Source organism: Desmodus rotundus, chromosome 12 (genome assembly GCF_022682495.2).
Source record: "Desmodus rotundus isolate HL8 chromosome 12, HLdesRot8A.1, whole genome shotgun sequence".
NCBI classification, from domain to species: Eukaryota; Metazoa; Chordata; class Mammalia; order Chiroptera; family Phyllostomidae; genus Desmodus; species Desmodus rotundus.
This window is the reverse complement of record NC_071398.1, coordinates 96755323-97272033: the sequence shown is the minus strand read 5'-3', so window position 1 is coordinate 97272033 and position 516711 is coordinate 96755323. Positions and strand designations below refer to the sequence as shown.

At 46.2% G+C, this 516711-nt stretch overlaps 5 protein-coding genes across 18 annotated transcripts; 3 read left to right on the top strand and 2 right to left on the bottom strand.

Annotated features, from left to right (window-relative positions):
- Positions 1-17876: 17876 nt before the first annotated feature.
- VAMP4 (vesicle associated membrane protein 4) lies at positions 17877-44735 on the bottom strand. Of its 4 annotated transcripts, none has more exons than XM_024553433.4 (8): positions 44595-44735; positions 36034-36152; positions 32654-32700; positions 29941-29991; positions 27991-28091; positions 26969-27048; positions 24041-24092; positions 17877-19728 (listed from the first exon to the last, which is right to left on the bottom strand). In XM_024553433.4, exons 2-8 carry the CDS (start codon positions 36097-36099, stop codon positions 19700-19702), a joined length of 426 nt encoding a protein of 141 aa, XP_024409201.1. In that variant the 5' UTR covers positions 36100-36152; positions 44595-44735; the 3' UTR covers positions 17877-19699. The 4 variants fall into 4 exon arrangements, with proteins under 4 accessions (XP_024409201.1, XP_053770787.1, XP_053770788.1 ...); XM_053914812.1 differs by lacking the exon at positions 44595-44735 and adding an exon at positions 38732-38888; XM_053914813.1 differs by lacking the exon at positions 44595-44735 and adding an exon at positions 38732-38888 and having other exon boundaries at positions 29941-29988.
- Positions 44736-44890: 155 nt separating this feature from the next.
- On the top strand, positions 44891-57104 carry METTL13 (methyltransferase 13, eEF1A N-terminus and K55). Of its 2 annotated transcripts, XM_053914811.2 has the most exons (9): positions 44891-45378; positions 46032-46081; positions 46697-47456; positions 48705-48904; positions 50294-50489; positions 51367-51534; positions 53015-53230; positions 55347-55478; positions 56640-57104. In XM_053914811.2, exons 1-9 carry the CDS (start codon positions 45315-45317, stop codon positions 56912-56914), a joined length of 2061 nt encoding a protein of 686 aa, XP_053770786.1. In that variant the 5' UTR covers positions 44891-45314; the 3' UTR covers positions 56915-57104. The 2 variants fall into 2 exon arrangements, with proteins under 2 accessions (XP_053770786.1, XP_024409190.2); XM_024553422.4 differs by lacking the exon at positions 46032-46081.
- Positions 57105-81203: 24099 nt separating this feature from the next.
- On the top strand, positions 81204-463028 carry DNM3 (dynamin 3). Of its 9 annotated transcripts, none has more exons than XM_053914861.1 (22): positions 81204-81463; positions 133081-133154; positions 164769-164918; positions 166132-166335; positions 193317-193415; positions 193976-194136; positions 195165-195307; positions 198145-198280; positions 200125-200192; positions 203140-203278; positions 213344-213430; positions 218262-218332; positions 229636-229687; positions 230497-230526; positions 255797-255910; positions 348861-348970; positions 376051-376162; positions 425762-425926; positions 434072-434298; positions 434861-435097; positions 461766-461810; positions 462848-463028. In XM_053914861.1, the coding sequence occupies exons 1-21, from the start codon at positions 81303-81305 to the stop codon at positions 461785-461787; spliced, it is 2562 nt and encodes an 853-aa protein (XP_053770836.1). In that variant the 5' UTR covers positions 81204-81302; the 3' UTR covers positions 461788-461810; positions 462848-463028. The 9 variants fall into 9 exon arrangements, with proteins under 9 accessions (XP_053770836.1, XP_053770837.1, XP_053770835.1 ...); XM_053914862.2 differs by lacking the exon at positions 462848-463028 and adding an exon at positions 462007-462824; XM_053914860.1 differs by lacking the exon at positions 461766-461810.
- A 5370-nt stretch (positions 463029-468398) lies between these two features.
- Positions 468399-470915, bottom strand: PIGC (phosphatidylinositol glycan anchor biosynthesis class C). Of its 2 annotated transcripts, none has more exons than XM_053915811.2 (2): positions 470811-470915; positions 468399-469777 (listed from the first exon to the last, which is right to left on the bottom strand). In XM_053915811.2, exon 2 carries the CDS (start codon positions 469575-469577, stop codon positions 468681-468683), a length of 897 nt encoding a protein of 298 aa, XP_053771786.1. In that variant the 5' UTR covers positions 469578-469777; positions 470811-470915; the 3' UTR covers positions 468399-468680. The 2 variants fall into 2 exon arrangements, with proteins under 2 accessions (XP_053771786.1, XP_024409163.2); XM_024553395.4 differs by having other exon boundaries at positions 470456-470828.
- Positions 470916-470978: 63 nt separating this feature from the next.
- On the top strand, positions 470979-487033 carry C12H1orf105 (chromosome 12 C1orf105 homolog). Its single transcript, XM_045189539.3, has 7 exons — positions 470979-471748; positions 471871-471956; positions 473197-473281; positions 479051-479125; positions 480875-480942; positions 482218-482285; positions 486613-487033. Exons 1-7 carry the CDS (start codon positions 471725-471727, stop codon positions 486756-486758), a joined length of 552 nt encoding a protein of 183 aa, XP_045045474.2. The 5' UTR covers positions 470979-471724; the 3' UTR covers positions 486759-487033.
- Positions 487034-516711: the final 29678 nt, after the last annotated feature.

The window sequence follows — 516711 nt, the reverse complement described above, 5'->3', positions numbered from 1 at the left end:
CAAGTTAAGTAAACTCACCAATAGATCATACCTCGGTATGACATGTGGGATTAAGAGAAGGAAGTCATCACTGGAACGTTTTCGTCTGTTCCTTTCCTTTCTGAATTCCTTTATTCCATGGAGAACAGAAGATGTCTTCCCTGCTGATCAGTGAAATCCATGTAACGGATTTCAGGACCCATAACTCAAAGGGTTTTTAATTAATAATGCATTGCCTTTATTTTTAAAGATGGAACTGTGACCTCTCTACCACACAACTCGGTCACGAGAGAATGCCAAGGAGGGAGGCACGCACATAAGTGAGAACAGTTTGTTCTTTAAAAACCTAGTTATGGCAGATCATATCCGATGCTTGAGGTTGGGGAATTGTCTCAAAGGAAAGAGCTATTTTCTCAGTCTCATTATACAATAAAAGCAGAATAACATCAGATGTGGGAAGCCAGGAGATGACTTCCTCAGCGACCCGAGCGTCTGATGGGAACTACGCTCATCGCACGCGATCTGTGGATGCATTTTAGGTCCAGTGAGCTGCCTCACAAGCTCCGAGGACCCCAGGCTACTTTTCCACAAAATCTAGCCAGCGTATGGTCAGGGAAGCCTGAGTGATTTTTACTACTGGCACCGGGAGGGACTGAATCAAAAAGGTAAATCTACTAAAAGCAAAAACTGACAAATAAACAAAACCCAAGAACCTAGTGCGGCCCAAGTTGAATAAAACTATGAATTTTTTAGAACAGTTATATCCCTTCCTGTCATTGCAGCATTCGGTATCAGTTCTGTCCTCCTTCTGGGGTCTTGCTGCATTCTTGGGGCAGTGATGTTGACACCCCTAGTCTCCTGGGCCCCCCTGGTTGTCCTCCTGTCTAGCTGGGTGCTGTTCTTCCTTCTGCCCAGATCAGTGGGTTCCCCACTGCTCCTTCTGCTGACCCCTACTGTAATATTGTGATTGATACAAAATATATGCATATATTTGGTTATTCAAATGACCCAAATATATTTCTCATTCACATTTGGTCATGGTTCCAAAATCCTTGGAATTTCCTAAGTGATGAGAGCATAAAGGTGTCTTGTTATGTTTATGAGGTGACCTTTGGACCCTGCCTGAGGATGGAGGCTGGTTGTCATGGCAGCCAACTATGTGATTAGAGAGTTGGACAGTTCAATCCCCCACCCCCCACCCCCCGGCACACTACCTCCAGGGAGTGGACAAGACCTGGAAGTTGAATCAATCGCCAATGATTCCATCAATCACAACTATGTAATGAAGCCTCCACAAAAAACCAGAGGTTCAGAAAGCTGGTGAACATGTGCACATTTGGGGACAGTGACACCCCTGGAGAGGGAAGGAAGCTCCCAGCCCTACCCTGCCCGTTGCCCTGGGCATCTCTTCCATCTGGCCGTTCCTGAGTCAGAACTTCTTATAATGAATCAGCAATATGGTCAGTGAAATATTTCTCTGATTTCTGTGAGCTGCTCTAGCAAATTAATTGAGCCTGAAAGTCGGGGGGTGGGCATGGGAACCCCTGATCTGTAGCAGATCTGACAGAGCCCAGTGAGAGTTTGTGCTGTGACTGGCATCTGAATCGGAGGGCAGTCTTGTGGGACCGAGTCCTCAACCTGTGGAATGGGATGCTCTCTCTGGGTTGACAGTTTCAGGATTGAGTTGAATGCTGGGACACCCTGCTGGTGCCTGAGAGCTGTTTGTTGCTGTGAGGACCCCCCCCCCCTGCCCAACATTGGAAGCAGGGGCTCAGAATATCCTAAAGACCTACCTTTCTCACGACCTACATGGTTGCTTGGCGAGCTCGTGTGTGGTCGCCAACCTCTGTGTCAAGCCTCAAAGATCCTGCTCCCTGGCCCTCAGGGGGGTTGCAAGTTAACACGCACTCTGCATTTTAGGTTGTATTTGTTTCTCACCATGCACTGAGTGTCTTTTGTGTTCCAGATATTGTGCTGTGTATTTTATGTGCCTCATCTGTTCTAACATCACTGCATCCCCAGCTGATTGGTAAGGAAGCTGAGGTTCAGAGACAACAAGAAACTTGCCCCAGGTCACACACCGAGGAGGTCATGGAGCCAGGATTCAGAGGGACGACCCTCTGGCTCTTAACCTCACACTCTTCTTCTGCGCCCGGTGCCTCTCTTGCCCTGGTACTTGACCCAGTGCCCTAGTCTGTTACTGTTTTTAGGAGGAAAAAACCAGAACGTGTTTATACACTAAAGGGGAAGAGCCAGCAGGGCAGGAGAAGTGTGAGTCTTCATGGTAACAACAGCTGGCATTTATTAAGCGCAGCCGTGTGCCAGGAGCTCTGCTAAACTCTGTACCAGGATGACGCCCCGGGTCTTCTGTAACACACCCATAAAGTAGGCACTGGACGCTTACAGATGAGAAAAGTGTGGCATTGTCTGAGATCTCCCAAAGCGGGTGATTTGAACACGACGGGCTGAACTGCTGTGCTGGGAGATGCAGAGGTCGCCGCCACCTTCCCGGCTTCTGTTCAGGGGGCACCTGCTCCATACCAAGCGCCTTATTTACATGAACGCTGCTGCTTAGCATGTCCCTCAGGGGATCCCTATGACGTCCCCATGTTAAAAGTTGGAAACGTAAGCCTCTGTGGCTGGTGACCTGCTCCAAGACTTTCTCTGTTCTCTTAAAATGCTCGACCATGAATGAGGATGGACGTGGAGTCCTGCATCCTCAGATCATTCCCAGCATTGTGCCTGGCACTTCCTGTTCCTGTCTCATAAACTGGTGTGGGAATCCCAGCTCAGCACGGGGATACCCTGGAGAGCAGGGACTTAGCCACCACTCACAGCCCTGACTCCACTGTAGGGCCTGGCCCAGGACTGGCAATTATGCCTCGGCTTCTTTTTTCTGTATCTTTGTGAATAATTTATTCTGTATCCAGATAGAATGTTAAAATGTACACGTTATTTTAAAAACACAGCTAACTGATGTAAAATATACAGGAAGTTTATCGTAGAAGATTCACATGAGAAAACCCGAAGGCTTAGCTTCATTTGCCCTTCTTGGCCCATGAGGACTTGTAGAAATCACACCGGCCTTGTATGTCAATAGTTTGGTTTTTCTAAAAGTACTTTGACCCCCTCAAAGAGCAGATTGTACTGTTGTGTCTAAGAAATCAGTGAATAGCTAGGTTTTGCATTTCATCAAAGTACGAAGCATTATTTCAACCCTTGGCCTTTTGACAGAATCCAGTATCTGTTTTTGTAAAAGAATACATTTATTAAGTGTGCAAGAAGACTGGGAATGTGTGAAAACAGAAAGCATTAAAAGAGTAAAGGAAATCCAGAAACAAACTGAAAAAAGGTGTTTTTTAGTAAGAGATCATGTAGGAATTTTATTGTTCAAATTATAGAATTTGGGATTTTTAGAAAGTACCAGATGTTCATCTTCTTGAGTCTTCATTGATTTCCTTTGTGATATAGAGATACCTTGTATTTGCTTTCTGACTCAATAATTTCTTAATATGAAATTAAGTAACAAGATAGGAAAGTATTCCTTTTTGTGTTTGCTTTTGACCAGGGAACCCTTGGTCCATGGCGCTGTGAACAGCACCTACTTCACTAAATAAAACATTTGTTTTTTAGAAAAATGTTTACTTATTTTTTTGTTTTTCAGAGAGAGAGGAAGGGAGGGAGAAAGAGAGAGAGAAACACTGTTGCAAGAGAGAAACGTCGATCGTTTGCCTCTACATGTGCCCTGACTGGGCATCGAACCTGAAGCTTGTTTTGGCGTACAGGGCAATCCTCCAACCAACTGAGCCATCCAGCCAGGGAAGGGTTGTTTTTGTGTTTGTTTGGTTTTTGTTTTAATTGCGATGCACAGTATATTTTGGTTTAATCATAATCTCTTGAAAATAATCAGGAAAAAGTAATTGAAAAAATGTTGAAAAGCATAGGAAATGTAATGCACATTTTTGACGCATGAGAAGCTTGTAGAGGAACAAAGGTCAGGAGGAGAAAGACAGTAAGCACGTTAGGACTTTTATATTTCACTGACCAGCAAACTGTGTCTGAAATGGTTATGTTGGTTTCCTATTTTCTGAAGCTCAGTCTCATCCCAGTGGTGTGTCAGTCACGGATACTTTCATCTACAAGAAACAGGAAGCCTGGCTTCAGTGGATGGAGGTTGTTTTTCTCATTTAAGCAGAGTCTGGGGTGTGGCATTCTGGGATGTGATGGCCAACACTGCCATCAAAACCTTCAACCTTCCACTTTACCATCCCGATGGGAATGTTGGCTTCTCACCCTCAGCATCATTTTATGGTTGCAAGCGCGGTGCTCCTGGCCTCCTATCTGTGCCGATGCCAGGAAGGGAAGAAGAACCAGGGACATGTTTGCTTTTATGAGAAAAGCAAGAACTTTCCTAACAGACCTTCCATTGGCCAGAACGCTGTGTCTCCGCCAGTCTCGCTGCAGAGGAGGGTGGGAAAGCCCGCACGCAGCTCTCCCAGCCCGGCTGTGATGGACGGAGGTCAGGCGCAGCGAAGCGCCGGGGCTCGGGAATCCAGTGAACCAGCCACAGGCGCACACCAGGTCGTGTTAGTTTCAGCTCCAGCTTGCAGAGGAGAGAAAGCTCACGTGTATCGTGACCCCTGGGGTACAAAGAGGCGGAGCTGGGCACCAGCATAGGTCCCCGTAATCCAGCACCCCTGTTATTCCCACCAGAGCTCTCCGCGTGTCTGAACGTGAGGGCAGTAAAGCGTGGCATCTTTCAAACGTGTGTACAGTGGGCGTACGTCCCGATCCGTTCCTTTTTAAACCAGTAGTTTGATATCAATACATTATCCTTGTTGTGTAATAAACATCATCATTCTTCCATTTTTTATAAATGTGTTTAACACAACTAAGCTTTAAAAATATTGATGGGAGCATCACTTATAATGGAGAAGCACTGCAGGGAAGCCTTTGATTTTTAACAGTAGGGGAGAGATTGGAAAAGGCATATACCACAAACAATAATAGAGTTTCAGAAGAATATTGATATTTACGATATTCTGTTAAATAGATAAATTATAAAACTGTACTACAATGAGACCCTAAGTTTGTAAATATACAGCCAGTACATAAAAGCTGCATGTAAATATGGCAAAATATTCTTGGTGGTTATATTTAGGTGATGAGAATATGTGAGGTTTTGGTTTTCATCTTTGTATTTTTTGCAGTATAATTTAATTTTTAAAGTCAGGTTTATTGAAGTATAATTTACAGAGAGTAAAATTCACCCTTTTTATATGTGTGACTTTTAAAAAAAATGTAGTTATGTGTCCACCATTACAATGGTGCTACAGACTATTGGTGCTACAATGGAAATACAGACTATTTCCTTTGCCCCCCGTAAAAGTTCCCTTTTGTGGTTAATTCCTTCCTCCTCCTTGCTGGCCCACGGCAACCACTGATCTGATTTCTGTGTCTATAGTTTTACCTTCTCGAGAACGTCCTGTAAGTGAAAACAGGCAATACGCGGGCTTCTACCAATTGGCGCTAAAGCTTCTGAGATCATGCGTGTCGTCTCGTGGGCCAGTAGTTCATTCCCTCCCACTACTGAGTAGTTTCCACAGTGCACGCTCCACGACACGTGGACCCTTGCAGCAGCTGGTAGGCACTTCCGGTTTTCCATTTCAGACTAACTGTACATATTCGTTTCCTGTGGCTGCCGCAGCAAAGTCCCACAAACTGCGCGGCTCACATAACAAAAATGGATTGTCTGATGGCGAAAAAATGAGAGGAGGGGAAACCATTACCAACGAGAGGAGATGACAGGCAAGGCCGAATTTGTCTCCCGAAGGAAAAGGCTCCTGAGAAACTGAGGCTGCCATGCGCTTGCCCAGATCCGCAGGTCGAATTGACACTCAGTGGCCCAGAAACCCCCAGGGTGAGAAATAATTTAAAAACAGACCCCTGACAACACTCTTGCAAGGCTGGGCAAAATGATGAAAAACTGCAAAGCAACTTCTAGGGGTTCTCCCAGGCTAAAAGACCCCTCCTACCCCGAGAAGCCATCTGCCATGGGCGAGAGCCAGCAGGCACTCCAGCAGGGACCTTATGTTATCGTCTTAACAATGACGCGGGCGAGAACATAAAACAGGAATTGTAAAAACAATTAAAGACTTGAAATCCTCCGAAAATAACCAGATTCTCTCTTAAAATAAAAAATAACAGGCAGATTTGAAGAATAAATATAGTGTTTAAAAATGACAAATATAGTCAAACTAAAAACACATGTATAGATTAATCAGATACAGAGGAAGAGGCAGCGGATGAGCTGGAGGAGAAACGGAAAGACATTCCAAAGATCACATCGCAGAGAATAAAGAGCTAGAAAATAGGACAGAAATTAAAGGGCTTGGGTTTCCCATGTTTTAAGATGTGGCTCCTTCGCAATCTTCTCTTATAGAAAAGGGACTATTACAAGGCAATACGTTCTTTAATTTTCTCCATTTTAGGAACTAAAAAAAAAAAAAGATATAGAGAACAGTCTTAAGAAAGGATCCGGTCTTTAGGGATATCAACCCTGGGAAAGGGTTTCTTATTAGGAAATTAGAATTAGTGACAAGGTGATTCACCCTGGCTGGTGTGGCTCAGTGGACTGGGCACCAGCCTGTGAACCAAAGGGTTGCTGGTTTGATTCTCAGTCAGGGCACATGCCTGGGTTGCAGGCCAGGTAGGGGGCACACGAGAGGCAACCACACATTGATGTTTCTCTCCATCTCTTTTTCCCTACTTTTCCCTCTCTCTAAAAATAAATAAATAAAATTAAAAAAATAACGAGGTGATTCAGTGAAGGCTATAGTTGCTATGAGGGCAGAGGTGATTGGGACAGACAAGTGGCTCTGTTCAGGCATTTGATACCCCAACTCTCCATGAAAGAAGTTTAAAAAAAAAACCTTTATGGGAGAATGGGAGAAATAATCGCTCAGTGGTGATACTTAATGCTTGAGCTTAATGTGTGAAGACAGCGGGCTTTGACCCTGGTGAATAAGTGTCTTTTAAGTCTTATTCCAAATATTTATTTCTATGAAGCTAACGAGTTATGGGCAAAGTGAGAAAGTTATGTTCATAGTTCGAGTGTTTCTTGCTAAAGTCATTCTGATTATATCGGTCGCATCTGGATCAAGTTTATAATTGGGGACCCGTGGCCAAATACGAGGATCCAATATTTACTTGGAAATAGCAACTACAGGCATGAGCAGCAGGCCAAGGAGGAGACGATGGGTCGCCGGAGCTGACTGGTCGCTCCAGTTAACACAGTACAGCACGCATCCGATGACAACGGCCTTTCAGAAACTGCACGGACGGCTGGCCAGTGGGCGGTGGACGAGCTGGAGGCTCCGAGAGCCTGCCTCCAGGCCCTGGATGGCAATGGCCTTCCACTGGTCTTTCTTAAAATAGAATAAGGAAGGACTCATTCCAAATGTTTAAAGTAGATCAGTAAAAAACGTTAGCTGCCCGCTTCTGGGAAAGCTATTTTGTTCTCCCCTGAACCCCCTCTCCCGCCTCAAGGAGGGCAAAACTGTTGAGAATTCAAGACCCACCAGCCAGGTTCCTAGGATGACTTTTCGGCTCTAGAGTGGTCCCTGGCATGAAAGCTGATGTAGCTTGGAAACAGGGACGAAGGGAGAGGAAGGGCCGTTCTTAATGAAAAGGAATAGGGACTTCCAAAATAACTAAGGAGTTCGAAATGCCTGGCTTTTGTTCCTGGCACAGCGTTTCACCAGGCAATTTTAGGCACAGAGAATAAATGTGAAGCCAACTTGGCTAAGCCCGGAGCTGGCTATAGACCCGGAGGAAACGCGAGAACCGGGCTTAGTGTATAGAGACCAGTTTTAAAAGACAATACACTTTTGGAGAAAGCAGTATAATATAAACTTTGGGGGGAAACATAAGCTTTATAGGAAAGCCAGGAAAAAAACCTGCCACTGCTTGAGATGCAGGTAAGAAAAATGCTCCGTAGAATAAAACTCGGTGACTACGAAGTACCGGAAATGAAAGAAAACGAAGAGAATGTTTGCCTTTGTTGCTGTTGGCTGATATTTGTTTGAAATCGAGGGTTTTAAAACTTATCTTTTCAACCCTCATTTACGATCCTGAAGAAGCCCCTTGATTCAAGGAAAATAGATGGGAAATGAGAGAGCTTCCACTGAAAGAATGGTAAATGGGTTGGTTGAGTTCAGTGCTGGCCAGAAACACTGAAGGAGAAAGGGGAAAAGTTGCAAAACAATGGTATTTTTCCAGCTTTCTTACAAAAGAAGCCATTGTTCACTGAGCTGCTAACACTTCTTTTTTTCAGTAAGAAAATTATGTTTTTTACCAAGGTAAAAATCTACTTTTTTGCTCTTCTAAAGCCCTCGGACTTGCTGTGAAACATAGTGCTGATGGAGGCAGCAAGGTGCGAAAATGGAGTTTTTAAATTTGTACAGTTTTGTGCAAAAGAGTCAAAAACCTCGGTTTTTCTTAATGGGGCATCGTTCCCAAACCCTATAAAAGATTAGCTTATCTCAGGGTTCATCAACCTCAGCACTCTGGATGTTGTGAGTTGGATAATTCTCTGAAGTGGGGGGCGGGGGGGTTCTTTTCTGTGTGTTTTAGAACACACAGCAGCATCCCTGACCTCCCCCAACTACATACCCAGGGCAGCCCCTTGTCCCCTTCAAGCTACGACAACCAAAACATGCCTCCAGATACTGACAAATGTCCTGGGAGACCCCTGGCTGCGAACCCCTGGTTTTTGTAGTGTTAAGATTAACCACGTGAGATCCCCCTTCTAATTACAGTAGAACTGGAGTAGCTTATTTGTTTAATTGATACCCTTACCGATGGAGTATTTGAGACCAGGTTACTGGTGTTGAAATGGTGCCTGTAAAGCAAGGGTGTTAACTTTTCACCTGGGGCCACATCAGCCTCATGGTTGCCTTCAAAGGGCCAAATGTAATTTTAGGACTGTGTAAGTGTAACTACTCCTAATGAGGAGCGAGGAGTTTGACACTGCCGCTGGGTAGCAACAAGGTGCTGGGCTGGATAAAACAAGGTGGAGGGCCAGATTCAGCCCGTGGGCCTTGTGTTTGCCACCTGTGCTGTAAAGCGTCTCTAGACTCCGCCTGGCTTTACCTGCTTACAAATACCAGTGATGATACTGATGCTCCCAAGATGATAGAGGAGGGGAGGGAGGGGGGAAGGTGAGAAAGGGAGAGTGAGGCGAGAATGAAGACAGAGTACATGCCCCACCCTCCATGCAGGAGAGAGGGGACAGCGGAGCAGTCAGGTGTGGGTAAGAGGACTCGATGAGTTTTTCATCAGGAACAATGGCCTCTATGGCTTAATTCCTTCACACACAGGGCATTTCCTGGTCCCCGTGAACACCGCCTCAGCCTTGTGGAACCTGTCGGACTAGGGGGAGTTAGTTCCAGGACAGATTTAAAGAAAGTTGATGTTCTCTTAGGCACTGATTGAGAAAAACTTTAAACCTGCTCAGGTTGTGTTGAGATGTATTGACGTCCACGCCCATTTTGATGCAGATTCAAAAAACGTGTGCTGGATGCAAGGCACTCAACTAACACTAACTGCGTGCACTCGGATGCACTTGACTGCGATGAACACCAGCAAGGATCTTTCGAGGCAAATGTCCCCTGTGTTTACAGAGAGGACACAGCACCCAGCACACGGACACGGAAGCAAGGGCACGGAGTTGAACTGTTAGGTGAGCGCAGGAATTCCTTCCAAGAGCAGGGGCTTGTGCAGCCCCCACACAGCTGCACCCCATGATCTTGAGAGCTTAACCCTCCACGCAGACGAGTACGCCCGACCTGAGAGGCGGCAGGTATTCTTGCACCTCTCTGTCTTCTCTCTTTACCGCTGTCCCTCCCCATTGGGGCCCTCCACCTGCCGGTGACCTCTTCCTGCTCGCCTGTCCTGCCAAAGGGAACTGGAGTTCAAGGGCTGGGTGTGGAGCTGCGGCCGGGACCAGGCCGCTGCGCTGAGGTACAACCGTTCCCAAAGCTGTGATGGGGGTGATTGATCTTTGGTTTTTCACTGGTCACAGCGGGCAAGGTGTGGTGGCACCAGGGCCTCGGGTTATTAGTGGGTAGTTGTGCAGAGGAATGTGCTGTTTTGAACTTATCCACATAGTTCCTTCTCTTTGGTAAACTGCTGAAGGGCCCTGCCCTGACCCTGGGCCCTGTCCTCCTAAATATTTAAAAATATTTTGAATATTACCTTGCTCAGGTTAGTGCTTTGGACGTTTCTAGCTGACGACTGTGTTGTAGAGGAAAAAAATATCATTGGGTCTGCAGGTCACACCTGCAAGGAATATTAAGAGGGCAAATTTGCTGATCTTTTGGGGCAGATGGCTAGTTAGAAATGGGAAGAGATTTCAGAGGAGTGCGCAGAATCATGGTAGTCATTTCCTGCACCTTGACATTGCCGATCGCCACCCTTGGTCCAAGCAGAGCACGGTGTCTGCCCGGAGCAGGTAGGTGCTCCGTGAGCACTGGTGACGAAACGTGTAATTGAATGCATGACTGAATGGTGACTAGAAATATCACCTCGGGATATTTTTTTCTGAGGGTTAGTAAGATAATTAATCAGTGCAACAAATGTGAAGCACTTGTTCTGTGACAGATTTGGTCTAAGATACAAAGTGGAATCCAGCCACAGACTAGCCGTCAATTTAGAGGGAACCATAAGGTTGAGAAATGCAACTACGCAGCCAGGAACATCTGATGGGCCAGAGAAAGGTCTGGCATTTGGAAAAGGATATGAAATATAATGAGCAGAGCATAAAATCAGCCACGGGAACAGACGTTAAAAAGTTCACGTGACACCGGTATTCGCGGACGCAGGACAACGTGTTCTATGAGATAATTCTCCCACTATACTCAACCTTTCTAAACCTGAGCCGCTGAGCTCAGCACGGACCCCGCCTTGTAGGAAGGATGCTGAGAATGTGTGGATGCTCCAAGACAGAGTAGCCAAGGAGCAGGGTGAGCATCAGGGACATGTGACAAACGTGGTCACACCAGGCGCTCTCGGGACACTGTGTCTGGTTACAAGCTCTGTTGCTGCCTGTAAATTCTTAATAATTTTACCTCTGAGTGTGCATTTTGTAAGTGAAATGAACGGGACATGGGGCATGTGTGTGAGCAGAGGACAGGCATGTATGCTCATGTCCTTGTGCCACGGAGTCACACACAGCATTCCCAATTGCTCCCGGGCTTCCGGGACACTTACCTTGTACCTGCGCTGAGTCCCGCCCAACTCTCGTGGGTCCTGGGCCCACTGTAATCCTGTGCTCGATTCTAGTTAATCATGGGAAGCAGACCCTGCTTCCCATGCAGAAAGAAGCTAATGGCATTCAGATAAACAAGACTGACCTAGGAACCCCATCATTTCCTTCCTTTCTTGGGAACTTCCTGTGAGAGCCAAGCACCATGCTGAAAATGATGCTACAGAAGGGAAGGGAAAAACAGGACAGCCCACGTCCCTTTTGGTCCTTCCTTGGCTGCATCAGGGAGAGTGCATGGGTTCAGTGTGCGCGTGTCAAAGAGAAGTGAGTTTTGTGTGGCATTCTCACTGTTCTGATAGGAATGAATCATACGCATTTGAGTTATGAAATACAGATTGTGTAATTTTGGTATTTCTGCTCTCTTATAATTTGCATTTACCACTGGCATTGCATAATATGAGATGGGTGGTAGATTCATTTGGACAATTAAACATTTAAATTTTTCTTTACTTATATGGTTATTACTCCTACTATGCACTCAAAAATTATTTTAAAAAATTTATTTATGAGTTTTAGATAGAAAGGGGGGAGAGAGTTTGTTTCACTTATTTATGCATTCATTGGCTTTTTTCTTGTATGTGCCCTGGCTGGGGATTGAACCCACAACCTTGGCATACTGGGATGATGCTCTAACCAACTGAGCTACCCAGCAAATTGTTAGTATTTTTAATTATGGTAAAATAGACACAAAACTTACCATCTTAATCCTTTTTATGTGTATAGGTTAGTGGCATTAAGTATAGTCACATTATTGCATAACCATCACCACCACATGTTCTAGAACTTTCCATCTTCCACAACTGAAATTCTGTCCCCACTAAAAAATAACTCCCCATTCTTCCCTCCTCCCAGCCTCCAGCAACTGCCATCCTCCTTTCTGTCTCTATGTACTTCACATAAACAGAATTACAGATACCTGTTCTCTGTGACTGGCTTATGTCACTTACTGTCCCCAAGCTTCTGCCACATGGCAGCATGTGTCAGAATGTCTTTCCTCTTAAGGCTAAGATGTCCTTGTGTGTATATACCACATTTTGTTTACCCACTTATCTGCTGACGGACCCTTGGGTTGCCTCTACCTCTTGGCTACTGTACATAGGTGTGCAAATGCTGGGTCAAGTTCCTGCTTTCTATTCTTTGGGGTTTATGCCCAGAAGTGGGGGTGCTGGGTCACATGGTAGTTCTAGCTTTACATTTTTGAGGAACCTCCACCCTGGTTGCATAGTGACCGCGCTACCAAGAGTGGACAGGGAGTCCAGCTGCACACCCTCATTAACACCCATGTTTTCTTCTCTTGAGCCTCCCGCTTGGGTGTGCGGCGGCATCTCATCGGAGTTTTGGCTTGCATCGCCCTTGTGGTGATTGATGTTGCCCCTGTTGTACTTTATAACACACACAAATAGTTTTCAAGGAAGAAGCATCCTATATTAGCAATTGAATATCACTTCCCCCTGCTTTTTGAGAAAAGGGCCCCACATTTTCATTTTGCATTGAGTTCTGGAAATTCTGTCGCCAGTTCTACTGATGAGAGAGAGAAGGACTGACTGGGAAAATAGGCTGGGTAGTGAGCTTGTGATACTTTGCAAGGAGATTCCATCACCTGGTGCCCCTGTGTCTGGACCATGAAAATGGACAAAGCAGACTTTGTGGGAGCTGTCAGAATGTATTTGTAAGGAAAACGACTTGGTGCAAAGTGGTGCTGGTTGAAGGATCCGGTGAATGATGTCACTTTGGGTTCCAGCTTCCACTCTGCCACCTGTCACCTGTGCAAATACTGGGCGTGCTTGTTAAATCTCTCCTGAGCCTTGATTGGCCAGGCAGGAAGGCGGGGGTGGGTCTGAGATGAGTCAACTTTGTCTTATCAGGCACTTGCCTCAAGCAAGCAGGAGCTGAGGTGGGGAGGAAGCTTTATCTTTCAACAAGGGGGATTGGGCCATTTCTGCAGGCCCAGAAAGTTCTGGGGAATCTGAGGATTCAGGATTCTCCAGTGTATCTGTGCAGATAACTTCATCTCAAGTCTCCAGGTCCCACTCCTTCCACACCAGGACCTTGACTTTGGCGTCGGAGACTTGCCCTGGCTCAGGGGTCATTCCTTGAAGTCCTGGGCCGGGTCTTCAACTTAGGGAAATGAGGGTCTCCTTAAAGACTTCCAAGGAGACTCTCTCATTGTCAAATTTTGCTTTAAATTCATGACTGGGTGCCTGTACCTGTCACTTTCCTTTTTGAAAGCCATGAATGGCGTTTAGCAGTAGGCACCCCATTCCAAAGTCCTTACATTGGGGTGGCCAAAAGCTCATCTGTTTTTTTCCGATGGCTCTAGTAGTACTTAGTCGTCTTTAACTTCATTTGAAACAATTTTTTTAGGTTGTGTTACGACAGCTTTCATACCAGCATGAATTAAAAAAAAAAAATCCCAATTGATGAATTTTTGTGCAGTCATTTTAATATTGAAGTTGGAAGAAAATATGCAACATTTTCAGTGTGTTATGCTTTATTATTTCAAGAAAGGTAAAAACGCAACTGAAATGCAAAAACCTTTGTGCAGCGTATGGAGAAGGTGCTATGACCGACCAAACGTGTCAAACAAAGTCAGCGAAGTTCTGTGCCAGAATTTCTCATGCAAAGGGGCCCCATGGGTTGGGTAGACCAGTTGGAAGTTGATAGTGATCAAATCAAGACGCTGAGAACAATCAATGTTATAATACCACACGGGAGATAGCCGTCATACTCAAAATAGTCAAATCAATAAAGTAATGGGTGAAAATGAAAAATGTGTCTTTTATTTTATGGAAAAAACTAAACAGACTTTTCGGCCCACCCAATAATTGCTCTATGCCCCAGTCCTCTCCAAGGCCTGGGCTGTTGCAGGCCTGGGGTGCGCTTGCTGAGTAGGGAGGAGGCTGCGAGGCTGCAGTACAGTGAGGAAGGAACAGGAGACGGGTGAGGAGGTCTCAAGGGCAACTTGAGGGTACATCATGAGAAACCTTGTAGGCCACCGAAAGCCTTTGGCCTTTTACTTTAAAGATGGAAAGTCACTGGAGAGTTTTGTGCAAAGGCATGTATTCCATTGAGAAGAATCATTTCCACCCTTCTGTAGTGGAGGCTATGGGGGGAGGGGGGTGAATAGCAGACACTGAAACCAGCTGGAAAACTATTCCAGGTGACAGGTGATGGTAGCTAAGGACCCGGCAGTCGCAGACCAGGAAGTAATGACAACTGGTCAGATTCTAGGATTCTAGATGGAATTTAGAGGCAGAACCAGAAGGGTTTCCTGGTGAACTAGATGTGAGGGAGCTGAGAGAGAAATTAGTATGACTCCGAGGTTCCTGGCCTAAGCAATCAGGAGGACTCAGCTGCCACCAGCTGAGACACACAGGATGCTGATGGAGTAGTCTGGGGTGGGGAGCAGACTGGAATTTTGTTTTGGACGTGCTAGATTTGAAATGAATAATGATGTCAAAGGGAATATTGGCTGTGAGTCCAACCAGGTTCACACGTCACGTGGGAGACAAACTTGGGGTTTGTCAGCACATAAAAGCCATTTCAAATGATCAGAGTAGGTATGATTACCAAGGGAGACGGGTGTGGAGAGTAGACCGAGCGCTGCACTGCGGAGCAGCCCCACGTCGAGCTGGGGAGATGATGAGTGAACAGGGAGGTAGGAAAGCAAGTCCAGGAAGCATGTATGGAAGAGCCGTCCCCTGCATCCACCACTGCTGATACGTGAAGATGAGGTCTGAGAACAGGCCGCCGGGTTCAGCCAAGTTACTGGTGACCGTGACAAGAGTAAGGTCAGCGGAGTTTATGAGAACGAGCGAAGAACGAGAGACAGCAAGTACGCACGTTTTTCAAGGACTATTGCTGTCGAGAGGAGCCAGGAGAAGAGGTAGAAGCTAACGGGAAGTTTCTGGTTGACGACAGATGGCTGGGGCGTTTCCGGAAGGAAGACACAATAGCTTCTTCATGCGTTGCTGGGATGCCCCAGGACGGCCCCTCCCCCGTTGTGACATTGTGCTCTTGTGCCCCAAGTGCATCTTTTTAGGATGCTTGGTGGGATCTAGCCCTCTCACCCTACATGTAGGGTCGGTGCCCTCTGCCCTGGGCCCAGCTCTGTGGCACCTTTGGCCTGTGTACTGACTGGCTGGGGGGGGGGGGGGGATTGAACCAGTGACCTTTCAGTTCTCAGGCTGGCGCTCAACCCACTGAGCCACACCAGCCAGGGGGTCACATGTTATTTTAAATAAGCTATGCTTTGAAGTTAAGACAACAGGTCACACACAGTAAGTCAAAGTATTTAATTTTGTTTTCTATGAAATAGTCTGTTTCACTGTTTACTATGCAAGGCCTACAGATATGTATCTGATATGAACACAAGGACGAAACTGAAAATGGTCGAGAAGCTGGAGAACAGGGCCCATGACACCGACGTTGCTGACCTCCCACTGCACATCTTAGAGCGTCCAAGGTACTCATCGGAATGGTCAGAGAAAAAAAGTGTAGGGTATAAAACAGTGACATTTACCCAAGGCATCAAATCAAGTACTTGGCTTTTCTTAGAGTTTGACTTCTGATGTTTTACTGACTACAATCTCTGATTGATGAAGTTGACTGTGTAGCCTGAAATAGTTAATAGATTTTTTATTACAAGCCTCATGCCATGAAAAGAACCTGGTGGAACGCTGTAAAATCAGAATTTCCCACACCCTGTTGTAAAAGTCTGAGCGCCGCTATCACGTCAGTCAAGTCGTCTCTGCAGGGAGGACTGTGGGCGTGGTGTCTTGCTGACATCCGAGCACCCCGCTGTCATTTCCTCGAACGCTCACCTAGCAACAGCCAGGGCTGTAGTACCACGAAGGGGGTGGCGGGGATGCAGACAGGCGGGTGGCTCATCCTGTCACAGGCTCACCCTGACTGTGGCTGGGTTGGTCAAACTTTCAATTCCTATGGACTTGTTCCAAGCAGCTTTTTAGAGAAAGGAGACAGGAGGAAAGAGTTTGTGTCCCCTGTCCCTATTCTACTTGGTTTCCAGAAAAAGTCAGAGGAAGACCAATCTTGAGAACCCTACATCAGTCTGCGGGATGATTCCATTTGTCTACAACATGGGAAACACAGTAGATGTTTTGAGGACGAGGGCCCCTGTCAGCCCTGCGGCCCGGTGTCTTCGCACGGCTGCGGCACCTTCCTGAGCAAACACAGGCACTGCACTGTGTTCCAGAATAAACATCTACCTGCTCTGATCGACCCACGCCCTTAGCCCTCACTCACTGAAAAAACAACAGAGCCCCCAATCACATTTCCAAGGGAAAACAAAACCAGACCAACAGAAGTCAGTTAGCCTTGACTTAGTAACGCTGACTGTACTTACAGTAAGGGACATCTAATGGCATTCACTCTCACCGACTTCCTATTTCCTAACCGCAGTGAACGCGCACAGAGCTGTGGACGAGAGTGGGCGGGCTGATGGTGCTGATGGGGCGTCAGGCACGGGGAAGAGTTTATGGGCAATGAGAACGTTTTCTTTTTATTCTTGTCTCCTCAGCCTGCACACGGGCAATCATTTTCAGGACACCTGCGTGCTGCACAGACTTCAGATGCCAGTTTTTGCTATAAAATGCTGAGGTTACAATTTTCGAATGCAGAGGGACTGCAGCGCAAGACCGATAATAACGAGCAACCCACAGGAGAGCTAACACTAGGTGTGTCCACAGGGGACGTGGACGGATCACTCTCCCTCCACTTACATGATATCCCGTATCAATGCAGAACTTGCCTTTAATCAAGAGGTCCCCAGGTTTTAGCCCTGGCCAGGTGGCTCGGTTGGTTAGAGCATCATCCTGGCACGCCAAGGTTGTGGGTTTGACCCCTGGTCAGGGCACATACAAGGGGCAACCAATGACTGCATGGATAAGTAGAACAACACATCAAGGGTTCTCTCTCTCTCAAAAATAATTTAAAAATTTAAATTAAAAAAAAGAAATTGCCATGTTTATAAAATTGGAGGGCAATTTCCGGTGAGCTTTATCATGGTAGAGGAACCAAAAGACCAGATATTAAGGAAGAGCTAATTAATCAGTACTGTCATCACCGAATTGCTGTGGAAGGACAGGCTTCAATAATTAGACAAACATGAGCCACGAGGAGGCGGCTGTGCTTCAGGCATTATAGAAACAGTGACCTGATTTCACTGGGTAACAACTAGCATTTACAAAGCTACTTGGATTTCTCTGTTGATCTTCGTTGCTGTTAAATAACCACAGTTTTGACGGTGGTAAAACTTCATTTTTCAAGTGCAGGGCCACCTGAGCTGAACGAGAAAAAGAATGATTGCGGGAAGGAAGGTAGGCCTGGAGTCACTCTGAACGCCGTATTTTCCTTTGCTTTTGACCTTAACAGAGTCCATGTCCCCAGCGTTACCACAGTAACTCGTCCTAAACATGCCAGCCATTTCCAGGGTCTCAGGGTGAGGTGATAAGCCCAACGCCACTAGCGCGAAGCTCTTGGAGGGACACGTCCGCCACGGGGGCCCCGGAGCGGTGTATTTAAATGCAGAGAGAACAACATGTATTCGATGTTGTCATATAAATATTTCCTTTATTTGTTTATGGTTAGATTTTTAAAAAATAATTTTATAATTTTTTAAAATTTCTTTAAAAGCAACATACTTTATTAAAAGAAACAAGGGAAATATGAGTTTTTTTAAAGAAATAATCTGCATCTTCACTGACAGGCAAGAAACCAGAATTCTACACCATCTAACGGAAGCTTAACCACTGATGAGTCTAGTGCCGAACCCGAAGGACGTACGTACGTTAGGGCTGATCCTGTGCATTCAGTGGAGACATATTCACTACTGAAATTCTAAAAATGCTCATTTTCCTGGGTACCCTAGTTTGTCAAAAAGATTTAGTATTTACTACGCTATTTACACTGATGGGCGTTTACGAAGAGTGGAGAGGCCAGGGACAGCACCCACGGCGTGCAGGACTGCTCTCGGTGAGCTGTCAAATTCAGCAGTTGCATCGAGATTTTCATAACTTGCAGGTGTCCTGAGTCTCTCCTACTCTGCTTCCTCCCTTCAAAATCCTTTCCAAGCAGATCGTTTTTGTTTTAGTGCTCATCCGATAGAATTTTTTAAAAGAAGAGTCTGTTTGATACGATTTGGATTAAAATGACCAAAAAAATAAAACCTATACAGGATCATTTCCCCCCCTTAAATACTGGTGTATTTTATCAACCCTATTTCAAATTCAGAGTTCTATTTTCTTATCAAGAGGTCCAAGTGCGCACGTTTCTGTAGAATCTCCGATTTCAGGACGAGAGCTTCAGCAAGAGAGGATTTATTTTTACTCCGACTCGGCTGCCCCGTTTTAGTTAACGTGCCTTATTGTTACAAAGCCAGACTAGACTGATGATGGCCCTAGCATCTGGTTAGCGACTGAGTGACACCCCCAGGCTCCTGACTCGGTACTCACTCCTGTCAGCTGACAGGACACTTGATGATTCCACAAGCACCTGTCTGCGGGTTCGACGGGGAACGCAGCACAGCAAACTCTCAGCAGGCCATTTTGCTGCCGTGAGCACTGCAGGGACAAGGGCTAGTGACAAGGAAGTTAGGGTGCGAGTTGCCTGTGGATTTTGCCTGCTCACATTAGGACCGGCCCCCCCTCATCGGAGGCTAACTCGGAGATGGCCCTTGACTTGCGGCTGGATGATGGACATTTTCGAAAACTACAATGATCTTCTCCAATGATTTTAGTATGCCCCATTCTATGGTGCCATGCTACTGTGCTTTTCACACTGTTTAAGATCCCCGTTTCCATAATTCAAATTCCGAGAAATTACTACACATTCCCTTATACAGCCAAAAACAGGTTTACTGGAATGTTTTCAGTTGTAGCTGAAGGCAACAGCATTCGCAACACTCAGCTTTTGTTACACCCATAAATGTGTGGAACTGGCTTGCAAAGCAACTGTACTAATGTGAGAACAATCTCGCGAATACCGATGGGATGGCTACATGGGCTTGCCCACCCCACCCGAATGCAAGAGCGCGAGTCCAGGCCCCGTGCCGCTGACGCCGCACAACGGGGAGTATCATTAGCTACAGACACAGTCAACCAGCCAGTATCTCGTTTCAAATTAGATCCTTGGACTACGGCGGAACAGAGGCTGGTGGTCTCGGCCTTACACACGACCGTGAAAAGCACATTTTGCCAGAAGGGAAGAAGGTGATGGACATTCTCAGTGCTCCAGTTTGAAGTGATACTTGCCCCTTAAAGATTTCTTGAAAAAGAAGTTTTGAAAGTTATATACATGGGTTTCATTTAAATTATGCAGCCATTTATTATTATTATTCTTGTCCCAGATTTTGTTTAATGAAGATCTGTCATCAAATCAAGTACGGTATTTCATAACTGTAAGAACTGCAAGAGAAAAGAAACGAGAAAGGAAGACGTCAACGTCCGATTCACGCGCCCTCCGAGAATAAGTTCCTGAGCGCAGCTGCGTCCTGCTTTGGAAGTGGGCGCTGAGGTTTGCACTTCTGGCCGAGGGAGCAGACAACCAATGGGAACGGAGAAGCAACAGCATCACAAAGCCACCTGCATGTCTAACACTGGCACTTGGATCAACGATTATGGCAGAACCTTAGCATGTAGCTGCTAAAATGCAGGGTCCAGCACCAATAACGTCGCTTTTTATTACAAAGTCATAAGCACGTCATTCTGTAACAGAACAGTGTCACACTCAAGCACCCGTATGACGTTTTAGGGGAAATGTTCAAAGTGCTGTCCATCTCGCGTGAGACGCTCACGTACCCACCAACCACGCTCAAGCAAGCCTGCCTTCTGCTGGACCCTGTATTTTAAAAATATTTAATAACATAGGAAAATATGTATTTTTAAAAGATTTTATTTTTAGAGAGAGGAGAAGGGAGGAAGAGAAACATGGACCAGTTGCCTCTTACACGTCCCCATGTGGGGACCTGGCCCTCAACCCAGGCCTGCGCCCTGACTGGGAGTCAAACTGGTGATTTGGTTCACAGGGTGGTGCTCAGTCCACTGAGCCACACCATCCAGGCTGGGGAAATTTTACATTAATAAGGAAGTTAAGTAAATGATCTTAGTTTTTGAAAACTATGTTTATATGTTAATAGGAAAAGACAATATATATACAGTAGTTATATTAACAGTAACTACCTCTGTGTGGTTAAGATCACAGTTGGGTTCTTTCTCATTTATGCTGTTCCACGTTTTCCAAATTGCCCACTGACAGGGAGAAGGTTCTGAGATGCCCTCCATTAAGCCACTGCAGGGCGGAAGGGACCGGACAGCGCCGTCTGCCGACAGCTGCTGGTGGTCTGCAGGGCACGCCCTGGGGCGGTCCTTTCTGGCCAGCATTTGGTTCAATAAACCCTTTCTTTGTGAAAAGCTTCCAGCTGCAAGTTTGTTTCACACATCTTGTCAGGAGTGAATTCGATCTTTTCAAGGTGCAGAAGGGGCCGGGACTCTCTGGAGACGAGTGTGGCACCCACAGCAGTCCCACTGTGCCCCTCTGTGCCCCTTGGAAGGCTTGGATCATGCAGCCACCCCCTGAGGTCCAAGTGCACAGCTTCCCTGGGCCCAGGGGGGTAACCCCTCCACAGGAATCTGTCAGAGGCCTTCAGGGACATGTGCCACCGGAGGGGGTCCTTCAAGTGTGGGAATGTGGAGGGCTAACCCTCGTCTGACTGTCCATAAAAGGCTGCCCAGAACACGTCTCATTGGTGCCGGGAGGGGGTTCCCTCGGCTGACTGGTGAGTTATGAGGGGATACCCTCAAGTCAGTTTTATTATTATTCTGGTATTTACCAGTACCATCTTTGGTTTTGAATTTCATTTTTTTCTGGTAACTGAGCTTACAGTGACAACTTGTGGCCATTTGATGTAATTACAGTTTGGGTTCTCTAGCAGACCAATGCCATTAGATTATTAACTCTGAAATTATATATAGGATGGTGATTTTCACTCCAAAGAACAGAGACCATTGTGCCTTCTGACCCACTCAGGGTCTTTCCAGGTGACTAGAAACCTTTGCAGAAGAGTCTAGACTGTCTGAGATGTGTAGCTGTCTCATAGGGTCCCCAGCAGAAAACCAACCCCCGGTTTCAGGGCTAGATGGAGGGTTTTTGGCTTGGTCACCCCAGTACCTGGTCCCCACTGAATACTGTGTGGTGCCCAGGCCCTCTGAGTCATGTGGGAGAGCAGCCACCAACCTGGGGGGCAGCACTCGTAAGTACATTTCAGACCCAAAACAATTTCCTGGCCTTAGTTGACCGAGAACTAAACTTTTAAATTATGGGAAGTCAAAACGCCAAACTCTTCCCCTGGCTCCTCTTCAGGAACCCAAGCCAATGATATATATATACACACACACATATATATACATATACGAGAAACGTGAGGCTGAACTGTGTATGGCGCAGGTGTCAAACACCAGGCCCACAGGCTGAATCCGGCCCTCCACCTTGTTTCTACCTGGCGGCAGCGCCGAGCTCCTTGCCCCTAGTTAAGGAGTAGTTACACTTATACAGTCCTAAAGTTACATTCGGCCCTTTGAAGGAAACCACGAGGCTGATGTGGCCCCCAGTGAAAATGAGTTCGACACCCCTGGTGTATGGTTTTATTTTTTGGGTTGGCCAAAAAGTCTGTTATGCTTTTTTCCTACGATGGCCCTAGTAGTACTTAGTTGTCTCTAACTTCATTTGAAACAGTGTTGTTAGATTTTGTGATAGCTGTCCTATCAGCATGCATTTTAAAAAACTTATCAAAAAATTGGTTAATTTTTGTGCAGCCATTTTAATATTGAAGATGGAAGAAAATATGCAATATATTCAGTGTATTATGCTTTACTATTTCAAGAAAGGTAAAAAAGCACCTGAAGTGCAAAAAAAAAAAAAAGATTTGTGCAGTCTATGGAGAAGGTGCTGTGACTGATCAAACGTGTCAAAAGTGGTTTGTGAAGTTTCTTGGTACTATTGACATTTTGGCCAAATAATTCTTTGCTGGGGGCTGTCTTATGCATTGGAAGATGTTTAGCAGAACCCTTGGCCTCTACCCACTAGAAGCCAATAGTGGGAGATAGCCGACATACTCAAAATATCCAAATCAATAAAGTTATTGGTGAAAATGAAAAGTGTGTCTTATGGAAAAAACTAAACGGACTTTTTCGCCAACTCAATGAAAGGATCTCTGAAATATTTCAAAGGAAATTTTCTTTACGAAAAGGGAAATTACACTAACCAGGCCTTTTTGATATGTTAAAATTACATGGGATCCCTGACTGGTGTGGCTCAGTGGATTGAGCACTGGCCTGAGAACCAAAGGGCTGCAGGTTTGATTCCTAGTCAGGGCACATGTCTGGGTTACCGGCCAGGTCTCCAGTGGGGGCATGTGAGAGGCACCCACACATTGATGTTTCTCTCCCTCTCTTTCTCCTTCCCTTCCCCTCTCTGAAAATAAAATCTTAAAAAAAAAAAAATCCTTTGTTTTTGAAAATCTCTGGCCATGGAAGTTTTTCTGTTTAACACCACCCTATTTATGTTGATTCTTGGTATTTGCGGGAGTTCTGTTCTATTCGGTCACCACAAACACTGAAATCAGTGACTATTGCCCATGGCTCCTAGGAGACACACAGGACCAAATTCCTGCGTGCCTCTGGGTACCACAGTCTGTCAACCAATCAATACATGACCTTGTTCAGTGTGCATTTGTGTTTAAAGGCACCTGATGTAATGCACACTGTTGAATCATTCACGTTGATTTCCTGGCCTCAGAGCAGCCTGTGGAACCACCTGCCTCCTCCTCAGGGCACAGCACAGCCCTGCACTCAGCCCTGCGGGACAGGCTTCAGCACTGCACTTGGGTGCCGTTGTGAACAGTGAAACCCCCAGTGACATGCACGGAATTGTGAGAAGTGTGCACGGCCTAGATTCCGAAGGACAGCTGCTGACACTGAGAGTGGGACCCGGAGGCAGGGCACGTCTGTGTCAGACGCCAGTGGGGACTGTGTCTGTCAGGGACCCCCACTTCTCGCCACTTGGGACACAGTGGCCACGAAAGCAGCTGAAGCCGGACTGGGGCTCCAAGTCAGTGTCAGTGCTAGGGGGTGAACCCGCAAACCCAGAACCCACCAACGCAGGTGAGGACCGACCCTATTTCTTAGTCACAAATCTCTTTTCTCTCTAAAAAGAGAATATTACGGACTTTTTCAAATGGTTATTTTGAGACACTTTCCAAATCTTCATAAAGTCCCGGTAAACACAGGCAAAGAGGCCTTGGAGAGAAGGAGATGTTAAGAGGACCTTACTTTAAAGAGAACATTAAGGATATTAAAGACTGAAATCAAGCTCAAATCCAAAATGGAAACGAGACAAAAACATCCACCTGGGGAATGTATCTGGATCTGCCCTTCAAACATGATTTTAAGTGCAGGCTGCCACTCCTGAACGTTGACGATAAACGGAAAATGAGGGGGGTGGCCCTGGGGTAACAGCAGCCACGTCTGGCCGCACACAAAGCACTTAGCCCTGCGCTGACTTAGGAGCAACTTCAGAGAGCGACCAAGTCTGGGCCGAGAGCTCCTGCCTCAGGTCAGAAGTTATTGGTTAATGCTCACAGCTGTACCAGGTTGACTGCAGATAAATTAAACTCCAAGTCAAATGATATTCCCTCAAGTTAAGAGCCCAGTAAATACTTACTGATGATCACCAACAAGAGGATAGCAGCAACCAAAGCCATGATGACTTTTATCTGCAACACACAAAAGGTGGAGGAAAGACATTAACATTGACCTTGACCTTACTCACGATCAGTTACCAAGTCAACACTATCTCCTCAGTGAAAAGGCTCATCCCGGGAAAGGTTTTCAAACCTTTTCACACGAACTTGCTGGCTATGTGCGTCTTTTGTTAGTGACTTGGGGAACAGGGTTCCCCAAGTCCGCTGGCTCGGCCTGCCTGGATTTTGTTGTTCAAGGCCCACGGCACAGTGAGCAGCACTGATCACGGCCTTCACGGACCTGGACGTTTTGTCTGTGATTTCTTGCACTTATTTCCCGTATGAGACCAGGAGAAGTACGATATTTTACCGACTCTGTAAAAAGCATCCAACGCAAATGATTTAGTATACACGGTACGAGGTGTCATTTTTATAGCACTGTTCTCAAAGTACATGAGAATTGTTAGTTTCTGCTACCCACACTTTCTTCTTGGCACTTTAATCTGTTCTGTAGGAGAGAACTTAGATTCTTCATGTCGTGGTAACTGACCTGGCTGAGAGCACTGTGTGAGTTTCACGGCTGACAGGAGAAACCGTAAGACCAGTCCGTAGTGAGCTGAGTTACATTTTAGGCTCACGTTATTTCTCTCTATAACGTCATCATATTCCTCACTTAATCCTAAAATGTGTGCATTATGAATTGGTTTGATTTTCCTGATGAATTCACATGAAAGTCTTATTTTCATCAAAGATTTTCACAGATAACTGAGTAAAGGTGGTTCATTCAGAAAAATAGATCCCCAGTCACTGTAAACACACGGACACTCTTCATCACAAATTGCAACCAGAAGCAGCCAATGAACTGTCTATAAAACAGAGCTACTGGTGACGTAGTAGTGGTCTTAACATTCAGGACAAGAACAAGGTGATCGAGAGACACAGGGAAGCTTTGCAATATGGACACCAGGGACCTATCAAGGTTATTGCTCGTGGTGACCAAAAACTGTAGAACAGGCACAGATAGCATGGATACAGGAGGGACATTTCCAGTACGCGCCTCGGTCCCCCTCAGACTATGAACTAAAGTACTTCAGGGGCAAAGTGATTCAGAGAATATATGGAGCTTTGCTTCTCCAACTTAAAAATGTTTCTAAAGTAATGTGGAATTTTACGGCAGTTTCCAACTTCACCCCAAACACACGCTGCGTGCCCTGCTGACGTGTGGCGTCTTGGCAGACCGACAGGGAAGCGCCAGTATGTGTGCCGAAGCCCCTCAGCGAGCAGCTTCCGTCCTGGGGTCCCAGCAGTGCTCGGGTGCGCACACCACAAGGGCAGTTGGGTGTCCTGCCCGCCCAAAGCCGCCTCCTCCAGTGGTGGCCGCAGACCTGCCGACCCTCAGACAGGCCAGGGCCTCCAGGGCACTGAGGTTGGGTGTCAGCCATCCTGCCCCCCGCCCCCGCCCGGCTAATTTCCTTCACTTACTTTTAAAGTCGGGTGTATTGAGACACCCTCACAGAAATAAAATTCACCCTTTTAGAGTTCATGTTGGTGGGTTTCGACAAGTATAGAGTCTGGCGCCAACAACCACCATCACAGTCAAACAGGAGACGTCTCTAGCGCTCCCGAAAGCCCCCTCAGGCCCTGCTGTGGCCGGTCTCCTCCCGCTCCCGGACCCCCTGGTGACCCCTCATCTGCTTTCTGTCCCCAGGTCCCTCCTCGAAGCCCTTCCTCAATCCTCGCTAGGAAGTCGATCCAGAAAATGGTAGTGATAGAGACTACTTGAAATAGAATTCTAGACGAATTCAGTTTTCCCCGTGAAAGCACAGGAGTCTTCTGATCTGAACCCCTAGAACAAAGATCTTAGGCCGTGGCCACAAAAAGCCAGCCACCAAAGCACCCTCTGCACGTCTGCCCGGACTATGTGAATGGCTCGTGGACCTCGTGTTCTTCCAGGCTAGCCTGTAAAATAGAAAACGTCTATAGAAATAGATATTTGACGGAAATAGAAAATTTATTTTTTAAAGAATCTGAAATAGAAAATTTAAATTCTAGATAAGGGGAGCCACGGGACAGGTTTCTTTCCTAGGTTCTATCTCTGAAAGTAAGAGGCTGCAGCAGGCAGACACAAGTAAGTAAATCTAGGGCAGAGCCTGGAGAAACCCTTAGCGCCGTGAAGGCCAAATTTAGAAGCTTATTGCCAAACTTGAAAATGAGAGACTAGAAAACAACGAGTTTATGCCTAAGACTTCAACAATGCCAGAAATGATACACAGAATCGGGGGAAAAGGAAAGATTTGCTCATATGCTGGAAAATTTTAAGAGGAGCATTTCCTGTTTAATGATTAGTAGCCATTATTTGGTTTAAGAAGTAAATTCATTTTTACAAAATGTTTTGCAGAAATATATTAGTATATAACAATTCTCACTTTTGCTCTTTAAAAATTTCTCTTATTTCTTATTTCTCTGGGATAATGAGACACAGAGCAATTTTCTTCTTGGCTGTACTTGCCATATTCTGAAATATAATCTGCTTGTATCCCCTATTTTTCTCCAGCTTTCACTTTATCTTCTTAATATCTGTATGTAATGCTGTAAGCTGTTCCAAAAAGCACTAATATAAAATTATAAGAAAAATTAGTATTTCGCGTAAGTTTAGAGGTAGCTAAATTATTAGTAGCCTGTGGATAACCTCCCGTGAAGAAATGCATGATCCCATCCTTTCGGGCACTGCTGGATTCCTTTAGTTGCTTCTGTCCCCCAAACCATGAATTCATCCAACAACTATTTACTGAGAACCTGTCCGTCCCAGGTTCAGATGAAAAGTGAGGCAGCTGTAACCGCCAGGCCCTCTCCCACCTGCCCACCGGGTGCGGCCGGCCTCTCCGATCGGCTGTGTCTGATCTACTTACTTTGCATCCACGCCACCACATCTGCCTTCGCAGTTGTTTGGATCTGTTGCTAAAAGCAGTTGCGTTATCCGATAAGCTTTCTGTATCACATAGAGGGTGGAGAGAAGGATTAAACGACATGACAGGATTCTGTTATCTAGTCACACAAAGACAAGAAAATATTAATTTCTACTCCTGCAAATGTATTCCCTTCTAAACATGAAGACCATACCTTCCCTTTCTTCCACCCAAGCCCTTTGACGTTCTCTATGCTAAAAAATCCCCAAAAGCAAAGTCGCTGCAGGTCAGTTTGCTCAATCTAGTTCTACAGTAAGATTAAGAGAAGTCTTTCCAGGGCCTCAGGCCTTTCAAGCAAACTTATGAACCCTGGCCAGAAAATACTCTAAAAATTCAAGGACCTGGCACACCTATAGAAAAAACTGACATGTGGAAGTCCCATTCTTGGAAGACACCAAGAGTGGCTGATTTAGAAGCAAAACAATATGAATTTTAAAAGTGGTTAAATAAATTTTTTTTTTAAAAAGTCTACCTCAAGGATTAATCAGATATTCAGCCATTGATCAGTTAAACACTATTTGAGAACCTAAATGTGCCAGGAAATGCTACAAGCACAGAGACTAATATCTGCCGGTAAAGAAAGGTTACTAAGTTACCAGAGAAAGCAAAAGATAAAAACATCAGATGGGTCTGAAGGTAAGTGTTGAAGGGATTAGACCTCTCCTCCCTGAGATTATGAGAAATACAAAGCACATCAATGTAACAGGGAAAAAGAAAAAACTCCACTCTAACTCTTCAACAATGAATTTTTCAATTTTCCATTCTCAACGGATCAATTAAAGAAATAATAAAACAGTAAGATTATTCAAAGTAAAGGGAGCTCAAGTTAAAATACTGAAGTTGTAAGTTAAGAACCAAATACCATTCTCCTAAGTCAAGGCCCCTAAACTTTGGCTACAAACAATGGGAGTAGTAAACCATCAAAACCCAGGTTAATAATATCAAGAAACATGAAATGTCTGTACCTGATTTGTCCTGTAGTTCATCAAGTCTCTCCCCTCTTTCAATTACCTTTGTAATATTTTCTTGCATGACATCAATAACTTCATCCACCTGATTCTGAACACTAGTTTTAAAAAAAAAAGATCAAAACATTTATTTTCATTTTGAGGACTTATAATTTTTGAAACTTTCGTTAGACATGGTAGAAGTAGGTAACATTTAACTTATAGTGCAGCCCTGTTTCTGCAAAGCAAAGGGACTGGCAGAATGCTCAGTAACTGATGGGCTGACTCTGTAATCAGCTACGTTTCGCGTGCGGGGAGCTGAGGCATCGCAGGGACCCGGCCGTAGCCCAAGTTCACTGCACAGCTCACACAGTGGGACCGACAGAGGAGTTTGCCCACGTGTGCTAGAAGCTTATGGAGAGCACTCGGTTTCCCAAATGGATGGCAGGTACGCTCTAGGACAGGGACGTGCAGTGGGTACAACTCTCCACTGCTCATCGGTTTCCCTGACACAGCATTTCACACAACCGGCAACACCTGGGGAGGTTTGAAGCACCCATGATACAGCAAAGAGGAAAAACTTTTTGTTGTTCTTCAAAATAAAGATATGATTTCCCCCTTTGTATCAGGTGATGAAGGCCTGTTCTATCCAAATTTCAGACTGTTTAGTGAAGATTTAATGTAAATTCAAAGCTTTAAAAATTGGTTTTCAGCTTCCTACTTTCATTCCAGAATACACAAACAGACATGTTTACTATTTTAAGTGTCTAATTTTCCTCTGCTGCTCCAATCATTGGACAAAACTAGCTTACATTAATTTATGGAATAAGTCACGGGGACACCTTGATTTCAGGCTTTCGTGACCCTGTGCAGAGAACCCACCTACGCAGTGGCTGACCTCCTGACCCGTGGAAAACTCAGGATGATCAGTGTGTCTTGTCTGCCAGGTCAGGATAATCTGTTACCCAGCAACAGAAAATGGAAACATCTGTCTAGTCCTTGAATCAATGTGTTGGTACCTTGGTCCACTATTTCAGAATCCATGAGCTAGGACCAGGCTGAGTGTAAACATCTTTCTTCACACCAACAGCTGCCTGACCGAAGTCTGAGTGTCCCACCAAACAGGTAATGCCCCACTCAGGACCCTTCCCACTGTGTGCCCAGGGTCAGGGCAGTGAGCAGCCTGCCTGAACGCTGGAGCCCGAGACATTCAGCTTTTCTTCCATAGTCAGTCTGCAGAACTTGGTCAGTCTCTAGGGCTAGCTCACTGCTGCATCCATCCCGCCTCCCCTCCTGTGGGGACTCGCATCCTTGTAACATCGGATACAGTCACTGCAGCATTATCCGCCACCTCCCACCCCCGTGTATGCTGCAAGTTTTAAGCTGAATGTTAGTTAGCCATGAACCCTAGATCACTACATGGACTAGGGTAGTGACAGACATGAAACTTTCTGGGAGGGTACAAAACGACACGTGTACATCCAAAAACGAAATCTGCGGCACTGTTTTTTTAATCGTCATTCTGAAAATGGGACTCAAGCTACCGATTTAAAACCAAAGCAGACCTTGGGATGGTGCTAAACTAACGGATGTGACATGAGGTAGTCACGTTAGTAACAACCCAGAGCTGGGAATTGCATCTCCTCAGCTGTAACTCAGAAGAAATAAAAAGAAGTGCTGGGGCTTTAAAGCCCAGTGTGTCTGTATTGGGGCTCAGCACATTTTTTTCTGTAAAAGGCCAGTAGATGATAGATATTTTAGATTTTCTGGGCCGTAAGGTCTTGTCACAAGTACTCCAACCTGCCACTGTAGTCTGAGAGCAGCCCGAGGTACTAAGCAAACAGGCACGGCTGTGTTCCAATAAAACTTTACATTCAAAAACCGTGGCTGGTAGGCCGTAGTCTGCCCACCTCCGGTCCACACAGAAAAATGCCAACCGTTAAACAAATGAATATCTCAGAAACTTACTGCTTAATTTTATCATTTCTAGGTCCAAATCTTGGTCCAGATGGTCCCCTTCTGAAAGCAAAATACCGAGCGCGTATGAATAATGAGAGCACTAAAAACTGGACACACACAGAGAACACACACGCTGCATCCAGCTGAACTGGAGGCGCGGAGCCCTCGCTGCCAGCAGGAGCCCCGCTTCTCTGGCGCTGCTGGGACTGCGTGCCACGCGGTCGCGCCTGCCCCTCACTGGCACTTAACGCTGGCGTGACTAACCCGCCCCTTCTGAATGGTGTGACTTCCAGGGAAATGAGGGTTTACGTGACACCTGTTACACACGGGGTGTTCTGCTGGTCCAACTCTGGCATTCCTCGGACAGTACCAGGGAGTATGAATAGCTTTATGAGAGGAAACCAAAAATATAATCCACCTGGAATTTGGGCTGTAATGAAGTGCTCGTTATCAGGGATGGACAGAGAGAAAAACCCCTTTAAAACATGAACCATTTGTAAGTGTGTTTTTTGATTACTCATCTTAAACTGAATGACATGGCTAAAGTCTGAAAATATTGACATTTCTCAAATTATTATTTTTCTATTACAGTTGAATGCTATCATTTTAACCAACCCATTTTAAAGTTCTGGAAAGAAAAAACACCTTTTATATATTTTAGGTAACTATTATGCTTCTCATGATAGAGAAGAAGGTATAAACTACAAAACTCAAAATAGATTCTGTGCTAATTAAACATGAATTCCCCAGTGTCCGCTCCTCGCAGCCCTTGGCAGCCTCCACTCCTCCTCTGTGTCTCGGTTAGCGTGACCGCGCCAGGGGCCCATGGAAGCGCAATATGCAGAATTTATCCTTTTGTGACCAGCGTCTTCCCCTCAGTGCCATGCCCTCGTGGTTCGTCCGTGTGGCGGCGTGTCTCAGAATGCCCTTCCTCTGTAAGACCAACGGTCACTGCCTACGTGTGTCTCGTCTTGTTTCTCTCTCCACCCACGGACGGACCCTTTGGGTGCTTCCGGCTCTGGGCTACTGTGAATTCTGCTGCTGTAAACGTGGGGGTCGATTTTTAAGAATCACTTCAGGAACTTTATTTGGTGCCTCCCTTTCGACACCCAGACAGGCCCACAGGGGGCGGAAGCTGCGCTGTGAACACACGTGCCAGGTTTGCTGCAGGCCCTTTGGAAGCTGCACGCAGTCCTGGGGCCTCCCTCCAGCGCCCCCTGCTGCCTGAAGAGCGGTGTTTCCCACAGGGGATCGAGGTCACATTCAGGCAACCACGTGTTTAACCACAGCATCGGGCCTTCTCAGGACTAGCTCCTCTGACAGGCGGCTACTGCTGTAGACTAAGGCTTCTTACTGCACAAAGCCCGCCAGCAGCTAGCTTTGTGACTCTATGGAAGGCTTGTCACTTGTGGAAATCATCTTCCCGCTTCATCTAACCTTCCTGCAAAAGATTTCCTGTACTTGGATTTGTTTTCTATTCTGTAGGTTCTTTTTGTTCATGGCTTCATGGGTGTCAATTACTTTTCATACAATGTTTTTATTTGGGGAGGAGAAGCCTCTGTAAAACACTTCACCACATCACAACAAAGAGGGAGCTAAATGTTCCCTCTTAGGCCCGCCTCTACCTTCATCTCCAGAGTAGCCTGCAGCAACGCGCTTCATTCCTGACGTTGCAAACACAAACCCAGAGGAGTGTGAGGGCCCTTCCTAAACATAACTCCGAAGGATCGATCAGGCCAATTAATTCTGACAAAGTATCAAGGCCATTCAATGGGGAAAGAACAATCTTTTCATCAAACGGTGGTGGCACAAATGGGAAGCCATATGTACCCCCCCAAAAAATTATCCTTCACTTAGTCATCTACAACAATTTAAATATATTGACCTAAATGTAAAAGCCAAAACTATAAAACCCCTAGAAAAGAAACACAGGAGAAAATCTTAGTGATGTTGGGTTTGCCAAAGATTTCTTAAGCAAAAATATTTTTAAAAAACAATAAATTTATTTCATCAAAATCAACACTTTGATTTTCAAAAGATACTATTGTGAAAAATGGAAAGATTTAGTTGCAAATTGGGAGAAAATATTCGTGGGGAGCGCTGACGAGGATTTGGAGCAAAGAGGACTCTCGTACGATGCGAGAATATACAAGGAGACACCACTTTGGAAAATGGCTGCACCCACGAACCGGCCATTCCACTCCCAAGTATTTACCCAAGAGAAATGACGGCAGATGTCCACACAAAAAAGCCCTGTATGGAAATGTCTACAGCCGCCTATTTACAATAGCGGAAAACCAGAACTACTCCAAATAGCCGCCGACAAGCGAATGAATGAATGAACTGCAGAATATTCATACAGTGGAATGCTTCTCAGGGATAAACAGAAACAAACATACATGCGACAGCATGGATGATCTCAGAACAATCAGGCAGAGTGAACGAAGCCAGGAAAAAGGGGGCCCAAAGTATGGCTCCGTGTAAAACAAAACTCTAGAGAATACACCTGACAGTGAAAGAGAGCAGATCAGTGGTTGCCTGGGGGGGGGGGGGTGGTGCAGGGTTGGGAGCATGACAGAACCTGGAAGTACTAGGTGACGTCTGACATGGGGGCTGTGTTTATGACTTGACTGTGGTGATGATGTCACAGGTACTATGTCCAAACTCACATTGTGTATTTTGTATGTTAATTATATCCCCGTAAAGATGTTAAAAAACTTACAGAAAAAAGTCCTCTTCTTCATCTGAATCATCTTCCAAAAGATTTCTCTGCCAAAAAAAAAAAAAAAAAAAAGAGAGACCTGAGTTTTCAGACTCCCAGGGCTTACCCAGTGTCAGGAGGAGTAATAAAACCAGTTCTGTCCTGGTGGAATTCCTGAACTCCAAGCCTCCAGCGGGGACAGTAATTACATGTGCCTCACTGGAAGCTAAGATATGGAACCACATTTGCCGACTTTCCAAAGAAAATGCTTTTAAGAGCGGAATCCTGTGACTGATTGACTACGAGGCAGAAGGGTCGCTGAATGTGGTGTGGGAAGAAGGAACCGTGGGCAGTCGGGGAGCAAGTCCCTTTGCCTTTTCCCCTACCTTCCAGCTGCTCTCTATTCAGTTCAACAGGTGGGCCTGAGCATCTTCTACGTGCTAAGCACTGTCCTAAGTACCAAGTGCCAGCTTTGAACACCCCAGACAGGCCTGAGCTCTTGCAGGAAAACATCTGGTGGGAATAAACGCTACGCAGAAAGCTAAGAGTGACGGTACGGAATGAGATGAGGCTGCCATGGAAAATCACTCTCCAGAGGTGAAATTTAAGCTGAGATCCAACTGATAATAAAGAGCCAACTAAAGGTCAGGGCAAAGGGCATTCGTGGCCGCAGAGACCTGCTGCAGAAAAAGCCCCAGTGTGCGAATCACCATACAAATGTGAAGGGTCTGACTTCTTTTAAAAACAAAAACCAGACATGATTAGAGTTCAAAGTTTCCAGCTGGTATCTGTTTACAGGAAATCCACCTAAAACAAATGTTGAGTAAAAGGCAGGGAAAAAGCAGTGGGAAAGATACATCAGCAAATTCTAACAAATTCACCAAGAAAATTGACCAGAATGAGTGTTTATAATAATATGGCTTCAAAATATATTAAGCAAAAGTTACTTAAATTACAAGAAGAAATGAATACATTCAAAATTATAGGGAAGATTTAACATATTGTTCAGAGATGGAGAAACCAAGAAGACAAAAAACAAATAATATAGAACTCTGTACTTAGTGGATTATATTTTCTTGGAAATATACAAGAAAAGGATAAGCCACAAAAGAATTTTAATAAATTCCCCAAACTAAAGAGGTCAGATTTTCTGGGCGTAATGCAATGGAAATTAGAACAAATAACAAAAGGAAATTTTAAAATACTTTTCTAAGTGACACATTAAAATGTAAATAGAAGTTGAACAGACTAGTTAGAAATGAATGATTCTGGGAACATCACAGAACAAAATGGTAGGGTATGTTACCGGAGTACTTAAAGGAAAATGGGATCTCAAATGCATTTATTTATGAAATAACAAAGACCGAAAATATATGAAATAAGTAACTCTTAAGATAGGTAAGTTATTCTAAGCAACATTCAACCCCAGAAGTGTTAAAGATAAAGATTAATGGATTTTATTACATAAACATTTAAAATATGAAGAACATAAGACATTATAAACAAGGTTAAATGGCAAGTAACAGATTGGAAAGAAATAAAAATCTGCAACATATTTACAGATCAAAGGTCTGATGTCTACATTATATAAGAGCACTGACAAACCTGTAATAAAAAGACGTGTTATAGAAAATCACCCGCGGAGAGAACTGACAATTCCCAATAGATGAAGAAATATCAGTGACCCCATGGAAAGATGTTCTAAATCAACACTATGCAGGAAGATGCTTTAATTCCTTCAACAAATATTTCTAGAATGCTATTCTAGCTAATACGTAACAGGTAATCATTACATTTATGACAGTTTATTTGCCTTGGAGAATGATGATACTGAAGTGTTTGTATTATAGCTGTACAGTAAGAAACACACACGGAGACCAACGTTTTCACACCCACTCACTGAACAAACGTGAGTGCTAGAAACACAACATCAGAAAAGGACAATGGGACACAATGAGACACCCCTTCACACCTACTCGGCAGATAATTAACATTTGTTGGTGCAAAGAGGTGGGTGGTGGTGACAAATGTGGAGAAACTGGAACACCCACACACTGCCGGTGGGAATGTAAAAACTGCAGCCACTTTGGAAAACAGTTCAGCAGTTCCTCAAAATGTGGAACGTGGGATAATTCCATTAGCAGAATTCAGCAATTCCCCTCCCAGGTACTTACCCAAGGTAAACGAAAACATACTGTTCGCACAGAAACTTGTACATGGGTGTGCACAGCAGTGGCATTCATAATGGCCAACAAGTAGAAAGAACCCCAAATGCCCATCAGCTGAGGGATGGGTAAAGAAAATGTGGTCTCCCCAAATGACAATGTTATTTGGCAGTGAAAAGGAATGAAGGACTGATACGTACTACAACACGGATGAACTCTGAAAACATGCTAAGCCAAAGAAGCCAGCTACAGAAGATAACACACTGTAGCATTCCATTTCCGCAAAATGTCCAGAACAGACAAATCTATAGAGCTGCAGTTGCCTAGGGCTGAGGGGAGGAGGAGAATAGGGGTGACTGCTAAAAGCTACAGGATGTCCTTCTGAGGTGATGAAAATGCCCTGAAATTGATCGTGGTGACGGCTGGACCATTCTGAATTGTTATGCTTCAAATGAGAGACAAAAATACAGCAGGAGGAGACTACAGAAAGCCAAGGACACATCAGCCTTCCATGACACCTCAGACCAGATGAACTTAACTGGCATCTACGACTTTCCACCTCGCGGTGAGAGAACGCACGTTCTCAAGTGCACATGGAACAGTCACAGGGATGGACCATACGCTGGGACACAACACAGGCCTCAGTAAATTTAAGAAGACTGAAATCATCACATCTAGCACATTTTCTGAGCACAATGGTATAAAAACTGAAATCTGGAGTATATAGATGTCAAATCATAAAGCTGCGTATTTGAAATGTATAGAGATTTTGTGAGCTTGGAGCCAAAACTCATTTGGATGAAAACCTGACCTGAACTGATGTTAGCTAATTTACGTACATATATATTTTTTATTTCCATACTAGGAATGATCACACACTGCACTGAGAAGTATTAATGTTTGGAGGTGCTGCCCCAGACCTCCAAAATGCTGTTGTATAAGATGCACTTACTACCTTTCTAAAATCTGAAACATTCTAAACTACAACCACATTTGGCTCCGGGGTTCTGAATAAGATGTCACATGTTTGCATAAAATTCCCTTTGAGAGACTAGAAAGAAGCTGTGCTGAGATTCCAGCTGAGTCACCAATTCAAGTAGCACAGACTTTGTAATGTTTACTATGATGGAAGTGGAATTAGAACACAGCCAGAAACTTTCGATTTTTCTAAAATTACAAAGGGAATGAAACATATTTTCCCTCTTTCTTTTTTAAAGCTCAAGACTCTGAACTTACCCTTTCACTCTTCACAGAACCAGTGACATCGTCATCGTTTAGGTGGCGCTTGAACTTGGGAGGCATATTTTCAATCTAGAAGTACTCTTCTACTTCCCAGCAGAGAAAGTACTCACCGCCTGAAAGACAGATTTCATCAGATCTGAGACTTCTGGGAATAAGGTAAAGTACCTGCAAACAGAATACAAGGCCCTGTGTGAAGGGGCCTCCTTCACTTCTCTGAGTTCAACCACTCCCTTCTCACTTGCTCCTTTCCAGGGACCCCCACACTAGGCCTCAATACATAGGAAACAATATAAATCATGAGAAAATGGATGTAACTTTCTTAGGAGAACATGTGGAGGAAATCTGACAAAGTTTTTGTAAGATTAAAAAGATTACACAGGAGGGGAAAACAGGAGGTGCTTCCCTGAAAAAGAGGCATGAAATGCTTCAGGATTTTAACTTGGGAGTCAGAAGACAGTGGAACACTTCTAATTCTCACTTTAGGTTAGCTGCTTGGACAACGATTCAGTTCCCTCCTGTGTAAAGTAGTGCTTTCCAGGCTTCTGCATGGATCTGGGAGGGTCTAATCAGGCAAAACGTGCAAACACGTTCTGTAAACTCTAACGTCCTGTTCTGAGGCGTAGCACCGGTGTTCCAAGGAAAGGGGTGTTTGGTCAGTACCGTTCAACAAACCAGTTTCTTTTTCCCCCGAAGGAAGTCTCCTGCCTTTTATATGCTAATGTGCATTATGATTTTCCAGAAAAATGCTTGGGTATGCAACAGACTCAACATTTTCTTGAGAAAAAGCTGACATATGCAGATACGATTTTCAGTAACTTGGACTGGAAGATGGATGAATAATGAGAATAGCTAAGGCTTTACTGTGTGCTAGGCACTGACTGAACTTAGGGATTTCCGTGCATTTTTTGTTACTCCTCGGAAGTAGGCACTAGAAAACTAAGAGAAAGCTGAGGCTTAGTAAAACAGGTAGAAAAGATAGGTAATTAACAGTGTTAGTCACTCTGCTCAGGGAAACAGCAGAAACACAGGCCTAGATTAATCAATGGCTGAACATGATCAGTTGTGTTGTTTATACAGTTAGTTGCTCATCAGGTTACACAGCTGTGTTCTAGAAAGCCCACTCCTCTGTAACAACCCAGCAGCTCTCCCTCCCCTTCCACAAGAAACAGAAGACGATCTTAAAATTAGGTATAGCTAGACATCAGTTTGTTGGTTAATGTTGTACTGTAAAAAAATTAACAAGCCCAGCACCCGGTTTCATAAACCAAAGTAATATGTTAAGCTGGCTTCCTATCAAAACAAAATGATAGACGCTTTTCTTTGATAAATGTTCCCCTCCCAAAAAAAGAAATGCTCCCAAACCAGAAACTTGACCACATGCAACAAAAAACAAACTCTTGCCAACTGAGTAAACAACTTGAGTTTATTCAACTACATTTCTGTCACGTACATTTCTCTTTGATTTCAGAATAATTCATTCACACAGAAATGTTACAGAATGAATGGCAAGACAAATGACAACGAAAGCACCTGAAGAACTGAAAAAAGTTTTTCTTTTCATTATACTTGAATTTGTTCGCATGTTAAACCCCACAAAGGGGCTGCCTCAACACCCCAAAGCAAGTAACAGGTAGACTTACGTAGTATCTTTATAAAATATACAACAAAGCTACAAGCTTAATGGTGAGTGAGACCAATGTTGAGCTCCCATAATCCAAGGATCAGCCTCAGGAAGGCAAGACACCAGCGTATGACAAACAGAAAAGCCAGCAGCAGGCAGATTAATTAAGTATGCATCATGAGCCACAGGGCAACTGATGATATTTGTACCAAACGAGTCTTAGGAAAAAAAACATGTTTAGAAATCAGACTTTTCAATATTCTATCTAAAGTGATTTGTGCAGAAAACACATATGCATTCAGGTCTAGGTCTATGTGTAAGTAAGTCGTCATGACGTATTTCAGCACGGAGGGCAGAACGGCGGTATACAATTCACCCCCCAAAACGTCATCACCGTCTGCTTCTCACGTCATCCTCCTGCGTTTACAACATGATGTATGTTTTTTTTTTGAAGAGGCAGTACGTTCCGTGTTCAGGGGCTTTATACGTAACGCACTTCTAACCTGTTGTTTAATAATGGCAAAAAAGTAAAAGAAAACCCTGTGTTTCATTTCGCACAGGCGTGCATCCGGGGAGAGGCTTTCCTTGTTCAGGCCTCCTCCCCCTTTCCTACTCCACTTCCCCATCCTCGCCCGCAGTCTCGGCGGGTGCAGTTTCCGGAAATCAGTGACTCGAATTGGGCGCAGCCTGGAGAGGCAGCTATTCCCCAAACCTGCCAGTGCGAAGATTGCCCGCACCTACCGGTCCTGAGAACCGAGCCTTTTAAACTCTGATGCAAGCACAGCCCTCCGGCCAGCGGCTCCTCCCCACCACCTACCCATCTGTCGCACCGGGTGTGCTCCCAACTCCCGTCTCTCCTGCGTCTCGACACCCGTCCCCGCCCGCACACCCGTCCTCGTAGCCCTTCCTCCCGGCGCCCCGCCCGACCCCCAAGTCTCCTCCCGCCCGGGGCTCCCTCCTCGGGCCGGTCTCGCAGCCCGACATTGACGTTGCGGGTCCGGAGCGTCGTCTGTTTCCTACCTCCTCACTAGCCCCCCCCCCCCAGCCCCGTGACCGGGCGGGCGCCTGTACCTGAGTCTCCCAGGGAGGTCTCGGGCAGCTGGAGGAAGGGGCGGGGAGCGGCGGCAGTGGGCGCCCACCCGGCGTTGGCCGCTGCGCCGCAGCTGCGCCCCCGCTCATCGAGCCTGTCGGCGCTCCGCAGCTCGGCGCAAGGCGGCGGGGGCGGGGCCAAGCGGGGCGATCGCGGAGGGAGTCGATTCCACCCTCAACTCTGCGCTGAGAGATCCTGGCAGCGGCGGAGTCCGGGCGGGTGTCCCCAGGGTTGTATTGTGCTTTGAGGGAAGAACGACAGGTTCCCACGCAGGCCGGGCGTGCGCGGAGGACGTTCGGGGAAAGCAGAGGCAACGCTGGGAAAGTCACTCGGACGGGCTGATGAGACCTTTAGGAGGAAGCCGAGGAGACGACGAAGATGGAGGGCTCGAAGCCCGAGACTGGCTTCGGATCGACTAGGGATTTTCTGAAGAGACTCATTTGTGATCCCTCGTTTATGGAATCAGAATTAGATTTGGGGAGAGAGAGGGTTTCTAATGCGGGCCGCTCGATTTAGATATTAGGAGTCTGTGGTCCAGGGTTGAGAGGTGGCACAGCTAGTTTGGGACGAGGACCCAGTGTTCCCCTGCATGCTTCAGAGTCCTAACCTAAAATAAGTGGGTCCAGATACTGGGCAGACACCGGGGCCCTCAGGCTTCAGGAGGGAAATCACCTTTGCAAAGCCACTCCACTGTCCTCCCCGCTGCTCCCACGCCTCCCCAGCCAAGTTAGTGTCACATTAAGCCTGCAGTAGCTGGGCACAGTAATCCAGAATTTTATTCATCCATTCCTCCCACACGCCCCAGTTGCATTGATTTACTCATTACCCTCCCCCATTTGTTTGCTACAAGTCTTTTACTTAATATTTATGGGTCCTCTGTTGATAAGTTTTTATTTGGTGCATGCTTAAACCCCTCACTGTAACTAATTGAAAGATACTTTGACAAGAACACTCTGAAGTTAATTTTGTAGAGTTGAATCACCTGAAAAGTTTTAAAAACGACTGATTTAATTGGCCTGGGATGTGAACTGAAGCTTCTGAAAGCCTGGGTGTAGATTCATGATTGGTGAGTCTACTACTTGGACCAAAGGGTAGACCTAGAAGGGAAGCTTCTTAGAGTTTCTCTGCCTGGGCTTGATGGTGAGCCTGCCCCAGACTGCACAGGTGACCCACAAGTTATTTTTTCTGCCTGCAGTTGATTTTATACCTGTATATCTGCTTGCTACGGGGTGCTTCCCTGCTTTGGTGCCTCAGCCAATATGAGCTTTCACCTGTTACAGCCTCAGCCCTTCTTACACAACCTAAGGCAGTGTGATTCCTGAGCTCTACCGTCATGCCACTGAAGAGCTTCTATGAATAAACCACTCTTTCTTTTTTTTAAACCATAATTTGTTAGTTCCACCACCCATTTTGGTATAATTGCTTGGAGGAAGGGTAATGTAAGCCCCACCCTTGAATCACCTGAACAAAGTCCCTTTGACTATGCCCAACATTCCTGAAAGCTTAAAAAATGTCATTTTACAGTTAATATAAATCAGCTACACCAGTAAGCCTGATTGAATATAAATAACACTGGACATAAAGCGTCAGAACAGGGTTCGGGTCTCACCAACTTGCCTGATTTCTTCTCGGGGGACAGCAAACACAGTTTACCGTTTTTATATCCCCAGGTGTTTTAACAGACTGCCTGTCACATATCTTATGGATGAATTTATTCACTTTGATATATTACCATCTTCAGCAAGTATTTGAAGTTGTATCTTGGGTGCAGCACCTAACTGATTTTTATTTAAGTGCTGTTTTAAACTCCTTTTTTGGTGGTGGAAAAATGTTTTATTATGGGCTAAGGATAAAGAACATCCAGTCAAATGGGATACACAAGATGTTTGTGGTAGATGTGCTGAGTGCTAGAATTCAGGAGAGAAACAACTTGTGTTCGAAGGTTTTTTCTTTTTCCTACAAAGGAACTGAAGTTTTTCATCAAATGATGGAGAATCTCCCCCAGTATCCAGGCTGCGAAACACAAAGACAGGATCCAAAAGGGAGCCTTGTGACAGCCCTCACGTAGAGGTCCGAGGCACCAGGCACGGGCCATCGCCCTCCGCAACACTCCCTCGTCCTCCCTGGCCTTTTAATTTCAAACTGTTATTGCCCACTGGCCCCAAAGGCAAACAGCTTGCCATGCATGCTATGCCCTTAGCTTTCCCCACAACGGTGGTGTGACCGCCTGGCAGTGCAGGCGTGTCAGGAAACCAGTGTGCCTGCAGGTGGGCGGGCACGTGACGCAGCAGGAAACTGCTGAATGGAGAGGATCCTGGGAATCAAATACCGCACTCAGATGAGGCCTGGCTGAGTTCTCTCCGTTATGTAACTTTATTTCTTTTGGATGAATTGGAGTTTGGCCTCAATTATGAGTTTGTCCATCCCACGAATTCAGAGTAACGTATGAGGATATTAATTGGCCAAGTCCGAGTGCTCTACAAACTAAAAAATACTGTTATAATTACGGTATTACTATGCTATTATAATTAAGACTCTAACGTCAGCTCGAGAATTACTTAGGTCAGCGATACCTTCGAGAAAGTGTTGAAGCCAACTCATGAAATGGTATGACATTATTCTCAGATGTCATGCTTGCCTTTCCTTATTTCAAGACAAGGGAAACCATTTCTTCTCAAGTGTGAAAAACCCACGTGTGAAGAAGACTTCCAGCACGAAGCGGCTTCCGGCATTCTATGAGCTACTCCCTGCACACCAAGGAGAGGTTCCCTTTAAACAATGTTCTGTCCCACTCATGAAGCATCTCCATGTCTTGGACCACAGTCTCCAACTGGACACCACCGGCAGAATTCGAGAGGGGCAGGGGCCCTGGGCTAGGCATGCGGGGTGGGGTGGGGCGGAGGGGGGAGACTGGCTTTTAGCTCTGGCTCTGGTGTGACGACCTCTGAATTCCTCTCAAGCAACAGTTGTGCAAATGACGCCCTTTCTCCTGTTTCTTTCTGTCGAGGGCTATCCCAGTCATCCAGAGGCCAATGTGAAAGGCACTTTGAGTCCCTTGGTCTTTTATAGCTCGTACACAATCAGTCACCAAAGGCTTCAATTCTTTAGGGGGACACGTCTCCTATCAGTTCTTCCCAACTGTGACCCTGATTTTTCATTGGCTTCCTGTGTCCTGACAGGTTTGATCTAAATGTTCAGAACTGGAGACCTCTCAGAACCTGACCATCTTGGCTTCTAGTTTTATCTTCTGCGGCTCTCCTCCCACTGTGATTTCCCCCCACCCCGGGCACACTCCCTCTCCTGCCTGTGCTCTTAGTTTTCTACTGCTATTGCAGCAAGTCACCGAAAACTTAGTAACAAACGATACAAATTTCTTACCATTATAGTTATGGAGGTCAGAAGCCGGATAGGGTCTCGATAGACTGAAATCAAGTTTTCTACGGCCTACTTTCTTTCTGGAGGCTCCAGGGGAGGATCTGTATTCTTGGCTTTTCCAGCTTTTAGAGGCCAGAAGGCGTTTTCCTTGGCTTGTGGCCCCTCCTCCATCTTCAAAGCCAGAGGTGCTGGGCCAGCCCTTGTCCTGCCACCACCCGATTCTCCCTCTTCTGCCTCCCCCTTCCACATTTAAGGACACTTGTGATTCCACTGGGCCCACCTGGGTAATCTACACTAGTCAGGTCCTATGCAACCTTAATTCGCCTTTGCCATGACAAATTCCCTTTGCCGTGTAGCCTAACTTATTTACAAGTTCTGCAAACTAGAACGTGGACATCTTTGGGGAATGTTTTCTGCCTACCACATGCTTTTTCCCATCCTCTGTCCCCCAAATTACCATACAAATGCTTTCAATTAGCTATTCCTCATTTTGCAGTTATGTTAGCAACAATCAATTAGTTGAATGTTATCAAAAACCATGTTTCAATTTAGTAAGACTAACTACAAATTACATACTCAGAGGTCTGGATTTGTATATTTAGAAAAGTACCCACAATATTGAATGGCTTTCTCTAAACTCAGTTTGTATTTTAAATCATACTCTGGGGCTCTTAATAAAACAAACATTTAAATGTCTAATTGGCTTAAATTACCTATACTAATGATAACATATCTGTTGATTATATTTCATAGTCAAACCCTGAGAGAAGTTTCAAATAGAAGTATTTTAAAAGACAGCCTCATGCTACATCCCAAGTACTCCTGCATTAGTTATTTACACTCTTTTAGAAAACCTCTAGCATACTCTCGCTTAAAGTGCTCTGATCGATACTGATTTCTTAGGCTCAAAGACTGGAGCAGGCACAGGTGGAGGTGGCTAAGTTACTTGCCCCCCCCAGTCTGAGACACAGTGCAAACAATAATTGTGTTTTTAGGGGGTTAAATAAGGGGCTGGAGCCTGGGCTATGATAGAAATCACTTATTACCTTTCCTGATATCATGCCTTTAATGGAAAGCACAATACAGACAGGGAAAAGCAGCGGCCAGAGGTTCCTAAAGAGACCTCCAGAAGGTGACAATACTTTCTGCTTCTGACCTGTGTCATCCTGACACTATTGGAGCAAGTTCAGGTATGGCAGGTTTACCGAAGCAGTCAGATTGTGGAATCTTTTGGTCCCTCCCTTAGGAAAGCCTCCTCTGGTCACCTAGCCACCCCCCCAATAGGTATTGAAGTTATCTGCACACATTGCCACTCTCATTACAGATTACTCTGGGTTTGATGTGTCTTCCACGTGATCACCTTGCTTACCACTCATCCTTAGTTTTCACCACAGTGGCTGGCTTATAATACTCAATTTAAGTATTTGTTGAGTTGAATAAATCCTTGGTGGGTGAGGGCAGAGGTGGCATGTCAGCATTTTTTTGTTTGTTTGTTCCTTTGGTATTGAGTAGCACCTCGAGCCCCAACAATGTCCAGTAAGTGCTTTCTGAAAGAATCACATGTCACCCATTGGGACTCTGCATGATGTAGTGGCTGAACTTGGGTGGAGAGGAAATAATGTGAGCGCAGCACAAAAACAGATTTTCCTCTGGTGTTATTTGTAGAGAGCTTTTAGAATTATGGAGTTGGAACCACATCCATTGTGACTTATCTCAATAATATTTGAAAACAGTGGCTCTTAAAGTGTAGTCCCTGGACCAACATCATCAGTATTACCTGGGAACTTGTTAGAAATGCAAGCGCGTGGGACCCACTAGGGACCTGGTGAATTGGAAGCTCTAGGGCTGAGGCTCAGCAATTTGTGATTTAATAAGTCCCCCAGGTGATTCCAGTGCATGCCAAAGTTTAGAACTACTCTTAAACCAAAGTTTAAGTCCACTTTAACCTATTGAATGCTTAATTGGCTACTTGGCTCTCCATGCTAGTGAGGTCTCTAAAAGTCCATTCCAAGCCTATCTGCCCTCCTTGGTCACTACATGCCTCCCGCGATTTATGGTGCTTCTTTAGGGCATTAGGGTAAGATTGAAGGAACTTAGGGTATTAGGGTAAGATGAACAACTAAAGTACATGCGCATTAAACGCAGAAAAGAAGGAATAGCAACTACCTATAGATGACATCAGAATGACAATCTAAGGAGGCTGATTGTCAAAATGGGTCTTAAGCCTTACTCGGAGGGGAGGAGGCACCTCTCGATAGCTAGTTATTACTTTCCATTGAATTTTCATGTTTTTACATTATTAATGGTGGAACCCTGTGTTTTGATGTAGATTTTCCTCCAAATTAAACGTGAATTATACAAGGGAAGCGATTACACTAAGTCGGAGTGGGGTGGGAGATGCGAAAGATAAACAAATGACTAGGATGCGCACTTCTCTTGCGTTGTGGACCTGCTCTCTTCATCCCTTACCTCACTTCCTTCTACAGCTTTTCCTTTTCGGGGAACCCCCCTCCTCTAGGGCGACTCCCGACCGCGCTCGGGCCCCGTGAGGCTCAGGATCAGAACTGGCGACGAGCGAACGCAGAACCCCGGAAGCCAGTCTTCTTCCGGGGTTCGGACCCGAGCCAGGTTCCCGGGCAACCGTCCACTTCCGCCCCGACCCGCGGGCCGGTCCCCTTCCGCCTCAGGTAAATAAACGATCAGCGCCTGCGTAAGACGAGCTTGTCTCAGCCAATGAGGGTCCAGGAACGAAAATCAATGAGCGAAGGAGACGCTGCCGACCAATCGAGAAGCGTCGCACCCGGATATGATTGCCGCTTCTAAAATCGACTTCTGTGAGAGTGAGGGGCTCCCCTCTTGGGCAGCGGCTGTGGGCTTGGGGTAGGTGGGAAGAGTGTGTTAGGTTCAGTGTCTCGCGCGTACGCTTCGCATGTAAAGGTCACTCCTTTGGGTTTTGAGTGGGAGGAAAATCAACGGGGCTGCTTGTCCGTGGGAAGAAATCCCACTGAAGTGTCCCGGAGCCAGCGTGGGGGAAAGCCCCTCCGATGGTACCGCCCTTACAGGGGGTGGGACGGTCTTGACGCATCTGCGGTGTGGGAATATGAATCTCTTACCTAAGAGCTCCAAGGAGTTTGGCTCCGCTGACTATTGGGAGAAGTTCTTCCAGCAGCGCGGAAAGAAAGCTTTCGAATGGTATGGGACTTACCTGGAACTGTGCGGGGTGCTGCACAAATACATCAAGCCCCGGGAAAAGGTAAGTGCGGCCTGGCAGCCGTGTGTGTGTGTGTGTGTGCGTGTGCGCGCGCGCGCGGGAAAGTGGGAACTGCCTTCCAAGTAATCGTGCACATGGGGGACAGTGATAGGCGTGGGGGCCCTAACTGGGCCCGTAATTTCAGGATTTCACGCACTATTCTAGCTAAGATACAATAAAAAAACTCTTGTAAAGGTTTATGAGATGATGGACTTCCTGCCCCAAGCCCATCCTTTAATTAGTAACCCTCCTGGAAGAATCGCTTCTGTTGGTAACCCAACTCAGATACCGCCTCCTAGGAAAGCACGTGTGCGTTTCTGTCTCTGCCTGTTTGTGGAGCGGGCGCTAGCTGTGGCTTTACTGACGCACGAATCTGTTATCAGATAGTGGTTGTGGGGGCCACTGAATTTCAGGCAGCGTGCTCAGCCCTCAAGCTACAAGAGCATTCATATATAAACCCTGCGCACATTTCAGAAGTGAAAAGTGATAAGTACAGTAATAGATTTGATGGAGGTGGGCTTGTGGTGGAGGTGGGGAAGGAAGGAGGGTGTAGAAGGCTTTAAGTGCCAAGCCTTGTGCTGGGTGGGGGGTGTGTGTTTGAGACTTGAATTCTCATAGTAAACTGTGAGGTGAGTGGTGGTGCACGCATTCCACAGATGGGGAAACTGAAGTCCTGAGAGCCAGTTTCTTGCTCAAGATCATATGTGTAAGTAGATGGCCACGTGGGAATTTAAACTCTGGCCCCGCCGACTCTAAAGCTTATGCACTTTTCATTGTATGTGCCATGCTTTTCTGGGGCTGGTGACATCAGGGCAGAATTTCAAAGGATCAGGTGGGAGGTCGTTCCATAGAGCGGGAGGCAACAACCTGTTTTTTTTTTTAAGTTTGGCTTCAGAAAATGTCAGAATATCATGAGGAGCCAAAGGCATGAGTGGAATACGATTATTCCAGAACTGGGTTTTCAACAGTAAAACAAATAGATTTCAACGGTACCCACTGCATTTGGATTCTGGTGTGACTTCTATCAATTCTTGAGTAATAAATGCTTGATTCAGGAAAAGAACAACCATGGTTAGTTTTTTCTGCAATACAGAAAGCCTGTTTGCACACAACCTGCATTGCTGTTGCTGAATGAGACTCCTCTAACCAGAGGTGTTTCAAGATGGAGCCTAGAATCGGCTTTACAATGGTACTGTCTCCTGTAACAACAGCATCCCCCCCTTCCAAAAACATGCAGTGGCCCAGGTGAGACTTGTTGCCTTGAAGCAGGTGAAGCACATTCCTTTGCCTTGCTCACCTGCATGGTGTTGGTCCCTCCCAGGTGCTGGTGATTGGGTGCGGGAACTCAGAGCTCAGCGAGCAGCTCTACGATGTGGGCTATCAGGACATCGTGAACATTGACATCAGTGAGGTCGTCATCAAGCAGATGAAGGAACGCAACGCCACCCTGCGGCCCCAGATGAGCTTCTTGAAGATGGACATGACACAGATGGAGTTTCCTGACGCCTCGTTCCAGGTGGTTTTGGACAAGGGCACCCTGGATGCCGTCCTGACAGACGAGGAGGAGAAGACCCTGCGGCAGGTGGACAGGATGCTGGCTGAGGTTGGCCGTGTCCTGCAGGTGGGCGGTCGCTACCTCTGCATCTCCCTGGCTCAGGCCCACGTCCTGAAGAAAGCAGTGGGTCACTTCTCTCGGGAGGGGTGGATGGTCAGGGTGCATCAGGTGGCCAACAGCCAGGACCAGGTGTTGGACTCAGAGCCTCGGTTCCCCCTGCCTGTCTTTGCCTTCATCATGACCAAGTTCAGGCCAGTCCCTGGCTCTGCCCTTCAGATCTTTGAGCTGTGTGCTCAGGAGCAGGGCAAGCCCGTGCGGCTGGAGAGTGCCGAGCGGCTGGCCGAGGCGGTGCGGGAGCGTCAGCAGTATGCCTGGCTCTGCAGCCAGCTGTACCGCAAGGCCGGGCTGGGGAGTGTGTCCCTGGACTTGTGCAATGGGGACACGGGGGAGCCGCGCTACACCCTCCACGTGGTGGACAGCCCCACTGTGAAACCATCGCGGGACAATCATTTTGCCATTTTCATCAGTGAGTTGGGATTGGTCCCTCTCTTCCCTGGAGGGGCTGGGCTGGGGCTTTGGTGGATGGGTCTGCCTTGGCTGGTTTAATCTTGTAGGGGCGGTTACTTTCAGAGGTTAGGCTAGCCAAGGCATGAGGAAGGAACAGTGGCAGCCCTCCAGCTACCTGCTTACATTTGAAGCTTATTTCTTCTCTTCCATCACGAAGGCTTGGTGAAGTGGGAGGATGGGGTTGGTAGGGAGGAGAGAAGGATTTCAGATACATTTAGGCAAGTCACACAGTGTAGAGTTGATAGTTACTTTGTAACGTGGAGTAATGGGAGCAGTCAGAGGAGCTCCGGAAGTTGCTGTGCCTCTGCCGAATTTAGAGAGATGGTATAGAGCAGAGGCTAAACAAGTCAGCTCTGGAACCAGATTATTTGTGTTCCAACCTGTCCCAGTCATATCTTGGTGGTGTGGCATTGGACATGTTACTTTCTGTGCCTCAGTTTCCTCATCCGTAACGTGAGATCATAACTACCTTGTGTAGTTGTGAGAAGTGTAAAAGCTCTTAGGATGGTGTTTGGCACATGGTAAGTGCTTTATGAACTTTAACATTATTATTGAAAGGGGTAAACAATACCAGACTTACATTAACAACCATCAAAAGAAGGTGTGAGGGAAGGCTTTCAAAAGTAGAACATGTAGAGAAAAACAAGGTGTTGATAGGGTCCTGCTGGTGATTTGTTTTCTGATGACTGAGCCATTTTTCCAAGCAGCCTATACCCTAACTGCACTTGTGGCAACGAGGAGCGTCCTGGCTGTGGGCACGGGGTCCAGGGCTGGCCTGAGTCCCAGCTTTGCTCTTTATTAGCTGTGTGAACTTGGACAACTAATGTAGCTTCTGTGTCTCAAATTCCTTATTTATACAATAGGAGTGATAATATTACCTGCATCCTGGGCTGTGAGATTCAATTCATTTTAATGCCTAGCTTTTAATAAGTGTTAGTATTATTGCTATTTTTTTTTCTTGAAACAGATACCTGCCTCCCTCCCGTTTACACGTGCACTCATACTTCTTATTCCCCCTTGGTCTGTCTCATGTCTGATGGCTGCTTTGCTCTGGGCCTTGTGCTGTGGGGCATCATAGCCCTCAGTGGGTCACAGCTGGAAGGGATGCTGGGCCTGGGCAGGGGCAGGCTGTCTGCCATGTGGTCATACTGGTAGTGGGCTTGAACACTCTTCCTGGGACTCCCTGTCACCAGGTGCCTGTTTCCAGTCCCCCAGGGTCGGGAGACTGAGTGGCTCTTTGGCATGGAGGAGGGCCGGAAGCAGCTGGCGGCCAGCGCCGGCTTCAGGAGGCTCATCACAGTGGCCCTGCACCGAGGTCAGCAGTACGAAGACATGGAGAGCATCCAGGCCGAGCTGTCGGCCAGAGTCATGGAGCTGGCCCCGGCCGGGATGCCCGCCCAGCAGCAGGTAACGGAGCTCTGGCAGCAGCTTTCACCTGTCTCTGGCGGGGCCACGTTAGCAGCGGGGAAGGCAGAGGGTGCCCTAGAAGGACCTAGGGTAGGGTCTGTGACCCTGGTCAGCTCCTGAAGGGCATGTCAGCAGCTAAAAGCTAAGTGGACCTACATCACATTCCCTTGCCCCAGGCAGGGCAAGGAAGGCAAGCAGTTTCCCCTATCGACACCCACATGAGCTCCTGGGTCTGGGTCCAGGTGGGGGTCCTCTCGGACTCCACAGAAACGGCGTGAAGGAAACGCTGTCTGCTTTGCAGGCTTCAGCTTTTGGTTCTGCAAATTGCTTGGGCTGTGTGTCTATTTCCCCAGCTCTGCACAGGACTCTTGAGGCCCTTCGCTGCTTGGAGTCTTCACTGTCTGAGGGTAGAATGGATATTTTCAGGGTACAAGTGTTGCTGGTCTGGTGTTTCCCTGTGAAGGAAACTGAAGGTTTTTTGTTAAAGTTGTGATACGGAATTATCAGTTGACATCCTGGTCACAAGGCAGGGTAATTGACAGGTGCCTGAATTGCAAGGACTTTATAGTAAGGACAAAGACTTCATCCTTCTTGATACAGAGGAAAGCCGAGGTACTTGGAGGCTCGGGGCTGCAGTAACAGATCTGAAAAGAACAGGCTTCCGGTTCCCAGCCTGGGATCTGCCCACCAGCCTGACTTTTCTTACAGAGAAGTGTGGGTTTGATTCTGGCTGGCAGGCTTGGGGGCGGGTCCACCAGAGGGATCAGCTCCCGAGGGAGGGTCGTCTGTGCCCTGCTCTCACGGGGCCTGTGTCTCTGCAAAGTCAGGAGTCCCTGGGGACTGTTACATACTCACGTGTGTCTTTGAAAAGAAAACAGATGTAAAGATTGGGGAGGGAAATGGAAAAGTTTAGGGGGGAAAAGTATTTTTCTCTCCTGTTCAGAATAATGGGAGAGAAAGCTGAGGCTGAGTGAAGGGAGAAGTTTCTCCACGTTTGCAGCGGTTGCTTCCCGCTGGATTTCATTACCATAGCCCCCATTCAGATTCCTTCTCTCGTAATTGTGGTCCCTTCCTGCGGGTTCCCTCGGGCTTTGATTGTCCCGGGCTACCGAAAGTGCTTTTGAGGATCACTGTTGAGAGACTCTCATGTTTCTTGGGAGGAACCAACTGCATTTCACTGATGGTTTGGGGGATGAGCTGGTTTTCAGAAAGGTGAAGTAAACCTTTCGAGATCAAGTCAAAGGCTCCAGAGAAGAGCTTTACACCTTTGGCGTTCTGCTGCCCAGAACCTCGGTGTGGATCCCCGGGTACCCACCAGGGAAGGGGCTATATTTTCTCATATTTCCTAACTGAGCCGGTGGTTTGGCCACATCTCCGCTGTACCTGCAGGTGCCCTTCCTGTCTGTGGGTGGGGACATTGGAGAGCGGACGGTTCAGCACCAAGACTGCAGCCCCTTGAGCGGCGACTACGTCATCGAGGATGTGCAGGGGAATGACAGGCGCTACTTCCGGCGGCTCATCTTCCTCAGCAACAGGAACGTGGTGCAGTCGGAAGCCAGGTTGCTGAAGGATGTGTCTCACAGAGGTGAGACCTCAGAGGCCCGGTGGTGGGACCCAGATGGACGTAGCATGGACTCTTGATTTGGGGTGGACCATAGGACCTGGGAGTTTGGCCGAGATGTAGGACAGACCTGGGTCCCTGAGAACAGAGGCACATGGCCCTGTGTGTAGTCCTCTTACCGCCGGGGCTCTCGGTGTGAGTGGCCACACGCAGAACACGGTGTGTGTGCTGTTCTTCAGCCAGGCCTGGCTGGGAGGCAATAGGAGAAGGGCTGATTGTTCTGGGCAGACCTGTGTACGAACTCAGTGGGGCTCTGTGAGGTGAGTCATTTGTGCACTCTGCGTGGTAAAGAAGACAGGTGATAGGCATTGGAGACAGGCAGTCCCAGGTTCAAATCTAGGCTGCACCACCTACTGATTCTGGGCCTAGTTATTAACTCTTCAGAATAAAAAACCTAGCATAGTAATTGGCTTAGAGGAGGTAATGAGTGACCTCAGTCCTTTCTCCTGACAAGTTTATGAAGATCCCAGCAGCGGCCTCACATTTCTCAGCGAGCAGGTGCCAGGACTACTGAGCCGAGTTTTCCCAGGCCTTTGGGCGTGTCTTTGCCACTTCACTTTTCCGACTCCCTCCTTTTCCTTTTCCAGCTCTCTGGGTGTGTGCTAAATGGTTAACAGCCATGTCTTTTGGGTGGAAGAAAGCCCTGATATGTACTGTTTGCTAATTTCTGTGGCATAAAAATGGCCGCCAAGCTACCAACACGTCAGCCAGTTCAAAATTCCTGCATATGCAACGTTTGGGTTCGAGAGGGACATCAAGTCAGCTGCAGCACGCTGCCCCTGGGGGCCGTGCTGTCAGATGGCCAGTGGACTAAGCACAGGACTTGGTTCTCTCTCTCTAGCCCAGAAGAAACGGAAGAAGGACAGGAGGAAGCAGCGGCCCGCTGGGACTCCGGAGGAGCCCCCTGCAGCCCCGGGGCAGGCCATCGATAAGGGCTACCTGTGCTGTGAGCACCACAAAGCCATGGTCGCCGGCCTGGCCCTGCTGCGGAGCCCCGAGCTGCTCCTAGGTGAGGGCGTTGTCAGCGCTGTCCTATGAGGAGCCGGGGGATTGCAGGGTGGTCCAGGTGGCTGCTCACAGTTTGGGGGCAGTGATTCCAGACCGATGGACACGCATCCCCTCACATCTTCCTTATTCCCACCCAGCTGCTGATTCCGCAAATATCCACGTCACTTATTCCTCAAACTGAGGGTGTGATGTTGAAATGCTTACGTGTGTCAGTGTCTAAGCATTTGTTTTCTACTCATTCGTTTTAAAAATTAAGATGTAAAGTACATCCCATGAGATCTTCAGTTACTCAGCTCGGTGAATTTTCGCATATGTGTATACCCACGCAACCGGATGGAGCCTTTAAAAATCGTGACTCTGGAGAAAGGCCCCGCACTTAGGGAGCATTCCTGGTTTTTCAGTAATGCGTCATTTGATTCTGTCCTGAATTGCTGTACTGAAGAGAGAGCTTGTATCACTGGTTGTGCTGTCGGCCTTATCACTGACAACAGGTTCGGCCCCGACCACAGCAGCGAGCTGTCCGTGTTTCCTTCTGCGTCTGAGCTGTCTCCCCCAGAGTCCCTGCCGGGCTCTCGTGGGAACGGCCTGCGTTTGGCTGGTCTCGGTGTTGGTTTATGTCCCTAGAGGCTCAGTTCTTACACTTAATTCTCAGGGCCTGTTTCCTTTTGATGGACTTTTTTTTTTTTTTTTAAATCCTCACGTGAGCATTTGTTTTTTATTGATTTTAGAGAGAGGGGAAGAAGGGTGTATGTGGGGGGGAGAGAAATATAGATTAGTAGCCTCCTATACTTGACCTGACTGGGGATTGGGTCCAACTGGGGATTGAACCCTCAACCTAGGTATGTGCCCTGACCGGGGATCGAACCCGCAACCTTTTGGTGTATGGGGTGATGCTCCAACCAGCTGAGCCACCCGGCCATGGGGTCCTTTCGGTGAGTCTTGTTTCTCTTCTTCCCATCCCCCATGGTCACTGTGGTTCCTCTGTGCTTAGGTCCAGGGCTTGGGCCTTTGCTTCCCTGTAGTTTCTGGGGCTCAGATGGCCCACCCTCACCCAGCCGATGTGTCTGAGGGGCAGCTATGGCCCGGGAGTGGAAAGCTGTGCAGTGGGTGCCTCTACACTGCCCTGTGGTCACGAACCAGGTGTTGGCCACTGTCCCTCCCCTTTTGTAGAGGGGTCTGACAAAGCTTATGGTGGGGACTCTCAATAGATCAGCTGAGTGCTTTGGGATCTTTAAAGGGCCATAACAACCCACTGGTTCATCCTCTGGATCCGGTAAGGGAAGGACTGTGAGACCAGGGTTGAGTTGTCAGACGTCAAATTAACTCTGAAATTTCTGGGATGAGACAGGGAGACCAGGTCCCTAAATCTTGTCCCCTCTGGGCAGGGCCAATAGTCTGACTCCCTCTTTCACCCTCTTGAGGCTGGTACCCAACTTTCCGGGGAGCAGGTGGTGAAATGAGACTTCCTTCCTGTCTTACAGAGACCCCAGTGGCACTGCTGGTGGTAGGCCTGGGCGGGGGCAGCCTCCCCCTCTTTGTCCACGATCATTTCCCGAAGGCCTGCGTTGAGGCTGTGGAGATCGACCCCTCCATGTTGGAAGTGGCCACCCGGTGGTTTGGCTTCTCCCAGAGTGACCGGATGAAGGTCCACATTGCAGATGGCCTGGACTACATTACCAGCCTGGCGGAGGGAGAAGGTACTGCTCTCGGGGGAGTTTGGGGGGTGTCAAGGGAAGACTGTTGTCAATCCAAGGTTGTCAGGCCTGCGAGGGCCTCCGGAATCCACCTCTAAGCGGCAGTATCAGCCTTGTCCTAGTCTGTCGTCCGCCCATGTGCTGATAGACGAGTTCAGTAAACACAGAGTGCCAGCCCTGTGCTCAGCGCCGTGCTCGGGGCTGGGGTCCAGCAGGTAAACCAGACCGTTTCCGGCCCCGATGGTGCTCACAGACGGTGGGCTTCTCTTTTGATGCTGCAACCTTGCCACCTCCTCCCTGTCCCAAGCCACCTGCAGTCTGTTGCTGGGTGAGGAATGGGGAGGAAGGGTTGGGGTGTGTGTTGGGAGGTGGTTTTTCTAAATCTGTCAGCTGGAGGTGAAGCCAGAAATAGAGCCAAACAGCATTCTTGCTGAGCAGTGGTCCTGAGTCTCAGGGACGATGGGCAGTGTCTGTGAACGTTGTCATAACTATTGGATAGGGGAGCTTCTGGCATCTGGTGGGAGAGACCAAGGATGCTGCTGAACCTCCTATGATATACGGGACAGCCCCTGACAACAATGGCTATCTGACCCTGAGTGTCCCAGTGCTGTGGCCGCGGAGCCCTGCGGCAGGTGCTGCTCAGTGGGAGTCCCAGCAGCCCTGCTGCTCCTGGACTGAAGGTTCCATTCTGCTCAGTTCGTGTCCCAGACTTAGGGCAAACGTTCTGTTCGTGTTCTGCAAGAGGTGCCTTGATCCTTCTGCAGCTTTACAGATGGGTTCCCAGCGACGGGAACTTTCTGTCGTGTGAGTCCCTCAGGGCAGAGTCATGTCGGTTCAGTGCTGAGTGACCTTGGGGAGCTCAGGCTGCCCTCCTTTCCTGGTCTGCTTGTTCCGACACAGGTGCTATGGTTCTCACTGCATCCGGTCCTCTTCCAGTAAGGGCACAGCATGCCAGACGGGCTCTGGTGCTGGGATGGACAGATGCTGCCTTATTTTAATTGCAAACCGAGCTGAGCTGTTTTAGAGTTTCATAGACAGATTCCCTCTCTGGGGCTGGAGCCATTCCGGGGGCTCAGGGCCAAGATGGCTTCTACACATGAAGCATTTAAAACAGTGCCAGGCACGTGGATGGTACCCAGTCCACAATGTGGGCAGCCCTGGCCGTGATCTCTAACTGCCACAGCCCTTAGGACTGTCGGAGGCTCGAGGCTGCAGCAGTGGGCTGTGGGTGTCCTTGGACTCCAGCGAGCCCACATGTGCTGTTCTCTACGAAACCTCTGTCAGGTACATGCTGGGAACAGGGTTGGGCATGCCGTAGCCCAAGTAAGTGTTTGTTCATGTTGAGTGGTTATTGTCACAGCCTCAGGGTTTGCTGAGAACCACCCAACGGTGCTACAGGCCCTCCCCTTGCAGCACGACTGTTACCAATGTAGTTTGGGGTGGGTCCAGTTCATCAGCAGTTCTCTTTTGCCCGTGTACCAAAATCAGTTTGTTCTTGAGCCAGCTATTGTTCAAGTAATTAGACGAGCTACACTAATGTTAATTTGAGAACATTGTCTCCCAGGAGGCAACATATGTTGTTTCGAGAGATGAATTCAAGTTACCATTTGTTGGGTCAGCCCTTAAAGGCTGAGGCAGCTGCTTTGTCCAGATCGGTGGTTCTCACCTCGGCCTATAGCCTTACCTGGGGGAGCTGAGGATGAGTACCAGGCCCCCCACCTCCCCTGCCCACTGCTGCCTGCTGCATGGGGTTCCTAACTCAGCTGGTCAAGAATGAGCCCAGGTTCTCCAAGTATTTACAAGCTCCCTACTGCAGCTCTGATGTTCTGTCAGGGCTGCCAGCCCCTGGGATAGACAGACCCTTCACCCAGTGATCACCCTGCTGGTGGGCCCCCGAAGATGAGACGGAGACCCTGTCTCTGATGTGGGGCAGTCACAGCAGAAGCCTGATGATGGTTCCCCTAGGTGGTGACGTCAGTGCCCTTCACAGGCACATCTTCCATGTCGTCCTGGCTTAGCCTCTGGGCCACGACAGGTCCCAGGGGAGGTGTGGCGCGGGAATGTAAGTGGCGCCACTTCATCCAGCAAAGCCAGCACCTCGTTTGCTTCTCTTTCCCAGCACGGCCTCACTACGACGTCATAATGTTCGATGTAGACAGCAAGGACCCCACCCTGGGAATGAGCTGCCCACCCCCTGCGTTTGTGGACCAGCCCTTCCTGCAAAGACTCAAGCGCATCCTGACTCCCGAAGGTATGAGAACAGAGGGCGGGTGGGCCCTTCACACTCTTTCTTCACGATGAAAAATGCATGTGTCATAAGCGTAGCCTGATTGATCCCCGTCCTTTGAACATGCCCACATGCCCACAGCAGACGGCATTTCCCGCTCCCAGACGCCCATCTCTCACCTCCTCTGGAGGATGACCCGGTCTTAACTTCTGCCAGCACAGCTCGCTTTGTCTGCTTTGGTCCTTTGCATAAATGGGTTGTACAGAAGGGAGTCTGTAGTTTGTTTTCTTTCGCTCTCCATGATGCTCATGTCGCGTTTTCATTGTCCCTCCTGTTGCTGCGTAGTGTCACTGTGGCTGTAGCACGCAGGCCCTCCCTCTGTTGCTGGGGGTGGGCGGTTCCTGCTGGGAGCTTCTGTAAGTAGTGCTGTCATTGACATTCCAGCGATGCCTTTCTACCTTTCGGGGAAATGTTTGCAAGTCTGCTGGGCACACAAGTCCGTTGTATCTGTTGTATCTGTGGGTTGGAGGTGTCACCCTCACCTGTTTACAAAGTGGTTGTAGTAGTTCATGTTCCCACATGCAGGGGGCGCTAGCTCCCAGTCAGGTTCTTCCCACAGGCCCTGGACTAGGTGGTCTGTTATCTCGGCTTCCTAGCAGCCCTTTTCAGATGAGGAAACTGAGGTAAAGAGATTTGCCAAGGTGATACGATGGACAGCTGGGGCTCCAACCCAGGCCTTTGAGAGGGCTGGGGCTCTGAACCCACATGTTCGTGGCCCGCGATGTGGTTTGATTTCGTGTGAGGTGGTTGAGCAGAGTTGATTTAGACCCTTCCCTGTCACAAGGTGACCTTGGCTGTCGCTGGCTGATAAGTACTGTGTGATGTAACATCTCTGCGGAGTTGCTACATTTTTTCTTGGCGTATCAGTTATTTTTTTCTCAAAGCAGTTCTGTGGGGAACTGAGGCATGGAGAATGGTATGATTGTTGGTTAGCACAGAAGAGCAAGACGTTGGGCTGACGTTTCCTCCGGTTCGTGCATTTCCCATGCTTTGCTCTCCCTGCCTGTGTTCTCTGCAAAGTCACTGCCAGCCTCCCTGGGGCCCGCATTGGTATTTCCCTCAGGGCGGAGCCCGTCTGCACGTGTCACCTGATCTGCGGTCATTCTCTTTCCTTCCCACCTACAGGTGTCTTTATCCTCAACCTCGTGTGCCGAGACTTGGGGCTCAAGGACTCAGTGCTGGGTGGGCTCAAGGCGGTGTTCCCCCTCCTGTATGTGCGGCGCATCGAGGGGGAAGTGAACGAGATTCTCTTCTGTCAGCTGCGCCCCGAGCGGCCACTCGCCACGCCAGAGCTCCTGGAAAAGGCCCAGGCCTTAGAGCAGACCCTGCGGAAGCCGGGCAGGGGCTGGGACGACACGTATGTCCTGTCTGACATGCTCAAGACTGTGAAGCTGGTGTGATTGCTGGCCTCTCAGCCCCCGCCAGCCGGGCCTCGGGCTCCCGGCCTGCCGCAGATCAAAGAAATGGAACGCACAGTGCTTTCTAAGTCTCATTTTTCTTGGTTTCATACTCCACTGCATGTGGCCTCCGGCTTGGTGAGGCTGCCTGAAGAGCTCGAAAATAAATGTGTGTTTCCCATCCTGTCCTCTTTGGTCCCACTGGGTTGCTCACCTCTGCTCCCTGTGCCATGTCTGTGAGTGGGGTGTACTGGAGACCCCAGCAGACACTGCTGCCTTCACGGGTGTGCGCCGAACTCCCGAGGGCCGGAGACAGTCTGCTATGATTGCTGGTTTGCCTTTGCTTTATCCTTCCGTCGCTTTGCTAGGAATGATCTCGATTCTGTGCCACCACACTGTAAACAGAGCGGGCTCTCCACAGACGGGGGGCAGATTTACAGAACGTGTACTCTGACGCCCTGCGCAGGGAAGTGCCCCTGGCGTGGTCCCAGGTTCTGAGACTCTGCTAACCCAGTCCACTACTTAACAGCTCTTTCCAACTGCCCAAACCTGGTAGCCTAGGGCATTGCTCCCTTCTCGGTGGAGGGACGGAGTGGACAGAACTGGCCCTGTGACTGCGTGTCAGACCAGGCCCACCGAAGTCTCGGGATCCGTCACTCACACTTGTGGAGGGACTGCTGTGTGCCAGACCCAGCACAAAGAGCTGTGGTGGAAGCAGGGTATTCAGGGTTGGCTGGAAACGTGGATTGGTAATAAAAGTTAACGTGTTGCAGGAACTTTCCAAGTGATTTACGTGTGCCGTCTCATCTAATCTGAGATCAAGGCTGGTTAGACCAAAACTGGATCTGACACCAAGTCACACTTGAGCCAGAAGCATCAATCCCTCCTGTTTGCTGAAGCTGGTGAAAGGGCAGCTCCGACATTGGTTGAGTTTCTCTGAATTAGGGCAACTATGACTTCATGAGAAATAGGGTTGTCACTCCCTGCCCCCCCAACTCACCTCTGCACAGGCTCCTTGAGGTGCCTGAGGCATGTTAAAGAGGTGGGTCGTCACCCTTACAAAACTGTCAGTCTGGTGAGGGGAGGGGCCGGGTTGCTGGAGGGTCTTCCCCTGGAGCCATGTAAAGGGAAGGTCATCTCTTGTCAGGCCCTGCACCTCAAAGGGCCTCAGCCTGGGGACCCGCCATGGCTCAGGGTTAGGGTGGGCCTGAGTTGGACCTGCAGGCAGGTCCCCCACTAGTGCCAGTCAGACTTTGGAGCTAGGGAACGGCCAGAATGAGGATGAGGTCTCCACTGTATTTTCGGAGTCGTCGTCTAAGGAAGTAGGCAGGTTTAATGGAGAGAAGCCTGTGGAGGTGGGAAGAGCCACTCAGGTGATGATGCTCGTCCTAAAAATTGTGAAAGACTGGGCATCAGAGATGAGTGAGGTTGGTTGCATGTCTGCAAAGGCTGGGGAAGGAGCGATGGGCAGAAATTGCAGCTGGGCAGCTTTCAGCTTCATTTTTTACAAAGATTTGTGCTGATGGAGACCAGCGTGTTCCCCAGAACACGGGTGACTCCATGTCTCCCTGACCTCAGTCCGCCCCGTCTGTGCTCGCGGAGCTGCGAGGAAGGGTTTGTGTGCAGAGAGTGCCAACGGCTTGCACCCCGCCCCTCCCACCAGAAAGCTGCTCCCTCCGTTTTACTTGTTCCGTTATTTATTTTTCAAAGCTTAATTTTTACAATGGAGGTGACAGTGGTTAATAACGTCAGTTTTAAGTATGCAACAGTATAGTTTCATGCCTGTTTGTATTACAGTGTGCTCACCTCTGGAAGTCCAGTTTCTGTCTGTCCCTGTGTACTTGACCACCTTCACCCTTCCAGCCTCTCCTCATCCCCTTCGCCGTTGGTGACTGCCAGTCTGTTCTCTGCATCTGTGAGGTTTCGTTTGTTCTTTTCTCTTTTGTTTTCCACATATAGTGAAATTATGTGGCCTTTGCCTTTTTCTGTATGACTCAGCATAGTACCCTCCAGATCCATTCGTGTCATTGCAGATGGCAGTATTTCATCTTTTCGTGTTGTGTATGCAGACCGCGCCGCCTTCATCCATTTCCCCGCTGACAGACACTGGGGCTGTTTCCGTGTCTTGACCGTTGTGAACAGTGGTGCAATGAACGTGGGGGTGCAGATGTCTTTTTGAGTTAGTGTTTTCATTTTCATCGGAGAAATACCCAGAGGTGGAATTGCTGGACCATTTGGTAGTTCTGTTTTAACTTTTTGAAGAACCTTCATAGTCGTTGCCCCAATTTACATCCCACCAACAGTGCGACATCTAGGAAACTTAAAAATCCTGAGGCCTGGGCCACGCCCCCAGCGATCTGACTTCTCTGGTTTGGGGAGCAGTCTGTGCATCAGAATTGAGAAAGCTGCCAGGTGACCGTGTTGTGCAGCCCTGGTTGTGACCCACTGCGGCAGAGGTCCTGTGAGTGGCTGTGTTGTGGGTGGGGGGAGGCAGCTGTGTTCCCACCAGTGCATGCAGCCACTAGGTAATGGGGGTGCCCTGTCTCCATACCCCATCCAGGAGGAGCATACTGCCTTTATTCAGACTCGGCACTGACACCACACATGTGGGCCGTCCCCCTCCCCCACACGCCACCCACGCCAGGAGTTCTCCAACTCTCCAGCACCAACTAGGAGTCCTACAATTTAATTAAAATCTGACACCGTCTGCCTGGGGCCAGTGCAGACTCCACAGGCTGAACCCCAACCCACTTGGGTGTGCACCTCAAAGTCACAAATCCAGGTTGTCACTGTGCTTCTGAGCAGCTGGCTGTTGTACATCTTTCCTTGGGCTTGATCAGTGCTGGAGCAGCTCCCAGAACTCAGGAAAAGCAGTGCACTAAGATCACTGGTTTATTATCAAAGGACCCAACCCTGGAACGGCCAGATGGAAGACCTGCACGGGGCCAGGCGTGCGGAGGGGCCAGGAGCTCCCTGCCCTCGGGGCCCGCCACTCTCCCAGTGCCTCCCATGGCCACCTACCTGAAGGCTCTCTGAAGCCCGCACTCTGGACATTTTTATGGAGGCTTCACTGTGTGGGCATGATGGATCAGTAACTTAGTTTCCAGCCCCTTCCTCCCCCAGAGGATGGGGCGTGGTGCTGGAAGCTCCCAGCTTGTAACCAGGCCTTGGCCTCCCTGGTGACTCCCACCCAGGGAGAGTTGGTCACCTCCCTAGAAGGAATGTGCTGCTCTCCCCCGGGAAATGAGAGGGGTTTTAGAAGCCCTAGGTCAGGAACCAAGAGATAATACTTTTTATTTGCACACGTACCCACTCAGGCACACCCCAGCTCTTTGCCGTCTGAGTGGAGGACGGTAGGGTGAGGGGTCTGCTTGCGGCACAGGGTGGCTCCCTTCGGGGAGCAGGTGGCCCCACTCTGCACTGTGACAGCCTCATTGTACCTCTGAGGGCTGCAGTCCAGTAAACCATAACTGATCCATTTTCCGTCTTGGGGCCGGTCTTGCCATTTGGTTTTTATACATTTGCCAACAGGTAACCATTAATAAAAGGTAGAATTCTTACATTGGGTTTTTCTCTTTCATATTCAATAGGATTCTACCCCTCCCCACCCCAAGACGGTTCTGTGCCAGACACCCTGAGGATAGAGAGAGGAGAGGGCTAGGGCCCCTGATGTTACCCACGAGCTTGAGAGGTGAATTGCAAAACGTGGGTGAGTTGTGGAACCCCATGGGCAGAGAGTGTGAGGAACGCACGGACATGGTTAGGCATTTCCTGAGTCCTCTTAGCTCCTCGTTAGAATGGACAGGAAGGCATCCAGTCGCAAAATAACCTGCCATCTCCAGGGGATCGAAGGCAGGACGCACTACGCTTTGTTCTGGCTCAGGTCTGAACCGGTTCCTGGGCTTCCCAGCAGAGGGTGCCAGACATCACGTTTAAGTTCTGGGGCGTCAGGGAAAGTCCCTTGGGGAGAGCAGAGTGCTGTCCCCGGAGCCATATTTCCTGCTTTCTCTCCTGTTTGAGGACAGACTCCTGCTTTGCCTGTTTTTTTTTCTCTCTCCTCACCCAGTACCCCACGCAGTCTGCTCTTTCCCATCACAATGTGTCCTTCCTGTGCGTTAGGAGGGGGCGCCTTTTCTCCATGGTGGCGCAGCGCATCAAGGCGGGGACCCTTTGGGCCCTTTTGGCCCACGTCCCTTGCGTTAGACGCAGTGGCAGGGCAAAAGGCAATGGGGTGACACTGGTAGGATGAGAAAGAGCTTAAATCTCGGGAACATGTGAGGAATAAAAAGGCGACACATCTGCATCTGGGCCTGGGGTGGCAGGTCGAGTTTTCTGTAAAGATCTAAGTCATTTCTATCATGGTAAATAGTAGTAGATACAGGAAAGGTTGGCAGAAATGAAATTTGGTTGAAATAATGTATATATGTATATACCACACACACATACACACATTAATGCAAGCCTGCCCATAGTGGGTTGAATAGTGCATCCCCCCACCTTGCCCAAGGAATAGCCACATCTTAATTCCTGGAGTCTATAAATGTGACCTTATATGGAAAAATGGTTTTTACAGGTGTAATTAAGTTAAGGAGCGCAAGATAAACTCATTCTGGATTAGGGCAGCCCTAAATCCAAAGACAAGGCCTTTGAAGAGGAGGGGAGACAGGCAGCTGAGCTTTACATCCATGTGCTCAGGACGGCCGAGGATTGCTGCCCACCACTGGCGCAAGGTGGGAGGCAGGCACCAAGCCTTCCTCAGTGCCTCCGGACGGAACCAACCTTGCCAGCACCTGGAGCGAGGCCTTCCAGCCTCCTTAACTGTGAGTGAATACACAGTATTTCTGCTGCTTTATGCCTCCTCATCTATGGTGATCTGTCCCAGTGGCCCCAGGAAAGGACCACCCTGCCTGAAAGGGTTCGTCTGTGCTGCTCCAGCCACAGAACCAGAGATCGAATGGATCGGATGGCCTCGGGGCCACATGCCACCTCGTAGATTTGTTAGTTTAGCCAGAAGCGCTGAGGAGCACGCAGTGGAGGTTAGTTTTGCCCCAGAGCTGAGAGAGAATGTTCCAAGTACTCTCCCTAGTGCCCCATGGCTTATGCAGCTGGCCTGTCAGGATGGAAGAGCTGTCCAGACCCTGTGTGAGCCCCTAGGGTCACTTTCCCTAGTCTCTGCCATCCTTGGAGGGGACCCTCAGCCTTGCAAACTCAAGTGACCTGCTCTCTCTGGACTCTTACCTGTGCATCTTCCACTCATGGTTGACAAGGCGGCCTGTTGGTTTCAAGGCCTGGGGACACCCAGGGCCTCCAGCTGGCTCAGCCTCAGGGCTTTCCTCCTTTCTGTCTCCTCTCCTGGGGATCTTTGTCCTTTATTGCCTGACGTCCAGTGTCGGCTTTGTCTTGTATTTCAGCCGTTCCAAGTGGGAGAGAAAATCTGGTCCATTTTGTTGGAAATGGAAATCAGGGCATATATTTTAATCTTAATAACCTCATTTTCCAGGGAGTGTTTTCTAGTCCTATTTTTTCCCCCATGAGAACACTTGGGTTTAGTTCTCGGCTAATTGAAGGTAAACCCAGGGTTTCACTGCAGGTGTGTTTGCTCTCCAAGCCTGTGCGCTCTGTGCTGTGCTGGGCCCGTGGGGTTGTTAGGATGGCGCCCGGGGCTGGGTTTTAGGCCAGTCTGTGCCTGCAGTGACATGCGCGAGCTTCCTCAGGCCAGGCTCCCGTTCCCCGCACATTCTCACCCTCCCCACCATCCCCACGGCTTGAAGATGCTGCAGTGTTTGGAGTTGAGCTCAGATAACCCCAAGTGAAATATGTAGTGTGCTATCAGTGCTTTAATTTGTACTTTAATAACTTAGGAAAATTCACACTTGAAAGTGGACGTTTCATATGTTGGGCATACTCACGCTTATTCATTTCATCCTTATAAAAGTTGAGACAGGTGCTAGTGTTTTCTCCACTTTCCTCAGAGGAAGCCACTGAAAAGGGTTAAGGCATTTAGCAAACAAGTCAGTACCTGATGTGTAACTAAAATTTGCGCTGCTGGCTCTAGCTCTAGTGCTTTTCACTGTGCCCCTCTCTCTCAGCGGAACCCCTTTATGGGCCCGTGTCCTCTGTGTTAGTTCTTGGGTTGACCTGTCTAGAGTCCGTGGCCTTGTGACTTTGGGCAAACCACTTAACGCCTCTGACTCTGAGTTTCTTCACCTATGGAGTAAAGATAAAAGTGCCTGCCTCCCAGGGTGGTTGTTTTGAATATTCTGAGAGGACGTGTCTGTAAGTGCCCAGCGCACTAAGCACACTGGGAGTGTGGATGCAAACACACCAGGGCACACAGTTTTGTGATCTGGGCTGGGAAGTTGTTGCCCTGGAGAGGAGGAAGTGGGGGAAAGACCACAGTCTGTCTGTCTGTCTGTTTGTCTCTCTTTCTCTCTCTCTCACACACACACACGTCATGATCTTTGATTCTCTGCTCTTCCTGGTAGCAAAAAAACACCCGTGGCCGTGATGGGGGGCTGGGGACTGTCCTGCAGGAGCCCCGTTTCTTCTCGGGTGGGAATCAGGACCACAAGCTGCTCCCAGCCACTCCTTCACCCCTTCCCGGACCAGAGTTTACATCCAGAGCTCGTGGGGCCTCTCCCACATCCTGACCATCTCCTGTGATGTGACCCCAGTATCTCACTCCTCACTCTGCTTGTTAACTGGATGTGACAGCGTGGTCTAATAGGTGGGCCTTGGAGAGAAGAGATTGTTTTTTTTAAATGGGTAAAGGAGTCACTTCATCTCAATATGAATAAGTGATTTCCCAATTTATTCCTCAAGTCACCGCTTTACGCTTTACGGCAATCATAAGAGGCTAATGTGAGAATGTGAATGAGATTCGCTGTGATTATGACTAGAGGCCCGGCAATTGAAGCTTCCTCCCTCGGGCTAGGCTACAGAGTGGAGCCCTGGGCTTTCCTGTCTCTGGGCGCTTCAGGCAGGTGCTGAGCAAGGCGGCCAGGGCAGCTCAGACCTTCCTCCAAAACAGGATGCTAGCTGGGCGAGGGGGAGTGCCCTTGGCCCCGCCATGCCCTAGCTGTCCGAACTTGACAAGTTATTGGGGTGGTCAAAAAGTTCGTCTGGTTTTTCCTGTATGATGGCTCTAGTAGGGCTAAGTTGTCTTTAACTTCATTCAAAAAAATTTCGTTAGATTTTATTGCGACAACTGTCATATCAGCATGCATTAAGAAAAGACTTAACCAAAATTGGTGAATTTTTAGGCAGCCATTTTAATATTGAAGTTGGAAGAAAATATACAACATTTTTGGTGTATCATGCTTTATTATTTCAAGAAAGGTAAAAAAAACCCACCTGAAATGCAAAAAAAAAAAATCTATATGCAGTGTATGGAGAAGGTGCTGTAACTGATTGAACGTATCAAAAGTGGTTTGTGAAGCTTCTTGGTACTATTGATTTTGGCCAATATCCTTTGCTCTGGGGCTGTCTTAGGCATTGGAAGATGTTTTAGCAGCGTCTTTGGCCTCTGCCCACTAGAAGCCAATAGTGGGAGTTAGCCGACATATTCCAAATACCCAAATCAATAAAGCTATTGGTGAAAATGAAAAATGTGTCTTTTACAGAAAGAACTACACAGACTTTTGCACCAACCCAGTACTTGTCCTTTCCAAGTCTCATTTTGCTTCATCTACAGAGTGAAGTGGTATGTCAGGGCGCGCCATGCGTGAGGCTAACAGCAACCACCTCATTGCTGTCATTCTTTCAGGTGTTGACATGGGCAACACTTGCTTTTCCCAAGTATCACTGTGCTTTAGCCCAGTAAGACGTGCGCACCTCTTCAGAAATCTTGGCTCCAGCGTTGGGGTGGTGATGCTGGCCTGTGTTTGCAGGCAGGAGCAGAGGGGGGGTCAACAGCCTGTTACAGTTCCCTGGGGCGAGGATGGGGAAGAGGGTGGGCTTGGGAATGTGATTTTTAAATGGGTCTTTTATTGTTTTAATTTTGAACCATGTCTGTATTACCTACTTGAAAACATAAAACTTAAAAAAAAAAAGATAAAGTTCTGGGGTGACTTTAATGGTGCGAATTTCAGATGCATGTCCAAGGGGCTCCATCAAAGGTCCTGTGGCCCTTTTACCTCCTTTGCATAACCCACTTCTTCTGGGATTTTCCTCCTAACTTGTGCCCCCCAGCCCCTCTCCAGCTCCATTCCCCACCCCCATCCCCACCCCCTTGGCTGACTTCTTCCCTCTCTGTCTCTCTCCCCACCTCCTTTCTTCCCTTTCTCCTCCTCTCTTGCTCTTTTTCTTGCTCTCTCTCCCTCCTTCTCCCTCCCCCACTGACATATACTCTGTACAACAGGGGTGTCAAACTTATTTTCACCATGGGCCACATCAGTCTCGAGATTGCCTTTAAAGGGCCGAAATAATTTTAGGACTGTATAAATGTAACTACTCCCTAGCTGTTACGGAGTTGAAATTACATTTGGCACTTTGAAGGCAACCGCGAGGCTGATGTAGCCCCCCGGTGAAAAGGAGTTTGACACCCTGCTCTACAACATAGGTGATTGGTCACCTCTTCTGGTCTCTCAGTTGCAGTTGTACCAGAAGAAGAAATCCTTTTTTTTTTTTTTTTTTTTTTTAACATAACTCCAGGACCAAAGGGAAACCAGGAGCCTTGAAAGAAATTCAGGCACTGTTCCTCTGAGTAGAATGTGACCTCTCGGAAGACAGAGATGGACTTTTCCCTCTTTGTGCCCAGTGCCTGGTGTGCAGTAGAGGCTCCGTGAGTGAGTGCCAAACTCTGGGGAAAAAAAAGAGCACACCTTGACTTCAGAGTTTTGAAAATTAAATGATTGAATATACACAGAAGCAGGAAACTGGTTGAGAGTATGGAATTGAAGGACTAGAAGGATGGGTAGACCTGGGCTCAGATTCCCTTTTCTGTCATCATCTGGGTGACCTTGGCTGAATCAGCCCTCTGAGCCCGTCTCCACTTATAAAAGTGCACCAGTGCGCACGCAACAGCCTCAGGTGGTCAGCAAGGCAGCTGAGCGGTTTTACCGAAGTGAAGACCTTAGCACAAAGCTTGACGCCTGGGAATTACTCAGTGTTCTCTGTGGGACGTGTTAGAGCCCAACGCGATGTCTAGCTGTTGTACGTCAGAAGTGCTTGCCAGGCCCCGTCAACAGTGTTGGCCCCGAACTTACAAAACCTGGAGGGGCCGCCACCAAGAGAGGAACCGGGAAGAGAGGCTGGATCAGAACCAGGTCAGCAGAGGGTACTTGCCTCTCCCATTGAGTCCCTTGCCGAAGCTAAAATTAGAAGACAAGAAAATTGGGGCTTTGGAGTCATGGGCATCGTGCACCACCCAGTGATTAAAGCCAAGTGCAGCATTGGCCGGTGGCTATGCCCCGGTCCCCTCATGCGCAGTTCCCCTTGGAAGTGCAGTCCCGTGTGTCTCTCCATCCCGTTCACTTTCAGCAAGAGACCGTTTTAGTGGGCAGGGTGCAGGGAGGAAGGATGACAGAGGGACGTTGGAGGATTGGCAGGAGAGAACGTTTGAGGACCGGACCACACAGGTGGATGTTCCTAGTGCATGTTAACTCACTGGGTTCCAGGACCCGGATGAGGCTGAGCACTCGGGTTTATTCAGTTTTATTCAGCTCAGCACCCTGTTGAAAACAGAACGACTGAGTCACAGGGGGGCAAGTGATAATATCTCCTCTGATGAGTCATTGTCTTGCTTCCTTTAATGTCCAGCAGCTGTTGCCAGACTTGTGTACTGAGAACAAGTGGCACGTGTCTGCAGGTACAGCTCTTGGGCTCCATACAACGGGGTCCTGGTGTGTGCCAGGTGGTGGGGGCTGCCCAAGGTGATGGGAAGGTGCTCGCTCTTCCGCTTTGGTGTGACAATTAACAAGGGTTTAGATTGGGAGCCCAGGGGATGGAGCAGCAGTTAGAAGGTATGAACAGGACTAATATCACTCCGAATGTCAGCAAGACCCATGGCATTTCACACTGGGCCGCTGAAGGGTCCTTAATACAAAGACTGTTGACAAAGGTGTGAGGTTCTGAGAAACAAGGGGTGGTTCAGGGCCCCTGGGAAAAGCAAGAATGGGGAGCTACTTAGGGGGTGAAGAAGCAAGGGGAGGAGGTAGAAGGATGGAGAGGGTCACCAGAGAGGACCTATGGCATCATCGAAGGGTCACAGTCCATGCACCGTCAGCCAAGAAGGGGACCGGAGGAACAAATACCGAACCTTACTCCCCTCCACCCTCCCGCACTAGATCCTTCCACTGGCCGAATCTAACGAGACCAGAGAGCAAGGGGCTGTTGATGCTGGCCATAGGGGTCACCTGTGGGGGGTGGGGAGGGCAGGCTGCAGAAGAGGGCCGTGGATCTGGGGACAAACAGGAAGCATCGTACACAGGTTGCTAGCTAGTCAAGTTCGTTTCTTCTCCTGCCCTCAGTTCTGTTGGTCAGTAAAATGGGAATGCCCCCCGCCTACCTTGCTGTGAGCATGGAATGAGATGACATAGGTAAGAGGTTTTGAAAGACCCTGGAGGGCTTTGTGAATGTTGAGTATGAAGCTGTTGAACTTCGGAAGAATGAGGAAACAGCAATGTCACAGTGACCAAGGTACATTCCTCACTCCCAGGTTGGCGCCCCAGCCCTTCTTGGGACCCTGCTGTGTCTGTAGGCCATACCTGAGGCTGGGGTTGAGCTTGGAAAAGGTGGTGACAGACACACAGCAGCCACAACCACTCCAAAGGCTGGCAGTATAATTAGAAGGCTGCGGAGGTGCGTGTGTGTTTCCGTATCTATGTATAGAAAGGTATGAGGAGGGCTGTGTGGACACACACACAGTCGCGCAGCCACACAGGCCCAGGGGAGTGACACGGTAGGGACGATCGGAGCTGGAAAAGGTGCTCAGGAGCGTGGTGCTGGAGCCGGAAACGGGGGCTGCAGGTGCCCGCCTTCTGACCTGTCGAGGTGGTTTCACCATTTTTTCTTTCTAGTTTAGAAACAGACCTTTTCCAAAAGATGTTGAAATATTTGTTTTTTCCTACTTGTATCTTTGTTTCTTCTTATCTCCTGTGCCAGGCATGGTATTCTGAAGGTCCTCAAGAAGTGTTTGTTAAATGAATCAGTTAAAAGAAAAACATAACCACTATGGCATTTGCGCTGCCATCATGAGCGAGAGACGAGAACCCACATGGTCGCAGTGCCTGCCCTCAGCAGTGGTCTCTATGGGAATTCTTCCAAGAGTGTCAGAGATTCCACTGCATGCAAGAGAGGCCACAGCAAGTGAGCTCAGCAGATGCTTTTGATAAGCAATTTGCAGAAGTTTGGAGTGTGCATAGACTGCAGCCTTTGAAATGTCCAGGCAGAAAATGACGGCTTTCTGGAAGATGTTTCGTGTATTATGAGCTTATGACATGCCAGACACGCTTCTCCTAGTGTTCGCTTCTGGGGCTCAGTAGAAGAGAGGAGTACGGACAGTGATGGTCTCCCCACGTACTGGTCAGCTTATTGCAAAGCTCAAAAACAGTGTTTAGCCCTCGAGGACTTGGTGCATAAACCTTCATAGTCACGGGCTCTGGATGGGGCCACAAAAGGAAACGTTGAAGGAACACCATCCAGGCTTCGTCGGGCATCTACCAGCGGAAAAGACACTGGTGTGGGGCCGCTCAGAAGCACGGCTCTGAGAGCAGAAATCACTGGCTCTGAGCCCACGGGGCACAGCCCAGGGCACAGAGCCTGGAGCAGAGCCCAGGCTTGTTGGGCTTTGAGATGAGTCTGTTGCTGGCAGGAGCCCTTGAAACAGGCTGGAGGCTGTGGGAGAAAGGCACAGCCTGAACCTGCTGTCGGCTCCCTGTGGAAGAAAGAGGAGAGCATCGCCCACGCAGAAGCACGCAGGCCACCAAGAATGTGTGTGTCCACCCTGCACTCCCCCAGGCTCAGGGCTCCCAGTGACCGAGGAACAACTGTGCCGTGCCCCACCTAAAACTCACGGCTGCGGGTGGTCGCATGTCTCTATGCCCGGGTGGGCCCTTCCTGTTGAGTTTCCTTTCCATATTTGTTAATTGAGGTAAAAATTCACTTAACATAGAATTAACCATTGTAAAGCACACAATTTGTTTGCCATTTAGTACATCCTTTCTCGATGTTGCCTAATCATCACCATCTAATTCCTAGATATTTTCATCATCTCAAAAGGACACCCTGGCCCCTTAAGCAGTCCCTTCCCATTGCCCCCCGTCCAGTCCCTGGTAAATGCCAGTCTGGGTTTTGTCTCCATGGATTCATTGGTTCTCGGTGTTTCATGTAAACGGAATCATACAATACGTGGTCTTTCATGTCTGATGTTCCAAAAACTTAGAACAATGTCTTTTAGGTTCAACCATGTTGTGGCATAGAACAAACAGTACTTACTCCTTTCTGTGGCTGAATAACACCCCACTGTGTGAACATACTACATTTTGTTCATCCACTCATCAGTCGGTGGAGATTCGGGTTGGTTCCGCCTTTCGGCTATTGTGAGTAATGCTGCTGTGAAGTTTGCGTACCAGGTTTCTCTGCATGCCTGTTTCTGGTTCGGGGATACACCCCTAGGAGTGGACTTGCTTGCTGGGTCAAGCGGTCATTCTGAGTTTAACTTATTGAGGACACACCGAGCTGTTTTCCACCGCAGCAGCCCCGTGTTATACTTCCTCCAACAAAGTGGAGGTGTCCCAGGTTCTCCACGTCTTCGCCACATTTGTTTCCCACTGAGAAGAGGCCCACTGTCCTCGTGTGTGTGCCGTGGCACCTCACGGTGGCTTTGGTTTGGACTTGCCTGCGGCCTTGCGATCCCGGGCATCTTCTCACTCCCTGCTGCATTTGAACTCAATGGGAACGTTCTGAAATTACACTTTTAGCCCTTGAGTGATCTGTGGATGCTGTAGATGGTAAGTTTTCTCACGTAGACTTGTTTAGTCTCTTTGAGTCACAAGCAATAGACTGTTACTTGCAAATAGAGCCTTAGTAAAAGCTCCTGCGTGATGGTGTGCATATGGAAATAGATGAAGATTTTTTTCAGACGTCATAGTTGTTAAAGCTATGTTATCAATGGAACATTAATTTTTTTTTGCTCTGAAGTTTTATTTTAAAGCCTGCCCTAGAAAAACAAATGAGACAAATAGCAAATCCCCCACTTCATGGGCTGGAGTATCTCCTAGCATGGAGCAGCCAGAACTCATGAGTTTCAATCCCGACTCTGCTGCTGAGTGACCTTGGGCCCTGGCCAGGACTTGGGACTGGTATTCCCTGTGAACACATCCCTCTGTGTTTCATTTCCCATTGGCTCTGGTGGGCGTGGGTGGAGGGTGGTAAGCTCCTATGAGTGTTGGAAGGTCCCCTGGGAAACTCCAAGAAGAAGCACACTGTGAGCTCATTATGATGAGGTTGGGAGGATCTCCTATGTAAGCCCTCCGTTTCGATATACTTGGCTTGGACTGGATTTCTCCCTCATTAGGGCCATTACCTCTTCTTATGTCAACTTCTTGAGGCAAGTGGACAAGGTAACGCGTGTCCACTCAGAGAAGGTTGAGCATCCCCAGAATAGTTTCATTTCACAGTTGGGTTTGTTAGTTGCAGAAATAGATCTGCATTAAAACAGAGAAATGTGGGAGATGATATGAAAATAGAAAGCATATCGCATGCTACCTTTTTTGATAAGTAGGTTAGCTCTCCGGAATTCTTGAGTTTAGGAGAGAGAAGAAACTAGCTAATGCAGCATCAGGGTCTTCAACTGACTCTGCCTCCAGAAATCGGTAACATTCTGAAACGTTTTTAATTGAGAGTTGAGACCGAATCTCTTCTTTAAAAAATATTTTATTTATTTTTAGAGAGAGGGGAAGAGAGGGAAACATCAATATTTAGTTGTCTCTCACATGCCCCCTACTGAGGACCTGGCCCACAACCCAGACATGTGCCCTGACTGGGAATCGAACTGGTGACCCTTTGGTTTGTAGGCCAGCACTCAATCCACTGAGCCACACCACCCAGGGCTGAATCTTTATACAGTGAAATTTCAGTTCCACTCTGAAGACTAATGATGCCCTTCTCTTCCTGTTTGCCACACTCAGCTCTCTCTGAGTTAATTGCTCAGTTAGGATTGTGTGTTCCTGCTGGAGGCCCCTTGTGTCCAGAGGGGTGTCTGCCTGAATGACAATTGTCAGAATTAACTGGTTTGCCCAGACGTCAAGGGATGGCAAAATGATTATCTTACTAGAGAAAGAACACAGCTAAGGAGAGTTGATGGTCTCCAGGTGGAAGTTCACTAGAAAGTTCCTAAAACCTGCGGTCTCGTCTCTGCTATCTTCCATCTCCTCTTAGCAAGGTATAAAGGCAACCATTTTCCCAGGGAAATAAAATAGGCAAGCAAATAGTCACTGGATGGGTCTGCTCTAGATGTTTGGATGGTGTTTTTCTATCTAAAGATGGTGCAATTCATCCATGTAATTCCGTAGAGGAATTACAAAGTCTTTACAGTTATGGCCACTAGCTTGAGCAGAACTAGAGAGTTCTTCATTTCCCTTTCTCTGCAGTTTCCTGCCTCCGTGTTTTGGTAGGTGGATCTTACCACTCCTCCGTGAGCCCTCACGTGCAGGCTGCAGTCACACTGGTTTTGAGTTGTTGGAAACGGTCTTGTGTATTCTGAGATAGATGCCATCCTAGGACTGGGGCATGTTAAGACGACATAGATCGAAGAACAAAGCAGACAACGTTGGAAGCCTCTTCAAGAGGGGATCGAAGCCACTAGAATCAAGCATGTTGTTAGACAGTGTGGCAGTGAGTCATGAGTGAAAATCCTTGAAACACGAGGGGAAATGACCAAGAGGGTGGTAGGTGTCCATGACAAGGAGAGACCGGAGTGATAATGAATTGATGACAGACCCAGCACTGGAAAGTTTCAGGGAAGGGGAGAGAACAGTTCAGAAGCAGCAATGAGGACCGCAGAGTACACCCCCCCCCATTTTCAGGTGTGGGGATTGAGGAGGCATGAGAGGGACAACTGTGGCCCCTTGAGTCTACTTCAGTAGAAACAGGGTCCTCATAGGAAAACCAGGCTTCTGTTAGTCACTTCGGTGAAAAGTCAAGGGTAGAGGAGAATTTATGCTAAGACACTATGGGACATAGGGTGCAATAGAGGGATTTCAGGAGTTTGGATGGATGGAAACAGAAGAGACGACTCACAGAGCCTTCTGGAAATAATGACGGCCCTATGTGGAAGGTACAGATGATTAATGATGGTGTAAGGAAAGTCTTTCCCCTGCCCGCTTCTGCCTGTCGCTTCTCCACAAGCTGGGACTCTGCCTGCAGCAGCTGGTGTGTCCCTGTGTCTCCTGTCTGAAGTGGCTCCAGCCCCTGGGATGGCAAGGAGAGGCAGACCGCAAAGGAACCCGCAGCCAGCATCGCGAGATTGGACGGGACTGTCAGTCAACTTTCTTTTAACAGGTTGCCCTAAAAGACACTTCTCCGATTTTCTCATTCTGTTTGGATGGAGACGTCTGGAGGAGAATCTTGGAGGAGGCTGTGCCAATTTCACGGCCAACGTGGCCTGGGAAGCTTCTCTGTCCCGTGGCCATGCCAAGCCCCTTTGGATTGTGACAGAAATTGTGCCAGTGGATGGAGTCTCAACACCAACACTCCGGCCAGATCCTTCTTTTAACCAGCCACTGCTGAACACGGGTTTTAAAAAGAAAAAGGGGGAAAAAAAGAACATGCGTTTTATCAGGCCAGATGATAAACAGCATGTCCGAAACATGAGCACACTCCTTTACAGAAAACGTTTGTTCCCTTGTGCTGTCAGGGCCTCCTGGTGGCCCCAAGGGGACTCCCCCGGCGTGTGTGTGACAAGCTCCCGCTCCACAGCAGGGTCAAGCAGAGCCTGTCCCAGTGGAGTCAAGCATTGCACACTGGAGCCAGAGCTGTCTTCCCAGCTCAATTTTTATTTTTCACAATACATTCTTTAGCAAGGTGTGTTTTGGCAATTTTCACCAGTAAAAAAAAAAAAAAATTACATAAGAGGGAGATGGGGGTCAAACCTGCCTGTTACCTTGTGTGTGAACTTGCTCTTTCCACTCTCTCAGCACTCATCTGCCAACATTTATATTCCAGAATAACTGATGTGGGGCTGGAAGAAAAACAGAGAAGAAAATAACTTCCTTGAGCCAGTCTAGGAGGAACAGATTTTGAAGGCCCCAGAGGGAAGCGCGGGGCGCTGGTGGTCGCAAGGGTGACAGTGGTCACCATCGGGGGCTCCAGTTTGACCTTTACCAGGTTCAGCTAATGAGGCCTCAGGGTGGTGACTTCCCATGATGAGTTGCCCTTTGGCAGACTCGTTAAAGGACTGAGTCTGAGATCTCCAAATATTTTTCCAAGGCAAATGTGCACGGTGGCCAGGACGAGGGTCAGCCGGCTGGGGGCACAGGGCAGAGTGGGTGTCTGCTTGGGCCGTCACTGAGGGAAGGCTAGAGATGCCTGCGTAGGGAGTGGCCATTGGCAGAGACCCTTGGCTCCAATTCTGCACAATTTTGCTTGAGAATCCGGACATCACACTTGGGTCATTGGCTACCTTAATCCTTGTTTAAGCCCTTTGCAGCTGTACGTGGAGAACAACAGAAGTGATGAAGAGGTTCAGCTTAATCAACAGTTCTCCATCAGAGTCAATGTCAGGCCACTTCTGCCTCCTTTTAATTCACTGCTTCCCCGGCCTTCTTCTGAACTGTGAAAACTCAGCTTGCCTTTCATTGCTCCGTCTTGCTTGTTTGCCAGTGAACTGTTACTTTCAAATACGCTTTCTGTGCGGCTATTTCTGGACTCTTCCTCTAAGAGTGGACTCTCCCACAATTCCAACTCAGTTTCAGCTGGAGGAGCCCTGAAACTGAGATAACGTGAATAGTAAGATACTTGAAGATACTTTTAGCATGTAGACTTCTATCACATAAACCAGTTAAAAGTTACAGTTGATCAAGAGAAAAACCTTTTGGGTAATTCATAAAATACACGCACAACTCTTGTATAGGTTTGGATCATTTTAAATAAAGCATTTAATAATTATTTGGTACCCTGCAGTTGATAGACTGTTTTAGTGTTCATTATTTATTTGATTGCACAGCAGTTCTATAAATTGAGAAGAACAGACATTAACATACCCATTTTACAGGTGAAATTAAGGACAGGGAGGGGGAGTCACATAGCCAGGAGGCTCATGAATTCCAATCTGCCCACCCTAGGTCATAGCAACTGAAATAACTGATGTAAAGATAAAACCTGCTCTTGTTCATAAACAACCACTTCCCGTGCATTTTCCAATCTCAGTATCAGGCTGAAAGATATGCCAGGATCGAGGCCTGAGCATGGGGATGATCCAGGTGTGGTCTACGGAAGCCCACAGAGAGCATCTGCAGTCACTCTTGGCTGGGTGGCACTGGCCAAGCCGCCTAAACACTGATTCCTCTGTTTCCTTCACGGTGAGATGGGATTGCTGCTGCGCTCTGGCTATTAGCTGTTGCTTCCGAGGCAGCTGTGTGGGTCCGATGGGAGAACAGACACGGGGACGGTGTGCGGATGTGTGCGGATGTGAGCGTCCAAGCCGTCAGCGTTTCCTCACTGCTGCCTTTGGCAAGCGCCCAGGAGGGTGGCAGCTGGGCTTCCGCTGGGCCTCGTGTGTGTGCTCAGGGATGACCTTTGCTGAAGTTTGTGTTTCTCCTGTAAAGTGGAAGAGCAGACCACGTGAAACAGTCAAGTCGTCTGAGGAAACTCACTCTCTGCTCCTGTCCCCTCGCCCCACTCCCAGACCGCCTTCCTGAGCTGGCACTGATGGCATTGTCACTCTTTCTGAGAGATCATTGATAATGGCTTAAGGTGTTCCTTTCCCTTCTCCAAGTGTTATTTTCCCGCCAACAGCATACTCAGGAACCCTGTAAGAATGTCTGTACATTGGCAAAATTTTGGAGTCATAGGTTTCTTGGGGGTTAGGTGTATTTTTATTTTGGACTTTGAAAAACACAGCGTGATTATGGCTGCCTCGTGCTGAGGTTGTTCCAAGGTTCAGACTGTCATAGAATTAGGATACTACCATTGTATTTTTATGATAATACCTCTCTGCTACCATTACATTGTATAGAAGTGTGTCATCGATGCCACGGGTTATTTTTATTACTGTAGAAGTTACATGAAACAAAATGCACCCTTTAAACATATAGTTCAACGAGTTTTGACAAATACAACAATGTAACCACCACCACAGTTAAGTTATAGTTTCCACGTGTCCCCTGCAGCCAATCCCCTGTCCCTACCCTCTGCCCCAGACTGCTTTCTATCATCGTAGACTCTAGCATGTCACACACATGTATTCATACAAGATGCAATCTTTCACGTCCAGCTTATCGATCCCATAGATTATGGCGCAGGCTTCAAGCAAACAAAACCAGCTCACGAAACTCCTTCCCTGCATTTGTAGCTAGGCTGCAGTTTGGTGGCATGAACGAACTCTTGGCTAATGACAGTCTGTGTCACTATGGTGGCCAGGGTTTGTGACATTTCTGCTCTTTGAGTCAGAAAGAAATATTTCTCATTTTAAAATCTTAATTATCGTTAGCCAGTTACTAGCTGCCAGTGCGTGGCTTGCAGATGGGGAAGCTCGTGGACGCTCCTGCTTCTATTTGCAAATTTATGTTAACCTTACATTATGAGACACCTGTGTTGTTGAAAAGCCGGTGTGTCTATAAGCCAATTATGGTTCAGATGGCATTTACTCAACATTTTAAATTGTAAAAGTAATGCATGCTCATCACGGACAGCTTGAGAAACAAAAGGAAAAGGCTGGCAATTTTCCCCTTACTTTCTCAGGGAGAATAATATTACGTATTCGGGCACATTTCTTTTCAGTTCATTTTTCCCCAGACATGGCCTTTTAATGTAGCTATGGTAATACTTTACATAAAGTTCTCTCCCCTGCTTTTAAATTTAATATTTTATTCAGAGCACTTCTGTCATTGAAAAATCTTCATAAGCATAATTTTAAGTGGTACTGTATTGCTTATCTATAATATATTCTTATGTTATTTGTTATTTGTTATAACTAATTATAATATAGAGAGAGTTTATACTTCAATAAATGAGAATTAGAAAGCAGTGGGCCCCCTCCTCCAGAGAGGAATCCTATTGTATTCAGTGCATGTGGGGAGTCCTTCCAGTAGCACGCAGCTGTACCTGCCTGATAGCTGGGCGCACACGCTGGCTGCTGTGTCAGCCTTAAGTGGTGCAGGGAGTCCTTCCTCCCCCTTCTCTCGGAACCGTGCCAGCCTGCCTGTGGGCACTGCCCGCTCTCCCTGGGTGTGGATTTAGCCAGGCTTCCAAGAGGCTACTGGTGAGTCTCCATCTGTCGGATCCCATACTGACAGAAGTGACAGGGGTAGGAATCAGGAGTGGTTCTTCGCGAGTTATTTTGCTTCCCGATGTCAGCCGATGAAAAATGTGGGCAGTAAAACTGGGAGTCTGTACTTTCTCACCCTCCCTTCAGGCTCGCGGAGAGAAGCCTCCCTGAGAGATGCGTCAGCTACAAAGGCTACAGTATCGAGTATCTGCATGTCTCTATCGGATGCTCGCTGGCATTAACGGGACTCAAAAGATACCCGAGGACAGGCTGGTCTGCGGTAAGACCCAAAACCCACCCACAAGATAACCATCTGGAGAGAGAACTGAGGGACTCGAATAGGCCCTCGAGTGAACACAGAGTAATTATGTCATCAACGCAGTGATTCTCACAGTGGACCACTCAGCAAATGCTTGATGTCTCAGTTCAGTTCTGCTTCGCAAATATTTGTTGAGCACCGAGCTGGTCTCTGTGGGAAGTATATGAAATGTGACTCTGTAGTAATGTCACTGATTTCTAAAAAACACGAGTTCCTGAATGAATAGATTCCAGTTTGTGCTCTTCTTTGAGAGGTTACATCTTTTTCCAGGGATGTTTTCATCTCTCCAAAATTTCCAAACTCCTTGCTTGGAGCTTGCCTTCAGCTTGTAGTGTACATGTATAAAATATATATCGTGTAGATTTAATTTTTAGAATTAGCGAAAAGTCATTTGAGTGAGTCCTGTGAATGGGGTAGGAGTGTAGCGTGAATAATATTCTGCCCCCCGGAAATGACGTGTGGCCGTAGAACACTGAGTTTTATTTGTGGGGCGAGGTCCCCCATGTTCAGAGGAGGAGTTCCATGATACTGGGTGAAATGCAGTATTACTGCAGCCAGCCAGTCACTTCTCAGAACGGCCCTGAAGGAAGATACTCCGTTAGATACAAGAGCTCTGACATGTTCAGCAACAGTTCTAACTTTGTGGATAGAGAGCCACGCCTAAAAGAGACTGTGGAAGAATGTGGCAGCCAGACAGCGGGAAGTGGCATTCGTTACTTGGTACCGAAACAGCACCCAGGTGATCTGTGACACAGTTGGGGAGCTGGGGTGCCTGACAAGGCTCCCCTCCCAGCTTTAACCTGCCTTCAAAGGAGTAGGTTGTCCTGCCAAAATTTCCCTTCTGCCTTTCCCCTTCCAGTTTCCTCTCGCTCTTTGTTTTACCTGGAGTAACTTGCGAGAAAGGGGTGTTGAGCGGGTCTGTGTGTGTCGTTTCTCTCGGTTTCGTGGTTTTGCAGGACTAATTGTGGCAATGGGAAGAAAAGAAGGAAAGCAGTTAGCTAGGGAACTAAGTTCAGGATGGTTCCTTGGAGTAGGTCGGTGGGGCTGATTTGAATTGCGTTCTGGAGCATAGAGGTGACATGCATTGCTCGAGTGCTCATCAACTTCTGTTTTATGTAATGATTATGCACTCTCTGTCTAAGGCATGGCCGCATCGTCTCCCACATTAGAATGCCAAGGCCGGAGCTTCTGCAGCTCTCGTGTTTCCCGAGGCACGTAGTGGAGTGCCGGAGGTACTACTCATCAAAGCCCACCTCCTGAGACACCTCTTCTCTGACACCTTCCATGACCCTCTCCAGAAGGAACTGTTACTCCCTGATTTCCATCTCCTGTTCTTTGACACAAACTCTGTGTCTTAGTGTGCTCAGGCTGCTGTAACAAAATGCCATACACTGGGTGGCTTAAACAAGAGAAATTATTTTCTCAAACTTCTGGAGGCTGGGAAGTCCAAGGTCCAGGTGCTGGTTGATTCAGTTCCCCAGTGAGGACTCCCTTCCTCTCTTGGAGATGGCTGCCTTTCTACTGTGTGGAAAGAAAGAAAGGAAGGGAGGAAGGAAGTAAAGCAGGAAGGAAGGAAACAAAAAAGATAGAGAAAAAGAAAAAGAAAGATAGGACCCTGGTGCTCCACTTGTAAGGACACCAAACCTATTGGATTAGGGCTTCACCCTTATGACCCCATTTGACCTTAATTACTGCTTTGGTCCAACTACAGCCGCGCTGAGGATTGGGGCTTCAACCAGTGAAGTTGGAGGAGACGCCGTTCGGTCCAGAGTCCCCTCGGAATACTTACTACGTGTGCTTTAATAACTTGTTTGTGTCTGTCTCCAACAGACTGTAGTCTTCTTCAGGGCTAGCACCGTGCTTAGGCATTGAGGATCCTAAAGACTGATCTTGTCCTCGAGGAGCTTGTCATTAGCTGTATCCGTTTTTTATGGCTGCTGTGACCAATTACCACAGCTTCATGGTTTAAAATAGGACACGTTTATGATCTCACAGTTCTGTAGATGAGAAGTCCAGCAGAGATCTCCCTGGGCTAAAATCTCGGTGCTGGCAGGGTCGCGGTCCTTCTGGAGGCTCTAGGGGCGAATCTGTTTCTTTGTCTTCTCCAGCTTCCAGAGGCTGCCTGCATTCCTCGGCCTCTCTTTCTCCATCTTCAAAGCCAGCAGAGTTGCACCTCTGCGACCACTTCTCAGTCACATCTCCCTCTGACTGGCCGGGAAGGCTCTTCAGGAGCATGTGGTGAACTGAGCCCATGCAGATAATCCAGCATAAGCTCCCCATCCCAAGTCCCCTGATTTAATCACACCTGTAATGCCCCATTTGCCATGCCGGGGAATGTTTTCATAGGTTCTGGGGATTGGAATGTGGACATCTATTAGGGGGAGCATTATTCAGCCTACCAAGTTCGTGGACAGAGAGACATGTAGATTGGAGACAATGCGATGGGTCAAGTGCAATAATGAAAATCTGCTTTGGGGACCTATACAGGGAAGCAGAGAAGAGGGTTCAGCAAATGGTGGTTATACACAAGGCTCTGGCAGCGAAGATGAAGAGGAGGAGGTGAGTGCCAGGGAGGTGGGATGGGCATGATTTGGGAACTGACTTGCTGTTGGGGATGAAGCAGAGAGAGAAAGGGAATTAGATTGACATCAGATTCTAGATTGGGACTCGGGGGGCCTCTTGCTGAGGTAGGGAGCACACTGGAGGGTATATTTATTGGGATTCTTGGGTTGCAAGCAAAAATACAAATTGAATTAGGTGAGGCAAAGGGGGGGATTTATTATAAGTTTTTGAGGGGAGGCTGGCTTGTGGAACTTGTAGCTTGTATTGTAGCTGGGCATCAGAAATGAACTAGAAGGAGGACCCAAGTTCCATCAGGATTGCTCTGTGCTTCCGCTCCGCTCCTCACTGTCCTTCCATCTTCTCTTTCCCCAAAGACCAGCATCTTTTGCATCTCCTCTTTGTCAGGGAGGACATTACTAACCGTAGTTTCAAGATTTTACAGCCCAGATTTTACATGTGTCATTGTTCAGTCACTCAGACAAAGACAAATCTCTCTCCTCTCTCTCCCTCTTCCCCTCCCTCTCAGATTTATAGTCCTTGGAAAGGGCTCTAATTGCTGCAACTTGGGTCAGGTGTCCCCTGATGTATGAGGCTGTGGCCAGGGCACAATTACTTGCCTTCATGCCCTGCTGTCTTCATTATGCTGTGGCTGCAACCACGTGGTGGATGGAGGGGGGATTCTCAGAAAAGGCATGTTGAGCAGGCATGCCAATATGGGTCCACTTCAGTAGCAGTGATGATCAGGTTTATTTGCTTTTCTCTCCTACTTAAAAAAAAAGTTGAGGTCTGATTTACAGTGGAATGCACAGATCCTATTTGTTGAGTTCGATGAGTTCTAGCAACTGTATCCTCACACCCAAGTCACGATATAGACTGTTTCCATCGCCTCCACAAATGTGCCCCATGCCTCTTGCAGCCAATCCGCACCCTTCAAAGGCAGCCGCTGCCCTGGTATCTATCACCGCAGAATAGTTTTGCCTCTTCTAGAGCTTTGTGTATGGAGTCGCACAATATGTGCTTTGGCTTCTTTCAATCAGCACAATGCATCTGAGATTTGACTGTGTCATTGCTGTATCAGAAGTTCTTGCCTCCTTGTTGTCGAAATTGTTCCACTGTAGGTAGACTTCCCGTACTTGTTTACTCATTCGTGTTTTCATGGGCATTGGGATTCTTAGTTTTTTGGTTATTACGGATTTTTTTATACAAGTCGTTTCAGGACTGGAGGGAAGTTTATAGCATTAAAAGCTGAGACTGGGAAAGATGAGTTAAGTTTTGAATAAGTTAGGGCAGAGGGACTTGTAGGACGTTCAGAAAGTGAGGCCGGGGCCCAGTGGAGGCCAGTCTGAGGCACAGGAGGGAGAGGAGGGCCAGCAATTCAGCCATGAATTTGCTACGTTTAACCGAATGGGTCGAGAGGACATCGTCCTGGTTGTTAACGAACCCTATAGAGTGGGGTAGGTGGGAAGGACAAATGGCGTGAGGACTCTCAAAGGACAGAATGAGTTTGGTAGATTGGAGACGGAGAGTGGCGAGGGGGCAGGCACCACGGACTCCACCTTAGCTTAGGCAGGCGGGGAGGACGGAGTCATTAAAATTGAGACAGACTACGCCGGGCCTCAATTGGATGCCAGACCGCAGAATTTAGACTCCAACAGGCTGGCCACCCCTGGAAGAGCCGGGTTCTGGAGCGGGGCGTGAGAACCTGAGATTTCCTATTGGGACTTGTACTCTGGGGACCGGGCCCAGTGTGGCAGCTGAAAGGGCGCGGTGTCGCCTGGGTGCGGACCCAGGCCTGAAACTTTGCCTCTGAGCCTTGGCAGCAGGAGACAGAGGCGGTGGCATCTGGCCGCAGCTGGGAGGCAGTGCGTGCGCGCAGGGCGCAGGGTGTCTGTCTGGGAGCCCTGGGGTGGCGGGGCAGCCGCGGGGCGGGGTCAGAGCCAGGCCCCGCCCCTCCCGCCCGCGCAGGCGCGCTGTGGGCTGTTAGCTGTCAGGAGCCCAGCTGGGGCCAGCGGGCAGCGGATCCCACGGTGGCGCTGGACCCAGCTGGCTGAACCCCGCGGTGGCCTGCGGGCGGTGCGGGCAGGATGGGGAACCGGGAGATGGAAGAGCTGATCCCCCTGGTGAACCGTCTGCAGGATGCCTTCTCAGCGCTGGGGCAGAGCTGCCTGCTGGAGCTGCCGCAAATCGCAGTGGTGGGCGGCCAGAGCGCCGGCAAGAGCTCGGTGCTCGAGAACTTCGTGGGCAGGTGAGCGCGGGCGCAGGGTGGGGGGTGGCGACCTACTCTGGCCCCTGGAGCCCTATGGGGATCTGGGGCTGCTGCGGTTTGGGGGTGGGGGCAGAGCGGCGGGGGACTGGGGAGCGGGCGGGGTCCTCCGCTGCAGGCATCCTCTGTCCCCCCCGCGGGGTGGCCCTCCTGTCTGCCCTTCATCCTGCGATACAAAGCCATTTCCTCCGCGTCCTCCTGCCGGGAGTCGGGGAGGGGTGCACCCTGGGATCGACTTCCCCAGCCACGCACGCCAGCCCCGGGCAGCCAGACGCGCAGCGCGCGGGCACGTCCCAGTCCCTTGTCCTCTGTGTTCCCGGCTTCACATCCCTCCTTTCCCTGTCGACCTCCCCAGGGGCTTGTTGGGCTGTGGGGTTTATTCCCCTGCCTCCCCCTCTCCCGCGGAGATGCTCTGCTCCTCTCAGCTGTCTACTGTTTGAGACAGTCGTCGCCTGCCCTTAGGGGAGGGGGGCGGGGGGGGGGAGCGGGGTGCGAGGAGAAAGACCTCGTTTGTTGTAGTGAGGCTTTATCCAGCGATGCTTCCCCACCGCTCTCCTCCCAGGGAGTCCAGAATAAAAGGTGGTGTGTTCGTGTGCGCACCTTTTCACAGCTCCAGGCGCATGCCAGGGAAACTGAGGCACAGACTCGGAGCCGGTGAGCGCAGAGGACCTGGGCTGACCAGGTGCTATGTCATCCCCGCATCATTTCCGAACTGACCAGCATCTTTCTTGCCCTCTCTCTGCGCCCCCTCCCCTGGCCACATCTTCCTTTCCCTGAGCTCTGATTTGCCCCGCGAGTCTCCAAGATAACGGGCTGCATCTAAATTGTAGCTAGGGCTTTCTTCGTGACTCGTAACACAGAAGAGGCTAAATAATTTATTTTGGATGGGGAATCAGCATTTCTTCCACTGAGCAGTTCAGGAGGGATTAAGTTACCTTAAGGGGGCCTTGTCTGAGGAATGCAGACGTTTGCTAAGACAAGCCGGCTTGGAAGCATCAGGAAAACTGAAATCTGTTTCCAGATAGAAGGAAACAGAGGAAGAGTGGGCTGGAGGATGGGGGTGGGGGGCTATCCAGAGGTTGTGCTTTACTCTTTATTTGGCTGGTTAGTGATTTGGGATTCAGAAGGATCCTGTCCTGTTCCTTTTTTTTTTTTTTTTTTTTTGCTAGTGTTTGGTGATGATTTAGATACTCCCACACCTCCTTTGGGACTGTTAGTATCCACAAAGTGCCTTTGCTGTTCTCTCAGATGATAATTCTATCTCTCAGATGGGACTGTGTTTTGTTGCCCCTCCCCCATATTAACTAAAAAGCCAAGAAACCTAATAAAAAACTAAAATTGCTGACAACTGGCTGGCATTTTTGAGTAAGTCATTTAATCACTTCGCCTTGCTTTGATCGTTTAAGTGATGAGAAAAGTGACAGTCAAGCATTTTGCCTGTGTCATCACAGACGTGAAGTGTTGCAGGAATATACATTTCACACACATACACACAACAGTCACACACTTGAAGGTTTTTACTGTCTTTGATTTACTGCTAATGAAATTCACTAAATTTAAAGAGGTACCCATAGGAAAAATGATGTTTGATGACAATGTATTTTTGGGTTTTCAAACTCCAGAGCATTTAACATGATGCTTTAATAGTCATTTAACTGCTTTTGGTTTTTAAACAAATACTTAAAGATTAAAATTGTGATTCAAAATCAGTTATATATTTTTATGCATCTTTCATGTAGTTAATTGGACGAACCTATATTCTAAATACATTGTTGGTGGCAAGAGCTTCTGAAGCTCCTGTCAGTTTTATGCACATATCTTAATTCTCTTCTTCAGGTTTTCACATCCTAGAGCACTTCTTAATGCCATAATAAAATTGTGCAGATTTCCCCTCACAAGCTATATACTTTTGAAATGAGAATTTAAAAAAAAGAGGTATGGAAGAATAAAATATTTTAGTTTGAACATTTTTCATGATAGAATGAAATATAAGGACATTATAAATATTCTACAAATCAGACCATTTACCAAATACATTAGTAATTTTATACTTTTTAAAGTTTTACCAATAATTAATCACTGTCAGAATGGCAAATCAAAGAAAAGGATGAACAAAGAGGAAAAAACTCATTTAATAAATGTGTAAAGGCTTTATTATCTGTGGAGATGACACCTGCCTAGCAGAGCCTATATAGTAGGAGAGAATTTAATTAAAAAGGTCATTTGATTTTAATAAAGGTTTCGGTCATTGAATTATTGAGGAATCTAATTTCTAATTATAAACCAAACTTAGAGGAAAAAGGAGTTCTCTCTTTTAATAGGAGATTCATTTTAGGCAGATAAACCTACCCCATTCCATTGTAACCTTTTATCTTTTAATTATCCCTAAGTTTTGCAATAAATATGAGGGATTTTTTTGAGGATAAAACTTCCTTTTCCCATGTTTTTAAGACTGACCTATGTGCAGCTAATGCATGTAATCATAGAATAGGGGGCACTGCTCGTGTAAATTAATAAACAGTGCTTGCTCATCATCCTTGTTTGTTCTCATCAGAGTAAGGATGCATTTTCTCCTCTATATTTGACAACCCATGTTTAGAGGACTAACTGTATCTTTTCCTCTCAGATAGTCTGTTTATATTGATTTTTTTGGACACCACTGAATGAATTTGGATGTGAATGTGTTTACTTCATTTAGCTGTAGCTATAAAATCCAATTTTGGGGTGACACGTTTGAGACTGTCATGAATAAAATGAGTCATGAATGAGCTACTTGTTTGTGATTTTCTTGCTGCAGTGATGAATTTACATATTAATGTGATATAGCGTGAGTAACCAGATTGTTCTTTTGGTTGTTCTGAGGAGATGTTTGCTGGCAGTGAGAGGCAGCGTAATGTCTAAAGAATAGAGGCTGAGACTCATGGTCTGGGTGTAGGGGCTCGCTTGCCGGCTCGGGCTCTGCCCAGAGGTCTCATTTGTGTGTGGAAGAATTGAAGTTATTCAACTACCTTTGCATTCAGTTGTTTTATTTACAGTACAGTGAGATGATGATGATAATGGTTGACATTTTTTGAGTGTTTGCTATGTAACCTTCGGGTGCTATCTGAGGCGCTTTTGCCTGGATCATCTTATATAATCCTTCTAAAACCCCAGAGAGGAAGGTACTCTTATGAGTTCCATTTTGCAGAAGAGGCCGTTGGGATTCAGAGAGTTTGAGTAGCCTGCCGAAGGCTAATTTAACATAAAAATGCCAGGATTCAGCTGGAGGGGTCTGGGCTCTGTACCTACATTGTCAGACCTGTAGGGCATCTTGCCTCTGCCTTATGGGGACTCACCAACACCTCTGATAAATGCTTTTCACTTCTTTCTTTGACCACACTTAAATAAATAAGAAGCTGCTACATTAATAATTTTATCCATATTTATTTATGTATGTCTACCTTGCCTTCTCGTTTCACAGAGGATTTGAAGCAACCCCTTAGGCAAAAGCAACGTTAGTTAGAAGATAAGAATATTTCGTTACTATATTAGACACCCTTGAAAGGAGCTCTAGAATGTAATTGGGTTGTTTATTTGTCTGTGTTTGAATACATAAAACTTGTTTATAGAGGTGTAGTGAAAACTGTACTAGTTGCTAATGTGCAAATGCTTTTTAATGATATACTTGTTAGAAACATTCGTTCTTCAATGCTAATTACATAGATAGAGGATTCCACATTATATTACTCTATGCTGAGTGGTGAATAGACTTTCAATTTGGCACAAAAAGAATAGGTTTTGCAATTATTGGGGACCAAATAAAAGACTTAAAAAAAAGATTTTATTTATTTATTTTTAGAGGGAAGGGAAGGAAGGGAGAAAGAGAGGGAGAAAAACATCAATGTGTGGTTGCCTCTCACAAGCCCCCTACTGGGGACCTGGCCTGCAACTCAGGTGTGTGCCCTGGGATTCAAACCAGTGACCCTTTGGTTTGCAGTCCAGCACTCAATCCACTGAGACACACCAGCCAGGGATAAAAGATTTTTTTTAAAGACTATGTTGAAGGGAGTTCATTTCAATGTGGAAATGTCAAATAATGTATATTTATTTAGTTTTGAGGTTTCTAAAGATGGATTTGTTGATTATCAAATTAAAGTTGTTTTGTGGGAAAACATTTAAAAGTGAGCCCTTTGATACTGTTGATGAATGGACATGACCAGATAATTTTTTAAAAATCCAAAAGTCAGTTATATGACTTAGATAGGCACTAATCCATTCTTAAATCCTTTGATTTCAGGAAAGTATTTAAAAATTGCAGACTTAAGTGACAGTTCTCCAATTGTAAATGAGATTAGGCACAGAAGCATTAATATTAGTAAAACTTCTTAATTCAGAGATAGGTTTATATTGAGGGAAAAGATTTTTTAAAATATCAGAGCATCTGAATTAGTGAATATTTTTCAACCAATGGTTTCAAAGTATTAACGCTACTTGGTAAATAGGTGCTATCAATTAAAATGTGATAATTGTTGAAAATCATGCTTCATGGTTCCCAAGACTCTATTTAAATACAGTATCGGGAACATGAACTTCTAAAATCCAACAATAAATTGTTAAAACCTGAAATTACAAAGATATTTTTGCTGAATTAACATTACATCATGTACTTTTAGGTTATCACAAATATGTGGTTGGATTTAATTATCACAATCAACTTAATTTTTTAAAGTTAATATCTGAGAAGCAATACAATTAGATGAACTGCCCTGTATAAGCTGTCTCTGTTTTAGAATTTACCGTCATAAATAGATATTTAACAAGTGGACTTGATTCACTTCTTTAAGAACGAGGTTGGGCAGGCAGTCATTCCGAACTCTGGAGGAATGGCAACCTAACAGTCAGCTACGCTGAAGTGTGGGCCATTGGGTTCTCTTCCTAAGGAAAACACAGTTAATATATTAGGTGGTTTTTTTTTTAGGTAGTACCTTTTGTTAGAGCTAATAAGCAGAGTTAAACTGTGATGTTTTACTTATTATTATGATTTATTTAATTTTAAGAGAGAACGATAAGCAGTTAAGAGAAATAGGTAATTTTTTTCCTTTCCCACCAGAGGCAAGTCAAGAGAGCCCCAGGCTAATGTCCTGTGTAGAATGCCCAGCTCTAAGTGTGCTTTGCAATTTCTCACCCCCTCAGCATGAATTTAAAAACTCTGATGGATTATGTTATACTAAACACATCTCTGTAAAATGGGGGGGGGGCAATCAATATCTCTGTTTAGCCTCACTGGGTGGCAGGCGTGGACACTATTCCACACTTTCTACGCCTTCCTTCCCTTACCGTCTTCACCTCCTCATGTCTGTAGGGCTGGAAACTCCGGGCTAGAGAGACAAGCAATGTGGGAAGGATCGTGGTTAGTAAATGCCCAACCTGGGATTTAGCCTTGGACATGACTCCTATTGGAACTGTTGAAAAACACGGGCAGTAAAGTCAGCGAGCACACGCTTATTGAGTTCTCAGTATCCTGGCTGAGAATGTGGAAGGAAACATGCATGTGTAGAAGCCGATAGATGTAAAAAAAAAGAACCGATAGCTAAGGTATGAGACAGCAATTTCCAAATGAGTTCGTGAAATGAAGGCAGTGGGTATAATGCAAACTAATTGGGACACAAGGATTTGTACTCTGTCAATTTATTTTTACAAAAAAGGGAAACAACCCCGAAAAACTACAGTTCTGAAATTGAGTTGGGATGTGAGTAGAAAGTAGACAATTATATGAGTTTCCAGTGTCATTTGGCAGCCGGTGTCGTTTTAGCCCAAGGCTGCAGGTACCGAAGTATCAGTGTCAAAGCCGGGAGGTGGCGATCTGTGTCTCCGAGTCTGACTTGACAACAAGGCATTGAATTTAGACTGTCACTTTATCACAGAGAGATACAGCATGTTGGCGAGAGCCCAGAGAAGAGGAGCAGGAAAGAAAAGAGGCTGGAGAGATTCAAAATGGAACTGGATGTAGCGAGGGCTAACTGAGGGCGGGATGGATTGGACCAGCAGCTCTAAGAGGACCTCACTGCACTAATACTCATGGGAGGTGGAATTCTACTTTCTTTTTAAAGAATAACGCATTTATTTAAAGTAGTGGAGTAACTGAAGACAAATGTCAGGGACAATGTTCAAGAGTCAAATTTGAGATGGAATGTGTTGTTTAGAAAGAGGGAAGGGTAAAGGCGGAGGGTTGACATTCAATGATTTGCATTTCTTGAGTTAATCGCCATTCCAACAAATCAGAGGGTTTATTCATACCACGTTGGTGATTTTTTTTTTTTTTTGTCACAAGTAGCTTAGCTTTTATTTTATCAGTAGGCATTTCACTAGGTTCTGTAAGACGTTTTCTCCTCACTTAATTTTTACCAACTTCCTGGAGCTGCGTTGGGACACAGAGAAACCCAGGGATTTGCCCAAGGTAAGAGACAGAACCAAGGGCTGAGCTTGGAACTGGGTGTTCGAAACTGGGAGCCCAGGGTCAGTTCTTCATCTTCTCTTCCTCCTCTGATTGTTTGAAAGCGCCTCAGGCACACACACCCTTGCTAGGCAGCCTCCTTTTCCGTTCCCTTTCGTGGACCAACCTTCCCTCCTCCTCCATTACCCGCTCGCTCCATTACTTTCCTTGATAGTGGACCAGCAGCAACACGTTGTCTGTTTTCCCAAGCGCGATAGTGGAAGGAGACCGGGAGCAAGATTTTCTCAGGCCTAAGCCAGGTCATGTGTCTGAGATAATACCCTACAGTAAATTGTGACTTTTAGGGGACAGGGGGGGCCAGGGAAAGACTAAGCGAGAGGGGAGATGTTGTTAATATTTTCGCACCACGTGGGCATATCTAGAAAGATGTGTTGGGATGGTCACTGCTAGACCTTGCTTAAACCAAGGAGAGCTTCTGAAAACTTGTATAGAAACAAATGATATGCATGGGAAGGTTACTATTTAATGAAATATATCTTATTTTGGGTAAAATAAGATATATATTTGGGTAGCAAATTCTCACCCTTCAGTTTGCCTGTTTTGTATCTTTACTTTTTTTGTGCTTGTATTCTTCGAGGGAGGCCCATAGATGTAGAAATTTTAACATTTAATTTCAACAAGCATTAATACTGTGTTAAATCCTGGATGCCGGTTGTTAACAAAGGCAAGATGGTTATTGAGGTAAAGGATGATGTGTTTAGTTCATGAATAATATGAATGACGTAGGATTGCTTTTGGCCTTGTGTTTCTCTAACAGTCCTGCTGAGAAGACTCTGTTTCCGGGAGTTGAAAGTGTGCCTCGGGGTTCCCTTGTGACAGCGTCTCGTTTCCATTTCCCACTACTTCAAGGTCATGATGTGCCCATGAATAACACCTACATACCTATCAGGAGTGGGTAGCAATTCCGAAGGGCTTATTGTCTAACGTTTCAGTGGCTTGGAATTGAATAGACTGATCCATTTAAATAAGTAATTTGATGGGTGACTAATCTTCTTTATGACATCTTTTTTCTCGGATCCCAAAAAGGCCCCTATTTGAAAAGGAGTCATCATACCCTTTGTGGCAACCTGCGGGCTTTGCTGAGTGGTGTTTCAGGCCCGCCCCTGACTCCTGCTGGTGGGAACGCTCCTCAGCTTAGTATTCTCATCTGCAATGTAGAGACAATGATCCAGACTAAACTTTTAGTGTGTGAGTGAGTTCTCAGCGTGTGTGTAGTGTGTAAGGCCCATGGTATACGTTCAGTAAGTGACAGCTGCAATATTGTAATTTATGAGAAAAATATGTATTTGGTTGTCAGCCCAGGTTCCTGCTCCTGGCTCCTCAAACCCTTGGGCTTTCCTAAGTGTTAACAGCATAAAGATATTTTTTGTTACATTAAGGAGGTGACTTTTGGATGTCCTGAGGTCTGCTAAGGATGGGGTGGATCCCCAGAGGAACTAACTGTGTGATAAGAGAGGGTTAGAGGGATGGAATTTGCAGTCCCCTCTGACCCCACCCCTCCACCTCTGGGGAGAGAAGAGGGGCTGAGATCAGTTTCAAGGACCAAAGGCCAATGATTTAATCAGTCATGCCTCAGAATGCAGCCTCTTTTAAAGCCCAAAAGGATGGCGTTCCAAGACCTGTGAACTTGTGAAGATTTGGGGACAGGGACAGGGCGTGGAAGCTCTGTGCCCCTCCCCTCTACTCTGCCCTGTGCATCTCTCCCATCTGGCTGTTTCTGAGTTATATCTTTTATGACAAATCTGAAATCTAGTAAGTACAATGTTTCTCTGAGTTCTGTGAGCCGCTCTAACAAATTAATCAAACACGAGGAGAGGGGGTGTCAGAACCTCCAATTGATAGTGTGTCAGTCAGAAGCACTGCTCATAACCTGGGCTTGCGAATGGAATATGACACGTGTGTATGCTGGGACAGTCTTGTGGGACCGAGCCCGGCACCTGCAGAATCTGACACTAACCCCAGGTGCCTCAGAATGGAGGGGAAGTGTGGGGCACGCTGCTGCTGTCTGAGGATTCCCCGGATGTGTGGGGAACCCCTTCCAACACACCAGGAGGAGACTGGGTCCAGGGGCTCTTAGGTGCCTTCAGAAGTAGAGTGCTTTGGACAATCAGCCGAAAAGAGCACATCTCTAGAGAGAGGAAAGAATTCGTGAACAGGGTGGGATTTGAAATGAACACTCAAGAGTAAGAACTGGAGACGTAGAGATGAGGCCGGGATCACAGATGACCACCTGCTCTGCCGCCTGATGACTCAGGGTTGGTGCCCCGCCATTGGGCCCTGAAAGGTCTCTGACGGAGTCACGTTTGTTTGGGGGCTCCCGAGGCCGACTGCAAGTTCTTTATTCGTATTCCCCACAGTTTCTCGTACAATTCTGTTTTAGGTACTCAATTTTTATTGAGTTTTTACTAATTAAATTGTCGACCTGACTTAAGATGGGTTGGTACTGGGAATGAAGATCCTACCTTTCAGTAAGAGATTTATTTTTTATGAACTAATTCTCCTAGCCCATGTGCCTCCGTCTCTGAGTTATTCCTTCAAAGCAAAGATGTGGAGATTCGTATGTGATGTCCCCGAGGAACTTGTCAAAACAAGGGTTGCTGGGCTCTGCTCATGGAGACTGATGCAGTGGTCGCGGGGTTTAGCCACCGTTTTTCAAAAGCTCTCCTGGTGCTTCTGATCAGTAGCCAGGTTTGGGAACTACCCATCACCATTTCCACAGTCCCTGTGATTTCTGCAGCTGTGGAAACATGTGTCCCTTTCCCCTCAGGACACTGGAAAAATCCCTTGCCGAGGTCACTGGTGACCTTCAAACAGCTTAATTTACTTCCCAAGTATTTGTGAAATGGATCGCTTATGCTGGATTCCTCCAGCCAGGGACCGAGTTCAAGCCGTCATCCTTCATCTTTGGGACGGTAGCCATAGATGTGATGTCTTCCCCGCTGTGGCCCTTCAGTCTGCCTTCCACACAGCCACGGCACGACTGACGCGCAATGAAAACAAAATGATGTCATTGTCTCAGTGAAAACCTTTCCCAATGCCACCAGCATAAAATCTAAGCTTCTTGGCGCGGCATGAAGTCCCCGCGTGGGCCAGCCGCTAGGTTGTCTGGCGTGCTCACGTTCAGCTCCGTTTGATACCTTGGGCACACTCAGCATGGTTTTTGACATTTCTTTGCCTTTTCACATAGATCCCTTTATAGGAATAACGTTACGACCTTTCACCAGGTTAACCCCTGTTATTTTTCACTCAGCTCGCTTCTCCTTCTGGAAGCCTCAGCTGCCTTCCACCCTCTGCTCTCTCCCAGGTCACTTGTTCCTCTTCCTGGCGGCCATAACTCTGAGCAGTTCTTTAATAGTATGCTTAGTATATTGTGTTAAATTGTCTCATCTACTTCTTGAGTCCTCACGGTGTGCCAGACGCCGTTTTGAGCAGCAAAAAGACATTCACAAGTGAGCAGGCACACTCCCTGTCCTTGTGGGCTTTGCAGGCTAGTGAAAAGACAGTAATAAACAGGTACTAAGTGTATAATTACAAGGGAGTATGGATGCTGTCACAGAGATGATCAGGGCATGGTGACCAAGCATGAGAGAGGGGGACGTATTTATAGGCTAGTCAGGGAAGCTTGTCTCTGATGAGGGAGGGGCCCCAGCAGCCGGACAGGGATCTGCCACGGCGGAGCTAGGCTGACGCGTTCTGGTGCAGAAGGAGCAGCATACACTAAGGATGCTGTTGGGTGTCAAACAGCTGCGCGTTGGAGGAACTGAAGGTAAGTCTGAGTCACAAGACTGTGTCATGGGGCAGGGGAGAAAATATGACAAAGAAGGGTGGCCAGAGGGAGTTTGGGCAGGTCTTGTCAAGGACAGTTTCGGTGTTTGTGCAGAGTACGCCAACCGAAGGAAGGATTTCAACCAGGGGAGTGATGTGACGTGGTTTACATCTAAAAACAAAATCACTGGGGGTCGGTGCCGTCTAAGCCAGTAGTCATAACCCCCTGTGGCTCTGTGGCTAATGATCCTGAGAAGCTGATTTCCAATTTTATGTAGTTTTAATTACTTCTAAACCTAAATGTAAAAACATAATTGATTCAGTTATTTGGAGCTTTTAAGATGCTGTGGTAGGAGCCCAGCTGGAGAGAGTCGAGAAGGCAGTGGGGAGTGAGTGAGTGAGCGAGGTCAGTGTGTAGACGCCTGTTCCAGAAGCAGCTGGAAGAGGGTCCGGGGCTCAGGGCAGGCACTTCCTCATGGGAAATATCGGAGCATTTTTGTTTCTAGTGGGAGTGATTGGGAATGACACAGGGAAGAAAGGGGCCATGAGGACATGCAGTGGTGTAAGACCCAAAGGTGCTGGGGGTGCAAGGCCTCTTACCAGAGGAGGAGGGGCACCTCCTTCATTGTCCCCATTGTCCCCGGAGGGCAGCAGAGCTGGCACAGACGTGGCAGACGTCGGGGACGATAGGGAAGTTCCAATCTGATGACAGGGTAGAGAGGGAGGACAGAAAGGAGGAGGAAAAGGTGAGTGGAGAATATCCGAGGAAATAGGAATGTGAGCTCATAGAGAAATAGATTCCAAATGGATGTGAAGTGGCCCTTTTTAAAGTCAGAAACAGCTACATGGAGTTTCTAGAATGCACGTTTTATCAAATCACTCTACTGCTGACGTCCCCGTTACTCGGCTTCTTAGCACGGCGTGCCGTTTCCTTCTCCATCGGCCATCTGCCTCCCTGTCCTTTCTCCTCTCTGACCCTCACCCCTCACGTGGTGTTCAGTCCCACCCGAGCTCCTCAGTTCCTAGAAAGTGTCAAGCCCTTCCATGTCCCCAGGGCTTAACACGTGTTCCCCTCCACCTGCCCAAGTCGACTCACATTTCAAGACACAGCTACCATCTCTTCTCGGAAGCCATCCCTCAGCCCGCAGGTGGGAGGGATTCAACGATCTATGTTGAAAGACCAAAATGCTGAGAGCTGCGTTGCCCTCTAAGCTCTTTGAACACAGAATTCTGCAGAGAGGTAGTGTCGTGTGGACAAAAAGCCAAGGGTTTTTGAACGTATGTGGTTTTCAGAGTTTGTTTCCTCACATGCAGAATGGAGATGATGTACGCGATCTCAATTTCTTTTACAAAGTCTAAAAAGGGGCTTTTAAATGTCTAGTACATAGACTCCTCAGTAAGTGACAGTTGAAGAATAGACCTTAAGCAAAGATTTAGATGTAGACAGACATGCCGGAGAGATCCTCTCTACGGCAAGGATCCCCAGGACACCTGCTCAATATTAAATGCTGCGCTTGTCTTAGGCATAATACCTAAGACAAATTAGGAAGACCTTGAATGAAAGACTGTTTTTCTCAAAGGTAATGTTTCTTCAGAATGACTTGTCGCTTTCCTGGCTGGGACCCGTGGGTGGGTGAGTGGTGGAATACGTTTGGTGTAGAAGGAAAGTATGTGTATTTGGATGTACCTTGAATACTTCCCAGTAAGGTCTCCAGGTGCCTGAGCATTCAGGGGTGTGGCAATGAGGGGGACAGGACCTGGTTAAAAGGAGCTAACAGCTACGATACGGCTGACCAGGGGAGAGGACAGACTCCCAGTTGTCCGTCGAACAGACTGGACTCGTGGAAGTGTGTTGAATGGAGGTCCCTGAGCTTGGGGCTTTCCTATTAGGCTGAAACAAAGACAAACACAAAGAGATCACAGTTTGTGTTCATTGTATATGTGAGTTTATACACACACAACAAGTGCCTCTATTGGGAATGGGATATAACATTTACTGTTGAATTATCATTGTGTGGCCTGTTTTATTCAGTAGTTTCTCTCTTTAAAAATGGTATATAAATGATGTATTTGTAAACCATTTTCTGAAGGCTTTGTATTATTATACTAGAGATGCTTTAATTTTCAGATTTTGTGTGCCAAAAGTTTATCATTCTTGCTTGAAAGGTTTTTTTTTTTTACCATGAAGCTTAGAGTTTTAATTTAGAGAATCTTTTTGCTAAGTTGTTTTATAATTAAGTTAATCATTTTTTAAATTTGCCTTTTAAAACGTAGACATTTAAAATCTAGGAGGTTTTGTTACTTGGAGAGAGACATTCCTCTGTAATCATCTCTGCAAATAAATCCATTTTTGAATATAAATTTATTTACATCTGCTTTCCCACAAAGGATTTGAGGTGGCTTTCTACAAGCCTTATTCATTTATTCATTCAGTTCTTTTTATTTGTCTGAAGGAGACTGGCAGCCTTACTATTTAGTTATGCTGCTGATTCACCTTCAACTATCTGTATAGCACATAATGAGAATCGTTCATTCATTTTTTAACAAACAATTTTGGAGGTATTGGACACATAAAATGAAACAATGACATAAAAGAGGCAAGACAAAGACAAAGAAGTAGCTAAGGCAGGACCCGGACCTGGACAATAGATTTCCAGATGTGAGGTTGTCCTACGAGTGGACTCAAATGTAGGTACGCACCATGGTGGTTGGGGGGGACAGTGAAGAAGGATTTGTTATCAGAGAGAAGGAAGAAATCTTCCTCTTTATTCTGTTTCCTCTAGAGCTGAGTCAAAACCAATTTCTCACATTGGATAGCAGCCGGTAACAGCTTCCTTCCTCCGGATCTCGGCGATTGCCAGGGTTCAGCCGGGCGGGTGACTTTGGGATCTTGAGCCTGGATCCCGTTCCCACATTTTCAGATGCGTGCTGAGATTTTGACATAAGTGATCAGACGTTTACTAAGAGACTCATCCTCTTGCCCAGGCGGCTCACTTCCTGTGTGTATGGATGGACTTTACCGTTCTCATAATCAAAAGACATTGAAACTTGTCTGTTTGCTTCCACGCTCCGCTCCCTGCACCTGCTCAGTTCTGTGAGTTCTGCTCCAGTGCTGTCTGTCCTCTCCGTGGGGATTTTCCGTTTCTGCAGCGGTCGGCCCAGCTCCGAACTTACCCCATCTTGCCTGTCCGATTTAGTTGCTTATTGAAGAGCCTCTGCTCTCCAGTGTCAGCCTCCCCCCACCCCCGCCCCAATCATCTGAAGTACTTTCGCCAGAGCTCTCTTAAGGCACGGCTCAAATCATCTTCACTCCCTTTTCTCACACAATTATAACACTGATGTCTTGACATCATGTTTAATGTTTTCTGGGATCTGAACACCAGCTCAACTACTTTCCAGCATCTCTTTCGTTCCTCTTTCTCACTCAGAGGTACCACTTCCCAGAACACCCCTTGTGCCTTCTCCCCCCACGCCCCCTCCCATGTCATCACCCTTACCGCTTCCTCCGTGTCCAGGGCATTTGCTCTTCTGTTCCTCTCGTTTTATTTCAGTTGGTTAGAGCTTTACGGAGCGTTTGCTGTATGCACAGGATTGTGCCAGCTCTTGTGGATTCCGAGATGAGAATGGTTACTCTCCCAGAGAGATCTCCCAAAGTATGCCACAGGATTGGTGGGGTAAAGTTGACAGCTGCTGCTTCTGCGAAGCCTTTCTAATTGTCCAGCTTCAATGGATTTTATTTCCTTTAATGTTGTTTTTTAAGGCCTTCACTTGTATTTTTAAATAGGCCTTGTCAACATCCTAAATATGACTTATTTCCTATGCTCCATTATTTCATAAGCTTCTTTGCATCACACTGCCTGCATCCTAGGTCCCAATGCATGACACGTGATCGGTGTTCCATAGCAGGTGTTCAGCCAGGTTTTTCAGGGTTGAGGACAGGGTCCGTTGGCTGAGATGACTTGCATCCTGAGAGGTAGGTATCGTTGTCTGTCAAAACACTCCTGACCAGTTGTCTTTTCAGGGTCTCGTTTCAAAAGCTGCGTTTAGGTCTTATTTTAAAAGCTTAGGTGTATGTAAGGTTCGAATAAGGCCTTGCATTTCAAAACGTTCTTGACTGTGGGTGACACCCCACAGGAAGCGCAGCCTTTGAAGTTGCAGGAACTCTGCAGGGCATGTGGAGAAGAGCTGGGAATGGCCTAAGCAGAGGCAGGAGTCTGCCCACCCCCCCCCCCCAGAGGGGAAGCGGAGGGGAAGAGAGCTGAAGGTCAGGCTTGGAAAAGACTTGAAGCAGACCTATCCCGTGAGAGGTGACAGCTTTTGAAATTCGATATAGTTCTGGCCAGCCTTGTCAGAATGGTTGCTGGTGAAGTACTCAGGCACCATTCCTTTCCTTGCCTCGACCAATCGCTTTATTTCACTAAAAACCTTGTGTTTTAATACAGCTGCTCATGCTCTCCCCATTAAATATCTGCAATATAGAAGTCACATCTGTACCAGGCTATAATAATGGCACATTCGTGGTTCATCCGGTCCATACCTCTTCTGCCAATAGACACCTAAGTAGCATGTTAGGGGGAGATGCAGGGCACATGCGCCTATCATAACCTGCCACATTTTATCTACCAAAGATGCTACATAGTGAAGATGCACCGTTACTTTATGTGTAGCTAACAAAGAAGAAGGAAAAGCCACTGTGAGTTAAAACAGTCCTTTCCTGCCCCTTAGAGTTTTTGTTTTATACTTATTGGAAAAGCTCTCAGACTTTATCAGGATAGAATTTTTTTTTTGATCATCTGTCCCTCTTATGCATACATACATTGTAAGCTGTAAATGAAGTAAATTGGTTCATTGTCCCCTAAGCTTCTTCACATTGGGTCCAACTCCTGAATCCCTCTTATGTACGTGACTGGTGCTCTGTTTCCCCGCCCAGAAGCATCCCCCGTGCTGTTAATTAGGAGTGTTGGTGCTGAAGCATTTCTTTAAAGGGGGTGTCCTGCTTGAGTGAGGGGAGTGCTAATTCGTTACAGAGGGGATCCTTTCGAGGGGACCAGGTCTGGAATTCTTTGGTTCCTGCCTTGGAACCCACCCATCCCGGTGAGGGTGTCCAGTGGTGTCCCAAGGACAGTTTGTGGCATGCCAGGCATCCGGCTTCTCCAGGGCCTGCCCAGGCCAAGGGGGCAGAAACTGAAACGCCCTGAAGTACTTGGTGCCCAGCCAAGAGATTTTTCCTGTTTTCAGCCACGGCACTCCAATCTGCACATCGTGTGAATGAGTGGAAAATTTTGAGCAAGAAATAGCGTCATGCCAGATCCATCCGAAATGTCAAATCCACCTAGTTAATGGCATCTTCACAGACATGCATAATTGAGTTAGGGATGTCACAACGTAGACAGTTTCTCAGGCAGAAAGCAGGGAGAAATAGCTGCTCTTGGAGAAGCCGGTGCTTCCCGGCAATTCTGGCTTGCTTTGTTAAGTGAGGAGCAGCCTTACCTATTGAAAACCTTGATTTCTTATTTGGTCCCTCTCATTGCTAGAGCAATTGCAGCATGAGAGGGAGCAAAAGGAGCTCCTGGGTGTCCTTCATAGGATTTCGTAAACTGCAGTTGCACGGCTGCTGCTGTCTGCCCCTGTGCTTGTTTTTAGTCTCTCTGGCCATCGTAAGTATGGTCTTTGGGAGAAAACCATTTGCAAGTTCTTTGGGAGCACAAACTGCTTTCCCCTCTGTATTAAGTGGTGTGAAACCACCTGGCTCGTAGCTCAGGGGCTCTTCCCTTTGCCTTCCCTTCCTGCGCTGCCCTGCACATGCTGAAGAACCGTTGTCTGCTCACGCATGGCTCAGCCGCGCAGGGTCTCACTCAGTAGAGTCTCAGTTTCCCAAGGTGTCCAGCGTGTGATTGTCACTCTTGCCTGTGTTTGTCTCTTCAGAGGCATTTCCTCGTAAGGGAAGTGGGTAATTGTATCCGTCATTTCTAGTTAACTGTTGAGCTGTGCTGGTTTGCTCTAGAATTTCTGGTCTGTAGTTTATGCTAATCTTGTTTCTCCTGTGCTCATACCCACATAGGAACAGAACCTCCTGACCTCCAATTTTCTGGCTGTTTACTGTCTTTGTTTTTCATCTAGTTAATTACTAGTCGATTCATGTCATCAGTGTTAGTCATTTGTTGTCAGTGAGATGAGATGTGATGCTGGGTTATGTTGCTGAAGTATTTTACTGCTCTGCCTTTTTTTGTTGTTTGAGAAATTAAGACTAATGGGTATTGGCCACAAATGTTTGATGCTACCTCAAGACAAATCAGCTTATTATCAGTTACTTTCAGTTTAATGTAAGCTCCAACTAGTCAAGGTGGGGACTGATAACTTCTACGTGGACACAAGTTAGTTCTGGCATTTCCTACAGTTTTAATTACAGCGGCCTATATCTGACATTCATCTTTCTTCACCTGTGGACTGCAGAGCCGTAATCAGGCGCCGCTGGCGACAGGTACTGGAGGTGCAGGTGTGGTGCCTGTGGGGAATACATGTGTCCCGAGCACCTGCCCTGCATTCGGGGCCCTGCTGGCCTGCTTCAGGGCCTGTTCGGGACCAGTGCACCTGATATTGTGTTTCCCGTTACTCGGAAAACATTTGACAGCACAGTGCAGCCTCGGCTCTCAGACTTAGTTCCCTTCCAGAAAACTGTGTGACAACCAGTCTGTTCGAAGGCAGAATCACCTTTCTTTGTCACCTGAGAGGTGCATGACTGATCACACAGGTATCAGCGTGAAAGAGTCGTTGGGTAGAGAATCGGGACTTGAAGTTTTTTTAGACAACCGAGACATTTTTCCCATGAGCAACCTGGTCGAGAACCGAGTTGTTTGAGAACCAAGGTGTTCGAGAACCGAGGTTCGATTGTGGTATCTGTGTGATATGAATTGCCCCTTACAGTCCTTCCTGATTTAAAGTAACATTGGTAACAAATCATTTTTATGGACTCTCACTGTATCCTCATTGAGAAGACACTACTGAAGATAAATTTTACGTGGGACCAATGACAACGAAAGTATTTATCTCTTCATAGTGAGCTAGCCTGTCATCAGCGAGTCTTTTACCTATTTGGCACTTGTCAACCTTTGAAGCCTCTCATGCCTTGTTCGGTGTTCTGCAAACAAAAAGTGAAGAGTTGATCATCACTTAAGCAGGTTTCTATGGAACACTTACTATTTGCCAATCATTTTGCAACACAGATTACGAATCAAAAAGAACGTGTTCTGGCCCCTGCACTCAGACTATATATTCTCTTGGGGGAGATAAAACATGAAACATTAGAAGACAGTGTAAGGCTATAAAATGCTAAACAGAACAGTCTGGCACCAAAGCAGCCGGTTCTTGCAGTGGGCAGTCCACGGGGGAACAGTCCTCGTTCAAAGGTAGCATCTAGGAAGAGCTTATGAAAGAAGGGTCACTTAGGTGGGCCCTGGGGGATGGCGGGGTCTGGGAGGGCAGAGGAAGGTGGAAGGTGTGTCTGGAGGAGGCATGGCCTAGGTGAACCCTTGGAGACACGGAAAAATCTGGGCCACACAGGGAACAGCCTGGTCCCAGGGCCGAGTTTACGCTGAAGGAGGAAAGCTACAAAACGAGTCAAGTCCTCCGAGGCAGAAGGTTGCAGTGGACATTGTCCGGAGGCACGGGGCAGAGAGGACCGTCCGGGTGCAGGGAGATCAGGGAGGAGCCAGCACGCACTGCTGAGTAATGCTGTGCGCAGCCACCTGTGTCCTCACCGCTCCAGGCTCAGTGCCTGGAGCCACACGAACAGGTGGGCACACTGCTGTCCAGGACCTGATTGTCCAAAATGCTGAACAACTCTTCATACACTTCCAGACAAAACAAAGTACTACCTCCTCTCCATTTACATGGCAGCTCATTTCCAGAAAATCCGATAGATTGCCAAAATCCGTGTTTATACTATATAAATCAGAATTAGGCTCCAGTTCAGATAGTTCCACCTACATGAGTGTGTAGCAAAAGACTGGAAGATCATGCAGGATGCGGGAGACTTGTTCAGTGGACAGAACTCACTCACGAATATAGGGCGTCTAACATTTCTGGTCCTGCAATCACCGTGGAAACCCCCCACGAATTCCCGACGGGCACGCTCCTGCTGCCCACTTCCCTACAGCTGTATCAGTGACTGTATCACGTACACACCCTAATTTCCTTTTGCTTAAGTTTTTTTATGTGCCAAAGAGAATATTTAAAATGTATCCTGGAATAACTCAGAGGTCATGTATTGAGTTTTTTCTCCAGGAAGATAGATCTGTGGGTTTAAGAGGCAATAAATTCTTTATTCAACTGAAACAATGATTGCTAAGCCCTTACTGACCTCCAGGTACCATACCCTTAGGAGCTATGCCTCTGCTCTCATGAGCTGGCCCACAGCCCATCAGGAAGGTCAGGTGCGCAACGAGGGGTATGTGGAGAATTTGAGATATGACAAAGCCTTGTGGAGGGTTGAGGGAAGGCCAGGGAGAATGATAGAGATTGTCACATTTGACTTGGATCTTAAAGAATGAATATAATTGTAACAAGATTTGAAGAGTGCATTCCTTTGTTACAGAAATGGAATTTGAAACCACGTTTCATGACATAGTTGTTATACAGACTTTGCAATGGCTTCCCAAATGCCTGCTGTTTCTTGATATGATAAGGGCTCTTTGCTGTCCCCCATTTTTCTCTTTTGCAGTTAATTTTTCTGTCTTTACATGCTTGTATCTAGTCTTAGCAGTTCACGAGGGTGGGAATGTATGCATTTCTGTTTCACTGCATCCCGCATAGGGCTGAGCACAGAGGTGCCCAGTGAATATTTGATCTTAGGTATCGTCAGAATAGCTCATGTAGAAATGAATGAGTTACTCACAGTAGGGAATTCTTTCTGTTTCCTTTCCTATTAGCCTTTCCTAGGAAATGTGAAGTCCAGGTGGTAGTAACTGGGGCACTGAGAGGACAGTTTCTTCCAGCCTCAGCATGTCGGTCCAGCTGGGCCGAGTTTCTAGAACTGTGTTGCTTCTCGCCTAGTCCCTTTCTTTAGGTGAGATAAAATCTGAAAAGCTAGTATCTGCTCTGCACATTACAAAACTTACCACGCAGAAGGCCTTTTTCTGAATACATTTCTCATTCAGGTCCACTGTGGACAAGATGTTCTTTCTCTTTTGGGAGTCAGTTGAAGAGCACGGTTGTAGATATGTTTTGTAATGGCTAAGATCAGATTTGATAATACTCGTAAAAGCATGAACTGCCAAGTATGACAGAAGTTATTCTTCTAAGATCGAGGGAGAAGTATAAACCTAGCAACAAGGAGCAAAATCACTCCAGAATTACCTTTAGGGTCTGTGTCTCATATTTGACGTGATCTATGAAGGCACTTGATCAGCTGGGTAACTCCCAGTTCACTGTCGTAGTTGTTGGATGGGTGTGAGTATTTGGGGATGTAACAATGTCAGTTCTTTAAGTCAAGTTGAACCAAGAGGACGCCTCTCTCCTACCTCTCCTCAGTAACATGGCATGTATCTCACAGGGCTGTCGTGAGTCCCTTTCATGGGTTCGAAGGGCACAGCACGGTGCCGGGCCTGTAGGAGGTGCTCCATCTTCATAAATGTTTCCTGTAAAGCATTATGGTTATTGAAAAGGTTGTTTAAAACCCCACATTCAGCAGACATTTATGGAACACCTACTCTGTAGGAGGCACTACTTTTTTAATTGATTTTTTTAGAGAGAGAGGAAGAGAGAGAGAGATTGATTTGTTCTTCCACTTCTTTGTGCACTTACTTGCTGATTCTCGTCCGTGCCCTGACTGGGGATCTAGACCACAACCTGGAGGTATCGGAGCGGCGCTCTAACCAACGGAGCCACCCAGCCAGGGCTGCCAGGCACTGTTATTTTAAGAGCCGAGAAGAAGGCGCACAAAGCGGTCAAAGACGCACAACCTCTGGCAACTCACATTCTAACTGGGCGGTGGGCAAAGCAAGAGCGTAATAAGTAAGTAAAGTACGTGGCAGGTGGCAGGAGGATTAGGACTGTGGACTCAGGAAAGCAGAGCAGGGGACCTCAGGACTTTGAGGACAAAGGCCTGGAGATGACAGCGTTGACTATGTCTCTCCTCCTTAGGTGGCATTTCAAATGGCAAAATAAGTTACTTAAGTTGGGAGAAATCGGTCTCAAACTAAGGACAGGTAGCTTTTGGAAGGTGAGAAGCAACATCTCTTAAAGAAGGGTTCAGCACCAACCCCCACCTTTTTTTACAGAACAGCCCTTAAGCTCCAGAAGTGGTGACAATACCCGATGTTCTTAACCATGAGGCTCAAGACGTGTGAAAAGCGGGCCCTGGCCAGGCAGCTCAGCTGGTTAAAGCGTCGTCCCGATGCACCAAGGTGGTGGGTTCGCTCCCTGGTCAGGGCACACACATATGAGGAGTGACCCGTGAATGCGTGAATGGGCAGAACAACAAAATGATGTTTCTCTCTGTCTTCCTTTCTCTCTCAAAAAAAAAAAAAAAAAGCCTATAAACCATGTGAAAAGTTATGTACTCCCCCCGCCTTCTCCTGGAATGTACGAAAATAATGTTCGTTTGTCTTTCTCTTCAATGCGCGTAGAATAAGCATTCCTGGTGGCACTGTATTTCTTTCCTCAGGAGCGATTTCCTTTGCTTCCCCATGGTTTCGCTGTAATCCAGGCCAGCAGCACACTGATGTTGGTTCTCTCATTATGTGACATTATTACTGTGTGTTTTCAGAAGTAAGAATGTTTCTGGCTTCCTTGGAGAGTCTCTTGCCTGCAGGGAAGGCGTGCGGGAGGGCTCCTGCAGGAGCTGATGCACTGAAGTGGGCTCTTCAGTCAGGGGGCGCTGGATCGCCCTCCCCTGGAGCTCATTTGTTAACTTCCTGTAATGCGAACTCCGTTTCTCCATTTCCTAACCAGGGATAGTCGTTTTCCTCTATTTTAAAATTTGACGTCACCTCCATACCCCAATATACAAACACACCTGTTTTTCAAATATCTAGGTTTGGGGTATTAAAATGGGATGCTCTTAATATATGTACATGCGTTGTGTACAGATATGGGTGTACACACATAAGAATCATTAGTGATTAAGTTAAACAGATTAAACTTTTTATTGTTTGAAACGGTTGGGGAAGCCAGCAGTTTTTCCAGTTAAAGTTTCCTTGAACTTGAGTTAACTGAGGCATGTGTGCGGAGCAAGACAGTTCGGCGTCCGGCGTGGTTCTGTGGTAGCTCTCATGCCGAGATGGGGCCCAGAGAGGGGTAGGCAGTGGTACAGTTGATGGCATTGGATTTTCAAAAGTGATGTGGACACACTGTGCCTTTATCACCAAAATATGATGTCCAGATAGTTCGTCCCTTGTCACACACACACGTGTGTGATCAGCGAGCCTGGGTGACTGCTGTGTTTGCCCTTAAATCCAGGACGTGATTGCTTTGTCTGAGTCATGTGCACTGAAGCTTCTAAACACGGCAAACAAACTAAAGGACGGTCTGTCCCCTCTTATTTTCTTTCCGCCTCCTGCTCTTTATCACTCCTTTTGTAAATCATTTCTATCTATTTTGGTGGTTGGAATGCTACCTTGTATGCAGGAAGCCCTCCCCGATAGCCCCAACCACCTCCCCCATAGCCCCAACCACCTCCCCCACCTCCCTCTCCTCTCCCCTGTCTCGCGTGGCCCCTGGGCTGTTCTGGGGCCTCGCCGCACCCTGGGCAGCTTTGCCAATACTCCCTCGAGGGCCTTTCTCTGCCCATCAACCTTGGTTGACCAAATGGCATCTGTTGACTGTAATCTAGGAGGAACCAAAAACGTTCTTTGCATCATCACACTTGTTACTAAAGCACCGTGCTTCTAGATGAAAGATCATTGTGAAGAGTTTGTAATGGTCGTTCCAGATAGGGATGCTTGGGGCTTTTTATTAGAGCATTTTGCTGTTTGAGGCATTTTCTTTTATTTTTTCGAGAACTTTATTTAGAAGGTTAATGGTGTTCCAGGTGATTAGCTAAGTGATAGAAATATCCATCTAATTTGGTGTATTGGAAATCGCAACATGTGTAATGCCTGTTTTCTGTTTTATGATTATGGAAGGTAAGATTGGTTTTTCATCTCTGGACCCACATTACTTTTTCCACTTAATGACTTTAACGATACAAAAAAGAGTCTCGTATGAAATTGGAAAAAGTGAATGTTGAAAACCTGAGTCATAGAACTTTGCTTTGCTTCTGGAGGTCCTGAAACCATAGAAGTGAATCAAGATAACTGTCATTTCAGCCACCTAAGCCTAACCGCATAACACAAACCACATGACACAGGTAACCTTTCCTTTCCATGTGCTCCTGAAGCACCACGTGCAAAGCAAATGGTAGTAAGTTAAAGCCTATGTTAAATCCTAGGATTTTATGTCTATTAAACATAGTTCTAAGCAGAATCATTTTATAAAGCGGACTGTTTTAAAGCGAAGAATTGTAAGTAGCCTTTCATTTAAGTGTTTTTGTAAATCTGCTTGCTTGTAAATTGAATTTACCAACAGTGAAGACTTCGCTCATCTCGTTCTGTTTTCTACAATAAATCTGTTTTGCTGAACTTGCTGCCAAGTAGTGAAATTGGGCTACACCAAATTTCCCTTCAGCCTCCTTCCCCGGCTCATCCTGTAGGGGGGTGCCAATCACCAGTGAAATCGTTAAAAGAAAATGCTAAAAGCAAAAAGAAGCGCTAAAGGAGACAGATAATCTATAAACTAAACAATCAAGCTCCTAGAAAAAAAAAGAACAGAACAAGAAAGGGGCTGTTTTGCCCAAAGACATTACTGCCCTGACCCCCCTTGCAGGGGGAGAAAGAGTCCCTGCCCCTGCCTGTCTCCACTGCCCGCTCCATTGCCAGCCCAGTGGCCTGTTGTCATTAACCCAGTTCCTTGACCTTTAGCTACTATGCTGAAGAATTCAAAGTTGCAAGGAGTGAATTGCCTCATTCATGCCTGCAAGGTTGCATCGTGGTTAAATTTTAGGCAGGGCGTCTGATTCTGAACAGGCTGCAAGTGTGAGTGGGCGTTGTAGTGAGGCCGGGCGCTGGCTCAGCTGTTTCGTTTCATTCACTCACTGGCTAGCTCTTCCTCTGCAGCCAGGAGGGCAATTCTCAGTGGGGCCATTGTGACACACCCTGGTAACTTTGGCTGACGAATGAGGCTTGGAGAGAAGTTGAAGAACAAAGGAAAATTTTCATTTAAAACTATGCCACATGGAATTATTCAGAAGAATGAAGGAGTAAGTCTGTGCTACACAACTCCCACAAATGAGGATTACTGACCGTTGGTGGAAGCGCTAGTGAATATTTTTGTTTTGTACCAGGATTGGAAAAAAAGAAGGTGTGAGAATTTTTCTTCCTTATAGTTCCTTGGCAATAGGGGACGTTGTTTCCTATTCCGTTGCAGCTTTCCTGGTCAGTTACTAAATGGCTTTCCACAAAATGCACAATCAGGACATTTAAATTTAAATTTGAAAATTTTAAATTCCAGTACCATTTTCTGGAAAGCTGGGAAAAGCTAGAATATGTTGGCACATTGCTGGTAGGCCTGTGGGAATTCGTGGGTGAAAAGTGCTCCCACTGGGAGCAGGCGTGTCCTTTTCCAGCGTGCCTCTCCGCCAAACTCTTTCCCCTGCAAGCTGGAGAACAGGCGTGAGTGACAGAGAAAAACGTAGGCCCTCATTTACTCCCCCGCTTCTCTGCATACATGTGAACCCAGGCTGTACCCTCCTCATCCCGGGGAGAGCCAGGGGGGCACAGCCGCATTGCTTTGAGATGGTAGTTTTGCGTGAAAAGGTCCGTCATCGTTACCCTGAGGAGATAAGACCGGTGTAGTGGTCCCTAGAGGTGCTTCAGTGCTGCTGGGCGCACTCATCGAGCAGATTTTACCCACCCCACTGAGTATGGTTTTGACCTTCAAGGTTAAGTCTTTCTTTCTTTTTTTTTTTAATGAAAAATACCATAAATGTATGACAAAGCAGAAATATGCTGAGGAAATTATCTATCTGATTAGATCCTCTGTCACTTGGGGAAATTATTATACCATTCCAGCCTTGATAGAAAAATCTCCTAAAACGTTAATGCGGGGCCTATATCTTATATCTGGGTGTGTAGTTGTGCAATAAGGTAAATGTATCTTATGCTAATGCATTTAATTTTATCTGTAACGTTCTCATAACTGAACCTGCTACCCCCAAATCAGACACCGATGCACTTTCGGCTTATCTGCTAGTTGGAATCATCATCCTGCCTGCACTTAGTTGCTAACAGGCCATGTGAACGGTGCTACTTGAGTTGTTCAAAGAAGCAAGAATTGGAGGGAGTTGGAGTGTCCTTTCCATGGTACTGTTTGCAAGTATCAAGTCACAATGAGTTGGAGTGAAAAGTGACTTAATGTGTGAGTGGCTGTGTTTTTAAGATTTAGGGGCTTTTGTCACCACTCAGAGAAAAGGATGAAGCACTTCATCCTTACACGAAGCACTTCAATCCGTGCTGTCTACTGAGAGTCTAGGCCATGTGAGATTACTCTGAACACTTGAAAGCACGAGAGTGGTCAGACAGCCGAATGTTTCCATGTGGCTGTCTTAATACCGAGTCACTCAGGGGTCTGTTGCAGGTCATGGAAACCACTGTAGCTGTTTAAGCAGAAAAGAAAAAAGATTTACTACAAGGCAGCCATTTTGCACTGGCGAGCCCCAGGAGGCACACTGGTGGGCTGCAAGAATCTTTAAAATATGCAGTGCCTGACGACTTAGTCAAGGGCACTGACCCCTTTCCGCCTAGATTGTCAAATAAAAAAATGATAACAGCCGGCATAACAAGAGCCGTCTGGTGTGAATGAATCAAAATGGTACATATTTTTTTGGTCAGATTGGCAAAAAATATATGTTTTTGGTGTGCTGCAGAATTTTAGTAATTGTTTTGTGTGTGCCATGTGATGAAAAAGGTGGAAAATCGCTGCCGTGAGGGACTGGACGCTTACCGATCACTGGAAGGGCTGGAGGGTCAGCCTGCAGGCTGGAGCTCGAGGAATGGCCTCCGGAATGACACACAGGACTGGCTGCCGGGGCTCGGGGGACAGACTCCAACCTCTGCTACATTTAGGAAGCTGGTGAGGTCACCATTTCAGCCACAGCCAGGAGTCATGAAGCAATGGTCTTCTGGAACGTTCTGCGGTAGCTGTGATTCGGGATCAGACAGCTGTAGCGCTGTCAGCTTCACAGCTGGCCGCTGCCTGCTAGGTCTGCACCGGCAACAGGAACACTGTACCTGCTCCTCTGAGTTCTGCTGTCCTGGAAGGGTGTCTGACAGTGAATGAAACCTAACTGCCCTGAGAACGCTAGTTCAAGGGGCCTGGGCAACACCGTTCTTAATTAGCATTCTAGCCTCGGCAGTACAGGAAGGCAAGTCAGAGATGGGAGCGTAAGTTAGCCAGTCACTGTGTCTGCCACAAATGCTGTTGTTATCATTCCCCCTGATTGCTAGAAAATAACCTTACATTTAGAATTTGACTGATTAAATGAAGGAAATGATTTTCAGATACAGACCTTGTCTGCTACATTTAGGTCTCCATGTAGATTTTTAGAACAGATTTTCTTGTTTTTATTATCTGAGTCTCCAGAAGAGCATCTAGCGATCAGTAATTACACGGTCAGATGTGCCAGATGGAATAGTTCAGGTATCTGTGGTATTTATACTTCGAATCCCACATGTCTTTGCTTTAGAAGTTGGCTCTCTTTTGAAATTAGCCTTTTCCCACTGGTGATTAAGCGAGTGCATTTCACTGAGATTATTTTTTGACACATAGAGCATTAATAGAGCAAACAGAGCGTAGACAGCATCAGTTGAGTGAGTAATGAATTCAGGAGTCTGTGAATGTTAAGCAGCATAGTCTGGAATGTTCTGCGAGGTGCATTTTCCTTTCTGTGGTGCATGCTGTCAGGACAGCTGGCCTCACCCAAGGCCCAAAGGTCAGAGTAGGATAAAAAGACCGATGTGACATGCACGTGCTGTGATCCTCCTTTTAGTCTGGATTTACTCTGCACAACTATCAGGCAGAGAGCACATGGCCGTGTTGGCCCTGGTCCTTGTGTCCTCGGGGGTCAAGGCCTCTGAAGGAACTTTGACATTGAAATAACCAGAAGCAGCTCCAGCGTTAGATGTGCGGACTGTGGTCCGCTGTCCTAGGCCTCAAATTTTAGAGGGCCTTACTTTGTCTTTCCCATGGCTTCGTGGGGCAGGTCATCGGGGGTGGGAGGGTGGGGACAGGGGTGTGCTGGGGGCACTGAGAAGTGCCCACCTAGAGGTCACACCCTGTCTCCTTCTACATCATGTTCCGGGTAACTTGGACTCCAAAATTCTCTGCCTAAATGGCCTTACGTTGCTTTTAGGACCTGTGGGGGCTGCTTTGTCTTTTCTCCTGAAGGCAGACAGCACCAGTTGTGTCCCGAGCCCAAGGGGTGCCCAAGGGGTGCCCAAGGGGCAGTGTTTGCACAGCAGGCATTGCGGGGTGGGTGGACCTTGGACTGGGGTTGGGTTGCCTGTAACCCTGCTTTGGAGGCTCCTGAGGGGGTGGGATGAGCTGTCAGCGGGCCTTAGGTTAGGGGCCGCTCTGCCTTGGGCTGCTGAGGTGGGGGTGACCTGTGCGGGGATCTCAAGAGGCCCTCGACACTGGTGGGATCTCCCTGAGCAAGAGCTAGATGGGTCTCACCTTGAATTCTGGGAGTTTTGCTAAGATTGAATGACTTCTGAAACATGATGAACTTAACACTGTTAAAAAGCTGTTGAACTTATTGCTTTTTAGGGCAGTAAATGGATTTGGTTCTTTTGTGCGATTATGAACAGAAATGTTGGTTCCTGTTAATATATGGCGAAATTGTGAGCTTGTAACCTCTCCTTTAGGAAATCTGTCAAGTTGTTAAGCTCCTTTTCTTCGATGAATGGTGAACTCTTTTATTTGTGGTCTAAGTGATGAGTCCGTAGAACTGCACAGAAGCCATACAGTGAGCACCAACGGGCCTTCAGTTAGGGTTTGTATATAAATCAGCTGGCAATTTAATGGGTATATAATGAGGCCTTTGAAATAGCTTTAAGAAACGGAAAAGCTTTAGGGCAAAGCAGGTATAAGAAATAATTGCAGGGACTGGTGTTACTGTGGCTGAACACATTTTAGTGATGCCTTTGTTGTCTCCCCTGTCTCCTTTGCCTTTACACCCCGCTCCCATCTTTTTTTTTTTTTAAAGAATCCCCATGATCAGTCACTTACTGCCTGCAAAATTACCTTTGTCTTTGCTATTTTCATTGTGCTTTTAGGAATTTTAGAATGATGTGGAACTCCTCAACACAAGACTTACAATCAAAGCTTATTGGTTTCTGGCTATGGCTTGAATTTAAAATAAGAAAGGGCAAACATAAAATCTTTCATCTTTATAATCGGAGGATTAGGTTAAGAAGTCATTAGCAGTGAATATATGTCCACTAATTTCATTTGCACGGCATTGCTGAATGACCACACTATAAATGTTTCTTCGGATCCACACAGCTCTCTTAAAGCCAAATTGTTTCTGCAAGTTGACACAGAGAATTGTCATCATCTTCTCTGGTTTATGTTTAACAGAGCCACTATGCAGCCTCTTCCCAGAAAGTGACTTCCCATTGGTTGTAGTGGAATTCTGTTTTATTGCGACATGGTTTGATAATAACATATTATTGTCAAATACAAGGCGCAGGGGAGGGAAGGTTTATCAGGGCTTGAGTTATGGGAGATGTTATTTCCGGGAGGAAAAACCCAATTAACTGTTGGTGGTGGACAAGGCGCTTCCTATTTCCTGCTGGAGATCTAAAATTGGTCGGATTCAGACCAGTAGGCTTTGCTGTTATGCAGAAAATCACAGGATTTATAGAGATAGAAGGATTTTAGAAATTGTCTAGCCCAACATGCTCTTTTTAAAAATTATGGATATTGACCTTGTCCAAGGTCACTCTGTAGGTAGAACCTCAGCACCATAGATAGCCCTGAACTAGTGACCATTACTTCTAAATCCAGACAGTGTCTATTTTTAATTAATAATTAGATATATGTTCTGGAGGCAGTCTGTTAAAAACATTATTTACATGTATTATTTAAAGGTTTTCTGTAGTTTTCATCGGTGCATACACTATAAAGCCAGTTCTTAGCCTGTGTTTACATTGTTTGGTTTCTCTTTGTTGTTGTCAGGGTATCAATGTAGCAAAATCATCCTTTTTCAAAAATGAATCTTTCCCAATGATTTGTGGCACGTGTAAAAAATGGTACACCCTGTATTTATTTTTTGTTGTGTTTTATTTACTTTGTTAAAAAGGTACTTCTTCCACAAGATTTCTGCTATGTTTTAACATTTCTCTGATAATTCATAAACACATTTATGCAGACTACATACGTGTCCATGGGCATGCAACCTGGCAGTATTAGAAATGGTTTGGGATTTATTCATTCCACTGTTAACTTACTATAACCAAATTGTTATTTTAAAGCATCACCTGATATGTAGTGTTCCCCATTTTGTCTTTTCCTCAATAGGGACACATGGAACTTTTAGGATAAATATAAAACAATCCCCACAATCTCGTTGATTTTTTGGAAGTCAAAAAGGACTGTGACTTTTTTATGAGCTCTGTAACCTATCTTGTATTTTAATACTCGTATGGTTGAGAAGATCTTGGTTATCTCCTACTTAAAGCTTTCTCCTTTTTTTCCTTAGTGTTTATTTTTTAAAAATTTCTATTCCCTATAGTTAAAACCACATGGTCATTATCATTATGTCTTAAAAACTTAGAGGAGTTTTTGTTTTTATGAGTAGAAAAAGCATTTGCTTGGGAAAAAGGAAAAAATAGTGATGCTATCTTTGCAATAGAGCTTTGCAGCCAGTTCCCAGGGCTCCACACTGAAGAGACAGTGGAGCTGGGGATAAAACCAATGTATGTGAGATTAGGAAAGGGAGAATAATATCATTTCTCCAAGAACAAACTTAGTACCTACTGGAAACAATTAAGAGAGTTCTTAATATAGATTATCAGACTGGCATAGAGGTAAGAACTAATAGTGATTGGGAACATCTAGCATCTTGATGTGGGCCGGAAGTCTAGTTCTGCTCAAAGAGGAAAACAAGATAAGGGGAAGGATCCTGAAATATTTAGGTTCCATTACCATTTGCTTGGCCGCACGACCTTGAGTAAATCGTTCACCTGTTTTCAGCCTCGGGATGCAAACACCTGGCTTTCCACACTTCTGAGGTTACTGTGCGGAGCCAGGGTGAGAACGCACGGGAAAGTGTTTTTGAAAATAGTGCCGTGCAGATGTGACCCAGCATTCAGCCAGAGCGTCCGGTGTGCTTATCCCTTATCTTGTCTCTTTCAAGGTAGGAGAAGCAGGGGCAAGAATCGCAAAACTTTCTTTGAATGACAAATAAAGAATGTATTGGTGATAGGGCCTTAAAACAATTTCTGGGAAAAGGGGACCTTATTAGAGTTTATTATGTCACGGTGAGGCAGATTTGGGTATCATTTTTTTTTAAAGCAGATTTTAATATGTTTAGAGAAAAAGTAAATGTTTTAGAAAGAACTGTGACTCACGAAGATGGTTGATCACAAACAAATGAATGCTGATGACTTACTTGTGAATGCTGTAAACAGGAGTGGAAGGGTTATGGGCAGGTAGTTTGTCTGACAAAGCCCGCGATGGAGAGAACTCCGAGCACAAAGTGTGCAGACACTCCACTCAATACCAAGGGCGGGCATGCAGCCAAGGAGGACACGAGAGTGGCGTGTATTTAAAACGGAGTCGGTGACTTCCCTGTAGTGCAGCTGACTTCAGAAAATGTGGGTGACAGAACGTGTTTCACAGTCAGCCCGGTGGCCCCCAGCTCCCCTCCGACTCTCTAGTTGGGAAAGCATTCACAGGAAGGTGTGGGCAGGAGCCTAAACCTGAAACTTTGCTGGAGGGTTTGAAGAGGTCAGGGCCAACAAGCACACACAGGTAAAGATCGGAGAAGGAGCCTTTTTCTAAAAGAAAAAAATTAAAGCTCCCTCCAGAAGACAGATGGGGAGAAGGCCACCAATTAGGAGGCTAGAGAGCCTCCTTGAGGCTATTCTTCGCTGGAAGTAGATTCGCACAGAGGCTGCTGGACACTCATCACAGGTGGCAGTAGAAGGTGAAGGATTTGGGTTTAGGTGTCTTTATTTCTAGCATTACTGCCTAATGTACTCAGCTTAACCTCGGGGCCTGTGTGGACGTCTAGATGTGCAGGAGTGTCCTGATCAGGGTTTGAGCCTCATTTTGTATTCCTCTGTAAAGTACAGGGTCCGGCACAAATGATGCCCCCTTTTTTATTACAAAATCATAAGCATGTAATTCTGTAACATAACAATATCACACTCCAGCACACCGTATGACATTTTAGGTGAAATGTTCAAGTTGCTATCCATCTCATGCGAGACGTTCTTGAACCCTACCAACCACGCTCAAGCACGCCTTCCTTCTGCTGGACCCAGTATACAGGACGTACCAGCCACAGTTTGCAGATTTGTAATGATATTCAGTGCTCAGAAGTAGGGTACAAGGAAAAATCAGTGAGAAAAACTACAAGTACCAGCCCCTGCTCTGCAAACCATCCCTAATCATTTGCAGTATGATCAATGAATTGAACAATGATCTTGGGTACAGTTCTTCAGATATCTATTCTCAAGCAGTGTGGGATCCACCAGTTGGAGGGCCAGAGGAAGCCAGAGGTCGTTGAACGTTAAGGGTACTTTACAGCTTGCCTAGGGACCCCTTTTCAAGCCTCTTTTGCAAAGCTGATGTATAGTGCCTTAAAATGAGCTATTTATTGGGCCGCATTCTCATTTACCCTTCATGTTCAAGGCGTGTACGGCTCTCATTGAAAGGGAGGAATGGAATGTAGGCAGCAGCCCCTCATGTGAGGGTACATTTAGGGCTTAGTTGGATAATGTACTGTAAGGAGGACACTAAAAATAATGTTCACAGTGAATCTGCTTTTCAGTTTCATTTTAAGATTTCGCTTTTTAAAACTATGTTCAGCCTTCTACGGAAGTACTTATTCCAGGAATTTACATAGAAGTTGCATTTCTGGCCAAGTAGAAAAAAAGTGACTACTTGCTTCCTTTTCCTAGAAAACTAACCTGCTTTCCTAGAGATAAAACATAACCCAGTTTATTTAAAATCAAGATGGTGACTCTCCTGTAGTAAACTCGGCTTTCCAACATACACTTAACAGAACGTATTTGAAAGTTAGAACAATGGCTTCCAGGCGCTCCCTGACCCTGCAGATTCAAAAGAAGTCATGAAATTTTAAATGTCAGTCAAATTAACTTACAACCAACTTCCAATGGGGAGGAAAATCAGTTAGTTGGTCTTTTTACAATGTTGAGGCTTCAGCCAGATAAGTTGGAGAAGTGCACTGTAGCCTGCATGCATGTGTGTGTGTGTGTGTGCGTGTGTGTGTGTGGAGGGCAAAGGTGTGTATCCATCTATCTAGGAGGATGTCGTTTTGGTCTTGGTCATTAGACACCAATCAGAGCAGCAAAAATAGTCATGCCTCCTGAACTGAAGGTAAAATGACAATGGCCATAGTTTCTGAAAGCCACTCCACGTGGTTATTGAAAAATCAGGTCTTAAAAATATATTGGTTTCTGCAAATTTTCCCATATAATTGAGTTGATACAGTTTTGGAACCAAATTGTTCTGGGATGGCCAACGACAGTCCACCCAAGAGGAGAAGGATACCAAAGTGAAAAGGACCCAAGGACCAAAACGTTGGATCGAAGAGCTTCCCTTTCAGAAGGCCGGCGGTGGCTGAGGCCCGTAACACAGGACTAGAGATGGGGCGGGAGGTATACATTCGGTACTCATTGTATGGCGTAAATAGCTCAGCTCTTCCCAACGTATTTTAACATAAAATTTTTATTTCAGAATAGTTTCAGATTTACAGAAAAATTTGAAAGGAAGTATAGAGAGTTTTGATACACTCTATCAGACTCTCCTTGTTTTGGGTGATGCTGACGATTTGGGGGAATGCTGGTCAGGTACTTGGTAGGAAGTCTGTTGAATGGGGCGGTCTGGTGTTCCCCCATGGGGTAGGTGTTTTCCGGGGAAAGACCACAGAGAGAAATTGCTGTTCCCCTCACACCTCATTGAGGGCACATCCTCTCAGCATGGCTGATTGCTGTTGGCTGCTCTCACCCCACTGAGGTCGTGTTTGCTGCGTTTCTCCCTTGCCACGCGGTCCTCTTTGGAAGGAGGAACCTGCACTTGAAGGGTGGGAGTTAATGCTTCATTTCCTGAGGGCGGATTATTTGCATACATTTCTTAAAATTCTTCTGCATGGCAGATTTGATTATTTCCCTCGATTTATACTATTATTTAATCACGTATGTTGGGATGAACTCATTGGATATTTATTTTATACTCTGGGTTATAACGCAGTGCTACTTTATTTATTTTGTTTCTCAGACTGTTCTTTTGAGGGATCTTGTTGCTTTCCGTGTTCAACTTTGGCACTCTCCCGTCACTCTGCGGGTGTGCACATGTGTGTTTTGAGTACTTTTTTACTTTCTGTCACTGTAAGATGCTTCAGGGTCCCCTTTTACATTTCCTGGCTTAGTCCCAGAGCCAGCTATTCCTCCAAGGATTCCCTGGTTCTTTTTTACAGGAGAGTGGTGATAGAAACCAAGACCTGGGTGCTAGGTGTGCTCATTGCTACTGGGAGGTAGCTGCTTCTAGGCCCTCTCAGCAGACAGAACAAGGAGATAAACATGTCTATAAATATTTCAGTATGTAACATCAGTATCTGTCAGTAACTCAACTGGAGTTCATACTGGTGTCTCCAACTCTAATTCATCACCATCTGGCTAATTCTGGCCTCCTCTCTTTTTATCTGTAACTGCAAATTCCTATGCCACTCCTGCTGTCCATTTACTTACTTACTTGTTCATCCCAGTACACAGGTGTAACATGTCCTGTACATGGAATTTAGTAGCCTGGGAGCCACGGGCTCCAAGAGCATTTTAGCCTCCCACAGGCAGCTGGTCTACAGTTTGGAACCTGCCCCTAACATAATGTCATACAGATGGAAGAAGCTCCAAAAATGTGTAACAGTGTCAGAAATGTCAATTCGTCCCCCTGGGGGGAACAGCTTTATCAACGACAGTGCGGTGGTGAGGTGCAGTCCCTTCGGCTTCAGCCCTGCGGATTTCACCCTCTTCCTGACTTAGGCAGCACTCCTCCTCCACTGCCCCCACCCCATCAGCAAGAGTGTTTGGAAGGGATGCATTTGCAAAACAATTGGCGTGTTTTGTCACATTCTGCATTCCACTCTGGGATCCTCAGATGTCATTGACGATTTTAAAAAGTTGTATACATTAAGATTCACTCTTTGCACAGTTAAAGTTTTATAGGTTTTTTTTTTTAATCTTCACCCAAGGACAGTGTATTTATTTTAGAGAGCAGAGAGAGAGGAAGAGGGTGGGAGTTCAGAGAAAGAGAGAGAGAGAGAGAGAGAGAGAGAGAGAGATGTGAGAGAAACTTTGATCGGTCACCTCCTGTATTTGTGCCAACTGGGACTTGAACCTGCAACCTTTTGGTGTACAGGATGACGCTTCAACCAAGTGACCCTCCTGGCCAGGGCGAGTTTCATAGGTTTTAAGAAAACACTACAGTGTCACATACTCCAATTACTTTTGATTGTTTAGTATTTGATCATTTTTGACTAAAAATACCCAGCAATTTTAGATGATTTAATGTAATACAACTTGAAATATTATTTACATGCAAGTACATGAATTAGTTAAAACTATGAATTAAGTTTCAAGTTATAAAGACATCCTATAATCTTAAATTTATGGCTATATTTTATATACTTAGTAAACACTATGACAAAACTAATTTTTCTGATGAGACAGTCATGTTAAATGGTTGCCTTCCTTAATCCTCTCCAGATGATCTGCACTTTCAAAGAAGAACACTTATTAATCCGGATAATAGTCTGCCGGTGTTAGGTATTTAGGCGTGTTAATAATGGATTAAAAATGTGTAGGCAGTGTCGGGAAGTCTCGCTCCCTAGGGCCAGCCTCCCTTCAAGGTGCCTTAATGCATTGCTGCTTCTTTTATTTCATTTTAGAACATTCTCAGGTCTTTTTGGACCATCGTAAAGGGACCCCCAAGCCACGTCTCCGTATGAAACAGGTTTACATTCCTTCATTCAACAGACGTTTTCTGAGCCTCTTCCCTACGTATGACCTTGTGCTGGGGCAGGGCTCCCCGTTGTAGACCGGCCACCTCTGGGTGGCTAAAATGCCTTGGAACAGTGGCTCCCAGACAGCTAAATTTCTTTACGTGTCAGTTAAAAAAAAATGGCATTGGCCGTTGCTTCCTTTTAATTTTGTCAAATCTGGACATGAAAAATGAACGACCAATCCAACCAGACTTCCATCAGGTGGGATCTGTGTTGCCCCTTCCAAGGGGCCAATTTAAGTTTCAGACTGTGGCCCTCTAATTCACATAAGCGATTTCCCCTAATCCACTTTTATTGGAAGGCCTTTTTTCTTACACCACGTTAGCTGTTACCCTGCTCCACTGATGTCACCGAAGGCCTTGAATCACTCCGCACAGATGTCAGAGATTTGACAGTGGTGACTCATCACGTCTCTCTCTGTGCTGAAAACCTAAATGAGCACATGCTCTTCCATGGTGAACGCTTAAGTACCTGCTAGATGAGTAAAAATATGAACTTCCCGAATCATCTCATTCATTCCTGTGAAGATTCCGAGTCTACCACCTGACAAGAGCTTCCCTCACTGTGAGCAATCTGGCATTTTCTACACTTTACAAATGAACGTAGTAAAAATAGGATCTTTGCCCTGATTTGGCAAAATTAGAATTTAACCTTGCTTTTCTGACTTTGTCTTAACCTTTTTGTGAATAAAAACTTATTTTTTGAAATGGTACGTTTCTCATTATGGTGTTTATTTCGAACCCAGCTTCATAAGGAATCATTCTATCGAGCATGCCGAGATGACATTTTGTGACCCTGAAGATCTTGCCCCATCCTCTGTGAGACCTAATAAGACCGAGATAAAAAAACAAGTATTTAAAATTTTTAGGATATAAATAAAAAATTGAATATACTTATGAAGATTTAGAGATTTATAGAATTTAATGAGGAGATGACCATTTCGTTTTCTGACACTTGTTTTTCCCTCGAGATACATACTCATTGAAGAATATATAGAAAATACTGATAAATGATAAGAAAATGAGAATCACTTATAATCTAGTCACCTAGAAGGTAAGCACTTTAAACATTGTAGCATAGATTTATCTTATGTTACCCTGATATGCTATATGATTAAAAAATGTAATTATATGTATGTATATATATATGTGTGTGTGTATACACACACACACACACACACACATACACATATATACATATGTAGACCATACTAAACATTTAGGTTTGTTAACTTGCTTTTCCACTTAATAGCAGACAGTGATAATTGTTTCATGTTATTAACTCTTCTGTTATACTATCCTTAATGACTGCTAGTATTTACTGTGTGGTAGGGTATCCCTCTTTTTGGGTGTTTATATTTTTTCCAATCACAGTCTCATTTTAAGTCATGTTAATTCCACAGGGGCTTATGCTATTGAACGCTCAGAAGACAGGGGAGGTGGGCCTTATTTGAAGCTAAGGTGCAGTTGGAGGGCGGGGGAACATTGGGAGCCAGCTTCCTGGCATCCGCCTGGCACTTGCTTGCCCTGCAGGCTGCAGGCTGCCCAGGCTGTCTGCTTTTTTAGCCCAGGCAACAGAGCTGTGGCCTCGGCAGTGTCAGCAGGAACAGAGCGGGCTTCATCTCTGCGCTTGGTGTCGGATTTGCTGCTGGTGTGTCATCCCCGTGGCTGCCATGTGATGGCCGTGAGCAGCCCTGTGCACAGGGGCCGCACCTCCTTTTGAAAGCTCTATTGTGTGAGACTGCTGCTGCCTTTCAGCACAGAGGAGGTTTTTGCTGGCGCAGTGCGTTTAGTTTCTTTCAAATGTGAATGCGCCTTCCTCTAAAGAATCCTAAGTAAGGACAGCAGTAGTTTTGAGGCAACCAAAAGATGAATTGCATTGTCCTTCCCCACAAGCCTCCTGTGATATGGCAGTAGCCTAACAGAAATGTTGTCTGCTTTGCACTGCAGTTAATCACCATGGGAGGCAGAAGGAGAGAGTGGGGGTGGGAGTCGGGGAGGTTTTGTAAATGAAATGCTGTTTGGACAGGGTGATAAAGGATGGGTAGGATTTTGACAGTAGTAACAGGGACAGGATGCATAGAAATGTGGACATGGGCAGTTACTCGGGCTTTGTTTTTCTGTTTATCTGTAAGACATTCATTGAGGATCTATGGTGTACCAGGAATTACACTAAATTTTGGATGCACAAGGATGAATTAGACGTGGTTCCTACTTTCTAGCAATTGTCAGTGTGGTCGGGAGATGGAAGATGGACAAACACATATAGTTGGCTCTATAACGTAGATTTCTACAAATAATACAGGGTTCAGAGTAGGGATATCAGCCCCAGCCTAGGCAGCTAACGAAGTCTTGTAGGGGCTGATACCCGAGCTGAGTCTCAGAGGACACATGGACAAGGGGGAGGGCACGCCAGGTGGATGAAAGTGCAGTGTGAAGTCAAGGATGGGAAAAGGAAGATGGGGTCCTCAGGGCACTGCTCAGAGTTCAGCATCCAGTAAGGCAAGAGACTGCAGCGTGGAGGAGGAGGTCTGGCACAAAAACCTTCATGAGGGCCGGAGCTAGGACAGTCAGGGATGGTGGTTCTAGGAACCCCCGTTCTTAGCTCCTTTACTGCCAGCAGAACTGAAGTCGGTAGTATATGTATATTATCAGTGCTTTGAAATGGGTAGAGTGCAGTGCATAGGAAAGAGGACATCACTGTAGTTGTACCTCACCTGGCCAGAATTCAGAAATCCAAAAATGCATCGGTCCCCAGCAATTCTGACAGTCCAACAACGTTGTGCATGATGTCGTAGAAAGCATTTTCACCTCCTTGATTTCCCTATGACCCTGGAGGAAGACAGCCCTGGAACAGGAGGTGACTTCAGCAGGCTCCAAGCAGCAATACTCCTGTAGGTGACCCTCAGGGGAACACACAGGCTGTCGCCCAGTGCCCACTCGCCTCTTCCCAGCACCCACAGGGCGGTTACCCGACACGATGCTTGTTCCCAGTGGGTGCGGCAGACTGGGCACCAGAGGGAAGCAGTGGTCAAGAGCAGGAGCACCCAATGTTCTGATGGCCAAGGAGGAGGCAGGCAACATGGTCAAATGCCACCCAAGGGAACAACAGTGGTGATGGGGGCTCACAAATGGTGCAGTGTTGTCAGGCCTCTGCAGGGACAGCCACTGTGGGCATCCCCGTGTGTGGCATGATACAATACCTGATGCCCCAAGAAATGTGTAAATACTCGCTATGCCATGTTTCAGAACGCCACCACGCCCTGGCCAGCGGATCAGTTGGTTCGAGTGTCGTCCCATGCACAAAATGTTTGTGGGCCCAGTTCCTGTTTGGGGTGCATATGGGAAGCAACTGGTTGACGTTTCTCTACCTCTCACTTGTTTCCTTTCTCTCTAAAATCCATAAACATATCTTCAGATGAGGGTTTAAAAATTTTTTTAAAAAGAATGCCACCAAGAAAATATCAACTATATTTTATAGTTTTCCATTAAAACAAAATTTTGGCAATTAAAGGGCTAGCTGGAGCTAGGCTTTTCCCCAACGGGTCCCACTCTATTATTACTTATTTGTAGGACATACAGGACTTTGTTCTTCTGCATAAATCGCCGAGAGAGCAAGAGCGCTGTGTGTAGGTGGTATAGAAAACCCAGTGATGGATGAAGGGGCCCTCGGGAAGCTTTCTACTACAAGTTTAAGTTTATGCTTCCATAACACATGAACAAATTTAAGTTGATATTGCTCAATGGGATCATAAAAAAAGTTAATAGCCAGGATTTAAAGAAAATAAGACGACACTACCCCAGACTGCATTCTGACCCTCGAGAACACATTAATTTTATCAGCTTTAGAGTAGCAAATATTCATCTCTTCTATTCTAAAATAGAGAATTCTTTCCTTTACTATCGTTAATTGAAATACTAACCTAGGGTAGAAATTATTAAAAATTAAATATGAATGTCTCATTGGATTTCAGTTACCAGTACAAAGAAATATTTTAATGATCCTTTGAGAATTGCCAGTGAACAAAGTCAGGCTTCTGGGAAGTGAAAGTGAAAGTACTCACTGTTGAATTGTAACTGTTGACGTTCAGGGAGGATAAGCTTCAAACCCTTCTGAGATTCGAAATTCCTGATGCGAAACATATTTTCGTCTTCTATAAACAAGAGTCAGAAATCTGGACCAGGGCTTCAGATCAAAGTAGTGACCTGGAATGTTGTTGACTGTGAAAATCTGTTTGGGAGTGATACTCTTTGTTAAGAAGGAGAGACTATCTTTTGTTGTTGTTGCTGAGCAAAGATTTAATATTTTACTAACAGGCGGTTCAGTGAATGTTCGCTACTGTCTTTTACACTGAAGTTTACTTGCTGGACATTCAATGAGCTTGAGACAAAGTCCCTGTGTCCACCAGATGTGGCTTCTTGGGCCTTCTCTATTTTTAATAAGTGTCCAGCAAATAATCATGACGACAGGAAGGGAAGGAGCTCACCTTGGCTGCAGTCCTGCCAGGTGCTCTATGAAGGCTACTCAGTCCTTTCAACAGCGCTTTCGAGTATGTGGTGCTATTTTTCTGTTACAGACCTGGACCCTGGGATTTAGAGAGATGACCTAAATTATACCCAAGGTAACATAGACTGAATGAGCTGCAGAGCTGGGATTTGAACCCAGGTCTTCCTGGAGCCAGTTCATCCTTGTCCCACCACATGGTGCCGCAAGGTGGGAACAGTTCCAGGTGGGCTCTAGCGTTAAATACACTCAGGACCTGACCACCTCTCACCACCTCCTCGGCTGCCACCCCGGCGCAAGTCTTGTGATGTTTTGTCTCCATCACTGTAACATCTGTTTTGCTGCTTCTTTCTTTGACTCCTACAGTTTATTCTTAGCCACAGTGATCCTTGTAAAGTACAAGTCAGGTCCATAGCTCTCCACTTCATGCAGAGAAAAGCCAGAGCCTTCACCCCGGCCCAGGAGACCTGACCCTCCCTCTCCCTCTGACCTGGCCCCTGCTCTCCTCCCAGAGCTCACGCCTTCCCAGCATGCCGGGCACACATCTCCCTGGGGTCCGCACAGGGAGTCACTCACCCCTGCAAGCCACGGCTCAAATCGCAGTTTCTCATTGAGTCCCACCCTGTACGTACCTCGAACCTCTATTTAAAATTGCAGCCCCAATGGGACTTATAAATAATCTGGGGATTTTTAAGCTCTTGATAGAATTCTTTAAAACTCTACAATTCTCTGCTTCCATGTTAAATGATAACTATTTCTTTCCATGTTGAAACGCACAATTGGAATTTATCCAAACTACCACAAATATGCGCAGTCTACAGTGCAATAGTCAAGAGTCACCTAGTGGCTTCAAACATTGGAAAATCTCATTGTAAGAAATGCAATTTACCTTGTATTTCTCCACATACAGTGTGACCAGCGTATGTGGATAAAACTGAAATGAAAGTTTTATCAAATACTTAGCATTTTTGCATGTGGTATGCTCAGATATTTTCTATTAAATTCTATTCATTTCCATTATAAAAAAATATGTTGGTCATGATCTGTAAAATTGATTTAAGACCCATTTGCTGGTCACATTGCATAGTTTAAAAAATATTAGCCTGTTTATCCCAAGTCTCAGTGACTCAGGAGATAAGATATGAACCTATGTGTTAACTTCATGAAGTTATTAACTGTGGAGAGTGACAATTTGAGCTTCACCCTACTCGTGAATTTTGGCATGTGACTGTCAGTGAATGTTTACAATGTTCATGTTCAGATTAACAAAAATAACATTTAATTGCATAAATATATAATTAAATCATTTAAAGTGTTTCCATTTTGTTAGTAATTTTTTTTTTGCCAATATTAGAATTCTTGTGTTAGAAATGCCACTTTCTATCCAGGGAATCAAGAGATTTCTTTCTGTCTTTTCTCCTCTCACTTCCAAATCTCATATTTTCATATTCAGTTGATTGGTGTTTTTTTTTTTAGCTATATTGATATTAACTATTAACAATGAGGGAAACTATTAGATAATGAAAAAATAATTTGTGTTCCAGTCTTAGAGTATCACAACAATAATTAATACATAACCCTGCATAGCCGACCACATATTTAAATTTTTTATCATCTTAATTTTTGAGGTAAGAAGACATTCGATAGATATTATCTCTGCAATATTCTCTAATACAGTACATTCTCTAAATTTGAAATTTCCTAATATGATCTTTCTTAACAGCAAGAAACCCGTATTTCAAGCTGACTTTCATAACTGTTCTCTTACATGCAATGTTCTAGCCATATTAAATTATTTAGCCCTTCCTTCCTCCCTCCCTCCTCTCCTCCCCTCCCCTCCCTCCTTCCCTTTTTCCTTCTCTCAAGTATTTTTGAGCATCTGCTGTCTGCCATGTACGGTAGTAGGGAAAAAATAAAAGATACGTTCTTGCCTTCATTGGACTTAAACTGGATACGAACATCCCCAGTTATGGAAGTGAAAGCAGGATGCCTTTAGACTGCATAGAATACCCGGGGTGGGAGTAGAGTCTGTGTATCTTGCCTAACTTCCAGCGTCAGAGGCCGATGGAATATTGGAAATGGCACAGGCATTGGAGGCCATTCGTTCAGTGCTCACACTTTGAAGATGTAGAAACTGAGTCTCACGTGGACTAGATGACGTGTCGACATTGCTGCTGGAGCCTAAGCTGTTTTGGTGACCGGTCCTTTCTCTTCACTGCGATGCCACCTGCCCAGATCCCATGCCATCATAATCTCTTCTAGCTGGTTTGTGCCGTTAAAGACCTCCTTTCACCACGCACACACTGCACTGTAGACTGTTACCATTATTGGTTTGCTACTTGAAATTAGAATTGGAACAATCAGAGATGCGTCAGTGGAAAGGCAATGAAAGGGGACTATTAAGTGCTAATAAATGCCTCTCCTCATGGGAAGGGAGAGCTTTTCTTTTCTAAGCATTTGAGCTCTTTTCACTGGTGCTTTTAAGTGGCTAGAAATAACACTGCCACACGCTTGTGGAATGCTCTAGATGCCTGGGGGCTCAGTTCATTCCCTGTTTGAATTGCGCACACTGTGGCCGGAATGCGTGCTGATTCCTTTGTTGGCTGTAAACCTCCATTCCATGTTTTCCATTAACCTTTTTGGTGGGAGGCAGTGGAACAGTAGTGAGAGCTCTTAACGAATGAAGCCTTTAGGTGGCTGATGACTTTGAGGAAGCAGCTGAAAAGGTCAAAGTTACAGGGTTTATTTTGACATTTTTCTTTTCTCGCCATCCCAAACGCTAGATACTGTGTGACAAACTGCATCTCACTTGCCCTAGAGCCACGTGCCTGTGGCAGCACAAGGCGACCACTGCTCCTTGCAGTGGGGGTGGAGTAGCTTCTGAAACAAACCTGGGTAATAATTGAATGTCTTCGGATAACTTACTCTAATTTCTTCTAAGAAGAATGATGATGGTGACAATGACGGCAGCTCACATTTTTTGACCACTTGCTGCGTGCTAGGAATTACTAGAAGTACTTCAACCTTTTCCTTTACAATTTCAAAATAAAAAATGTTCTGAAAACCAAATATGATTTTTGGAACTCATTTGGTGAAACTCATATGGACTTAAACTCATTACGGGCAAACTTGACCTGGGTGAGGTGGGCTGTTCGTAGTCTGTCTTCATCTCTGTTGGTGTGAATACGTGTTCACGCATTGGTTTTGCTAGAGGAATGTTAGTGTTTGATTTCAGGGGGCTGCTTCAGAGTTCATTGCACACTATAAGTTTCGTGCATTGCTTTACCTTTCTCAGATCAGAAAAAACCCCTGAGTTGCGTATCACATTTGGCCACCAACAGATGAAGGATTGTACTAACCTCCCATCCAACTCACAGATGAGGAAACTGAGTCAAGAAGTGGTGGATTCTGAGTTCAAACCCAGGCATTTTAGTGTAGAATCTGTGCTTTTAGACACCATTTCACAGAAATAAATTTTATTTACTTATCAATAAAACTCCAGTAAAGATAGAGAAATTCAGATTTGAATAGAATTGCTCCACGAATATCTCTCTGTGCTGTCTCCCATGTGAAAAGCTGTCTCAAATACTAATGGCCGTTGGCTTTTAGTCGATTCTGCAGCCTTGAGTGTTTTATTTCAACCTAATGGTCTGTTCTTCTTTGGGCTTTTTAAATTTTCAAAAACTTGTGTGCTTGTGTTTTAGGCGTACTATTGAGTCTTAGGACTGAGTCAACATTGCTGCTGAGACAAACGATGCTTTGGGTGCTCTTTAAGTACAGAAGAAAATCGCTGAGCAGGCTAGTACCAAAAGGTCATTTGGGCCACAAACAACATCATCACCTTAGTTACACACCATTAGTTGACTGACTGTTGGTGGACATGTAGTTTACATATTATTCTTGACATATACAAATGGCTAGTGTAGTCTAGTGGGTGTACTTGGAGAAGTGTAGATAACGTAGTTATTTTTAAAAAAAAGATAAAGTAATTCTTGAGATTACTCATTAATATGCTTTCATTAGTCAGCAGAATTTACTGAGTAGTGATCAAGAATTTGTTATTCTGTTATGTGCGTCCACTGGCTGTTTTTAGTACATTTTAGGATTTGGAGCTATTAAAAATATTACACCCCCCCATGTGTATATATAAGACACATATGCGTATATGCTATACATATTATATACACATGTGCACACATGTTAAACACATAAATGCACACGCACACACATAAATATGTGTGTTGTATGCACATACACTTAGATAAACACATTATATACACATACATGTAATATATACACACATGTGTGTATATTGTCTATTAGATATTGAGAGATTTTCCTTCTTCTTTATTTCCTTTTCTTTAAAATTTCCATAGTCAAAGTGGTTTATGATCACAGGAAAAAAGTCAATTAAATAAAAAAATCACTCAAGAGGAGAAAATAATAGGCCACATATATGATACCTATGTTTTTAATTATAAATATCTGCATATTTATTTTTAAAATCATACTTTAAAATGTATCTTTCAGTAGATTTCCCTTTAATTCCTAGAGTGCTGACTTCATTTGCTCATCAAGTTCCCACTGAGCATCTCCTATGTCGGGTGCTGTGCCCAGCACTGGCCTTACAAGAATGAGGTTCTGAAGGGACTTGTCCAGGGGAGGGCCAATGGCTGGTTCCTGGTACCTTGGAACAAAGAGGAGGAACATCTCCATGTACTTGCATGTGAGGAGATGCTTCCCACAGGATGCTGTGCCTACATCCCGCCTTCAAGGGCGAGGTGGGAAAGAAAGGTGCGCCGGGGCAGGGCTTGTGTGGTACAGGAGTCAACACAGAGTCTGAGATTAGTGCGGGGTCACTCGGAAACCACATGTTCTGGGAACAGAAGGCTCACATGGGGGAACGGTGGAGGAGACTGCTAGAATGTTAAGAAGGAGTGGGATCCAAAGACCCGCTCAAATCCCTCCTCCATACTTAGAAAATCACATTCCCTATCTTTTAAAATATATTGAGTGGCCATGGCCCTGTGTTCTGTCTGTTTTAGTGGAGAAACTAACCTATCCTTTCCTGGTGTACAATTAAATACCTAATTTTTCTTCCAACCTCTTAGAAAAAGTGAAAACGGAAGAACACATGCTCTTCCCTTGGGGACCCCCACTCCTCAGGGAACTGGTCATAGACATTCAGCACCAAGGACAGTGATCGGGCCCTTCTCCCAGTCAGGCCTCAGTGGGGGAGGGCTGGCCACGCCCTCCTCACCCCTCCTTCTCTGCACTGGGTGGTCTTCCACGCAGGGGCCTTTTCTTGCCACAGTGGTGCCAAACAACCTTCTTGTGAAGGGTTAAGGGGGGCCTTTCATCCTCTTTGGTACTGGCCTCCACCCTGCCTCTCAACTCAGCCAAAGGGTTCCCTACAGTCCAGCCCATGTCTCCCGGGCTGGGAAGGGGTTGCATTAGGGTTGAAAGCAAAACCCACCTGGCCTTGTCCTTTCTGCATACAGAGACCTTTCAGGAAGAGATGATGGGTAGGGCTGAATGCTTAGCACCCTGGATTTTGCTCCCAAGGGAGCAAAAATGGATTCTTGGGAAGGCAAAAACCCTTACTCTGTTATGTATAAAGCACAGATATACATATGGTACTTATATACAGTATATCTATGTAAATAAAGTTAATAGAAATTTGATGGGAGAAATATCTCATGAGGTTCCTTAGGGGCCCTAATAAAAAGAATGTTGGGACAGTGTCCCAGAGCATGGTGTGCCTCTCTCTTTCTTTCTTTCTCTCTCTCTCTTTCCTAGGCAGTGCGGGCTCGTGACTCCACGCCACCACTGTCCTAGGTGCCTAGTTTTTCTTTGCTCTGCCGTCCTTGGCCCAGAGCTCCTATCTTCCAGGTTGCCTGTGTTTTAAGACCATTGCTGCAGCTACGCAGTCTTATACAAGCAACAGGGAGAAGGGGGGTGGGCAAAAGGTTCACAGCAGCTACATCAGACCCTTTTAAGGGAAATTTCCTTCACGTCACTCAACAAGCTGTAATTACCTTACTGACTGAAACTTAGTCATGTGGACACCCCATTTGCAAGAGAGGCTGGGAAATGTAGATTTGTTTGTCTCTTTATTATTCAAAGTTGGGCACATCGCCACACCCAATAGAATTGGGCTTCTGTTACTAAGAAATAAGGGAAATGTGTGTTGGGCAGGTACTAGCAGTCCCTGTGGTATAGAACATTCTGTCGCATCTGCACAGCAGCTACGCAGGGCAAAGTGCAGCGTGTGGTTGGAATAGAGCATCCACTAGGAGCCTCTGCTTTCCACCGTGACTCCTTAATCTGATGCTGTAATTCTTGACAAATTGGCTCTGTGAACAAGCAAATAAAATGGATTAAAGATGGAGGCATTAAGTTCCTGAGGGAGTTTCCTGGTGGGTTGAACACACGGCAATTGTCAACTTCTTCATTCAGTTTACAAATCTGTGACTTAGTAACTTTTGCATTTTTGAATGTTGCAGTGGGAACATTAATTATTGATTAATTAGATTCAATGAAGCCCTGTTGCTTAGAAATTTTAAGTTTTGTGAATAAAAGGTAAACATTGACATATCTTAGATGTTAGTTAAAAAAAAATTAATAAAAGCACCATGTTTCCAGCAATCGGATTTGTCACTATATTTTTCAAATGACATAATGGTGGCACTTAATTGAATACTTCAAATTATAGAGTAACTTATGATAGCAACAAAATGTGCTCTTTTACAAATCTGTAAGTGCTGATATTCTTTCTCTGGGCCAAGAGTTTAGGGGAAAGAAGACAACTGCAGTGGAAAATTTCCAATTAAATCTGTGGATTTTGGCATAATTACTTCCTTCAGCAATTAAAGCGGCGCGGTAATGCTTGGCAGAGCTGTGGGGTGGGGGTGCGCAAACACAAAGTCATTTAACAGTGCCATTGTGTTCAGTGTGGGGCACACGTGACCTCCATGCTTCTTGGTGCCGGGGGTGGGCAGCCCGTGCCAGTGACTTGTCTCTCTGTTTCTCTCTCTCTGTCTGTTTCTCTCTTGCTCACTGTCTCTCTGGATTTTGTGCTAGACAATGAGGAGTCACTGAGTGATTTAGAGCCTGGGAAGGATGTGGTGGGACTTTAGTTACTGTTTGTTGCCTTTGAATTGAAGGGTGTTCAGAATGGGTGCAGGGAAGTTAACTAGGAGCTTGTTGTTGTGTTTTAATTATTTATTTATTTATTTTTAGAGAGGGGGAAGGGAGGGAGAAAGAGAGGGAGAGAAACATCAATACGTGGTTACCTCTCACACACCCCCTACTGGGGAACTGGCTTGCAACCCAGGCACGTGCCCTGACTGGGAATCAAACTGGCGATCCTCTGGTTCTCAGGCCGGTGCTCAATCCACTGAGCCACACCAGCCAGGGCTGTTGTTAATCTACATGAGGTGCTGGTACCAGGAGTAGTGATTGAAGTAGAGAAGGGAGGATGCATTTGAGGTATGTCAAGAAGGTAGAATCAGCAGGACTTGGTAACTGATTTGGAGCCTGAAGACAGAGGAAGGTGGAGGATGGATGAGCTGCAGGGGCTTGGCTGACATGTATGGGTGCTGATGATGTGGATTACAATGGAGAATGAAGGAGGGGAAACTTGTGGGATAGATGACAAGGAGTTCGATGTAGAGGTTGGGTCTGAGACATCTAAGAGGCTGGTGTGACTTGGGGGACACCTCTGACTTCTGGTATTTGGCTTATCTTCCTGGAGCCACTTCTCAATCTCTCAGTTCTGCTTTTTCAGCATTTGGTGTTAAGTATTCGTATCTTTCAGAGTCATACTCACCACCCCCCTCCTCTCTGTTCCTCCTCTTCTCTTCTCTTGGCCTTGACTTCCTGCTGCGATGACGACTGTCAACTTGATCTCCAGACAAGACTACTGTCCTGGGTTCCAGCTGCTCAGTCTCTCTGTGGGCTTGTCTCCATCTGGATACTCAGCAGGCACCTGAAGATCAGCGTATCCAAATACAGTCCCTCATCCCCTCCCCCCATTTCTTGTATGATGTGGTAGAATCTAATGGTCAAGGGCACGGATGCTAGAGTTACCTCTCCAGGTTTGAGTCCTGGATCTGTCACTTACTAGCTTTGTGACCTTGAGAAACTTGTGTGACCTCTCTGTGCCTGTTTCCTCATCTATGAAGTGAGCATCACAGTAGCCCCAACCTTGGAGTGTTGTTACAAGCATCAACTAAGAATATGCCTGACACATGGTAAACACTGTATAAATATCAGCTATAATCGGGTCTTCCTGCACTTCCTGTTCTGGCCGATGGCACCCTGAGATTAACTGTCCACCCACACCACAAATGCGAGACCGATCCTGTCCCCGCCACATCATTTCATCCCACATCAAGGGCTCAGAAAGTCCTGTCAGTTGTCTGTTCTCTCCCTGTCTCCTCTCCGTTTCCACCGTGACTGCCTTGGACCTGACCTTTACCATCTTCCTCAGTGACCTACACTGGTTAGCGAGTCATCTGTTTTTTGTCTCTCCCTTTTTTTCTTTTTGGTGACATTCTTTATTTTGTACCCCAGTGACTTATCTAAAATGTAAATCTGATCACTTAAAATCCTTCAGTGCCTTCTTGTTCTCACAGAAAAAACAAAGCAAAACCAAACCCAAGCGAGGGCCTCTATGATCACTCCCACCTCCTCTCCATTCTCCAGACTCTGCTCCACCTCCTACCTCCCTCTCTGTGGTCTTTGGTCCCTTCACGCTCCGAGTTATGTTGGCCTTCCATGTCTTTGCACATCAGCTTCCCCTGGGGGATGCCTCCCACCTGTGTCCCGCTGAAGTGGTCTCTCTCTCGGCTCGTCCCCAAGCCGAAGAGCTTACTCTATGCTGTGTCACTACCTCAGGGACTTAGTCCCGTGTACCTGTCACGTTTGCTCTAATCATCTGCACGCCATTCTCCTCCGAGACGATGCTTATTTATCTCCAAATGACTCAGCTACATGAATTAACTTCTTAGAGAGTATCACTTCACCCTCTTGTGTTTAGCCAAGGGCAGATGTTAAACATTTATTTATTGAACAGATTATCCGGCTAATGATCATTTATATCTATATTGAAGAAGAGCATCTCGGTAGTTACTTTATTTGCAGTAAGGGCGAGATTCCTTTTAGTGTTTTTGCTACAGCCAGTGTGCTCCTGTATTTTAGGCTTCCAGAGGTCAATCCTTTCCTAGTGGAGCAATAATAATATTTCTAGTTACCAAGAAATATTGGTAAGAGCCAAGAAGATACACCATCAAGATGGCTCTTAGAACAAAGCATGAGAATTGTTCTCTACAAGTATTCGTACAGGAGTCAGGAAACCATGAAGGAACATTGACAATGCCTGCAGGTCAGCTGTTAAGACTGTGCAGATTGCCCTGGCCGGGTAGTTCAGTTGGTTGGAGCATCATCCCAATATGTCAAAGTTGTGGGTTCGATCCCCAGTCAGGACACATACAAGAAACAACCAGTGAAGGCATGAATAAGTGGGACAACAATCGACATTTCTTTCTCTCTCCTTTCCCGCCCCGCTCTAAAATTGAAAAAAAAAAAAAATAAGACTGCAGAATAATGCTGTTTGTGAGGTGAGCCAAGAGGGAAGAGCAGCACTGAGCTGTGGTTGCTATGCGGCACAGAGAGGCAGGCACGCACCCTGCCTTAGCATCTGCGCATCCGCTCATTAAGCAGGCATTTGGGCGACAGACCGGAGCCCATTTAATAACAGTCAGCCTTCAGGTTCCTGTTCCTGCTCTTTACCTGAAAGTTCCTCGTGGAGGAAAATGGCATGCAGATTTGCTTTCTGTATATGTGTATTAGACCATAAACAAAAAATGTATGTAGTTTAAATCCAAAGTCATACTAAAGGCACAGTCACGATTTTCTGCAATATAATTCAACAAAGTCATTTTCCCATAAGATGCACTTACGGGAGAAAACCAACCACCCTTACCCAGAAAATGATACAGTTCAGATGGTCGATGGCACTCAGTGGTGACTGAATTATTCATGACTGTTTGTGCTGGGCCTTGACTCCCTGTTGATGGGGCGGGAATGAGGGCAGAACCTTCCACACCAGGGCTGCTGGCCATCACCAAGGGGACCATTGAGTGGGGTCTGAGGCCCTTCACCTCCAAACCCCATTCATGAAATGGTAAAATGTTGGATGCAGAGACTTAGTTTTCTTAGACCAGAGAATGCTACACTGTCTGGGAAAACGTACTGTGGCTATTATAGCAATAATAATAGTAACAGCACTACTTTTTTCCTATGATATGTGGGTTTTTAAAAAGTTGCCATATGTTGTACTTCCTTTGATTCACAGGATTATCTCCATTGAGTTGCAAAAGAAATGGAGGTTGAGAGAGAATTCTGCCCACTCAGGGCTGGGCTGGGAGTCCCTGCTGACTCTCTTGTGTGTCCTTGGGGGGCTCACCCTCTGCACTCACAGCTGCTGGGTGGTATGGGCGTGTGGTCACCTGCAGGTGATCAGGCTACCGGCATCTCCCTCCAGGGGGCTGGACAAGCGCCTCCCTCTTCATGAGAGAGAGACCGTCTCTAGAGTTTTGTTGCACTTGGGATAGTCCTGCGAAGTCCAGGGGGACTTCCAAACAGCAAGATTTGGTTACCAATCTTGTGACTTTGGGAGAACTAGTGAGAGCCACGGAGTGGGTTGGTAAGTGTGAGGTAGTAAGAAGGGGCCTGGATATCTGAATCTGTTTACTCCTCTTACTGCAAACCCCTGTTTGCTTAATAAAAAAAAGTGAAGAGTTAGATGTATCTGAGGGCTTTCTTTTCAGCTGAACACCTGGTAGTTATTTGCTATTGAAAATGTTGGTTATGTTCTGTTTTGCTTTAATGATGTTCAAAGGAATTATAAATATATGGCCATAAGCATGGGATGAAAGGTGTTAAATAACTAAACCTCCTTTTTTCTCCTTCCTCCCTTCCTTCCTCCCTCCCTCCCTTCTTTTTTCCTTCCTCTTTCCTCTTTCTCTTCACTCCTTCCTTTTTTAAAAGAAAATATTTTATTGATTCATTAAATGGCATTAAGACCTGTATATTTCTTGTTGGCATCTACACATCCTGAAACCCCATCCATGGTCCTAAGGGCTCAAACAGATATGCCCAGCTGTTTGTTCTGGAGTTTTGTTTTCTTTTTTCTGTATCCATTTGATTATCAAATTAACTTCTTCTTTTTTGGTTCTAGGCACAGAATAGATGCTCTTCTATTCATTTGAATTCAATTTAAAATGATCATTGAAGCCATCCAATCTAGCAAATATTCTAACATGGTTCTTGGCGAACATTTAAAGAGTATTAAATTATATGTATTCAGATATTTTCAAAAGGAGAGTACCAGTCTCTGTTTCCAGAACTCCAGGGTAATTCATCTGCCCCCATCTTTCATGGTTTTCTAGGTGCAGGTCTTTGTTATTTTCCCACGCAATTTCGGATGCCCAGTGTCTACTCGGGGCAGGGTCTGCAGCACCCCCCCCCCCCCCCCCCACCGAACCTGTGAAAGGGTCCGGAGGCTGCGCACCTTCTGCAGACATTCTGCGGCTGTCGGTTCGGGTTGGGTGGTGGGCACCTATGGTTAGAACACTTTCTGGTGGTCTGGGAATCACTTTTTTTGTGAAAACACTGGCATGGAGTCAGAGATTGGTTTTTCTCAGAGTCGTGAGGCATCCTAAATGGGTTGAACAATCGTAACCGGCGTGTCACGGGCACGTGTATGACTGACACTGCAGGATCAGCGTGATTTGTGTGGCGCTGCAGATGGGATTATGTAACACCTTCTTCGCTGCGGTTCCCTTGGTCTGGCGTATGCCATTTAAACACAGTCTGTATTTATTAAAAACTCCCATTTATCAGGCGTGAGAACAAACAAAACTCACATTACAGTGTATTCGTTTTTGCCATTAATTTCTGCATGCACAATATTTATCTCCCCTTGATCCCACATTTTGTATGTGACCTTTATTGGAGAAAAGTTTCAGGATATTTAGAAGATACAATCTAGTGTCCCTTCAGTTATGGTCTGTATTTGATGGACTAACATTGATCTAGAAGTTGGGTGGAGCACTGCATTTTTTTAATTATCCAAAAGAATTTAAGGATGAAGTTCTGCATCAGATGCTTTTGTTAATGCTGATTCTCTGATAGTGAGGATTAATTAACAGTATACAGTGACGTAATGCAATCTTTTATTAACTCCAGCTGTCTGAACGAGTGTGCTCCAGCAAGGTCAGAGGACAGAACACGTGGGTTAATATGCACTAGCCAATGCCACCCCCTTTATTGACTCCTCTTTTTGCAAATGCTTCCCTTATCAGAATTCTTTAGACATGCAATACCTTCAAAAGTTGGGAATTAGGAGAATTATTGTGGAACTTGACTTATGAATGTATAGGTCATCAGAATTCTTTAATGCCTTAATCTATTCTTCTTCTTTTTTTTTAGGGACTTTCTCCCTCGAGGGTCAGGCATCGTAACCAGAAGGCCTCTTGTACTACAGCTTGTGACTTCCAAAGCAGGTGAGGAATGAGGATGTTTGCCACACGGACGGACGGCGTCTCGTCTACCTGCTGCCTCTGTTCCTGGGTGCGGGGTTGTAGCCACAGAAACGTTTCTGTGGTCACTTCGCTGTGGGCAGCTGCCTGCATGTCTCTCCAAATGCGCTCTCCTTCATTGTTCTTTTAATTCCTTTGATTGCATTACAGGGAAAACCTCATTTGCATATAGATTTTTAAATACCTAGAAAGTAATACTTTATCATAATTATGCCTAGAAAATAATATCATTGTAATTAATTAATTCATAGAACTGTACACTGCAGCATAACCACTAACTCCTCGTGGGTACACTTCCTGTGTCTGTGTGTGTTTGGGAACTTTTTTTAAAGTAACAATTCAACACCTATCTAGTATCTATACGCATGTGTATGTCTGTGTGTCTGTACGTATATTTACATCCACATCTGCATCTACACCTGGTGTGCTCTGTGCTTGCCCCTCGTAATAGCACACAGTGGTAATTTGGCAGGTAAATGAACTTCGTTTTCGTTTCTGTTTCTTAGCAACTGGTGATGTTGAAATTTTTTGTTTGTTTGTTTGGTGTCTACATTTCTTCTCTTGTAAATTGGCTAGAACCAGCCACTTTTCTCAGCCCCGGAGATATGGCAGTGACTAGGGCAAAGCCCCCGCCCTTCTGGTGACTCATAGTCTGCTTATGTCATTTTTTAATGCACAAGAAGTTTCACTCTTTGTGGTTGTGAAGTACGTCTAATGAAAAATAAATGCATACCACTATTTTCTTCCTTTTTCTACTTTTTAGGGCTTTATTTATCTGAAATTAATTTTCATGTATGCTGAAACAATTTTTTCCTAGTCTCCTATCAGTACATTTCTACCACAATCTATTTCTGAATTTTTTTTCTGTTTTTATTGGGCCAATACCACAGGTTTAGTTTTGAGGGTTTATGATTTGTTTACTCTCCGTCAGGGCCATTGCCCCCCGCCCATTACTTTCTTCTACTTAGGGAGGCTTTCTTATTTGTGTGGCAAAGTTTAGAATTATTTTAAATCTATAGGTTCATTAGAGAATAATTGATATCTTTAAAATATTTATAATTTTTTCCAATCTTGGGGCCACACTACATCCTTTCATTTGCTTAAATCTTCTCTGTGTTTCTTAGTAAAATTCTTGATGGTCTTTGAAATAGTATCCACGCATTTCTAGTTAGGGTATTCACATTTATTTTTTGTTGCTCTTGTGATTTGAATAGGATTTTTCCCCCATCCCATTTTCTAATTCCTCATTGCTCTTTTTACTTCTGATTTTTTTAAATTAACTCTCTAACTTTACATTTGACAGATGAAAATATTTTTAATTGCTTCCCTTGGGTATTTTAGTTATATACTCATTTCATCTGCATTTCTTAATGTATTCAACAACTACTTGCCATGCCAATCCTCAGATGGCTGAGAAAAGATACTCGCTGCCCAGAATAGGAATCATCTCCTTTGCACTGGGGGTTTTCGGGTGAGTGTTGACATGGGAAACCTTCTCCAGCGTGTTGAGCCTTCAGAAGGTACTGCACACGCTTCTTCCTTATACCTTTTGTCCACAGTCTCCCGGCCTTGTCCCTCCTTTCATTAATATACTCCCCGCTCCCCTCTCAAGTGGACTAGAAATTCCTCCTTCAGGGAGCACTCATGTTCCCCATGATCATCCAGCAACCCCCACAGGGGGCTTTAGTGTTGTAGCACCCCACTCGCTCCAGTGCCAGCTGAGAACGAGGCTCATTTTTTTTCCCCACCCTGCATGAACTCTCCCATGTACCACTGCTGTCTTGGGCTGATGGAAGGCTGACCAAATGGCCAAAGAAACAAGCTTGGGATGTATGTCACTGCTCACGTGTCCTTGTGCCTTCGGCCACTAGATGGAATCAGTTCCATAAGTCCTACCTTCTCTCCTGAGCTTCGCTCCTTCAGCCAGTGTTTACCGAGTGACTCCTGGGCACTGGGCAAATATCCCTGTCCCCAGGGAGCTTGTATTCTAGTTGGGGAGAAACCAACAACAGGCAGAGTGAATAAGCGACACCAACGCAGAGTGCTGGGCGGTGGAGAAAGTGAGCCTTCAAGCTGTGCTGCTCTGCGAGTAGGCAGAGGGAAGGTAGAGAGTCCCAGGGCAGGGGGGCTGGTGTGTTTGAAGGTTGACGAGGAACCCGGTAGGGCTGCAGGTGGAGCGGGTGCAGAGGGGACGCAGGAGACGGGTAGAGAGGGACAGTGTTGCTGGAACCTGAAAAAGGCATCTTGGGTAGGGCCTTGTGGGTCAGGAACCTTGAAAGGGAACCTGGTAGGAGGATTAGAGGCTGGGTAGGTGCCGCAGAATGTAAGAGAAAGAAGCGATAAAGTGACTTGGGGATTGGAGGGGTCAGGATGATTCCTTTACTCACGGAGATGAAGGGACGCCCCTTCTACTATAACTTTGCAGAAAAGGAAAATGGGGGGGGGGACCATAGGTAACTCTGTCCTCAGTGTTGGAGTGGACAGATTCCTCACTTGGTGACTTTTTTTCTCTGGGAAGTCAGAGACGGGCTACTTGCCGATAACGATCATTTTATCTTCTTAACCCCCCATCTGCCACTCCTCTTGAACACCTTGTCACACTGCCGGGACTTTCCGAGCCATGCTTTGCTCTTGGTTGCGAGGCTAGTGTCTCTCATATTAAATTATGCATATAACAGTTACTGCTTGTTTTTCCTGGTAAAACACACCTTTAACCTTTCCTAACCTTTAAAAGATTCTAAAGCCTAAAAAATAGATACATAATATTATTGAGTACCATTTTGGCATTTTTAAAGAGATTTTGTTTATTTATTTTTGGACAGAGGGAAAGGGAAGGGGAAAGAGGGAGAGAAACATCAATGTGTGGTTGCCTCTTGTGTGCCCCCTACGGGGGACCTGACCTGCAACCCAGGCATGTGTCCTGACTGGGAGTTGAACCGGTGACCCTTTGGTTCTCAGGCGGGCACTCCATCCGCTGAGCCACACCAGCCACGGTCCATTTTGGCCTTTTTTGAGATGATAATTTAAGAAACTCTTTGTCTTGACCACCCTTACATGTATAGATTTCTTGGTTAAGCATCCTTGCATTTCTAAGATATACTTGATTATAGTAACTTGTTCTTTTACTGGACTGTTAAAGTAATTCCACTAATTTATCTAGGTTATTTACATTTCTTTCCCTATCTATACATTTGACTATGGTTGTTGAGTTACCAAATAAAAGCAATACTAGTGGGCGTGAAATAGACAAACTCTGTCTCTTTTGACTTTCTTCTATTAGCTTTTAAATCTCTTAAAAACCCCATGGTGCATTTTAGTTTCTCTTTCCAATGGAAGAGGGAGGCTAGCCTGGCTTTTTCCAAAGGGTTATGTCTTAGCATCAGGGGTTCAGAGACAGCAGCCGGGGCAGGGAGAGCCCGGGTGGGGTCAACCTGAGCTGTGGTTGCGCCGGGTGCAGAGACATGGGCTGTCCCAGAGCATAGGGACTGCCCCCAGCCATATGGACACAGTGTTCTGATGCAGAGGTTTTCCCGCCCAAACCCTGGACACTCCGATAGAAGGATTGCTAGTCACAGGGCAGTCACTCTGGAGTTAACGATGATGAGTAGCTGCCATTTATTTTGGTCACTAATTACGTATCAGAATCGTGCGCTTTGAAGGTATTTTCATTTACACTTTATAAGAATCTTCTGAGGTGGATACTATGATTCCCATGTTAGAAAGACAGCCTCAGCAATGTCCAGTGATGTGTCCAAGGCCACGCTGTCTGCCGGAGTGGGGATTGTTACTGGTATCTTTCTGACACGGTTAGTGTTGCATTTTTAAAATAGGAAACTCGAACTGCTTGCTTTATACTTGCAAAATATATTCTATATTTTATATTTTTCATGGAAGTGGATTATAAGTATGTGAACAGTAAACATGGAAATTGGTTAATTCATAGTTATCATCTACTTTCCACCATAAGGTCCAGTCAGTCATATTTAACTGCTTGTCTCTTCCTGCTGCTGTTTTAGTGGCAAAAACCAAGTCAAAAAGTTACTTACAGGCCCCACAGCTTATTGCAGATACTTTGTTTTAGGACATTTAGTCCTTAGTACAGAAGAGCATTCCAAGATGCCACACAGTGTTGTAAGGAAGGTGAGAAAAATCACCACCTGTTTTTACTAATAAAGGTGACATTTGTAAGTGATACGGTCACGGTACTTTGGACCCAGCGAGGGGATTCTGAAGGTGTGGCTCAGGGCACAAGAGCTGGACAAAGCAGTGCTGAGGGGTCGGGCAAGGACTTCAGTGTCAAAAGCAAGGGGATAGGTGGAGGGTCTTCAAGACCCGATGATACACCTGTCGTCCCGTCTCCATGTTCAGGGACATCCTGGGGGCAGCTTGAAGTCGGTCACGGTGGGAGTATTCACACCACGGAAACTGGTAAATGCTGCAAAGCTGGGCTCTGTGCCCCTCAGGCTGCCCTCGCTTCAGCAGTTGGCAGCACCACCCTGGCTTCCTTCTGCTTCGCGCCTGACCTCACTGTCTGCGGGCCGAATGACACGTCAGACTGAGCGCACTAGTTTTGGTGGACCCCTGAGCGTACTGATAGTGTCACTGCCTCAAGAAGCGATCCATTGGGAATTTGATATGCGCCCCCAGCCCCCCACCCCTGAAGGAGAGGTGGTTTTTTAAGACATCAGAGTCCAAGTCACTCTGCATAAGAGCTACCATTAAGGACTCCGGAAAGTGAAACCTGGAGGCAGTGGGGTAGGACAGAAGGTTTTGTCTCCTGGAGAACTTTCCTATGTCAGATGTTTCTCTAAATGCTGTTTCACTGCCTCTCTCTCCTTTATGTCAATGACAGCAGTGTAAGAACTGAAGATATTAAAAGTCAGAAATTGCAAAACGGGTAAATTGAAGGTAATTATTCAAATGACAGAAATTTTCTCTCATGAAAGCTTTCCTTGCTGCTTCCTCCTTGCATGCACGTCAAATATGCTATTAATTCATCAACATTTGATTTCCCACATTTGGATCGCATTGACTGCACCGCGTAACCTGTGTGTCCCTGTTTTAAAGATTGCGCGTGACTCGAATTGAGTCGAGAATTGTAACTACTCTTGCTCTGGCTCCTTGGTGGGAGTTGCTGTAAGTGCCCGTTTCAATGAAGATGCTCAGGGTCAGAGGACCTGCTTTGGAGCCACCAGGTGCCTCCCAGGTTGGGGTGGAGACAGGGCTGCAGCAGCCGGTCTGAGAAGCCCTGAGGCTCGCAAAGGTGGTGAGTCTGGTTCTGAGCGAGGTACAGCACCCCGGGCTGCGTCCTCAGGCCAGCGTGAAGGGCCCTGTGAGTCCTGGTGGGACGCAGTGGGGTCCTTGGAGGAGATGGCTTCCTCCTGTAGCCCTCAGGGGACTTCTAGAGAAAAACATCACCTTATCACAGGTGAGATTTAGTTAGACTTTCAATCCTCATCGATGGACGGGGACTGGGGGTTGTTTCAGACTGAGACATATTCATGAAAAACCATGGTCTTGTTTTGAATATCAACATTGGAAATATTTTAAAACTACATAACTCATTTTGTTCTACATGTACATACCTGCATCTAATTAAAATTGATATTTCAGTATGATAGTCTGTTTTTGCAGAGGACTAAATGTTTATTTTCTTTTCATTGTTACAAGTTAACCTCATGGTAAAAAACCAGTGTGATTCTGAAAACATTCTTTCTTTCTTAACCACAGCTGTGACCTTGTTCTGCTCCAGTGCTGGCTCCTGATTGCTTTCTGCGCACAGGGCCAGTTACCATACCAAGCGCGGATTCATAACGCAGAGTCCCCTGAATATAGTTATTTAGAAATGCTCGTGTGCATAGAGTCCTGAGGGTTCCTGGCCGTCCCTCGCAGAAGCTGTGGTTCCGTAGGTCTGTGGTAGGGCCCAGGCTGCTGCATTGGGAAGAGCAACTGCGAGATGAATGTTCTGTAAAGCTGCGGGTCTTTGAGTCACACAGTTCATCTAATTCTCTCACTGTTTTCTTTCCTTTTTCTAAGTTCCTTTTCTTCTTTTTATAGGCTCCTTTAGCTGAGAAATTACCTATCGTTTAAAAAATTGTCTAAATGTTTGCTCAGGGAGCCTTCAAACAGGTCTGAGCTTTGACCGCCGTGGGCAGAGTCATTCAGGGCTGGAGTGTGTCCCCAGCTGCGCTGTGGGCACCCATCATGGATGCCAGCACAGCTGGCGTTGGCGATTGCAGAGCCCGAGAATCCCGCCACCCCGCTTTGTTTAGATATAAGTAACGCATAACATTGTGTAAGTTTAAGGTACGCAATGCAATGATTTGATGTATGTATATCCGAGGGTCTTCACAGACTAGCAGAGGCTGACATTCCAGTTACACCTCGTTTTGTTGTTACACGACCGACGCACCTCCCAGGCCGAGGGAGAACCATCCAGGTGAAATCTCTGTACCTGCCAGTGCATATCTGCTCATCTCTCAGGCCTGGGGTCCCCTCCTTGATTTCCGATAGAGTCCAGGCATTCCCATAGACCCTTTAGAATGTCACAAAGCTACCAAGCGCATAATTTTAATTCAGGTAAGTGTAACCAGCAACACTACATTAGAGTGTATGAGGTGGGGGAGCGGGACAGCGGGCTGTTGGGGTTTCCAGGAAATTCGAGGGTCGCCAGCACAGGAGGGATCCGTCTTTCTGGGGGGTGATTGGTGTTATGATTCCTTGATTATTGGACACAGTGTAATAAATGACTGAACTTCCAAAGGTCCTGGATGGGACAGTGTTCTTGTTAAATGGGTAGAGATGTAGAGGCTGTGTACATGTATTAAGGTGAGACCTTGTCCAAATATTCCCACATTTATGGCCTATTTCATTGAGAAGTCAGATGGTTTTTGTCTTTCAGGATTCTTATAAAACTTGTGTCTGAGGGTAGTTTGTGCCGTCCGCAACTCTCATCCAGGCCACTGTGAAGCCGGCGTGTGTTTGTCAGGTCGCTGCCCCTTTAATACACGCATAACTCAGGAAGTCCAGCTTGTCTCTCTTTTATGCTCGCCCTCCCTCCCTCCTTCCCTTCCTTCCTTCCTTCCATCTTTCTAGCTTTCATTTTTCTTTCTTTTGACAACATTCTGAAACTGTTATATTTACCACTTTTCTTTTGTTGCTATTTTTTCTTAGCTTAAAGATTGAGCACACATTTATTAATAGACTTAGAATTTCTAGTTGCTCAGTCATGGACCTTCCAATACGAAGTCCGGAGCAATTTTTGCCCAACTCTGGAAATTCTGAGAAAAGTCAAAGAGTATTATTCTAAACAAGTGTGAGCCAAATTTTATTTCTTCACAGTTAGATGATGGCCCTTCGATACCACATGCATTTCTGTTTAGGAGGGAAATGGCTGAATTAAAGGTAGTGTATTTCTCCTCAAAGAAAATGAAGAAACACTGTTCTCAATAGAATTACCACTCCTGATTGTGAGGTTAAGATGACTTGAATTGGTGGTAATTTGTTTGTCTCTGGTTTTTTTTTGAGAAGGTATTGAAACGTTTTTCTGCCTTGAGTTTCCAGTCCAAAAATTGTAGTTCTCTGACCTTAGACCCTTTCGGTCCATGTAACATCTGCTCCAGAATTATGTCCACTTAGAGTGGTGGGGTGGGAAGGAGATAGCAATTCCTTAATTTTGGGACTTCTCTTTCTACCTACCTCCGCACTCCCATTTTAAACAAATGGGTTGTCTTGAAATAATTGATATTGAAGAGGATGAAAAGATAAGCTGTGGAGTTGTTAATATCTATTTGGGTTGGAGTGAGAAGATGTAATTTTTATTGTAAGCAGATGAATAACCTTGTTCCACATCACGCCCATGGCTATAGTTAACTAACAATCACTACTTACCTACCCCTTCCTCTCTCATTGGTTCCCCGTGGGCTTCCAACAACAGAAATTGTGGATCAGAGGTGTTGGGTGAGGGGGAATGGTCTGAAGTGCGTTTCTCTGCCTTCCCCCGTCCTGAAGTGGGGCAGGCCTTATCTTTCCCACTGCGCAGACTGCACCCTCATTCTCCACGAAACCTTGACGTCAGTACCCACTAGACCAGCAGGGCTGGATGGGTTTTATCTCATCTGTTGAATGCCGTTGCCTACGAGGTTAAGAAACCGGTTTCTCTGTTATACGAACAGACCATAGTTGAGCTACTCTGCTGGCTTACAAGGTGGTTATTTATTAACCAAAGGTGCTTATGGTATAAAGGGACCTAAATTCACATTAAGTGGTTTTCAAGTGATTATGTTAGTTTAATATTAACAATCCCCTGCAAGCCTGCTGGAATTTCTTCTCGTTGTTTTCCCGAAGTGTATTTGTTGGGTGGATCTTTATCCTCGTGTTTTTGCACGCATGCATTCACTCATTCCTTCACTCACTCCTCCGACTTTGAATGGCCGCAGTGTGCCACACGACAGAGAAGCGGCCAGCTTGTGTCCTGCAGACGCTGTTTTACCACGTGTCGTCCTATCACGCTCACTTTGTCTAATATTTAAAAAGGCCTATTTTTTAACCTCTGCATAAGTAGTAACAGACCTGGATGGAATTGCCTCTCTCACTCAACTTCAGCTGTTATGGTCCCATTAGATAGGAATTTGGGGTCACGCAATACTTTACAAGTAATATGAATTACGAACCACATGTCAAAAGCAGTTGGGGAGTCTCTGTCCTTCGGGGGGTCTCAAATTTGAGGCATGTCAATTGTGATATTTCGTTTTAAATATCCATGTGCCCTTGTCCCTCTCACTCCTCATCGAGCCCCCTTTTTCTTGACATATATCGTATATCTAACTCTTCATCATTGGGTTATTTTAACGTTCCATTTTGCTATGTGCGTGCCTCCCAATGTCCTCATGAGACTCCGTGTAGGCTTTTGTCGACCAAGTATAGGTGCAGGACTCAACATAAATGTACACACACTTAAATGTAATGCAGGCCTATTCTGATTTGCAAGATCGGCAGAATTCTTGAGATATCTAAATTCTTGCTAGTCTTTTAAATACATTTTTAAATTATTTTGGTCTGTATTAGTGAGATTGTTAAATTCGGGTCTTCCTAAAAGTAAACGCAGAAAGTTTACTTTCTCGTGGAGTAAGAACACTTACTCCACGGTTTATGGAGCACCTTCTCTCTCCTCAGGTAAGAGCCACTTCTTTAGGTCAGTGAGGGGCGCACAAATACCAGCGTGCAACGACCCCCATCAGAAGGCAGCCCCGAGGACCAGGGAGCAGACGCCTCTTGCTCTGATGGCACAGCGTGGAGGTTGACGGGTGGGGCTTGTGCTTCCTGTGGTGCGAGGGGCTGCCTTTGGACTGAGGCTTCATTTCTTCTCCTTCTGGCTCCAGCTTTGTCCTCAGCTGCAAAAGAATTGTCGCTAGTCCGTGTGTGGGTGTGTGCGCATGCACGAGTGCATGCACCGTACTGCTTTGAAATTAATTCATTAGAGTGGGCTTCGTGTGTGTACGTTGGGGAGAGGGATGTGCGCTCTCTGTCAGGACTTCTAGTTTGACTGGACTTAGATCTTTTAAAAAGTGTTGCTTATAGTTTAAGTGTTTTTAATTTCATGACAACAGGCTGAGAAAAATCAGTATTTCACAGCAAATACTGGAGATCTTTTATTTGGCTTTCAAAGGCTGATCAATAATAATTTTAGATATATTAATAACTATAACTACCTAGTGTTTACATAGAATTTCAAGATTTATCGGATAAAATAATTAAGTATTTTTTTTTATTTGGTCCCAACATGCTATATCTGTGTTCGTTGTTACTCCTTGTGTCGGCTCATCTCTCCCAGGTGCCTGAAGTTTTGTGCCCTCTCAGCACCTCAAACACCTTTCTAAGGGCATCTGAGAAGCTCACTTACACTCAGATACAAGTCACTGATACAGTCTGAAGTGTTACTATCCCAGAGGTCTTTGCATTTTAACAGCCAAAAGTGAAAAGCCTCACATTATAGAAATTAGTCGATACTAGTGGAGTTTTCCTGTATGAAGGGGGGAAGTGGTTTGTTTGTTTGTTTGTTTGTTTTTAACTCACAGGAGCTTTTTCAAGTTCTAAAACCCCCACCCCCTAAGTTTCTACAGCTACGCTCCTGCCTGAGATTAGCTCCTTAAGGTAATTCCATCTTCAGCAAGTTCAGAGCGCTTTATAAATTATTTCTAATCTTTAAAGCACTCTACTTGTAGCAAACAGACAGCATTTCAATCTGTTTGACAGCTGATAAGACAAATACAACATTTTAGGGAAGTAAATAACATATTTGAAAACACTTGGAAAAATGTTAAGGCATTACACAAACAAATTTTTATTGGTGAATTGCTTCAGACCTGACAGTTTAAGCAGTCTCACTAAATTTTTAATCAAGGTGCTAATTTATAATGGATAAAGAAAGTAGGAGAAGTTTATACTGAGATGTTTTAAAGATGAACTGGGTGAAGAATTCTGGTATTTCTTCACTTGAGTGCCCAAGTTAAACTGTGCTTTTGATTTTTTACAGCTCTGGGAGTTTAGGCATGGACGGGTAACAGGATAGGCTGTCCAGTGCCCAAAGTCAAGGTGACAATGTCAATGTTATGTGTAAGTTCACATCTGAATGAGCTTCTCATTGATATGACCGCATCTGGAGAGGAAAAGGAAGGCAGCTCTTCGCTGATAACATGGGTAATTGAAAGAGGTCCTGTTCAGGGAAACAGACCGACGGGTTCCTGGTTCTGCAGGGAGCCCCATCTGCAGACACTTCCTCCAACAGATGAGTTTCCTGGAGGAGCCGGAGGCCTCAGTGCTAAGCTGCCCCAAACACCGAGCGACTCCTGTTCTCGAAGCGGCATCCAGAGAGAGGAAGTACTAGGGTAAAGATTCATCAACTACAGCTCAATTATGAAAACCGTTCTACTTCCTAGTATTCAGGCGTTCCAGAGTTCTGAAAAAACGCAGTATTATGTGACTTCCTCAATTATGTAATTTGTTTAGAGTAGATTGGTTAGGAAGTAAAATTATAGCTACCTTCCTTAGATTTTATCGGCTTTTATCTTAAAGAGAATATTCTTACCTATTATGTTTTTTTTACAAGAGAATAGCATTAAAGTTACTAAAAACCCCAAATCATTTAATTTTTTTAGTTATGAGGAGTCCTCAAGAATTTACTGATTTCACGAAATAAATAGCTGCCCCGTTTGTAAAAGGTTAATGTGGGAAATTGTAGAATAGATTTTAAGTACTGTAAGATATTGCTAGTTATACTAGTAATAGAGGCAGCACTTTGTCCTGCCAACAGTTAATCTAGTTTTAGCTGAAGGTGTGGTCAGCACTGTTAGACGTGGGATCTGCATCCAGGGGCAGGGACCCGTAGCTTATCAGGGGCCGGGTGCAGAGTCGAGCTGACAGCGCGGGCAGAGGAGGGACGGTGAATGAGCTCATGAAAAGATGCGCGACATCCTTAGTCGATAGGGAAACGCCAATCCAGCCAGAAGAAACCTACCGGAGGGTCTAACTCGAAGAAGACTGAGTGCATAGGGTGCTGACTAGGGAGGCGTGGAGGAAGGGGTGCTGTCATCCCCGGGTGGTGTCTGGCCGAAAATGGGACGACCACTTTGGAAGACTGCTGGCAGACGGGACTTTCCAGCCTCCTGGACCATGGGGGCCTGTCTGTCGTAATAAATCTCTTTCTACACATCTCTCTGACTCTCGTTGGTTCTGTTTCTCTGCAGAACTCTAATACAATTGTATAACAATTATACCTCAGGGAAGCTGTTAAAAACACGATGTGTCTTTCTACCCAGTCGCTGAATTTATGGCCTCGTCATACACAGAGACCGTTGCTTATTTGGGGGTTTGGGGACTCACGCTTTGATTTCTGGGCCCCTCTGTTTATTCTCTGTCAGATAATAAGCCCAAGGTTAAATTCTCTGTAAGATACTGTACACTCCACTAGACTCCTATTTGCCGAGTCTTTAGTTCAAACAGCAAGACGTGGTGCTTCTTTATCAGTTGTAAAGACCTTGGTGATAGATGTTCTCTCCTGTTCTTTTACTTAAAACATGATGGCTACTCTGAAAAAAACTCACTCTTCGATCTCCAGGCAGGAAAACATGGCAAATTGCCTATCTCTGCCTGTTTTGGTGAATGTAGGATTTGGTGCCTACTTGGTTCTCAGCTGGTGAGGTAGAATGGAAACCATGAAATATTTTACAAGCAATGCTTTGCCTTCTACAAGCCTCATTTGTTGTCTACTCTCTGTTCCTGAAATGTGCTAATGTGTGCTCAAATTTTCACTTATTCGAGAAGAAATAGATTTCTGAATACCCAGATTTCTGAAGAGGCAGCCTTTCCGCTTAGGCAGCAAAACTCGGAGTGAGTTACTGGTATTGCTGATGTATCCTGCGACCTTGGCCGGAAGGGACCATATTTGGTCTGTAGTTCTCCGCTTTGAGATGGGATGTCCTAAGCAGAGCACCAGCAGCTGGCACCAAAGCCCCTGCCTGTCATTGCCAGGTTGTGCATGCCCACTCTGGGAGGGGGCTCCCCTTTCCCACATGTCATGTGGTAGGTACCACACAGCGATGCCTAAGGAGAGAGGTGACTTCAGCATAATTGAAAACTGAGTGTCCTCTAAAGTTAGTATACAAGAATCAAGATCTTCATCCCTTTTAAAAATACTTTTCTATTTTTAGGCCCTGGCTGGGTAGCTCCATTGGGTAGAGTGTTGTCTCAGTATGCCAAGGTTGCAGGTTCGATGCCTGGTCAGGGCACATACAGTAATCGACCAGTGAGTGCATCAGTAAGTGGAACAACAAAGCAATGTTTCTCTCAAATCAGTAAATAATTAAAAATGTTATATTATAGTTGACATACAGTATTATATTAGTTTCAGGTGTACAACCCTGTGATTAGACATTTATGTACCTTACAAGGTGATCACCCCCGATAAACCTGGCTGACATGATATATCATTATTAATAAAAGATTTTCATACTTTTAAGAAAGATGAAAAATGTGTTCTCTGCTCCCCCTGGCAACCAGAACTATTTGTTTATTTGGTAAACATTTCCACATAGTTCTCATGCAGTTTGCCCAGTCCTTGAGGGCCTGGGGATGTACAGTTGAAATAAAAGCCATAGTTTCTGTACTGGGGAGACTCAGGCAGGATCGACAATTCCGTGATAAGCTGCGTGGTCATGAAGGAGTCCAGGGGCAGGAGAGATCCACGTGGGGCTGAGTAGTTAGACAGGGGGCAGTGGAGGACCTGTACCTTGGGCAGAGGGCAAGCTGGGTGGTTTGCAGGCAGAGAGGCAGAGGTAAAGTTAGGTCTTGAGGGTGGGACATACAGGAGACAGTGGGCAGACCGCCCCTTCCAGTGGCGACGAGGCTGACTTGCCACGGGGTGGGGCCAAGTTAGCGAGAACTTGGGAGTGTGGAATTTGGTGATAGAAGGCGGAAAGCCTTGTAGATTTTCTGTTGTGGATTTCTGAGCAGGGCGATGTTATGTGCTAAGAAAACATTTTCAGAATCCTGTCCAGAAGACTTCCAGCAGTGCAGGCTCAAGGGCAGTGGGCGGCTGTTTTACCGGGAGTGTAAATAGATTATTTAGGGTTGCTCAGGCATTTGCATTTATCCCCGAAGCTTTTGGAGTCTGGTTCCGCCTTCCCAGTCTCATTTTTGTTTGTGTTATTCACTCAACCTTCTATTTTAGCCACAGTGAGCGTGGTGCTTCTCAGGCTGTGTCTTCTGTCTGGAATCCCTTCTTCCATCCTCTCTTCCACGTGCGGTGTCTTCTCTTGCAGAAAGAGCTTCAGTGCAGATGCCACCCCTTCTCCACCCCTTCTCCACCCCTTCTCCAACACTCTCCTTCCCTCTGTTATTGTGTCTTTCCTTAGGTCCCGTAGCACCTGGCACAGACTTCTCTAATAACACCCGCCACATCGTTCCATTACTTGGTGTTTAGCTGACTGTCTTGTCTCTTGACCAGTAAGTTTCTTGAGGGCAGAGGCCCCCGTACTTCATGCCCAGCACCGACAGGTGGCTCCTGTGAATTGGTAGCCCTTTGTTTAAATGCTCTTGAAGGGATGAGTGGGTCCCTCTCCATCCCCCACCAAATGCTGATTTTGAGTTCTCGTGAGATCCTACCCAGCACCCACTGAGTGGGTGGAAATAACAGAGGAAGTTTGTATTCCATGAAAATCTGATGACACGAAATTTGTTCTTGGAACTTCAATGCATAGACCAGTAAATTCCCTGGCTGGTTTGGAGGGAGTTAGGTTGTAATGTGAATCCTCAGATAACTTACTCAGTTGCTCCTTTGCTGCCTTTGAAAGCAAAGGACTTTCTACAACTGGAACAGTGATACGTCTCTGCCTTTTCAAATTATGCTTCTTTTCTCTGAGGGAGCTTAAATTTCCTTTTCTCGTCATTAACAGCACTGATTTTACTGCCAACACGTGAATAAAACACTTCCCTTTTTACTTTGTTTTAGTCTCTCCCTCAGAGAGGTAGTTATTACAGCTTTTGGTAAGAAATGGCTGATTACTATAGACATTTACATAATAATTTTCTTTTTTTGAGAGAAGGAATTCAGGGCTTTAAAACATTCACATTCCCACCAAGTAAAAATGGCCGTAGTAGAGATGGTCTCTCCTATAATTTGTATTAGACGCAGATATCTGTACCTAGGCCTTCATGGTTCCAGGAGATGTGTTTCTTCCAAACACCATATGCTAGTGGAAGGTGATATTCGCAGTTACCTATAGCTCACAAACTTCGCTGTTACGTTTCCCTTTGTAATTAAATGCCATATTTACATACTTCAATTATCATAATTATTTACGGTTTTAGATGTTTAGGCAAATTACCTTGTACTTTCAATGATACCAGTTACGTGAGCTTTAAAGAGATAAGAGCTTTAGGAAAGCACTCAATGTATCCATGCTCAAGTCTTTATTTTTAATCACAATACCTTTCTGCTTCCTCTTTTTTTCTCAAATGTAACTAGAGGAATGCTAATAGCCAGGAATGACATCAACAAGGTGTGGCTTTGAAAGAAATACCTTCAGAATAAAAAGCACCGAATCCCTGTTAGCTTCTGTCTCCACTTTCTTCAGGAAAGCATGGGCAGAGGGTTGAGTTTCCTCACTTTTCATGTCTCCGTTTGTCAGGAAAACGACGGAAACCTGGCATCCCAGACCGCACACAGTCCTTGCGGGCTCTGCTGGCACGTAGCTCAGAGGGACGGCTGCCTCTCGTGTTTTAGACCTTGACCTCCAGTGAATGCACTCTTAGATCCCGTTAGTCTGGGGGCGGGGATGTGTTACTGGTTCACACTGAACTTGCAGTCCACTGCCACTGCCAAGTCTTTCTTCTTTTTTGTGCTTTGCCTGGGTCTTCTCCTTATTGAAGTACAGGACTTGACATTTGTTTTGACAGTAAAGTTCTTTTTCTCAATTCCACTGATGATTCCAGCCTGTTGAGATAGCGTTGGGTCCTGATTCTCTTTTCTGACTTGTTCACTGTCCCCGCTCTGTGGTTGTGATGAGTTTACCAATGAGAGCGTGGGGACAGGGCTTGTCAGAACAGGCTCTGGGACCTTCTGAGGTAGCAAAAGGACCTCGTACCCCCTCACACATTTCTTAACCTCCTCTGACTTCTGGGTGCCCGGTGTTATTCCTTGGTGCCAAAAATGGAAAATGAAATTCTCTTAAGATAGCAAAGTGACTGTGAACCCTCGTGCTCTTAGTCACTTTGCTGCTTAGTATTCTCACGGTTGAGATGCAGTCCCCTCTGGGGGCAGTGACTTTTTTTTATATCTGATCACCTTCTATCTCAATTAGCATGCTTATGCATTCCTGCAAGGGGAGGTTTAGCCCTCCGGGGCGAGTCTAGAGAATTCTGAATCACGCCAGTGGAAACCATCACCAGAAGACGGATGCCTTTTAACGAAAACATTTTCATTTTGTGGCCCTTCCAGTAGGATAAGTTGAACTGAGGAAACCGGGGCAACAGTTTGTTATGCAATTTTTCCTAAGATCGCTAAAAATATGTTCTCAGCAGAGAATTAATGAATTATAGAGATCCGAGGCCGAGCAGTTCTCTTTTAATTAGGGACATTCAGCTCACTAATACAATGTCGCCACAATTTGAAGGTAGAAAAGTTCTGTTTGATGAGCTTAAGTGGATAGTTTCTCTTTTAAACACCTGGCTCAGCGAGTTAAAATTTTAAAAAATTGAAGTACTTATATGGGTAGCATTACCATGATAGCAGCCTTCATCCTTTAGTTCCAGATGGGTGGGCTCTTAGCATTCCCCCCACCATGGATCAGGGAGTTGCCGGGGAAGTGTTATTTTCTAGCCGGGGAGTAGTTACCATAAAAGCACTGTTTGCGTGAATGTGCTGGTTAATGGACTCCTTACTGGCAGGGAAGCTATGCACAGCTGTACTTCAGAACATGTGACAAATTCCCATTTATAAAACACGATAAATCCAATCATTTCCCAAAGAACATGATTTTCTAAAATGACATGATAACTTCCATGGTTACACAGAACAATTAGAAAAGTACTCATTTCCCCCCCAGTATATGCCGAGAGCATCGTATGTCTCAGGCTCTGGGGAAGACACAGAGGAATCAGAGATGAGTATGAGATAAGGTTGGACCGGCAGGAGTGCGCAGAGCAGAAGGGGAGTCAGAGACTTAAGTAGCCCAGTGTGGCCGACGAAATGATAAAGCTGCGGTAACCACAGCGATAACCACAGCTACTTACCGAATATGAGATGGCAGAGGAGAGACACCTGACCTAATAGTGAGGGGCAAGAGTAGCATCAGAGGAGAACTTTCTGTCGAAGATATGCTTGCACTGAATGTCAGTGAGCCAGGGGGAGGGGTGTGTGTACGTATTTTTGCATGTGTGTGTGTATGGATGGTTTTTTTTTTTTTTTTGGAAAACCCAAAAAAGGGTGGGATGTTCCTGGAAGTGGGTTGGAGCAAAAGCTTGGAGGTGAGAAACACAGTGAGGGGGCTGGAGCCTATGGTGGTGGTGTGAGTGGGAGATGGGCTGGGAATGATGGAAAGGGTTTAGAATGGAGCCAGGATATTTTTAGAAAGGAAGTAGCAAAAATTACTAGTTACACAAGCCCATGTGGCTTTGGGGCTCACGATTGGGCAACACCACCGATTTGTGCTGGAACAGATAAAAATGAGCCCCTTTTCTCTATGCGGCTATTTCTTCTGCATCCTACTTCTGTGTTCATGGTGTAGATGGACTACTCTGAAGCTCAAAAAATCCATTACATCTTAAAATAATTTTTAAAAGGGATCCAGTAATATACACAGAATTATTAAAGAATGATAAAGGTGAGCTCATATATGTTAAAAATTTCAAAGGTAAATCTTGATTTTATTAGCTTTTATGGGATACTATTATTCTAATTTTATTTAGGAGGAAACTGAGGTACAGAGAGGCTACAGCTTAGCTGGGATAACAGTTATTTTCCAGGACACTGTGGGCATTAACAGGGATTAATGTGTGTTAATTTATACCCTGATTTATGCAGCAGATACATTCTAAGAATGTGCCTATAAAGTAAATTTTGGGCTCAAACTATTTTAAATGTGATCGATGAAAAGATTTTGGGGAAAATGTACGATTACCCCCCAGATGATTTTGGGGGTGGGTGTGGATTTTGTAGGTGAGGGAGGTGCTGCGTTCCACAGCCAGCTTTTCAGGCCGGGTTGCGTTGCAGTCAAAGCCGCCATGAGGCCCACAGAGCGCAGTGTTACCCGCGCGCCTGTGGCCGTGTGCACACAGCCACTGCGCCTTCTACCTTCACCAGCCAGTGTCCACCTCTTACTTCATTCTCCAGTTTCTTCCGATTTTTAATTTGAGGATGTTCTCGGAGAAGAATCCAGTGGCTGTTTTCGGAATTCAGTGTGTTTTCTATGCAAGCTCTTTCCCCCCAAACAGGCCATAAAAATCAAATGAAGTGCTTGTCGGATTCCAGCCCCTAGCTTTATGGCGACCGTTTAAGAAATTGTGGTAATCCTACCAATAGGCTACGTGTTCCCATTCCCAGTGCGGAAGGGGCACTGCTGCCTCCGGCCTGTGCCACATTGCGTGTAACATTCACCCACACGGAGGGGCGCATTCTGTCTGTGATGCCCTCCGCCCACGCCTCATGCTTTCATCCAGTCACTGCAGATGTTTTTCTGATTGGATTTTTGTTGTTATTTGCTCAGCTGGTGTATGTATCCCTGATTCCCTTTTGCTTTTCCACTTTGGCGTTTTGTTATCATTTGTTTGTAGTTTTAAATGTTCTCTGTCCTCTTCCTGGCTTTTCCCCAAGTCTGTCTGCCTTCCTACATCTAGCTCAGACTCACCCCTTTCCACCAATCCTGCCCAGAGCACCCCCGCCTAAAAGCCTCCGTCTTTGCTACATCCGCAAGCTCCAAGGCTCACCTTTCATTTGTTAGTCATTCCCGATGCTGTTTTCTGTCACGACATCTCACTGAAATCTCTTAGTTCTTCAAGCTGGTGAATTATAGCTAACACTTGGTGTCCGCTGGAGTCGTAGTTCCTTAATAAGTAGTGGATTTTGTTGTCCAGAAAACTCCCCGTTGAAAGGACAGAGTGTTTTCACATGATGGGAAGCAGTCTCAGGTCTGTAACCTAAGAAGCACAATGTGTAATTGAGGGCTGGCTCACCAGCGAACTCAGAAACCTTATCACCAAGGCCAGGATAGGTTTTGGGAGACTGAAAATAGAATTTTTGTGTGTGGTATTAAACGTCTTACTAAAATGAAGGCCAGAGAGCAATAACATATTCTTGAGCGACTTACCCTGCGCTGTTATCTGTAAGAGATTGGACCAGGAGAGGAGAGGGGCGACAGAAAGGTCCTAAAGAGGTCTGCTCGGAAAGATTTTCCTCTGTAGTGTTGACTCTTCCTGAGTGAGGGAAAAATAGGATGCTCTAAAAATGCTGAGGGAGACATTCAGAGCCTCATGAGTCTTTGAAAAATAGTGAATATTAGTTCAGCTTTATTTGGGATTATTCATTACTTTTCCCATTCATTCTTTCCATTATTCCTGAATCCGTAAGGGGTGTTAAGTTGAAGATGTAGAAGAGACAGTCCATGCATCTAAGCATGGGAGATAAGACCTATAAACAAATGGTTGCTATGCACTGGAAGGTGTAATGCATGTTGTACGGCTAGCCTTCAACCTGTTACTTAGTATAGAGAATCTCTAAGAGTCTTCCTACCTGTAAAATCACAGGAGTAGTATATTCACAGAGCCCTAAGAATGCAGAGGAAAAAAGCATTCCTCACGGTGGAGTGGTCAGAGAAGTGTTTGGTGGGAATGATACTCCAGTAGGGCCTTGTAGGTAACGTCCTGATAGGCAGGGATTATAATCACGGCAATGAACGAAACGGGCTGTTTGTGGAGTGTCTGCTGGGCAGGAGGCAGCGTAGCAGGTGCTTTAAGGGCAGATTTTGGTGAGGAGTGCAGAGCAGAGTTATTATGAACACCCTGAAATTATACCAGAAATTCTGTGTATATAATTATAAATTTGTCCATTTTTATGGAGAAAGGTTCCAGAGCCCCATGTACCATGAGCCATGGCAGAGAGAGTAGCCCAGGTGATTCCTGGACTTGGACTTGGGGCAATGCCCACATTGTCGGGGCACGGGAGGGCGGCGGAAAGAAGGAACTGTTGAGAACAAAGAAGGAGGGGAGAGCTGGAAGGGGTGGGAAGCGGCCGGTGTGGGGTGTCCACAGATGGTCCTTGGGAGCCGGAATGTCTGGATTTAGTCAGTCCTGGACTGCCACCTGCTAGCTGTGTGGCTTCAGGCAACTTACTTAACCTCTCTGAAACCAAGACCTCTGCTTTCTCAATTAGCTGTGCCATGCTTACTTAAAATTTCTTTGACTATTTTTAAAATTAAGGGCTTACTGTGTGTTAGATGCGTTCACTTATTTACTCTTTGCTGTAGTACAAGTCTGTTGAGCTAGTACAACCGGGAGAACTTTGGTGACAGCAGCAGACAGGCAAGTTCTTGCCATCAGCAGCCTCTGAAAGAGACACGCCCCGTTCACAGAGGAGGCAGCCGAGGCCTGGGGAAGTTCAATGACTTCCCAAGCCACTGGTGATGAAATGGCCGAGCCTTCCTGACTGGGGTCTGATGTCACAGGCTCGATCACCCTGCTTTTGTGTATGGGACACTGTAGGGGTGTGAACCTTTAACAAGGGAAGCCTGCTTCCGTTCCTGGTTGAGGGAGGAAGGCTGCAGGCCTTTCGGATGGGCTCTTCTAACTCCACGGGACTAAGAGAGGTTTTCAAGGCATGGGGCGTGTTTGCAAATGACCTTTCAGTAAGATGACCTCTGGAGGAGCAAGCACTACGTTGTGACTGGGACGGCACTCTTCTCCGAGGTCTGCGTAGTGGAGTCCTGTTCCAGGACCCTCTAAACCGAGCGTATGTGTTTTCCACACAAGGCGATTTATAGCTCATGTGTTTTTCACCGTTTGTCCTTTTTCCAACTCCTATAATTTTATCTATTTTGAAAAAGTAATTGATTATCTCTATGGTTTGAGCCCCCTTTGAAGGAGGTAAGTGTCTTCTTGAGCTTTCTATTAAGTTCCTATTGAGATAATGGGTGACTATTGTAGCTAAGCTACAATTTACACGCAAATTGAGTTGAAAAAACCACAGTACTGAGTTTCAGATCAGAAATTTTATTATTATAATTTTTATAGGTGCATCATTTAAAGTGACCACCTAACGCAGTGGGTTTTGCTAAGTGCTGGATGTTCTTACAAAAATCCCTTGGGGTTAAAAACAAAAGTCACTTAAGGGAGACCTCGGAATATGTTAAATGTATACTAACTGACCTGTTCTACTAATTGAGTTTTATTCATGCTAGGAACAATTTTTAGTTTTCCTTTTCTTTCTTCCCCCTCTTTTAAAAAAAGTTTTGAAGAAATGGTTGAATTTCAGACTATTGTCTGAGCCATAGAGTAACTGTTGCCATTTATGAAGCCAAGGCATCTTATCAGACAAAGTCACTTTGCAACGTAGTTTTGTGCAGCCAGTTGTGAATAGGAAGGATGCTCACGAATTTCCATATATTCAAGATACAATCTGTGTTCGTTCAGACTTCTGTTGCAGACATACGTGTCTTCTCATTACCAGGCTAAACCGGACTGGCTCGTTAGATGGTGCTGGGACCATGGGTAATAAATACAATGTTTCTCTGTGGCCCACAGCAACACGGAGGTGACCGCTCTAATGAAACAGAGTTTAGAGAAGATGCGCTTCCCAGTTGTAAAAATCTGTATCTTATTAAAGTTTAATGCATTTTTCAGAGCAGGCTTGCATGGGAGAATGCCCGTGCTTTCCATAAACGTGCTATGCACACATACATGTGTGTAGATGTGCAAACTTGGGCCAGAGGAGGCAACCTTTTCCAAGTAACATTGCAAAGAATGCTGGAGATAAAGACTCAAAAAGTGAATTACTTTGTAGAAAGTGACAAGCTGATTCTAACATTCACAGGAAGTGCGAAGGACCCAGAATAGCCAAGGCAACTTTAAAAAATGACACCAGAGTCAGTGAATGAACACTACCTGATTTTAATACTTATTATAAAGTTACAATAGTCCAGACAGCGGGACACTGGCATGAAGTTAGACAAATAGACCAGTGGGACAGAACAGAGTTCAAAAAGGGACCCACAGATAGACAGCTGGGTTTTAATAATGGTGAAAGAGTGGTCTAGTGGAGGAAGGGTACTGTTTTCAACAAATGTTATTGGAAAAAATGGAATATTTATCCGTAAAAAATGGACTTCTATTCATATCTTTTATCATCCATAAAAGTTATGTTGGCCCTGTTTCCAGCTGATACTGACCATCAGTCTTCCATGAAGACATCTGAGGAGTTTGCCAGATGCACTAAGGTCTTGGTAAAATGTGCCGCTGGAACAGCGCGCGCTGATGGAAACATTCCTTCTGTTCAGGCAGTCGCGCTACTGCAGTGTATCCGGCCGTGAGCTGTAGGTCTGATGCTTTCTCTGGGACTACCTGTGGTTACATATTTATGTACCTGCAGTTCTGACATTACTACTCACATCTCATTTATGAACTTCACTCCTTGGGTATCAGATTCTGTTGGGCAATAGTATTTTCATTTTGCAAATCTTAGACTTTCTATTGTATCTTTTTATATTGAAATCCGATTGGTTGGATTTTCACCACAAGGTCGAGTCATTCCACTTTCAGTTACTCTACGGGTTTTTATGTGGCAAATCACCTTATATTTTGTTTTATTAGAACACAAAGTGGCATTGAATCAGTCGCTGTTTCTGAATTTGTGCATTTAGTTACTCTTGAATAATATTGTCATAACTCAGTTATTCAAAACCTCTTTTTTTACTTTCAGTTTCTAAATATACTGATTATCAAGAGGAAGCACAAAGAGGCTTGCGTAGCCAAGATTAATATACAAAGTCTGTGACCTAAAGCTCGTGGATTGCAGGGCCATGGCCTTACCCCGGGATGTTCCAGTTTTATTTTAGACTCAGGCCATACACACTGGGTTGGACTTTTCAGTTTAGAATAAAACACGCAGCTACAAGTGAGAGTGGGAACACGGCTTACAAACATGCACTGCCACCCGCAAGAAGTGACAGCTGTCACCCTGGTAGCAAGGGAAGAGACGGGGGAAAAGCCTTAAAAAAGATAAAACAAATATTAAGTAAACAAAGTAATCTATAGCAAAAATCATTGAAGTAACACGAAATACTGAAATTATGTGCAGGACATTGTTTAAGAATGTAGGAAGTGAATCCATGCTCCATTTTCTACAAATTGCAACAGCCATTTGTCAGTCCTTACCTTGCCCTTTCAACAGCTTTTAACACTATCATTGATCACTCTTTCCCTCTGGAGACACACGCTATTCTTTTGGCTTCCAGGACGCCAAACACTCCTGGTTTCCCCCCTCTCTCCTGGGCCTCTCTTGTCTCTTTTGTTGATGCATTATCTATTGCCTGGCCTTTGAGGTTTGCCCCTACCCAAGGCTCTTTTCTGTGTCATTTCCTTTCTCCCTTAGACATTCTCTTCCACACCGTGGCTTCAGTTACCACTTAGGCACCTAGGACTCTCAGCATTTATAGCTCCAGGGCTAAACTCTAGACTCGTATTTCCGACCGACTGCTTGAAACTCTACTTAGATTTTCAAAGCTGTCTCAAACTCAGTATGTCAAAAGCCTTGTTGATGATTATTTCCTTCTCATACCTACAAACCTCCAGGGTCCCCCAGTGTTTATTTTTTGACCCATTCAGTTATTTACGCATTCATTTATTGGTTCTTTAGTTTAACAGATGTGTACTGAGTGCCTCATAGACACCATTCATTGTGTTAGGCACTGGGAGTACAGTAGGCAAGGGTCCTGGTCATCCTGCAGCTTACAGTCCAGGGGACGAAGATGGACAATAAGAAACAATGAGAAAAACTTAACATAGTGATTATGTGCACTGGAGAAAATAAGTTGGAGTCTGTAAAGGAGTGTGACCCAGCCACGCCTTCTCTTCTCCCGGGAAGGCTGTGTTTCTAAAGAGATGACATTTTGAACAAGAAGTTCAAAGCAGGAAGGAGCTAACCGGGCCGAGGTATGGAGGAATGCCCCCCCCCCGCCCCCGCCCCTGCAAGCAGGGGCGCTGGCAGAGAGGCCAGAGCTGGGAGTGACCTTGGTGAGCTGGAGGAGCAGGAAGGGGGTCCTCACAGGTGCACAGAGGATGGAGACCGTGTCAGAGACAGAGACAGGGGTCCAGTGGTCCAGGACTTCGTAGGCCTCGGGGCGGAATTTGGAATTTTCTTACTGCACTGGAAAACCAAGAACAGCTTTTAAAAAGAGGAGAAAAATACCTGGTTTGTGTTTTAGAAAGACCTGTACAGCTTCTGGGTGGAGAATGGATTCATGGAATAAGAGCAGAATCAGAAACACTGGTTAGGATGCTTTTATGGTAGCGCAGGTAAGAGGTGGTGCAGCTGCAAGAGAAGCCGCAAGCACGTGTTTGGGAGAGCAGAGGAAAAGAGGGGTGCAAACACAGCTGGGGGTTCTGTTTGGTTTGAGCACCTGATTCGATGGTAGCATCAACAATTGAGTTGTGGAAGACTGGGAGGAGGCGTAGGCCTGGATGCAGGGAGGGTACCGGTTGGGGATGGGGTAGCAGCAGGGATTTAAAAGTTTCGTTTTGGACATGCTTATTTTGAGATATTTATTAGACATAGTAGAAACTTTTAAAGAAGATTTTATTTATTTATTTTTAGAAAGGGGAAGGGAGGAAGAAAGAGAGGGGCAGAAGTATCTATGTGTGAGAGAAACATCAGTTGGCTGCCTTTTGCACACCCCCAACTGGGGACCTGGTCCGCAATCCAGGCATGTGCCCTGACTGGGAATCAAACCAGTGAGCTCTTGGTTCACAGAATGACGCCCAATCCACTGAGCCACACCAATCAGGGCTAGACACAGTAGGAATGTGTTAAACACATAGAAATGTTAATGAAGAATAAGCATTAAATACAATGTGAGCATCTAGAGGGCAGGGGAGAGAGGTACGTGCTTGAGGCATGAATCCGGGGGTATATGTGTATAAATATATTCACGTTTTGAAGGCAGATAGATTAGATGAGATCGACTAGAAAGGCTAGCGCTGACAGAGAGGAGGAGAGGTCGGAAGGAAGGCTAGCACACTCCAGTGTTTAGAAGTGTGGCAGAGAGCAGGGGGAACAGTGAGCAAAGGGTGCGGACAAGGAGCCATCGGTAGGGAAGGAGAAAAACCAGGGAAGCTGGAATAGTGGGCGGCTGTTAGAGAAGAGAATGTTTCCAGGAAGAGGAGGAAAATCACGTCAGGTGCCACTGAGATGTAGAATAATTAATTATCTGCTTCGCAGTTTTTGGCCAAATGCTGGATGATCTTCTCATTTGGTTTCGGTATTTGGAATATAGTTCATCTCCCGATTGTGCTTTACATGGACCGCATGTGAGTATGAAATAAAGTTGACTTTTGTTACACTCTTCGAGCGCCTTTGAGAAAATAAGGGACTAAATGGAGCTACGTAGATATTACAGCTGCTGGTTGTCTGATGGTTGTTTTGGATACTCATCGTAGAATGTTCCATACGAATCCCTATCACTGGGGGGACATCCGTCAAAAGCTAGCCTTGGTCTCATGGGCCAGCACCACTCCGGTCACTGGGGCCACTTAATCCGCACACCAAGGTAGGCTCCGCTGCGCCCAGGCTTTAGAACCCCGGCCCCTGTGGGTGGGCGGTGACTGCCCAGGCAGCACTGCTATTAATCTCCCTTCACCCCGAGTCTCTGTAAGTGCCTTTGGCTTGGCACACTGTGAAAATGGCTCTACCTTCCTTTCTGTGGCTGAGTTCGCATTTTGGTTTTCTGCCGGGTACCATCTCTCTCACTCTGGTCTGGAGTTCTGTATTGACCTCCTACTCTGTGGGGGAGCCTCAGGACCCTGATCCTAAACCCTAGTCTCTGCTGGCTTCCCGGCACACCTGACTTTTGTCTGCTCTGAAGTCCTGGCTCTCCTTCCGCCCACCCCACCCCACCAGATTGTTCTCGACCTCCCACTGAGACCTCTACCTTTCACCCACTGCTGGACTTCCTCCCTCAGATGAATTGTTTGCTTCCTTAGATTTCCTCTTCTTTTTTTTTTTTTGCTGTCTCCCTGAGGGACACAGTTGAGTTCTGCTCCAGATCTGGGTCTCCATAATCCACGCCTCCCTCGCGCTGTCACTCACTGGGCCACAGCCCAGGACCTTGCTTTCAGCTGGGAATGTCGTGAAGGCTTAATGGATGCACTTTTTCCCCAAACTGACTTTGCTCAGTGTTAGCGAGTGAGCTGCTTTCACGAACAAAGAAATCCGCCGATGCTCTTCACTCTAAATATGATGGGCTTCCGGGAAGCCCAGTTGGGTCAGCTGTTGCCTCTGCCTTCGAGGAGGGCTGGGTTTTGGTGTGTTTGTAGCTCCTGCCCTTTCCAGCCAGCAAATAAGCTCCGTGGCACTGAAAACCGTTCCCTGCTCATGTGGCCCTGGACTCTGTTTTCATGGCAGCCCTGTGCTCACCAAACAGGAGAACATTTCAGAACTAACACTCCAGCTGATGTAGCAAGGACCCCGGTTCTTAGCATAAACATTGACAAGAGGTTGCATGCCTGTGCTCCACATTTATTCCTTTCTAATTAACCTTGATTAATCGAAACATATGTGGGTTGTTTCCCATGGAAGGGCACATTGGAAATATTTAAATTCTTCTGGTCATGCTGTGCTTTTCACAGATGATTGGAACGCTGCCCAGGCATAAACTGTATCATCCTTCCTCCAAACAATTTGTCACTTGTTTAACCCAGTATAATTTGTTTTTCGTGACCAGTGGAAATGACAGTGCTAAAATGTTTTACTGGGAAATAAAAATAAAAGAGAGTGATAGCTCTGAATTTCTAATACCCTCTCCCCCCCCCAAAAGATTATTCTTGGATGTATAAAAATGTATCATAGTCTTTGCTTCGAATGTAGGTTTAAAAATTTTTTTTTAAAATTTTTAAAGAGAGGGGAAGGGAGGGAGAAAGAAGATAAACATTGATTGGTTGCTTGTTGTACGTGCCCTGATTGGGGACCGAATCTGCAACCCAGGCATGTGCCCTGACTGGGAATCGAACCGGTGACCTTGCACTTTGCGGGAGGATGCCCAACCAGCTGAGCCACACCTGGGTTGGGGCGGAGGGAGGTTATTTTTAACATTGGGGAACCAGCAGAACTAGGAGTCTCATTGTGTGAAACTGACAACATATGTGAATTTCAGCAAGACAGGTTCAGTGACACACGGTATAATTTCATGGGCCAGTCTCAGTGATTGTATGCACATAGCCTGTGTCCTTGATAGGGACTTGGGCCTCAGAAATTGAATCACTCTGCAGATTGACGCTGGATGGAAGCCTGGAGTTGTTTGAGAAAGAGATCATTTCACGTGTCCATCAATCCCGCACTTGGGATGAAAGGGATGCAAGGTGAGCCAGGAGAGCCGTGACCTTGACAACTGTACCTTTCTATGAGGAAGGACGTGTCTCAGAACCACAGACGAGATTCATTAGACCTTCAGACATATTAGTTCACTGTAGTATCTCAGAAGACTCACCTTTATTAGCTCTTGAAAAGCCTTAGCTATGGATCAGCTAGTTCATCCTGTTCTGAAGGATAAACTATTTCCCAGGAGGCTCTTTGGGACCCATAGAAAAAGGATTCTGTGGCTCCTGCCTCTTTGGGTTCTGGGGCCCAGTTTCACTGTGGTGGTGGCTGGGGTGTCCGCTCCCAACAAGATGTTCTTTAACAGCAGCTGGTTGCCCTACAGTTCAACTCAGTCCGAACACCATCTGCTGAGAGGTAGTGTGAGATTCCACAGGTTGATGGCTCAGTCCTATGAGACCGTCCCTGTCCTCTGCCACCCCAGTTTCAGCCACCAGTCCCAAGCCCAGGCCTCAACAGACTGGCTACAAACCAGAGTTCCAGTGGACCTCCTCCCATGCAGAATGCCCATTGCAAGTCCAGCTGGTCACCTGTACTTCTGACTGACTGGCTGTAAGTCAGGTGTGCCCATGACCTTCTTGGGTTCAGTGAATTTGCTACAGTGTCTCATAGAACTCAGAGGAACGTTTTCCTTACTAGATCGCAGATTTGTTGTACAAGGACACAACTCAGGACCAGCCAGGTGGGAGAGGTGCACAGGGCCAGGGCTGTGGGAAAGGGCCACCCCCCAGACCCCCAGCCCCGACTTCTTTCCTCTCCTTTACAGCAAAATTTCTTGAAAGGATTGTCTGTAATCAGTCTGCACTCCCTCTCCTCCCGTTCCCTCTGTCTATTCCAAACAGACTGTCTCCCACCCCACTCCATGGCGATAGCTCTTGTCCACCTCCCGAAGGACCAACCCCCTGCCGTTGCCCAATTCTGTGGTCCCTTCTTAGTTCTCTTCCCTGCCATGCTGGCTGTATTTGATGCAGTGGAAGGTCCCCTTCCCCCATGGCATGCCCTCTTGGCTTTGGCCATCTCTCTCTTGGTTCTCCTTCTACCTTGTTGACCACTTCTGTTCGCTCTTCTCCTTGCCCCCCCCCCCCCCCAAACATCGGACAACCAAGGGCCCTTGCTCTGACCTCTTCCCACCCACTCCCCAGCTCAGAAATCTCCTCCACTCGCTGGACTTGAGTGAATTCCAAATACCTGTCCCTGGCTCAGACCGCACCCTAGATGAAAGGACTCACAGATCCAGCCCCGATGGCATTTTTGGGCTAATGATAAAAAGCTGCCCTTTCCCTCCAGCACTTGACTGCCCTCTTCTGGAACATGTTCAGGATAAACACACACCTTTCAGAGGAATGTGACGGTGTCTCTCGCGGCTGTGTGGCCCTAACCACTCTCAGCGGCTATCATTCCACCTCCACCCGTTGGGAGGGCAGAGGCCTTGCAGCTGGACTTGATTCCCAGCCCCCACCATCATGCCCCTTCCTTTTAGTCTTTTCTGTTTCAGAGTTCTTTCCCTTGCCGAGGTCAAACTTCTTGAAGTTATTCTGGATTCTTCTCTGTCTCCCATACTCCACCTTCAACGCATCAGCAAATCCTCTTGGCTTTTCCCTCAGAATGCATTGGAAATCACCCCTCCCGCTACTGCTACCCTGGTCCAAGCCCCATCACGGCCACCTACCATTATTCCCAAAGCCAGCTCCCCCTTTGGCTCCTCACGGTCTCTTCCCAACACAGCAGCCACACTTACCTGGCCAAAGCCCAGGTCACATCGTGTTTTCTCTCTACCCCAAACCCTTCATGTGGTCTGCCGCTCACTCGCTCACTCAGAGTAAAAGTCCAAGTCCTGAAAATGGCCCACAGCACCCGCACAGCCCTCCTCTGTGTGCCTCGGGCTCCCGGCCTCCATCCCAGCCCCCGGGGCCTCCTCTCAGTTCCTCCAGTATGCCCAGCGCACGGACTGCTCCAGGCCAGGTGCTGGTGGTGCTTCCCCCTCCTTTCTTGAGCCTTGGCTCCAATGTCACCTTATCATGTCAGGGAAGCCTTCCTCACCCGAAGCATGTGACAAACTAACCCCTCTCCCCCCCACATCGGCGCACACACACCCTGGTTATTGTTTCTTGTCATTAGAATGTAAGCTTCGTGAGGCTAGACACTTATTTTTTTCCCCTCTGCTACATTCCCGCTTTCTGAAACAGTGCCCGCCTGCTAAGTAGGAGTTCAATACACATTAGTTAGAACCCACAGGCATCTCTGCGTTGACCCGTGGGAGCCTATCGTTAAAAGGACACAAAGGTTCGAGTTGGTTTTGCTCAGCTGTAATCTCTCAATTCGAAGACACAAGCATTTTCGGGAGTCCGGGAATGGGTATAAATCTGATTTAACAATGGCCTTGATTGCTCACTAGACCTGGAAGGGCGAGAGGTTCCTACGGAGAAAGAGAGTAGGCGCCATCTAGTGGCATCGAGGCAGGACCACACTGGCGCTAGCCCTTGACTGAGAAGCTTATTAATTCTATGACAGTAATGCTTATGACAGCCATAATCCTCAAGTGTGAATTTCACACAGGATTGATTGATCTAAAATTATTTATGACTCATTTTTACTTATTACTTTCTGCTTTCTGGGATTTGACACCCTTTGTTCCTCTTTATTTTTCTTATTTTTATTCTCCACTTATCTTTAAATCCTTCTGTTTGCACGGTACCCGGCCTAGCCATTGAGCTAGTGAACACAGGCTCTATCTTCTGAGGACTTATATTCTAAGAAAAGCAGCCCCTGTGAGGGAAGAAGCGGGGAGCTGGCCCAGGGCTGCGGCAGCCTCGTGGGCCCAGACTTCTGAAGCCCGCGGAAGCTTTGGTGTGGAGTTTGTCTCCACCACCTGGCATGAGCTTCGGAGTCGTGCTGTTTCCCAGAAAGTGCGCACATAATTACACGGAGAAACAAAGAAAGCAGCATTCATGCCCATGCCCATTGGCAGGAGAGACAAAAATTAAAGTCTCTATCCGTCAAACTTTCCAACAGCTGGGCCGTTACAGTGCTTGGTAAATCACAGTGGAAACGCGTCGGCCCAATTCCGGTGCCCGTGACCCTTCCCGTCCCAAGCAGCCGGGGTGGGGCCAGGCGGGTAGTGCTGCCACCAGGCGGCCCCAGGGGTGGGTGGACTAGCAGGCAGGGCATGGTGGTACGCAAGGCCAGGAGGAGGGCCCAGTGGTCACTGGATACCTCATTTTTGTTTTTGTTTTTGTTTTTGTTTTTGTTTTTAACACTGCAGCTCAAAACCATTTTTTCTGTCTCTGCCTTTCCTTTCGCTTTAAATGAACGTCAGCACTTACTCCATGCTGCCCGTGTTAACATTTTTCTTCTGTGATGTAATCTTTAGCCCCGGAGCTGATGCTCAGCTACTGAAGAGGGCGGACCACATCTTGTAGCTGCCTGCCTATTGGCTTTGCCATGGTGGGCACAGGTTACATATTTGCAGTGGGGGGTCGGGGGGAGCCACAAATGGTGGTCTCAGCTGTCTTCTGGGCCCAAGCAGCCCCAGTGGAGCCATGATTCAGCTAGTTATTCAAGAAACTACAACATTCGTTAAGACTTGTTCCCTTGTAAACATTATAATAAACGTTTGAGGTCCAATAGTATCAGCTTCTTTTGAGTTGTGTTGTTTATCACTCGATAAACCCGGTATCAAGGAAAGCAGGTATAGAAATGGATAGTATAGCACTTAATAGGATGCTACTGAAGTTTTTTAAAAAACCCAAAATTTCTGCTTATTGTATAGTTATTTTAGAGTTTTTCCTTCTGCCTACAGATAATCATTATTTTTAGATTGCAGGTAGATATTTTCTTTGATGCAATACTCTTTGTTTCCCTGAGGAAATTGCTTTCAAATTACAGAAATTGATGTGGTATTTGGAATAGTATGTTGTAAAGCTGAATCATTCCCCATATTCTTTCTTTTTAAAGAATTAGCCAAGCTCTGTTTCTGAGTCTTCTTGCCTCCAGAAGCTGTGTTTGTGTAACTTAGGATTCCATCCTAAGTTACTGGATTCCATCCAGTACTGAAGTGCTGATACTGGACAAGGATGCGCTGGTAGGGTTAGTAGCCAGGCTCCGTGTGTGCCCGCCATGGAATTTCTCTGACAATCAGTTGCTGTTGTTTGTTTTATCATTTAGAGGACCCAAATTCTCTCTAATTTGATAGGCTAGAGGTTTAAGGCCTGCTTATAGGACTTAATTGCTTGCCTCAACATCAGCAAATTTAGCATCCTTGGCCTTTGTACTGTGTTCAGTATTTCTAAAATGTTAACTGTGCCTGTTTGTAACTGCCCTGTTTTCCCATCTTGATGGTTTAAGAGACAATATTGGATACTGTGACTTGTAATTAAAGAAACATTGTTTCCTTCTACTTAACTGCAAGAGTGAATGACTTTGGGTTGTATTAATTTGTCTTTTTGTAGAATATGCTGAATTTCTTCATTGCAAAGGAAAAAAGTTTACAGACTTTGATGAAGTTCGCCATGAGATTGAAGCAGAGACAGATCGAGTGACCGGCATGAATAAGGGCATTTCCTCCATTCCCATCAACTTACGAGTCTACTCTCCACATGGTATGGAAATAATAACCAAATTCTTGCTCTCAAATGCTTTTACTGCATTAATTAACACACGTTACTTGTGTAGAAGATGGTTTGTTCTCTCGAAAAGGACCGGGTTTCTAGAACAGAGTTTGGATGCCACCATCACCGCTGCGGTCCAAAGAGCTCATAGGTTTGTTTACAGGGAGGCAGGAGGAGCTGACTTTTAAAAAGATCAGCATGGATTAAGTCATTAAAATTTTTTTATGTTTATTTTAAACTTTTAGAATTCCAAAGAGGTATACATGAAAACTTCCATTTTTAAAATATTTTCAGTCTTTGCAAAAATCCCAGCGGCACTTGGTGCCGTGGGTGAGTCTTCCCTGCTGGACTCTCTTGCAGCCCTGCGTGTTCTCCGTGCTGCCTTCCTGAGCAACCGACTGCGATCTGTTTTCCAGACTCCCAGCAGCAACTTGTAGAAAACCGATTCATGGTGTGGGTTGGGGAATGGTCTCTGTCCTGACTAAATTTTTAGCGGCATGGATTTTAATCCATTATCTTCTCTCCAGCTCTGTTGCTTGTCAAACGGAGCCCGAAGGACATAGGCTCCATTACGATGTCCCCAGAAGACTTGGTGGCAATGCTCCTTTGTGCAGAGAATGATGGCCAAGTCGGGGATGGCGTCGCTGAGTTGGGGGCAGTTTCCTGCTCTCCCTAATGGAGCCCCCTCCGTGAGACTGGCTGTGTAGCCCCCACAGTAACCTCACAGCACCATGCATGGCCAACAGCTTTCCCACAGGCTGAGTGGCTGCCCACCTGTAAATAATGTGTGATTTCAGGACCCTACCCTGATAACTTGACACCACTTGAAGGCAGCCAGCGTACCGCAGGAGACTGGCAGGCAGCGCACATGCATCTTGTTCAGTGTTTACTTACAACCCCTCAGCAACGGATGTGACAGCTCTCCGAGGAAACTGCCAGGCGTACAAATTAGTGCCTTTCAAACTATGTTAAAATGATCACTTGCCACAGCACAGTCATATCATAAAAACAGCGAAAGCTTGCAAAGCCGTTTTGTATTCTTTGCTTTTTATTCTGCACACCGCGAGTTGGGGTTATTCAGATGCAGCCTCTGTAAAGCCGAGCTTTCTAAATTTCCACTGAAGTGACAGGTGAGGCTGCATTGTTGACGTCTTTTTAGCACCGAGGGTACCTGTAACACTCCTCCTTTCTCCTTTGTTCACAGTATTAAATCTGACGCTTATCGACCTGCCGGGAATCACGAAGGTGCCCGTGGGGGACCAGCCAGCAGACATCGAGCATCAGATCAGAGAAATGACCATGCAGTTCATCACGCGGGAGAACTGTCTGATTCTGGCCGTCACCCCGGCCAACACCGACCTGGCAAACTCAGACGCACTGAAGCTGGCTAAAGAGGTCGACCCGCAAGGTGAGTGTGTGGCCCTGAAGGTGGAAGGGAATTAGCGGACAGTGTCGAGAGCTTGGCTGTCTTTCAAGGTGACGCCAGCTCTTGTAACTGGAATTCCTCATTAGTTAAATTCGCCATTATTAATGTTGTGAAGGCTTGTGGAGGTAAGCTGCTGGAAGAAAAATGAGGGAATAAAGTCTAAACCTATGCAAAAAATTGTAAGATTAACTGAGATCTAAGAACACAGACATTTCTAATCTTCATGAAATACTTATTTTAAAAAGCCAGTAAAAGAAATTTCTGGTACAGAATTCAGACAGTCTCCATAGTTATTATGAGAGTTATCTGAATATAGTCCCAATAAAAAACCTGTTTTATATTTCTTTACAACAGGAAGCTCTTTTAATGCATGAAGAGATTTAGCTTAACAGGGATTTATCTGTTACTGGCATTTTAGAATCCAGAAAAGTCCCTTATTTATGCTGATGATCTGTATTTTAAAAATTTCTTTCTCTGAGCTGAGTAATAATTTATCTCCAGAGACTCCAGTGATGGCTCTTTGTGTGCGTCTGTTGTAATTATGGACGTATGGACTCAGTGATGTGCCTGGTCAGCATGGAGAGGTGTGGCCTCCAATTCTGGGAATTCTTCTCTTTTAATCATTAATTGTCCACATTTTCTGTGTTTTCCTTATCTGGAATTCTTTTTGTTAGCACATTAGAACTCTGGGATTAACCCTCATTTTTATTGGTGGGGGTGGTGGGGGTGGTGGTGGTCACCTGTTTCCTTGTCTCTTCTACTTTCTGCAGGATTCACACAACTTTATCCTCTGCTCCTCTAATGAAATTTTCATTTCCCATGTAGTATCCTAAGTTCCAGCAGCGTTTTCCTATTTTGTGACTGTTATTTTTATTTTTTTCCTAATGCTTTCAGCTCTTGGTTTCTTGTGTAACGTCCTCTCTGAAGATTTCAATGAGAGCTGTTTGAGGCTTCCTGCTGTAATCTACAACGGCCCTCTGTTCCTTTCTCTGGTTGGGGGTTTTGGTCATTGTCTTTGGTCTGAGAGGCCTTTCTCTGGTGATTGGTGATCTCTGGCTGCTCATTCAGATATAAGAGCAGAGCACTAAAAAGCTGGCGGGAGCTCTGTATGTGCCTGAGTGGGATTCGCCAATCGTTGGGCAGGTGATTGGCTTGCTGCTAGATTCCCCTGAGACTGTGAGGGATGGGAATGGGGAAAGTTCAAACACCACAAATCTCTCTGTTCTTGCCGGGATTCAGCCGGTTTTGTTGAGTAAACACCTTTCAGGTTGTCGTCAGCCTTGGATTAATTTCCAGAGTTCTGAAAAAGTTCATTTTGGAAGTTTTTGCCTGTGTTCTTACTGCTTTTCTGGAGGAATAGCCTGTTCTAGAGGTTCTGATTCCACCATTTCTTTTTCCATTTCATTATTCCTCATTCTGATCTTATGCAACTTTATGGAAAGTTTCATTTGGAAGGCGTGTGGATTGGGACCACGAGGGAGCTGTGGTCACGGCCTCTGCGGCACTGCTGGCCTTCACGATTAGTGTGCTGGCTATGCCAGGGCCCTGTCCTCAGCACTTGATGCCCGTCTCCCCTGAAGCTGTGTCCTTGCGGAACAAGGACGACCTACTTAGATAAGAGAGGGCCGTTTTTTATTCCAGGTCCCTGAATTATAATCTGATCCACCAAGGTACATAATTATGTAGTCTTCTGAGAGGTGGTCTATTTTAGGCAGTAGCTCCTTTGTGCTAAATGAAGGCCATTTTCACTTTTGGGTGTATTTAAATATATACTTGGGAAGGAAGTCCATGTTGGTAAGTTAGTATTAAATTATTTGCATAATGATATTCAAAAGGAAAGCTTTTAAAAATGAGTATTTTAGAAAATATGTATGTTATATATTAAAAATAAATGTTCTCCCAGTATATGCTGAATGTCACAACTTTGTGACTAGACAAAGCTCAAACTAATCTTTTGCATCATTGGTGAAGCATGTGTTTCTGACTAAAAGGGAATTTTTGGTACAGCTTCAAGGGGAATGGCTACCCAGTGTAAAAGGTCAGATTCCTAGTCATCAGAATTATATAAAATTTTACAGATATTCTTTTTTCTTTAGAGTCGTCAGAACTTTTCGAAGGGATCTAGCACACTTTGGTTTTGGTTTCATCAGAATAATGTGAGTTTTGTTGGAGTGAGGTCCTCTTCAGGGCCGTGTTCAATAACATGCCTGCGACCACACGCCTTTACTGAGAGGAGTCGCCCCTACTCCTCACCTAGTCCTCTCTGTGCTTCGCCGGGCCGCCCCCCACTTGGCTGCTTTGCTAAATGAGTGGTGTGGATGAAAGACCGCAGGGTTTGGAAGCAGGTCTTTCCCTTCCTGGTTGTTCACCTTTGGTCAAGTTACGGGACTTCTTTGAGCCTTACGACCTCACGTCTAAAATGAAATGAAATTGCAATAAACCTTATCTCAAAATGTTGCTATGATCATTAAACAAGATAAACGTATCTGTAAAGATAATTCTGACTCCAACGGCTAACCAAATGCTAACAGTTATTTTCCTCTTGAAAAATTCAAAGGACACTCCTTTCCTATTTTATTTATTGTCCATAGTTTAGAGCGGTAATAAGCCCATAACACAACGAGTAGCTTTCTGTAACCCAAACAGCTGCTCACACTAATATGAGTCAATGGGCCTTGATAACACTTAGGATTATAATACGGTTGTTTTGGATGTTTTAATAATGTATCATAAAAACGAAAATGATTTCAGATTCACCTTCAAAGTGCGTCACTAATTGTAGGTGAGAGAAGGCGTTATCTGCGCTGGGGCTGGAGTTGGTGGGGTGGGGGGAAGAGGGCTTCCCCTAGCTGGGCCTAATGTATTTAAGGTGCTGTGTCAGCTGCTGCTCACAGACCGAGAGCAAGAGGGCCAGGCGAGGGTTCTTAGCACAGTCTTACCCTGGAGACGGCAGCAAGCCCTCTCAGGAACGCTTGCTTCCTCTGCTAGTTAGAATTTCTGCTTAGCCCTGGCTGGTATGGCTCAGTGGACTGAGCTCTGGCCTGCAAACCAAAGGGTTGCCTATTCGATTCCCAGTCAGGGCACATGCCTGGGCTGCTGGCCAGGTCAGGCCCCTAGTAGGGGGTGCGAGAGAGGCAACCACACATTGATGTTTCTCTCTGTCTTTCTCCTACCCTTCCCCTCTCTAAATAAATAAGTAAATAAAATATTTAAAAAAAGAATTTCTACCCAGGTACATTAAGAATTCGGTCACTGCCTTCGTTAGTTAGTGCATTAACTTATTCGGTAGACATTTAGGAGGCATCTGTTGAGCCAGGCTGAGTGTCCGTGGTCAGCAGTGTGAATCCTACACGCTGGACCACTTAGTAGGGTGCTAGGCTGTGCCTATCTCCAATTATTTTTATGACTCTCCACCACTTTTACAAATAAGATCTTTGCTTGCCCGGCATCTCCTGTGCGTGCGAAGTCCTAGAAGTTCCCAGAGAAAGGGATGCAGAGCAGCTGCTGGATGGAATGAACATGTACGTTGGGGATGTGATTTGGCTCACAGCGTGCATTAATTCGAGTGAAATGAGCTGTGTCGTAACACTGTGTCAGATGTCATAACCACAAGTACCGTGTCAGTTAGGTGGCATTGCCCATTTTGTATAGAAGGAATTGAGAGGGGTTCTGGGACCGGCTTTGGGTCAGAAGGATGGTAAGTAGCAGAGCACAATGTGAGCCCACATGTCTCTGCTGCCAGTAGGTCTAGTTTGCCATCGTATTAGCCAGCTTTTCCATACCAGCTGTTTTTTAAACACACTGTTCGGGAATAATCATGAACACACCTTAGAGTTTTATAAACTTGGAGCAAAACCTGGTTGATGAAGTTTTATGGTACTAAACGTGGTGAAACATTGTTAAAGTTACATTGAGTTAGGTTTTGCCGTATAATTGTGTTTGTAAGGCAGAGATTTACTAGAATATCTCTGCATCTTTATGTAAGAAACAGACCCCTTGACACACATAAAGACTAAATTCCTAGAGCAAATATTATAAATGTTGAAAAGAGTTGATCTGGAAGATTCATGTTTATATTGTCAGGTGAACACTTCTTCATTATTTCCTAAAAGCACTCAGTGAAAGTGATCTTCAACTGGTTTAATGCGAGGTCACTTTTTGTATCAGTTGTTAATATGGCCACGGTGCTCCAACTGACTCTACAAGACCATTGGAGTTGCTCGTTCACTTACCCCACAAACAGTTAACGAGCAGGTACAGCAAGGCGGCCCTGTTCTGAGCGTGATGAAAGCCGTGCTGAGCGAAACAAATTGTCGGCCCTCTGGAGCTCATAACGAGGGGAACAGACAGATGCCAGGTAAGTGATGATCGTAAGGTCGGGTTTGCACAAGGTCGGGTAGAGACAGAACATTAGAATGGGGTAAAGGGCGAGCGAGTGCGAGGGAATGCTGTTTTAGACAGATGCTCGCGAAAGCAGCATTCGAGCAGGGAACCGCAGAGTGAGGGGACAGGCCCTGTCAGTGGAGCCTGCCACTTCGGAGGTGGAGCCGGCCAGGCAAAGGGGGCAGCAAGCACAAAGGACCGGGGTGGACCTGGCTCCCCAGGTTCAGGGACAGCAAGGAGGCCATTGAGGATGGAGCTCAGCGAGAGGGAGGGGAGCGTAGTTTCTGCCATCAGAGGGGTTGGCAGGCCCCAGATCCTGTGGGCTCCTCTAAGCCGTGACATTCAAAGTGTGGTGAGAAGCTACTAGAGGGTTTTGAGCATAGAGAGAGAAGATCTGATTTATGTTTTCGTGGGGCAGTCGGCCTGCTGTGAGAAGAAATGGCCAAAAGAGGGGCCTGTGTAGAAGCTGGGAGAGCTGGCAGATGTGCCTGCAAAGAGGTCTGGGGTGGGGGAACATCGAGGTGACCTGGAGTAGGAGAGCAGTGGGCCAGGGAGACGCGGTCAGGCCCAGACGCACTTTCAAAGTAGAGAGCTCACAGGTTGCTGGTGGTTTGCCGAAAGTAAGGGCAAGAAGTCAAGGGTGACTCAGAGTTTTGATCGGAGGAAACAGTTCTATGGTAATGTTACTTACTGCGATTAGGAATATTAGGAAAAGAAGATGTTTGGGGAGTAATGAAGAGTCCAATTTGGAAATGTAAAATTTGAAGTGTTTATTAGTAGTGATGTTAGAGATGGGAATTTGAAGGAGAGTTTAAAGCTGGAGTGGTGAATCTGGGAGCTACCAGTCTAGAGGTGGAAAGTGAGTTGAACGGTGTCTCCCAAAAAGATGTGTCTAAGGCCTATCCCACCGCTCCTCCCCCATACCTGGCCCCACCCCCATACCTGCGAATGTGTTCTTATTTGGAGATAGGGTCTTTGCAGACAGAATTAAGAATCTTGAAATGAGATCATCCTGGATTTAGGGTGGATCTTAAAATCCCAGGGCCAGTTTTTAGAGAAAAGAGAGGGAGATCTGAGAGAGACACTCAGGGAAGGCCGTGTGAAATGTTGGTGGAAATCAGAGCGAAGCTGCCACCACCCAGGAAGCAGGAGCCACCAGGAGATGGAAAAGGCCAGGAAGGACCCTCCTCTAGGGCCTTTTGAGAAAGTGGTCAGCCCAGCAGACACCCTCACCTCAGACTTCCGCCTCCAGCACAGTGAGACAGTGAGTTCTGCTCTGTGAGCCACCAGTTTGTGGTGATGTGTTGGGACAGCTGAGGGAACTAATTCCAATAGTATCTGATCCCCGTGTTGACATCAAGGGAGAGATCCATGAAGACAGAGAAGAGAAGGAGGACTGAGGAAATAGCCCTGGTGAAGGGAAGGGGAGAAAAGCAGGGGTGACTGAACGGGCCGTAGAGAGCCACGTGGTCATCTAGAGGCCATGGGAAAAGAGGATCTCCAGAAGGACATAGCGATCAGCAGTGTCCACTACTGTGGAGAGATCCAGAAAGGGGACTGGGAAGGTCAAGGCTGGGTCTACTGCTCAGACACTGCAAGAACTGGAATGTGGGGCTGGTAACTGGGACGGTGAGATTTCCCTTCCACTGTCCTGATGCGGTGCGTCAGCCTCCTGGCTCAAAAGGCAGGGTGACCACAGTTGCTTCCCTTCTGCTTGGCGGTCTCCCCAGTCCCTGCAGGCTGTGTTCACCTTCACACATCAAGTTCTCCTCTGCGCGGAGCCAGGGTAGGGCTGGGAAGCAGCATCCATGCAGTGACTTGCACTCTTAGCCCATGGATCCTTTCCACTGCTTGCTGAAATACTTGGTAGTAAACAGAAGCAAAGCAACTTTGAACTTGGTCTAAGTCATCGTTGCCTCCAGTCTTCGTACCCGGGCCAGACTCTTTGGTTCTCATCCAATGGAGATGAGAGTAGAGAACTGACCCTTGGGTTTGGCATGTGGAAGTCGCTGTGGCCAGGATGAGAAGGGTTGGTGGGAAAGCCTTTCTCTGCGGAGGAGGTTCAAAAGAGGCTTGGACGTGAGCAAGTGAAACAGAATATAGACCGAGACTCTTCCTAGTTCCACGGTCGAGACAAACAGGAAAACGGGACACTTAGTCGTATGAGGTCAAGGGAATGTTTTTGAAAGCTGGGAGCCTCGGTAGCATGTTTGTGTGTGGATGAACAATGCAGGGGAGAGAGAGACTGGGCGATGAAGGACCACCATGCGGTAAATGCAGGAGAAGCAGGACTCAGGCTGGGTAAATACATGAGAAAAACGCTTGGCTAAGGGGCGGGGGCTGTCACATGCAGCACTGGTGGGAGTCACTGACCCACACAGGAGAGGGCTGGCTTTGCTTCTCCGCTTGGACCGTAGGAAACGCAGAGGCTCTGGGTGCAGCCGAGGTGAGTCGGTTAGATCGACTGCTGGGGAGGTAGCTTTCATGCACTGAGTGCGTTTATGATGGTGTAACGTCACCTCTGCTGGTAAGTGTAATGGACACACCATAAAGACACTCTGTTTCCGCGGCTCTCGAAAGCAGTGAGCAGGGACGCTGACATCATGTGTTTTACAGACCGTGCTCCACCTTGGCAGAGCCGTTCATCACCGAGGGGCCCTTGCGATATTGGTGCAGGCGGCGGCGGGGTCAGTCCCAGTGGCGGTGCTGGCTCATTCCCCGGGCACAAGTCCAGGTCCCGGGCAGACTCTGCCTGTGCATTTCATGCCCCTGCGCCCCCGCGCCCCCGCATCTCAGCGTTACCCTCAGCTTGTCCTTTGCAGGTGGGGCTGTTCAGAGGCCTCACCAGGGAGGCCCGTGTGTCTGGAACTTCTTTCCACGGTGATTTCTCTCACAGAAAATGAACTTCATTCTTAAATCTAGCATGACCAGAGGTCTCGGAGTTTGGAAAACCTCTTCAGGAGGAGAGTTCGACCTCTGGCTGGGAGGAGGGCACCACTGTCTCTGGAGGTGGAACCACCCCCGAAGCTGGGGGAGGACTTCTTCGTTTGTCTTATGGAGGTGTATCCAGTCTACCTCCTCCAGCTCCTGGCTTTCTACAGGCTTCCCTCTTCAATTTGGAAAATGTTAAAGTCCGCGGGTGATGTAAACTGATATTCGCTGACCTTTGGCAGCACTCAGCAGACGTCTGTGCTCCTGTCTGGTCTTGGAGGTGCTGGAGGGGCCGCGAAGCTGCACAGAAGCTTCCAGCAGCAGGCATGCAGCGGGCATTCAGCATCTGACAAGTACGTTCACAAAATGCAAATAGAAGAGCGTTCTGGAGACAGCTTGTCCGTCTCCCAGGCAGAGTCTGTCTCTGCAGCGATTTTCCTTCTTAGTTGGATTCCCAGCCCAACTTGAAACTCTTAGCTTAAATATATGACCAATTTAAAAGAATTAATAGATGTTAAATAATTGCCCATCAGCCCAAATCTGACCTGATACTAATTGAATCAATTAATATGTGTAAAGCTATCTTACACTTTAAGCAGAAACGACTGGTTTCTGGATGTGCAGCTCATAGATGCCATGTTTCGATTTCTTCAGGGAAATATTTATGAGCTTATTTCTAACATGAATGAGACTCATGGAATCAATTAGGTTTTTCTTTAAGGAGAAAGGGCTAAAGCACAGAGGCTCCAACCCAAAGGCTTGTGGTCTTTGAAAAGCATCGTTTTACATCAGTTCTGTTTGATCAATCGTTCTTTTAACCTGAGCGTCGACGATGTACCCAGTGTGAACCAGGAAACATGTGCCTGCTCTGAAGACGGCCGGGGCCGCGGGAACACAGGGTCCCTGCAATCCCGTGTGCCCAGGGCTTTGATAGCAGGTGTGCGGGACAGATCGCCATCCTGTGATATTCTCAAGTCTGCGAGTTTCAGATGCACGTTTCAAATCAGGCTGCTATTTTGCGTTGCGTGTACTCGAATTTTAAGAGTTTCGTGCATACACAATTCAAGTAGGTTTGTTCAATCCTATGTGAGAAATCAGCCCGTTTGCAAAGTAGTGCATCTGTAGGTTGATAAAGAACCTGGCCCAAGAGTAGAGGAAAGTTCCCATTCGAGCCTTTACAATGTGTGTTGAATTGTAGACTTACATCTAAAATTGTATCAAGACGTATGTGTACCATAAAAAGTATGTTGAACCTTGGAATTAGATACATGACTACAAAAGATATTCATCTTATAGGCTTAAAAAAGCCTTTTCAGTTGCTAAGACAGTACCTCTTAAAAGTTCTCATCACAAAAAAAGCTTTTTTATAAAAGTATACTCTCACGGGCTATTTTTTAAAATATATATTTAATTTATTTATCTTTAGAGGGGAAGGGAAGGAGAAAGAGAGGGAGAGAAACATCACTGTGTGGTTGCCTCTCACGCCCCCTACTAGGGACGTGGTCTGCAACCCAGGCTTGTGTCCTGACTGGGAACTGAACAAGCGACTCTTTGGTTCACAGGCCCATGCTCAGTCCACTGAGCCATACCAGCCAGGGAGCTCTCATGTGCTATTTTCATTGGGAAGTATAAAGTGACCTGGACTGTGAATTTACTGTGAAAGAGAAGAGAGAGAATAGATCACGAATAGGAATAGATACATACAGGGCCCAGCACAAATAACTCCCCTGTTTATTACATAAAAATCTTTTATTACCAGATCATAAGCATGTAACTCTGTAACAGAACAATATCACACTCAAGCAGGCCATGTGAGATTTTAGGTGACATGTTCAAATTGCTGTCCATCTCGTGGGGGACATTCACGTACCCTACCAGCCACTCGCAATAGCGTTACTTCTGCCAGACCCTATATATTTGAATTCTTTTTTAAAAATAGGAACGACATAGAGAAGTGTGAAGGTACTTTGCCAGAAGGGAACGTGCTATGAGAATGGAGCTTGTTACCGTCATCAAGATTTTACCAGGGTGAAAGGACTTTCAAGAGTGGGGAGAAGGGTTTTCAGTAACTACTATAAAGGACACATGGACAAAAACAAGGGGAAGGGTGGGAACAGGGGAGGGAGGTAGGTTTGGTTGGGGTGGAGTAGCGAGGTGGGGAGAAAATACAGACAACTGTAATTGAACAACAATAAAATAATTGAAAAATTGAAAAAAAATGTGGATTGCTGAAACTGATGTTCCTTCCTTTCCCCACCAGGGGTCACTGTAAAGACACTGCTTGAACACGTCTAAAATTTCCCTCAGTGGCTCTTTGTGGAGTTTCAGTTGTGGAAATTTGAATGTGCAAAAGGAATCTAGTTTATGAGAAAGTCTAAAAAATATGTAAGAAAGCAACAAAACATAACCTCTCCCATAATTTAATTGCAAATTAGAGATATGAATCTCTTCTCGGGAATTCTCATCATATGGTGAGTGTTTCATTAAAATGACTTTAGTATTAAAGAACAGTTGTGTTTTCATGTCCTCTGGTTTCCAAATTCAAAGACTTTTAAACACAACTGACAGTCCCCTGTGCAATTAAACCTTACTCCTGAATTCTGATGTGACCATGTGCTTCTAATACCACCACTGGCATAGTAGTAGCTCTTTCAAAAGTTGCCATAGAAACGTAGTCCACAAGCCATCCCCAGGACATCTGTCCAAACTAGGTCCATGAAGTCATTCTGTGGGCAGTTTATTTATATAAAATATGACCATTAAGACAGAACAAAACAAAATAAAAACACTCTTCTAAATGTCTGACTTTCGTTTTCCCTAACTGACTTCAGGGTCCCTCCGTCCTTCTCTCTCCCTCTCTCCCTCCCTTCCTCCCTCCTTTCTTTCCTCTTTCCAACCCTTCTTCCCTTCTTCCTCCTTCCCTTTCTCCCCCCATCCTCCATCTCTGTCTTCTCTTCCTTCCTTTCCTTTTTCCTCCCTCTATTCTCTCCAATATTTCTGGAGTAGAAGGAAAGCTCTTTCTTCCACTGAGACAAGAATGAAATAAAGTACATGCAGATAGTGGTTAATTTGGAGATATCTGGAGAGGCATTTGAAGAATTTATTGCCTGTTGACGTAGATTTTTCTAAGCTGGAAGCAAGGCTGTGGTCTGAGAAAAAACTGGGAGTGGAGGGTGGAAAGGACAGGAGAGAAGGGGGTTGTGTAAGATGTTTAAGGAGAAAGGTATTCCGCACAGCCGCCGTGGGGAAAGGGAGAAGGAGAAGGAGAAGGTGGGCAATGCTGAAGGACTGCATGGGGCCAGAGCACATGGGCCCCAGGCTTCCCTCGGCAGCTCGGGGGCTGGTCAGGCACGAGTTTGGATTCCTTTGGAGTCAGAATTGTGCTGGATCTGTTGGATGGAAGACAAAGTGGGCAAACGAGTTGAGGATATTGGAAAAGTAATCATTGGAAAGATGGACTGAAATCCTTGGAGGAAGGGAAGAAAGTGAAGCCAGACAGGAACTGTAAGTTTTGGGGGGACCAAGGAATGGCTCAGGGACGGGGTTCTGGCTTAGAGTGAAGAATAGCAATGCATTATTCACAGTAGGTGAGCAGAGGAATGGGGAGAATAGGAGTTTGCGGTCAGAGAGTAGAATGTTGGAGTTTGTGATTTACAGCTGGAACAGGTCCAGGTTACAAATGTCCAGGATGTGGTCATGGGAGGAAATTGCTGAAATGACATGCAGGTAAAAATCACTGAGTAGGAGAGGTCAGGAAACTAAACACATCAAGAGAACTGGATACATTGTCTCCACCTACACTGAAGCTGCTCAGACAATGGGTGGGACTAAGGGGAGTGAACAATAAGTGGCGTAGTCCTGAAACCTGTGTGTGTGTGCTGGAGTGGGTGTCTGGGCACTTCCTAGGTGACAGAAGCAGAGGTTTGGAGCAGCACTGAGCAGTAAGAAAACTTCACGGGCGTCTACTCTCTTTCCCTCCAACCCCGAGCTCCATGGAGCCTGGATAACGTGCAGTCTCTCCACCGAAGGGCAGGAGGGAGAGACCTGGGTTTCAGTGACGGCAGGGAGGAGAGAGCTGTTGTTTGGACCAGCGCTGAGTGTGTTGGGGCAACTTGGTGACAATAGCGACGGTTCCAGATGGCACAGCGAGAGGACTGGCAGGACGGCGGCAAGAGGAGGAAGTGGGCAGCTTGCTGGAGCGAAGGACAAGCTGTTCTGCTAAAATAACTAAGAAACATTTTATAGAAACTTCGCCTTAATAGGAAATTACATTAATGAAAGTGTAAGACATAAAATTCTGCTTTGAAACGGTACAGCCTGGCGTTTAATAGCCCAAAGTCTGGCGCCAAACCACCTGGGTTTGAATCCTGGTTCCACCACTTACCAGCCTGCGATCTCGGGCAACCAGCTTGATCTTTTGTGCCTCACTGTCCTCATCTGTAACATGGGGGTAATTAGAAACCCCTCCTCATAGGGCTGTTATGAACTAAATGAGTTAGTATCTGCAAAGTGCTTAGAAAGTGCCTGGCAGTTTAAAAGCATTACGTAAATTAATTTGTTTCATTGGTGAAAAAGCGGGTTTGTGGCTGTTGAGTTTCAGGCGCTCCAAGTTATTTTTCCTGCAGAAATGTCTGTTATAAAAGACTGTAAAAACCCATAGTTTGAGTAGTTTCAGGAAGCACAGAGCTGTTAAACCTCACCCTGCAGAGTTCACCCTTGCTTTCCAGTTCCTTCCTGCCCAGCTGTTCCCCGGGTGGCCAACATTATCACCTGTCCGAGGCTCCCTGCACATTCATGGTGTCATCTTTATAGGCCACCCTGACGTGCAGAGCCAGAGCCACCCTTTCAGAAAGCAGTTGTAGTTCCTATGTGTGCGTGTATGTGTGTGTGTGTGTGTATGTGTAAACCACAGTTTCTTGTGTTGGTGCCCGTAGTGGCCTATGTAATGCAAATCACACTCCCTGCTTAGTAGGTGCCAGCAAAGCCGGTGGATTTAATGGAAACATTTGCTGTAGGAGAGATTTCTGTTCCGAAGAGGACAGATGGCCAGAGGAGCTTGGATTGGGCTTGGGAGTGAAAGGTGACGTTAACAGAGAGCGATCTGCTGTCATTGACCCATCCCACGGAACCCAGCTGGAACCCCGGGGGTGAGGGGTGTCCTCCCTGCGGCGTGCAAAGGCCCCGTGCGGAATGCTGGGCCGTCAGCAGTCAGCTGTCTGCATGTCTGTTCAGGGTTCCAGATAGCTTGCTGAGGGCTGTGTGCGGTGCTTTGCTTAGTTATCGTCTGCAGTCAAAACTCTCGTGCGAGGAAGGTAAGAGCGCGGCTCCGGCTCCGTGACATCCCCGGGAAGGGAGTTTCTCGGTGAAACGCTGAGTGTGCTTTCTGGGAGGGTCTCCCTTGTCCACGGTCGGTGGTTCCCCGAAGGCTCCTCCTTCTGGCCCTTTGTTTCTTGTCCGTTACCCTCTGGGACATACCTGAGGTGGATAGGGGTCTATGCACCCTGTTTTCTGCCTGTAAGAGCTTGGGGCCATAAAGGTTGTTTTAAGATGCAAAATATCAAAACCTTTTCCAGGCCTGGCTTTTTGTGTTTTTGTGGTTGTTGTTTTTTTTTTTTTAATACAGTTTCTTAAAAAAAAAGCCCACAAAACCTCAATAAACTTAACTATCTGTTTCTAGTTAATTCCATATACAAGTAACTGCACCCAAAGCTTTTTCCTAGACATTGGCCTTAAATCTGTTTTATTTCTTTGTTTGCTTGCCGCCAATGCCCTTCTCCCATGCTCTTCTCTCCCTTTCAGCTTATGGTGGTTACTAACCTTGAGCCACCCTGAGACAGTAGCGAGGGTCGGGAGGGAGTTGTGCATTATAAACGTAATGCTTGGTGAGTGTGACACATACCCATGCAGCTATCACCACAACCAAGATAAAGAACAGTTCCAGCACCCTTGAGGTCTCCCGTGCTCCTTGCCAGTCAGCTCCCCCCCGGCCCCCACGCCCAGCTCTGGGAACCCACTGACCTGCTTTTTGTTACTGTATGTTAGATTTGTCTTCTCATCTGCAATGGAATCATTCAGTAAGCAATCTCGGTGCGTGGCTCCTTTTGCTCAGCATATGGTTTTGGAGAATCCATGCTTTTGCATTTTCAGTAGTTCATTCTCTTAAAGTAGCATTTCCTTGTGTTGATGTGCCACATTCTGTCGGTCCATTCACCTGCTGATGAAACTTTAGGGGTTTTTTCCCCCGAATTTTGGGTGTTTACAAAGAAAGCTGTCATGCGTACTTATGTACAGGTTTTCTGGGCTCCTATGTTTGCATTTCTCTTGGGAAGATACTGGAGAGTGGAACTGCTGGGTGAGTGTATGTTTAATATTTTGAAGAAAATGCTAAGCTCTTCTCCCAAGTGGTTGTACAATTTTTGTTCCCAGCAGCAAGACAGGAGTGTTTCAGTTGCCACACATGCTCACCAGCACTCGGTGTTGCTAATTGCATTTTAATTGCAGCCGTTGTAATACCTGTACATTGGTCCGCATTTCCCTGATGCTGAGCACCCTTTAACACCCTTTTGCACTATTGGTGAATTTGCTTTTGTAAAGTGTCTGTTTAAACCTTTGCCTGTTTGAAATTGTTTTCTTAGTATTTAGTTATGAGGTTTAAAAAAATACATAGTCTGATACAAACCTTTCACCATGTAATATAAATATTTTCTCAGTCTGTAGCTTACTTTTTAAATATTGCTTTACCATATCTTTTAAAGAACAAGTTTTATTTTGATGTGTGCAATTTATTAGTTTTTAAAATACACACATTCTTCATCCTAAGACATCTTTGCCCATCCAGTAAAGATTTTTGTCCTATGTTTTCTTCTAGAAGTTTTGCTAGGTTTAGTGTTAAATGTAGGTCTGTAATTATTCTCGGTGCGTGCACGACGGGAAGTAAGAGAGGGTCAGAGCTCGTCGTCTTCCCTGTGGATGTACAACTGTTTCTGCACCATTAATTTCGCACGGGTAGCCTTTCTCCATTGAGTTACAGTGGCAGCCTCGTCCAAAACCAACGGCGTGTGTCTACGTGTGTGTGCCCTGTAATTCCGGACTCTCTTCTGCTCATTGATCTGTGCGTCTGTCCCTGTGCCAACACCACACAATTGTCGCTTAATTATTGTAGCTCCATAGTAAGCCTTGAAATCAGACAGGGCAAGGGTTTTTCCTTCATGCTTTTGGGTTACATGACCACGTTGTCATTTCATTTGAAATTTTTAATTAGCTTGTCAGTCTCAACAAAAGCTTACTGGGATTTTGTTTGGAATTACATTCAATCAAAATAACTGATGCTGGCTAATACAACATACTAGCCGTTAGCCACATGTGGCCATTAACATTACAGTTAATTAAAATGAAACGGAATAGAATAAATTGGCTCCTCAGCCACATCTCATCCCCAGTGCTCAGTGACCACACGCGGCCGGCGGCTGTGCAGTTGGAGAGCTCCCTTGCAGAGGAACATTTTTACGGCTGCAGTGAGTTCTGCTGGATAGCACTGCTGTGGACCAGCTTGGAGAGAATTGACTCAGCCGTGTGGAAAGCCCCTGTCCATGAGCATGGTATATCTTTTCATTGAGGCGGGTCTCCTCTGCAGTGTGTGATGGTTTTCAGCATAGGTTTTGCATATCTTGTATCAAACTTATCCTCCTGTATTTGGTTTGTGGTTGCTATTGTACATAGTAGTTAAAATTTTTTTGTTTTCCAAGTTTTTGCTGCCGGTGTATAGATGTGTATGATTTATTTTTGCTTTTTGACCTTGTATGCAGTGGTCTCAGTTAGTCCCGGCATTAGTTCCGGCAGCCTTTGGTGGATTCCTGAACATATTCCCCGTACACAGTCTTGCTGTCTGGCAATAAAGACAGCTTTCCTCTTTTCTTTACGATTGTATGCATTCGAGTTATTCTTCTTGCTCTGTTTCACTGGCTAGGAGCTCCAGTATAATGTTGCGTCAAAGAGGACAAGTAGATAACTTTATTGACCTTTTCAAGAATTGACATTTGGTTTAATTGGTTATATATAATGTTTATCTGTATTCTATTTCATTTATTTCCACTCTTATCTTTATTGTTTCCTGACTGCTACTTGGTTTGGATTTAACTTGCTATGCTGTCCCTAGCTTCCTAAGATGGGAGCTTAGATAATTTGGTTTTAAAGCTTTTTTATTTGGTAACAGTGATATTTTAAACCTTTTATTTTATTCATTAAATATATTTTAAAATTTCCCTGTGACTTCCTTTTTGACCTACAGCACTTTAGAGATATGTTGTAAATTTCCTAATATTTTGGCATTTTCTGGATGATATTAATACCTGAAAAGGAATGACTTTATTTCTTTTAATTGGAATCTGTTTGTTGGGACCACACGTGGTCCCCTTTGGTGAATGACCAGTCTGCAATTGGGAAGCATGTGTGTTCCCCTGCTGCCGAGTGGCTTGTTCGGTTGCTGCTCTTTAGGTCAAGTTTGTTGATTATGCCGTGTAAGGTCTTGCACGTCTCTTGCTTTTTCTATTTACTTGTTCTTTCAATCGCCAACTGTATTTGTGGATTTGTCCATTTCTCCCTTCAGTTCTGTCAGCTTTTGCTTAAGTACTTTGAAGATCTTTATGTTGCTTACCCCTCTAAGATTATTATGTCTTCTTTCTGTATAAATCGAACCCTTTATAATGTACATGTCTCTTTATTCCTAGTAATATTTCTTGCTCTAACATCTATTACATTTGCTGTTAAAATAGCCACTCCGGCTTTGTTTTCATTAGTATTTCCATTGTATATCTTTTCCAGACTCTTACTTTAAATCTACATATTTCCTTATGTTTAAAGTGCATTTCTTGTGGTTGAGCACATAATTTCATTTTGCTTTTTTACTCAGACTTCGCTTTCTGCCTTTTAATTGTGGCATTTAGACCCCTTATATTCAGTGTAATTATTGTTATGGTTAGAGTTAAGTCTATCCGCTTGCTATTTGTCTTTTACGTATGCCATAAACCTTTCCACATATAAACATACCTCCTCTCCGTATGTTTTAAATGACACCAGATCGTACGGTCATTATTTCTGCTGGAAGAAGTCAATTATCTTTTAAAGATACCAAGAAGGAGAAGGAGCTACCCTACACACTCACCCACATAGTTACCGTTTCAGAGGCTTTTGTATCTTTGTGTAGATCTGAGTTTCCACTGGTATTATTTTCCTTCGGCTGGAAGAACCCCCTTCACCACGACCGGGACGTCTTCTGACAGTACATTCTCTGATCTTCTGTTTGTCTGAAAAAGGCGTCATTTTGCCTTTATTTCTGAAAGATACTTTTCTTCACTGGTACAGAATTTCAGGTGACAGTTCTTTTTTTTTCTGGCACTTTAAAGATGTCTCCCTTTAACAGTTTCTGATGAGAAGTCCACAGTTATTCTGATCTTCGTATGTCTTGCTTTTGTTCCCTCCTCTGCGTTTCTGCTTTTCTTTTGTCACCGATATTCAGAAACTAACTTCGGTGCGCCTCGCTGTGGTTTGCTTTGGTGGTTGCTGTTCTCTGAGTTTCTTGGATTGGTGCATTTATAGCAACTGTATTTTTTTCAACTATCGTTCTTTTCTTTACTCATTAGCTTCATATTTTCTTTATATTCTCAACATTTTGTGTGTATTTATCGTAGCTACTTTAATGTCCTCTGTGAATTCCATTGTTTCTACGTGGGATTCCATGGACTGATGTTTGCCTGAGGGTGGTCACCTTTCTCCTTCTTCTTTCTGTATCTAGTAATTTTTGTTTGAACGCTGGATATTTTGAATTTGATTTTGTTGAGTGCTAAGTATTATTGTATTTAAAAAAAAAATGTGTCGGGCTTTGCTCCAGCAAGGAGTTACAGTACTGGCAGGTCAGTTTGATTTCTTGGAGTTCGTTTCTAGGTTTCCGAAAGGGTGGGTCCGCAGTCAAATTGACCCTCCTGATGTCTCTAGTGCAGCAATGTCTCTCCGCCGTAGCTGGGGGCAACTTCATTGATTCCCGGCCCCGGGTGAGCTCTGGGAGTTGTTTGGTGGAGAGCTGCCAGGAAGGTGCTTTTGCCGGGCTGTGTGGAGTTGTACCTTAGGCATGCATGCGTTCAACGACTCCAGGGGGCTCCCCTGCACATTTCTAGACCTCTCCCTGTCCCCAGCCCCCTTTATCTAGGACAGCGTCCTGTCAGTGCCAGCCACCTCGGCCTTCTTGAAGTTCAAGCTGTGTCTCCGACTCAGCGGGACTGCTGGGGTCTTCGTGGGGTTCCCTCCTTGCCCTGTGTTCTACAGTTGCCTCCAAACAGCAATTGGGTGATTGAATGGCTTACTTTGTTTCTCTTCTCTCAGGTCTCATATTCCTGTCTAACCTGCTGGTTCGTGTCTGAAAACAATGATCTATTTTATCAGTTTTCTAGTAGTTTACAGCAGAGAGGTCTGTCTGAACTCTGTTGTTCGTTCATAGCCAGCTACAGGAAACACTGAGCTCCTTTGCTTAACTGAAAATTCTTAGTGCACCTTTGTGGCTCAGAGCCTAGATTTCTAGATTCTCTCTAATCCTTTCTATTCCTGCTTGCAAAATGATAAATTTCTGGTGTGAACTCATCTTTTCTAAATACCTTTCTTTAAGCAGCAAGGAACAATCGAGACAAATTAACATTCTGGCTGTTTCCAACGGCTTTTACTTTCTGTAGGTACTTAGTTTGCCTTATAAGTTACCAGAATACGCAGGTTTACAAAATACACAGCTACTGCATAGTATGAATCTTCATCTTTCCAACTTGCAGTCTTTGTTCCCTTGCTTCCTAACCTGGCTAAGCCAGGCTTTAATTACGGAAGCTCTCGTCCTCCAAGTGCCACTGTCTGTACTAATGTACAGTAACGATGGCGCATACAGTGGTGCGGACAGTAGGTGCGTCCGTCCTGGGCGGATGTGCAGTGCACCGTGGTGTTTCTTCTCTCTGACATCGTCCAGATACCCAGGTACTTCGCTGGTCACCCTTAGGGGCTTAGGGGCCTGTCACGGTTCTATCCGGCAGGTGGAAGGTGGAGGAGCAGGCAGGAGCACGGGTGGGAAGTGACGCAGACCAAGCCTAGCAGTGCGCATGTCACTTCTGCTCTCATTCCACTGGCTGCAGCTCAGCCACAGCACGATGACAGGCGCGGCAGTAACTCCAGAGGAAGGGAGCTCTGGAACTGTAGTTAAGCTGTGCACCAAGGAAGAAGAAGAGAATGGACTCAGGTGGACACAAAGCAGAGAGATTTAAGTTTATATGGATGGTTTTTGTGCCTTACTCTATTTCGAAGTATAAATTCTCAGTGAAAGACCCACTCTGTGCCTAAATTTTATCATCTTTGAAGTAATTCTCCTTTCTTTCCCTTATTTTTTTTTTACCCTTCTTCTCCTCTCCCTTCCTTCCACAAATATTAAATCTTTGAAGCATTTTGCTAGACTTGGGGCATATATTGATGAGTGAGATAGAGTCTCCGTTACCATAGCAATGATAATTTCTATGTTCTTTCATCTCTTAATATTTCACCTAGAATCACATGGAATAACATTACCTGATGACTTTGAAAATGAAAACGGTGCTATTCAGAATTGTTGGAGCAAGGAAGTAATGGAAAACTTATAGGAAAAAAAACCCCATGAAACTATTCTCATTCATCTCTGATTGCTTGCAGAAATAAAATATTCCATAATCTTTGCCAAGCAGAAAGCACAACATTTCCTTCAACAACTCTGCCCCCAAAATTCCACCAAAACCCCAAACAAAAAAATGCACTAACTGCAGGACATCTAATTTCCTAAGTCTGTTTTCAATTTCGCTGTATACATATTTACACTAACTCTTCATTGATTTTTTTCTCCCTTGCTGGTGTTGCATTGTAGGATACACAGTGTTCCAGAGAACTTTTCTGGAGAGCGGTGATGTGGCTCCTGGCTTGGTTGTGTCCCGTTTCTTAATCAGATGAAACAGTGCACTACTTACAATGTAGTCGCGTTCATACGTGGGAGAGACAAGTGTTCTTCTAGGGAAGTCACAGGGCTGACAGCAAACACCGGTCACGTGGTAGGGTGCCGTCACTCGTCTTTCCTGACATTTGCATTTCCGTTCTTGTCTCAACCTAAGAAAAATAAATATGCTTGTTTTTTCATTCATTATTCATTGAATAAACAAGCATTTATTGGTCTCCCACTCTGTTGGGCATCTACATGAATTGATTAGACTGTGCATATTAGGTACAGTTTTTATTGTTGATGAGATCATGACTTTTTGGGTGAGGCAGACAAATAAGATTCCTAGTGTGCTAGAAGAACTCTGTCGTGTACACAGATTACTCTTGACGGCACAGAGGTAGGACCTCACGCTTATAAGGGGAGGGACCCCAAAGCCCCGGAATTTATTTATAAAAAGTGTGTATTTATTCTTAGATGTTTAAACTCAGTCACCTTCCAAGTTCTCTCCATCTGATGCAATTCACCTATCGAGATGTTTTTTCCACTGCCCAGAACAGTTTTTGAACTCGTTGATTTTGATGCCTTTCAGTGCTTCTGCCATTTTTCATTTCATCTCTTCCATATCGGAAGACATTCCAAAATGTTTTCCCTTGAGGACTGTTTTCATTTAGGGACACAAAAAACAGTTGCTTGGGTGAGATCGGGTGAACAGGAAGGGTAGGGCACAGGGGTCATGCCGTTTTTGGTCAAAACCTGCTGAACACTCAGTGCTGTGTGGGCAGGTGCACTCAAAAATCACCCATCACAAAATGGGCAAACACATAGAAAAGAGTTTTCAAAAAACACTCACTGAAGCCAAACGCAGCCTCTCACAACAACACCAGCTGGTCCACTGATACAGATGGGTTCCTAGAACATTCACTTAGCGGGGGAGGGGGGACCTGTACTACAAGGGGCCTGCCCTCCAGAAGACAATTCTGGGGTTTTGGGGGGTCCCTCCTTGTACACTTACGGGAGCCTGACTAAGGACCAGCAGGAGAAGCCTGAGCGGTATTTCGGAGGATGGTAGGAGTTGACCAAGAGAAGAAGAGAAGGCGAGGCCACTTGGCAGTGAGGGGGTAGCGTTTTGAAGTGAAGAGGTGACAATGCAGGGTCACACCGAGAACCACAGCTCACTGTGTGTCGCTGGAGCTCAGGACTGGGGCAGAGTGAGAGAATGGGTGAGAAGCAAAGCTGGGGTGCTGGTGACGGCTTTCATTTATCGGGTGGTTTTTACGTGCTGAGTACTTTACGTGTGTTGGTATTTGATTGTCTTCAAGTGAATGGACTTTAGTTTTTAGAGCAATTTTAGGTTCACAGGAAACCGGAGTGGAAAGCACAGAGAGTTCCTGCATACATCCCATCCCCACCCGTGCGCAGCTTCCCCAACTGTTCACACCCCCCACTGCATGGGGCATTTGTCACAGTCGATGGACAGACGCTGACACATCACTGTCACCCAGCGTCCATGGCTTACACTGGGTGGGACTCACTCTTGGTGTGCATTCGATGGGTTTGGACAAAAGTGTAATTAATGGCTTGTAGCCACCACTGGAATGTCGTAGGGAGTAGTTTCCCTGCCCTGAGCATCCTCTGTGCCCTGCTTTGCACTCCTGCCTCCGCTCACCCCTGGCAGCCACTCATCCTTTCCTCGCCTCTGTAGTTCTGCCTGTGCCGGGGTGTCATGCAGTCGGAATCCTGTAGTCTTTTCGGATGGCTCCCTTCACTTGGCAGTAGGCGTTTAAGGCTCCTCCATGTCTCCTCACCGTCCTCCCCGCTTGGTGGCTCATTTCTTTTCAGCCCGGACTGGTAGTCCACTGTCTGCATGCACCGCAGTTCCCTGTCCATTCACCCACTGGTGGCCACCTGGGCTGCCTCCAAGCTTTGGAAACTACCAGTAAAGCTGCTATAAACACCTGTGTACAAGTTTTTGCACGCACATGTTTTCAGCTTCTTCAGGTAAATACCAAAGGATGCAATCATGGGATCACATGGTAAGAGGATGGTTAGTTTTGTAAGAAATCGCCAACTCCCTTTCACAGTGGCTGCACCTCTTTGCCCTCCCACCAGCCGTGAGTGAGATCTCCTGCTGTTCCACATCCTCGCAAGCATTTGGTGTGGTAATGGTTTGGATTTGGGCTGCTCTAGCAGGTGTGTAGTAACATCTCCCTGTTGTTTTAATTTGCTTCTCCCCGATGACGTATGATCTGGAGCGTCCTTTCCTGTACACACTCGCCGACCGTCTTCTCTGGAGAGGTGTTTGTTCAGATCTTTCACCCGTTTTTAAGATCAGGTTGTTTGTCTACTCCCCCTGCCAGAAGCGGAGGGGGGTTTTCTCAGATAATCACTTTGAGAACCTGGTCGAGCTCCTGGAGGCAAAACTAACAAAAGTGTGGGTCCCCACTATGCCTGGGTCCCCACTGTGGCTGGGTCCCCTGCACTGAACCTCCCGTAGTTCACCAAGTCCAGGTTTTCCGACCCGGGCGCTGATTCCCTCGGAGTTTTCTGCTTGTGGGTGGTGAATGTCTGTATACATCTGTCTGCCTCTCCAAATTTGGGGGGCAATGCCTTTGACCCCGCTTCTCTGATGAGTCTAAGAAGGGTGTTGATTTTCTGGTGTGTTCTGCTTCTTACTCTTTCGGAGACAGTGGCAACTTCCAGGCTCCATGCATGCTGGACCGGAAAACCGAAGTGCTGTTATTTAACTTTAAAAGATAGGTCTGTTATTTTTCTCATTTCAGTGATGAGTTAGAGTGAACATACAGCTTAGTCTTCAAACAGGAAGCCCTTTGGAGTTAAACGGGATGCCGTTCCTCCTTATTCCAGGCAGGGAATGTAAACTGACATGCAGTTACCCTGGTGATGTGGTTGCACCTGGTGAGGAAGTGGATGTCTTGGAGCTAATAAGAGGCACAGGTGGGACTGGAACCCCAACAGTCCGATCCTTGGGTCTGCGCCCTTAGCCTCTGTGCCACAGAGGAATCAGGTTTTGGACATGCCTGGGTGTCTTTCCAAGGACTCCATCCAACGTCCTCAGCTGTCGTCCCTGGGGCTCTTCCTTCCCGAAGAGCAGTATAGCTGAAACAGTATCACACGTTATTTATTAGCTCTAAGTTCTTTATATTTTCATTCCAGTTGGAGGGCAAGCGTTTTATTAAATTCCTCTTTCGTTTACTTATTACTTTATATAACCCCTTCTAAACTAAATGTGGAAGTTGTTCTCCATCCCAGAATTCTGGACTCGAAAGAGACGTCTAGTGAAACTTTTACTTCTATAGATAAACAAGCCCAGATGATGTAAGGAACTTGCCAAATAACACAGCTAATCTAGCTAAGAATTGGAAGGCAGAAAAACACAGCGATTAAAAGTGGGATTAGGTTGCTTGGATTTCACGCCCCGCAGGCTGGGAACCTTCACACAGCGCTCTTTCCCCTCCAAGTCTCACTTGCCTCGTCCGTGTGGTTCAGGAAAGAACGGTACCCACCGCAGAGAGTCGTGGCCAGTCCCAGAGGCAGCGCATGCTCGGGGCTCAGTAATTGGTCTTGATTAATTTATTTTCATTGAGACTTCAGATTTCCAGTGGAGTGCTTGTAAAACATGCTGCCTTTGAAACCCTTCTGGCCGTGGCTCTGAGATCTGCCAGGGTAGGCCCGGAGCCTGGTAGCCAGATTCCACTGGTTATTTTAAGGGGCCTATTTGTGTAACTAAATGTGAAAAAGACGAGGCTCCTTTGCCACCGCTGGTGCCCCGCTAAGCATGGCCTCCTCTGCCTACTTCCCAATAAGGGACCAGTCACGAAAGCGCTGTTAAAATTCGACTTTCATTTTCTTAATGTTACAAATGTACATAGCTTTAGAAAATCGGTCCCTTACCTGTTCCTCCCAACTCTTGGGTACTTACCGGGTATTTTCTCAGGCTACCACTGTCAGCCCTCTTAAGCTTTTTTGGTATTTGCTTCCATATTTTTAAAAAAGATTTTATTTATTTACCTTTTTTAGAGAGAGGGAAAGGGAGGCAGAAAGAGAGGGAGAGAAGCATCCATGTGTGAGAGATACATGGATCTATTGTCTCTCTCTCGCCCCCTATTGGGGACCTGGCCCACAACCCAGGCACGTGCCCTGACTGGGAATCGAACCAGTGACCTTTTGGTTTGCAGGCTGGCACTCAGTCCACTGAGCCACACCAGCCAGGGCTGCCTCCATATTTTTATGTAATCTTTTTATACTACTCTTTCTTGATATTTTAATTTTAGATGTTTTTTGACTTCCTACTGTAGAGAAGATTGAGCTGTTCTATATTTCTTCCCCATACCCACATATATTTATTTAAACACACACACACACACACACACATATATACACACACACACACACACACACCCTTCACACTCGACTAATACATTTATACCATCGTATTTTGCTAAATGAGTATTTATGATTCTGAAAATGTTATTCGTAGCTGAGACACATAGTAACTTATGACATTTCTGCCATGCTGACTTCTTTGAGTTTGATAGTTGACTACCTGTTTGCATAGTCTATCCCTAATACATTCCAATCGCACCTTCAAAAGTGGAAATCTCTTAATACCTTCACAAATATTAGTCATATTCTGTCACCTTCATTTTCTTTTCCTTGATGAGGAAGACATCTCTTTGGGAATCTGGGTCCTCTCTTTCCCGTAGATATTGATGGTCCACCCGGCCTCATGCTGGGTCTCCACCACCCTGAAAAAAAGTCCTTTCTTTTCTTGGTTGTGCTGGACTCGCTGCATCCTGGGTCCCCTGTCTCCTTGGTGGTTTGCTCCGGTGTCTGGTGGGGCACATCCTTTTGTAGTTTCCTCCCCCAAAGGAGAAAGGGAGGTAAAATATTTGGAGATTTTGCAGTCTGAGAATATCTTTATTTTTCTTTTACTGTCATATTTACTGATAGTTTAGAATTCTAGGTTAGAAATTATTTTTCCTTCAGAATTTTGAAAACATTGCTCTGTTGGATTTTTGTTTCCCGTTTGCTGCTGGGGAAACTGACGCTATGATTCCCAAACATTTTTTTTTTTTAGAATTTTCTTTTCTTTTCTTTCTTTTTTTTTTAAATAAACTTATTTGGGAGCTTTTTAGGATATTTTATTTGTTCCAGTGTTTTGAAATCATATGCAGATATGCCATATTTGTGTGCGTGTCTATGTTTTTTTAATGTGTTAGGTACTTGATGGGTTCATTCAGCCCATAAATAATTCTTGCACTTCAGCACATTTTCTTGAATATCATGCCCCCACCGCTGACTGGCTCTGTTTGATCTTCAGTCTCTTATTGGAATGTCAGTTATTCAGATATTGGATCTTCTGCATTTCTCTAGTTTTAAAAAAGTTTTTCCATTCCTATTATTTACTTCTTTTTCTTTTGTTTGCCAGAAGAGTTTTTTAACTTTGTATTCCAACCATTCTCACATTTTTATTTCTGCTCTCATATTTTTAGTTACTGAGAATTCTTTTTGTTTGTTTGAATATTTGTTTGTTTACATGACATTGTTTTCATTCCATGAATGCAATGACCTCTCCTTTCTCCCTGAGGATATTAATTAAAATGATAAGGTTTTTTTCCTGTGTTTGCATTATCTTTCTTTGCTCTGAGTGCTGTGTGATACTGTTTATTGGTTTGGGTCTCTCACTAGAAGATTTCCTGGGTTGTCCATTCATATTCAGAAGTGACATATTATCAGGGGCCTGGAAGGTCTGTGTGGGTGTCCTCCAGGGACTGAACGATAAGCTTCACAGCGGGAAGATTTATTGGACTGCTGTATGTTTTTCTCTCGGAATGGTTCCTTTCCCCCAGGCCCCTGTTCCAGGCTCTTGCGGGTTGAAGTCAGCCAGCCAGCTCTAGCTTGATGTCAGATAGGGAACTGGCCTGGGGAGGGGGGTCCTGTCATTTAGTATGTAGAATTTTATCTAGTCCCCCTCCTTTAATATCTAGCCTCTCCCACCCCCAACCTGGGCCAGGTGCCATGAGTTCAGAGTTTTCTCAGGTCCGGACTTTCCTGAGAGCACACCTGCCAGGATGGCCCAGGGCGGCTCCTCACTGTGTCCTTCCCTGTGTGGAAGTCAGCACGTCCACCCAGCACTGCCACCCCCGATGTCCTCAGGGCTGTTAGTCCCCAGGTCTTGACCCTTTCCAAGATGCTCTCACGTAGGTTACACAGTCTGTATTCTTGGCTTTCTTGGATGAAATTGTCCTCTTTCTTTGGTCTAAGTCATTTTGCCAGGTTTCCAGTTTCATATTTTTTCTGAAGTTCTCCCTCATTTTAGACCTTCTTGATTTAAGCCTTTTTTAAAAATTAGTTTTAAGTCCTTTTACTGTGAGAAGCAGCATGGATTCCAGGCCCACCTCCTATATGACCTGGGGAAGGTTATTTAATCTCTCTCTGCCTTAGTTTCCTCCTGTTAAAAAATAGTAAACTACTTTTTAGCACTAAGTGATTGAAGACATGTAAAGCATTTTAAACCATGGCTGGCTTACTAAATGTTAGACATTATTATTTAGAATAATCGCACCTGCTTTTGTTCAATAAACCGTGTTTAATTGGAAGTCCAAAGAAATGCACTTTAAACAATGTGAATCGATAGCTAAATACCGGTGGAAGCAAGGAGCAAGCAGGGCATGTCTGATGTGACGCACAAAATGTCTAGGTTCATACACTATTTTATTACTGAAAGGAGCCTGGAGACCGACCCTTTATTTTACAGATGAGGAAAGCAGGGACCCAGAGGGTTAAGTGACTGGCCTCGAGCCTGGAGCCCAAGCCTCAGGATTCTTAGTTCAGTCTTGTTTTCTTTTCTTTTGATTTTTGCTCTTTATTTTATTTATTTTTAGAGAGAGGGGGAGGGAGAAAGAGAGGGAGAGAAACATCAATGTGTGGTTGCCTCTCACATGGCCCGCACTGGGGACCTGGCCTGCAACCCAGGCATGTGCCCTGACTGGGAATTGAACTGGCGACCCTTTGGTTCACAGCCCGTGTTCAGTCCACTGACGACACCAGCCAGGGCCGGTCCTGTTTTGATTAAGTCATGTTTCCCTTCGTCAGGAACAGGACGCGCTGTGAGACGTGCATGATTTCCGGTCACAGCGCCATCTTATACCCAACCTCCTTCTTTTTATTTTCTGACCTCCGAGCTCAGACCCGGGTCAATCTAAGCCTTGGTTTATAACGCTTGCATCACTGGCCCAGGTGTAGAGGATTTGCTTATGTTTTTAAATAATGTAATACAGAAAAAATGTAAGCATCCATGTTGTGTGCAGGAGCTGGGAGGAGAATTTAAATGTATAATCTCCAGAGTGTGCGTGTTTCAAAAATAAGCTCATGAATTGAAAAGCATTTTTGGTGAGACAACTGTTTATATTTTCTCCATTGAATAGAAAGTTACCTGATGGATGGGTGGTTTTCCAACTCCCTGCCTCATCCCATTGAAACCCCCCAGGCTGGGGTAGCAGTGGGTTAGAAAATAAAGACCGAGAGGAACAGGAAAAGGACCAGACACATGAGTGCTTTGTGTTTAGCACCGAGACACACCCGTCTCTACAATCCGTACGTCCTCTGCACCTTGTGTGACGAGGCTCTGTTGGCGCCGCAGGTCTGAGAACCATTGGAGTCATCACCAAACTGGATCTCATGGATGAAGGCACGGACGCCAGGGACATTCTAGAGAACAAGCTGCTGCCTCTGCGCAGGGGTAACGTACCGTGTCCGCCGCAGGACTTCCTTTGCTGACACACGGTGGCAGGCCTGGGGGAGGCTTGGTTGTAATGTCGCCGCAGGTGTGAGGAATGGGGCTATGATGAGTTATGCTTTTTATGGGATGGCGGTGTTCCCAATGATGTATCAAAAATGGTCCAAAGGGAAACTCTTCCTTAACGTAACAGGAGTAAGCAAACTGGAAAAGGAAGGGGTTTGAAGGAAGACTGTAAGTGCGCATAGACTGCATAAACACATACTGTCTTCTTCTAAGTCTGACTTACGTGCCCGCTATATGACAGAACTGTGAAGAAACTCACTCTGTTAAAATGCACAGAGCTTTATGGGCAGAAGACATTATTGTGTTAATGCTAAAAAACTGTCATTAGCCAAATCAGCCAGCCTTTGTTATGTCCTGATTGAGTTTTGTAAAGGGACCCATTCCTCAAGCCTTAAAACGAATTTTGCCTCTTATTCAGCCTCTTTGAGAGCCTTGAGATTGCCCCCAAATGAGCAACAAAGCGTGCCCCAATGCCATAGGTGCGTGTTCCATTTCAGGTTACGTGGGGGTGGTGAACAGAAGCCAGAAGGACATCGACGGGAAGAAGGACATCAAGTCTGCCATGCTGGCAGAGAGGAAGTTCTTTCTCTCGCACCCGGCTTACAGGCACCTTGCTGACCGGATGGGGACCCCACACCTGCAGAAGGTCCTCAACCAGGTAAAAACGCTCTTCCAAGCAGCAGGAGCTATTATGAAATGTGAAGTGACTGCTGGAATTCATCTTTCTTATTTTTATATTTGTTGTTTTTCTAACATAAGTCATGCAGCTGAAATTATAGGAGTTTGAAAAAGGAAGGTGAATGTTTAGATTCACACTGTTACTGTTCTCTTGAATGGAATCTTCCACTTTAGTATTATGGAAAGAACAGCCCTCAAAGCAGAGAGACATACTTATGTAGGAGCGGTGAACAGGGGTATACACTTTAATACCCATTTTTAAAGAAAATTGTATTTATTTTTAGAGAGAGAGAAAGGGAGGGAGAAAGAGAGGGAGAGAAACATCAATGTGTGGTTGTCTCTTGTGTGCCCCCCACTGGGGACCTGGCCTGCAACCCAGGCATGTGCCCTGACTGGGAATTGAACTGGAGACCCTTTGCTTTTGAACCACACAAGTGAGGGATAATATACATTTTTATATGCAGCCTGTCGATGGCATAAGCCAGTGACCCAGCACAGACTGGGGCCTAGAGGCAGAGGCAAGAGGACGCACCTACAGGGCTGTGGAGTGGAGTGGAGAGGAGGTTCATGGCTGACAGGTACCCCCGGGCTCCACCAGGGTGGTGAGCCCGTGGTCCTGAGAATGTCAGGAAGCCCCTGTGACTCCCACTTCCTTCATTTCCACCACGTTCTAACTTAAGCTTGCTTTCTACAAGGTGGGTGATCTGGTAATCAATCCATGCTAGGTGTTCCTGGGCATCCTCATTAGTAACATCAGCTGCAGTTTAACAGAGTAGACCAGATGGCCCCAGCCAGCACCTCTAATTGAGGCACATGGAGTATCTCCTGGGGCAGTGGAGGAGAGAATCGGAGCTGCTTCTCACTCCCGGCCTCCACCCGCAGTCTCAGCTGTGTGAATCATTTCTCCAGTTCCGAGTGATCAGGAAGACAGTGGAGGCCGAGTTTCGTCTCTCGAGCTCATCTTCCATCTGTCGTGTGTGTGTGTGATTTTTGTTTTGTTTTGTTCAGCAACTCACCAACCACATTCGGGACACCCTGCCAAACTTCAGGAACAAACTGCAGGCCCAGCTGCTCTCCATAGAACACGAAGTCGAAGCCTTCAAGAACTTCAAGCCGGAGGACCCCACCAGGAAGACGAAAGCCCTGCTGCAGTGAGCACCCCTCTCCCCCCCGGCGTTGTGTTCTAGGCTTAACAGAAGCAGCAAGTCAACTCTGTGAGGCTTTCTATATGTTAGTGAGCTTGAGTCTCTACGTTTTCTTGGAGAATAATTGTTAGTCCCACTCTGTTGTTACACAAACTTAACCAATTACCTATCACATGCCCACATTTACTGTTTTTATAATTGGATTCAGTAAATGGGCAAAACCAATATGATAACCTAGCAGGCTATTTTTTTGCCCCTAGAATTAGAAGTGGGCAGAGCTCCTGTTGAAAATGTCACAGTCTGTCTTGTACAACTGTTCTCTTGGTGCCACTTGTACTTATATCTTTTTCTTTCACTCATTTCCTGTGACCTGGGTGCATTTTTTCAGTGGAATGAGAACCAAGGATTCCACAGAAATGTACAGACACATTGAACTTTCTTTATCCTTGTCACTAATGGTTTTAATTTAGCCCTTCAAAACCGCAACTGTGAAAACTGCCAAGTATGTTTTCGCTCCCCATCTTATCCTTGGGCTACTGCATTCATCCTTGCGGGGCCTTGGGGTAGGACAGCAGTGTTGTCAGAGAGTGACCAGCTCCTTGTGTCTTTTACCCTTTCTCCCTCTTTCGGTCCCTTCCAGCCTCACCTGTCCTTTCATCCCTGTACTGTACCTTGCCTCAGGTCCCTCTGCACCAGATGACACCCCCTGCCCAGCTTATATTCCAGAACATCTGATGTCTGTCTCTAAAGATGATCTTGCCACCTCTCATGGTCCCTTCCCCCTCTGCAGTCTCGCAATCAAAATACCCTTCCTTTGGTGTTAAAATGCACAAATAATGTCTTCTTTTGTGGGGAGATTTCTGAATGCTTGAATTATTTAGGTAACATTTTAAATACATCACCTTATCCCATTTAAAAAATTATGAGATCATATAGAGGAAAAAAGTTTTTCTTGGATTCAACTTCTTCCTAGTTTTTTTTTTTTTTCTTTTTTCGTCTCAGCTTTGGTGAGGCACCTATAAAAACTCTTCAAGTCACAGGGAAAGGAAAGCTATTTCTGTTGAGGCCCCAGGCCATCACTGTCTGTCTCATCATCTGATCAAAGGAATGTCCTTGCAGAGACTGGTCTTACCTCTTTGACTCCACTGGACTCAGAGCACAGAACTTTCCAGTCAGATGTTGCCTTGTAGATGAGAGATTCAGCTCCTTCCTCCCTTCCCGCCCACCTTCCTCTCTTCTCTGTGCATCCTGCTCGGGGTCCAGGTCTGCGCTACCTGCTGGTGATTCAGCAATGAGTAAGATGTTTTTGGCCTCAGGAAGCGGCCACAGTAGAGCAGAGGGAAGAGACATCTAAGAGACTAATCTGATAAACGCAATGTCTCTGCTAAGTATAAAATGTGATGGGGGCCCAGCTGAGGAAGCGGAGCAGTTACCTGGAGGAAGGGTGTATGTTCACAGAGAAAGTGAGCTTGAATGAGACCCTGAAGTTAGGGAGAAGTCTGTCAGGTGGGAGAAGGAGGGCAAGGAGGGTGGGGACGCTGGTGCCGTGTGTCCTGGTGGGCCAGGTGGCCACAGTGTCAGGATGGGGAGACAGAGAGGCTGGACGTATGCTTTCTAAAATTTCCTGGTGTTTCAGCATGCATGGCATATATGGACATCCTTCCAGGCGTCTAAAATCAGATTCACATTAACATGTGCATGAATATAGCTATAGCTACATCCAATTATATTCTAGGTTTTCTGGCCTAATAATTTGCAGGTACTTTTCATTTATCTATGATGCTGGCAAAAGATGCTGTGAGTTTCAGATGGTTTGAATTTTTCCTGTTACATTTTGAATTTGGAAATAGTTCCATTATGTCAAATCATCACAGAGGCACACGGTTTTCTTCGCCCCATGGTCTATTTCTTGTTTTTTTTTTTTTTCACCAACCACCTGAAGGCAGTTCCTTCCCTGGACTGACTGAGCGCCTCTCACGTGCTGAGCAGCAGGAGAAAAACCTGCCCTTAGGAGGGAGATTGGTGGGTGAACATTGGACGTGTGTCTGCCAGGGGCCGTGCTAAAAACATGCCAAGGGAGCAGAGGAGAGGGCCCTTCTCCTCGTGGCAATGGGGACAGGTGGCTGTTAGGGTCACAGATCTGGGTGGTTTTCTGGAAAACAAATCCTTGAATGGAGTCTTGAAGGTCAGATAAAAGTTAGCCTGCTAAACTAGCCAGGGGCCAAGAGAGTGGTATCTGGGCAGAAAGGAAAAAGCACAGAGACACCGTACACGTGGGGAACCGCTTCTCTGGGGTTGGCGTGGAAGCTGGGTGTGGAAGTGGTAAGAGATGGGGTGGCCAGGGCCAGACCATGGAGAATCTTGGGTGACAGGTGAAGGAATTTTCATTTTATTATCAAGTTGTGGGGAGTCATTGAGAAGCAAGGCTAGAGCTAGTGGGGGGCCTGGACGGTCACACACGTGTGTGGTTCTGGCAGAGTGAGGCCTGTGATGTGGGGTGGGGGAGGGGAGAGGTGCTCCCCCAGGGGGCCAGCTGGAGCAGCTGGGAACGCCAGGGGAGTGGATGTCATAGGAGCCTTGGGCTGCCACCATATGGACAGAGCGCATTGAATGGCACGGATATTTAGAATATATACATTTTAACTAAACATCTGAAGTAAATCCTAATAACGTGCATTTCGGATAGTTAACTTTGAGTGCTGAGCAAAGTGTGATGTTAATTCTGCCAGCAGGCATGACTGAGAACACCAGGAGAAGTTCCCGGGGACAACCGCAGGAATTAAAAGGAGATGCGCAAAGCCTTGCCACTTTAGCTTGAATTTATTTCTCTCTCACATTGACAGGATGGTTCAGCAATTTGCTGTGGACTTTGAGAAGAGAATCGAAGGCTCGGGGGACCAAGTAGATACCCTGGAGCTCTCAGGGGGCGCGAAAATCAATCGTATCTTCCACGAACGCTTTCCCTTTGAAATAGTAAAGGTTGGTACCGACGTTACTTTTTCCTGTTCCGTTTCACTTCATTTCCATATCGTGTTCTACATAACCGTTCTCAGAACGTTGCAGAACTGGTGTGGGACTAAGATAGTTCTTTGAACGAAAGCCTTCACACTCAGGTGATGAAGTTTAGGAGAGAAATATTTTTTACCGGTGGTCCTGATTTTATTTCATGAGATCTGATGACATTTCAGATTGTCTCAGCAAATACTAGTTGCGTTCCTGTGATGTTTATTTGTTGTGTAGTTAATTTACAAATATTTCTTGAGCACTTACTCTGTGCCAAAGTTCTTAGTGCCTGTGATCAGGACAGAGACGCTGTCTGGTGGGGAAAGACATAAAATTAACAAATTGACAGAGTAGCAAGATCTCAAGTATTATTATGTAACCTAGTAGGTGGGGACAGGGGGAAGGTTGATGGGACATTCAGGCAAGGTGTCTCTGAGTAGGGGGCATCGGAAACAGGGTCAGAATGGCATGGAAAGATCAGCTGTGGGCATCTGGGGAAAAGGGTCATTCAAGACAAGCAGCCGAGGACAGGCCCCAGGTGAGCACCTGTACACAGGTAACTGGCAGGGGGCTGCTCTGGGCTGACGAGAGGAAGGAAGTGCCCCACTAGGGTGGATTTGTGATTTTGGAAGTAGGGTCCACAGGGCTTGGACTGAATCTGGGGGATGCAAAAAAGAGAATATTGCAAGATGACTCCCAAGGTCTTGGCTTGCACAGCCGAGCAAACGTTAGTGCCCCTCAGGTGAGGGGCCCCGAGGGGAAGCTGAGCTTATGTGTGAGCACAGATCCTGTTCCGTTGGAGCTGCACAGTAGGCAGCTAAGTGGTTCAGGGACTGGGCTACTTGCCGCGCGTACAGAGGCGGCTGCTTCTGTCTTGGTGTGGGAGGCAGATGGGTAAACAGAGAGTTTCATTAAAATGTGCTAAGCACAGCGATAAGCTGCAGCCCAGGGTGCTATGGAAACACTGCCCACAGACGTGAATCCCGGCCCGGGGTGTCCGGGAGCTTGGCTTCCGAGTGGAGTTTGGAAGGATGAGCAGCTAGTAAGGCAGGAGTTGGTGAGAGAGGGGAAGATTACTGCAGACAGAAAGGGAGGACCTGGAAACACTGAGCCCTAGAGCCCAGGTGTGGGCAGGGAACAAAGCCGTTCATGGTCGTGTGGACAGACAGCGGGGCTGGAGGGGCTGAGTCTCGGGAGTCAGGGGCTGAACCAAACGTTCTCTCTATGCCCTTCCAGGCCTAAGCTCCATGATACTTTGATCCTGCTTCCAAATAAATTTTAGGTACCTAGTAACTTCTGGGAAATTTTTACGCAGCCATCTGTCATGTGTGGGATCGGTAAAATATTGTTCATTTCCTCCTAGAAAGAGGCCTGGAACTCAGGTGGTTAAAAGGCCAGGGAGAAAAGATAGTCGTGTTCAGCTCAGCCCAGCTGGGCCGCTGTTGCATGTCAGGTGACACTCTTATTTATGCATTCGTCTGTGAATACATTTCCTACATTTAGCCAAAGAATGGAGAATTACAGCTTTCAAATGAACGGTCAGATTTATGTCCAGAAGGCGTCCTTTATGCACAGCATTCTACCTAGAAGAGAGTTAAAATCTGCTGCGCTGAAATAAAACTCCCAGAAATCCCTAATGTTCTCTGTTGCCTTGAACTTTATATAAACAGATGTTTTGACCATCTGGGTTTAAGTTCGGGAAGACATGAGCATCCGTTTATTACTAACAAAGTCAAGTTATTCTCATCCTTTAATACTCCATAGTATTGTTACTCAGTGGAATTAAGTGTCGTTAACTGTGGCTCATTTTACATCTGCAGATGGAGTTCAATGAGAAAGAACTGCGACGAGAAATAAGCTATGCAATCAAAAATATACATGGTATCAGGCAAGTGATCCACATGTTCCTGGTCTTCGGTTCCGGCTGCTAAAGGAAGATGGATGTTTATAAATGGCTAGGGAGGGAGCCTTTTCACCGTCTGAGCCGAGTGGGGTCCAGAGGTGGGAGGAAGAAGTAGGAAGTCCTAGTTTGGGTTCAGCGGTAATTGCCTGTATCGTCATACTCAGTCTTTTTCAATTAGAAAAACAAACCCTCCTGCACACGCAACACTGGGCTCGCATGACCAGGACCCTGTCCTCCAGAGCCCCCTGTCTCGGGGAGGGGGCCTGGCAGGACATCAGTCATCCAGACTTACACAGAGACGGGACAGAGTGACCGTGGCTGGCGTCGTGGAGCAGGGTTGGGAACGATTAATGAAGGTGGTAGCTTTGGAGTTGAACCTTGTCTGTTTAGAGGACAAGAAAGATTTCAGCTGGCAACAGTGTATTGAGTACGTATGTGTGCTTGTGTGTGTGTCTTGTATGTGTTGAGTGTGTGTTGTGTGTGTACGGGGTAGGGGGCAGTGCAGTGAGACGTGAGAGGATACAGCGTGTCGGGGCTGGCGGGTGAGAGACAGGACTTATGAAAGGAGCGGTGTGAACACAGGCAGAGGTGGTGACTGCAGCCCATGGTCATGGGGCAGGGGTCGTGCACGTTGAGCGGAGTTGGGAACGTAGACAGGAGAGCAGAGGATGGGAGTCGGGGAGTAGCCCTTGTGCCTGAACTTACCCTTGTATAAAGTGGTATTATATGCATTTACTGTCTTTGAATAACTATGATAGGAAAAAAAGGATTTAAAACACACACTTCTTGAGGTCATCACAGAAGCCTAAACAAAGCGTAACGGAGCATGTGTGAAATCGAGGTGTCCTGAAGTCAGGGTGACAGGGCTTAGGTTGCTGGCTTCATGGATTTTCCCATGGGAAGAAGGCGCCCCCTGTCTGTTGGCAGCGGTGTCTCTGCTTCAGCCGAGTGTGCTGCGTGTGCACCCTGCATGCACAGGGCCAGGCGGAGACTCTCCGGGGCACTTGACCGTGACTGTGAATGTGATGAGTGATTTTCCAAAGGACTCATGACGTTCGGATTGGCTATCATTTTACAAGTGAGACGATCTCTGGTGCGTCTGAGCTCACCAAGCGAAAAGGAGGAAACATCCACGAGCTTCTCGCCCGCCACAGGCCTTCTAAGCTCCCGGTTAGCTCTCGTCCCCCTCCCTGGAATCCAGATTTCCGATTTGCGTGCTCACCAACAGAAGAGATCGGTTGTTATTGTCCTGCAGCTGGTTTGCCTATGAGATGGTGATGATGTATGTAAGACATACTAACGGCACAATTATTTAGGACCTAAAGTACACGTGTGAAAAGCGTTGTTCCCAGTTGATTCTGTGGGATGTTTGCATAGTAGAAACCCTTCTTGCCCACTGAGGGCCGGGTGGTCCCTTTGTTCTGCAAACCCTGAGAACCAGTGATGAGCACGGGAGGGAGACAGCCCTGGTGGGACAAACACAGATGAGTGTGATAGTCACATGTCCTACCAGAGTAGTAACGGGACTGAAACATGGGCTCGGACCACTGCCGTGAAACAGGGTGTGGGGTCCGGAGGAGGAAGAAGGCCTTGTCGGCCACTGGCCGGGGACAGGCGCTGTAGGAAGTGGCATTTTGATCTGGGCTTAAAGCACGGGTGGGAGGTAGATGGGCTGAAACTCGGGGGAGGCCGAAGTGAACGCCACAGACGAAGGCAGAGAGGTGAAATACTGGTGTGAGTATGTTTGTGGAAAGGCAGGTGGTCTGGTGTGGCTGAAACACTGGGTGCGTGAGAGGAAGGGAGAGAATAAAAGGAAGGCTAGGGTCGGAGGGGGAAATGTTTAATGTTGGACTGAACCGTGTGGGTTTTGCTCCATATCCAAGGTGAGAAATTGCAGCTCCAGTCTCCTATAATCACTGCAGTTAGAACAGAGCTGAACAGAGGGCGCTCAGTACATGATGAGGAGGGACGTAGAGTAGAGCTGGTTATGGAAAAGTAAGTGTTAAAGAAATTCCCCCAAAGAACTGAGTGCTGAAGGAAGAGAAGTGAAGTGAGGAGAGGCGAGAAGAGAAAGGGAGGACGGTCTGGGAATGGGGAGCCAAGGGCAATGCCCAGAGCTGCCGGGACTGCCGATGCTCAGGGTCCGGGGTCCCTCTTACTAGCTTGTCTCCACGGACCCTCTGTTTAAATGTGAGTACCCATCTTTCAGGTTCCATGAAACACACAAACACACAGACACGCACGTCTGCTTTCCTGAGCTCCAGCACAGCACAGGACAAGCACTGTTACCAAAACAACTGGAATTCATTCTAGCCAAATGAAAAAGGCACTTGCGATTTTGGCTGTTGTTTGTTATTTTTTTAAGCTCACCGTTTCACCATCTTGGGTCCCAGGTTCATATCATTTAACTGCTTGCTTTGTCCTCCAGCTCCCCGGGACCTCAGACGGGGGCCCACTGAGCTCGCCATGACACAGCTGCCCAGTCATGTTAACTGTGGCAGCATTTGAAAATGAGGACCGCTTCTGCCCCGCAGAGGACAAGAGAGGGTTGCTTTGGGGACACTTTAGAAGTAGAAATAGAAGTGTCAGTTGAGGACCCCATTTTTATCCCTGTTTTCTCCTCTCCCACTGCCGTGCGGCAGAGAAACGCGGCAAATTACAGTCAATAAGAAGGCCGGGTAGTATGCCGTGTAAACATCTTGGGAACTATTTTTAGGTGATTCTCATCGTCTATAGAACAGAATTTATTATGGAATATATGTATTAGAGGTATCATTACAAATGCTACTGTGGCGAGAATAAGTCACGTTGTAACTTTTAAACTAGGGTATAACAAGCTTTCTTCCAGGGGCCTGTCCCTCAGAACACTTCTGGACCAGTACTTGGTGGCACTCATTCCATGAATCTAACACGGGCTCTTTCTTACGTGCAGGACAGGGCTGTTTACCCCAGACATGGCCTTCGAAGCAATAGTCAAAAAGCAAATTGTGAAGCTGAAAGGGCCTTCCTTGAAGAGTGTGGATCTGGTGATGCAAGAGTTAATCAACACTGTCAAGAAGTGTACCAAAAAGGTAAGCTTGAATCACTGAACTTTCCGACTAGTCCCTTTCCTGTCCTGCTGCATGCCTCCCACGGGACTTGCACCGTCCGGGAGTGTTTGTCAGCCCTTAGCCTTGCCCGGGTGGTCCTCTTTGTTTGGAATATCCCCTTTCCCCTCTGGTCTTCACCTGCCATCTCCTCTCATTTTTAAGATCCAGCACACTCATCATCTTTTCCCCGAAAATCTTGTGGTGGGGTGTCTGGGAGTTGAGTCCTCTCCGGGCCCCGTCCTCACTCGCTTCTTAGGATTCCCATTGGCGCCTGGTGTTAACTCCATCACAGCACGTGTGACACTCCATTGTGACTCGTGTGCCATTTATTTGTAAGGGGGCACCTCTCCTTGCTGATTATAAGTGCCTTTAATTTTTTAGTTTTAAAATGTTTTATTGAATTTATTGGGGGTGACATTGGTTAATAAAATTATATAGGTTTTGGGTGTACAGCACTATATGTATCATCAGTATAGCACATCACCTGTACACTGTGCTATGTGTTCACCACCCCGAGTCAAGTCTCCTTCCGTCACCATTCATCCCCCCTTTACCCCCCTCTACCTCCCCCACCCCCTTTTCATCTGGTAATCATCATACTGTTGTCTTGCGTCTACAAGGGTTTTTAAAAAGATTTTATTTATTTTAGAGAGAGGGGAATGGGGAGGAGAAAGAGGGAGAGAAACATCTGTCAGTTGCCTCTTGCACACGCCCCAACCCAGGGACCAGCCTGCAACCCAGGCACGTGCCCTGACTGGGAATCGAACCGGTGACCTTTCGCTTTGTGGGCTGACGCCACACCGGCCAGGGCGGTTTTTTTTTTTCTTTTATAAGCACCTTTTAAAAAAGAGCTGTGTCTTTTATCTTCTTATCTCTGGCACCTACTTCAATGACCAACCCTACATAAGAGGACTTCTACAAATACCCATTAACAATTTAGATGTTCAGAAGAGAACACGATGCTAAAGACATCTGTGCTTGGTTTTCATCCTTCTTTTTAAGTTGAAAATTGGGACAGGTTTTCTTTCAAATACCTACCTATCCTTTTCCCTTATTCCTCACTTGGACGTTCTTATTTTTGGCCTTATATTTATCTGCAAGTTCTTCTACTTCAAAACTGGTCAGTTAAAATCTTTTGCAAAGCAAAATAATTCTAATTAAAGTTGAACATGCCAGGACTTTATCACTCGATTTCTTTGAACGTGAGCCATATACAAGGCGACCCTGTAGCTTATCGTCCAGTGCAGGAGAGATTTGAAATTGAAAGGGAGCTAGCAATACTTCCCCTGGAACAATAGGCGAACCAAGACTGCCCCCGGCAATCCAGTGTATGGTTCACTCCAGCTGCATGGTGACTGTACATATAAAATTTACGAGAGTATTTTCATGTTCATTCCTCATGTTGCACGTCTTATGTGTAGAAGGTTTAAGTTGTTTTTCTGAAGCCACATAAAGGAACATCAGTGGAAAACGTGGGACTTCTGTGTGTTCATTCACAAACACGGAGCTGCACTTCCTCCAGGCTGTTTCTCACTGTTGTCTGGGGTGGGGGGGGGGGGGACAGGGCAGCCCAGGGACACTGGAGCTCTGGGAGCTGCTGGCGTCGCTCCGGGGACATCTCCATCGTGGGCTTCTCTGGCCGTCAGCCCCCAGCCGCTGTCCCTCCCTCCTGTGCTCTGCAGCACTGTGGCAGGGTGCTTTGCAGGACGCACCGAGAGGAACACCTTGTGTTTTCAACCACGGTTCAGCAACGGTGCCGTTTGCTGCCCTCTTGGGAAATGCCTTTCTTGTGTCTCCATCATACCAATTAATTGATTTTTTCCCCTTGCTTATAAAAAAAGAAAAGCTTTGCAAGGAAATTATAAGAAAAAGATACCTCAGTTGACGGTTAGAAATACAGGGAAAGATTTTCCATTAAAAAGGGCTGTTGGAAGGGATGCTGCATTTTGTGGCCCGTTGGGTAAGTAAAGATGTGGCTAGAATGCACTTACCTGCACACATGCCTCTGAAGCCCTGGCCTTCCAGGCCTCCACAGTCTCGCCCCTTCCCGATCCACACTCCTCCCAGGCTCCCTCCCCTCCATCCACACCCGGCTCCTCGTTTCTTCAACAGGGAAACAAGTGGTGGCCCCTGGCAGTGGGGCCAATGCACTTTTCCAACCTGAAGTGGGGAACGCCCCGCCTCCTGATGGCTGCACGGGTGTGTGTGTCTCTCTCTCTCTCTCTCACACACACACACCCACATCCCCCTCTTCATGTGCTGACCAGACTTTGTTTTCTTTGTGGCACACGTGAGCATGTGAATTGTACAATACGTGTCTGTCGCAGTTGGTGGTGGTGGAGGAGGGGAAATATACAAGGACGTGGGAACGTAAGCTCCCTGAGAGTGTTACAGAGCAAGGGGGGAAGGGGTGGTTCACAATAAATTATTACAGAAAGGATTCCCCCTTTCTGTCTCTGGAGGTTCCTCCCCCCCCACGCCCACCTGCTAGGTTCGCAATGCCAGAGACTGGTGAAAAGGAAAGGAATTGTTTATTTAAAAGTTACACACTTAGAGTAATGGCTTAATGTCTTCAATAAGATACTAAAGTCCTTTAGAATACCCACAGATGCACAGTCCTTCCCTCTCCCTGTGCCCAGTCTGGGGTACTGTGTCTCAGGAAAAGGAGTAGAAGTCCGTGATTCAGGCTCCCGGCACCATCAGCTGTGTGGCTGCTGCAATCTCCAGTTAATCCAAAGCCATGTGTCACCTTCTCACAGCCCACCAGCAAGAGCCCTTTCTCCCCTTTTCTTCCCGGCAAAGTCTCACCTGCTGCCTAAGCCGCGTGGCAAAAAGAAGCACTCCAAAACCACATGGTCCTCTTCCTTTCCCCTCAGAACCTCGTGGCCCCCTATTTACTTCAGAACCGCGTGGTCTTCCCCTTTCTATGGCTGCTGGGCCTAGGTTTAAATCCCAGCGCCCAGCTTCCTTTGCAGCCCCATTTCCGACTCCTCCTACAGTCAGCTACACCTGCCAGCATCCCCGTATTCTTCCAGCTTTTCTGAGCTGCCATAGTAAGTCTGGGCAGGTGTGGCCCCATGGCATGGAGCCAATCATCTCCAAGTTCTCACGCAGGCCCTGTAACCAGGGGGAGTTGCTTCCCAGTCCCACCTTGGGTGGAAGTCACTCCCATCTCCCTGGCTCAAAGCAGGGCCACAGCTATTTAACACATCCATGAAACCAGTTAAAGGTTATAGATATGTTAAATGACCATGCCAGGGATTAGCTGCAAAGCTCTTGCCACCCAAAACAGCTCTGAATAGCCCTGTTCCATGTGTCCCATCCTCCCTGGCTCAGGCTTGTGGGGGTGAGGACATCCTACATACATTTTTCTAGTATTTCCTGGACACCCCAAGCTCTGGACCCCATTACAAATCCCTTCCTGGGGCCCTCCTCTTTGCTGCACCCTGCTTCAATCCCTCCTTTCAGATTTACAACCACTTTATAATCATATAAAGGACAATGGACGAAGGTCTCGTCTTCTTGTAACTGCTTCTGGCTGGACATGGATGTTGTCCTACCTAACCTTGGGTCAGTGGTACCCTGAAAGGGGGATGCAGCACGGAGGGAGTCCTTCCTGTAAGGGGAACGACCTCACAGAATCCAAGTCAGTTGGCTGTCACTGCGAAGTTGCAGGCTCGGTGTCCAAAGGCTGGCATTACTGGACAGTTGGCATCCTTGTCGTATTCTGGAGGTGAAAGATTTGGCAAGAGAGTTGGAAGGCACAATTAAATCATAATCACTGAATAACAAAGGCAGGCACCTAGGTAAAGAATGGCTTATCCGGAGGAAGGTGTACAAGCATGCTACACCTATCCAAAACCCTGTGGCTCACTACACTTTGCTTGGCTGAGGGGAATATATCAGGATTTCCCTCCTTTCAGATTCCTAGGCCCTTTCTGTCCGGGCTGTTAGGACAGAAAAGGGAAAATCAGCTCTGAAGTGAAGCCCACAGATCGCCGAACCCCTTCACCAACCCAACCACCTAGTTTAACCAAACCGTTGAGTCTCAGGGGGCAATGATGAAGGTGGGCTCCTCAAGTGAGGCCTATATTGCAATCAATTCTCTCAGGTAACGAGGTCATAGGCATACGCCCTATGAAAACAGAAGGAAGAACACAGGTTAATTCACACAACAATCCCCAAACCAGTCTCTGTGCCTGCGAGACTGTCTTTTGGGAAGACATTCAGTTGCAAGGCCCTTGCTGCAATGACATCTAACAATGGCAATTTGACAGGTCCTTCGTGCCTGTAAATTGAACATCTTCGGTGATGTTACAAACCCAGTTTCAACTTTCGAATGAAAACAAACTTCCAAGACAGTTAGCTGCACCATTCTGATATCCAATACTGAGCATTGTGATTTTCCTTAGACCATGATTTTTCTCCTTAAGATCACCCTCGTTGTTATTAAAGCGACTACTTTGAGTCCAACTTTTAATTTTGCCTGTTTGTTTGCATAAACACACTAAGAGCAGCCTGGATCACCTATGATCTTTTAAGTTCGCTTTGCTGGATCTCACACAGGGAACCTTTAGACTGACTTTTCAGTCCGCCCCTCGGGGCACAGAAGCAGAGCCACACATCCGCCACCTGGCTTCGCCTGTACCAGTCGTTTCCCCTCAAATCCTTGAGGCTTCCGTTGTGCCTACAGGTTCCTTTTTAGCCATCTTTCAGGAAAGCAACCTTCGTTCCTTCCCTGGAAAGACTGCTACAAACTGCACAACCAACCAAGGTACCAGGCTTCTTCTCGTGGGCTTTTGCTAGCTTCACAAGTCAATCCCAGTTCCTCAGGGCTTCCTGGTGATGACGAGAACCCAGACATGCCTCCTTCAGACGTGACATTCCAGTCAAAGTACCAGTTAACAAACCACCATTAATGACTGGTCTTAGTGGATTTATGCAGAGAAACCTTATGTCATCACTCACTCCTTCAGAATGCCAAATTCTGGAGGGATCAGGTAGGGAGAAAAATACCAAGTGCGACGGAAAATCCTTTTCCTTCTGATATCCACCAAGATTGCATTTTTGTGCCTTATACCTTCCATTACTAACCCCACATAATTTATTTCCAAAACTTTCATGCCCTTCAGTTCCGGTCTCTTGGCAGAGACATGCTCTTTTGCCTCAGGCAGAAACACTCATCAGACCCAAATGACCCTTCCTGGGTCCTCAGTGGCAAAGGCATGCTCCCCAACCGGTTACAGGCGACCTTCACTAGGTCTTCAGGTGACCCTAACAGGTCTTCGGGTGACCCTAAGTAGGTCTTCGGGTGACCTTTAACTAGGTCTTCAGGTGACCCTCAACAGGTCTTCAGGTGACCTTAACCAGGTCTTCAGGTACAGGGGGTTTCTGATCAGAAACTCAACCAGTGGCACAGACATGCCTTTCAGGTCCGGTCTCTTGGCAGAGACATGCTCCTTTGCCTCAGGCTGAAACACTTATCAGGCCCAAATGACCCTTCCTGGGTCCCGAGTGGCAAAGGCATTCTCTCCAACCGGTTACAGGTGACCCTAACAGGTCTTCAGGTACAGGGGGTTTTTGATTAGAAACAGAAACACAACCAGTGGCACAGACATGCCCTTCAGGTCCGATCTCTTGGCAGAGACATGCTCCTTTGCCTCAGGCTGAAACACTCATCAGGCCCGAATGACCCTTCCTGGGTCCTGATTGGCAAAGGCATTCTCCCCAACCGGTTACAGGCGACCTTCACTAGGTCCTCAGGTGACCTTACCAGGTCTTCAGGTACAGAGGGTTTCTGATCAGAAACACAACCAGTGTCACAGACATGCCCTTCAGGTCTGGTCTCTTGGCAGAGACATGCTCCTTTGCCTCAGGCTGAAACACTCATCAGACCCAAATGACCCTTCCTGGGTCCCGAGTGGCAAAGGCATTCTCCCCAACCGGTTACAGGTGACCTTCACTAGGTCTTCAGGTACAGAGAATTTCTGATCAGAAACGGAAGCAAAATGAAACCACATTCCCATGAAACCAAGAAACAAGCAGTTGAGGTTTCCTTTCCTCCAGGTTTATAACTGTCACAACCTTTCTACATATTTTTGCCCATCCAGATTTAACCACTATTCCCTTTTAATCCCTGCTCCTTTCCCACACTGGGAAGGACTATACTTAAACTCAGTAGTTAAACTCAGTATCCGGCAGCCAGAAGTCCCTAGCACTGCAGGCACCTTCCACTAAAAGTCCCTAAATCCATAGGGACATCCTGCAGCTTTCTGAAGCTTAGACCTTGCAAACGCCCTATAAATCAGATGGTCACCCTTGGACCCCAGTCCATGACCTTCAGAACCAGAGCTATTCCTATCGGAGCCAGTTGCACAGAGAACCTGACTGGTGCAGTGCCCACACAGCAGCAACACACAGCCCATAATCTGAAGACAACCCTCAGCCCACCACCTCGCCCAGTTCAAAGGTGGCAGAACTCTCAGGTGACTCATCATCCAAGATGGAGATGCACAAGGTTGACCCGTCCTCCACGGTGGGGCACTCACGTGGCTCATCCTCCATTTTACCCAAAATGGTGACGCACCCACATGACTTGGTATCCAATCCCCAACATTCATGCAGGCTCGGCTTACAGAGCATAGGGGCTTGCTTCCTCCCCACACCTGAGTACAAGTTCCCTTAGTGCCACCTGGGCTCACTGAACCTGTGAGTGAGCAGCCAGGGGCAGCCTGGAAGCAGCACACTAACTGGGAGCAGCACACCAACCAAACCATCACCCACAACTCCATTATCCCCAAGCAGTATTCAGAAACAAGTCACTTCCCTGCTCCCTTTCGTTTCCTTTCCACTTTTCCGGGCATGATTAGGCGGCGATGCCCTCAGGAGTGCAGAGAAACTCTCAGAGACCGGGAAAACTCCCCAGTCTCACTCTCCCACACCTGAGGGGGTAGGTCTGCCACGGGCAATTAGCATCCCTTCCTGGTTGCCAAAAACTGTTACAGAGCAAGGGGGGGGGTTCACAATAAATTATTATAGAAAGATTCCCCCTTTCTGTCTCTGGAGGTTCCTCCCCCCACCACGCCCACCTGCTAGGTTCACAATGCCCGCCGCCAGAGGAAAGACGTCTCTCAATGCCAGAGACTGGTGAAAAGGAAAGGAATTGTTTATTTAAAAGTTACACACTTAGAGTAATGGCTTAATGTCTTCAATAAGATACTAAAGTCCTTTAGAATACCCACAGATGCACAGTCCTTCCCTCTCCCTGTGCCCAGTCTGGGGTACCGTGTCTCAGGAAAGGAAGTAGAAGTCCGTGATTCAGGCTCCCAGCACCATCAGCTGTGTGGCTGCTGCAATCTCCACTTAATCCAAAGCCATGTGTCACCTTCTCACGGCCCACCAGCAAGAACCCTTTCTCCCCTTTTCTTCCTGGCAAAGTCTCTCCTGCTGCCTAAGCCGTGTGGCAAAAAGAAGCACTCCAAAACCACATGGTCCTCTCTACTCTCCTTCAGAACCATGTGGTCCTTTTCCCCATTTCAGAACCACGTGGCCCTCTTCCTTTCCCCTCAGAACCTCGTGGCCCCCTATTTACTTCAGAACCGCGTGGTCTTCCCTTTCTATGGCTGCCGGGCCTAGGTTTAAATCCCAGCGCCCAGCTTCCTTTGCAGCCCCATTTCCGACTCCTCCTACAGTCAGCTACACCTGCCAGCATCCCGTATTCTTCCAGCTTTTCTGAGCTGCCATAGTAAGTCTGGGCAGGTGTGGCCCCATGGCATGGAGCCAATCATCTCCAAGCTCTCACGCAGGCCCTGTAACCAGGGGGAGTTGCTTCCCAGTCCCACCTTGGGTGGAAGTCACTCCCATCTCCCTGGCTCAAAGCAGGGCCACAGCTATTTAACACATCCATGAAACCAGTTAAAGGTTATAGATATGTTAAATGACCATGCCAGGGATTAGCTGCAAAGCTCTTGCCACCCAAAACAGCTCTGAATAGCCCTGTTCCATGTGTCCCATCCCCCCTGGCTCAGGCTTGTGGGGGTGAGGACATCCTACATACATTTTTCTAATATTTCCTGGACACCCCGAGCTCTGGACCCCATTACAAATCCCTTCCTGGGGCCCTCCTCTTGGCTGCACCCTGCTTCAAGAGCGGGGGCTTGGCTTGTTACCTAGTCACTCTGTCCCAGCCCCTCAGATACGCCACGCCTAAAATATAAAACACTTGATAAAATGTCTCCCCATTTACCTTTATGTGATTTCTTGAGCACCTTTAGCTTTGATCACCTTTGTAGATGGTTCCGTTTTTCCTTTTTAAAAAGATAACAAATGCGTCGTGCCCTGCTCAGTACTTTTTTCATGCCCTGAATAAATACAGCATCATGTTATATACAACTAAAGGATTATTAGGAATTTGGGGGCAGGTTTAAATTCAGAGAAATGGAATAAAATTATCGTATGTATGCTTTTAGGAGCAGTGAAATCATTATTGCTACTCAGTTTGTAGAGAGTGGCCAACATTACAAGGTTTACAGCTTTTTGATCAAAACAGAGCCTGTGTCTGTAGTTCAGTCAAACCAGTCAGCTCAGATCATGGGCATAACAAGCGTTTTGCTCCGGTTTTCATTTATTTTCCCAGTGCTGTTTGCTACGGAACTGCGAGCAGACGATCACCTAATGACCCGGGTCTCTGCTGAAGGCAGTGTTTGGGAGTCTCGCTGGTCTCTCTCATGCCTGTTCCAAGAGAATCCTAATAGCATGACTGCCATAATCTGATTAATCAATGGTTAATAAATTTAATAAGCATATAATTTTTATTTTATTGGGCAGAAATATCTTTCAAGTGATTCATTTTTTTTCCCCTCTAGGGAAAAAGTGGTTCATGCTTAAAATTAAATTTTTATATCGAGGTCCCACCGACGTAACTAAATATTACCCTAAATAGCACTTAAAACTCTGGATTTTATTAAAACTTATTTTCATATGTGTATTTTAGAAATTTGGTGCTGCTTTCTCTCAGAATAGGTACAATTAAAATTTTTTCTTAGAACTCTGTATTTCAGGTTCAGATCCCTGAAGTCATATGTATCGTATTGGTTTTTTCATAGTTTCTTACTTATTACTTGAGATTATGCAGTGTCACTTGAATGATAAACTATGCAGAAGTAGTTTACCATTCGACAGATGTCCAGCTTTGGAGGCTCCACTGTCACCCATGAGGCAGGAAGTCCTCTGAGGCCTTGTCACAGCACCTTTGGCCATTTACTTCTTCGTGATTCTCTTTTTTGCTTTTTATAAAGTGTTTTCTGCATTCCACTGTGTCTGCACAGGCGACCTGCCACTGCAGACGGTAAGGCTGTTAACACCAGCGGCTCGGACACACGCTGAGCGTGCAGTCGGCCGACAGCCGGGGGCCCTTTTACTTCTTTCCCGCTCCCTGTCCCTGCCCCCAGTGCGCACAAACACATCCGTGGGGGGAGAACGGGAAATGAGTTATCTGTGGTTCACGCAATGAATCACCTTCAGAGGGTGACAGACAGACCCTGGGCTCTGGAGTCCGAGGACTTGGGTTGGAATCCTGGACCCACCAAGTCTGAGCTGTTTAGCTTTGGGCAAGTCCCCTAACCTCTCTGTGCTTTGCTGTCCTCCTCTACAAAAGGGGTGAATCATAGGATCTATATTTTCTGACTGTCGTGGTTTTTGAATGAGGTTATTTCGTGAGGCCCTTGGCCCACAGCTTGAAACGAGTGAGCACCGTCCTGGCTGTCACTTCATGTTTGTCCCCATCTTCCTCACCTTTGTCCTTGAGGGGGTGCTGGCTCTGGAGAGCACAGTGCTGCCTGCTGTCCATTTTCCGGCTTCTTTGGAGGGAAGCCCCCTGCTAGTTCCAGGTTTCCTCTGATTTCAGCTTGTGGAGCCTCTTCTCTCACTTGGCTTTTCTTTGGAATACCCACTCCTGCTTGCGGAATTGTCACGTGTACCTTCTACGAAATATCATCCTTTATCTCTGCCCTTTTCAGTATTCACACTCGGGTCTGTTTCTCCCGACAGCTGGCGAACTTCCCCCGACTCTGCGAGGAAACGGAGAGGATCGTGGCTAACCACATTCGCGAGCGGGAAGGGAAGACCAAGGACCAGGTGAGCATGGGCCTCCTGGGGCAGGGTCCTTAGGCGTGGCGGGCGGGGGGGGGGGGGGGCTCCCAGGGCAGCCTGGTGGTCCACTGCTCTTGGCCATCCCCAGTGGGAAAGAAATGGCTGAGAACACAACTGCACATGTTTATTTTCACTCATGTACACATTTTATTCATGGGTTGCTATAGTAACATCTTGGGTATGTTAAGAATATAAACAAATACAAAGACTTTAGCAGGATGCGATTTAAAACTCAGTAGAGGGAGTTCCATTATTTTTTCTTGGCGCCCCATCTATCCTCATGTGTACCCCTGGCATGTACTCACCCCACTTCGAAAACCTCTAATCCAGAAACATAGCTCATTGTTTCTTTAAGACAGGGTTTTTAAAAAACTTAATGGGCCCACAGGTGGGTGCCAGGGTAGTGATAAATTCCTGACATCTTAGGCAACATGTTCAGTGTTCTGCTTTTCTTTTTCTGTGGACAGTGGGCAAAGCCATTTGCCAGCTGACCCGGGAACCTTTCACTGAAAAAGACAAACTGTTAAGAACAACAACTCTTTTACACATTGCTAACTATTTTGTAAAAGTACATGGTTCACAAGGAGTACCCTTGAAATTATCTTCTGATCCTCTGTGAATCCAAAAGAGTATTTTCAAGGGAAGATACCTCACTAAAAACAGTGACGGACCACGTGAAGACAAGGGCCTCATGCACGTAGGCGGATTTTCTCTTAGTTCTCTGTCAGACGCTTCCAAGGGAAGGGCGGAGGTTTGCAGGTGCTGTGCGGTGCCAGGGCACAGCCGTCCATGCGGCAGCAGGGAGGGGACCCTGCCCTCGGGCTGCATGCTCTCCACAGCCACAGCACGTCCTGGTCGGTCACTCTCAGGACTGTCATTTTCTCCTGTGTGGCACTTGTGCGCTGGTCAGTGTGGGCATCTCCAAAGTCCCCTAGAAGTTAGGATTCCAGATTCCAGGTTCCGTGGTGCTCGGGTGACTTGGAAAGGAGGAGAGAGAGGACAGGGAAGAGGAGGAAGGTGGAATAGAAGCGAGAGGTGGATAGACCACAGGGAGAGACACGTACATGCAGCCGACGGTGCGCGGGGCTGAGGTGAGAGGGTGGGGTGGGGTGGGGTGGGGTGGGGTCTGGGGGACCAGGTGGAGAGCCTCCTCGAGGGAGGCCCCCCCCGCACTGGGGTGTTGCTGAGTGACTGGTGGCAACCTGCCATCCGCCTGAGCCACGGGGTTCGTGCCACTCCTTTTTATCCTCGTGCTTTGAAAGTTAGTGAACCACTATTCATAGTTTTCACTTGTTTTCCAACTTTCACGCCCTTGGAGAGCCACAGGTGCAGGAGCAAACAAATCCGGGTTAACTCATGAGCGAGTGCAGTCGAGCCTCGGGTCACATATGGGACCCTGAGGCCTGGAGTCCCCACATGGAATGTCAGGGCTGCTGCTGGACCAAGGACACGTACCTTCCAGTGTCAGCTGCACCCCTGACCTTAAGTAAAGAAGGGAACCATTTTAGTTTAGCGCCTTTATTCTAGAAAATTCAAATGGTGATGTATCCCACTTCGCTGTTCCCCAAGGAAACAATATTGAGGGCAGAGTATATCGTTATGATCTTCGTGTTCCTTCCGAAGTGATGAGTTGTTCACGTCTTCATGTTTCATGGCGTCGTCGTCAGGATTGTGGGCCCCGGTCCCGATGGCCTGAGTGCGACCCCAGCTGCCCGTTTACTTCCTGTGTAAATAAATGAACAAGGCAGTCGGCATCTTCACACTTCAGCTTCCTCGTCTTCAAGCGGGATCATGATGGTAGTTGGCTCGCAGGCATTTGGTGGGGATGGAAGGAGGGACGAAAACCTGGCTTTAGTTCGTCATCCATTCGGTTGTTTTCCCCAAAGTGCTACAGCACACAGTAGGTATGAGAAAGAATTACTTTCTCAGTTCGCGGGAAATGGTCTTTCACCTGCAGCTCTGATGGGCCGATTAATGAACTCCCTCAGAGGGAGACGGGAGGTGGGGCAGGTGTCTCCTCCTAAGTGGCCAGCTCCGGTGGCCTGAGGAAGCGGGTCCTTGCCTCCTCTGGCATAGAACCGTGTGGCCGAGGGAGCACGTCCCTTTGCCCAGATGTCACATCTGGGTTCTGAGCTCTGCTCTCTGGGCTCCTGGGGTCACATGCTGCTTCTGAAGTCGCTGGCCAGAGTGATCACTGTCCTCAGGTCTCTGTCCCAGAACTGTTTGAGGTATTGTAGCAGGTGTTTTTTTTTTTTTTTAAATGCAATTATTACCAACTTCTGCTCTGGAAGCTTTGTGGGAAGAAAAATTATTCAAAAATTAAAAATGTGGAAGCCCATAAATCTGTCTGAATTTTTTCTGAAACAAAGGTCTTTTGAGTGTCTGTGCGTGCCTGCGAGCATGCCAGGCGCTCCCACACACGCGGTGACGGCCGCCGCAGCCGGCTCGGTGGGCGAGGACGGCTGCTGGGGTCGGCTCTGCGCCTCCTCAGCCCAACGGTCAATAACTGTGGGCGGAAAAGGCAGGGGGCGACGCTGGGAAAGTGAAAAAATGAGGAAAAAATGTACTCTTTTCCTTTTCATCCCCCATATGTGACTTGGCTCTCTTCCTAGGATGGACACAGACTCCCAGTTTCCAGGAATATGAATGAGAACAGCCACGGTTGTTCTGTTTTCCTGCGCTGCAGGCCAAGTCCATGTGCGAGAGCGTCCAAGATGTTCGGGGCAGCTCTTGGCGGGGTTGAGGGTTATGTAGATGTTTTGCTCTTTACAGTGGTAACAGTTTTCTTGTGCTTCAGTATTATGGCTTCTTCCTGCAGACTCCTGGCCAAAATGGATTTGGGAGTTTAGCATTTAACAGAATCTGGCTTTGTTGTAGGGAGAATAGAGATAATACCATGGAAGATCCCATAACGATCACTCTTCCTAACACTTCGGTTTTCTTCATTAAGACAAGAAACAAAACTGTATCCAATGCTCTGAAACTTCAGACATGATGTTATTGGTCCAATAGTGCCTGTGCCTCGACTTCATGTTTGGTGGTGAGGATGGTTTGGGGGGATCCATTTGCTCTTCTTTGGCAGGTCCTCTTGGGACTCAGAGCAAGATTTGGTGGGGTAACCAGTTGGATCCCCTCAAAAGCAGAGCCATGGCACTGGGTAGTGAGTGAGAAACGGTAGGCCACATACTAATTCCATGGGAATAAATCGTGCACATGAAAACCAACTGTTGTTCGGAGCTGGGAGATAGTTATCAAATCTGCAGCCACAAGTGTTTATTGGACACCTACTGTGTGTATAGTGCTGGGTTCTGGGAGTAAAGTGGGGAACGAGACAAACGGAACCCCTGCCTCCACTGCCTCCACGAGGCTGGCCATCCCGCGGGGAAGCAGAACAGCAAACAGAATAGACAGAGGGTGAATCATATTGGTGGTGAACACAACAATTACAAAGGACAGGGTGCAGTGTGCATCGAATATGACATAAGGCTCCATGAGAGTCATACCATGATCCAGCATGGTGTGGGTGACGGTGTGGGGTGAGGGTCACGGGAGGGGTCTCCCTAAGAAAGTACCCACGGTGGAGCAACATATAGAGCCAGCCAGTGAACTGTTAGCCGTGATGCACTCCAGGGTCACCTGCAGTGTCGGGAGGCGGCGTGACACTACTCACTGTGGCCATTAAAGCTCAGTCAACAAAGTCGAAGCGCAGAGCTCTGGGGGTGCCCAGGCAGGGAATCTCAAGTAGTTTTTCCCCGTCAACAGGTCTCAGCATTCTAGGAAGACAGGTCTCAGTATTAAACTATGAGCCTCTGTTGGGAGAACAGAGGAGGCTTGGGAAGGGGAACTCAGTTCTGAGTAACTCCGGAAGAAAGCTCTGTTTCTCGCGGTCTCCGGTTGCCCCTCTCTCTTCTTGTTCTAAGTCTCCTTGCCTGACAACGATGAATCTTTTCTACAGAAGGGCCTTCCAGATCTCGGACTCGGAGTTTATGTGTATCTCGTGGTCAATGCCTGTTCACGTTTGCTGGAACACGTGTTCAGTTCATGCCTTGACAAATCTCGGTGGTGCTGCAGGCTCTATTCCAGGCCCTGGGATAGCGCAGTGACTGCAGCGGGTGGCGTCCATATAATCGACTGGTAAAAACGTACTACGTCAGCTAGCGGTGGTGCCACAAAGGAAAGGGAGTTAGAGGCACAGCACTGAGGGGAAGAAGGGTGCTGACCGAGAACGGGCAGGGAGGGTCCCCCGATGAGGCGGCCTCTCAGCAGAAACCTGCCTGCACTTTGGCTTTGATGATGAAGCTCCCCTCACGTCAGGAAGGCTTTCCCTTTTGAGTTGGTCAGCGAGATGCTCTCCGGCTTGCCTAGAGGGACCTTAACGAGATAGAGGAGAAGGGAAAAAATAGGCGATGAAGTTGCTATTTCGTGGCTAACGTATGGCATCTATGGGAGCGGGAAGCTCCAAGCAGCCCCCCACTGGCCGTCTTGCCGCGCATCCTGCTTTTGAACATTATGCCTACGTTTCACAGGAACAGCATAATTCTAAGTTCTGTGTTTAGTTGGCCAGGAGCGTGTGTGTGCCTAAGCAACTGGGATGCTATTGTCCTCTTGTGGGAATCAGACTTCTCACGTAGATGTTCATTCTCTAAATTTAGAGTAAAAACTATGAGCCTCATGAAAAAAAAATGAATGCACCATTTCATACTACCTGAAGCGTCCTTTAAAACTTTAATGAAGATAACTTGTAGGCAATTGCTCACTTGAGTGTTAGCGAATGTTGAAGACGGGCTTCACCCAAGGGGTTCTCTTTGCCTTACAGGTGCTGCTGTTGATTGACATCCAGGTCTCCTACATCAACACCAACCACGAAGATTTCATCGGCTTTGCCAAGTAGGTGAATTGCCACACACGTTCCCCCTGCTGCTTTATCTAGAACACACACTGTGCACGTCCGCAGCCCCACCGCCCTTTGCGAGGGCCTTCTGGGTCAAGGTTAACTCTGAGCCGACACGTTGAGGAGGCGGGAGCCTCATGGCCGTGGGGCCATGCTCCCCCCAGAAAGTTGTTGGCTTCCTTGTTGTGCAACCTGTGAAGTCACATGTGTCTTCAGTACTGATTGTTTTTGGATGATGATCTGCAGTTTGTACTTGAACTCCCATAGATAAGCAGTAACAGATGCACGGTTTCAAATGTGTTTGGGGACAGTTTTCCATAGAAACTTGAAACAGCAAGTGCGGTTCACGGCATACATCCCCAAGTTAGAATACAGAGGCCCATTTTTTTTTTTAAACTGTCCTTGGTGAACTTAAATGTGATCTTTTGCGATGAACATTCTCTTTTCTATAATATATATCTTGTATAAGCTTGTCTCCACTTGCTATTATATCATAAGTGCATTTTGTTATTTTCTACTATTCTAGCACTATTCACAGATATTATTAGGTAGACATTATATTTAGTTATTCGGGGCTGCTTATTCACTTGTGGCATTTTCAGGACCCCGAGTTCGCCATTTTTCTTGCGGAAGCAGATTTTGTTTGCTTTTCAGGAGTTTTGATTCTAACTCTAAAATATATTTGTGGCATGCAGATGCTCCCAACTTCAAGTATATGAAATATAGTCTCTTTAGATAAAAAATAACGGGGCCCTACGTCCTGTTACTCGACTGGGTATTCAAGAACAGGGACGAAAGAAAAACAAAACACGACAAAGTGTAAAACCAGTGAGTTACAAACTGACTTAGGAGAAGCTGAATGTAAATCATATGATCAAAACTCAGCACCAGCCTGAGGAATAAACAGACGTGCGTGAGGGAGGAAAGGCCTGGTGATGCGACAGAAAAGGGCCTCCCGCAGACCTGGCTGTAGCGGTGCCAGCCTACAAAGCTGTCCGTAGATTCGGAAGCCAGTGGGCAGCAGACGAGTTTCTGCTCTGCTGTCTCTGTCTGTGACCGATGGGCGATGGGTTGTTGAAACACAGTGTTGAGTGTGTTCCTGTGGTCAGTTGCATCTCTAGCCACACTGTCCACTCCAGCTTCTAGGCAAGTGTTTGCTCCACAGGCGTTTCACACAGACCCATGCCCTCCCTTTAGCTCCCGTGGGCCCCTCCGTCCGCGCTGCTCATTTCCTCCTAATCATCAGTGGGAGGAAACCCAGACTCCGAGATGCCTCCTTGTCCTTGGGCCTGGAAGGGGGACCGGAGAGTTGCTGCCTGGTTTCCAGAACCGTCTGGGACCTCTGTGTGGCCCGTGCCATGCTCTGCTCTTGGGGGGAAAATACAAGAAGAAAGAAAAAGAATCATTTTTGTCTTTTAGGAATTTGCCTAATAACTGAAAAATACAGAGAAATACATGTGACATTGTAAGTTGACACATTCTCAATTTCCTTCACTTGCTTCCTTGAGGAATTTCAAAGAAAAACAAATCCTCGAGTCATTTTAAAGAACAGGAACGCTGCCGTTAAAGGTGATTGTTACTGATGACAAATGGCAGTTAGATGTAGCTCCAGATGTGACACCGTACCATGGGAAGGGGCATTGCCATGCTGTCCCAGTGTGGTCCCCTGAGCCACGCAGAAAACGTAGGAAGAGCCCTAATCAGTTTGGAAAAGTTCAAGTTTTGAACCTGTTTTGTAACCAGTGTTACAGTTTAAATTTCACCCTAGACTCCGCTTGAAACACTTTTTCCCTTGATTGTCATTTTATTTCTTTTTAATGGTAAATGATCCAGTTTACTGTCCCCAGCAAATTCCAACAGTTTCTGCCTCAGAAGCTGTTGGGCCACAGCATTGTATTGACTGGGTTTTCAAAGGCCTCTAACGTGGCAAATGGAAACATTTTCCAACACAGCCTTTGGCTCCATGCCTGTACTCCAGGGGACTGCCCCAGCTCTCCTTCCCTGAGGCAGACTGTGAACCCTCACGATACTGGGGGAGAAAAAAGCAGCATTGTGCAAACCGCTGTAGAAACCCTGCAGCTTTGCACATTTCACATGAGGTGAATCTGCGCACCCGAACTTCCTTAGGAAGGACTGGTCTGGGAGTCGGCAGTCAGATCAGTTTTGCAGGGTTTGCAGTGACGAGCTTTGGGCTCTGGCACGGCGCTTAGCCTGCCTGCGGCTCAGTCTGAGGCTCTGTCTCACACAATGATAGTCTCCGACTGTATACCTTTCAGGATTATCAGGAGATCACATGAATGGCGTGTTGTGAATCCGCTTTTGAGATCTGTAGTGAAGTCTGTAAAAGTGAGAAAGTGCCTTACGTGTGCACACACTCACACATATAGGCACACTTACACACAGGCATGCTCACACAGAGACACCCACTCACATAGACACAGATACAGACATAGTCACATAGACATACAGACAGAGGCACACCCATACATACTCACACAGACACAGAGATAGAAACAGACACACAGACACACCCACACACATAGACACACGTGCACACTCACACAGACACAGGAGTTTGCTTCCTAGATGCACCATTTTACTTTGTGACGAAATTCGCAATGATTGGAGTATGATGGCCACTGGGATGTTTTTAGACGTCAGTGTTATCTCCCAATGTGACATTTTGCACTGAGACTCGGAGGTAGATGTTCTTTCCATTTGTACGCCGAGTTGGAGCCCGTTTCAGAGTGACGTGGGACAATTATGAAGACGAAGAGATGTTCCTTTCAAAATTACTTTGAGGCATTGTGGTATTATCTTTTGTGCTTTTAAAAATTAAAAAAAAAAACAGTTGTAGCTATAAATTTTAAAGTTGGCAGGAATGCTGTTTCCATCCAGGAAGAAAAGTCCAGCTATATTTGAAGAGAAGTATGTGAGTATTTTTAAGCTCCAGAGATAGAAAATCGAGGTCTCGAGTTGAGGAAAATAATTTGTTTAATGAGATTTTTAGAAAATTGTCAAAAGAGGGGGACCACTTCTCAAGTTCATAGAATTATGACATACACAGCATTTCACACAAGTATTTTTTTCAACTGGGAATGGCTTTGTAGTCTAAAAACTTTAAAAAAGGAAAAGAAAGTACTAAATGTAGATTAATGGAACATGAATTCTCAGAGTAGTGTTCAGAACATCTTGAAATCCTTCTGTCTGCTATAGCATTTATTTTGCCATGTTAAATATGTGGAACTTCCCCCCCCCCATCTCCTGGCTATTTGTTAAACACGGACGGTAAAATATGTACCATGTGTCACGAGTCCAAGTTAGCGCTGCTGTAGGCTTGCTTTGGAATTTCCTGGTTTCTGAAAGCTTGATCTTTCAACTATAGTATAGTTTCTGAACCTAAAAGTCTGATCTTCCAGAAGAAAACGTCGACTTTCCTCATGACTTAAGGGTTTTAATTTGTTATTGTTCCTTGTTAAAAACAAACAAACAAAAAAAACAACCCCATGGTCTATTTTACTTCTTTTACACAGTACAACTAGCTTTTGTTATTTAAGAAAACAAGAGCTACTCCAGTTGTTCCTTCATTCACTTCCCCTCTCTCCATAATCCTGCTCTTCGTACCTTGGCCTGTCTGTCTCAGTTGGTTAGAGCTGTGTCTCATAACCGAAAGGTTGCAGGTTCGATCCCCCGTCTAGTCGCCTACAGGAGGCAACCAATTGATGCCTCTCTTTTGCATCGATACTTCTCTCACTCCCTTCCTTCCTCCCTGCCTCTCTAAAAGCAACAATAAACAAAATCCTGCTCTTTGAATAAAAAGGCAAGCTTGTTAGCTGAATGCTTTGGGAGGTGAACTTGCAGTTCTCACTCTCTTCCCTTTGTTCCGTGGGCAGAATTTGCCTCCGAGTTAGATGTCTACAGCCCAGCAGCTTAGGAGCAAAAAGGGCCCCAGAGAGGAAGCAGTCAAGCGACACCTCTGTGACCCCAGGGTCAGTCGGAGGTCTGGTCTTCACCCAGCAGAGGAGGCCTCAGCACTTGCTTTCTCACAGTTGCAACGACACAGCACGCAGATCTCACGCTGCTCGTTACGTGAGCACCATGGAAATTCTGTGGGTTGTGACATTAGTCATGTCTTGTTCCCTGTCCTCTGGGCTGCTGCTGCCATTTGGCTAAAGGCAGCACGTGTGAACCCCGGCCCTGCATTCCGGAGCATCCTTCGTGAGTTTTTCCATCGTGTGTGATCACGTTCTGTTGGGGCAGTGTTCCTAGTTTCCATTCATAAACGGAAACATTCTCTTGTGGAATCCAAAGCTGGGTCTTCCATTGTAACAAGATCTTTCTTTTGACTCCTGTGCAAATGTAGGAATTAAATGGCTGGTGGCTCACTGGGCTCCTTATCAGCTAGGAGCACAGGGTTGAGCACCTCGCTAGGCATTCTGAGCGCCACCTCTTCAAGTACATTACACGTGCCAGCGTGCCAGGCACCGCGTTCAAAATAAGTGGACTTCTGTTCTCTCTCATTCTCAGAGCTGTTCCTGTGAACTTTATCTTTATATCCTCCAAATGAATCTTAGGCAATGAGTCATCCTTCTTTCCTGGGGCCCCAAGTTCTGCAGGGTTTTCTTACACAATGTTTAGCCTGGGACTCCACTAACGATCCCGCAGGGGGGTGCAGCTTCCTTCTCCCTTTGGCTTCAGTCTGCTGGGAGGAGCTGGGCCTGCGTGTGATAAGTCGCACTCTGGGGACTCTGCAAGTGTTTGCAATAAAAGAGTTCTTGGGGTAATAAAAGAACTTCCTTACTCCAGAGCGGTGCTGTCCAATGAACTTTCTGGGATGATGGGAACATTTTTTGTTCTGTGCTGATCAGTTCCGGCAGTCACTAGCTGCTTGTGACTATGGAGTAGCTGAACTGTAGCTAGTAAAAGAGGAAGTGAAATGCAGATGAAATAAACATGAAATGAAATTTCAATTAATTAAAGTTTTAATTTCAGTAGCCCCATCTGGCTAACAGCTATTGCACTGGCCGGCACACTTGTGGAGTATTGCCAGTCCGGCCCGTGGCTCAGGGTCCTTCATTAGTGGACCCCACTTAGCTGACCGCGTGGTGGCGGCTACTGTGGTAGGTTCTAGAAGAGAAAAAGGAGGTAACTTGGTGAGCTGCTGCTAAACAAACCCCAGGGATTGGGAATAAACAGTCAGCTCTCTAAGTCCTCTGTCACTGAAGTATGAAGGATGGGCCTTTCCCTCCCACTGCCTTAGTCTGGCTGTTGCCATGTTGCTGGTATTTTCTCCAGCATGGTTACTGCTGGAGTTTCTTTGAACTCTAATCTCCACAAACTAGGTCAATGCTAGAGGGAGAGGTTCTGCCGACACTCACCAAGCAATTTGGACGTCCGAGAGGGACCCCGGTTCCTCAGCTTACGTGCGCCCTCTTTGGGTTGACGAGGAATCTGCACTCCTCCTCCTTTCTCATTCCTTCTTCATTTTGTTTGCAGCACAGCGCTCTGCTGAGACTGCTGTTGGCTGGGACAGAACAGTCAATCCAACAGACGGTTCTGAGCCCTCCATCTGACACCATCAGCCACTTCTTGTTGGGGAGATATCTACGTGTCCCTTTGCTTCAGCCAGCCCCCACGGTCTCCCGGTTTTCCTCTTGCTGCTTTAGACTCTGGTGCTCAGTTCTGTCTTGCAGCCCTTTCTCCTCTGATCCTGACTTCAGGGCTGGGTTTTATCAGTGGTCCTCCGCAGGCCCTCCCCCCTCCGTTCGCTGCACTGCCCCTGGCTGGTATAACCCACCTCAGCGGTTTCAGTTACCAACTTCGTCTGATGACGACAAATCTAGTCTCCACTCCAGAGCTCCTTCCTGGACTAGGGGCCACGTTCCGCTACATATTGGTCATTTCAGTTCAGTATATCCCAGGGAACCCTCAACCTGATGCTCCCAAATTAAACTCATTGTCCAGTCTTAAAGTGACACCTCCTCTGTTGTCCCCACTCCTGGTACGTGGTAACTTCCAGTTGTTCAAGCCAGAAACCCGTGGTCCCATATTTGTTTCCCTCCTTCTTTACTAAGGCTGTCTGATGCTACCTCTGTTACAGAATGGAATCTGTCTAATCCCATCCTCATTTGCATCTTTCACGGAGCGCCCTGCAGGTCTTCGGCACCCTCAAGTTATTCTTCTCTTGCTGAGGTTATTACAAATCTCCCTGCCTCTTGTCACCTTCTTTATCACTCCTTCTGGGTTTCCCTATGACGTTCAGAATAAAGTTTAAACTCATTGGCGTGGTTTCCAAGGCTCTGCAGAAACTGTCTTCTGCCAGTACTGTGCTAGGTAATGGCCACGGTGGGAGAGGGAGAGATGCCGAGATTCACGCAACCTGCCATCAGCCCACAAGGGACAGACGTTGTTGGAGGGCAATGAGACACCTGCCTGACACAGTCCTGTTCATGGAATACAGACCCAGATCTGCGGGAGTTCACGGGGAGGAGAGGTGACTGGAGGTTTCTGAGAAGGCATAATCCGGGAATGGGGCTTGACTGGCCTTGGGAGCCCGGGCAGGGCTCCAGCACTCCGAAGGAGGGGGCCAGGCTGCCTGCCTCCCGTCCTCCCTGCCTCAGAGTCAGGGAGGTGATTTTTGCTAAAACACCACTTTGATCGTGCCAGTTGTGGCTCAGAAACTTTCCCTGCCTTTTGCTGCCTGTCCTGTAACAGCCAAGTTCTCCGTAATTGGCCCTAACATACAGTTATTGTACTGGATGGCTTGGAAGGTCATTTACAAGCCCGAGTCTGTGATTATATAATTTTGCTGTAATAGTTTTACTTTCCACAATTTTCCTACACGCCTCATTTTTCGGCCTCCTGGCTGTGCCAATATTGCACCATTCTCTGGGAATGCACGTGGTTGCCCTCCCCTATTAAATTTTACCTTTCTTCAAGTTTTCTGTGAAAAATGTCACGTCACTTCAGACCAAAATAATCCCTTTTTGTTGGTCTCTGAACATTCAGAGCGGTTACTATGCACAGGATGGGTTTGGTAGATGGTCACACGCCTCCTCGGCACGCTCTCCTGTGATTCAGATTTTGTATTGTGTGTGCAATGGACAAGGACAGAAAAATATGTGCAAAAGAGAAATTGGGCTAAGTGGTAACATGGCTTTCTTTTTTCTTTGAATGTCTTCCAATGTGCTTTTATTTTTACAGAAATTGAAATTTCTTGTTAGATACTTCTAAAACCATTGTGTTTCAGAGCATTAAACTACTAATAAATCCAGTTTGGCTTCAGGTGTTTTAGTGTTCTGGAAAGCCTTCCACGGTGCCTCGTTTATAGTAGGGATTTATGTGATTAACAACAGACATACACCCGTAATAAGCTATGAGGTAATTACATCTCACAGTTGAAACAGAGGCCCTCGGGGCAGGGTGGGGGCTCTGTATTCTGCCCTCACGTGCTTGTTCTCACGCAGCGTGCTCTTTCTTGTTTGTGTTTTGTGGGTGCATCCCACCACCCACACCAGATAAACTGTAGGCTTCTGATGGCAAGACCCGTACCTCGTTCTCGTTTCTGTCTTCCGCGGGGCGCCTTGCAGATAGCTAGTGCCCTCGCCCCTTTGACTCAGGTCAAGTGAAAACGTCACACGTGGGTCTGTGTTACGGGACTGCAGGCCTGTGGCCTAGACTGTGTGTGTCCAAAGACTTGAATTCACTTGCAGTCCTTATTGGATTTCCCACGAACACATTTTTAAATAAGTACTTTGGAATGCTTTCAGTTCAGTCATCATCGCATACGGAAGAATGACGAGAAAGGGTGTTCTCTAATGAGGCGGCTTATTGTTTTCTGATGTTACTTACGGAGTAACCTCAAGTACCTAAATGCGTCATTGACGACATCTTTGAGTGTGTGGGGCCAGTTACTGCAAAAAGAGTATTGTTTAGATGGGAAGTAAAGGTAACTTAGTATTCGTTCTTACACTAATATTTGAGGCTGGCTATAAAATACACCCGTTTTCTGTCTGCATATTTGTAAGTAGTAGATCCTACATAAGCATTATTTAGCAGTGAAAACTCTGTTGGTGGAAAGTGTCTTACCCAGTGTAGCTCGTAAGGTTCTGAGAGGAACTGCATCTCAAGGCATCTTGGATCTAAGAAGAACCTAAGAAACAGCTTGTCTGGTCCCTGACCTCTTGTCTCTGTCCCTCTTCTTACACACACACACACACACACACACACAGGTCAGAAGCTCAGGTGCATTTAGGTTGTACTCCACCCCAGGTAGCTCAAGAAGCCATCGACAATCTCTGGATCTTCTTCTTTATATTCAGCCCCTTTTCTCTTGTGTGATTTTAGGGGACCTTCACAGAACTCAAGGGTCCCCAGGAGTTTGCATCTGTCACATTTTGGAGTTATCCAAACTATGGGTCAGTGATTTGTTTTAAAACATTTTCCCTTTAAAAAAACAAACAAACCTCTAAACACAATGATGGTACTTGGAAGAGGTGACCATACCCGGGACGAAGGCATAATCACGTTATATTGTATTACATGCGAGTAGCTTTCCTGTTTCTTCCTGGAAGGGAGGAGAGCCGGCACAGCCCAGGAGACAGACACTGTGGGAAAGCTCCAAGGCCCCGGGCAGGCTGGTGCTTTGGACAGCCTCCTTGTTCAGGGCCGGGTGGGCAGCCAGAGGGCAGTGTGGGCGCATCAGACCCCTGGTCACAGACACACACACACACTTGACCTCGTCCACAGCCTCACCACAAAACCCAGAGGATGCAGATTCGGATGGTGTGGAGAAATGGCTGGAGAGCGGTGAAGGGACTTGAGCATCTAACTAAAACCTCAACGAATAAAAACTGAGGAAAGATGAAATAAGCTAAAACTCTAAAGTGAGCACATTGAAAGACAAAAATACATGAAGAGTGTCTTTCATAATCAAATACCGTGTGGCCGTTCACCCCTCGGCGCTCCCCCCCGCCTCACGTGAGGGCAGAATACGGGTTTTCGTGAGCGTGAGCCAAGCGAAGCAGCTGCAGTGCACCCGGGGACAGTAGGAAGACTGCTATTCTGGGCAACCGCTGTAAGTGCGGCGTGATTTCTGATGTGCCGTGATGTCCCGTCGCTTTAAACAGTAGATTCACAACTTCACCTTTTTCTCTATTTTAGACTCTTTCATCGATCTCCACAAAAGCTTTTCTAAACTAAGGAACAGCCGTTTAGAGGGTTCCGTATTGCTAGCCTTCCCAGAACAACCAAAATGAGCTCTGTTTGCTCATCTCGATGGACGTTTACCCAGGCCGTCGCCGAAAGCGGGCCTCCACTTTTTTGAGAGCTAGAGCAACAAAGCGCCCGAACATGTGGGCGCTGAGGGTACACGGCCGGCCGGGTCATCTCTGGCTCTGGGCCCCTGTGCGCTGTGTTGTAATGGCGTTGACCTCATTGGCCTTTTTATTCAACTGGAATCTGTGGAATCCAAGTACAGTGTGTGCCAGGCAGTTTCTGGGCACTGAGGACACAGCAGCGGACAAAACAGACAAAACCCCTGCTCTCTGGGAGCTTACGTTCAGGGGGAGGGAGACAGACCACACACACAGAGTCAGTCAGTCAACTGTGTTGTTGTACGTTCGAAGGTGAGAGTGCCGCAGAGGGCATTAGAACAGTGCAAAGGTGGGGACAGTGCTGGAAGAAGGGAGGGCGCGATTTGGAGCGGAGCGGTCCCGGTAGGTCTCACTGAAAAGGTAGACTTGAACAAGGCCCCGAAGGAGGTGATGTGAGGAGCCCTGCTCAGCATACGTGGTGGAAGTGTGCATGCCAGGCAGAGGCGGCAGCCAGCATACAGCCTGTGAGCTGGAAGTATGCTGGGTGGGTTCAAATTAAAAAAATGAAAAAAAGAAGCAAAGGAGTTCAGCGTGGCTGGCCCTCTCCCGTGAATGACGTGGAGAGCAGTAGAGGGTGGGGTCCGTTGAGGAGGGCCTTGTGGACCATTGAAGGACTTTGCCCTTTACCGTGGGGCATGGTGTTGCAGGGCAGCATAGAGTTTTGAGCAGGAGAGTGGCCAGGCACCCTGTTAAGGGTCCCTCTGGCTTCTGTGTGGAGAACAGGCATTAGGTGTGAAAGCAGAGGCCAGCAAGTCAGCGATTGCAGGAGCGAAGCAAGAGGTCACGGTAGCATGGACCACGGTGACAACAACGGGAGTGGTGAAAAGACACTGAATTTTAAATACATTTTAAGGAGGAGCATCAGCAGCATTTGCTGATGACTAGATATGGAGCATGTGAGAAGGAGGAACCAAGGATTTGGGCTTAAGCACTCGGACATGCGGAATTAAGAACAAGAAGACTATGGGTAGAGTTCGGATGTGGCGTATTAAGTTTGAGCGCCCATTGAGACTTCCGGGTGGAGTTCTCAGAAACGTCTGTGAGTCTAGAGTCAGGAGGTAGGTAGGTCCAAGCTGGCATTGCCCCAAGGGAGGTGTCAGAATAGAGTCAGAATTCAAGGCAACGAGATCGGACAGTGTCACAGAGAGTTGGGGGACTGGAGGCAGCCTTTGGCAGACCACTTGTGACCGCCACTTATTTGTGGAGTAACTTTGGGAAATCCATTTAGCTTCTCTGAGATTCAGGCTCTCTGTCTGTAAAATGAAAAGAATAGTGGTAACCACTTCACAGGGTTAAGATTAATTAGAATCGGTAATATCTGTGAAGCACTTGGAACATGGCATATACTTAACAACTGCTAACTGTTCATTTTCAGCACAACTGTTCTGTACACCTGCAGATGTCCCCATGTACTGGCATTGGCCCATATTGTTATCGGTGCAGCAAGGCGGTCTTTCTCCCTGTGGTGTTAACTATATTTTTGGTTCGTGACTGTTCACTGGGCCTAGGAGTTCCACTGAGTGGGTTTTGCTTCCAGAATCAGAGTGACCTGGATTTATTTATTTATTTAGAGAGATTAAAAAAAGGATTTTATTTATTTATTTTTAGAGAAAGGGGAAAGGAGGGAGAAAGAGGGAGAGAAATATCAATGTGTGGTTGCCTTTCTCACGCCCCGTACTGGGGGCCTGGCCCACAACCCAGGCATGTGCCCTGACTGGAATCGAACCTGCGACCCTTAGGTTCGTTTGCAGGCGGGCGCTCAATCTGCTGAACCACATCAGCCAGGGGTGACTTGGGTTTTTGACAGTAGCTCTGCCTCAGATGTCGATACATTTTTCAAGCCTTGTATGTGTTTCAGTTTCTGTTACTTGTTTGGGAAAAGCCTTACCAGTGTTTTCAGCGCTGCTCTCCTTTGCTTTCCTCAGTGCTCAGCAGAGGAGCAGTCAGGTTCACAAGAAAAACACAATTGGAAATCAGGTAGGAGTCGCTTAAAGAACCAGCGCATGCACGCCCCGAGAGTTTCCGCTTGACTATTTTTTGTAAATGCAAAGTAATCGTGCGCAAATTTTGTTGGAAATGCAGCTTTCCGTTTTGTTTTGGCTTTTAAAGTTTTTAGAGCAAATTGTATTTTTTTTTCTTTTGCTCTATTATGCGGTTAACCTTATTGATTTATTTTCAATAACTTTTCTGCTATTTGCTCTGCTTTTCCGAGCTGACTCCTTGTGCCCTACTTTGCTTGCTTACATTGCCAGCAAATTTGACTTAACATCAAATCTGTGAGTCAGTGCAAGGTTGAAGCACGGTGAGTAGCTGCATGAGCTTTCTGATGCTGCCGACTAGTTCACACGTTTGCACAGCTTGGTAACAGTGAAGGGCTCCCAGGGAAGGCGGTTCTCGCATTGCATCGCTGCCGCACCAAATTCCCGTGGGTTGATGAGGACGTTAATCCCTCGGGAGAGTTGACCTTTTGAGCTTCTGCGTTTTGGGCTGACCCGCTGTCTCCGACTAACAGCGCTCCACAGAGATTGCATTAACTCCGACAGTCTGCTGTTGCGTGTACGTTTCATGTGATAATGAATATTTGCATTGTTATTTCTTTTCGAGTCAAAACAATGATGACTTTATCGTTTTTTAATTCAGAGGTACAATTATGGAACAAATTGAAACCTCTGCTCTAGATCTTTTTGTTTTTCCATTGTTTTGAAAGGAGAAGAGGTAATAACAGACTTGATTTTGAAAACTTTTTTTTTTTCTGAACTAAAGCATATAATTCTTTGCTATTTCAGGGAACCAATCTTCCGCCTTCAAGGCAAATTGTACGAGCTAAGTTCTGTAAGCTTTACTGTTGCTTTTTCATTCAGCTTCCCACGGCACAGTTTGTCTTTTAACTGATTAACTCAACTAGCGCTTGCTACTAATTTTTTAAAACTTAGGTTGTCTTGTCCATAACACCTTATCATTGAAACAAAATTCCTCTTAAGAGGGTTCATCCCTTCACTGCTAATAACTTGCTGTGATTGAAAGGTATGAACTAGTAAACTCTAAAATGCTGTAGTAGTAAACCCTTAACATTGTGGGTGCTTTGATATTTCTCTAATTTTAATGGGCCTTAAAATAATTAAAATCATTAATGATCTCCATCTCTGTCCTTTTATGCAATGTTGTTACATGGTGTATGCTTTTGTATGATACTATTTCCAATGAATGTCGATAACGCTTCTGAAAGGTGGGTGAATATTGAACAGCTGATTTGTTGTGTTTGTCGATAAGCCTTCCCAATTCCCATTATGTGTATTTATTTTTAAAGTAATAAAACAAAAACAAAATTACATTGATCGCAGTTTTACGTGGCTTTACAGCTGAATCTTTTTAAAACCAGATACCCTAATTTCATTTCATGGAAGTGTAAAGGTACTGTGAAGTTTCTAACATAGTCATTTTTTTTTTGAAAAATGATTACACTCTCATTTCTGCCATGGATGAAGCAGCCTTAAAGTCTTCCTTCCAATCGTGCGTGAGTTGAGAATGAGATGGGAGCACGGGCCACTTACTTGCCCCGTGTTGTTGTGGACGAAACAGACTTCGGAGGTAGACATCCTTTAGTTTAATTTCTGATCTGTCACTTAGTAGCCATGTGGCCTGGGACAAATTGAGCCTGCATGGGCTCAGTTGTGTGATGGGAAGAATAGAAAATATCTCCACAGGCTGATTGTGAGGATCTGGTGTAATGTACACCATGAGGTCTGCAGCCGGGGGCTGGATACACACGGATGTGCCTTGTAAACAGCAGCCACCTTTCTCCCAGCAGGTCAGTGCTGCTGCTTGAAACTTTTGGGAGAAAGCATGTCAAGTATAAGAAAATAATAAAAGTTACAAAATGAGAACAATGAAACACTTTGGAAAATCAGAAGGACTGACAAATCAGTCAAAAGATTGCAATGTTCAAATTAAGGCTGGGTGTGACGTGAAGCAGCGGTCCCCAGCCTTTTCCCACGGGCCCAGGGCAGGGGGGACGGGAGGCAGAGCTCAGGTCGTAATGGGAGCGGAGCTTCACTGGCTCCCTGGCCACTCACCTCCGGCTGTGTGGCCCGGTTCTTCACAGGCCATGGACAAGTACCAGCCCGCCGCCCTGGTGGTTGGGGACCCTTTATGTAAAGGATTTGCCCATAAAACTTTCCTTGTGGTCAGAAGCATCTCTAGCTCACGAAAGTGTATCTTTATTGGAAAAAGCAATAATGTAACGGCATAAATGCATACTTTAAATCAGATCTGAAGGGAAACTCTGAACCAGTTTTCAATTATATTACTTCCAAATGCTCAAATCATGCTAATGTGTTTTTGTGACTTTACTTTTGCTGAGTACTTCAAAGCCCACACATATGAAAGTTTTATAACTCCAAAGATAATAGAATTGGGTGAGTGTTTTAATAGGATACAGATACTTTATCCAAACCCCTAGGGTCTAGTTGTGCCTTGAAGGTCAGAATGTTTTGGATTTTAGAAAAACAATGCATTGCATATACCGCATAGTACCCGATATCGCTGTGGGGTCAGAGGCAGACCCGGTAATTAAACACATTATTTGTCTGTAGTGAAACAAATGAATGGTTACACCAGATAGAGCCGATGAAAGATACAAATACTTTCATGGCAAGTCAGGCTTTGCTGCCAGATTTATTAAAAAAAAAAACAACAACTTCTTAATTTGCAAGTGATGGATTATGAACCTGAATATTTTATTTTTCTGGAATCAAATACAACAATTAAATGCAATCCATTATAGTTTAAGGAATCCTTTCTTGTTTTTTTTTTTCTTCGTAGCAGAAATGAGCCATAATGACTTGAAACCATTTTCTTCATGAATCTGAATATCTGATGTTGGTTTGGTTTGCATTAAAGTAGCTTTACCAGTGGAGAGGCTCAGAGCCAGGGAGCCTTGGAGCCCAGCAGCCCAGCCTGCCTACGGACGCCGGCTTTTATGGTTGGTGGCCTCAAAATCCTGCAGGATCCTAGCAAGCGGCCCATCCACTTTAATACCCTCTTAAGGCCCCGGGTTGTAAGAGATTGCCATGCAGGGCCTGTACCGAAGTACATTAGAAGGATTTAAGGAAAGCAAAAATCTTTGAAGTCTAAATTCCATTCGCTGTTACCTGCCTAGAAATTTCCTTAGAAGTTTTACAAGTTGATGTCGGCATATGTACAAAGATAATGTGGGTGCACAGTCAGCCTCAAGTTGGACTGATGGGGGATTTAAATTTAAGCTTAAACTTCAGTCATCCCTTCACTCATCACACATGTGCCAAAATCTGTGGAGGGGGTTTGCTACAGTGCCGAGCAGACCCCAGCCCTGCCCTCAGGGAGCCCCCCAGCCCAGCAGGGATGCTGTAAGGAAGCAGATTGAAGTCTGCCTCCATTTTCCAGGCTGGTTCCTTCTGGTCCTGCAGTTCATCTGCGAGAGGCCCGCCCTGACTGTTGGATCTGAAGTCACCACCCCCCGGCCCTGCCCCAGTGTCTTGCTATTTATCTTATTTATTATTCTTCATCTTACTTACTTCTCTAGGACCTAAGCTCCACTAAAGATATTTGCATGGTGTTGACAGCAGAATATCGCTGTAAGGTTTTAGGCACAATCATATGAATGTTTTAGAAAGCTCCTTCTGCCTCGAGTGTGGAGAAAGATTGGAAGGCGCAGGACAAGGCTAGCAAAAGGAGACTGGTCAGGAGGTGAGGGTGAGCCGGTCCAGGCAGCTTCCACTGGGTCCGAGGAGAAGCTGGTGAGTTTGGGAGAACTGAGGAGGAAGAGTCCAAAGGACTTGTCGTGAGCTGCGTGTCAGGGAGATGTCAGGGACTCATGAGCAACGCTGTTCCGGTGTCTGAGTTAGGCGCCGGTGAGATGGTGGTGCTCTTCATGGAAAAGGGGACGTTGTGAAAAATCCAGGCTTGGCCTCAGGAGTGTTTGTTGAACATGAGTCACTGTGGGAGACTGGAGTAGCCACGTCCAGTGGGAAGTTGTATAAAAGTGTCTAGAGTTCCAAAGAGACAGAACCAAGTCCAAAGGTGGTATGGAGCCAGTAAAGGATTTCCAATAGAGAAGGGATGTCATCTGATTTGTGTGTTAGAAAGATCTGTGCGTCAGCCCTACGAGTAAAACTAGAGATATGAAAATTGGGACTTTTGAAGTAATTCAGGTAGGAAAATACAAATGTTTATAGCAGGAGTTTATTTATTTGGGAGTGTGTTAAATCATCCTCTCAGGCCATGGCTAAGGGATTCACCGTTGGGAGTACAGATATCTCAGGGACAATGGGAGACAAAGGTGGTGACTTCAGTTTTGGGTACATTTTTTGTGCCCATTGGTGACATCAGTAGAGTTTGAAGTTCGAGGCTTGTCTGGACTGGAGATGGGCATTTCACAGTTGTCATTTGTATACTTGGTTGCTGAAGCCATGGGAGTAGATGAGATCACTTCCAGAGGATGAAGGCATAGAAGGAAGTCTGGGATTCAAAGAATGATGGAGAAAGAAGAGTTCAGAGAGATGAGAAACTGAAAAGGAGTCTAGGAAGTGATGAGAGAGGTAGGAAAACTTGGCGAGTAGTAGAATGAATGCCAAGGGAGGAGAGAGAACATTTCAAGGAGGGAACAGTCTATTAGGTGTTTCCAGGAGCTCGAGAAACACTGGGGAAATGCTCCCGTAGGCGAACTGGTAGAAGGTCCCATGCAGTGTTGGGGACTGGGCTCGTATCAGTCTTCATGGTCTCACGAATTGTTCTTCTACTCTACAGCTGGAAGGTAGCTTGAAGACATTGATATCCTGAGCTGGCCATCAATGGAAATTTATATCATTTTCCAGGGAGGCAGCATGTAAGGGCAAGAGAGCAGATGAGTTAAAGTTTTGAAGACAGACAGGTTGAAGTGAAGGATTGTGTAATCAACCGTGAATGGTTTTCATCGACGTATTAGTGAGGACGGGTCAGCCAGGTAACAAATAGCCCCAGAATTTCAGTAGCTAACTGCAACATCAGTTTAATTCCACCTGCCCTGACCCTCCAGTGAAGGTCATCGAGCCGGGGCAGCCCTGCTTCACGTGGTCAGGCAGGGACTCTGGGATTCTCTTCATTCTTCCAGCAGGTGGGAGACAGGAGGAAGCAGGAAGGAGGGAGGTTGTCAGGGCCCAGCCCAGCAGTGACACACCACTTTCACTTCCATCCCAAGGATGGTCACTCAGTCATTTGGCCCCACCTAACCGAAGGGAAACAGGACTGTAACCTGAGCTTGTGCCCAGGCAGGAGAAAATAGAAAAGGTGGTGTTGACCGAAAGTGGAAAGGAAGTGGGCAGGTCAGGACACAGGACATGGGGGGGGGCAGGAAGGGTAGGGGGGGTCGGTGCTCACTGAAATTAGAGAAGTATGTACCGGGATTAAGGCAAAGAGGGGGCCAGATTGGCAGTGTCGGAGGCAGGGGTGTGACACCCACTGGAGCATCAGATACGCTACTGGGGACAAGAGGAAGCAGACAGTGCAGGAGGGGCAGCAAGTGGCACCTACAGGTGTTCACGGAACACTGCTGGTCTTCAGAGAAACGGGGGTGGAGTTTCTGGACTTGAATGTGTCAAGGGTCAGGCTGTCCCGAGGCCGGGAGGACTGATGTGGCATTTCCATGACGGGTCCTCCGCTTCTTCAGGTGTGAGACCCAGGAGAGGGAGGCCCAGCCGACGTGCTCCTGGGCCCAGACTGCATCTGGCTGCACTTGCACAACCAGGAGACTTTTTTTCTGTAGTCAGGAAGCAGGTGCTCGCCTGGGTGTCAGGGTGCCTCCTGGTCCCAGATTTGTTTGCTTTGTTTGCTGTTTGCTTTGTTTCCCATCCATGTGCCTTCTACTGCGCTAACTGTAGGTTGGAGTGTGAAACTTGGCTCTCCCAAACCTGTGATCCTCAGACAACCTTCTCGAATTGTAGGCTTCAAGCAGAAAAGATCTTTAAAAAAAAAAAAAAATCAAAACAGGGTTTCTTTCCTCCCTACTTTCTGAAAGCTAGCGGTAGTAGACACTAGTCTCTCTTTCTTAGACTGCCTCCAAGTTTCAGAAATCATCACCTGGCTCTGGCCAGGTGGCTCAATCGGCTGGAGCATCTTCCTGTAACCGAAGGATCGTGGGTACAGTCTCCGGTCTGGGCATGTATGGGAGGCAGCCGATCGATGTTTCTCTCTCACATTAATGTTTCTCTCTCTCTCTTCCTCTCAGCTTTCCTCTCTCTCTAAAAACAATGAAAAAATGTCCTTGAGTGAGGATAAAAAAGTGCTTGCTCTTATGATTGTTGCTGCTACATATCTATATTAGTCTCTTAAAGAAAGACAATAAAATAATTGCTTTTATTTCCTTAATTGAGCCATTGTCTGCCTTGGAAGTGGGAAGACTGCTATAAAGAAACCATGAAACCTGCGTGTCCAGTTCATGGGTAAATTCTGAATGCGGCGCAAGAAAAATACCCCACCCCGCCATTCTAATAAGTAGTTTCACATATATTTTAAAATAGGTGTTACACATTTTTAGAGCTGGTCAGCTGTTCTTCACCAAGTCCCTCTAACTGGAAGTGCTTTAAGAACATTACTTGTAGGAGGAATGAATAAATCTTTGCTCTACTTCTCTCTTGATCTTTGAGGCAGCTAGTTTTACTAAAAACCCTGCCATGGCAAGTCACATCATTTAAATCCATTTGCTGTTATGTTTATTTATGACTTAATTTTTTTTCTTAATCTAAAGCTGTCAGATCCTGAGTCGAACGGACTCGGTTGGCTTTGTATAAATTGATGTGATTATTTTAGGTAGTTGGGGCTGCTGTACCAGAATCCCATAGGCTGGGCGACTGAACAACAGACAGTTACTTCTCATCGTTCTGGAGGCTGTAGGTCTGAGATGAGGAGGCCGGCATGGTCGGGTTATTAGTGGGGGCTCTTTTCTTAAATATGGCCTCGTGTGACCTTCCTTGGTGTGGGGAGAGACAGACTGACAGACACACCAAGAGAGATGCCATGTCTCCTCCTCTTTTTATAATCCCATCAGGGGGCTCCACTCTCGTGACCCCATCTAACCTTGATTGTCTCCCAGAGGCCCCACCTCCTACTGCCACCTCATTGGGAGGTCAGGGTTCAACACACAAATTTGGGGGGAACCAACATTCAGTCCATTGCACTGATGGACAATGAAAGGCTGTAGTAGCTGGTTGAACGGGTTCCCTTTTTACCCCTCACTTCTACAAAAACATCTCCACAGGGGCCAAGTAACAGGTTCTAAAATACGACAATCTTTGTTTTACTAAAACAGGCAGAGAATGGGGTCCGTGAAAGCGAAACGTGTGGCCTGCCAACTTGTTCTTCTTCTTCTAAATCTAGACTTCTGTTGGACTGGCATGCTCCTACAATTTTTTTCCCCAGAAGATACATAGATGTGTTTCCTGTACTCTTGCGCCTTAGTTGAGAGTTCAGGGCCTAAAGTCAATGAGGGAAAAAGTCCTCTATCTAGTCAAAGTCGTCCTGACAAACCCCCTCAACAGGCGGCGTCCAGCCCCGTGCACCTGCTGTGGCCGCTCCTGGGCGGGAGGAGTCCGGTCGCCTCATCAGGGGTGGGGAGGGAGGGCACCGGGCCAGCTCCGGGTTTCTCCTCTTGCCCCTCTCCCGCTGCCCCTCTTTTCCTCCCTCTGCCCCTTTGTCTCCACCCAACTCTATTTTTGACAAAGTGTGATGTATTCAGTTCCCGGTAAGTTTCCCTGGAATTTTCATAGCACTAAACACTTTTATTTTCTTCCACTCTTATTTTATTAACCACTGTCGTTTTAGACCTGAATGTTTCCCTGAACTAACAGATAAACTACATCTTTGTGTCTTCCCATCCATGACTGTTTCCCGCATTTGTGGACTTTGGGATTATATCCTTTTCTGGGTCCTGGGTGAATAGCTCTCCCTGTTTCAACTTCTGCCTCTTTTGTCTCCAGCCCACACCCCAGAGCAGAGGTTTTTACTTCATTCCTGCACAGGCAGCTCGGTGGGGAGGGGCTCAACAGAGGCGGCTGCCCCAGCCGACCCCTGAAGTCTCTGGCGCTCATGCACACACACACACACACACACACTCACTCACTCACTCCACCTCTTCCTGCTCCTGATTCCAGGCCCCCAGGAAGGCCAGTGGTCAGCGCCTGGGTGCCTCGCTCAGGTCTCCTGCAGCTTTGTGGCTGCAGGCGATTTAACAGAGGTTAACTTTTGGCCGTGATTGGTGGATCTCTGTAACATGTACACGTGTGTATGTGGCCACACATTCTATTTGACGGTAAGTCGCAGGCATCGTGCCAGCTCATCCCTAAATACTTCAGTTGCATTTCCTAAGAAAAAGGTCATTCTGCCTTTATGTCCACACCACTGTCTTCTTAACCTAAGAGATTAACAATGGTTTTTAATAATGTCTATTGTCCTTGTGATATAATTGCAGTAGTTCTAGTAGGCTACTATCCTGTGCTCAGAGATAGTAGCTCGAAAGAGTTAAGGCTTGTCTCAGATTTATATGCAAAGACCAATTTGGTTTCTTTGAAAGGACCAGTGTGGAAAGACCAGTATGGTTTATTTGCCTTATAGTATATATTTCCTAATTATTGAGGTGCAGAAAAAAAATAAAACTTATCTGAGATGATTTCTTGAACAAAATGTAAACCTGTAGAGCCTTAGGTAAACTAAGGACTAAAATTTCTACCCCCCAGTTACTATGAAATCTCTCTGACTCAGCAACTAACCCTTCCCCTCTCCAGGAAACGGGTGTCCTGGCTTCAAAACTGAACCTACGCACCTTGCCACTTTGCCCTGTGCTCTTGCCTCACCAGACCATTGGCTGAAGGGTTTCTCCTGACTCCTGGTGAGGTTGTTTACACGCTGAGCCCGTGGCGGGTCTCCCCCGTGGATGCTACCAGTATGTTGTCTGGATGGGGCCTTACTTAGAAATGGTGCTCGTGCATGCAAATGAGCTTGGGAAATACAAATACGAACATGAAACTCAGTCATCGTCATCATCTCATTTCCAACGCCTTTGATTATTCTTTGCAATATAAAATGAATTCTTTATCTATGGGAGTCCTACCACCTCCAGCCCCTATCCCAAGTTTTAATTTGAGTCTCTCTTGAGTGTTCACGAAGCCTTTGATGAGAAAGCACTATCATAACTGAAACATTCGTTTACAAGCAAAGTCACTTTATTGTTTCCTGCCCCAGCCCACTAAACTTGATCGTCTTAATTAAGGTAAGACATTTTTAGCGTCCGTTTGTGTTCTCAGCTCTTTTCTCTCTCAAAAACCTTTTCCTTCCCCAGCCACCCTGGTCTTCCTGTTGACCTGCCGCAGAGTGGAGGAGGGCAAGAGGAAAAGGGGGATTTGTTTTTGAGAACTCAACTATCTATAAATGACTTCCTCTTGTTCGGTACATCCTGGGGCAGGGTTTCATTTTCAAGTGCCTGGTTGCGGGACCCATGTCCTGGAGGAAGGAACCATGTCATCCCTCGCTCATCCTGTGCTCGGAGCTTTACCGCCGCCACGAGTATTATCTCCTATCGCTCCCGACATTCCTCGTGCTGCTCTTCCTGAGCTTCATAATTCATGTCACCGATTTCCGGCACATACGGAGTCAGGTTTTAGAAATATGAGACAATTTAAAAATTACAGACGCGCAGCCTCGCTGCGTGAGCCAACATCTGCAACCAGTTTACGAGATTAAGCAAAATAGCTGCTCTGGATGACTGATATTTACCAGGGCCTCTCCATTTCTCATCAGAAATCACAATGCCCGTTACTTAGATGTCCTTCACTTTTCGACGGAAAGCGGGCTTTCATCTGTCACGTGCCTCACTTTATTAGGCTTCCTCACAGAGCATCCTGGGTGACAGCCCATTTTCAATTAGCCACCACTAAGGAAGTCAGCAAGAACATGGGCAATTAAAATCCACCAGTAATTAAAGTTCTTACCTAAACCAGAATCCAACATTCTCTCTCCCAAACCTTTACGCTGGGATTCCAAACAAGGGAAACATCTCGTAGGGTTTTCTTTTGTTTTGTTTTGGTGTAGACACAATGACACCCTGAACACTTCACCCCCTTGCTCCCTCACAACCACTCAAAAGTACTTCTTTACCTTGAGGACGGAGACCACATGGTACCCTCTCTTATCTGTCCCCGGCCTGCTTCTCGCTCCTCCTGTCCCCTGACACTCCCGAATGCTGTGGGCCAGCAACAGTGACCTCCAGGGAGGGTCTTCATGGTCCAGGCTCTGTCCCTGCTGGGGCTTTGAATGTGCTCTTTCCTGCGCCTGGAACATCTTTTTTACTTTTGCCCGAGCAGCAAACATCCTCCTCATTTTCTTTGGGTTACGTAGCACTCCCCAAGGAGTGTTTTCCCTGCCAGCTTGCTGTATGTTCCCACAGGAATGAGGGCCTCCCCGACCCAGTGTTTGCGTGTTTCCTGGTTTACCGTTCTTCTCCGCCACTTGCTTGTGAGCTCTGGGAGGTCAGGGACCTTTGTCGCCGAGCTCACTGCTATATTTTCTGGATCCAACCTAGAATCCGCTCGTGATAGGTGTCCACAAAACCACTGTTGCATAGGAGAAAGGATTATGTACATAAAAACCTGGAAGCGGATGGCCAGTCCTGTAGGTGGGCTATGAAAAGAATGGCTTATAAGCTGTGATGTCAACATTCAGAGGGGAAAATCTAGAATATCTTAAGGTTGCATATTAACTTTGTTACTTTTTGTCATCTAGAGGGAAAAAATGGGTCTGAGATGTAATTGTTACTCAGAGTTGTCATTTCAGACTTGCCTGTGGGGCCCACTCCACTCAAGTTTCCTGCCCAACTATGTCACCAGAAAAGTGATTACCTGTAGCTCTGAAATGGGATTCTGAATGTATTCAGTTCCAGTCTTACAGTGAAACTGAATTATACTTGATTGACATTTAGGGCTAACCACTCAACTATGAGTTGTACTTAGACTCAGCAGGTGTTGCTATCATTCAGATAGGAGAGTTCTTCACTCATCACCCTTGACCTTTACCCACGTGTCTCCCAGACCTTGCAACTGTACAGAACACCTGCCGTACGTTTACTGAAAGCTGCTGGTTTGGGTATTGCCCTGGTTTGAAGCTATTGTACCAATAATTTATCGACTATCCTGTGACCTAGGGCAAGTTCAAGTATTCCAAAGGAGCATTAAAGCCCAGTTAGTCTCTTCTTGGTAATAACATCTACCATTTATTGAACATTTACTACATGCCAGACACGCTGCTGAGTACTTGAGGTCTATTCATCTCACTTAACCCTTGTAACATCGATTGGAGTTGAGATTATCAGCTCCAATTCTCAGATGAAAAATAAAAACAGAAAAATGAGGCTCGGTTCGATCGTTACTTGCCCAAATTCACGCAGCGAGTAAATGCAGAATAATTCAAAGCAAGATGATGTCAGTGCTGCGTTTAGACAGAGAACAAAGTAGACGTGCAAAGAAGGAGGAGATCCATATCTCCTCCATACTGGAGCTTCTTTGTTATTCATTGTATCACAAGTTGATTCTTTTTTTTTCTTAGAGTGTTACGTTACTGAGAGACTGCTACGTGCATTTATATTTCTACCCGTCACTCCCTGGCACATCTGGTTTTTAAACAATCACATTGTAATCAGAGCTACCACTTTTTGAAGGGCTGTTTTGGAAAAGTCAGTGTGTTAGGGACTTTGTTCTTCAAACACTTTAACCTGAGTGATTGCGTGAGCACACATCTTGTTGTTTCTCCTGATGGGCCAGAATTTCCAGGAACTTCTCTAAAACGGGTTCTCTCTTTGATGTTAGGTTTTCTTCCCTGGCCAATTCTTTGTTTTGCCTCTTTTATTTGCATCCAGGAGATGCTGTGAAGGCATCAATCCATCATTTGAAATCAGAGTGTCATGGGAGACCTTCCACTCCGTCACCCATCCCCTCTGACCTGGCTCCCTCCCCACCAAGCCACAGAGACAGCGCCTGGCCAGGCGGTGCAGCCAGCGCGTGTTAGTGGAGCCACGGTGGCTGTTCAAATAGTGGGTGCTTTCACACCGATTGTAACTGGCTGCTCCCCCAGGTGCCTGCCCGTCATCGGAGATGCTGAGGCTTCTCTCTCAGACCCCTCCTCTGCCCCAAACTCCCCCTTATCCACATTAAAGGCAGAGGTTCAGTCCAGAAGGGGCCTCCCATACCCTGCTCTAGCACTGGGACCCCCCACACCCCTTTAGACTTGTCAGGTTGATGCCATACTAATTGTTAAATTAAAAAAAAATTATTTATTAAGAGAGAGGAAAGGAGAGAAGGAAAAGAAGAGGGATTAATTGATTGATTGATTTGTCATTTTACTTATTTATACATTAATTGGTTGACTCTTGTATGTGCCCTGACTGGGGATTGAACCCACAAACTTAGTGTATGGGGACCCAGCTCTAACCATCTGAGCTACCCGGCCAGGGCTAGGTGTTAAATGTTTTGACTATTATCTCTTCAGTAACCTCCATGGTACCCAAACCAGGGAATATTTCTTTTTGCTCTGAATCCCACTTTCCCTCACAGCAGCATCAGACACTTTCATCCTTCTCTTATTAAAACATTCTCTCCCGAGGAAGCTGTATTCTGCTTTTGTCCTGCCCTTCTAGCTGTGCCTTGGTCTCCTGTGTAGGTTCATCCTCTCTACCTGGCCATAACCTGTTGGCTGCCCTCAAGGCTCAGCCCCAGCTCCTCTTCTCTTCTCCCTCAGGCTCTTACCTTGTTATCTTTTCCTACCTGAGGCTCCATTGACTCCTGCAATCAATGATTCACAGATCTGTGTATCTGACTGAGACTTCTCCACCGACTGTGGTTCTCTTTTTGTGTGCAGAGGACGCATCCGCTCCCCTGACCGTAGTCTCCTCTCTCTCAATGAATTTGCCGCCAGAGCAGGTCCAGCGTCAGAAACTAAACTTTGGGAGTTCCCCCTGACACTGCCTTCCCCTCCTCTTCCACCTCCACTTCCTCATTGTTGTAATAATTTTCTTCCTAAATATCCTTCAAATGTGCCCACTTCTCTAAATGTTCCTTTCCACCCCTCTTGTCAAAGTTGTCACCATCTGTGACCTAGGACCCTGACCCCCGGATTCTGTCTGATCCCCTGCATCCTTCCCCTCCCTCTAATCTCATCACCCAACCAGAGCTAGAAGCAAATCTTACATGGCTGCCCCGCTTGAAACACTTCGAAGGCTTTCCATTCCTCTTAGGATGAAGACCAAATTTCTTCACGTAAGTCACACGCCGGGTATGGTTCTCCTCCCCGCCGGGGTGGTCTTGCACAGGCTCACCCTTCGTCCCTGTGTCGGGGGCGCCCTGTCTCCCACGACACATCCTTCAGAGTCCAATGCAGGTGCTGGGCTCCCCAGCATGCGGCTCTCCCTGTACCAGTGCCAGTCGGAGCTGTCCACGTCCTGGCGGCAGCCACCGCAGCGGTCACTTCACACTGATCTGTGGGAGTCTTTGCTCAGCGCCTAGTCCCATTTGTCTGTAAGCTCCACCAAGTGCAGGGACTGTGCCTGGTTTTTTGTTTTATTCTTATTTTTCGACTTAGCCTTGTATTTCCAATGTGCTGCCTGACCCAGATAAGGGACTCACTCATTTTCTAGTACATGAACTCATAAACGTTTACTAAGGTGCTTTTTTTCCCCTCTCTCTCTCTCTCTCTCAAAGATGCTGTCCGAATTATTTTTAGGACAGTGTCCAAATTCTACTCAGACCCTGCTAATTATGCAGTATCTCTTTCTGTGTGTGTGTGTGTGCATTTTTGCCCTTGAACGTGAGAAATAGATGACGGGCTTCGTTCTCACTCTGTTTTGTATCACTTGGAATCTCTTCCACATGGAGGGCCCCCATTAACTTCAAAGGGAGCTCTGCACATGGAACAGAGACACAGGGAAAAGTGGAAAAAGCGGAGTCCTGATTTTCATCACGGTTAATGGCCTGGGTCCCGCAGAGGTTTAGGTGAACAGACTGAGAAGAAACAGCTCCCTCTCGGCGAACGCTTCAGGAACAGCTGTGCCTGTGGCAGCAGTCACGGGTAAACAGGCAGTCAGGAAAATCCTGGGAAACAATGGAAGGGAAGGAATTCCTTAGGAGTTACATTTGAGAATCAAGATAATATAATAGCCTGGTGAGCACAGAGGCAAGGAAAGTGCACCCGTTCTGTGAGCGGGGGCTGGTGTTCTGGGAAGATGGTCCAGCCAGTCGCAGGGTGAATGGGAGACGTGGGCACACCCTCAGTGGAGTCCTTGTGGAGGGGGGCAGTCCAAAAAAAGTGGGCGAGGGCTACCTAGAGAGGCTGTTTTATGAAACAGAGACTTGGAATTCTGCTTAACTTACAACATTTTATTTACATGGTTCGGATTTAAACTTACACCAGTGTTTTTAGGTAAAGGTTGGCTTTTACAGAGAAAACAAATTTGTTATCGTTTTGGCAGCCATATCGTCAAATGAGAAGGGGGTTTGATATGACCGTTAAATGTCGGTTTCTTATTTCCAGTCGGTTTCTCGTGCACACTGGTAATATGTTCTCGGTCCATCAGACCAGTTCCTTATTTAAAGTAGTCTTCTGTCGTCGTGGTGATTTCCTGTGTAATATTCCAGAATCCTTTCTCTTCGCGTTGTGCTGTGGAGTTACTCACTAGTGGGATATTCGTAATCCCCCTCAGTGTTCCAACATGCTGTGTTCATTATACACCAGAGGGAATCGCAAGAAATGAAAGAGCGAGAGAGAGAGAGAGAGAATTTTCTTTCTAAAAAGAGAGAAAATTGACTGACTGAAGCAAGCAACCAATAATGTGATGGCAACTTGTATTTTTAGTAATATGAATACTATAGGAAAATATGGGAAATACAGGGAAATTGAAGGAGGAAATAAAAATAACACTGTATCTCATGACTACTTTTCAATCTTAGTTAATATTTTGGTGTATATCACAGTCTTTCTCTATCCTTGCATTAACAGATATAACTGAAATAATACCGCATGTATTAATACTAATAGGTACTGGTATAAGTCCTTGATACTTAGTAACTCATGACCTGCACACCAGTTCTATGTTACTGTCCCATGTCACATAGGAGGAAGTAGCAGCGAAGAGACTCACCAGTGTCACCCTGACAACAGCCCAACTACGAGGCGAGTCTGGGAGTCAGCTCTAGACCCCGCCCAGTGTTAGCACCACTCCGCAAAAATATCTTCCTGCATCATTTAGTAGGCGTTTTTGCTCAGCTTGCAATCGAACAGATCCAAAGAGTATGTCAGACTCTGTTAACCAGTTTCCAGGTAGGCGAATGGCCAGTGTCCCGCAGCTGCTAGAAGCAATACTGCGACCAGCGTCCTTGTCTGTGTTGTGGGTTAAGGGCCGGGACTCTGCAGTCAGACCTCCAGGGCGATGTGATGTTACTCAGGTGCCAAGACGCTCAACCCTCTGCAAGGTGGAGCAAAATGGTGAACGTGCATGAGCTCCTGTGAGGAAGGCCTGTGGGTTACGCGCATGGACTTGGCCATGAAACAGGCACCTGATGCAGTTTCCTCCTCTGTCACATAAGGAAAATATTACATGAATTAAAAGAATCCACATGGAGCTCTCAGCACAATGCCTGGCTCAGGGCTCAGTATTCAGTGTTCAGTGTTGTGAGCTATTGTTTTCATCCTTGAACTCCTAGAAGTGGAGTCAAATTGTATTCTTCCCTGTGTCTGTTTTACTACGAAACTGTGCTCTGGTTTCCTAGAAAGTCAAACCATGAAAAGAACATCCAAACCAACCAATGCCACTCAGCCAACTCATTCACAGTAGTATTTTGTAGAGTCTTCAGAGCAAAACAAATAATATTTCACCAAATATTTGATTATTTTGTGCCTTGTTTCAATTATCCTTTAAATCCCTTTAGCTGTGCTTCACTTTACCTGCTCATAGTCACAGCTTCTTTGTCCCAGACATAGGTTAGTTCCTCAGATCAAACACCTGTTTTTTCACGTGTGCAACCCACTGATAAGACACACCTGGGTGTACTCACTGTGGCCACCTTTGTGATCCTAGGGACAGGGCACCTGGCACAGGGCTTGGTCCACCGTGGACATTCATAGATACTGGTCAACTGACTTAGCAACACCTTGGAACACTTTCCTGAATTAAATGTATCACTCAAAACTGCAGGCGTGCAGCCCTCCCTTCCTGCCTGTGTTGGAACATACATTTTCTGTGGGCATCTGGCTCCTGAGAAGAAGCGGGTGGGGCAGAGAAAGGACCTGGACCACACTTCCTTATTGAACTTTCCACAGGCACCAACCTGAGAAATCACTGTACTCCTCTCGGGTCGAAGGAGTGAGGAAACAATAGGAGTGCCCCTCCATTCCCCATCCCTGTGCAACCTTCCTTAGCCTTCCCCTGCCTTTTACTCCATTGGGTTTAATGGTTAAGCCAGGTTCACCAGGGGTGTGGCCAGCCCTTGGAGGAGGAAGAGATCCATAGTCTATGGGTCCTGCTCCTTCCTGCTTGAAGCCACTCCCCCAGAGCTAATCGTGGCTCCTTGGAGCATCCTCCTAGAACAGCCAGTGGATGGAAGACTCTGAAGTGGGTCAAGACAATGCATAGGAAGATCCACCCAAAGGCCAGTCTGTACCCAAGGTTAAGTGTCTCCTCCTTATTTTATTTCTTGTTTCACATTGCATCCAGCCATGTTGTTGCCGTAGCCTATCAGAGATCCTTCAGTGATCAAAGACATCATTAATCTATTCTAATATTACACTCAGTAGAAAACATCGATGAAATAAACATGTGTTCAGTGTGAATATGATCTCCTCCCACCAGGAAGTTCTCAGAAATTAGTCCTAAGATTGCATTCCCAGAGGAGTTTGAAAAGTCAAAGGTACTTATGGAACCTCAAGTTGAAGTCTTCCCCACATCTTACCCTCTTGGTCTCAACCAAAGAGGCTTTGCTGTCCAGGTGGACTTGGGGCCCCTTCATCGCCGTATCCTGAGCTGGCCACCTTGAGAATGGGCTGTGCCTTTTGGGCTCTGGAGGTGAGGAGTCCCTGCAGCCCTCCCGTACTTTACAAATAAAGCATGGAGTAAGAAAAAAAATAATCCCAGACCTAGCTTCACGTCAGCCTTATCTAACAAAACACATTCACTTTCTAGCCTTTACAGCAGTGATCCCAGGTGACATCGGTGTCCCCGGCCCCCTCTCCTAGCTGCAGTCAAGAGCATAGCCAGCACTCGGGAGGTCTGAAGGAGAGAGGCAGGCAGAGAAAAGCTTCCTGGGTCTGGCCCTTCCAGGCTGCCCATTTTCTCTGTTGTCTGTGAACCTCTGCATGTACTGGGGGAAACATCTCCCCAGGAGGAGAATTTTGTGCGGTATACTTACCATTAAGGGGACATCCATCTAGACAATCTTAGTGCTTCAGACACTGCCGTGTGTTTCCAAGTTCAAGGGTTTGCACGGGGCAGCCCTGGTCACCAGGTCTTATGTATGTTACCTTTCTCTCCTGTGTGGCGTATTCAAAACCTCATCATTTTACTTTCCTCTGTGTTTTCCCTTCCTGCCCCTTGTTACATCACTTCTTGATCTGAGAAGGCTCGGCCTCCTGAGGAAACTGTCTTCCTCCTATAGATTAATCCAGAGCCAGTTTGAAAATGTGTGCCGGGGTGGCAGTGACCCTTGGATCTGTGAGTAGGTCCCAGGAGTTAAGGTTGGCTCTCTGCAGGCCCCTCCTCACCCTGGCTCTGCGTGCAGGGACACACCGAGAGCCACTGATGCAGCACTTCGTATCCCCTACCGGGCCTGGAACTAATCCCTCAAAGCGGGACCCTCGGGAATGTTCTGTCCGCCTTACTTACAGGCCTTGTCCGCCTTCCTTTGAAAAGTGGTAAATGAGCCCTGCCTAGGTGACTCGGCGGGAGCTTCATCCCGTGCACCAAGAGGTTGCGGGTTCGATCATTGGTCAGAGCACATACCTTGGTTGCAGGTTGCATCCCTGGTTGGGGCCCGTGTGGGAGGCAACCAATAGATGTTTTTCTCTTTCTCTCTCTATCCCCTCCCCATCCCTCTCTAAAATCAATAAATACAGCCTTGGGCAAGGGTTAAAAAAAAAGTAGTAAATTTTGTCCCCCTCCTGCCAAAGTCTTCCCTATAGTTACTTAGAAAAATCTCTGCCAGCCAATTCCAGGACAAGCCTACATATATCCTGAGGGTGCCCACGCTCCCAAAGGTAGTGAGCAGCTGGCCGGTGCCTTTGCTGGGCCCAGGCACCCACGTAGGCCCTGCGGTGTGTGAGCTACCTTTACAGAAGCAGCTACTCACTCATCCACAGGCACAGCCTCTCCATAAGCGTCTGTCATTTACCAAGATACAAATATCTAACGGTCAGGGGTTTACAAACTCCTCCCAGGTGACAGCAGTTAAAAGTCAGATGCAGAGTGAGAACAACTTGCATGATCTCCCATAAGCAAGGCCAAGGTCAAAACGCCCTGCTCGCTCACAAATGAAGTTCAAGACCCAAAGCCTTGGCCCCATTAGAACTTTTCCAGATGCACTGTTATGTCCTCCTCATCTGTTGATTCCTTGTCTGTGTATTAATTTTATGACCCAGTGTGCTGGCCAGATGTTGAGGTCCAGACTTACCCCTAACGTACAGGTTTTGCCAACCCTGCAAGGCCTGGCCTCTTACAGCATGAAGGGAACTAAGGCGGACACCCACTCTCTAGAGCAGGCCGGTCACTACGGGAAGGGCCAGGCTATTGCATTTGCTGCTCTTGCTTTCAAAGTTTCTGTATTTGGCATGAGAAGCTTGGAGGTTATTCATGGTAGTAAATTTTAAAAATTGGTTTGTTTTAAACCTTACAAATAAGAACGTGCCCTATCTGCCCTCCAGGTCCCTTCCAGTCCTGTAATTACGGGCTTGCTCGCTCTTGTTTACTTGGGCACTCAAAACAAAAGCAGAGTTTGATATTCAAATGCTAAGAGGCTGTAAGTGGTTATTGTGCTGAGTGTTGATGGATTTATTGTGGAATATGAAATTAGCATTTCAGATTGTCCTCTGTGAAGAGATTCTACAGTCAATCCCATTTGTCTCGACGTTCTTTGGAAGTTTTATTTGTCTTTGTCTTCTTTTCCCACTTACTTGCCTGTGTTTTATTCTGTTAGTTTCCCCTCAAAGTTCTTACTTCTTGCGTGCTGGCGGTTTTTCCTGAATGCTTGCCCTCTGCTGGCTCTTTGCACTGTTTGACTTGATTTTGTGATTTCTGTCTCCCTCGATTCTTCTCTGCAACGTACATTTGGAATTGTTTCATCTTGATTCTTATTTTGAGCTGATTGTCATTGGGGAAAACCCAAATCCATTTGTGGCAAATATGCTTCTCTGTTGGAAAAGAAAAGGCTGGGGTTGGAACAGAGGGTCTTCAGCTTTCTATGACAGCAACTCAGCGACAGTGTTCAGGGCTGAATACACGTCCGTGGGTGGCATTGGAGGGGTGTGGGCCACGTGCCTTCACCACGTGTACTGTCATCCTCTCTCCCTTTCTTCTCCCCGAGTGAGAAAACCTCTCTCAATGCACGTGACCGTAATGTCGGAGAATGCAATGGTCTATTTGAATTAATTTTTATGTTGATTCTTTACAAATGTAACTGCTATTTGTCACTCATAATTTCCATATAGCTCGCTTAAATGTTCCACTGGGTGAAACGATGTTCAGTAAATATCATGTTTTGCTTATAACATTCAATTTTCCTGGAAACAGTGGTGTATCTTTGAGGGATAAATTCTATGGTACCAGTAAAATCAGGCAACTTATTGCTTCACATCATTGTAAATCCCCTGAAGTCCATTCTTGCCTTTATTTACATAGTATCTGGGTTTTTCCCCCCACCTCATTGGTTTCTCTGGTCCTTTCCTTTTCATTTTCTGCGTCTCTCTCAGCCCCTCTGCCTAGATTGACTATGTCACCCCCTGAATTACTCTCTTTCCCCAAACCTTCCTCATCTTCACACCCATGTGCTTAGGTCACTTGGGTTCAGACGTGCAAAACCCGGGGTCAGTTCCCGTTTATCGTTTTTTACATCAAGTGTGCAGAGCGCAGCTGGAGGCAATAATCCAGCTGTGCCGTTATGTTCCTGCGAGTTTATGATCTTCATTCTCTTCTTTCAACCAGTTTTTAAAAGACATTATTATTTTAGAGCAGTTTTAAGTTTACAAGGAATTGAGAGGAAGGTACAGAGATTTTTCATATACCTCTCCCCCCATGCAAACCTCCCCCAATATTAGCATCACTCACAGGAATGATAGTTCTTTTTATTTAATCAAGAATGAATCTACATTGATATATTTTAATCACCCAAAGTCCATAGTTTACCTTAGGGTTCACTCTTGATACTGTACCTTCTACGGGTTTGGACAAGAGTTATAATATCACATGGAGTATTTTCACTGCCCTAAAGATCCTCAGTGCTCTGCCTGGTCATCTCTCCCTCCCCTACCCCACCCCTGGCAACCGCTGACCTTTTTATTGTCTCCACGGTTTGGCCTTTTCCAGAATGTGACGCAGTTGGAGTCATGTAGCATGTAGGCTTCTCAGATTGCCTTCTTTTACTTAGTAATAATCATTTAAGTTTTTTTTTGTGTCTTTTCCTGGCTTGGTAGCTCATTTATTCTTAGTGCTCTATAATATTCCACCGTCCAGATGGACCACAGTTTATTTATCCATTCACCCACTAAAGGACATCGTGGTTGCTTCCAAGTTTTGGCAGTTATGAATAAATCTGCTGTAAATATGTGTGTGTGTGTGTGTGTGTATGTTTTCAGGTCTTTGCGGAGAATACCAAAGGAGCACCGAACTGTCTTCTGAAGTAGTTGTACCATTTTGCATTCCCCCCCTCTTGTTGTTCCACATCCTGGTCATCATTTGGCGTAATCGATGTTCCGGATTTGGGCCATTCTAATAGGTGTGGAGTGGTATTTCATTGTTGTTTGAGTTTGCATTTCCCTGGTGACATATGATGCAGAGTGCCTCTTCACATGCTTATTTGCCATCTTTATATCTCCTTTGGTGAGGTGTCTATTAAAGTCTTTGGCTATTTTTTAATCAGGTTGTTTTCTTATTGAGTTTTAAGGGGTTTTTTTGGTTGTAAATTTTGGGTAACATTCCTTTGTCAGATTTGTCTTTTGCAAATATCTCCTGCCATTCTGTGGCTTGTCATCTAATTCGGTTGATACTGTCTTTTATAGAGCAGGAGTTTTTAATTTTAAGGAAGTCTAGCTTATCATTTATTTCCTTCATGGATTCTGTCTTTGGTGTTTTTTTCTAAAAAGACCTCATCATCCTCGAGGTCACCTGGATCCCCCCCTTTATTATCTTCTGGGAGTTTTCCAGTGTTGTGTTTCGTCAGCCATTTCTTCCGAATTCCAGTTCTGGTGACTCTCATTCTATTACCATTTGTCCCAATGCTTCACGCTGTCCTCAAGCCTTCCGTCCAACTTCTCCCACCCTCGCTCGCCTGCAGATAATTTAGTCTCTTTTCTTATCATGAATGCTGGAAAGATCAAATGTAACCTTCCCAAACATTCTGCCCCCTCCACTCAAAGGACCTGCACCTGCCCTCGCTCCCCCAGGCTCACAAGATGAGGCGGCTCCCGTCCTGCTGAAGGGCAGCCTCATCCTGGGCTCCTCATCCCATCCGCGCCCATCGTCTTCATCCTCGTCTTGTCTCTCCTATATCACCAGCCTTTTACTCTCCACCACGTATTTCCCCCAAACGATAAACGTGCTCAATTGTTGCCATAAAAAAACTCCCAAACTGAAAACCAGAAGCAGCAGCCCCGTGTCTACTCAGTTTTCTGGTTTTAACTCTCTTCCGTGCTGCTCTGGGAAGAGCTCTTTATCTCCATTTTTTACTTTCCTTCGCTTTTCAACCCTAGGGACTCTGAGCCCAACACCACACTGACAGGCACAGCTAACGACACTGTGACGTCTGCGATGCACTTTAACGTCCCTGTGTGGGCTGAATCTGACACTCCCAGCCACACACTCCTTGAACTTCACCTTGCCGTGGACTTCCATGACCTCACTGCTCTTGTTCCTCTGACATTTCTTTTCACTTTTCTGACCACCTTTTAAATGCTGGTGTTTCCTCGCAATTCTGCCTAAGTCCATGTCACTCAGTTTTAACCGCCGCCCGATATACGTGCCAATGCCATGTACATCTCCGTCTCCAGTCCTGACTGCTGCGTTTGCTTCAGGTGTCAGGTCACATCTCCGCACATTTCCCGCAGGTACATCAGATTCAGCATGGCCTCGTCTGGATTCATCATCGGATCCCCTACTTCTCAAAAATGTGGTCCTCCTCCTCTATTCCTTATGAGTTGGTGGTCCCAGGAGTTTCAGAATCTTCCAGAGCGGCACAACGTCCAGTAAAAACATAAGGAAAGCCACGTACATAATTTAAAATTTTCTGATTGCCACATTAAAACTAAAAGGAAGCAGGTGAAATCACCATTAAAACTAGATTTTATTAACCCAGTGTATTCAAGATATTATTTTAGCATGTGATTGTTGACCTTAAACAAATAGACAGCCTGATAATTCTCCAGCAAACTGGGTTTCTGTGGGAACACCAAAGAATTGCAATTCAAGACATGGAGTCTTGTGGTGAACCACGTGTAAGTCCGGAGAACAAAGGGGTGACACATTCTTTTATAGAGGAAAGGGGGAGCTCAGAGGAGCTGCTGCAAACAGAGTCCATTGGAGGAAACCGAAAATTTGAAGTGCAGTGGCTTTTTATTGGCGGAGCCGTAACGGCCTTTCGTTGGCAGAGTGGTTACCAGGTGAGGAGATCCTCTTCCCTTCTGCTGGAGCAGAATAGAAAAAATGCCTTCCTGGTGCGAAGGGAGAGCAAGTCTCTTCCTGTTGGGGTTTGTGAGCGTGAGTGGTAGAGCATGGAGCTCTTCCTTCTCCAGGCCCTCCCAACTCCAGTTTCCATGAGGTTTCTGCTTACTAATCGTCACGTGATCAATTTAAAAACATTGAATGAGATAGTTTACAGTTTTCTGAATGAATTTTTCAAAATCCAGTGTGCATTTTACTCTTACTGCACATCTGAATTGACACTGCTCACTGAGACCCACTAAGTGTTATGGCAAGCGGCTCCAGCAGAATGCCGTTCTGGAATCTTCTCCTTCGTGTGTCTCCCCTCATCCAGGCATAAGTCCTGTTGGTCTTATCTCCTAGGTATTCATCCAGTAGGTTTGTTTATTTTCTTCCTTACTACAGCACGGCTTACTTAAACCTCGGTCATTTCTCATGGGGGTTATTCCTTACATAACCTAGTTTCTCCGTCCCGGGTTATCGTGCAAAATCCACCCAAGTGCAGGAGACTCCAGTAGAACATCTGCTTATATGTATTTTTACCTAGAAAGTAAGAAAACAGGAAAGCTCTAGCAATACTTAGTAGACACATTGATGCCAGTACCCTTGCTCTGTATCACGGGGAAGTTAATAATAAAATTATAAATGCAACAAGTAAAATACATTTCCCCCACTAAATAAAAAATATTTAAAATGTTATGTATTTTACCTTTATGCCATATTCTCATGTTTCTTTGTGTATTTCCGAATGATGCCCATAATTTATTAATACAGTGTTCACATATACCTAAAGATAAATTTACATGTGTACTTGACATTGATTTGGGACTGCAGAGGACTGAGGCCATGACAATGTGGGGTCTCACTGGTCTGAACCTACCCTACTCGGACCCCATGGGCCTCTCTGGCCTTGGTCTCCTGATCCCCACCTCACATTTTCTGCTCTCGGTGGCTCCTTCCTATTTTCTCTTGTTTGCTCTTTTTAAAAAACAAATGAGCACACAGACTACTTCCTGACTTGGCTGATTCCATTTTGCGCCCAGGTTCTTTGAACTGCCATCATTTACAGCTTCCTACGTTGTGTGCAGTGCCCCTTCGTCTGTCCAGCGTAATGCTCTCACTGCACAAAGCTTCCATCGAAATCGCCTCCTTATGGCCCTGCTTTTCCTACCAAATGATGGGATTCTTGAGGGCAGGGATTGTGGCATCATCACGAGTTTTCATCTGGATTTATAATCGGTTCTCAAAACCTGTGTGTTGAACTCGATTCATGACTCTCCTTGATGGGGCCAGACTGATAATCAGCGGGCGAAATAGTGATTTGTTTATTGCGATTTGTGAGGTATCTGGAAGACTTCCTCTCCATCCAAAGATACCTGATAAAATGAAGTAATAAATATATACTTTCTTTTTTAAAAATTCTTATTGAATTTAGTGGGGTGACATTGGTTAATAAAATTATATGGGTTACGAGTGGACAATTCTATTAATAAATATACTTTCGCCGGATGCTGTGATTCATGTGCTATTTGTAAGCCCCGGCAGGGTGGGTGGCAGTGTTAGTGTGAGATGATGTACCCAGTTCCTTCTCACTAAAAATTGGAAGTCGTCCTTTGCTCTGAGGTCAATGAAGTTTTTGATTGTATGTATATAAATGGTGCTTCTCAAACTTCAGTATGAATATGACTCACCTGGGGAACATGTTCAATTGTAGATTCCTGGGCTTCCTATGTACATGTTCTGGTTCATTTGGACTCGCAGGTGACCCACAAATCTGTCTTTTTAGAAAGCGTCCTAATGGTTACAATAGAGCTGGTAGAAACGCTACTTTGAGAAGTATTGTTTTCTTCTTTCTGAAGCAGAGGGTGAGAAGGAGGCGTGATTTGAACAGTGGAGAGAACTGCTGCAGTCTGGGCCTGGCCTGGGTTCTGGGTGGGGATGGGTAAAATGGAAGCAGAGCTCTAGAAGGGACAGTGGGCACCTGGGAGATGAGTGACAGGGAGTCGAGGTGGCAGGGACGAGTGTGTGGAGAGAAGCTTTAAGGGTCTATAATGACAACCTTGACCTATTTCTCAGTTTTCCTTAGAGTTGACTTTTCTTCTTCGGTTAGAACACTTAGGAGCAATGTCAGTATTACATCTGATTACTAGGGTGTCTGTCTTCCTTTGGGGACTGACACCCAGTCATTCAATAATTCGGTAATTTTTAAAGTACTTCAGGCTCTCTAGAGTACTGGACAAATGAGGCAGCGGGTAATATGTGACGTTTGAAACAATACCATCCAATTCCACATAGGGTTTCATTTCTGGTTCTATGATACCAAAAATTACCTAGCATAGAGAAGATAATAAACTATGCCATGTGAAAGAATAGAATTTAATTTCACAACTGTGAGAAAAAGATAGATTTTTCCCTTAAATGACATTTACCAATAATTCCTATCAAATCAGTAATCCAAGTTGTTGATGTTTTAAAATTTAGAAGCTGTTTAGATTTTCATGAAGATGCTACATACTTTTTTAGTATGGCAAGTAAACAACGAAGAAGATGGATAAATCTAGATCGTTATAAAACTCCAAACTTTAATTTTAGCTCATTGTTTAAGCTCCCTCCCTCATGCAGCCTTATGCAGAGCTGTTAACTAGGAGCCACTTTGGGTTGGCTTGAGTCCTTTCTGTTCACCTTTGGGTGGCCAGTCTCCGCAGGAAGCCTGATGAGACCAAAGCAGGCGAACGCATGGGCCGCTGGGCTGGCCTGGGAGCAGAGGTGGGGGGGGGGGGGGGCAGGAGAGTCTGGAGCTGTTCATCCAGTCGACTGACATGTTTCCATCGTAGCAGCCCTGCCGCAAATGAGTCTGCCCGGCCCACGCCATTTCCTTCCTCTCTCCTTCAGTCTTTCTGCTCCCACCGCCTACCTATGTCCAACGTTTAGATTTTGTTCCTTTGATGGGAGACCCTTCCCTCTGGTTATCTGTGCTTTTGGAAGATAAAATACCTTCAATAGAGGAACAGAAGTTGAACTTTAGGGGAACAGTGCTGTTCCTATTGCCCTCTGTACTCTGTTTTGAACTTCACTTAGTGCAAAGCCTGTGGTGTCCGTTGGCTCACGTAGCACTAAGCACCTCTTTGACCTGTGCTCTCTTGCAGGTGATCCGCAAGGGCTGGCTGACCATCAGCAACATCGGCATCATGAAAGGGGGCTCCAAGGGGTACTGGTTCGTCCTCACGGCTGAAAGCTTGTCCTGGTATAAAGATGACGAGGTGAGCCGCGGAGAGGGACAGAGTTTGCTCATGTCCAGCTCATTGATATCATCGCGCTGCTCAGTTTTGAGACACTGTTCACTGGTTCTCTTTCAGTGAGATCTAGGCTGGGCTCTCTGTTTCAAGAAGCACTGTTTTATTTTCCCCCATAGATTTTTCCTTTTACAATATCCCCCTCAAATTTCCCTTACTTCTCTGGTGTACTCACGTGTCTGTTTACCTGAAGAAATGAAGTGAGGAGTCAGCACTTGGAATCTCCTGTGACACTGGCAAGGTAGGATACAGTGAAAGACTTTCCATTAAACAATGTGTTGAAAAGACTCAAGGTAATACAGCATTGTAACAACGAAATTAATAGCAGTGATGCGGGGTTTACAAAGAATTTTAGAGTTGTTGCTGTGGTATCAGCCTCGAGTGACAGGCTTTTGAAAATGTGCAAATCACTCGCCTTCAGGTTCCCGATAACTGTTCATATGAAGTTTGTTCTCTGGGAATTTGATATCTGTGTAAAAGCATGAATTACGATAAGGATGGTGCTCTGGTTCGTGTTAATACTTTTGGTCCTGTGATGTACTGCTCGTTTAAATCTGATCGCGCTGGAAGCACAATATGTATATATTGATCTTTAATGGCTCTGCAGGAAGGGGCTATATATCTCGTTCTTGCAGAGCCATTAAAGACCTATAACGTGGTACAGGGTTGCTGTTAAATTTGGAACAGCATGGATGGAAATTAAACTATGTCGTGGAACTTTCAATAGCTCTGGTCTGACCCGGGACATTTTGATGCTTATGAGACAGCATGCAAACATCGGATAAGGGAACTAGTCCCTGAGCACAGCTGGGGGCCGGTGAGCTTGTCTCAGGTTTATTTGGCTATAAGAGCATGCATTTCAGACTCAGTAGTCCTTCCAGTCTTGGCTTCGTGTCTTTTAAAAGCGCCACACGGCACCTCTGCCAGTGGTTGGAGGAAAGCTCTCTCGTCTCGCGTTGCTTTTCAGTTTCCTAAATGCATTGTGTACAGTGGTGTATTGAATAAAGATCGGACGGGCAGGTGACTTCCACTGAATTTTCTGCGGTAAGGGAAATCACATTCCACAGAAAGGTCCAAAGAAAATTTCTACTCAGAAGCTTTATTTTCAGTTTTTATGTCGTGTATTTTACTGACTTAAGTCAAATGGGGAATTGGTCGTTGGGAGAAAGCGAGGACCAGCAATGGTCCCTTTCCTGTGCTGGCTGCTTGGATGTCCTGGCATTCTTCGGTAGTCCCCGGCATTTAAAGAGCAGAGAACAGGCTGCCCGCGGTCAGGGCAGCGGGTAGGGGCTGGGTGAAAAGGTGGCGGGGTTAAGCAAAAACAACAATGACAACAACAACACACAGACAGCAGTACGGTGATTACCAGAGGGCAAGGGGGTAGGGGAGGTGGAGGAGGGTGAAGGGGGAAGAAATGGTGACAGAAAGACACTTGACTTTGGGTGGTGAACACGCAGTTCAGCATACAGATGACATATTACAGTGCTGTACACCTGAAACCTAAATAATTCTATTAACCAATGTCACCCCAATAAATTCGATACAAGTTAAAAAAAAAATAAAGAGCACAGCTTCAGAAGCTCTGAGCTAGGTGCCTCCCTAGATATAAAAATGGACAAACTGATGATTTTCTTTTGTGCTCAGTTGACCTAAGGGCTCTTCTCTTAGATACATTTTGTTTCTAAGAGTTTAGATGGTTGCTTAAGTACATTTAAATACTCTGCTCGAGAAGTGAGATTGGAAGTTTTCAAAATATTAATAATCTCTGCTTACAACTGACCCGTGTCCTCAAACTGTCGGTGTCCTTGGGACAGAGCCGCTTCCCACCGGAGCCATCTCCCTGGCCTCCCTGGCCACCACCTGCCGCTTCTCTTGCCAGAGCTTCCTGCCACTGCAGACCACCTGTGAGCCTGCTCTCAGGGCCAAAGAAGGGGACCGCGCTGTCCCTTACTCAGTGCTGGTGTTCCACAAAGAGATGTTATTTCGTGTCTGCTGCGAGCCGGGGCTGGGGGGAGGTCTCTGGGGAAAGGAGTTCAAGGACAGGTGTTGGGAATGTGGGGCTCAGAGGCAGTGATTCACCTCTGGCCCCTTGAACTTGCACCCTAACATCTCTAACAGCCATGCTTTCAATAACTTGTGGATTCCAAGTTCAGTGACATGTGGATTGAGCATGCTTCATGGGCAACTGCAGAAATCCCAATTCAGAGTATTCCTTTGTGAAAATAAGCCTCAGTGCGAACTCCGCTTTGGGGTCAGTTTTTTTGTAAGCTGAGTGCGTGGACGGCGCCCCCTCGGTGCCCGTCCCCATCCTCATCAGCACCCTCCGGCTCCAGGAACCCTGTCACTTGGCCGTTTCTCCTTCTCCGCCAAGCAAGTGTGACACAGTAAATGTCTTTAATTATTTACAGTTCACACATTTATTCAGTGATAACTATATTCAAATTTTCACTGGGGCTTGTCATATTTTTTTTTCTGTGTTCTCTATCCTCCTGTGCTTTCGTGTGTAATTAGACTGATATGTTTTCATTAGATTCGAATTGGCTGTTGAGTAAATAGCATATACGGTTTTATTTATCTTACGGCAGGTTTGTAACAAATACACATGACTTATGAAGTGTATTTGTGATTAAGAACAATGGCTCAGACTGTTCTCCAGGATGACATTGATTGAACAAAAGCCTCCCTAAACCCTTTGCTCCTGCGATGAGAAGGGCGAGGTGCTGAGGGTCGAGGGTCTGCTCCCACTGGCTGCCAGGGTTGGGACACGTTGGTCATCTCTGAGCCTCGGTCTTTTCACTTACCAAATGGGGACCATTGCCAGCCACGTCACCTCAAAGGGATTTTTACGGGACTCTAAGAAATCATATTTTATAAGTGCTTTAATAACCTTTCAGGTATCGCGTGTGTCTCTGTATTTCTGCCATTGCAAGTGACACTGTGCTCCCCTGTGTGATGCCGTTCTTTGATTCATGTCTTCTAAGTGTTCATTTTCTGTCATTTCATTGGGGACACAGGATGTGTGGGATCTCGGGCGCTTTAGCAGAGAACATTAGGATTCAAACGGTCAGAGGCAACTCGGACCCCATTCCTTTAGCGAGACTTTCTGTGCCGCCTCCCTTCAGCCTGCGGGTTCCCTGACACTTCAGCCAAGAAGCAGAGACGATGAGCGTAAACTATGCGACTCCCCAGCCAAGCTGGCAGGGGCTCCCGCACAACACCCCACATAACAAGTTCAAGCTGCAGTCGGCACGACTGCCGCAGTGAGTCTCCTGCTTTCTCTCTTCGTTCTGAACAGATCTGCCCACCCTACCCCAGAGTCTTACAGGAATTCGTGAACACCCTCAGGCATCTGTGGACTGTACTTTTTGAACCATTACTCTCCATTAAAATAATGTTATTTGTAATGTTACTGACAGATGAGCTTCCTCGAAAGGTTTCCGCCTGTGTCCCAGGCACTGTTACGTTTAAAGAGTCTTTACAATGCAGTGTGGTTGTGGTGGACACAGTGAGTCTACCTGCTTGACCTTATGCTTTCCTTTAACGTTGCTCTAACATTGGGGCTTTCTGCGATACAGAAAGAAGTAGACCGTCTTTTTGGCGTTAGACAGTTTATAACTAATCACCTAGGGGATTTGCCCGAGCCTAGAGGTCCTTCTGCATCATCCTCTAGTACCCCCGACTCTGAAACCTCCTGCACAGGTAGCCCTGAGTGCTTGTCTAGGGGTTGCATAGACCTCCTGCTGGTCCATCCGCCCCCAAGGCATTTTGCTGGTGTGTGTGCCCCAAGGCAAGGAGGAGCTGTCTGTGGGGGTGAGGAAAGAGTGTGGACATGTAGGTGTGTTTCCACATATATCCCCTTGGGGCTGGAATGGCTGATACGTAGCTCCTTTGACTTCTATCCAAATAATAGCATAAAGACATTTGTAGTACTTACATTTACTAAGGATTTGGGGGAGCAATACGGAAGTTTAAACAACCCCAAACAGAGTTTTAAATAGCCCTCTGCACAATAGTTTTTGACCAATGGACCCTCCACTTGGGTGCGGCACTGGCAGCTCTAGCCTTGTGCTGGCCCCACCTAAGGACAGTGCACGGGTCTCTCTCTCTCCCCGCGTCCTGTCTCTCCCCTCAGTGCTGTCCATCTGGAGTGCCCCAAGCTCAAGGTGCTTCTCACCGTACAGTACATTCACTCAGCTCTTCCTGCACGCTCCCCTTTGCATAGCCACACTGGTCAAATCTCAACCAAGCCAAGTGGCCTTCCAGTTCACAAGAGATGCTGCCTAACTCAATGGCCCTTGTGGTTATAAATGGCCCCTCTGCTATTCACTCTGTCTGCTTAAACACATGCAGGTCAGCTTTCAATCTGGATAGCCATCGATGACAATCGTCATCCTCATAATGATGAAGCTTTATTGATTGTAACTGACCAGGCACTGAGCTGAATTAGTACTTTATTTACGTCCCCCATTGTAGGGATGACCACTGAGAGTCAGAGAGAACGAGGAACTGTATGTACACACTGCTGTATGTCTGCATGTGCTTTCGATCACCAGAACCCTTCCCAAGAAGTGTCTTCTGAGCAGCTGTTATGTACTAGTCACTAAGGATGAACGTTTAGCAAGGAATTCCGTCCTTCCCTTCTGAAGGATTTTTCTCAGTAAAGAAAACGTATAAACACACAGGAAAACCTATCAGAGGCAGACTGCAAACGATGAAGAAAGTAAATCCAGTGATGAGTGTGATTGGAAGAGTGTCTGGAGTGGCAGGCTCCATGTGGGGGCTGTTCAGTCAGGTGGTCAGAGAGGGTTTGTGTTGGTGCCTTGAGGCAAGATTTAGCCTGATGAATTTAAGAAGCCGAATTAAAGCCAGTATGACCAGAATGAAGAGAGAAAGGGACTCTATAAAGATTGAGGATCTGGGTGCTGAGAATGATGAGAAGCCTTTGAAGTTTTTAAGCTGGAGAGTCACATAATAAGATTTGAATTTTCTTAGAGATTCTTTCGTTTGCCCTGTAGAGAATATGCTGGAGACCAGACTGGATTGGGGGAGCTGTTAGGAGGCAATTGCTGTGATCTCCATAAGAGACTGTGGTAGCTTGCGCTGGGGTGGGTGGATGGAAATGGATAGAAATGATGGGTTTAAGAGATTTGGTTCAAAAGGTGACAATGACGTGACAACTCATCACACATGCTAAGCACGGGCTGAATGTTTAGGTTCCTGCTAACCCGTAAGCCTCTGGAGACCAAGAGCCATTGTCCCGTTCACTGTCCTACCACCAGTGGGCGTGGCACTGAAAGGTGGCGTGGTGTAAATATGAATTGTGAACATATGACTGAGCAAATAGATGAAGAAATATAACACAATGATTCCTCACGTTCTGGTATCTGAAGCCTCAACTAAATTATTGGATTACAGGGTAAAGTTACCCTAAGAGGTAGATTGTCTTAAAATTTTTTAAAGTTTTATCATTGAAGGTTAGTGGATTTTTTTGTTCCCCTGGCTGTGTAAGTTTCTGGATTAAAGATCACTTGAGCAGAAAATAAATTTGACAATGTTATTTTCTTATGTGGTAAATATATTTGCACAGTTCTGGGGAGGGATTGAGAAAAGGGCAAGGTATAGGAATAAAATGGAAACTCATATCAAAAGAATTAGGGGTTTAGATAGTTTATATTAATACTTTGAAATCAGATTTGAAAAAAAAAGTGATGGCTTTTTAAAAATGTACCTAAAATATGAATTTTAGAAGAATAGGAAATTCTGATCCAAGGAGAAAAGGGACTTATTTTTTTTTAATATCAATGAGAAAAGTGTAAATGATAGTTAAAATCTCTGAAGAAAGGGGACTACTAGTTTATGAATAGTAACAGCATATAGCCAATATTTATTCTATTTCTGTAGTCCAACATGAAGATTAAAATCATAATGGAATACTCATAGGAAAGTAGGGTAATTCAACAGAAGAATTTCCAGCGGAAATGTACTAACCTTACACTATTGAAGAAAATCCAAAATCTGCATTGAAATAAGGACATTCTTTGGACTCTTAAAAAAACTTAGAGGCCTCGTTTTTTGTGGCTTCAAGTGTTTGGATAGCCTGATAAGGAGACCATGTAATTCCCTTATAGGGATATTTACTCAGCATTGTTTTCATTATGTAGTTGTAACAGATGACAAATGTAACTTCACTAGTAGGAAACAAAATGACAGTTGTATTCCTGGATGGTCAAAGCTGTGGACCAGGGAGTTACAGAAATCTTCATCTCTTTCCATGTTCAATTCCATGATCAAGACTCTGCCTGTTTCCTGCTGGGTCCGCGAGCTACCTGTGGTCAGGGTAATCCCATGCACAGCATTCACAGCCTCTCCGAGTTGTTTGAGTTAGCCAAAACCATTCAATTTTTTTTCCCCAAAAGAACAGTCTCAACATATATTGAACTTTAAAACATTTAATGTTACCTAAAATTCTTCACAATCATAGTTGTGTGTATGTTTTTCACATCCATAAGCTGTTTTCTATTAGGCTTTTTTTAATGTAGGATTATTTCATATAAACATTTCCACGCCTGGCATTATCCAAAGATTTATCGTTTTTTAAAAAGTAGTGTTATTCAACAAACCTCAGTGGCAAATGCCATTTCAAATTTATTGAAAGTACTTACAGCCTCAGACCCACTCCCTGTGTGTTATTTGTCCTACTGGAAGGTTCGCACTGGAGGAACAGTGTTACCCTTCATATGACCCTTTCCCAAAAAGGTAATATTTTCAAATGTACATCATTTAATGAACTTTAAGATGAATACTATTCTTTCAAGAACTTTTTTGAGTGCCAAGTAAAAAAAAAAATGTAAACCCAAGATATTAACCCCATGTTTTAAGGAAAAAGTATTTGCGATGTTCTCCCGAGTGGCTCACTCAGGGGTGACTCTGCTGGCCCCTCGCTTTTCCCTTGGAGTCTGGTGGAAGGGAGCAGTCTCCCCATGTCCCGCCCCAGCCACGTGTCATCCGGAGAGCCCTCGTGCCCGCCCTGGGCTGCCTGCAGGGTCCAGTGGAGTGACCCCTGGCTGGACCTCTGTTGGTGTCTGCTGCAGGTTACAGAAAGCATTCGCATTGGGTGGAACTATGTAAATACTCTGTGAGACATTTCGATATTGGCTCCCTGGTTGTCTTTTACATTCTGGGTGAACTCTTGTTCAGCACAGTACTTTAGGCCCTGGTCCTGGGGCTTTTCTGTAAGGTAAAGACCTTTGCACAATGTGTTCTGCAGAAGCGCACTTTAGCAGATGACATAGTTGCTTAGGCCAGATGTTCAATGAAAGAATTTAGCCCTAATCATACAGTTACTTCATAATTTTGCCCAATTACTTTTTTCTTTAAGTAACTATAGGGTCAGGTTGGTAGAATATCATGAAATTGTAGAAATTTGAAACCTTGTGGGGTTTTTTTGGCTTAAGACTAAATCTTTCATTTTAAAAATGACATGTCTGTATAAAAATAGTTTGCTTTTGTCCAGAATATTTACTTAAAATGTTTCATTAGATTAAACCCGCAAAGTTTGGGGTAGCCTTGTGCTACATTTTTTAAAGCTTGACCAGAATCTTGCTAAGAAAAATGAAAATTAATTTTATATACTGAAGTTAAAGTATTTTAGTGAACCAAATCAAAACAGACAAATTTGTAATTTTACCCATCTCCCCGCTTTTTGTCCAGGGTGTAAAACTGGAGTTTTGCCATTTCCTCCAAAGGTATGGCAATGTATACATTGCATAGCCGCTCATCCACATCTTTGCGCTTTTTTTTTTTTTTGACAATAATGGAATTGCCTGAACATCTCGAGAGTTTGGAAGTCCACAGTGGATGGGTGGGTGTATTCCAAGCGAACACACTGGCCCCGTGAATTCCAACCTCGGAACTGTGGGGCGAGTCCCTTCCCAACTGAGCAGCGACCCAGCAATAAACCCATGCGTACCCTGACGCTTGGAGGTGGCAGAGCTTCAGTTTTAACTTTCTCTACCTCAGAAAAGGAGAAGCAACTGTTTTAATACATTTGCAAATTATGTTGGAAACAAGTACTCTTTTCATTATGCTTCACCCAGGTGCAGACTGACTGAGTTTAGCTCAAGATGCGTGATCCCTGGAACATTATTTCCTCTCTCTTTTTCTTTTGTCCCTCTCTCTGAAACAGTCATGTACAGAAAACTAAACTTTGTTTTTGAAGTAGAATGAATAGAGTCATTTATTCTGTGTCAAGCATCAGACTGGAAGTTCTGTCCTTTTCTTACATTGATCATGGGGTGTTGCAAAGCTGTGTACAATAAATGTCAAGGGTAGTAATTTATTGACAACAGTTAGGAAAAGAGAACTATAGAAAGCACAGGAACATTTTCAGCAATGGGTTTTATTATATTTCATAGGCACCACTCACTTTACGTTTGGTGGGTTTCAATATTTGAATCAAAATAAAATAATATAATAATAATAATAATAATTAATAGTACATGCGAGTTAATTAAACCAACAGATGAAAAACCCAGGCCCCCGCGCCGCCCCCCCCCCTTTTGGCTGTAGCTCTTGGTGTAGATGCTACGGTGTGAGGGCTGCTCTCTGTCAATGGCCGGTTGTCTTTCAGGCTGGGTTGTCATGTGACTGCCTGTCTGTGCCTGCTGTACAGGTGAGCGGATGTTCTGCACAGCAAGTGTAGACAGGCAGACACGTGACAACTCCGTCCAGCCAGGCCCTCGGCTCCTTCGGGGTTCCTTTGCTCAGGGGCAGACACCGCCAGTCTGTGCTCCAGACTGGGTGGTTTTGGAGGGTCAGGGGAAAGGGAGAGAAACACACAATAGAGTTAAACATTAAAACATTATGGAACTAAAAACAAGTCAGACTTTTGACTTTATTCAGAAAGTACACTTATACATTGGTTCCAAATGTGCTAACATGGATAACTGACTTCACAGAACACTCATATTGAAGTTTTAAGGCAAAAAAAAAAAAGAGAGAGAAGGTTAAATACCAGGTTTATTCCTAACTCCAGCTCATGTTATTACTGGCCCATACGCAGTCCGAGTTCAGAGTAATTGAACCAGATGTCTTTTCTCTTCCCCCAAACTCCGCATATTTCAATACTGAAGTTAAAGATAAAGACATGTTTATACATGTTTCTTGTAGTAGATAAGTTCCATAACCTTGCCCATGAAAAAGAAATTTATCATTTACATGGAAACAGCAGCCATTTTCAAAATAATGAGCCTCGTGTATTTGGCAGTTCAGCCAGCTGACCTCAGTGTCTGATGCCTCGATGGTGGGATTTTTACAAGGGCTTGTATTCTTACCAATATTTTATCACACAACAGGAACTTCCTTAAATGTCTCATATCCCTTTTAATGCAGTTTTCAAGTATGGATGTGAAAACCAAATCAAAAAGAGTCGTGAGCTCAAGTCCCCCTCTTAATTAACCACAGGGTCGTGCTGTGAATCAAGAGGGTAGACAGACCCTAGACAGCTGTCACCCACAGACACACTCACTCAGCACTTACTTAGGACTTTGTTGGCGCACCGCAGTTACAGAGTAGCATGTTAAACACAGAAAAGGGGGCTTCATTTCATATCCAAAAAGTACAACCAGGCCCTCTGGAAAATTTCCTTATAACTCGTATGAGAAAGAGTAATGGTGTTAAATATACAGATAGAACATTTAATTCTGGGGAGTCAAGAATGTTAATATAAATCAGCAACTCCTATCCATAGAGGGATTTCACAAATTCCCCTGCCCTTTAAAAAACAAAATATCCAGAGAGTCAAACTTTCAATAAGTGGGATAGCTTCAGAAACAAAGCATTACTATCCAAGGAGTATGGAATTAGGGATTTTTTTTCAAAGAATTAAAAAAAGAACACAAATAGTATATGTCCCTTTAATTGCAAAATTCTGAGAAAAATAGCAAATAGAAACTTTATGGAGAAAAAATAGTTTTTACAGATTATGAAAAAACTGACTTTTTCTACACAGCTCAACCTTTATGCAGTGATTAGATGTGGTACAGCTTTAAGAAAGAGTTGAGAAATGCAAGTTTTGGTTTATTTAATTTCAAGAAAATAAACGACTGATTCTGTTTCTGGTCATCACTTCTGAGTAGAGGGCTTTTTTTTTTTTCTTGACAGAATCAAAAACATCAGTAAACTTGGCTGCTAGTAAATAATTACAGGGTCAGAGTATGCAAAAACGGGTTCCTTCAGCAGCTCTTTTGTTATTGCTGCACTGTTCAGTGCAGCAGAAACTACTTATGGAGGCTTCACTTACAAAGAGTGTATTTGTGGAAATTAAAAATTGCTGTAATTCTGTATAGCTTTCCCTCTCTCTCATAGATAGTACGATCCAGTTAACTCTGCGCAATTAAGGGATGATGCATGCAACCTGAAAAGATAGAAAGACACAGTTGTGAGTCCATATGTTACCCTTTCATGTGAAACAATTCTAGTCAACGGAGATGTCCCAAAATATCAGGGCCTGAAAAACCATAACTCTTTTTCGGGGGGGAAAAATCTTGCTGAAAAATGATTACTCATAAGGCTTTTGGACAATTTATGTTTCTAATAGGTTTTAAAAACACAATTATAGTAAGTATGTGGCGTCTGCACACCTCATAGTTATGTTGGACCTGCCTCTGAGCTTGTTAAAAAGATAAAAGGTTGAAAAACCAGTTAAGATTGTTTTTCTACCTTCCAAACTGTAGAGTAAAATATTAATTTGTCACCACTTAAAATATTTGCTAAAATGTTGAAAGAGCTATTTACATTATTATCATACAATGTCATTTTTAATAAAGCTATTTACACTTTATTTTTTAATCTTTTATTAAGAAAAAAGTGCAGGAAAAGAATTATGTTCTAAGTCTTCAATAGCAAAAACAAACCAAAGCAACTCCAGGAAACTGGCTGTTGTAAGTCAGGAAATTCAAAATGAAGATTTAATTGTTTTTCTTAATTTACTTCATTATTTCTATTTATCAAAACTGATAATAATTCTTCAAAAAATGGGTAAATATTTCTAGCTACATAATTTGCAGCACACCCAGGTAAAAAGGTAGAAGAAACCAAGTAAGAAAGTTTCCATCTTTATCTGGAATTTCCTGTCTCCTCTCAGGTTAAGCCTGGACCTTCTCTAGTTGTTTTAAGCTGAGCTTTGTGAGTGATGGTCTTTTATGTACTATTTGGACGTTATTGTCACGGGTGGGATATTCTCTTTAGAAAAGAGGAAAAGGGGTTGATTTTAAACAGCAAATCTCTTGTAGAGGAACTACAAGCTTCGGCCTTGCTCTCTTTAGTAAGGATGGTGCTGGTGGTTGATGGATGAGCGAACTTTTTACATTACCAAGTTGTAGTTTCCTTTCTTTCCTATAACAGCTTTATGACTTCAACAGAAAATTTAAAAAAAAAAAAAGGAAAGGGAAAATTTCTATCAGTAGGAATTTTATGCCTACACTCTTTCCCACAGAGTGAAAAACTTGGGTGGTCTGGAGGCGAGAGTGGGGGAGATAGTATATTTTGGTCTTTCAAAAACATAAACACATTATCTGGGCGGAAAGCCTGCACGCCCAGCAGGAAGGGCATTAAGCCTATTGACTAATTGCACGAAAGTGATCAGTGTGAAATTTTGTCCCATTGTAAACAAACTCTCTTGGATTTTGAGATCAATGGCTTTAAAAGGGGGGAGGGGGTTAAAAATGTAAATAAAACTGTTTTTTATGGGTCCTCTCCCAATTCAGAAAATGTGTCCAAAGCTAAAGCTCTGAATTTCCTTTCTCTTAGATGGCAGAAAAAGTCCTTTTAACCCTAGACCTAGTTTAACTTGCAAATCATCCACACACTGAAATTAAAATAGGCACTAAGTTTCCGTGAGGTGCCCAGCAAACAATTTTCTTCCTGACCAGGGACGATGCTTCATTTTAATACTTACACTTCCCATCATATCCAGGGCAGTTTTAGTTGAAGGCGATCACTGGTGGTTAGTTTCCTCTGGAATAGGTCCCATGATCCCTAAAATATTTATAGGTCTCCTCACAAAGTAATATCAAAATCAAATTAAACCTTGTCTACCCTGGGAATAAAGACTGTGCCATGGGTGCACACAGGGCGTTGCGCGTCCCCGCCGCACACCGTCTGCCACCCTGTCTTCAGTCAGCAGAGGTTACGGCGAGAGCTTTTCCTCTTGATCTTGACCTCAGCTCATGCCATTGAAAAACAAAGACTATTCCTTTTTCATTTGTTAAAAGCTGGCATCAAAAATGAGTCGCTGGGACTCTACCGAGCACGTGCAGAGGTACTCACTCCTCGGCTCCCCCCATACAGATTAACTCTCCGGTTTCTACTCCTGTACTTACGCTACGGAGACCCTCGGGGCCCCTGTTTCCAGACTAAAAGTCATCCTGAGGGAGGAAATAGGTGAGGGACCAATGGCGTTTAGTTTCTTTGAAATAAAAAAGCCATTTAATATCAAGAAAGACATTTAAATTAAATACACATGACATGAAAGCACATTATAAAATTCCATCATTTCTGTAGAATGGGAAAACAAAACAAACAAACAAGAAAACCCAAATTTGAGAAATCTTTAAGCATTACCCAAGTACCTTATTGCTATCTTTCTTCTTTAGTAACTGGACAAATTAGTACAAATATATTCCTTGAAAAAATAAGGTCTGGTAAGTTATCTAATAGTTTCTCTTTTTAGTTTTCCTATCTAAAATACTACATAGATTTTAAAAATTTCACTTGTTCAATTAAAAACAATCAACATGGAAGCGCCCAAGTTATAATACAAAACAAATCGCATCATAAAGTGGAGAAGACAGCTACATTTCTCCTTTTAAAAATACTTTAATGAACAAACCATGGATTTTTAATACCAGTTTTAGGATGATCAAAAGGGTAATTTTTCAAATAAATTGTTTTGACAAAAGATTACATGGGAAACCTTTTGTAATAAAATGTTCTGCAAAGGAGAACGTGTGACACTTTTTGAGTTGTTGCAAAATATATAATTTAGAAAAGGATTTGTTCAGGAACCTCTGTAACTTTAAAGAATTTAAGGGAGGACAAAAGAGATTATATTCATTTTTCACAAAAGTCTATGGAGCAGATGTTTTCATTATATAGAATCGTTTGGGGGTAGCTGTAAATGGGTTTGAGGGAATTCGGGGTGAGGCAGTACTATTTTTCTAGAACTTTCTTTAAAGGACCCACCTCTGAAGTTCAGCATGGATCATATTGCAGCCCAGACTTTCTCTATTATTCTCTCTGTTGGGATTTCATTCAGCTTGAGGGTTTTCCTCCCTCCCCACTTTTCCCCCCTCCCACCCTCCTTCACCTCCAGGACAGCTGGAAACTGACCAAAGAAAGCTTTGCCTTCGTTTACAAATTCCTTTTTTATCCGTGGGTTTCTAGACAAAGCACCTTATCACGTTAAATGCTCAGAGACAGAGAGGACGTAGAAGCATTGTTAAAAAGCATAGACACAGGGCTCAGCTGATCAGCAATTATCAACCATTCTTGCATCACAAACAAAACCAAACCGAGATATATATTGGGACAGGCGAAGACAGAGGTTTCTAGTTCCCGGTTTATGCAGTTGCTGACTCAATAGTTCTGGGTTGGCACTCTTTTCTGGGCAAGTCCCATCTGCGTGGTCTGGTGGGCAAAAACTTGGCAGCCTCTTCGTTTATTGTTAGATACTGTTATTCCTGGCATTTATCTCATATAAGTAAAATTTCAGAACAGCACTATCCGTAGAGCATTTTAAAAATAGCAAGTACTCTTTACTTTGGGGCAAAATGGATCCAGTCCTGGGAAAGCTAAAGTTACAGCCCAGCCCTCATTCAAACAAGTTTTCGGGTCTCCAAATTATTCCTTTCCACAATGGAAAACTAGCCCCATTCAACTATTCTTAGTGTTTGGAGTGTTTTCGGATTTCATTTTCACATGGAAAAATCTTTAAAGTTCAGAAAATACTTGACTTAGAAGTCTCCAGAAAACGAATAACTTACACACTAAGTCACACTATACCGCACCCCATTGCTCTTTTGAAACTACACGCACAGCTCTCTGCCACACCAGTGCCTCTGTTCCTCTCGCCTGACACAAGTCACTGGCTCCCACCTCAGCTCTCCTGGTCCCAGCCCAGGTGAGCGGCAAGAGGGCCTTACCCGCAGGTCTCCCGGGAGCAGTCTTTTCTCGGCGGTGTCCCCGAGGGCTTCTTGGTCCCTACTGTGCAAAACCTGTGAAGAAAAACACTGGGTGTGAGAGTCGGAAGAGGAGCCACACACATCCTCTCCTCGGAACAGCCACTCCGGTCCCCAGCCGTCCATGGCGTTGCTGTGCCTTGCCCAGTCTAACCAATGTGCAGACTACTGTACAACGGCATTGTCCTGAACAGGTAGTCTGAACACTGGGCCGACGGAGCAGGATCTCCAGAAGCTTCCGTCTGGGTCCTTAAAATCCTCTCCCGGTCTTGGGGAAAAGTTGCCTTCGGCTTTCCCCCCTGAATTCTGCTGCACTGACGGAGCCCCACTCGAGGGCTGTGATTTTCGGTCTTGACGTGGCACATTTGCTGCAGACTGGGGAACTGGCAATGAATTTAGGACCAGGAAAAGGGGGAGGGCTGGGCTGGAGAGTCCATATATGGGATGATGTCACCCTGGGGAGGTTTGGGTATGCGCTGTGCCGCTGGAGAGACCGCTAGAATCGCCTGCTCTCAGACATGGGTCTGCGCATAAAATGGTACCAGATGTTTTGGTGTAATGTTAAGCAGTCATTTCATCTTCAGGCCAGATTTTTTTCCTCAACTGGGCAGGAAGTGGGCCCCAGTATGGAAAAGCTGTAAAAAAAGAGTCGAGAGGTACAGTTCTGCTGGGGCCAACTGAAAGTGCGTTCGTGAAGTACAAATTTGCTGTCTGGTCCGGGCTCGAGAAGTCACTGGAAGACAGCGGGTAGATAAGAAAGTAAACAGAAAGCCGGACACTGGAAGCCAGCGCTCATTTGGAAAACTTTTTTTTTTTTCTTTGTACTTGCCTGTGGTACTTTATTTTCTGGTATTTCACTCGTCAGAAAGGGCAGATAAGTTCATTTTTCTTCCTCTCTCTCCCTCTCTCTCTCCCTCTCCCTCTCCCCCTCTCCCTCCTCCTTCCTCCCCCTCCCCCTCCTCCTCCTCCTCCTCCTCCTCCTCGTCTGCTGGATCTGTCAGCGGCTTGCAGGCTGCTCTAGACTTGAACAGTAATTATAGCAACTTCCTGAAAGTGAAGCCCCCATGAAAAGTCTGGAGAAATGTTCTTTGTCATGGCCTCTACATGAGTAATTAGTTCCACATGTGGCCGTCCTTGTTTCTCTCGGCGACTTTGGCTGCCGCTCCGCATGCCGGGCTATAGCTTGACCTAAAGAAACTTTAAAGTTAGGATTTCCAGCCTCCACCATGCAATAATGACTCTGGACTCCCAACAAATTGCCTCTGGTAGATCCACACTGTTAGACAGCATTGTTTCTCCCGGGTCGCTCCTGGGTCTGTGTGGACACTTTGGCAGTGTTTTCACGGTGCTCTGCTGCTTAGCTTTATCTCTGGTTAACAAAATCTGTTGAAATTTGCCAAGTGCCGCTTGACCAAAGGTTATAACATATCAGCCCACTTTTCTTCTCCTGTCCTTGCTGTTTTCAATTACATAGCCTCTTGAATATTGAGTATTCAGCTCTCTGACTTTCCCTCCATCGAATCCTGATTGGAGTCCTTCAAACAAGAGCTTGATTAATGGCCCTTGGCCCTTGCAGAGATCAAAATGTGAGAAAATTCCTAGGTAGCTTCTAAACTCAATTTGAGTGGCCAAACTAAGAAACGTAGCATTCTTTAAAAAAATCACAGCCAAAGCTGTAATTCCTACTGGCCTCTACGGCAACACTTTTTAGATGCAGAACAATCTACCTCTTTTTAAATACGCTGGGCTGAATATTTCAAAAAGTTTCCAGGGAGAACTGTCTTTAAGGTTTTGCTTTTCCTGAAATGTCTTCTCTTGAAGTAACAGACCATGCAAGGGCTCCAAAGGGATGATGATAAGCCCTGGGCGCCTCAGGAGGAAGATGAAGTAAGGTAACAATGAATTATCCAGCAGTTGGAGATGGGACGAGGAGCTTTGCATTAGGTGCATCACTCACAGAAAGATTGAAGTCATCTGTGACGAGCAGCAGAAGGACTTCATGTCCCCTGAAGCTTCCATACCTGTGTCGTCAGGGCCTAGTGCTTGAGCAAGCCTGGTGAGCCTCAACTCCTTTTCCCCACCACCGCCTGTGTAACACCAGGGAAACGCAAAGGGAACCACATGCAACATAATAGTCTTATTCCATGTGGATCGCAACCCCATCCTTTTCGGGGGTCTGTGTGTTTGTTCCCACGTCACCATAGAGGAGCCAGCCATGAGCCAGAGGGACAATAGTCCGCCAGGAGCCAGCCTTCCAGGTGTGGGCTTGATCCTGCTGCAAATAGCGGAAGCCTCTCCTCTGCCCTGTTCTATTTATATCCACGAAGCATGCCTTGGAAATTTTGGGTAAGGCAGATGAAAGGTGGTTCTGATCAGACTGCTCCATGATTTCATCTCGGTTCACACATCTGTAGTTCCTCAAATATGGGAGAGATCCCTTTCTCAAACAGAGAAATTTTTGTGATGTTTTATTCAAGGAACTCAAACTTAATCCTTCCTGCTTTTGAAGCATTTTAAGTGACTTTGTGTAGAAACAAGTATGAAAATTGTGTTCCCCTTAGCAAACGAGCTTGTCTCATTGGGCAGTCAGTTGACTAGAGTGTTTTAGAGTTATCTTTCCTCTGAATAGTTTAACAAATATTTATTCTTGCTGCCTACTCGTGTGCTAGCCACAGTGCCAGGGACTGGGCATATAAAGTTTAAGAAGATACGGTTCCTGCCCTCCAAGAGCTAACACTTACTTACAGCGTTAGGAATGCCTGTGATCAAGTTCGATCTAAAAAGCCTGCCGTGCCTCTCTGGAAAGTTGTTGGCATTCCTTTGGAAATGGCCTGAGGACTTTTCCAGGTCTGTAAAGTTAGCAGTTAAATACCTGAAATGTGGTGGGCTCTAGGAAGCACATGACCAAAACTTGCCTTTGAGAACTGATATGATTTAACTGGCTTATTTCGAAAGGGATGGGCCAAACTGATTGTTTGACTCAATGGATGGTTTTGGTCCACTCTGAAACTTGCTCTATTTTAAAATGCCTTGGAAAAGAAACTGTTTCGGTTGGTTATTGTTCCCCAGCTTGGCAAAATTGTATGACTTTAGGAATTCTCAAATTGTAACCAGAAGACTTGTTTCTACGTACTTCCAAAGAAACGGGGTTACTAGTGTTTACAATTATTTTGTGACATTCAGATTTGCACGCTTCTGATAGTATTTATATATTGCTTTAAATGTTTTGTTACAAGATTAATGCTCAGGCCTTACAAACTTTCATACAATGGAAAGTATGTAAAGAAGAAGGAGGGTGGAGGGGATTCATTTTGAAATGAATCCCCTCCACCCTCCTAAGCCCTTTCTGGTCTCCCAAATTAATAGTAGCAGTTTGATGTGATTCTTTCACCATCTTTGCAATGGTCATTTTATAACTTCGCTACAGATTACTAAATGCTTTCAGATAAAATGTATCAGTTTCTTTGAATAATTTTATGGGGTAAATACCACTATCATTCCCACTTGATTGATGATGAAATCGAGGCTTGGGGAGGTGAATTAATAACTTTGTGGAACTGAAGTAAGTGGCAGAACTCAGCTTCTTCTTTTTTCTTTTTTTTAAGTCCAGTGCCTGTGATCAGAAGCATGTTGTCAACCACAGCGACCACTTTACCCCCTGCTGAATTCTCACGGCACTGATAGTTTCCGTTATTTGTCAGTTATCTGCTGCCTTCTCTTGGATCTGAACCGAACTGTTACATGTGCTATTTCTCATTTCACGTATTTGGACGTTCCTCCCCACCCTCCAAATAGAACATAAGCTCTTTGAGGGCAAGGATGGTATCTTTGTACCTTGTTTCGCCTATAGGAGGCCATCCACCAAACTGTGGAAAGACCGAGTAAAAGCTGCGTAGTCTGCATGCGGTTTCCGATCCAACCTCTGTCATGCCCGTAACCCAAGAGTTAAAACAACCTCATTTTTTCTCTTCAATGAAGGCCATGGTGCAATTTTAACATTTCTATGTGTTTTGCAGTTATGTATCAGACTCGTTCTCCTTTGAGAAATAAATGTGAACCCTGGGCCAGCCATATTTCCTCACTTATTTTTGGCCTTCTAATCTTCTGGAAGCATCCTGTGTAGCTATCCGTCACACAATCTCATGTGCAAAGCAGGATCTCACCAAGCTGGGCCGTTTCCTTTCGCCTTGTTTTCTCCTTCCCGGTTTGTCTGAGAGATAAAAATCTAGTTGACCCTAGTTCATTGCAAATTAGGGAAGATGGCCCCACTCAGTTTGGCCTTATGCTGTGTGGATTAGCACTTTTTTTCATTGGAGGCGATGCTGTCCCCTAATCACCAGCGCTTCCTCTTCTCTTCGGTCAGGGCCCAGAAGGACTGGCAGATTTGTTAGGGCGAAGCATCCCCTCTCCCCTCCCTCCCTGACCCGCAACAAATGGCTGCCTTCAGACCACTGCAGAGAAGTGCCTTCTTAGCCAGAGACGCAAGACCAGAGGCTGTGAAATCAAGGAGAAAGAATCCAGGAGACTTAACAGGTTTTCCTTCCATAACTGGAAAAAAAAAAAAAAGTTGAATTGGAGGAGCTATAAATCGTCAGCTTAATGCAACTGATTTTACAATCTTCCAAATGCTTGCAAAAGGCAAAGATGGTGAGAGATTTTAAAATATACATTTGCAAATGCATGTTTTGTTTTGCCCGTCTCTAGAATTTCCACTGGCAGAGTCTGTTTATTTAGAAATCAGCCCCTCACCAAAAGCAGTATGTATTTTATGAACATTCTTTCCTCAAATCGACTGAGGAAGATAATGTTACGCCTTTGACTTCTCTGAACCACTGGCGTGCACAGCAACCGTTTCTGTATTACAGTAACACAATACATCCGGCCGACAGACCTGAAACACTCTGGTTCCACGGAAAAACCAGTCGCAGGAAGGCAAATATATGATTTATGACTCCAGTAAAGTTGGAAGCACTGTCTTGAAATCTTTCGGGGAATGCAAGATAAAGGGGTTGGAAAATTGGTGCTGGCCTTCGCAGGCAGATTTTAAGTGAGAGCGTACTAGGAATGCAGCCTGGGGCTCGATTCCACCCCCAAAGCGAGCCAGCATCATCTGAATGCTATGTGCTCTGAGCTCCCATTGAATTCCCCGTTCCAATCGCACTTGACAATGAGCACCGGCTCACTGGGACAGGAGAAATATGGTGTCCTCGGGTCACTGATGGTTTTAGGATATTGACTCCTGATGTCTTTTGGCATCACAGATATTTTAGTTCTTGAGTGCGACTCAGGAATGAGCATGCATGATGTCAAAAAGAAAGAAAAAAACAATATGTGCCTCCCATAGAGACTCAGAAAACGATTTTTCTCAGGGGTAGAGAAAGTATCTTTTCTGTGGCTCTGGGGGCAAGTAAAGCACAGTGGCTACAAGAAAACGTGGGGGAAGAGAAGCTTTCTGCTTCGCCCAGAATACTGGCAATTATGCGCAGGTCATTTTAGCAGCTCCACGTCTTCCAGTCAGGCTAGGCGTGCCTGCTGGTCCATGGCACAGGTATTTTTACTCGAGGATTTGTAATCGTATGGTATATGCAGAAGAGGAAACGCCAATCATATGAATCACTAAAAGGGTTCGATCCGGCTCTGGCCAGGTAGCTCGGTTGGCTAGAGTGTCTTCCCGATAAGACAAAATTTCAGGTTCAATCCCCAGTCAGAGCACATACAAGAATCAACCAATGAACGCATGGATAGGTGGAACAACAAATTGATGTTTCTCTCTGTCTCTCCCTAAAAATCAGTCAGTAATTGTTTTTAAAAGGGTTTAATCCAACATAAGTCTGCCTAGTTGAGTATGTGGTAGATTCTGCAACTGGCTTCTCCGTTCTGTTCAATCTCCAGAGAATTTACTCACGGGCTTATGAGACCACACTGAAATACTCCTGTCAGGCCAATGTGGGAGTTCACCCTCACAGATAACAGAAAGCCCTTGGGGTATACAAGAGCTCATGCGAAGTTTATTTACATGTTGCAAATGAGTGTTAATTACATCTTTTTATAAGCACTTACATTACTTGCATATTAATCAGACAAAAATGCCTTCCGTTTGCCATGCAAAGCCAATCATAACTTCACTGACACTCGGGCCTGGGGCGCAAAAGCCGTCAGTCATCGAGGGGAAGTGTTCAGTGTTGTGTTTCCGAAAGGTTCCTTTTGTTTCATTAACACTGCACTCCTTTTTCTGAGCACTTACGTGACGCCAGGCCTCCATGCTGGCATTTTCCACTTGTCATTGAGGCTAAGCCAGTCATCCTGAAAGGCGGGGTCTCTTCGGGCAGCGAGGTTACAGATGAAGTGGGAGCTGCAGGAGGCAGTGCAGGGCAGGGCTCTGGGCTGGAACCCTGGCTGCACCACTGGCCTTGGCAGTTACTTAACGACTCTGAGCTACTGTTTCCTCATCTGTAAAACAGGTTCCTCCGAAGACCAGATGGGCTCACGTGTGAGGAAAGCCTGGAACAGGGCTCCTCCCAGAGGTGGACCTCCAGCAGCTTAGGTGTGGCTGGGAGGGCCCAGCTGGGCCCCCACTGTGGTGCCATGTCCGACCCCAATTCAAAGCCAGGCCCTCTGACTTCAGAGCCCAGGCCCAGCGCGTTGAGTTCAGGAAGCACGTGTGATTTTCCTCGAGGCGTTTATAACCTCATTGGGTAAATAAATGATGTGTGCATAAAACACGCAAAAATAGAAGAAAACACTTGATTCACAAAGAAAGACAACAGATTGTTTTTCAAACACGGCAGTGGGAACTGGCTTCTTAAGATAACCTTTCGGGAAACCTTTTTGAGAAGCCCATAATGACTTTCCTCTCCTTTGAGTTTACCGCTGCTTTTATTGTAGTTTGTGTGTGGGTGTGAATGTGTATGTGTGTGTCTGAGTCCATGTATGTGTATGCACAGATATATATTTTAAACTAAACCAGATCACTGTACGACAAATACCAACATCAAAATCAATCCCCTCTTTAAAGGAACATATTTTTAAAGCCTATGGCATGCGCAGTGCCTTTTCTGTAATCTTAGACGTTAGTTTCAGTGTGTGCACATTTTGCTCATATTTTTTTAAAAAATGTGCCTGTCACAGCTTTACAGGAAGAGTTGAAGTTTTTACACATGCAAATTAGATAGGAAATGCCTTTGTAACTTTGCAATTGCAGCTGCATAGGCCATTGCTTCCTATGCAGGTGGAGCCTTCGCTGACTGCGTTTGAAAAGTGCACACACACTGCATGCTGTCGGCAGTGGTCAGCTCCTCCCAACCTCTGCCTTGTAACAAAACATTTTCCTCCAGGACAATTCTTTTTTATTTCACCTTGGGGTTTTTTTTTTAATTTGTAAATGTAATTTAATTTTTTTTTTTTAAGAAAAAACTACTCTTGGGTTTGAAATACAGGCTTATTTCGCTGGAGAACCAGTAGGTTTTTAGATGGTTTTTTTTTCTTAAGGGCTTTGGGCCCCACTGAAAATGTCTGGGCCTGGCCCAGTCAGTGTGTGAGCCGGTTAGAGTTCGACTTGGCATTGTTAGGGCCTCATGAAGTTATTACTGAAGAGAAACTCACGAGAGAATCAAACAAACTTAAAGTTCTTTTCTTTTCCTTAACTTTTCTGAGCAGCGGAAATGAGAGCGGGAATACGTGGTATAAAAGGAATCTTTTGACTGTCCTAGAAGGAATCGCCTTTGCCATGAAGCCAGTTGGAGGATATTGGGCTTCTCTCTCTCTTTTTATGATTCCAGACCATGAAATTTTTAGTCCTATAATTTCAATCAGTTAATTTTTAGAAAGTTGAGTCCCTCGTATATTTTAACCTTTAACAACATACAAGAGAGCTAGTGGGAGTTCATTTTCCAGTGCATTTTGCCCTATCTGTGTTTTCTAGATCAACCTTAATTCTCATTCCATCTTTGCCATCAGATCATAAAATAATCGGTGTTGATCACGCAGTAATGCTAACACTGGTTAGGTTGGCTTCCCTGTGAAGGGGAGCTCTGACCTTGTTCGTTGTTGTTTAATTTGATTGCGTTTGGATTGTATGTTGTATATGCAGACTCATTTAGATGAATGCCATTTCTTTTATGTTCCAGGACCGTATCATGCTCTGTGCATGTGTCTGGTCCATTATGTATATGCAAGATTCTCCAAGTTCATCAAATCCCTCACTTTAAACTGCCATTCCCACGGCACACTGTACGCATCTCCTTGCATTGAACATTGGAGAGGGTCAGAGAATTTTCAGTGAACGTGTGCTGATGGAAGCTGTTTGGAAAGGCCATGCTGAGAGCTGTTCTGACTCTGTAAGGTCGTTTTCGTAATACAGTTCCCATTGTTAGCCAGTGGACAGTATGACTGTGCGATCAATGCTCTGAATTAACAGTGGAAACACTAAGGCCATGTCGCTCAGTGCCCAGGAACAAAGCTGTTTGGTGATTTAGTAGTTGTACAGATTTCAGAAATGGTATGTGATTTCGATATCTTATCTTTCTTGAACAAATTCCACTTCTTGGAGGTCGATCAAACCTTTGCTTTCTTGGATACAACTTGGGTATGAGAAAAGGAGCACCAGAATGGGTTGGTGCTATTCCACTCTGCCACGTTCTCATTCGTCACATGAGAGGTGCCTGGGAGAAGCTGAACTCGAGGGTATGGGCAAAATACAGGGCCCGGCAGAAGAAAGGCCTACTTGAGTGTGGTTGGTAGGGTAATAATGTGGGTGTAATGATTTATAGTTTTAATTTGAACACTCCACCTGAAATGTCCATACAGCGTGCTTGAGTGTGATATTGTTATATCTCTACAAGCAATCCAAGGGTGTTCGGTAAAGCAGGCTTATTGCTTCTTTTTGCTCACCACCTCCACTCCTCTCGCTGTGACACCATCTGCAGCTCTCCCCCTTTCTCTCCAGGCCACTTCCTCCTGACCTTCTTCAGATTATGGGGCTGGAACTGGGCTTCCAGTGAAGACATGCATCAGACTATTTGAGGAGGTTTGTGTTTCTTTGTTAACATTTCAATCAGGTTAATTTAACCCTATGTATCCAGTGCTTAAGAGCAAATAGCTCCCAAATTACATTGCTTTCATTCTTCCTTATGGTTTTAACATAATTCTCTTAGGAAGCAGTGACTTTTGTTTTTTAAGCATGAAACGTCTTCGGCAGGAAGGAGAGAGAATGGTGGAGTTTTGGGTTGCTCTAACTGGCTTACTTCCAATCAGCTTTCTCACAGCTCCAGAGATACCGCCTCCCGAATACCCCCCCCCCCCAATAACCGCGCAGACCTCATCTTCCGTCCACTTGGTTGTCTATCCCTGGCTCCCGCTCTGCTGACTCTCCGCACACCGTTGCCCAACTCAATCTGGGATGTACGTCTCCTCTTTCTCACTTGATTACAATCTCTTTGAGGGCAGACCCCCACTCGTAGCTCCTGTGCACACGGCTCAATGGATGCCCACGAGGAATCAGGTCAACAAACAGATGGATTATTGTGAGATTTTCCTGAATGGACGAGAGTCAGAGGAAGAGGTTTCCTTCTTAGGAAAGCACCACGGCCACCAAAAGCTCCTTCCTCGATTACATTTTAACGTCTTTATTTACTTTTGCAAAGACTTTCAATGTAAACTGCCGCGTAGGGTGCCGTTGGCAGCGCATTCGAGAGTGTGCTTGGAATGCGCCACACAGCGCTGCGGATGCCATCTTACTTAAAAATCACTCAGGGAGGAATTTTCTGGGTGGATGTGTGCTGGAAAACGGCTGCCAGGAGAAATGTGGAAACCACATGAAATTCACTGCATAAAGCAATCTGGTTTCCATTTCTGCACTGTACTCTGTGCTCGCAGGAAGAAGATAAACAAGCTGTTTAAAACGGGGGGGGGGGGGGGGGGGGGAGGCAAGAGGACTAAGTTTTAAAATCCCATAGCATAAATGTATTTTGGAATTTGTGAAATTTAATCCCATCACATAGGGTCCTTGAAGAAGGCAGAAGATGCGTGGAGCCCTCTCGCTCCTAGATGTCTCCGTGGAAGGGATGAGTAATTCTGCTTCCTGTTGATGAGTGGTCACACAACCATAACATCGGCTTCACTTGAAATTGAAACGAAAGTCTCATGCTAGACTTGGGGAGGCAGACGTTTTTTTGAGAGGGAGGAGAGGGAGGAAAGCAGGAAAACACCCTTCGGGTTAGTTTTAGATTATCCCTTCTGGTGGGGATGGGGGGATTTTACTGAAGTGTTTGAATTTAGGTATTTACAACTCTTACTGAAAGAAGTGTATGGGGTGGAGTAGATCGGAGGAGAAAGGTTGAAGTGTTATTTGCACAAAAAAACAATTCTGAGATTTTATATTAGTTTTCTACTTAGCAGCCCTTATACAATTTAAATATGTTATGAAGTAGGCATTTAAAGAGGGATATACCCGATTAAGATAAAATGGACTGTGAATAGAAATAATGTTAACATTTAAAACACAAAGACCAGCCTCGTAAATGGATTCCCTTTTCCTGTGCATGACCACACTTAGGAGAAGCAGACTCACAGTTCTGGATTCAGCAGGCTTTGGGCTTTGAAAAAGCCTGTGAGATCAGAATTATAAAATTAAGTTGATCCTATACTTGCGTAGATTAAAACTTTTCACAGCTTAATTTCCCACTTTATAGTGGAAAAGGGAGACTGAGTTATTTAAGGTTTCTTTAATAGGCTTTTACTTAACTTTTAAAAAATACTTTGTAAACTTTCAATTGGAAAACTTTTAGCTGCCCACACTGAATAACTCATACATCGTTGTCTCAGCCTACATTCATAGCCAAGGGGTCTTATGTCCTTGGAAAGTGCCGTTTGTCAGACAAGATGTAACAGTAAACTTTCAGTGACTCCATTCATTTGTTCTCCCGTTCACTCATTCACTCCCTAAACCTGTATCAGACGCCGCCTACCACATGGCAGGCACTGTGCTGGGAGTGGAAAGATAACACAAAATCCATGCCTTCAGGGGGTTCGTTTGGGGTGATTTAAAGGATAAAAACAATTTTTAAGAAAGAATAATTTCCATCTTTTGACTCAATTGTACTTACACCAATGCTCAGGTTTATCCAACACAGGGGTGTCAAACTGATTTTCACTGGGGGCCATATCAGCCTCAACGTTGCCTTCAAAGGGCTGAATGTAATTTTAGGATTGTATAAATGTATAACTAGGGGCAAGAGCTCGGTGCTGCCGCCGGGTAGAAACAAGGTGCTGGGCAGATGAAACAAGGTGGAGGCCGCATTCGGCCTGCGGGCCTTTTGCTTGCCACCTGTGGTCTAGAGCAATGGGAAAATAAAATTTAACCAAGAAAAGGTAGAGAATCTGGGCATGGGTTGCCATGTTAATAGGGTGTTTAGGAAACATGGTATTTGAGAAAATATTTGCAAGTGGTGCACACTGTTGAGGAAAGACCTTTTCAGATGGAGGGAACAGCGTGTGCAAAGGCCCTGAGGCAAGGGTGTACCTGGAGACCGCTGGGGCCGGAATAGGGTAAGAGAAAGAGTAGGAGGCAGTGAGGTCATTGTTAGAGACCCACTTAACACCTAAGTGATCCAGTGACAGAGGGGGTCAGGGCTGTGTGGTGAAGGTTTCTTAGAGGAGGCAGTCAACCGTGAAGATGAATAGGCTATAAATAAGTACATGGAAAAAGGAAGAACAAGAATGTGGGCAAAGGCACAGGCAGTGGGATAGGTAGACGTGAAAGCCATCTAGGAAGGCTTGTCCAGACAGAGGGGGAACATTGGGGGAGGGGGTGTCACAAGGTTGGAAACATACAGTGGGATCAGGTGAGTGAGCACCTGGAAAGCTAGACAGAGGGCTTTTGGTTTCTGCTGATGAAAAAGAAAAATAAAATGTTTCCAGGCAATAGAGAAGCAAGACACTGATAAAATCTTTAATGTCTAAATTTAAAATCTGTGTGTACATTCTATACATTAAATTCTATGAGGTCTGTTTTCAGAGACAAATAAAAAACATAAAATTTCAGTGATAGTTTTAATATATAATACAGACAAAATGTTGATAGTTTATAAAAAGTATTTGCTACTAAATAGAAGATTCCCTAACACTCTACTATGTGAGTTACTTTTAAGCATCATGGTTTGATACACTGGATGTTGCTTTAACTATTGATACTAAAGTTATAATCCTTTGTGTGAATAATCTTGGTGTCGCTAGAAACTGGAGATCTTGTTCTAATGGTTCTTTCCTTTATGCCCACGATCAAGCTTTAAACAGAAGCCCTGTTTTGCTGACTGGTATGTATACATGATCACACACAACAATGGTATAAAACGAGAGGTGAACCAGTCAAGTCATCTGAATGGTCACAGACTTCCACTGGAAAATTAGCTTGCAACTTGAGACCAATTGGCATTATTTATTAACTTCTGCCTCTTTCAGCTTTCCATTATTCAGTGCCAAGCTTTGTAAAAGGGTGGTGGGGTGGGGGAAAAGGGGCACCCATGGGAAAGAACCAGCCCCCTGCTCCGTTCAGTAGACTTTCCGAGGTCCTCACCTGCTCATACTTTGTCACCGTAATCCCTTCAGAAGAAGGGCTTTCACTGGAAAGTCAGTTTCCATCGCCCAATGACTTCTGCTGCTGGGGTCAGCTCAGCAGGTCCATCTCGCTCCATGTCACCGCCCGAGCCCGCCGTGGTCACTAGAGCCTGCCTCACGCAGAGCTCAACTTGCTGTTCAAGTGAATCGGTCCTCCTTTAAAATCTAGCCATGTGTCAACATGGTCCTTTCACTTTGTGAAAGTGAACAGGATCCAGTTCAAAATAGATTTTCATGAAGTGTTTTAAGGAATAGACGATGTGCTCGTCAGTCAAGCGGTGCGGCACAGGAAGCTGTAGGTCCTGTTTCCGATTCACTGCCAGCCCACAGCAGGAATCTGGTCGCCCGTGGGCCCTGTTGACGAGCTTCCTGAGTATCTCTGTGATGCACAGTATCAGCTAGAGCCCATGAGCGATACTCACCACGGACGACACAAAGTTATTAGTCTGGTATGTGCTGCACAGTGTGAATCACTCAAAAAATCAGAGCGATTATTCTGTGAATAGGTTGAAACTCGAAAACACTGAATTTATTAACTTTGGTTTGAAGGCTGGATTATTTTACTCTTTTTTGAGTAGTTTTTTTTTAACTTTTTAATTGAATTTATTGCGGACATTGATAAAATTATATATATTTCAGGCACACGATTCTATAATACATTATCTGTATATTGTATTGTGAGTTCACCACCCCAAGTCAAGTCTCCTTCCATCACCATTTATCCCCCTTTACCCTCTTCTACCTCCCCCACCCCCTTCCCTCTGCTAACCACCATACCGTTGTCTGTATCCATGAATTTTGTTTTTTGGGTTTGTTTTTTTTGTTTGTTTTTGCTTAATCCCTCCACCTTCTTTCATCCGAGCCCCTCAACCTCCCACTCCTGTGACAGCTGCCAGTCTGTTCTCTGTGAGTCTGTTTCTATTTTGTTTGTTTGTTTATTTTGTTCATTAGATTCCACTTTTAAGTGAGATCATATGGTATTTCCCTTTCCCTGACTAGCTTATTTCACTTAGCATAAGGCTCTCCAGCTCCGTCTGTGCTGTAGCGAAGGTAAGATTTCCTTCGTTTTTACAGCTGAGGAGTGTCCCATTGTGTAAGGGTATCACAGCTTTTTCGTCTACCCATCTGCTGATGGGCATTTGGGCTGCTTCCAAGTCTTGGCGGCTGTAAATAATGCTGCGATGAACATAGGTGTTCATCAAATTAGTGATTTGTGTTTCTTCAGATATATTTCTAGAAGTGGGATTGCTAGGTAGAAAGGTAGATCCGTTTTTCATTTTTTGAGGTAACTCCATACCCCTTTCCACAGCGACTGCGCCAGTCCGCATTCCCACCAACAGTGCCAAAGGGTTCCCTTTTCTCCGCATCCTCGCCAGCACTCGTCGTTGTTGACTTATTAGTGTAGCTAATCTGACAGGTGTGAGATGATATCTCATTGTGGTGGGTTGTATTTCCCTGATGGTGCGCAACATTGAGCATCTTTTCCTGTGTCTGTGGGCATCTGCGTGTCCTCTTTGTAAAAGTGTCTCTTCAGGTCCTTTGCCCATTTTTTAATTGGATTTTTTTTGGTGTTAAGTTGTAAAAATTCTTTATAAATTTTGGGTATTAACCCCTTTTCAGATGTATCACTGGCAAATACTATTTTACTCTTTTCATGAGTGATTTTTTAAAAAATGTTTTATTTTTATTGATTTGAGAGAGAGATTGAGAGAAACATTGGTTTGTTGTTCCACTTATTTATTCATTCATTGGCTCATTCTTGTATGTGCCCTGACCAGGGATCAAACCCACAACCTTGGCACATTGGGACGATGTTCTAGCCAACTGAGCTACCTGGCCAGGGCTCATTGGCGATCTTGATGACGGACTTCAGAATAAGTTTGTTCGTCTTTGGGTGACACTGAACATCAGTGACATTTACCTCCCATATGATAGACGCACCAAGTGGCACTTTCTGTTCAGTCGAACAACGAATAAAACACAGAATGCAGGTGAGGAGGAACAAAGGAATGGGACAGGGCTGAAGAGAGCAAGCCAAGACCGGAGTGTTATCAGGGCCTATTTCTTAGCTTAACTCGAGCACATGAGGACTCTCATTAAGAACGTTTTTAATCAATGGAGTGTTGCTGGGATGGGGTGAAGGGAAATTAGGAGGTATATCAATTAAGAATAATGCTTTCCCTCTGCTTGGGATTGGCCATATTCATTTAATGAGATATGATCCCATTTTAATGTCCATATTTTAAAGGGATGTATGAAAAATTTGGGGGAGGAACGATCAATGAGCAACTAAAATGATTTGAGTTTGGAATCTGGCAGTATGTGGGGGGCAGGGGATGAATTTAAGATTGAAGGTGTTTTGACTGGGGATAAAAAGCTGAAAATGGACTTAACTGCCTTTAAGTAAATTCGATTTTAGGGTAAGGAGGATGTTCAGCCACACTTTATCTTCCAAAGGAAAAGTAAACAAAACGAATTAGTGTAAATTGCTACCAGACTCAGACTGGGCGAAAGAAAGAACTCTGCGGACCCGACTGCCGCTCGGTGCCTGCAGGGACTGCCAACACGGGCTGTGAGCGAGTGCCTCTCGGTGGAGATCGTCCTCAAAGGGGATTCATCCATTTTGCCTGGATGATTGCTTACCTTGCTTCCTAAGAGCACGATTCTCTAAGGCAATGTTTTGGCTGAATCATTTTAGCAAAGGAACTGAAAAATTAGTTCTGTCTGTCTCCATCATTTTGATAAATGTCTTGCTATCCATGTGCTTCAAAGCATTCGATAATATGTATTGGGCATTGACAGATGCTAGTGAATGATTTTATAATGGTAGGAAACAGCTATTATTGTCATTGGAAAACAATGCATAATTTTTTGACTGAACTCTGGTTTTGATTATTTATGTGGAGTTTTAGATAAAGAAAATACTTCAAGCCTAGTATAATGTGATGGCATATCTGTTGTTGCTCGATAATCAGCTTTGAGATGTCCTTTAGAGAACTTGTGATTTGTAAGTTTTAAAAAAATATCATTTTGAGTCAAATGATACACATAAGGGCTGCTTTCCAAACATTTGGCAATAAATTCTGACTTCCTGATTAACATTAGGTAGCTTGATGCAAGATGTTGTCATAGTAACAATTACTCAGAAACACAAATAAATATGCAAAGCAGACAAGAACAACATGGCTTTCTAATGTATTTCTCCTGCTCTAAACATTTTCTGGTCAGGAGTGAGAAAAACGCTTTTTCCTTGAATACCTTTTCATATTTTTTGACTTTTAAACTACATGAATCTATTGCCCATTTAAAAGTGTTACAGTGTTAAGCGAATTTAAAGAATACTTCAGTTTTTTCCCTGAAATTAAAATTTCTTACAGATTCTTCCTTAGAACTGAAAAATAAATCAGGTTTCTCAGGACCATTTACTTCAATCCGTATTTTCAGGGCTTCAGAGAAGGTGACCTCAGTGACAGATGCAGAGGATGTTTGAAAATGAATACCCGTGGAATCTTTTAAACATTCCTTTGAGAGAGGAAATGTATTTCATTTCTCCTTCTCAAGGCCTGACCTAAGCAGTATTTGGTGGGATTCTGCCCGTATGCACACAGATGTCCTTGAGTCTATATTGAATTAACCACTTTTTCAAATAAGAGAGGAAAATACAGTTAAAAACACCTGAACAGTAGCTCCCTAGCCACTCTGGTTGTGGTAAAGGGACAGGGGAGAGAATTAGAATTGTTACTGTTTTTTTTGTGAGAACTTACCATGGGCCAGTATAATCAACGCAAGTTCGGGGGACGGGCCAAGTGATGGTCTGTGCCCAGCATGTGGGGCTCTTACCTGATGTGACGCTGGAGGACCAGAAATACCCAAACCCTCCAGAGACCGCAGCAACCACTCCTCTCGTGGTTTCTGAAGGAGGAGCAATGGCAGAGGAAAGCAAAGTCACACCTCATTATTTGCTGGGGATTTGGCCCCAAACCCCAGAGCCAAGAACTCCGGCCTGCTGGGCCAGACCACCTATCTGGAACAGCCAGCTCCCCCAAGGTGGGGAGGCCTGTGTAGCTTCCCACCAAAGGAGGCCCCCGCTCTTGTAATGACCATACCTTCCTCTTTGCATCTAACCACGCTCCAGCCATATGGAAGAAAGAAGCCAAGTGAGGGTGCTGTGTTCGGGCCTTGGGGAAAGAGCCCTGGCCATCAGGATGCCCAGCACATGGCAGAGGGGAGGAGGGAAACCAGGGGGGGGGCCAGGCCCCTGCGTGCAGCTGGGCTCCTGTTTGCCTTCAGCGAGGGTGGCCCAAGGTACCAGCCACAGCCACCGGTCCTCCTGGAGGGGGTAGGCGGGGTGCAGAGATGGTGAGACAGCGGTCTAAAGGGCTCCTTATGCCCAGGGCAACAGGCCTGGTGCCCAGACTGCATGGGGAGCAAGGGGCCATGCTGCTGTCTGCTGTGCTTTCATTCCCAAGGCCAGGGCACGCACGCCGCCCCTGGGGTCACACGGACGGCAGTGCAGCTCTTTGTCCTGGGGCTGAGGACTGGCCCGTGGGCAGCCATCTCAACCCACTTTGCAGCGCAGTCTCACTGTCCTGGCTCTGCGAAGGGCCATTTACTAAGCAGTCTTCGTGAATCTGGTTAGACCTCTGCATGTGTTAAAGACCTACCTGCTCTTTTACCAGATTCACCTTGCAAAATTACACCTTTATTGGGTGAAGGCTGGAAGACAACTCTGTACTGGTTTTTCAACTCTTCGGTAAGTCTAAAATGATCTCCAAATGAGAAGTCTCTTAGAAAGTTGAATAGGAAGATGCAGATGACAATATGTTTCAGGAAAACAGAGGCGCCGGTGTATGTCTTTAAGGGACTAAAGATAGTCCTACATGTCTCCTATGCAAAAAATATATAGCTTTTATGTTACCGCAGCACTCCAAAACTTTTAGTGACTTCCTGTAATTTATAGGATATGGTCGAATTCTTTAGCCTTGGAATTTGAAACCTCTTCGCTCAAGCGGCATCTTCCTTCCCTGTGCTATAACTTATCGTTCCCTGCCCTGCTCCACATCTCTAGCCAAACTGATCTCTTCATTGACCTCCTACCGGAATTTTCCAACAGGGAACCCCTCCATCATTCTAACTCACGAAATCTACAGCAACCTCGCAAGCTACCTGAAAATCTCACTTCCTCCAAGAAGCCTTCCCTAACTACACCCAACGGAAGAGCCATCTTGCTCTTCTGTTCTTTTAAAGTAAACATTGCACTTAAAACAGCAGTGTTTCTATTTGTTAAAACCTCTTATTTTTAGTATTGTGTATATGTCATCTTTCTACTAGAATTTCTAAACTCCTCAAAGTTAGGACTTTCTGTAGAATTCTCCACATTGCTTAGAATCTTTGTTCATCCCACAAGCTCTTATGAATTACTTTTATGTGCCAGGCACTTGTGCTGGGTGGTTGGCATATGACGCAAACGAGAAGAGTTCTTAAGGAGGCCTTTCTTGTTTGCCCGGCGGACTCACACCCCTCTCTGGGCTCCCACTGTACCCTAACTTACTGCTGCCTTACTCAGCGCTCTAAGTAGGTTCTGTGTCTGTCTCGTCCTCTTGACCACAGGCTCCTCCATAGGCCCTCAGTCTTTTTTCATTGATTCTCCCGTACTCTCTCTACTGTTTCTCAGCGAGACGGCTGCTGAGCAACAGTAGCCGAAGGTCATGGTTCCTTGGTGGGATCAACATGACTGAGGCACTCACTTAAGTAGGTCATTAGCTTTCCCGCAGACTGAGGTTCACCCTCTTCTGATGTTTTTTGGCCCTTTCTTCTCTTCCAATCAGTGTTTACTTTTAATCATGTATGCATCCTCACTCACATGCCTGATAGTAACATCGATTTATACATACAGTCTTATGGACACATCCGCCATCCTAGCCATCGCTTTGCAGAGAGAATCTACAGATAGACGTACAAACACGCTTTCTGAATTCCAGGAATGTGTGCCGCCGACTGTGTCTTCCCCAGAAACAGGTATCAAGTCCGCGTTAGACCTGAGTCCCGTGAAGGCAAGGAACCTGATGTGGGTTTTGATCTGTCTTTGTATCCCAAACATCTAGTGCAGGCAAGGGGTGGAGAGCAGAGTCTATGCTTAATAACTGTTTGTGGGATTAATAACATGAATAATTTCAGCTTTTCTTCCCCACTCAAAGTCTTTTTTTTCTCCCTAGTTATTTTAACCTCTTATGGTTTTATTAGAGCTGGTAAAAAAAAAAAAAGAGGGCTTATTGATCTGAATTTTCTTCTATGTTCCCTACCTTCTCAAGTGGCTAAAAGCGAGCACTCTCAGACTGAAAAGACTTATGTCATCCAGAAGCTCTTACTGAATTTTAAACCAGAAATTGCTCATTGCATAGTGACAAAGAAGACCTCGTGATTCTCTTACATAGTAGAGGTTCTCATTTATTACGAGGAACACACAGGCACATAGTTTGCCATCAAAAAATGTATCAGAATCAGAGTACTGAAAATTTAATGCAGCTACGCTTACGGAGCTCACATTGCTGCAAAATATCCCACCAGAAGTTGAAATACAAAGTTTTTAAACTTTGTCTTGATAACTCATATTACCACAGGACAATTTTTATAAAGTGCAGTTTCATGCAAACTGGAGATTAATTCCTGTTGCTTTGAGGGTTTAGGTTCTTCAGATAAAAGGCTACAAAGGGCAAACTTGAACGTGCATAGCCTGTCCTGGAATAATTATACTTTGTAGATTTCATGGATGTTATGTTATTTTCCTGAACATTAGCACAGCTTTGCTCTGTTGCAAAATAAAACACACATTTCCTTATGGTTTTAACTGCCTAGAATGTAATTTACTCTCAAGAGCTTGTAGTGAGTGCTAGGTGAATACTTGTTGAATAAATGTATGTCTTTTCGATTATTAGTTGTTCTGAATGGTCTTCCACTCATTTTTTCAGTCATTTTTTGGAAAGTCAAGGAAAGGAAAAATAAGGAAGTACACCTTCTATTTCCTCATTTTGGTCCATCCCTTCTTCCTGTCTGTGTTAACACAGACTATAGAAGGAACTGCCCATATTTTAACAAAAGGCTCAGTGGTCACGGCAGGATGGATGCTTTCAGCAGGGCTGAGCACACAGCCATTCTGTTATCGAGACAACTGCGTGATTGAGAACAGCTCTCTGGAAAAACTCCAAGTGTGCGTCTGGATCAGCACAGGGTGCCGGAGGGACAAGAATTGCTCCTGAGCAACCCAGCGCCCTGGCCTGTCTCCACGAAGCAATCAAAGCACATGGAATCCCTGGGGGACACAGCTCAGTTGAAAAGGTTCTCTTCCTGTTTCCTGTTCCGGCCACCTTTGCCTCGTCGGAAGCGTCCAGTGCCCAGCAGACCCTGGCTCAGGAAGCCCTCATGCAGACATTAGGGTGGCGAGGTGTCCCAGGCCAACTCCATGTGACACAGTCCCCCCGCCCCCACAATCTTATTGCTAGTAGAGACCTGTATTGATGCACATTTAAAACCAGGTATCAGTTATCAAGTTCTGTGGCAAACTGGCAGTTACCTAAGGTGGAAGAATCCCTAATAAGGGGTTTGCACTATTGCTCTGAGAGATGAAACTCATCATACATTTGAGATGAACACGCTTGCCTTCTCATAGGTCTAGTGGTGAAAATGTTTGTAAGTGACTGATAAAGTGTCAGGGATGGTGAACACAGTGCTAGTGTTTGGGAACATGCATTAGCTTTTCCTCTGAAACAGTGATTCACAGAGTTCAGGCTCCGCCGTCGTATGTCTTGCTCAGTTCTCATCGTCTGCGGCTCCTGTTCTCAGACAGACTCCCTCCCTGTTTCTGCACTTTGTCTGGGTGCGATTCCATATCAAGGGGCATTTCCCTCACTCCTTTTAAGAAAAAGAGTCTCTTCCAATTCTCTGTCAGCCCAAGTGGGCTGAGGTCAGGCGCTTCCTGGGCTGGAATGGGCCAAACGCGCCTTCACTTGCCACTCGGGCTCCTGGCTACCCGGAGTCCTATCTTTCTGGCTACGTGACTGACGGCTGCGGCTCAGAAGGAAAATTTACACTGTAGGAAATCACGAAAAGTCATATCATCTTTTCCTCCTCTCGTCTGGGCTTTAAGTCTCAGGAAAAACAATTTTTTCCCAAGGTGCTTAGTTTTCAAATGATGGAGCTATTTCCTGGGGTTTGTGTTTGTTTGTTTGGTTTTTGCCTTGTAAGCTCTCTAAATGTGACTCATCACTAACACCGCCAGGCCTTGAACAAGTTGCCCTTGAAAATAGTCTAGTTAGCTTCAGGGCAGGAAGTTAACTTGGACGCTTGGAGATAAGTTAACTTGAATTTGGGATAAGAAGAAACCTTAGAAAGCTCTTATGTGACTTCATAGAAAGTGTCTCCACTCGGCCCGACTATACCAAACAGTGTGTTTGCAGCCACAGACATAGACTCACCGATCCCACCTACGGATGGGTAACATTGGCCGGTCAGCGACGACACCGACGGGTTGTTATTTGATGTGAACACGAGTTTCTCGAACTGTGAAATAGTTTGTTGTGATATTCCAGTAAAATACCCATACTTTTGTTGCTTTTTCTGCTGAAGAAATTAGACTTTTGATCTTAATAGCATCAAATAACTAATAGCAAAACTGATATAGTGAAACAGTGTCTTTATAGTAGGTGAGAAAACGCTCCCCACCCGACTACCCCGACCTTACAGCTCTGTTTACAGACCCAGCTGCACTTTTGGAAGGACATTTAGAAAGCAGGTTTGGAAGCAGCTAGAAATCTATGCACCGACTACAAAGCAAATCAGCTTCTACATAAATGTTTTCAGAAGGGAGGGATTAGACAGACGAGTATCATGTGAAGAGGAACTAGAGAGTCTTTTGGTTCTTTGATATTTGTGGTTTGCGTTCATATACTCTAAGCATTGGATAGATGTTAAATGCATCATTTTTTACGTTTTTGCAATACCTGGTATTTCAAGTGGTGGCACCATTTATAGTCTCATTTGATAGGTGAGGATGCAGGCTTGGGAGGCCAGGTCCCTTGATTCGGGTCTCGCAGCTAATCAGTGACTGTGCTGCTGTGTGGACTGGACTCCCCCGGTTTCATGTCTATAAATATGAATGAGGTGGGATTAATTGAGGCGGTGTAAGCAAAGCTCGCGACAGCACAGGGAATGCGGTAAGGACGTCAGCGTTGGTGCTGCCATTGTCACTGTTATTATAATTATATGCTAAAGGCTGTCACCGTGCAGTGATTTCTTCAGGTTTATTAGTGGCACACCAAACGTCGTTTGTTTTGTTTTTCTGGTCAGAAGAGTGAGGGAACATTTGAGCCAGCATCTTGTATGTCTGACCTCCTCGTGCCTGGCCTGTAGCCTGACCTGAATTCTTGGAGAGTCCACGGTAGAAGAAGGCTGGTGCCTTTGCACCTTTTGGTAACCAAATCATAAGAGGGAAAGTTGAATTTTGGAGTTACTAGGGATCAGGCCAATGCTCTGTCCTCATTTTATGCTAAACTAAAATTAGAAAAAAAAAACCCCAAAACCCTAACTGAGGTGGTGTTGCTACACCGTTGGGAACAGTAATGTTATTTTTCATCTGCCTGGAGTTCCGCCTCCGGCCCATCATTGAATTTACAATCTCTTCATATACCCTGGTCTGGTATTTCTGTTTCTTTTCAACATAACTTCTGAGAACTAGAGATGGATTAATTTCGTGCTTCAAAGGACATACCTCTCATTGCTCTAATGCACAGGTGGCAAACACAAGGCTGAATCCAGCCCTCCACCTTGTTTTATCCGGCCCGGCACCTTGTTTCCACCCGACGGCAGCGCTGAGCTCCTTGCCCCTAGTTAAGGAGTAATTAGTTACATTTATACAGTCCTCAAATTACAATCGGCCCTTTGAAGGCAACCATGGGGCTGCTGTGTCCCCCAGTGAAAATGAGTTTGACACCCCTGCTCTAATGAGTCCAGGGAGCTGTGAGGAACAGCCTGTACCTTCAAACAGCGGAGAGCGCTAACAACTCTTCCCCGTACACTTACTTCGTGTTATGTTCCTTATCCAAGTTCAGCTTGTTGACTCCTGGAAACATATAAACAATAGAATGGTTTCTTTCTCGTCGTTATGATCATATTAGTGAATAATGACTTACATTTTATTTAAACAAAGACTTTAATGTCATGTGATAAAAACACGTGAGCAGAATATAAGAATGAGGTCACCCAAGTGAAAGGAAATAAATGGGTGTGTATTTTGTCCAAAGTTCTTATTTACTCGTCATTCTCCATTTAAAGTGGCTGCAGGGAGGAACTGGGTACCAGCTCCCCAGTACCAGCCTCTCCTTGGTGCCAGGTGAGGAGGCGCCCACATGCTTTGGAAAATGTGCCGATCTCAACCCTAGACGGAGGAGTCAGACTAATGACGGTGTCGCCGATGTTTGTCAGATTGGCTCAGCCAGTATGTATTGTACAGTCGTCTTGAGTTCCGCTGATTTCTGTGTCCAGATGATGGATATAAATAAGTAGGGCAGTGCCAAAAACTCCTGTAAATAATAGTTCTTGAGAATGTGTTCTTTCTGTTGTAGAGGGAGGCCGAGAAGAGGGGGTGTGGAATTGTATTCCAGACACAAGGAATCTTAAGTACAGACACTTAGGAGCGGGAAAGCGTTTGGGGGAACTCCACATGGGATGGGAGAATGCACCTGGTGCCTGGCGGGCCACAGGTGCTTGCCATTTATGAATGAGTAAATATTTGCTGAATGAATAAACAGGGTTCCTTGAGAAGAGTGATGGGAAGTGTGTGTGGAATGTAAAGGGGACCAGGGTAGAGAGCCTGCTGGAACTCGATCCTTCTGGTAAGTGGTTCCTTGCTGGGTGCTGCTGCTGCTGCCTGGTGGGAAGGACCAAGCCCTTCAAAGGTGGCTTCCACGTATTTACTTTTTTATTTTTGTTAAATCTCTGACTACAAGCTGTTCTACTGATGTCTGCCAGCCTTCTGCTCAATTGTGGGCTGTGTGACGAGTGTGCTTCAGGGTACAGCTATGCCCATAAAAAGGTGGGGCGCCCCGTGAGAGGCCATGGAGATCTCTTGAAGGGGATTGAGCAAGAGGTTTGGTGTCCGAGACGTTATTCTAGCAGAGGAGTGGAGGATGGATGGAATGATGAACAACGGGAGGCAGGGAGAACCACTGAGAGGCGAACGATATTTGTGTGAAGGCAGGCAGGTCCCGAACTAAGGCACCGACACTGAAGATGGAGAGAAGGGTGGGGAAGAGTGACCCTCAAGCAGAAGAACTGACGGTGTGTCATGCAGCAGTCAGGTGAGGGACTTGAGAGAGAGAGGAGTCAGGGATGATTCCAGGGTTTTTGTTTAAGCGCATGGGGACAGTGGCAGTGTCCGTAACCAAACAGGGGATCCAGGAGAAGGTCAACATAGTAGGAACGTTAGGGGTGGTAAATGTTTCAGTTTGGGATACATTGAGATTCACAAATACGTGAGCCACCCAGGAGAACATGTCCAATTGGAGATAGAGGGCTTGGTCTCAAAGGAGAGCTTTTAATCCTGAAGCTAACCATGGAGAAATCTTATTCTAAAGAATGATTTCAGAGTAGATTAAAAGGGAGTGAAACTACGGTTAGATTTACGTGTGATCACACGAAGACCAGTCCCCTCTTATCTGTGGGTAATATGTTCTAAGACCCCCAGTGGGTGCCTGAAACCACGGATGGCACCAAACCCTACATATACCATGCTGCTTTTCCCACATGTGCATACACTTCCCGACTTCTCTCTGGCACATCTGAATTGCCAGCATCACTAAGCTTGAGCTTTGGGGCCATGATGAAGGAAAATAAGGGTTTCTTGAGCACAAACCCTGTAGATCCAATAATCAGGACAGCTACTAAGTGACTAACTAACGGGCAGGGGGCACCTACAGTGTGGAGACGCTGGTCAAACAGCATTCAGGTCCTGGGTGGGACAGAGCAGGCCATTGTAAGAATTTGTCATGCTACTAAGAATGGAGCACAATTTAAAACTTACGTATTGTTTATTTCTGGAATTTTCTATTTCATATTTTCAGACTGGGTAACGGAAACTACAGAAAGCGACGTCGTGGCTAACGGGGCGGGGGCAGTGGAGGAGGGAGTGGGTGTAGCTGTTATATTAAAGTTTAGAGTTAACAGTTAGGATAATCCATAGCAGTTATGTCTGCCTTTCAAAGGCTGGGTGTTCACTGATTTCGCTAGGCCTGCACTTTCACATCTGAAAGAGGAACGTGAAAGCTTTGTCATTCTGAGACGAGAATGCCCACTACAGTTCAAGCCTTCAGGGTCGCGTGCCCAGGGCCAGCTAGCACATCCATGTTTAGAGTCAGCGCACCTGAGTGGAAGTTAGCGTCTCAGTCACTGGCCTTGGAGTCATGATGAGGCAATAATGGGGCCATAACCTTATATTCTAAGAAAAAATTAGATTTGTTGATTTCCCCCACTAGAAATATTTTAAATGAAGCAGTTCTTCATAGTGTACATTCTCTGGAAAATGGAGACTATTCTGCTGTCAAATATTAGAGAATATTTCCTACATGTGCTGTAGTTGAACCTTAAACAAATTTAATGGTTGACTCTCAAATGAGGTTTTTAATAAGGAAATATAAATTAATGGGGCACAAGTTTAAAGCTGAAATACAAGGTTTTGAGAGCTTTCCTGCTTTGCTGTGGGTCCATTGACAAGTGAATATAAATGTGTCCATAAGGGAGTAGAGAAGATTTGAGACCAAAACGACTTGCTTCCCCAGGGAGCGTCTGGGACTGTGGCGCCACTTGATTCGAAGGGACTAACACACTGCACCTTGGTGGCTTCTCTTTTTTTGCTGACGGTTTTGAACCAAGGCCTTAATGTTGTACTTAGAGTCGCTGTCGTGCTCAATGTTTTTCTTTCTCCCTGTTTACTGTTAACTGGCCATTTCCTTTACATCAGAGAAAGAGTATTAAGAGTCGAGAGCAGTGTCTAATGAGGGGCTGGGTGATGGTGTGATGGGTGGTACAGAGGCTGCATATTGATACTTTATTTTTTATGTTATGTTTTCGTAAGTCAGTGAAGGATAATGCTGTGTTTCAGGTTCACTCTCTAATAGTAAAGGTACATCCAATAAACATTCATCGAGGATGGTAACACGCATTTCCTGAATGAGAAATCACATGAAAGATCAGAAAGGTGCCATTTATCGAAATGGCTTCTCTCTCTTTAGAGGAGACACTTACATAGTGAGATCACCAATAAGCTGTGGAAGTTCTGATTTTTGAAAATTATGTTCGTATTGCATGTGGAGTACATTCAGTTCATGAAAGCATGCTGCGTTCTAACAAGACAACCACCGCATAAGGGAATTATAGGAATTATATTCATAACAACAATCCATCTGTTTTACTGCCACACTCTCCTGACTGCTTGGGAATCCTCCAGATTAGTCATTGGTCCCACAAGCGACACAGTCAAGGGTATGGCTGGGCCGGCACCAATGCACCCCCACCTTTCAAACAATAACCATGCACTGGCTGTGAATTGGTACTATCTTATTTCTGAACATAATCCTTTTGCCCATCGCTTGATTTTCCTCTTTAATTTTTAAGAGTGGTTACAAGTAAACTCAGATAGCAGGGAAATCATATATTTTAGTGACTCAAACCCTACTGATAATGATTTATTCATTAATAATTACTAAGTACTTACTGTTGTTACCAGCTGTGCTATGGGAACATTGAGTAAAGGTGTAAGGTGTAGTCCTTATTTCCTGAACAGCTAACCATATCATATGGAAGTACCCACTCATGCATTCAATTTCTGTGACATTAGAAAGCTCATCATTTGAAAGCAAGTGAGTAAAATACATAGTAAAACACAACTAAGAGACCGGCGGGAAGTGAATCCTCTGACCACTGATGCTGAGAAAGATTTCATAAGGACCTGGGAGCTGAGGTGTACCTTTCTCCCACTTTATTAAGCACGTTTTCAAACATTCAGGAGGTGAAAGAATGTTGCAGCGAGAACCGGTGCACCCGTTACCACTGCCAGGGAGGCTTTCCTACACTTGCTCCATCACATGTAAGATGTTTTTCAATGGTAAGTGGAACTTGGGCAGGTCCAGCTGAAAAGAGCGAAGTGTGCTCAAGGTTGGGAAGAGGCGGAAGCCAGGTTTTGTGCTAGCCAATCCCCAACGACCTCCCGCAGCAGCCTTGCAAAAGCCCCTCCCACACCCCTCCACTGATCAGTTGGACAGAGAGAATTCACAATGGGTGGGTGGGAATGAACTGAGATGAAGCAGTTAGAGAAAAGGGATTGTAAATAGTGTAGGCCATGATTGGGGGAGGGAGGGAGGGGTTGGGGAAGGGAAAGAGAGAGAGAATGAGAACGACCATCCGGTTTTCTGCAGCATCAAGTTCATGTTAAGGAGATCCCAGTAGAATCAGTGAGATAGGTCACAGGGCCTGATCATTAGTCGATCATTGGCGATATTTAGGATTTCCTCGTTAAGATGACAGTAAGGCGCTGAGGATTGCAGCCACATTACTGGGGGTTAAGAGGTGACCGTCTGGAGGTGAAATGGGACCAGCAGAGTGTAAGTCATTCTTGTAGCTCCTGGCCATGGCTACATCTCTTGCCGTCTCAGTCCATAAAACAGCAATCTCCTTCTAGCCTAAAACATAAGGAGCTTTTTGAGCTGCGGGGTGAGGATGTGTTATACATCCAGGACGTAATAGTGGTTATCGGTGTGTGCTGGGAGTGAAGCTAGACTGGGGGTCGATTGCTGAAATAGCTGGTTTGTGGAGCCCACTCTCAGATTGTCACGTCTAATTTTGCATTAATACAAAGCATCCCCTGTCTGGACCGGAATTCGGAATTTTTGTTTATTACCAGCGGTGCCTGATTGTCATTTGTGGACTTTGGTTTATGTGTGACGAGGGGGGATTTGGGAACTGGTGGTCTTGCAAAGCTTTTCTGACTAGTCCTGCTGGGTCTCAACTTTGACAGGTTGTTACTCCCACTAGGTTTTAATCAGATATGGAATTCAGGATCATATTAGTACTCTTGCAGCGTCATTCGAGAAAACCAAAATAAAATAATAGCTGTGAACATGCTTTGAAAGTTAAGGGGTCATGTAATTATTCGTTATATTTACCATTATTATTCAAACGATTGAAAGCATTATTCTATTAAAATGCATTACAACTGCCGAATTTAATGATGCCATTGTAAAGAAGATGAGTTGTTGGCTATGATTTATTTCAGCGTCTGTATAACGGACACGAACTTTCTAAGAAAAAACTATGTGTATGGGCAATATTTATAAATACATATGTGTTTAGTGATGCTGTGCGTAATCATTTATATGTGCATTCTTTGCGGCCTTATTTAACTGTGGAGTTATTTTCCCAGCAAAGCTTTGGAAATGCAGATTAAATCATTTTGTAGATTTAGTACTAGGTGCTACAGTACAGTAAGTAAAGTACAGCGAGGACTAGGTGACCACTACGGAGAAATACTTCCTTATATCTCACCTCTTAATCTGTCAGGAGGTGTTGTTACCTTTTCATCTACATGGAAACCAAGGCTCTGAGAGATGAATTAGCTGTTTGCCTGTGGTGTACGTAGCAGGGATTGGAATCCATAAGTAGAGTACACGATTAGGCATAAGCCCAGGTGATGAAAACCCATTTGCCGAAATTGAACATAATCGTGCCTGTAAATACTGTACCACGTCACGTCATGTCATTGAGCCACATTTGCATTGTTTCCGTAGCAGCACTGCTTCTGTGACCAGTCCTCTGTCACCTCACTGTCGCGTGAACACTTGGCAGTTTGTGCACTCGTTAGTTCTGATTAGTTCTGAGACTGGTAGCCTAATGTAAAGAATAAGCTGTTCTGTGTTTGGGGTTTCCAATATAGAGCCCTCAGTAGAGTAAATGATGGTCAGCAATGTTCTGTGGAGTCCGACAGTGGTTTGTGCTTCCTGGCTCGCTGATTGTGTTGCTGTAGGTAGTTAGCTAGGTGTTAATGAAGGAAAGAGAGCAAAGGGAATTGGACATTAAGTTTAATAAACTGGGGAGCATGAGCCTGTTTTCCTCACCAGGAAGCTAAGGTTCATGCCCCAGGGGTCATAGCATTGCTCTGCTAAGGAGATTAACAGTTCTCCCTTCGCCATGGAACCCGATTATTGGTGCCCGATTATTGGGGGTCACGGGGGGAGGTCAAAGGAGTCTTGACCATAGAAGCCTGTTAGTCTAGCTGGGAGATGGACCCATCAAAAAGCCCATGAAAGCTTGGAAAGTAGATTGGTTATTTTGAAAAAGCACCTGATCCATCCCAAACCCAAGCTAACACAGTCCCAGGAGAACAAAGCAGCTCTCTCCCTCTCTCTTGCTTGTGACCCATGCCCGCTCATGAGTTTGTGTGCTCTCTCACCTGGGACCACGTGACCATGCAGGTCTAGCAGGTACCGAGGCCCGCAGCAGTTGGCATGGGCTCTGAAGGAATAAGCTTTGCTCTGGATGCTGGCTTTTGTTTTGGTTTTGCTGAGGACACCGTTATATTTCTTCCATGGTGGAACAGAGGGAGATGGGACATTGGAAACCCAGGGGCAGCTTCTATTCCCAGCCGAATAAAGTTTGCCACACCACACTCTCCCATGTGTGGGTCCTTGGAATCCTTTCCTCATGATCTCGTGGAAGAGCCTGATTTCCACCTGCAACAATTGCTCTGCCGTTTCTTACCTCGTTCATTCGGTTCTCACCACCACCCTGATGTTTTCACCTCATTTTACAGGAGAGGAAATTGAGGCTAAAGGAGAATGTGTGATTTTCTCAGCAAATTTCAAATGTATCTACATAAAAAATTGTGATAGATAAAGTCCAAGGACGCGGGGACCCATGCAGTAACTGCAGTACATCTGTTTTTATGTGGCTAGGAGCTTATTAAAAATAGTTAGTGCATTGCCAGCCAGCATTTACTGAGCACCTACCTGGTGCAGCTGCACTGCCAGGCTCCCGGGCACACGGTTCTTCCTTCATCTGGCTCATAACCTGGATCGTGAGGCCCAAACATCAAGGGCCCGGAGTTTCAGGTTCTACTTTTCACATAGTCCTTGTTTTTGTGTGTTTGGGCTGCTATAGACTGTATGTAACAAAAATCCTAGGCTGGGCAGCTTATAAACAACAGAAATTTATTTCTTGCAGTTCTGGAGGCTGGAAGTCCAAGATCAAGGCACAGCAGCAGACTCAGAGTGTGGGGGTGCCCATCTCCTGGCTCACAGAGGGTGCTGTCTCTCTGTCTCTGTCCTCACAGGGCTGAAGGGGCACAAATCCCACTCAGGAGGACTCCACCCGCATGACAGGATTACCTCCTCAGGGCTCCTCCTCCTAACACCACCGAATGGGGGGCTAGGTTTCCATTTGGAGGACAACATTTAGCCTGTAACAGTAGTTTTGAAAGCACACGAGACTTCTCAAAATATCATTTAGAAAGATAGTTTTTCACCTTCTCCAAGGTAAACTTGTTTTCTGGGCCAAGGTGATTTTTTGCCCAAAAGTCATATCCTAAATATTTGGCACTTTTCCAGGACAGGGATACAACTGGTTGACACTCGTCTGTAAACGATCAGATGAAAACCAGGAACGCAAATGCCCAGCCATCACCTCTCCATTGTTCTCTTCACGAATTCCTTCCCCTGCTTTACACCAGCGGCGTTTCTATACGTGTATCTTGCTAGCAGGGCCATTCTCTGAAAGATTACACTGCTTTCTTTATGTCCAATGTCAAAGCCACGATATTAAACAGAAATGAAATACGTGGCTGTGCTTTCCTTTTTAAAAATGTGAATGTATTTCTCCATAGAGTTGTTTTGTAGACGTATCGCTATTAAAGTGGTGCCCAGCTCCAGGCCTGCGGACGGCTGACACAATTAATCTCCCAAATTTATGAATGCCAAGGCATGCAGCAAAATTAAAACAACTGGGGGAATGTTTAAGGGGAATAATTGGACTGCATCCAGATGTGCATGTGTAAAACATCACCCCTTAACCCCTCCCCCATATCCTGTCTGAAGACAGGAATTTTTTTTTTTTTTCAAAAATAAACTGGGGTTATTTGAAAGAAGTCGTGGTCTCTAACTGAAACCGAATAGGCAGAGTCAGGCCGAACACAATCGCGTATGTTCCTATGTCTTTGCTTTTCAATTAACTCCTTGGTTGCCAGTGGCCCAAGCTGCCTGTGGCTGTTCTTGGTGGCCGTCACCACCACTTTGCCTGCTGTGTTTGAAGATAATCTGTAAGGGTGTCCAAGAATGTGGATTTCCTTGAACCTTGAGTTGTCATGGACTGCCACTTTCTCCTATCAGAAATGGGCTGGCGTGGAGGAGGTCTTTGAGATGGAAAGTGAAGGCTGGATAAGAGGGCAAAGAAGTGAAAGAGCATTTGTGGATTTTGTTGTTGTTGTTAGTCCAAGCTCAGGCAGAGGAGCTAAAAAGAAAAAAAAAGAATTTTTCTCTAAGATGTTTAGCTCACTAGTTGTCTTGTACACCAAAACTTTGCAGGTTTGATTCCTAGTCAGGGAACATTCCTAGGTTTCAGGTTCAATATCTGGTTGGGCAACTGATTGATGTTCTCTCTCTCTCTCTCTCTCTCATAGAAAACATATCCTTGAGTGAGGATTTTAAAAAAAAATATGCTTCGCTCACTAGATAAAGCATTAAAATGGAAGTAATATGGACTGCACATACATGAAATTAACTTAGGACCTGGCACCCTTGGGATATGGGAAACTAGACGACTGGGTTGCTCAGAGTGAGAACCTCAGCATGTTGGTGTCTAGCCACCATATGTATCTTAAATGTTCCCAAGGTGAAGTGATCTGACACACTTTTCACTTCATTGTCAAGAACAATTTCCTAGAGAACAAGGTAACCAAATCCAACTCTCAATCCAACTAATTTCAGTAAAGGAGCTTTCTCCATAGACTTGCTTTTCTCTTGCTTGGTATAAGAACCAAAATAAAGGTGAAATTACATTGTAGTGCGCCTGCTTAAGGCAGAGCATGTGAAGACCCCCTGTTCTTGCTCTGCCTGGGAGCCCCTGAGACTCACCCTGCGAGTTAGAATTCCAAGCCACACCAGGCCATCTCGAGACTCAATTTTTTTCAGAGAGAAAAAACAAAAGTAGAGAAAATTTAATAGCCAACCACTTCCCCCATTTTAGGAAGGATTAAGGACCCCAGTTCTCAATGTTCCTACACTTCTTTTGGAGGATAAGCATCGATGATCTAGTATCGTTCAATCGTACAGATAATCATTCAATATAAAGCCTAATTTTAATATTATAATCACTGGAAATAATTTCCATTAAAAAGGAGTTAGTCCATTTTCTCAGTTTCGTTGCCGAATGGACCTGGGTGGAGAAAGGCATTGTCCTGTGCCACGTGCCAGGTGTGGGCAGGAAGTGATGGGCCTGGAGAGGGAGAGTGGATGAGAAGATCGCCTGGCTAATGACTCTAAGTGCGTGTATAGCATCCTCTCTACACCATGCTAGTCGTCCCAGCACTACCCAATGGAGATGGAATGTACTTAGCCAACTTTGGGTCCAGATGCAAATAATTCCTGGGAAATTTACATATGTTGGTTACGCACACCTTATGAATGTACAATCCATGATGTTGAAAATACCCTGTAATATCCAAAAGTCTTTTAAAAACTTGGTAAATAAATACTCTAGAACTGTGTGGCAATTTAAGAAAAATGCAGTGATTTTGGTTTTCAAAACCAAAATACAGCAAACATGGTGGACATTTTTAGTAAGGGGTGTGCTTGGCCTGGCACACAGTAAAATCTTCAGTAACTAGGGTGGCAAAACCCATCAGTTGCTTAAAATTAGTACCAATTATTCAGTAATGCATTCAAGTATCTCCTTGCTAGAGGATGAGAACAGTGTATAGGAATCACTAGACTAGTACTTAAAACAACCACCACCACAATAACAGCAAAATCTGAGTTTTCAACTCCGTTGTACCACTTGGTAGTTGTTTGACCTTGGATTAGTTGCTTTTACCTCTTTGGGCCAATGTTCTCTCTGTAGAATAGACCTAGGATCTCTGTCCTGTTCCCTTTGGGTGCTGTGAAGGTCTTTTTGTTGATTCTTGCATCCCTGCAAAGTTCGCTACCCCTCCCTCCCACTTCCTCCCACATCAGCTCTGCTCTGTCTTCTCCATCTGGAAACCACCACTGTTATCTGTGTTGCTATTCGAGCCAAAAAGCTGGGAGTCATCTTCAGTCCTCCCCTCATTCCACCCCCTTCCTATCCATCACCAGTTCCTGCTGATTCTATCTCAGAATACATCTCAAGTCCACCCCCTTCCCTGTGGTCCCCCCGCCGCGATCCTGGTCTGTGATCATTGCTCATCTAGATGGCCACAGTGCCCTGTCTCCCTCCTCTCTTCCCCTCTGCGTCCCTTTCACATCCAGCTCTCGGGGCCAGCTTTTGAAAGCATAAATCAGATCCTGTCACTTTCTTGGCTTGCAGCGTTCCAGTGGCCACAGCTGCACTTAGGATACACCATGGCATCTTTCCTTTGACCCCTGCCCCCTGGTCTCTTCCTACCTCTCCGCCCTCAGCACCACCTCGCCCACCCTGTCCCCACATGCAGGGGCTCTGCTCTTGCCAGCAGCCCCTTTTCCAGTGTTCCTTTGGAGACAGCTTCTTCCCTCCCCAGGACCTTTCAGCCTTGAGATTCGACATAAACGTGACCTTTCTCAGAGGGGCTTTCTCTGACTTCCCTTCTAGTCTGCAGTTGACTTCCCTTGTCATACTCTCTCATGACATCTTTGGGGTGGGAGAGCACTTATTTCAATATATAATTGCATATTGATTTGTGTATTTGTTCCCTGGTGTAAGACCCAGGAAGCCAGAGCCTTATCTCTGCGGCTCACTGTTGAATCCAGAAGACCCACATGTTCCCAGCACACAGAAGGCTCTCCGATGGCCCTGTGCTGAGTGCTGGGAATGCAAAGTGGATTTTCGCCACAGTCCCTGACCTCAGGGAACTCGTGGTCCCTTAATGAGAAGGAAAACTGGACAAAAGAAAGTAATCATCCTGCAGCTGAGAGAGATTTTTAAAAACGACTTTTAAGATCAGGGAAAAGAATTTATATTTCAAGCAATGATACACAAGCATTCTCCTGAGTTAAGAATCTCTGTGTTGGGAGGGGCTGTAACACCTCAGGCCATTAGTTGGTTCCTACTGCTGTAGACGGGAGCTTCATTTTATATTTAAGGTGGAATGCACCATTAAACCAGAACGTTCGCTAGTTTGTGGTAAGTAGTTATTACTGTATTCACTTTTGCGTGCATGTGTGTATATTCACGTGTGTATGAAATTTCTATCTAAAAGGTTCCTGCCGGTGAGCAGGAAAAAGCCATTTTTGCCTAATGTTGCTTTGGCTTCCAGAATCCCTGCGGAGGATGACGGGAGAATGTGGGGTGCAGGGCGCCATGCGGCGATCTAATATGGACATTGAAATAGAAATAATAGACTGGAAGAGTCCCTCCCAATATAAAGTAGGTAGAGCGTGAGCCGGGCAGGCAGACACAGCTCTAGAAATCTTTTAAAATCCCCCCATGAATGGACATTAAAAATGTCTAAGAACCTGAATGCCGCCAAACTCACTGACGTGGAATTCAGGTCTGTGGTCCGAATTAGCATCACACAATTGTCTGAATTATCAGACAAAGACCGAGGCCACCAAACAAATACCACCAGTGGCCTCACACTCAGAATGACTGGGCCTGCACACCTCTTCCAACACCCGCTCGCCGCCTAACGTACCTGACCCGTCTGCGGAGGTTCAGTGGCTTTTCCGAAATAGGGATTTCGAATTCATTTTGTTTAGAAGTTGAGAAATTTGGACAGGTTCATTCTGGCTTCTAACCCCCGCCCTCCTCACCGTGTGAGGCAGCAGGATCCGCCCGGAGAGCACGGCGGCCCCCGGAGCACCTCCCAGGCTAGGTGCTGAGGGCCTTGGTCCCTCGTTTAGGAAGTCATTGTTCCCAGTGGGACTTTGCTGTCTTCATATTGTCTGCTTGAAAAGACAACCCTTTGGGAGCTGTCCCTCCGGCCCTAGGAGGGGGAGAAAGGTTGCAGAATTGACTGAGCCCTTGAACCTGGCTGGGCTCTGGACTTGGACCGTGTCTTCTCCCTGCTGTCCTGTGTCTCCCGGTCACTCAGAATCCAGGTCTGAGAGGGTTAGTGACCCTCCCGAGTCACTCTCTGTGAATGGGTCGTATACCCGAGACCAGAACCTCCCTCCCCCGGCCCCGTCCCCGTTGGTCTGCCTGCCACCCCACGTTCTTTCCTTCACACGCTCTACACCTTGTCGTGAACTTATTCCTGAGATAGGAAAGCCTGAGGGAGGCCTCCTAACAGCTGAGGGTCAGGATAGCAAGAGCATGCTGAGCATCCGGGACGAAGTACTGGTGGTAAAGAAAGACCCAGGAGGGCAGGGCAAGGAGGCTGGAGAGCCCTGTCACTCAGCACAGAATCAGCAGCTCCCTGTGCCCCGCCCATCAGCAGGTTTGCTTTCGGCCTCCAGGGCTCGGGTGGACAGGCACCACCCGAAAGACACTGAAAGGAGCTCCGGATCCCAAGTCCCCTTCAGTCCGCGAATACCTGAAATTAAAAGATGACAAATATGCATTGAGACTGTTGACTTTGGGTTTCCTGTTTACATTTGTTCTCTCCCCGGGAAGTAAAGTTGGAACTTGGAACGGGAGAGAGGAAAGGCGAGCAGCGGCACAAGGGGAGTGAAACGCTTTGGAAAGCAGCCTTTTGACATCGAAGTCAAACTGTGGGCTCCTATGGGAGACCCTTGTGGGTGGAGAGCGTTTGGAGCAGGTCTGCACCTAATTCTATGTGCTTGGCAGAGACAAGGCCAAGTTAGAGCCAAATTCCCCGGGTCACTGAGGGAAGGAGGTAAGGTCACTCCACACTCAGAGCTGTATGGCCGCTGGCCCCAGCAGGAGATTTCTGATGTGCCTGCGCCTTCGGGAGCCATACCTCCAGAATATTGTCATTGTTTAGCCACTTTGTGAGGTTCTATTGTAAATATATTGCAAACACCGCTTCATAGCTACATAGAAAAGACTACTAAATAAGTTAATCATGTTTACTCAGTTGATTTTATAGCTGGTTTTCAAATTAGAAATAGAAACAATGGGGAAGGGTATACGAATTAGTGGCACTGTCATCATAGATTGGTAGAAGTAGCTCAGAAGCCACATTTTGATTTTTTTGTCTGAGGAATTTGGCCCAACTTCAAATAAAAATCGCTTTAATTCTAAGTGGTCTTATTATCAGCGGTTCTTGAATTTTACATTGTTTTATACTCAGCCCTGCTTAATAAAGCTCAATAATTTGTGAAGTAAAAGGACCAAAAAAAAAAAAAAAAAAACCCAAAGTGGGAGACGAGGAAACCAACAGTTGTTAATGTGTAATTATAATAAAAAACAGGAATAAGCAGAAGTGCCATTTTAACTCACTTTCTGGGAAGACATTCCAGAGTTTGGGGGGTGACAAGACATCATTGGGGTGCTCAGGGGCTTGAAAGGGAGTAGAGACTTCAGACTTCTGAAGTTGTTTTTGCTTATGACCAGATTTACCTCAAAGTGCAGAGTGCAGGAGTTAGTTTACATGTCGGTTACAGAGCCCAAGAACCGCAGCGATGGAAACCAGGAAGACGGCGTGGCCCAGAGAACTGGGCAGGGCTTTGGGAGTGTGCACTCTGGTTTTGACCTTGTGTCGGGCTTTTTTTTTTTTTTTAAACTCTGCTGTGATGAAATAACAGTTTCTCTTCTGTTGACCCCCTTAGGGTAGAATCACATGCAGATAAAATGAGCATACTTCCTTCTGTTTTTCTGGGGAATAATGTAGAAAGACAATGCCACCGCTGTTTTGAAGATGGTTTAGGGTCAGAGTGAAGTTCCAGCCATTCCTGAAAGGGCCAGCACCCAGGCATCTGCCTGTTTTGATGCAGATGTTGCGACCTTGTGCCCGCCGAGGGACAGTCTGCCATGTAGTGATGGTCAGCTAGGCCGAAGGAATCAGAATCGGTGGCCGATAAGAGGTTTGGGGCAGCCTCTGCCAACCTTGAGCTTCACTTCAGACTGTCGCACACGTTCACAGAGAGATTTCCATGAGTCCTCCAGCCTGGAGGCCCCTTCCCAGACCACCAGTATGAAGCCCTAGTTCTGCAGGGTTGATGTCCCTAAGCTCTGGAGACATTACCGTCCAGGTCATCTTCTCTAAACGAGGAGCTACGCCTCCTGCATTATGTCACCTTCGTGGTGAGAGCAAACCTCTGTGAGGTGTCATCTCTTCACATCCTGCCCATCTCTGCCTCTCCTCTGGGTGCCAGATGTCCTCCCCAGAGGGACCTAACAATTTTATGTCACTGTGGTTTCTACGGTCCAGTCAAGGGTTTGAACAGATCTCCTCTTCTTCCTCTGTGTATGTCAGAATCCTACCCGTCTTCCTGGCCTGCCGTCTCCTCCTCCTCCACCTCTCATTCCACTTACACTAGGAACCGGCCATGGGATGTTCATTCTTCTCTCCTCGTTCTTATTTTTAAATTGATTTGCACTATTAAGTATTTTAACTATATATACATGAGTAGAGGATAAAATACTACCTGTTTAAATAAAATGTTAGCCTGATGACATATTTGTATCAGGTCTTTAAAAAAATTAACTGTGGCTCTAATGAAGATGCCCTGAGCTGCTGCTGGAATCCCTCCTTCCTCTCCCCTCTCTAGCAGTTTCCAGACATGGTGCACCCTTTACTCTTTAAAATTGTACCGTACTTTTCCTGACTTCAGATCCCGTCCCTCCAATGAGACTGTAAGTCCCCGAGAACAGATCAGTGGCCTTATTCTCCTTTTGGTTTGTCCCCAGTGCTTGATTCGGTCCTTGGGGGCCCTTAATAAGTGACTGTAGGCGCATACCTGCCAGGTGACGTGGCTCTTGGAGCTTGTCCACCTTAAGGCTCTCCTCCATCTTCTTGTCTCTCACACATAGTTGGCATCTTTTATCAGAAATGTCGGGAGGCCATGTCCTCTGCCTTCCTATATTTTCTCTTCTCCCCACAGGAGAGAGCTCATGTGATAGTAAGTTTTCTCTTCCGCTGGCTGTCTGCTGCTCTTCCCTCTTCCCATTTCCTCCCACCAGGCACGATTCTTGGTCCTCATGTCTCACACGTATTTGTAGGTTTGGGGAAATACTCTTGCTTTCAATCACCTTGACCTTGATTCAGATAGCATAAAATATATGTGTAATAGGTGATTAAATAGGCAAATTCAGTTTCTTTCCCCAGATCGTGTTGCTTTGCCTTATGCATTGATGCACGCCACAAATCCATCCGTTTGTCCCTCTTAGCAGTCCTGAGAGTACCCTCATTGCACAAGTAAGGAAACCAAGAAGACCAGGAAGGCGAAATGGCTCTTGGCTACCAGAGCTAGGAAGAAGTCCAAGGTCACCAGTATGCCTCATTATAGTATAAAATTTATAATAGCAGCTACCAGTCCTGTTTGACATTGATATGACGTTGTTCGGAGCACTTCGCAACTGCCACTAACTCTCACAACTACTCCAGCCAGGTGGTTTATGTATCTGTGTTGACCAGACTGAGGCTCAGAGAGGTGAAGGACTTGTTTAAGGTCATAACTAGTAATCGACACTAGTAATAATGCCAACAGCTCACACTTTCCTAGCACCTAGCGCTGCTAAGCACTGGTGTAAAAACTGTATGTAAATTAACTCATGATGACCTCTTGAGGCACAAACTAGTGTCCTCAGGTCAGAATGAGGAAAGTGAGCCACAGTGTGACTTGCCTAAAACCACTCAATCCGTAGATTGCAGAGGGGACCCGTGACCCTGCAGACGGCTGCCGGGATTGCCGCACTGCCTCCCAGGGGCAGAAACCAGCTTCTCGTCTCAGAAGTGGGGGTGCTCTCCATCGTGCCTCCTGACTCTTCTGCAGAACTCCTTTTATAATTTGATGTAAATGTGGGAATTTGCATGCACTTTAGAGTCCTGTTTCTTCTCCTTTTGGCCTGAACGGTCCCTTACCCAATGAGTAGCAAACTGAGTCACGCTGGAAAACCTGGCTTGGCTGTCGCTGTTTACCATCTCTGTGTACTCGAGCGCATTCCTCGCTCTCCCCGAGAGTTAAAACTCTGAAAGAATCCACTTCTGAACCTCTCATTAGTGGCCCCAAAGCACAAGTGATGCAGACAATTTGGATACGCCAAAGAGAAGCCACAAAGTGCTCCCTTCAGGTGAAACGGTGAATTCAGTCCAGTAGGGTATTTTGGGAGTGCACATTCACATAAGTTTTATGACAGTATATCGTTATAATTGTTCCATTTTGTCAATAGTGATTGTTGTTAATCTCTTCCTATGCCTCATTTATAAAGTACGCTTTATTGTAGGTATGTATGTACAGGAAGAAAATGTAGTATCTCTAAGGTTCAGGACTGTCTGTGGTTTCAGGCATCCCCTGGGGGTCTTGAATGTATCTCTTGTGAATAAGGGGAAAATGCTTTTCTATGTTGGGTATTCTGTGTCTTTTGCTTTTACATATAAATTTTAGAATCACTTTGTTAATATCCACAAAGTAACTTAATGGCATTTTGGTCAGGATTGCATCGAATGTACAGATCAAGGTGGAAAGAATTGGCATCTTAATAATACTGAGTTTTCCAATCTGTGAACCTGGGATATCTTTTCATTTATTTAGATCTTTAATTTATTTCACCAGGGTTTCATAGTTTTTCTCATGTAGATCTTACACATGTTTTGTTAGATTTGTAGCTAAGTATTTCTCTCTCTTTTTGTGTGTTAATTTAAATGGTGGTGCGTTTTTAATTTCACACTCCAGCTATTCATTGCTGGTGTAGAGTAAGGCAGTTGGCTTTTGTATATTAACCTTGTGTCTTATAACTTTGCTCTAATCACTTATTAGTTCCACAATTTGTTGACTTAGTAGCTCAGTTCTTTGGTATTTTCTACATAGGCAATTATGTTACCTACAAACAAAAAATGGTTTTGTTTCTTCCTTTCTAATCTGAATACCCTTTATTTTCTTTTCTTGTTTTATTGCATTAGCTAGGACTTCTAGCCTCATATTGAATAGGAAATTATGAGAAGGGACTTTTTTTTTGGCCTGGTCCTGGTTGTTAGGAGAAGACATGTAGTTTTCCATCACTAAGTTAGCTCTAGATTTTTTGTAGATGTTTATTATCAAGTTGAAGTTCTCTTTATTTCTAGTTGCTGAGACTTTTTAACATGGGTGTTGGATTTTTGTCAAATGTACTTTCTGCATCTATTGCCATAATCATATGATTTTTTTCTGCTTTAACCTGTTCTATAAGGGATTACATTAATTGATTTTTGAGTGTTGAACCAACCTTGCATACCTGGAAAAAATCCCATTTGGTCATGGTGTATAATTCTTTTTACAAATTGTTTGATTTGTTAATATATTTTGTTGGGGATTTTTGTATTTGTATGATACTGGTTTTTAGTTTCCCTTTCTTGTTCTGGTTTGGTCTGGTTTTGATTTCAGAGTATTGCTGTACTCATGGAATGAGTTAGAAACTGTTCCCTCTGCTTCTGTTTTTTGCAAGAGATTGTATAGAACTGGCATCAATTCTTCCTTAACTCTTTGGTAGAATTCACCCAGTGAAACAATCTAGACCTAGTGCTTTAAAATTTTTTGGAATGTTATTAATATTTGTTTCAATTTATTTAACAGATATAAACCTATTCAGATTATCTATTCCTCTTATTTTCTTTTCTTTTATTTTTTTGTTTATTTTACATTTCTTTATTTTTGTTCAAGTACAGTTGTCTCCATTTCCCCCTACCACTTACCCCCACCCCAGCCATCCCCACCTCCCACCCTCAATCCTACCCTGCTTTGGTGTTGTCCATGTGTCCTTTATACATTATCTATTTCTCTTCCTGTGAGTTTTGGTAGATTGTGTCTTTTGAGGAATTCATTAATCACTCTTTCCAGTATTCTATTTCTATTTACATAGCCTATTTCATACTTTATTAGTTTATAAATGTGTTTCCTTCTACTAAAATGTGGTGTTCTTGAGTGGAAAAAACATGCTTTAAATTTTGCATCCCTATGACTTAGCACAGTGGCTGGGACATTTTATTAAAGGTTGAATGAAATAACCTGAAATTCTTCAAAATAGCAAAGGGATATAAGAAATATGTATATGAAAACACCCCAGCTCTAAGAAGATTATCATTATTAACATTATAAACTTTTCGCTTTACAGAGGACTAATCTACCAATTTCTTTTAGCTGGTGTGGTCTTGTGGTGAACTATAGCCAATTTCCTCTTTGAGAGAAGGCTGACCTTCTCTAGTGATGGAGAGTCAGAGAAATGTAAAGTTAAAGGAATTTAATCCAAAATGATGATGTTTGTCATTGGAGAAAGTATTAATAGAATTATAAGAATGTGACTCACCCTTTTCTCTAGTTTTTGAAACTATCTGTTGCATAAAACAAAACACGCCTGAATAGACACACCAGCCATATAACCTGAGCCCCACTGAGGAGAACTGATTGTTAAAAATTGCAAAACAGGAAGATAGACTTGTAATTTAAAATTCTGCTTAGTTTTGGGCCATGATTAAATATTGTGTTGGGGACAAAGAATGAGCTGGAGGGCCCCTTGAATCTCTGGTCCGATATGCTAACTGCTGCTGTGGGACAGAGGGACCTGTGTGCTCCAAAGGGAGAGCCACCGCCAGCTGGCTCTCTCTGGACCCCGCGTTCGGATGGCTCGCGAGCCCTCAGGTGCTGCATCCGCTGAGACTCAGCGTTGCATGTCATGGATGCGCCCAGGCTCAGCTGGTCAGAGAAACCGAAGCATCAACACCGTGCTGACAAGTCCGGGTCCGGGAACGGTGTTTGGTGGCTGAACGGCCCAGGCAGGTTCCTAGGGAACAACATTTTAGCAGCAGCAGCAAGTCGTTTATAAGGCATCGGATCCCAGACGTTCCTCCCGCGTTTGACGCTCCATGAGTCTGTTTTTGAGATTTGCGATGATGATGGTGAACAAGCAGCTTTCCTGGTGAAGTCGACTCTTGTGTTATTTCTTGTAGGATTCATCACTTGTTTATCTGTATTTCTGCTCTGTCGTCTGTGAAGTTTGCTTTGGTCACATGGTGTTCTTTTTTTTTTAAATTCATATGCGTTAAAAATGTTTAGTCCCAGTATTTTATGAAATAATAATGTTCTAGATGGGTTGCTACCAGAATAAAATGAATGTAATTTCTCAGTTCCAAGGCTGTGTGGTGTAACAGGGAAATTCTGATACGAGTTTGGTTACTAAGCTGGTCATTTACACAGTACGTGGAGTTTACAAGGCTTTTTGCCAATTTGAGTCCTGAGTTCCATCACTATAAGCTGGATGCATAGAAATGGTTGTAAAGACCTTTGGTATTTTTTAAAATAAAATGCTTTGTAGCAAGATTTTAAATTTTTGACTAAATACATATTTAGTAAAAATAAATAAGTTTGACATGAGGCACTTCAAAAAGGCACCATTTGAACTGGGGGGTTGTGCCCTAAATTTTGAATGCTTATAAACTTACTATTTCTCCACTCACCTGATGTGGGCATTTGTATCCTTCTCCCTTCGATCTCTCCCCAGAGCAGAGTGTGGCCCTCTCTTACAGTGGGAGCGTAAAGTGTTTACATCCTCCCGCATGCAGAGGCTTTATTGTCACGAAGAAGGTTCTGTTCACAGGGCTGCGGCATGTTTGACAAGGACCACACGCGCTGCCTTCCTTTTGCACAACTGAGCCACGTTGAGGAAACGTCACAATATACTGGCCTTTGTGAATGTATTTTGAAACTTAAAAGTGGTATATGTTTTTCTGTTTTATTGTTTTTAGCAATACTGCCTCCTCTAGGACCATAGCTATTTTGCATAAACTGATACAAAAAGTGTAGTATTTGCGCTCAAAAGTTTAACACATGCTGTAATGCTGAAACAAGACTGAGGACCACCACGGAGTCCCCGAAACGGCAGCCTGAACACCCAAGGTCACTCATTTCTGTTTTTCTGGACTTGTTTCCACTTCCACAGAGTCAAATTTCTGTCCCTTTCTTGGGCATCGCTGCTTGCGTGACTTGCAGGCACCTGAAACCCAGCCCATTGAAAACCCAGTTTGTTTATGTCCACCTTCTCCTCCATTCCCTGCACACCTGCTGCTCTCCTGCGTGATCTTTCTTAGTTCATAGCCTCAGCAGCTGCCCGGTTCTCCCTAGTTACAGACTTCCTCAGAGTCTTCACAGAGGCGTCCTCCTCCACAAGCCCTATGTATCAACCTGTCTTCAAAATTAGAAGAGTGACGTGGTTTTGCAGTTCTGCAAATCTCTTTAATGGTTGGCCTGCGAGAAATCAAATGGATGACCACAGTGGCCTCTGCGTTCAGCCTGTGGTAATACGTCGTTTAGTTGAAGGATGTGAAGAAAATTCAGGTTTGGACAGGTTTGTAGTTGGAAAAGGATTGAGTATTTTAATAACCTTTTCAGATACTTGTGAAGCCAGTCATTCTTGCTCAACAAGCAGTCATTTCTTAAAGGTTCTACACAACGTGGGTCTGAAGTCATTACTGATTAACTTTCACGGTCTGTAACAGAAAAAGCCATTCTTCTGTCTCATTTGCATTTTGGGTGGATCTTTGACCCATGCTTGATTTTGCAATCTCACGCACGGGCCATTTGGGAAACACTGGCTCGCTGAATGATGAGTAGATCTCCCGAATATTCACAGGGACCAAATTTTTGGTCTTGGGTTAGTCCAAGGAGCAGTGTAGTCCTCAGTACTGCCAGACTGAGGATCATAGAAATCATACAAATGTAGCATTTTCAGGTCACTGTATAGATGCCACAGTGTTTGCACGTTTGTGCATAATCTACGGCTTCTAAAGAAATAGTCGGAGGCCATGAGCACTGGCAACCTTTTAGGAAAGAACATACATTGAACTACATGGACCCGGGTGGAAAGCAAGGAACTGCTGGGAGAAGTAACAGAAGGGAAGACCCTGCTATAAGGTAGACTGTGTCTCTCTTCAGACTCTATGTTGAAGCCCGAACCCCCACGACCTCAGAGTGTGGCTGTCTTTGGAGACAGGACCTTTAAAGAGGCGATCGCATGAAGACGAGGACAGTAAAGTGGAGGCTGAGCCAACATGAGCGGTGCGGGGGTAAGAAGAGGACATTTGGACCCGCAGAAGCACCCCAGGGGTGTGCACAGAGGAGGGACCTATGGGAAGGCAGCCGCCTGTGAGTCAAGGAGGGAGCCCCAGGAGAAACCAGACCTGCTGAACTTTGATGTTGGATTTCTAGCCTCTGAAACTGTGAGAAAGTACGCTGTTGCTGTTTCAGCCCCCAGGAAGCGGTACTTCATTATGGCCACCTGGGCAGAGCAATAGAGGCCCCAAGGATGAATGCTGATGACTTTCAACGCCGCCTGGGACTGGGCATGACTGTGATGGGTTAGCCTTTGCCGGTCATCCCGAAGCCAAAGCCAAGGTCTCAAGAACGGCCTTCTCCTGACTCGGTCTTATTGGCATCCAACAGGTCAGGATGATTTTTGGTATTTGCACTAAAGCAGGAGGTGCCGCTGATACCTTGACCTGGAGCCTGGCCCAGGTCTGTGCCTGCCCAGGTCCATACCTGCCCACAGCTGCTGCTCTACGAAGGTCTGGTGAGCTCAGGCAACGGGCATCTCAAACAGCCCAGCGGCTCTTCAGCCGAGGATTTCTGAGGCCATCCTTCCCTTTACCTGGAAAATGCATTTCCTGAAGTCTGGGTTTAAATACCTTAATAGATTTATACAATAAAAAGTATTTTTTAAAAATGTTACTAATTATGAGATGGTATAATACAACCACCAAAAATGTGTAAGTCAGTGATTACTTATTTGTTTGGTGCTTTGAAATTTGAATAATAATAAAAATATTAATATTGTATCTAATACCTATATAGTGTTTACCATGAATCAAACACCATGCTGGGCTCTTTACAGATGTAACTTAGGAGGCCCTTGGCCTTGGGGTGTCCAGCCTTTTGGCATCTCTGGGCCACACTGGAAGAAGAAAAGTTGTCTTGGGCCACACATTAAATACATTGTGACACATAATCTCAAAAGAAATCTCACAATGTTTTCAGTAAATTTACGATTTTGTGTTGGGCTGCATTCACAGCCATCCCGGGCTGCATGGGGCCCACGGGCGCAGGTTGGAGCTCCTATCTCATTTGATCCTTGTAACAAAGCTTTGAGGTAGACAAGGCAGGTGTGACTCCCAAGTTGCAGATGAGAAAGTTGAGACTTGGAAAAGGTCAGTGATTTCTTGCTGGTGAATGGCAAGGCTAGAGGCATAATCCAGTTCTTCAGATTCCTACATAAGTGCTTTTCCAAACTACTTCTCATGGAAACGGCATTCAATGAAAAACCAAGTGCAAGCCTTTCTTGGCCTCTATAGGCACCCAACAAAGGAAAAGGAGAACGAGTAAGATAAGAAGTGCCACGTGCCTCCCCAAAGGACCGCAGGGAGGCTGGGAGTGAGGAATGGGGAAGTGTGTGCTCACACCAGGAGCCAGATGGATTGGAGAGCGGAATGAAACTGGGCTGGAGCTTCAGCAAAAGGGACTATATTAAGCTGATACACGAACAGTAAAGAAATGACAGTTACCTCTGAACAAGTCAGAACAACTCTAAAGGGAACCAAGTTCCAACATGGAGCAAAAAATCCAGGAGAACTTTTTCTTCTTCATTTTGTTCATTAGTAAGATGGATTTGATTTACAGGAGGCAAGTGATGTCCAAAGACAAAGTTATGCCTTTGAGAGAGAAAAGAAAGGGGGCAGGGGAACATATGTCTGGAAAATCTGAGGCTCCACCAGATACCCCGTGTCCTTTAAGATATCAACTCTGTCCGTTTCTATACCCAGATTTCATTTCTGGCCACAGCAAAAGCCCCTCATAGAGAAGAGTTTAAAGCTAAACACAATAGAGAAAAAAGTGGTCTTAAAAAACCACATTAAATCCAGTCATTCCAACCACCATCCCTTAAGTCATAACTCCTAAGCAAATTTAAAATTTCTACTGCAGGAAAAGGGTAAACAGCTACATCTGATTGCTTCCAAAAATTAAAAAAATATATCATCATAATACCCGTCAGTGATATCAGTTTGTGGGCTGGATGGACTCTCCCCGCCCACAAAGACACTAGGGGGGGGCGCAATGGAGCGTTATTGCGTAACCCGTCCCTCAAGTCACTAATTAAAGCTTCAGACAAAAAAGACAGCAGGGAGCTTTTCTGATTATTGTCACTCCACAATTACGAGGATTTTCCATAACTTAGGCAACTCAGCTGTCTAAGAAACAAAATCCAGCCGAAACTGGACCTTCCGAAGTTTTCCTTCTCCGGTTTTCGTAAGGCCCAGAGCAGGATCGCTGTCGCGCTGACACTCCCCTGGTTGTCTGGAAAAAGTCTTAGAGTCTGGGAGACATTCCAAAATCCGAGCAGTGACCAGCGCCGCAGGCTTGCACTCCTTAATGGGTTTTGCAGAAATCTCCACCACAATGAAATTGATTACTGTCTGAAAGGATTTCCACCCCCGCCCCTTTTTCAAAATCACAGGCAGCCCGAGGACGCTTTTTTCCAGTTTATTACATCCTTAAAGTGTCTCCTGTGGACTGAATATGACTGGAGAAAGTTGCCGCTCTGAACTCGATAGACAATGTCTAGTTGAAACAGTTGTTAGAAAATTAATGGGTTAGGTGAATGGAAAAAAGGGAAAAACTGGACCTTTGAAGACTCCACGTAGAAAATGGTGTATTGGTTGCTAAAGCTGAAGTTTCTGTCCAGTTCTCCTGCTGCAGATACTGAAATAAAGGCAGAGCATCCACGTGAAGACGTGGCTTTTCAAGGAGCAGGTGGAAATGCAAAGAAAGCGGAAGCTGGGGTCTGTGAGTGTGAGCGTGTCTGCAGGCCAGGCTGGTATTTATGCGGAAGGAGGAGGGGGAGGGAGGCTGGCTGTGAGGTTTGTGTGTGCCTGAGATCAAATGGTTCCGGTTCTCCAAGGCTGTCTCTGTGCGGCAGTGAGGTGGAGGAGTGACTTTGTAGCTGCTAAGGAGCAGAGGCTTGATGTTATTCCCCTAATGCAAGTTGAACAGAGCGGTTGCCTGACTCATTCTAGGGCCACATAGAAAAAGCCAGCTGAATCCAAGAAGCAGAAGGGCAGGGAAGAGACCAGGATCCCGTAACGAAAGGACAGAAGGACAGTGATGAGACTCCTAAGGCTTGTTTTTGTGGCAGTTTCCAGATTCTTGCTAGACGTTGCAAGGTTGCTGCGTCCGCAGTATCGATCCCGCCTCAGCCGGACAGCAAATGGGTTTATCACCACTGCTGGGAGATTTCTTTCTGGCCCTGACTCACACATGCCAATTGTCTCAATCTCTGACGTCCTGCAGTAGAAGCTGGTGTCTGTCTGTCACTGCTGTGTAGTCACGGAGGGTGTTTCAGGCAATCTGCAATAGCTTCACTGAAAAATTCACCTACTCCTTACCTTTGAACAAGCCTCCCCTCAAAAATCATCGACAAATTCACGGGCATCACACGTTCTGAGTATTTCATGTTTCACATGGACTTGCATCAAAATTCTTGTTCTTTCATGGACCCTCGTTACCACAGGACGGGGTGTGAGATGCCACTGAAGAAGCCCAAACCTTTTTACTTTATGTTATCACAAGAAACCAAAAAGGAAGCAAAGAAAAATGACTCATTTAACTTAAGGTCTTAAAAATTATTTATGAACATCCCAAATGCATTTTCTTACACAAGAAGGGATGATCAAATCATCCTGATCCAGGCTGAACACATGATTCCAGAAGCAGGAAGGCTAAAGGAGGACCCCCGAGTCAGAGCCAGAGGAGAGGGGGTGCTTCCTTCTCTCCCTTCTGACGTTTCTCTCCACCCGTGTCCCTGAGCATCCTTCCATGCGAACTCTGAGCCTGTCAGCCTCAGAACAAGCCCCAATGATCACACGGTCAGACATCTTTTTCCGTAGATGAAGGAAACAAAGGCCTAGCAAGGTTAACTGAGTTGTCCCAGGTTTTTAACTACCTGGAGGAAGAAAACCTGTGTCTCGGGAAGTGGGTCTGCAGCCTGCCAGGTGCAGTGCCCCTTTGCACACATGCTCCCTTCCCCCCTCCTCTCCCCCAGAGCCCCAGGACAGTGGCAGGAACTGGACCAGCATCCGGCCGGGGCCATGTCCACCTTTCCAGGGAGCCCCGTGCTCTCAGAACACCTGGGCTTCGGTCCCGCAGAGCTAGAAATGACAGAGTCGCCCTGCCTCACTCTGTACCAGCTTCAGACGTTACCTTTTGTAGGTAAACCTCAACACGGCACATTAAGAGGGATCGTTACAAGGCTGTCCATGGAAGGTGGTGTTTGGGGTGCTGATAATGCTGTTTTTTGACCTCGTGCTGGTTACAGGGAAATAGTTTGTGAAAATTCTGTGAGCTGTGCATTTCTAGACGCTTAAAGTTTAAAAAAAACTTACAGAACAGTTAGAGTCATTATTAAGGAAAGTATGTTGGCATCAAAGAAATTAAATACTTGTAGAAATTATATTACAAGTGTATTTTTAAAATTTAAAGGAAATTTTTAAACAAAAACCACCATCAGCAAATTCATCTACTCCTTGAGGGTAGAAACATTTTCTGATGCTGGGTTTTTTGTTATGTTTTGTTGTCACTGTATAACTCCTGAAAGAGCCAGTGTATCTTCTCACTATGGGAATTACTCTACATTGTAGCTAACTCAAAGATTTTTCCCCGTCTTCATTTGAATTTGTAATTTGTGTCTAAATACTTGGGAAATCTAATTCAAAAGTTCATGGTGCCCCATTATAACTCCTATGGAGAAAGAGTTAGAAGTTGGCCTGGTTGGGTGAAATATTATTCTAGTTATTTAACTGTTGTCATTAACAAAGAAGTGTTTCTATACGTATACTCACATATACATGCAGATACACAACAGCTGGAGTATGGAATACGCTTTATCACTGAAGCTATACTGGACAGAAGTCACTGTGTTTGTGATGAGTCAGAAGCATTTCAGGATCTTCAGGTTCATCGATTATTGTCTACTATTGGTTAATATCTTGCAGAAATAAAAAGGCCAGGAACAAGCGGTGACATACATTAAAAAGTAAGTGCCCAACAGTGCAGGTGTGGAGGTCGCTGAATAAATGAATATCTAGCACTTATTAAAAATCAGCTGTTCTTTTCAGTAGTAAGAAAGAGAAAACGAGAGAATGCCTGAAATCCATACACTTGAAGTTAGTCTTTTCTTCCTTTTCATTTCCAGCTTCCAGTGGGGGGCACACTGATCAGACAAAGGAGCGCAAATAGGCAAAAAGGAAATCTGTGGTCTAGATAAGGTGCCTGAGTAATTGATCCCTAGTTAGTAAAGATCCACCTATGTTGAGAGGAATTAAATACCGTTGAAAAAGAGATGCCAGTTTCATAAACAATATGCAAATATTTTTTGAGTTTCAAATACAGCTACTCAACAAGCCTCACGTGAGCACATTTAAAGCTGTGTCTGGTCGCTGACTAATCTGGGTAGACCGTTTGAATGGTAATATTTCCAAGCTGATCAGGCAGTTTGGAATAGCAACTTGAATCCTGTTGGCTTTTAGAACACGTAAAGTACCAATGGCTCTCGGAAATGTTGGCATCTGGTAACTTCTGTTTGAGGAGCAAACTTAAATGCTGGGTTATCAGCAGTGCATACACATGCCCCTGTGGCCACAGGCACACATCTCCCTGTGCAGCAAATAAAGCACTCCTACTGGGAAAGGGAATGGCTTCTGAATGGACGGGAACCCAAAGAGAGACTTAGGGAAGTGTTCAAGTTCCAATCTCTAAGAAGTATGTGTGTTTTAGATTAAGAAGCAACCCAGAAGTTGAAAATCAGGGACACTGAAGTTTACCATTGGGAAGATTACAACATGAATTAAATAAAAGCAGTGGGATGCAATGGTAGCTAGCATAACAGAACATGTTAAGAAGGGCAAAACTGTAAATTTCCCCTTCAGCTTGCATGTTATCCACGAGTGGGGCTCAGTGGTTGGTCGTGTTCCCTTAGTGGAAGCTAGGAGGGAGTCCCCCCGCCTGCTGGTGAGGCCGGGCCAGGGTGGCGGCCCCATCGGAAACGCAGCCATGGAAAACCTGTGGGGGTTGTTGTGCCATGACTGAATTCTAATCCCAAACAGCACTGGTTCTTCCAGATCCTGAAGAGTTTTGAAACCTGGAGCCATTTTCTCTAAAACACCTGATGAATTCAAATGATAACTTACACTCGCTACTGCAGGAAAAGGGAAGGGACAGGTCAGCCACCGTTCGAAACCCCAGGTATAAAGACACTTCTTAAACTCTCTGCCAGGCAAACCAGTGAGTCATAGGAGGACTTGAATTAAGTCAGGAAAGGTAGCCATTTGTTATCGAGTTAACATACAGAATCGTAGACCCCATCCAAATGTGGTGTCTCAGTGTGTTGGGAAGACGTATTCCAGAATGGAGAAGGCCATCTCTATTCAAAGGCATGATTCCCTGGGAAGATCCTTGTATATCTGATACATTTTGTCCCTAAAAATGTTCCGACACAACTCTAATAAAATTGGAAGTACTTTGGTGCCCTTAGCAGTGGCTGTCTCCCAGGTCTGTTCTACCCCAGAAGTGGTTACATGGCATATTGATCAGGGGCATCGATCACTTACTTATTCCTGAACACTTCTCTCTTCACCCCTCCCACCACCCGAAGAGAAGCAGAACAACCACCGGGCTTCTGTGCTGGTGAAGGATGCCTAAGTCCTGATCACATGAAAGGCGCCAACTCGTGAGAGTGCGCCTGGAGCCTCAGGTTTATCCGGTTAGTGTCTAAACGCAAAAGGTTATAGTTAGTCAGAGACACTCAAAGTCAGATGAGAGAAAAATGATTAATTCCTATCAAATGTTTTTTTCTTATAAATGGAATTCAACTCCTTGGGCAAATGCAACATTCTTTTTGCCTCTATGATCACCCAAGCTTCTTTAGGGAAAATGTAGAGAAGAGATAAGGGAAACAACATATATGCACGCACACACATATTCGTTAAGTAAAACAGATCTCCAGCTTCAAGCACACAAAGCGATTGTTGCCTATGTCTGTGATCTTGGTTTATGCTCATATTTCAAGTCCAGGATCAGCCAAGTTTCCCACCTAGGTATTTTCCTTCTGTAATTAGATATGTGTCTGTATATTTACCATAACAATGGATTCTGAAAATGATATTAATTAAAATTTTATTTCACTATTAGAAAGCCATAACTTTTTTTTTCCAGCAGATCCTCTCTGAGCTTCACAAGCATACCACTTGATTAATTGAGGTGACACATCTGTGATGATTCGTTCCAAAGGAAATGGAATCTCCTTCCTAGAAAAACAATGTCCTGATTAGAATTGCAGCCCACGTAGTGACACTCACAGACATTCTCATTTTGCTCCAGGCTCCTTACGCCCCTCCAGTATTCCCTGAAACACGGAGAGGTAGAGATTTCTTTTTTTTTAATTTTATTAAATGTGTTGGGGTGACATTGGTTAATAAGATTCTGTAAGCGTCAAGTATACAGTTCTACAATATGTCACCCATATATCACATCGTGTGCTGTCCACCCAGAGAGTCTTCTGTCTGCACCTGACTCTTCTTCACCACTGCCCGCCCCCCGGGGAGCAGCAGCCCCCACAGTCGTGAATACTTTCACAATTCCAGAGCCAGTGTGATTAGTGCCTGCCCAGCACTGGTGCTCAGCCCTGTGCCCAGAGATACTCAAAAGCTCTCGGTGGCTCCTTGGGTGTCGAAGTGAGTGAAGATTCACTCGTTAGGACAAAGCTTTACATATGCCGGAGGTCCCTTTTGCACTGGAGTTGTGTCGCCTGGTTGGATTTTGGCTTTATACTTTATTTTCTGCTCACTGCCTCTCATTACTTACTTGTTTTCTTTCTTTTTCTCCCTCTCTCGACTAATTTTGTTTCTAAAAAAAAATCAATTCATTTATTATTTTAGAATACGCTACATGCCAGGCAGTATTCTATTCTCCCCTTGCTTTTCCCCCCGCAGTCTATCACCAAACTTTATAGTTGCCTTCCCATTGGGAAAAGAGACAAAGCTTTTTAAGGAAATGTTGGAGGTGGTGCTGGGAGAATCCCCGTGACTGCATTTGGAAAATGATACAAATGGCCTGTCTTCATATTTTTATCATATTTTGAACTAGCATGGTCATCTGCTGTTGTGCACTGAATAATTATAAGCTAACTTTATAGCAGATCATATTTGATATTTTAGATAATGGAGTAAGGACAGTTTCTAGAGTATTTTGACCATTACTAAAACAGGTTATGGGCTATAATTGTAGCATCTGGTTATGTGCTAATTGAAATGACTCTTGCGTGTTTGAAGACATCACAGGTGTCCTTGAACTTGCGAGAGGTCTTTCCGTTTGATAGACCTCACTACAGTGGCCTAGTGACAGAGAAGGGCCTTGGTGAGCAAACAGGAAGCAGGAGAGGAAAAGGAGGACAGTAGCCTGTTAACCCAGACTCTTAGGAAAAGGCAATGAATGAGAAAATAGCCGTGTGGTCCAATCAGGATTAAATAGCAAGACTGGTGGAAACTAAATAGCTCGATGGCGAGAGAACTATGTATCTTGTTACTCTGGCAAGATTAAAATTAGTCTGGTAAGGGGAAGGAGGACTAAGTAATTGATGTAATTTGTTCGTTGTAACAGGCCGAAGAAGTAAAGTATTGGCAAATGCTTGTTGACAAAACCTGGTTTGCACCAATGTGGAGTTATTGATGATCTTGCTATATCCCACTTCACGTAAGTGGCCACGTATTTTACTATGGAAACACTGATGTGTGAGGTTTGCAACATATGATATGTAGGCAATGTTACCTTTATAAATTCTGAAAAGCATCTGGATTCTGAAACATGTGTGGTCCCAAGGACTTTGGATCAGGAATGGTGGACTTGTGTAACTACTGGCCCTTGGGAGGAGAATTGGAGAATTGTAATGGAATGGTCATGGAGCTAAACACACCTCCTGCACGGGGGGGGTGGGGGGGGTCAGTAGTTGTTGTCGACAGTGGGTAGATCAGGAAGTAAACGTGTGCATGTTGTATATGGTCATGGACCAGCAGATCTAGATAGATATTCAGAGAAATTCCCTCTTGAAGTGGAGAGGGATGGGGTGCGGGGGGAGGTTTGCTTCTCATCAGGCCTCTCCATAGCTCTTTGCATGGTTACCATGTGCATATGTTACTTTGGTTTAAAAAAAAATTAAAGTATCTATTTTAACAAACTTGCCTTGAGTTTATACAATAAGCTAGGTACCGTATCTAGAAATGTAAAAATTAAAACCTGCAAGAATTCTAACATGGAAAATAGACTATAGGCAGCAAAGCGTGAGTGATGATGTAGCGATACAAACAGAAGAGAGTGACCACTGTCCCATAGAGCTGAGAGGGTGCCATACAGGTAAGTGACCGCACGGATATGTGTATGGGGGGGATGGGCCTGGTGACCTGTGCGGGGAGAAAGAAGGACACCAGCCAGGGAAGTCTTCCCAGTGCTGGCGGCCCTTGTTAGCACCCAAAGGCCTCAGGCCAAGAGAGGAAAGAGGAGGGTGGCAATGGGGGGCGAAGATGCAGAAAAGCTGATCAGGGAAAGCACTTTCCACGCCCTCTCCGTGGCCAGGAAAAACCAACCTGCTGCTCCTTAACTTTGACCTGACTTCCCTGGCAAAGAGGAAGCTGTTGAGATTGGTTGGTTGTTTTTCTGGGGAGTGAGGGTGGAGGGGGTGGGTAGGTGAATTTTGTATAGGAAAGCTGTGTCTTAATTTTATTCTCAAAATAGAAGAGGCTGAGAAAATATACACGAGCAGGAAAATTTTTCAGGCGATTCAGTATTAAGTTAACTTTTCTAGATTGCAAATTAAATGTATGGAGGAAGGGAAATGCAGCTCGTCTGACCAGGATCCTAAAGAAGGCGAGGTAACTGAACCTCACAGGTGGTCCTTAAGGATAGCTCTAAACCCAGAATTCATTGCAGCCTAAATATTTTAAGAACTCGAACAAATCTGATGTGGTCACTGATGGGAAGGGGTTGTTTCTTCCATACCCATCTTGGCAGCTGTAGCAGCTGTGGCATCTCTTCAAACACCCAGATTATAGGTTAAACCCTAAAGTCAAGCCTTCTAGTTTTAGGACGAAATAGAAGTTTCTTGAAATACCAGACTTTTGGTACAGCAGAGATGATGGCATAGGAGCTGTACGCAAAATGCTTGCAGTGGGACGTGATCAGATGCATTGGGATTAAAAGGGAAAGAAGAAGGAGAATGAGAACTCTCCAGAGTGCAACAGAAAATGTGTGAACTCCGCGTAGAGCTAAGAGTGCACAGGGGAGTGGCCGAGAGGCCTCGGACAGGTGGCCAGGGAAGGAAGTTGACAGATGAGCCTTGCATTTCTTGAAAACTTGGTCTGTATCTCAGAGTTCGCACAGGCGGACAGGAAGGGAACAGATGTCAGCAACAGCAGTTCTTCTCAGGGAAGATTAAATGGCGGAGGAAATGGAGATCACGTTACCAACTACGACGGGAAGGGAAAGCAGTGTGTCTGAGTCGGCCTGCATGGAATGGCCAGGGGGGAATGTGGATCTGAAGTTTGAGGGGCTATCGTATTAAAGCAGTAAACAGCCAGCTGTCCCGGTGTGGCTGGCTGGGATTCCATTAAGTGATGAGGATGAGAGGTGCTTCTTTTATTTGTTAATAAAAGGAGTGCCATCGTGGACAAGAAAAGTAAAATTTAATTTTTAGGTATGTATGTCGCTCCATTGCAGAACTGGTGGGAAATTGAAGGGATCGTTACAGTGTATTGGAAGATCTGGGGACGTGAGATGGTTGACTGGATCACATTATCCAATTCCATTCCTTTCCATTCCATTCACTTTCCTCACTCAACTCACTTCCCTTCTCTCCCTTTATTTCTTCATCTTTTCCCCTATTGGGACATGTGGTGGTGTGGGAACTCAAGCGGTATTCAGAGAAAGACAGTTTATTATTAAGGATATCACCCACATTATTCTTAGTATTTTGTGAGTATGTATTGACTCAGAAAACATTTTTATCAGAAATGTAATTTTTAAAAAGGAGTGCAGTTAATGATCTTTCTGGAGTACGTATTAAAATTTTTTTTAACGGAAAGAACTTGGGCTGGAATTTAGAAGCCCTGGGCTCCAGCTCGAGCCTTCCCTGAGTTAGCATGGTGACCTCAGGCAAGTCACGTGCCCTCTTGTGACTGTTTCTTCAGCTGCAGAGAGGACCTGAGGTCGTATCAGAAATGGACGTTCCTGGGGGAGTGAGCACCATGGTCTCAGTGGCGATCCTAGTTAAGCAAATGGCATCCACTGTGGCCACAGGAAGGGAAGGGGTGCTCCAAGAGCCAAACATTACCTTGGCGAAGGAGTTTCTCCCTTTTTACCCATTCATTCTACTCATGCTGATTACACGTGACTGTGATTTCCTGGGTCTGGGAACACGCTTCTTCTGGATACGCACATTCGTCCTTCCCCCGTCTCCTTCAGGTGTCCACTCAAAGGTCGTCTTCTCACGAGGCTTTCCTGCTTCCCTGTTCAAAACTGCACACGTGTGTTCTCCATTTTATGCTTTGTTTTTCCAGGACACTCGTCGTTTTCTAATTTCTAAAAACTTCCCTTAGGCATTTATTATTTTTATTCCCCCACTAGGAACTGGGACGAAGCCAAGGATTGTGTCTGTCTTTTCAGTGCTGTATACTGAACGCACAGACTAGAGCTTATAACACATTCAACGCTCAGTGCTGTTACGCTCCATCCAGTAGCCAAAGGACTCTAGACCAGGGGTGAGTGTATTGTTGACATGGGAGCAGGGAGACTAGGAAAGCCGGAAGTGGTATTGGGTCCGTGACCATGATTTACCAGTGTTTTGAATGATAGGATCTTGGCTTCAGGCGAAAGCTTATGTAGGAACCTCCTAGAAAAGCCTAAAGCACAGACCTAGGCCGGCTGAGGCTGAGGGAAGGAACTCGGCCCAACCTGCTTCCCGGCCACATCCCCTAGGTAATCCCTAAAGAAGCTCTGCACAGGTTTTCTCCAATTGACTTGATCTCAAAAGTCACCTGGGACACTTGTTAAACACAAGTTCCCGGGCTCCTCCCCAGGGAAGGGAGGAGAGTACAGCAGGGCATTGGTGAAAGGGCAGAGGTTTGTATCAAGGAAGGGAATAAAATAACCACGGGGAGCAAGGGTTTGGGAGGCTGAGTAAACACGGGTTAGCAAAAGGGCAATGGGGGTCTCATGAGTGGTCACTTGAAAGGCGGTCAGTCACTTACACTTGTCTTCCACATGGGAAGACGAATGTGGTTTGGGCTGACAATCAGATATGTTTAAAAAGAGGAAAACAAAGCCATAGTTAGGGGTTGGCATTGTTGAATTTTATTACTGACAACAGTGCCAAAGAACCAACAAGCAATTGCTTGGACTAAACAGAACACGAACAGCTCTAAACATGCAAACCTGTGATGGAGAGAAAAGCCCCCTGGTCGAAGATCTTAGAAGATGTAAAGCTCACTCATTCATTAAACACTGGCACGCAAGCAGAATCTAGGAAAAGATGTATTCAGTTCTTGTGTTCTCAAATTAAATATTAATTTCTTTTTGTATTAGCACAATATAATCCAAGTACTGATACTTTGCCATGTATAATGCACACCCATGTTTTTGCTCCAAAGTTTCAGGAAAAAAATATTTTGTTTTAATGTTTTATTCAATTTTTTATTTACATATAAAACCAATTACCGTATTCCAGGGTATTGTTTTGCATATGGATATCGTTATTGCTTTCTAGAGTTACACTTTTAATGCATAAGCATAAATAAAAGAATTAAAAACATTTATATAGATATGGAATTAGAACTACCCATGTATAATACACATCCTTATTTTTTCCCTCAATAATTTGGGAAAAAAATTGCGCATTATACACAGCAAAATACAATAATTTAAATTGTGTGGTCCCTCCAGACACATCAGGAGGTCCCATCATATACCCATTTTTTTGTGAAAAATCCCGATGTATGTACCCTATAACCTTTTACCCACCAATCCTTCCAGGTCTCTGCCCTCACGGCCATCTAACTTCCTTCTGATGAGCTCACTTCTTCACACCTGTCTCAAACAGAGGGCATCCTAGTTCCCATGTCCTTGGCTGCACTGGTGTATCTCTCGCCATCCAAATATCTGGAACAGAACTCGTGGCCTCAGGGAACCCACGCCCCACCTCCACTGATCTTCCCGATCTTGGGCGAACATCCCCCACGTCCACTCACCCAAGTCCCCGTGGGTTTCACTTCTAAACCGCTTTCAAATATACGCGCTCTTTTTCTTCTCTCCAACCACCTTAGCCCAGGCTACCATTGTCTTCTTCCTTGACTCACATCAAGTTGAGCTTCCTACCTGCTCTGCCATGTACCCATGGCCATTGGGGCAGTTCTCGGAAGTCTGCTCTAGGTGTAGCTCCATCCGTCACTTTGTGGCGTGTCCACCACCATCATCCCGCTTCATCATCTTTTCATCGGGGCCGTTAAAGCAGCCAGCACTCTCCGTCCGAATTTTCAGCCTCTGCCTTTGCTGTTCACCATGTGGTGCGACACCGGCTTAATCTTCAAAGAGCGAACGTGTTCCCCAAATGCCCTGCGCTTGCTGAAGGAAATCCAAACTTCTCAGTTCAGCATTCTTTGCTCCAGAAGTGCCCTCTCCTCATACTCAGGCTGAGCAAAATCCTGCCCAGTTTTGAAGACTCTCACAGCTTTTCCTGGCGTCCCTTCAGGCTGATGGGACCTCTCCGTCCTCTGAGCCCACAGGGACTTGACTCTCCCTCTGCCCAGAGAGAAGAGACCTCCCCGAAGGCAGAGTCTCACTGTACTTCCCTCCGCTGACACACCTGGCACTGGCCCTTGCACGTGGTAAACACTCAGTACCTTGAATGAGGTACACTGATTCGGATAGTGCTTTGGACTTAGAGGCTTAGAGAGGAGCTCAGTGACTCTCCCCGTGTTAGAGTTCTGGAACTCCATAATAATCAGATGGAAACCGCTCTGCATGTGGGAGCAGAGCTGCACTCTATTTGTTTTATTTCAAAGAGAGCCAGGTCCTTTTACCACTGGAGAGGAAGAAAGGGGATTAAGCTGAAATTAATGTTTTGATGAAGATGAGGCAGATGGTAAATTGACCCAAGGGGAAGCAAAAAAAAAAAAAAAAACAGAACAAAACCCCAACTTGCCACATGTGAGCAGCAGAGACTCTTCATGATTGATGTTCGGTGCCTTGGAAACTCTCTTCAGGGCAAACTGCGTTTTCACTGCTGCCTCCCATACATTGGGGGCATAGCATTAATTTCAAATCCAGGACTTAAAGCTCTAAGGAGTCTCAGACATCAACTCAGTTTGTGGTTTTCTCTCTCTCCTTTTTTTTGTTTTTAAGCACGAGGACCCTTTATTTAATCAAAATCTTCCATGAAACCCCATTCTATGACATAAATAAAGATGGAATTGTTTTGGTTACAGTGGGGCGGGAGCCCAGGATCCAGCCCTTTGGCCTCGGGGCTCTTCAGCTTCCTTGGTGGCCCCCGAAGAACATCCAGAGAAACTCTAGAATGTTGGTGAGCACAGCTGGAAAACAAGGATCTGGTCCCTGTTCTCATTTCTTACAGAAGGACACAGGTTTGGAGACGTTGCATGGCGTGCCCAGAGTTACCGTATGGGTCCGCGGTAGAGCCGGGACGAGGACTCCGGTTTCTTGTCATCCAGTCCAGTATTGTCCTCCCATTACTCTGTGACACTTTCTTTGGGGGCACAAACCTCCTTCTGGTCACCTCATCATAGTCTTTATTTTTTGCTCTGGCAGCACACATGAGCAAAAAGGCCTCTTGAACTTCTCTGAGTGTTTCGATAGCTTCCACTCTAAACTCTTTCTTGAACCATTATTGTGAAATGGCCATATTACCATATTTTCATACAAAAATGCATTAACAAGCTGGTAGCATGTTCATGGGCAATTGAAAGAATTCTATCTCATCCCCACAATCAGGGGGACTTGGGAAAATAAAGGTACATAAGGGTGAAGGGCTAAGAAGTCTATTTTGAGGCCAGAATAGAAAAATAGGATTGAGAAGAGGGGAGATATATAAGATTTTTTTAAAAGGAGAACCAAATGACACTGAGAAAATTCTCATTAATTCCCTATTTCCCCAAAATGAAGACTACCACTTTATCGTGGAAAGAACAGTTAACACGAGATCTACCCTCTCAACAAAATTCTAAGTGCACAGTATGGCATTGTCATCTGTAGGCACCGTGTTGCACTGTGGCGCTCTTGAACTTGCTCGTCTTGCATAATTGAAACTTATGGCTCAGTGCTGAGCAATTGCTCAGGGCCCTCCAGGCCCCGGCAACCACCGTTCTACTCTTTGGTTCCATGAGTTTGCCTGTTTTCATACGTCATATGGGTGCATCCAACAATCCCACTTCTGGGTGTTTACCCAAAAGAGCTGATGAAGCTGGGACCTCGAAGAGACACTAGCATCTCATGGTTCATTGACGCACTTCTCTCAATAGCTGAGATGTGGGAGCAGCCTGAATGAGCATTGGCAGTGGAACAGGTAAAGAATATGTGGTATGTACATACAGTAGACTACTAGCCAGCCTTAAAGAGGAAGAAAATGCTGACACATGCAAAAACCTGGTTGAAAGTTGAAGACATTATGCTAAGTGGAATAAACCAGACAGAGAAGGACAGATAATGTGTGATTCTACCTAAGTGAGCTGTCTAAACTAGTAAAAATACTTCATTTTAAGAACACTTTTTATGGAGAAATTCAAGACTGAAAGTTTTTTTTTTAATCCAACATCTCACCATCCAGAAAAATAGACAAACTTTATTAACCCTTCCTTTTTTAGGCATCTCTCTTTTGATTGTAAGCGCACAAATTTACAGAAGCATAGCTGTACTATACATACTCTTCTGCAGCTGAATTCTTTCAGTCGAGAAAAATCTTGGTGCGCTCCCCAGTGAATATAGAGAGATGCCACTCTATCTGGTGGTCCCTTTTCTCTGTATTTCTATGAATGTGTTAGTTATACTTTCCTCATTTGGTTGGAAGGATTAAATGAGTAAATACATGCTAAAATGCTTAGGACAATAAGCATTCAATAAATGTTAGCTATTATTAATATGTACCACAATTTGTTAACTAGTCCCCAGGTGATGGACAATTCAGATTTTCAATAATAATGAAGTAAGTAACATTTCATATATATACACTTGTGTAGCTTTTTTTTTTTTTTTTAGGTTCTATTCCGAAAAACAAAACTTGGAATTATTGGGTCAAAGGATGGATACATGTAAAATTTTGATATGTTCACATCCCCTCTTCTCCAAGAGACTGTGCCAATTAATACTCCAACCAAGAGTATGTAAAAATATGCATTTCCCCACATCTGGTCAGTATGGGATATAATCCGATACACAAATGTGAACGCACATCCGGTTTGACCGTACATTTCTTTGGTCACTAGCAAGGTGCAGGGTCTTATATTTTCTTATATTTTATCATCTGAAAACTGCTGAAACTATCTTCGACCACTTTTCTACTAGTGTTGATTTGGTTTTTTAACTGACATTTTTAGAGCTCTCTGAATATTATGGCTATTAAGTTTTAGTCATATGTATTTGACTAGTACTTTTTTTCAAAGTATCTATTTTTCAGTTTTGCCATGAAGAAGTATCTCATATCCATGGAACTTGTATAGTTTCAGGGGTTTTGTCAAAATTGAAAGCTTTTTTTAATGCCAATTAAACTCATCATGTTCAGTGTCCTCTGGGACTTGGAGTTTTAAGCCACCCAAAATTTCTCTTTGGCGACAGGGGATGGAAGTCAGTTCTCCTAAAATGTGTTCAAAAGTCCGGTGTGTAATGCCACCTCTGATCACAAGCTGAATTCCCAGATACGTTTCTTTCTGTGTTCTTTGCTATTCAACTAATCTGCCCACAGACTTTTATAACAGCCTTGTGATCTTTATCACCTTGTAATTTTTATGTTAAATTTAAATGTTTGGAGGGCATATTCCTTCTGATTACGTTGGTTGCTTTGCCTTTTTTATAGAATTCTCGTGGCTGCTCTCAGCTGCTTATTCCGCCAAGTGAGGCTTAGAATCATTTTGTCAAGTTATTTCTCATAAAATTATATTAAAAGTTTTCCCTGATATTATATTATAGTTATTTAATTTTAGGAGAATTTATAACTTTAAATATTGGAATTTCTATTCAAGATCTGTTTCTCATTTTGTTTCAGCTTTGTCCCTCAGCACAATTGTATAACTTTATTCATATGGACACTACACATTTCCTGGCGGGGTTATTCCCGGGTATTTTCTAGTGAATACCCCACGTTCATTTAATGATTAATTTGGAGTACAATCCCACTAGTTGAGTCTGCAGTCTGAATATAAATTTTTTAAAAATTTCCATCAACAGTTATCATCAAAGACCTCTCCTTTTGCCATTTTTTGGGTGGGTCCCCCTTTACCTGAGAACCCTTCAACAACAGGTCATTTCTGAAAAACATCTGTCATCTGTGCACAGTTCCCATAAAAAGCTTGTTTGGCCAAGATTTTGCTACAGATTATTGAAAGAGTGAGGTTTTCATTATTTTTTGGTCTTCCTGAAGAAGAAACATCACCGGATGTCCATGGGCACACAGACTTACTGGGGTTTATAAGTAAACACTATATTCCGTCAGACAACTATTACGCTTCATTCTCATTCATCCCACAAACAATTGCTGAGCCCTATTATGTTCAAAGTCCTAAAAATAGAAACATTTCTCTACTGCTCAGTGACTCATTGTCTGGTAGGAAGACAGAGATGAAACAAGTCATGGAAATACACGTTCTGAATCAATAAGTCTGACCAAGTAAGAACTTAGAGACAAATGGTAACTAAATACCTAATAAACGTGTATGTCAGTGTGTGCCAGCCTATGCCAGTAGCACCTTTTGTAGAGAATAACACACGCAGAAGCACGCCCAGCTAGGGCAGGTCTCTGCAAAATGTGACTGTTAACTCATTCCCCGTTCCACGTGCAAAAAGGTTGTCAGTGACAGCTTACCACCTATCTGTAAGTTCTAACTCCAGCGTTAGCTTTTGGAATTTTAAAGCTCAAACGATTAATAAGATGTAGGGAGAATGATTGAGTTCATGGTACAGAATAAAAACTATATCCTTTTTTTTATTACATGTGTACATATGCATATTCCAATAAAATAGAGCAGCGATTTTCAACCTTTTTCAACTCATGGCACACCTAAACTAATTACTGAAATTCTGCAGCACATTCCAAAATGGTTTTCTTGGCTGATCTGACAAAAAAAAAAAAATAGGTATAATTTTGATTTCTTCACACCAGATGACTTTGTATTGGCTGCTGTCATTTTTTTTTTTAATTTGGCAGTCTAAGGGAAAAGAGGTCAGTGCCCCTGACTCAGTAGTCAGGTATCGCGTGTTCTAAACATTCTTGCGGCCCGTGCGTTGGGAACCGCTGAAATGGAGTACAGTAAGATTCTCACTCTCGCGTGTGCAGGTCGGGGATCTTATGGAAACCTCCAGCTTCCCCTCACCAGGAAACTGGGAGGAGAAGGCTCTTCCATAGTCCGAGCTGTGCTGATTCGTGTGCGTCCACCCCCACCCCCCCCCCCCGCCCCATGTCATCCTTTGCTGCCTGGTGCTTGGACATCATATTCCTCTGTAAGCTCACTCTTTCTACATGCAGAACAGCCTTGCCCTTTACTTTCGCACATTTTCAAAACTCCCTCTCCTGGGTTACTAGAGTTCTGTTTTATTCTTTAATTCCTTCCCTGGGGGAGCTAAAACTGTGAGCTGGACTGACCCCCAACTCCAGCAGAGGCTGTTCCGTGTGGTGAAGGTTCTCCGTTGGCCTCTGTTTTGAACACACTGTGCGTGCTGAGCTCTGCCCTGGCTCAGAATGAGCCAGACTTTTTATTTCGTGAGGACAAAGCTCTTGATCGGGGTACAAACTAGAAAACTACCTTCTCCGCATGGGGCGACACGGTGCATGTGATAACACGCTGATGAAATGCCACTGAATTACAGGCCTTGCGGCCTGGGCCCAGCTGGAGCTCATGGTGTTGCTGTCTAACCCAGCTGATGTTTGAGGATGGATGGAAGCTATGTGCCACCCCCCCATGTTTGCATATTGTTTCAGGGAAGCAACTGGGAGCCCCTGTGCTCTGCTGCCCCCAGGAAAGGACCCTTCATTTAACCACTTCACCCCCGCTATTGTACAGGACACATGCCACTTCAAAAGCAGAAGGATTGGTACTAACAAACCAATCTTTAACAGAGTTAGAATGTTTTCTTAAGTGAAGGTTATTCTTTCTTTCTTTTTTTTGTTACTTCCTGAGGGGGAAATGTCCTACAGGAATATCCCTCCTTGACTCTGCTAGCTCCTGATTCTGTCCTCAACCCACGTCGGGGACCCAATCCATGGGGCTCTGTCCCCACCCTCCAAAACAGCGCTTCCCAGGGTTACCAGTTACCTGCATCCTGACACGTAGTGATAACTTTTCTATCCGCATCTTATGTATTTCTTAGAAACAGGAAATACAAGCAACCTCTCCCTCCCTCCCCACACCTTCTCCTCTTTGGCTGGTCTTCCTCATTAGCTCTTCTTCCTTAGTCTCCTTGGACTGGTTCTGTCGCCTCTCTTCTGCCCTTAACCGTCAGATAGGCCTGGGCCTCTCCTCTTCTCTGCGACACTCGCTCTCCAGCTGAAGTCTTCTAGTGTTTCGTCTCTAAATGCCATCTGTAGGCCCCGTTTCTATGACTACCACGATTAGGTCTCCAGCTCTGAACTCCACACTTGGGTATCCAACTACCCTCTGGATACACACATTTGAACATCTGATTGGCATCTCAAATTCAACTTTTCAGGACAGAACTTCACCTACGTATTTCATAATCTTTATGTTAGCAACAGGTACTACCATTAAGTTCAAAACATGAAGTCCACCTTTGATTCCTTTACTTTTCTCCCCCTCCCCCTCCAGCCCAATTCAACAGCCCTGACAGAGATTCTAATGCCTGGATTTTCTTCCTCTCTTCTTACTTTTCAACCTGCTCCATTGCCAAGTTTTTCTTTTCATTCTGTCCTTCTTTTTCTAATCATCCCTCCCAAAGGAAGAGATTTCAGTCCACATTTAAAAAAAAATGCTTACAGTTCCTTAAATTTTAACTATAAATAAATCAACATAAAATATTTCTTACAAGGGGAACTTATCATTGAGGCTTACCCTCACACCAATGCACAGGGTGGTGGTGAGGAACAGATGGGCTGCAAAAACAGTTCCCAAACTCTTACACACTAAAAAAGAGAGGTTCTGATGTTATTCATTAGGAAGTTGAAGTTACTAACACTACCAAAAACGGCTTTAACATATCGTCAGTTCAGTTATATCCGATAGTTATGAAGCATGTGTCTTATACAAAGCTGGGTGCTGTAAGTCTTGAGAAAAATTTGAATTGCTTAAGGAGTTCACTGCCAAGGAGGGGAGGCAGACATGTGAGTAAACAAATGTGAGAGTGGGAGAAGTAGAACAACACAGATGTGTACAAGTGGAGGCTCCCAAGAGGGGGCGATGGGCTGGACTGGAGATAGCTCGTCCATCACTCAGCTGCTCAAGCTAAAAACACAGGTGCTGCCCTTCATTCCTCTCTTCCCCTCATCCCTCCCTCCGTCCAGTCCGATTTTAAGATCTGCTAACTCGACTCTAGGGGTTCTCAGGCTTTTCCTGTAAGGGACAGGAAAATTTTAGTGAATATTTTAGGCTCAGCAAGCCATATGCAATTTCTGTCTCCTCTTCTCCTCCTCCTCCCCCTCTTCCTCTTCTTCTCCTTCTCTCTTTTCCTCCTTCTCCACCTTCTTCTCCTTCTCTCTCTCTTTTCCCCTCATAACTATTTAAAATGATAAACACCATTCTTGCCTATAGGGCCATACACACATAAGTTAAGGCTAGACTTTGCCTGCAGGGCTGTAGTTTACCAGCCACTGCTCTCCTCCAAAACCTCTTCCCAAACCCAGCGACTTGTCCCCTCGACACCTCTCCCGGTTGGAATGACCACTGCCTCTCTCCTGTGCTGCTGTGTTAGTCTTTTATTTGGGTTCCTGCTCCCCCTCTTGGCCCTCCCCAGCTCACACTCCACAAGGTAGCCAAGTGATAAATCGTGCATATCACTCCCCGTGTCAGTGAAGGCTTCCCTGACGAACCTATAAAACTAATGTCTCGCAACATTTCTGTTACACTTAAAGAACTGAGGTTCTAGGGTGGGGCGGGGGAGAAAAGTGTTGTACTCCTAGAGAGGCACCATAGTTCTCCACACTAGCTTTATTTTAAATATGTGTGATGACTTGTTAACACAGGCAGTCAAAAAATAAGGACTCTGAGATTTGCCCTATCATCCTCAAGGTTTTCATAATTGAATTATAATTATTCTGAATAATGAAACAGGAATCCATTGAATTCAATGGTAAGTAGCCCAGTATGAAAGCTTAGCACAGGGAAGAAAAGGAGGAGGGCATGGAGGGGAGGCAGGGAAGAGGGGAGAATACACACCGGCCTTGAATGTGGGGTGAAATTGAGTCGTGACATGTACACTGTTCATCCCCCTTTGGGTTGCTGTGGGTCTTCGCTGTTCCGCTCCTGTCTGGGTTGAATTTGTTCTCTGCCATCAGTGAGCTCTAGGAGTGCAAAGTTGCCGTTATCACCACTTCCTCCCAATGACTTCCCAGCAGCCTCTTGGTGGTGTCCTTTATGAGCTTGGGCACCGCATTCTTTCCCCACTTCCTTTCTTTTGCTCCCTCTCCTTTTGTTAAGGGCCCAGGCTCATGGCGACTTTTCCTGGGTACCCCGAACTCTTCCACAGCTCTATTTTTGAGCCACGCAAGTCAGCATTTACCAGCCCAACTTCTTGAAGGAAGCAGATAATTTGCAGCAAAAATTAAACATAGGTTCAATTACACATGTCAGTATGAATTAGACACATGTCGTTGGGATATTTTCAAGAGTTCCTCTTTTAAATAGTACCTTCTTGTTTTTCAAAAGATGAAAATGCTTTTGCATCTATTGCCTCTTTGTTCCCATAAAGTTAAGTTTGTTTTCATTTTTCGATTTAGGGATTGGGCTTGGGCATTATTATCCCTCTTTTTCATATGGTGAACTGAAGCGCAAAGTAGGAAAACGGTCCCTGCAGGACCCCCAGTGTGTGCCTCAGCTGTGCCTGGGCCACAGGGACCCCTGGCGTATGCCCCAGCTGTGACTGTGCCACAGGGACCCCCGGCGTAGGCCCCAGCCATGCTGGGCCTCCCAGCTTCCGAGGGCCTGGCCTGGGGTTTTTCTCCTGGTCTGGCTGAGAGCAATGAGAAACTGAAGCAATTTCTAAGCTCTGCTCCAAATTATTTAGAAGTCATGGCCATTTGTACCTATTTTGACTGCGTCAGCCCTTTTAAGAGAATGCCAAATACACTTTCCCTAAACCAGTGTTCCCCAAACTTGGGCATGTGCAAACCCCTTCAAAGGAAAAGAGTCTTCATCAGTTGTGAGCGTAATAAGCAAACTGCTTTCATTCCTGAAACTGCATAAGTATGTGCAAGCGGCAAATTGTTTTGTTTTAAATACCTGCAAATAAACACCTTATGCTTGTTGATCTATATCCAAAAAAGCAAAGCAAGTCAAATTCAAACAAAACGGTATGGCCAAGAAATGTCAACTGATCGGCACATGAATTGTGTTTAGGAAGCAGAATAAGCTCGCCAACGGGAAGGTGCCCTGGCTGCCAGGCATGGGCTGGCTTGTCACGGGCGCGCCTGGGCTGCCCCGTGTGGAGTGGCCCAGGGTCCTCCTGCCACTCTTGTGCTGCTGGCACTAGCCCCGCACCCACAGTGCACTGTGCTGTCATTGCAGGAAAGCGCCTCCTGGATGGGTTGACATCTGTCCCTGCTTTTCCTCCCCAGCGTGCTGCAAACAACGCACGGCCACCCTGCAAACACAGACGTGGGCGCCAAAGGTGACTGCCAGTGTCCGCTTGTGCAATGGTGACAGTTCACTAGAGCCCTTACACGGGTTTTAGTGAACACCAACACCAGTTGTCTTTTTCTTTCTCACAAGGCCTCAGAGCCTCTGGGGTCGGGGGACTCTAGTTGGAGTCTAGTTGGTGACATTCGACGTACTGCTTTGAGGGCTGACAGGGAGGAGCAGCCAGACTTTTCCAGCCCAGCCTTGGAGTGGGCAGCTACTTCCTGGGATGGCTGAAGGGCGACCCAAGGCTGTCACCCCTGCCAGGTCGCTGAGACACTGGGATGACTCAGTCTTTTCAGGTGGAGCATGGAAGTCCCGATTTCAGTGCAAATACAGTGTCTGGGGAAAATAATGAAGGAAGTCTGTTCTCTGGCTGACATTAATTTATTATACATGCAGTTAGGCACGAAACAAAGCCTAGCGTTATGAGGCATCGCGCAGGTGAGTTCGATTGCCTCACCAATCAGCACATGTTAAATGTCCGCTAACATCGGAGTCCCCATTCTTGGTCTGTAAAACCAGTTGCTACTACAGGACGAGGGGAGTGGGAGGGGGAGCTTTTGGAGTGTAGCACAGGGAGAAACTTACAAACTCTAGGGACAGCAAAAGCAGCCCCCACTGCCGTCTGGGTGTGGAGCCAGCAGAGAAGCGGAAGTGCTTGAATAGCTGAAGTTTTGGGAATGAAAGCAAGTCTTTCCTACTTTTTAGTTTCCTAGCGAGTGTTGAGACTCTCGCTTATTTTTTTTTTAAGTGTAAGAACATATCTGTAATGTAGGTGGATGATTCTTTAATATCCTTTTTCCTTCCTTGCAGAACTTGCACCTCCCCCCACCCGCCCACCCCCTCCCCCCACCAAGAACCTTCCTTGATTTCTTCCCTGCAACCCACTGTGGGGTTGAGGGACAAGGGTTCAGACCTTTCTGAGCCCCGTCTCCGCCCCACAGGTCTGGACTTCTTGCAAACCTTCCTTGAGTAAGAAAGCGTAGATTGAGGTGGCTGAGATCGTCTCACTGCTGGCCACCCTCCCGGCTTGATATTGTTTGTGTTTAATTTGTATCTGCTGCACATGTATGATAATTAGCTTCCTATTGGCCCCTCCTAGTTCTATAGCTTACAAGCGTAGGGCTTACTGTTGAAAATACGTTGAAGAGAGAATCCCTCACAGTGTTTACAGGTGGGAGGGGGATGGGTTCCGAGGTTTTCCCCAAGGAAGAGTACACAACCCTTTGTCAGGGGTCGCTGCGTACACAGCCCTCTGCAGGGTCTTATTTGAGCCTCAGGCCTCCTCAGAGGCATGAATTTTCACCTCCTTACAGAGGGAAGATGAGGCTTAGGAAGGTCAAGTAACTTGTCGGGCTCACAGAGCTGGTGTCAGAGCTCACATGTGAACCCCCCGTGTCTTAACTCCCAGCCATGTGTCCTTTCCCTTCCAGTGGTCCTGTCTCTCAGAGAGGGGCGGGGCCACCTGAGCAGGCAGTGAAACAGAGAGCCGTCCAGGCTGGGGAGCCCTGGCCCCCAGTGATTAGTAAATAGGTCACTGTGCCTGCCAGTGATTAGTAAATAGGTCACTGCGCTCTCCCTCTCCCAGTGTGCCATCCCCCCTGTCCTTTCTGCTTCCCAGTGAGGGGGATCTCTCTTCTCACCCTTTCCCCAGAAGGCAGCAGGCAGCCTAGGGGCCGTGATCAGGCTTAATAGGGAGGAGTGGTTGAGGTGCTTTCCCCTCGTCCAAAGCCCTGATTCTGTGTGAGCACCTGTTGGAGCCAACAGCGGCGCTCAGACCACCAGCTATGCTCGGGGACATCCAGCCCCATGCCATCTGCAGACCAGGGCTGCTTCTCCCTCTACACACAGAAGGGGCCCCTTTCCCCTGTTCCTTCTCCAGGCTGCACTCGCAGATCACAGGGAGGAGGACTCTCACCAGCACACAAAGGGCCCTGGACCCAGCTCTCCTATGTAAAGGGACTATTTCCCTCTCCAAAGGAGCTGCACTGAATTATGGGAATATCAGCATGGGAGGGGGAGTGCCGATAACTTAACCAGCAATGTAAAGGATTTCAATAAAGCTCACTCATTTGGTGAAATGCTTATTCCTGTTGCTTTTCTCCCTAGTACTCCCTCTTTTTGAGGTTTTTTTTTTTCCTGAAATGATAGAGTGAGGGGAAAAATTAGCTTTGATTTCTGTTTGTAGCTCTGTGACAAATGATGGGGATAAAATTTAAACCATTCATCTACTGGGTTCTGGGAATTGTCAGAGGATTTTATTTGTACGTGCCTCCCTGACTCCCATTTTCTCAGATAAGTAAAAATTAAGCTGCATTTGTAAACAAGGTACATTTTACAGCTGATTTAAATGTATATATATATATAGTATGCTTAGCCAAAATAACACTTTTATTTCATATAAGGATGCCCAAAGGGCTATGCACATAGAACTTTGCATGATGAATATGCACTTGCAAGCAGATGCAAAGCAAGCGGCGTGATTTCAGTCACTTTGTAATTTAATGTGCACCACAGAAGCCGGCGTTGAGGGACGTCACTACCAGGAATCCGTGCTGTATCAGACCCCCTTGCACGGAAGCAGTCACTGTTCCAAGCTTGAAAGTTTCTCATTTTAAAAACTACAAGTTGCGTTGCCCTGGAACACAGGAAGAAGTGAGGACATGAGACCACTAAGCATCTGAAGAATGCTCATTTTAAAGTGCTTGCAGTGTGTTTGTCCACGCTGAGCACGTTTTTGTCCTTTCTAGTAACTGAAAAAGTGTGGCGCTCACACTAAGCCCCTGTGCTTAGCTTACCAGCCGAGAGAATCTAACCCAGGAAGTCCTCCGCTGTCGCAGAGTCTGCAGTAGTTTATATGAACATTGATATGCCACGGGGACTTTTCCTTCTGTCTTATCCACATCCGCTGTTGCCTTATTTTCTTTCGTACAGTGCTGCTCAGGTGCCGTCCTTCTCACCTGCCCCTTGCATTTTCCATGTAAAATTTCTGACGGATGTTCTTTTTCTCGTGTACCTAATTTTTTTCTTTGTTGAAGACTCTTCCCTTGAATGAGAAGTTCTGGAAATTCCTAACTGCATAACCGTATCTCACACACACTAAAAATCAGTTCATGGAAGGGGTTTTTTTGTTTTAATTTTTAAAAAATTTTAATCATTTAATTTAAATATTTTTAAGTGAAATATAGCTGAGAAATATAGGGGCATCAATGCCTAAAGAACCGTCTGCAGGCGGAGCACAGGACTGGGCCGAGTTTCACGGGACGGCCCCAGCTGAATTTCAGGGCAGGAAGGAAGTGGCCCCAGAGGATGGCCTCTGAATCCAGGGCCACACCTCCCCTGCCTTGATCCAGGCCAGCAGGACAGGTGCCACCTGCCCTGCTGCTCCCAAGTGTGACCCACTTCTGAATCAGAATCTGGCATGCCCATATCAGATTGGCTGAAACCATATCTCATCTGGAGCCCGAGCTGCAGGAGCAGGAAGGGACAGAGAGCTTCACCCCAAAACTGGACATGACGAGGAGGTGGGGCTGGGCGCCGAGATGGCCCGTCCTCAGAGTCCCCTTCAGTTAGTACCATGACACTACGTGGAAGCTCAGTGTGGTGGGGAGGCCTCCAGAAGACAGGGCCTCCCCATACGGTGGCCAGGTCACAAGGTGGCTTTTCGTTGAAATGGTGGAATATGGGGCATCTTCTGTCCAGAGAACAGTTCAGTACCCAGCCTGGTGGGGACGGAGAAATTCATCTGGTTGCCGCCATTCTGGGGCAGGGCAGGAAAGGGGCCGGGGGGACAGTGCAGCCTGAGGACCTTCACTGGGCTCTCTTGTCTGTATCCCACTTTTGCTGCCCACCCTCCCCAACATCTCTGGGTCCAAACTCCTTTTGTCTGTGTTTTCTCTAGGGAAATAGTCTGCAGTGTCCTGCCATGCTTAGGAGGGGTGACCCTGTGTTATCCATGGTTCTGTGTACTTCTCTCTGCAGACCCTACCTGGCCCTGTTGTCTCAGCCCCACAGCTGTATCCCCCACTCTGTGGGGTGCCAGGTGCCTCCAAGGACAGGGCAGGACCCCACAGGGCAGGACGCGACTGGGCTGGCTTCTCCTCCATCCTCTCCCGCCATGGGTACCTGGGGGAGCAGCTCCTCTATGTTACTTAGTCAATGGATGCTCCTCTGTCTGCTTGCTCTCCGCCAAAGATTTTGGGAGATCTCTTGTCCTCTGTTTTCTCTCCTCCCCTTTTCGTTGTCCTTTTTATCTCTTGACTGTTATCAGAGTGGGTTTGGGGGAGGGAAAAAAGAGAGATGCGTGGGGTCCATCTTCCATGCTGTGCCAGTCCTTTAAATGGATTCTTTATACGCGATCATTACTGATCTTGTACTTTTATCAATCCTGTGTGTACAAATACTCATGAGTGTGTCTTTAAATGTAAGAATTATCAATAATATAGAAAGTAAAGATAAAAACTTGACAATACAATCCTTAATGTTTTTACTTTCTAATTATAAACGTATTTTTTTAGTCGGGGGAGAGGAGGAATCCACATTTCAAGGATATTGGATGTACCTAAAATATAGGTCAATATATACTTAGTACCAAAAAAAAAAAAAGTGGTACTGCCCAAGAACGCCATGAGAATGGAGGAGGGAGCCTTCCAGTGGGCTCTCGTGGCCAGGGAGGCTTCCTGGTGGAGGCAGAAATGGAATGGGACTTGGAAGAGAGGGAAGGAGCCAGGAGAAGATCGGGGTCTGGAATTGGGTGTAGGCAGGTGAGACTCTCTTTCCCTTACCCGGGGGAGACAGGGCAGGATGTTCTCCATTGAAGGACCTGAGCGAGTGCAGGGGCGGCCACGAAGCCAATGACAGGTAGACCATGACGTTTTCTTGGGCCGGCCAGGACAACCCACCAGAGTTCCTTGGGTGCCCACCAGAAAAACCTGAAGAAGTCTACCTACTGGCAGTCTGCTGGCCCCCAGATGCTGTTTACTACTCGTAGTGTAATTCTGATTAGAGCCCAAATAAAGAGATGGGTAGTTTATATTATGAGTTTCATACTTGTATGTCTCTGTACCTATAACTTCTTAATAGCGATAAACACCAGATTTCAGTTTTCAGCAGTGTGTATTCTAGCATTCTAGAATTCTAAGCGTGTTTATAGCCTCTCTTTTTAGTCTGATATTTTGATTGCTTTGTAAATCAGTCATCTTCGAGTTCCTAAACTAGGCAAAGCACTGTGCCAGCCCAGGAGGGACTCAATCATATATTCATTCGACATGTTTTTGTTGAATGTCAACTATGCCGCAGAAACTAAAAAGGAAACAGTTGTTTTCTTCCAAGTGCTGGTGATTTGATGGGAGTCAGGACATAGTTACAGAGTAGCAGGGGAGCAAGAGTCATAGAATGATGAGCAACGGCAACAATAAAGGTAATGATAGCCAGGATATCCTCTCTACACACTTAGGTGAAACATTTGGACACTTAGGAAATGAAAGTAACACACCAAGCGTGCAGTGTTGTCCTGATTAGCCTGGAGTGACAGGGATTGTGGGGACAGCAGCGGAGGCCTGAGTGGGAGCCTGGATGCGGCAGGGGCTTTGCATGGCTCCATAGCACTGCATTCTGGGGTGAGTTTTTGGAGGACCCATCAAAATGCTCAATTAGGCAGGCAGGGCATGGCAGGGGTGCTTTGAATTGGAGGGATTTGCTAAATTGCATCCATGGTTCTGAGAGACCTATCACAGAAAGCATCTTATGCAGGGTTTTTTGTTTGTTGGTTTTTCATAGAATTTTTAGATTCTCAAATATATGTACTGTCACATATCTTATTCAACAATTTGCTTGAGTTATTGGACATTCCCAAATCAATTCAGCAAATATTTGTAATATATGCTGTGTAGATTTCAACGGCTGACACCCTGCTAGGCACAATAATCTGTAGACATGAAGAAGGACGCGTGGTCTTATCCTTGAAGTTTTTGTTGCCTTATTGGTGAGAACAGGTATGCACAGATAAAATGATTCAGGGTAGTCATCAAACCTCGGCCTCTCCGACATTTCCAGGTTATCAAACTCCCTGCCTATGAATCACCGAGTGTGCAAAGACTCCCCAGTTCTTTGCATATGCAGGAGCTAGCCCGCCACACACCCAGACTTCTTCTCATACCCACTGGAGCTCCTCCCAGCAACCAAGCTGTATGGATGGTGCTCACCCATCACTGGGCACTTGCCAACCGACATCTGTCCCTCACGGGTCCTTTTGTTTCCTTTCAAGGTGGATGAACACACTCGGTGGCCATCCCATAATTCCCACCTCCTTTCACCTTGATTCCTCTGCCCTTTTCTACTCAGTGCAGTCACTTCCACCTGAGACCAGTCTCGTGCACACAGTACACGTACCCTTCTTTTGGCCTATCCTGTTTCTCCTCTCTCCTCTCACTCCGGCCAAGTCCCTGTGCAGGGAGCGGGGAGAGCACTCCCTCGCATTCCTCTCCCTTTGACCAAGAATCCCCATCTTCCTTGGTGCCTCCAGTGTTTGTGGTGCTGGCCACTGTCTTCTGGGGAGGAAAGGAGAGGTACTGTGTTCACAGTGAAGGCCAGAACGATGGGGCAGCAGTGCTATCGGCTTCTGAAGCTTTGGAAATGTGCAGTCTCCTTTCTGAATCTCTATTTAGAAAAGTTCTCAAAATACGGAAGACCCTCAAAAAATTAAAAATAGAACTACCGTATGACCCCACGATTCCGCTTTGGGAGTACACTCCTGCTTTACCTGTGTCTTCGCTTTCTGCAGTTCCACTTCCCGAGGTCAACTGTCGTCCAAAAATATCGAATAGGACATTTCAGAAGTAACTAGTTCACCGGTCTTTGATTGCATGCTGCCCGGAGCGGTGTGATGACATCTCACGCCGTCTCCCTCCATCCCTCCCAGATGTGAATCACCCCTTGGCCAGTGTCTCCAAGCTGTGTTCTCTCCCTGCCCGTTAATCACCAGGCAGCCGTCTTGGTGATTGGATTGACTGTCGCGGTTATCGCTGTGCTTGCGTTCAAGCCACCCCTCCATGGCCTGGCGTTGCGTCACTATCTTTGTCATGCCCCACCATCATAAGGGGAAGGATAAACACAGCATAATACGGTGTTTTGAAAATGAGCAAAACCACGTTCCCCGAACTTCGATTACAGTGTATTGTTAGGATTGTTCTTATTTTATTGTTCATTATTGTTGTGAATCTGTTAACTGTGCCTAATTTATAAATTAAACTTTATTGTAAGTGTGATATAGAAAAAAACATAGTATTTATAGGGTTTGGTATCATCCGTGGTTTCTGGCACCCGCTGGAGGTCTTACACCCCATGGAAAAGGGGAGCTACTCTACCTTCAAAGGTAACGAAAACACTACCCCCAGAAGATATCCACACCCCCACATGTGTAGCAGTCTCATTTACAAATCGCCAACCAATGGAAGCAGCCAAAGTGCTCACTGATGTAAAGAAGGTGTTTTACACACACACACACACACACACACAGAGTGGAGTATTATTCAGCCATAAAAACCATTTGCAACAATGTGGATGGACCTTGGAGGGATTCTGCTAAGTAAACTAAGTCTCACAGAGAAAGACTAATACCGTATGATCTCACTTATATGTGGAACCTTAAAACGAAACCAAACCGGACAGAGAAAGAGATCTGACGTGTGGTTAGCAGAGGCAGGAGGTGGGAGCAGCGGGAGTCGGGGGAGGCTGGGCAAAAGGCACCAGCCTCCCGTTGTCAGATGAGCGAGTCCTGGGGAGGTGACAGGCAGCATAGTGACTCAAGGGAGCACTGCTGTGCGACATGCAGGAAAGAGGTTAAGAGAGTAAATCCTAGAAGTTCACGTCATGAGGAGCAAACATTTCCCTTTATTCTCCTGTCTTTTCTTTTTGTTATATCTGAGAAGATGGACGTTAGCTGAACCTCTTGTGGAAACCACTTCACAATCTGTGTGAATCATGCTGGACGCCTTAAACGTATGCAGTGATTGATGTATATCGATTATTTCTCAGTGAAACGGAAAAAACAATTTTGAAAAATCTTTCTCTAGAATTTTAGAAGTGCTTCATCCAAAATGTCTTTTCAAGATTCAATGTTTAAAATATTAAATTTTATTTTATATGTATCTACAAATATCACAAAAACTTCTGTGTGTATTTTTTTAAATTTTCTTTGCTAATGTATCCTGCATGAACAACAGAATTGACTGAACATTCCAGGCTCCAAATGAACAACCTTTTCGCAAAATTTTACTATGATGCATTTATAAGGTGAAGGTGTCTCATGTAATTCAAAGTGAATAGAATAAACAATGCCTATTGTAGGAATTGAAAGGCGGGAGGTGGGGGAGGGCCCAAGAGCGAGACAGGCAGTTACCAACATGGGAAAAGTTCTTGCCCCGGAGATAGGACCAGAAGTAGACACTAAATAACAGACAGATGTGGTAGAGGTTCAAAGCGTGTTTCAAGTGGGGAACAGATTGTTGGCAAAGGTGAATTTCGTTGAAATGGAGACTTCCTGCAGAAGAGCAAAGGAAATATTGACCAATCAGGATTGGATTAACTTATAGGTATTTTCCAATGTCATATTAAGGACGTTTGTGGATTTTCTCTCATAAATAATGGCGAGTTATGGACGTTCTGAAGGACGCTAATGCATTTGATAGAGTAGTTGTAGAAATTGTCCTCCCTGGCGACGTGAGAAGAATTCGAAGCCAAGTAGACCATGCACGAGCGTGCACGTGTGCGGTGCCGGGACCGAGGTTCATGCCGTGGGAAGGCCAGACAAAGGGGCTCGGACAAGAGCTGCAGCACTGGGCCATAGTTCTGATGCAGTAACGGAGGTGAAGGAGGATGTAGTCAGGAAAGGGTCTTGAGGTTTCAGATGGGACAACCGGGACGATGAAACCACCTCTGACGGCAGGAGCGAGGAGGTTGGAGGAGCAAAGCCGTTTGCACGGACGAGGGGAAGGAAAGTGTGGTGCATGCCCGGGCTCGGCGCTGCGGATAGAAAGTCGATGCAGCCCCATGGTGTGCAGCAGCCCCCGTGCAAGGCCGTGGCCAGGAGCAGATGAGTTATGTTCAGTCATACTTTATTCACCCTGATATCTTCACAATGCCATTTCAACATATAATCAGTATACAAGTACTCGTGAGATCGTTCACATGGTTGTTCTCATACTAAGTGTGTAGTCAACAGTCAGAGCACACCCCCAGCTCAGCTACATTTCACACACCCAGCAGTCTCCTGTGGCCGGCAGCTACGCTACTGGACAGTGTTAGTTCAATAAAACTCCCAAGTTTATGTGGCGAGTGTCTCCATTAAGCTGGTGCTGAGACTCACTGTGTTGGAAACGATAATTCTGTTTATCCTTTATCACTTCTGTTCCTTTTGTTTAGTTTAGCTGTTTCGTATCCAGAATGTTCTTTTAGCAAGACATCGTTCTTCCCCGAAAGCACCAAGAATTTTTAGAAATAGGCACAACATACTGCTCCCTTGCTCTCTCATTCAATTCTCTGTTGGACTAACAACTTTAATTAAACAAGTCAGTCGGAGTCTTTTTTTCTTCTTCTTTTGTCAGTCTTCAAACTCTTGATTTTGAAATAATTCAGCACTATGTCTTCAAAACCTTCGGACAAATGACATTTCATACTTTGGACGTGAAACTACATTTTCCCCATTTCCCTGCCTGCCTGTGTGTGGATGTCTCCAGGGTTGAATATCTGACATCAACTCGCCGGCATTTTGGTCTTCACTATATGCTAAAGAACGCAGTTCAAAGGGAGCCTCCTTCTATAGAAAACATGCCAAGGACATTGTGTTCCATCTCCAACAATGAAATGCAGATTTCCATTAAAAGGCAAATCCATCATTTCAAAACGTTAACTAGGACGGTGCGTTAAAAGAGTCCAGCTGCTTAAACTTAGGGCATTGAAAAGCGTCTAAAAAAATTTCCCTGGGTCTCAAGCATTTTCATTTAATTATGCATTGACTAGTTGTTTTTTTTTTTTTTTTTTTTTTCATTTAGTCTACGGTCTTGCCTCACTCCTGTGTGTGTTTTAAACAAGTCAGGCTCTGCCGTGGTGCTCCATTTACTTAGTTATATATTCTGCTCTTTAGAATACTGTTGCATTTGCTAATATAGTATTAATTTTTGCACAAGAAATACTGGAACCTTCTTACAATAGTTAGAGTGGTTTGCTTTTTCATGATTAGTCTTACGCTTCCTTTACTCCCATTTAGTTTCTTTTATTTAGTTTTATTTTTTGTTAATCTTCTTTGAAGACACTGGCTGCCCAGACAGCCATTTTGGTCTCCCACCAGCTTCCTTGAGCTTCTCCAGTCATCCGTCTCTCTCTGCCTTGCTGTTTGAGTGTGCTGTGCCCAGCTGTTTTCTGAGTAGAGGAGGAAGATGTGGCCAAGAGAGTGATGCTCCCGATGGCTCTCTTGGGGGCGCAGACCATGTGGTTCCCCCACGCTGGCCCGTGAGCTCCCACCCTCGGGCCCAGCCACACACCCTCAAGCACGTGCCGCAGGGCTGAAGGAGCAACACGCTATGTCAGACGTGCCTGTACAGAGCACGTCTTGCCCACAGGAAGAACACTGATAGTTGCTTATTAAAAGTCACGGCTAAAGCTCCATACTCGCCTCCTCCAGAGGCTGGGCCTGCTTTTTCTCAGGACCAGCTCCAGAGATGGAGGCTGGGACCCTACAGGGGACTACTGTTTAGCAAGGATGGGGCTCCAGTGCCTGGTACTCAATCTGGCCTCAGTTGCTTTCCCTGCGTGTTTGGCCGTCCTATTGTACTGGCTGTTAAGCTTTTGTGCACATGATAACATCACCCCCCAGGCCAGTCCACAAAAGTCAGTGTTTGTAATTATTCTTTGGTATCCAGCATGTTTTGACGAAGACCAGTTTGGTCCCCTTTGCAGACCTCTCCTCTCCCATGTCTATTTCTTCCTAAAGAAGTGTTCATTTTGAAAAAGAATGTGTTCTCATTAATATCAGTCTGCTGCTAGTGGGTCCTTGTTCTCTCAGCAGTCGAAGGGCATCGTGTTTTTTTCCGGCCCCACAGTTGTTCCAGGCCAAAATGAAGGGAGTGTTGCTGTGCGTTAGCATAACTTATGGGGGGGCACTGCATGCTGGGGTCCTGTGCTTGCAGGCCCCTGCCAGCACTGGCTATCAAAACCGCCTAGGCTGCAAATAAAGTATGAAATGAAATCCATCTGGCACTTCTCACTGAATTAGGACCAGAACATTTTTGTTAAATATTAACAGATGGCTAAATTCTTAATATCAAACTAACATTTGAAAACATCTAAGGGGACCCACATGAGGAAGAAAGGATAGAGGCCCATGTGTTTTCTCCATCGCCGAGCCCCTTCCTTCCTCTGCTTTCCTCCCCTCATTCCTCCGACCATGTGTGGAGTATCATCGCAGTCTCCCATCTCACATAACTTCTGTTCTTCGATATCTGGTCTCAAAATAGCGTGTGATGGTATCAAAAGGGTCGTGACCAAATGTTGGCCAGCTCAGGGGAAATGTCGCCTGCTTCAGGATCTTTTATTAAAGCTCCGCCTCCTCCTGCTCTCTCTCCAGGAAAAAGAGAAGAAGTACATGCTCCCCTTGGACAACCTGAAAGTTCGAGACGTGGAAAAGACCTTTATGTCTAGCAAGCACATCTTTGCACTCTTTAACACAGAACAAAGGTAAGAACGTAAAGCCGTCAGAGTGCCGTCCCTGGAATCTCTGCTCGGTCTAGAGATCCTCTTCGCCACAGTCCCTTTGGCCCCACCTTGACGTTTGTTAGCTCATCAGCCTCCCCGTCACTTATTTTGTGTTTTTAGCTTCCCCCCCAGGTTATGGATTCGAAAGAGTCAAAGTTACAATAGGAAGGCTCTTCAAGCGTTAATGAGTTTATCCCCTGCAGGCACCCACATCAGGCCGCTTCTGTCCTTCAACTACATTTTATTCCTTTGAAGTCCTCGCCCTGAACTTATCGTTTACCTCCTTACACATTGCTCAGCCCTGATTCTAATGGTGTTTGTCTGGCACAAGTGAATATAGACCGTCTCGTATATTGTATATTATAACGAAGTTCTTGCATCGGAGAATAGAATTATTCGGTTAATGTGAATACAAACACATAGTACTTCACAGTTTTCCGAAACACCATCTATGTTCCTGTCTGGTTTTTGTAACAGTTGCTTGTGAGGTTAAAAGACAGAGTAGTAGTGCGGTTACTGTTTTATAAATCAGAAAATGTAGCTCAGAGAGGTTGACTGACTTTCTTAAGGCCTCAAAACTGAAGTGCGTGGGAAAGCTGAGCCCTCAATCAGAATTTCCCTGTCTAAGGGCCCCTTTCTCTCTTTCTTTTTTTAACTGCCACTCACCCGCAACAGTTAGAGTTCCTTTGGGACTGGACATCTCGGAGTGCCATGATTGGCCACTGAAACCAGAGGTCACGTTAAACAAATGGAAAAGTCACAGAGGTCAAGGACAGAGAGATGTAAAAGGACCATGACAACTAGGCAAGGATAATATAGCTCTTTTCCAAATGGAAATGTTATAGGAAACAGCTCGTTCATTTCTGTGAGTCAGTTATTAAGAGACAGAGTCATTCGGTGGTGGGGTCCAATTTTAACCCATCTTTCCAGGCCTTTTATCTTTATTTAGCAATGAACGAAGTTCCTTGATTAGGTGCAGGGACTGGCCCAGGGTCGGTCACACAGTGACTCAAAATAGCAGAAGAAGACTCCTTCCTACATTCTCAGTCAGTTGCTCAGAGTGACTCATTTTACACAAACACTCAGAAAAACCACAAGGGCAAGCCATGTAAAGAACCAAGGGGACAGCAAAGTAAATAAAACTCCCCTATCAAATACTGAGATGGGACATTCTGTAAAGACTTAGTGTGATTTGAGGGGGAAAAAAAACCCATTAGTAATGAAAAAGAGGGAGAAGGGTTCCTGGAGAGAGTGGCCGCACGTCCCTGTCCTGGAACTCAGCCCAGTCCTTGAACACCTTCCTCACACGGGGGGGGAGCTGTCAGTCCCGAAGGAGTCAGCGGAGGGTGCTCAGCCTCCTTGCCGGGACACGGAACGGGAAGTGTGGCTACCACACCGGAGGTCAAACTCAATCTGTGTCCTTAGTCAACCCGGAAAGTTCTGGTTCTCAAAGGGCTTGGTACGAAGGAAAAAGAAATCAGGCAACGGGAGAGCACCTTTTTAGAAGAAGCACAACTGTAGGTTTTAAAGAGAACAAAAGGCACCAATGTAAGAAAACTCTATAAACTTTGAAAAACCGAGGCGTTCTGGAATACCGGTTCTCAGCAGGCGTTGAACTCCACAACTACTTCTCAGAGACCCCGGCGAGTACAAGGACGCCCCGTCTGCAGACACGCCATTCTCTTTTCCTCAGATATCCTGACTACTTTCAATTCTTTTTGTACTGGCTAGGATGTCAAGTTGTACAGTCGGGCATCCTTGTCTTGTTTTTATTTTAAGGAGTATTATTTCATTATTTCATAGTTAATCACTTTCTGATAGGTACCTGATACCAGGTAAAGAAGGTCCCTTGTGTTTCTAGTTGCTAAATTCTTTCTATTTTAATCACGGATTGGTGATTCAGTGTACCAAGTGCTTTTTGTGCCTCTACAGAGAACATTGTATCGTTGTCTTCTTTAATCTCCTCCTGTGGTGGCATATGTTAAAAGACTTCTAGTGTTAAACCATCCTTGATCTCCTGGGATGAAATGTATTACCATGTATCATGCATCCCTGGCTTAAGTTGGCTGGCATTTTATTTCGATTTTTGCATCTATGTTCATAAATGAGATTGGCCCGTCAATGTCCTTTTTCACACTTTCCCTCCCTGGTTTTCATAGTGAGGTTCTGTTAGCGTCATTATTGAAGTGAGAATGAGGACTATTGTTCTTTGGAAGCTTTTGAAATAAAATAAAGATTAACAATTAACTGTGGTTTGGTAGAACTCATCAGGCTCTAGGGGGCCATTTTGTTAAGTAGATTTTTAATTTGTGATTTACTGTATTTAATAATTATAGATTTGTTCAGGTTTTCTATTTTTTCCCTGAGTCAGTTTGGACGAATTACATTTTTTTCTAGAAAATTGTCCATTCTGTTCATTTTTAAAATGTATATTAGTGTCAAATATGTCTTCATGTTCTATATTTTCAAATTTCTGCCTTATCTGAAATCTGGGCCCTTTTTTATTTCAAATAGTAAGCCTTATCTTCTTTAACACTGTAACTGTTGCTGAAATTGTATCTATTGTTAAAGAACCCACTTTTAACTTTTTTGATCCTCTATTGTGTTTTTTTTTCTGATTTCAATAATTTCTCCTCTCATCTTCATTATTTCCTTCCTTGTATTTTCTTTGTGTTTACTTTATAGGTCTTATTTTTCTAAGCTAGTTTAGATGTAAAGCTCACTGATTTTTATCCTTTCTTTTTCTTATACATGCATTAAATCTACAGCATTCCCTCCAGGTCCTCTTTAGCTACTCATCACGAATTTTTAAATACAATGTTTTTAAGTCCTGTTTCCTTCAGCCTTCTGTTACCATAATATCCATTATGATTTCTTCTTTCAGTTGTTTGGAAGTGTGGTTTACATTGTATAGTGCATGGAATTCTATTATTTTGTTGTTGATTTTCAATTTAATTGTATTGTGGTCAGAGAATAAATTTCTAGCAAATGGTGACGTTTCACAGCTATTCCACATATGCTTGTACTGATTTGTACAAGCATTTACTGATTTGGGAGTGAAAGGTTCCGTGAGAGTCCGCTAGATTATGCTTGTTAAGTGTGTTATTCAGTCTCTATAGTTATGAGCTTTTTTATGTGGATTAATCCAAACACTCAACAAGTATATATTAGGCAGCCATAATGTGCCGGGCATTGCTCTATGATTTTAAACTACATCTGTGAATAAAACAGAAAAAAAGGATGCTGCATTTTAGATTACATTCTAGACGGGGATGCTGGCAGGGAGACACACAAAAGCCATGAAGAATCTCACTTTATAAGAGGGGAGTGAAAAATCTCACTATATGATGGTGAGCTTGATTATTCTAGTAATTCTGTCCATTTTTGATTTATGTATTTTGAGGGCAGTCTGTGTTATTAGGTTCTTACAAGTTTAGAATTATTGTGTCTTCCTGGTGACTTTTTCTTTTAATAATATTGTGGCAATCAGCTTTATTTCTAACAGTGATCTTTACCTTAAAATTAATTTGTTTGATCTTCATGTAGTGACACTACCTTTCTTTTGGTTAATATTTGCTTGGTTTATCGTTTTTACTTTCTTTGGCGATCAGTCTTTCTGCGTTTTTATTGTTTTCCTATAGCATGTAGCTGCATTTTTTGTTTCTTTTATTCCAAAATGAGATCTTTTTCTTTTAACCTGTATTTTAGCCCATTTATATGTAATATTATCATTACTAATTTTTAACTGATTTGGACACCTTATTTTAGTTTTTCTTATTACCCTGCCATTCCTACACTTGTTTTACCCCTTTCTTTCTTGATTTCTTTTTCTTTTACTTAGGTTAATTAATTAATTTTTCCATTGGCTTGGAAATTATTTATTTTCAATCTTTTAGACATTCTTTCAATATTTTTGACTTGAAGTTTTGAAGTTAGTCACTCGGCACTTTTCCCAAAATGACGGTAAATCGCTTGAACTCCGCTAATCTCTCCTGACTTCCCTATTACTGTTACCTAGACTTTGAGTTCCAACCACTTTTTCACTCTCCTGCTCAGCGTTACACTGGTTACACAGACAGGGATTGCTTGGACGTAGAGACATGTTTTCAGTTTCTGTGCTCACTCTTCGCCTTGCACCCCAGTGTTTACTTTTGGTTCACCCCCCTTCACACTAAAGCTCGCCCCTGAGAAGTCCCTTCAGTGGGTACTGTGTGGTTGTCACTGTGTTTGGTGTTGGTTTTCCTGAAAATGTTCATGGTGTCCTCGTTTTTGAATAATACTTCAGTGGGGTATTAAATTATGGGCTGGTAGTTTCTTTTTATTTGATACTTTGAAGTCATGACTCCCCTACATTCTGGCACCTGCTCTGTTGTTGAGAAGTTAGCCGACATTTTAATTATCGCTTCTTCTAATAGGTGATCTGTGTTTTCTCAGTGGTTGAATTTAAGTGCTTTTTTGTCTCGGGTGCACTGAAGCTTCAATCCCGTGTGTGTTTTGCTTTACATTTCCTACTTGGGATTCACGATGTTTCCTAAACCTGAGGATTCGTGATTTTCATAGGGTCTGAAAAAAAATCTCCATCACTGTGTCTTTGACTTTTATCTCTGCTCTTTCTTTTTTCTCCTTCTGCAGTTCCTATTGGACACATATTTGTCCATTTTATCCCGTTCTTCATATGTTCACCTCTCTATTTTGAACATATCACCTTGTGCCTCATTTTGGGTCACTTTTGTAGCTCAGTCTCCCAGTTCGCCAATCTCTCTTCACCTGCAACTGGGCTGCTGGAACAAACTTGCCTGCCATCTTTCTTTGCCAGTGCAATTTTGCCAGGGCAATTTTTTTTCTTTTAATCCGTCTTTTTCTTTTTTCCTGCTGATATGGCCTTTGGAGAGTCCTTACTTTCACAGAAACCCCAGTCTTGTTTTCTACTTTTTTTTGTAGCCACTAAGCCTTTTAGTTAATAAAACTGACACCATCCAGTGGCAAAGTGACAAACGATGTATCTCTCTCTCTCTCTCTCTCTCTCTCACCCCCCTGCCCATCCCTCCTTCCCTCTATTCATTTGAGAGCCTAGGCATTTTAAATAATGTTTTCCAGCAATTGTAGATGTCTTGTAGGAATGTCTAAAAGATTTCAAATTTTCCACTCTGCCATTTTAGTCGAAATGAAATGGTCTTTCATTGTGATTAGGCTGTTGGGGAACAAGACAGTGTTCCCGCCTCCCCCCGGAAGTGGGGATTGTGAACCTCAGTGTCAACCTGGGGTTTCTCTGTGGCTACAAACATGAATGTTACATGAACCCGTTGGAGAAAAACAGCTGTCACTCGCCTGTTCTCTCGTTGTCCCTTCAGTTAACAACTTTGCATTCTGTGCTCACTCCCGCGTGCTCATCAGATCCTCCTGCATCATCAGCCTGCACAGCAGTCAGTGGTCGTGTTCTAGGTGAAGTACAGGATGTGACCATGGCTTTTACAATCACCAGTGAGTCCCACTCGTTCATTCTTTACTGATCTAAAGATGGAATATTTAAGAAATCCATGAAGAGGTAAAAAACGTGGAAAAGATAATCTAGTTGAGAGGATCTGAACCCATGAAGCAAATGGGTCATAGTATGTAAGGTAACATCTAACCAGAGTACACGGCAGTGTGCTCCACTCAGGCACTTACGTGCTGCAGGTGGAGAGCACAGGGTTTAGCCCCAAGCAATGCTGTGTTACAGAAGGTGCCATTCCTTGGGCCGTGACATGCATGGATGGACAGGAAATGGAAAGAAATGCCCCAAAGAAGAAATAGTATTAGTCAGGGCAAAAAGGAGGGAAGTGTTACAAAGTGTTGCTAAATCTGTTGAATCTAATTTTGGATGAGGAGAAGCTAATTTTAAAAGCAAGGTGACCATTCCTTTTTTTCCAGAGGGTGTGAACTGGATTTACCCATGTAAGTGTATGTACTTTAATATTCTGTGTCAAAGGAAAACCGTGCGTCTATCAAAGGCCTGTATTGTTAGCATAATTCTATCAACTCTACTTAACAATATTCTTTTCACCATTTACATTGATTCTTTGTCTTCTTTCTTCTGAGACAAGATCTTCTAAGAAAAGACGTTCCCTTCCCTTGCCTCGAGATGAATTTATCCTTGGGTAACTTAGAAGAGTCTTTGTAAACATTTCTGTTGCTTTGTAGTCTTTACCCCTGTTTTCCATGGCAGTGTTTTAGATCAATGCATTCAGCTATTTAGTGGGCCCACCTGAGCTCCTGGCTCGGGGCTTAGGGGAACATCGGGGTTGGCACCGATGTAAAAAGAAAGTATCATGGCTTTTTAAGGGTTCTCTGGGACCTTAGGGATAATCTCATCTGTTGGGCTCACCTCACAGGTGAAGTAGTTGATACACCTTTAGTGGTCAAACGCCTTTAGCAGTTAAACGCCTGCCCCGAGCCCGGGTCTGCTGTCTCCCGATGCGGGTTTCTTTCTGATACCACAGTTTTGCTATTAACTAGGGAACAGGAATTCCGCCTAATCTTTCACTTGGGCCTGTTCCTAAAAGAGCAGCAATGAAGAGATTTTTCACTTCTTATGTAGTATCTCAGTTTGCTGTTGGTCATACAATTTTCCTTGGAAGGCTTTTAGTCCCCTTCGCAAAGCCCGACGTCAGGTGGGCCAGTAACCCTGCCACAGCTCCCGAAAACCTATATGGCTGTTGCTACTGGTCCCCAGCGTTATTCCCAAGCGCTCCTTCAGTTGCCATTTCAACTTTCCACTGTAAAATTTTAAACAGTTGCTCTGCGGTCCCCAATCATCGGGTGTGTGGGAATTGATACATTTAACATCCTTCTTTAAAAAGCCTTCAGTGTCCTGGTGAATTAATATGATCTTTATGAGTCTGGTGACCAGGTTTCTGAGCCATTCTAAACAGGGTGTGAAAGCTAAGATTTTTCTAAATGAAAGGAATTGTTCTGAGTTGCTGTGACTCCAGCGCTTAAGGAGAGTGCGTTTCCCACAACCCCCCCAGGTGAGAGGATGGGTCCTTTCAAAGAGGGCGTCCTAGTCCCCAGGGGAGGCTGAGAATGACACTACCTGATTCCCATATCCGATGCATCACCAAATCGTTTTGAAAATTGAGGCTAAATGTTCCTGAACTCCTCTGTGGCAGGATCTAAACTGCAGGCTGAAAAGTTCCCCTAGGTTTTTGTTCCATTTGGTTTTGTTAGAAATGCCGTGTTTTCTCTGGTAGAAGCGTGCCTGCATAATGGCCTCACTGTGCCGGTCTTTGCTCTCCCCAGGCAGGCCTTCGCTTTTAAGGTCACGCTAAGGCCCATTTGGTCCGAGGTATGTCAGCTCTGGTAGCCAGCGGAGATCCGGGCCTGTCCAGGGGGTTTGTAGGGCTGCCACGTGATATTTTCTGAGCACCCCTTTGGCTTGTCTGGCTCTGTTTTCTTTTAAAAGAAGGCATTCTTTCTTTGATGCTGCTTGTCGCTTTAATTCAGGAGATGGCTTATCGACATGACCAAGTGTTCCAATTCACCTCCCCCGCCCCCCTTTTGTACAGAAAGGAGTTTTCGGATGTCTCACTACTCCCCTCGGACCCCAGCATATTGCCGACACTCCATAAATGTCAAATAATACCACACTGTAGCTAGCATGCACTCGCAGACATCCTGAAAAGAACGGCTCTTTATGCTCATTGTTGAGTGGTCTATTTTTCCACTTGTTCGCTGGGAAGGAACGGGAGTCAGGTTTTCCATTTATATACCTTTATGGCTGTGTTTCTATATTAAGACATGGTTGGAGTGTAAGTTGTTTGGAAAAGTGCTTAATTAAACAAATATGCCGGGCAAAAGGTGCTCTGCGGAGACTTGTCTGAAAGGTCGCCTCTCACTGTATGTGGTGGGGTGTCACCTCCATATTAAAAGGGAAGTAATTACTCTTCCATGAATAGCGATGGCAGAGGCTCACATTTATTGGAAATTCAGTAGAGTAAAAACATGCAGAGTTTTGTACTAGGAAATGAAAATTTCTGTAAGGGGTACAATGCAATCAATCTTGGTTTTGGAACAGAAACAAGACACCTGGAACAGTTATTTTATTTCATTTTACCCTCTGTTGTCAAAAGAATGTTTAAGCCATTTCTTTTTGCCTCGCAGAAGACTAAGTGAGAACTGTTTATCTCCAGGGTACTCTGACTCAGGAAGATTTCTCTTTGTCAGAGAGAGAGTAAGTTAGTAACCAGTCTTCCAGACCAAGCTGAGTAATGAGCTGTGTGTCCTCCTACATTTTCTCACAGAGTGTGAGTGGGTCCTCTTTCCACGCAGGAAGAGTTTGTAAACTCCGAGGACCCATGGAGGGAACAAGGCCATTTGAGAGTGAAAACTCTAACACTCTCAATGGACTCATCTGGCCCATTGTACACTTTCCGTAACTTTGGGGATGATACAAGGGTTTGGTTTCCCCCATACTTTATTCCCAGTGTATAAAAAAAAAAAAAATTCTGCTAGCTAGGAGACCAACTCAGGCCTGATACATTGTCCTGAGGAGCTCATAAATCAACTGGGATTAGTCAGGTGTCTGGGATTTGCTCTGAGAAGCTCTGAGAAACACTTACACAAGGCGTCTCAGTAACAGAACGTGTCAGGTCAACATTGTAACACCCGTGCTTCTTTCTAGTTTCAGCATAATGATACATAAATTAATTACTGTAAGTATAATCATGTCATCAATATTTGTCTCCACTGCTAGACGACTTTCCATGAGGAAGAGGCTATGTCTGTCTTTGATTACTCCCCCCCCCATCGGCCTAACACAGTGCCTGATGACTGGGGGTGGGTGGCGGGCGGGGTGGGGGCTTGAGGACATGAGAGAATGAATGAACAAATGGATATTAAACTTTTACCCTCCCTTATATGGCAAAGAGGTAAATGATATCAATGCCAATGAAAAGCATTTTGGAGGTGAGCTCTACAGCCACCAAGCCTCAGATGCCAGTGGGCAGAACATAGAAATATTTGACGGAAACACATAGAGGAAATAATTTTAGCACAAAAAGAAATCTTTCACTTAAAAAGTAAGAAACTGAGACTTTTCAGTTACATACAAACTCTATAAATGAATTTAGCAGAATTCCATGACATTGTCCTTTAAGGAAGAAAATAGAGCCGATGTTTCCTTGTAAATTGTCTCAACCTGGTTCTCCTAATCTTCCTTCTGTTATTCAAAAATATTTTCCATATCCATACTCAGCGTTCCAAATCTTTACCTCTTTAGCTCTACCAATTAGCAAACTCTAGGTTTTCTGTGAAATACTGAACTTTTGGAAGTTAGAGAGGTGGAAAGCCAGGCACTCTAGCTTTCTGTCGGTAAGGTTTCGGCCCTCCTTGTTTCTGCTGGCACCGTTAAATCCGCGTGGTCAGATGGGGGTTCCAGGAAGGGCGCAGAGGCGCTGGTGCTGAGCTCACGGTGTGACAGTAACGTTAATTTCCCTCTGCGAGTCCGAAAGGACGTGCCCTGTGCTTTTCCCTGTGCAGGCCTTTGGATTGGAATCTGTGCTTAGCGAGTCAATTAAAGGACACTTGACATTTTGAAAGCTGTTACAGGCAAATCTTTGAATCCAAGAACTCCCTTTTTTTTTGCGTCCACTCTCTTCTTTTGTTCTGTCTCACTGTGGATTGCAATAATTTTCCAGTTCTCGCTACTACATCTTTTCCCTTCCTGAGTGTCTCCGTGGTTGTGAATTAGCAGCGTTAGGAAATCCCAGGTACACCAGAGAGGAGGGGCTGGGGAGAGATGGCTTGGAGAACCAGCATCATCTGCCCCTTTGATTTTTTTTCTTCTTGACTCACCAACCTCACCAAGACAGGCATCAAATACGATTTGGTAATATTTTTATGAACTCAGTCTGTGACAATCGATTTCACAGCTAAGATAAATTCTCATGAAAGCCAACATAATTGCTTGGGTAAAATGTCCATGGCTTGAAGCAATCAATTTAAATTCTTCTCTTATTGGTTTTCAAATTAAACTCTGAAATGAAATAGGAGTACGATGCCCTACTTGGATGCCTGTTCCTGCCTTTTCTGAGGGAGAAAAAAGAAATAGCAAGTTGGTGCTTTCCAGCTTTTTTAAATGTCATTAAGGGGCTTTGGAGAAATTCTTCATGCTTCAAACACCTGTGTAGCGCCCATATCCGTTTTTCGAGGGGAATTAGGCACTCTGCTTTCTGGGAGCCTTGGCGCATTTCAAAGGGTTGGGGTAGGATAGACTCAGCAACTTAGACCCTTTCCTCCCTCCCAGGGATTTAAACTGGACTCGGATCTCAAGCCACACGTAGCGCCAGCAGGGATTTTGGTCAGCGTTTGGGGCACTTATGTTCAGGACGTTTCTGTCCAAGGGCTGTCTGGATGAATGAGCCCGAATTGCGTGAAGTTCAGCAACAAAATGAAATCACGTCCTTCAAAGCAAGTTTACTTTTCTTCTAGGATTTCAGGACAGACGCACTGCCCGCCCCCACCTACTTCCCAGAGCAACTATTTGCTGATGGGCACTCCCCTGCCCCCACCAGGCCCCCTTCAGAAGAGCACTGTGGCTTGGGGCAGAAGTGTGCCTCCGTTTGGGGACCATAAAGTGGCCCCAGCTGTGTTCATTGACGATTAGGGAGCAATCGCTAGTTGCAAACGTGCTCCGGAAAAATAGATGCCTGGTTCTAAGATGAAAAGAGGTACCGTGGCGGTTCAGTTTCAGGAGAAGCTGACAAATCACGAAGAGAGACTGGTCCAAACGGTCGGACATCTTTAAGCATGCAATGGTTTATAAAGAAGACTGGGTAGCAAGTTTTTGTTTAGAAAATGAACTTTTCTTTTTGGAAATAAATCAGTCATTCTGAAACATGAAATTCAAGATATTAACTGGCTTGTCTCAGGCCTTCCTTTTAAAGACTGAGTTGACATTCTGCTTACTTACGGTAAGGTTAGAATCAGTGAGCTGTGCACCGGGCATCATACAACGGGCTGAGCATTTCAGGATACTGTGCTCCCCCCACCCCCGCCCCAAGCCAGGGCCAGCAGGGAGGTAGCCAGGTGTGTCAGCCAGCCACCTTCGGAGAGAGCTCTTACGAAATGAGCAAGCAGGGATGTGAACATTCCCCTAGTGCGTCGAGCCTGAAGGAAATTTCTAAACACCTAAAATTTCTTTAACAGTCTTAGAAGCCTCCCAAAGAACAAAAATAAAGAAGACTAAGGGCATGTGTTTGCAGACTACTGGGAGCATCAGGTTGGTAGAAATGACCGGTAGAATATGGTAAAACAATTTGCAACTTGAAGGAAAAAAACTTACATAGATAGGAAAAGAAACAGAAAGAGTCCAAAGAGGGTTATTACTCGAATCCGTTGCTGTGTGAGTGCAGTTACATCGAGCAAGGCACCCGGGCACTCTCGGCAGACACAGCGGCTTGCCTTGTTACCAGCGTTGCTATGTACTATTCCGGTTTATTAAACACCTTGCCGAGAAGTTCTTGAGTTAGGGAGAAAAAAAAAAGGAGCCTTTGCATCAAAGTAACACGTGGACACTAAAGCTGTCCAAAGGTCACTGAGCTCCCTCAAATCGTGACCTCAAGAATATTAATTATAAGCCTGGCTTTTTACAATATCAATTTACAAATCAGAAATTCTTTTGTGACCTAACATTGCATGTATAATGTATTTTTATTTTTCCTCAGTTGATTTACTGCGCAGCCAACCTACCCATTAAAAAATGTCCTTAGTGACTATACCTGCTGGGAGGAAAATGTTGTGGAGGACTTAATTATACACCTTGAATATAAATTGTATTATTCTGCTTCAATTTGCCACATTCGGAGGGAAACCAAAAGTAAATCTATTTACTGGCAGGTGTAATTAATTTTAATTAACGCAGAGCCTCACTAGAGGGAGGGACGCGGCACCACCCCTCGTAGAAAATGTTAGTCACACTGCAGCTAACTCCGAGCAGATGCGTGCTTTCATAAAGAAAATATTTGCAGAGCCCGACTGGAACGCGCTTTTCTCCCTTTTTTCTTTCCTTTCTCCAACTTCAAGACTGCCTGTGTTTATTTCTTAGAATGCGAGGGAAATACCGCGCACGCAAAGACACGGCGTCAGTCAATGCAGTTGCGGAGAATCGGTGGGGCTGCCCCCGCACCACGCACCGCGTGCCGCGCGCCTGTGAACTTCTCACCTCCCTCCGTGCCGATGGGTCCCTTCCAGGCCGGAGCACGTGCTGTGTGTCACACGGCTAGATCTGAATCCGCTTGCGTGCCCTGGGATGGTTTTGCTTTAGAAAACAGAGCGGTGCTTGCAACGTGGTTGCCCCACCGGTGCACTGAAGCAGTTGACACATTTCTGTGTTTTGATGACTACACTGCGGATTTTAAAATAAATGGGCCGTATAAGATCTGTACTAATGGCTCTCAAGCTTTTCGGTCTGAAGACCCCTTTCCACTCTTAAAACTTCTTGAAGACTTCAAAGAGCTTTTGTTTATATGGAATGTGTGGATTATATCAGGAATTCTGTGAGCCAGTTGACTTCATGTTGTTGCTTAAAGTTGGCTATAGTGAGAGTATTTATACCATGGAAATTGGCAAATGCTACAAACCACAGCTTTTTTTTTTTTTTTCTGGAAAGCTAGTCATTAAACATTTGTTAGCATACCACCAATTATATCCATTGTTGGAAAATAAAAATAAGGAATTTCAAAATATTTATTTATCAAATCATTTTAAAAGGATAGCAATAAATCCATTTTTATGTTCACATAAATAGTATGTTTTTATGGAAAAATATCAGAGAGAAGAGTGGCATTATTTTTTTTTTTTACAATTTAGCAAATCTCTTTAATGTGTGGCTTAATGGAAGACAGCTGGTTTCTCATATCTGCTTCTGCTTTCAATCTGTTGCAATATGTTGTTTTGGTTGAAGTGAATGAAAAAAATCTGGCCTCACTAAGATATGTAGCTAGGAAGGGAAGAGTATTTTAATAGCTCTTTTGGATAATTGCGGATTTTCTTCTTTGATACCTTACCAAAACTCTACAAGAGATGGTTTCCAAAATGTTGGTTGCAGTGTGGAATCTGAAACCCTACCAATGAGCTTTTCATAGCTCGTTCCATTAATCCACTGGTCTGTCATGCTCTTTAAGTGGGTCTCCTACTTATGTGTGATTTTGTAACATCATACTTTTTGTCATTTGGAACATATCGGTTTGCTGATTTATACAGATATTCTCAATATTTACACATTTCGTTACACAGTATTTAAAAATCACATTCGTGAATATCACCACCAGCCTCATCAGAAGAGGGGCGCTGTCAAGCCCAAGGTGGGAGGTTCAAGGTCTCCAAAATTCTAAGGTTGAATTTTATCATCGGTCAAAAATATTGTCAGTGGGCTTCCTCTAGGTGACAGGCTCACTTTGTTCATTTTTGAGAAGTTCTTGCCCAAAACTCAGGTTTTCATAACATCCGACTTTCCAGGACCGATGGCATCCGGTGAACGAAGCAGGTGCACCGGCGCAGCTTCCGGTTCAATCGCACAAGTGCCTTTGCTCGGGAAACCGCCCGGGGGTGTGGTGGGCCTGCTCCCACTTTGTGACACAGAATATTAGCAAGGTGTGTGCCCAGGGTCTAGACTTCATAAGATTAATGTTTTCACTGCTTCCCCTGGATGCTCTTGGGTGAAACTAGCTTTCCTTTTGAACAGTGGGTTTGTGTCACTGAAGGAAACGTCAGCTGTCAGTTCAGCCTTGGGACAGTGTCCTGCCTGGTGCGAAGGCACCCACCCCTGCTTTTCACCATCAGTGCAAAGGTGAACACATTTGTTGCAAGAAACGCCATGTGATTTTTAAAACAATGATTCCGAACTCAGATTATTTCAGCAACAGTTGTGTTTGTTGATAAGCATTTGTAAAAATAAATTAAGGTTTTGGAGGATTCGTTGGTATTGACACCAGACAAATATAACCGAATGGGTTGTAATTGTTTTTTAGAGTCTAAGGACTAAACGTACCAGCTCATCATCAGAAAGAGGTTTTAATATGTTTCTATGTTACATTGTTATATTTTCTATTTTTATCATAACTTGTGAGCCTCCCGCAGCAGCAGAGCACTTTGAACAGAAGCGGGGTGGCTGCTCATCGGCAGGGCGACCGTAAGTCATCACCACGTTGAGAGTAAAAGGGAGTGCTATTCGTAGCCATGCCAGGACAAGACCCGGCAATGAACTGGGATGGTCGGTCCTACCCGTGACGATGTCGTAGAGGAGACTCCTGCCTCGTGAGGGACTTGGGCTCAGGTGGCCTCCATGGCGCCTCCCAACTTAACTGCAGAAAGCCTGTTTTATGCACAACTGTTTTCTACAGTTTTTTATGATTACTTATTTTGCTAATATTCTCTAAATTGGATGAAGTCTGAAGGGTATTATTAAACATTGGAGTTTATGTTTGTCAAGGTTTATATGTAAATTATAATCCTTTTAAATCTTGTGATAGGGAAATTACATGTACATTATACATTATATATTGTAATTCAACTAAAATGCTTAGTTTAACGGCCCATTTCTCAACTGTCCCTGATGAGTGAAAGTTCGTGTTAATTTTCCACTCTCAAATGTGATGCCACTGTTTATTTTTGATACCATCAGCGTGTCTCTGGGATTCTTTTTACGAACTGCAGAATCAGAGTATTTCCAGAATCAGAAGTGAGGGTTCTCACTTTCATAGTAGGTAAAATAAGGTGAATTATAATAAAGGGTATGAGAACTAAATGTTAGACAAAAGGCAAGATCGTTTCTTTGAGAGGAAAGCATGCCTTAATATTTCCTGAGCTCTCTGGGTGGTTAAATATGTGTGCAAAAAGGAATAACCACATATTTAAGTTTTCAAATAGCCATTAGCAAAGTTTTACTGTAAGGACTATTAGCAAATCTGAATCATTGTGGAACTGAGGTTTTGTGTTTTTTTTTTTTTTAATGTGGCTGGGAAACTCCTTCAGGAAGTAAGTTGAGGGTAGAAGTGATTTAACTTTTCAGTACTTTTTTGAGCACCTATTAGGTGCAGGGCTCTCTGGTAGAGGCTAGTGGACACAAAAATCGTCCTTGTTCTCTGCACTTGTGACTCTCACAGTGGACCGGGAAGAGATGGATATTTCTGTCAATGGTATAGAATAATAAATGAGAGTTCCCGGATCCTACTTTCCTAGATTCCCGACGTGTAAACCCGTCACGCCATCTGTGTAAATGATCAGAGATACATTGCAAAAACTCAGCCCTCACAGACCAGGCTCCCCTGGGCAGTCACAGGAGGGTCTCCAGAAGGTTTCACAATCCTCAGAAGATTTCTCAGGGCTTTCGCAGCGAGCAGGAAATGGCTGACTAATTTCACTGTGGGAACACACGAGGCGTTATGTGTTCAGAGGAGAGCGATCCAAGCTCCAAGACTCTCGCAGGCTGGTTATGAGCAGCGAGTGAAAAGGACCCAGGAGTCTCTGCAGGGGGTTGGTGTGCTCAAGCAGACACCGTCGAGCAACCGTCTTGCTTTTACACAAAACGATGATGTTTTATCACCTAGAACGTTACTCAGAAGTTGTACTCATTAAAACTTCTCCGTCACTGGCAAGGAAACGTATCAAAGGATCCTGTAAGGGAAAATGAAAATAATTGATGAGGTAAGAGAATTATCTTGTGAGCCTAGCCACAGGGTTGGGATACTCCATTCTGGGGGGAAAAAAAGAGAGAGAGAGAGAGGTTTCAAAAGTGTTCGTGTCATCAGGTTATGTGACTGAAGAGGAGAGACCCTGGGACAAAAATAGAGCCTGCATGCATGTTCTGTCCCTGAGACTTTAAGGGACTCCTGCAGCCCAGGCGCAGTTTATGGAAGACGATGATGACACCTGCAGCCCACCTGCCCCTGGAGGGAAGCATCCTCCAGCTCAGAGATCCCCTGCAAGGAAGACCTCTGCCTCCCGACATTTCCTGGTTCCTCTCACAGAAGGGACACTCTTGTGGTGGATCCTACCTTTGTCCCAGAATTACACCTTTTTTTCTTTTTTTTTAATTTATTTTTTATTGTTATTCAATTACAGTTGTATGCCTTTTCTCCCCTTCCCTCCCCCCCACCCCAGCTGAACCCACCTCCCTCCCCCACCCCCACCATCCCCCCTGATTTTTAAACTCTGTTCAGAGTGCTGTAGAAATCAGCCAGCAGTGTGCTCCCAGAAAGTGCCCTGCACGCTCTTTGCCACGGGCGGATAATGGCTCTCTGCCTTGCTGGGGTCAGTGTTCCCTACCTGTTATCTCCTTTCCCGATCGAGAGCCCCTGTGGGCCCCAGGGTAGGAGGTGAGCAGGGGGACGGGTGCGAGTGCTGTCACTGGCGTTTCACAATACGTAAGGCACGCGGTTGCCTTCAGGGAACTTGTCACTCCAGGGCTCACTCTTCGACCTGCCCTGGAGGAGGAGGCAAGTCTCTGTGACTCCTCAGCCCTTTTTCCCATAAACGCCTCTGCTCTGACCTGCCGGCACTCAACTGTCAGGGCAAGCGTCAGCATGCGACTCCCTGGGTGAGTGTACAGACGCACGGCACCCCACACCCCTGCCTGCTGAGCTGGGCTGGGCTCCCCCAGTCAACCCCAGCCCGTGCTGACTAGCGAAGAACCTCAGCAGACCACAGTCACCGATTTAATTTGGAGATTGCACTGTCCTTCTTGGGCGGTGTCCATGATCACTGTGACTCCTCCTGGCCTGTGACATCGGTCTCCCTGTGCTGAACCTGGGGTGGTCGGCCAGTGTCTGGCTGTAGAATCTGCTTCTCTTGTTTTCACAAGCAGTCTGGTTTTGCAAACACAGCCCTACCAGACAGACGGTGGGTCATTCCCCTCCTCGCAGGCAGCGCGGGAATGAATGCGTGCTGAGAGATTCTCGAGATGCCTCTTCAGACGGTGCTGTTTCTGAGAAAGCTTGAGAACGGTGACTGTGTTGGAGTGGAAAATAATTGGGGGCATTTTAACTCCCTTTTAACATACTAGTATTTACGGTCAAAGCTTATTGATTTGAAATACACAAGCTTAAAAAAAATCTTCAGTTGAGTCTCTCAGGGTATTGGATGAGTATGAGACCCCTATGGAGTCTTGTGCCTCTCTGCATGGGCACAGGACAGTGCGTGGGTATTTGCACTGGAATCACTCCCAGGTCAGCGCAGAGCTGTTACCAAAGTCATGGTCTCGGTCCATGTACATTACTGTTGTCCAATCAGCCTTGATCTTCAGTGAGATCCTAACGGCCTCAGTGACCACGGTCACCATGTGGAGATACAGGGACAGCCCTTGTACCATCTTGGTGCTGAGGATCCTAAACGGACACGCCGAGCTCCGCTCTTTCTCCTGGGGTTCACACCCTTCCCCAGTCTCCTACCTGCGGACCCCCTTCAGCGCTGACCTCCTAATATCCCGGCCCAGACACCCGCCTCCTCCAATCTCCCAGCAGCTCATGCCAGACACTTCGGCACCACCTCAATCGCCCACCATTTCTTCAGGAAAACACACTGCTCTTCCGATTTAGAACCTGCCTTCCTCTCCCAGCATCTGCCTCCCCGCCGAGCCGCCCGGGGGCTGGGGTCCACAGCAGCCCCCTCCTTGGCGGGTCTCCTGTTCTCGCTGCTTTCCAGGCCGCGTGTTCTCACACAAGAGAGGGATGCCAGAAGCAGTGAATCAGATCCTATGGCACACCTCTGCCTAAATTCCCGGGAGTCCTTTCATCATGCAGGGAAGAGTCCGAACTTCTGATCATGGCCGGAGGCCCTCCCTGATTCGGCGTCTGGCTGGTTCTCTGAACCCACTTCAACCACTGTCCCTCGTCCACCCTGCTCCAGTGCTATCAGCCTCCTCGCTGTTTCTTGACTTAGTTGAGCTGGTTCGTGTCCGAGAGCCTTTGTGTTTCCCAGGAACATCCTTTCCCCAGAGTCTTACATGCCCCGCCCCCTTTGGGACATACTCATTTTTCTGCCCACACGGCTCTAGCAGCCTGTCATCGACCTGCATCTCAGGGCTTCACCCCAGGGCTTCTTCCTTCCCCGGCACCATCCACCCGAGATCCCTGCTAGCCACCAAGGGAGACCTGATCATCAGAGGTCCGTTTGCCTTGCCAGAAAGTCCTTTCCGATATCTCTCTGCCACACGGACAGTTTCATCTCCGTTTTTCCCTTTGCGGCAAATGGCCTGAAACTCCAGGAGCTTCAGGTGGCTGCCAGCAGCACGTAGCCTGCTAGTTTCATCTTGAGAACATCTTCCCCTGGCCTTTCCGCTTCCTCTGTCTCCTCCTTGGTCACCCGGGAGGCTCCCTCTGCTCCCTAAGCATGGGCCCCGTCGCTTTGGTCGGGTCCCAGAACTGGGCACAGTGGTTGGCAGGACTTGGCCAGTGACAAGTACAGGCAGCAGGCACTTAGCGTCTTTGTGACCAATTCTCCATTGTCACTTCCTGAAACCGTTCTGGTCATCTCTTTCTATTCCTACAGAAAACCAAGTTCACCTGGATGTTACTGAGAGTTAGGGGTCCTTCTCTACATTGTGCACGGAAAGAAGTCCCTTTCACCAGGAAGGGGCTGTGTCGTCTCCTCTCCAGTTAAAGAGAGAGTTAAGGTTGCCTCTGTGTTTTCCTGCGGCTAAAAATGTGCAGTTGCTTGTTATGCAACAGGTTTTGTTCTGTGTTCCATGCAATTTTCTCCTTTCTATCTTTTTTTCCCCCTTAAAATTAAGCCCAGTAAAATGTGAAAGACAGAGAAGTGAAATAATCTCCCCAGCTGCTGAGTTGTCCTGGAAGGCAAAGACGTCTCAATTTTCAACTTAGTCTTAAAACACAAAATCGTTGTCCTTGGAAACAGCTGTCTGGTCAGAAATGCCTTTGTAGTGTGCATTTTAAACAGCAGTTTTCAAAAACCACTAAAAGCTTTGTAAAGCTCTCCTTTATCTGGGTTATGAATTATTTTCAGTCTTTTGAGTGATTGTTAAAATGATGAAACTGAGGGGAATAAAACAGATGTCTGTTTTTGTTTTGTTTGTTTTAGGGGGAGGAGGGAGATGTCATTGGGATATCAGGGGGCACCTAGTACCTGGACAGTGACGTCTACGTGAATGGCTGTTGGTGTCCCCGCGTCCTGTTCACCATCAATTTTTGTGCGTCGGGCCAGGATATAAGCTTCATGAGAACAGGGACCTTGCTTGTCTCAATCACCGTGTGTCCCTCGGAGCTGAGCCCAATACCTGTCACATAGCTCCTCAGCGGGTGTTTATTAACCAGTAAATCAATACCTGAATACTCTAAGAACCATTATACGGAGTGACGTGTCATGTAACCAGGCACATAATCCACCCTTCCTTCGTTATCTTCCATGAAGACACATGGCATGGTCATTTTCCTTAATAGAAACTTTGAGTTCGAAGATGTCTATCCAAGTCTCTTCCGTTTTTATTAATCCATTATGGATTTCCAACCTGTGATTTTTATGCAGCTCAGCTCTGACATTGCTTGTACTTTTGCCACCTCTTGGAGTAAGAAATCCCATAAGTACAAGGTAGTTGTAGCTCAAAGGATGTCTAACTAAGACATTCAGGGAGCACCGAGGAGAGAATAACTTAGGCAACTAATGCTACTTGGGGAAGACTCCGAGGAGGGAATGTCTGCGCCAAGGCGGGAAGAAGCGGTGGAAGTTTGCCAGGGCTCAAGAAGGCAGTAGGATGAAGCGTGTGTCCCCGGACCCCTGGCCGTGGAACAGTCACCACCATCATCACCGACTTCTGCATGAACATCACTTTTCACACAAGACACGAGTTGTCATTGAAGTGCTTGATTTTTTAAAAATCTGATTTACTTTCTGTGATGATTCATTTATAGCCATTTATGCTAAAAACTGTGGAAGTACTACCTAATGTGGCTTCCTCAGAAGCCAGGTCGCTGAATAGCCAAGCTCCCTACAGACCAAGGTTTCTTCTTTTCGCAGCAAAGAGACGGATGGGTTGGGGACTTTTAACATGTTTGTGCGTCTGGTTGTGCACCGCCCACCCCAATCCTGGTCGCACTGAGCGGAGCCTAAATGGAGGTGGTGCTGGTTTCCTGGGCTGGCCAGAGGGTCAGCACCCCCTGTAGGCAGCCCCTTGTCCTGATGGACCCAAGACATCATTTTGTAGCCTCAGAAGGAACAAAGGGATGAAGAGATCTGTTTCTCTGTGGGATTAAGACTCATACAAAACTGCGAACCAAGCTCAAGGAACTGACACTGATACAACCTGACATGATTAAAATAATAATAACAATAATAATATCAACAGGTAATAATTTAAAAATAATTTGAAAGGCTCATTTTGTGGGGAGCCACTGATACCATGACATGCCAGTCCCGTCCACCCGTCTAAACTATTTCTCTGCCGTTTCCTTGAAGAGCACCTCAATACTGATAAACGCACACAGACATCCTCACCCTGGTCCCAGGCCCAGAGAATCCTCGTCAAACAAACGCTCTCTAGGTGTTTGTGGCTCACAGACACCTGTTACTGCAGTTTGTCCCAACTGTTTTTGGTGTGACCAGAACTGTGCCTTCTGGGATCAGGTATTACTTCTCCTGTGCTGATAGCCCCTCATAAGTCCAGCTCTTTAGAACTTTAAAAATGAGCTTTTAAAGAATGTATACAATAAATTATTGTTAGTCATTAACACGAAAGGAAGATGCCACCTAAGTTGAGTCTCAAAAAATACATGCTGAAGAGGGAGAGGCCGGGCTGGTGGGCACTGGGGCACTTTTCCCAGCAGGTGGGAAGGTGCGGCCGCAGCTGCCCGGCATTCATCCCTGAGATCTCAGAAACACTGAGCTGAAGCAGATCCTCCCACAACCTCTCCTGGCCCAATATATGGCCAGGAGACGGAGGGAGAATATCTGTGGTTCTGTCTGTGTGTTCCTCCCCACTTGTCTTTTTCTTTTTTTTTTTTTAATCCCCTTCTAAAGTCTTTCATTGCTTTGGGCTACGTGAAGCTCAGATTGCAACAACAACTTTTTCCAGGGATATTGTAATAGTGGCTGATTTGCCTGCTATTGGTTATGCCCAAGTAGACGCATGACCTGTGGCAGTTTGGCTTGCCCTCCTATGGGAAAACACTTAACGAAGCTAAGAAGCTGTATTAAAATAAAATAAACAAATTCATGTGGCACCCAGCCTCGCAGCCACATGTAGTGTTGTTATTATTTATGATCCTGAGACACCAGTCCCACGTTGCCAACCGCCTACCGGGCATTTCCACCCAGAAGGCCCCTGCCACTTCCTGTCCAACCCGTCTGAAACCCAAACCATTACCGTCTCTTCAAAGCCACCCCTCACTGTTGGAGTTTTAGGGGGTCAATAAATCACACCCTTTCCTTCCCCTCTGAGGTTCACGTTTATTGTTGCTGGTTTTAGAAGCACAGAAGACAAACAGATAAAGCGGAAAACAAATGGGTCGAGATCTATGGCCAAGTGTCTGGCTCCTAGTTCAGCGCCCCACTACCCCCCCAGCTCCAGCCCCCGCTGAGCACCCGCAGGCCTCCGGCATAAGCAGCTCACCAGAGCATCCCGGAGTGGGGGGAGGGGGAGGCATGTGTCCTGGGGGCACAAGCTCGCTTAATGTCTCTTTCAGAAGCACCAGTCCCATCTGCCAGTTCTCCCCCTCTTATGGGGAGGAGACCATGAAATGTGCAGAAAAGGGGCCAGCAACCCCAGCCCCCGCACGAAGCCAGGAGATCCAGTTCCCACAAAGGGTGCGCTCCAGATGTGCCTGTTTGTATTGAGGTTACCTTCTTAGTCGATGTGACATCAGATTGTTTGACCATTTGCGTGTGAACAAGAACATTTCGATACTCAATAGTCCAGACTGTAAGAATTTCCACCACCTGCATTGTAACCTGTCTTCTTACCGGTCCTTCTCACCATCGGTGTGACCCCACGGTGACAACCGCACCTCACTCTGAGCGCCTCCACGGGGACTGTTCGGAGCGCTGGCAGGACCCGGCTCCAGGGCTCCTGGCAGCCCCGGAAAGCGAGGGCCGGTGGGGCCTCAGCCCATCCTGCCACTGCACTTACAGCAAGTGTGTTTCTGTAGCACTGCGATACTGTATTTTGTTTTTTAACTTTTAATCCCCTCTTACGGTTTAAAATATCTCTTCTAAAAGTTAAAAATTTTTATTTAAAACCTTTTTTGGCTCTTGACTGTGTCAAGAAAAGGAAATAGCAAAGGTTGAATATCAAGTCAAGCCCAGTGAAAGAATCTCGTCCCTCTGGCAGTGAGTGATGCGTACGGAAGGGGTCTGGTTTTACTGGAAGGTGAGGTGTAGAGAGCCTACAGGCAGCGAGAATAAGGCATAATAATAATTTTTGTAGTTTGTCTATTTTACTGGATATTTACCTGTTGCTGGGCATCCTGTGAACCAGCGCTCTCCGTACATAATAACCTTACTTTATTATCACAGTAGGCCTGAGGTGGATACTGTTATCATCCCCATTTTATAGACGAAGGCACTGAAATTCAGAGAGGTCGCCTTGCCCTGTGTCCTGTCGGATAATACATGGCACAAGCTGGACTGCGGCAGGGGTTCACGGTCTTAACTATATTCTACATTTTACTGACATTCGTAAAATTTACTCTCTGGAAAGCAGGCAAAAATTCCACCAATATTGCTGCTAGAGATTTTGTCATTGGTTGTTGGCATCTCTCTTTTTGAAAATCCTTTTAAAATAGAACAAACGCATGGGAGGGCTGCATTATCTAGAAACCTCTTCATATTAGAAACATCTGACAAAATTGGCAGGAGGGTTGGCTTAGGGGCTAGAAGACCTGGGGGACACATAATATCTGGTCTCAGATGTTTGAAGAGCTGTCATAGCCCTTATGAGATGTGGCTGAAAGTTATACATATAATCAAAACATGGTCACATCACGTGGTCCCGTTCTCTTCCGGGTATAGCACTTAAAAGCCCTTTACGTGTGGGCTAAAATTTCTCAGGCTCATTTTTCATGTGGGGGTGACTTTTATTTTTTCAAACTGTAAAACACACAGTTCAGCTTGATTTCATAGCAGAATCATTCAGAAGCTCGTATCTGCATGATTGCAGCCGAAACAGACTAAACAAAAAAATGCAGTCGGTACAAATTGCTGCGGGTTATCTGTGCAGCTCCGGCATGTGGTGAGAACCTGGAAGCGGCTGGCGCAGAATTTACGAGACTTCCCGTAAATCAGCTCGGTCAGTGTTTCAAACCTGCATCCAACTCTCCTTGGATGTCTAGACTCAGCCCCGAGGTGCAGCTTCGAAATGGGTAAAAATGAAGCTGCCAAAGCCACCAGAAGTCTCTGACCTTCTTCTAATGTTTCAACCAGATAATTATTTTCCCTCTCAAGAATTTGGCTATCCTTTGAGGGGGGAAAAAAATCAAGATTTTCCATGTGAAGAGCCCCTGAAAGAAAATCCTGTGGAGAAAGGTCACTGAGAACAGGCCAAAGCTGAATTCTTCAGATCTGCACCCTTTCTGCGTCGCGTGACGTCCAGCTGGCCAGGAGCTCCGTGGCATTTGTCCAGCTTGGCTGTCCCCGTACCTTTGCATCTTAAAGGACCCACTGGGCAGAGGAAATGCCCGAATGGAAACCTAAATGGAAGAAAAATAATTAGATAATTAAAAACTGATGAATTTTGATCCCATCAAGATAATCCATTACCCTGTCTGCTTTGTAGCAGCAAATAGGATCTTTCAGATTTTCCAAAAATAAACTTTCATACTTGGAGGATACATTTTCTTTAAATACGTCCCACTTTTAAATGAAATTGTTCATTCTGCTTATTGTGATTCACCTCTTTAAACTTTTTTGTTACATTCTCTGTAGAAAGTTAAGGATTCTATCAAAAAATGATATAAGGTGGTTTTAAAAATAAGCACAGTCGGAGTGCATTCTATCATTCGTTCATTCATTCATTCATTCATTCAACACATTTTTGTTTTAAGGAGGCCACGTGCCAAGACTGCGGTAGGCCCGGGTCGTGCCATTTATCAGCTATGGGATCTCGGGAAAGTCGGCTAATCTCTCTGGATCTCAGTGTCCTCAGCTGTGAAACGGCTCCATTACCAAGTTGGCAGGATTGCTCTGCAGATTAAATGAGCGGGATTTTTTTTTTAAGATGGTGAAAAATTGGAAGTTTCTCTTTGCTCCTTCTCTATCCATTGCTATTCTGACAAATCATACACAACAGGGGTGGGAAGTGTCAGAAGCCCTGGAAAGTAGTGATGCCAGTCAACTTTTTACAAGACTCGTGGAGCGAGTCTACACTGAAAGTCTGTGAGTGACCAGTGTACGCTTTACCCTGACTAAGGAAAAGGGCTAAACAGGAAGACAATAGAAAGAAACATCCGCTCTTCCTCTCCGAATCAACGTGAGAAGTGTGGATATGGCCCCAACCAGAATCCCAGCCAGCCAGCCTGCCCACTCGGAGGCCGATTCAAAACATGCGCCTGAGTAAGGATTTACAGATGGGGAGGTCCAGGTGGAAAGTGCCTGATGATAAACATTTATTCAAGTTACACCTTGAGTTCCATCTAAGTAATTGCTTGAGTGCAACAACATCGAATGCAAAGTAAAAAAAAAAGGGGGGGGGGAGGAGACTCAGATGTGAAAACAATAATTCAGAAACAGTCCAGGTCAGTACTTGTAGATAGGTTAGCAATTATCATGAGAGGAAGTGGAGGAACATAAAAGCTTCTAAAGTCCTCAGTCTGTCAAGAATCATTATTTTACTCCTGAATCTCATATGTACAAAAGTGAACTAAAGAGTGATTTGGAAAACTTAAAAATGATCATTTACCTGTAGAATTGAAAACCTCTAAAAAATATAGAAGCCAAAAAGGCAGTTTGTTTCCCACCCTACACAAAGGAAACAGTAAAGAGCATTAAAAAAAAATTCAAAATGGGAAAACTAAATCCAAGCATAGAGCTATGGCAAGAAATAAACATGTGTAAAACTTCCCAGAATCCCCTGGGGGATAGATTGGTGAGCAAAAAAAAATGGTACAGTCTCTGTCCTAATGTTGTTTACAGGCTAGTTGGGAAAACAGACATTATCAAAATTAATAAGTAACTGAGAAAGAAAAAGAAACTCACATAGTTCCAAAACCACACCTGTGATCAGTGCTCCGCGGGGAAAGGTAAACGTTGGATAGGAAAAATGTGTGAAAGAGGAGCCGACCTGTAGGGGTGTCAGGGAGGTGACATCTCGGGATGTGAAGATGATTCCTGAGACAGAGTGGGGGTTAACTGTGCGTCAGGGAGGAAAGAGAGCCGCAGAGGGAGCAGGATATGCAGAGACCTGGGGACGAGGGTGGCCCATTTGAGAAGGTAAAGACCAGTGTGGCTGTGCAGAGAGAGCGGGTGAACAGAGTGTGAGAAGAAGCTGGAGAGGAAGGAGGTGGTGGGCCAGACCTCGCAGGGCCTTGCAGCCCCCATCAGGGGTGTGGTTTTTTCCCTAAACACAGGTAGCTGTTAGAGTGTTTCAGGCCAAGAGTAAAAATATCCACTCACATCTTGAGAGCATGATGAGGACTCAGGGAGGACAATGAAAGAAAATGAAGGGGACATGTGACATGGGAGGCCACTGAGGACAATAAGGTGGAGATCAGTGTACCGGAAGTATGCTTTCAGGTGGGGAAGTGGAAGAGGGGCACGAGAGAGTGGAAGGTGGCTGAGATACCCCCCAAAATGTCTGGGTCATACCGCAGCTGCATGACCTGGGAACACCAAGTCAGGCACCAGCCACTGTCGCTCACGTCAAGGTGCCTTTGAGAGGCTCACGGGGAGAAGTCAGCAGGTGGTGTGAGTCTGGAAGAGGTCTGGACTGGGCAGACAAATAGGTGAGCCGTCTGGGTGCGGGCGTGGAGTGAGGCTCTCAGGCATGAACGAGAGAGAAGGAAGAGAAGATCGTCTTGTACTCTGCGGGTGTCTGTCTACATTGGATTTTTCTTTTCTGGAAAGGTGATTGGAATGTGTATCAACCAGTGTCTTAAAAAATATCGTAACTTCAATCCTGTCACTATAGGAATCTACTCTCAGAAAATAATAGTAAATGTGACAAAGGCTTATGGATAAAATATTCATTTAAGCATTATTTATGATTGCAAAAAAAATGACTTAATTGTCTAATATTAGGAAGAGGTTAAGGAAATTACCATGCATTTATAATAATGATTATTGTCACTATAATTTGACATGTATAAAGACATAATGGTGTACGTAGATGACTGTGATGCAATAGGAAATGAAAAGAACACAAAATTAGTGAAAACAGACAAAACTCAACTGTGTGAAAAATGCAGAAACAAGAGTATAAAGAAATAAGGCTATCTGTAAACAGAGAAACAAGAATGACTGTCACAATTTTCACTTTTACCTAGTTTCCAGATTTTTCAAGCGGGCATGTGGTACATCTTTTGTGTTATTTTATTGTTAGGAGAAGAAATATAAAACTGTAGCTTTGGCCCCGTTGCGAAGATGCACTTGATAAGCCTTTCACTCCGCTCAGCGCTGGTGAAGGTTCTCTCCTCTCGCAACTCTGACGAGCGTTTCTGTTTTAAATCCAGCGTCGTCTTTTCGGTTTGTAAGATTCCTGCCATGCATTTTAAAGTTTCCTAAGCCACTTAGCCTCGTAAAATAGTTTCAGAAAATTGATCTGATTACCAGGCAACAGCAAATCCTTTCCCCTTAGAATTCGTCCCCTCCATTGGCACCCAGTGGGTCGCCCCATTGAGAGCGTTTGGATTTTCTCAACTTCCTGCTCAACAGTACAGATGACTCTGAATTCTTTAATGGGGGGCTTAAAAAAATTATATAATGCCTATGTATGGGAATTTGCAAGAGAATTTTAAAGACAGTGATTTCCCCCCACCAGCGACTGGGGGAACCAGCCACCTGGGCCGTCCTGTGGGCCTTCGTCTGCAGAGACAGAAAAGCTTTCTGAATTTGCTTCAGCACTAAAGCAGGGTCTTTTTGAACTCCAGGAATGTGTACAAAGACTACCGCTTCCTGGAGCTGGCCTGTGACTCCCAGGAGGACGTGGACAGCTGGAAGGCCTCTCTGCTCAGAGCTGGCGTCTATCCCGACAAATCCGTAGTAAGTTGGAGAAATCTCTTATTTTGAAGTTGTTGACCATGTTTAAGGAAACGTAATTCTACACACCGTACGCGGGAGAAGCCGGTTCTCTTTTGACCTAATGTGCAGCAGGTTTACGTGATACTCCGCTTATATATATATATATTTTTTTTCTCCATGAGATTTCTAAATATTTTAAGAAGTGGATCAGTGTATTTGTTAAAGGAAATGTCCTAGTCTGCCATAGAGCATGAGATATGTAATCTCAGACTAAGAGAGGGTTGCTTTGTCTTAATTTAAATTTTTATTCTCCCTTATATGCTCCTCCAGAGTTGTTATGGTATTAATACAGGTGGTTTATTTATAACATTCTTCATGTAGTCACAGCACACACAATATATATTATAAACTGCTTGTAGTGAGTATGTGTATAAAATTAATCATAACACTAATATTCTTAAAAATGTACTTATTTTTATAAAAATCTACCTCCTCTCATTATGTCTGTAGTACCCGTTCCAAAATTACATCTGTTTTCAAACTCTGGTTAATGTCATTGTGTGAAAGAAGAAAAACAATTAGGTAGGTATCCCCACTTACCTTGATTAATACACCTCAAGTGTCTTGAAGACACTTTTCTCATTCGAGTTAATAAGCAGACCTTCTGTTTGTGTTCTTTGGAAAATGTAATACTGCACAGACGGGTCTGCATTTCAACTCTGCGGAAGCCCAGCCCAACACACGTCCACATACCATTCCCCAGCCTGCAGCCGAGTGCCTCTCCCTGCCCCCTGGCTGCGCCCCACAAGCTGCTGTGCTACTCAGGCTCCCCCAGATGTAATACTGGAACTGGGCCTCGGGGGTGAGGGAGGCCACCTTGACCAGTGCGATGCTTACGGGGCTCTAGATCAGTTTCTAGGCCTGATCATGCACCAGTTGGATTATTTCTAGGCCCCAGATAGGAGGAACAAGGTAAGTCTGAGATATGGATGCAATGTGGGCCAATGGGAGGTTCTCTGGGGGGGGGACAATCAGGCCTGCATGCATCCCTGAGGTTACATTGGAATCTAACAGAGCTCTGGGCTAAAGGACTGAGGATTTGTGCCAGAATGTTCTCCTTACTGCTGTTCTTTTAGCTCGCACGTAGACCACTTAACCCCATCCCAACCTCCCTTTGTCTGGTTAGCACCTAACACAGTGAACCCCACAACATGCCCTGTGCCCTGCCGGTGGGGTGAAACCAGACCCTGTCCTGCCGACACCAGGCACAGAGGTACCGGTGTGTGATTGTCATAATTGCTGGCCAGTCTTCCTGAGTTGTGTGCACACTTGCCTGCGTAGATGGATGCCACTCTGCAGGCCACACATGAGAAAGCATTTAGAGAAATCATGTATGAATTCGAATCATGACTTATTACTCTTCCCTATCCCTTGATGGTAGTGTGTTTAATTTCACAAACGTTCTATCGTAGAAATTTTAAACATTCCAGATGAATTTCTCTTCATGTCATTCCACAAAAGCCTGTTGAGCCTGGGCTTTTTTTCCAGGCACCAGGCTAGACCCCAGGGACACAGAGGAGAGCGGCGAGGTCCCACCACCAAGGAGCGGACGTAGATCAGGACAGCGAATAACCACTTAATTGTACAGTGTGATTTAGAAAGGGATACATCCTATTAAAAACAAAGAGAAAGCCAATGCAAGTGAGGGCAGGTCGTATTGTCATCCAGGTGATGAGGGAAGGCCCCTGGAAGAGCTGACATTTGGCCAAGCTCCTGAAGGAAGTGGGGGACTGACCACAGGAGAGGCTAAAGGCAGGTCACGGTGGCAGAGGACTCGTGCGTGCAAGGCCGGCTCAGCATCTTAGAAGAGCAACAAACTAGTGTGTCCAGGGTACACGGTGGGAGGACAGAAGGGGTGGCAGTTTCCAAGAGGGCGGTCAGGGGCAGGCCGTGTGGGCCCTGAAGGAGTGGTGAGCATTGGAGTTTTATTCTGAGTGAGATGGGACACCGGTAGAGCGTTTTGAGCCAGTTCAGTGACACGGTAAGATTCACATTTTTCACGATCGTAATGGCTGGGTGTTAGGAGAAGTGATGGAGCAGGTGAGTTCAAGGACAGACGGCAGCGGCAGACTTCTCGGGTAGAGATTCCATAGGCTCAGGTGCTGTGGGCGGTTGGGCAGGTTACCCAGCCTTTTTATGTTTCAAGATTCCCATTTCTAAAGTGGAGGTGACGGAAGTCCCCATAGCGTGGGTGACAGGATTGAATGAGATAATGCAGGACAAGCATTGAATAGGGTGGGCACAGATAAGCACCTTGTTTTTGCTTATGATGATGGTGATGATGATGATGATGATTTCATCACAGACTGCTTTCTTCAACAAGCAGAGGAAAGACCTAAAACTCTGTGGATATTATAGCCTAGTGAAATTATAAATGCTCTATGCTAGCTCTGTCTTCTAAACATGCTTGGCTATGTAAAATATCTCTCTGGGTGTGTATCTCCCTTACATACATACAACTGTAATGTTTGTGAAAACGTTTTCTTAAGTCATGATTTTGTCAACGAAACCTATTTTAAATGTACGAGGCAAGTTTGCTATTTAAAGAAATTATGTAATGCCTTTCTCGTGAGGGGGGAAAAAAGTGTCTTGGAAAAGCAAAATTACCTGCTCCTCAGTGAACTGTGTTTATAAACCTGGATTTTCACGTGTCCGCAGTTCTACACGAAGGAGATGCTCAATGAAATATTAGCTTTTTTCTTTTTTTACAGAATGCTCAATTTTAGGCAAATCTAGAGATTAAGCAAACCCTACCTAATCCGTTTTGGTTCTTCTCACGTGATTTTTATTTGTTTTGAAACACACATTTGGTACGGTTGTTTGGGAAATGGAGACAAAGGGGTTTTTTACTACACGCCGAAGACACGACAGGAAATTAAACTGGGCAGCAGGCCATGAACAGTGCTTTCCTCAGTTTTCATCATAAACAACATTTGCATTTTTTATGCACCATAGAGGTCCCCAGGTTACGTGACATGATGGCTTGACTTTCAGATGACGAGATGCCTGCTAACTACTGAAAGCCATCTGCGTAGAACGCTTGTGTAAACATTCCATTTTGGGAACAGACAGACTTGGGGGGAGGGTACTTTTAGGTACAGTTATTTCTAATTTAGAAAAACTCGACGAAGACGTCAGATAAAGCAAGTCATGGATGACGCCCTCTGAGTGAGTTTTAGGCCTTCCCGTGTGTCGTCGTTTTCATGCCCATGAACCACCGAGTCCACAGCAAATCGGCCGATCGCCACCCCAGTAATGGAGCTTTCACGTGTCATACACGGACGTGAGTCCAGGCTCAGAGGGGTCTGCTTCCCACACCTCTGTTTTGACTGAAAAAAAATTCTACATTGATTATTTTTTTCAAAATGTATAAGGTTGGCTTCACGTAGGTAAATCGCAATGACCCAAGTTTGAATAAAATGATTCGGACAAGTTTTGTTTTCAGCTACGCTTCCACACCGTTTTATAACATGCTCTCCCCCATCATATTTTTCTGTCGCATCTACACGATGGAATGTCTTTATGTCACTAATGCCATAATATTCGGCCACCCTGTTTCTTCTGTCTCGCAGGTCATTTCTCTTCCAGTTTTCTACAAGGTTTTTCCTTTGTTCCCTTCCCTTCCACCCTCTTCCCCCACTTCCTTCCTCCCCTTCATCCGTCACTCTCATGGCAGACGCTGGAGATTCAGATTTCAGAAAGCTGCAGCTCGCACTTGGTGGGGGTTCCAAGTCTAGTGAAAAGACAGGCGCCGATCAGTAATTGCTCTACAGTGGGATAGAACTGCAGCGAGGGTCTGTATGAAGTGCAACAGGCCGGCTACATTCCCGTGTGCACTTCCTAACTCCCGTCAGTCCCCGCGTCTCTCCGGACCCAAAGCAAAGCGTAGAATTCTAATCTGAGAAGTGTTGTGTGTGGCCCTGAGCCGGACATGAGGGGTCCCGGATTGGGTTTCCCACGGTGCCACTGACTTCCTCCGTGGACTCACACATAACCTCTCTGAGCCCCAAAGTAGGGTTCTTTCTGAGCCACCACAGTGTGATAAAAATGTATTTAAATCTGAATTTGGATTTAGCAGAATTTTATTTTTTTATTTCTATTTCCTTTGGTCATTAAATTTGAAATTATGAGCACTAGACAATTTTACCTTGTTAAGTAAGTGTGCAGTATTTTACACATTTTCAAAGTAAAAGATGTTTCTAATGGAGCTCACTTTTTTTAATGATTAGACTGAGGTGAGTGTGTGTGTGTCTGAGTGTATCAGTAGTTACAGACTACAATTAAAGCACTTTTACAAGGTTATTTTACAGACCCACACACATAAACTTTTCCTAGAAGTTTGAATACAAATAAATGTGAGTTTGATTAAATATCTACAGAACGTGATATAATAAAGGACTGATTTTTCTGGCAGTTTTGTCCACTCAGAACATGACTTAAATGATACACACACATGAAGGAGTTCCAAACGCTTTGGGACGTTTTGTGTGAGTGAAATGAGGTAGACCTGGAGTCAAATCCACTTCCATTTGAATCCCGACCCTCCCACGTGTTAGCTGTGTGGCCCAGGCAACTTAACTCTCTCGCGTTGTTTATTCTGTTTTCAACTCAAAACAATAAAACCTTCCTCGAGATCAAATGAAGACAGTGACCCACCACATCCTCTCGGCGCCTGGAACTGGGTGCACCAATGCCACGTACATCATTGTCGTCCTGGAAGATAGTATAGCACCCAAGTGCTATAGATAGACCGTCCTCCCAGATGAAAATGCGCAGTAGGAAGTGGAACGCCCTGGAATCTCACCTTACCCCTGGATTCTACACTCTCCCGGGCATCATGCTTCAGGGACTGCTTGGGAGGTTGAAACCATCCTATAATGAAGTCTTTTGGGGACTTCCAAAATCCCTTTTGGATAACCCCCCAGACTGGACTTTCCTCTGTGGCAATGGCAAGGAGAGGAGAGAGGCTCTGTATCCCTCTAGGGAAAGACGAGGAACGGCCACAGACCCCAGAAAAATGTGTTGCTATGGCGATGACCACTCACATGGCTTTACCCAGCTGGCTCAGCACCAAGGCAGCGACCTGCCCAGTCCCAAGAGTCTTTGTTATTCCTCAAGAGAGGCACCTGCAGGGATCCAACCCTCAAGGAGGCTGCGCAGAGCAGAGCGGGGCTTGTGAAGCATTTACAGTTGCCCACGCATCACAGTTATGCCGCGCTCAGAATAGACAGTTGGGAAAGATCGAAGGAAACGAGACATGGCAGAGCCCCGCCCCCGCCCCGTCCTCCACGTGTACATTTCTCCTCTTTGAGGATTAAGGCCCCTACTCTGTGACATCACTGTTGCCACTGCAGAGAGAACCATCTGCCATTGAGCAAGGAAGCCAGTCGTTCCCTAACGTGCAGAAATTCTTGGTGGAACTCCTGAAACTGATTTGCTAGATCAAAGCCACACCGCTGTGGAATGCAATAAATTCCATCTGTTTGAGGAATTTTCAGCAATATTGTGCTCCTTTGGAGAACCAGAGCCCCATTATTCTCTAAAATAGAATTTTTCTCCTGATAAAATTCCCCCTGGGGAGCTTTATTGCCTTATTGGACAGTTGGCATATATATATATTTTTTACAAAAGACTCTTTCCCCCTCCATTCATTCTTGATGTCTCACATAAGCCAGTGCTGTTAACAGTTATATCATAGTAACTCACAGTGCCAAGAAGCTTCTCGACACTTACTTTATCAGTGTCTTTAAATTTATGTTTTTATTAAACACGATGGCTGTGATGGTCCTTGAATTAGACATTTCCTCCGAGTCACCAATTGGCATTGTTTTCCAGAAAATACACTCTCCCACAGTCCTTGCCTAATCACTCTCCAGAAGGCCTCTGTATGTCTTATTCCCCCTCCACGGTCCTCTCTGAAAACCAAGTGCCAGCTGTCCAGCCCATCCTGTGACTCCACCTCACTCAGTCCCCGGCCCAGGGGCACGTGCTCTTCCTAACTCCTCTCTTCGACTCAGCACGAAATTCCTCCTGGGGCCCTTGTGAGAAGGGCTCCAATCGGACCCCTGCTTGTCCCACCACGTCTCCCCCACGGGATCTGACCTGGCAAGGACTCGGGCTGCCCTGGGACTAATGAATCACTGCTCTATTTTTTTAAGCCATATGTGAGTGAAATTGTTTGATATAAATCATACCCTTGCAACTTCAGTGGAAACAGGAGACCCATTTGCCCGCCGCCTGTTGCTGGCTGCTCTGTGTTCTATCCAGAGTGTCCCTTTTAGAAATGACTACATTTTTGTGACTAACCTTCCCAGACCCATTTTCTCGAATGTGGACCAGTGTTTATCTTGGCCACATCCCCACTGTATAGTGGGCGCTTCCCGTGCTGACCCAAGACAAAACTCATAATTTACAAAATAAAGGAATGGTACAGAGGGAGGTCAGACCTTGGTCTGCTTCCCCTGTCTCCCAAGAACCTCCCACTTGTTCCTTCTGCTCTCGCTGCCCTTTTTTTTCCACCTTCTTTGAAACCAAGGATGCAGTGTTTGTTTAAAAATGCATTGGCTGCTGAAAGTTTCCACTGCTTGGCATGTCGGAGGAGGGGCTGTCAGGAAAGGACAAGCCGACATACTAAATACTTTGCCTTTCATGCTAACGGTTCACTCCTTACCAGTTCAAACCCATGCTTTTTGGTCAGGTTCCCGCACTCCAAGTATTTTGAGTCGAAAGAAAGGGAGGAATCTCTCTCTCTTGATTTTCTGCCGTTATAAATGTGCGATTTCACTTAACCTCGGTAGATTCTTCGACTTTTCCTTGAGCTCTGGGTGCTGTGTGTATGTCCGAGGGTGTCAGGGACTAAACGATTGGTTTTGATTTTGCTCTAGATCGGAAATTACCTAGTTTAAAAATAAATTCATGTTTAACCTATTTCTTTCTTTCTTTTTTCCTTGCGGCTGCATGCTCAGGGGAACAACAAAGTAAGTTCTTTGTGCTATGGCTGCTCCTTTCTCTCCAGCCCCCACCCCCCTCCTGCATGTGCCCGGGAAGGGGTGTCCCCCTGCACGCTGAAGTGACTGTCTTTTGTGACGGATGGTATGGGGTGTGCAAATGACGGCTGACACAACTTACACTACCGTAATGGCTGTTCTCTTTTGACCCTTGGGAAGGGAAATATGACCTTCAGAGTTGGGCATTGGGCAGTTCAGAGAAGTTGCCGTTATACGGAAGGAGATGGACACCAAGCAAAGATTAGGAAGATTTAATAATGAGGACTCTCTGGCGGGAGGGGGCCAACGATCTGATGAAACCCAGGGCCGCCGAAGTTTCTGACCCCAAATCAAAGCTGTCCTGTGAACGTGCAGTTATCAAAAGCCCAAACCGGAGTCTTCAAGCGCAGGGTGGCTGGCTGCGCTGGTGAAGCAGAGTTAGATCAGTGCTATGCCTTTGAAGGTGCCTTAAAGTGGATGGAGGAGGGTGGGGTCAACATTTGACTTGGCCGCTGTGCCCTTGATGTGTTCCAGCTGGGTAGAAGGGGGGGTGTGGGGAGCAGCGTGGGGACTGAAACGTGTGTGATAGATTCGTGAAACCGGGCAGCGTGCATGAGGGTGGAGATTCTCTTGACGTTGTTATAATAGACACAGGAGCAATTTAGTAGTTCATAGGGCTGCTAGCTTGTTTAAATTTTAATCCAAGTTTCCCCAACGGTAAGAACTACTCGCTGATTTTAATTGTGTAAGAGCGACAGAGTTGGGGACAATGGGCCTAACTGGAGCAGGGTGATTGTTTGTTATTTTGTTCTATGGAGACTTCTTGGTGCTTCATCCTACCAGGTGGCCCGCTTAAAATGGACCTCATTGAATTCAATAAGAACTGAAAAGAATCTGTTATAGCAGGGTCTGCCTGCATGTTTAAACCAGCTGGAATTCATCAAAATTGCTATTCATAAGCCATACATACAGAATGTAAAACAAATGTGGGAAACCTTGCAGTTTAATTGGATGGAATGTGCTGTTATGGAATAAGTTGACGTAGACGGTTGGTATTGAAAAATGTGTCACTTTATAAATTTATACCAAGTAATAATATTTAATGAAGTTAAAAATAATACCAGAAAAGTACAAGACAGGCATTTGTGCAGGAGCAAAGGGGTGAACTCAGCCCACGAATCGTTTGCTTTTCTGAAAGAGCAGGTAAGTTATGAAATTGGTCAGATTTCTTACACAAAGTAGAGGACAATCTTTCTAACACTATGACTATTAGAAAAGAACATTTGGGTAAAATATAAAACCCAGGATTTTAGTTCTTATACCAGATAACATACCTCAGGTTTTGACTAGTAAGGACGTCTGATGCCGGTTACTCATATTCCTCGGGGACTGGGTCTGTACCGCTGCCACGGGCCACATCTCTGGCTCGGTCGTGAAGTTCTAGTGAGCGCACCCTGACAGCGAAGCTGTGTGTGTGGCAGGCCAGGGAGCCTGCTGCTGACATTTTGAGGGGTTGCTAACCCTTAGGTCACTTGAGAAGCCTCTGTGATTTGCCTCTTTCCCTAGTGATTCACCAATGACTTAAAGGCACTTGTAAAATTCCCCCCAAAAAACTCTTTTCCGTAGCAGGGGTCATCCATGTGTTGTGTCTTACTCAGTGAAGTTCATCTGGGTAATAAAGTGTTCAGTTTAATAGAGTTTACTAATTTTCAACTAATTGTAATTCAATAAGCAATAAAACTCAAAACTTCTGAACTGCTGCTCATTGAGGATGCCCCTAGGATGAAGCACAGGGCCCTCCTGGGTCTCCAGCTGCCCCCTCCCAGAGCCTTCTTCTGCATCGTGGACACTTGGGACGATGCTCTGGGGACCTTTGGGGGCTGGTTAGGGTGTTGGTTGGATAGCCAAAGACACAAGTGTGCTTACCGGTTTGGCTTCTAATTGAAGAGTGGCTACTTTGGAAGTGCTAGTATTTATTGACCTTAATTTTTAGTTGCGTCTGTTATGAATAAGTGATAGTTTATGAAAAATATAATGTTAATACTTTTAGAATATGATCACTATAGCGAGCATGGACTTTGGCACGAAAGAGCCTCCTCGAATCCTGGCAGCACATCTGTGGGCTATTTTGCTTGAGCTTAGAATTTCAGTATGAACGGGGAACACTGGGGTACAAGCTGTGCTGTCCCCAGAGCCACAGGCTGCAAAGGGAGGAGAGTCTTTCCCCTCTCGTGCCAAAATGCTTGTTCTGAGTTGCCCCAAGGCACGGTACCTGACTCACTGTCTGCTCTACCCGTGAGCCCCATGTAACAAGTGATTCATTTGAGACTCACAATGACTGATTGTTTATCTAGTGAATGGCGTCGTATTGGTTAGGATACTAACCAGACACGGAGTGAAGCCTGCCGGATGAACGCTTCCTTAGGTGAGCAGGACCAATGGGTTCGTCTTCTCACATACTCCGTGTAGTATGTGCGTGCACACACACACACATGAGGAAGTCTATTCTGACATGTATGGAACGACCCTACTGTTCATTTTCTTAGTGACACAAAGTTGATCTGTTTCATCCGTCTTTAAAGTACACTTAAGTCCTCGAAACTCCTCAGTGAATACCTTCGGACTGACATTACCAATGCTCCCAGAGACAGAACGCCAAAGCCCACTTTCCTCTTTGAACAATTACGTATATTTTGTTATTTCTCCTTAAAAAGCAAATTTTCCCTTTGTGAGGAGATCACAGTTGCGTGGGAAAACATTTCCTTCCAGGCCCATCGGTTATGTTTCCCTTTGGAAATGTTTTTCTGTTGGCATAGTGATACCTAAGTTGCTTCTGGTAGCGTCTGCCTCCTCCTTAGAGGGGTTTCCCTGGGCCATGGATTCCAAGTCAATGTCCTCCTCGGAAAGACCAGAATCTAGGACTTCGAGTCCATTTTGGGAATGTGAACAAATGTATATAATAACAGGGAGGGTTTTTTTAAAATTGTTTTTTGAGCACAAATTAAATGAGAATGTCACTTCTAGAACTGAGCCCTTCAGGTAAAAAGTCACCTCCGTGTTTTGTCCTAGAGAAAAGACATTTAATTTCCATCTTTAATTTGATGCCCTCTCTGGCCCCGGCCAGTGTGGCTCAGTTGGTTGGGCATCATCCCAGGTACTGAAGTGTCACAGGGTCAGGGCACGTGCCTGGGTTGTAGGTTCGGTCCTCAGGGGTGCATACAGAAGGCAAACAATCAATGCTTCTCTCTCACATTGATGTTTCTCACCTTTTCTTTCTCCTTCCCTCCCCTCTCTCTAAAATCAAAAATAAAATATTTTTTAAAAAATTCGATGCCTTCTCTTGGTGGACATTTTTAGGAATTTAGTAGAATTCTGATTTTCTTTCTTTACTAAAGACTTTGAGTTTTGGTTAAATTTTCTTGATATTAAATTAGGCAAGGTAAAGCTAGAGAACTTAAAATATAAGGAATAAAATTCTATCACAAAAGCTCTCAAATTTCTTAATGATGCTGATAAAGAAACGTAACTGAAAACTAAGAAGAATCCCAGGTTGAGGAATGAATGCTTCAAAAATTTTAAGTTTGGGGGGAAAACTACATTTGATTTCTTTCAAATGACCTTTGAAAGAGAAATTTACTGTTACTTAACTTTAGATTTTTCAAACTAAAGGATTCTTACATTTCCCCCAGAACAAGAATGAAGTGGACTCCACCTTGTTTGGAGAGAAAGCACATTTGCAAAGAAGAAATAGAGCCCAGACATGCTAACACAGAATTGGAAAATAACTAAGCCCTGATTACATTATAGTTAGGGTAAATGCCATCGATGTATACTTATTGGGGGACTTTGATATTTAAGAAAAGAAGAGGGAAGGAAGATCAAATGTAAACACCTGTTTTATGATGCTCACAAAGTCCTTTTTGTCTAGCGATTCCTCAGCACATTCGGCAGGACGCGTGGACGTGGTCAGCCACCACTAGGAGGGAAGGAGTGTGTGTCTTGGGGATCCCTGGGGTTCCAGCAGTCATGTGCAAAGACAGGGTGTGCCAAATCCAGTGTCTCCAAAATATATTACACTAAAGAGCACAGATGCCAAATCTGTGTTCGTTTGCCTTGCCTCTTATGCCAGACCCTCAACTCCTGAATTCCTGTCCTTGGTCATACAGGAGAGAGGACAGACGGACACTGAAAACCCACTGTCTACTCTGGCCACGTCCCGGGAGGTGTAAGGGGCAGAGAGTACCATGCTACGATGTACATTTCCTCTCTGATACTTCAAATGAATGTGAGAAAGGCAGAACATTCTAAGCAGTTTAAGTAGTCAGCTCAATTAGGGTTATTTATTTTCTTTGAATAATGTATATGCTTTCCCTGATTTTCTTAGAGAAGTTTAGCAAATGTATTTCCCTGGGATTTCAGGACAGCCCATCTGGTTCACTTAATTTATACGTAACCCAATAAGAATATTATTAAATTTAAGAAGAAAGGATGAAAGCTCACTGGCCCCAGTGTGTGTTTTAGTCCCACGTGAATCTAAAAATGAACTGTCTGTCTCAATCATCCCAGCACCAATAAGCCCTTGGTTCTTTTTGGCAAACCAGCCTTAAAAGAACGTTGCTAATGCCCCATCTCTGAACCCCCTGACATTAATTTTCATCAGTTGGAGAAAAGGACCGTTCAGCTGGAGGCAGAAAACTTGGAGGCGTTAGAATCTGTATTGTGTCCCCAAATGTATTAACCTTGCCGAATAGACTCTGGAAGCCGGAATAGGTGTGCTGCTCAGCCGCTGACGGTGGACGATACAGCAGGGACCTTGGAAGGGGGCTCTGGGCTTATCTTTATTTTTATTTCCTCTGCTGTGTCCCCAAAGAAGTGACTTCACTCTAGTTAGTGAGAAATGATGAAGATAATTATATCTTACATCCTAGCTTTGTTGGCCATATTTTCTCTGACCTCTTAGACATCTTTTGGAATGCCAAGGAGACTGTGAGAGAGCAGTTGTGTGTGTGTCTGTGTGTGTCTGTGTCTGTGTCTCCCACAGGCACACACACGTGTGTTTCTGTGCGTGTTTGAGCACACGTAAGGGTATAGGAAGTGGGTTGGGAGAAAAGTTAGGGGCTACTTTTTACTTTGTCTAGACATTCATATATCAACTTATTTATTTCTGTACTCACGTGTTATTTTTATAAACTTAGAAACCCAGTAAGGTAAGAAAAATTTCAATATTAAAAATGTGTGTGGGGAAACGGGGGAGGGAGAAGAAACTTTTAAATAGACTAAAGAGGTGAGTATGAGCCACCTTGTAGGAAGCTAGAAGGTCAGGTGAGTGCAGGCCCGGACTTACTCCTCGTAATTACCACGTAGAAGCTGTACACTTGTCTTATTAAAAATTAAGCAACCTGAATGCATGGAGCAGGCAGACAAGTATCCAGAACAGAACCTAAAATAAGTCACTTTTTTAGGACCCGTTAAAGAAACTACAAGGAGACTAGCATATTTTAACTTAAAACTGTGTTCTTTTTCTAAAGCAATTTTATTTTGTTTGCCTCGACTTGATACACACTATTTTAGTCCAGAGTTAGGAATGCATTTCTCTTAATTATTAGGATAGGCAGAACATAGTAAACAAAGTTCTAAGAATAAAACAAAATAGCATTTAAATCCGGATTTAGAAAGTATGTACAGTTGCATGCGAACCAATCGAATCAACCCTAAAATTAAAAAGGCTAACGTTATTTAGGGCGCGTCTAATTGTATAACAAATGAGATTAAGACCCATGATTTCATGACAGAGCACATTCTTCTACATGCTTGTTACTATTGACCGAGTTTTCATTGAAGAAAAGTTCTGACTGGGACATTTTTATTTTCCTCTTTAAAATAATTAGCTATTAATCTTATACATTTTCTCATTTAATGTCACATGGCTTCAAAAAGAGTAGTTGGTAACACTTCAAGGAATTAGGGGGGGAAAGGAGCTTTAAAAAAAAAAGGTTCAGCTTGTTAAAATTCTTTTATCACTGCAATTACTCTTTCCAATAAGGAACTGAAAAAAAAAGCATTGTTTCCAGTTAGAACAATGGTTCTCAGTGCCGGGAGATTTTGCTGCAGGCGGACATTTGGCAGCATCTGGAGATATTTCTGATTGTCAGTGGTACTAGTGGAATCTGGTGGGTAGAAGTCAAAATCCTATTACTCACGGCATGGCCTCCACAATAAGGAATCGCCCAGTCGGATGTGTCAACGTGTCAAGGTTGAGAAACCCCGACCAAGCTTGAAATAAGTATGCGGGCATGCCTGTGAAGGTCTGAACCTGTGACCTTCGTTAGCTGAGCACAGGTCACGGCGGCTTAGTTGAGGGACTGGGGTCTGTGCAGACAGCAGGCTCTGGCGAGAAGCAGCCCACTCTTTCCAAAATGCTTCAGCAGTATCTGCTCCGCATGAGAAATACTCCCTGCCCTTTGGTTTGGTGGTTTGCCTTAGACTAGCGTGTGACCGTAACTGAAAAGATTTTCAAACTTGAGCTTGCGTACTTGGATGAGGGGTACAGGGTCAAGGCCTGCGAGGGTTACAAAGAACTGCCTTTACAAACACTTTTTTTGTGGCCATATGTCTTTCATTAAATGAGAAAAACCCATTTTTTATAAAAGTGTGCAATTTTTAGTGCTTCCACTAAAAGCCTACTTCGAAGTTGGAATGCCGTGAAAACAAAAAAGTTAATGTATTTCTATATTTGAGCATTAGACCAAGACATAAAAATAGACTCAGTAAGGTACGGTTAAAATCTGAGTCTTTATCAAGAAAAACTTTTCTAATGTTCCAACTTAAATAGCATCATTCTTCCCTTTCCATGTAGCCCAACAGTCCGACTCCTGGACTGTCGAACAGAAAACGTTCTTGACTACGGTGTGGAACATACTGTCTGCCAATGAAGTTTTTTGTTTTGTTTTGTTTTTAATTCATTTTCAGATGGCCAAGACAGCCAGACCAAAGGTAAAGGCACCCACATCAATTTGCTCTGCCCATTCAGAGGTGGGGTTTTTTTTTAAGCATAGACACATAAACTTTGCTACTTTGCTTTTCTTCAAATGTGAAAAAATTGCTGAAGTCAGTGCAGAAGCCACATCGCAGGAAGGCTATTAACAATTTTACATTTTCAATTCATGCGAAGTGCTGAGAGGGTGATATTTCTGATGAATTACAGAAGCATAGGTGTAACACGTATAGTGTTGTAGGTTGGCAGGACCCAAATGTCACATCAGAGAATGGTGGACATCTAAGTTCCCGCTTGGGCTCTATAACGTGGCATGGTGCTTGTGGTCCAGGAATAGGTCTTTGACAAGGGCGGTGTATTTCAACTGCTTTCCAAAGAGGAGGGCCTCCCATTTGGATAAAAGCAGTTTCATGCTAGACAGGGGACAGGAGGCACAGGTCTGCCACAGCAGCGTTTTGTGTGAATATTCTGCTGTGTGTTCCAGTGATGGATTTTTGACTTACTGTTTACTGTCTGTTTTCTCAGATGAACTTCATGTCAGGGGGTTCTGACTCCATGAAGACCAGATTCCCCCTATGGTGTTTTCAGTCTCTTATACTTGGGTCGTAGTAGGTAGAGTGTAAATATCTGTGGAATGATTCAGTGAATGAACGTAAATGATGGAAGAAACAAGTCAGAAACTGTGACTTAGGGGTGGAGTAGTAAAAAGGAGGGAAATCGGGAAAATACCTATCAGTGCAAAGGAGGGTAATCGGGAAAAGGCAGAATAGCAAAGGGAAAGGGCATGGCATTGAGACAGAGAGTTAGCAGCCTCCGGCCACTAACCTGGGCACCGTGACCAATTCGCCTGCACTGACCGGCCCAGTTCCCTACGGTAACGTTCACACGGCCAGATGACACACCTCAGTCTCCAGCGCAGGGCACGAGCCCGTGCCGACGGGGGAAAGGGTTACAGTTTTTTCCAGTATGTGTGACCGAAGTTTACCCCCAGCTCCTGCAGCACTTACTGTGCCGTGGGAAGAACCGTTATATCTTAATGTTTGAAAAAGTAGGCACAGTAACCTTCCTATAGAAAGGAAATCTCTCAGAACCGTTCTGTGTCTTCACTCTCTCTCTCTCTGCACTCCCGGGTCGGGGGGTGGGGGGCTGGTCCTCCTTCCCGTCTGCATAGATTTTGGACTTGGCTTCATCAGTGATTTCCATGCTCTCGGGCTTCACCATCTCTTCTGCTATGTATGTTTACATACTTCTACGATCCATGCATATGTGTGTATATACATATATTTGTAAACTTACATGTAAGTACAATATATGTATACTTTTTCCTTTTCTCTACCTTTCAAGGTGGGTTTCCCATTCAAAAAGGGTTTATTTCTCCCTTTCCCTTCACCACTAAGTATCTGATCCTCACGGCAATCCTGTAGAGCAGTGGTTCTCCATTTGGGACATGAGGCCACGTCTGGGGACCATATTGACTGGGCAACTGGGCTGAGGGGTACAATTGGCACCTCCGGGGTAGAGGCCAAGGAAGTCGCTAAACATCCTGGAAGGCACAGGACAGCCCCCTACCACACAGAATTATCCTGTCCAAAAGTATCCCTTCGGTAAAGTACACATTATTCTCTCCATTTTAGGGAGGAAGAACATGAGGCTTCCTGAGGTTAACAAGCCAAGATTCAATGCATGAACAGGCCAAGATTTGATTCAAACCCAGCTTTGAATCTAAAGTTCTTGTACTTCTTAATATGTTCACTCAATTTGAACCTGATTTTTATTGTTATGTGTAAGTTTACAGCAAACATCTTTGTGCCTGGTGCCTCATACTCATTTCTGATCATTAGAGTACATTCGCAGAAATGGAATTAGTATCAACGGGATGAATAATTATCGAGTTTTTGATTCAGGCCACCAAATTGCTTTCCTCAAAGCTAGAGCAATTCACATTCCTGACATCTCACCTAATTGTAGCCTACGCTGGATATTACACTTTTCTTTTACCTTTTTATTTAATCCTCATGGCAAGGATTCATCATTGCCTTTCCCTCTCAAAAAGATAAAACCCCTGCTGCTCAGATAGTCTCCTTTACCTGCAGACCTACCGATTCTTCTGATTGGAGGAACAAAGGAGGACAGTGTCCAAGCTCCTCTGATCAGACCCCAGCTCCGTCACGCGATAGCTGGGTGACTCTGGGCGGGTGACTCTGAGCCTCTGTCTTCTTGTGTTCAGTGGAGCTTGATACTCACTTCCCCGCCACGAAGACGAAACGAGCTAACACGTGTGACGTGAACAGTGCCAGGAACAAAGGAGATTCTCAGAAGGTGCTGGCCGTCTTCAGTGTCATCGGTTTTGGTACTTGCCTGGTTTTCTAAGTTTTGTTTCAGTGCCGTGGTTCTGGATCCAGGGGCTGCTCTGACTCCCAGCATCACCCTCAGGGTCCAAATGCCACTCTTGCCCAGGAGTGCCGTGTCCCAAGGACGTTCCTGCTTGCTGTCACCCTGAAAGGCATCAGCCTGTTGCTGAGCAATTCTTGGCTTTTACGTTCAGAATTTGTTCACAACTCGGCACCTGTGCTCCAGGGCCTCCGCTTGCACCCTTGACCACTGTCCCACTTCTGTTCAGGTGTCACCAGTGCTCCTGGGCCAGTCTCAGCTTTCGTATTTCCTTATGTGAAAGTCCTGAGAGTGTCATTTCCTCGAGTGTGCTCAGCTTATTTAAAGAAAGAGGAGCATTGATGATCAAAAATGTCTGGGTTACCTCCCTGGCCGGTGTGGCTCGTCCCAGCCACACAGGGAGTGTCGTCCCGGAACTGAAAGGTTGCGGGTTTGATTCCTGGTCAGGGCACACACCTGGGTGGCAGGTTTGATCCCCAGTCCCTGATCCCTGTTCCTGGTGAGTATAGGAGGCAACCACTGGATGCTTCTCTCTTGCATGGATGTTTCTCTCTCTCTCCCTCTCTCTCTCTAGAAGCAATGAAAAAAATGCCCTCAGGTGAGGGTTAAAAAACAAATGTTTAGGTTACACTGTATTCTTTATCTTCCTTCTGATGAGACAGAGTACTTGTCAGAGAGTACTGGAATAAAGAAACATGGACACGTGTTTGCCACCGTAATTCTTGAGCTTATTTTTATCAAATAACACTCCCCCCACCCCCACCATATTTTCAAATAGTACCTGTCACCATCTCGTAGTACTGTGTTCGGAGGGACACTCTTGCTGAGTGGACAGAGGACTAGCAGCAGCCTCCAGCCCAGGTTCCTCAGCAGGGACCAGCCGACCTGCATCAGACACACCCAAGTTTCTTGTTAAAAATGCAAGTACCTGGGTCTCTCCCAAGTCTTCTGAATTTGAATTTCTGAGAATGGCTCCTGGAAACAGGCACTTTAAATACACTGCCAATTTTGAATAATGTCTGAATGTTGGAATCACTACTCTCTATATTAATAGCAGCCATAGTATAAGGTACAAAGACAATTAACATTCCCCTTATGTGGCCATTGAGGAAGACTTCACACCCATAGCCTTTGGTTTTCCTGTGGGGCAGATTGACGCAATCAGTGCTAGGGAGCATGCCCTGGAGGTCCAGGTTTACCAGAAAGCCAGCGTCTCATCAGCGCTTCCCAAGTCCCTGTTCACTGCAAGTGCTGTGAGCAATCACAGATCATTTTGCCAGTAGCTGGTTAGCCTGTGAATGGGGTCTGTTCGCAGCTCTGACACCGGTGGTGGGGAGTCATTCTGTTTCCTCCTCGAAAAGGACTGTTGGCAGCCCCCAGGCTGGAAGGCAGATCTGGAGAGGCCTGATACACGTCTTCATGGCGAGGGATCAGAGCAGCCCCGGGCCACCGGAGGAGCCCCCCAGGCTCTGACCAGCTCACTCCGTTGTGTACATTTGTTTGTGCAGGGAAGTCATTACCATCTCTCTTTGTGCTTTTGTGCCGAGGAGCCCTGAGAACTCCCAGGGAGCTTCCACGTGAGCACTTCACTTTGGTTATCAGTCTGGGGGAAGGAGGGCTGAACTTGACACATATAAATAGTAGACACTTTATTTGCACAGGTTTATAGATTTGGTTTTCTTTCTTGCTTCTTCCTTTCTTTTTACCTATTTGCTTTTTAGAACTGTTCTGCTGAAGGATATTAACTTGTTAAAGGCATGTGCACATTCTCTCTCTGGGGCAATTTATTTCCATACTTTGTACCCTGCCAAGTTTGACCATGGTGGTCACTGATGCTTGTTTTAAAGACTGTTCAAGTCTTGGCGTTATTTTAGAATCTACGTTTAACTAAAATTCCTCCCTGACTTCTACTGGTGTTGGAAGTTTGCATTTGTGGCCCTTGGGGGACCAGACAATACCGTTCTTGAAAATTTCTGCCCAAACTGCATTATCTATTCCCATCTACTTTTCCACCAGTCTGTGTCTAGAACGTTGGCATGGGCCTATATTGCCTTGGAAACCTCATCGCCGTCCGCCACTCTTGCCCATGCCTGTCATCAGCTTGGGACAGCCGTCTGCCGAGAGATCGGGGGTGTCAAGCCTGGCGGCTCATCTGCTCCATCAAAATTCTGCAGTGAATCAGAGCTTACTGTGCTCTGCTTGGGGGTCAGAGCATCTAGAGGTGCACCAAGCACTTGGTGTTGAGCCATATTTTAGGGCCACAGCTTCCTGAAACTCTTCTCCTGACCCCACATTAGGGAGCCAGGGCACTTGCCTCAATTTTCCTGGGTAACCTCCCCGTCTCTGACAAGTGAAGGCAGCCTGTGAGCCAGCCTTCTTTTGCCCATCACTCCTGCTTGGCCTGTCTGTCAAAGTTTGATGTCACTTACTGTTTCTGTCATTCCACATGAGTTCAGTTCAACAAGCTTGTATTGAGCACTTGCTGGGTGCCAAGAATACCACAGGGCCTAAGTCATCCCTTTCTGCCTTTAAGGAGCTGACAATGTAACAGAAACTTATAATAGTGGGTAATAAAAAGTGAGTTCTGGGTTCAGTGTCTCAGAAGGAGCCCCCACTAGTCTGGGGGATGGGTAGGGACAGCATCCTGATGAATACCACCTGACAGCTGAGGTCAGGCACGGGGCGACCTATTGCCTAAATGGCAGGTGGGGAGCAGGTTGCCAAGAATAGGGAGCTTCACCCTGTGCCGCCGAGAAGGTAGGAGAGGTCAGAGCCGTGATTTGGACTGTTTAGTCTAGCAGCCGTGGGAAGGGTAAATTTAATGGGAGACAGGAGGCCCATCAGGAGCAACTCAAAATGGTCGAGGCGGGGAACGCCCGAACCCAGGGGAGTTTTAAGGAGGAAATAGATGATGGTGTGAGTGAAAACTCTGCCACCTTCCCATCTTCTGGGGACTTGGTACGTCATCAGAATCAGATGTCAGTTGACACATTCTCTGGTATGGTACACGCTTCTCCTCCCCGGGGGAAGTCTCCCTCTGTCCTCAGTGCTGGTTCTGCCTTCTTTTTCTTCCCCTCTCCCAGACTTGTCCCCTGCCAGCCCCACTGGGTTGCTCTACAGCTGTGACCATCAAGGTCTCTTCTGACCACTCCCACGAGCTTTTCCGAATGACACTCACAGACAAACACCCAGCATCCCCACGGGCTCTCCCAGCTGCATGCCCCAGAGTGAAGAAGACATGAGAGTAAATAGTGTTCGCCACTTCTCATTGATTTCTGGGGGGGTTCCTTTTCACTAAATCGATGGAAACATTTCAGTGTTGTGTGTGGGTTTTTTTTTTTTAATACAGCAGCAGTGGCGGCAAGCATGCTATAGAAGTTAGAATTGATCATAGCTTGTCCCAGGCCTTCTCGTTTCCTCTGAGTAAACTCTGAAGCTGTTTTTTGTTTGTTTGTTTGTTTTTGCTTTGTTTTGTTCTGTTTTTCCTGACATGAGCCAGTTCCTTTGTTCTTTCACATTTCTCCTCCCCCCCCCCTTACCTTTCTGGGGATCCTGAGAGAGTGTTTTAAAATGGTAAATTCTTTAAGAAACCTGCAAAAAACCTCTACAGCAATAAACTTGGTTTCATGTGGTCATTTTTATCACAGATCGGGCCTGCCCAAGGCGAGCGAGCTCAGCCAGTAATTTGGGAAGCCTTTGAAGCCACAGGCACATGTATACATTAACCTCCCAAACCAACCATGATTTTAATTAACAGAAAATAATCTAAAGACACGCTGATTAGACACCGTGTGGCTTTGACAAAGCATTCTGAGCAGGGGGCTGGGGACGAGGGAACAGAGAACTGGGACCATTCCTGTCCCCAACAAACAGGGCTTTCTTTAATCATTTAGAAGCACTTTTTTTTTTCACTTAATCTTTAAAAATTTTTTTTGCACAATGTTCTTAGAGAACCAAAACAACAAAATTCCAAAAGCTTTTGTTAATTATAAAGAGAGGAACCGAAACTGTTACAGATTTTGTCAGTTAAACCCCACATTGTGGGGCGGGGAGGGGGAATGGAATTCCAGATCTCTTTTCAAGTATATGATTTACACCATCTTCCAGTAAATGGACGCAGGCCGAGAGGGCTTCACGCGCTTCTCCTGTGTGTCGCTCGGGGCACACTCAGGGCGGCTGGTCCACCCTCCTGGGACAGGGCAGGGACAGGCATGGGGGATGGAAGGATTGACTCCGGCCAGCTTTGCTTTTTAAGATGTGTGGTGTTCAGTTTCAGAGGCGCGGAGTGCCCTGTGAATCATGGAAGCAACTGACTGAAAAACCCTCAACCCTCTAACGAAAAGCAGATTTTTTTTCCCCACATTTCTTCCAAGTTTGTGTTTCGCATGTAAGTCTGAGAGACAAACCATCCTGCAAAACTGTAAGGAAGTCGCAGCGGGTCTTGCTGTTTGGGGGTTTCCCAGAGAGGGTCGTGTTCCGAAGGTTCCCCTTTTTTTGCCAAACTGGACTGAACAGCCCAACGAAACAGATAGCACCGTCTCCATTTTATTATCCATGTTATTTACTGGGGTTTCCCTGAAGAAAGCTGAAGGATTCTTTCCCCATGAGTCACTGACCAAGTGATTGTTTTTTTAAAATATAAACTTTCCTTCAGCTGGTCAATTTGGAACAACGTCTTCTCATCTTCTGTTCACCCCGGGCCGCTTGCCTTCATCTGGAAATGACCACGTCTGTAGCCAACGCGAGTGGCCTAAACTGGGCCAGTTGCTTTCTGTTTAACGCTCGAGTTTAAGTAGTCAACAGCCCGGTCAGGCAGGCTTCAGCGGACTCTCCATGTGACCCACATAAATTATATTTTCATTCCTTTGGCAAAGTGCCCTTCCTCGGTTTCATTTCTGCTGGGATGAGAGGGATGGGGAATTGTACACTCTTTTTCACCCCAAAATTGTCAGTGGCCTCCAGGCCCGGGCCACATTACCTTTCACCTTGGTGTGTGGGTTAGAAGGTGTGGCCCCTCCTCTGCTCTTCTTATCGAGTAAGAAGCTGTAGGGACGGTTCCTGCCAGTGGCTGAACTTTCTAATTAAATACTGACACCTTCACAAAGGTGACGATGTGCAAGGGAATCAGTTAACATTTTGCCCCGCAACACCCGGGGACTGCAGTCTTCCCTGCCACAGAAGCAATGTTGTTTTAGAGAGCGGTTCTGAGCCCCTCCCCACCCGCTTTCCCAGGGGCTATAAGAAGTGGGCTGCTGCCAGCTGAGTGGTCTCGAGTCCCTGCTAATTACCTCCGTCCACCGCTTTTGATTCGGAGCCCAACTGATGGCGCCAGAGGCTGAACCACACAGTCAGGCCTCCAGGCCCGGGTTTGCCAAATGGAATCCGCGCAGCTTGTTTCCTTCCTCACAGTGTTTTCATGATGGACGCGGCTCAGGCTGGAGCTGGGCTAGGAGTTACTTCAAAATATTCATGGCTGGTGGTTTACATTTTGAGAAAAATAGCCACGTGTGTGTGTGCACACGTGAGGGGGGTTGAGGGTGTGTGCTCACAAAAGGGTATGTGCAGACATATCACAAAACGTGTTTTTTTCTGAAGACCTTGGCGTTTGGAAAGTTATATTCTGCTAGAGACACTGCTAGTGGAAACTTGCAGAACACTTCATACTTGATAGCTGCACATTTTATTCCATTGTCTGTGGATGACTAATGTGGAGGGTCTCCCGTCCAAGTCAGATGTGTCTAGAATTTTTGCTGAACTCTCATCCTTTAAAAATATGTCTTGGGAAAGAAGAGAAAATGGCATTCATAGAGGGAATAAGAATTCTCTTTCCAGAAGATTCAGAGTGAGCCTGAGACGCTCACAGTTCGTTATCCCTCCGTTTCACAGGAAAGAATCCAACACAAAGCTCTCGTTTCACTGCATTTGCAAATCCTTCCTACAAACCATTTTCCCAGCTGTATCGTGCTTGCTTACTTGAGCTTCCCTCAGAAAGGAAAGTTGATTGTGCTGGAGAAAACTGATGTTAGATGACAAAACAGTTCTTGGACGGCTGTGACCCAGAGACTCCCTAAGTGAGCGAAACACTCTTGTCCCTGTTCACCTGGCCCCAAAGGCACGGGGGCGCTGTGCTGATAAGTTAAGCATCTCAAACTCTGTAGGGCAGAATGAAGCGAAATTTAGCGCTCAGTGTCCTTATTGATGGGAAGTCAGGAAATGAGGCATAATTTTAAAGAGCCGACGGTCTCTAAACCACACGTCACACAGGCGCACATGTGCACACATACGCGCATCCTGTTAGCCATTAGAATGAATCTTCCTCACCAACTTGACCAAACGTCTGAGTGTAGTTGTGCCGCTTGATTCGCTCATTCACTCCACAACCATTTAGTTTTTGCCTCCCAGGCGTCTGGCACCCTGCTTAGCGCTGGGTGTTTGGTGTGAGAGAATCCCTGTTCAAAACGAGCTCCCAGTCCACCAGGAGAGGCTGGAAACAAAAGCCTTTATCATCACCTGGCATGATGGTTGCTGTAAGAGTCACATGAGGAAGTAGGGATGAGAGGTGCCTAATTATCTTTTCCAGACAAGCAAGTACGTGGGTCAGAAACTGCTTTGAAATGGAAGTGACTTTTGAGGTGAGTTTTGAAGGGTGCAAGTAAGAGTCTGGGAGAAGGCTGGGGTGAGGGGAGTGGATCCCAGGCAGGACAGTGCACCTAAAAACTCAGAGAAATGAGGGTATGTTGGGGGAACTAAAGGTAGATGCCATAGGCAGGGGTTCAGACTCTATCATGAGAGTGCTGCGGAGTCATTGAAGAAATGTAAGCATGGGGTCATTTTAATATTTTAGTAGGAGTGTTATACTAGGGGGAGCAAATCTATTATGACCTAGGGCAGGAGACTAAGGATCTTTGAAATAGAAAAGAAATGTTGCCATGGGGACAGGTCATTCTATTTTCAACAGAATGACAGACCAGATGCCCTGGTGGACACCCCCACACACTTAGAGTGCTGAATGTAATACATAAAATTTGTTCTAAAATGCATTGCCAAAATGGGTTGAAAGGAAAGAATCCCCAGAAGCCAGGATATGAAGTGAAAGCAAGAAACCTGAGAGGTGAGCTAGGGCTGGAACTGGTTTGCACCCCAAAGATTCCCCCAAACCCTGGGGATCGCCATGGCAGCCAGGGAAGGCCTGGGGACATGTGTAATGCTTAGGTCAGTTCCAGATCTAAGGAGTCGAGCAGGCTGTCACATAGGCTGACAGTATGAAAACTACAACCTTAGGATAAGGGAATACTAGAAATAAACCCAGTGTCCAGAGGATGGAGCAAGGAAATGATCCTTTATTGACCTTGGCAGTGAATTGGGGGAAGGTGGTAGCAGTGGCCTGCCTTCTGACAATCTAACCACAAATCCGCCCTCATTTGAGTGTAAGGTCTGAATTCACGCTCCATGTGTGTTATGAAAAACCTCAAGTACAGAATCTCCTCTTCTTGGGTTAGTAGTACCCCCAGGGAAACTGGCAGAAGCAAACATAAATTCTCTATGGGAAAATGCAGGTTTAACCCAGATCTTAAATAACTCCCCCTAGTAGAGTTCCAAAAATGAAGAGCGCACAACGAGGACAGGAAGGAGGGGCAGAAAGGAACAGCTGCTGCTGAGAACCAAGATAAAGAACATAGTGAGGTCAGACCACTCCAGAAAAGATACTGGCATTATTAGACACAGACATAAAATGTAAGTGTTTGACATATTTAAGAAACAAAAGAGAAACTTGTAAGTATGAGCAAAAAAGATCAAACAGATTGTCAGGGAGTGTCTTCTAGAAATGAAGTATAAAAAGCATTGAAATGAAAAATTCAATCAAAAGATTCAGCGAAACAGATTAGACCTGAGTAGAGAACCAGCAAACTGGAAAATCTGCCGTGTTATGTATACAGCAACCCAAAGAAGGCTCAGACCAGAGTAAAACCCACAAAGAAAAAAATGGAGATCATAGTGAGCAGGTCTAACGTGTATCTAAGCAGGGTTCTTGGAGGAGACAGCGCACGGGGAAAAGGCATTGGCCGGAGAAGGACTGGAAGGATGCTCCCAGCAGTGAAAATCTGGAAACAACCTCAGTAGTCACCAATGGAAAGGCTCATGAATAAATTGTAGTATTTTCTTGCATGGGACTATTAGCACTCTGAATAAGAGAACTACGCTACATCCAACCACATTCACGAATTAGCAACATAGGTGAAAAAAAGATTACATAGGGAATATTCCTCTTATGAAATTTAAAATAACTGACAAAAATAACTCTTGAAACAACATATATGAGACGCAATAAAACAGTGATAAAAGGAAAGTAGGAGAATGAGGGTTGTTCTCACTGATGGTCACCTCGGGCAGCAGCAGCAGGAGGGGGATTAGTTGGTAGAAGGTGCCGTTTGCAGGTTATTTAAAAAGTCCTAGCTTTCTTTGTTCTCTGTAATGAGTACACTGGTGCTTATCACATTGTAAAAATAACTGGTTACATTTCTGAATAAATAAAATTGGTCCGTACATTGCTCAACGATGAAAGTGGGTCATTCACTGAGGATTTTGCGGAAGTTCATCAATTTTCGGGTTCAGGAAGTCAAGTCCTCAATGGGATTAAACAATAATAGGCAAGTGCCCTCCTAGGCACACCACAGTGAATCCATAGGACGCCAAAGAAAGAGAGACTTTAAAGGAAGCCGGAGGAGTAGGTCACCCACAAAGGGGGTGGAAGTGGGCTGCCTCTCAGTCAGTGACCTGTAAATATCGTTAGATAGATAAATGGCAGGGCCGGGGCACGGGTCCCCATCATCTGATTTCCCTGCCCGTGTTCTTCCTCATGTTCCACCAAAACGTATCTCATATCCATGGATAGAATATTTTGTTCACCGTGATAAATGCAATCCAGAAAAATAACCGATTCAGAAGCCCCACAATTTGACAAGCTAGAGAAAAACAGGAATAATCTGTTTAACATATGCAAATTTCAGTACAACTTATTTAAGTACAGACAGGAAGCGGGAAGTAACATTTGTTTCCTGCCTAAATATGTGTCAAGCATTGCGCTGGTGTTTTTTCTTTTAAAAAAAAAGTCTCGTTTGGGTTTCACAACAAATATTTATGGGTTGTAGTTCTTGTTTCCGTTTTGTGGTGGAAGAGACCATGGCTTGCTTGGAGATATTAAATAATTTACCCAATTTCACAGAGCTGGGAATTGTAAATTCAAATTCTGGAGATGTGCCATCACCCTCCCCTTCCCAGTAGTATTTCCCATAATAACATGACTTATATTACCTCAGGTGTTACCAAATGGACTGCTTTCTAACTATCCAGTGCCACCAACTCTCGCTACCGGGGGTTCCTGACCCCAGAGACACACCCAGAAATACCAGCTCTTCCCTTGCATTTCTCCAGATTTCCTTCTCTCCTGTATATTCACCCCACAGGTTTGATCTTCCATTAAAAGCATACTCGTTTTCAATGGTGCAAAGGTATTGAATCCTGGCACTTCACACATGCTGGACAAATCACTAAATCCGCTTGAGCCTCAATTTTCTAATACGCAAACTGGGAAATAACACACACCCATCAAGGATTACTGTAACGATTCAATGAGAAAATAAAATTAATAAAGCCCTTCATTCAGTCTCTGGCACGCAGTAGCAGTGGCTGGCACTGCTGTGATTAGAACCTTTGCAGGTACGGAGACAGCTTTTGTGGTCGGTGTTTACCTTCCCTTCCTTGTTTCCCCACGCATAAGTGACCTAGGACTGGAGACTGAGAAACTTTATTTAGTCTGCTGGTTGTGGTCTGATACAGTCTTGGACCTAGTTGTCATGCCACTCATTTTAGATCGTTTTAATAAGAAAATAATGACATACCTGTTCTCAATTTCATATTGCAGAAATACGGATATAATGATAGATTACCAAATATCCGTTTTCTACATTAAGATTGAAAAAAAAATCCCAAATGTTCATCCCTTGAGTTGAGTTCTCCAGAACAGAATGAATGAAGACAGTGCCCACTGGGCTTCTAAAGAATGCATGTGATTTAGGTCAGTTTGGCCAAAGAGTGTTTTTGCCTGCAGGATTTAATTTTCTGAATTCAGTGGTTGTGCACTATCATTTCAGTGATGTAATGACAGGCGAGTAGGACCGCTGTCAGGAGTTAGAAGCATCAGAGCACCGAATCCGCACGTATCCAGACACAGTCCTGAGGCCAGAAGGGGGGGAGGAGAGGCAGAGAAAACATTGTACCGAATCAGTAAACGTGCATTGTGGGATGTGTGTCCATGATACACACGAAATGCTAACTCGGTACCGAGTTCAGAAGATAAAAGTCCCCCATTATCCACGGAGGTATGTTCCAAGACTCCCAGTGGATGCCTGAAACCACAGATGGTACCACACCTTATACAGATGCTGTTTTTTCTTACACATCCGTACAGACCTCTGATACAGTTTAATTTATAAATTAGGCATGGTGAGAGATCAACAATAACTAACAATAGAACAGTTCTAACAATCGGCTGTAATACCACGTGAATGCGGTGTCTCTCTCTGATAATTGACAGGTCAACTCAGTGGCTTTCGGGCAGGTGCCGTGGACAGCATGGTCATGCTGGACAAAGGGACCATTCACATCCCGGGTGGGATGGAGGGGGCAGCATGAGATCTCATCACGCTGCTCAGAGTGGTACACAATTTAAATCTTACCAACTGTTTACTTCTGGAGTTTTTTCATTTCATATTTTTGGGCTATGTATGCCTGACCTGAGTCACCGAAACCGCGGAGCGAACTGCAGATAACAGAGGACTTTTGTATCATTCCTTCAAATTGTGCAAACTTGATAAACCTAGTTGGCAGAAATTTTTATATTTTTACCTTTCAGCTAATCACTATGTTTTCTTTTAAACAGAGAAGATAGATAATAAATAAAAGCTATTATAGAGTGTCTTTCCTCGTCTGCATGGTTAGTGGTAGTTGACTTGGCATTTTTCTTCTTCAGCATTTTTTGGTCTGGTAATCACATTGTGAAGTTGCTCAAATTTTTCATACCCTTCCATTGTATCTTGTTAGTGTTCGTGTTGCTTGTAGGTGGACTATTCCTCCTGCTAATCACCCAATATGCTGATGAATCCAGGGAGTGCGACTTTTTTTTTTTTTTTTTTTTGCAAACCTCCTGATGATTTATGTAACATTCAGACTATTAGAAGATTGCTTAACTATCACGTTAGAACTAGAGAGGAAGAAAGGAAGTGCTTAGCTTTGGGGAAAATTACTATAAAAGCAGTTCTCCAAGGAGCACAGAAATGCATGGAAGTAGATTCTTTTTCTAGACTAGCAGAGACGGTGGTGTGCTAGAAGACAGATAGGAGAAGAAAAAAACCAGTTCCTACTCACGTTACACTTTCTTTGTTAAAAGGCTTTTGCTCTCTTTTACACAAGACGCCAATTCCTAAGATCTTTTTATGTCAGCGGGGAGCCCATCTATCTGCACATCCATGGAGCCTGATGGCTGTTAACAGCATGGCCTGACACTGCGGAACAGCTCACGATGCAGGGATAAGGCATATCGTCGCCACCACTCCCCACTGAAACAACAGCAGAAAACGGAGGCAGGCGGAATAGAATTACCCAAAATGGAGCCCGGCTGAACTGCCACATCTCCCAGAGACAAAAGCGCCATTCACCTCTTCTTCCTTCTGAGGCCGAAATTCATCTGCATCCACTGACATCCTTTAAGTTATTACCCTCCCGGGAAAGTCTGACCCCCCCCCCCTTAGAACACTTCTGAACATTCGGTGGTTTCTGATCAGACCCATATTGTTGTAGTTCCCCTGAGTCATCTCTTCGTGACCCAGCAAAGAAAAATCACAGCCAGAAATAGAGCAAATGTTTGCCGTCCACATTCTCTTGGTTTGGGGGGCTTCCTGCAGCAATTTTAAAGTTTTAGGGATCTACGTTATGGTTGAAAGGTCAAAATTCCAAAAGTTGGGCTCTTACCTGACCCTTTAGAATAATAAATCTAAGGAAATGTCTTGTCTCCAGAGAAAATGCAAAATGGGAACTAGCAGCTTCCAAAAATTTGGCTACAGAGTTGCCGTTGGCTTTCTGCAGATATCTGTTAAAATTTCAGTGTAATAAATGTGAGGATTTTTTTTAAAGTAAAATTGTTTAGCAACAAGAATTTAGCACTTTCAAATCAGCCACATGGTCTGTTGCCCAGGACTCCCTTAAAGATTATTTTGCTGAGGCTGTTCAACATCTGTCAGCATTTCCAGCATAAACCATCGGCTCAGGAAAAATTCTTCAGGCTGAAACTTGATACATCAGGTCTCAGCTCAGGATTTTTTATGTGTGTTCAGGAAAATAAGTTCAGCTGTTTTTGAGTTAGAGCGATAGAAAAAAAAAATCTAATACACCATTTCAAGACCACTCTTAGTTTATACCTGGATAAAAGGAAAACACACTTTTACCCGACTAAAACGAACGAGCACCATCTAAGCAATGGGAGAGTCGTGAAGTTTTCTTCACACCGTGTTGCCGAAACAGGATGTCTTTACTGGAACGATAGTGACCACATTCTTAGCAGCACGGTTTATGGAGCTCTGCCCAGCTTTAATTCCGGAGGTCAGAATGGGCTCACCTCTTGGCAACTCAAGATGAACGGCTTAAGTGACAAATTCCAATCCTTCAGCCCCATGGATCATTGTCCGGCCAGAGACTAACACAATAACCAGCAGCTTGCCAAAGGCACCGTGAGCCACGGGTGGGTTGTGGTTTTGCACAGCCTCGACATACGTTACCTGGGTGTCTAAAATTGCTTCTCCAAGTACAGCTGTGTGTGTGATACTGGACTTCATTCCACAGGGTGATCCCGTGCAGTCCACTTACAACAGGAATGCCCTTTTGAACCGAAAGCTGTCACTGCAAAGCTCACTGTGAGTGCAGGAATTCGTGAAGAGTTCCAGTTATTGGTTTGCAGTGATTTGCCTGTGAAGGTAGACAGAATGATTCTTAAGATGCAAACGTCATTGCCGTGAATGAACTCTTGGTGATAGCGTTGAGCTGACCATTTGTGATGCGAATTTTTTTTTTCTTTTTACATGAATGGTCATTGGAAATAGAAAGCCAAGTTCTTAGCAGCCCTTTGCCCCACCAGCCCTCCGGCCCAGGTGTCTGTATTGTAGAACTTCTCTGGACTAAGGATTCCTAAATCATCACAGCGTAACCCTCAGGAAAAAACCCTCCAAAGCATGTAAACAATTAAAACTGTACTAAAATCGAGCCACTGTTTTTCATATATGTGTATCTCCATATGGCCCCTTGACCTGATAGGATTTTCTTCCCCATAGAGATAGGAAAATGTCCCAGTTTTTCTAACTGATTTGTGTTTACTACACACTGAACTTGGAGCTTCGAAAGCTGAATTTCAGTTCTAGCCCTTCATCTTCTATTGCATGGCCTTGGAAAAAAAATGTGCATCTTTTTTGACTCAGTTTCTGGAAAAGAAATGTCCACCTATGTCACAAGTTGGTCAAAAGCTCAGAACAAGTTATATCAGTAGAACAATTTTCAAATTGTATACCGCCACATTTACACAAAGTATGTATTCCTATTTATACAATACGTAGTAACAGTACTGTTACTGGCATTCAAGGAAACTGAAAGTCTACACTATATGGAACTCAAGTAAAATGTAGCCAAAAAAACCCCCCTACTGCTTAGGATGTAAATTGTTTTTAGTGTCAACCCTTGATTCCACTTATTCATGGTTTACAGAGTGTCTTGTAAGATCAATAACTATTCCAAATAGCTAATAACAGTGTCAATACATAGTAGTACTTAATACATAATGTACTGATTTGGGTGTGTGCTATGAAACATTTTATTCTGAAGAAAAAGAAAAGACCCAGCACCACCAGCCAGGGCTCTTGACCTTTATCGTTCTAAACTATGCTACTCTCAGTAAAGAATTTTTTAAATAGACATGCGGACTTTGATTGTCGGTAGTTTTTCAAGCTATCCAGTTTGACTTGAAAACATCTAGAAATACTGAGGACAGTGTGAGAAGTGCTGCTGTAAATTCCTGGTGGAATGCTCAAGAAAGATGAGGAAACCCTGGGGTGTGGAATGAAAGAAGGATCTGGAAAGTGGAAGGCAAAACCTATGGTGCAGCCACAGCGGTGCTTGGGGCACTTGTCATCACTGCACCCAGGAACTTTGCATTTACATAGTCATGTGGGAACAGGAGAAGAGGCTTCAGCCAGAACAAGGTAGAAAATTGAAACCAAGTCCACCGCACGCAATAAACAGGACCCTCAAAGAGATACACCTTCGATGAAATCAGGTCCAGAAACACCTACTTGCCAGTAAGAGGAGAAAATGAGGCAAGTTATCTCAGCTTGGGTTCTGGGTGGGAGGTGAGTAAAGTCTATTTTGAGCATCCATTTTTATAGGTCTTTTGTTGTGTGATTTGGGGTTCAAATTTGTACCGCTCGTATGGTCAAGCAGAATGAAAACTAGGAGCCTGCCGAAACGTACATACTCTCTGGAGGTACGCCACACCAAGTAGGGTTCACACAAATAAAGGCCAACTGAGCATAGACACATATTCCAACATTTAAAAGGGGCGCACAGGCGCGCACACACACAGAAGCCACTATGAGCCAGTCAAGAGAATAACAGGCAGTGGAGAAGATTTTAGGCTATGTTTGAGATGTTTAAGAAGTAAAAGAGCAGATTACAAACTTGAGGAGTGACTTTTTTGAAAAAAAAAAAAAAAGAAAATGCATATTTTTAAATGAACCCAATATAATTTTTAGAAATGAAGAAGGTGGTTATTCAAACTAAAACTTTTGGGATAGGTTAATCAGTTGAAGAGAGACTGACTGAACATGGATTGTATATGGTGATGTGCTGATAAAGGTTTAATAACTAGTTCTCCAGAGGATGGAAAAGACCTGTTATTAAAACATTTGCCGAGTTGCTAGGGAGAACCAATATGGCGGCGTAGGTAGACACACTGCGCCTCCTCGTACAACCAGAACTGACAGAGAATCGAACAGCAAGGAAGTCCGACACCAAGGAAATACAAAATAAACATTCATCCAGACCAGTAGGAGGGGCGGAGACGGGCACCAGGACAGAGAGGACTCGAGTTGCCCTGGCAGGACCGAGACTGGCGGAGTGTGGGACGAATGGCACAGGCAGTCCGACTACTAGCGGCCCCTGCAGCCCCACATTCGCGCACAGATAAACCGAGAGGGCCGGACTCAGAGTGGCGGAGAACAGGGCAGGCAGAACGGCGAGTAGCACCCCGCGGCCCCACATTCGCGCACAGATAAACTGGACAAACGGCGGGGAGCGAAGCAGACCACACAACCCAGGGCTCCAGCGTGGGGAAATAAAGCCTCAGACCTCTGATTGAAAGCGCCCGTGGGGGTTGGGGCGGCAGCAGGAGAGACTCCCAGCCTCACAGGAGAGGTCGTTGGAGAGACCCACAGGGGCCTAGAGTGTGCACAAGCCCACCCACTGAGGAACCAGCACCAGAGGGGCCCAATTTGATTGTGGGTAGCGGAGTGAAAGACTGAAATCTGGAGGAGAGTGAACCGGGCGCCATTGCTCCCTCTCGGCCCCTCCCCCACGTACAGCGTCACAGAGCAGCGAGCAGCGACCAGCGTTACCCCGCCCCACCCTGGGAACACCTAAGGCTCCGCGCCTTTAAGTAACAGGCGCACCAAGACAAAAAAAAAAATAGCCCAAATGACAGAACACTTCAAAGCTCCAGAAAAAATACAACTAAGCGAGGAAGAGATAGCCAACCTATCAGATGCACAGTTCAAAACACTGGTTATTAAGACACTCACAGAATTGGTTGAATTTGTTCGAAAACTAGATGAAAAAATGAAGCCTATGCTAAGAGAAACAAAGGAAAATGTACACGGAACCAATAGTGATGCGAAGGAAACTGGGACTCAAATCAACGGTGTGGACCAGAAGGAAGAAAGAAACATCCAACCAGAAAAGAATGAAGAAACAAGAATTTGGAAAAATGAGGAGAGGCTTAGGAACCTCCAGGACATCTTGAAATGTTCCAACATCTGAATTATAGGGGTGCCAGAAGGAGAAGAGGAAGAAGAAAAAAATTGAAAACTTATTTGAACATATAATTAGGGAGAACTTCCCCAGTCTGGCAAAGGAAATAGACTCCCAGGAAGTCCAGGAAGCTCAGAGAGTCCCAAAGAAGCTGGACCCAAGGAGGAACACACCTAGGCACATCATAATTACATTACCCAACATTAAACAGAAGGAGAGATTCTTAGAAGCAGCAAGAGAAAAGGACACAGTTACGTACAAAGGGGTTCCCATAAGACTGTCAGCTGATTTCTCAAAAGAGACCTTACAGGCAAGAGGGACTGGCAAGAAGTATTCCAAGTCATGAAAGGCAAGGACCTACATCCAAGATTACTGTATCCAGCAAAGCTACCATTTAGAATGAAAGGGCAGATGAAGTGCTTCTCAGATAAGGTTAAGTTAAAGGAGTTCATCATCACCAAGCCATTATTATATGAAATGTTAAAGGGACTTAACTAAGAAAAAGAAGATCAAAAATACGAACAGTAAAAATGACAGCAAACTCACAGTTATTAACGACCACACCTAAAACCAAAACAAAAGAAAACTAAGCAAACAACTAGAACAGAAACAGAACCACAGAAATGGAGATCACATGGAAGGTCATCAATAGGGGATTGGGAGGGGGAGAGAGGGGGGAAAGGTACAGAGAATAAGTAGCATAGATGATAGGTGGAAGATAGACAGGGGGAGGGTAAGAATAGTGTAGGAAATGTAGAAGCCAAAGAACTTATAAGTATGACCCATGGACATGAACTATAGCGGGGGAATGTGGGAGGGAGGGGGTGGGCAGGATGGAGTTGAGTGAAGGGGTGGAAATGGAACAACTGTAATAGCATAATCAATAAATATATCAAAAAAAAGAGTGCAGTACACATGGCTAAACACGGTAATTAAATCTAAGCCGACATGAAAACGCCAACAATAATATAATGCCTCACAACTCAAAGTCATGTGAACAGTCAGTTTTATTTCCCACACATGCTAAACGGTTTATCATGCATTGAATTATATTGCCACTCAGGTAAATAAATATCTGAATAAGTAATTGAATGAAGACGGCAAAGCTCTTCCTTATCGTACTATTCCCATTCTTACATTTAGAAGAGAAGATGGAAGTAGAAACTCACTATTTGCCAAACACCACAGTAATAGTTGTTTCTCTAAAGCATCATGTCTGAATGCAGAGGTCAGTAGGAGAAAGTCTGATGAGAAAGAGGATGTTTACCTAGCCTCCAGATTTCACCCAAATGATACCTGTTAATTTCACAGGGGGAAATAGAAACTTCAGAGGGCGGACACCTGCAGGCACCCTTGACCCAGTTGATCACAGGTCCCATCACTAGCAACAGGACAGACTGACTGTCACCTGTCCCCCGATTCAATGCTCTGGGCAGGACATGGCACTAACGTGGTTTTCTTGACAAAAAAAAAAAAAAAAAAAGTGCAACCTGAATTTAATAATGAAACATCAGATAAACTCAAACTAAGAAATAATGTAAAATAACTGGTCAGTACCCTTCAAACTTCCCCGACTGACCATGTCGTGCGGTTTATTAGGATGTTAACATTTGAAGAATCTGGCCGAAAAGTATTCAGAAATTCTTTGCACTCATTTTGCAGCTCTTTTAGGTGATTGAACTTGAAATTTCAAGACAAATTTTTTTTTAAAAAGGAAGAAAGAAAACCAAAGACAGGGTTATGATGGCTTCCCTCGGCCTCTCCATCCTCCTCAGAAAGGCCGTTGAGAGGGTCCTCCTCTCCCCCTTCTACCCTGAGCCATTGGGGTGCAGCGTCAGGAGAGGGGGCCACGTGTGAGGCTGGGGAGGAAGGAAGCCCTTTGAATCTGAAGCACAAGGTCCCTACTGTGTTGAATCAGCATGGTGGCGGCTATTAAAATGCCATCTTGTTCTCCCTCCCACCCCTCTCCCATCCTCTACCCCCTCACTCCACATCCCAGACTGCCTTTAATCCTTTTGGGAGGATATACAAGGGAGAAAGAAAGAAAAAAAAAATAATGGATGGTTGTATTCCTTGGCACACGAATAACAGTTTCCCTTTTGGGGCTTCAAGAATAAAAAATGAGAGGCTTTAAATCTTGCTAACTTGCGCAAGAATGTGCTGTGTGTGTAAGTGTGTGTGTGTGAGAGAGAGGGAGGGAGACTCATGCAAAAATGTAAACTACCACCGTGGAAAGAATAATTTTCAAAATCTAAAGCAAAAGAAAGCACTATCCCAGAAAAAGGTGGGTTAGAGCCCAGTGGGGAAAGCTGGCAGATGATCAGGCTTGAGCGAGTGAATTAGGAACCCCCCTTTCAGAACTAACTCTAAAGAGAGGAGCCTTCATCGGTAAAACGTGTTTATCAGATGTCCAGGCTGTCTTGCAGGCTGTGAGACTCGGTTTAGCTCCGTACAAGAGCTCTGCATTTTCATTTTAGCCGAGTCTCCGCAAGACTCTCGGTCAGCTCTCTTCCCTGACCCAGAGTCAGAGTGAATGTTGGCAGGAAGCCTGCTAAAACCCAGCCTCGCTTTTAGGGGGAAGCGCTCTCCACTGAATGTGTTGCTTCCCAGGGAGCCCCAGCCTGCGTGGGTAAGATATGATCAATTGAAGTGAGAAAAAGACTATTGCCATTGGTAATTCCTTCCATTAAAAAAAAAAAAAAAAGTAGCAAACTTTCCGTGCTCATCTTGACTCTTTTTCTGGATCCAAAGGCTATGGAAATGGCCCAAGGAAAAACCACAGATAGAGCAGCCGGGTGTGAATTCAGGCCACATGCCTCGGGCTGTCCTTTTCTTTCTGGAGCCTTCTGTGTTCCGTGAGCAGGCCTCCCTCGGGTCAATCCCTGGTGACTCAGACAGAGCCTGGGGCATCACTGAATTGACACTGAAAATCAGATGTGGGCATCTGGACACTCCTCCCCCCACCCCACACGCACTTGATCAGCCTCAAGTTGTTCAGTTTCCTTGTAGGTGATGGGCCTGCTGGCTGCTGGTGTTGACCTTGGCTGGAAGCCGCACGCAGACCAGCCAGCCCTTGTGTGAGCACTGTCTGTCTCAAGTGCTTCGGGTCGAGCTGCCTGCTAGAAGTCCTCTTGGTCTGCATTGTTTTGCCAGCCAGCCGTTACTATATTTAATTTAAAATTCCTCAATCTGCGTGCTCTGTACTGAGAGACAGTGACGTCTAGCGAACAGTAGCCCTGGAAGTCTTCGGGAAGTTTTGGTCGTCATCTCTCTCATCCATGATGGGGGTTTCAAACCAGTGTTGAACTTGTAAAATGGCTAAGTTTAAACCAGAATTTGGGGGTGAGAGTTAATAACAAATCTATACTATTCGTGCTGTTTAAAAAAAAACTCTGGGGTGTGTGTGTGTGTCTTTATTTTTCGCTCACCATATGGTCTATTCAGAAAAAATTAAAAAAAAAAACATTAAGTAGCTCTTGGCAGAAGGTCAAAACCAGCATTGCAGGGAAGGTATTTAAAAGTTTTTTAAGTGTGGCTATTTGTATAAGCCATAACTGAACATTTCTTATGACTAGGGAGGACTATTTTCACAGTCTTTCATGGAAATATTTCTAGACGATTTCTGTGGCTCTTTTCCTTGAGCTCATTTATTTGCTTTTGCTTCAGAACAGAGCATTTTAATGAGCAGTTTTATGGGCCTAACCTGGGTTCTGCAAGCGCCACATGACTGGATTCCTGTTACACGTAACCTTTGCCCTATTTTCCATTAAAACACAAGGCTTTCCTATAATCAGCTCTGCGCTAAGACCTTGGAGGGAAAAAAAAATGCAACCGATACTTTGGTCTGCTATTCAGCCCTTAGGATTAATGTTTTTGAAATAGTTGTTGTTTCCTCGTAGTTTTAAAAAATGGCACATATTACTATTTTAACCACAGATTTGCCTTCTTTTCTAACATGCTTATATCCTCAACTGTTTTGTACCTTTACCGCATCCCTCTGAGTACGTAACTCATTTAGCTGTGCTTGTACCATCAAGGCAGGTACGAAGGCAAGAGGAACCCCAAATCCTTTTGGAAATATGAGCTATCCAAAAAAAAAAAAAAAACCAACCCACACACAAAAAGCAAACTGTGTAGTTTCTCAATCTTATCTGTAATTGCCAGTCTCAGGGAGTTTTTCTTATAGCACTGACTCCTCTTTATGTTTTAGTTCCAGTGCAGGACAACTCTTTCCCATCCTCGACTTGGCATCCTAAGTCTCTTTCTATAGAATTGTTTTCTTTTCTCACACCGGAAAAATCCAAATTTGTCTCATTTTTCTTCCAGCCCCCCTTCCCGTATTTTCATCTGTTTTTCTGATATCTGCCCTGACATTCAAGTTCCCCCTCTCATGTGAGCAGTGGAGCCCCACACAGGATGCGGGGCGCCTGGAAGGGTCTGCAGTACCCAGAACAATGGAGCTATTGTGCGCTCGGTCACGGTCAAGCATTCCAGCCCTGTTTGCCTGTTAAAACCACACTGCGCGGACTTAAGGTAGTCTGCGGTTCTTGTAACACCTAGCACTTTTTCTGCCCTGCTTTCTTCAGCCAGTCTGTCCTCATTTTATAATCTTGTTTGCTTTTGCTTTTTAGGACAAGGAGCGCACTCTTTAACACACAGTGAAGTAAGTTTAGGGCAAATGGAAGGAAATCTACTTCACAGAGCAGGTTATAAGCTCAAGGAACTCATTAGTCCCCAAAGGTGGTGCTGCAGGAAATGTAAATGAATTCAAAAACCTCTTAGCCCAATTTATGAATGGGATGCATACATGGCTACTCAGAAAACCAGGGCTACGCCTAATTTTTACAATGGTAGTACGAGAGTTGCTCCAAACCCTCCCACAGGCGGTCTCTTGAGATGTGTCCAGTGGGCTGACCTGGGATCTGCCCATGACAGGATTTCCTGACTGTTCTGGGTCCCCTCGGGGATGGCCTAAGTCCTCAGTCCCCCTAAGGCCCAGAAGACCCTTCAGGCGTCTGCTGACATAGGCAACTCTTTGAATTGAAGACCAGAAGGAAGTTTTGTAATTTTCATTTTGCCGTCCAACCATCTGCCTACCACAGTGCCAATTATGACTGTCAGTTAGGGAGTGGTGACGTCTGTCCAATGGAAACTAGCTGAGGTCACATTTGGATCTTAAAACATAGATACTTTCTTTTATGTAAAGTCAGGCCCTTCCTCTTCCTGGGAATTTGCTGGCCCGACACCCTAAATAGTGTTTTTGCTGCACCCTGCACTCCATCCTCTGGAGCAGAACCTTTGGTCCCCTGGCCCCTTCAGTTCAACCTAGGACACTAAAAATGACAGCTGCTCCGGCCTCAGCCCAGACCAAGTCAATCACAGACCCTGTGGGTGGGGCCAGGCATCCGTATTCTTCACCATCATCACAATCATCACAGCCTGTTCTCAGCAGGCCGGTGAGAGCGTGGCCTGCTTGGTGGTGGCAGGTGCTCTCCTCAACCGGAACAGCCTGCCCACCTGCTCGGTGTCATCTGGGGCATTGGTCTGCACTGCCCCACCCTCCCACATTCAGTGTTCCCTACTGATTATAGTGAAGCTCCCAGCCCCAGCCAACAATGCTGGGGCTTCGCTCTGTCTGCTGTCTCTGTCCTTCCAACCACAACTCCCAGTGTAAGAACACTTGGTGTGGGAAGCTGGCCTCTGGCAAATTCATAGTACCCAGCACTTAACAAACCTTTGGTTCTTCTTCCCCACCTCTTAGGTGACTCACCTGGCGCCTCTTCCAAATATCATCTTCCTTCGTGTCAGCCCCTTACCTTCCTTCTAGGCTGGCACACCCCCTTTTTCTTTGGGAGAACGTGGAGGCCAAGCCAATGAAGTGGTGTTATCTCCCATTTTGTAAACTCAGATGTCACGTAACTCACGTACGCCATTTAGGTCCGGTAATGAGAACGGTTAACTTCGATGGGGCACATGCCATGGGGGAGGTATGAGTCTCAGTGCCATCTCTGGTCATCTCATTTGCCCCATTAAATGTATAAGGTGCTAATAGTGTCCCCTCTAACAGCACAAAAATTAGGACCCAGAGAGGCTGAGGAACTTTAATTTTACCAAAGTCATAAAGCTAATTACTGGCAGAGCCAAGATATAAATACAGGCCATCTGATTCCATAGTTTATACTCTTAACTGCTATTCCAGGTCCCTCAAACCAAAGTGGGTTGGGCACTTGGGGTAATCCGCTGAGTCGGGTGGGTTTTTTTTAACTTGTGTTTGAGGAATGCTGCAAATGTGGGTTTGATCCAGGGATTTTCCTCGTAGTTTCTTCGATTTGGGAATTTCTCCTGTAGCCCTGAGAGAAGATGTGATTCATCGTAGTATGGAAAACATAATTAAATCAGACTCACGTTCTGTGGAAGTCATAAGGAATTACGGTACCATCCACCGTGTTTCATTTATTTTAATACATTTCTAATTTCAGTAACACATACTGCCTGGTGTCCTGTGGAGCTCTCTTCCTGTGCTACCTGCAGCCCCGGGTGTTCAGTTTCGAGCCCTCCCAAAACTGGCGTGCCCTTTCCAGTTTATTGGTAAAGCGATCGCCGTCCGTGGCTAGAAGTTGCGTTGAATGAGCCGGATAATGTTGTCGCGTCTCTTTTGGATGCATTTGCCGCCCGTGTTGTCCACGGTTTTGTGATGAGAATTTTGAAGAGGTTTTTTGCCCTTTAATTCAGAAATCATTACATCTACTTTAACTTAAAAGCGTCTATATGGATTGAGTAGACCTAAACAGTGGGCAGGGGGAACATCACGGGGCTCCCTAATAATGACGTCTCAAAGAATTTTGAAGCCACGGTGAAGAAAAAGAGTGCTTTGGGAGAAATTTCGAATACGTGCAGAATGCGTTTTCTTAGCCATGCTCACATCTCTGTCTCGAGTTACATCGTTTCTGTAGAGACACATCTTGATCTGGTCATAAAAATCATTATTTGGAACGTGAAACCCATCAGTGTTTGTTAGTGGTCGTAGTCTGCTTTCCACTCCTAAACGACTTGCAGAACAGCCTCAGGGAAGAGGGTTTTTAAGCGACCACATCAACCTGCTCTCTAATACCTCAAGTCATTTGCAAATTTTGTTAACAGCATCCCCGTACAGTCTTCTGTATACAGATGTTCAAGTGGCACAGAAGTTTTTTCTAACAATAATTGCACCTTCTAATTACGTTTATCTTAGAATAATCTTCATTGTTGCTATAAATGCAGCCATGAGTTGCCAGTCTTTAAGGAGTCTTGCTGCCCTTAGTGTTCACCGCTTTGTGAGAAGTAGACAAAATCTGATCACCGCAGCAAACACCAGGATTAAGGCGAAGCAAAGAAAGCTGTGTTCTGTACCATCACATCCTCCTCGTTGTGGAGCGGGAACGGAACGAGAGAGACTCCAGGGTCATCGCGTCCGCCACGTAGATCCCCGTCCAGTCCACCTGGTTTTCGGTAGCAGCACTTTCGGCTCCTTCGGTGTATCTTATCGTTGTCATCCTCATGGATTTCTGGTTTTTGCCTGAAGGTTGACAGAACTAAAAGGAGCTCCTTTACATTGTCTTTTACTTCTTGAGTGGGAACGAGTGTTTACAAAGACAGGGGTTCTGTTTGGGGCAACTTTGGAAGCAGCTTTCCAGTTTGGGGCCCGGTTGGCGACTCAGACAGATGTGGCCCTACCCTGTCTCGGGAAATGTTCAAGCTTTGCACCTTGGAAATGAGATTCGTAACAGCTCGACCTGGCAACTCTCTTCTGATCTGACTTCCATCTCTCCTGTTAACAGAAATTAACCTAAATTTCCTAAAACAGCTTCTTTATCTGGGCCATCTGGTAAGGCTGCCGTGTCTGACCAAGGGGGACTGACTCACTCATTCATGGGCACGGGTCACTGACAGTGACGGTGAGGCCTTTGGTGAACTCGGCAGCTGATTCCTGATGAGGGCTGGATCGGCTGGCATTCAGTGGGTCACTGGGGAATTGGAATCATTTCACTAGAGCTGCTTCTTTAAAGGCCCTTCATCTTTTTTTTTTTTCTTGACAATCTTAAGCGAAGTAATGATTCTACCCACAGAGTTTCACCATTGAAACTCTGGGTGCTTCTGAATCCATCGCAGTCCTTTGTTTTTAACTAAGAAGTTTTTGCCTATAGAGCCAGCAATATTGTATGTGCATTGGATTCTAAGGATTATCTACTTCATAATATAAGGACGAAGTAGGTTTAAGCAACTACGTTCCTCCGCTGCTGTTTTATTATGCAGCTCCCTGTCGTGACCTCCCATACCACTTCCCTAGTACTTGGATTTTATCGCCCCTGCTTCCTCTAGGACTTCGTCAGCTTTACTATAAGGCATCTAGACTCATCTGTATAAATGTTTTTGAAAAACAAAACAAGTGACAGAGTTTGTTTTATATTTATTATTTTTTCTTCCACATCTTTGTCCATCTTTCAATCTTTGTAATAAAACCCAGGTTTTTTATTGCATAGACATAAAATGGGTGACCTTTAAGAATATCTGCCAAACAAATAGTATGATGGATGTGATGATTTATAAGCCCTGTCCCATTATACATTTTTGTAGATAATGAAAGTAGGATTACTGAAGCACAGATTACTCTTGTGAGCTTGGCCGTTAGTATCGGTCCCACCAACAGAGGACAGGGTGGGAAGACCTGGAGATTGAGCAGAGAGGATGAGGAGGGGTTGTTTCTGACTCCTCCTCCTTTCCCTTAGAGAATGCAGTGAGGTCAAGGTCATTCACTAGTGTGGGGCTAGCATGACTGACTGCCCACTAGAGCCCTCCCTGATCTTCCGCTTCTCTGAATTCTCACAGCACCTGTAACCTCCACTGAGCAATGTGACAATGACCCCTGGATGGTCTTATAATCTATAGTGAGACTGTATGAGGCAGGGCTCTCCAGGGAAAGAACCAATAGTGTGTGTGTGAGAGAGAGAGACAGACAGACAGACAGACAGAGAGAAAGAGAGAATTGGCTCACATAATTATTGAAGCTGGAAATTCCAAAATCTGTAGCATGGGCTGGCAGGCTAGAATCCGAGAGAGTCAGTGATCTAGTTCAAGTGCGAAGGCAGTTTGCTGTAGAATCATGAAGAGCTGATGTTTCAGAAGAAGTCTGAAGGCAGCCTGCTTGAGCATTCTCTCTTGCTGCGGAAGGCCAGGCTTGTTGGGCTAGTCAGGCCTTCCACTGATTGGATACAGCCCACCACATTGTGGCCAACAGTCTGTTACTCTGTGGCCACCAATGTACATTTTAATATCACCCAGAATCACTCTCACAGAAACACCCAAAACAACGTTTGCACCAAATACCTGGATACAGCCAACTCGACATATAAAATTGACCGTCACAGATTGTTTTTATGTTTGCCCTTATTTTAGTTGTTCCCATTTTCTGGAGATTTTTCTCTTTGGAAATATTCCAATTCTTGTTTTGCTCTTCTAAAGAAATGCTGTGATTTTTTTCATTCCAATTTCAGTCATTTTTAAGGAAAGGGTTTTCTTTCTAACAACATTACATTTTGAACAAATATATATATCTTCCCCAGTAGTAGATATTTGAAAAAATATTTTGGCTCTTTCAAAATTACTTATATTATCTGAAATAAAAATGATGGTAAGAGGAGTGATTATTTTTAAAGAAACCATTTAAATTATTCTGTTTATGAACTGTTATTTTATGGTAAGCACACTCAGTATACAAAGTTTGAAATTTTCCAAAAATATTTATAATTTTATCTCCAAAATATATAAAGAATTCATACAACTCAACACTAGGAAGACAAACAATCCAATTAAAAATGGGCAAAGGACCTACACAGACACTTCTGCAAGGAGGACATACAGAGAGCCTATAGACATATGAAAGGATGCCCAGCATCACTAGCCATCAGAGAGAGGCAAATTAAAACCACAGTGAGATGCCACTCCACCCCAGTCAGAATGGCCATCTTTAACAAATCAATAAACAACAAGTACTGGCGAGGATGTGAAGAAAAGGGAACCCTACTGCAGTGTTGGTGGGAATGCAGACTAATACATTTTGACTATGGAATTTCCTCAAAAAACTAGATAGAACTGCCTTTTGATCCAGTGATCCCACTGCAGGGATTATACCCTAAGAATCCTGAAACACAATTCAAAAGGACCTGTGCACCCCTATGTTCATAGGAGTGCTATTTACAATAGCCAAGAGCTGGAAACAGCCCAAGTGCCCATCAGCAAATGAGCAGATCAAAAACCTGTGGTACAGTTACACGATGGAACACTACACAGCAGAGAGAAAGAAGGAGCTCCTACCCTTCGTGACAGCATGGATGGAACTGGAGAGCATTGTGCTAAGGGAAGGGGGGATATTAGCCAGGCGGTGAAAGACAAATACCATATGATCTCACTCACAAGTGGAGCCTAACCTTCCAAACAAACAAGCAAGCAAAATAGAACTAAAGACATGGAAATAAGGAACAAACTGACAGCATCCAGAAGCGGGGGGGTGGAGAAGAAAAATGGGGGAAAGAAGGGCAAGGATCTAGTCGACGAACATGGATAAAGGACCCACGGACATGGACAACAGGGTGGGGACTGCCTGAGGGAGCAGGGAGTGGGCGGGGCAGGGGAAAGCAAAGGGGGAAAAATTGGGACAACTGTAACTGAACAACAATAAAATAAATTTTAGAAGAATTCATATTAAGATTGTTTAAATAGCAACATTCAATAATGTGTATAAAATATCTGATATATGAATCTTTTATGTTCACGAATTTATCTGTTATATGGAGCCATGCAGGCCTTTCGATAGGTTAAAAGCTAGATTGGAATTATTGTAAGTTCTAGGAGGACCCCAGGGTGGACTATGTGAGTTTTCAGGTTTCTCTAAGAGTCCTCATACTCACACTTTTATTTTTTCTGCAGATGCAGATAAAAGCACTTGTTTAGGTGCAGCTTAAATGCAAATGTAGTGACTGTCGGTTGCAGGAGGGAGTCTCTCCTGCCCCCTATTCCTCCAAGTCCTCCGTAGTCCTTGCTGTCGTTGCCCAAGTTCCTTATTACAGACTGAGACACCCACTGGCCCCGCCAGCAATGTTTTCTGTTGGCAGCTGCTGGGCTGAATGACAGTTTAAAAAAAAAACAAAACCTAGAGCTACATCAGAATTAAGATATGTGTGTTGTTGTTCTTTTTAATCAAGTCAGTACCTTTAAAATCCTGAGGGCTTTTTTTCCTAATTTCACAATTTCATGTGAATCTTACATAGTTCTGTAATGTTTATTACAATGCTCTTTAAATAGGAAAAGAGACTAAAAGCTATAGGAAGAATAAAAACATAATAACAGGGAAAGAACAGAGTCAAGGAAGAATAAGAAATGAAAGTAACGTAAGCAGACAACGTTGGGCCCTGCCTGCGGGCTCAGGGGCTGTCACGGGATGACCTGGACCAGATGAGGCACAGGGTTTTCCCCTGTGTGAGGGATGCTTCTTGCAGGTCGGACCTGCACCTAGTGCCCCTTTGCTTCCCCGCATCTTGTCGACCATCTCAGCTCGTGTCTGCAGACCTCCGTAGGTAGTCTTCAAAATCCACGTGTCAGTTCAAAGACAGCCTGGATGCAAGTAATGATTTACCCTGTTTACCAAGTAGTCGTTGTGCCTGGCCACAATAGAGGCTCTACAGAGAGAACTCCCTTCTAGGAATTCAAGAGATCATACTGATAGCAACACCCCTCTTATCTGGAGCTCCGCCCTGTCAGGTTGCTTCTGAAATAGAAACCCAAACCCTCAGGAAACAGCCCGGGTTGGTTTTCCTTCATTTATTCCACAATATTCATGGAGCTCCTCCTATACGGAGGCCACTGGGCTAAGCACTGGGGACAACATAATGAGCCTGTTCTCTCCATCTCAGGCTTTGACATGTCACCAGCCAAACCCCTAAGGTGCATCTCCAAGGTTACCACCCATGAAGAGCCCCCTAGAAGCCCACCATGCCTGAGCTCATTTCAGTGCCCCCTGCCAGAGATAAGCTCGCAGCCAGGCCTGCGTTCAGAGACTTCCTGTGTATCTCTCACAGTCCCCTGAGACACTAAATCAGTACTTACTGTCTTGCCCTGGCTGGTGTGGCTCAGTGGATCGAGCACTGGCCTGTGAACCAAATGGTTGCCAGTTCAATTCTCAATCAGGGCACATACCTAGGTTGCAGACCAGGTCCTCAGTAGGGGGCACACAAGTGGCAACCACACATTGATGTTTCTCTCCCTCCCTTTCTCTTTCCCTTCCCCTCTCTCTAAACATAAATAAATAAAAATCTCTAACAAACAATACTGTCTCGATGCATGAAATACCTGTCACAGAGCTCCAGACTACAGCCCAGATACCCTCGGAGTCTTTCCGGACTGTGCTTCTCCCATGGTGTTTTACAAGTTCAATTCCTTCCTTTCTAGCCCCTGACATTAGAGGTGGGAGTGGAGAAAGCTGTTCAGTGAAAACATTCTCTGTAACATGAGGCTGGAAAGTGCCAAGCTGCATCACCATGGCAACAGTGTTTTCATAATGAATATTTTCACTCTTCGTTTAAGGTAGTGGGTAATGGCGGGACAATAATAAGATGCTTAACAGGGGGCGAGCGCTGGCTCTCTGCAAAAATCACTTTGCCTGGAGGTGAGCGTCCAAGGCTGCCCGCTGGTGAGAAGAGGCGCCACGAACCCCCTAGCTCTCGCGGATGTTGATGTACGTGTCCGTGCCAGGGAACCTCAGCTTTCGCCTCTTCCACTTTTAAAGACTGCCAGTCACCAGGCTTTTTACATGACATGAATGATCCTCAAAGAAGCTTGTGACATCATTAAATAAGAGATTGAAGGAAAGCGACCCAAACAAAGCACATGAAAAACAGACATCCTGGTCAACCTAGAGCTTCTGCAATGGGTGCCTCCCAGTTTGGTGGAAACTATTCCTAATTGGGCTGTTTCGTTCTCTCACTTCTTAAAGTATTAAGTCTTTAGGAGAAAGCTTACGAATTAAAGTTCTGTAAGACAGCCTGCTTTCAAATGCTGTGCAAATAGTTTCATGGGAGAGTTAGGATATCAATTTCTATAAACAATTTCGCATTTACGGGGCCGAGTTGTTATTTTTTGATTGTTTCAATTGCATTAGGTTTCTCCAAATGCAGTAGGAAGGCCTATCCATTGCATTTTTCAGAAGAAAGCTGGTTTTCACAATATTATTCACGTTTTGTAAACAGCCTCAGTGAACCAGCTCATAAAAGGTTAAATGTTTGCAGACCATTCTTTTTTGCCTCAAAGATCAGAGACAAATTACTATTTTTATTTTCCATTCCCTTGATGAGGATAATGCTAACCAGCTGCCACTCAGTGCTTAGACGGCAAAGAATCCTATTGCAACCCTATAATTTAAACAAAGAAAAAGCATAGTCATACGCAGCGTACAGTGCAGAAAAGAGCACACGGGAGAATTCGGTTAGAGCTGGGGTTAGGGAAGGGGGCGTTTGCTCCCTGCAATCACTCAGTTGAAAGAAAAATTCCATCTATGTACATTTTTCCCATTCATCTTAGACATGTTAGAAGGGGCAAGGATTCCTCCTTTCTTCTTAAAATCAGAAGAAAAAAAAATTGCATTTAAATTCTGTGAGTCCCATCGTGTCCATGCTGTTATTAGAAGAGTTAAGATTTGCATATGACCACATGGCTGCTAGTATTTCCAAAAGCTAAAGAGAATTCCAAATGGGTTTATTGGTTATTCTGGAGTGCTGTGTGTGAGGGTGAGTGTGTGTGTGTGTGTGTGTGTGTTGAGAATTAAACTGTTCAGTGTTCTCCATTCATTTTGCTTAATTGTGTCTGCTTTCAAAAAGTGAAAGTAAGGGTCTTTTGCATATTTTGATATGCAAGAAGTAAAGTGAGGCTAAATGCTAAGAATAGTGTGAAATGGAGAAATTCAGTGTACCTCTATGAAAACGTAGGTGCTGATGTAATTTTCCCGGCATTCCATATTCCTAGAGGTTCTTTTAGTAAATGCTACTTATTCTGCTTTTCTCTTTTGGCCACATCACTTATTTTTTACACATGTTAGTACTTCAATGAGACATCTTTTTCCTAGAAACTCATTTTTACATTTATTATTTTATCTGTGAAACTGACTTGCTATAGTAATAGATGTTGCGCTGTTTCATAATAATACTTCTTGATTTTTTCATACCTAAGGCAAAATAGAAATTGGTTTAACATTGCATTCATCCCACATTTATTGAATGAGTTGGCTCTCACAGCCCTGGCATGCTCTTGGACAGGTGCACAAAACGGTACCCGCCTCCCGAGGATGTGGTGTGGGTCTTCCATGTAAAGTGCATAGCTCAGCACCTAGAACAAAGTCAATGTTTCAGAGACATGTAGGGTGTCAATGCTGAAATGCCCTCACCCCCTGCTGTCAAATACAGCTGCAAAGTCTCAGTATGTTTCAGATGAGAGATGAATTGCATGGTGTCCATTACAGACATCTCTGTTGCTTTGTATACAAGATGCTTTCCTCACAAAGCCGTGGGGCATCTGTTCTCATTGGCGCACACGATTTCCTAGTCGTTTTTATCCTCCCTTACCATGACCATGTTGTCGGGGATCCTAACTCGTCAACTGGGAGTTTGTCTGGCCCGCAGCCTCCCCAACAAGTAGACAAGGGGACACTCCTGGAGACCCTGGGGTGCACTGGATGGCTCCCTTGATTCAGGCAGATCCCTTGGTGGATTTAACTCTTCCTGCTTCTCCTTCTCCCATGTATCAAGCTCTATGCTGAGAAGGGGGAGATAAACCAGCCCCCAGAGACTAAAGGGGGGGAGCCTAAAACTAGGCTGGATAGTAAGCAATAAAAGCGAGCACAAGACACAGGCAAAGTGCAAAATGGGGAGTGCTGGGAGGTCTGTGCACACCGGGAGCCTGGCTGGGGGGGCTTTGAAAGATGCAGAGTCTTCACAGGTGGGAGCAGGGGAGCCCAAGGGGACCAGCTGGCAGAAAACAAACACAGAAAATATAGTTTGCCATCTTCATATGGCTCGAACGGTCGATGTTTTATGCTCACATTTTTCCCCTTTAATTTTCAAAATGTGTGTTGAGAGTCCAGCAGCTCCCTGTTATCTCGTGAACATTCAGAAATTCGTATTTATTTACTGAGCACCCACAATGCCTTTAGCTAGGTCATTTCACATGCCTTATCTCATTTAGCTTCCAGAAGTTTTCCCAGGAAGTGGATCCCCATTTTAAAGACAGGGAAGCTGAGTCTTGGTTACATTCAGTAACTGAAGTGGGGCCACCCAACCAGTATGTGATAGAGCCTGAATGCAAACCTCGAGTTTTCACTTTCAAACACAGTACCCTCCAAACCACACTTAGGATTTGGGCTCAGTGTGGAGCACGTTTGTAACGCTTCCCCACACCCCACCCCACCCCCACCGCCAGAAAGAAGTTTGAGAACCTACGGCCCTGGCTGACCTTCCCTCTGTCACTTTACCATGTTATGGTCTCAACACATGACCTATTTGTCCCAGATCCGATGGTGCTTACATCACAAATTAATAAGTGAAGAACTGCCTAACACGTGATTCGGTTTTTTCAGTGGCCAAAGACCATTGAAAAAGAAATGATGAAGGGGAACAACTGTCATTTTTGAAACCTCTGATCCTTGACCTTGCTGTGGTAGCAGTAAAATGCCTCAGAAATGTCCTTGAAGTGCCCTTGAAGCACAGGGTCATACTCTCACGGGTTGGAAAATGACTGTTGTGTTTTAGAATAAGCACATATTATTTTAGTATTTTTTTAAAGTGTTGGCTATTTCTGAGCAAGAGAAGCCTATATAAATGATTAGAACCGATTTCTATCTTTGTTTTGTTGGTTTTGTGGCCTTCACATATGCATATCGACTCAAAGGGAAAGCTTGTCATTTATAAATCCCTTTAAGCCATTTAGCAGAGTGTTTTTCCTAGAACTGATTGGATGATCGAAAGCCTGGCAGATCAAAGTATGTACATTTCCAAGGAGAAATACTTTATGTTCACATTGGAAGCAATAAATTATCCCCCCCACCTTTTTTTTTGCATTCATAATTAAATCTTTCCAAATGCTAGAAAGTAGCCAGACCACTAACAATATTTGTATCATGTTCTGGGGCTTAGATGGTTCGACCTGGCTTGAAATGGAGACCATTTGTTCTAAATTGATTTCAATGCCAAGCCAATAGGTCAGCGTTTAATGACAAAGATGCCGTTCCAGCCCAGCCTCTGGTGGATAAGCCAAAATGAATTAGCTCAAGTCCCGCAGTATAGAAAACAGATGCTTCTCTCCTGTTGCACAAACAAATGCTTTCAGTATAGATGCAGTTCTGTTCTACTCAAAGAGTAACAAGTTGGAAGTTAAAATTGTACATTTTGCACAACGGAGCCCGCCTTTGGCAGTGATGACAGAAGCCTGAATTTGCATAACAGATTCCAGCAAGTGCGTGGAAAAATGAATTGTCCTCTCTATCTCTCGTGTTGGCTCCAGGCCAGGCCTAGGAGGTTTAGGTTTAAATCTGGGCTGATCCAAATGCTGATCCATTTCCGAGCAGACCTCGGAGTTCCAGAACACCACCAAGGTTATTTGTAATCGCCAGAATCCCCGGGGACCCTTCCCAGAGGTTTACATCTGCACATATGTTTGGATTCCTTTCTTTGGCCAGCTTGCAAATGGCTTAAGATCAGATTGCTCCCTAGAGGGATGTTGTTAGGTGCACTGTTTATCTGCTTATCCATCTCAGCGTCCGTTCAGAATTAGAAGGCTTGCCATTTCCAGAGTCTGACAGGCTGCAAGGGGAAGAAGAACCGCGTGGTTCTGATCTCATCTCAGAATTAAGGGCTGCACCCTGAGGATGTTACCAGCTAGTTAACGTAACCCCGAATACAGTAAACAGAAGGGGTTCCTCTGAAAAGGTCAGTCATTTTCTTCCTCCTGGATGAATGTGAAATAATCCACGTTTCCTTTCCTCTCCATCAGGCTGAAAATGATGAGAACGGCCAAGCAGAAAACTTTTCCATGGACCCCCAGCTGGAGAGGCAGGTGGAAACCATTCGCAACCTCGTGGACTCCTACATGTCCATCATCAACAAGTGCATCCGAGACCTAATTCCCAAAACGATAATGCACCTGATGATCAACAACGTAAGTGCTTATAAAGCCTCTCCCTTTAACGTCAAGCCCTTCCTACCTTGGAGACTGCGCTCATTCTCTTCAGTCTCCTTGTGATAGTTTCTGGTTGGCTGAAATACCTGGTCACCAGGTTCATCGTTTTCCGCTGCGAGTGGTAAGGGCTGCCCAGTGACAGAGAACATGGAACTTCTCACTACAGGACTCTGTTGTTCCCCATTGGCTGTTTTCTACAGGAGGGTGTGAATTTGCCTACCAGACAGAAGAGCATCGCTGTGGTCAGGGTACAAGCCAGTTGCAAAGCCAGCAATCAAACCAGGTGCCCTGGCTCCTAGGGTTTGACCTTAAAGGCAAAAGATATTCATTCTTTTTCACATACACACAATATGTCGAATATGATCATCTTCACCTGCTGAAAATGAGGGGTTGCCGTTTTAGCCCCGGAAAGAGCTTCGTGTCCTATCCCCGTGGATACAAAGCCAGTCCGCGCTAAAGTAAGGATGCTGCAGCCACAGAATTGAAACAGGTGCCTGACACACCAGCCATCGGAGGACGTGCGTCGTAGGGAATCTCCCCCTTTTCGTGGTTGTCTTTATAGTGGTCTCGACACAACACTTACGTTACGTGGTCAGGGCTGGTCCTTGTGGCAGCTACTTTGTTAATGTGCAGATAACATCACCAGTTATTTGAGGAATTATCTGTAAGATAAGATGGGTTATGTATAATGTGGTGTGGTGTAGCTGCCTTTCCAGACTCTTGAAAACTGTGACGCCCGCTCTTGCTCTTTTATTCCTACTCATCTTCCCAGGGCACCTGTTTATGTAAACCAAAGGTAGGTTACGAGCATCCGCTCGTCACGAGTACAGCTCGGACGGCGGAGTGCTGCAAAGAGCCCCACACTGAAACTCAGGAGAAACGTGGGTCCTGAAGCTGGTTCTGTTGTAGACTGTTCACACAAGGCCAATCGCCGAACTTCTTGGCTCCTATTTCCTCCAGATGCCAAGTACTAGTCACACAAAAGGTACCTGGCTTAGGGATCTGTTCCGGAAGATAGTATGTATGGAAGTACTGTGCAGAATACAATAGGAAGAAACTGGTGCGGATGCCTGTGGAAGAACTAAAATAGCCTGTGTGTCTACTTCAAGCTTCCTTTCTAAATCATATTTCTGACTATGATGGTCCACGTGGTGCTCCCAGCCTTTCTGTCCTTTGTCTGTACGAAGCCCCAAGCACACGCGTGAACCGTCCCGTGCTTCACCCTGTCTCCACACACACTTAGTGCGTTCCGACGAGCTTAGTGGGATGCTCTGTCGGCAGCAGGTTAGCGATCTGTTGACAGTTTGGAAATTCTGAGTCGTGTTCTTAAGCTTGCTCAGTGGCCTGACGCAAATCATTTTGCCTGTCGGAGTTGAAGCCGCTCCTAAGCCTCCCGGAATCGTCAGAGAACATAATGAATGTGACCATGTGCCATTCTGAAAAATAGAAAGCACTAAACAAATAGTCTGTGTGTTTTTACAATTGCCCTCTTAACTCTGCCTAAACGAGTTCAGGTTGTTTGGCCACGGTGCACGCAGGCCCTCGCTTAGTTAAACATTTCCCTGATTAGGTATCATTTATCTTCTCGCTGCTCTACCCCGAGTCGTTGAGGCCGCCACCGGCCCCACTGCTGCTGTGCTCGGCGCTGGATTGAATCATGAGCACAGGAAAGAGCACTTCCCATCTGGAGCTTCGAGGAGGAGCTGGACACAAACAAGTGGGAAGGAGGAAAAGGACCCTATTGCAAATCTATTCCACTTTCACCTTCTCGAGAAAAACACGCGTGCACAGAAAGGAATGTAGGGTAGTTGCCCTGGCTGGCCCCTCCCTGGTGAGCTCACTCCTTGCACGGGATGGCCCAGCCCCACCTCCGGGGCAGCAGCCATGGGGGAGAGCTCTGCTCCGTGTCCTTAGAAGGGCCTCACGTGAGGGGAAGGGTCAGGTCAAGGGCCGTGTATAAAGGGCCCATGGACAAGGACAACAGTGGGGGGTGGGATTGCATGTGGGAGGTGGGGAGTGGGCAGAGCAGGGCAGGGCAATGGGGGGAAAAGGGGAACAATTGTAATTGAACAACAGGAAAAAAAAATGTTGTGTCTCTTTTGACATTAAAAGAAAAACCAGAATCATGGGAAAGTGCACTTCAATTAAGGCTTCAAATAAGACTTCCAGGTCAAACCTTGACGCAGAGGCTAATGGGAATGCAGAAAAAGCCACGGCATCATAAAATGCTGGATTCCTCTGAAATTATGGTTGCCTTTTTTGAACTTCAACTTTCCAAACCTGTCAGAAAACAGTTTCACATTATCTAGGATGCCTGCTTTCCTTTGAGTACGATTTTATCTATTTTCTTACTCTTTATGTAAAAATACACAGGCACATATATATTTTTTTGAATAGTAATGTACATATATATAATTATGTATACATAAAGACATAAATCCCCTGTTTTAAACGGACTCACGGCCTCACCACACTGTATCATACAGATGTCTGAGCCCTTGGTGTTCATTCCAGAAGCGCCAGAAAGGTGGTGAACGCCCAGCACTGTGTCTCGAGAGTGTTGATTTTTGATTTGACTTGAAGGGAAGAGAGCTTCCAGCGAGAGAATTCACCAAAGAATCACAACTAGAAAAGGAATACGTGGACTCCTGATCCTAAACGCCCTCCACCCAGCCCTGCGGCGTCTCTGCACGGCTTCGGGTCGAAAAGCTAGTTGCCCTGCAAGACGAATGGCGGCCTCCTCCGGGTCCCCTCTTCACGATGGTCCCTGTCGAAAGCGGCGCTGTGGCCTGTCCTCTTTGAAATGGGAACGGCCAGTCTGCCTCCTGAAAGGGAATGTGTTTCAGCCAAGTTTCCTAAGGTTCAGAGTTTGGTGGGCAGTTTCCTTTGAAAGTTTACATTAAGTGTTCTGCCACTCAAGTCTCCATATGGAATTGTTTAAGAAGTTTAAAGCCAGCAATAAATGCCTTGCCTCAGACATACTGTAAGCCTTTGTCTATTGAAACGGAGCAGCTGTTTCATTGCTTAAACATACCAGGTAACAGCAACACAAAGAAACAGCGAGTTTATGACAGGCGTTCATTCTGGCCGGGCTGCAGTCCAGAGCGACTTCAAGGTTAACACACGTGTGATGCCCCACGGCGAGCACGCTTGGAACGCCTTGCCGCTGCGGCTCCCCGACCAGAAGGTTTCCTTCCACCAGAGAATCAGGAGAGTGGACACAGCTCTGTCCTGCAAGTGTCTGTGGCCAGGAGACACACGGTGCTATGACTGAGCCCACAAAACAGCCACACACTGGGGACTCAGATTACAACTGATGACATTGAGGCTTTGCGGTGGAGCAGGGGGCCTTGCTCGGGATCGCACAGCCGGGGGGCTGGCGGAAACCAGGTGAAAACCCACGTCTTTCCCTGCAGCCGGCAGTCTCCGTCAACGCCAGCGAATGCGCGTGCGAGGTTAGGGAAACCTCAGCCCACCTCTTCAGAGCAGTGGGCTCCCGTCCCCTTTTCTGATATGAGGTGACGCGGAGATTTAATCAGGGTTTGTTTAAATATGAGAGACGATGGTTTCCATCTAAATAACTTAAAACACCGTTTCTCATAGTGTTTCAACAAGCCCAGATAATACCAAACAAATAGAATGTGAAGGTTTTATGAAACTTTTGAAGAACCAAATATGGAACCCGGAGGCGTTTCGCCTTTGGACCACGCGCTGCAGCCTGCCTCCTGGAGCCCTGGAAACCTCCAGGCCCTCTCCCGGCCCCTGGAACTCCAGTGGACAATTGGTAACATGTGCCCTCGTTTCAAAACCAACTGTAACTCTAATGCCCATGGAGTGGAGTGTTATTTTAAATGTTCATGATTTGAGAGGAAAGCGCGTCTTAAATTAAATACCAGAGCAGTGATTGGTTTCCACGGGTCAAGAATTCAGCATCCGGCTGCAGAAACAGACCCGCCGCCGGGACCCGGAAGCCCCCCACCCCCGCTCCCCCGACCCCCATAACCCCTCCCCATGGGTAACGGTACCACCGCTCCTGACTTCTCACACCATAGATTAGTCCTGCCTGGTCTTGAACTTCGGAATCTCACAGCAGGGAATCTCACAGCCTTTTCGTTTCTGATTTTCTTTTTTCTTTTTTTTTTTGCACAACATGGGTTTGTGAGTCGAAGGATGTGACTTTTTAAAGAAGGAAAACTTTGTTGGCCTTTAGCCAAACTAAATCCCTGGGAGGTGGAGAAATGAGAGAATCGTGAGTTGTCAAAGAATCACAAAATTCTAACCAAGCTCCCCTCCAAAATGAAGCATCTTTAACCTTCTCAGTTATGTTTTCACGCGTGTCTTTGTGTGAATGCAGCCCCAGCAGTGTTCCCCACGGCCGCCCTCCCGTCTAGAAACAAAGAGATATTAGGGAAGTGGTCTCCTTAGCGCCTGAATTGTATGGAGACTCTGGAAATGTCTCTTCTATTTGCAAAGGCTGTAAAATGGTCTCAGTGATAAAGACAAAAGGGGCCAAGATCCAAACATGTTGCAGGTTGCCAGAGATGGGTTAAAAGCAGGAGAGAGGAACCATATGGAGCAGCGTTAATGACCTCACATTCCTTCACACGGAGCCTAGTGGTGCAGTGACCGCCTGTTTATCAACCCCGGGGAGTCTGACCTGCCAGAGGTTTTGTGTGTGAGGGTGTGTGTGTGTGTGTGTATGTGTGTGTGTGTGTGTGAGAACCATACAAAGGTGCATAGGCTCTAAGGTGTTTTAATTAAAAGCATAAATCTCATTTCACATCTCACATCCAAGTCTAATTTCTTTATGTCATATTCTGTGAGGGTATTTTCTTCATACGCTCGTCTGAAAGGGGCCCTGGCCTCTTAACTTGTCTCGAGGAATCCTTGACATAAATGTTTGTCCCACTGACATTCAAACTGCTCAGAAAGTCCCTGAAGTGTCTGGAAACTCCCCGACGTCGTCCCCCAACCCCGCCCCCCCCCCACACAAACTAGCAGGAGAGGAAGAAAAGGGTCTTTTTAAAATTTTGCTTAAGTGCAGAATAAAATATCAACTGTGTTCTGTGCTGCACTCCGTCACTTGGTGCCGGCACCGTGCACCGCACAAGGAGCAGCTTCGGGGTGCGGAGCACCGGGGCACGTTGGGCGGCGGGACCGGTAATTTCACTTCGTCCCCGCCCAGCTCTCAGGGCAGCTAGGGCTGTGGTCCGTCCTCACTTCACAGGGAGGGAACCTGAGTCTCCAGGAGGCTCCGCTATTTGCGCAGGAACCGGGAGTGCCCCAGCCCCCACGCCGAGTGCAGAGCCGTCCCACCCTGAAGCACACGTTCTGTTTAACCCCATGCTGTGCCTCCATCTCCTCTCCTGCTCATAACGCGCAGATTAGTCCAGAAGAGGGACCGGCCTCTGGGGGCCTCGGGGAGTGCTAGCGCGGACCATTCTGATGGGGAAGCCTTGCGTTGAGGCAGGCCTTTGACCCGCGTGTTGAAACAGGCCCTTCCTGTGTTACTTTTGTGGCTTGTTTGACAGTTGCTTCTTCATTCCGATCTGCTTTAAATCTATTCTTGGAAGGATCTTCTTTTAAATTGTGTTTAATAGATTCTAAGTGATACCCCAGTAAGACATAAAGCTTCCAAAGAGCTTAACCAGCCGGTGGCCGGTGCCAGGAAAATCGTCTGGTTTGGAACTTGGACTCACACCGGCCCTCCAAGTGCACACAGGCCCAGCAGTGGAAGGTTTGTGCAAATGCCCGTGACTCCTTGGGTACCTGCCAGCGTGTTTACAAGTCAATAAATCTTTCGGCCCCATTTACTGACTTCTCTTGAAGTCTGACCTTTCCTTCTCGACTTCCGATTTTTTTCTCCACCCACTCACCCTAACCTCAGTTTCAGGCTCCTTTCCCGCTTGCCCTTTGCATCCAAACAAGCCCAGCTGCTTTCTCCCTGATGCTGTCATTCATACATGCCTATCTTTTCAATTCCCCTGCAGCCTTGGGACCTCAAACCCTGTCGTCTCAGGGGTGATCTATGTTTATCTCCATTTGCAAATTCCTTCCCAATCACAGCCAGGTTCATCCCCCTAAAATTCTCTTTTATTGTTTCACTTACTTGCTTAAGAGCCTTCCATGGCTCCCTACTGCCAAGTGGATAAAGTTCAAACACTTTTCCTTGGCATTTGAGGCCTTCGCATCTGGCCCCCGGATACCTGGCCAAATTGACCTTCCACAGCTATCACACATAAAGCTCCACTCTCCCAGGCAGCTGTCTGAGTACTCCTTGTGTATTAGATTACTTCCACATTTGAACCACTCTGGGTTTACAAAATAAGGGCAGAGGACGTATTTCTCTTTTTTCCGCAGTGAAGCTGTGATGTAGCCAAATTTTCTGATTAGTAGAACTTTCTGCATGGTTAGACACCATTACAAAATCATGAAGCTATGTTAGACTCTTGTCGTCTCTTGAGTCACACATTTAAAGACAACCCAGGAATTTTGAGGGCCGGATAGGTGTTCTGCTTTCTGCCTGAGTTTGCAACAATGAAACAGACTGGTCTTGGCCTTTCCTGGAGAGACTCAGTGACTCTGGGTAAGTGAGAGTTTTCTCATTTAACAGAGACTCTGAAAAATCCAACTTGGTTTCTTCTTCTGGGCTTCTGTTCATTCGCGTACTTGCTCCACCAGCCTAAAATAGTGATGCTTCACCTAAGTGGTCCCTGCTAAGCACCTAGTCCAAGTGGGGAGAGGGCGGCATGGGAAGAGCACTACATGTCAAGTCAGAAGATCCAGGTCCGACCGAATGTGCGACGTTGGGCGAGTCACTGAAAGTTCTTGAACTTCTGTTTCTTCGTCTCCAAAACTGGGCTAGCGGCACGTTTCCTAAGGATGTGGTGAGAATCATCAGCAACTTGTGAAGGCACCCGGGATACTCAGTGTTTCCTCAGTTCTCACGTTCATTTTTTTCCCGTTTAATTCTTCTCGCATGAAGACACATGCCTATCCCATTCAGTGGCATCTTGGCATTCTGTTATAGTTTTTCTTTACTGTATTTTTCCCCTTACCGTTTATCCCTCTTACATCACCCTCCCCCCCATCACCACACTGCTGTCCATGTCCATGAGTCCTTTTTCCTTTTTGCTCCATCCCTTCACCCCCTTAACCTCGCCCCACCGCTAGCTGTCAGCCTGCTCTCTATGTATGAGTCTGTCCCCATTTTCCCCCTTAGTTCAGTTCATTAGATTCCACATTTGAGTGACATCATATGGTATTTGTCTTTCTCTGACTGGCTTATTTCACTTAGCATAATGCTCTCCAGGTCCATCCATGCTGGCTGGCATAGTTTTAATTGGTGGTGGGGGTTTTTTTCCTGTAGCACATAAAATAGTGGCGTGTCTGAAAACCAATGGTATCTATGACATGGGGCAGCTGGCTCTCTCTCCGTCCTTGCTGTGCCCCACATGGATTGTTCATAATTTAGTCTGTTTTTATCTGTCAACCACCAAACCACTGGTCAATCCTCATTCCTGTTAAGGAGTTTGTACTGTAAACTTCTAGAAAGCAGAGGTTGTATCCCCTTCTTTGAAAGTGAACTCACGTAATTATATATGGCTCTGTACTTATGCTTGGTGGTAGTCCCACTTTTGAGCACACCTTGAAGCCTGCGGTCTTCGTCGTATTCCAGGGACTTTGGTAAAAGCTCGGTGAGGGACTGGGAATGCCGGGGAACGGATAACCTGTGTTAGGACGACAGAGATTGTTTCCTACTGGAGCTGCTACTGCTGCTTAGCTGTGGCACCTCCCTCGTCTACAAGCCAGGCAGCCCCAGGCAAGGCTGTGGACGTGCTGGGCCAGCCGCAGGCCCTGCTCTGGTGACAGCAGCATGTGGCCCTCTTTTCAACCAACTGTGCTATGCTCTCCTTTCGTGTGGACAGCCCTGGGGCGGGGGAGGGCTTACCGGCAGGGGTCTGAGCACTGGGAGGGTGGCGAAGACGACAGGAGTGAACAGGCGCACCTCGCGGCCCTTTTCCCAGGGTGGACTTTTGTGGACTCTGTCCACAGGCTCTGACCCAGCCCCTACCATCCAATCACCCACTGATTCCCATCTTGCCTCTCTGTGGTGACCGACAGGTGAAAGATTTCATAAACTCGGAGCTCCTGGCACAGCTGTACTCTTCCGAGGACCAGAACACCCTGATGGAGGAGTCGGCTGAGCAGGCTCAGCGCCGGGACGAGATGCTGCGCATGTACCAGGCCCTGAAAGAAGCCCTCGCAATCATCGGCGACATCAACACCGCCACAACGTTCACGCCCGCCCCGCCTCCCGTGGACGACTCCTGGATCCTGCACTCTCGCAGGTAGGAGGACGGCCCGCGGCCCCTGGCGTCTGCCAGGCTGGGTCAGTGTCGATTACTGGGAGTGCTCCCCTAGGCCCCTCTGGAAAAAGAGAGAAAAATGTATATGAAGTTCAGGAGTGAGAGAGAGGGTCAGATCATCCCGACTCCTGTCAAAACCAAGCGCAATGCCTCTGTCTAGTGGAATATTACACAGCCGTTAAAAAGAGGAAGACTGTTCTCTAAGTACCAAAATGAAAAGATAGTCAAGATCTTGTGAAGCTCACGGGAAAATAAGTTATAGAGTGTTTATGTTAAAAAGTGGGAATTTATATAGAGAGAGAAACGACTGTAGAATATAGTTAAAAAGACAGTACCCTTGGCTGCCTCTGCAGAGTGAAGGGGTGGGGAAGGGAAACTTCCTTCTCACCGTTTACGCTTTTATACCTTTTAACATTCCTAACATGGGTCTAAGTGTCTCAGTCAAGAAATAATTTTTAGAAAGCAACCAGGAAGTATAAAATATTTTTTTAAGATGAATTCAGACAGAATGTAGGAGTGGTTAACCGCTGGCCTCTTTCCCTAGGTCACCTCCTCCGAGCCCCACCACCCAAAGGCGGCCGACCTTGAGCACCCCCCTGACACGGCCTGCGTCTGGCCGAGGGCCCGCTCCCGCCATCCCCTCCCCGGGGCCCCACTCGGGGGCGCCCCCAGTTCCATTCCGGCCGGGCCCGTTGCCTCCCTTCCCCAATAGCAACGATGCATTCGGAGCCCCTCCGCAAGTCCCCTCTCGACCAACCAGGGCCCCTCCCAGTGTCCCCAGGTAAGTGTGCTTGCTGCGCGGAAGACTGTGTGCGGGTGCTCTTCGGTTCTCTTCTCTCAGCACAGCAGACAAAAGGTACTTGAGAAAGAAAATTGCAAAGATATTATCGTCCATGTTTGCAGTTTTCATCTGGGAGGGGAACCCTAAGGAAATTGCTAAGCTCCTACACCATTTAAAAACCAAAATGTGGTCTAAACCTCTCCTTTATTGTTTGGCACAAACTGAGACCCAAGAAAACTGGGTCCATATGATTGACATTTTGGCAGCTGTTTGTAGAATTTGATGGAGAGCTTTGAAATGAAGGAGGCAAGCTGTGTGCTCCAAGGTCATGAGCGTATCACCGGCTAGCCCTCGCCTTCTCTGTTACCAAAGGAATTCTCAAAAACCACTGACTTCAAGGAATATTATCCATCTGCCCTCTGAACTATGGCCCTTAAACCCAACACTATTAACATTAATGTAGGCAGAGTAAAAATCTGGCTGATTAGTCTGCAGATTTTTTTAAAACTATGCCTGGAAATGTTACGTAGACATAATGGTTGCTGTGTGCGGTCCCGACCACATGCGGGGCAGGGTGCTGTGCATTTGAATAACACGTTTTGGCATTCATACGAGGGTTTCCAGCCTTAACTGTGAAACAAAATAGTGGTAGACAAATGGAACTTGAAACATGCATATAGTTAAAGCTAGATTCCCACCTTTCTACATTTATAATAAAAAAATGTACAATGTGAATAATTAGAGATCTTGAAAATAGAATTAGATTTTTAAAGTCAATAAGAAGGATTCTAAAAGGAAAGAAAATTAGCCCATATAGAAAGTTAATTTTTAAAAATTCAACTCAGAGGGTTAAAATATTTGTAGGTTCCCTGAGGAGGACCTTACTGTATGTGTAGCGGAAGTGACTTGCAGCTGCCCAGGAATCTGGGGTCCCCTCACCCTCTGATTAGTGTGCTTGCATTTGTTTGGATCTTCAGGGTGTCGGGTGCAATGAACCCAAGAGGCCTCAGAAACTGGTAAACCGAGGCCCTGGACCAAGAATAGCGGGGAGAGGAGTCAGGCCTGCTTTGCCACAGACCCTGGGCAACTCACTTACCTCTGGGCCAGGACACCCTCACCTGTGAAATCGGGGCAAATTCAACAAGGCTGTTGCCCAAATCATGTGAGACAAGGCGTTTGAAAGTGTCTGATAAACTGGCAAGCCTTGTGGTCATTACCTTTATCATCATTTTGGTCCTCATCAAAGAGGATATTTGCATTCTCAAACCTATATATATTTTTTTCTCTAAACCTAGTAGGTTTGGCTTATATTGTCATTTCTTTGGAACTGAGCAAAATCTCTAGAAATAGTGGCAATAACAGTAGCTCTCATTTAACATGCTCTCAGGACATCCGGGCACTGCCCTCATTGCTTTGCGGGCACGTTTGTATCCAACCCAACAAACCCAGCGAGGTGGGCCGTTCTCCACTTTGCAGACAGGGCACATCGGGGAAGCAGCCTGGCCAAGGCTGCCCCACCAGGCAGGCCCTGGAGGAGCTGGGCTTCGATCCCAATCAGCCTGACTGCAGAGCCGCATTCCCCAACCACACCACCAGGGCCCCTCAACCTCGGCACTGCTGACGTTTCGGTTATAGGGTGCTTGCCCTGTGCATTTTAGGATGGGTAGCAGCTTCCTGGCCTCTTCCCACTAGATGTCAGCTGCACTCCCCAGTGTGACCACAGAACACGCTCTGGACATTCTCAGTGCGAGGGGTGAGAAAAGATTGAACCCCCTCCCTTTGAGGAGGATTCCGAAGGCTCCCCCTTGCATGTAAGAAAACACGCATGTCAGCACCGAGCCTCACTGCAGGCCAGATTAAATTCTTGTTTTAGGAAACCTCAACTTGACCGGACAAGTGCTTCTCATTGTGCCAGGAAGGTAAGGAGAGTGCTGGGGGTGGGGTGTTGACGCAGGAAGGTAGGGTCCCGTCCAGAAGCCTGGGAATTGGTCATTTTGTCTGTTGAGCTACGAGAAGGAACCAGAGCCACCGGTGCTGCTTGTCCCCAGGATGATAGTGCATGTCTTTGCCTGCTCGCTTGTCTGCCTCGGCTCCTGGCTACAGATGCGCTGCCCGGCCAGCACCCTTCGGAGACACTGTGCCATGCTAAACGGGTGTGCTAGCCAGGTGGGGTCGCCCCAGGGGTTCCCGAGCTCGCACACATTGTGGCGGGAATCGGTAGCCCCAGCTGGAGAAAAGGGGGCACCAGCTTTCGTTCATCTGCGTTGGGGAATTTATAGGACAACAGTTGTTATTCAAACATTCTAGAATATTCTCAAGTTAGAGCCATACTTAACTTGATCTGGCATTGAAGAGTCTCACATGTGAAACAGAAATGCAAACTCAGAGTGGAAGGGGAAAGTGTTTTGTGCTGAGCCCTCCAGTTTCGGGCCAGTTAGCTCACATTGGGAGAGAAGTCCCTGTGGGGGGTTGGGCAGGGGGCACCTGAGAGAGCAAGAACAGCTTTGCTGGGTCCTTATGCCTACTCAAGCTTAGCTTTAGATGGAGGATTCTGACCACATAAAGTCTGTTTTTAATAAAAGTCAGATCAGGAATCCTACCAAATGCAAGCCAGAAATGGGGTTTAAGATTTCATAAAAAAAAGACTGAGAGAGAGAGACAAAGATAAAAGAAAGAAAGAAAAAGAAAGACAGAGAGAGAGGAAGGAAGGAAGGAAGGAAGGAAAGAAGGAAGGAAAAGAGAGAAAGAAAGATAGAAGGGAAGGAAAGAAAGAAGTTGAGGGAAGCGCTTGTTGAAATTTCACCTTGTTCTATTTATTTATATTTTCTCTTTTCCCTCCTTGATTTGTTACACTGTCTCTATTAAAAACTTCATAAAGTTGAAATGCCATTATCCATCATCTCCAGAAAAACAACCCTTAGCTTTATAAGAAGGAAGCTTGATTCCCCACCCCACCCCACCCCCCAGTTCCTTACTTTGTTAGGGGCCCTTTCTCCTCTTTTATCTGGAACCAGAAACTCCTAAGGTGACGAGACAGCATGGTTGGTGTCCCGCCGGCTCCCTGCAGGGCTTTAACATTCCGAAGGCCACAACTGAACCTTGGGAGGCCAGAGGCTCTCCCACTGGGCATGGCCCTGTGCGCAGTTTTCTTCTGGATAATTCGCAGCTTCACTAGCAAGTAATGACCTTGACTTTTAAGAGCCTATATACTTTTATTTTAACCCAGTTCAAAGGTAATGAAAGTACTTGACTTGTACAGAAACCATGAGCGTTCTGGGTTTTGGTTGTTTTTTTTTTTTTTTAAGATTATTATTCTGTCTCTCCTTGCAACGTGAAGGCACAGGAAGGGCAGGCTGGTGGAGTCATCTTTGGCCCAGCGCTTCCCAGCTTCCCAAGCTGTTCTGGTTTATGTGCACAGAGCCTTTCAGGGAGGGAGCTGGACGTATTGCAAACTGCGCGCCTGTTTTAATTAATTCCACCCGAACTAGGGGAGCGTCTCAGTCCCAGGGAGACCCACCAGCACGGATGCTTCTGTCATTAGTAACTCGCGTGCATGCAGGTCCGATCTGCAGGATGTTTTCCATCGCCTGCCTGTTTGGATTGCCCGTTGCCCCACACGACTGCGGTGAAGGTGCTCAACCTCGTCTGAAAGTCCCAGCCCGTGGTGTCCTTGTTCAGCAAGGTGCTCTCAGACATCCCCACCTCCTCAGGGGTCCTCTTCTCTTGCTGGGAGCTCCTACTCTTCTTCCCCAAGACTAACTCGAGGGCTGATGTAGCTATTTTTGGTTCCAACTTGGTAAAACTAGTTAATTGGGAATCGTAGCCTTGGACATTGACGGAACAAATGAACTGAATCAGCGTGTGTTTTTCCTGGCAACAGCTGATTCTGGCATTGTTTCACTCATTTGTCTTCTCTCCTTTCCTTGGACCGAGCTATTTTGCAACGGTCAGAAGGGGATCGGGGTAGGAGGAAGGGTCTCTCTCCAAGGAAAAGCAAACTTCATTGACCTCATCACTCCATCTTATATTTTTAAAAACGTTGAAGCATAGACGTACTGTCTTGCAACCACGCTCCTCACCGAGGCCAGTGGTGTCTTTTGAAAATGGCAAAACTGAATCATAGGAAAGGGTTTGGCTTGTACTCCAGCTCAGCCATGTGACAGGAACACGGCCTGGGAACCCAGCACTGCTCCCCTGAAAGTCTCTGCGGAGCCCCCCGAGGCAGCCAGCGTCCTGCATCGCACAGATGGCCCTCGGTCCCCACTTAGGTTATGTGACGTAGGCGGTTTCCCTGACTTGGCGTGTTGCACGCGGAGCCTCATTACAGCCCCACGTGATGGGTAACTTAGCACTAAACCAACCATGGTGAAGACAGAGAAACCCTCCACGTAGGGACTCCTATGCTGTTCTTTACGGAGGTAAAAGCCATTTGGTTCTCTTTACCATTTAACCTCGTTGTGAACATTTGCCCTGGATACCCTGCCGGGCCGTATCTCCTTTACATGTTTTATGTGTCGATTCGATGCATAGGTAACGCAGGCTCCCTTGCACTTATGGGTAAGGGCTCCTTCTCTTGTTTTGTTATTTCAGCCAGTCCCCCAAAGTCTGAGTAAGGACGAACCCACAGTGCTTATGAGTGTGTCTTTGCATCCCTAACCTCAAGGTTTGGTGCCATGAAGGATGAAGCTGCCGAACCTTGACCTCGGGGCTCAGGTCCACGGACAGTTAAGCGGCTCGTGTGCCCGGCCTGTGTCCGACTCCCCCGCGGTCATGTCCTGGGACCGACCCGACTTGCTCCCTCCTGCGCAGCCCGTCCAGAGGGTGACTCCTCTAAGCAGCTGGGGGCCATTTGGACAGATGATGAATTTGTCTTGTGATTTCTCTTTCCCCACCCCTCCCCCGTCCTTCCCCTTCAGAGAACAAACAACTAAATCCGCAATTAGGTATTTGGAGTGTTCAGGGAACAGTTTTTATTTTTAGCAAAGATTTTTAAAAGGTATGACTGCCAAGGAGAGAATCAAGTCTGAGATGCTCTTCCTGATTCTTAAAATTTAAGGCATCTCCTGAGGCTACTGTATTCCAAACTTTGTTACCCAAAATCCCAAATGTAATTAATAATTCATTGCAGGTTTAACATGAGTTGTCATGGTGCTTAATATATTTGGATGAAAACAGAAATTTGGCCACAAGCTGTTCACTCAAGAAAATGTGCAGTTTATTCTAAGCCCCTCAATTTACTGTCCCAACAAAGTCATTCCAATCCCACAGCGATGTGGTGGGAACAGGGTGTTTCACTGGGGCGGATCAATGGGTAGTGTCGAAGCTGCTCCCTCTTCAGGCCTTGGTTTCAGTCTGGTCTCAGTGGAAGTAAAATGAGTCTGGTGGTCTCCTCCTTGGGTCCAGCAAACTAGAGTCTACTGTCCTCGGACACCTGCCTCCCGCCACCGCTCAGAAGGGCTGGTGCTGTGTAGACGAGGCCCAGGAATAGAACCGCCAGCGTTCTGAGGCCCAGAATCTGGGGGTTTTGCACATGTGTCGAGGGGGACTGCTGACGGCCTTTCTGTTTTCAGTGTGTCCTTTACTTTACTGTCCCAAGCCGCCGAGGTTGCAAGCGAGTAAGAAGAAAGGGGGGATAAGGAAGGATGTACAGGAAGCCAAGTACAAGCCGCACCAGTGCAGGCAGATCTCACGGTATGTCCGTCTCATGCTATGTTCTGGGCGGCCCCACGGTAGCTGCCAGTAAGTTGACCAGACACGACTGCTGCCTGGTCCCAGGACAAATAATACCAGTGGCTCTTGTCCTCTTTGGGGCTCTAAATTGCTAAGCTTCGACCATTGCAGACAAAGCCTTTCTGAGTCGCAGGGCGCCCAGCTCCGGCCGGGGTCTCACCTGGTTGATAGGGGAAGACGGCCAGGGCGGGCGTCTGGCAGCGGGGCCACTGACCAGCGAAAAATGCACACACGGCGATGATTGTTCTTCCTGTAGCCAGTCGGCAGCAAACTGTCACCCCTCAGAATCTGCTGAAGGTTCCTATACATTGTACACGTCGATTTTATTTCTCAGCTTAAAGAAAAGAGAAGAAAGTTCTACCCAATGTCAGCAGACACACAGTCTCAGGACCCACAAGCTGGGCCCCTGATGTTACAGGGAAAGTCTTCACGTGTGGAAAGGCATGGGAGATTGAAATGGCATGTTTTTCGATGACTTCCAAGTTTCATGGCACAACACGGTTCCTGGCTTTTTTCACCCTTAAATTTTCTCCAAGCAGCAAAGTATGCGAATGAACCGCAGGGCGCCTCGTCCTTCCCTCTGACTGAGCAGCAGCAGCAAACCACCGGACATGGGGCTGGGGTTGCTGGAGCCGCTTTAGCCCGTGAACAGCCAGGAAATGCAACCTGAAGATGGAGGTGCTCATTCTTTCCCTCAGAATGTGCCTGGAACGCCTGCTTCCTTCACTGTGAGGAAAGAGCTGAGGATTTCGCTCAGGGCTTGGTGGCTTCTGTCTGCTTGTTGTAACTCGATTGCCGCTTGAACATAGAATTTTAAAATGCCTGACACTGACATCCTTTAGCTTACCTGAGCCAACGTACTGTACCTGTTATCGGGGGGAACCTCCGCATCCAAACACATATTGACACCCGTTCATTGCCAAATGAAATGCATCTGGCCTACCAAATGCTGTCGCCAAAAGAATATTACACTTGCGGTCTGGCCAGTATTTTTCAGTGCAGGGAGAGGGGACGGTGTGGGAAGAATCTGCTTGTGTGTTTACGGATGCCTCATTGCCGGTATCGAGAGGATGTTCAGGTCATACAGCAAGTCTGACCAAAAACAGAAGCAAGGCTGCACAGGACAGAGTCTGAAGCCACAAGGTATTTGGGCGCCCCTCCCCGTGGCCTGGTTCTTTCTTTTCCTCTGGCTGCTTCTGAGCCGCCGGAACCACATGATAGACAGAACCGCAAATAACAAGTGCTCTAATTTCTGGAAGTATGTTTTAACTGTTCCCATAAACACTAGGAAATGTCCACCCGTTTTCCAGTCAGAATTATTAGAGCTCACATAAATTGTACAAAGGCCACATTCCGCCCAAGGATCAGGAAAAATGCTTAGTCAATGTGGCAAGTGGCAGAGTTCTCGATCACACAGCATCGATGTCCAGGCCGGGCCTTCTCGACGTGAGGGGCGCAGGCACACGGAGAATCCCGAATCTTCACAAAGTCAGCATTTCCCTTTAAACGCAAGGGCAATAGGATAAGAGGTAAATTCTGCTCTAACAGAATGGGGTTCCTTCTGGGAACCCAGTAAGTGTGCAAGCTAATAAGAAATTTAGACATAAGCTCCTTTCCTTCCCCGGTTTGTTTCGTTTGTTTCGCTTTTGTGGAAGGGCGAGTAAGCCAGCTGAGGGGGGGGTAAGGTGAAGACATGCATAGCCGCCAACTAGACAAACCACCGCCAGTGCACCCCCAAGTTTCTCTGGCAGTGTCGAAAACCAAGAGGGAGACGGTGTTAGAGCAGGTCAGGTGGCTTTGGATATGGCACAGAAAATGACATTATTTTACCAGTTGCCTCCACTGTGTGAAGACTGCCTGTGTTTAGTCTCACATTTCCGTGCGGCAGCTTTATTAAAATATATTCTGGTCCACCACTATCGCATTCTTCTAGAATGAGACCTCTTATGAGCACAGGAGATGGGAAAGGCTTGTGGAGACCAAAATGAAATTATTGCACTTGGGAATGGATATTTATGTAAGATACATTCTGTCCCGTGTGTATTTTTTTAAGCTCATATTAGCGTTACTCTCAACGTTAATTTAAAGAGTGAATGAAAGTTTTCCCGCAAATCAATCTCCCCGCAGTGTCACGTTTGAGGGCCTTTGCCGGAAGTCTGCCCACTGCTCTACCTTTAGACCATGGACGAGAAGCTATAAAAATTCAAGAAAAAAAAAATCTACTTATTTGTAAAACAATCAGAATTTACTTTTGCTTCTTAGTAGTGTTGGAAAATATTTTAATAACTAAAATAATAAAACTTCATGGGAGGCCAATTCCATCTTAATTATCGTCTCTTGGGGTGGAAATTAAGGAAACACTAGTCAACGTGTTAACTAGAGAAACCACCGCCGTAATTGGCCTCCACATATCTCGGTCTGAAGTCAAAATAAAGCCACATGCCATTTGCGGGGGGCTGGTGGGGGGGGGCCAACTTCAGGTTTTAGCTCTAGCACTAGTAGTATCCGAGCGCTCGGCCCGGAAATTCATGGACCAGAACAACCCTGGTAGACTTTAACGAACTTAAATGCCCCATAGCTCAGTTTAGGAAACTGTCCTGAGGGACATCGCTATGATCGCTTGATTTGTGTTAATATTTCAAACACTCTGAAATGACCGCCATTACCATCGTAACCTTGAAAACTAATAAAAATACTGCAAACTCATTTTACAGCACAGTGTCTTTGAATAAACATGTCGAAATAGTGTTTCTCACTTGTGCTTAAAGCTTGGGTGCATGATTGATGACAGAGTATAGGTTTCCTTCTTTTTAACTGTTCACGCCACCTCCCACCCAGGACCTTTTCTCCTGATGTGGCTATTTGATGTGTTCTGTTCATTCAGAGTCTCCCAGGTGACTGGACAGCGTGCTCATGCCAGTAACCATTGTTGCTTTGCTCCAAAGCACCCTTCCCTGTAGAGCGAGACGCCTGAGGACAACATTCCTCAGGGTCACAAGGAACCTTCGCAATTCATAAACACTTCCATAGTCTCCATAGACTGTTCAGTTTTCCTTTAAAGTATTATTTTTATCAGTAAAGTTTGGTTTTTCTGCTTGTTTCCTATGCATTTCATAGCACTTATTCAAGTGCATTTTGAGATGTAAAAAACACGTATCATAGGCAGAATAACAAAGGTAGGGGACCATCGCCTCCAGTTCAGAAAGCAACGTGAAATGGGGAAGGCAAGGTTTCAGAGCCTTCCCCGTTGCGTGCATTGCCAAGGGGCACACTGCACCCCTGCTCTGCACCCCGGTCCTTCTGACTTCCCGGGACTCCCAGCCGGGCCCTACCCCCAGTCGTTTAGGACAGACTGCCTTGGTTTCTTAGGTCGGACACCTGCCCTCTGGCTATTTTTGGCAGGCCAGCAGGATGAGGTAATAATCAGAAAATGTTCTGGTTCTTTGGCCTCATCCACGGACGCCGTCATTCAACAGAGTTTTCTGGGTGTGGGAACGGAGTTGCTTTGAGCTCCCCGGTGGAACATCCTGCAGGAATGTAGAGGAACAAAACTAAACGTTTTCAATCCCTTCAAGAATAATGGAAATTGGAACTCCATCTGCCTTTGCCTTCCCTTTCGGTGGTGTTTACAGAGGAGCGCCATTCATTTGTAAACAGTTTGGCGTTCCTTTCGCCATGCAAGGCCGGGCCGGGCCGGCTCCTTCAGCACGGGCCCCACACTCATCAGACCGGTGTGCTCCAAAAAACATACTTCGTGAAGTCTTTCTGCAGGACAATGGCAGTTTTTGTAAGACAGATGCCTCAAAGACATATGGTTTTCATAGATTTTTCCGTCTAGACTAGCTGTATTTAGTGACTTTGGGTCTGAATGGGTCTAGTTAAAGTTTCTGTAGGAGCTTGTATAAAAATTTTAAATGTGGGCATACCATTAAGGTGTAAAACAAAAAGTTTGACTTCTTATTGGCGAGAGATGAAAAGGGATTGGGAGAAAATTTCCTGCAGGTTCAGCGGTTCCGATCATCCTGTGCGCCCGGTATGCCAGCTCCCACAACCCCATCCAAAATGTAAAGACTTACCCTACAAATCGGAGAACTGTTAAATTCAGACACCCCTCGCTGTTTGCCTGAGTCAATTCTTTGTGTTCCACTTGGGGGGGGGTGTTAGAAAGCTCTAATTCTTTCTGCAGACTCTTAACATGGCCCAGGGGACGTAGGATTCCTTGTCCTTTTAGCACCGATTTTCACAAACACAGCGTTTCCCTCCTTTTTTTTTTATTTAAAAAAAAAAAAAAAAAAGCCCAACCAGCCACTGAGTAAAAGGAGAAGGAACGGTTGGGAGTTTTTGTAGCGCCTTCAGCCACCAAAGAAAATGCGGTTTTGGAGCCAGGGTCAAGGACTCATTTAGAGACAATATACCACTTGAGGATGTTGAGAATTACCCCCGAAGTCGGCTTCCTGCCCCGGGTCTTTTGCAAGAGCTAACGAGCGCCCCCGTTTAGCTGCCTCGGAACATGGACAGAGCAGATGAGGGCCGTCCGGTCCCCGCCAGGCTCATCCTTGGCTTCGCGCTGAGCATTTAATTGGACTGAGTCACATGTTTGTTCCCTGAGATGGCAGCTCGAGAGAGGCACACTGCCCCTCTGTTTTCGTTTGCCTGCGAGTTCTGTTTTGGAAATAGGAGCTCTACGGCGTGTGAGAGCTCCCCCTGCTGGCACTTTGTTTAATCGCAGGGACTGCCAGGAGGCCAGGGCCACTCTTTGTCTCCCTCTCTACCCCGGGACTGACGTCAGTGACTCGAAAGATACCCGGCGGTGTGTTTAAAACTGGCCCTTTAATTCACCAGGAGTCACGGTCAGGCAGAAAGGAAACATTGGTGCAACGTAAACCGTCAAATTCCTTGTGCTCTGTTTTTTTGTTGTTGTTTCAAAAAATACAAGGCATTGGAGAGTCCCTCTTTCCATCAATATTTCTAATTCCATAGTTACACTCTGAAGTGAGGCCCAAGTCGGAATCCCAGGCCTGAGGGGGCCTTGCTCCCGCTCAGAAAGGGGCAAAAGCCTCCCACAGCTCCGAGGCAGGCAGGAAGGTTCATTTTTATACAGAGATTGGGGCGATGTCTTTCTCTTCCCCACCCTGGTTGCTTTTTTTTGTTCTCCTGGACACCAGAGGACAAAGGGCTGTGCATCCCCAAAGTGGGAGCCTGCCTCTTGTAGGAGCTCTTTCCTGGCACCTCCTTCCCAGCTCCCTCCTTCTCCCAGATGCGGAGCCGACCAACCCTTTCCCGGGGTGCCTGGGCGGGAGTGCGGGGAGGGCAGGGAGCCCAGAGCAGAAGACAACAAAGAGGGTTAGAAATAGTGTTACTCCAGCTGCCATCCGTGGGACTAGGTTCCTACAGCGTGTAAGTCCTTGGAGATCTCTTTGGGGGATTCTCAAAGGAGAGAGAGAGAGGAGAGAGGGAGGGAGGGAGGGAGGGGGAGAGAGACAGTGAGAAGGGAAAAGTCACGGGACAGTTCACTGCCTGACCTTGCTCCTTAGCCCTGTGTGTGTGCTTCTCTTTAAAAATCGTGTTCCTTCTCCCCATGTAGCTTTCTCGCTGCAATCCTCTTACCTTCTGCTTTGGGGGAGGGGGGTCATCTCTCAGTCTTTTTCTCCCCCCAGCATATCTTGTTGTCAGGGAGCCAGTGCAGAGGTTTAAACATAAAAAGGTAATCTCAAAAGTAGTGCTTTTTAGGAATCATATTTTGATACGGCTAAAAACCCTCTAAGTCACCTGCTTTACGAATTAGGACTTGGAGCTACACCAGGAATTGAGACCCTGGGGTAAAGAATGAGAGACACTTGCTTTCTCCAAGTGACAGTCTCTTCCCTTCGCACGTAGTGTTTCTTCCTCTGGAGACACTCCTTTCCTCCTCCAGCCCCTCCACCTTCCCCGGCTCTGGACGTCTTTCCAAATCCCCAGCCTCTTTCCAGCTCCAGGCTGAGACTCCAGGTGTCCCTCCAACTCCCGAGTCATCATCCTGTCATCACACTGTCCCGCTGGTGTCACTGCTGCCTCGGCTCTCCCCCCTGCTCCACTGGAAACTCCTGGGCAGGGGCTGTCTGTGTCTCTGTCCCTCCGTGTCTTCATACCCTACCTGACACGTGAACGAGAATGAAGCGCTACAAAATGAGTTACCGTGCGATGTTTAATCGAAATTTATGTTGGAACCGGCCCAAAATTTTATGTATTTTCAGAAGCAATTGAAACAGTTTCTCTCTCGTTCTAGTCTATTGGAAAAACCTTGCCTGGGTGAATGCTATTGTAAAATTCTTTTTACGAGTCACAAACTGAGCAGAGCTAATGTGAGCAAATCAACCCTTCAGCTGCCTCCCACCCAGGCGGGTGTATCAGCGCCATGCCTGTGGGTGAGGTCCAAGTTAGATATTTAAGATAATGCAGAGAAAGACTGCCAAGGTGGATTACATTGACATTTATCGCAGAGACTAATTTATACAGGATAGTATAGGTTTGTATCATCAAATAAAAATTATGGCCTGTTTTTCTCCTCATGTGCTTATTTCAAGTTCCATCAATAGACTCATACTTTCCCAATGACATACATTATAAAGTCACGGGTTGTTTTCACAGGGGAAAGCAATGCTGGCTCTGATACGCAGCAAGAATCACATTAGAGAATTCCTTAAAACCTTTAAATGGACTCCAAGTCCTATGTGCTTTCCAACATCTACTGTAAACTATTCATGGGCAGTATTGGCTTATTCTGCCACTAAAGCTGAAAAGGCCAAGAACATGCTGGAGATCATCCTATAGTTTTCTTCATAGTAAGTTACAAAATGTTAGCTTCCACGTGGATAGAATCGTGATGGTTAGAGCATTTTTTCTCACCCTTATACCTTCTACACGTGTCAAACCTGTCTGGTGAATAAATGCCCAACATATGAAGCAAAGTGCGGATGCAAGGCCGACATTTTAAGTGCTGTGCCCCCGCGCTGGCTGCTGTGGCTCTGTTGGTTGGAGCATCATCCTGTGCCCTGAAAGGTCACAGGTTCGATTCCTGGTCAGGTCACATACCTAGGTTGTGGGCTTGGTCTCCAGTCCGGGCGTGTATGGGAAGCAACCAATCAATCTCTCTCTCTCTCTCTCTCTCTCTCTCTCTCTCTGTCTCATCAATAAATGTATCCTTGGGTGAGGATTAAAAAAAAATACTGTGCCCCATAATCTCTCTTAAAGCAGACATCCACAGGAGGAAGTCCTGAGTCATAGCTGGTTGCCCTTCCATCCTTTCACTGGCAGGCCCTCTTGTTTGGCTTATCCTTGGGTGTATTCTGTCACTCACGTTCTCTGCCTGCTGGTTGGGACCCTGCGCTCTGCAGGTGCTGTGGAAGGCCGCAAGCAGGTCAGGGCGCAGTCTCAGTTCATAGGAAGTTTACGGTGTCATTCGGATGGTAAACCAGGCCTACGTGCCTGAAACTTTGAGAAGTGTCGCAAGGATAAAGTTGGGTTGTGGAGAGGCGAGGACTTCAGTCCCTGGGAGGGAGATACTACAGACACCCCCTAGTTCAACTCCCTGATGCCACCAGAGCCTTTACTGCCTGGTGCTGCTTTGGCTTCAAGTTCCCAAGAGTCCCCAGTGAGAGGCGCTCTTCACAATTTGAGAAAACGCAGAAGCAGTTTTTGGTTTTGGTCTCTTTTGCTTTCTTTTTTACCAAATTCACCAGGTGTAGCCAAAAGAAAGGATGTATCTTATTGCTTGTGGTTTAGTAGACAAATCCTTCCTTTTTTTCTTTTTTTTGATCCATTTCATCAATAAGATAAAAATGTCGGCCAAGTGGACATGAGATTCTTGTGTCTCCTAGAAACCTGAGATGTGTACATTAACCCTCCCATGGTCCTAAATGTAATGACATGAAATTGAATTTGTGAGACCGTGACAGTTTCAAGCTTTATATTTAGCAAGTAGACCTTGTGGTATACAAGAAGCCTACTGCATATTCTTTTTATGCAAATAACTACCCTCTTAGGCAGCTCTCATTTCTTTTTACAAGTGTCAATCTTGGTGTATCTTTTTTTGAGGGTTTTCTTCTTCTTTTTTGTAATCTGGATCCCCCTGGCTAGTTAGGTTGGACGTTAACCATGCCCTGTCCAAAGATGAGCGTTTGGAGGGCGCGTTTAGAGATGCTGGCTTTCCACACCTCCTGCCACTTTCAAAAGCAACCTCGAGCTCCCCTAAGCAAGGGGAGTTCTGCTGGTTACGACCAGCGAGAAAGCTTCCGTGCTGTGGGACCTTGTCTTTACAGAACAAACCTAAAACCGATTTGACCTCTGCCCAAGTCTCATTCCCAAAGATGTCAAAGTATTTTTTTCATCCTTCTTAAGTTCCCCGCCCTAGCACTTGCTCGTATTGCTCCTTCGTTACCTGACAAGTGAAATGAATTGCCAAAGTAAAGTCAGGTCAAAATTAGGTACCATGCCTTGGAAGAATGGTTTTCAGAGCCTAGTCCCAGGACCAGCCGCACCAGCATCATTTGGAAACACACCGGGAGTGTCTCACCCCGCTGGAGCTCCGTCTGGGACCCAGAGCCTCGTGTTCTTGCACGCACCACCACTCCCCGCCCCCTCCTCCCCCCTGCTGTCCAAGGGAACTCAGATGCACCGTCCAGTTGGAGAGCTGTTGATTGGAACGTGCCAGGACACCGCTCAGTAGACAGAGTCCTGGACTGCAGTCTGGAGAGGTGGGCTTCAGCAAAGGAAGGGAGGACCCTGAGCTCCGTAGGCCCAGTCTGGCTCGCACACTTCCCACTGTGATAACCCCCACTCCCGCCAGAGGAGGGATGGGGGCAGGGCAGAAGGACCCAGCCATTTCAGCAAAGGGGGCTCCCAACTCACCCCATGTGCAGAAGCACCTGAGAGATTTGTCCGACCGAACCCTCCCCCAACCCATGCCAAGGCCGGCCTCACATCATGAATACTCAGAACCAGCTCACCCAATGTGAGCAGATGAAATTTCATTCCTCCCATTCTTAGGAGAGAATCACAAGAGGCACTGAGAGCCCTCCTACATTCTTCTCTCTTCCACGCCGCCCACCCAGTGTGTGCATTTGACTCTCTTACAAAAGTCATCCTCATCCGAAATACTGTGAACGGTCCATCCCTGCAGCTACTAACACGACTGCAGGCATTCCATCTTTCCCTTTGCTTTGGAAGCAGAAATGGTAACCACACACCGCCCACATACAACACTGTTTCAATAAACACTAAGTGAGGCAAGCTGCCGCATTTCAATAGGAGGGGTTACTTAATGAAGCCCGTTGCTAAACAAAGCAGCTGAGGAAAACTTGGTACAAAACAAACTACTTCGCTTTGCCCAAAACAAACTGTCTCAGGAGGTGAACGTCTTTGGAAACTCTTTGAATGGTTCGGAACTGGACCAATGAAATCAACCTTGACGGTGAACCTTGGATGTTTTTTCTGGTGTTGAAGTTGGCCCACAGCTTAGCATTGCTTAAGAGAGTTCAGGCCAAGCAACTTCACGCGCCTCCTGAACTGCTTCCTGGTGGGGTTGTGTATGCAGATTATTGGGGGCCAATTGTTTTAGAAATGAAAGGATGCCCCTTTCTTCCAGAAGGGTGAGGGGCTCTGTGGGACTTTTTTCATTACCAAGTACGTAGGTGGGTTCCTTTAACCTGGAGGTGGGCATATTTTAAAGATGTCCTAATTATTTTGGGAGGGCACAATGGAAATTTTATCTTTCATTCTTTCAATCATCAAATCACCACCCAGGTCTGCTGTACGTGTTCAATAGAAGGCCCTAGGGACTCCCTTGTAAAGCTCATAATGGATAGGTTCTCTGATTTATTTATTTGGAAAAAAAAAAAAAAAAAAAACCTATGAGCCAAAGACCATGCTACGACCTGGGACACGGTGTTGAGCATGGCGGGCAAAAGCTGTGTCCGCCGGTCCCCTGCCTGGGCTTCCTCCTGCGATGGCCCCTTGCTGCTGTTTTTCTCTTGTCCCCTCAGCATCGACCGAGGCTTGGGGAGGGGAAGTTACGGGGCCATCAGAGTATTAAAATCTTTCTCGTCTCTATGGCCAGCGTTGAATTCTTTCCTTCAATCCTCATCACTTAATTTCTGGTCTCTTTAACCTCGTGATGGATCTGCATTCTCTTAACGACTTTCAGGTTTTATGTACTGCGGTAAAAACCCTATGTTCCCCTGCTTCAACCACCGCAGGGTATTTTCAGGCCCTGGAACCTAGTCTCAGGGTTTGAATTATGAAAATTTGCCCTATTTTTTCCACTGAAAATGGGCTGCTCTAGTAAAACTCCTTGCCTGTTGGTTGTGTCCCCCTTGTCTTCTGCTAGGAACAGAGCCGGAGTACTTAAAAACCCTGCAGCATAATGCAGTGCACGTAGTAGGCACGCAATACGTACAGAAGATGATGCATAACTGGAAGGCACATTTCAGGTTTGCTGGTCTGAGCCTCCTGTGCCATATATGAGGAAGCTGAGGCTTCGACGGGTTTAGCGGGTTAATAATTTTACAGGTTGGTGATTGGAACTGCGGTCCACATCTTTCGACTTCTGATTCAGGGTGCTTTTTGCATAAACTCGATGCCTCCAAGATAAGCCTCCAACAAATGCCTCCCAGGGTTGACATTCCTGGGCTCCTCAAACCCACTCATCTTGGCATGGCCTCTACTCTACCCTGGCTAACCATCTCTGTTCAGGCGCTGCTCACACACTCGTCCGTCCGTTATTCAATAAGTATTTATTCACCGCCTTCTCATCATGTCACACTAAATGCCCAGGACGTGTGATAAATGTAGAATATGTGGTCCCTGCTCTCAAGGAATCTACTGGGAAGACCCGGGCACTCATCTAGAAAACGATGCCTAATTAGAAACAGGGTGAAGTGCCGTGAAGCGATTGGGGGCGGCGGGGGGGGTGGGGGGGCTGGTCAGGACGGGCTGAGGAAAGACATTGGAGCCGAGAACAAAGGACCAGAAGAGAACCCAGTTTGCGTTCCTTCCCGGCTTTGGCTACAGTCCTCGGTCCGGCCTCTCACATGTGCACGGGACAACTTCCAGTCCCCCATGCCACGCTGTATTCTGCTTGTCACTGACTTGCTCGTTTAAGATCCACTTTTTTCCAATAAGATCCCTAATTGGGTCTACCTGTGATTGAATCGTCTAGCATAGTTTCCCTTCTTGAAGTTCAAATTCTGGCCAATTCCCTTGCCACCACCTCCCCTGCCCTCCAGTAACTGCTTAGTTGCTAAGAATACATTTCTATAGGTTACATGAATATTAAACTCCTTGAGGTGAGGAAGCCTATTATTTAGTATTTATTTCAAGCATCTGCTAGAGAATTTGAGCAGTCAAATACTTTCATAGGCAGAGTTCCCAAGGGTCTAAATTCTACACATCACTGCAGTTGTTGTTTGGTTGGTGGGCTGTTTCTCGACAGCAGCATTTACTAACAGATACCTTTATTTCACGGAAAGATGGACAGATACCGCAATGGGATGTGCTTCCTCGGTATTTCCTACCTTAGGAGTAAGTTCCACTTACTCAGGTGTCCAGCATTCAGTGGCTGAATGGCAGGCACTAAGAGAGACGCTGCAGGAATATGAAGATGAGTAAGACGCTGCCCATTTCTCACTGGGGGAGAGACACATACACCTGATGAGAATTCACCGTGATACCGAGTCGTGTGGATATGCGAGAGAAGCCATGTGCAAAGATGGGGGCGGGAGGTCGGGATGACTTCACCAAGGTGGGTTATAAAGGAGGAAGATCAGTTCCAGTCAATGAGCGAAAGGACACCGAGATATAACAGTATGTTAAGCACTGTATGAAACACGTGAAGTGGACATGACCTCTGGCCTCTAGATCCGTCACGTCAAAGGGAAAAATGATGCAGTTTCAAGATTCAGGACATTCGTTAAACAAATACGGCCTTTTTACATGAAAAGGAGCACTCCGCTAGTAAAAGAGCAGGTGTGTTTGGCAGGATCATAAGGAAAAAGGGGATTATGGGAGGATTTTTCCCAGCAGGGAGTGGCCAAAACATTTCAGGTGGTCGCAGCAGCCAATAGCCTTTCTGCAGGAAGATGACTAAGTTGTTTACTCCAGTTAATCAGCTAGTGTTGATCGGTTTACCTTTGCTACTGTGCCTATAAAGTATCCCCCATTACACGTTCAAAAAGTGAGTACTCGTGTAATAATAAGACTAGTATGAGACGTTAAATTGGAATCCACCTTCCCAAGGAAACCTCTCTTCTAAGCCACTTAGACGTGTTTTAGGTGCAAGAGGCAAAAGGAACTCTGCCGATATCTGCGAGTTTGCGCCTAAGGGATCGGTGTCTCTACCATGAAGCAACAATATCCCTTTTGCTTCAGTGTTTTCCTTGAGCTCTAATTTTATTTTATAGCTTTGTGATTTCTTAACACGTCATGATCATTTTCTTTAACTTTTCTAATTTCTCTTCATACCTGAGGAAGGGCATTTAACTCGATCAATGTAGTGTTCCCATCCAGGAGAAAATTTCAAGTCACCCAGAAGGGGTCTCCCTGAAACAGTTCGATGGGAGAGTTTTATCAAGAAGAAAGGTTTTCATTTGTAGAATTTGTTGAATTTTGTTGGTTATAAAAGTCACTCCCCAAGATGTGAAGTCAAGACACACACAAAAACTTACTAATGCATTTAGGAAATAAATGGGGGGGTTCAGGGAGTGAAGAGGAGTATTACTTGCTCAAGCTGAGATCTTCGGGCACAAGAATATTACATTACCCTGAGTTTGTTTATTCAGCAGCCTCAGCCATCAGAACCACCATCACCAACCAGAAAATGAGCAAAATTACTACTAACAATAAGATGTCTAGGACCCAAAATGGGAACAAGGGGTCATGCGACAGATCCTCAGGTACTCGGGTACTTGAATACTCAGCGCTCAGGTACTCAAGTACTCACCCTGAGAACTCCAAAACCCTTGATCTTCTGATTTGCTAGTACCCTGCAAACTACAGGTAGATACGGAACAAAGTGGAGAAAGCTATCGCTAAAGTCAGTGAGAAGTGATCACTAACATCCCAACGGGAGAAAAAGATTATTACATAAAGGGAAGCAAAAATTCAAAACTTCTCAGTTCCTGGAGTGTGCCTTATTAAGTTCCCTAGTACAGTTAACTCCAAGGGATCATACTCCATCGGCTGAGAAATGTGCAATGTATTTCAGATGACTTTTCAATAATTTATTATTTGTATTAGTTTTGGGAGGCATGACTTCCATATTCAGAAAGATTGGCTTATGAAAAAAGTGCTCATTTTTCTTTTTAGAAATGCTGGGTGAATGAGAGAGAACAGTGTCAGGATTATTACAGGTGGCAACCCGTCCTGCTGGCCTGTCTGCATGAAGCATGCGGGTGGTGGCTCTTTCTCGGTGTGTTGGGGACAACCTTCTGCTCGATATTCTACCTGCCTCTTGACCGCTCTCTTTCTCTCTTTCTAGCCGGAGACCACCCCCATCACCAACTCGTCCCACTATAATCCGCCCGCTAGAGTCCTCTCTGTTAGACTAAAGGAAGTGTCTGGCCTGGCAGCTCATTACTAACGCACCGTGCGAATGCAATGCACTTGGTAGCCGTTGCGGTAAATCATGAGTAGTCACACATGTGTGGACATCCGTAGGCAAGTAACCTGTTGTACTAACACACCCGTCACTCACCTGCATTGCTCATGGTACCTTCTGGGGGTCGACTCTCGAGAACCGCTGAGTCTGCGAGGCCCCCTGTGTTGTGCCCACCCAGGTAGGTTTGTGTGGCAGCCCTACGCTTTGGGGACCGTGTGCCTACCCTGGGATTATATTTGAAATCACAATGGACAAGTTTCCCAGGTTTCCTTCCAGAGAGTCCACTGAATATAATTCTTAAAGAGATCTCAGATGGTGGGCTTAGACCTAAGCCATACGTATTTATTTTCCCACATTCTGCTTTGGTTGACAGAAAAGATACTGTTTATTATTAAGGTTTCTGTCTACTCCATAATTACCTGTTTATATCCTTTCCTTCCTCTTTATTTCATAAGACCGCTAGGAAAGTGATTTTTTTTTTTTTTAAATCAGGGTTTCTTAAGAAGAAAGCTTTTTCCAGAAGGGCAAGGTAGTTCGCAAAGGAAAAGTGAATGCATTGCTTGTTCTAGAGGCTTCTCCTCAGGCCAGTGTTTTTGTCTCATGCTGGCAGCTCATTCAACAGCTTGCTTTTCCTGTGGTCGTCCAGCAGATTTGACTAGTTAATTTGAGAATTCAGGAAGAAGCAAAACATCACGTCCCTAGAAGTATCTGGAAAATGTAATTTCTTCATTCATTTATATGATCACTTCCTCACAGGTTACAGTGAAGGCTGACATGGAAAATATTTATTTTTTCAGATGCACCCTAATTTCAGGCACGGCTGACTACGCTTTGACACCGACTCCAGTTTATTTGTTTATTTGGTTGGTTGGGGCAGAAGTATTCCTCTCTTTCTCTAACACGTAATTCTCTTATGTAAAAAGGTAGCCTACCTTTAAAACAGGCTCAAGGTAACTTCCTGTCCATTCTAAGCTTTCTTAATAAATCATGAGCCTTCCTATGGGGTAGCCCTATTTTAAAGAATAGGGACCTGGAATGAAAAGAAAAGTTGTTTTGTTTAAGAGCAGAATTCACAACTTTTAATAGTTATGCAACTTCGGAGTCTTTATCCGGGTCATTCCAGAGAATGGTATTAAGACACGGAGATCTAAAGCAAATTGGCAAATTCTAACATTTTTGAAATTTACAAGAGCCCTTTAGCCTGGGGGTTAATAGTTCAGCCTTGAGGCTGAGTTTTGGACGACCTGGGACCAGATGATTAGCGCATAGGAGACCGCCAGAAGCCAACTGGAATTTGGTCTGCTAACTGTTCCCAGGCAGCAGACCAAGTCATCACTGAATAGGGTCCCGCGACACTATTTCATACTCCGCAGAAGTAAATCAGGTTTCACCAACTGAAACGTCTCCCTTTGAAAGCAGCAAACATGATTTGTATGTTAACTTCACTTTAATTTCCTGTGTAGTTTATACCCAAAGCAGACACCCATAAACTACGAAGTAAAAACTTTCAGCCGTTGTTAAAAAGAGAGGTCGCCGAGCTGAACGGCGTTGTTCTGAACTCTTTCTAAAGGGGTACAGCTAGCCCACTTAGGCAAAAATCAGAGAGTTCAAGATTCATTAAAAAGGGCATTTCAACTTTTAAGTTACAAGGGATTGTATAAAGATCGCCATCCTAAATCTTCTCATATCTCATTTTTCTTCCTGTTGGAAAAAAATTAACTTTGTGAAGGGAGCAGATGGGCAAGAAACATACTATATTTTAAAAATAGTGTCACAGCTAAGTGGAAATATGTTAAGTAAACATCCAGAGTGAAATAAATAATCTACAGTGAGATCTTTTGATAAAATCCCCTCTCTGAAAGATTCCCTTTGCTTCTTCCTTTGAATTCCCAAAAAGAGACAGCTCATGGAGTATATGCTCCAGGGTTTGGCTTTGGGCTCTGTGTGGTTTGCGCTTTGCTGTATTTGTCCTTCTGGTCAAGGAAAATATCGTGGACAACCACGGGTGAGTTCTTAGTTCAGCACAAACAGTGTCAAAGAAAATTGGAGATTCTCTTCCCAAGCTCCTTTCCCCTGATCTTATGCAGTCGTAAACAATGGCATTTGTCTTCTGTGGCCCCTGCTCTCAGATTATCATCCCACACTTTCACCGTCCCAGCTGTCTCTCCTGTGGGTCCCTTTTCGTCCTAGTCCACTTCTGCGTTGTTTCTGAGGGGACCCAGGCCCCCCTGTAATTTCAGCTGGCACGTTGGAGAACATGTTCAGTTTGCCGCAGTGCAATGTCCTGTGATGAGCATCGACCCCACCCCCCCGGCGGGTGTGCACCCCACTAAGGGGAGGCGTCAGTGTCAAAGCGAACGGCAGTCAGGAATGGAAGCAGCATTCCTATCAGGCCCTCAGGAGGGAAGGGAGCTTAACGAGCTTTCTGAGTGTTTCCCGTTCTGCTTCACGTCCTGTGTAACTTCCTCCCATCCCCAGGGTGGTCTGCGTAACACACCAAGCTCCGTGGTGTCTAGTGTAGCAAAATAAAACATACAGTGTTTCAGGGTTTGGAAAAATAAACTATCTATTTGATAGGTAAATCTATTTTAATGTCACATGCTAAATCTTGCATGCTTATTGACTCATTGGAATAACCATGTACTCAACCGTGGACAGGTTATTGAAATAGTGTTAACTTAGAACAGCTCTATCGCATTTCCAGAAATCATCTACCCAAACGACGCTCCCGAATACTGCTTGCAGCTGTGTTTCGTAACATAGCAGAGCAGTGGGGTCCATTATCGAATGGCCTAGGTGTTTAGATACAAACGCACCTATTCCAAAACTGGTCCTAACGGAACCAGTTCCTGTGATATAACTATAAGCCTCCTGAATTTAGGGTTAAAAAGTAGTCATGTAGATTAATTTTATGACTTTTTAGTATAGCGTTAACCATAATTCTCCAGTAGGAAGTGGGACCTAATACCAGTATGTGATACCTGTTGATGTTTTCCGTGTACGAACACGTTTTCTATGCATGTGTCTTCATGTATAACAGTATACACATAGTGCGTTTGTTTCTGTAAGTTCGTGCATTTTGTGCCCCGTGGGTAGGTAGGTCTAAAAGCACTTGTTAAAATGCCACAAGCATGAGTGTGAGTGTGAGTGCCCTGTGCATGTGCGTATGTGGATGGGTGTAAATATTTATGTATGCGTGTGCTCTGTATGTGTGGGTATGAACATGTTTTCTAAACCGTGCCAGGACAAGCGGTAGCTTTGGAGAATCTGCTGTAATGCATGGTAATAGTGGTTCAATTCCCAGGGTACGTGAGGTGTCCGAAAGTTTCTCCAGACTGAACTCATTCTGAGAGGCACAAAGATAAGAGTTACCATGACAACGTGGTGGAATCACATGCACAGGCATTTATATCTAAATCCACAGCACTGCAGTCTAGGATGGGAAAATCACCTTTCCCGTGTAGTTCGATCAGAAGCGTGAGATCCGGAAGCCTACCCTGAGGGTCTCTAATTATCCTCGGACTGTTGCGCTCAATCTTAAAAAGCTAAGTTGGCCTACATAGTCATCCTTTCTCTACAGTAATTGTTTAAAAAATATAAAGTAGAGGGCTACAGCGATGTAACAAATGAAGCAGATCCTTCTGAGTAAATGGGCTAAAAATGCAGGGACGAAGTTTCTTAACACCTTGGAGGTGGGCCGTCGGTCCTCTTTGTCAGGGGAACATTTTTTCCTTGGAAAACAGTATCATCGTTTGGAGTGGACAGGAATCTCCTTAGCCCCGAGAATGAACTCTACGCAGTAGGTCTCTGCTTATGGAGCTCAGTGGAAGAAGGTAACGTGTGAGACGGGAGCTGTGAATTTTGCATCATTTCACTGAACGGGCTGATAGCTGTGAGCTCAGTGTAACACGGATGCATCCAGCTGATTTCAGAGAAATGATTACTGGCTCACTCCATCACTCAGTCCTTTCCTAAAAGCTCAGCTGTGTTCAGTCACCTGAAGTCATCCTGTCCAGTTGCTGTGTTTAAAATGATGAGGCGCTCTGTATTGCGACCTGGAAGAATATTTTGAAGCTCTGTAGTATAAGCTTTTCTGTTGGTGTATTTGTGCAAGAACGTGCGAGTGTGTGAGAACAGGAGACAGGAAGTTCAAGGACAGTCTAAGACCTGTTCACACTGGGATGTTGGTGAGACTTCCCGCCTCTCTGGCCTGGGTCGCACACGCGGCTCAGCTCAAGGCATCCCCTTCTTTAGCTGTTGCCCTTGAACTCCTCAAACTTCGCGCACTATGTAATGTCTTTAAAATTATGATAAAAATGACCCTGTCTGTCCTCTTGCATTGTCTGCTGCCAATTGGATGAGAAGTGTTCCTCCCAACCAGAAGTCTACCGTTACTTGAGTTGTGTGTGATCGTGTGTGTACAGCCTGGGTTTTGCTTGCTCATTTGTGTTTATTTTCGCTCCCTTTTTTCATTCACATTCCTTCTTTTGCCTTTTTTATGGAGAAGCGGTGGACAGAAGCAAAATCTGGTCTCCTCTGTTGAATCTTTGATTAATTTGAGCCAGAATACTTTCCACTGTCTTTTGGGCACTTTGGGGTTTCTTAATGCCGATTTATGGATGGACCCTGTACATGGAATTTTTGAAGCCAGGTCCTAAAGCCTGTATCATTCTTGAAGGTCACATGTACCTATTGTGAAAATGTGAAGCTGTATTTCTGAACCTGAAATAAATGATAACGTTTGAAGGACTCCCCCTTCCTCATTTTTTTTGTATGTATCCAAGTCATTTCTATGCATACCAGTCAAGTTATGAGATGTCTAAATATTTATAACTCTTTTGATCAGATTGGTCTAGAACTACTGACGTGGAAATTGAAAACGTTTGGCATTACTGTCATTAATTTGGGGGGAGAGCGAGACTTTTGAAGGCAGCAAATGGGAACCATCAAAGGCAGGAGAGTGGGGGACGTTTTATTTCTGATTTGAAGTCACTGTCAGCCTAAGTTCGAGAAGGGTCCAAACCTTAGAGAGCTGGAGGGTGTGACATGACACCTGCCACCAGGCACCGTGACATTTTGTTACTGAAAAGGAAGTGTTCCTGGAAAACCCCAGGAAGGAGGAAGAATACTTGGCCCAAATGTTAGGTCCACCGAAGGCATTTCCTACAGAAAGTGCTGAGCTCCCAACTCAGTAGCTGTCCTCCTCCTCTCTCGGCATTTGGTGGAGAAGTGGCCGCTTTCTGTTTCCCCAATGTTAAGAGACTGGAAGAGTGTTGAGTAGTTACATGCATCCTTGTCCTAACTGTGGTCCCGGAGAACAAAGACAGACTCTGCATGGAGAGTTCTGCAAACAAGGCCCTACCAGCAGGCCTCATCCCGGAACATGCCATCCGCCAGCAGAGACAAGGAGTGGGGGAGGGAAGCACTGCTTTGCTTGCCTGTGTCCAGGATCCACCCACAGTGAACAGGCGCATTGGAAGGGCTGCTGCGTTACTTCCCGCCGCCCTGTTGTCCTTTCTCTCCCACCTCAACTGACGTCTTCCTCGCCTTCAGAGGAAGCTTCTTGCTGGTGAGGGGATCGGGGTGGGTCTGTGCTGCGCACATTGGGGGGAGGAGGGATTGGGAGGTGAGGGTGTACAAGTCTATATTCAGAATAGTTTCAAATGCAAATTACCAAAACCAAGGGCCTTGTTGTAACTATGTGGCAAATGTTCATTTGCATTTTTAAAAATAGAACTGGCACCGGTGTAAATAGCTGCTCAATTAGTCTTCAAGATTCTTGTTTTTCTGCTGGAGTCTTTGCACAGCACCCCGAGGAACACATGGGCTCCACGGCTGCTGCCCCTCTTCCCCAGCCCAGCACACACCTGCCACGGTCACGGTGAAGACCATTCATTGGTGCCCTTTCATGCTGTGGCCACCTAGTCATGGGGGTACATGCAGGAGACATGTTTCCCCAAGTGCCCTCCATGAGATTTGAACAAGGCTTACACGCACTAAGGTTTCTTGGTTCCATGTACCTGAGAAATGATGACTAAAAGCTCCACACACAGCTTTTCCTGTCTCCTCACCATCCTATTCTGGCCAAACCATTTTGTGAAGTTACTTTTCAGAGAGTTCAGGAAGGTGTAACATGGCCAGGTAGCTCAACTGATTAGAGCGTCACCTGATACACCAAGGTGGTGGGTTCGATCCCTGATCAGGACACATACAAGAGTCAACCAATGAATGCATCGGTAGATGGAATAACAAATCACTATTTCTCCCTGTCCCTCTCTCTGTCAAAAAAATCAGTAAATAAAAATTTAAAAAATATATTTTAAAAAAAGAAGGTGTAACCTGAAATCATCCCCTCAATTGGGTAGATTTGCCACCACAGCGAACTACCACACTGAGCTTTGAAATTTGTCAGCAACTCAGCATCGCACAGGGCGCTCTGACCTCTGCATTAGAGGCGGCAACAGCATGGGGCACCTTTGAAACCCTTCATATAAAAGGTCGAAATGTTTTCAGGACTTGCCTTCAAGCACTTGAGCATGGTGTAAGCACTATAGAAAAATCTGGAAAAGACATAGCAAAACCCGAACTGCTGAGATCGTAACAGCACGGACTCTGAACCATCGACAATGCCTTTCCGGCACCGGGAGGAAAGTTAGAGGTTAACTGGAAGGGGAAAGGTGTCATTCTGAGGTTGGAAGCCAACATTCTCACCGTGGGTGCCCTACATTCCAAGACGTGGCGTTTCGGGCCCTGTGTCTGCACCAGAAGACCAAGCTGGCTCAAACAGGACTGTGCTTCAGCAAGTGGGCACAGAACGGCCCTTCAGCATGGTGGACACACCGCCCCGTGCACCGGCTCACGTCCCCAGCCCCGCTGAGGCCATGAAAGGGTGCCACAGCCCCTTCCAAACTCCAGACTAGTTTCTGTCTGCTGGGTAGGTGATAAATCGCATGGAACTTGCCTGGAATTTAATTACACTTTCTTCAGGAAAATCCCAGGGTCACCCATTACCTGGAGCTCAACAGCTAAAGGCTTGCAGAGCACCCCCCACCCCGCCCCAGTTGAAAGGTTAGGACCAATAACAAGTCCTTTATCATTGCCAGGGGTGGGGGCCTCCCTACTGCAGCCAGCTGAAACTAGACCGGAGAGAAATCGGCTGTGGAGTTAGGTGAAGGTAACATCATTTTGTTTGTTCGCTTGTTTGCTTTATTTTTTTTTAATGCTCAGAAATAGCCCCATCAGTTTGGTTCCACTAATATCTCAGAAAAGGTAAAAAAGAAGTTTGTTTTTGTGTTTGTTTTTTTGTAGACCTCATTGCTCTACTCACTGACGTGTTACCAGAGTAAGACCGAAGTGAGTATGTTGTTGGGCCTGTAGATGAGGGGCCCCCAAGAAGTCCCCCGGAGAGTAGGGCACTGACTGGGGTGGAGTTTGTCTCCGATTTGTTAGAAAGGGGAAACTGACCTGTGGATCCTGCTGGAAACCAGCGGGGAAGCTGCCCTCGGCCTGCCCCAGAGCTGTGCTCAGCCCTAGAGAGTTTACTTACTAGGTCTGGGCTCCGGCAGCAAAACGTCCAGGGAAGCTGACGTCGAAATGAAGCCCAGCTCTAGAACCTGATCCCACGCCCGTGGGCCTGGCGAGATGCAAGCCAGACTAGGGGCACCGAGAGAGCAGCACACCTGAGCTCCTTTAGCCCACACCCAGGTCGGAGCCCATCAGAACTTCAGTGGCACCCAGCTCTGAGACAGGGGGAAGTCCTACACAGTCCCGGGCTCACCATGGACCAGGCCTCACCTGGTTGTCACCCTGGCCCCGGAAAGGGTAGCACCTCCGGATGTTCACCTGGGGCAAATTCTTACTTACAAATCCTTGTCCGCAATCCTGACATTTTCTGCATTGTGATCACATAGCTCATTTGATGATCTCTGTACACCTTCTAACTTCCCTCATCTTGAAAAAATCTCACCTGTCGTATTCCTATATCAACTCCCTCTCCCACTCTGGAGATTCCACAGTATTTATCAAAATCGTGGGAAATAACAGAATGTCCCGACGTCGGGGCTGGGAAACAAACCCTCGGCTTGTAAAGGTATTTGGCTCTGGTGCCACACCCGGGTCTCCTGAACACGGCTGCGTGGATTCCTCACCCGTGGACTCCGATGGCTCGTACCTGGCACACTCCTGATGGCCCAGGGAACAGCTAACTGCCACCTGGCGTTCCCCCGTGTCCCCTCATGCTGCATGCCTTTGGGGTCTGATTTGAATGTGATTTTCATGGGATAATTTTGCATGCTTTTGTTTGGATTTGTTTTAGAATAACTCAGACATTGTTTTCTTCCTCTGCCTCTGTGTTTTTCGTTTTATTATTTTGTTTGTTTTGTTTTCCCCAGGCGGCCCCCTCCTGCCATCCCGGGACGACCATCCTAACCCCACCATCCACCTCCTTTCCTTTCCAACAGCTTGTCCATCCGTGGTGTTGAAAAGCCTTTCGTTTGCACTGTCTGTCCCATGTACATAAAAGCTTTTATTTTTGATCCACATCTGTAATAAAAACAAAGTTTATTCTGCATATAAAACCATCAAAATGCGTTCTGTTTCTTTTTTCCAAAGAAGACCCAAATTAAGAGTTCTTTGCAACCAAAACCAGGTAAGGTGAAAAATACATAACTTGATCTTTTAAGAAGCTTAAATTGAAAAATAAAAAAGATTAATTTTAAGTTCTCAAAGCACTGTGATTTAAGATGCTATTTGGTGTGAATAATAATCTATCTTCTATTTGAAATAGACATTCCAACAGAACTCTGAAAAGTCGCAGTAAAAATTCTGAGAGTATAGAAAAGAAGACTGATTAGTGTCAACCTGCCTCAAAAGAATCCCATTAATAATTATTATTATTGCGCAAAAAGTTTTGTTGTTTTTATTATTTTTCTAAAGACTCCTGTGCGAGGTAAAATATGTGATATCATGGAAGAAATTGTTGGTCCTGAACACGTAAACCTCACACATTGTATTTTGGTAAATTTAGGGGGGAAAATATCATTCCGAATAAAAGTACAAGGCAAGGCGATGTTGCCACCTCGAGAAGACAGCTTCGGAACGATGTAAGGCAAGCACTGGACATATGCAATCTCTGTGAGTTTGGGGGAGAAATAGAACTTTTTACACCTTAATCCTCCAGTGGTAATTGCATCACTGAAATTTTAAGCTATCATTAGAAGAAAAAAACACCCAAAGATTTGTCCAAATAAAATGTTTGTTATTAAGGTAATGTACCGCATGCTGCCCGACCCGTGATCTGGACCCTTCCCAAAGGTTTGAGATTTAATTCAGAGTCTTCTTTTCGAAGGTGTGCATGGTCTACGTTAGAATTGAAAGTGTCTCCTACTGGGTGAGGCCAGTGCTGAGTGCGCCTCCTGTTAGCGTGTTAAGGTAGAAAACCACAGGACAGGAAAATAAAAACCGGGATCTTTCACCAGGAATTGGTGCTGTGTTCCCTTCATGTCCACCCGAGGCGAGCCCTGGGAAAGGGAGTCCTTGTGGGGACCCGTGGGTGGGAACCCCCAACAGAAGTTCCCTCTTCTCCTTAACAGGGTTCTGTCTCTGGACAGAATCTTTTCTAAGGACTGGGCACTCTACTGAAACTCGCAAAACCAGTGTATTTCTCAGGTTGACAGTTTCATATGACACAAAAGATCAGTTTTTACCTCTATCCCAGGCCCAGTGACTGTGAGTCGGAAGCACTGGTAACTAAGAAAAGCCAAGGGCGCCCAACAGGGAGCCATGAACTGAAGCTCAAGTCTATGTGGAGGTGACGAGCAGATGCAGAACAGGCGCAGCGTGCTGCCCTCTGTCCCCTTCCCCTGTGGCCCAGGTGGCCGATCCTGTCATCCGCGTCCTCATTGGATGGGATTCCCACCTGAGCAGGTTCTCGCCACCACAGACACGGTGTTTCGGCTGATGTCACACCCCTCCCCAAACCAAAACAGAAGTCCTCAATAGGCAGGTTTTCACCGATTCACCTTGTTCAGGTGTTTGGTACTTGTCCACCTCGTCTTCGACATGAACTTGTTTTTACATGCAATGAGACACAATTTAGAGGACTTTAGAACTTAAGTTGACCTGATGACCAAGGAGAAAGGACAACTCAAGTTGTAGCAGAGTGAACCCATTCCTGGGCAGCCGTATGCAGCTCAACAAAAAGGGGCGGTCCCTTCCTCACCTGAGGCAGGCGAGCAGAAAGGTGCGGAGAGAGCAGCCTGGAGTAAAGGTAAATCATGCCAAGGTTTGTTCTTGTTCATCTGCTGTTTGTAGTGCTTCTAAGTTTCACGATCTACCCCTCCCCAAGTCCCCCGCCCCCACCGTCTCCCCCAACATTCGAGAGTTTAAAAAGTACAGCGTTCTTCAGCGTTGGCCATAACTTGGATCGTCAGGAAGAACAAACCATTATACCTGTAATACAGAGTATTTCTTGCCCTGGCCGGGTAGCGCAGTTGGCTGTAGTGTCATACTGATGTGCCAGGGTACATCAAGGTTGGGTGTTCGATCTCCAGTCAGGGTACGTACAAGAATCAACCAATGAATGAATGAATAAGTAGGACAACAAATCTCAATCTCTCCCCCTCTCTCTCTCTCTCTCTCTTCCTAAAAGTCAATACATAAAATTTAAAAAAATAAAACATATTTTGTAAATACCCTCATCCCTTTCTGCATCAAGTCTCCCTTGAATGCATGATAATGTCCTAGTGACTGGGACCCCCAGAGAAGTGACAAGGTCAAAGCAGCTTACACAATAGAATAAGCATTTGCTACGATAGGCACATTTTGGTCATTTTTCCAGGGACAGCTCTGGCTGACTTCAGTGCTAAAGAAGCCATTTGAGTTCTAAAGCCAGGCAATCCACTTCATCCAATGCCTGCTAATATTCTAGAACGTGCTGGTTTTGACCTCTGACAAAGAAAGGAGCAGTAGAACTCATTTCAGCCAATCAGAAACCAAACTTCTCACTTCCAATGGAGTAGCATAACCCAAGACTCCAAACCCCTCCCGAGGTGGCTGAGAAAATGACCCAGTGGGTATCAAAACTGAAGGAGTCTGTTCACTTTGCTTTGGCTTCCAACAAATAGGCTTTCGGTCCGGACGGCACCTGTAGCCGCCTCCCACTGGAACCGGTAAGGGGTGTGAGAGCGCCCCGATCTCTGTCTGGAAAAACCCAAGACATCTAAGAGATGGAGAAAAGAGAACTAAAGGTAAGGAAAAATAAAACTTCCAATCCTTTCCTTACAGACTGTCACTGGTAAATACATGGCTATGGGCTTTGGGTGCCACAGATGGACTGAGGGGGTGTTTCAACGAGCATCCTAGATAGGGGTGTCAAACTCATTTTCCCCGGGGGCCACATCAGCCTCAAGGTTGCCTTCAAAGGGCCGGATGTAATTTAGGACTGTATAAATGTAACTACTCCTTAACTAAGGGCAAGGAGCTTGGCGCTGCCGGGTAGGAACAAGTTGCCGGGCCGGATAAAGCAAGGTGGAGGGCCGGATTCGGCCCACTGGCCGTGTGTTTGCCACCTGTGCCCTAGGAGGTGAGAGCCACAGGAGACAAGGAAACACCTTCCGCTGTTCATTTGTGACACTTTCAGTGGTTTGGGAGTGTGATAAACTTGTAGCCTTTTCATCCCTGACTTGGAAAAAATGTAGTACTGGCCAACAACTGTTTTATAACTCATCATTAAGTATTATTTTTTTAAAAAAAAGAAAGCTCAGAAAATTGTTCCTGGAATGTTTGGCTCAGTTCCATGCGATTCTGAAGTAAACCTTTGCGACTGGGAATCCATGTTAAAAGCATGAACCTCACCCACAGGAAGACAAGAGTGTGAAAAAGATAAAAGCTTCTGTAGCCTTTGATAATTCAGAGGACACACCAGCCACCTCCACTACCAGCAAGTGCACCTGTTTTTGTTTGGGGTTTTTGCGCTATGTGTTACTGCTGAGTCACAGTATTGCCCCCATGTGAAGACTGGCCAGGCGGCAGCTATTGGAGGGGTGGAGACTACAGACTGCTGCTCCCATTGTTTCTAATCAAATCGAGTTCTACAGGGCTTTATATCCGGCCCCGATTCCAGTGCAGTTCCCATCTTTGAGCCCCCTCACGAACAGGGGCCCTGCACAGGCGGGCAGCCGGGAAGCCCTTGGCCAGCCCAGGGGGCCAGAGAGATGGTGGATCCTTGTGACAGTAAGGGAGAAGTCCCTGAAGTGGGTGACAGAGGATGACTGTCTATTTCTAAAGTTACAAAGAACAACGTTGAAACACCAGGCTTTCAGTCTCTTAAGGGCCTTTGTATCAGCTGTTTCCTCTTCCTGAAATGCTCTCCCCCGGGAACCTGGCTCCAAGTCTTCGCTTAATTGTTACCTTTTCCCTGAGACCTACCCTAACCCCCTTGGTAAAAAGCCATTGCTTTTTTCCCCATAGCATTTAGCATCTTCTTCTCTAATGTCTACTGTCTGTCTCCTCCTGCTAGTGTAAGCTCTACTAGGTCAAGTGCCTTTGTCCTTCTTAGTCACGGGTATGTCACAAGCACGGAAACGTGTCATGTAGTTAGTCCTTAGTAAATAGTTGTTCGATGAATTCCTGAGGCCAGACACAACATGTGAGTGGTAGAAAGTAAGTAGAGACAGGCCTTGGCAGGCAGCAAAGCTGTTGTTAGATGTCAGGGGAATGCTCAGTCTCCTCAACTTTAAAGTGAAATAGTACCTGGGTGATAGGATTGTTAGGACAAGTAGACAATGAATGCCCAGCACAGTGCCTGGTACACGCTGGGCGCTCGACCTTGCAACTGTTACAGTCTATCAGACACCACAGGGTGCTATGGATTTCCTGAATTTGTGGGGACCTCAGCTATTTCCCAAACCACAGCTCAGCAAGAATCCCAAGACTCTTGAATTTCATTGTTAAGAGGGAATACCAATAACTTCCACAAGGTGGCACTGTGTCCAGCCCGGTTCCCTGCATTCAACCCTTTTGAAACGTAGTAAAACTGTGTGACCGATGCCCTCTGCCGGCTGGTTTTTGTTTTTCTTGACCTTGAGCCTTTGGCTTAGAAGGTGTAAAAGATGGCTCTGTGTGCTTCCTCAAATACGCCCAGCATGAATTCTTAAACCCACAACTGAAGCCAGCTGCCCAAAGGCTCACTCCCAACTCTGCAGAACTGTTGGCAGCATCGGGGCACGACCCTGACACCAATTGGGTCGCCACACAGAACCAGCACGCGTTGCTGCGCTCAGGTCCCTGCACAGCGGCACCAGGCCCCCAAAAAGAACGTGCTGCTTTTGACCTCTGACATTGACAGCTCTTCCGATTTCAGTTAGGATTTTATTTGGCATTCTAAAGATCTGAAGCCAGGCCTGAATTCCAACTAGCCGATCCGTGGGGCGGAGGAGCGGCCGCCTCCGTCTCCTGGCGCAGGGCACACTCCCTCCTTTTCCCATGGCCCTTGGTCGGCTGCACGGGCCTCCTTGGCTGCTCTCACTGACCTGGCTCCGGAAGGCCCCAGCTGCCTTGCCCTAAAACTGCCTTCTGCCCACTTAAATCACACCTAACCTCCAAGACTAACGTCAAATGCCACCTCCCCTAAGATTTATTTCCTAATACTCCAGCTCAACTGGACCTCCACCCTCTGAATTCCCCAACATTTTGCTGTGTATCACGACCGCCACGTGCTGCACTGAGAACGAAGTGGAAACTCCGAGTCGAGGCTCAGCGACTACTCCTGTAGTTTTGGCAACAGAACTGGACACGGCACCCAGGGTTCTAGGACCTGAGCTCCAGGTAAAGAACAGAGCCTGCATTAGTCCACTCACTGAAAGGGTAGAAAAGTGGCCTCAATCACACACACACACTTTTATGATCTGCCTTCTGCTTACAGAAAACCATGATGCAATCTGCTGGGTATGGGGTTAGTTTTTAATAAATAGAAACCACATCACTTCATTACAGTAAGACACGGGAGGCCAACATCACGTAGAGCCCCAGAGAGCTTCTCCATCCACCAAAAAGAAAGGATGAGCACCGTCACCACCCCAGCCTCTGGTTCAATGCTTCTTTGGATCTCAGTTCTCCCACCTGCATCAGCCTGCTGCTTCCAGAATGGAACTCTGCCTCCGATCGAATCCTGGCTGGAGGGCTGGTCTACCAGCTCACCTGAGTAATGGAACAGAGGTCCCTAACTTAGCTGAGGAACCTGGACAGGTCTTCTTTGATCTCGGCCTCGTCCCAGGGTCCGTGGATGTTCTCTTTAAAAAGTTGCAGGCGGATGAGATAGAAAGGGCAGAGGCAGGAGATGGACACCAGCAGCAGCGCGAAGAGGGTGGCCCCCACGGCGCTGATGGACAGCAGGCCCCCGAAGGCGGAGCCTGCAAAGAGCAGCGTGACCCCCACGTAGCTGCAGGGAGTGCACGCCTTCAGTTTCTTCTGTAGCATGGGCCACAGGGCAAAGATCTGGATGGCAAACGTCACCATGATGAAGGCATGCAGGGACCGGGGCAGGCGTGAGGCCAGGCAGACAGAGGCAAAGATGGCCATGTTCAAGGACAGGGTGCTGGACACGATGGCGGCGTTGGCGCCGTAGTCGAAGAAGATGAGGTGGCCCAAGAGCATGAAGACGGACATGGCGTAGATGGTGTCTGTGCTGACGGACTCCGTCAGGGTCTTCAGCACGGGCGAAAAACCGTACGTGAAGGTGATGAAGACCAGGGCGCTCTTCAGGTCAGCCCAGCGGGTCCGCCCGCTTTTCCTCCGTCCCTCCCCTCCATCCACGAGATCGAACAGGACGTAGCCGATCAGTGACAAAGCCAGGCCTGTCCCAAAAAGCCAATGCGGGGCCAGAAGACCCTCGTCCATGTACCACCAGATGACCCCAAAAACGCAGACACAGCACAGCTGCTGGATCACCACGCTGGACTCGAACACCACGGCCCAGTACTGGTATTTCCGGGCGTGGATGTTCTTCCGGAGCTCTTCCAGGAAGCGCTGGTCCACGTAGTTGTCAGGGAAGGGCTGTCGCTCATACAAGACCTTCTGCCACCTGATCTCCGTGGTGCCAGTTACGGGCTGGGCACACGTCATCCCTGCCCTGGGTCTCAGGCCCGTTCAGTTTCCCTCGCCGAAGTCCAGGCGGCTCCCGACCTTCACGAGGTTTTGAATGAAGGCCTCTCTGGAAGTTCCATGCTGTGTTGTGGCTGACACAGTGCCAGCCTCCCCTGGCTTTCAAGGCAGCAACCCAGGCAAGGCCTGTGAGAAGCAAGTTCCTTCCCTGAGGCAAGTTCCTAGAAAAAGACAGACCAGGAACCTATGAAGCTTGTGAAGGTCAAGGGTAGGGCTGAGATGAAATCAAACCAACTCACTTTACTACAAGCCTGAGCAAAATACAAGTGGTGGCCGTGTTACAATTACACATTTTAAAACTTCCTTTAAGATTTTAAACGATCATCCCTCGCGTGGTAGCAGACATCACTGAGTGCCCAGGATGTGCTCAGCGCCTTCCGTAGCTTCTTCCATTTCATCACCCCAGCCCTGCAAGTTAGTGTTAGTCCCACTTTCCTAAAAAAGCTGAGACTGGAATTGCTCAGGTAACTCTGGCCCAAGTTAACAGTGGCAAAGGGTGGAGCCGGGTGCAGAGTCTGACCCCAAAGCCTGCGCCTCCTACCTAACCAGCTCTTAACTCGGGGTTCACACCCCTGAGGCCTGTGGAGTCCCACGCCCTGTCACGCACGGCATGCTTGTCGCTGCCACTTACGCGAATGTCTAGGGACAGGAACCAGGGCTTTAACTGGGTTCTCCGAGACATCTATTACTAAAGAGGTCTGAAGACAACAGCAAACTGCCCCACAGAGACAAATGTGAGCTCTGCGGTTCATTTAGCCAAAACCAAGGGCTCGGAAACGAAAGGCCCTTAATCCTTTAACCGGGGTTACCGTCCTCTAAAGAGCTTTCCCCCCACTTACACGGGCGAAAGTCTTCTGGAGATCGGAGACACGGACCCGTGTGTCACAATGGGAAAACCAGGAATCAGGCATGCCATCCACTGTGTGAAGGACTCGCTGCCCGGCCTCACAAGTCCCGCGGAGGCCACGACAGGTGGGACCGCACCGCACAAACGGACCCTGGGAGGCCTTCACAGCAGCAGGGACTCCGGCCAGGGCACCGCCGGGGCGGGGAGGTCCGCGGCGCCCAAGGGCAGCGCCGGCGCACCGGCCGGGACAGCGCTGGGGCCGGAAAGATGTCCCCGGGATGCCCACCGCTGCCCCCCGCCCAGCCGGGAGGGAGGCCCGGGAACACCGACTACTGCTCGGAACCCACCTGCCCGCCGGGTCCAGGGGAGCGCGGTCCGGTGGGGACGGACGCCCACCGCCTTCCCCATCCGGCGCGCTGAGGAGGCGTGGCCGCGACGGCGGGCGAGCACTTCCGGGTCGCCGCAAGCTCCGCGGCCCCAGCGCCCCTCCCCGCCGGCGTGCTCGCCGCTGCCCCTCGTGGCCCTTCGCGGGACTTCCAGGTAGCTTTCCGGAGGACGAGAAGCTCAGAGCCTAGGAAAGCAACCCAGCGACCGAAAGACTGGGGAGGGGACCTGGCGTCCAAAGGGCTGGGGTGCGGGCTGGGCTGGAAGAAAAGAGATGACCACGGCTCCTTTTATTGAGATCCTAGTGTGAGGTCAGGCCCTCGGCCAGGGACTTCCCAGCGCCCGTGCGTCCGTTCGATAGTCGCAGCAGTCCTCCCACGGGGATAGAGCGCTGCTTTTAGGTGCTGGTGATACAGCCGCAGCCGAAACGGGCACCATCCCCGCTCTCCGGAAGCTCTCCGTCCCTTGCACTGCCCTGTGATGTCCCGCTCTCACGGGGCACGAAACTGAGGCTGGAGAGGTTGTGGTCGGTCCGAGGCCGGGAAGTGGAGTCACTGAGATGAACGTCCAGCTACATATAGCTTCACAGCGTGGTTCTGCCTTCTTTGCCTCGGAGAAGAAATGAGGGGGGCAGACACAGCCAGAGACTAGGGCAGGGTGCTGATATTCAGTGCGGTGCGTGGAAACAATCGAGGGTGCATAAACAGGTGGACCAGACCCAGAAGCAAAGGGACAGGGGAACACAAGACAGAGTGAGTGCAAAAGTCATTAAGCCTGAAGCCACTCCCTAGCGTTGTGTACGTGACCAGGCAAACCGGCCGAGCTTCCAATTCTTCGTGGGTCAAGTGGGAACCACACATTTGCTCTTGACCTCTTTATGGGAGACTCGAAAGAGTCGACTGTAAGTCACGAAAATGTATCCACCGCTGTCTAGCTGCCATCAGCTTGCTTTGGTCATCGCAGTGGCCGCAATGGTCAAGCACAATGGATTCTGCAAAATGATCTCTTTCCGTTTCTCTCCAGGCTTCTGTTCCCAAGTTTGACAAAGTTCCGTGGCTTAGCGATGCCAGCCTCAGAAACAAGCCCCTAGTGCTCAGCCTTCCCCAAAGGTAACAGCTCCGCCACTGGGGGCAAAGGGTGCGGGAAAGATCGCACTGAAGATGATTTCTTAGGAAGAGGGGGTGGGGGGTTATCAGAGGGACATGTCTGGTCAGTTGAGAAACCCACAGCAAATGCTCAAAGGCGGCCGTGGTCTGGGAATCTCAGACAGAAGTGAGTGTGGAGTGTAGGCTCGGCTGGAGGGGAGGAGATACATCTCAAGTAACATCCGTTTCTGCGCCCATCACTCAGCAATCAAGAGAATTTTGCCCCTAGACACTGCCTGTTAAAACACTTTCGTCCTCCCCATCACCCTACCTTTTCTCCCCTGCTTTCGTATGAACCGTTGACATTTTAACCATCAAAGGTCTAGAACCATACATTCCTGCCTCCATAGAGGAGCCACAGCCTGGATGTTAGTTTGACATCATCCCCTACAGTCTCACCACTCTGCCCCTCCCAAACCAACGGCTAGGGAACAAGTTTCTGTTTTTCAAACTCCGGGGGACGTGTGGGTATGGAGCCTTTCCAGTGCTGCTGCTTGAAACAACAGGGGTTCCTCATTCCTCCCCATTTTTGCTCCCCGGGGGGTGGGGCATGGAGGGAGCCTCTGCTCTGGGACGGGCGGGCCGAGAGGCAAGTCCACAGGCATGTCTGTTGTAGATGGAAGGTGACCAGGACTCTGCATGCCTCAGCCCCCAGTACTATAAGAACGTGACCCACACTGGCCACAGGGCCGGTCACCCTAGGAAAAGCATCACTACTTCCCCTGCGGTTAGGAAGTAAGTAACAGGGGAAAAGTGATGGGAAGGGGAAAATATTCTACGGGAAAAAGTGGGCAGGTGGCTTCTGAGGGCACGGCCATGGGCTCCAAGAACACGGGCCAGGCAGGCCCCAAGGTCGGCGATTGTTAAACCTCAATCCCGTCTACGCAGGTCTCTTCAGGAGGAGAGCTGCGGTATTTCACCCATCGCACATCTGCATTATGAACAATTATTTTTTCCTCCCTTAATCTGCACACTGTCTCTGACAATCCACAGCTGGCATTGGTTAGTTCAAAAGAAAAGGGACAGAGGAGCCAGGGCAACGGCAAAGCCATCTTGGGGAACCCCCAAATGGCCCGGGGCCCTCCAGCATGGGTACAGAGGGGGCCTCCCGGGGTGTCCCTTAGCTTCTCTCTGAAACAGCCATGGGACTGGCTCTCCACCCTGGGGACTGTGGTTCTAACTTGCTCTCGTTTCCATCACTCAGATACCCTCACGCCGCTTTTCTGATTTCATACAAGAAGGATACGAATTTGCCCAGTTTGATTCAAGTTCCAGATGACTCATTTCAGGTACTCAATGTTGTCTTTAATCGCACGGAAATCCATAGCACAGATCTGGGATGACATGGACGTGACTCCAAAAGCACCTCCTGTCCCTTTAGCACAGCCCAAGCCTGGGACGTCGTAGGTGTCTAGCGGACATTTGCTGAACGATATGAATGAGCCCCAGCCCCTCACCCCGTTTCCAGGGCCTTTGGGCTGCCGGTCCCCAGAGCTAAGACTAAAGGCAGGAGGTGAGCACCATCCAAAAGGGAAACCCAGAAAGTCCTGTTGGGAAATCTGCCCCAAGGCCTTCGGGCTGCTTCTCAGCCTGTGTCTGGCCCCCAGGTAGTTTCTGGGTCTCTCACTCCCTCCCACCACCACAAGTCCCTAGGCCCCCTGCACACATGGGGTTTCACATTATAAACTCCTCATGTCCTCTCTGCCACCCAGAAGTCAATCGTGCCTGGCAGCTGAGGGACATTCAGGGACACTGGCTTTGCAGAGGGCCCCTGAGACTCAGGGTGCTTGTGAAGTCAGCACCTCCCGAGCTGGAGGAAGAGAGAGCGAGCTCTGGGGGACCCAGGCAGCTTCTTCACCTGAACAACTACCCAGCAGGCAGGGCTACTGGGGGCAGGGCAGAGGGCTCTTGGGGAGAGCTCGGTGACCGCGGCCACGTTGTGACCAGCCCTCCTGTCTGTGGACAAGGGCTTTCGGAGCCCTTTTATATTTTTATCTGGTTTGATACAGATGCCGGGATGAGCAAGCCAGTTCCCGTCTACACAGGACAGGCAGGCGGGACAGGCACACAGCGGCTGGAGGCGTACCACAGGGGGTGGGAGGAAAAAAGGTGCCCTGCGGGCTGGGGGAGGGGAGAGCAGAGTGGGAGCCAGGCAGGGATCCAGAGGAAGGGGCACCTCACCGGATCTGGAAGAGATTATTTCCACAAGTGAGGAAGAGGCCCAGAAGCAAGACCTGGAGACTGAGCAGCAGGACTTGGCTGAAGAGCATGGAAGACTCAGGCTTCTGTGGAAGCGACCATGGAGATGGGTGGTGGCCTGGCCTTGGCACAGGAGGGGCCGGGGCAGGGCTGAGTTTCAGGGTGACCACAGTAATCCCCTAACACCCTGGGCAGGCACGCAGGTAAGAGTGCCCACAGCCCAGATGGAGGGGCCGAGCAAGCACACGCTGGGCCGCGGACGCAGAACCAGCAAGAAGCCTTCCAGTCAGTCAGTGTCCTTGGGCTTCCCATCTAGACAGCCTCCCCCTGCCACTGGGCTCCCCCTCCTCCCAGGTTTGCTCTAGGTCTCAGGGCACCGTGCCGTCTAAGGCACTGAGACTGCAGGCGCCAGGCAGGTCCGGTAGGAAGGCATGGCTAACGCCCAGCACAGATGAGCGGCCCACCTCCACCTGGGCTCAGAATTTTACGGCTGCAATGCTCATCTACGACCACTAGAGGGAAGCCCAGAGCAACAGCCTCCCAGGCCGGAGCAAAGGGCGGAGTCTCGGGTGGTCACAAGTCCAAGTCCACGTCCATCACTGCGCTGGGGAAGGAGGCTCAGGTACCTCACCCCTCGCGCGCGTGTGCGTGTGTGCGTGCGTGCGTGTGTGTGTGTGTGTGTGTGTGTGTGTGTGTGTGTCTCCTGCCTCCTGGCTCCCTTCTCGTCGCAGGCAAAGGTCACAGGGCAGGGCAGAACTTGGAACATCCACAACCAGGTGGCGGCCTCTCTGCTGGGGAGCGGCTGGGCCAGTGCAGGTGTCTGTCTGTGTCTGTGTCCGGGTGAGGCGCAGTGTTCCCTGATCAGAGACCGAAGGAGAGGAAACAGAGGGTCAGAGGTGGAAGACATGGAGCAGGGCCCAGAGACACTCAGAGAGACACAGAGACAAAACATACAAAAAAAAGTAAATAAATAAAACGGAGGCGGAAGAGGAGAGGCAGAGCTCACAAAGAAGAAAGGAAACAAAAACGGAGACGTGGAGCCTAAACATCCCTCTGCTGTGGAGCAGAGTCTCTCTTGGTTATGATTTTCGCCTGCCGTCACCGGCATCGACCGGGGATGCCCAGAGACAGGGAAACGTAACTTAATAATTGGATGATTGAGGCCAGGAGGCGGCTTCCTCCGAGCTCCAGGGCAGGCAAAGCAGATGTGTGGGGGGCGTCCAGAGAGCTACCCTTGGAACCCTGCACCCCCTTTCTCCCTGCTGGGCTTGCGTGTAACCTCTGCCCCTCAGGGAGGGTGAAAGGCCACCCCACTCCCTCCGTTCTTGCCTCCCCAACCCCCCCCCCCATCCCGGTCTCCTCTTCCATCTGTTGTCCTCCAGCCTAATGAGTGGGAGGAAAGGTGAGAGCATTCTTTATTTGGCTTTTAGCAGCGCCATGACAAAAAGCCCTGGCTAGTGACATAGTGCAGAGATGGAGCTGAGAAAACAAATGCACAGAGGGGCGACTTCCAACGTTCTCCCCACCGAGAACTCTCTCTGTGATTTCTCTCACCGACTCTCAGTTTTGAAACGCTCGTGCCCACCATGGAAACTTGTGTGTGTGTCTGAGTTTCCCCAGCGTCGTTAACACGGAGGGGAACTTCCTCCCGTGTCTGTAGATCCAACATCCGCAACTACAGAGGCAAGTGTCAAGAGGGTGACAGTGAACACTGCTGGCCTGAAGCAACACCAGCGAGAATAGCCGAGGTTGGTAGTCAGGACGGCAGGTGCATGGCTGTTGCTTATCCTGTGTAGGTTTCGAGTTTTTCCTAGTGAACAGTAAGAGAATTTTGAGAACTACATTTAGCTTTTTTGTTTCATGGAGATGGCTGGTATTTTCAGAGAGCAGGAACGTGTTTAATTATCATAGGGTTTGGGGGTTTTTTTGGAGTATTGAAAATCGTTTTTGTTTTATTATTATTATTATTATTATTATTTTTAATACTGAACATAGTTCTCTGAGCACCACCCTTCGGATTCTGAGGGACATGGGCATCACGGTGCCCTCATATGGACCCTAAGTGTCTGCTGTCCCCTTTGGCCCTTCATCCAGAGACAACTTGCTGGCTGACAAATTAAACAGATGTGCTATCGGACAAACCCCTTCACCTTTGGGGGCCACGGTTTCCTCATTGGGTTCATTGAAAGAGTTGAGCCAGGTGACCCTGCTCTGCTAAGGCAGGAGTGGAAAGGAGAGAAGGAACGGAGGTGCCAAAGGGGAAGAAGTGCAGAGGCAAATTTATCAGTGCTCCTCAAATCAGGCTATTTTTAAAGTCCCCATCTGGTGCTTACGTTTTCAGTTCGTGTTATGTGGGCAGGTGTGTGTGTGCTTCCGAGAGTGACGGAGGGAGAGGGAGAGAGACATATTTCTGTGTCTCTTTACCAAAGATTCAAGGGGGCCAAGGGCCTGGGCCACGAGCCCAGGGGACTTGGGGACCTTGGGGACTTGGGCAGGTATTGGCCTCGGACATTAGGGTTTTCCAGCTGTGAAATGTGGAGAGCAGGCTGTGGCCTCCAGGGACTGGCTGAAATTGGCAGCAGACCTTGGCCAGGCGACAAGAGGCTGTCCTCCCTGTCCGTCACACTGCCACCTGCTCTCCTGGGGACAGCTGCTTGGGAAACGAGAAGCCTGTTAACACTTGAGAGCCCCTTTTCTTGAGGGCGTGGACTGGAGACGATACAGCCCAGGCCTGTGCTCTGAACCAGTGGCCAGTTCATGCTCCAATCCTGCTACCGCTGTGGAGCGGGCGTAGAGGAAACCAGCAGCGAAAGGGAACACAGCCCAAGGACATGACCTTGGTTCCAGGGCCAGGAAAGGAAGCCGGACAGGAGGGAGGACTCTGAGGCCAACGAATAGTCCCAAACTTTACATCACTTCTTTGTACACCATCTGGGCCCTTCCTGATCCCTCCAGTGGGACGTGGTCTTTCTCCTTGCTAGAGGCCCAGAAGTTTCCTTTCTTCTATGCTGCCCAGTACATCCAAGCTTGAATCGCAGACTCCAGGAGGTATCTGAGTCTCAGGACACAGCGATGGGGGGGGGGGGATGAAGGAGGTACCACCTGGGAGCTCAGGAAAGATGTGGACGGTGAACTGGCCCAGAAGCAGAGGGGCCGGCACAGGGCCCTGCCCCCTAGCCTCTCCTCCCACTGCGCCCCTTCTCCTGCCAGACACTCCCAGCCCTGCAGGTTACCTGCTAGGTCACTCCTCCGTGTGGTTGTACCTAGGTTGTCTACTAGGTTGGAATGCCCTCCCTCCTGCTGTCCCTACGACACCCACCCAAGCAAAGCGCTGCCTGCTCTTCTAACCCTTCTCAGACCTGCCCCTATGACCCAACCCCTGCCCAGGTGACCTCAATATATTTCCATCATAGTGCCTTCCACACCATGTCCTACGCGGTGTGTGGGTGGTGACAGCTGAGAAGCTGTGTCTCGTTTCCCTTGCTGTCCCCAGCCCTAACGAATGGGCAAATGCACGAATCTGCATTCTTCCCTGGGCTTCCTTCGGGCCACAAACTTGGTCTTATTCATCTCTGTGGCCCTGCCCCAGCATGGTGGCCTCACAATAAAGGCTTTGTGGTTGGATGAATGAATGTATTCATTCACACTCACCCTGGAACATGCCAACCCACAACACGGTAATACTGCGTGGATTCTTTTAAAATGGCCTGTAACAATGAAATGTATTTTAAATATTTGGTGGAAGAATCCAACTTTGTCCCTAGTTTGTAGTCCTCAATCCCCCAATAATGCCTCACCCAAGTGCTGGGTCCGTCACAGGACGAAGCTACACCAGACCCACCCGGCACAGGTCTCACCCAGGCACTCCCCTCGCGGCTTAAACACATTCCTCCTCTTCCTGTTGTGCACACCCTCCAGGGCAGCAGGAGCAGGCCAGGGCAGGGGCATCGCCACAAGCAGACCCAATGGCAGGAGGAGGCTCCAGTGCCAGGTGGTGGTCTGCTTGTCCTTGGGACCTGCCTCCCCCATGGCCTACGCTTCTGTGAGCCTCTCTCACCACTCTGATGTCACTGCAAATGAAGAAGGTGACAGAGACCCCCAGACAGAATGGTAGTCTCAAGTTGACATTCGTCCCCTAACCACACTGCCACCAGCGGTGCGAGCAAGAGCCTCTGGTTGCAGGTGTAAAGGCTTGGAGGCCTCCCTTCCCACCTGGGCAGGAGTGAGGGTGGGAAGCAGCCTCCGTGAGCAGACAGGGCTCTCTGCTGTCCTTGCTGCTGAGGTGGAAGGAGCTCGGGACCCTCCCACAAACCCCAGTTCTGCTTCTGGCTGAACCCGTGGCTCTCGGGAGGTTGCAAAGGGCCACCCTGGGCTGGACAGTGTATGCTGGAGAGCCAATGTCGGTCTGGAGCTAAAGCGTTAGAAAAGAGGGGCCTGTGGAAGGCTTTTATTCACCATTCTCAGGGGGCCAGAGGCCCTCAGCTAGTCACTATGGCGGGTCCTTTGCGTGAAATGGGGAGAGGGCAGCCCCTCGGATTGCAAGCTCAGGTTGGAAGACAGGCCTTGGTCCAGTCCCAGTCCCTCTGCCAGCTTTCACACGCCTGCACCACTGTACATCAGGGACCCAAGGCCACCACTGGGTCTGTGGCTTCCCCTTCCTTCCTGAACCCTTTCTGTGCCTCCCAGCTGCAGTCTAGTCTCCATTCAACATCTTTCCAGAATGCTGCTGAGCCCGGTGTCCATCTCTGCTTCATGGAAGGAATGACTGTCACCTCTCTCATCCCTCCACCCCCTCCCACTTCTCTGCTGACCCAGATACCACAGCACTTCCTCCCTGCTCTCTGTCTCTCTCTTCTCAGGCCAGGAGGAAGCAGACTGACCCCGCGCTGGTCAGGAACAGGCAGCTGTGCGCCGCGTGCTGGGAAATGAGAACGGTGAGGCGGGGGGTGACAGAGATGGGCATAGGATAAAAGGCATCAGATTAGAAAGCAAAGAGTAAAACTATTTGTAGATGACGTGATCTTTCATATAGAAAGTCCTAAAGGGCCCCTCCCACACAAACTATTACAGCTAATGAATGAGTACAGCAGGGTCACAGGATGGAAGATCAATATACAAAATTAATTTCATTTCCATACACTAGCAATGAACAGTCCAAAAAAATTGGGAAAGCAATTCCATTTGCAGTAGGCTCAAAAATTAAGATACTTAGGAATAAATCTTACAAAAGAAAGGTAAGACTTGTATGTCAAAATCTATAAAATACTATAGAAAAAACTAAAGAAGACGTAAAGAAATAAAAATAGTCCCATGCTTGTGGATTGGAAGGCTTATTACTGCTAAGATGACAAGACTGCCCCAAATGGACCTGCAGATTCAATGCAGTTGCTCTCGAGGTCCCAGAGGCCTTTCATGCAGAAATTGACGCACAGGTCTTAAAATTCATACGGAAATGCAAGAGGTGCATAATAGCCGAACCATCTTTAGAAAAAGCACAAAGTTGAAAGAATCACACTTTTGGTTTCGAAACTTGCTACAGAGCTACAGGACTTTGAAAGAAAATGGACAGAAAAGACCCCATATTGTAGGCTTCCATGTATTTGAAATGTCCAGAGTAGGCAAATCCACGGAGACGGATCATAGATCACGGTGGCTCGGGACCTGGGGAAAGAGGGATGATGCTCGAGTAAAGGATTCCTTTCTTGGAGTCGTGAGAATGTTCTGGTAGCAGATAGAGGTGATCATTGTACACCTTTGCTAATTTATAATACTAAAAATCACGGACTTGTGCACCAAGGTGGTGAATTTTACGGTATGTGAATTAGGTCTCCATTCTAAAAAATGATTAGCAATAGGAAAGTATTTTTTCAAGTAAAAGCACCAGTGGATGACTATCAATAACATAGAAACCCTACATAGGACCCGGCTGGGATGATTGCTCCCATTCCTGTGTAGCCCTGGGCCAGGAGCTCGATTATTCAGTGTGGAAGAAACACCTGTGGAGAGGTATGGTGGGGAGCCACCAGGGATAGCTGAATGAAGGGCACACTAACATGCCTTTTCTCTTTTAAAGGTTTTTTACTGATGTTTGAGAGAGAGAGAGAGAGAGGGAGAGATCAACTTGTTGTTCCGCTTATTTAGGCATTCATTGGTTGAGTCTTGTATGCGCCCTGATGGAGATTGAACCTGCAACCTTGGTGCATCGGGTTGATGCTCTAACCCATGGAGCTACTCCGCCAGGGCCAGCACACTTAGCACTTTCAACTGTGTTTAAAAGTGGGCTCATTCGTTCACTAATTTGATCAACAAATATTTCTTAAACAGGCCCTAAATTAGGACCTGGAAATGCAAACACAGGGGTGTGGTCGCTGCCCTCGTGAGGCTGAAAGTCCGTGAGGGAAAGCAGACAGTAAGCAAGTGGACTCAGCCAAAAGGTTATGCATATTCTGGTAGCAGAAGCCTGGGGGACAAGGAGATCACAGGGCAGGGGGTCAGGGATGTCTGTGAGAAGGTGACAGTGGACCTGAGGCCCAGGGAAGAGTGTGGACCCTACACCTTGGGAGCAGGATCATCTCACTAAAGGGTACCCGAGTCCCTCCGCTGGGAAGTGCGGCTTGAGCTGGCTAAGGGGGTGCACTCTTTAGGGCAATTGGAGTGCGGTGTTGGACAGTGTTCTTCCTCAGGCACGGCCAAGGACTACGATGATCCCAGATGATCGGACGCTCTCCATCAAGGCTTTTATGAGTCGTAGGTAAGTCAGAGGTCTCCATCGGGACACGGCTTTCACTCTTCTTGTATTAATTCAGGGACCCAGGGTAGTGGGTTGAGAAACAGTAAGTGGAATGTTTAGGGGATGCTTAGGGGAATGGCCTTCTTGACTGGTTTCGTTTTTTTTGGTTAAATCAGATACTGAGACCCCCAAACGTTGTTTTCACCTTTTTGCTTGAATTGCTATTGAAGCTGCTACAGAGGGTTTCCTCGTCCTTTCTGCCTTCAGAGGGACAGGGTAGGAAATGTCATTCATGACCTAGGCAGAGGTAAATACCAACTGTCCGTGTAGATGCCACATCGAATTCAGAAGCTTGTGCAGACTCCGTCGCGACTCTAGGGCATCCTCTGCTGCTTTGTATGAACTACAACTCCTGTTAGCAGCTTGCCTGGTTGTCATTTGCTGCTTTCTTATCAAGAACAAGTACATCAGAAATGCAATTCAGTCTGAATTTTTCTTTGTCGGGTTTCAGGAGTTTATTTTTTCCTGTACTTAACTATCACACACAAGACTCAGTTTGCACTTTATATAAAAACTGAAAACACGGGCCTGCCCTGGGCCAGGCACCAAGGGCGTGGACTTGCCTTGCATAGTAGGCAGTTACACACAGCCACCCTTCTATGTGGCCGGTCAGAAAGGTTATATGTGATCGAATGTCCATCTTGACACTTGTTCCTTGTCCAGAGAGCCATCACGTCAGAGAATCATAGGTCTCTACATTGGACAGCAGTAGGTGTTATGATTCCGTGTGTGACCCCGGGGTCATTTGCTCCAAGCTGTGATGTAGACGCATGCGCAGTAAAACCATGGTGCGCGGCCCTGGTAGACGGGATCGTGGGGGAAACGGGTTCCACACCTGTAACCTTTACCCACACCAACTCCATACCTCCCAACAGCTCTTATGTCACATCGGAATCAAAGCAGTTCTAATAAACATTCTGTATGGACTATGAGTGGAAAACCGCACTATTGACTGGACTTGCCAGGGACTTCTGAGCAAAAGTGCACTCTTCCTATGAAGGGAAATTGGAAATTTGTTGCCCCAATTTATTTATCTTGCAAGTTTGGCACTTTATCTAAAAAGTACTTTATGTTTGCAAGTTCTGCCAGTGGTCCCTGCTGCAGAGCAGTCTCAGTCCCAGACCAGCAAGGGCTGGATCCAAGAGCCCCCGCACGGTTTTACAAGGTGTGAGAGACATTCCTCTCCAGCAAGCCCTCGCCCAATAACCAACGCGTTTTCTTGCTTTGTCCGATCAGAAGGAAGAGTCTTCAGCCGCCAAAAGCTCAGACTGAACCCAAGGGATCCCAGGATGACACCTCAACAGGTTTGCTTTCTTTCGGAGGGTGTGTGTGGTGAGAGGCATGCTGCGGCCAGGGTAGCAGGGAAAAGTTTACTCCCTAAGAAAGTTTGTAAATTTTCTGAGCAACTTCCTGTTCTCTTTTTTAAAAATGATATTTATTGAGGTAACATTGGTTAAACCAACATATATATATATTTCAGGTGTATACAATTCTACGATACATCATCTGTGTATTGCATTGTGTGCTCACCACCCAAAAGTCTAGTCTCCTTCTGTCACTGTTTATTTGACCCTTTTACCCTCTTCATCCTCCCCCGCCCACCCCACCACTGGTAACCACCACACTCGTTATCTACGCCTATGAGTTTGTTCAATCGTTGCTTTCTGTTTTATGTCCCACATGTGAGTGAAACACCGTGGTTCTTGTCCTTTTCCATCTGACTGATTTCACTTAGTGTGACACTCTCGAGATCTACCCATGTTTTCACAACTGGCAACAACATTTTGTCGTTTTCTGTGGCCGAGTAGTGGTCCGTCGTGTGTACGTATCACGTCGTCTTTGTGCAGTCATCCACCAAGGGCGCTTCAGTTGGTCCGTACCTTGGCTGTTGTCAACAATGCTGCGGTGAACACAGGGGTAGGTGCCCAGAAGAGGCACTGCTGGGTCAGGAGGCATCTCTGTTCTTAATTTCTGAGGGACATCCACACTGTCCTCCGTAGGGTCTGCACCGTTTGCATTCCCACCAGCAGTTTCTCCACGTCCTCTCCAACACTCCTTCTTTCTCGTCTTACTGATAAGAGCCATTCTGAAAGGTGGGAGGTGCTACCTCCTGGTGGTTTTGACTTACACTTTTATCAAGTGAAGCTGAGCATCTCTTCGTGTGTCTGTTGGCCATTTGTATGCGTCTGTTCGGGTCCTCTGCCCATTTAAAAAATTGTCATTGAGTTGTATGAGTTTTTTATATTGTTTGAATATTAGCCTCTTGTCAGAGGTATCATTTGCAGTATCTTCTGTCATTACATTAGCTCTCTTGTTGTTTTATTGATGGTTTCTTTTGCTGTGCAGACACTTTAGTTCGATATAGTCCCATTCACTTATTTTTGCTTTTACTCCCCTTTCCTTTGGGTTAAGTTCAAAATCAACTTTCTGAGACCAAGGTCCATAAGTTTAGTACCTGTGTTTTCTTCTGTGTATTTTATGGTTTCAGGTCTTATATTTAAGTCTTTAATCCATTTTGAGTTAATTTCTGTGGATTTGGTGTCAGTGGTCTGATTTCATCCTTTTGCATTCAGCTTTCCAATTTTCCCAGCACCATTTATTAAAAAGGCTTTTCATTCTCCATTGTATGTGTTTCACCCCCTTGTTGAAAATGAGTTGCTCATATACATGTGGGTTTATTTCTAGGATCTCAATTTTGTTCCATTGGTCTGGTGCATCTGTTTTTCTACCAATACCGTACTGTTTTGATTATTGTATCTCATAGTATAATTTGAAGTCGGGGGGCATGATATGTCCAGCTCGGTACCTGTTTCTCAGGATTGATTTGGGTACTTGGGGTCTCTACCCCTTGCTTTTTCACATACTGCTTATTGCCTGTTTTGATTGGTCCACAGCCCTCCTTGCACTCCAGCTCTGCCTGTCCCCACTTTGGGCCTCACTTGCTTTTATCCACATCCCCTTGCTTCCTCGGTCCTCTGCCAACCACATGCTTCTGCGCCATTCTTTCTAAAGAGCCCCATGGTCCGTGTACTGAAGAATTTTCACTGATGTGGGGCACAAAGTAAACAATTCCCTTCTCAGGCAGTCCTGGGGGCTAGTATCACATGGGGCAGGAAGGGAGCTGCATCCACACCTGGAAGGGCCTCCCCAAAGCGCTGAAGCTTCTGTCCCACCAGCTTCCTAGCACAGCTGCCCTCTCCCGGAAGCTGCCCAGTGCTGTTCTCACATTCACCTGCTGTGGCAGGAAATGGGATGGTGGTTCCGTCTCCAGCTCCCGCATGGACCTAAGTCTCACCTTTGAGAGAAGCGACACTGGCCTGGTGAAGGGCGGAGTAGGTCATTTTTCTGGGCGATAGAACCCAAGCGTTCAGTGCCACCTGGGCTGTCACTTTACAGACTTTATCCATCGTCTCTGTTGCTCCCACGTCAACTGAAGTCACTTCAGTTTTTCCTCCGTTAGAGAGAGACAGTAGGTAATCACGATCACGTTCTTCACTGCTCACAGACGGGGCCGCGGAGGCTCTGCCCTGGGAGGTGGCAGAGGACCTGGAGCCAGGACTGGGCAGACCAGGCTTCAGGAAGGAAATCTGAGTCTAGAAGGGGTGTCTTGAAGGGGTCCCGGAGGGGAGGACCAGAGACTCGGGCAGTGGCTCAGGTGTGGAGATGCCACTCTGCTGGAGTGAAAAACTGCTTGTCCCAGTGCATCCCTTCTTGGGTCCAAACATTCTGGCCTGGCTCATGGCGCGCATTTAGCCAAAGTGGATGGAAGGGCTGAGAGCTAAGGACACCCTCTCCAGAGAGCCCTCGCTGTCTTCTGGCTAGCAGCCACCTGGTTCTCGTGAAGCCAAGAGAACACGGGATGACGGGCATGTGCCCTTTGTTTCAGGGTGCTCTGTAGCAGCCATCCACTCCGGAGTTTCTCTTGAACCTGGTTTTTTCAGGCCTGCCTCACAAAGGAATAACACACACACACACACACACACACCCTTCCCTCAGCACGAAGGTTCATTTTCTGATTCTGCAAGGACAGTGTGATAAAATGTCCTTTATTAACTTAACAGCCCTGGGAGTGTGTTTCAACGAGCAGTGTAAGAGCTCGACTGGGCAGACACCAGAGAAGCGCGCTACGTTCTCCGACAGACCTGCTGCTGGCCCGCAGAGTCCATCCAGGGCGGACACCTCGGAGGAGGGATGAATGGACAGTGCTTACAGCGTTGGCTAGCAGCCGAAGCCTGGTAGAGCTACTGTGGATTCAGGTCGTGACGTTTCTGAGCTGAGTTTTGCTGCTGTGCGTGCTCTCTGAGGTTACGGAAAGAGCCCGAGCCCAGGGGCAAACAGACCTGGCTTCAGATCCTAGTCCGCCCATACAAGCTTGGCCAAATTATCGAAACAGTCTGGGCTTTCCTGTCCCCACATGTGAAACCAGGGAAGCGTTTTGCCTCCCACCTCCGAGAGCACCGGTGCCTCAGTACCAGCAGCCTTCACCTTTGATCTGCCCAGAAAAACTGCTGACACGTCCCCAGCCCTGCCGATTTCTGCGGCTGGGACATGTCCCCGCATGGCACAGGGCTGCTTATTGCTGCCCAGGCCACCCGCCTGTGGCCATGCTACGAAGACCGAGTGGCTGACTTATCCCGCAGACATGACTGCCAGTGATTGTCTAACTCACACTGTTGGTGCAGCCGTGATTTCCAGCTTTGTTTCTGGCTTCAGCGAAACTTCATCTATTATCAATAATTAGTGATGGGGAGAGATTTCTCCTGGATTCATCCATCATGACTCTGGCCTTGCGTCCAGAGTTCCATGACCCCCGCAGGCTTTTGTTGGTCAACACGGGTGTAGGCGCCTACCGCCGAGCGCAGTGTGTGATGTGGTTGTGACCCTGGACCTCCATTGAGTCCTCATCGCGGGGATGAGACTGCACTGCACCCCAGGTGCGTCATCTTGGGACATCTCTTAGCTCTCATTCAGCGGCAGTGAGAAGCTTGTTCCAGAGAATTCGGGTCTCCGATTCCCTCTGTCACTCAGTCACTGCCGCTGGGGGGGTGTTATTCTGCACTCCGATTTACTCTCCTCCAAGCCACATGTCCTTTGGAAACGTTGAATATTAACAGCTTCTTGTCAGTGAATTCATATTTGACAAAGAGGTCAGGGTGGTAAGGGTTTTAAGGAGTCCCCAAACAAATTACTTCATAAAACGAAGGTTGCTTTGGAAATGCACTTTGAAATGTGCTTCTTCCCTAACTTGGCCTTTCGGTCTGATGGTGTTTGTTTGATGAGCAAGCAGAACCATGTGCGGGTCCCTGAAGAGTCTCCTGAGGATTGCATCCTCTTTCCCCTGGACTCACACTACAAAGCCAGACCCATTTATCTTCATTTTTCATTTAATCGGCCGCGTCTCCTCCTACCTGAGTTGGGTTTTTAGGCGCTCCCTCCTGGACACTTTGACAAGATCTCTAAAAGCTTCAAGGTTGTGGGGGAAGAGGCGGTTCTGTTAAAGGGAATCCTTAGGCGCATTTTGAATGTGTTTCGGAGGGTCGAAGAGATCTTTGGTGGCCTTTGGCTATTTTGAGTGAGTTTAAAAATAGATCCTAAGCAGCGCCTGTCCTTCCTTCCTGCCCTGCGCCCCAGAGAGCGTTCGCCACAGGCTGCCCATCGTGGGCCCCAGGACAGCTGCCTTCTACGGGCTGCTGTCGCACGCCCTCAGCGCTCTGCCGCCGACTCAGCCCTCTTCCGCGCCCAGAGGGAAGCCCACGGGCAAGACAGCGTGGCAGTGAGTGACGGGAGCACAACTCGTTCCAGAGTCTCGGAGAGAGAGCCGCCTCACCCAGCCCGACTCTGACACTTGCCCCCACCCCCCGCCACCGAAAAACGAGTCCATGTCGCCTTCCTAAGAACGCCTCGAATTCTCTCTTGCCACCAGAGTCTCCCACACTTCTCCCGAAGACAAAAGGCTTAATTCACACAGTTACAGACTTGGTCATTAAAATGGGACATTTTCAGTGGTATTCATTTTCCTTTGTTAAAGTAAATGTCTTTACAACATTTTTCAGGTTCCAATACATGAGTTTTCTGTGAAAATTATTTCAGCTCTTCCTCCAAGCCAGGGGGCTGAGTTGGCTCCTGGGGTCCCCGGGGAATTCAGCCTGTGAAGAATAGAGGGGATACATGAAGGCCTCCTCCTGTCCTCCTCTCTGTCCGCTGGCTCTGGGAGGTGACAGCAGATGCTGTGATTCTCTAACTGGAGAAAGGTACGTGGTTGTTCGCTGTGACCCTTGAGGGTGAGAACTGTGACTGGTCTTGCCCTCCTGGCGACACCTTGGGTCTGGCGAATATCTATCTAATCTTCCTTCAGTCAAATCCAAATCAAAGGCCGTGTCTTGGAGTTCTGTTGCTTTGGTTTGAGGACATACCTCCCCAGGTCCGTCCTGGTGCACGCAGCAGCAGCAGCAGCGGGAGCGAGACGAAGGACAACTCTAGGCTTCCAAATGTCACACTTATGAGCATGGCGCTCCACGCCCGGCTTCAGGAGGGCTGCTATAGAGAAGGGCCCTTCCATTCCTAGGGGGCAGCAGCCTTGTGGAATCCCCAGGCTACCCGGCCCCCACACCAATATGTGAGAGCCACCCCCTGTGCTGACTCTATTTGAGGAATGGGCCTCAGAAATCTTTAACAAATGGCCTGATGCTTGAACTGACCTCGTTTCTTGTGTACACACACACACCGCCCCCAACATTGATTTGCCCTATATTCCTGGAAGGCTATGATTCTTGGTTTCAGTCCAGTTAGAGTTCAAGAACTCCAAAAATGGCACACACCTCCTCTCAGGGCATGCATAAATGAGGATCTGTTTTAGATAAGATAACTGTCCAAGGATAGACAATCACAGATAAAAATGTTTCTCCTCCTCCTCCTTCTTCCTTTCCTCTTCCTCCTCCTCCTTCTCCTCCTCCTCTTCCTCTTCTTCCTCCTTCTTCTTCTCCTTCTCCTCCTCCTTCTTTGCAAATTAATATGTCCACTAAGAGGATTTGTTGTCTGCACACCCATGCAATAATTGGGAGTCTCCGAGGCACTCTGAATATTGGGTGGCTTGTGAGAGAAATGCTCTCTAATCTCACGAGAAGTCTTCCCCTGGGGTGCTGGTGTGTTTAGAAAAGTCCCGTCCCAGTGACTCGCCCCTGCTGTTTGCCGGTGCTCCAGGCATGGGGAGTGAGAATGGCAAGCTGTGTCGGTGGTTCTGAAACGTGTTGGGTTTAGGGGCATTTTCACCCTTAACTACTGAGAACCTTAGAGATCTGTTTTAAAAGTGTGGGGTCTATCAACTGATGTTTATCACGTTAGAAATTCAAATGAAGAAATTTTTAAAGTGCAACATACAGGCACCCCTTCCAATAGCTGTGGGAGTGATGATATTCTCTACCCCACGTCACCCAGCCCCCAGAAAACTCCACCCTGCCCTTGGGAGACAAGCAAAGTAAGAAAGGCAGAGAGCATCCCTGTACTATTACAAAAGTCATTTTGAGCTCGCAGATTCCCCAGAAAGGATTGCAGAGACTCCTGGGCTGTGCTTGGAGAATCTCTGGTGTGGGAGATGCACCCTTGCATCTCCAGCCTTCCCCGGAAGGGACGCTGTGACTCACCCGCCCGAGCCAGTGATCTGGCCCCTCAGCAGAGGTGTTAGAGAGAAGGCCTCAGCAGATTTCCAAAGTGTGAGGATACTGACTTTCAGCATCATTTCCCTCCCTTTGCTCCCACGGGCCACTAACAACCCTATTCTGCTTTCTCCGATAACGGAGTGGGCTGTCCGGTTGACACAAGACAGTGGGTTCCCATTTATACTCTCATTTCTCTCTATGAACTCACTTCCCAGAATCTGACGTCCAAACCTGGACCCAGGGTGGCCTAAGCTCACTGAGGACGGCTCGTCAGCAGCTTTGCTGAACAGCCAGCCCACAGGTGGACTCCCTCTTCTCTGTCCTTCTGCAGCCATTTCCGGGACAGAAAGGGCACCACGGGCAGGAAGTCCTAGATTGGGAAGTCCGGCTCCTGGCAGACTTCCCCACGTGACCACCCCCATCCCACCATTTCAATTTCCACTTGGAAAGAGACCTATGTGGACACTGCCTGATTTTTTCCTACCAGTCATTCTGCTTATGAGAAGTCACCCCCTGCACCCCTCTCGTGGCTTCTCTCTGTACTCTGGGGTCCGAGGGGGGACCCTGCCACCCTCCTTGGTGCATGCTTCTCTGTCCTGGGCTGGATCCTTGAAGGTGATAATTCGGACCTGTCAGTTACTATCTTACCTCCTGCATGCTCCTGAACTTCATTCAGAAACCTCTCGTAGATGGGCCAGGACCATTTCTTCACTATAAGCATCAACTCACACTGTTATTCATTTTTCAAAGTCTTGTACAGTTCAGATTAATTTTTTAACATAGATAATATTGGGTAGTGATTGTTTACGCATTCCAAGGCTAAAGCCTGATGTTTTTTTTTTTTTTAAAGATTTCCTTTATTTATTTTTTAGAGAGAGGGGAAGGTAGGGAGAAAAAGAGGGAGACAAGCATAGAAGTGAGAGAGAATCATCAATTGGTTGCCTCTCGCACCCACCCCTACCGGGGACCAAACCCACAATCCAGGCATGTGCCCTGACCAGGAATCAAACTGGCGAATTTTCACTTTGCGGGACAACACCCAACCACTGAGCCACACCAGTCAGGGCTAAAGCCTGATTTTTGCTGTTTTAAAAATATATGACTGTTGCTATAATAAAAATCCACAGGCATGAGTCAGACTTACTCCTATACTTTCGCCTTCTTTCACGCCAACAGGGAACTTAAAAACCAACCAATCAGCACAATTCCTCTCCTGCCAGGGAGGAAGAGAATGCTGTATTGAGGAAAATCCATGCTGTAGCTTTAAAAAAATCAAGTACATAATGCAAGACCATTGTCACCTCCAGTCCCAGTTTAACCTGGGGACCTCCCACAGGCCTTCACCACCACATGTTCTTCTCAGGGTCACCCATCTTTCCCAGGCCCCTGACTGTCCAAGCTCATGGGAGGCCTGCCAGGGGCGCACTGGTTCCTGGCACCCAACTGAGCTGCCCATTTCCTGAATATGTAAGAACCACATCCTTCCAAGTAGCGGATGTGTAATCGATATGGCGGAACCGCCTGGCGGAACAGGAAAGCCCTATTCACGTGCAGTTACTCGCGGGGGGGGGGGGGGGGGGGGGATGTGTAAGGGGTGAGGAGGGCATGACCCAACAGAATATAGAAGGTAGCCAAGCCCTGGCTGGAGTGGCTCAGTGGATTGAGCGCTGGCCTGCAAACCAAAGGGTCACTGGATCAATTCCCAGTCAGGGTACATGCCTGGGTTGTGGGCCAGGTCCCCAGTAGGGGGCGCCCGAGAAGCAACCACACATTGATGTTTTTCTCCCTCTCCTTCTCCCTCCCTTCCCCCCCTCTCTAAAAATACATAAATAAAATCTTGGGGGAAAAAAGAAAGTAGCTAAGAAGAGGAGGAAGCACATGACTTGCTTCTATGAATAAAACGACACACTGAAGCCTCAGGAATCAAGGCGAAGTTAGAAAATTTAGAAATGGCTAAACTTTCATCTCTAGAGGGAACAGAGATGTGAGTCCCGTTCCCACCACGTTGCCCTCAAACCCATCTTAACTTGTCACCTTATTGAGCACCGTCCCTGCTTCGTATGTGGAATCTTGTCTCCCTAGAAAGATGTATGACTGAATGAAGATGTGAACAGTGTCTCATGCTGACAGTGTATCCCCACAGGAGCTGCTCAGACACACTCGAGAGAGCCTCAGATGAAAGAAAACTCCATTTCTCAGTTATCAGGCACTGTGGTTTTAGGGGTTCGGACCCTGCCGTTGAGGAACGTATCATTTCCACCAGAGAAATAGCGCACACGCAACTAACATGTGGACAGGCGTGGATGTGGCTCAGGGAGTCACCCCACCCCCCGGCCCATCAGCGCTGCAGCTCTCTGGACAGGAACAAAGATGCAATTGTGTGACCTTGTCAGGAAAGTCGATCAGAGGAGAAATAACCATATTCACCCTCACAGGATGTTATCTCTTGTTCTTTGCAAAGTCTTTGGCAAGAGGTTTAACGGCCTGGCCAGTGAGGTGCAGGGGGATAAAAGCAGACGCTGGGGGGTGTTTGCTGTTTTGAGGAAAACGTGTCCCTCAGCCTCCAGGGATTGGCCTCCAATCAGTCTCATGGAGCAGAGGCCATCCAACAGGATGTCACATAGCCAGAGAGTCAGGACATCCTCCTTGTGTCCTAGGCTGTCCCACAGAGAACATTGCATAAAGGCTAAGATGTGCCTAAAACAACAAGGATAGTGATTAATGTTAGCTGGCTCTAAGGAGTAGCTGGAGGACAGAAAGTGGCAGAAGGAAAAATCTTTTTATAGGATAACTTTATTTACTCTTTGAATTTTAAGCACATGAATATTTCACAGACCCAAAACCAAAATAAGGCGAAACAAACAAGCAAAAAAAAAAAAAAAAAAAAAAAAAAACCAACCCCAAAACCTTGTAAAGTTGCCGGGGGGCTGTCTGTCTAGCTTTGCAACTGGAAACCTGACAAAGTAGCAACATAATTATTCGCCTTCCTGACGCACAGACAACATAGCCCTTGAATAAGCTACAAAGTTCAGGCAAGCTTCCAGTTGGAAGATAAATTTTATCTCTGGACCTTGGAAGTTTAGCTACCGAAATGCTGGCCCTGGCGAGTAGTAACAAATGCTCAGTGCTTAGGGAGCACTTGAACTTCTTCAAAGCACTTTCACTTGTTCTAACTCTCAGCTCTCTCTTTGCCTCCAATTTACCCTTCTTCTCCTACCATTAAACGGGAGCAAGACTGTTGCACGCAGGGCCATCCACTTAAGAAATGCGGTCCTTCCCTGGGCCCCTCGAGGAAAGTTCTTCCTGCACTCTGGGTCCCCTGCTTCCAGAAATGAGGTCCCCCAGCACTGTGCCACTTTTTCCTTTCACATGGATTTGGCACCAACGAAAGCCTGCATGTCCCTTTCGTGTGAATCGTCCGTTTAGCTTTGAAACCTATTTTGCTGTCACGACCCTTGATTTTCAAATTTTACTTATTTATTATTTTCGTGTGTGAAAGGCATGGGTGGATTCCATTTATTACCCTAGATCTGCATTTTCATTTGTGGTAAAATACAAGCAGCACATAAAAATGCCTATTTCTGCTTCCAGGTAGTATAACCCCATACTCTAGCTTTTCACAGGGCTGATACTTCACAGCTCTCGTCCGTGAAATCGAAACGCACCCAAGATTCTCCTGCGAATGGCGCAGAATATCACTGGGTGCGCCGTCAGTGCGGCACCCCTCACGCAGCGCGCTGGAGCCTCGGTGTTGCAAGTGGAGTTATAAACTAATGAAGGCAATGAAACCCCCTCGAGACTGATCCCAGCTGGAACAGTGTCACCCATTAAGTTTTACAGGATAAAACATTTGAGCATCCCAGGGGCCGAAACCCCCTCCAAACGCAGGAAGATAGATACAGTAGCACCCAAGGTTCTCATCTAGCGCCTCCAACCACAGGAGCAAAGGCCAGTTGCCATGGAACCTTTGGAAATCTGACTCTTCACACTAACACGTGTCAAGCCCACATGGCAAGCTGGTCAAGAGGGCAGTCAGGGGAACATGCATGATGTAGTCACATGCTCGATGCTGTCGGGAGCTCGCATTCCATGTTTACGTGACCCTACCAAACAGGTGGGGTGACGAGCTTCATGCTGTGGACGAGGAAACAACCTCACAAAGGCCTGTGCTCAGGTTCACACCAAGTTGGGAATTGAACTTAGGTCTTTCTGGCTGCCAGCCACGAGAGACCAAGCCTCCTCTTGCTAGGTTTCCCCCGGGGAGGGGCATGCCATTTGCTCACTCCACACAGAGGGCGATGTTCTCTCAGCTCGTTAGCGGGCAGGAGGCTGGGCATGTGTCATGCCTGTGGAATGGGGAGGCAGGGAGGGGCCGGCAGGAGCCAGGTCCTGAGGTGAAACTTGCCCACCCGGACAGACAAGGCTTGGGAGGCGGACGGTAGAGGGTAGGAAGGCAGACTAGACCCAAGAGTGCGACGCAGGCAGTAAGCAAGTGTTACATCTGTCAGCCCTGGTGTTTTGGTTGGCAACTGGAGCCCCAACAAAGTGGGGGATCCCCCCAAAAGTGCATCAGTGGGGAGGGAGGTGGAAGTGTGTCTGGAGGGGGAAGGAGTTCCTCATCTTGGAAGTTAAAGCTCGGTCACTGGGCAGGTTCAGGAGGCTGCCCACGGAGGGGAAGCTGGCCAACCCAGGAAACCCCGGGAAACCCGGGGCTTCTCATCGGGGCCACCTCCTGAGCTATTGGGCCGGGGAAGTTAGAAACTGCACTCAGTGTTGAAGTACGTCACATACATATTTATTTTAAATAATATATGCTTCTTGTATCATTAATAGAAAAATCGAAAGCAAATCTGAGCAAGTCTTTTCAGCTGGACGCACAGAAACTGGACTCTAACCAAAGACTATTCACTATCTTTTGCGTAGTAGTGATTTTCAAGGGTGTTGTGAAATTTTTATGTCCAACGAAAGAGGGCATCAGTTTCAATATTTAGAAACCGGAGGAGAAATCAGGAGCCCGGTCTGGGGGCAGGTCACGCTGGCCCCAAAGGCAATGAGTGAGCCTAGGGTTTCCCTGCATTTGTTTAATTCACTAAACATTTGCTGAAAACCTACTAAGCGTCAGGCATTGTGTTGGGTGCTGTGGATAGAGTAGTGAGTATGACCGTTCCCTGCCCTTGAGAAAGCTGGTGACCGAATCCAGCAGCAGAAGAGGTAGGCGGACAGAAAATCGCGTTTAGAGGTGTTATGACGGAGGCCAGCACAGCGTAGCACGAGGGGTCACTAGCCTGGGGAGGGGGTGGGGAGTGCAGAGAGGGTTTCCTACAAGAATTGTCCCTAAGCTAATTCTAAAGAGCACGTGGCAAAGTGTCTGCTCAGGGCCTTTTGCCCATTTGTAAAAATGAATGGTTTGTTTTTCTGCTGTTGAGTTTTGTAAGTTCTTTATACATTTTGGACATTGACCCCTTATCAGATGTACCAGCGAATGTGTTCTCCCACTCAGTGGGCCGTCTTTCCACCTTGCTGATGGCTTCCTTTGCTGCGTAAGAACTTTTTAGTTGGATGTGGCCCCATTGTGCACGTTTCCTTTTGTTTCCCTTGCCCGAGGGGGACAGCGTGGGTGGACCTGGAGAATGTTAAGCCAAGTGAAACAAGCCTGCCAGGGAAAGAGAAATACCGTATGATTTCACGCATATGTGGAATCTAATGAACAACCCAAACGAACAAGCAAAATAGAGACGGACTCATAGATGGAGAGCAGGCTGACAGCTCGGGGCCGGGGGGCAGGGAGGGCTGTTGGGAGGGGTGGAGGGATTGAGCAAAACAGAAAATGAACTCATAGACATGGACAACAGGGTTATGGTTTGGGGGGAGGAGGTGGGAGGTGGAAGAGGGTATAGAGGGGTCACATGGTAATGGCGACAAAAAATGAACTATTGAAAAGATTAAGAGCGCAGGACACTGGATCTAGGGGCCGGGGCAGCCTCTGAGGGGGTGACGAACCACAGCAGCTGTGAGCAGGCGCTCCGTGCTCCGGCTGGCCGAGTCCGCTCATCCATGGCTACAGCCCCCCTTACGGGGCTGCTGCGAGGGTTAAATGGGGGAATTATGGGCGTCGCCTTAGCACACAGCTCTCAGTAAATAGACGTGATTAATGATTCCAAGTGCAATATGACCTGATGGACCTAAAGCTGTGTTTGGGGGGGCTCCGCTTCCCATGCTGGTCTTGGGTGTTTGATGTCTTCACTTGCAGAATATTACACGAGTCCACAGGTGACTTATTTACAAATTGACAAATAAGCGAGAAATGTGGCAGTGTACGGCCTCAGAAGGGGTTCATGTTTACAGGAAGGTATCTCGGCCCTCCACCACATTTGTTCTCATTCATTCATTCATTCATTCCTATTATGCAGCAGGCACTATGCTTTATGAAAGCCTTACAATGATGATTTAAAGAAAATTAAAAAAAGAAAGAACAAAAACAAAAACAAAGATGGTCTATTCACAGTACTTTTCTGTAGGAACTCACAGTCTAATGAGAGAATCGGACACGAAAACAAAACATCGCATCACCATGTGATTGGTGTGACTGTGAAGTCACGTGCAGAATACCAGTCAGGAGGTTCTTTGGTTGTGCCGGCCTGGGTCTGAGAAATAACACACAGTGGCAGCTGAGTGGCAGAAGGAAAGACCAGCGGGAAAGAGACAGGCTGGAGCTTTTGCAGCAGTCCAGACAAGGTTGGTGAATCTTGATCACGTCTAGCTGAATGTATTGCCCGGCCCTATGAAGAGAACTAGACTGGGGGTTCATTTGTACAAGTCGCTGGTCTAAAGGTGGTATTCAAAGGTACAGGCATCAACGAGATCATTCAAGGAGACGATGGTGTGGTGTGGGACGAGAGGAACCCGAGTGGGAAGGCCTCGAGAAGATCAACAGATAAAGACCAAGGAAGAACAGGCAGGAGAAGAAACCAGGAGAAGGTGTCCCAGACACAAACAACAGAGAGTTTCTGGACGTAGAAGGTTATGGATGCCACATGCTACAGGGACATCAAACAGGAAAGGGGTGAAAAGAAGTCACCTGGTTTTACAATTAAGATGCCAGGTATCAGCTCCATCAAATCATTGGGGGTTCCAACGAGACTGCAGAGAGTTGAAGGAAAAGGTGAGTGTGCCGATGAGGTGGGGAGGCAAGGATGAAGGAAAGATGCCGTTAATGGGGGAGACACAGGAGCCTACGGGGAGCCACGCCAGGGACTCCAAAGCACTCTACTGCTTTGTTCCTGCTGTGAGTTGCTTTTCGGATAAGACATTTTGTAAAATAAGTTTCATGGTTTAGGAGTCAGATTAATAGTGCTTTAAAAATGCATCCCTTAGTTTTACCTGACACCTCTCCGCTGGCTCTTCTGCCTGCCCCCCAGCAGAGGCTCAGGGACTAGCAGGAGGAAAGGAGAGAAGCCAGCCCCCAGCTGAGGGCCCTTGTCCAGGGCCCTGCCCTCCGCCTGCTCCAGACCTCCCCACACACCAGCTCCCCCCTTCCCTGACCCACTTGGCTCTGCAGCCTGGCTCCCACTGCCGTCATCTCTGCACCTTAGACTGTTTGCTTTGGGCCTGGTCACTGAACCTCGCCAGCCAGTGCCGCAGACTCAGGCCTGAGCCCCTGGAACACCGCTGACGGTGCCAGCCGTGACCCATCATCACCTGGTCATTCCCTGCACCTGTGTTTGTTAAGCCCCTCGCGGGAGTCGGGTGCTTTGTGAGGCATGGGGAAGACACCCGTGAGGCAGGAAGCCAAAGCCCCTGCCCTCCGTGACAAAGGATACGCCGTGGTGGGCAAGAGCCCCAGACACTCTCCCTTCCGGGGAGTCAACTTGGACCCACACGCTGAACTGTAGTTACACCTTGTGAACCCTTGGAACCCTGGCCCTAGCTGCGATTCAGCCTCTGACGGGCTAAGGTGCAAGGTCTCGCTGATGTCATATCTCTTCCCAGGTGACCAGACTTCAAAGGGCTCCGCGGCCAATTACGAGGGCACGTTATCAGTGGAGTCAGAGTCTGATGATTTTCCAACTCACTGTAGATGGCGAGCTGGTCTCTCCACTGGTTGCCACGCCTCACTTCAGCGGCTTCTCCCCCTACGCGGCACCCTCATTCCACAGCCTCGTCTTCTGCTCCTGTCTCGAAGTGCTAGGCTTTCTAGACTGCGATTAATCACTGGGTTATCACACCCATTCTAATGTGCTAAAGATGTACCATTATTTTATGTACTCATAAAGAAAAAATAATGCCCAAGGTGAGGACTCTAATGGGAAACCTGTACAGAAAGCTGAGACACCGAAGGCCTACACCCTCAATACAAAGGTGAACGAGAAATAAGCTCACCCCACAGAGAGAAAGAGCCAAAACATTTTGCACTCCTCAGTCCTGGCACCAGTAGAGAGGAGAGACACTTCTCATCCGAGAATTCGCCTACAAGCTGGCACTCAATACGTGGTCCAAGTTCACACTATGAGTGTGACCCAAATAGTCTCACTGTGAGAGTTTAATTTGAAGTGGCATCAGGGTGACTGGCAGAGACAAAGTAAATCCTCAGAACTGGGGTTCGCAAGGCCCGTGTGACGCCCGCCTCCTCTGGCAACGGTTAAAATCTACATTTCCAATGCACCGAAGGGCGGCGGCTCGCCTTCAGTGTGGAGGGATTGAGCTTCAACTGCGAGCAGAGGATTTTGTCCGTCGTGACCACTCCGAGGTTGCAGATGGAGGTCAACGCAGCACGCGGAGCGTGGCACTGGGAATGCCCGCTCAGGGTTCCCAGGGGCTGTTGCTTTTCTCCTCCGAAAGATCGGGACTGGTCTGTGTCTGGCATCTCCGGTGCTTCCTGAAAGGCAGGAGGGCTGGGTGGTCCCTTTAAGTATCACGCTGGCATCTGCAGATATGAGGACAGGCTGTTGGAACTGTGAGGCCTGCTTCTTGACAGAAGCTTCCTGGAGCCCCATCGTGGGCTCCAAAGTTACAGAGGCTGGCAAAGGTTTTGAGAGGAACCGTACAAACTTTTATAAAGCAGGATCTGGGTGGAAAGGGTAAAATTCTAGGGTTTTCTGCTAATCGAAGGAACCCCAGAGACCACCTCATCCAATTCCTCATGCCACCAGGCAGGTCTGCTATCGTATCAGATCTTTGCATGGCTCAGACTTTTGTGTTAAGTCGGGTCTCTTTTTAAATGCCACCTCCTCGGGGAAGACCCCCTTGATTATCTCATCTGTAGTAACCCAGGACACTTACCCCTTTATTCGGCTTCCTTTATTCACAGCGGTTATCACTATCTGATACTGCCTGAAATGATTAGTAAATTGTCACCTTTTGTTCTGTCTTCTCCCACTAGAATATAGGGACCTTATGCAGCTCCATAAGCCCAGGGCCAGAACAGTATCCGGCCCCAAACAGAAACTCAAAAATATTTGTTCAGTGAGCGAATAGTGAATGAATCAATGAAGAAAACGAAGACAATGGCTTTCATTATTTCAATGTCAGACAAATGGGATTCCATAGAGGTTTAGACCGAGTTTTAAGTGATTCATTTCCTCTGCACGGCCAGCTGTAATGTTTCTGGAGCACAGCTCTTAGCCTGGCACCTACCCTGTGCACGGCTCTTAGTACATGTTTGCCGGGTGGGAGATGTTCTACATCACAGACCTACCCCTGGAGGAAAAGCGATAAAGCTCATTATTAGGAAGGGACAATGATGAGCGTGATGTTGTTGACCAAAATAAACAAACACAAAAGTTGGGAGATACGAGCAGATTTTAGGTGATGTGAAAAACTGGAAGAGATGAAAGAGATAAGGATTAAAAATAACATTTTTAAAATGAGAAGGAGGAAACCTTCTAGACTGGGGGTGGAGTGCAGGAGAAGTTTTAAAAAAGAAGAAGAGATGGAAGATGTCCTGTCTGCCCACTCTTTTCTGATCTTCTCTGTCAAGTAACCAAGGGAGGCTACAGGATCTTCTTCCAGGAGGGCTTTACAACTAAGAGCCCCTTGTCCTTGGCTGGCATGCCTCGGGGTCTGCCCTGAGAATGAGGGATAAACCAGCAGGCCTCTCCAACGTCTTTATCTGAGCCTCAGGTGCAGCAGACTCCAGGAGGCCCCGGCGCCAGGCACCTAAGTTGGTGAGGGTTCGTTCTCCATCATTTTCCTTCTTCCTGGGTGTTGCCTTTTTCCTTTTCCTGCTGCAGACTATCTATTTCCATGTGGCAGAAAACCAGACTACTGGCATCTCCTAAGCTTTAAGGCTTGTAGCTTTTGGCCGCTATGTTTCCAAGCCCCAAACTCCAGGCCAAGTCCCCTCGCCCAGCTTGGAAAGGTACCCCTTCACCATGCAATCAATCAGGCCCCACGGGGCAGGGCTGCATGAGAACTCAGGAAGGATGGAGTGGTGGTGGGCAGAGAGACACAGTTTCGAAGGCAGTGGGTGAGGCTGAGCCGGCAGTACCACGTGCACCCATTCCGGCCAGGCGCTCTGTTGGGCAAAGATGACGACACCCTTACTATACCTGTGAAACCGAGGCGTCATCCACTGTTGCACTTCACAAAAATGCTGTCACGCCGGTGGCATCCTCAGAAAGTCCGAATGAGGCGCCACTGCCTCCAGGGGCAGCTGAGCTTGATGCTGCTGTTTGGCAAGGCTGCTCCTGCTTTCTTTGTCAGAGGCACATCCTGTCTCTCCAGTTCAGGAGGCTGGCCTGTCCCTGGGAGTCAGTGATGGCTTAGGAGGTGAAGGTGATAGCTGGGAAACTGGTTTGTCGACTCTCGGGAGTACGGAAAAGAGGTCGGTATGACACTATCGTGGCTGAGCAGAGCAGGGTGACGTGGGAAGTAAGTAGAGTGGATGGCGAGAAAGAAAGAGAAGAGGGAGAAGACCGTCGTTACAGGAGGTGACTCAACATTGACTCCACACCTCACTTCCTCCGTCCGGGAATGAGAAAGATAGTCTCTCCTGAAAAATGCTGAGATGGTAAAGCTTTCTGACCTGGGACTCATGGACCCCAAACTGTCCCTTTGGCTTCGTAGCTGTCTGTCCAGCATTTCCCCAGAGTGGCACCTCCTTGGAGATGGGGTAGGACACAGAATGAGCCATTCATGCCCGAGCTTTGTTTCCATGACGACTGATCCTTATAACTTACACCTTCCCAAGCAGGCGTTTGTATGTTTGGGGTAGGGACAGAGTTGGCTTGTGGTCACAGAGCTGGGCTTTTCAGAGATTCTCCAATGGGTTGACATTTCTGTTAGAGATACATCTGTTGTCCGTGCTTACCATAATAGTGATTTTTTTTCCCCCTAGATGACAGGAAATCAAAATTCTTCAATTTTCCTTTTAGAAAATGGCCACAGCCTGTCCTGGCTCAGTGGCTCAGTTGGTTGGAGCGTTGTCCTGTGCACCAAAAGGTTGCAGGTTCAATCCCCAGTCGGGGTGCATATGGGAGGCAACCAGTTGATGTATCTCTCTCACATCGACGTCCCCCCCCCCCTCAATAAATATATCCTCTTCCGGTAAAGATTTAGAAAAAAAAAAGAAAGAAAGTGACCACAGCTTAGTCACTCTCTTGGGGAAGGAAGAAATTTTTCTCCACCCTCCTAGGTTTTTTCCCACTGGTCTAATAATTAAATGGTCATGAGACAGAGTAACAAGACAAAATAACCAAATGCAGTTCCAGATGTATACATGGGAGAGTCAGAGACCCCAGATGAGAGGCTCAGAGACGGAAAGGGAAGGTGAGGTACGTGGGACCTTCCGAGGTAAGGATGAGGTGCAGCTTCCGAGAGTGCGAGGCGACCTGCGGGATAAGAAGAAAGGACGTTCACAGTCATACAGATAGGGGGTGGAAAGGTATCTCAGGTAATAACTCTCATTGTGGGGAAGTCCCTCACCTGAAATTCTTCTAGGAAATCAAGGCAGAAACTTCTTCTGAGGCCACAAGGCCTCCACTGTCTTCAGCTCAGAATGGCCCACGTGCCCAAGGAGCCCATCCTGGGTGCACCTGTTCTGATCCCCTTCACCCCCAAACAGGCCTGCAACAACACAGGCTGGAGCGTGCCCAGTCATTTGCTAGGCAAAGGGGGAGGAAGTGATGAACTGGAGACACCTGGCTCAGCCAGATGGCCCGTGTCATCCTCGGTCTGGACTAGAGAGGCTGTCCAGACCTGGAGCATGTTGGGGGAAGGCGTGTCACGGAATTTCCTGAAAGTCAAGAGACACATTGACGAGAATCGCAGAGGAGATGGAGGTGATCAGGGAGATGAGGATGACAAAGAGCCACTTTGGAAGAACGTCAGAGCTGAGCCTTAGCTCCTCCACCAGGCGAGAAGGAAGAACCCAGGACTCAGACATCTCTGTGTCTGGCCAGCACGGTGCCGGGCGCACAGCGACTGGTTGGTTTGGGCTCACCGACTGGATGACTGGCAGGAGTGTTCGACATCGCGGGCCTGTCTCAGGAGTTACTCACAATCTGGGGCTTCCTTCAGGCACAAGATGTGCCCTTGAGGAATGGAGATTCCTGTTATTTTTCAACTTAACCCAGGTCTGGTTTTTAAAATTTTATTTATTTATTTTAATTCTATCATTATTATTTTTTATCTGCACCAGGAGACATGCTTATTGATTTTAGGAAGAGGGGAAGGGGGGAGAGAGGGAGAGAAACATGGAGAGACAACCGATGGGTGTTGCTCTCTCTCCTGTGCCCTGACCAGGGACCGCACCATCAACCTGGGAATGTGCCCTGACTGGGAATCTACCCCACAGCCTTACGGTTTACAGGACCACACTCCAACTAACTGAGACACACTGGCCAGGGAGGGCCCTGGTTTGATTTTTCGTAATTGTGCTCCTTGTTCGTTAACAAGGAATTGGATTCCAAAATACTGGCTCCAAATGAAAGGGAGAGAAAGGGGGTTTCAAGCGAAACAGAGAAAAGGAGCAATGTTCTGGGACCCAGAAACTGAGGCTGGGGTAGGGATTTCTGTGGGTCCATAGGCCTGGAAGGACGGGAAACGTGGGGTGATCTTCCCGGAGGAGCCAGGCAGCTGGGTCACATGGGGAGGTCTCGGCACCTCCTTCCTGATCTATAAAGAGTTGAAACCTGGGGCTGTTCACAAAGCCAGCCCTCTGGTTCATACGTGAGACTTGCTGGGGTAAACCAGCTTCACACTGAAAAACAAGGGGCAGATAAGCATTGAGAATGTTACTGAGAAAGGACAACTCAGGTGTGTTCACAGCACACCTCATGCTGGAGGCAGCCTGTGGGGTCACACCCTGACCCTCCCCCTCACCGCTGCCCTGCAGCTCTGGGCCAGACCCTCCTGAGACTGAAATGCATCACATCAAGGCAAGCGTTCAGATATGCCCAGCACATAGTAACTGCTCAATAGATACCAACCAGTCTTACTATTATGTTTTTCAGATGCTTTCTAAATCACAATTCTTCTAAGGCCGTTCTCCCGCTTAAAATATTTAGTGGCTGCTTGTCTTCCCTGCTAAACTGAAAATTTTTAAGTGTGGCTTCTAGAGCATTCCAGGGCTGGCGTCCAGTTTCTTGTCTCCTGCCTCTCCTCCAGGACATACCCTGAGCTCCAGCTTTACTTAGAGTCCTCTTAAGTTCCTCCTTCTCTTACCTCTTTGTCCAGGTTCCCTTCCTTCTGCTGGAAATATCCTTTCCCCACTCACGTACCTGCAGAATATCTATGTGTCCCTAATGTCACGCCTTTCCGGAAGCTCCCTCTGACAGCGACCCCTCCCACAAGCTCTGAGGTGCACCCCTTCCTCAGCATACTCAGCCTACCGTCTTTTCTTTCTCCCTCATGGGCCGTGTGATCCTTCAGGGAAGGAACGGCATCTCGTCCTCCAGGGTGTCCCCAGCACGTGTCATAGAGCAGGTGTCCCCAGAAATGCTTGAAATCCTAGAGGAGGCTTAACGATGAAATTTTGTTTCAGCGAAGGCGAAGAACTGAAGCCCACCTGGAAGATAAATAAGTGGAGAACGATCTGTGACTCCCTCACCTCCCCACCCGCCCCTGCACCCTCAGACTGGGGGGCCTGGCTTCCCGACCTTACTATTTTCCCTGCTCACTCCCCCCAAGGGAATGGTGGAGTCATGTTCTCCAGGCCCCAGGTCTTGGAGGCGGTTATCTGATCTGGCTGCATTGCCTGTGAGCACCCACAGCTCGGCCTTGATCCTCAGCAGGAAATGCCTAGCAGGCCTGGGGCCAGGTCCTTTCAAGCTGATTATACTTCCTGGGGGCTTGGGATCCAAGGCTTGCCACAATCTGGACAATGCAGAGCCTGTCCGGACTGAATAACAACCAATGGCCTTCACCTTTCCTAAGAATCCTACAGGGCCTGAATATAACTGACTGTGCTCGGAAAGCCTCCCCTCCCTTACACAGGATGCTGAAAGTGATAGTTCAAGGTCACTCAGCCTCAGTGGCAGAACCAGGAGGCCAGACTCCAGCTCCCGCTGGCAGTGAGACTAGGGTCATATAACGCATCACCCTCTCTCTTTCCCTTTGTCCCTTCTCATCCTGGATACACAGCTATGGGATTAAAACTGGAGCGGAGGTAGGGGGTGGACAGGCTGAGGAGAAAATCATGTATTTGAACAAGAGTTAAAAATAAACGGTGAACCGCATTTATGAAATCCCTGTGAACCTGTGGCCAGCCACCTGGAAGGCATAGCAAAAGCAAATCCCCCAAGTTTCCCAGGGGAATTACCCTATTGTAGTTCTTAATTTGGCATGAAAAGCCCCCCACCCAAGGACCCAGAGGAGGAAGGGTTAGGAGAAAAGGAAGAGGAAGCAAATATTTCTATAGAATCAGGGGCTTGATTTTACTGCCATTTAGTACGACTTTGTTTCGAGATGAATCAGTTACAAGCCACTGAAACACCTTTCTGAAGATGCTTGATGATAGCAAGTGCAGGAGACGTCAGAATATGTCAATCCCACATGCGAACAGACCCAAAGCTTCCCCCCACCCCACCCTGTCTCATCAGCAGGCGGGAGGATGGTCAGGGAGCCTCTCAGCGTTAGTGAGGCCTCTCTGGTCCAGAGATCATACATCCCTTATCACTGGAGCTCTTCTACCTACAACAAGGGCCGGCTGTCCCTCAGCAGGTGCTCAGTCATTTCTCTGAAAATTCTGGGGATGCGATACATGTCTGCTGAAGGAATCGGGACTCTATTTTTTAGTTCTCAAAGGAAAAAAAAAAACGTGATTTGTAGCACTCGACAATTTCTGTGGTCCAAATACTCCCAGCCAGGCCATTTTCAAGGCACCAATGGCTTCACAACAAGCTCACTAAATTTCTAAAAATTTAACTACCGGCTCTTGTGGCCAGCGGGAGTGAACATGGGCACACTGGTGCTGGGGCTGTATATCCCTGGCTCTCTGTATTCAAAGGCAGTGTTTCCAATACACTGAGTGTTTTCGATGTATTTAGCCCTCAGAGGGAAAAGGAGTCCTGGACAGACTCGGTGGTGGCTTGGCAGCAGAAATTCGGCGGTCCAGTGCGGCCCCTGTGTAGTAGGGAGCCACATCAACCATGTCCCGTGGGAACGGCCAAGGGCCACATGAGTTTTCTGTCTTTCACCCAGTAGGACAATTACAGGAGTGCATGCAGACCGCTCCTCTGTTTTCCAGAGCGGCTGCACCAATTTATAATCCCACTGACAGTGGACAAGGGTTCCCTTTTCTCCACATCCCAAAGGGGTTTATTTCTAATTGCCCACCCACTTACCTCAATATGAGGGATCCTTTTTGTGTGTTTGGCAAATACGCATTCTTCATCACGACAAATAGATTATCATTTCCATTCTCCCACAGCTTACATCATTCACATAGTTTTTGTTAAAAGTTTCTCCATTTCTCATGCTGCTAAAATAGCAGGGGCCCCTGCTCGGGAGTGCGTAGGACGGGTGTCCTGTGACGTGCGTTTCTCAGAGACGCACACGCTCAGCCAAGCGTGCCTCCTGTGGGCCCACGTGGCCTCTCACTCTGCACTCAGGACAGATCTGGAGCTTGCTTGGGGTTCTGATTAGGGGTCGCACGAGTGTACCTGGGCCCAGGTGCCAGGTGAAGCACAGGTACTTCCTCCCCAGTTCTGCCCTGTCAGGGAGGCGGGAGCCTTGTGGGGGGGGAGGGGTAGGTACAAGGCCAGTGGAGCTCTTGTTAGGGACACCCCTCCTCTGCCACCCAACAGGTGTCATAGAGACAGGCCTCCGCCTCTTCTTCTGCTTACCCACTTAGTTCTAGGTCACTCACCTCCATCTGCGTTTTGCAGGTCACCTTGGAAACTCATGGTTTTCCCAGCATTCCCTTTGCTAATTGTTCACGTCCTTCTTTCCTAAGGTCGTTCTTTGCAAGTACTCTGCCTCATTTGGGTGGGTTCCTCTCGGTTTAGCATAAGCAATACCAGCAGGACCTGAGACATCAGGTGGTCTGAGTTTGTGCCTGGATCTTTTCCCTCGCTGGCTGTGTGATCTGGGGAAAGCGCCTTGACCTCTCTGAGCCCCAGCTGCCTCAGCTGCAAAAACAGGGTCACTATGGGTCCCTCTCTTCGGAGTGCAGTGAGGTGAAAATGAGGATATACGTGCTAAACTCCCAGCCAGTATCTCTGCTGTAGACACTTACACATGTGAGCTGTTTTAACGTTACTTCTCTCCCCGATGTGATCTTGTCGTTGTCATCAGTAGAAGTGGCCTTTCCATGGCACAGCCTTGCCTGGGGTGCCGCCCATGCTCCAGCCCCGGCCCTGCTCTACCCCCGGAGAGTCCCTTGGCCCTGGTCCCTGAGCGAAGTCTCAGGTGCTTAATGTGAAGAAATGCTTGTGAAACAGATGCCAGACCTACCTCTGGGCACTGAGCTGGGTAATAATCTGTCCTTGGGATGTCCTGCCAGCTTGTCCTGGACAAGGCAATCCTCGGTGACTTGCTGATTGTGCTTGCCCCGTGCTTTCTTATGGCTGACTCACAGATGTCTAGAAAATACTCGTCTCATCTTCAATTTGCATTTGATCAACACTGACTTCCTGGCCCTTAACGTGAATTGTGGGCATTGTAACAATGACGGTAATGGAATGTTTTCATTGTCTGTTTCTGCTCTAAGAAGCTGAACCAGGGCAAGGCCAGATGGCCTCCAGTACTTCTTGTAACTCAAGATCAGTCCGGGGTCCTGCCTGAAAGCTCTGCCTTTTTTCACATCCCTCCATTCGTTCTGGGGACAGAGCCAGGATACTGAAATAGGACAGACGCTGCCGGGATGTGTCAGGTCGGGATGTTTGTGAAAGCTGCAACCGAGCTCACCTGTCAGGGGCAGAGGTCTGAGCGTACCACTGAGGCCAACACCACCTTTGACTTTTCTAAGATGCGCGCCGAGAGATTCTGTTTAGGCAGGCATGCGCAGCCGTGCGTGCCAGAGGTGAAGCCGCGAGTCTAGGTCCTCTGACCGCACACTTTACAGGCCTCTGAGAAATCTAGAGAAAGCAGGGGACAGCCAAGAATACAGACCAAGGGGACCGCTCAGAGAGGCCACCGACCAGGGTCACCAGTGTGAAAGGCATCAGCAGTCCACGACGGTGCCACTGCCACTCCATGCCACTGCCTCCACACCCAGCCGGTCACCTCCCTCCTCCCCAGCCCCCTCCTCGGACCCTCGTTCCCCCTCCCGCCCCCAGTGCGGTTCTGTTCCTGTGTTCCGTTTCACAGATGAGCAGGGCGACATGTGGCATGAAGGTTCCCACAGGTTTGTACCAGGGTGTCCATTCTGCTTCCCTCAGACAGTCCCTCTGGCACGTGCCGGGGCCTCCCCGCCGCCCACAGGGCGACAGGGCTGCTCCGAGCTGCCCGGTATTCCTGGTCAGTCACAGTCCGCAGCCCCGTCCTCGCGCACTGTGTTTACTTTGCACAGATTCAAATTCTGTGTCGGGGCCGAACTTCAGGATTCTGACAGCACGTGTCACAGGGCAGACCCATGGAGGGAAGGTCCTCAGAGGGCACCCCGGTGCCGCAGCCCAGGCACCGCATTCCTCCCGGGGACGGCGACTCAACGCCAGGCAGCAGAGGCTGTGTCTTCAGAAGGAAAAGGGGGTGTCTGGGAAGAGGGGTGGGAAAGAGCTGAACTTTTCATAATGTATATCCGTGCTCCTTCTGAATCTCATCCTGCTGCATGCATTACCTATTCCAAAAGGTGAAGTAAATATTTGGAAAGTGCCTGCAGAGGGAGGACACTCCTCGCCCCGCGAAGCAGGCCTCGGTGTTTCAGGAAGCTGAGCTGAGCGCAGCCCGTGTGTGGTTTGTGGTTTCTGGTCCTTACCCCTCTCCCCTTAGTAGGGACCATCGCTTCATGACGGGGGACGTTCTGAGAAATGCGTGCGGAGGCGATTTCGTCATTGTGCCCACGTCACAGAGGCACTTACACAACCTCGACGGTCGAGCCTGCTGCACAGCCGGGCCGCTTGGCCCAGCCCTGCGCTCTGGGGCCACAAAGCTGCACAGCAGGTCACTGAACTGAGCCCTGTAGGACACTGTAACCCAGTGGCACGTCTTTGTGTATCTCAGATCTCTAAACAAAGGAGAGAGACAGTGCGATGTGGTGTGAAACATAAACAGCGGGGCACCGGTCCAGGGCTCTTACCGCGAATAGAGCTCGCAGGATGGGGAAATGGCTGAGTGAGTCTGCGTGAGCGGTGGGTGGGGGAGTGAGAAGGCCGGGGCGTCACCGTAAACTACTGCACAGTTTATAAACCCTCAACACTGAGGCCGCGCCAAGTTGATGAAATAAATAATCTTCTTCCTTCAATAACCTGAACTTGCTGCAACTTTGTTCCATTCACAACTTTAACATTTTTTTAACTTATCGACTCTTCCGTGATAACACTTAGCTTAAAACACAAGCACATTGTACAGCTGTCCCAAATAGGTTTGTCTTTATATCCTTATTCTGTAAGTTTGTTCTATTTCAAGATTATTTTTTTTCTTTTTAAATGTCTTTGTTAAATACTGACATACAAATGCACACGTCACCCTAGGCCTACAGGGGTCAGGACCATCGGCAACATGCTGTCCCTCTGGAAGGTCTTGGGGGCACTGACACCCCAGGAGCACCATGTCCTAGGATGACCATGTCTTCTTCTGGAACACCTGCTGGAGGACCCGCCTGAGGCCCTTCTCAAGCAGATGTCATGCTTCCAGAACTGTGTCCGTGGCCATTTGCTCGGCTTGTCACTTTTTTATCACAGATTTGCTCATAAGCAGGTAGCTCACCATGAACCTGCCTCTCTATGAACGGAAACCTTTTGGTGTCGGGGGCCACGTCTTCAAACTTTTTAAGGAGCTAGTGGAGGTCTGTGAAAAGCTTCTGCTACACCTTTCACTGTGCATCTTCTTGGAGTGCTTCTTGTTTTTGTCCTAGCATTTCCTTTCTCTTGCCTCTTCCTTAGCTTCACGCTCCTGTTTGCGTTCCAGCCGCTCATTAGGCAGTTCCTGGGGAGCCACCTCTCGGAGCTTCTCAGGGTCATCCCCATGCACAGGCAGGAGAAGTGCTTTGCCAGCTCACCCACAGCCTTGGTGATTTTTGCAGTTTCCTCATCCCTGGCAAATCCTTGGAAGCCATGCGTGAGCCTCTTGAGTGTCTTCTCTGGAAGTCATTCGTGTACTCCTTGGTGACGTCGCCCAAGCCCCAGCAAGGTTCCTGATGCGGTCACAGGTGGTGTAGTCCTTCCAGAATCGCATCACGGGCCTTTCTCGGTTGCAGCGATAGCTTGGGCAAAGGCAATAGGCCTTCAAAGCCACTATTAGCTCCTCAGTCCATTGGTTGGATCAAAAAGGTGATGTTTCTAGAGAGAGAGAAAAATACCTCTTGCTCTTGGGATTCATGTAGGAGGAGACGTGGGCGCATCATCAACAATGAGCAAAATCTTGTTTCTGAGTGGAAAGGGTGCACTCTAAAACAACACGTAAAGTTCAGTGTACGAACATGGAAACCGGTCACATAAACCAGCTGTGTGTTATGATCACGTGTCATGTGTGGGACGTAATTACAGGTGCTGTCCTCTAATGTGCCTGGCAGCACAGTAGGTCTGTTCACAGCAGCCTCACCAGAAACCTGGCAGTAACACTGTTCTACGATGTCACATGGATTCCAGCATCGCCAGGTGGTAGGAATTTTTCTCCTCCGTTACAATCTCGCGGGACCACTGTTGTGTATGTGGCCTATCGTTGACCGAAACGTCCTTAGGTGGTGCGTATGGCAGTACAGAACCAGCCCGCCCTTCTCCAGCATCAACATTGTTCCCAAATATGTGAAGACAATCCTTCTAATGTTCCTTGTGCCATTTTCTCTTGAATACCACAACGGTCGCCCACTTTGCCATGTCACCTCTCTCAGCTAGCTAGGCCTAGAGGAAAAGGAAACTAATTTCAGTTTCTGTGGGAAAAAAAAGGAACCGTTCCCTGTTTCTTGCTGAATCTGGCAGTTACCGGATTGCGAAGTGGGCACAGAGAGATTTGTCTGCCAGGGGGATGTCTTCAAGGGCCAGAATGACGCTCACCGCTACCACACGGCAAATCCCACAGTGCCTTGCTTGGCCAGACTGTGGCACCCCCACCCCCACCCCCATCAGCTTGGGAAAGGCTCCCCTGAAAGCTGGTCTTCCCGAGCACCTGCATACCTTATCAGTCCTGTAACCACAGGAGGGACTAGGTATCTAGAAAGGCAGCGGCCTGGACAGTGAGGCCTCTTGTATCAGCCTGCATTCTTTTGTCTCGGCTCAGGCATGCCTCTCACTCATCTGTCCACTCCGGATCAGCTCACGCGCTGGACAGGCACCTGTTGTTTGCTGTCAACTCAATCAGTGCGTCCGGGTTTTAGCTGGAACACGGCAAACAGGTTTTCACCTCAGTGTTGACCGCTGACCAAGCTGAACACTTCCTGCCTGTCCAATTGTTCTCTTTGAGCCTTTAAGCCTAGGAACCAGGCCTTCACTTGGGGAGCACTGTCCCCCCGCCCCCCGCTGCATAGCATGGCAAGGAGTGGGGGCCATGCAAAACATGCCCATCTACGAATATTTCATGATCAGCTGCTGTCAGCCTGGTGCCGTGCTCAGCACTGGGAAACCAAAGGGGAACAGGATGGTATGTCCAGTGTGAGGGAAGAAAGCAGTCAAGTCAGCGAGCCATCGGGCCACGGTGTGCTAAGAACTGGGGCTGTGAGTGCACCGTGGGTGGGCACCCAGTCCAGCCTTGGTGAGGAGCAGGGCTGGGAATGGCAATCAAGGGTCAGCCTAGGGAGCTGACATCCTAAAGGTTGAGTGGGTATTGGCTGATCCAAAGACAGAGCAGGGTGCAGGGGCAGAGAGGAGGCTCAGGAGCCCGTGTCACTGCTGGGAGGTGACAGAGAGCACCCTTGGAGCTGACTGATGAGTCCTCTCATCTCAGAATATTTTACTTAAAGCTGAAAAATTCTGATGGTTTGACCACCAGCTTTTCACTCAGTTGAGTGATGGTGATGAGTACCAACGAGTATTCACATTGAGCCTGGGTTTACCAAAAGCCCCCTGCTCTGATCTATGAAAAGAAAGCTTAAAATGTGTGGAGGTCAGGAAAAGCGGAGGCCTGGTCTCCATTCCCTGCCCTCTCATGGAATGTGCTGGCTCAGCCTGGGGGCTCGGGCACTCTCTCTCCTCCCTCTCCGATTCTCTCCTCTTCGGTCTGGTGAGCTTGCAGACCTCTGCGTTCTCCAGAGCTGAGTCGTGAGCTTCCCTGTCAGGTCTCATCGGGACTCCCGCTTACCCAGGCGTGAGCACACCGAGCTTTCCTGCAGACTTCCCCTGGCCCCACCCTCCTGGTTCCCTCTGCTCCACCCTCACATGCCCCAGGCTCTGAGAACTGTGACATTTCCTCGTTTGTGAGTTGGGGATACTAATGTCACTTACCTCATAGTCTTGTAAGGATCTAACAGAGTTAAGGACAACAGAGCTGCACCCAGCACATTGGAAGCGCTCAGAAAAATGCTAGTGGTTATCCCTGTGAGGGCTCTGGGGCACGAGGTGAAGTCCTGTGGCCAGGACCACACAGCTGATAAAATGAGGCCGAGATTCAGAGCCAGACCAGGCCGGCTGACCCCAGAACCCGTCTTCCTAATGCCAGGGCCACGCGCCCAGCTGCTCTGCTCCGTGGAAGAAGGAAGGAGCGACAAGGAACCAGTGGCTTTGGGTTGCTAGAGACGCTGGAGAATCCCTCTGGTTTGGGTAAACCTGTGGTTCTGAAAGCACGCAGATTCTCAGGCCCCATCCCAGCTCTACTGGATCTGAATCTCTAGGGGTGTCCTGTCGTCACGAGCCTTCCAGGTGGTCCCCTGAAATCCCAGTCGCGCTGCTGTGATCTCATCCCTGCCATGCTCCTTGTTGTCCCCACCACATTATGCTCTTCAGCCGTCCCCCACCCAGCTTGGACACGGAGGTTTAGAAAGGGCTCAGCAGAGGGCTGGCCACAGAGGGGCTCCTGGAAGCGCCGGCCACCCTCCAGCTTTGGTCCAGGAGCAGATGGCAGTGGGACTTCCTGGGGTCTCGCCTTCTCTGATAGTCCCTCCAGTAGTTTAGGAAACAACCCTCTGGAGAAGCAGACATCTACAAACGTGAATTGATTTGGTCTCATGCCACAGCTCATGGAGGCCTCAGTTTTCTGAAACACCAGGGTCCCAGACGAGAGAACAGATTTGGTGCCTGGGTTTTGGTGGTGATGAGTGGTTCCCCACTGCCCCCGCAATTCACTAAAAGCAGAGTTCAAGGGCCAGAAAAGCTAAAAAGAGTCTAAATGAATTCTGTCCCTTGGAGAGTGTACCTGCAGGGTATGGGCGAGGGAAGGCAGAGGTCGGAGTGAGGCCACTGCCGCTTTAAAAGCTGGGCCAGGTAGGCATGCTACAAAGTCTCTGTCAATCCTGAGGCTTCCTATAAAGGCAGTTACAAAAGTAACACAAGTTCCCCAAGGACCTGGGACCGTTGGCCCACGGGTAGGGGTGGGGCACTGGCTACATTCTTTAGCAACTTAATATTCTTTAATGCCCTCTTCCTGCCTCTGGGTGGGGCAACTGACAGGGTGGTGGGGGTCAAATTGTAATCACTTAAAACTGCCACTTACCGGGCAGTGCCCTGAGGCAGGCCCTGTTCATTTCGTACATGTTAACTCATAGTTCTCCTAGGTCTTGGAGTAAGCATCGTTGTCTCACCTTTGTTTTAGAGATGGATTTAAGGATATTGAAGCACAGAGAAATTAAATAATTTGCCTAAGGACAAACAACTACCCAGCGGAGGAGCTGGGGTTAGAATCTGGGCAAGGTGGGAGCAGAGCAGGCCCCCCACATGCTATTCTGACTCTTGGGTCGAGTTTGTGTCAGCAGCAAAGGAGAGGGAAAGAGGGACAGTGGGGTGGGGACCATGGTCACAAGGACCTCAGCAGATGCTGGACTAGATCCACTGCCCCACGCTGCCTCAGCCACACTCTGCCACATCATCCTCTGCACTGGAGTTTGACACCCTCGGCCATTCATCAGAGTCAGGTGGCAATGACACACTCCGTGCTTTGCCAGGAGCACTCTGACGCAGGTATCAGAGTCCAGCCCGCCAGCCAGCACTCTGCTACCCTGACCCAACAGAGGCGAGAGCTCTGGCAGGGCCCCAGGAGGGCTGCCAGGCCCCAGGAGGCCTTGCAGGCCTCTGGGCTCAGTAGGAAAGGGGCGGTGAGCAGGACATCCTGGCTTGAGGGTGTGGCCTGTCCTCCAGGGTAGTTTCAGCTAAGGGGGCTGGGTTGACAGGTATAACCAGGTTCTCCCCCACCTGCTCACCCTTTCCTAGCAGACAAGCCCGAGGTCGCTGTGAGTCTTTTCTCCTGGACTTTTTCAGAGGGAGGGAGGGAGGACTGCCTTCTGTTTTGTTTTTTTCTTTTTTTTGGGGGGGTAGGAAATTTAAAAACCACAGGCCTCCCCGGGGAGGTTTTGGAGGATGCCAAACTTCCCAGGAAATTGCCAAATCACCCCGCCCGACACATGGCTTCTCCTGACAAGTGGCCAATCGACTGTCAGCCAGTAGGGCCACTGATTAAAAGGACATTGACTCTTTTTTAGGACTGCACAGTGTGTTGTAGGTGGGATCGGATCTCCTTCTAGAGATGCAGGGACGTGGAGAGCAAGCCGGGACTTGCATACCCACGTTGCCGAAGAGGAAAACTGGACCCGCCCTTCACAGAGGAGCTGACTCGCTGTCCGACTCTGCTCAGGTTTCAGGCCACGGCAGCGGGACCCACAATGCCTTCTGCAGTGGGAATCCCGAGCATGGGTCAACTCCAGCGCTGGGCGATGAATGCTCAGGCTTATAACACCCAGCTTCTGAACAGCATATGTTTTGTTTCCTTGTGTGAAGCCAATTTAAACTTAAAAATATGGTTTAAAAATCCATGTTTTCCCCTATTAAACAGTCTAAAAAAAACCTGGCAAGGATAGAAGGAGCCCTTGTCACTAGGACCAGAACCCGAGGAAGGGCTTCTTTGACGTGGAGACATTCATTTTTCTCCTGCCTTCAGACATCTGTACTTTGGTTCTTGAGCCTTTGAACTTGGACTTGGACTTGAACTTGGACTTACACCATTGCCTCCCCTGGTTTCCAGACTTTGGGGTTTGGACTAGGACTCCACCACCGGCTTCCTCAGCCTCCAGCTTGCAGATGACAGATGGTGGGTTTCTCGGTATCCATGATTGCATGCGCTGGTCCCTTATAACCCCTCTCTCTACACTGGTTCTGTTTTCTGGAGAACCCTCCCACAGTGCTGGTGAGAAAGAGAGTCACCTCACGGGGAAGGGGAAAGCTGAGTTAGACCTTGCAAAAAGGACTGGCTTTAGAAAAATGGATGAGGAAGAACATGTAGGGGGCAGATGTAAGCTGGGAATCCAAGGTCAGGATGCTTGCGATCTAGGAGGGGGATGGAGTGGACCAGTTACATTGGCTTCAGGTCCATCAGGGTGGAGATAAATAAGGGAGGAAGACGACTTGGCCAGAAATTGATGCCAAAATGGCCAACCTGCTCCTCCAAGCCTGATCTTCTGCAATGATAAAGTGAGAAGGCAATCATGATAGTGGCAAAATCATACCCAGCCCTTACACAAGGCGTCTTTCCAAGGTCTCAGAGCATGCTAATATGCTGCCTTATTCATCTTCCTGATGGATGCTTCTGTGAGGCAGGTGCAGGGGAGCTATCAATCATCTCACTTACACAGGTGGGGAAACCCAGATGGAGGCTGTGAGAGCGTCTGAATTCCGCATTCCTAGAGTGAGCCAGTAGTGTCTGTGTTCCAGCGACGTCTTCTAGGACCCATCCCCTCTGTTAACGTGTACCCCATTCCTACTCTGCGTAAGTCTGTCGATGCTTGTCTCTCCCGGGCAACTAACTGGATTTAAAGCCACTTTTCTACTTTGCCCTTCTGAAAGGTGGTCTTGTTATATCTTTCTCTTTCAGTGTTACACAGATAGTTCTCACTATGCCTGAAATGAAAGCCCTGTGTCTAAAGGTAACAGAGCCAGCCCTGGCTGGTGTAGCTCAGTGGTTTGAGCACAGGCCTGCAAACCACAGGGTTGCTGGTTCGATTCCCAGTCAGGGCACATGCTTGGGTTGCAGGTCAGGTCCCCAATGGGCGGGTGCTTGAGAGGGAACCACATATTGATGTTTTTCTCCCTCTCTTTCTCCTTCCCTTCCCCTCTCTCTAAAAATAAATAAAATCTTTAAAAAAAAATCTCTTAAAGGTAGCAGAGCCGGATGACCCATGGGTCTTAAAGCGAATATCCAGGCTAGTGTAGGTTCATTCTATTAGTCCAGCAGTTTTCAACCCGTGTGCCGCCAGAATTTTTAAAACATGCAATACCTGACCATTTAGTCAAGGGCGTTGACCTCTTTTCCCTTAGATTGTCCCAAAACAAAAACAAAAACAAAAACAAAATACAACAGCAATAGCTATCTGATGTGAACAAATCAAAATTATACTTTTTTTGTCAGATCAGCAATATATATATTTTTTTTTGGTGTGCTGCAGAATTTTAGTAATTAGTTTATGTATGCCATGAGATGAACAAGTTTGAGAAAGTATTGGTGTACTGGAGTCTCCTGCCTTCGAATTCCATCCTTTCTCTCGCTCTGTGCTGTTCCATTGTCCCCACTCCACCCCCACTAAGACGGGATATGTAATCCCAGATGTGAGTACCCTGGTGAACAAATCCAGTGACAGCAACCGAATGGTCCACAAACCGTCTCAACTTCCAGGTATTGCCTTTTGTTCTTCATGGCCCAGGTAACAGAGTGTATCTCCTTAGAAACCCATTGATTCACCCCCCAGGGCCAATGTGAGAGCCGATTAGGGTTTCTCCTGGTTTGCCCAGAGCTCAGTTGACTAGCAGCCCACGCTTTGACCTCTTTCGAGTCACCTGAGCTGGCCAAGAGTTTGCCGGTCATATTGTACGTCTTTCTGCTTTGCAGGGCCAACCACTATGCCTCCCATTGGTTGAATGCAATCCTCTATTGTGTCAGGATTGCTGAGATTAAGTCAACAAGGTGAGCAATGTCGCAATGGGCCACGGCTTGTACTTTATTCCTGAGCTACGCTGGCCATGCTGAATGCCAAAAAGGCAGCGTCATGTATCAGAAAGACCATGGACTCTGGGCTTCTGGTTCTGCTGTGCCTACAGGCTTGTAACCATGGACTTGGCCTTTAGATCACCCCTCGGGCCTTGGTACACTGCCTGGATCTTTCTCTACCATGCCTAGCACAGTCTTTGCCACAAAGTACATGCTCAGTGAATGCCTGTTGACTTGTTTTGACCGAACCTCCCGATAGGACATTGTGGCAAATTGGAAGCTCCTCCTTCTTCTAAGCTGTAGTTGGTCAAAGTCATCAATGGGAAGAAGAGACACTGGCCACAGGCATGGCTCCCACAGCCACTGATCACTACTTGGTGCTTCCTTTCCTCTCCTGGACTAAGGACTTCCTCCTACCTGTCTGGAGTCGGAGGAACTTCCAGGCTGGTCCAGTGTTGGAGTAGGTCCCCCACTCAGGGCAACTCCTAAATGTGACATCAGAGCCCTGCTCCTCCTTCGTGAGTCCTCCGGTGACAGGCATAGGAAGAAATAGCGAATTGAAAGAAACACCAGAATCTCTAAAGCCCAAGGGCAAGCAAGAAGGTTCCTAAGGGACATGGGACCATCCGGTATTGATATGGGAACAGTGGTGTAAGAGCGGCAGTGCGTGACCCTTCGGCAACTGCAGGGTGACAGCCTGGCCACTCCCCTCCTCACAACCTCTCTGACCCCCTCCCTATGCGTATTCCAAGAGCCAGACATACTGAACCACTTGCCATTTCCTGAAAGTGCCTCTTCTCATTGCCACTGGGCTTTTATATACGCTGCTGCCCTATCTTCCTAGAACGAGATTCCCAGGCCTGACCCCCTGCCCTCCCTGTCCTTCTGGGCTCAGCTTGGTATCAGTTCTCCTCCTCTTGCAACTCTTCTTCCTCATCACCATCCCGGGTGGTGCTCTGGTGGTGTCTTGCCCCATCCTCAGACGTCACACGTGATAGTGCAGTTGTTCATGTACATGGCTGTTCCCGGGAAGACGATGACAGTGACATCGTAGATGGCATCTGCTGAGTGCTTTCTCCTCTGTGCCAGGGACTGTAATTCATCTCCTTAAAGACCACATGGACCTTGTGAGGTAGGGCTATTGTTCCCATTGTGCAGATGAGGACAATGAAACTTGGGGAGCCTTTGTCTGCATTGCCACAGTTAGTAAAACGCAGCGCTGGAATTAGAACACAGGTCTGGGGTCCACCAGTGCTTCCAGCAGCCAGTGGGCAGGCCGTGCACAGCTTGAGGGCAGGGCCACGCCTTTCATCTCTGTGTCCTCAGTGTCTAGCACAGCGCCTAGAACGAAACAGTAGGAGCTCAGTAATACGCTCGATCAATCCAGGAGTGAACGCGATGACTTGCTACAGCGGTCAGC

What these genes read in the sequence shown, in the direction of transcription:
- VAMP4 (XM_024553433.4), bottom strand. Translation starts at nt 36,099, where the DNA reads ATGCCTCCCAAGTTCAAGCGCCACCTAAACGATGACGATGTCACTGGT. An exon ending in GTTCTGTGAAGAGTGAAAGG is followed by an intron (nt 32,701 to 36,033) that starts GTAAGTTCAGAG and finishes TTTTTTTGGCAG; the next exon opens with AGAAATCTTTTGGAAGATGA. An exon ending in AGAAATGATAAAATTAAGCA is followed by an intron (nt 28,092 to 29,940) that starts GTAAGTTTCTGA and finishes TTTTAAAACTAG; the next exon opens with TGTTCAGAATCAGGTGGATG.
- DNM3 (XM_045189554.2), top strand. Translation starts at nt 81,303, where the DNA reads ATGGGGAACCGGGAGATGGAAGAGCTGATCCCCCTGGTGAACCGTCTG. An exon ending in TTCCGCCTTCAAGGCAAATT is followed by an intron (nt 230,527 to 255,796) that starts GTACGAGCTAAG and finishes GCTCTCTTGCAG; the next exon opens with GTGATCCGCAAGGGCTGGCT. An exon ending in TGCACCTGATGATCAACAAC is followed by an intron (nt 425,927 to 434,071) that starts GTAAGTGCTTAT and finishes GGTGACCGACAG; the next exon opens with GTGAAAGATTTCATAAACTC.
- METTL13 (XM_024553422.4), top strand. Translation starts at nt 45,226, where the DNA reads ATGAATCTCTTACCTAAGAGCTCCAAGGAGTTTGGCTCCGCTGACTAT. An exon ending in TCATTTTGCCATTTTCATCA is followed by an intron (nt 47,457 to 48,704) that starts GTGAGTTGGGAT and finishes GCCTGTTTCCAG; the next exon opens with TCCCCCAGGGTCGGGAGACT. An exon ending in GAAGGATGTGTCTCACAGAG is followed by an intron (nt 50,490 to 51,366) that starts GTGAGACCTCAG and finishes CTCTCTCTCTAG; the next exon opens with CCCAGAAGAAACGGAAGAAG.
- C12H1orf105 (XM_045189539.3), top strand. Translation starts at nt 471,725, where the DNA reads ATGGGAGACTCGAAAGAGTCGACT. An exon ending in GAGACTCGAAAGAGTCGACT is followed by an intron (nt 471,749 to 471,870) that starts GTAAGTCACGAA and finishes GTTTCTCTCCAG; the next exon opens with GCTTCTGTTCCCAAGTTTGA. An exon ending in CCAGGATGACACCTCAACAG is followed by an intron (nt 482,286 to 486,612) that starts GTTTGCTTTCTT and finishes CCTGCGCCCCAG; the next exon opens with AGAGCGTTCGCCACAGGCTG.
- PIGC (XM_053915811.2), bottom strand. Translation starts at nt 469,577, where the DNA reads ATGACGTGTGCCCAGCCCGTAACTGGCACCACGGAGATCAGGTGGCAG.